A 576,716-nucleotide genomic window follows, 5' to 3' on the forward strand; every position below is an offset into this window, starting at 1 on the left:
TGGCACTGTGAGGCTACAGTGCTAACCACTGTGGCACTGGGAATTGTACCTGGTCGCTGGTGCTGTAAGGCTGCAGTGCTAACCACTGTGGCACAGGAATTGTACCTGCATCCCTGGCACTGTGAGGCTACAGTGCTAACCACTGTGGCACTGGGAATTGTACCTGGTCGCTGGTGCTGTAAGGCTGCAGTGCTAACCACTGTGGCACAGGAATTGTACCTGGGTCCCTGGCACTGTGAGGCAGCAGCACTGACCACTGTGCCACCGGGAATTATACCTGGGTCCCTGGTGCTGTGAAGCAGCAGTGCTAACCACCATGCCATCGTGCTGCCAGGGATTGTACCTGGGTCCCTGGCGCTGTGAGGCAGCAGCACTGACCACTGTGCCACCGGGAATTATACCTGGGTCCCTGGCGCTGTGAGGCAGCAGCACTAACCACTGTGCCACCGGGAATTATACCTGGGTCCCTGGCGCTGTGAGGCAGCAGCACTAACCACAGTGCCACCAGGAATTGTACTTGTGTTTTTGGCACCGAGAGGCAGCAGTGCTAACCACTGTGCCACCCCCTAATTTGACTTGAATTCAGCAACTTTCATCGTTCATCCTTGTTGCTCACATCCAGTGAGGTGCTGAGAGATTGCTGTGCTGTGTGCGGTGTCATATTTTAGATAAGACTATGAACTAAGGCCATGTCTGCCCTCTCAGGTAAATCATCCCATGGCACTCTTTCCAAAGAAGCGTTCACCCTGATGTGCTGAATTAATGTTCATCCCTCCACCAACTTTATAAAGATGAAGAGTTATCCAGACTCGAAACACTGGTTGTATTCTCTCCCCACAGATGCTGTCAGATCTGCTGAGATTTTCCAGCATTTTCTGTTTTTATTTCAGATTCCAGCATCTGCAGGATTTTGCTTTTTGTTACAGAAATGATAACCTGGTCATTCCATGTAGCTGGGGCACTTAGAGCAGTACGGTGGCACAGTGATTAGCATTGTGTCTCAGTCTCAGTCCAGACAGTAACTTCATTGCAGTGTTAATGTAAGCCTACTTGTGACTAATAAATAAACTTTACTTTTCACTCACACACACACTCACTCACTCACCTACTCACACACTCTGTCATTTCCAGTAACATGTACACATGTATGGGTATTGTTACTGGAAATATTCAGCAATGAGCTGACAGGAGGAGATAGAGAGGGCTCACCAACCAACATTGAGTATCCACAGGTAAAACTGGGGAAAATTGAATGAGGGTTCAGGAACAATGTGCCTAAGGGTTGTGAGCTTCAAGTTTTAAGTGTCCAGATGACCAACAACCTGTCCTGGTCCCCCAATGCTGACATTATAATTTTAAAAGCCCACCAACGCCTCTACTTTCTCAGAAGACCAAGGAAATTTGGCATGTCAGCTATGACTCTCACCAACTTTTACAGATGCACCATAGAAAGCATTCTTTCTGGTTGTATCACAGCTTGGTATGCACTGCCCAAGACCGCAAGGAACTACAAAAGGTTGTGCACGTAGCCCAATCTATCACGCAAACCAGCCTCCCATCCACTGACTTTGTCTACACATCCCACTGTCTCGGCAAAGCAGCCAGCATAATTAAGGACCCCAAACACCCCGGACTTTCTCTCTTCCACCTTCTTCCTTTGGGAAAAAGATACAAAAGTCTGAGGTCACGTACGAACTGACTCAAGAACAGCTTTTTCCCCGCTGCTGTCAGACTTTTGAATGGACTTACCTCACATTAAGTTGATCTTTCTCTACACCCTAGCTCTTACTGTAACACCACATTCTGCATTCTCTCCTTTCCTTCTCTATGAAACAATACTTTTCACTGTATGTTAATACATGTGACAATAATGAATCGAATCAAGTCAAATGTGAAACACTGTGTGCTGAAGGAATGATGGGCCAAGTGACTGGTTACAATTTCTGGATTCACATTTTAATCCCATTATTCATCATGAAGTGATTTTTTTTCCTCTCTATTTTTGAGGAACAGGGACTCCGATGCAAGTCCCCAGTTGATGGACACCCTTTCGAATCACCCACATCAATATTCAGGTTAACTCACCACAGGACATTCTGGAGCTGCCTTCAGTTTGCCACATCCACTTGCTTCGCAGTCGAGCTGTTTCGTCATGGTTTCCAGTCTCCACTCTGTGAAATGTTTTGTAAATTACTTTCACTGATAAATAAGCACAGAGCCCTTGAACCAGAGATAGGAAAAGGTACATTTACAATAATGATATGGAGAGAGGCACAATGTACTGAAAGAACTGGTGGCGTTACTGGGGTTAGTTAGCTGTAATGTAGCCGGCAACACACTGGGATTCAAGCACTATGTGACTTAATGCCAGCATTTGATGATAATCCAGGTAGCTTCAACAGGCACAATTTCCCTATGCCTGAAACAGCGACATGTTACATAAGGAAGCAATCTGATTTGATGAAATAGCACCAAGAAAGTAATAAGCAACAGGCAGTGTAATGAGTTTTCTCTGTCATAAAGCACAAATAGGACACTGGAGTCCAAAAGCCTAGAAACAACAGAGCAGGGAATCAGTGTTGTGCACCCACCACAAGCACACAACCTTCCAAAGCTTCAGAAGTAATCTGATTACAGCCACACCTGCAACTGAAAGGGTGGAGGGGATGAAAATTGCAGCAAAGAAAGGCCCCCTTAAAATTAAAGACAATCTGTTCTCTAATGTTGACAGTCCCTGCTGGTTAAGTGCACTGGCCATGCTAATTTCTCCGTGTACCTGAACAAGCGCCAGAGCGTGGCAACTAGGGGATTTTTGCAGTAACTTTAGGAGAGGCAGTGGCATAATCGCTGGATTAATAAACCAGAGACCCAAGTTAATGCTCTGGGGACCTGGGTTCAAATCCCCACCATGACAGATGGTGAAATTTGAATTCAATAAAAAAAATCTGGAATTAAAAATCTACTGATGAAAAAAAAGACAAAGAACAAAATCAGCCCGGGAAACAGGCCCTTCGGCCCAACGAGCCCGCACCGCCATCTCAACACCACCAGTCCACCTCTCTACTCATGACCCTTGTCTAATGTTTTATGGCCATCCAGATTGAGGGAAACTGATTTAGGGACAATTTATTACTGCCAATCAGCCTAACAGCACATCTTTGGGGTGTGGGAGGAAACCGGAGCACCCGGAGAAAACCCACGCAAGCACGGGGAGAATGCGCAAACTCCCACAGACACCGGCCCAAATCCATGTGTCTGCACAGCAATCAGCGATAGTCACTGAGCTGTCGTCTTGCCCAGTATCTGGTCCAGTTTAGGCACACACTAACGACATGAAGCACTAGGCCAATCTCGAACAACCAAGAGCAGCCCCAGTACGACCCATCGCGTGTATGTCCCTTGTTGGACACGAGGTGGACCGACTTAAAACCTGTGAATGAAAGAGAAAAAAAACATTATTATCATACTATACCCATTTACATTACCAGGGACGCCCCAATGCTAATGACCCTTATTTAAAAGGTTCTCCTATATCCACCCATCTCCAACTCAGTCATATGCCTGTCTAAGTTACTCTTAAATGACTCTAGCGTGTTTGCCTCCACCACCTTACTTAGCAGAGTATTCCATACCCCCACTACCCTCTGTGTGAAAAACCTCCCTCTAATATCTGTGTTAAACCTCTCCCCCCTCACCTTAAGTCCATGGCCCCTTGTCCTACGTGTCTCTATTATAGGAAATAGCTTACCTCTGTTTACTCTATCTATACCCTTCATAATCTTATATACCTCTATTAGATCCCCCCTCAGTCGGCGTCTTTCAAGGGAAAAGAGCCCCAATTTCTTCAATCTTTCCTCATACCCCAGTCCTTCCATACCAGGCAACATCCTAGTAAACCTCCTCTGCACTCTCTCCAGAGTCTCCACGTCCTTCCGGTAGTAAGGCGACCAGAACTGTACGCAGTACTCCAAATGCGGCCGAACCAATGTTCTGTACAACTGCAACATTAGACTCCAGCTCTTATATTCTATACCCCTTCCTATAAAGGCTTACATACCGTAGGCTTTCTTCACCACACTCTCCACTTGCACTGCCACCTTCAAAGACTTGTGCACTTGCACCCCCAGGTCTCGCTGCGACTCTATACTCCTTACGGGCTTACCCTTTATCATGTAACTTCCCCTACATTATTCCGGCCAAAATGCATCACCTCACATTTATCCAGATTAAACTCCATTTGCCACGTATCTGCCCAATAAACCAGCCTATCAATATCCTGCTGTATTGCCAGACACTGCTCCTCACTGCCCGCCAATCCAGCCATCTTGGTGTCATCAGCAAATTTGCTGATCACACCACCTACTCCCTCTTCCAAATCATTTATATACACTACAAAGAGAAGAGGCCCCAGTACCGAGCCCTGCGGCACACCACTAGTGACAGACCTCCAGCTAGAAAAAGACCCCTCCACTACTACTCTCTGACTCCTCTTTGCAAGCCAGTTCTCTACCCATCTAGATACCTGACCACATATCCCATGAGCTTTAATCTTCTGTACCAACCTACCATGAGGGACTTTGTCAAACGCCTTACTGAAATCCATATAGACGACATCAACGGCTCGTCCTTCGTCAACCGTTTTTGTCACCTCCTCAAAGAATTCTACCAGATTTGTAAGGCAAGACTTCCCCTTGACAAAGCCATGCTGCGTATCCTTAATCAGATCGCAACGCTCCAAGTGCGCATACATCCTATCCCTAAGAATACTCTCCATCAATTTACCTACCACTGGCGTTAAGCTCACCGGCCTATAGTTACCTGGGCAATCCCTCCTACCCTTTTTAAACAACAGTACCACGTTCGCTATCCTCCAGTCCTCTGGGACCTCACCTGTGTCCAAAGAAGAGACAAAGATTTGCGTCAGAGGCCCAGCAATCTCATCCCTCGCCTCTCTAAGCAGCCTAGGATAAGTGCAATCAGGCCCTGGAGATTTATCAGTTTTAATGCCCTCTAAGAGCCCTAACACTTCTTCTCTCACAATCAATAGATCTTTCAATCGGTCTACCGCTCCCTCAATGACCATACTAGACATCAAGCCCCTCTCCTTCGTGAATACTGATGCAAAGTATTCATTCAGGATCTCCCCCATTCCCTCTGCCTCTAAGCACAATTCCCCATGTTTGTCCCTGAGAGGACCGATTTTACCCCTAGCCACCCTTTTGTTCTTAAGATAGGAGTAAAACGCCTTTGGATTCTCCTTAACCCTACCTGCCAAAGCCATCTCATGCCCCCTCTTTGCTCTCCTAACTCCCCGTTTGAGATCCCTCCTATTCTCTCTCTATTCCTCCAACGTTCTCTCCGTTCCCAGCTGCTTAGACCTGACAAACGCCTCTCATTTCTTCCTAACCAGGTCTTCTATATCTCTAGTAATCCACGGTTCCCTAATCCTACCTTTCCCATCCTTTCTCCTAACCGGCACATGCCTTTCCTGCACCTTTTGCAGTTTTCCCTTGAAAGACTCCCACATGCCTAACATGGTCTTGCCTTCCAACAGCCTATTCCAGTCTGTATCCCTAAGCTCCTGCCTAATCCGGCTGTATCTAGCCTTCCCCCAGTTTAGCACCCTCCCCTTAGGACAGCTCTCATCTTTTTCCATTCGTATCCTAAAGTAGATGGAGTTGTGGTCACTATTAGCCACATGTTCGCCTACCGCAACTTCAACCACCTGACCCGGCTCTGTTGCAAGGATCCTTCCAATGCACATCTTACGAATTCCTCCCCTTCAGACCCCCCAGCTCTAGGCACCTTCCAATCCACCCTAGGGAGATTAAAATCTCCCACTACAACAATCCTATTCTTCCTACACTTATCCAAAATGTCCCTACATATACCCTCTTCCACTGCCCGCGGGCTATTGGGCGGCCTATAGTACACTCCTAGCATAGTAATGGCCCCCTTCCTATTTCTTAACTCCACCCACAAAGACTCAATTCCCAACCCCCCCATGTTATCCTCCCTCTGCACCGCTGTAATCTGCTCCCCCTCCTCTTTTCAACCCTCCTCTATCCTCTATCTATGACCATGGAACCATTGTCAATTGTTGGAAAAACCCATCTGGTTCACTAATATTCCTTTAGGAAGGAAATCTGCCATCCTTACCTGGATTGGCCTACATGTGACTCCAGAGCCACAGCAACGTGGTTGACTCTTAATTGCCTTCAGGGATGGGCAATAAATGTTGGCTCAGCCCACATCCCAAGAATGAATTAAAAAAGTCTTCATTGCAATGTTAATGAAAGCCTACTTGAGACACTAATAAATAACAAACTTTTGAATAGAGCTTCATGTGTCAGAAGATAGTGAGGAGGATGTGTATAAATCTGGGAGAAACAGGAAAATGATAGAGATCTAAAACAACAAGCTGGAAATATGTTTTCCAAAAAGTTGTTTGGATGCTGAGGTGTCCTGGTTTGCAGCTCCAATCCAAAAACCACTACAATTCTACACCCTTACATTCTGAGCAAGAGCAAGCCTGTAAACATGCTCCCAGGAGACATGGCTCGACAGTGGCAGCCAGCACTCTGAAAGATTGTCCTTTTTGAGTTGAACACATATGGAAAATTGAAAAGTGTCTCAATCTGCCTCTTCTATTTTCAGATATGACTGGAGCTGAACTTTGGAGAATTGTAGCTGTCATGTAGAATGCAGAATGGGTGCAGTATAACACTGTGCTGTTGGTGTCAAACTTACAGTATTGACAGTAATCCCCTAATCAGAAATGTGATAGATCATTCATTTTTGCAATATTGGATTGTGGAAAAAATATTAGTCAGGACACCAGTTACAGCACCCCTGCTCTTTTCCAGAATTGTGCCATGGGAGATTCAACACCCACTTCAGTGGCCAGAAGAGGCATTAGTTTGGCCTCTCATCTAGAATATAGCACCTCCATCAGTAATGACTTGGACATGTTTGTAACAGAAACAAAAGCCAGGACTTTACAGCCCTGCTGTGATGTGTCTCTCCCAACCCCTGGCAGCTTGCGACGAGTGATTTATACCTGCATTCAGTTCACTTGGTGAAGAATGTGAACCAATCATATAGAAACTCTACCCCGATTTGTTGAACAGTTAGCATGCAGCATTGGAAGCGACTAAGTTGTGTTCAGAACTCCGCTGATGCTACCTGTGAGAATGTCTCAAAGTCCCGAAGGATAAGTTGAAACACTGGTTCTCAGTGGTATATTTTTGTTGGTAATAATGTGAGTAACAAGTCTAGTCATGTGTAAGCAATTAATATAGAACATTTATTAAAGTCAAGGGAAAAAAACACACAAAAGACTAACATGCACTATGACACTTACGTATATTAATAATCAAATGCCTGATACCTGAAGTAACCTTGTACTCCCAAAGTATATCCACATTCTCTGAACTCAGTGGGACACCCCTTTTCCTAAAGAACATTCAGTTTAGTAACTTCTAAATTCAGATATTGGGGTTAGTGCACCATTAGTGCTAATTAAAAAAACTTTAAAAAAACATTGTCGTTGCAGACGTGATGGGCTGTAGGGCCTTTACTGCACTGTGTGACTACAAATAGTTGCCACACAATACAGCTTAGATGAAGAAGTCTGGGAAAACATCTTTTCCTGGTTCTGCGGCGGCACAAAACTACATCTTTTGGAGAAAGATACCTTCAATCAGCTGTGGAGCTGTGGTTCTAAATGTTAGGTCATGTGGCTCTGATCATAGTTGGAACTGGCCTCTCTGAAGATTAGATGGGGATGGCGTGTCAGACTATTGGATTGAAAACTAGCCCGTTACCCCAAAGACAGTGGTAGCTGTTATACCCTTCTGTCTCTTTGATATTCCACCCTATGGATTTGGCTGTCAATATCTCTCAAATTCCTTGTCTTTAAAAGTTATCATTTGTATCACCCCACTGATTCTGGTAAACAATGTTTCTGATATGACAATTCACACCTTAATTTCTCTAGACGCCTGCTAATCCTGTTACTTGTTTGTTATTTTGGTTTCATTTCAAGTTCAACTGTCAACCTCATTGGCTTCCCAGATACCTAACAGTAGACTTGCATCTAAAACTTTTCACAATCTTAGAATAACACCAAGCTCTTTAAATAAAGTATCTTTTTGAAAGGCAGTTTATGTGGTGATGTAGGAGCCAATTTGTGCACAGCAAGCTTCCACAAAAAGGAATGAGATAAATGGTTGGTTAATCTGTTTTAATAATGTTGGTTAAAGGATAAATATTGAAAGGATACCAGCAGCAAGACCAGACCATTCAGCCACTCAAACCTGCACTGTCATTCAGTAAGATCATGATTGGTCATCTACATCAACTCCATTTTCCTGCTCTACCTCTATTCACCTCAATTCACTTGGTGCGCAAAAAGCTATCAATCTCCATTTTAAACATACTGAGAATTCCCAAAGGTTCACAACCTTCTGAGTAAAGAAATTTCTCCTCATCTCAAATCGGTCCTTTAACTTGAACCCACGACCCTTTGTTGTAGACACTCTAACCAGGGTGACTGAGGCATTCAGAATTTACCCTGTCAAGTTGTCAAAGGATGATAGGTTTTGAAAAGAAAAGGACTTTGATTTATATAGGGCTTTTCATGACCTGTTGCAGGAAATTTATACAAATTTAAGCTCCCATAAACAGAAATGTTATAGTGATCAGATTATCTGCATTTTTGTTAATGTTGGTTGTGAGATAAATATTGACCAGGACACCAGGGGAAACACTCCTGTCCTTCTTCCAATTAGAACCATGGAAGATTTTAGATGTACCTGATAGAGCAGGAAAGTCTCTGTTTTAACCTATCCCCTGACAGACAGCGAGAACACTCCTCATTCTACTAAACTCCAAAGAATATTGACCCATTCTCCTCAATCTCTCCTTGGAAAACAACCTCTCTTTGCAGGAATCATTCAAGTGAACCTTTGATGTACCCTCTCTGAGGCTATTAAATCCTTCTTTAGGTGGGGTGATCAAAACTGCAAACAGTATCCCAGGGTGTGGTCTCTCCAACATCTCTATAACAAGAAATCATTTCTTTTATCCTGCAGTCCTCTGGCAATAAAGGCTAACATATATTTTATCTTCCTAATTGCTTGCTGTAATTGCATGGTAATTTTGTCATTTGGGTACAAGGGCCCCCAAATCCCTCAACACATCAATATTTACTAATTGTTCATTGTTTAAAAAGTATGCTGCTTCTAGTTTTTTTCCTACCAAAATGAACAATTTCACATCTCCTCACATTATACTCAATCAGCCACTTCATTGTCCAACCTTAGCTAATTCCTATTTTTTTGCAGCCACTATGTGTTCTCCACACAGCTTACATTCGCACCTTTTTGAACCCTCAGATGTTGACCATCAATCCAGGGGATTTGTTGGCTTTTAGCTCCCTGAATTTCTCCAATACATTTTCTTTACTATCATTATTTAAGTTGCTCACTTCCTTTAGGATCTTAGATCTTCATTATTTCACTATGCTTTTTTGTAAAGGCAGATATAAAATATTAATTCATATCTGTGCTATTTCCTTATTCCCCATTATATCTGCTGCCTCTGCTCTAAGCAATCCATGTTTACTTTTACTAATCACTTTGTTTTTACTTGCAGCTATTCTAATTTGTCTTGCCAACTTATGTTCATATTCAATTTTCTTTCTCTTCCTTGGTCACCCTCTGCTATTTTTTAGAACTCTACCAATCTTCCCACTGTCAGTACCGTGTGCCTCTTCTTTTAATCCAATATTGTCATTCCTTATTTCAAATCTTACCCAAAAGACAGCAACTCTGACAGTGCAGCATTTTCCCAGTACCACATTACAGGGTCACTCAAGACCTTGTGTCATGATTCTGCAGCAGAACATGCACCCTTGTCCTTTTGATTCAGAAGCATGAGTGGTATCCAATGAGTCACAATGAACACAATAAGAGAAATAAGTGATAGCGGGAATGTTCGAGCTTTCTGGGAAAGGGGGCACGGGGGGGTGGGGGGGCTGCTGGGGGTGGGGAAGAGTCTATCAGCTCAGACAAAGGGACAGCCAGATTCAAAACATTGGCTCTATTCTCTCTCCACAGATGCTGTCAGACCTGCTGAGTCTTTCCAGCATCTGTTACCTTTATCCATCAGTGTGCTCTATAATTGCAACGTCAGCTGGAAGTGTTGGACTCCAGTGGCAGCCTGTAGCACATTCACTAATTTAAATGTGATGTCTCAACTCATTATTAAGGTTTTTATTATCTTCCACAATGGTCTCCGCCACTTAGATTTGCACAAGAGAGATTGCTGTGATCAGACAGGAGAGATTCTGATGGGAACCTCAATCACCAAAAGGTGGATGATGGGGAAGCATAAAAAACACATTAAAATCTAAATTTATTTTGAAGTGAAAAGGTCAGATATCAAGAAAGAAAAAAAGTACTTGAATAGAAACTATTCCCTTCAGTGAGGGAGTCCAGAACAAATTCATATAACCTTAAAATTTGAGCCAGACCATTCAGGGATGATGGCAGGAAGCATTCCTTGACATACAAGGTAGCAGAAGTCTGGAAGACTCCCCAGAAAGTGTTGAGACTGGTGTGGGTGTGTGTGTGGGGAGGGGGGGGGGGGGGGGGGGTGGCGTGCAGGGGGGTTCAACAGTATTTTAAAGTTCTTTAACAGGCTGTGGGTGTCACTGCCTAGGTCTGCATTTATCATCCATCCCTAATTGCCCCTTGGGAAGGGGGTGGTGAGCTTCCTTCTTGAACCGCTGCAGTCCATGTTGCATAGGTGCATCCAATATGGTGTGGCGGTTGAGGGCTTTGACCCAGCCACAGTGCAGAAACGGCGATATATTTCCAATTCGGGATGGAGTGGCTTGGAGAGTGTTCCCATGTGCCTGCTGCAGTTGTCCTTCTAGATGGTAGGGGTTGCAGGTTTGAAAGCTGCTGTCTAAGAAGCCTTGGTTAGTGGCCGTAGTGAATCGTGTCAATAGTATATGCAGCTGCTACTGTGCATCAGTGGTGGTTTGGGGGGAAGTGAATGTTGAAGGTGGTGGGTGCAGTCAAGTGGGCAGCTTTGACCTGTATGATGTTGAACTTCTTGTGTCCTTGTGTGTCGATAAGCTGGATTTTTTTTTGCTAGCAAGGTCATTTTGTGTTACAGAACCATGGCTGGAGTTAAGACACAGATTAGTCATAACGTAAGGTGGTTTGAAGTGCGTCTACTTCAATGCCAGAAGCATCTGGAATAATGTGGGTGAACTTGCAGCATGGGTTGGTACCCGGGACTTCAATGTTGTGGCCATTTCGGAGACATGGACAAAGCAGGACAGGAATGGTTGTTGCAGGTTCCAAGCTTTAGATGTTTCAGGGGGGTGGAGATGTGGCATTGTTAGTCAAGGACAGTATTACAGTGGCAGAAAGGATGTTTGATGAGGACTCGTCTACTGAGATAGTATGGGCTGAGGTTAGAAACAGAAAAGGAGGTCAACCTGTTGGGAGTTTTCTATAAGCCTCCAAAAAGTTCCAGAGATGTACAGGAAAGGATTGCAAAGATGATTCTGGATAAGAGTGAAAGTAACAGGGTAGTTGTTATGTGGGACTTTAATTTTACAAATATTGACTGGAAACACTATAGTTCAAATACTTTAGATGGGTCAGTTTTTTGTCCAATGTGTGCAAGAGGGTTTCCTGACACAGTATGTAGATAGGCCAACAAGAGGGAGACCACATTGGATTTGGTACTGGGTAATGAACCAGGCCAGGTGTTAGATTTGGAGGTAGGTGAGCACTGGTGATAGTAACAATTCAGTTACGTTTACTTTAGCAATGGAAAGGGATAGGTATATACTGCAGGGCAAGAGTTATAGCCGGGGGAAAGGAAATTATGATGCAATTAGGCGAGATTTAGGATGTATAGGATCTGGAAGGAAACTGCAGGAGATGGGCACAATTAAAATGTGGAGCTTGTTCAAGAAACAGCTACTGTGTGTCCTTGATAAGTATGTACCTGTCAGACAGGGAGGAAGTGGTCGAGCAAGGGAACCGTGGTTTACTGAAGAAGATGAACCTCTTGTGAAGAGGAAGAAGGAGACTTACATAAAGATAAGACGTGAAGGCTCAGTTAGGGCGCTTGAGAGTCACAAGTTAGCCAGAAAGGACCTAAAAAGAGAGCTAAAAAGAGCCAGGAGGGGACATGAGAAGTCTTTGGCAGGTAGGATCAAGGAAAACCCTAAAGCTTTCTATAGGTATGTCAGGAATAAAAGAATAACTAGGGTAAGATTAGGGTCAGTCAAGGACAGTGGTGGGAAGTTGTGTGTGGAATCTGAAGAGATAGGAGGCGCTAAATGAGTATTTCTCGTCAATATTCACACAGGGAAAAGACAATGTTGTCGAGGAGAATACTGAGATACAGACTATTAGACGAGACAGGATTGAGGTTCATAAGGTTGTCCCCTTGTTCAAGAAGGGGAGTAGAGACAACTCAGGTAATTATAGACCAGTGAGCCTTACTTCTGTTGTGAGCAAAATTTTGGAAAGGATTATAAGAGATAGGATTTATAATAATCTAGAAAGGAATAACTTGATTAGGGATAGTCAATATGGCTTTGTGAAGGGTAGATTGTGCTTCACAAATCTTATTGAGTTCTTTGAGAAGGTGACCAAAGAGGTGCATGAGAGTAAAGCAGTGTATACGTAGTGTATATGGATTTCAGTAAAGCATTTGATAAGGTTTCCCCACAGTAAGCTAGGACAGAAGATATGGAGGCACGGGATTCAGGGTGATTTAGCAGTTTGGATCAGAAATTTGCTAGCTGTAAGAAGACAGAGGATGGTGATTGATGGGAAATGGTCATCCTGGAGTTCAGTTACTAGTGGTGTATCACAAGGATCTGTTTTGGGGCCACTGCTGTTGTCATTTTTATAAATGACCTAGATGAAGGCGTAGAAGGATGGGTTAGTAAATTTGTGGATTTCACTGAAGTCGGTGGAAGCATGTTGCAGGTTACAGAGGGACATAGATAAGCTGCACAGCTGGGCTAGGAGGTGGCAAATGGAGTTTAATGCAGAAAAGTGTGAGATTATTCACTTTGGAAGGAGTAACAGGAATACAGAGTACTGGGCTAATGGTAAGATACTAGGTAGTGTGGATGAACAGAGAGATCTCAGTGTCCATGTGCATAGATCCCTGATCCTGGGATGATAGTGTTGCTGAGAAAGCGTACGGTGTGTTAGCTTTTATTAGCAGACGGATTGAGTTGCGGAGCCATGAAGTCATATCGCAGCTGTACAAAGCTCTGGTGCAGCCGCACTTGGAGAATTACATACAGGTCTGGTCGCCACATTATAGGAAGGATGTGGAAGCATTGGAAAGGGTTCAGAGGGGATTTACCAGGATGTTTCCTGGTATGGTGGGAAGGCCTTATGAATAAAGGCTGAGGGAATTGAGGCTGTTTTTGTTAGAAAGATGATGATTAGGAAGTGACTTAATAGAGGCATACAAGATGATCAGAGGAGTAGGTAAGGTGGACAGTGAGAGCCTTTTTCTTGGATGGTGATGGCCAGCATGAGGAGATATAGCTTTAAATTGAGGGGTGATAGATATAGGACAGATGTCAGAGGTAGATTCTTCATTCAGAGAGTAGCAAGGGCGTGGAATGCCCTACCTGCAACAGTAGTGGACTCGCCAACATTAAGGGCATTTAAATGGTCATTGGATAAACATATGGATGATATTGGCATAGCGTAGGTTAGATGGGCTTTAGATTGGTTTCACAGGTTGGCGCAACATCAAGGGCCGAAGGGCCTGTACTGAGTTGTAATGTTTTATGTTCTATGTTCTAACTGAATGGCAGAACATGCTTGAGGGGCTGAATGGCTTCCTCCTGTTTCTTTGTCTTACGGGGCATGGATTGATACCTGTACATGATATGCAGCTGGCACAGCCAAGGTAATGGCTGTGTTCAGGAAGCATAAACATTTGCAAAGTTTGATATCCCGGGCAGCCATTTTCTTTTAATGATCCATGATTCAAAAACTGGTTGATGAAGTTCTCAGATGATGCCACTTAATGCCTCAGCATTTTTAAAGATATAGCCTGCGGCCAGGTTGAATTGTAAACCTGGCATAGTGGTGTGGGAGTACCTCCCAGTGCTGCGGGAGTACCTCCCAGTGCTGCTTCCACGACTCTTCAATCTGCTCCAGGTTGATCACAGATATAGATCTTATGTCAGTGTCGAACTGACACACAATCAGAAACACAGAATCAAGTTGCAGTTTCACATGTAAGGTAAGGACAATGTCATTTGAAAATTAATTGTGCCTGTGTTTGAAAGATGCAGAGATCTGGGTTTTAGAATAGATTAGATCAGAACAATCGCCAGAAGAAGTATGATAAACCAAACGTTTCCTTGGTTATCTGAAAGAGTTGATGCAGGGGGTCTGGCTGACATCATAAATTGCAAGAATTTGCAGCTCACAAACACATCACTTGGACCCCCCACTCCCATTGTTCCACAGTAACCTTTCCACCACTTCTTGTCACCGTACCCTTCCATTCTCTACCATGTATTTATCCAGCTTCCCCTTACATGTGTTGTAGGTAAAAGATACCTCTGAAACCAGTTGAGAGTCAACATAGTCTCAGTCTCAGCAGGTGCACAGGCTGTGGCTTGTCCTCCACTGTGGGAACATGGCTGCCTTGGTATTTCTTCATGTTTATCTCAAAGCCTCAATTGTCCCACATCGGTGGTGTGATTAGCCCTTAGCTAACATATAGGTCGGCAAAACAAGTTAAAGTTAACAGGGCCAGTATAACAATTTTATGTTCGTAGGTTGTATAGCATATGTTGGTACATGACACAAGCTGTACATAATAAATATATATATTAATATTTATTTATGGCATGCAAGCTTCACTAAAGAAACATAGAACAATACAGGCCTTTCAACCCTCAATGTTGTGCCAAGCTATGTCCAAACCCAAGATCAAGCTATCCTATTCCCTATTATTCTGGTGTGCTCCATGTGCCTATCAATAACTGCTTGAAAGTTCCTAAAGCGTCTGACTGCACAGTCACAGCAGGCAGTGTATTCCACAACCTAACCACTCTCTGAGTAGAGAATCTACCTCAGACATCCCTTCTACATCTCCCACCATGAACCTTATACATATGCCCCCTAGTAAGCTACATCCACCTGAAGAAATAGTCTCTGCACGTTCACTCTATCTATCCCCCTCATCATCTTATAAACCTGTATTAAGTTGCCTCTCATCCTCCTCTGCTCTAGGAGAAAAGCCCCAGCTCCCTCAACCTTTCCTCATAAGACCTACCCTCCAAACCAGGCAATATCCAGGTAAATCTCCTCTGCACTCACTCCAATGCTTCCATATCCTTCTCACAGTGAGGTGACCAGAACTGCACACAATAATCCAAATGTGGTCTCACCAAGGTCCGGTATAGTTGTGACATAACCCCACGGCTCTTAAGCTCAAACCCCCCCTGTTAATAAACGCTAATAAACTATACGCATTCTTCATGGCTCTATCCACTTGAGTGGCAACCTTCAGAGATCTGTGGATATGAACCGCAAGATCTTTCTGTTCCTCCACATTCCTCAGAGCCCTGCCATTGACCCTGTAATCTGCATTCAAGTTTGCCCTACCCTAATGTCACACGTGTGACATACAAGTCTTGATTTCTACAACTGCTTAAAAATATGGCATGTGAATTCAGATTATATATCACATATAGAAACACACATATCTACACCTACACCATTTCTTCTTTTTTATTCTTTCATGGGATTCAGGTGTTGCTGACAAGGCCTATGTTAGGCAGAAGTCCATAATATTAAAGACACAAACACAGATACAAGCTGGGTCAGCTACATCTCTGAACGGACTATCATAAACTTGTGTACAACAGCACAGACAGCTGCAGTCTTATCTGTCTGGGATACATGAAAACAAGTTGAAAACAAGTCTTACAATACTTTCTTTTTAACTAATCTCAAGTATTACAAAGGTCATTAATCGATTCCCTACTGCACTCTCCCCTGTTGGTCAGGGGCCAGTCAGGCATGGCCCCATGACCAATTTAGAACCAACTGTTACCAGCATATGAGCCTAGCTCCTTTGTCAGGAGGTCTGCCCCCTCTGCCTGGACACTTGTGCCCAGTATGTCTTGGGCTGTTACTATTTCACAACAGGTGGTCAATAATGCCATACAAACACAGCAAGCAATGACAATTACAAGTAACATAATTAATCCTTGCATCAGGTATGAACCCCACAACGTGAACCATTGCCCCAAACAGCCCGGAGGGTTATAATCACGATATTGGTTCCCTTCATCTTGTATTGTCTTTGCTACTTGTTTGATATGATCTGCCAAACGAGTTATATTCTCCGAAGCATCAGGAATATACATACAACATTCGGAGCCAACTATAGCGCATGTTGCTCCTTGGGAGGCTAGCACATAATTGAGAGCCAATCGGTTTTGTAAGGCAACGGTCCGGAGACCTACAACCTCTGCTGGTATCTCAGATGGCTGTGCTTGCCTCCTTGACCCCATCTTTAGTCTCATTTGCAATTCTCTCTAGGGTCGAGGCCATATGTGCATTTCCTGCGCTGCCTTTGCTGTCCCATAGAATGGGTATTTTAGCATGAGGAATTGCTCTATACCACTAATGGCTCGCTTGGTCTTGAGCAAGTGTATCTTGGGATGGTTCTGTAAGTCAGCGTAATGGTGAATATAGGGTACCACATATGCTAGATAACATGACCCCAACCAGTCCCACGGAAGCCAAGGATAGGCATTGTTTCAGCAGACAAAATAGGTACCATTAGAGGCAGTCATGCCGCTCACATAAGCGGAACAGAGACGTTGACTGTGGGGCAGTGATTGTGACCTGTTGTACAACAGTCCAGGTGCTACTGGTAATGTTAATCTGCTGAATACAGTAGCTGCAGCCAACAGGTATGGAACCATTTCTTACCAGGTAGATAGGACCTCTCTGTTGATTTATCACAACAAAGTGGGGTGGAGAGTCTGACCTATTATAGCTAGGCTGGTAACAGGGCCAAGATCGTGAGAAACAGCAAGAGAATTATCGTATTACTTAATTATAACCTATGCAACCGTTATACAATGGTTCAAAGGCTATATCACCCATGCTCAACTTCCCACGAACCTGACTGCCCGTGCTCGCGCGCAACTTTGGACGAACCCGATCAATTGTGCGCAACCCCGATCAGCTTGCTTGGAGGTCAGCCGTCTCTGTGAATTGAGCACATTACATATTCTCTTTCAATTGAGTCCAGTGTTTCCAGACACCTCTGCTGCCTTGCATATCTATGCCAGCACAGGTGTCGCCACTGATGATAACCTCGTATGGGCCATTCCATTTGGGGGCAAACCCGGGTTTTCCGGGAAATGTCTTTATCATAACTTTGCTGCCCGCTGGGGTTACCTCGGGGGTCTGTTCTAGTTCAATTTGTTCATCACTGGTTAACTGGTTTTCCCTTACTGTCTTTCACATACCCTTCAGTTGGGCGCTTAACTCTAAAACATATTGTCTAATTCTATCGAGTAGAGGACCTAAATACGTCCCCCCCCGTAATAATGGATTCGGGCAGTTGCATAGCCCTTCCGGTCATTAATTCATAAGGGGTTAATCTGGTTTGTGGTAGCTCTTAGCTTCACTAGTATAGTGGACAATATCTCTGTTCACATTTTTTCCCATGTCTGTATGGCTTTAGCCAATGCATTATACATTTGATTACATATCCCCCTTCCATTGAAAGCTTAGTGTGAATCAAACAACACTTTGCACTGGCTTTTTGGCTGCAGCTGGACATCCATTCATTTGTATGGAATCCCATCAAAAGACATTGCTTTCCCCATTAAAATCACATGCCATACAGCTCCAATCTTTATGATATACTCTTACATTATATCTAAATTGATCATTTGTTTGACCACATTTGAAAGTGCGATGTTTAAACAGAAATTTTCTCATGAGGTAAATAGCAGTGTTTCGTGGTTACAGATGCCAATTGTTTATACAGCCAGACACAGTTTATACCCAGCTTTTTAAAAACACAGGTAACCGAAAAGTTGTAATGAGCTGTGTTCAGCCAAATGCTGCAAGATTTTTAAGTCTGGCTGCATAGTCAGTCTCCAACTCTTTCTCTATCTCTCTTTCTTTTAAGTAATCCGATTTCACTTCCTGTCATGTTAATGAAATTGGTTAAGGCTTTTCAGGATTTGATTTTATTCTCGGGTCTATATGGCAGTGCGATACTGTATAATAAAAATAATCATGCGACAGTTGTATCATACTGTTTTACATATCAAAACTATGATATCCAAACTCTTTTAATTTGTTTCTATTTTTAAACTGAGTTAAGTTTTGCAATTCAAGGTAAACCTTGAACAATAGATGGCACATGAAATTCCAATGGCAGTACATAATTGTCAGACATTCGTAAATTGCGACATGCTGCGGACATCACTGACTTGATATACTTTAAACTGACTCAGACAGTATATTTATTATTTCATCATTACTATTATTATTACAAAATCATTCTTTTGTTCCTACTTTTCTACCTTTCCACAAAGATACTTATTCTCTTCTCAACTTCTCAATTAACTCTCGCATAATTTCTACTTCAAGACAAAGGAAAGAGCGCATGGTTCCCTCCAAGGTCTACATCCTTTCTTAAACTTCAATATATTTTCCAAGTTTTATTTAAACTCTGTGTCAACCCACTGTTGTAAAATCACAATTAGAGGAAGAACATTAAAGCAAATAACAAGGAAACATCCACGCAACCACTTTATTAAATACATACACACAGAAGCACATGCATTCCAAAATGGATTAAGTTGTCTTCATTCGTCTTTCTTCCAAACTGTAATTAAACATAAAAACAGAAGTAAATTCAAGAAATCTTATACTTCAACAGTTTTAACGCTTCCTCAGCCCCTTTGAAGTTAAACTGAAATGTAAAGCATTGCATTGCATTTATTGCCCGCAATAAATACTCCACAAAAATAAACAGGCTTTAACAACGCCTACCCCCAATCTAATGCAACAACAATCACCTACATTTGACAAGTAACCAGACCACATAAACACACTGAAATACAAAAACTAAGATTACAACAGTGTGCTTTGTGATCAGCTCTACTCGAGGTCTGTGGTTAATTCACTATTTGCACACGTTTTAAACACGTGCTCCAATTCTACCTTATGTAACCCCATTTTCTGTTAGTTTTTTTTTGACTTTATGTCCTAAAATTACTGCAAGTCTTACAACACTATGATCCATTCTGTCTGGAACAGAATGGGTTAATTCTCTGCGTGTTTCAGCAGAAGGGCAGGGGGAGTAAGTTCACTCAGATGGACTCTTCAAACACTTAGGAATAATTATTTTGTCAGTTCTATCATTTTTAAATTTAACAAAAGCCTGATCCAGAAAATCCAAAGTAAGATTTATTTTTTATCACCTTTAAATATCCCTACTAAATTAAGACCCTCGCATACTCTTAAATTCTGGCACAGTAAAAAAAAATTCACAAGAGCACATAACCGGATCTTATCACTTGGAGCACAGATGCACAAAGAAATAGTGAAAGCATTCTAATGTGCAGCAATCTACATGATTAATTATTTCTACAGCTCTGCTTCTGTAACCAACACAGGCAAATACAAAATCAAATCTACTGTATGCCTAAATGGTTAACTCTCCTTACAACTTTTCAGATGTAATGTAATCCCAACACACAGCAGAGCTCAAATCTGTCCGATCCCTACGTAACTTATTAATCACTTTGATTGGCTATACCCTATTACATCACATGAGGCTCTCGATCACACAATTACACCCTCTCTCTCTCTCTGTACCATACAGAGTCAGCCTGCTTGTTTCTTTTACCCCTTTACTGATGCAAGCTCACTGCCCTCTAATAAATCTGGCCATGTTTGATTCAGGTGCCTCCTGTTGTGACAAATCCCCTTCTCCCCCACAGTCATATAGTCATGCACAATTCCAAATACATATCTGCTATCGGTGTAAATGTTCTCCCCGCTGCCTCAGTAAAAGCCTGTGTCAAGGCTACCAGTTCCGCCACTTGTACTGACATACCTCCCTCTACTTTTCCTGCCCGGGCCACTTGCAAGTCCATCCCATTCATGGTGACCTATCCATATATTTCCGTGACCCATCCACAAACAGGGTCTCCTCCAGTGCCTCTAGGGGCACCTCTTTTATTCTACTTTCCTCTGCTCCCTCCTCTACACTCCCACATGTATGAGGTCTTCCTTCAACAGGGTTCTCTCTCATGTCTCATACGATGGTGATGCTGCGGGGGAGGATCACTGCCTCCCACTTCACCCTTCTCATTGGCTCAGTCAATTCAGCAAATTCTGGCATAAAGTTGCAGCTATAATTAAATAGTCCCAAAATCTTCCTTACCTTTTTGACAGTCACCAGCCTAGGCAGGCATTTGCTGTATGGCGGCTTTCCTGTCCATAGGCATCTCCTTGGTCCCTTGGGATATGAAATGTCCCAAATATAACACCTGTGTCTTTCCTATTTGGGCCTTTTTAGCATTTGCCTTTAACCCTTGATCTAAGTGCTTCAAGATCGAGTATAATGCTGTCTGATGTTCTGCTTTAGTTTCTGAAGCTTTCAAAATGTCATAGAAATCATAGACCTCTATAGTGCAGAAAGAGGCCTTTCGGCCCATTGAATCTGCACCAAACACAATCCCATCCAGGCCCTACCCCCATATCCCTACATATTTTACCCACTAATCCCTCTAACCAATGCACCTCAGGACATCAAGGGGGTCATCTACATACTGAAAGACTGTACTCCCTTTTGGGAGTTCCAATTGTTCTAGAAATTGCTCACTGCTTGATGAAATACAACCAGGCTATTATGGAATCCCTGTGGGAGCCTAATCCATGTATACTGCTTATCGCCTACTGTGAAAACAAATTTATCCTGTGAGTTAAAGTTCAAGGGGATGGACCAGAATTGTTAGCTACATTCAATACTGTAAATATCTTGTGGGATGATGATAATGCCAAAATTTGGCATTCGCACTCCAGGGCTGGCGTTTTCCCAGCGACACTTGGATCTGACGTCTTTCCCCTGGTGTGAAGGGTTTAAATCAATCAGTGGGATTATTTACTGTTCCTCCCCTCGTTACCGGAGCAAGGTCGCAGACCTCCTCCTCAGTATCAAAGTCGCCCCCAGGCGCTGTGAGTTTCACAGTCATACTGCCGGAGTAAGGAGGTAATGACCCCAGCAGTGGTCTTCTAACACTAGGTTTTGTTTCTCCAGTTCCCTTACTCTGAATTCTAATTCCCTAATCTTTCTTATCCTCACTCCATTTCTTAACGGATGTGACTACTTGCTCAATTAGTCCAGCTAACTGATGTAGTAACAATACTCCTATCTTCTTTGTCTGGTTTCTCTTTTCTAACTCTCTAATCTGTGATTCCGATGTTTTAATTCTCTCCTTGTCAGCCCATTTTTTTTTACCCGAGACTGAGACCTGTTCAATTAATCCGGTCAGTTGGTGAACTAACAGAACTCCAATTTTCTTAGTTCTGTCCTTTTTTTTCCCCTTTCCTACCATTTCCATTGTTGGTCTAGTGGGTGAGATGGATCCCAACCTCCCTTTCCTCATCTGTTTAATGAATTTGTCCCTCTCCATCAAACACGATTATCAGGGATCCCGGGGTCCCCACTGTCCTTATCCTGCCATAGCACCGATAAGTTTATACTCACCACGAGGAGTCTTCTATTCTCCTTTCTCGCTCTTCCACTCCTAGGTGCTCTTATCAGAGTCCGGGGTTACCTGTTGGGGGTGATCAGATCCGTCCGTATCACCACGTGCACTAGTTTATGCACACACTATTAAGCTGGCTTTTCCTTCTACTCCAGCGGTCACTCAGACAGTCTCTTTCTCACATCTGAACATCACACACCAGGCATCTTTCTCCAGCCTCCACACCCATTTAAATATCCTGACTTTCACGTGGGGGGGCTACTGCTCTTAACAACCAGTCTAAGGCTGGGTGTGTTTAGACAAATGCCTTCTTGTCCGTATATGTTCAGTTCAGACCTCTCACACACTCCTTCATCACAGATGAACACCTACTGCACCTACTGTACTTTGACCCACTCTTTTAAGTTTGGTGATCTATTCTGGGGCTCCAGTCGTGGCCATTCAGCCAGGCCCGTAAACAGATCCCAGGTTTCAGCACCAATTGTTGTAGGTAAAAGATACTTCTAAGACCAGTTGTGAGTCAAAATATAGCAAGTTTATCCAAAAGCTTTTGGAAGCTACACCTGGTACTTAACAGCGGTTCCCCAGGCTTCTCTCTGAACACAAATTAAGAGCACATATTTATACTCCCCAAGTCGCGTACTCATGTTCTCATTCTCAGCGGGTTCCCAGGCTGTGGCTTGTCCTCTATCGTGGGAACATGGCTGCCTCGGCATTTCTTCAAGGTTATCTCAAGGCCGCAATTGTCCCACATCGGTGGTGTGATTAGCCCTTAGCTAACATACAGGCCGGCAAAACAAGTTAAAGTTAACAGGGCTAGTAAAACAATTTTATGTTCATAGGTTGCGTAGCATATAATATGTTGGTACATGGCACAAAAGCAGTACATAATGAATATATATATGAATATATATTTATGGCATGCAAGCTTCACTATGTTAGGCAGAAGTCCATAATATTAAAGACACAAACATAGATATGAGCTGGGTCAGCTACATCTCTGAATGGACTATCATGAACTTGTGTACAACAGCAGAAACAGCTGCAGTCTTATCTGTCTGGGATACATGAAAACAAGTCTTACATACCTTTTTTTTTACTAATCTCCAAGTATTACAAAGTTCATTAACACATTCCCTACTGCACATGTATCGATATTATTCACCTCAAACATGCCATGTCTGTATTCTGTCACCAGTGTGGCTAACTCCTAACTTTCCGCTGAAATGGCCCAGCCACTCTCACAGCTTTAGGCAAATAAGAAATGGGTGAGAAATGCCAGGTTTGTCAGCAACATCAACACTTCCAGAATGAAGTGGACGGTGAGATGTTCTACTAGTCGGAGAGAGTCTCAAACAAGAGGACAGAGCTACAAGATAAAGGGCCGGTCACTTAAAACTGAGGTCCACAGAAATTTCTTCTCGCAGAGTGGTGAATCTCTGGAATTCTCTGCCCCAAAGGATGCTGGAGGCTGGGTCATTAGAAGTATTTAAAGTGGAGGTGTATAAATATTTGATAGATCAAGGAATAGAGGGCAATGGGGAAATGGCGCAGAAAAGGAGTTCAGGCCAGAATAGATCAGCCATTGAATTGCGGGGCAGACTTAAGGGTCTGGTAATCTACTCCTGCTTCTATTTCTCATGTGAATTAAGTGGGGAACATTGTCATTTTTGTTAAGGTTTCATTACAGATTTCAGCCTCAGAATGTGGATGGGATCCAAGCTCTGGTATTTTTAAAATGAAATTAATGAGACAGAGAGACAGCCCTGGCCTCAATTCATCCAAACCAGCTGCTTTTGTGATCTCCTGAAACATCAGAGCCAAGGTCCTCAATATGAGATCTCTCAGGCCCTTCTCACCACTCCCTGGGTAAAGAGGTTCCTCCTGAATTCCTGGCCAGCTTTACTAGTGAACTATCCTACATTGATGGGTCTTAGTTTTAAACTCCCCCGAGAACAGTGAATTTTAGAGCCTTTTGTGTCTCCACCGTAATGAGACATCCATTTTTCAAAAAGCAATGTCACTCTCATGATTGCATGCCCAGGAGTATAGATTATCAACATAATAGCAATCTGGGCCTTAGCCAAGATTGCCAAAGCTCTGACTTTATCCACTGGTACTGTCCAGAATTTAAAATGCTGTGGGCACATTGTAAACAGATTTGACGTAGTGTAAGGAATGTTATCTGAAAGAGTTGATGCAGGGGGTCCGGCTGACATCGAGGTGTTACCACTCACTAAAGGCAGCTCGCATTGTGATGAATAAAGTGTGGCTTGGAAGGGACAGCTGCAGATACACGAGCAGGTGCACTGGAATCTGAGCCAGAAGGAAAATGATGAATTGCACAAATGGTTCAGCTGTGACAAACCATTCCTCTGATCTCTGGGCATCTCAGGCCTTGTGGAGAAGCCTACATGATCTCAGATTGAAGAACTCGGATCTGATATTTCAGCAGAATGCAGAAGCAAACGGTTTGGATGAGCGGAGGTCAAAAATCAGTCTCGCCAATTCCATTTTGAAAATACCACAGATTGGATCCTGCCCACATTCTTAGGCTGAAATCTCTAATGAAACTGTAACAATACTGAACATTGCACACTTGACTCATTCTGGAAATGTTGACAGTGCTGACAAGGTTGCCATTTATCACCCATTCCTCTTCATAACTACAAAGGCCACTCGGTCCATCGAGTCTGCACCGACAACATCCCCATACAGGTCCTATCTCGTAACCTACATATTTACCTTGCTAGTTCCTCTGACACTAAGGGCAGTTTAGCATGGCCAATCTACCTAACCCGCACGTCCTTCCAACTGATAGGGGAAACCGGAGCATCCGGAGGAAACCCACGCAGACACAGGGAGAATATGCAAACTCCACACAGGCAGTCATCCAAGCCAGGAATTGAATCTGGGTCCCTGGAGCTATGAGGCAGCAATGCTAACCACCGTGCCACCCTATTCACCCAGACTGAGTGAGTGGCTGGGCACACCAGGGAAAAGTTAAAAGTCTCCAATGCTGGCGACAGACTGGAGTCACATACTTGGCTTAGACCCAGCACAGCAAGTTTCCTTCCTGAAAGGACATTGGTGAAGCAATAGGAATTTTACAATAGTCAGTTGGTTCAGCACCCATTCAGGATGATCCGTGCTGGCACATAGTCCCACAGGTAAGATCAAGAACTAACCTGCAACAAGATGAAAATCCAAGCAATCTGAGAGGAATAGGTAAGCCTAGACAGTGAGTTTAAACATTGCAAAATACATCCTTTGCTTTCAGGTAACAACTGAGTGAAGTTTGCCGAAATCAGAAATTCAATGTGAAATAATTGAAGCTCTGTCTTATTGGGGCATTAAATATTTAGCAACTTTTATAACGTGTTAAATTGCACTACATTCTGCTCATAGGACATTAGCTTACATATGTAATATGCTGAGAATGTTGAGGTATACTCCCCACTGCCTACAGCATCCACATTTAAAACTGATTCCACTGGCCACACTGCTCTCACCATTAACCAATAATATTAACGTCAAAGCTGCAGCTTACAGCGTTCCCAGCACTCTGTTTAGTTCCAGCAGAACTATGCTCCTTCCACTCACACTGTCGGCCACTTTAGGACTTGAACAGCAGGTTAGGTGTAAAGATTCGCATTCTAATCAGTAATCTGTAAACGGTCTGTGCTTTATATGCTCTGTCTGAGGCCAGAACTCTCCATTCACCTGACGAAGGGACAAACCCCGAAAGCTTGTGAGTTTACTATCAAATAAACCGGTTGGACTTAAACCTGGTGTTGTCAGACTTTTAACCTAGTTCCAGCAGAAACAGCCATTTCATACACACTAACTCACCTTTCAATAAGATCTGCTAGGACACAGACATGTAGAAGTAGATAAAACCTCACTATTAAAAAATAGAAAATGCTGGAAATACGCAGCAGGTCTGTCAGCATCGATTTGAACTGTTGACTTTGTTTCTCTCTCCAGACGCTGACAGACCTGTTAACTATTTCCAGCATTTTGTGTTTTTATTTGAAATGGTCCCATCTGTTCATTCAACAACCTTTGTTGCATTTAAACCCTTCTGAACCCCTCTGGTGTGGAGTTACAGTTTGTATTAAACATTGACTACAGTTTAAATAAAGCTAGTGGCCGTACATTGCCTTGTCAGCAGTCTTGTTTAGTTTATTTGTGATTTACAGCAATGTTATAGAGTATGGTCAAAGCACTATTCCATTCTACCAACCAATACATAGAATGTTACAGTGCAGAAAGAGGCCATTCTGCCCATCAAATCTGCACCAACTACTATCCCCACTAGGCCCTATCCCCTTAACCTCACGTATTTACCCACTAATCGCTCTAACCTACGCATCCCGGAATGCTAAGGGCAATTTGGAATGGCCAATCAACCTAGCCCACACATCTTTGGACTGTGGGAGGAAACCAGAGCACCCGGAGGAAATCCACGCAGACACGAGGAGAATTCGCAAGCTCCACACAGACTGTGACCCGAGCTGGGATTCAAACCCAGGTCCCTGGAGCTGTGAAGCAGCAGTGCTTACCACTGTGTTATCGTGCCACCCTAAATGACAAGAAAGTGCTGAATTCATATATACAACCACCATATTGCGGTCTATCTGTCCAGATGAAAGCAGCACTCTGCATTTGTTTGGGGAGGGGGCAGTGAGTTGACAGATTCCTGAGTTTCATTATTCTGAATCACCCTGTGTGTGAATCAAGGTCCTCTCAATGAGGTTGTAATGGCACGGAGCTCCAGGGAGGAGACTGGGAAATCTCCAGGTCTGAGTGAAGACCACACACCATGACCGGAATTCTCTGACTTCGCCCATGGTCAGGGTTCTCCAACCTCGCCTGTGGCCAGAATTCTCCAGTCCCGCTGCAGTAAACAGAGATTTGGCTCAGTGCCAAATTCTCCATTCTCACTGGCAGTGGGGCATGTAAAAACCAGAGAATACTGGCTCACTTGCCCAGATCAGCATTTATACTACACGGTTCCAATATTTATTGTTGGGAGGAAGTTGTGCTTTGACAGAACAGGGCGTCGCAAACAGATTTTGGTACACAAATTGAAATATTATGTTTCGAGTCCGAAGTGTGAAGTCATTTTTAATTATGCATCGCCCAAGAGGTGCCATTTATGTAGCACAATCCACAACATCTGTGCAATGATCTGCTCCAAGTAATAAAAGCCTGTAATAATTCTAGAATAACTGGAGCAATATGAACAGATAACATCATGTATTTTGTAACTCAGAAGCTAATCTAAACTGGAGCTGTAACAAACTGCTCTACACGGTATCTTGAAATGCTTCAAACTGTTGCGCTGTTTTCACTCAGAGCTGTCTGTGTTGACTTTAATTATAAAGAGGTTTTTCCTTGTTAAGACAAATAGCCTCTCATTTGTCGCTTGGAAGCCCAGCACAGGGTCATTGGTCTCCAAACTGGCAACCTGCTGCTTGGCTACTTGCCCCACATGCCTTGCTTCCTTCCGATTGTAAAGTACGGTCTCCACAGGCACGGGCTGGCGATAAATGAAGATGCGACGGAAACATTCACACAGGGCAGCATAGGAGTAGTTTGGAGCACATGTCGAAAACTTCTTTTCACGTTTAGATGCCTGAACATAGCCTGGAACAAGAAATGTTTTTCAGTTTATTAGTATCCCGAGAAGAGAGCCTCGTAGTTAGAGTGTCTTTCACATCCCAGCGTGCCTCACAGCCAGTGGAAATGTAATCACTGCTGTAACATAGCCATGATGTGCAGATGCTGGCATTGGATTGGGGTGGGCACAGTAAGAAGTCTCACAACACCAGGTTAAATTCCAACAGGTTTATTTGATAGCACGAGCTTTCAGAGCACTGATACTTCATCAGGTCGCCTGAGGAAGAAGGAGCAGCACTCCAAAAGCTCGTGATTTCAAATAAACCTGTTGGACTTTAAATCGATGTTGTGAGACGTCTTACTGTGTAAATATAGCAAACATGGCCACCATTTAAACACAGCAAGATCCCACAAACAGCATTGAGATAATGGTCAGATGATTTTATTTGATGGATAAATATTGGCCAGGACACCAGTGGGAACTTCCCTGCTCTTCTTCAAAGCACTGGACTGTGGACTTCCCCCTTTTGAGGCCTTGGTTTAATGCTTCATCTGAAATGGTGCACTGCTGAAGTGTGAGGCTAGTTTACTTACTCAATCTCTGGGCAATCTGAAAGAAGGTGTATGGTTTGTATATTTTTAAATCGAGGAACCAAGGAGATAAGCGACAGCCTACAGTGCAAGAATGAGTAAAGGAAGCCAGACAGTAGTTATGACATGATGCCAAGCTTGGGTTCCCAGCTGAAAGGGAAGACTGAGGAAAGTCAGGAGTTTCATAGTCTTAAGGTTCTGGAATAGGATGAATTAGGCAGCAGATTACACGGTGGGCCTGGGGTTCAGCACAATGAGGATGTTGCAGGAGGAATGGCATATGGAAAGGCTTATGTGCAGTTTAGGAAAAATCAGGAAAGAGGTTGGGAAACAGGAATTAATAAAATAGAAGGGCAGGAGACAGAGAGCAAAAAAGTTCATGTATGGAAGGAAATACAGGCAGAGAAAAAGATACAGAGACAGACTGGAGGCTCAAGACCAGCTAGGATTGTGCAGCAGAGCAACTTCTGTTGTAACTTGTTTAGAAGTGTGACGGAGGTATTGGAAGATCCTGCACAAATGTGGCATCTTTGCTACATTTATATCTTAAGAAATCATTGTGTGATAAAGAGACATTTGTCATGAAAGAGAAAGTCCAAATTTCTGGCAGAGACTCTTACATCTTAATTGCCAGAGTTCTACTGAAGACAATAAGGATAAATGAGTCAAGTGATGAAGGGTTAAGCCATCAAATGCTGACAGGTGCTGCTTAGGCATTTCAGAGCCACGAAGCAATTGTTTGAGGTGAAGGCAAGGTTTTCAGTCAGAACACAAATGGCTTGGAGGAAGTGTGGTTGTTCAGTCTGCACACTGGCAGGAGGGCAGTACCTGCAGCCTTTACCAGAACTATCAAGATTACAGGCTGAGGTGGGAAAATAAACATGATAAAAAGCTCAGCTTTGTTTCAGTGAGGCTAGTCAGTACAATTGTGATAGAAGCGGCTGGGTAGGAGCATTCCCAAATACATATGTAAGATACCTTAGGCAAGCAGAGAAAGAACGGGACGGGAAGAGCGGGGGCAGGGAGTGGGAGAAGTGGGATGGGGCAGGGACAGTGGGGGCAGGGGATTGGAGGCGGGGGGACTGGGACAGGAGTGGGTGGGGAAATGGGGAAGGGGGAGTGGGGGGCATAGTAGGCGGGAGGAGGGGGTTGCAGGAAAAAAGTGGTTGACAGTTTTTAAGAAATTGTACTTGGCAGCTCTGGCAGTGAGTGTCCAGATCTTCAGGGCACGATTAAGTCTGACTTGGGATGCTTCAAATTCATCAGGCTGGCATGTGTGATGGGCAGAGGCACAAGGTAGCAGGCTGGCATGTATGATTCATCCAAATAGAAGGGGAGGAGACAGGAGAGCAAGGAAATTATGCATGGAAAGGCACACAAACTGGAGGCTCGAAGATTAAATATTGATTGTGCATCAGCCAAACTTTTTTCTTATTCAGAAATGTGACAGGTATTGGAAGATGCTGACAATATGGCAGCAGTGTTCATATCTCCCATCAGATCCAATGGAAGGGAGTCATGAGGTTTGAACACATTGTGGTAACCAGAAGGATGACACTTATTCCATCAGAGGAGCAGATAAAGCTTTCGACTTCACAACCATTTGGAATTAGTTTAGAATGTGTTTTGATTCCAAATTTTCAAATCCTCATCCTTGCTTTCAAATCCCTCCCTGACCTCACCCCTCCCTGTCTCAATAACCTCCTCCAGTAACCCTCAGATTTCCAATTCTGCCTTCTTCAGCATTTCCAATTTTAATCACTCCACCCTTGCCCTAAACTCTGGAATTCCTCCTTGAGCCTCTGCACCGCTCTTCTTTCCCCTTTAAGAAGCTTCTTTGAACTTGTCTCTGACCAAGCTTTAGGCACAATCTTAATGCCTCCTTATGGCACTCGGTGTTACATTTGAAGAGAAGGAACGATCTGCATTTATAAAGAGCCTTTCACAACCTTTCAAAATGCTTTGCAACCAATGAAATATTTTTGAAAAGCTGCAGCCAATTTGCACATAGCAAACTCTTATAAACGGCAAGTGATAATCTGTTTGGGATTAGTGAGGGATAAATGCTGGCCAGGATACATGGGAAAACTCCCTTACTCCTGTTTGAAATAATGGTATAAGATCCACCTGAGCAAACACATTGGCCTCAGTTCAGCATTTCATCCAAAAGAAGGCACTTTGACAGTGCAGCAGTCCCTCAGTACTTCACAGGATTGGCAGTCTTGATTTTTATTTTCAAGCACTGGAGCGGGATTTGAACCCAGAACCTTGTGACTCATAGATGTGAGTGGTACCAACTAGGCCCATCTTACATTCATCAGAAGTTTTGTCTGATAACATGCTTGTGAGATGCTTTCGGATTTTTTACCATGTTATTGAATAAATGTAAGCTGCTGAATAAAGATTTTGAATAACTGTAAGCTGTTGAATGAGTAACAACAGATAAATATTAAATGCTGATCACACACAGTAAGGAAACAGAAACTGGAAGCCAAGGTCTGCAGAACATCTGAATGATTGGCTGAAGACTGGGCAGATAAAGAATACAAATAAGTTTGAGGTTATTCAGGATTGGAAAGAACAGAAGCACCAGTCCAGGGAGGAAGAATTTTTGGGCAGTCATACATCATTGAGTACAATCATCCCCCTTTTTTTTTTACAGCTTTCCAATGTTGTGTAACTTCTGATATCGTGCATCCTTCTTAACTGATCTGAAATACCCCATTGTACATGTTGCATGGATGTTTCTTTAACACAAGGCTATTAATGACAGCCCTGAACATACAAACATATTGCAACTGTAGAACTTAAATGAGTTAAAAAAAGTCAATCACAACTTATTAAAAAGTGTAAAGGATTCATGGAACAGAGATTAACCAGCAAAGGATTCATGCAACATGACGACAGTTTTCATCTTACCTAAAGCATTGAATGTCCCAATGTGCTCCCACATGTTGTCCTGTTGTGCGTGTGGTTGCCATAGAAGTGCATCAACATCATGACGGAGGCACAAGCAGGGCATCTCAGCTGGATCTACCACGGCTGTGAACAGGTACTGGTGACTGCTCAGATTAACCTGAAAACAAGATGTACAAACATTTATACGTCACGAATACCAAGGTGCAGCAGGAATCAAATGCTTTCGCAATCAAATTTACAAAATTACTGAAGCAGTCCATGTCCACCATCTACAAGGCCCAAGTCAGGGGTGTGAGGGAATACTGAGTACAGTTCCAACAATACTTAGCAGTGACAGCAGTGAGTACTGTATAGAAAATGAGCAGCTGCAAATCTCCAAGGCCCCTTTAATATCATCTTCAAAACCCACATTATCTACCACCCAGAAGGACAAGGACAGTAGAAGCATGGGAACACCAGCTGGAAGTTTCCCTCCAAACTGCACACCATCCTGACTTGGAATTATATCATTATTGCTCCATTGTCATTAGATCAAAATCCTGGAACTCCCTTCCTATCAGCATTGGATATATGCACCAGATAGACTTCAGCAGTTCAAGGAATTGCCTCACCACCATTTTCCCAGGAACAATTAAGGATGGGCAACAAATGTCAGCCTTGCCAGCAATGTCCACGTCCCATAAAAGAATTTTCACCAGCCTATGTTAATATGCTCCCGACACTATACACTTATATTCAGCACCATTGTATCTTTCTTCTAGAATGGCTGATGGCTTTCTTTTCACAGCTAGGAAGGTGGGGAGGGAAATTGGTGAAAGTTGATGACCTTCACTGAGAATAAGGCATGCGTAATACTGACTAGCTCAGACAGCAAGAGCAAAATTTCACAATAAGCGTTTCTTTCCAAAGAGTTTTCAATTATTCCAATGTGCAAGATGAACTGTCTCTATTTCCTGCTCTCATTCTCTCAGATTTTTGCAGGCTGACTTGTGTCTGTGGTTCAGTAATACGTTAGGAAACTATAACCTGATACTACAATGGCATTCTCTGGACTGTTCTCCTCTTAAAGCTCATCGCCATGGCAATATGACTCACAATGAGCGTCTTGTATCCCAGTAAAAATACTAGTGAGCTAGCTTCTAAACTCTAAATTCCACCTTGGAATTAAATAGAGTTAAATTTACCTATTTCTACAACCTAACATTCCTAACATCTTCCTGTCAATTTGAAGACTAAGTCTACCCACAGTCAGCACAACTGCTCTTGCCATTGTCCACAAGTGTGAACATCTTGTACCTTCTCAGCAGTATCTTGGTTTGGGCCCCTCCTGCCCTGATAGCAGCAGGCTTGCTGTTGGGCAGAATTGAGTGGGTCACATGACCCTCCTTCATTCCTCAATTTTACCTTAAAGAGACTGTCCCAAAACATAACAATCTTGTAAAGTTTGTATTCAAAACAACATAATCTAACTGGTAGCACAATAAACAGAAGTGGAGAGTTTTGAAACAATTGCAAATTATTAAATAGCAATGGCTACTGTTCTGAATTTACATTAATGATTTAAGTACAAAATGATCAATGCAAATTGATGATGTTTGCAAATAATACTAAACCAGAGACATTAAAAACACAGCAAGGGACCTCCAATAGGAGTTAAATTAAATCCGTAATAAATCAATGATGGGTGAAATTCAATAGAGGTAAATGTAAGATGCTATACACTTCAAGGAAAAGCCAATGTCACAGATATAGTTTGGACAACGTAAGTAAAGCAGAAAAGGATAAGAGGCAGGTAAGGTTCTTCAATAAAGATGTTAAATCGCTATGGGGCAGCAGTAACAACAGAGAATGGATGCTTAATCATATGGCTAAATCCATTAGGATGGAAAATGTCATTCTAGTACAATACAACGCCTCGGTCAGATTGCACTTTGAGTACTGCATTTAGTTTCAGTTGCAAAGACCTTTCAAACCATGGAGTTAGTGCAGAAGACAACCAAGAGATTGATCTCTAGCATCAAAGGAACAGGAGAAAGTGTCTTGAAAGGAAGTAAGTAACAGCAGACTATATAACTAAAGGTCACAGAAGTGGTTAATCTCACCTCTGGCACTTTTGCCAATTACCTCAAGTCTTAAAGGAAAACATTGGAAATGCTGAATATTGAACTGCTGTAGGAGCTCTGCATAGGTGGGACTGCCACTGTCAGGGTCAGTACCAGGCTTCCAGTGTATTATTTAGCAGGTTATTGAGCTGAAACAACTGTGGCAAGATGACTCATGGGGTCTGTTGTCAGGATGACTTATCAGGCCTCTGCCACAACTGGAGGAATGTATGTTTTCAAAGGTTCCTAATTTATATGCCAAAATTGGCTGATTAAAACTTCAAGATCCTGGATTTCATTTAATGGCTTCATCACCATTTACTGCAATTGCAGATTATAAAACTGTGTGAAGTAGAAAGAAAATCCCTGAAAAGCTGCTGCAATATACATACCTGTATTCACTGACAAATATTTCATGCCTAACAGAATGACCCAGGTTTTACGATAGTAATGAAGGTGAAGCTGTCAATGTTTGTAGTCATTACTCCTCTGAAACTAACAGAAATTTCTCAATTCCACACATGCGTAGTTAAAATGCAGGCGTCACGGTCTGCAATTCACTGCTTCTCCAAAAGGTACATTTTGAATTCCCTCCAGACTGTGATGAAATAGAAATTACTGAACTGACAACTTATCATTTATAGAGTCAAAGAGGTTTACAGCATGGAAACAGGCCCTTGGGCCCAACTGCTGGTCCATGCTGCCCCTTTTTTTAACCACGAAGCTAGTCCCAATTACCTACATTCGGCCCATATCCCTCTATATCCATCTTACTCATGTAAGTGTCTAAATGTTTTTTAAAGACAAAATTGTACCCGCCTCTATTATTACCTCTGGCACCTTGTTCCAGACACTCACCACCCTCTACGTGAAAAAATTGCCCCTCTGGACCCTTTTTTATCTCTCCCCTCTCATCTTAAACCTATGCCCTCTAGTTTTATACTCCTCTACCTTTGGGAAAAGATGTTGACTATCTAGCTGATCTGTGCCCCTCATTATTTTATAGACCTCTATAAGATTACCCCTAAGCCTCCTTATGCTCCAGAGAAAAAAATCCCAGTCTACCCAGCCTCTCCTTATAACTCAAACCATCAAGTCCCACTTTCTGTATTAGTTTTGCTGTAAAAGTCTTTGAAAAAGTTACACTTAATTGAACGAGGTTAACAGGTTTTTAAATAGCACATTAAGTTCATAATTACTGCTGAATACACTTAATGTCCTAGCAAACCTAATTATATATAGTACTTGTGGAATGTCAAACTTATCCATTATGATAGCGTTAGAAAAAAAGATAATTTTAAAAGATTTATAGTTGTATTGGTCAGCATCAGAAAAAATGTACAGTTTTGAGTGAGTTTCATTTGATATTTTTATGCCTGGAAAGGTAAAGCCTATAGTTAGATTCATGCTGGACAAAGGTGTTTGAGTGTGTAGGAGTTGGTTCAGTTCCAACTCTGGTTCTATTGTGCTTAGAGAGGGCTATGGGGTGAAGAATAAATAGGCCAGCAAGGTGGGGTGGAATTCTGAGGAGAAATCCGCAGACTCTAAATTGGTTTCAGAGCAGATTGTATCGGGTCACAGCCGATCTGTGTGTGTAAAGGGACTTTGAGTTAATCATAGAATCAATGAGACCATTATAACTTAAAATGTGCTTTGTAATCTGTGTTAATCTTAAAATCTGTGTGTCATTGTTAAATTAAGGGAGGGGGGGAGGGAGTAATGGAGTATTAAGATAAGCGGGAGTAGAAACCAGTTTTTCATGTTTGATAAGTGTTTTTTTCTTGTTGTCAAAACTAATTAACAGTCCTGTAACTCCGTTCCTCCACATTTTTGATTTGGTTTGATTAATTATTGTCACATGTATTAGTATACAGTGAAAAGTACTGTTTCTTGCGCGCTACATAGACAAAGAATACCATACATAGAGAAGGAAAGGAGAGAGTGCAGAATGTAGTGTTACAGTCACAGCTAGGGTGCAGAGAAAGATCAACCTAATGCAAGGTAAGTCCATTCAAAAGTCTGACAGCAGCAGGGAAGAAGCTGTTGGCATGTGACCTCAGGCTTTTGTATCTTTTTCTCAAAGGAAAAAGATAGAAGGGAGATGCTGGGGTGCATGGGGTCCTTAATTATGCTGGTTGCTTTGCCGAGGTAGCAGGTAGACAAAGTCAATGGATGGGAGGCTGGTTTGTGTGATGGATTGGGTTACGTTCAAGACCTTTTGCAGTTCTTTGTGGTCTTGGGCAGGGCAGGGGCCATACCAAGCTGTGATACAACCAGAAAGAATGCTTTCTAATGGTGCATCTGTAGAAGTTGGAAAGAGTTGTAGCTGACACGCCGAATTTCCACAGTCTCCTGAGAAAGTAGGGGCGTTGATGGGCTTTCTTAACTATAGCATCGGCATGGGGGATGTTATCAATCAGGTTCTGCTTAAAGCCTCTATTAAGACAAGCCTCATTACCTACTAGCTCCACGTGACTGACGTAAGTATTATTGATGGGGGGTATAATCGATAAGCATTGTATAAGGAACTAGTTATGAAATAACTAATTTGGTAAAAAGTCTTTCCATTCAGTAACACATTAATGAAGAATTCATGGACTTTGTATCATCAAAACTTCATTTATCACTTAACATTGAGAAGAGGACAGATTTTAGGATCATTAGAGATAACAGATGTAACTAGCAAAAGGAAATTAAAAAAGTTAAATATAAAGAACAAAGCAGGAGTGTCTTAAATAGTACACATTAATATTTCAGTCTGGGGCACTGTAAAACATTTTCATCTTCAGACTTTTTTCCCAAATTTAAGACAAAATGTATTATACATTAAACAAAAGACCTGACATAATGGGCAAAGTATAGAACATGATAATGTTTCAATTCTTGGTTGGTGGTTCTTTACCCAAAGTTTAGATGTCCTTTTTCTCTAGCTGTATAACTCTGGCAGAACTTTTATCTGTCTCACGAGGCTGGAGATATTGGGCATTTTGCTGGGGAAAAGTGGCTAGGCAAGTTAAACTAAAGGGTCAAGATAAAACTTAACCATTGAGAGAAATTTCAGACCCAGAGCAAGCAGAGAATAAAAAGAAACATTCACAACTGATCTCTTTAAGATGTACACACGTGCAACTATGAAGGTACTGCAGAGGTCATTCACAAGCTGTCCCCTGTAAGATACCACACATACGCCACCACATAAAATAAATTTAAAATGTACCATACATTAACCAGGCTGTACACAATAAAGAAAATCTCAAGGAATCATTGCCATGCGTATGGCACACCCACTAAGAGTTACAGGGAATAGTTCATGGCAGGTGGGTGCAAGGCAAGAACTTGTATTTATTCAACAACTTCAATTTGGAGAAACAGCCCCAAATTCTTCCACTACTCTGGGCAAGCTTTTTAATTTGGTTTGATTTGATTTGTTATTGCCACATGTGTTGGGATACAGTGAAAAGTATTGCTTCTTGCGCATTATACAGACAAAGCATATTGTTCATTGAGAAGGAGGAGAGGATGCAGAATGTAGTGTTACAGTTGCAGATAGGGTGTAGAGAAAGATCAGTTCTGTGCATCACAAAAAAACATAATGAATAAACTTTATTTTTACTAGGAACTGACTTTTAACAAACAAACTACAGCTTTAAATTGTCCTCTTTTTCTAAAAAGAAGCTGGAATCAAAGAGGAAAGCCTTTCATTTCAACCGGGTGCTCACTAATGGTTTCTAAGCTGTGATTTCACAGCGTGAGACATACGAGATAGAAGCTGGGACTAACATCAGTAACTAGATATCTCTAACCTTTTAGAATCTGCTTAATTCAGCTGTGTGAATGGAAAATCCAATGGATGCAGAACAGCCTCAGAATATTATACTTCACGTGCTATTAGAAAAAGTGAATTCCACGCAGGCACAATTCTTCTGAGAGTTAAGTCCATTATCTGTCCTTCACAGATTAAGTTATAAATTGCCCTTAGAGCAATATGACTTAAATTTCATTCTGCTTTCCAGCAATAGTTGGCACACTATATATTTTTAAAGTAAAACATATGGGTGCTTCTAGAAAGGGAAAACCAGATGAGTATTAACGTGACAGGTTTATTAACACGCTGGTACAAGAAATATCAATCCAGCTTGTCTGTGAATGTGCAACAGATAAAGTATGGTCATTTTTCAGAAAAGTATGGATTTAATGCAATATGCAAACTTCTGAATGATCACAAATCATTAATATTGTAAGACATTGTTTCAGTAACAATCACTGAGGTAACTCATTCATTAGCACTGTGTGTGGGGTCTTTCAGGGGCTATGAGCATCCATAAAAATAGGATATAAATAAATGTGCATTCGCAGAAACATAGAGCATAGGGGGCTACCATTCAGCCCTTCATGTTTGTGCTAGCTCTTTGAAAGAGCTATCCAATTAGTTCCACCTAGCCCTTTTTATATCCAATTCTCTTTTATAAGTTACTATTGAACAGAAGCAACAAGGGACATGTGAACAGCTGAACCTGTCCACCTCAGACAGGCTGTGTGGGTTAGTGGAACATTTAGCAGGGTTCATCTCCAATACTGGCCAGGTATAAATATCAAAGCCCTCATGAAGACTCATCAATGCTCATCAAGTTTGAAGAAGTAGTGCTAAATGCTACTTCTAATTTTATACACTGGCTAACAGGAAAGAAAAATGCAGTTTGAAAACAATAACGAGTAATTTGATAAATTACTTCATTGATAGTTCCAGTAGGCTCAGTTTGCAATAAGTTATCAGACTTGACTGGGTAACACTGCCCAAGATGTTTGCAGTTTTACGGATTACAGTAATTCAGGAACATGAACAAATTGGCACAAAATGAACAGGTCCTGTTATTCAAACCAGACATGAAAGTGTAAGGGGGAGTGTTCATACTTAAGGTATGGCGCATGCTTTATCAAAACTTATAGGTAAATGTTATTTAATGGGTGGAATTATACAGCCCCGCCATGGTGGGGGTGGAGCTGTATAATGCGGCAAGCTGTTCAAACGTCTGTTGATTTCCACTGGACCGGAAAATCCTGCCAGTGAGGGGGGGGGGAAACCGGAAAATCCTGCCAGTGAGGGGGGGGGAAACCGGAAAATCCTGCCAGTGAGGGGGGGGGGGACCGGAAAATCCTGCTGGTGAGGGGGGGGGGGGGGAAACCGGAAAATCCTGCCGGTGAGGGGGGACCGGGAAAATTCTGCTCCATGCTTTTGGGTGAAAGCTACTACTAAAGCCTGTCTACTGCAAAGAATGATTCTATCAGGACACAAGAACATTCTTCAAAAGGAAAAGCCATACTCGGTTCCTAGAGAATTTCAAAGTGCTCCTCCTTATAACTAGTTAATTTTACATTAGTAGTTTAAGTTAAGAAACAAATTAAATGGCACCTTAAACTCTGATAAATTACAATTACAGAATCAGTTATACAACCGATTTGTGTCCATCCAGGTACAAATGTTCAAATAAAACTCTTCAATTCATCTGAAATTCAGCTGCTGCATCATTCTGATATTATACACCCAGAAGTGCTTCACTGAAGTAGAACAGTCTTAATGGGCCAGCAAGGAATCGAGTTTAACAACTGAATCACTGCATTTCATCAATGTATAAGCAACCCAATCTGCATATTCTAGGATCAGTTCTTCCTCTGTGAGACGGGGCATTAATAGTTTTGTCACACTGCTTCCATCAGGCATTCTTAATATGCACGATGCAATCATTTTTCAATTTCTGTATGGTGATATTTCTATGGAATGTGGCTTCACTAAGCTCCATCACATAAAGTTTCGTCACTGGCAGCCAAAGTGATTAGCTTCTATATGATATAATGCTGCTGCATGCACATATTGATTAGCTGCTGAGATCTGCTCCATGCCAGGCTAACCTGAACAGATTGACAAATACTGTCATTTGACATCTCAAGGCAAAAATAACAAAATGAAGTTTATAGTTTTTAATCTTCATTACTTTTTGCATACTGACAGATCTTCAGGTGTTCATAGAATCCCTACAATGCAGAAGGAGGCCATTTGGCCATTAGGTCTGCATTGACTCTCTAACAGAGCATCCCACCCAGGCCTTAGCCCTGGAACCCCACGCATTTACCCCAGTATTCCCCCCAACCTACACATCTTTGGAGGCTAAGAGGCAACTTGTCATGGCCAATCCACCTAACCCGCACATCTTTCAACTGTGGGAGGAAACTGGAGCACCTGGAGAAACCCACGCAGACACAGGGCGAACATGCAAACTCCGCACAGTCACCCAAGGCTGGAATTGAACCTAGGTCCTTGGCGCTGACAGGCAGCAGTGCTAACCACTGCGCCATCGGTATGGTATTCTCAGACCTACTTCAGTTAGCTGCATGTTGTGTACAAACTCACCTTCACATCAGTACAATGCATTGTATATGGGTCACTTCATGAAAGAGAAGCCATTTCAACAACCTTAAAAACAGCAATACTGAAGCTGTTGCTTAAAGTGCTGGTGCCAACAGTTGATCGAGTATTTCCTGCTCAATTTATTTCAAATACGCTTTCCCACAAAACAAAATATTTTGAATGTGCTTGGGGCGATATAGAATTTTTAATCACAATGGGGGTGTAAAAACTAGAATAAATCATGCTTTTTTTTCAGTGGGAGTTTCCAAGTGAATCTCACACTCTGCTCTGCAGAGTGCACTAGCGTGAATTACTCCAGAAACCAGTGGACGGGGGCCTATTCCTACTGGAGAGGCCGGCAGCACAGCACTAAAAAAAACAGCGCGACAGGATGGGAGAATAGCCCCCAATACTGATTATTATAAACACACTTCCCTAATTTTACAGTGAGGGAATTCCAATAACTTCAGCTTTGCTTAGAAAAGATTCTGTCAGTTCTCAAATTACAGAAAACAGTTTAAGATTTATATTACAAAACTGTTAATTATTACCACATCTATTTTGTTTATACTCCAGGTCAAATCAGGCAATAAAAAGTAACTGTGCATAGAAGATTTCGGCAAGTATAATTGATTCAACCTTCTGAATAAATCTCAAAACAAGAACGAATGGGAAAATCTCTCATTTGTTAGTTGAGTGCAATCCATTCTTTGTAATATGATCAATCTAGCTGAAACTTGTGCTGATTGCCTTGCTGCCTGTATGGATGGGTGTGGAAACGACACAGCAGCAGCAGAACCTACCTAGACGTTGTTGACGCAGCAGACTACAACTATTTTCAACAGGAACCAGGGTTGCTGGAGAACCATAGAATCAGTAGTGTAGAAGGAGGCCGTTCAACCCATCAAATCTGCACCAAACAGCAACTTAACGAGGCCCATCACTCCGCCCTAACTCCATAACTTTACCACAGTCAAAGCACCCAACCAGCACAACTTTTGGACTGTAGGAGGAAGAGAGAGCGGGGAGCAAGGGGCGAGAGCAAGGAACGAGGAGAGAGAGCGAGGAGTGAGAGTGAGGAGCAAAAGCGAGGAGTCAATGTAAAGACACTGAAGGGAGTTGATGAACAGACACCAAAAACAGTATTCTTCCATCATTCCACCAACACCATCAGTGGGAGGCAGCCCAGAAATTTTTTTAATCCTGGCATATAATTCCTAAATATCTCCCACTGGTGTCCGCCTTGGCGGATCAGGAATCCCACTAAAGGCTGGCGTGAAACTGATTTACACCCCAATAATAGAAGGCCCGACCGGAATCTTCCTCCCAGGCCCGATTCTTTGAGATTAGCTGGAAAATATGTCTGGACAGAGTGGGGATTCACCTAAAGGCGGCCTGGGACTGAGTCTGGAGTTTGGGATGGAGGCCATTAGCCGTCACATCAGTGGGTGGGGGAAGCATCCATCAGGTGAGCATCTTCCAGCCTTAGCACCTTCCTAAAAGTCCATGTTCAATGGCTGGTCAGTAATGTCAGACACCTTTTAAATATTGCACCCAGGTAAGACGGTGGGAACGCACCCCCAAGTTTGCCCCGCCACAGAAAATAGTGGAAATCCCTGATGCATTACTAATTATGCCAAGGATGGAAGATGTGGCATGGTTTCCTACGGTCCTTCGTTGCTGCCACAAGACTCAGTCCCAGATGGGAGAATTTCAACCTCATGACTAGTTCTCCAAAAGTGAGGGTGCAGGTGGTTTTTAAAATAAGGCCAGCAGAATTTGAGGTTCTACAGCATGATTATTGAGAATAAGAGTAAAGTAATAATAATCTTGTGCAAATTTTATTTCTAGTAGCATGCACAGAATTGGGCACCCATTGTAGCATGAACAATAAAACCATAGTGCATGACATACTATCATCATGACAAAACTACAGTTAATAAGAGACCTGAGATACTAGGACTATTTGCAATGAAACAAGGAGGAGATCTAATAAAGATTTTTTAAAATTATGTAGTGTTTTGGCAAAATGAATAAGGAAAGACCCCCCCCTTTTTGGTTGAGTCTTCAATTTAAAATAGCCAATAACAGATTATGTGGAGAGGTCGGTCTAATATTTTTCACCTACAAACTTATTGGAATGTGGAATGTTTTGACACAGGGAACATTTGAGCTAATAAAAAGTTGGATAAAATTTGAAGCAGTGGGATTAGTTTTGAACCACGCCAGCAAAAAGCTGGCAAAGACTGAAATGCCTTCTCATGTGTTGTAAACTTCTATGATTCAGTAGCTGGCAAAATAAACAGAAGATGAAAATAAATCACTTTGGTAGTAAAGCAAATGTTTCATTAGCAATTCAAAATTAGCAACTCGTTTATCAATATGTTCCACCACAATACTTTTAAAACATGGGCCATATTTCTTTTAGAAATATATTTTAAAATCATTCAAGGGGTGTGGGTGTCACTGGCTAGGCCAGCATTTATTCCCCATCTCTAACTGTCCTTCGGTGGTGGTGAGCTGTGCTTGTGAACTGCTGCAGTCCCTGTGGTGTAGGTACATCCACAGTGCTGTTAGGGAAGAAGCTTCAGGCTTTTGACCTAGTGAAAGTGAAGGAACAACGATATAGTTCCAAGTCAAGATGTTGCGTGACTTGGAGGAGAATTTCCAGGCGGTGTTGTTCCCATGCATCTTTTGCCTTTGTCCTTCCTAGATGGTGGCAGTCATGGGTTTGGAAGATGTTGTCTAAGGAGTCTTGGTGAGTTCCTGCAGTGCATCTTGCAGATTGGACACACAGCTGCCACTGTGGATTGGCGGTGAAGGGAATGTTTGTGGATGTGGTGTCAATCAAGCGGGCTGCTTTCTCCTGGATAGTGTTGAGCTTCTTGAGTGTTATTGGAGCTGCACTCATCTAGGCAAGCGGAGAGTATTCCATCACACTCCTAATTTGTGCCTTGTAGATTAGGGACAGGCTTTGGGGAGTCAGGAGATGAGTTAGTCACCACAGGATTCCTAGCCTCTGATGTATTCTTGTAGCTACAGTACTTATGGGACTGGTCCAATTCAGTTTCTGGTCAATGGTAACCCTCAGGATGTTGACAGTGGGGGAGTCATTGAGGGTAATACGATTGATTGTCAAGGGAAGATGGTTAGATCCTCTCTTGTTGGGAGATAATTATTCCTGACATTTGTGTGGCATGAATATTACTTTCCACTCCAAGCCTGTCCAACTCTTGCTGCATTTGGACATGGACTGCTTCAGTATCTGAGGAGTTGTGAATGGTGCTGAATATTGTACAATCATCGGCGAACATCCCCACTTCTGACTTTCTGATGGAAGGAAGGTCATTGATGAAGCAGCTGAAGATGGATGGGCCTAGGATTCACACCCTGAGGAACATTTGACAATGATGTGCTAGATTATCAGCATTTGTTTTGCTCCATTGTTGGCACAATTCATATCAAGTTTTGCCCACTTTTGTAATCGGGTTGCTTTGAACCAGGAATGGAATCAGTAATTTTTCCACTGCCTCTTCTGAGAGGTTCTACAATTTCCCTCCAAGTCCAGTGATGAAATGACATGAATCAACTTTTATCGATTCATTTATACTGGAATCACAAACACCTCTTCCCTGCAAGACATTACTCATGAGCTACTGGTGATGGGCTATTGGAATTTCAGATCTCCCACTTGTTAAAAACAGAAAAGGCAGCTCAAAGATGGGACAGAATGACTTAGCACCTTATTCCCAAGAGACTGTGGCATTGTTCTCAGACAGACACAAGTCAGGTAGTGGGAGCATTTAAAACGCTTACTGGTACCCTGTTATGTATATTAATAGCCATTTTTGACTCACCAGAGTAGAATGTGCATTGCACTGGCCTCATGAGTTCCTTCAAGGGTGTGCTGTGCTGCTAGAGACATCATCTTTCAGATGAGACATTAAACCAAGGTCTGGGATATGCTCTCTCAGCTGATGTAAAAGATTCCAGTGTCACTGGGAAAAGCAGGGGAATTCCCCCTGGTTTTCTGAACACTAGCTATCCATCAGCATCATTGGACAAATCTATTTATTATCACATTGTAAGAACTCCTGCACTACAACAGTGATTATACTTCAAAAGGATTTGAATTGGCTGTAAGGCACTTTGGGACGGTCCAAGGTAACTGCAATGCAAGCCTTTCACTGTCTTTTCTTCAAGCCAATCAGCTTGCCCACATTTCTTGCTCATTGGACGCTGTCTGTGTCCTGTGCTACTGTGGGTCAACTTTTGACATAGAATAGGCTTCACACCAGATATCGGTCTGGTTCCTAAAGTTTGCTCACTTGAAGAATCATCCCAGTGATTAGGTTGCATATCAGGGGATTAATCAATCGGATTCAGCTGCAAAATGACTCAAAGTATGTTATGGGGAGTTAGTGCGTGTCTGGAAACAAGAACAAAGAGATGCTCATATGGAGCAGAATTCCGAGACTACAGAACTGCAACAGCAGTGATGGGGATTTGATCAATTACTCATAACAGCAACAAAAATGAACTCAAGTGTAGAGAGGATGAGCTATGGAGGGATTAGAGAAGTTTAATCTTCACTGTCTCAGAAGGCGATGGATAAAGGAGGATATCAAAGTATATAAAATATTAAGGAGAACAGATAAAGTAATCCCTGACTACTACTTCAAAGCAAAGTGAGTAGAGAGGCCATGTGGAAATCGATTAGTTAGCTGGAATAATTATTTCATTCAAACAGCATTTGGAATGATTAGTAAGATAGGTAGCAGAAACGGGGAAGTTGAATTCTTGACTTTTTTTTCATCAGTTTGAATCAAAATCTGCTGTTAATTGAAATTTAATTGGGTGTTTAACTGTGTTCAGGTGGTGGATACTAATTAGTGACTCACCTATCTTCATTTATTATGGGAGTGTTTCAGGGATGCAGCACTTCATTTGCACTGGGTAAACAGGAGAAACTGCACTGGCTGTCCTCCTAACAGAAGGTTCAAAATCGCAAATCTTGAGAGATCTGGACAGAGAAGATAGGGAGAAACTGTTCCCATTGGCAGAGCGGTCAAAAACCAGAAGACAAAATATAAATTCTTGCTTTCCATCTTCATTGCCCCAGCCCCCAACCATCACTCCCTCCACCACCCCACTAGGGCCATCTGTAATATGTCTCAGGTTATCCTTCGTCACTCCACTTACCTTTGTTCCGCCGTCTCTCACTGTGCCGCTATCAGCACTCTTCCTGGCCATGGTCATCACCACTTACATTCCCTTTGTCTTTTTGTCTCGGACATCTTTGTCAATCCCCTTCCTCACAACTCCTCCCCACCCCAACAGTATAAATCTTGTCCTATTTTCTTGGTCTTCAGCTTTGATGGAGAGTCATCAGACTCAAAACATTAGCTCTATTCTCTCTCCACAGATGCTGTCAGACCTGCTGAGATTTTCCAACATTTTCTGTTTTTGTGCTAAAATTAAAACAATTGGCAAAAAAGTTACATGTGGAAAAATGTATTTTTACACAAGGAATGGTTAGAATCTGGAATACACTTCTTCAAAGTGCGGTGGAGCCAGATCCAATCATTGTTTTCAAATGGGAATTAGATAAGCACAGCAAAAGTAAAAAAAATTGCAGAGCTACCCCTAGAGAGCAGGGAAGAAGGACTAGCCAAGTTGTTTTTGCAGAAAGCTGGCATGGTTACTCAGGCCTCATGGCCTGCTTATGTGCTCTAATGATCCCATGATTCTGTACATGACTGTGTATAGAAGCACAGGCTGAAATTGTGGTTACTGGATTGGTGATGCACAAAAGCTTTTGTGTGCTCTGTAAATAGAAGCTTTACATGTAGAAAGGCTGGGCTCCGGCATTCTATCCTATACCGGCTGGCTAACTCAATTCTAACACCTGCTAAATCTTACCTGTTTCTTTGTGTTTTCATCACCCATTCTGGAGCAGTGAACGATGTGAAGACATGAAGAAGAATTGCAAAGCCTTTCAAAGAAGGAGCAGGGACAGGGAGCAGAGACGGGCACTACTGGCACAGCTTTTGAAAACCTCATTCTCTTTGGAAATTTCTGATCATGTGGGTTCTGTTTGTGTTTCATTTTGAGGTTCACACATGACTTATAAATGATAATTTCAAAGATGAAAATATTGGCAGCCCTGTGAAACAGATGTTTATTTGTAAAGTACACATAAGCAAGGCAACAGCTGCTGCAATTGATTCAGTCATTAGTGTAAACAAAGAAATAAAGGTGGCTACAATAGTTCCCAGTTATTCTTGCTTTTGTTTAAGCAAAAAGTGCTTCTTACCACATGGGTAGCTTTCAACGAGTTGGCATCAAATCGAGTTAAACTGGCAGTATCATCCGGGAAGCGATCACACTCTTCCAGCTCACTTGCATTGCAGGGTGGCTTGCCTTTCTCAGGGTCTGCATTCTGTAAAGAACAGAAGAGCAAACAGTACAAAGTATCTAGACATCAGAGTCGCTTTTATGAAATTACGTTATCCACATCCTATTTTATTTTCTCCTCCCTCTCCTGATGGTGATATCTCACACTGGGTAACATAATGAAAGCATTGCAGCCCATCTTTGTGTGTGAAACCATGAAGGCATTATCAGCTGACTCCTCAGGAATGGGAGGCATCACAATCCTTCTTTATCCTCAAAGATTCGTGCACTAGAATTCCAAACAAGGGTAACTGGGCAGTGATTAGTTGTTGGGAACACAGCCTACTGCCTCCCTCTCTAATACTGGGAGATACAACCCAATTGCACCTTTCCTAAAATAAAGCAAAGTAATGGGGATGCTAGAAATCTAAAATAAAACGGAAAGTGAAGAAACTCAGCGGGTCTGGCAGCACCTGCAGAGAGAAAAACAGTTGTGAGTCTGTATGACTCTAAACATTAACTCTGTTTCTCTCTCTCTACAGATGCTGCCAGGCCTGTTGAATTATTTCCAGTGTTTTTTGTTTTTATTATGTACCTTTCCCATAACCAGCCCAGTTTATTTATGTAAGTTAGCGCTCCTCAGGCAGGGACTGAACTTGGCATCTTCCAGGAGTGTATGGATCAGCACCACTCCAGGAAATTCTCATTTCTTTCACGCTGGAATAAGATTCCAAAACACACCTTATAAATACCGTAACTATAACTTTGCCCAAATTATGAATTAAATTCATTTACAATTTATTAAATTATTTTAATACAAACTGAATTGAATTAGGTTACAATGAAAGACTCAGGCTGAGTAAATTTTGAAACCATACTTCCAATTCCAAATCTTTTACGTAAATAGTGAGCAACACTAGACGCCCTAGCGCGGATCCTGTGGAACACTGTGGCATGCCTTCCACCTTTAAACCCTACTCTCAGTTTTCAACTTTGCAACCAGCTTGCTACTCATTGTTCCTCAGCTCCGAATTCGACCTCAGTCATGAATTTACTATGCCAGATTATTAAAGGCCTTTTGAAAATCTAAATATGTCACATCCATAACATTACCCTTATCCACCTTTTCTGTTACTTCAAAGGATTCCTTAGGGCTGGGTGAACATGGTCTTCCCTTTTGAAAATGTGCTTACTACTCTTTGTTATTTACTGTTTCTAGATACTAAATTAACAGGAAACAGTCTTTTGGAAGTACCTTACCAGAAACTTTTACTCAATATGAGCTAAAACGGGATTATATACACATCAGCTGATTTTGATATTGACTCAGGTTCAGGCAGCTCAGAAATTGAGTCACCGGCTGAGGAGTGGTGGAAGCAAACCAGGTTATGCACTAGCAAGATGATAGTTTGTTCTTGCTTTTCATTATGGAATCATTTGTGTGGCAGGAGCTAGAGTAACCAGGAAACAAATAAGACAGCTTTGCTTCTGCAGACACCGAGTTTACACATTATTTGCATTAGTGTTACTTAAGTTTTTTTCGCCAGCAAGTATCTCAAGTCAAGAAACTTTAATTCAATGAGACGTGTTAGGAGCCAGGGTCTGAGTAGTTTTACTCAGGAATCAAGTCAGGCCCCAAACTCTGGATTTAATCTGGATTGCACTGTAACTATGGAGTGTTAGTGCAAGTTAATCCTCTGGGGTTAGAGGGATTTAGGATAACCCAGGGCTAAAATGACCAATAAGTTGAGACAGACTAATTTAGAGTGAATATAGTATAGAAAAAGTACAAAGTAACCAAAGTTAAAGGTACAATTTGCATAGAAACCACATGTAACCACTGTTAGAGGATTTAAATATGTATTTTTGAAAACCTATTATGTTCTGTATTAAAGTATAAATCTTGGCCAATTACACATTGCTCCAAGCATGATGGGATACAGCTAAGTAAGGAGAACCACATTCCTTGAAAACAATACAGCTACTGAGAAAAGCAAAGGAACTTTCTTATCAGGGTGACTTTAGAAAGCTTCCCAGACAATAGATTGAATAGAGTAATACAATTTTCCCAATAAGGGGCCGCAAAGTAGACAGTGGGAAAGAACTTTTGAACTCTATGGACTTATGTATTCGACGTTGCTTAGGAGGCAGAGGGTAAGAACTTCTTGACTCTACGATCTATGTATTCTCATGCTGCTGGAGAGTAGAATGTTATTGGCTAAGGTAAATGATTCATACTAAAATTATTGGCTCACTCTGGCTAGAATGAGCAGAATAGGCGGACAAATGATTTTTGAAAAAGGTATAATTGTGATACTAACAATGCAATTTAGAATAATTTGGGCTGTCCTAGATCATTCTTCTATACGTGTGGACCCAGACCTGAGCAAATAAAATACGTCTTCAACCAGAATTACTGTCTCTATGAGCTCTTTGTATATGCTGAGCTGTAATTAATAAAGTGAAATTTCTCACATGAATGCCAGCAGAATACACAGGTCTCCGAAAAGCTCCTATACTCAACCTTTCACACCTCAATCGATTCTTTAAACAATGAAAATACATAAATCGCAAAGTCATGATGCATTAAGGCCGTGGGCAGAAAATCTTTTTACAGATGATTTGGATTTTGAAGTGGGCATTATAGAACAGGTTTAGAGTCAAAACTCAGAATAAACTGAAAGTACAACACGGCTAAGGGCAGAATATGGCAGCTGATCCTCAAAAGTATGGTTTACTCAAACAGTAAGAATTAAGGAGCTTTCACTGACCTGCTATATTCACGTCTATGTTTTCTTCTCATGGTGTTGGTTATGGATGATAAATATTGGCCAAAGTAAATAAAGGAGAAAATTTTATTTAATAATTTGTGCTAATTTGTTTCAGGTGACAGGAGCTCCACTACACAACTATAAATTGATTTAGAATTATTAATGGATTATTAATGAGGTTCTGATAGTTCCATTTGTCCCACATGATCTAAACCCATCATAAAGAAACCTGCCCTCTCCTTCCACTTCTCTTCATTAGTAAATCAAACATTCATAAATCCAATGTTTAAAATAAATTGTAATTGTGTAAATGTCAACAGTCAGAGCTAAGACAGCAGAGATCTTACTTTAAAAGCACTGTTGTAAACAGTGTCAATTGGAAAGCAGGAATATAAAAAGCCCTTCCTCACAAGGTGAGTCTCACATCATTTTACTATATTAACTTGACCATTCACAGGGGAAGACCTTTACCTACCATTTCCTCAGAGGTTAGGTTCAGCAAGCACTCATTAATTTGAGAAGGCTGATCAGGGTCCATGATGAATTCACCTCTTCTGTCACCAATGATGAGCTGTGGCCACGTCACTCCTTTATTCTTCTTAAACAAGAAAATCTCCAAGCTAGGGGAATTAAATATACAGATGAGGGTTCAACAAATAAAAAGACAGGTTTACACTCTAGACTGATATTGTCTCATAGAAACATAGAACAGTACAGCACAGTATAGGCCTTTCGACCCTCACTATTGTGCCAAGCTATGTCCAAACCCAAGATCAAGCTATCCCATTCCCTATTATTCTGGTGTGTTCCATGTGCCTATCAATAACTGCTTGAAAGTTCCTAAAGTGTCTGACTGCACAATCACAGCAGGCAGTGTATTCCACACCCTAACTAGTCCCTGAGTAGAGAATCTACCTCGGACATCCCTTCTACATCTCCCACCATGAGCCTTATACTTATGCCCCCTAGTAACAGCTACATCCACCTGAAGAAATAGTCTCTGCACGTTCACTCTATCCCCCTCATCATTTTATAAACCTATATTAAGTTGCATCTCATCCTCCTCCGCTCTAAGGAGAAAAGCCCCAGCTCCCTCAGCCTTTCCTCATAAGACCTACCCTCCAAACCAGGCAGTATCCAGGTAAATCTCCTCTGCACTCACTCCAATGCTTCCATATCCTTCTCACAGTGAGGTGACCAGAACTGCACACAATAATCCAAATGTGGTCTCACCAAGGTCCGGTATAGTTGTAACATAACCCCACGGCTCTTAAGCTCAAACCCCCTGTTAATAAACGCTAACAAACTATACGCATTCTTCATGGCTCTATCCACTTGAGTGGCAACCTTCAGAGATCTGTGGATATGAACCCCAGATCTCTCTGTTCCTCCACATTCCTCAGAACCCTGCCATTGACCCTGTAATCTGCATTCAAGTTTGCCCTACCCTAATGTCACACGTGTGACATACAAGTCTTGATTTCTACAACTGCTTAAAAATATGGCATGTGAATTCAGATTATATATCACATATAGAAACATACATATCTACACCTACGCCATTTCTTTTTCTTTATTCTTTCATGGGATTCAGGTGTTACTGACAAGGCCAGCATTTGTTGCCCATTCCTAATTTCCTTAAACTGAGTGGCTTGCTAGGCCACTGAACAAGGTCAATCACATCGCTGTAAGATAGAAGTCATGTGTAGGCCAGACTGGGTAAGAACATAAGAAATAGGAGCAGGAGTAGGCCATCTAGCCCCTCGAGCCTGCCCCGCCATTCAATAAGATCATGGCTGATCTGTCGTGGCTCAGTTCCACATTCCCGCCCTCTCCCCATAACCCTTAATCCCCTTGCCTATCAAAAACCTATCAACCCGCGTCTTAAAAATATTGAGCAAGGCAGCCTCCACCACTTCAACGGGCAGAGAATTCCAGAGATTCACCACCCTTTGAGTGAAGAAGTTCCTCCTCAACTCCATTCTAAACCACCCCCCCCTTTATCCTGAGGCTGTGCCCTCTAGTCCTACTGTCCTTTCTGAGCAGGAAGAGCCTCTCCACCTCTATCCTATCCATCCCATTCATCATCTTATACGTCTCAATGAGATCTCCCCTCATTCTTCTAAACTCTAACGAGTACAAGCCTAGTTTATTCAGCCTCTCCTCATGGTTTAACCCCCTCAACTCCGGAATCAGCCTAACGAACCTCCTCTGCACTCTCTCCAAGGCCAAAATATCCTTGCCATCCTAAGGATGGCAGATTTCCTTCACTAGTGAACCAGATGGGTTTTTACAGCAATCAATGATAGTTTCATGGTCACCATTAGCTGCCATGGTGGGATTTGAATCTGTATCTCCATACAGTAAAATAATAGCAAAATACTGCAGATACTGGCGATCTGAAACAAATGCAGAGTGTGCTAGAAAAGCTCAGCAGGTCTGACAGCATCTGTGGAGAGAGAAACAGAGTCAGCGGGCAGGATTCTCTGGCCTCCTTGTGGCATGTTTATTGCGGGCAGGAGGCAGAGCATTGTTGGCCAGTGGTGGGATCTTCTGGTGTCACTGCTGTCAACTGTGAGGATGTGTCTAGGGCGGTGGATAGAGGAGAGCCGGTGGATGTGGTCTTTCTTGATTTTCAGAAGGCGTTTGACAAGGTACCTCACAAGAGGTTATTGCAGAAGGTCAGGGGACATGGAGTTGGGGGTAGGGTGTTAGCGTGGATAGAGGATTGGTTGTCAAATAGAAGGCAGAGAGTGGGGGTCAATGGGTGCTATTCAGATTGGCGGTTGGTGACTAGTGGAGTGCCCCAGGGGTCGGTGCTGGGGCCTCAGCTATTTACCATTTATATAGATGATCTGGAGGAGGGAACCGAGTGTATGGTGTCGAAATTTGCTGATGACACCAAGATTGGTGGAATGGCAAATAGTGCGGAGGGTGTGGAGAGTCTACAGAAGGATCTAGATAGACTGGGCGAATGGGCCAGGAAATGGCAAGTGGAATTTAATGTTGGCAAGTGCGAGGTGGTCCACTTTGGTAGGAATAATGGTAGGAAGAATTATTACTTACGTGGCGAAAAACTGCAGCAGGCGACGGTGCAGAGGGACCTCGGGGTCCTTGTGCATGAGTCGCAAAAACCCAGCCTGCAGGTGCAGCAGGTGGTCAGGAAGGCGAATGGGATGCTGGCCTTCATAGCGAGGGGGATTGAATATAAAAGTAGGGAGGTCTTGCTGCGGCTGTATAGGGCATTGGTGAGGCCGCAGCTGGAGTACTGTGTGCAGTTTTGGGCGCCGTACTTACGCAAGGATATTTTGGCCTTGGAGGGAGTGCAGAGGAGGTTTACTAGGCTGATACCGGAGTTGAGGGGGTTGAGCTATGAGGAGAGGCTGAATAAACTAGGCTTGTACTCGTTAGAGTTTAGAAGAATGAGGGGAGATCTCATTGAGATGTATAAGATGATGAATGGGATGGATAGGATAGAGGTGGAGAGACTCTTCCCGCTCAAAGGACAGTAGGACTAGGGGGCACAGCCTCAAGATAAAGGGGGTCGGTTTAGAACGGAGTTGAGGAAGAATTTCTTCACTCAAAGGGTGGTGAATCTCTGGAATTCTCTGCCCGTTGAAGTGGTGGAGGCTACCTCGCTAAATATTTTTAAGAAGCGGGTTGATGAGGGGATTAAGGGTTATGGGGAGAGGGCGGGAATGTGGAACTGAGCCACAACAGATCAGCCATGATCTTATTGAATGGCGGGGCAGGCTCGAAGGGCTAGATGGCCTACTCCTGCTCCTATTTCTTATGTTCTTACGTTCTTAATGGGATTTCCTATTGATTCCACCCAATGTCACCACAAAACCTGCAGCAAGGGTGTACCATCAACAGGACCAGAAGATCTTGCTGGTGTGAACAACCAGAAAATTCTGGCCGATGTTTCTTCTGAAGAATCATGCTGGACTTGAAATACCAACTCTGTTTCTCTCTCCAAAAATGCTTCCAGATCTGTCAGTGTTTTCAGCACTTTTTCTGTTTATATCCTATCCCCAGAGCATTAGCCAAGGTCTCTAGACTACTAGTTCGGTGACATTACCACTGCAATACCATCTCCCAAATAAATAATTATTTCATTTCAGAAAGGGTATATTAGAATTAAGTCATTAATCAGAAACAAGTAAGCACTAGCGTGAGACCAAAATTAATTATAGAATACACAATGCAAGTTGTACTTCTCTATGGTGGCAAAATAAATGAAATGTACTGTTCACTGCAAATTGGGAATAGTGACTAGCAAGCAAAATCAAAACAAGTACATACAAACCAAACACAAAACAGATTTACACAAGATAAAATTCTGAACCAAAAACTGAATCACTGACAGTAAAAGTGATGACTGCAACAAGAAATATATGAAGGTATTTCACACTAATCTCAGCATAGCACAAAAATGGAAAGCAATCCATTTCCAAGTATGAGCAGGTTAGGTAATAAGATCCAGTGCTGAACAAATCAAACTCCTTTTTACAGTCATCTTAAATCTTAGTTTTTCTGATTTAAGCTTAGTCCAGAAGCAAAATGCAAAGATTTTCATATCTGTATGCCGGTAAGTGGTGACCATTGCTGACGGCTAAAAACTTTAAAATTTAACTAAATTACATTTCCCGCAGAAACTTGCTTCCACTTTGCCGAGGCAGTCAACATTTCCACTTATGCTTTTTAAGTGATTAGCAGCTCCACTCATCCAAACAGTTCCTGTTTTTCTACCAGAACATTTAGTTCTTGAAGGTATTAGCTAAAGTGTGCACTGGAGATGTACACATGCTGTAATTTCACAATCACAAACTGCCTAACCAGAGCTCCTGCATTGTAATAATCAGCCATATTCCTTCCTCTCAGTGGAATCACAATGTTTTCCACCGCATCAATAAGCAAACACTCCAGAAGTTCTTATGAAACATAATGAAGCTCTGCGTTTCACCTCCATCCAGGCAACATCTTTAGCATCATTAAGCAGCCCCCACTGCAGAAATTGGAGTGTTAACACAAAGCCAGATGAAACCGAACTGCAAACCAATAAGGTGAATCCCTGCTTTTGAGGTGCAAACTGTAGATCATAGTAAAGCTATCGCAGTAGTTTGGGATTTAGGTCCAAAAGAGTAAAATTGAACAGAACCAAGCAAGGGACGAAATATAATTAATTCTGGAATAATTAGGGCGTCACGGTGGCACAATGATTAGCACTGCTGCCTCACAGCGCCAGTGACCCAGGTTCAATTCCTGGCTTCGGTCACTGTCTATGTCCCATGTCTGCATGGGTTTCCTTCCAGTTGTTCAGGTTTCCTCACTCAGCCTGAAAGACGTGCTGGTTAGGTGGACTGGCCATGCTAAACTGCCCCTTAGTGTCAGGGAGGGGAGTGCAAACTAAGGTCAATACATTGGGTTATGGGGATAGAGCCTGGGTGGGATTGTGGTTAGTGCCGATTCGATGGGCCAAATGGCCTCCTTCTGCACTGTAGGATTTTATGATTCTAATTGCATTGACTTGTTCTTCCTAAAAGTTTCTAATAAAACTTTCTAATAGTCTTCAAAACAACAAAACAAAGCTTTGTGTGTATACATCGCGATGTTACTGTGTGAATCAGTTCCATTCACCAAGGATAATGGTGCGTGCTGGTCTTCTCTGCCCAACACGAATGTGGGAAGTGGTTTGCACACCAGAGAATTACACATTTGTACAACTCCACATCAGCTGTGTTATAAAACCCAGCTGTGAGATATCATAGTCAATATAAATTTTTATTATCTTTTGCAGGCCCACTCAGAGAACTTCGGCAGTTACGTACCAGGGTTTTGACAACTGGCCTCCAACAAACATTTCTCTGGATTTTCCTATGAGGCAAATTGTGTCTTCAAGATTAATTAATCCACTATGAACTAATTTTATTTTTGATTTAAATATTGTTTGAATTTCTTGATAAGTCTTGCTGCACCTTTGGATTATCTTAAATTTTAATTAAATCGAACTGTTTCAGACTGAATGCCAGGAGGTATTTAACACAGACAGGAGAACATGCTGGCAATTTTATTGTAATGTCAGGTGCATTATAACTTATTCCTATGGCATGTTATCTCATTCACTGCATGTGGTAAAGGTGCAGATTTTAGATTGTTAGTTGAAAAACGTGGGCACAAGTTGAAAAGGGGGTGCCAGAGAGCTCAAACTGTCAGGTTGGCCGGCATGATAAGCACAAGCAAGGTCCTTCAATTCATCAGAACTGTAGTCTGCCCTGACCACAGACTATCTGCTCTCTAATGGAATCCAGCCAATTCACTAAACCTGAGGGAGAAACTAATGGCTGGCAAAGCCTCCAACATGTTGATGTTCTGTGACAGTTTTCCTTGATCTGCCTGCGGCGACCTAATGCAACTCCAGATCATCAATCTAACATCGCAATTGAGATTATTCGAGCTACATCACTTGCGTGTTCCATTAGTGTATTAGCCATCACATTCCATGAAGTCTTTGATCACCCTTAGAATCCTCCTTCACTTTAACAGAATATTCTTGTACATACTGACATTGCAGAAAAGAATACTGCTCAATCTCACCAGAGACATTTTTTAAAACTCAATTTCTCTAGCTGAACTTTAAGTTCAATGACCTGCATTGAAATATTAAAGCTGTATGTAAAGACCAAAGATGACATCAGCACACAATTGTGTTTTGTTAGCAAAAATAAATTTGGATGTTTTTGTATGTTTGATCTGTCTTTCCCTTTCTGGAAGCTTCTCATTTAGGTTCTTCAATCACGCAGTTGGTAAGTCAGCATTGATACAAGTCAGCGTGCAAGTCACTGGAAACCATGAAATTGGTTCCAGCATCGACTACCTTTCAAAATGTAGTACACCAGAATATCCCAGCCAGCACAACCAAAGCACAATGCTACAGTGCATATCTAAGTGGTAATACTGTGAAGCTATTTGTTCACATTTCCAACCACGTTAGCCTTTAAACATATGCAAAGAACAGAACAATACGAGCTTTGGGAGAGGAAAAAGGAAAGGATACAATCATCCTCCCAAACAGATTTCTTTATAATTATGCACTTTTCTCAATCAGTAAGTTTATATCAGGAAGCTAACACTCACATATTAACATGTTCAATGAAGCTTAAAATTCATATGTTAAGAATCGCATTCCAGTGGGCACCTGTCAATCCTCCACTCAACTTGAGTCAATTACCAGCGGGCATAGGTTTAAGGTGCGAGGGGCAAGGTTTAAAAGGAGATGTATGAGGCAAGTTTTTTTTTCACACAGAAGGCAGTAGGTGCCTGGAACTCGCTGCTGTGGTAGGTAGTGGAAGCAGATATAATAGTGACTTTTAAAGGGGCATCTTGACAAATACATGAATGGAATGGGACTGGAGAAATACGGTCCCTGGAAGGGTAGGGGGGTATAGTTCACATGGGCAGCATGGTCAGTGCAGGCTTGGAGGGTCAATGGTCATGTTCTGTGTGTAGTTTTCTTTGTTCTTATGTACCATGTATAGCTTTAGTAGTGCAATGAATATTTTATTTTAAATCAAAGCTGACACTACAGTGCAGCACTGTGGGAGCACTGCACTGTCAAGGGTGCCTTCTCTCAGATGAAATGTCAAACCCAAGTCCCATAAGCCTGCTCAGTAGGTGGAAGTGATCCCATGGCACTGTTCTGAAGGACAGTGGGGGAGTTATCCCCATTGCCTCGGCTTGTATTTATTGTTCAAAGAGCATCATGAGGGGAGGAATTTCTTTAGCCAGAGAGTGGTGAATCTGTGGAACTCTTTGCCACAGAAGGCTGTAGAAGCCAGGTCATTGAGTATCTTTAAGACAGAGATAGATAGGTTCTTGATTGGTAAGGGGATCAAAGGTTAAGGAGGAAAGGCAGGAGAATGTGGTTGAGAATCGTATCAGCCATGATTGAATGGCAGAGTAGACTCAATGGGCCGAATGGCCTAATTCTTCTCCTATATCTTATGGTTTTATGAATTATCACACTACTGTTTGTGGGATCTTGCACACTGGCAGCAATGGCTACACTTCAAAAGTAACTCATGTTGAGACATCTGGTGGTCATGAGAAGCACTACAGAAACACAAGTCTTCATTCATTCAGTGACTAACAGTCGTATTCACTCTGCTTCATGTGCATTTTATAGGTCTAATTCCTCTATGAAATACAGAACTCCATGTGTACACAGATAAATGTTACACACGATCAACACAACTTTGGGATATGATTCAGTCCAAAATGCAACAGAATTTTTACACAAATGCAACTAGTCATGGGACTAAGTTGATTGGGTTGCCCAAGCATTGGTAATCACATGCCAATGACATAAAAATTATTGTTTATCTCATCAGGATTCACTGAAATTACATTCAGCTGTTGAAAAAGAGAAGGAACAGGAAATAAATTTTATTAAAGCTGTCAGAGATTTCAACAAGGATTTAAAAGATTTGATCAGAAGATCAATGTAGACAAAAGTTGCCACAAAGTTCTGATGGCTTATGTTGGCATAACGGATTTGGAACTAAGCCAGAAAAAAATAGAGAACAATGGAACAGAAAGGTCTGAATAACAGGAGATCATCCTTTCAAATTTTACTTCACGATTTAATTGATGATTTCATGAAAAACTGTTATCTCAAAGTCAAAAATGAAAATTCTTCAGAAGTTAACGTCATTGGAGCAACTAACATCACAAGCTGCTGCTAAATCAAAGCTTTGTATCAAATAATCATGGCCAGAATTCTTTGATCTTTCACCTTCATAGGATTCTCCAGTTCTGCTGGAAGCGCACCCCGGCACATGGGTTTCCTATCAGGATGTGGTGACATCACTGGGAATTCCCACTGACAGCAGCAGGAGCAAAGAATCCTGCCGCTACCAAAAAAACACGCCACCTCCAGCCAGCTGAAAACACGTGGCTGAAAGGCTGCAAAATCCCACCCCATATTTCTAACTCCACTTGTTACTCAGTAAAGAGAGAACTGACATAGTTTAAAAAGGAAGGTTTCTTTTCGGCTAAATAATGATCGTGTTTCCAGTTCTATCCTTAAAATTTCTCTAATTCTCTCCACCTTTAACAAGCTCCTTAAAACCAACCCACCTCTCCTAATATCTTCTTATATTGGTAGGGGAGGCAGTGCAGTAGCTAGCCCAGGATTGTTGTTCGTCCATCGTCGTCGATGAGGACATCGACACTACTAGTCATTTTGAGGCCGGATACGATGTGTATGAAGATGACTGATCAGGCCAACTCGGGCACGGAATGTCCTGGCACATATTGGACAGACTTGTGTAGACACTGTAGTTGTTGAGCTGGTGGCTCTGGACTTGTGCAGTTCGCGCTTAAGCAAATCATCTTGCTTCGTAAACTTGACAGCCCTTGTGGATGAGGCGGCACCAGGTTAAGGCAGTTTTGTGCCAGTGTTTCCCAGGTGATCGTGTTTATGTCAGGCAACTTCTGGAGGCCTTGAGTGGGTCTTTGAAAAGTTTCTTGCGCTCTCCATGCAAGCGTCTTCCAGCAGAGAGTTCCTGAGAAAGGAGCTGCTTGGGTACACGCTCATCTGGCATACGGATGACATGACCTGCCCATTGGGTCTGCGCTCTCATCAGCAGTGTGTGGACTGATGGTAGACTTGCTCTAGAGAGAACTTCAGTGTCTGGTACTTTGTCTTGCCATCTGATGCGTAATATTTCTGTGAAGACAAGTCATGTGGAAATGATTGAGCTGTCTTGCATGCCTTCGATACACAGTCCACATTTCACAGGCATACAACAGGGTACTGAGTGCTGCGGTGCTTTAGACCTTCAGTTTTGTTGCTGGGCTGATTCCTCGACTTTCCCATACAGTGGAGCGCAGTCTACTGAAAGCAGAACTTGCCTTTGCTATTCTGCAGTTAATTTCTGTATCAATAGTCACTGCTTGGGAGACGGTGCTGCCAAAATAAGTGAACTGGTCCACTGCCTGTAGTTTCTGCCTTTTAATTGTGATTATTGATTCTGTGTACGGTGCATGACTTCAGTTTTTTTAATGTTGATGGTGAGTCCAAAGTTGTCACAAGCCATGGAAAATTTGTCCATACTGACTTGCATCTCTGGCTCTGAGCCAGTTTACAGGGCACAGTCATCGGCAAGGAGGAAATCTCTCAGAGCAGTCTCCTTCACTTTGGTAATAGCTTGAAGTCTTCTCAGGTTGAAGAGCTTCCCATCCACTCTGTACTTGAGGCTGATTCCAGCAACACTGTCCTGGAAGGCATCAGTGTGGCAGTAAACATCATGCTGAACAGTGTGGGTGCAAGCACACAGCCCTATTTGACACCATTGGTGACTGGGAATGCTTACAGGATTCTCCGCTATCCAGTATTATGGCCATCATGGAACTGGCATACCATCTGTATGAAGGTAGTGGTGGTGGTGGTGGTGGTGGTGGTGGGGGTGGGGGGGGGGGGGGGGGGGGGGGGGGAATGCAGCAGCCAAACTTTGACATGATCCTCCACAGGTCTTGTCGGCTGACAGCGTCAAAGGCTTTCACGAGGTCAACACGGGTTGCGTAGAGCTCAGGATTCTGCTCCTGACACTTCTCCCGAAGTTGGCACGCAGCAAAAATCATGTCAATAGTCCTGCGAACTTTGCGGAAGCCACACTGTGACTCTGGAAGCAAGGCCCAGCTCCAGATGAGTGACCTGACAATTTAGCAGGACTCTTGTGAAGGTTTTTCCTGTGATAGAGAGCAGCAAGATTCCTCAGTGGTTGTCACATACTTGCCGATTGCCCTTCCTCTTGTAGAGGTGTCTGATGGAAGCATCTTTAAGTTCCTGAGGAATGGATCCTTGATTCCAAAAGGGTCATGAAGGGTTGAGACCCGTTGGCTGCCCTCGCCTGGTTTGGCCGGCTTGTCGAAGCTGTTGCCTGGGGTGTGGCCGATGTCGCATGCAAAGAGCTTTGGGGAGCCAGAGGTGAGAGCTGGGTGCCAGTTGGGAACAAAGGGTGACAAACCATCCTGAAAAGGACGCGACATGTTCTCCCACCAGAGGTACCACCCCTCCCTGACACCCCAAACATGTCCAAAGGTCCAGGGTAATGCTCTGGGAACCCGGGTTCAAATCCCATCACAGCACTGGAATTCAATAAAAATCTGCAATTAAGTTTAATACCGGCCATGAAACCATTGCCGATTGTTGATTCACTAGTGTCCTTTAGGAAAGGAAATCTGTCTTCCTTATCTAATCTGCGTGTGACTCCAGAGGCACAACAAGGTGGTCGACTGTTATTTGCCCTCAGATATGGGCAATAAACGTCAGCCCAGCCAGTAATGCCCACATCCCATGAACAAATAAAAATAGTCACAAATTTTGTTTGATATGTTCATTTGAAACGTCTTGTGGCATTTTATGACTTTAAAGGTGCAGTATAAATATAATTTGATGGTGTTGGTCTACAGGAAAATAAAAAGCAATTATTTTAATTCCAACATAACTAGACATTATTGGCTCTTTTTTACTGTGCGAATGACAGTGAGGCTGTCAGCATTTGCTGTCAATGCATTGTTAAGAGGCCTAGTAATTTTGGGAACATGCGCACAGCAGCCCATAAAACGGAAACCACCATGTCCCTACTCTGTGCTGTTTCAGGGGCTTTGCTTTTGCACACACCAAACTCCAGTTTTAAAAAAGGAAGAGCAGGCACTGGTGAGAATCTGGGCTGACTATCCACGAACAAAGAAGTATTTTCATCACAGCATTTTAAGGCTGGTGCTTTCAGGCAGACAGAGTCCCCAGTGGCTGCTCACAAATACTTAATGAGGACATCCGCACTGATTTTAACTTGATGGATGATTTTGAATGACATTTTTTTTCCAAGTGATTCTGAACAATTTAACTGACTCTTGAAAGCAAAACTGTAAGAAGGATTTTAAAAAAACAATTCTGAACAAATTTATCCAACTCTTTAAAAGAAAACAAAATTAACTTTTCAAAATGCTTCTGATCAAATTTAGACTTTATTTTTTGAGGCAAAGACTTTCTGTACAGGAGTACTGCAGCAGCTTATTTTCGACAGATTCTATGGGCGTGGTTTATGTTCACTGCACCACACGGTGTGTCTCTTTGTCCATTCAATGCTGCAGGGCCACCCTGTGGGAATACTCCTTCCTTGCAAATGAAATTCTCGCCCCCATCACTGCGTTAAGTTCGTTCATATCTTAATTCAATGTCAGCGGCAAGCAGCATTGCTTTGTGGCTCACTGTAAAGTCAGGAGCGTCAATTTAAGCAGCACATACTTAGAAAAGACGGTCACAGGCAATTCATGCAACAGTCTCTCTAAACAAAAACTGCAAACTAAGGCAGGCAACTGTTTTAGATGTTCTCAAAATACAGAATAAGAAAAACAAATTAAGGTCAAATCAAGTGGGGAACAGAGGGTGCTAGATCTTTGACACAGGAACCATCTGTATACAACACCACAGTTTTCTTGGAACAGAGCAATTTATTTCAAACATTTTTAAAAAGCACTTCAATATAAAATGTGATATTGCTTTTGAATACTGATAGATTGCTTTCCACCCCTGCCCAGAAAGCTGTCTGACAATCTGTGACTGGTTTCCTGACATCAAGCAAACCAAAGCAATTAATTTATTCATTGTCGGATTCAGAGTGTACAAGGTTGAAGCCCAATCTCTGAAGTTTCAATCTAATGGAAGGCTGAAAAGACAGCCTTCCTTTTGTACAGAATTATGGACTTTATAACAGATAGCTCTCAGACTGGAACTGATTTACATCACAAATTCCAAAATAGCTTAGGAGCTATTTTACCTCTGCAGTTGAAGATGGGCTGAAGTATGTTTTCGCTGTTTAACCTGTTAATAATATATCTCAAAAACGTTCTGACAGATTTACTGACAAAACCTGACACACAGGTAGAATCATAAAATTGTACAGCGCAAAAGGAGGCCATTTGGCCCATTGAGTCAGCACCAATCACAATCCCACCCAGACCCTATCCCCATAACCCCATGCATTTACCCTAGCTAGTTCCCCTGACACTAAGGAACAATTTAGCACAGCCAAGCCACCCAATCTACACATCTTTGGACATAGGGTATGGTCCAAGGAAGAACTGATGAGTTTTTGCCAGATGTGGATCAGAATCCTGGAATTTTTTAAAGGATTCATGAAGATGGAGAGATATAGGAAGTTGACTTTTTTTTAATATTGTTGATCACCTCAGCTCCTGTGGTGGCATTTGCACCGCTATCAAAATGGGAACAAAATTTTTGGAGCAGGTTGTTGGATGTGTATTGGCCTAACGCCTGCTCAGTGAGATGAAAACTCTTAATAAAAATTATTTATTTTTTCAGCATTGCAGTGGGTAGTGTCCCTCGCTGCATGTTCTGGTTCCGCTTCAGGACTTGATGGCCAAGAAAGGTCTGTTCATAATGTGGCCAAACAGGTTGATTAACAGCCCCTAAATGCTTCCAAAATGCCTGATGATAGGCAGTAAGAGCCATATTGCAAAAGACAATGGCAAACCACTGCAGTACTTTGCCCAACATGAACATGAACCAATCAATCCACTGAAAGTCCCTGGTCACCAATGCCTTCTTTGGGCACGGGCATGGGACCTGAAGAAGGAGTTACATAGCATCAACCAGGCAAGGACAAACTTCATGAACATAGAACATAACAGCGCAGTACAGGCCCTTCGGCCCTCGATGTTGCGCCGACCAGTGGAACCAATCCAATGACCCTCTAACCTAAACTATTCCAATGTTATCCATATGCCTATCCACAGACCATTTGAACGCCCTTAAAGTTGGCGAGTCCACAACTGCTGCAGGTAGGGCATTCCACGACCTTACTATCCTCTGAGTAAAGAACCTACCTCTGACATCCGTCCTATAACTACCACCCCTTAATTTAGAGCTATGTCCCCTTGTGTTAGCCATCACCATCCGAGGTAAAAGGCTCTCACTGTCCACCCTATCCAATCCTTTGATGATCTTGTATGTCTCAAACAGGTCACCTCGTAACCTCCTTCTCTCCAATGAAAGTAACCTCAAGTCCCTCAGCCTTTCCTCATAAGACCTTCCCACCATACCAGGCAACATCCTGGTAAACCTCCTCTGCACCCTTTCCAATGCCTCCACATCCTTCTTATAATGCAGCGACCAGAACTGTACACAATACTCCAAGTGCGGCCGCACCAGAGTTTTGTACAGTTGTAACATGACCTCACGGCTCCAAAATTCAATCCCTCTACCAATAAAAGCTAACACACCGTAGGCCTTCTTAACAATCTTATCAACCTGGGTGCCAGCTTTCAGGGAGCTATGCACATGTACCCTGAGATCCCTCTGCTCGTCCACACTACTAACAGTCCTTCCATTAGCCCTATATTCTGTACCCCTGTTATTCTTACCAAAGTGAATCACCTCTCACTTTTCCGTATTAAACTCCATCTGCCACCTCTCGGCCCAGCTCTGCAGCTTATCTATGTCCCTCTGCAAACTGTAACATCCATCCTCACTGTCTACAACTCCTCCGACTTTGGTGTCGTCAGCAAATTTACTAATCCATCCTTCTACACCCTCATCCAGGTCATTTATAAAAATGACAAACAGCAGTGGCCCCAAAACAGATCCTTGAGGTACACCACTTGTAACTGCACTCCAGATTGAATATTTCCCATCAACTACCACCCTCTGTCTTCTATCAGCTAGCCAATTCCTGATCCAAACTGCTAAATCACCCTCAATCCCATGCATCTGTATTTCCTGCAATAGCCTACCATGGGGAACCTTATCAAACGCTTTGCTAAAATCCATATACAACACGTCAACTGCCTTACCCTTATCCACCTCTTTGGTCACCTTTTCAAAAAACTCGATAAGGTTTGTGAGGCACGGCCTACCCTTCACAAAACCGTGTTGACTATCCCTAATCAATTTATTTCCCTCGAGATGATTATAAATCCTATTCCTTATAATTCTTTCCAAAACTTTGCCCACAACAGAAGTAAGGCTCACTGGTCTATAATTCCCAGGATGGTCTCTACTCCCTTTCTTGAGCAAGGGGACAACATTTGCTATCCTCCAGTCTTCCGGCATGATACCTGAAGCCAATGACGACATGAAGATCAAAGCCAAAGGCTCTGCAATCTCCTCCCTAGCCTCCCAGAGAATCCTACGGTAAATCCCATCCGGCCCAGGGGACTTATCTATTTTCACACTCTCAAGAATTGCCAACACCTCCTCCTTATGTACCTCAATCCCATCTAGTCTACTACCTGATATCACAGTATTCTCCTCGACTACGCTGACTTTTTCCTGTGTGAATACTGTCGAAAAATACTCATTCAGTGCCTCTCCTATCTCTTCAGGCTCCACGCACAACTTCCCACTGCTGTCTCTGACTGGCCCTAATCTTGCCCTAACCAATCTTTTATTCTTAGCATACCTGTAGAAAGCTTTAGGATTTTCCTTGATCCTATCCGCCAAAGTCATCTCATGTCCTCTTCTAGCTCTTCTTAACTCTCTCTTTAACTCCTTCCTGGCTATTTCATAACTCTCCAGTACCCTAACTGAGCCTTCACGTCTCATCTTTACATAAGCCTCCTTCTTCCTCTTCACCAGAGATTCAACTTCCTTAGGACACCACGGTTCCCTCACTCGACCACTTCCTCCCTGCCTAACAGGTATATATTTATCAAGGACTCGCAGTAGCTGCTCCTTGAATAAGCTCCACATTTCAGATGTTCCCAGCCCCTGCAATTTCCTACTCCACCCTATGCATCCTAAATCTCGCCTAACAGCCTCATAATTACCTTTCCCCCAGCTAAAATTTCTGCCCTTCGGTATATGCCTATCCCTTTCCATCACTAAGGTAAACGTGACCAAATTGTGGTCACTATCACCAAAGTGCTCACCTACCTTCAAGTCTAACACCTGGTCTGGTTCATTACTCAGTACCAAATCCAATGTAGCCTCACCTCTTGTTGGCCTATCTACATACTGTGTCATGAAACCTTCCTGCACACATTGGACAAAAACTGACCCCTCTAACGTGCTTGAACTATAGCTTTTCCAATCGATATTTGCAAAGTTAAAGTCTCCCATAACAACTACCCTGTTACTTTCACACCTATCCAGGATCATCTTTGCAATCCTTTCTTCTACATCTCTGGAACTTTTTGGAGGCCTATAAGAAACTCCCAACAGTGTGATCTCTCCTTTCTTGTTTCTAATCTCAGCCCATACTACCTCAATAGACAGGTCCACATCAAACGTCCTTTCTGCCACCGTAATACTGTCCTTGACTAACAATGCCACACTTCCCCCTCTCCTACCACCTTCTCTGCTCTGACTGAAACATCTGAACCCCGGAACCTGCAACAACCATTCCTGTCCCTGCTCTATCCATGTCTCTGTAATGGCCATAACATCGAAGTCCCAGGCACCAATCCAGGCTGCAAGTTCGTCCACCTTATTGCGTATGCTCCTCGCATTAAAGTATACGCACTTCAAACCACCCTCCCGCCTGCCAATACACTGCTGTGACCTAGAAACCTTATCCATGACCTCCCTGTTCTCATCCTCCTGTACACTGGAGCTACAGTTCAGGTTCCCATCTGCCTCAGAATCAGTTTAAACCCCCTTGAATAGCATTGGCAAATTTTCCCCCCAAGGTATGAGTTCCCGTCTGGTTCAGGTGCAGACCATCCCTCTTGTAGAGGTCCCACCTACCCCAGAATGAGCCCCAATTGTCCAAGTATCTGAACCCTTCCCTCCTGCACTATCCCTTTAGCCACGAGTTCAAATGTTCTCTCTCTCTATTCTTCTCCATGCTATCCCGCGGCACAGGTAGCAAACCAGAGATAACCACTCTGCTTGTTTTAGCCCTGAGCTTCCACCCTAACTCTCTGAATTTCTGTTTTATATCCCCAAAGAGATCAGTAACTGCAATAATGTTGAGTTAACATAGAAGGCAGAGATATACACTGTCCTCTTTACCTGCTGAAAGTGATATTTGTGACACTGGGTTAAAAAAATACAGATTAGTTTTCCAAAGTTTTGCATGGAAAACAACCTACAGATGGGAGGAGCAAAAGGTATATTTTGTGAGCAAAAAATATTTTTCTGACAATATAAAGAGTCAGCCTCTGATTTTTCCCAACTCCAACTTGCACCCATTCAAGAAGATTGCATGCTGCATGATCAGTAAAAGATAAATCAAGATGGCCAGAACATCTTCCAATCCAAATCTTAACATCCTCAGCAACTTGTACTGACATAGGGCCTTTAACTTAGTGAAACATCTCAAGGTGCTTCAAAGAAGTGTTATCAAACAAAACAAAACACCAAGTCACGTATGAAAATAAATATTAGGGCAGGTAATCAAAAGCTTGGACAATGAGGCAGGTTTTAAGGAACATCTTAAAGAGGAAGAGAAAGTTAGAAAGGCCGAATGAGGGAGGGAATTCCAAAACTGAGCACCAAGTAACTGAAGGCACGGCTGTAAATGCTTTAACATAAGGTGTAAAGTTCAGAATTTGTTTATTAGCTCTGATATTTGATTGGTTAGTTGTATAGGTTTTGAATGATGATTTAATAACTGGATTACAAGCGCAGTGATAAGATAGTAGGACGTCTGATGTGTAAAACCAAGAAATTCAGTGTCACAACAAGAGGTGTACACTAAAATGTAATTATATCTTGAGGCTTTAATAGATTGAGAGTTCAAGCATTGAAGTGTCTAAAAGTGCAATGACTTGAAAATGCACAAAGTCAGTCGCTTGTTAATAGAGAACACAAAATCTTCCATGCATGACACAAGCAGAAAGATGGACTAAAAGGCTGCCTCTATAACAAGACCTCAGAAGAAGCCAACCTTTTCAGAGGCAGAGGGGGAATAAAGAGGCACCACAGCTGATCAGACACTAGCTATCAAACAATGATTGTGTGATACCACTATAAAAGCACAAAGAGCTTAAAAACATTTCAATATAGACTCACAATCAAGTATTTTGAATTAAAATGCATTCAGAAAAGGGTAATCTTTTCATTTTGTGTATGCTGATTCGTCCAACTCTCACTAAAACAAAACATCAATTCTTAGCAGCAAAACATTGTTAAAAATGGAGGTGTGTATGCATACACAGAGTGCAAGCATTAGGCTCCCACAGTGCAGAATGCAACTTTCTTTGCAGAATGGGGAAGAAAGAATCAAGGATTAAGTGCAGAGTACATAATAGAGAACCCAAGTGTCTTGTCTGGAAAACGGTGACAGAAACCAAGGAAATATCATCATAGAAGCTCACTTAGTGAGCAGTATACAAAACGGAATAATGGACCTGTTCAACCATGGAAACTGAACTCAGTATAACAGGTTTATTGCACATTAAAAGTCTCTTTCTTAATTAATAGATTTATTCTAAACTTACAATTAAGCAACAATATAAGTTGTATTCGCATTTAATGTGTGTTACCTGTCTGCTCCATTCAGCCAAGTGATAGAATCATAACGGTGCAGAAGGAGGCCATTCAGTCCATCAGGTCTATCGCAGCTCTCTGAAAGAGCAACTCACCTAGTCCCACTCACCTGCAATCTCCCAGTAGTCCTACAAATCTCTCTTCAGATCATTTTCTAATTCCCTGTTGAAAGGGTTTGATTGAGTCAGCCTCCAGTACAATGTGTGTGAATCTGCCTCCACCACACTCTCATAGTACATTCCAGATCCTAACCACTCACTGTGTGAATCTGCCTCCATCACAGTCTCAGGCAGTGCATTCCAGATCCCAGCCACTCATTGCATAAACAAGCTTTTCCTCTTTTTTCTTTGTTGCTTCTTCTACTAACCACCTTAAATCTCTTTTGCTCTGGTTCCTGAGACTCTGACCTATGGGCACAGTTTCTCCTTTCTACTCTATCCAGACTCCTCATAGTTTTGAGCACCTCTATCAAATTGCCTCTGAACTTTCTCTTCTCCAAGGAGAACAGTCCCAGTCTCTCCAATTTATCTAAATGAGTGAAGTTCCTCATCCCTGGAAACATTCTCTTTTCTACACCCTCTTCACACCTGAAGGCCTTCACACCCTTCCTAAAAGGGTGGCACCCAGAACTTGATGCAATACCCTAATTGATCTCTCAAAAGTAAAGGGAACCATTGTCATTTAGAACCAAAAACCATGATAATTTACTACAAACTACATTTACTGGATATATTTAAAACATCGCTGAATGCAACAAAAAATTTGAACTAAGGTGAAACAAAAGTGTTTTGGAATCAAATTCACTAAAAGATAAATAAATCTTTTTTTTATTCATTCATGGAACATGAGCATCGCTGGTTAGCCAGCATTTATTGCCCATCCCTAATTGCCCGAGGGCAGTTGAGAGTCAATCACATTGTTGTGGCTCTGAAGTCATGTGGGCCAGACCAGTTAGGGATGGCAGATTTCCTTCCCTAAGGGATATTAGTGAACCAGGTGAGTTTTTCCAACAATCAATATGGTTTCATGGTCATCAGTAGATTCTTAATTCCAGATGTTTTTTATTAAATTCAAATTCCACCATGTGCTGTGGTGGGATTCAAACCCGGGTCCCTGGAACATTAGCGGAGTTTCTGGATTAATAGTCTAGTGACAATAAATGTGAAGTGGTTCATTTTGACAGGTTAAATAGGTTGGCAGAATATAATATTAATGGTAGGACTCTTGGCAATGTGGAAGATCAGAAGGATCTTGGGGTCCAAGTTCATAGGACGCTCAAAGCAGCTGCGCAGGTTGAAGCTGTGGTTAAGGCATATGGTGTACTGGCCTTCATCAATCGAGGAATTGAGTTCAGGAGTTGAGAGATAATATTGCAGCTATATAGAACACTGGTCAGACCCCATTTGGAGTACTGTACTCAGTTCTGGTCACCTCATTACAGGGAGGATGTGAAAGCCATATAAAGGATGCAGAGCAGATTTACAAGGATGTTGCCTGGATTGGGGAGCATGCCTTACAAGGATAGGCTGAGTGAGCTCGCCTTTTCTCTTTGGAGAGACGAAGGAAGAGGGGTGACCTGATACAGATGTGTAAGATGCTGAGAGGTATTGATCAAGTGGATAGTCAGAGGCTTTTTCCCAGGGCTGGAATAGTTGCCACAAGAGGACACAGGTTTAAGGTGCTAGGGAGTAGGTACAGAGGAAATGTCAGGGGTAAGTTTTTCACTCAGAGTGATGGGTGCATGGAATGGGCTGCCAGCAACAGTGGTGGAGGCAGATTCGATAGGATCTTTTAAGAGACTTTTAGATAAGTACAAGGAACTTAGTAAGATAGAGCTTATAGGTAAACCTAGTAATCTCTAAGGTAGGGACATGTTTGGCACAACTTTGTGGGCTAAAGGGCCTGTATTGTGCTGTAGTTTTTCTATGTTTCTAACATCACGAGGCCATTGCCTCCCTAGGATCTAAACTGCGATATAGCTATTTCCATCTTTAACTTGTTTCATAGACTTTGCTGATTCTGTTTTATTCACATGAACCTCCCAGACCAAACTAAGCATCTAAGATCAAATGGCCTTTTAAAAAAGGTGTTCCTCATTCATCCCCTCGCCATTGGTATGGAGAATGTACAACTGCATGCAGTGAAATCAGAAGTTAAACTCTAGATTAAACTTGGATATTACATGCCTTGAAGCTGTGAAATTATTTTGTTTACTGCACTGTGAAACATATTGCTAAGCAAAACCCATTATTCCACATCCATCTCCTGTCACAAGCCATAAAGTGATATTTTCTATGCACGCTTTTCCTTTTATAGATGTACTACTACATACCCACGGCAGTGTGTACAAAAAAGGATTACAAATCATAAATATGCTGAAGATGCAAAGGATTGTTGTGCAGATACCTGGGGTAGAATGGAAGAACCCCGCTCACCCTGGGTGCAGATTGGATTGGTGGGGGGAGGGGGGTGGGGTCAGGCAAGCAATAAGGCTGCTCCCACAAGAGGTAATTTCCACAGTTGAACCTTTCTTTTTTCTTGAAGATGGTCAGAATGAAGGCGTTTCTGAGATCTCCTGGCATGCTCTCTTTCTTCCAGACAAGGGTGATGAGGTTATGGATTCTTATCAAGAGTGCCTCTCTGCTGCATTTTAATACAGTAAGAAATCTCCCAACACCAGCTTAAAGTCCAACAGGTTTATTTGGTAATAAACGCCACTAGCTTTCAGAACGCTGTTCCTTCGTCAGATGAGTGGAGAGTTCTGATCACAAACAGGGCATATTAAGGCACACACAGTTTACAGAGTACGGATTAGAATGCAAGTCTTTACAGCTAATCTGCTGTTCAAGTCTTAAAGGTGCAGATAACGTGAGTGGAGATAGCATTAAGCATGGCTTAAAAGACCTGATACGCTGCAGGAAAGGATGTCCCAAGGCATGGTACATTGGGGAGACCATGCAGACACTACCACAACAGATGAATGTGCACTGCTCAACAATCACCAGGCAAGGCTGTTCCCTTCCTGTTGGCAAACACTTCAGCGGTCACAGACATTCGGCCTCTGATCTTTGGGTAAACGTTCTCCAAGGTGGCCTTCACGACATACGACAGCGCAAAGTTGCTGAGCAGAAACTAATAACCAAGTTTCGCACACATAAGGACGGCCTCAACTGAGATCTTGGGCTCATGTCACACCACCTGTAACCCCCATGACTAGCCTGAACTTGCAACATCTCACTTACTGTCCTGTCTGGAGACAATACACATCTCTTTAACCAATGCTTAATGCTATCTCCACTCACATTGTCTGCACCTTTAAGACTTGAATAGCAGATTAGCTGTAAAGACTCACATTCTAATCAGTATTCTGTAAACTGTGTGTGCCTTTATATCCCTGTTTGTGATCAGAACTCTCCACTCACCTGACGAAGGAACAGTGTTCCGAAAACTTGTGGCGTTTACTACCAAATAAACCTGTTGGACTTTAACCTGGTGTTGTGAGACTTCTTACTGTGTTTACCCCAGTCCAACACCGGCATCTCCACAGCATTTTAATACTTCAGGGTGATTCTATCTGCGCTAGAGGCCTTGTTATTTTTCAGCTGTTGATGGCTTTTTTGATCTGGTGGCAAGTAGCGTGTTGTGGAATGGTGTCGAGGGCACTTGCATCAAAGACTGCGTCTTGGATGAGGAGGGCGGACCCAACAATACAATCATTACATTTTGTCCAAGTTGTTTAATACAGTGTAGAGATATTATATAAAATCCTTACCTTCATGGTTTAACTATTATCTGTTTTTAAACAATGACTGATTTGAGCTCAGTTTTGCTTATATTAGACAACGATCATAACTCCTCGAGCCAGCAACAATTGCATTCTATTATATAACTACCTCTAATCCAAGTAATTAAAAATGTTGTTAGAGTTACCTCAGGCCCAAGTCCAGTAATGAATGCCATTTCATTAGCTCATCATTCTAGTGTTCGCAATTTTAAGAGCCTTGATCTCTCAGTATTTGAGGAACAGGTCAGGAAGGGAAGCAGCAGTGACCAAGGATGGTGTTGGAAGTTGGAAAGACAGGCTACCTAGCTACTACCAGCCCATGGCAAAGGCTAATTGAGAATGAGAAACAGACACCCAAAGACATTCTGGGAGGAAGGGCTGGGAGTAACAATGACAGGTAGGAAATAGACCACTGAAGTGCAGAGGATATGGTTGAGAGCAGGGTGCAGAAATTATTTTGTTTGAATTGAGTTACTAATAGAAAACACTGAACAAAACTGAAGTCAACCATTAAGAAAAATTGTCTCTTGAGGTTTGTCTGTTGAATGTGTGCAGCCAGCTGGAAAACCTGCACAGAAAGGCTGAGAATAAAACTGCAAAGAGGTGAGAAACATTACATAGAGAAGTGAATCAGAAGAAGTTATTCAGGTAAAAATGCAAATGGTTAACGTTCAACAACACTAAAATTCTCACCTGTTTACTCACCTCTGTTGGCAGGAATTTAAAACACCTGCAGTTCAACTCCCAGTACATCCCTGTGTAAGCCAGTGGCCAAAACATAGAACTAAAGCAGCTCTTCAAATAATCATTCAAATGCTACAGCACAGAATGAGATCGCTCGACCCATCAAGCTTGCACCAACTCTCTGACATTGCATCTTACCCTGGCCCATACCCGCCCTAACCCCATGCATTTAACCCACTATTCCCACTGACACTAGAGACAATTTAACATGGCCAATCCACTTAACTTGCACATCTTTGGCATCATAATCCATCAAATTAGTGGAAAAACCCTGTTAAAAATACAATGGGGACAGGAGTCACTTGTAATGGACAGAATTAATATAGAAAAAGTCATAGAATTTCTCAGAATGCAGATCTGTTTCAGGAAAAGGGAGAGTCTGATCTGAAGCTTCCTACCACACACAGTCACGTTTTAAATTGAAAAAAAAGAGGCCAAATTTGTGAGGGAGCATCTTGAATAAAGTTGTATCTGAGGCAGCTTAGCCAATGATGATCTATGGTGAGGTTCCTGAGCTGCATCAATGAGTCCTTTATAATCTTATGTTGTTAATGATACTTATACTCTGAACTTTGCTGCATGATGCTGCAGTGTCTCTAAGTCCTTCAGTCACTTCAGAAAGATCACAGGCATGCAGGTAAATGTTGCCATGTGCACAGCATCAGGGATTCTGAAGTCTACTTCAACTGAGTGGTTCCCAGTACCCCACCTGCCAGTCACTGGGATGTCAATATGTTGCGTGAGATGGAGGAAACGATCAGCAACTCTGATCTCCTGACTCACAAAGATTTGAAAACCCCACCAAGAAAGTGTTTAAAACCACGTCAACTATTCTGGGAGCAGCAGCTTGTATCAACCCACTCGGCAGATGTACAGAACCGTGGGTTTACATGCAACATTTTAATAAGGCGGCCAAGAGCAGTGGTTTCTGGCTTCAATCTCCCTCAAAGTCAATGGACAGTGCTCAACCAAATCAACATAAAACAGAGATGATGCAGCAACCTACTCCTTAGTCCAAGATGAGGGATGACTGAATTACGATTACAGCCATAAGTCGCAGACCATGGGACTCATCATGTTAACCCACCCATTCGGATCTGTTCCAATCGTTCATTTCTCTGCTAAGCTTATCAAAAGCCTATTGAGTGGACAGCCAATGCAGACCTCCCAATACAAGTGCTTTTGGTCACACAGCAGTAGCAATATTAGCCAGGACACTGGGAAGAAGTCTCCAATCATGCTGTGGAACCTTTACATCCACTTCAGGGCCTCACTTTGTTGTCACATCACTTCTAATAATGGAGTGGTCCCTCAGTACTACACTGCAAGTCTCCACCGAGAAGAAACAATCAAGCAAAATCCTATCCTGGTGCCACCCAGGCAGGGTACATCTTTCTCAGACTGGCCACTCTAAGCAGAAATGTTCCCAACTTTTGTCTTCATGGTTCTCATGGGTATACTCTATGAATCGCAAGACCGCAGTAACATGCATAGATCTTGAGTTACTAACATTAACAGGTCCAGAATCTAGGTGCTTTGATTGAATAGCAAGAGCTGAACCAGCCCTCTCCAAACCTTAGCTTTATAAAATCTGCCCTAACAGAGAGTAACACTCAAGGGTTTCCAACATTTTGGTTGGTGTCGCAATTTGAAAAATCTTGTTCTATTGCATCAAACCTTCTGTCATCATCATGGAGATGTGTTGAAAGAACACAAAGGAATATCTACATGAAAGAACCGGGTGCCAAATGTTAAAAATGTTGCCAGGGACCTGTTGATTAGGTCCTATACCCAAATGGTATCTATATAATTCTACCGTCTTTAGTTACAGCCTTTACAGAGATTTATTCCTATTTGCAGGGATCTGTTCTTTTTTGTATTCACTGGATCTGGGTATCCTTAATAAGACCAAAACTGTGCTCAAGAAGATGGTGGTGAGCCGCTTTCTCGAATATAACTGATTGGCTTTCTAGAAAGGATCTGGAGTCACAGACAGGCTTGACCAGGAAAAAATGACAAATTTCCTTCCCTAAAGGAAGGACACTACTGAACTAGATGGGTTTTTTTTAATAACAATCCACGGGTGTCATTACTGATACTAGATTTTTATTCCAGATTTATTTAATTAGTTGGGTTTAAATTCCTCAGCTGGGATGGTAGCATTTGACTCATTTCCCTAGATTGTTTTTACAGGTCTTGGATTGCCAATTCAGCAACAAAACTACTCTGTCACTGTTTTGCTAAGTACTCCCGACTCCTGAGGGGGAAGCACTTGCTACACAGGAATCTACTTGTCATCGCATATTGTAAAAGACATCTTGTGAATGGTCTTCCTCAGCCAGTACTCCGTACTCCTGGCTCCTACTGATTGATAGCCAAATGTAAAATTAGATTGTTGGGGATGTAAACATGACTGCTCTTTCAAAGAATCAGCACAGACACCACAGCCAGCCATGTTTGTGCAAGTGTCTAGATGCCACAGCAAAAAATCATTCAGCCCATCACAGGAATTAACTTTACTTCTCTTCGCTTTCCCCTGCAAATTCCTCCTTTTCACGTATCTACCTGGTTCCCTTTTGAAAGTTACTACTAAATCTACTTGCACCATTCATTCAGGGAGGGCACTTTCATAGAATCCCCACAGTACAGGAGGACATTCGGCCCAGCACCGAACACAATCCCACCCAGGCCCTATCCCCATAACCATACATATTTACCCTGTTAAACTCCAAGACACTAAGGCAATTTTGCATGACCAATCCACCTGGACTGTGGGTGGGAACTAGAAGAAACCCATGCAGATACAAGGAGAATGTGAAAACTCCACACAGACAGTTAGATGAGGGTGGAATGGAACCTGGGTAAATGGAGCCGTGAGGAAGCAGTGTTAACCACTGTGCTGCTATGTCACCTTGAATTGGATTATAACTGTGCATACATAAAATAATTCTCAACCCCATCCAATATTTTTTGACAATTATCTTACATCTATATCCTCTGCTTACAGACCTTCCTGCCAGTAGAAGCGATTTCTCCCAAGTTACTTTACCAAACCACCTCAAAGTGGTACCTCTAGCCCCATTTTGTTATAGTTATGAAGAATGAAAGTGGGGAAAGTACTTGCCTATTATCTTTAACTGTCCAAGTGCTGAGGCCATGGTCAACTGAAGCATACAACTGGCCCTCTACAAAAGCGACTTGTCCTTTCAATCCAACTTGCAAATGATCTGGTGACAACTGGAAGTCTATGTCCAGTTTGGTAGTGCTATCTGGTAGTTGAATGTTTACTGTCAGATCTTCATCTGTCTGCTGCCAATAATATGTCGGTTCTGTAAAATTAAAATCCAATTCCTCACCATTACTAACTGAGACAAAACACCCCAACTCCTCCCCAACACCCCCACATTTGTTTTTCAAACCACTACTGACAGAAATAAACAGGTAGCAAGTGTTTCATGAATATAATATTTTAAAATATCAAAGTGTCACTCTGCTGTGCAGTGCTCCGTAGAAATGTTCCTGAACATTGAACACAGAGATTACATGCATTTGCTCACAGCTTTTCTCCAATTACAGAGGATACTCAAGAGGATGTTGCTGAATTTTGAATTTATATGGGTTAGGTCAGCCAAAATTATAATAAAAATAAATCCTAGAAAATAACACAGCGTATCTCTCTTCGCAACACTAGCTTTCTTCATTACTGCAACAACTGTATTTCAATCCAACCACTTGCAAACATGCAAGGAGCTTTAACACCAAGCAAATATTTACAGGAGACATTTCGTCTTGATCTCTTTCCCAGAAGATTCTATCCATTTTAAAACTTCATTAGCAGGCATTACATATTTTGTAAAAGAAAAAGCAGATAGGTAAATTCTCATCATCTCAGCAACTTGTTCTGGAGCTTATGTAAGCAATCTACCTGTGTTTCAGACCCAAGACATTACAGAGAATAGATAAGCAGAATTACCAAGAATTATATGGGGACAATCACTGGTTCAGTTGTTTCCAGTAATACAACCACATTTACACTGCCATTTATAGGAAGGGATTTGCAAACAGCCAAGTGATTAGGCTACTATTTATGATTAATTATTTGTAATAGCTTTGGCAAATTACTGGATTATAACAACTTCCACACCCAAATAAATCAAAAAGCATTTACAAAATGTGTTGACTTATCTGCTTTCTCTATCAACACATCATATGGATGGACCTATTGAGTGAAATGTAGCTAAAGGCCATTTTGGTTTGAAAAGTTAACCCTTCCTCTTTCCAGAGATACAAGTTGACCTGCAAAGTGCATCATTTATTTCAGCTTTTCACCATTTGCAGAGCTTTTGTCAATATTTTGTGGACTTTGATTACTGAAAACAGTCAAATTTTACACTGTAAAAATAAATGCTTTTCAATTTACACGTGAAATTATTATCCATTAATATATTAATGACACTCGTTTAAAAAGCTGCATAGATTAAGGATATGAAGTATAGATACATTTAGAACAAACACAGCTTGTTTTCCCTCAAAGGCCCAATATGGGCTATCACAGTGAGTAACCCAGCTTTTGAAAGTTTGAACCAAAGTCCATCTTGAATTTAGTTTTGCAATAGTCATCTATAAATGGCTCCAACACTGCTGAGTGAAAGGATTAAGGGAGGAAAACAGTCAGGGACCTCATTCTAATCATTATTCAGCAAAAGCTTAAAGTGCATCCATGATGTCAAGGCTGAGTGAGGCACCAAGATGAAAAAGTGAAGTCAGTGGGAATCAGGGAAAAGCTCTCCACCAGCTGGAATCATATCTCGCACAATGGAAGTTGGTTGTCAGCCCCAGGGCATTGCTGAGTGTGTTCCTCAGAGTAGTATCTAAACCCAAACACCTTCAGCTGCTTCATCAATGATCTTCTCTCCCAACATCGTGTTCAATTTCTCAGTTAATGAAGCAGCAAATGACCGAAGCAACAAGGCCTGGACAGGAAACAGGCTTTGGGCTGAAAAGGAGTAAGTAATCTTTGTAGCCCGACTGCCAGGCGATGATCAACTGCAACAGGAGTGAATCTAACCAACCATACTTGACACTCAACAGCATTACTACGGCCAAAGACCACACCATCAGCATCCTACAGATCACCAGTGACCAGGTTCATACATGTCATGGCTAGAAGGGTTTTGAAATTCATTCTTGGGATTTGGACATCACTAACAAGTCTGACATTTATTACCCATCACTAGTTGCCTGAAGAAGTGCTTGAAGTCTTGAATTGTTGCAGTACCAAAGGTGCTCCCACAGAACTGTCCAGCAGAAGCAAAGACAATTTTGGTAAAGGGAAGGAAGCAGGAATATATCTCCAATCCAGAATGCTGAGAGATTCTGGGGTCGTGACATTCACAAGTTCTTGTTGTCTTTGTCTTTCAAGCTGGTGCAGGCTGCAGGTTTGGGAGGTGTAACTGAAAGAGCCTTTGTCAGTTGCTACAGTGCAGTATTCATCACCATCCAGTGCCTCTGACTGACAAGTTTCAATGAACACCACCCTCCTGGCCTACACCATCCTCAGCTGAGTAACTGGCCAACAGCTATGTATACCAGTGGCAGCTAAATGTCAGCGTGACTTCAGAAAAAGGGACTCACCAGGTGAAAAAATAGTTACTTAGGCAACCAAATGGAAACCACTCCCCAGCATGAACCAGCAGCTTCTGGAGAAAGGGTAAAAAGAACTGGATTGCCACAAGCACTAATTGCTTGATGTGCATTTCAAGGACTCTAAGTTTTACTGGTCTTAGGTTGTCAAACTGCTATTCTGTAACTGGCATTACAGGAAAGTGTCAAGATATCTCTCTGTAGATCAGGAGATGAAAACTCAAGGATTGACAAGATACTGCCATTACTTAACATAGAAAATTTTTCAGTCTGACCTTCAGACACAATAAATTTTACCAGAAAGAAAGTATAGCTGCTAATACAACCTTTCCTGTTAGTGCAACTCAGGAACAAAGGATGAATTGAGTCAATTTTCTTGCAAGCTAAGAAAGTTCCTCTCCTACACCGTTTTATTCCAACGTTGTACGTTTTTCTCCTGAATATATCTGCAGAATAATTGTTTTTATAGTTTTCTCCTTCAGATTTGTGAATGCAATACTTACTGTACTTTGTCCATTCTAACAATCAAAGAACTTGCTGCTGCACAGAACAGGCTAATGTTCGTGACAATCTCCCTCAGCTCAGCAAAGCAGCTGCCCTTTGTTATTCTCTGCTGAATCTGTCTCTTATCCTTACCTAAGGAAAACACGACAAGTCTTTCTCAAGGCATCGTGGACAGTAAGCAAATACCACCATGCACTCAGAACTATCAGCTTGGCAATAATCAGAGCTCTTTCCTTTATAGCTAAGTTCTGCTCACTTAGAATCATAGAGCAATATAGTACAGACGGTGGCTATTTGGCCCATCAGGTGTGTACTGGTTATTTCAAAGAACAATCCAATTCGTCCCATTCTCTTGCTCTTTTCCTGTCATTCTGAAATTTTGCTTCAACTATTTATCCAATTTCCTTTTGAAGGCTATTACTGGATTTATCACCACCACCTTATGAGGCAGTATATTCCAAATCCTAACCACCCATCATGTAAAAACATATTCTTTGTGTTGTGTTTGATTCTCAACAAATCCATTCTTCCCTTCCTAAGCAAGTACTAGAAGTCTGTTCTGAGAATGCCAAGATTCTTTAGAGGAAAATCATATGATGTGGATCAGTAGCAGAAATAATTACAACTGCATCTGAAGTTATTGGCTTTAGCACATATTCTCCAAAACTTCAATTTCTTTTTAGGGTCTGGCATTGATGTATGGCTGCCTTCAAACCAACCATTAGTGGTTTCTCCTGCAGCTCGGTCTCACAGTTTAAGCACTAATAACTATTTCTCTAACATCTTTTTTGAAATGCCATGGTAACCTAGAATACCAATGGACGTTGGCTTATTTCTTAATCACAGGATACAATAATCATTGTGCAGGTAAAGGGCCAAGAGAGAGGGAAAAGAACAAGAGCAAATTAACACAGAATACTTTTAGAAATCTGTTTTTCTTCCCAAGCTTCTTTTGCACCCTCCAAAAATCTTTCATGAGGTGGCAATTTTTAAAATCATTTTTGGGATGTGTCATTGTTGGCAAAACAGCATTTATTATCCATCCTTAATTGTTGTTGAGAAGGTGGTGGCAAGCTGCTCTTCTTGAGCTGCTGAATCAATGTGGTGTAGGTACAGCCAGAGTGCTGCTAGGAAGGAACTTCCAGGATTTTGACCCAGTAACAACAAAGCAAGAATGACAGAGTTCCAAATCAGAATGGTGCGTATCCTGGAGGGGAACTTGCAAAGGATGACTTTTCCATGTACCTGTTGGCTTTGTCCATCTTGATGGTAAAGGTTGAAGGTTTTGAGATACTGTCCAAAAAGCCCAGGCAAGTTACCACTCTGTACCTTGCAGGTATTACACACTGCAGCCACTAGGCTAAATCTTATCAAAAATGGCAGTACTGTTTCCAGCAAGAAAACTGACATGTTTCTCTCTAGTGTGTGTTCCTGGTGGAGGGAGGGGATAGTCAAGGTGGTAGATAGTGTTGCAATCAAGCAGATAATTGAGATAATGCTGTAGTTGAAACTTCCTAGAGTTTAATGAAATTTGGAACTGGACATAAATATCTATAAAACTGTTTAGGAAACAAAAAACTGACACGGAGCAAGAAATATTTTATGGCACATTGTCTAGAATATAGAAGGGTGATAGTCATAGAGGTATACAGCACAGAAAAAGGCCATTTGGCCCATCATATTCATCCTGCTCAAAGACTCACCACTATTCTAATCCATTTTCCAGCAGTTAGAACATAGAACATTACAGCGCAGAACAGGCCCTTCGGCCCACGATGTTGCACCGACCAATTAAAAAGCAATGACCCTCTAACCTAAACCAATCCCTTTCCATCCATAAACCTATCCACGGATCTCTTAAACGCCCCCAAACTAGGTGCATTTACAACTGCAGCAGGCAGGGCATTCCAATCCCTCACCACCCTCTGGGTAAAGAACCTACCTCTGACATCCGTCCTATAACTACCACCCCTTAATTTAAAGCTATGCCCCCTCGTGCTAGCTTTCTCCATCCGAGGAGCAGTTGGCAGTATGGGCAGTTGGCCCATAGCCTTGTATGCCTTGGCATTGCAAGTGCATATCTAAATTCTGCTTAAATGTTATGAGGGGCTCTCACTCTCTCCACCATTTTCAGATAGAGAGTTCCAGGCTCCCATAAGTCTGATGAAATGATAGAAAGAAAAAAAATGGAACAGAGTTGATGCACTGTGCTTCAATACGCAAAGGGAATAAGTGTTAATTGTCTAATTTTGAAAGGCTTATAAGCTTGTTGAAAGGGCTAGATTTTTAATCAAAAGAGAAGGACAATGTGTTTTTTTTAAAAATGCCCTGGTAGGACCCTATTTCTTCCTTCACGCTGGCCATACACTTGCTGCAACAAGCCAGGTGGGGACCTGCTGTCACTGCTCCAGTGGCATTTGGATGAGTGCAGGAAATCACAGAGCAATCTGGCAGCAATTCTCCATTTGATTTTGATCCCATTCCATCTGCTGTAAAGCACCTAGGACCATACTCAATATTTTTTAAATAACAGAACAGCTCAGATCAACAAGTCAGTGAAATGAAAACCACTGTAAAAAGTTATAAAATTTCAATCAATTCTAACCACATATCAATAATATTACAGCTGCGTTCGGTGAACACGGAGTTAATTTTCAATAGGCAAGATAGTCAAAGCACTGACAGATGGCACATGAAGGTTAACACTGCCAAAGTGGGGCAAACTGAATTACCCATGTGCACAAGTCAAACCACAACAGGATACAGTTTTAAATAATCTTTCTGAACTGGATAATTGAGAAAAGAGCACAGAATTTGATGTTCAACTGTTAATGTGGAAAGCCAGCAGAAGCATCCCTGCATCTTTTTAAATTCAGTTTTGCAACGTTAAATGGCTTGTACGCGGACATTTTACCAGTCTATAATTTATCTTCCAGAGATGTACTTTGCACAAACTACAGTATTTGTCATTCAGTACCCCATGTCCTATGGTTCAGCTAAAATTGCAAATCCAAGAGTACAATCATATCCTGCTGATACAAAGAGTTTGAAATTTAGTCTCAAGTTCTTTTTCAACACACAAAAGAATACATCATTCTGCTGTCAATGCCACCTGTTATCTTGCAGTACGCATGCTTCATGCCGAAATCAGTGTAGGAAAACTACAGTGGCAGTCCGGGAAACAGAATAGCCATCAGTAATGATTTGAGGAAACAAAACAAAGTGAGCTGTTGGTGCCAGTTTGTTGATTACAGCCAATGCATTCAAGGGTCAGCACTGCTACTGGATAAAGCACATGTGCTTGTAAAGCACATAATCACCATGCATTGTGAAGACAAGCTTAAGTGTGCAACATGGAGAATTACAATATATCAGGAGCAAGGTGAAAGGCTGCTGTCACCCACTACAGTTTGTTCCTCATTGGAATACAGTCCCAGATGTGCCTGAACTTCAGATTCTTCCTATGCGAGCTTAGACAATGAGCTGGTGCTCTGAAGTGTGAAATTCTAAATCTGATGTTTTGTGCCCAGGCACATACATCTCTGGTATTTCATAAAAATATGATTCCTCCCAACAACATGACTTTATACTTCCCACAGCCTTCAGAGTCATGACAAACAGAAAGATGCAATACAATTCATTGCCAGGAATATGTCTTTGCAAAGAAACTAATTTCATGCAACAGAAATCCATCGTGAGGTTTTACTGCAAAAATGCTTTCTCGAGTCAGACTCAGTAAATATTTCTTACTGAACTGCTCACTGAACCAATCCTGATCACGCAATCTCTGTTGAGGAGAACTCTCTGGTGGTCCCATTAGCCACAGTTTGTTTGATTCGCACTGACAAGTGCCTGCAACAATTAAAAGCCGAAGGGGATCTGAGCGCCTTTAAAAACTTTTATAAAAATGTAATTTGAAAACAAGAAATAATCATAAAATCATAAACATAATGAATGTAAGATAAGCACTAATAAATTTAATAAGGAATTCAGGATAAAGTTATTTACATAGGGGGCGGGGAGGGAGGGCGCAGAACCTGCTCCCCACGGGGAGGACGCAGAACTCGCTCCCCACAGGGAGTTGTTTGAGGTGAATGTTATTCTTTTACATTTATTCTTTCATAGGAGGTGGGTGTTGTTGACTAAGCCAGCATTTGGTATCCATCCCTAATTTTCCCTTGTGGTGTTAGCGAATCACCTTCTTGAACCACTGCAGTCTGTCCAGTTGGAGCTTTCTAGAGTGGCTTGATACAACTACATGGTTTGCTAGGTCATTTCAGAAGGGCAGTTAACAGTCAACTAAATTGCTGTAGGTCTGAAGTCACATGTAGTTCAGGCCAGGTAAGCAGATTTCCTTTATCTTTTCATTCCAAATTTGTGAATTCAAATTCCACCAGTGGCATGGTGTGAGTTTACCCTGTACCCAGAGCATAAGCCTGGGCCTTGGGATTACTAGTCCAATGACATGACCACTCTGCACCAAACAGCATAGATACATGTAAGGGGAAGCTAGATAAACACGTGAGGGAGAATGGAATGGAATCATGTAGTGTTTTGACAGGAAGGGGAGAGGTGAGAGGAGGCTCACAGAGCATAAACAAGAACATAGACTAGTTGGACCAAATGGCCTGGTTCCATGTTGGAATATCTATGCAATTCCATGTTATAGCCAGAAATGGAGAAAATAATCAAGAACAGGGAACGAGCACACTGCAAGTTAATCAGATCAGTAAAATGAAAAGACAAGAAACATTAACAGTCTGCCTCATCTCTTTACAAACACTGACTGGCCTGTTGCCCATTTCCAGCATTTTTCCTTTTCATTTCTTTCTGGAAAAAAATGCACTCTGCTGAAAACAGTAAAGAGGAAAATAAATGGTGTCACTGGCACCAGATCTGACCTTCCGTCTGGCTGGTAGCTATCTTCTTCATCTTCTGCTCCTCCACAGGTTTCCCATCAATCTGCACAAACCTGAAAGGTTTGTCGGAAGCTATAATCAGGCTGGTGCCATCCTGTTCTACAGCCGCATAGTGCGGAGCTAGTTTCCCATGCAGAATTCGGTGTCTTGAAACTTCAAATCTGCTGTTCTCTGCAAACACACAAGAGAAGAAATTTATTCCCTGCTTTTTACAGGATACAAGTGGGACATTCCATAGTCCCCCATAAACCCAAAGACATTCCCTCACTTTCTCTCCTCCGCTCAGTAATTCAGATAAGTGTTTGCTACTGCAGGCACCCACCGGCCTCCAGCCTAAAGGACCACTCTTCAATGGTGATTCCAGGAAAGTAGCACCAGCAAGTTAATGGGAGTGCCTCACAAACTCCAGTCTTATCCACTGACTTGTGTTCAGGGGTCACTTTACTTCAATTGGAAGAGGGAAGCCTCACTGTTCATTCCTTCACCCATCCTGGGAGACAGGAACAAAGTGTTGCAACTTGGTGGATGCCCAGATTTTGATACTAGCTACTGCCACAAGCCAGAGGACATTCTAATTAGTTTGGTTAAGCCATTCCACCATGTGGGCCAGTTACTGGCTCAGCTTTCGAGAATGTTTTCCTCAAAATGTACTATCCTGGCCATTTCAAGAGTATTTATCACTCAACATGGGCCACTTTATAACATTGCTTGATTAAAGCACAGAAACACTAGACCATCTGTCATTCAGATTTAAATGTCTGACAGCAAGACTTACTGGAAGTGTTCAGGTGTTCAACAGTTATATTAGAGCAAACAGAACTCAGCAGGATGCCATGCATGTATTACCCTGAAGTTACTGCAGTAAGAGCAAAATGAATTACAAACATTGGCATGAAAAAATTATTTATTTTGCCTTAATTTCTTACCTCCCCCCACAGCATCCTTTCGCCACTCCCAAACAACTTATACCTACGTCCACCTACATAATATTGTCAATCTGCTTCCATACACCTGCTGCTAAAACTCAAAACTATTTTTATTATCTCCAGATGCAACTATTGCAATGTGCTCCTGACTGGCTTCCCCTCTTTCACCTCCTATAAACTTCAGCCAATCCCCAACTCAGGGACTCATATATTAACTTGCACCAAGTCCCACCCATCCATTATCCCCATGCTCACTGATCTAAAGAACATAAAACAAGAACCCAAAAGTTAGGAGACAGAGTAGGCCACTCAGCCCCTCGAGTCTCCTCTACCTTTCTATAAGATCGTGGCTGATCTGATTGTGGCCTCAACTCCTCCTTCCTGTCATAACTCTGGACTCTTGCGTTGATCAAAAATCTGTTCAACTCAGCCTCGGAAATACTCAATGACTCAGTCTCCACCCTCCGCTGAGGAAGGGAATTCAACAGACTAACAATGCTCAGGAAAAGAATTCTCCTCACCGCCGTCTTAGACAATTTTTAAACTCGGCTAGACTCCTTTGCATTAGTTTCTATTCTAACAGAGCCTTGGTTCTGAAACATCATCGTTATATTCAAAGCTCTCCACTGTCTTAGCCCCTTGCTCTTCCCTTGCCCCTCACTCCTCCCTATCTCTGAAATCTTGCCCAGACCTACAACCCTAAAAAATTCTTGTCTCCTTTTAAGGGGCCTCTTCAATATTCCATAGTCCTTTTACCTCACAAATACAGTTCTATTTGTCATGAATTTACATGAAAGTTCAAATAATAAGATTGCATTACTGTTACAGCACCAGCCACTATTCCAGCAATAACGTCTCAATACTCTGCTGCACACAAAATTCTCAGACACAGGTTTCAGACTATTCACTGGTGAATTTGCTGCAATACATCACAAAAGGTATTTATATTAAATTCTTAATTTTTCTTAATCTTAATTTTTAAGTTACTTTATTTAAATTGTCTGCTAACTTAAATTGGAATCAATCATTCAATAATGCCATTCATTGAAAGTCCATCGCTTAATTCACAACTCCTAATTTAAATTAGATGGCTTGGTGGCACAGTGATTAGCACAGCTGCCTCACAGCACCAAAGACCTGGGTTCAATTCCGGCCTCGAATGACTGTCTTGTGTTGAGTTTGCACATTCTCCCCATGTCTGCATGGGTTTTCTCTGGATGCTCCAGTTTCCTCCCACGCTCCAAAGATGTGAAGGATAGGTGGATTGGCCATGCTGAATTGCCCCTTAGTGTCAGGGGGATTGGCGGGGAAAATACGTAGGGTTACAGGGATAGGACCTGGGTGGGATTGTCAGTGTAGACTCGATGGGCCAAATCACCACCTCCTGCACTGTAGGGATTCTGATACTAAATTATTGAGCAATTTCAAATTCCTATCACAAATGAACACTGGTGAGTAAAATCCACTGCTCAGTCAAGCGCTTGATCAACATCAGGTGCTGAGGTAAGACAGTCCTCCCCACTGCAGTGGAGACAAAGCAGTATCAGAACATACAAGGAATAAACAGCCTTGGTCATTCAGGGAACAATAAAAATGCAAATGCTTGAAGTACATCTTGGAAAATAAAGCAAGTTGTGCTACAGAAATTTAACATCTGTCCCAGTAAACCTTTTTACTTTTTCCCCGTAGAGATTTGGTGAGTTGCTGCATTCAAATTCTTCAGGGCATACTGCTGGCTAACATGAAATTTTTTGAAGCATGAAAATTACTTTGAATTAACAGGAGTAGACGGTATATTGCTGCATAATTTCCTATAAACCACCTGCAAATTGTTTCTTGACCTTGTACAATTGTTGATGCATTGGCTTGAATGTCATCCAGAACATTGATACTTAACATCTGTATCAACAGATGCTGATAGCATATAAACATCTGAAAACAGAATAAATCCAACCCATAAAATCTCGATGTTTAAAAAGAAAAAGTATCCTGGAGTCATTCCAAGATACTGATCTAATCACAGGATTTAGATGACTGCGGTAAGCTACTCATGTTCTGTCTTGGAGCTTAACATGTTTGCATACTAGCAGCAGACTCAAATCAATTGCAGATATCTATGAATCTAAACAAATCCTATTACGAATCATAAAATAATGATATCAAACACAACCAACAATAAATAGCAAGAAGCAGAAATTTCAATTTCTAAAACTCAGTACAAACTATGTATGGAGATATGAATAAATAATGTATATATCATCATAAGTGTATCATTTGATCCTTGGCTGCTTTGCTAGAAACAACATTAGACCAGCTATTTATTCACACCAGTGCCAAAGGGCTTTGAGATGAGAATTCATAATACTATAGCTTTGCCTCATGGATTTTCCGTATGTCTGGAATGGAGAGACATCAATTGCTCTTAATTTGCATTCAGCAACATCTACCAGGATGACTTCTTGCCACAATCATTGTCAGTATCATATCTCACCGCTGTTTACACTGGTGATGGTCAGCCAATCTACGGCTGAATGGAAACCGCTTCCTCGGACATTTGATTCATCTTGCTCGGTCTTAAGTAAAACAACATCTATTGAGTGAGCACCTGCTTTCATATAAGAGTGGCTATGGACTATCACAAAAGGCTCCCCGAATTCTTGCTGGAACATTACCTGTAAGGAAGTGGTCAGAAAATCAGAACGTTAGATTTACTCATTCTCAAGCACTAATATTTGAATCACCAAGCATATGAAAATACTAACCGGGAGTTCAAAACTTACCTAGCTCATGACAGTTTTTATAGCTTAAAAAAAAAACTTTTCTACATTCCACCATTAAGATACTAATAATTGCATGAATGTAGAATTCACGCAGGTTTTTCTGCACCTTTTGATCATTTTGTATTGATTGGACATTTTAACCGCAAAGTAATATAATTCACAAATAAGTCAGTGACTTGTACTGTGGAAATCCCAAAAGTTAATGCCTTTATAGGTCTTTCAGGCACTGATCCCTGACTCATTGGAAAGGCTAAAACACGCAAACATAGTGCCCCGAGAAACACATTTCCGCTAAAACAAATCTTCGGTGGCGGGTAGAACTAGTTTTAATTCTTTTAATTTTTCCTGGTTAAGTATTCTGATAAGAAAGTCAGAACGATCCAAAGTCTCTGATGTAATTTGGAGTATCAGGTACTTCCCAGTGCAGGGAAACTGCCCAGCAGAAATCTGAACTTCCCATCAATTCCAGTCCTTGTGGGGGGACTTCCAGGAGTCCTCCATCTATCTTCTCAGATACCCCTAGGAAAGGAAGTTCTGGGCCATTAGTCTTTAAAATTATGAAGGGTTCCATTTGTGAAGCAACTTTAAACATAAAGATAATCACTAACAAATTTGTAAATGTCTTTACCCAAGGAGTGTTTAGAATGTGGAACTTGTCACCACATGGTTATTGAGGTGCATGGTTAACATGCATTCATAGATAAGCTGCAGGAAGGAGAAAGGATTAGTAAAATACACTAATCGGCTGAGAATAAAGAAGGATGAGAAAGATTTGTTAACACCAGCATGGGCCAGAGGTTAAAGCAAATTATGGAATGTGAAACAAAACAGAAAAATGCTGGAAAATCTCAGCAAGCCTGACAGCATCTATGGAGAGAGAATAGAGTTGATGCTTCAAGTTTGGGTGACTCTTTGTCAGAGCTGAAGAAAACTAGAAATGTTGTACATTCTATATAATTTTATTCATGAGGGGTTAGGAAATCATCTTTACTGTATGACATGCTTTTCCACAGAGACTAATTGAGGTAAAGTTCATGGTATGTTTCAACGGAAGAGGATTAAAGGAATGCGAGGAAGACACCGGGTCTTGTTTTGTGTTGTTCTTGCAAAGATCTGCCACTGAAGGTTGGGTCTGTCAAGAAAGCTTTTGAATTTGACAGGCTTTGTGCAGGTTAAAAAAAAATTATAAAGCTGGACATTTCCCCCACACACCCCCAGGGGAAAAAAATTAGGCATGGATGGGGCACTGAGGAATTTTCTACCATGGATAGAAAGGGTAGTGAAACAATGATATTCATACAGGGTAGCTGAAATATCTGTCTACAAGTTGCTAGAACACTGGTTTGTACCATTGCTCATCAATGAGTTGTTCCCTAAGGTGTTGCAAATATAACAGAATATTGTGTTTGACAAAACAATGGAGACATATAATCCCACCATCACTGTGCACATCCAGTTGCACTAAAATCTGTCAGATACACTGGAGAAATGGTGCAAATGATGTTTCAACTGATCCTCTGTTCTAGTTACAATGAAAGATCAGGGGAATAACCACTGAGTTTCTAATTTGTGGGATTTGAAGGTTGTCTCCACTATAATTTTTTGTTTGAACAAATTCAAGGCATACAGCATTTTGTAAAAAGGCCAAATTGACTTTTTCACAAACCGTATAAAGATGTTTATCATCTTTTCTTCTCTCCTCTCTCTCTCAAACTTGCAAGAGATTATGTTCCCTCTAAAACAAAACCTAAAGTATAATGTAAAATAATGGAGGTTTACAAATATTCAGAACTCACTTGCTTAAATAAATTTAACTCACCTCCCACTTCTCAATGTTATTTGCTCCACGTTTGCTTGTTTGGAGGAGATACAGCTTTCCTGTCCCATCTGACAAGGCTGCCCATGTAGGGGATGTAAAATGCATAGAAGCACAGACCAAGGTATCACAAGATTTAATCTCTGGTGATAGCCGGAACACCTCCCTGGGTTTGCTTATTGCAGTATCCTGTGAATACAAGTGTGCTTTTTTTTAAATTAACAGATCAATGATTTTGTTGACCAAAAATTAACATTTTTTTAAAAAGGCCACATATAAGTTCCTGTGTCCTTAAGCAGGCATTATGATGAGTCACTGAAAGATAAACTACTGTGTAACAACTACATTTTAGCAACTGAACAATGCAATTGGCAAGGATCACATAGGAATTGCTGAAAAATGGAAACCAAGGTCCACCAATATTGCCTTTCACCGTCCTGACCATCACAGCATGATAATAGAGTTATTGACCAGTGATCAATCTCTGTCAATGACTTTACAATAGACTTAGATCTTGAGCTAAGAAAATCCCCAGTTATGGAGACTTCTTACAAGTTACAATTTGACATATTTAGCAGAATTAAATTGCAAACTCAAACAATAAAATCAGAAAATGCTGGAGAAACTCACTAGGTCTGACAGTGTCTGTGGAGAGAGAATAGAGCCAAGGTTTTGAGTCAGGATGGTCCTTCGTCTGAGCTGCAAACTCTCCTGAATTATCCTGGAGTCTTTATATGTTAAAGATTAATCCCCCCACCACTCATGAAATAAAATGTACAAGGGACTTGTATTCTTATTTCCTAAATAAACAGTTCCAACATGCGCAGGGTGGAAAATAGCCCTGATGAATGAAACCACACAATTGATAAAGGTGATTCTGGAGTGGATAAGACAAAGTAAGTGCTATTCATGTCTGATTATCAGGCATCAGTGGTGGGAGTGTGTCTGATGAATGGTTGGGGATGTTAGGTCTTGCAAGGAAGCCTCCCAGTATATGGACCAATCGGGTCTAGCAATGACAACTAGAGTGCAAATGACTTTGCATGAGAAAATGGAGGTCTGTGTATATGCTGCTTACATAGATACCGACAAGTTGCTCGCAGAAGCCTTGGGCAAGTGGCTCATTCACTGTTCTGGTTTATTCATTTGTGGGACATGAGCACTGCTGGCTGGCAAGCATTGATCACTAGGCTTGCAAAATCTCACTAACTGTCCTGTCTGGAGACAATACACATCTCTTTAACCTGTGCTTAACGCTCTCTCCACTCACATTGTCTGTATCTTTAAGACTTGATTACCTGTAAAGATTCGCATTCTAAGCGTTATTTTGTAAATTGAGTGTGTGTCTTTATATGCCCTGTTTGTGAACAGAACTCTCGTTTACCTGACAAAGGAGCAGCACTCCGAAAGCTAGCAGATTTTGCTACCAAATAAACCTGTTGGACTTTAACCTAGTGTTGGGAGACTTATTACAGCATTTATTGCCCATCCCCAGTTGCCCTTAGGTTCAAGTACACAGGGCTCTTCCACTCTCCTCTTTAGTGGACAATTGAATTGCATATTCCCCACTGGCACCATTATACTGAAAAGTAACAGTATTGTTTCTCAGCACTGCCTTTAGAACAACTGCAAAACCTCCAGCTAAAGATCTCCAAGTCCAACTCAGCTGATCGATTCAACAGATCCTTGTAGCAGCATCCTTAGGTCTGAAAGCAGTTCCACCTCTGGGCTTTAGGTTACTCACACTTTGATTCTAGTTACCAGTTTGCTGTTGCCAGAACAGAAATGCACCAAAATATCTCAAGCAAAACAAATTGAGTTGCTACCTGCTACTCGAGGGAAAAGAAATCAATAGAGGCAGTACAGCATTGCCAAATTCCTCAAGGGAATCGGATGAAAGAACAAGCAGTGAGCAAAAGAACTTATGAAAGAATAAATATTCATAAGGTTACTGAAATTAAAAAAATCAGAAACAGCTGCACTGGCTGTGTATGTCATTTACAGTAATTCATAGAACAGAGTAAATACATGAACAAGCAATACTCCATCCAGCCATGATGCACTGGTTTGAACAGGACAATGAAAGTCCACTCAATCTCAGACATTAGCCAGGATTTTCTGGCCACTGATGAAGAAACGGTGTTTGTTGGTCCCTTTGCTGACAAGCACCCACAGCTTTTGCAGCTTCCAAACAGTGATCTGCTCTGATTCAGGTTATGATCTGACAGGGCATCCTTGCTACAAAACTTAACCTACATTAATCTTCAGTATGCACATTAGGGATTTCAAGTCCTGATCAACCTTGCATCTCCTGTGCAAACACAGGTTGGGGGCAGACTGCACATGTGGAAATTGGCACTTTCACATTTTTTGGGTTGAGGACCGTTCCAGTGCATGCGCAGAAGAAGGGTGCCAAAACCAAGGTCTGGTGACCGGGTGCGGAACGCCATAGACAGACAGTATCCCAGGAGAGGAACGAGGCAGGAGAAGACAGAGGTGGTCCCAAGAAGTGTCTTAGAGAGAGAGAGATAAGGAAGAGGGAACAGGGAGAGGTCCAAAGGAGAGTTCCAGGTGTAGGGCAAAGACAGAGGAACAGAGTCAGGTCCCAATTAAGTTAAGGATAAAAGGGGCCAAGACTCCAATTAGAGAAAAGGACAGCAGGGAGCAGACTTTGAAGAGAACTGGACTCAGGAGAAGTCCCAAAGATCCAAGAAAGCAGCTAAAGGTTGGTGACTCGGTGCTGTGGGCCATTTGGAGCAGTGGGGGAAATCTCAGAAAGCAAAACTGAAACTTTGCTAGGTGGACTGGCATTGAAGCCACCCAAGTTAAAACAACATTTGGAGAAAATGCCAAAGGTAAGAACTTCAACGGTGAAGACTGGAATCACTGGTGAGAGAGGCAGAATTTCAGTAAAACCGGTCAATTCACAATGTTACTATCATCTGGGTTTGTTATCGAGAAATCCAAGGTATGTTCTGGTCACATTTGGAATTTATTATGTAGTGTGGTGTGTTTGACCACCAGTGACTTGTTAATTCATATGTATCTCATAATATCCCTAACTGTCAGAATATCAGATAGATAATGTAAATTGTTTCATCTTTCTGACCTTGTATTGTTATGCACATTTTTCTCTGTTCAATACATGTGGAATCATGTGGCTTTATTCACTGAGTGAGTGTCCTAAATCTTAAACTTTGTCTACTTTAAACAAAACCTTATTGGCCCCCTAACCAGGTCTTAGCAGCAACTTGTGGGTCCAGTCTAAGATCATAACATCCTCCACAAGGAACAGGGCAAATATCAGCATGTTAAATTCTCACTGAGACATGTAGAATCAAAACCAGAAAGTATAAAACAGACAATATAAATTAGCTTTAAATCACATGCAGAAAACGAGATAAAGATTGGGAAAGACAGGTTCAGAGAGACAGGGAGAGAACAGACTGCAATCACTAATTTCCTGAAAGAATGAGGCCCCACAATTGTAAAGTTAAAATTTTAGGGCCAGGGAGACTGCTTAGCAGCAAATAAGGCTCAGGCTCTTTAAATGTTCACTTAATCCTGAAGACACCTGCCCTATTCTTTCTGGTGTCTTTAGTAGCTAATTAGCAGGCAAAAACTACAACTGAAGACAATTTCATTGATTTAATTGCTGTAAGGTCCAGTTATAAGGCAGTCTAAGTAGCAGCATGATTACTCAGACAGTAAATATCATTTTTCTGCATTTAACTCTGCATGCGCAGGCTCTGAAAGTTGCAGTCTGGATTATCTACTGACAAGCAAATGAGCATCACTGTTATTCTTAAAGCAAAATCTTGTCATTATCTCTCAGCCACTCCACTCAATTCCCTTTCTCTCACAAATTTACTCTTTCTTGCTAAAGCATTCTCAACGTCTGTCTTTTTTTTCATGATGATGACATATCTTCTCCTTTCAGTCAGCTCCTCTTTGATCCTTCTCCACATAAGAAGAAGCAAAGTACAGAGTATTGCTCGCAATACTTTGTGACCCCTACCTTCAAACAGTGAAAGCAGTTTTTGCTCTTTAAAGTCTACAGTTTTTCTCTGGTATCAAAGGTAAAAGTGACATTGAACACAAAACCACTTCCAGATATCTGGCTGGAAATAATCTTCTCTCACTTTCCTTCTCAATATTTATTAAAACAGCCAATGGAAATATGTTGGGATTCTATACACTAAAATAAATTCACCCCACATGAGACAATCACAGAAAGACGCTTATAGTCAAATAAAAAAGTGTCAACTTGGAGGGACAGATGCCATTATTTTAATGACAACTGCCTTACTCAATAACTTATTCTGTGGTGAACCACTCTCTATAACACATCCTTAAAATAAACAGCTTTCATCCGCCATTAGAAATCAGTGAAAGTATTGAGTAGCGTATATTGTAGTAACAGCCAGTGATCTCATGCTTCAGTGCTCCGCATATGCTAAAGCATGTGGGAAATGTCAAAGCAGATATTAGAGGAGAAATAATTATTGCAACAAGCAAGAAAAATCAAAACAGCATAAAACAGCACTGAAACGTTTTGCAATTGCATGCATTGACAACTACACTATAAGAGAATGCACATCAAATTTACTGAAAACTATTTAAAGATTTAGTTATGTTTTCATCACCTAATACTGATTCTGAAACAAGACTTTGTAGCGCAACTTCAATCAGCAAGAAAATTTTAGAAGAAAACATGAAAAATCAATTGCCATTTTGTAGTAACAAAGATTGCGACTTCAGTAAAATTGGCATCAGTAAAACATCCCATCAGTGGGTGTGACGACACATCAGCTTCACTGGGATTCCTGTTTATACGCTGACTTTAACTTGTAAAATGTCCCAGGTGCCTTACAGAAGCATTATTAAGCAAAAATAGACACTGAAGCACAAAAGAAAATATTAGAACCGGTGGCCAAAAACTTGTCCAAAGAAGTAGGTTTTGAGGAAAATCTTAAATTGGAAACGAGGCACAGGGACACAAGCAGAGTTTCAGAGATAGGCTCCTCAGTAGCTAACAGCCTTCAGTGCTGAGTGACTAAAATTGGGGTTGCTCAAGAGGCTTGAACTGCAGGAACACAGTACGCAGAGTGGACAAGTGGGGGGAATTTTAAGGCTCAGATAGGGATGGATGAGATCATGAAACAATTTTAAAATAAAAACTGAAAACTTTGCTATCAGAAGCTCATAAATGATTGCCTTTCCATGTGCTATCTGGCTCAACATTTCGCATTTTAATCTTCATTTTAAGAATCCTGCAATTACTTGTTCATCTGCAGTCGTATAAATTAATCTCAATAGATTCTGCAATTCCTTTTTTTGAACCTTCAGGAAAAGGAAAGGAACTGAAAAGAATTCTAGGCAAATGAAAATTACTAAGCCTTTTCCCACAAATACAGGAGAATTAATCTGAATAGCTAACTCAATATTTTTCCCATCATCTAGGGAAGGACAGAATGGATGTAGATGAACAGAAATGGACTTAAGAGGAGAGTAGAGAAGGGAAAAGAGATCAGTCTCCAATTTTTAAAAGAAGGATCCTTGATGATAATCCAACAAAAGGCCTCCCAGTACATTTTGAGTGTGGAAAGTCTGCGCGTATAAAAGCAATTTCAAAGAAAAATTAACAGGGGCTGTTACGCTATAGATAATGGCCAGAATCTTTTGCTCCTCACCCAGGCAGATTTCTTTGGTGGGGTGGAGCATGAAATTGCAGAGGGATTTCCTCTGGGCTCCCACCCACCCCAATCTCACAGCCATTTTACACTGGAGCAGTCAGGCCTCAGATGGAAAGCACTCCCTTGCCCCAGTTGATGACCACATAAGGAGTGCTTCCTGCCCTGTCGCAATTTGGGTGGGTGGATTGAGATTCTGTGGTGGAAGACCAGAAATAACCCAAGTTAGATGTGGGATGGGACGCCGTCCATCAGGAGCCCTCTCCTCACTTAAGGTCTATCTCTGCTGCTGGCCACTCCACTGGGACCCCAAGCACCTCCCTCACGTTCCTCAGGCTTTGTGCTCTCCGCCCTGGGACCCCAACACTTAGCTTTCGTCCGCTTCCCAGACTTAGTTCATAAACTGGCAGTGAAGCACCGGAGCTGGCAAAGATGTGCTCCCCACTGACTCTTTGGATGGTGGGAGGCAAATCCCAATCTTCCAAATGCTTCTGGCCACTGCCTGTAGCTATGAAAGTGGTAAACCTTAGCAAAGATGGGCAAGAGTAGCTATAAGGATTTAAGGCAAAAAAAGGACAATGATTCCTTTAGTATCCCAGGCACTAGGCAAAAAGATAACCATACTCTTCAAACATTACTTGCAATAAAGATTGCAGAAATGCAGTCTTCCAGCATCACAAATACTACGGCATTGGTTAAAAGGCTTGCTGGCAACTGTTTGAAAATAGTAAGCTGGTCACCAATGCAGTGACAGAGTCATTCTGAACTAACCCATGCAGGGTGAGAGCCTATTGTTGGGCTGTGACTTGGCAGAAAGCATGGTATTATTTCCAGTGAGTCCAGGTCGGTTCACCAGGCTGGGAGAAACTGAGGGGAAAAAGCAAACTTCTGCACAGATGCAGAAGAAACACCAAAAAGTTGCACAGTGGGGATGGGGTAGAATCCTGAAATCTTACAGGGGCTAAAAGGCAGTTTATTACGCACTGGCGCCCGAAAGGGAAGAATTGTCAATGTGCCAGAACTTGAACTAATAAACCCATGGCTTGTGGAAACAGCAATTAAAGGTTTAAGGACTTTACACACAGTGCAACAAGGCAGTAAAATAAATTTGCACATTACAAACCTTGGAACAGAAACAGTCTCACTAGCAGCCTGTGAAATACAATCCCCTCAAAGACTCAAGAGTAGAACTTGAGTTTTCACTGAGCCTAAAATTCAGCAAAGACTGTGTGTCTTGGTATTAAAATGTCTAACCCTCTGCTAGTGAAAATCCAATCCTATTTAATAGTGCATAAAAGGGATTTAAAAATGGGAAAAGGATAGAATGCAATAGGCTCCTTGACAAAAGCCTTCCTAGGGCTAAACTTCAATGCCAAAAAGAAATTCAACTATAACAGTACCTTATCCAAAAAGGGTGATAAGAATCTTAAACTTGAAACAGATAAAAGGCTGTTGCAGACAATGCCAGCTGTAGCAGTTCTATGATTAAGGAGTGGATGTCTGAATGAGTGCGGAATATGAGGTATTCATGTTTCTCTTGCATTACCACGAAAACAATTTTTTAAAAATGTAATCAAGATTCCATTTTATTTCTTTCTGTAGAGCAGGGTCTTGTCATGCCAAGTAAAGACATGTCATATGCTTATCTATTAAGATGTGGACTCATTGGAAATAATTTTTGCTCTGTGAAATGAACCACATCTCTGCTGCTGCAAAGATGGCCACCAAAGATCAGATGATCCAACTTCTGTATTCAAAAAGTGATTCACTATCTAACAGAGACACAAGAGTACATCCCAGCCAAAATTTAACTAAACATATCCATGGACCTTCATAAAACATTGCCAAATTGAATGGATCCTTTTTAACATAGACATCAAAACTAGAAACAGGAGCAGGCCATTCGGACCTGCTCTGCCATTCATTTTGACCATGGCTGATCATCAAATTCAATATCCTGATCACACCTTTCCCCCGTTCATTTCCCTATATCCCTTTAGCCTCAAGTGTTATATCTATTTTTTTTTAAAGTTTATTTATTACTCAAGTCGGCTTACATTAACACTGCAATGAAGTCACTGTGAAAATTCCCTAGTAGTCACACTCCAATACCTGTTCAGGTATACTGAGGGAGAATTTCGCTTGGCCAGTGCACCTAACCAGCGTATCTTTTGGATTATGGGAGGTAACCGGAGTACCTGGAGGAAACCCAAGCAGCCAGAAAAATGTGCAAACTCCACATGGACAGCAACCCAAGCTAGGAATCGAACCCTGGTCCCTGGTGCTGTGAGGCAGCAGTGCTAACCACTGTCCCACAATGCCATCTGATTTCTCCTTGAAATCACACATTTTGGCCTCAACTACTTTCCATGGTAGTGAATTCCCCACATTCACCACCCTCTGGTTGAAGAAATTTCTCCTCACCTCAGTCCTAAAAGGTTTATCCCTTATCTTCAAACTATGACCCCTAGTTCTGAACTCCCCCACCATCGGGAACATTCTTATCTAATCCTGTTAGAATTTAATAAATTTCTCTGAGGTCCTCTCTTGCTCTTCTAAACTCCGAATGAAAGAAAGTGGCCATTGTAACCCTGTCTTCGAACAATAAACCAGGATGTGGTTAATCCACCCAAGACCACCACCATATTTAGAAAAGGAACTGCGATTATGCACAATCACATGGTAAGGCATCTATGTTTGTCCCCATTTAATCTTTAAAATCTATCTGCAAAGAGACAGCAAAAGCAGCAGAAAGGACATTAACACCTAGAACTTAAAAGAACCAAAGGCTGTAACATTGTCAGGTCTCCAATCCTGTTTCTTTTTGGGTCCACCATTGCAACAAACTGATCTCCTGTAATTAGACAACAAACAATTAACTCTGTAACCTGAAGAGAGTCCATCTCTTTGAGAGAATTCTGAAACAACTTTATTATGGCATGTGGCTTAAGCTGTTGAATTCACCTAAGCCACCCTTCAGGAGTAAAGACATCATCTTCATTAGCCCAGCAACACTTGCTTTTCAGAACAAGATAATCATGTTAGTTATGATTTATTATTTTTGCTTATTACCTGTAAAAGTGCACTATTCTCTTTAACTGTTCTTTCCTCAAATGTGCTCATGTGTGCGCGGGTTTGTGCCTGCGTGTGGCTTTTTTAAAATTCATTCATGGCACATGGGGGTTACTGGCTGGCCAGCATTTATTGCCCTTCCCTCGTTTCCCATGAGCAGTTGAGAGTCAACCACATTGCTGTGGCTTTGGAGTCACATATAAGCCAGACCAGGTAAAGACAGCAGATTTCCTTCCTTAAAGGATATTAATGACATTTAACATTAGTGTTATATTTCAGGATGAGCACATAAACAAACAATACTTGCTTTATTTAAACACATGGACAACTTCCAGCTGGCTATTCAAACTGTCCAAACACTCAGGGGTTTAAGAAAAAACACACAGATCTTCCTTTCAAAAGCTTACTGATTACTGACCGTTATAAAGGAAATGGGATTTCAGCAGTTTTCTCTCACCCTGTCTGTAACACAGTATATTATTAAAATGAATATTCCCTTCAAACTGCATCATGTCCCAATTATGTTACCATTAACAATTTAATCTTTGCAGCATCATTCAAACTTAATGACTTTCACACCGGCTCAGGTAGTCTAATCATACAGGGCTGGAAGCAAGTAAGTGGAGCGAATTTACGAAACAAATAGCAGCGAATCTAACCAAACCAACTACAGGCCTGCTATCCACACACAGGTGCAATAATGCAATGTATGGTGGGACCTTGCTATGCATAAATTGGTTGACCATTTAAGAATTAGAAGATGTACCTACATTGCAAGAACATGAAACTCCTACACTGTTTTAAAAGGATAGACCTTCACTGATAGACAACTGCCTTCTTTGGAGATGTTGTAAACTAAATAATGAACTTTCCAAAGCTATGGTGCATTCAGATTTTCAGAATGCAACAGACACCAAAAGCTTCTAACAAAGGTAAAAGCACACAAATCCAGTTGGAAGAAGGGGCTAAATGAGCAATTGATTAAAAAATAAAAACCAATAACTAATATTGTAAGCACTGTGACAATTGTGTGCATGCTCTAGTTATGATTGAGAGCAGCTGATACTTCCTGGGGAAAGGTTCAGGTACATATATAAGAACCAATTTCCACCTTGTGGGAGAGAACCTTGTGGAAAGGAGAAGTAATCTACACTTATTGAATAAATCTATGTTGAAGGCAAACCGAGTGTAGATTCTTCCTTTGCCAGATGTCTTCTGAGTGAAATAACAAGGAACGCACATCAGGATGTACTGTCAGACTGAGGGAGAGTTGTGCTGGCTGCAGATTTAAGACAATAAATGCTTGGACCCACGTTGATTCTAATCGATGCATGTCATCAGGATGCAGAAAGCAACTGTTGTGTACAAAATTTTCTAATATATAAAGACAGAAAATGCAGCTAAAATTTATAAAGGATTTAAATGAATTGTGGAACTGAACTGACAAATGACAAATGAACTAGTGGTGCATAGATCAAACATGTCAGAGGTCTACATGAATGATATTGAGTCAAACTGGCACCAAAAGATTTTTAAAGAGACATGGGAGTAGGCATGTCACTTTCAACATCTGCCCAATGTGGTGAAGCAATTAATAGCTGGCATACATAAGCAATGCAAGAGGGGGCATTTCTGATCACGTTTTTCAATGCAAGAACAGACCATACTTAGTGTTTAGTTTTGATCACCATGTCACTAGAGAGAAATCTCACTCACGCAGATGGAAAGATTTGAGAAGCAAGTTAGCAAATTAACATGCATCAATATAGATAACATAAACTCAGATTATTGTTGCAAGGTAACCTACTTCTACTTTATGTTTCTATCAATTTTCACATTTTTTAAAATCTTTGCAGATCAACACACTGACAACTCTGATGACTTTTGCGGCACCATAACTACTCAACCTCACTTACTTCTATTTGCTCAGCACTCAGACATCAAATTGCAAGAGTTTTTAAAGCTAATGAATCCGTGTTAGTGTGTAAAATGCCACAAGTAGAAAGGAGGAAGAAAGAGAAGAGGACTGACTGCTTCTGTGTTGATCAAAGCTATCCTGTGGTTGATCTATTGTGTTACTGATGGATACTTGCTCATTTTAGATGCAGCAGAAGGGAAAAAATATCCAGTCACCAGCATAGTTAGCACAGTCAAATTACTGTAGCATTGTATTTTTACAATTTGGAAATTAGCACAGCAATCAAGAAAGGAGGGAGAGAAGAAATAGGGAACTACAGGTCAGTAAGCCCAACATTAGTCATCAGGAACACACTAGAATCTATGATTAGGGAAGTCTAAATGCACTTGGAAAGTAATAATATGGTCAGACAGAGCCAATATGGTTTTACAAATAGGAAATTGTATTTGACAAATTTATTAGAGCTTTTTGAGGATCGATGAAAGGGAACCAGGAGATGTAACATATTTAATTTCCCAAAAGCATTCAATATGGTACCAAACAGAAGATTAATATGTAGTTAAAGACACCTGAAATTGGGATAGATGGAGTTGATTAGCGGACAGAAAGCAGGGATAAACTGGGAATTTTCAAGTTTGCAGGCTAACACTGGTAACCTAAGGCAAGGATTAGTGTTGGGGCCTCAGCTACTTTGGACCTTGGAGGTGGGACGGATTGGGGACAAGGAAGGGGTTCTGATAGGATACGGGGGGGGTGTCGGATATTGGGAGGGATTGAATCAGTAATGGGTGTGGGTGTCAGGTCAACTAATATGCAAGGTCAGGTCGGGTGGGATAGAGTAGGATCCAGCAGGTAGGAAGCCTTGAGCAGATGTATGGATCAGTCAGGATGAGGAGTCCTGTGTGACTGGGGGAATATCCCAAGGGTGTTGGGGAGTTAATTGGAGGGTGAGCGCTGTTAAGAGGGCCGGGGGTGTGGGCCGAGTCCTGTGGAGGCTTGGGGTTTGTGGGAAATTCCGTGGCAGGGGTCAATCTGGGTCTTTACAATGGTGACCCAGAAGTGAGCTTATAACTCTTCTAATTTTTTATGATTAACTATTAATTTAACACTGGTGGAACCATCCAAAGTTTGTGATTTAAATCACATTTCTGGTTTGTTCCCAGTGCAGGGCAACTGCCCAGAGGAAATTTGTACTTCTGGACAATTGCCGTCCAAACCCTTACCTGTGAAGTTCTGAGGATGGTTTCTTAGCACATCTTTGGGAATCCCCCAATCCAATGTTGGGGAGTTCGGAAGCTGCAGCCCAACGACCTGGAGAAACCTACCCAAGTTTGCTGACAATACAAAGCTAGGTGGGAATGCAAGCTGTAAGAAGTACACAAAGAGGCTGCAAAGAGATACAGACAGGTTAAGTGAGTGGGCAAGAAAGTAGTAGATACAGTATATTGTGCGAGGGCCTTCACTTTGGTCATAAGAATACAAAAACAGAATAATTTTTAAAAGCCGTAAATTCTAAAATGTTGATGTTCAGAGAAACTTGGATACACTCATACAAGAAACACAAAATTAGCACGCAGGTACCACAAGAAATTAGGATGGGAAATGGCATGTTGGGATTTACAGCAGGGAACAGTACAAGAATAAGGAAGTCTTGCTACCATTGTGTAGGACTTTGATGAGGCTGCACCTGAAGTCCGTGTGCAATTTTGGTCTCAATATGTAGGAAGGATATATTTGCATAAGCGGCAGTACAGCAAAGGTTCACTGGATTGGTTCCTGGGATGAGGGGCCTGTTCCTATGATGACAGGCTGAATAAATTGAGCTTATTCTCCCTGCAGTTTAGAAGGAATGAAAGGTAACCTCATTGAGACATACAAAATTCTGAAGGAGCTTGTCAGGGTAGACACAGAGGTTGGGGATTCTAAAACATGACAGCATATTTCCAGGATAAGGAGACGATCATTTAGGATTGAAACGAAGAGTAATTTTTACACTAAAAGGGTTGTGAATCTTTGGAATTCTCTGCCCCTGAGGTTGATGCATACTTCATTGTTAAATGTGTTTAAAACTGAGATGGGTAGGCTTTTGGTCCCTCAGGTTATGTGGAGTGGAAAAGTGAATTTAAGGTGGATGTCCAGCCATGATCATATGGAATGGCAGGCTGGAGGGGCCTTATGAGGGGGCCCTATAATTACCGAAATTATAGACTCTAGGTGTTGCGACATTGCCTATCAGGTCAAATTCAATTCCTTCCAGGCTACTCTTACTACAGAAAATACGATATTTGAACCGACAGTCTCCTTTTGGAAGGTAATGTCTAATATCGCTCAATCCTTCACAAATTCTCACCATATATCATTTTTAAGAAGTTAAATGGAGATATAATAAGACCAACTTACCAAAGTGATAGCCAGGTGCATGACTCTCTCATGCTGATCAATATAATAGACACTGTCCTGATACCACCTGTCACAATGCAGATAGTTGTACATGCCAAAGACACACATATGGTCCAGGGTGTACTGATCCTCTCGAAGTTTCACTTCAGCTACAGCTAAAAAATATAAATCAAAGGCATGATCAGAATAACCAACAACTCAAAGACACACTCAGGAGACTTCATTTCTAGCTGGCTACAAAACTGAATTCTTTCAGCATCTGAACCAGAACCATTCACTTCAACAAAATGCAATGGCAGAAAAAAAAATCAATATCTTGGAGACACAAAAATCAGTACAATTTGTCTACTCTTATAGCTGAGGTCATGAAAGGTGATATATAAATGCAAGTATTTCTTTCTCTGCACGCTTGTAGACTGTTTATAGAATGTATTATTATTCACTGTGCATACACAGCAGGGTCTGCTGAAGGCAAACAACTAAAAGTTGGCTTGCATAGGCAAAGCTCATTGCCAGCACACACTGTTGAAAATAAGACAATTCGAACATATTTAAAATTTTGGCTCGATACTTTCTCTTGGGTTTAGTGTTCCAAGTGTGCAGATTTCACATATTATCGGATATTACACTTCAGAGCAAAGAATGTTTTGTTAATTTATTTAAATATAAAGTTACTGACTTCCAAGAATCTCAGCTTGATATGAATTTGATTTTTGAAGCTCTCTCATTTCAAGATTTCACCTACAGTTTTTTTCATAGTTAGACATACGTAGAGATTAGCTCAATTCCTTTCCACCTTCACTTAAAAGGTGCACCATGTTCCCATTTACGTAACAGAATGGATTGAGATGCATTTGCCTTGGCCTTAAAGCCTAGATGTCACAGTATTCCATTCCAACACCAGCTCACTTCATTGATCCCAAATGATAAATAGTTTTATTTCCCACACCTTTTCTTTGGTATCAATTTCCTTCCTGTCCTCTCTTCCAAAGGCATCAACATATTTTTCCAGAGGTTACCCACTTGACTTTGAAGAACAGCTAAGCCAACATCCAATGTCTAAGTACATGCCTTTTCTGCATAAAATGTTGCATGGTGAGCAGAGAAAGCTAACAGATTTTGATCACATCCAAGGTGACTGAGGTGGAACATTTACAGAGGATTACATAGGATACACACAGAGAAACATGCCATTCGGCCCATCAAGTCCATATCAGTGTTTATGCTCCACTCGCCCCCTTCATATTTTTCCTCATTTAAATCTATCACAATTCTCCATTCCTTCCTCCCTCATAAGCTGGTCACCTTCACTGCATCTAAACCATTGGCTTCAACCACTCCCTGTGGTCCACTTTCTCACCATTTTTTGGGTAAAAAGGTTTCTTCTGAATTCGTTCCTTATTGTACTTCTTTGTGACTATCTTGTATTGATGGCATCTGGTTCTGCTTTTCTCCACACAAGGAAGCATTCTCTCTGTATCCACACAGCACAGATCTGGAACTGTAACTGGGATTTCCTGGAACCCATAGCACAACAATGTAGAAGATTGTTTGGGCGGCACGATGGCATAATGGTTAGCACTGCTGCCTCACAGCACAGGGATTTGGGTTTGATTCCCAGCATGGGTCACTGTCTGAGGAATTTGCACGTTTACCCTAGGACTCCATGGGTTTCCTCTGGATGCTCTGGTTACCTCCCACATTCCAAAGATGATGTAGAGATGCCAGCATTGGACTGGGCAAGGTAAGTAAGAAGTCTCACAACCCCAGGTCAAAGTCCAACAGGTTTATTTGGTGGCAATAGCTTTTGGAGCACTGCTCCTTCATCACATGAGTGACATACCCGAAGAAGAGGCCACACTCCAAAAGCTTGTGATTCCAAATGAACCTGTTGGACTTTAACCTGAGAGACTTGAGAGACTTCTTATATTCCAAGGATGTGCTGGTTAGGTGCATTGGTCATGGTAAATTCTCCCTCAGTGTAACCAAACAAGTGTTGGAATGTGATAATGAGGGGATTTTTTTTACAGTAACCTCATTCCAGTGAGACTGTAAACCTACTTGTGACACTACTGAATAAACTTTAAAAAAACTTCACTAATGCCAACACAAAATCTTCACTCCATTTTAACTTATGTTTAATGTTATTTATAAAGGTCTTAATCAATTGATTTTTTTTAAATGATCAAATAACAGCCATTGTGTTAGAAAAGTTATTTAACTTAGCAAACAAAAATTATAAATTCATCCGTGCCCAGTATTTCCAAGAGGAATTTGTCCCATTTACATTTGGAAATCTAGTCACTGTTTTGTTTAGGAAATGCAGCAGTCAATTTGAGCACAGCAACCTCCAACACACATCAATGTGATAATGAATTAACAACCTCTATCATTAATGGTGCGAATTAAGGGATCAAAAGTGGCCAATACTTCAGGGAAGAAGTCCACTGCTCTTCTTCAAATAGAGGATCTTTTACACCTGAGGGGCTCTACATTGAACACGACATCTAAAAGGCAGCTCCTCAAACAGTGCCATTCTCTCAGTACTGCACTCAAATACAAAAACTCACTAACGGATTCAAGTCACTGAAGTGGGATTTGAACTCAAGATTCTGAGTCAGAGGCAAGAGTGCAACCCACAGTGCCGTGGCTTACAAGTATTAAACAAGTACCAGACAAGATGCTTCATTAGAACTCTGACTACAGATTTCTCCATTGATCAAGTCCAGATAGATTACATTGACCATTTAAAATCCCCGCCACTTTAAATATACTTACCAATTTAAAAAATGTTTAACTTTTGTTAAACTCAATCACATACAAGTTCCTCTTGTATTTCTAGGTAATCTCTCAAGCAACCTTTTCAGGAGATAAGGGTAGGATTCTTATACTTCCCACTTTGATAACGCCAATACTTACTGCTCAATGCAGTTACTATTCCAATACAGCTACAATGCTGGCATCTTCCCAACAATGAATGTCTTGTCCACAAAAGGTAGGACAATTCCAATCTAATCAATTACTGCCCATCAGTCTACTCTACGTCATCGGCCAAGTGATGATGTGGAGATGCTGGCATTGGACTGGACTAGGCACAGTAAGAAGTCTCACAACCCCAGGTTAAAGTCCAACAGGTTTATTTGGTAGCACAAGTCGCTCACCTGAAGGGGCAGTGCTCCGAAAGCTCGTGCTATCAAATAAACCTGCTGGACTTTAACCTGGTGTTGTGAGACTTCTCACTGCATCAGCCATGCAATGAAAGGTGTCATTAACAGTGCTATCAAGCAGCATTTATTCAGCAACAACCTGCTCACCTGATTCTCAGTTTGAATTCTGCCAGGGCTACTTGGTTTCAGGTCTCATTGCAACACTGGTCCAAAACATGGACAGTAGTGAATTTCAGAAGTGATACAAAAGTTCTATGCTTTGACATCAAGGCAGCATTTAACCAGATGTGGCATCAAGGAACCCTTACAAAGCTGAAGTCAATAGGAATGAAGGGAAAAGTTCTCCTCTAATTGGATTCATTCGTAGCACAAAGGAAGATGGTTGTAGCTGTCAGAGGACATTGCTGCAGGAGTTCCAGGATGTGGAGACCCTGGAGAGAGTGCAGAAGAGGTTTACCAGGATGCTGCCTGGTATGGAAGGTCTTAGCTATGAGGAGAGATTGGGCAAATTGGGGCCGTCTCCCTGGAAAGACGGAGAATGAGGGGAGACCTAATAGAGGTGTATAAGATTATGAAGGGTATAGATAGAGTGAACAGTGGGAAGCTTTTTCCCAGGTTGGATAGGAAAATCATGAGGGGCCACAGGCTTAGGGTTCGAGGGGCAAGGTATAATTCAGATGTTAGAGGGAGGTTTTTCACACAGAAGGTTGTGGGGGCCTGGAATGCACTGCCAAGTAGGGTGGTGGAGGCAGGCACACTAGAGTTGTTTAAGGCTTACCTAGATAGGCACATGAGCAGACTAGAGATGGAGGGATACAAAAGAATGTTCTAGTTAAGGATCAAGATCCTCAGGGCGTTTCTGGGAATCAATAGATTCCTATGGGCCGTCCAACATATTTTATGGCTCACCTGTCTCTTAAGTTTGAGCTTCTGGGGATCTTCCATGAATGTCTGTATAGGCTGTGTACGTTTATCGATGTCTCTTTTTTTAACATGATTCGGTCCGCCTTGTTGGCCAACAAGGGGCATACACGCGGTGGGTCAGGCGAGGGCTGCTCTTGGATGTTGCTTCGAGAATTGCCTAGTGCTTCACGTTGTTAGTGTATGCTTAAACTGGACCAACTGACGGGCAACATGACAGCTCAGTGACTATCACTGTTTGCTGCGCAGATACAGGGACCCGGGTCGGATCTCCGACTTGGGTGGGTGTCTGTAGGAGTTTGCACATTCTCCCCATGCTTGCATGGGTTTTCTCCGGTTTCCTCCCACACCCCAAAAATGTGCTTTTAGGCTAATTGGTGTAAACAAATTGTCCCTAAATTAGACCTCCCTTAGTCTGGCTCACATATAATTCTCTAAATTTGCACCCCTTTATTGTGGAGTCCAAGAGGCGTAGACGAATGTCGTAGGTAGAAGGAGGATTGGAATGAGGCACTCACTGAGTGTTAAAATGGGCGGCGTGGGCTTGTAGGGCTGAAGGGCCTATTTCCTGTGCAGTGTTGTTCTTTGTTCCTCAGGGTAGGGTCCAAGACCCAACAATTATCAGCTCTTCATCAATGATTTTCTCTCCATCATAGGACTAAACTAGGGATGTTATCTGCTGATTTCACAATGTTCAGCATCACCTGTAGCTCTTCAGATGCTGCTGTGCCTGCACGCACCAAAACCTGGACAACATTCAGGGCTGTTAAGTGACATAACAATCTTGCCAGACAGGTTGTACACAATGACCAGTTCCAGCAAGACAGGATATGACCATCTCCCAGTGATACTCAATGGCATTACCATCATTGAATCCCCCACTATAAATATCCTGGGGTTACCACAGACCAGAAACTGAACTGGATCAGCTTTAAATGCAATGGATAAAAGAGCAGGTCACACTGCTGGAAATCCTGCAGTGAGTAATTCACCTCCTGATTCCATAAAGCCTGTTCACTATCTGCAAGACAAAGTCAGGAGTGTGAGTGAATACTCCCCACTTGCATGGATAAGTGCAGCTCCAACTACACTGAAGAAGCACGACACCATGCAAGACAAAGCAGCAAGCTTAAGTGGCAACCATGCACCATCTTAAACATTCATCCTCCACCAATGACACACAGTGGTAGCAATGTGAACCTTCTATAAGACACTGCAGCAACTCACCAAACTTCCTTTGTTAGCACCTTCCAAACCTATGACCGCTATCACCTAGAAGAACAAAGGCAGCAGACACAATGATACTCTACCACCTGCAAATTCCCTCCAAGCCACATAGAGTCATAGAGGTTTACAGCATGAAAACAGGCCCTATGGCCCAACTTGTCCATGCACCCTTTCTTTTAAAATCCCTAAGCAAATCCCAATTGCCTGCATTTGGCCCATATCCCTCTACACCCATCATACCCATGTAATTATCTAATGCTTTTTAAAAGAAAAAATTATACCTGCTTCTACTACTACCCCTGGCAGCTTGTTTCAGACACCCACCACCCTCTGTGTGAAAAAACTGCCCTTTTGGACACTTTTGTATCTCTCCTCTCCCACCTTAAACCTATGCCCTCTAGTTTTAGACTCCCTTACTTTTGGGAAAGATATTGTCTGTCTAGTTGATCTGTGCACCTCATTATTTTATAGACCTCTATAAGAACACCCCTCAGCCTCCTACGCGCCATAGAAAAAAGTCCCAGTCTATCCAGCCTCTCCTTATAACTCAATCCATCAAGTCTTGGTAGCATCCTAGTGAATCTTTTCTGCACTCTTTCTAGTTTAATAATATCCTTTCTATAATAGGGTGACCAAAAGTGTACACAGTATTCCAAATGTGGCCTTACCAATATCTTTTACAACTTCAACAAGACATTCCAATTCCTGTATTCAATGTTCTGACCGATGAAACCAAGCACGCTGAATGCCTTCTTCACCATTCTGTCCACCTGTGACTCTACTTTCAAGCAGCTGTGAACATGTACCCCTAGATCTCTTTGTTCTGAAACACCTACCATTAACTGATTAAGTCCTGCCCTGGTTCAACCTACCAAAATGCATCACCTCACATCTGTCTAAATTAAACTCCATCTGCTATTCGTCAGCCCATTGGCCCAACTGATCAAGATCCTGTTGCAATTGAGATAACTTTCTTCACATTCCACTATGCCACCAATCTTAGTGTCATTTGCAAACTTACTAACCATGCCCCTATATTCTCATCCAAATCATTAATATAAATGACAAATAATAGTGGACCCAGCACTGATCCCTAAGGCACACTGCTGGTCACAGGCCTCCAGTTTGAAAAACAATTCTCTACAACCACCCTCTGGCTTCTGTCAAGAAGCCAATTTTGTATCCATCTAGATACCTTACCCTGGATCCCATGAGATTTAACCTTATGCAACAACCTACCATGCAAAGGCCTTGATAAAGTCCATGTAGACAACATCAACTGCACTGCCCTCATCTACCTTCTTGGTTACCCCTTCAAAAAACTCAATCAAATTTGAGAGACATGATTACTCACAAAGCCATGCTGACTGTTCCTAACCAGTACTTGCATCTCTAAATGCCTGTAAATCCTGTCTCTCAAAATACCTTCCAACAATTTACCCACCACAGATGTGAGGCTCACTGGCCTGAAGTTCCCAGGCTTTTCCCTGTAGTCCTTTTTAAACAAAGGCACAACATTTTCCACCCTCCAATCTTCAGGCAGCTCACCCGTGACAATCAATGATTCAAATATCTCGGCTAAGATATCATCCTCATAACTTGGAAATATATCGCCACTCCTTCACTGTCACTGGGTCAAATCCCTAATGGTACTGTGGTTGTACTTATACCACGTGAACTACAGCAGTTCAAGAAAGCACCATACTGTCACTTTCTCATGAGCAATTATGAATGGACAGCTAATGCTGCCCTTACCTGCGACACTCATCCCATGGAAAAACAATCACAAAGAAATCAGATTATTTGTTCCTTATCAGCCTGCCATTTGTGGGGGTTTACAGTGTGAATTTGACTGCCATGGTTTCGATATTACTTTCTGGAGTAACAAACAGCATATATAATCATTTGAATTGGTCAGCCTTGAGAATTCCAAAAGTATTGGAAAAGTTCAAGGTCTGTACACTCTTCCTCCCCATCAGATTAAAGTATAAAACTTGTCATTCTCTTGGGATTAATATTTAAATAAAACTCCTCAGGCTTGATTTCAAATTGATGTTTTACAGCACATATCATCCTGATAAGTAACAAGTGCTACAGTAATCAGCACTAATCAGCAGAAAGCTAGAACTGAAAAGCTGTATTAATGAGATGCCCAAAAGCTTCAAGATACAAAGCACCTTCTGCAAAGATATCCAGGCATTTGCAACTAATTTTCACTCAGTAACCTTTACAAAATTAAAGCTAAAAGGATTTAATGGTGCTGCAGCAATTTCAGCAAAGGTGCCAAGCCTCTTCCGTGACCTATCTGGCTTTGAAAGGTGTGCACTGAATATAGAAAGACTTGTGTTAAGGGTGCAGCTGATAGTAAATGCCAAGCTATTCAAATCCCAGATCAAAATTTGAAACAACCACCCTCACAAGTGTGTTTGCAATTTGTATTGTATAAGGAGGGTTTGAACTCCAGAAATGATGTCCCCCACTATGTGTGATGATTTCATTGTAAAGCAAATTTCATTAAGAAATATGAAAAAACAAAATAGAATTGCACTTAAATAAGACAATGGTTTCACACAGCATCGATGTTTTAAACTGTTCCAAATAATCTTAATTTGACTAACTTCAGAGCTAACCTTCCTGATCTGTACAGCAACACTTTGTACATTTTTGAGGTCCATAAAAGCCCAATAATGTTTACCACACATTCTCTCGTGGGGTGCCCTCTGAGGTTACCAGCAGTTGTCATTTTAGATCTAGCTTCATTCACACAGCTTGCTAGGAGTTTGATCAGCCATTCCTGCTGTCTGCTGAGATCTAAAACAGCTTCCTTCACAGGTTTCAGATCTCCTTAAATATATTCTTTCCCCTCATCTCTTGATTACCCCACTCACTTTAGAACCCTCCCAAAATTGATTAACTTCATCTCTTTATCTTAGTTTTAGAATTTATCCATGCCTTACCTATGACCCCTTTCTTTCACACCTTGCGTATCTTCTCCTTTGAATCACAACAACCCATTCAAATCTATTCCTGTTTTGTAACCATCCTTACTAAATTACTGAAAATATGATCAGAATATTAGCATCAGAAAAATATTACAACTTCTTGGGTTTTCGCGACACATTTTCTTACCACTTGTATCTACGTAATGCCTTACTTGAATTCAGGACATCCCAAAATATTTTACAGCCAATGAAGCTCTTTTGAAGTGTAGTCATCATTGTACATTATGTAAAAACACAACAGCCCATTTGTGTGTGAGAGAGACAGAATTTTCCAAACATACTCTGGCCTCTTCCAACCACTTTCATCTCCCATTGTGGCTCGGCTGTCAAGAATGGTACCAGTCTTGTCCCTGCCATCTCACTGTGAAAAGGGCATTGTGGCACCTAATACACCAGCAGGCCTGACATTTGAATTTAAATGAGACCTTCGCGTGCCCACAACCAGAACCTCAGCTGACTTTAAAACCAGAACAATTACAATGGCCTAATGTAGTAAATGGACTCAGCCGTTAGCGGGGAGGAGAAAAATTGCAGATTGTTGTGGAGAGGGTAGCAAGTGAGATAGGTGCTGAACACCCTGTTTCATGTGGAAAAGAAGGAATGATTGATGTCAGGATTTAGTGGCTGACATTAAGAAAATAAATATCTACAAGTCACCGCATGAATTATACTGGAGTCCTAATAATATAACATCCATAATCTAAACACCAATATACAGGATAAGCCATCACACCCATTTTGGACAGTAAAATCATATCACAAAACTTAAAACTGACATTTAAATTGAATTCTTCATTGATACAAGACATTAGATAACAAAGTGCATTGATTTCCTATAACCAAACATGCCAGCCCAGCTTTCCATTTATGCACTTTTGTTGAAGACAATCATCTTTATCAAAGGCAATCATCTTTATCAGATGGATTTAAAACACTGCAAAAGAGAAATCATTGTTTTGTTAAATGCAGACTGCAGCTTTAATTTATTGGCACTGCTGTTGCAGAGTTTCAGTCATTCAGCTTTAGCAATTCTGCCGTGAGCTGTTTATTTGAGAGTCTGGTCTATTAAACACCTTGTTTGCCGCAAGGTAGCTCATAGTTGGAAGTTATTTAGTGGCTGGAAGAGTCTTTAAGAAAAGACTGGACACTGCCGCTCTGGACAGTTTGTGTCTGTCATACTTGTCCTCTGGCTGAACAAAGCCTGCAGCAACCTCCGTGATACTGATTGAATTACCAAAGGGACAGCAGTTCTGATAAGTACAGCATGCAACTCACTGCTCCTTAAAGCTTGGAGAGAACTTACTAACCTGCCAAAATTCAGACAAGACAAGCAGCCGTTACATCAAGTATGACTGCCAAATATCTAAGCTCCTGTGTATATGTGGCAGAGATTGTGCAGCACACTACTGGCATTATATACAAATAAATTTGTCACGTTCATCATTGATTGGCTCAACTTTTATATTCATACAAAAATAAATATAAAATGTTCCAATTTGTGAATGTGGCATATGTAGCTCTGGAAATTACTCCACATATCTCAGCACATCTTCTGTCAGAGACTTGTCCAGCTTCAATAAGATAGAGGACTTGGAGTGAGTTTGGGAAGCATGGAGGGATTAAAATTGATCACAGCATTTGGGATCAATACGAAAAAAAGGAAGGAGTAGGATTACTGTTCTCAGGTGCAGCCTCTAAGGGAGAGACCAAAGTGAATCCTAACCCTAAACTGAAGCTGCTATGGAGAAGATGGTGTAGAGTCAGAACATCTGGAACATGTCTTTGAAGGAGGGTGTGGATCACAACTGGAGATCTGCACAGCTGTGCTACATTCAACTCCCTTCCTTCTTGGTCAGTCAGTGTGGCTATTCCTGCTCTTGTCTGCTGACTGAGAAGGGTGGAACAGTGGTTAACACTGCTGCCTCACATCGCCAGAGACACAGGTTCAATTCCAGCCAGTGGAGTTTACACATTGTCCCCCGTTTCCGCATTAGTTTCCTCTGGGTGCTCCAGTTTCCATCCATGGTCCAAAGATGTGCAGGTTAGATGGACTGGCCATGCTAAATTGCCCCTTAGTGTCCCAAGATATGTAGGTTAGGGGCATTAGCCATGGTGAATGTGTGGGGTTATGGGGGTAGGGCAAGGAAGAGGGCCTGGGTAAGACACTCAGTCAGAGAGTCAGTGCAGAATCGATGGGCCAAATGGCCTCTTCTGCACTGTAGGGATTCTATGAAGATCACGATCAAGTGTGAGGCAGTTAATAAAGCCTCTTCAACAGCCAGTCATGGAATGTAAAATAAAAACTGCTGAGGGTCATTAGAAGATGGTTTAGTTATATTAATGGCTGTGTGTGATTTTAACTGTATTGTGTCTATTGTGTTGTTTTTAAGGAGGATATTAGTGAGTGAAGGACTGTCATGATTGATTGAAGAAGTGACATAATGGCCGACTATTGGAAGTGTTGCGTGCATTGTTGCGTCTCATTGCAATCTTCCATTGAGGGAAGTTTTATAGGAGTGGAGAGGAAGAAAGATCTTGAGAGAGAAAATAAAAAAATTGAACTTATTAAAAACAGAAAAAAGGCAATGCAAATTTAATCAACTGGGAAGCAAAAAAATTAAATCTGCAATACTGCAGCTTTAAAACATATAAAGGCTGAAATAATCAAATAATCCCCAGTATCATGTTGAAAAAAGCACTTTGAAACAAATTAAAGTTCATTGTAGCTACCCTACATTTCAATATAATTCAATGGAACCTGTCCTAGTAACAGGTTTGTCTATTGCTTCCACAGGAAAAAGAGAAAAAGCTATTACAATCTTTACTATGCCTCTGTGAATAATGAAAATGTCTATCAGACAGCCCTTTCACATTATGGCTCCTGAGAGAATGAGAGAAACAGATGATTTCCCTGTGCCACTTTCTCATATTTTAGATTGGAGGTCTGCTGCTGTCTTCCTCCCACATGAGGTCGATTGAGTGCAAAGTGCAGTTCTTCTACATAGAATCCTCAAATTGTTTAATAGCTTCCTTCCAATCAATGAGATTTTGATACTAGTTCAGTACATTTACAAGCCAGAGTTCTGACAGTACATGGCAGAATGAAAGAATCAATTTCTTCTGTAGCTACAGAATAGGATCATTTCCACCTCAGGCAGGCTAGAGAGCAAGACTTGACCCAACAGCACTCTGACAGAGCAAATATGTCCACAGGCATCGGAAGGTCATTTCTTTTTATTTCCCTTCTCTTCCAGCACACAGCTTCACAGAAACCAGCAGCCCCCAAGTGAATTTTCTTCAAGAAGACTGGCAAGCTGCTTGACTGTGAAAGCACATCAAGGCTGATGACATCTTTTGCCCCAGCCACATATATGCAAGTTCCAGAACTTCACCAGATAGCAAAACTCTGGTTGACTTTTCCCTTCCTTGTCAAGGACCACAGGAGGATCTTCTACACATTGGACACAAAGATTTCAACTCTCCTCGATTCACTTCACTTCCTTTCAGTAGCATTTGTTTCTCACCAATACTGCCAGAGAAACGCTGATTTAAAATAATCGACACAGATTTAGAATGGAAATGAGAATTCTTCTTACACAGTGAATTGTTGCGGAATGGGCTGTCTGAAAGCCTAGTGGAAGCAAATTCAATTACAACTTAGAAGAGAGAACTGAATAAATACTTGCAGTGGAAAAATAAGCAAGGACGTGGGGAGAAAGCAGGTGCAGACTAATCAGATAGCTCTTTCAAAGAGCTGGCACAGTCCCAGTGGGCCAAACGGCCACCTTCTGTACTCCACAAGTGGGCTGGATCATAACCTTGAACCTGAAGAAACAGGAATTAAAAGTGGAGGATATGTGTCATAGAAAGTGCAGGAAAGAATTTTTAAGAAATACCAGCAGGAGTGAAGTGAGCAAAGAAAAGACAGATGTGAAGGGAAAAGTAGAGACAAAAAATTATTTGCAAAGAAAAAATATCAAAATTAGAAGAACAGTGACCTTCCTGTATTTCATACATCTACATCTGAATCAGACATGAGATATAGCTGGCTGTTCCAGCACAGTGTAAATCACCAGGAGTTTTTTAATCTGCTATCCTGTCACCCCTCTCTAACGATGCACAACTGTTAACAGCTGATGACCCAAATTCCACCCGGCACATTACTGTCTGATTAATTTTAGAATTCTGCCAGTATAAAACTCCTCGTAGACTTGCCAACAATTGATGGTTATTTTGTGGAAATGAGGGAAATTATGCTATTTTATTGGTTCAAACAAAACAGACAAACATAAATAGGCAAGCGTGCATGCCGAATAGTACAGATTAAGTACTAAGTACTGCAATGCATTAACAATTCCCGCATCCTGTACCAATGGGATTGATTAGGCAGTTTGCTGACAAACGCAACAGGATAAAGCAACTAATCAAACCTAAGTGGAGTGGCTGCAAATCAGCATCCTGCTAAAACAGTGCATCAGTCCATAAAAAATGTAAGAAATCGGTCCCCAGTGGGCTGTCAAACTGAAACAGGCATCCCACTTATTCATTTCCATTCAGTGCCTGGCCATATATAATAATCAAAATGAGGAAAGAAAACCTTATGTAATCAAAGTGTCGGGTCAAACAGCACAGCAGTACGCGGTCACAACAACAACCCCACTGCTAACTGTGGCCAGTGCGCGCGCACACCCAGAATTTTCCAGATTCAGGGTAGAAAGACCAGACTTAGTGAGAAACGTATGTGCCTCTTTGGAAATACATGTGTACCGTGTATGGTGTGTGACTACACGTGTTAGTGCCAGTGTATATGCCAATGTCACCGTGTGCATCTCTTTGCATGTGCGAACATACTTGTAAGGGTGTGTAGTCAAAATGGTCATTTTATATAGAGGTAACACTTATTCTGTGGAGCTACAATTTTTAGATCAAATGCATTTTTTGATCAGCCAGTTGTCTGACACAGACAGAAATCCATCACCATGATGCTATCTCTGGGAAAAAAATACTAAGGAATCCACCGTAACAACAGGACGTAAAATGCTGAGCTCGGTTGGCAAGACAGCTGGTTTGTGATGCAGAGCAATGCTAACAGCGCAGGTTCAATTCCTGTACCAGCTAAGGTTATTCATGAAGGCCCCGCCTTCTCAACCTTGCCCTTAGCTGGAGGTGTGGTGATCCTCAGGTTAAATCGCCACCAGTCAGCCTATGAGACTATGGCAGCTTTACCATCTCCCACTTTTTTTGAATAATAGGTGGTATGTTGGCAGTTTTCCAGTCCTCCAGGACTTTTCTAGGATTCTTGGATAATTACTACCACTACTTCTGTAGCTACTTCCTTTAATATCCCAGGATACAATCCATCAGGTCCAAGGGATTTATTGGCCTTTAGCTCCATTAGTTTCCCTAGTACTTTCTCCTCAAAAGGATAGTTATTGTATTTATTTCCTCCCACTCTTCTGCTAGTTGATTTAGTACTTTGGAAGTATTTTTAGTGCTTTCTACCATGAAGACTGATGCAAAGTATTTGTTTAATTCCTTTGCTATTTCTTGATTACCCCATCATTATTTCCCCAGTTTCATTCTCCAAGAGGCCCATGTTCCCTTTGACCTTTCTTTTTATGTACTTAAAGAAGCTTTTGCTATCTATTTTTAAATTACTTGCTAGTTTACCCTCAGTTTATCTTCTCCCTTTTGTTTAGTCATCTTTTGTTGGTTTTTAAAACTTGCCCAACTCTCTGGATTACCTCTAATATTTGCCACATTATACATATTTTCTCTCAGTTTAATACTATCCTTAACTTACTTGCTTAACAGGAGGGAACCGAGTGTATGGTGTCGAAATTTGCTGATGACACCAAGATTGGTGGAACGGCAAATTGCGCGGAGGGTGTGGAGAGTCTGCAGAAGGATCTAGATAGGCTGGGCGAATGGGCCAGGAAATGGCAAATGGAATTTAATGTTGGCAAGTGCGAGGCGGTCCACTTTGGTAGGAATAATGGTAGAAAGAACTATTACTTACGTGGCAAAAAACTGCAGCAGGCGACGGTGCAGAGGGACCTCGGGGTCCTTGTGCATGAGTCGCAAAAACCCAGCCTGCAGGTGCAGCAGGTGGTCAGGAAGGCTAATGGGATGCTGGCCTTCATAGTGAGGGGGATTGAATATAAAAGTAGGGAGGTCTTGCTGCAGCTGTATAGGGCACTGGTGAGGCCGCAGCTGGAGTACCGTGTGCAGTTTTGGTCGCCGCACTTACGCAAGGATATTTTGGCCTTGGAGGGAGTGCAGAGGAGATTTACTAGGCTGATACCTGAGTTGAGGGGGTTGAGCTATGAGGAGAGGCTGAATAAACTAGGCTTGTACTCGTTCGAGTTTAGAAGAATGAGGGGGGATCTCATTGAGACATATAAGATGACGAATGGGATGGATAGGATAGAGGTGGAGAGATTCTTCCCGCTCAGAAAGGACAGTAGGACTAGGGGGCACAGCCTCAAGATAAAGGGGGGCCGGTTTAGAACGGAGTTGGAGGAACTTCTTCACTCAAAGGGTGGTGAATCTCTGGAATTCTCTGCCCGTTGCAGTGGTGGAGGCTGCCTCACTAAATATTTTTAAGACATGGGTTGATGGGTTTTTGATAAAGCGAGGGGATTAAGGGTTATGGGGAGAGGGCGGGAATGTGGAACTGAGCCACGACAGATCAGCCATGATCTTATTGAATGGCGGGGCAGGCTCGAAGGGCTAGATGGCCTACTCGTGCTCCTATTTCTTATGTCCTTATAACTCTGGTTAATTTATCCCCTTCCTAGAATGCTTCTTCCTCACTGGGATATATTTTTCTTGTGAGTCATTAAATATGTTCAGACACATCTGCCATTGCTTATTAGCCATCTTTTCTGCTAAACTTCTTTCCCAGTCCACTCCGGCCAACTCTCATTCCTTTATAATTACCCTTATTTAATTGAGGAACAGTTGTTTCTGACCCAAGTTTCTTACTCTCAAACCAAATGCTAAGTTCTATCATGTTATGGTCACTGTTTCCTAGGAGACGTTTTACTCTGACATTGTTTATTATACCTGCCTCATTAGACATTACAAAATCCAAAACAGCCTAATCCCTGGTTGGATCCACAACATATTGTTCTCGGAAACTGCCCCAAATACCTCTATGAATTCTTCTACATGGGTACCTCTACCAATTTGAGTTTCCCAATCTACATGAAGATTAAAGAGGGAATCAGATGATATTACTGTAAATAGGTAGTCTTAGTGATGACACAAATATGTGGCTGGAAACTCATCTTGGGATCAATTATGAGACCAAAGTTCCAAGCAGCCTCAAACAGTTGCCAAAGAGCAGAATGGAGTCAGTAGCTAGAGGACCAAAGTCAACGTGGCTTTGGTTTTCCAAATATTTAGTTAGAAGAAATGTCTGCCCATCCAGTACTGGGTGTCAGACAAGCAATGTGACAATTTTAAAAAAGTTGAGAAAGGTGGAAGTGACACAGAGCTGGGTGTAAATCATTTGGAAACTAATGCTGTGTTTGCCAATACTATCACCAAGGAACAGCATGTAGATATCAAATAGGAAGCGACCAAAAGTAGGTCTTTGGGAGACATCAACCAGGAAGACAAGACATTGTCTTTTCTGGTTATGGCATTATAGGTCAGAACTGGGCAAATACAGTCCCAGCCAACTGACGACAATGGAGAGGTGTTGAAGGATGATGTACATAGATCATTAAAATTAAAGGGGTGCAGCATAAATTTACCAGAATGATTCCTGAGACTCCAGAGAGTCTCCTGAGACTTAAATTACAAGCAGAGATTACACAATCTAGGGTTGCATTCCTTGGAATTTAAATAAAGAGTGATTTGATTGAAATTTTCATGACATTAAGGGGAACTGAAAGGATAATTAGAGAGGAACTATTTCCAATCTATGTGGGGAATATCTAAGCAGCATAGTCTAAAATTAGCAAACTCTTCCACGCACAAAAGGTAGAAGTTTGGGGATCTTTTCTGCAAATGCAATTGATACTAAATCAATTGTTAATTTTAAATCTGAGGTTGACAGATTTTTATTAACCAAAGGTACAAGGGAGAGGAGATAAAGGCAGATATAATAGGTCATCAGCTATCATCTAATTGAATATTGGAAGAGCCTCAGGGCTAAATGACTGACTTGTGTCCCTGTGGTTAACTAGGTCAAATAGGAAGAGGCGGGATAGTTTACCTTTGTCACAGCCACATACGCACCCTCTGCACCTCCTCTTTTCCTTCTCCCCTATGTACTCTAGAATGGTATGGTTTGTCTGTATAGCGCATAAGAAACAATACTTTTCATTGTACATACACATACACATGACAATAATAAATCAAATCAAAAAACATGATGTAATCTGTGACTTCAATAAGAGCTCTTTCAGTACAGTAACAGGGCCAGAAACTTGATCGGATAGATTCAAACACGGGGTTCTAGGAAACATTGGCATGGATTTAGGAAGCTACAGTAATACAAGGATTTTGGAGAGAAAAGGGAGGTAGGAGAAGGGCAGTAATTTGCAGACGGAGGAGTCAAAGGTTTTACTTTGAGATTTGAGTGGTTTGAAATGGGTTAGAATCTGAGGACAGAGCTGCTGACAATATCAACTAGCATGGATGGTGGGAAACGATGATGGGTCATCAGAAGTTTAGCGGGTGAGGGAACAGGAAGTGGCTCTCCTGGACAAGATGAGCTCGAGAGGGCACAAGGGAGATAGGAGAGAAACTAGAGAAAGATGCATGTTCAAAGTTAGGGTAACAGGAAACCTTACAGAAGGTCAGCAAGATGAGCTAGTGATACGGAAGGCTGTGGCAGAGACAGCTGATTGGATTGTCTCAGTTTTAGAGACAAAGCAGACTACACTTATTGCAGTAAAGGGTGGAGGGGAGAGGGGAGGGAAATTTAAAATCCAGTTTGCAGTGGAGAAAAGAAGCCGGGAGTTGTCCTTGCATTCCAGGATAATCCAGTAAGCAGTTTTAGCAGATGGGCATAAGGCCTCATAGTGCTTCATGGCACTAGTGATCTGGCAGTGAACCAGCTGAGCACACAATCCACTCAAATCTCTTAACCTTGAACTTAAGGGAGTGGAGATGAGGAACATAACGAGGTGGTGCCAAAGTAATAACTTTAATGAAGACCAGTGCATCAAGGATGGAGATGAACTTTGTTTGACCAGATTGATGAATGGAGAACCAAAGGTCAAACAGTTGGCGGTTTGGAAGTACATTCACAAGCGAAGTGAGAGAGGTTTTGTTCCCCAGAAGTAGACTCAGAAGCAAGTAGGATTAGGAGGTTGTGGTGAAAAGCAATAGAAACAGGATATCACAGGTTGCTTTATCTGTGATTGACACAACAGGAATAATGAGGCCATATGAGATGGCAAGGTCAGGAGGTGGCCATGAATATGGGCTGGGGCTTTATGTAAAGGAAGAAATTAAGAACGGATAGAAGTGAACTCAGAGGAGAGAGAATGTCCGGTGCTGAAATCTCCTGCTGACTGCCTTTGGCGTGTGGTATGTAAGGGATGATGGCAGAGTCTTGGTTTATTTAAAAGTACCAGGATTTCAGAGCTTTGATTGCTCATTTACAATGTTTTTGTCAAAAAGATTTCTGGTTTCAACATGCTCCTTGATGCCTGAGCCATAAACAGAGCTACAAATTAAAAATGGCTAAAATGAAAGTTTGAAGTTGAGGTGTAGAAACCCAGCTCTCTCAGTAACTACTTATTTTAATATCCTGGGACGCAATCCATCAGAATAAGGAGAAAGCTTGCATCATTCTGTGATAAGTTAGGCAATAATAACTGCAGAAGTTGAATTTACTGCTGCAATGTGTATAGTTTCATTCTGCCTCTTCTCTCAAGATCTTGAATCACTGCATCAAATGTTTAAGAGTTATTTGATGTTGCATTGAAATGCTGAGAGGTCTTTTTTGCAGCAGCATCCAAGCTTTGAGTCTTCACAGGCCACTGAAGTGCATACTATGGAACCCCACAAGTGTGCACACATATATATCTTACTGTTGAAGCTAACAAATCTTTATGCTCTTTTTAAGACATAGCCACCAGCAAGGCAACAATACTAATGTTCTTTCCAAATCTCCAGGCCCACAAATCTCAAACAGGACCAGCTAACAAGCACAACATTACAGCAAAAATAGAAAACCACAGGCCGTCTAGCTCGTGCACCCCAACTGTGAAGGAAATTCATTTGGGAACCAAGGGTTTAAAATGCTGTTTGTTTGGCAAGGTGAGTTATTGATCCAACACTTACAGGGTTGGAGGGAAAATGACAAAGAAAAGTTGTCGAGAATGAGATAAGTAAATAAAGGTTAAAATATATAAGGAATCGGTCCCCTAAAAACTGCATTTATATCCCAGATTCAGCAGGAATAAAACACAATTGCTGCGTTTACAAGTCACAAATACCAATCAGGCAACTAAAGTCAATAATCCCAGCTAGCCTACAGAATTTAGGTACAATCACAATTTTACAGCGTATAGGAGCCAATGCCTATGCTAGCCTTTTGAAAGAGCTATCCCATTAGTCCCACTCCCTTCCTCTTTCCCATAATCAATATTCCCATCCAAGCGTATGTTCTATTTCCCCTTCACAATTAGTGTTGAATCTGCATTTACCACCCTTTTTGAAAATACATTCTCAAACACAACAAAACATTGCCTAAAAAATTTTCATCCTCCCCCGATTATTTTGCCAATTATCCTAAATCTGTGACCTCTGGTAAGGAATTACAGAAATACTACTGTTATTTCTAAAAGAGAAAATTAGGTTCTAAAGATAATAATTACTGGTTGCAATATCACATTATCAGCAACTCCATAGCAGAAACAATTCCACAGAAGACACACTGCTGTTCCCAAACACTGCATTCCTACTTCAGGATCACACACACCACACTGTGTTCATTCATGGTACTGTAATCTCAGGGTCTGCTTACAAAACCTCAATGCTTGACAATGGCTGGCACAGAAAAAACAAAATACTTGCTTCTACATAGCGCCCTTTTAAGATTTCACGAAGTCCTATATAGCCAACGAAGCACTTTTGAAGGAACTTTTGGTTGAAGGATAAATATTGGCCAGAAATTGCATGTTCTTCTTTAAAAAAGTTCCATCAGATTTCTTGCATGCTACACATTGAGACTGGCCATGTGCCTCAATGTGTCATCCAAAAGATGGCACCTCTGGCAATGTAACACTCCCTCAGTGTTGCACTGGAAATGTCAGTGCAGATTACCTGCAGTATGACTTGAATCCAGGACACTATAAATCAGAAAAGCCAGGTATTTTTCTCACATTGCTACGAACTGTCAGAACAAGGTTGGTGCATCAGTTTACTGCCGTCCTCTCCTGTGACTCACTTTGTTCATCCATCTCTCTCTTTCCTGCTTGTTTATTTGTCTCTCTCCCTTTATCGGGCTGTTAGCCTTGGCCTAGTGTTTGCACTTTCATGGCTCTGTTGCTGTGTTACACTGATGGTGTCAATATTGCAGGAGAAGCACGTGTGAACATTCTGTCATTTCAAGGAGGGGAAAAAGATATCTGTTGTGCCAAACCCAAAATGGTTATTCAGAATAGCATATTAACATTTTATTCTGTCAATAACACTGCATGGATGTACAAATTAGCTTTGAACATTTTAGTAAAACTGAATATATTTGAGTTAATTATGTTACTGACATTTGCTGAAACTGAATGAAAACAGGAATAACTGGAGAGAAGGTAAAACAGAGATGAGGAAGAATTTCTTCAGCCAGAGAGTGGTGAATCTGTGGAACTCTTTACTGCAGAAGGCTGTGGAGGCCAGATCATTGAGGGTCTTTAAGACAGAGATAGATAGGTTCTTGAGCAATAAGGGGTTCAGGGGTTATGGGGAAAAGGCAGGAGAATGGAGGTGAGAAACGTATCAGCCATGATTGAATGGCAGAGAAGACTCGATGGGCCTAGTGGCCTAATTCCACTCCTATGTCTTATGGTCTAAGTTCCTTGAACCAACACAAGGAAGGAAAGCAGCTGGTTTAAGTGAGAACATTGCACATTGTGGTCACATTTGTTAGGAGGTGACAACATTGGACTGTTACCATCTGAAATACTGTGAATCTGGAAACGTATTAATATATCACACAGCACTTCAGATTTAAAACAGGCAACAATATTTACCAATATATACTCCATTGTCTCCTTAAACTTGTAATTGTTTTCCAAGACTCACTGACACTTTAATATTTAATCAGCAGCTAACGTGAAATACCTGGGCATGAACAAAGTTGCCAACTGGTCTTAGCATACAACTCATTCAGCTCTGTAGCACAGCATGGTGACTACAGCACCAACGGGCCATTCAGCCCAAATGGTCTACAGTATATGCTCCACACAAACCTCCTCCCATTCCCCTTTTGTTTAGCTCCCTCGAATCTCCTCTATTCCTTTCTCTTTCATATGATCATCGAGCTTCCCCTTAAATATATGAATGCTATTTGCCTCAATAAACCTGGTAGAAGCAAGATCCATATTCTTCCCACAACTGGAAACAACATTTTGCATTTATATATTGTCTTTAACATAATCAAACATTGCAAAGTGCTTCACAGGAGGTTTATGGGACAAAATTGACACCAAGCCACATAGAGATATTCGGCCAAGTGATGAAAGACTGGGTCAAAAAGGTAGGTTTAAAAGAGACACCCACAGGAGAAGAGGAGGGCAGGGGGAGAAGAGGAGGGGCAGAGAGGCATTGGGTTAGAGAGGAGAGGGAAGCAGAAAGAATTCCAGAGTTTCAGGTCCAGGCAGCTGAAGGCACCAATAGCAGAGTGTTTCACATTGAGAATGCTTTGTGGAGTGCACATATTTAGGGAGATTATGAAACCAAAGGAGATTACAGAAAGTGGCAGGGGTAAGGCAATGAACTGATTTTTATATTCGAATGATAGAACCCCTACAGTGCAGAAGGAGGCCACTCAGCCCATCGAGCCTGCAACGATAATGATCCCAGTCTGACCCTATCCCTGTTAGCCCATGTATTTACCCTGCAAATCCTCCTGACATGATGGGGCAATTTAGCACAGCTAATCAATATAGCCCGCACATTTTTGGAAGTGTGGGAGGAAACAGTAGCCTGCGCAGCTATGACAGAAAGTGCAGATTGCGCACAAGACAGTGACCAAGAACGGAAACCAGGATGAGATTTTTAAATTGTGTCATCACTTGATCAGGAACCAATCAGTCAGCTAAACCGGGATCATGGATAAACAAGACTAGGTACAAGTCACGACACAGGCAGCAATGCAGTGAAGGTCATCAAGTTTTCAGTACCGTCCTGAAGGCCTTTTGAAAATTCAAATTATTGTACCTGCTGCAAAGTCTGTGTGTGCTTAAGGCAGGTCAAGCCTGACCTTCCCTTTTGGATTGGCTCAGAGTCTAATAAAATCAACAGTACATGCTTCCAGGTGCATCATTTTTCATGTTAAAAGTTGATGACTTTACATGTGTCCACTATTCAGTAATACACAACTTTAAAAGACAGATTTAAATTTACATTAAGATATATATCTAGATAGAGGCTCTGACATAGATTTTGACCCTGTCCAGTACTGTGATTATCCAAACATCTTGGGTCGCTAATACAAGAAATGCTTCAGGAGTCATCAAGGTTGGTGATGGGCAAACAAATTCCGAACTGAGAAGGCAGCCAAGCAGGGGTATCTTCTGTCACCCATGTGGCTTGATGCTGTGGGAGAGAAGGTAATGAGGATGGTGCAGGAATTGTTGGCACATGGGTAGCATGGTGGCACAATGGGCAGCACAGAGGCACAATGGGTGGTTATAGTGGCACTGTGGTTAGCACTGCTACCTTACACCACCAGGAACCCGGGTTCAATCCCTGGCTTGGGTCACTGTCTGTGCGGAGTCTGCACATTCTCCCCATGTCTGCGTGGGTTTGCTCTGGTTTCCTCCCACAGTCCGAAAGACATGCTGGTTAGGTGCACTGGCCATGCTAAATTCTCCTTCAATGTACCCAAACAGGTGCAGGAGTGTGGCAACTAGGGGATTTTCACAGCAAGTTCATTGCACTGTTAATGTAAGCCTACTTGTGACATGAATTAATAAACTAAAACTAAACAGAGCCTTGCTGCAGCATACAGGGCCATAACATGTGGAATTTCAGGTATGCATACAACATTACACTCACAGCCAGAACAAAGAAAGAGCTGAAGGGCTAGAGACTATGTCAGGCCTAATCAAAATGCACCAGAAGTGAGTCTTTTGGATGGAACGTAAATGAGGCAAAGAACAATGTTACAACTCTAAATGGCAATTGAAAAGTTAAAATTGGAAACATAGAGACAAGACAATGGACAAATTCAAGTACGTAGGCTCAGTGATAAACACCAAAGGTACATTCAGGTTAGGTTAGATACAGCAAGAGTCTTGACCAGTAACTGGAGTAGCATTGGGAAGTCCAAAAGCATTAATATGAAGCTGAAAAATGTCACCTATAATCATTAACGTGGAATGTTGCACTCTATGGATGTAGGAGTTGGCCTCTAAATAAAAAGAGTGAGTGGAGGAGAACAGCTTTGAAATGCACATAAGTGAAATCCAAGGGGAGCACGTTCAGGATCAGCTTCATGGACGGAAAGATAAATGATTGGGTCAGGTCAAGTGAAAAGTTCTGACATCAAAATGATTGCTAAGCACAGTTAAAGAGAGAAAAGTAGCCAAGTAAGATATAGGATACAAAGAGATGACTGCCTTGACCTGGCAACAATTAAAGGAGGAAATCAAGAAAACAACTGATGGAAAGAAGGAAAATCGGATGGATGAATAACGTTGAGATGTGGACCAGGGGAGGTTTGAAGAAAGCCAAAGAAGACGATGATGCCAACAGTCCCAGTGGTGGTGACAAAGAACAAACAAAAGACTTTGACTCCATTCCCTTCATTGGTAATTTATATCAATCCCCTTAATGAAAGTTCATTTAAATTTACCTTTCAATAATTTCAATTTCTGTTCTTTCTTGTAGTGACTTGATCTGCCTTAGAGTTAAAGCTCTGGATTCATTATTTATCTGCAATCCAACACTATATGTTTGCCTGTGATGCCTTCCTTCTGGATGTGGGTTTAATTTTTATCTTGCAGCTGTCTCTGAAGTTGTGATCATTTTTGTTCCAGAATTGCAGAGACCACATGAGCAAAAACCTGTCCATTGCTAACCCTTTCGTAAAACATCAATTAGGATGACAGATGTCATGAACAGTAGTCAACTACAGTTCATAATGTGCCCCTTTTTCAAATAATAAGAAACTTAGCAAATAAAAGAAAGTCAGCAAATTCAATCCTGGTGTTCCCTTGTGCCCAAAATACACTCCAGTCTTTCCAGTGCCCAATGGTGGCAGAAAGTCTCAAGCGTTCCAACAAACACAGAACATTCTCATACTCTTGGGACATGTAGGCAGTCATAGAATCCCTACAGTGCAAAAGGAGGCCATTTGGCCCATTGGGTCTGCACCGACTCCCTGATAAAGTGTCCTACCCAGGTTCTCTCCCCCACCCTCTCCCCATAATCCCGCACATTCACCATGGCTAATCCCACATAACCTACACATCTTGGGACACAAGAGACAGTTTAGCATGGCCAATCGACCTAACCTGCACATTTTTGGACTATGGATGGAAACTGGAGCACCAGGAGGAAACCCACAGTCATACCCATTATACCACTTTGCAAATTCTACTGCACTTGTCTGGCTATGGATTCACCCACTTGTTTTTAATTCATAAAATTGAAAAGTGACGAATATCCTTTTGCTCCGAGATCCTGATTCACTCTTCAATCTTTCTTCCAATGTCTGACACTTTCCATTTGGTTTCATTAACATTTTTGTTTACCCCATTATACATTTAAATTTTTTTGGCAGAAAATTACTGAATTATTCATTTCAAATGCTCTGAAGATTATACTTGTGCTAATTATACTGCAGTACAGTACAATTATCTGTGACTTGCCAAAAATACTTGCAAGGTCCGTCAGATTTTTCTTAGCAAAATACAGCAGTGCCATGATAGAGTCCTGCAATACTGGTCATCAGAAGACACATATTTAAAGTCATTGGCAAAAGAACCAGGAGATATGAGATTATGTTTTTTAAATGCAGCAAATTATGGTGATTTGGAGTACAATTTGAAAAAAGGTGTTGGAAGATTCAAGAATAACTTTCAAAAAGACATTGGATGAACACGTGAATAACAGATTTGTTACAGAGACCATTTGGGCCATTGTCTACACAGTATTCTAACTGCAACCTAACCATCAGGTTAATTCTCTACAGTGATTCATAGAGAGAAAGAGGGGCACAGTGAGAGGCGAAGGCACAAATGTAACACCACTGAGGATACTGGGAGGATAGGAGTTCTCCCAGATCTGCAAGAACTGGTTTTACGCTTCTAAAAGATCAATGTGTGCATTAAATTCAACATTTTATGTTTGGGATATTGGTCACTATCTTTCTCACAGCTATTATGAAATTACAATACAGACATTTTCTAACTATGCTGGAAATAATGTGACAAGAAGCAGAGAGAAGAGGAAATTTAAGATAACTTTAAAATTAGGAAGAATTTTATTGAAGCAAATAGGGAAAGGCAGTTCCTTCGATTGTGGGTCAGTGAGAAGGGGTTGATTTAAAATAGTGAGAGGGAGGAAAGAGGTGAGGCTACATTCCTAGAGTACTTGTGCATTTTTAGTCTTATGTCCTTTTTACAGGATTGTTAGAACTTGAATTGTTATGCCTTAAGCAGCTGAGGCAAACAGCAAACGTAGAAGAGAAAGGCACAGGTAATAGGAGAAAGGCCAATAGGGTTTGGTATGGATTTCTGTACCGAAAAGTAGGACAAATAGCCTCCTTCTGTTTTATAAATGTCCAAGGCCAAAATCAGCTGCATCAGCAGGAATCAAGATAGACCCTGATTATTTCCTGGAGCATATGACTATTTCCTACTGGATACTAAATTTACCAACACAAAGCCAATAACTGTATTAACTAAAATTTGCAAATCATAAAGCAGCATTGTGAACTTGCATTTACACAGCAGCTTGTCACGTCTCAAAGCACATGCCAGTCAATTCCTTCTGATGTGGAGTCATTGTCACAAAAGCAAACAATAGTGCCAATTTAGACAAAGCAAGATCCCACAGTATTAGAATTAGTCTTTTGGTAGTACAGGCCTTAAGCACTGCTGAACAAAAGTCATGTCAAAGCTTTTCGTCTTGCACTCACTCATCAAGGTACTTCCCCCATTCACTGGTATTCTTGTGAAGTATTCTGATGAGGGCAAGGTGAAAAGCTTCAACGTATCTCTTTTTTCAGCAATACTTTTTTCAGAATTGTTGGTTAATCGGGTTTGGTGGCATTGGTGAAGACTTCGTTGTTATGCAGAACACTAGGAGAACTCCATTATTATTTTTAGATAGACAGGCTCTTAGCTTAACACTGTGGACACCAATCACTATGCAGCCCATTCTTGCTATCACAGCAAGGTGTCAGCCTAGGTCTTTGCTGTACTCTTAGATTGAGGCTTGAAGCCACAACCCTTTTGGCTCAAGAGTTGAGAATGCTGCCATCTGAGCCAAACTAACATCTCCATTTTTATAATATTACCAATAATAATTGGCCATTGCAACGAGGCACCATAGAACATTGCATCTTTGTGCATGATGTGTTTAAGAGTTGTTTTACAGAAAAGTTGTTAAGAATTTTTTTCTAAAAAAAGCATAATTTATTCATGGGGAAGTAAAGCAGGAAAGTTGAATGAACAGCTGTCAGTCATGGCTCAGTTGATCTTTTCTTGCCTCAATTGATCTTTTCTTGCCTCTGGGACAAAGGGTTTACCTGACAAGGAAAGGTTGGGCCTGTATCCACTGAAGTTCAGAAGAATGAGAACTGAACTTGTTGCTAGATATAAAATCCTGAGAGAACTGGACAAAGTGGATGCCAAGAGATGTTGCTCCTTGTGCCGAGACTTGAACTAGGGAACATGTTTTCAAAATAAGGGATCTCCCATTTAAGATGGGGACGAGGATTCTTTTTTTCCTCTCAGAAAGTATTTGGTGGGTGGAATTGTCTTCCCCAGAGAGCAGTGGAAGCTGGGTCATTGAATATTTTTGAGGCTGAATTAGATGTGATCTTGATTGATGGATGAACAACAGATGAATGAACACCACTTGACAATCACCAGGCGAGAGTGTTCCCTTCCTGTTGGAGAACACTTCAGCGGTCATGGGTACTTGGCCTCTGATCTTCAGGTAAGCGTTGTCCAAGGTGGCCTTCACGACACATAACAACGCAGAGTCGCTGGAGTAGAGACTGAAAGCCAAGTTCCGCACGAGGACAACCTCAACCAGGATCATGGGTTCACGTCACACTATTCGTAACCCCCACAACTTGCCTGGGCTTACAAAATCTCACTAACTATCCTGTCTGGAAACAATACACATCTCTTTAACCTGTGCTTGACCCTCTCTCCACTCACATTGTCTGCATCTTTAAGACTTGATGAACTATAAAGACTTGCATTCCAATCATTATTCTGTAAATTGAATTTATGCCTTTATATGCCCTGTTTGTGAACAGAACTCCCACTCACTTGACGAAGGAGGAGCACTCCGAAAGCTAGTGGCTTTTGCTACCAAATAAACCTGTTGGACTTTAACCTGGTGTTGTGAGACTTCTTACCTTGTTTACCCCAGTCCAACACCAGCATCTCCACACGTGGAGCAGGAACAGAGAATGCTGGAAAAACTCAGTTCTCCCTGGTGTCCTAGCCAACATTCAACCCTCACCAAAGCAACAGATCACCAGGCCCCATCACTCTGTGTGTTTGTTGCATTATATCAGTGAGTATATTTCCAGAGCAGCCCCTGCCTGTGTGTATGCGTGTGGGGGGTGGGCGGAGGGGGAGGTAGTTGTCAGTGAGGGGGATGGCGGGACAGAGACTGAGGATGTGGCAGGCGCTATGCGAGTGCAGCTCCCTCTCTCTGGGTTTGCCGGTGCTGTATATGGCACTCACCACTGTCCAGCAGCAGGCTGTATGTGGGAAGGTTATCCAGGGACAGTCGGTAACTGTCAAACCGCGGATCCAGCAGCTCCCGCTTCACGCGTAGAGAGCAGTTAGCGGCCGCCATTGCCATTTCTGGCCGTCCCAAATTCACTTCCGGCCCGGGCCCGGGTCACGCCGGGAGCTGTAGTCCCAGAGGGAGAAAAGCCCGCCCCCGCCCCTCTGCCCCGCCCCCGCCCTCTCGTCGGCCCCGCCCCCGCCCGCACTTCGACAGACATTGTCCGCGCCGGTCACTCTGCCACTGTACCAACCCCGGTATTCTGGCCCTGCTCGCGAACAGTGACACCCCACAGCCCTGCCCATAGCCCCGCCCCTATTGTGGTCCCTCCCCCTCAGGGATGCCGCCCGGCCTCAGTTTCTGGTTTGTTTCTGGGTGGGATCGCGGGACAGTAATGGCGGTGACACAGGTCCGTGCTGCCTCCGCTTGGTCCGGCTGACCGGATCCATTACCCTCCCCCCTCCCCGTCCTTCAGTAATATTCACTCTGTGTGAGATTCTCTCTCTTGTCGCGGGGTCTGCTTTCTGTATTCGCTCCGCCCGGGGCTAAAAGCCGCTTTCCCGCTATCCCGGAACTGTGAAGCAGGGCAGCGGGTGTTCGGGGAGCGGTTTGGCTGCAGCCCCGTATCCCTGGATCCGGCGGAGAAAGAGAGGGAGGTGAGGGCTGGAGAAACACACACACACACACACAGACATAGACACCCTGGCCCAGAGACCCCCGGACACCCCCTGGCCCAGAGACCCGAACCCCGGCCTGGAGACCCCAGCCCAGAATCACTGTACCTCAGGGAGGGAGCTGGAGTTGTTTAGAGCGGGCGGTGAGGGCCGGAGCCCAGACTGGCTGTCCTCTGGGCTAGGCGGGGGGTTTGCAGAAGGAAATGAGAGGGGGAATAAAGAGGGTTAGGGTGAGCGGAATTCTCTGAGGAGAGATTGAGGAGGCGGGGTGGGGGGGGGAGAGCTCTGCGGGAAAGGGCGATTCAAATCTATCGCAAGGGTGGGGGAGAGGTGGATAGGGCAATTCTTGGTTGAAGATCCACAGTGGTTAGCACTGCTGCCTCACAGCACCAGGGACACGGGTTCGATTCCCAGCTTTGGGTCACTGTTTGTGTAGAGTTTGCACGTTCTCCCCATGTCTGCGTGGGTTTCCTCTGAGTGCTCCGGTTTCCTCCCATGTTCTGAAAGACTACTGGTTAGCTGAATTGGCCATGCTAAATTCTCCCTCAGTGTACCCAAACAGGTGCCAGAGTGTGGTGACTAGAGGATTTTCATAGTAACTTCATTATAGTGTTAATGTAAGCCTCCTTGTGACACCAGTAAATAAACTTTAAAATTTAAGGTTGAAGCACCAGAGAGGTGAATGTGACTATAAAGTGAGAGTGTGAACTTATCTGCTCTGGCAGGAAAAATAGAAAAGCAACAGTTATTTAAATGCAGAGACTAAAGAACCCTTGAGGTGTATAGGGAATTAAGTATCCTGGCACATAAGGCAGGGAAAGTGAATGTGCAAGTGGAGCAAGTGACTAGGAAGAGAGAATGGGATATAAAAATAGAGAAATTTTACTTCAGTTGTACTGTGTGTGGATGCAACCTCATCAAGAGTACAATTTTGACCTTTCAAAAAAAAGGATATAATTGTATTGGAAACAGTTCAAGAAAAGATTCACTTGATTCATTCCTGAGACGAAGGCATGATGGAAAGTTAGGACTGTGCCCATTTATGTTTAGAAGAATGATTAGTGAAGCGATCTTATTGAAATACAAGATCCTAATTAGACTTGAAGGGGTGCATACTGAAAGGTTGTTTCCCCTCATCAGAGAGACTAAAACCAGGAGACCTAGTTTAATGTAAGGGGTTACCCATTTAAGACTGAAATGAGAAGATTTTTTTTGTCGAGAGTTAGCTTTGGAATTCTTCCTCGGAAAGAAGTATAGACTGGGGTCTTTTTAATATTCAATTTATTGATCAAGGCTTGAGGGGTAGGGGGGGAGGGATAGGTGGAGATGAGACCACAATTAGATCTCATTGAATGGTGGAGAAGGTTCAAGGGGCCATTTGACCTACTATTTCTTCTGTCCCTGTGTGTGTGTGCAGGAAAGGAGCTGTGGTGATACAATGAACAGCAGAGTAAGAGAATCTGGAGTGGCATTGTGTAGGGAGGAAAGAAGAATCTCATTATAGGATGAAATCCTGGCCCTGGCTCAAATCAGTGAATTTCCTACCTACCTATCTCCCAGATTGAAGATCTCCAAGCTTTTATTCTTTTTGAACACTGCAGTTTAGCACTCTGTCCTTGGCATCTGATGTTTCCTCAGTCATTGCCAACATAAAATTGAAACAGATGCTTTGTGACTTTACAATAGAAGGAAAAGGTACAGATTGTGAATTGTTGGTGTCCTGGCTTCACTTTAAATTGTGGCTACAATTTCTTTCCATCCAGATTCTCTCTGTGTGATGCTTGTATTATTTCTCTCTATGCTGTCACCATTAATACTGGTCTTGGTCTATATAAAAGCAGCCATTACCTCTCTTCAACTTTTCTCTGTCATTGTTCTGCAAACAATTTTCTTTTTCAAAGATTGGTGAGGGTGAGAGATGTCCTTGCTGGACATGATTAACTGACAGTGCACTTTAGTGGAATTACGCAATTCCTAGCATCAAGATGCGAGGCAACAGCATGGGAAGCCATTCAAACACTAAAGAGCACTGCAGGTATCATGGCTGCCGCTGAGAAATCGTTACAGCTTTGATTGTGCTCAGCAATGAAATTATCAGAACTTTCATTGAAGAGTGTGTGAATTTGGTATTTTAGTCATGATGCAGGAGCAATGAATGTTAATTACAACACTGTCTCTTGGTGGTTTGCAAAGTGTGTCTGGGGATGAAATGGACTACAATCTTCTAGACTTCTGATAAATCACAGTGTTGTGACTGTTTATTCACAAATGAGGCTACGTAAGATCTCACATCGATTGAAGTGCTACTTAATTGCAAGTTATTGTTAAATGTTATTGCAGCCATGAGTTGGTCACTTGTCTTACTGCAGTACTTAGTAAATAGAAAATGTCTGGTTTGAAATCTTGCAACTACAATTTCTTTTGGTATGAATATAGTCCTTTAGTTATGTGCTTATCTTCTATAATGTGGCATGTGTATGTAGGGGAGGTTTAAGGCATCTACGCAATTATTTCCACAACCATTGTTATTTGGGTGGCACAATGGTTAACACTGCAGTTTCACGGCTCCAGGGACCTAGATTCGATTCTCGGCTTGGGTTACTATCTGTGTGGAGTTTACACGTTCTCCCTGTGTCTGCGTGGGTTACTATCTGTGTGGAGTTTACACATTCTCCCTGTGCCTGCATAGGTTTCATTCCACAGTCCAAAGATTTGCAGATTATGAGCATTGGCCATGCTAAATTGCCCCATAGTTTCCTGTGATGAGTAGGTTAGAGGGATTAGTGGGGTAAATATGTGTGGTTGCGGGGATAGGGCCTAAGTGGGATTGTTGTTGGTGCATACTCATGGTCTCCTTCTACACTGTAGAGATTCTATGAATGGAGATGTTTGTAGGGCGATGTGTTGGAGATGTTTATTCTGAAGATTGAAATCGTGGGTGAGATTTTCATTGGTATTCGGGATGATGTAGTGGAAGATGTCAGTAACGTTAGCAGTGGAAACCAGCAATCATGATGATTGAGTTATGGAGTTTGAAACTCTTAAGAGATGGGGACATGGGAGTTGGATAACATCTGACCAAGCAAGCAATGACAGACAGGGGGCTGGATTCAAGGAACTTTTGTACTATTTCTGATTTTTTTTAATCAAAATATTTCAGAACTCAACAACCACTGGTCAGTTTATAGAATCCCTACAGTGCACGAGGAGGAGAGTTGGTACCAACTCTCTCAGGTATCTCAACTGTCTTCTCTCTCAATTCCCCTTCTTGTTACTATAACTCAAATACTACATGCCTGATGTAATATGCTTTTAAAACCTAGAAAAGATTGACAATGGGGATTTTTCACAAATTGAGATTATTCCATTAGCTCTGCCTCTTTACCCCAAACCCATGTAGCTATCTGCACATTGTGAAAAATAGCTTCACAGCTCCGATTTCTGTGATGTATTCATATTACAGAAATCCCGTATTTCAAGAACTTGCGGCCTGTCTTGTTTGTCCGTTATAACCTCATCTGCTCTTCATAATGCTGAACGTGTACCAATTGTAAGAAGTTCAAATATACAAAGCAGGTAGCTGATAACTTTGCTTGGAACTGTCTGGAGAAATCAAAACAGAACACCTCTTGTTCCTTTCACATTAACAAATGCTGATGTTTTCATGTTTTTGCAGTTACTAGGTTTCCGAAATGAATAAAGATGCACAGCTCCGAGCAACTATAAACCAGAAGTTGATAGAAACAGGAGAACGAGAGCGGTGAGACAATTACAATCTTAAATGTATTTCCAATGTCTGGATAATTGGGATGTTAATTCTTTCAGGTCTGTCTTTTTTCCCCACAGCCTGAAGGAGTTGCTCCGAGCAAAGCTGACTGAATGTGGATGGAAAGATCAGTTAAAAGCGCACTGTAAAGGTAAACTTTATTTAGGGAACAGGGCTGATTTCAGTCAACAGGAAGCCATGCAGCTGCAACTTGGAATGTTTGAATGGGAGAAAAATGATCTACCGTCCTGGGGGTAGAATTGACGACAAACCAATTGACCGTGAATGAGCATTGGGGTCATTCCCTCTTATATAGTTTTCAGGACAAGAGGTTCACATAGTCTGTACATTAAAACACCCTCAGTTCAGCTTCGGTGTCATTTGTGGTACAGCCAAAACCATTGTCCTTAAACCTAACTCTTTATTTTTTAATAAAGGAAGTAATAGAAGATAAAAAGACCTTTAATTTGCCGGTGAAAAATGGAAAATCTGATCAAATATAGAATTATGAGGAATTCTAGAATGCTATGGAACTGTGGGGAAGGGATTCTAGAAAGCTATGGGATGCGCCCATTTTGTCAGTTGTCTGAAATAAGCTTGGACAGCTTCAACTTCTTTCCCCAGTCAGTGTAGGTTCACACTGTCATTTCATCTCCTTAATTTGCAGTCTCTGTGAAAAGTGTTCTCAACCCAGCTGGAGAAGGAATTGAACACAGGACTCGGGTAATCAAGGCATGTTGCTCTGAACCTTTGTCCTGTTTCTGAGCTCCACTGCATGCATTATGGTCTTGCAGAGGATTTGTGCATTCTCCTCTGGTAGTTTTGAAGTGTCGATCAATCACTGAGCATTGCAGACCATTAATTTAACAGCATTGAGATGGGATTGCTGGAAAATAAACAAATGCATTTTAGCGGACTGAATCACCAACATTGTTTTTTCATAGTGCTTTCTCCATGGGAGAACAATTGGAAATATCTGTCTCAGTGGCGTTGAGCTAACATAATTAAACTGCCTAAGGACATCCCAAAGAAAATGGAGCTGTATCTCTCAAGCAGTTATTTAAGCACCTATCTTCATGGTAACTGCAAACTGGCTGATCTGAGTAAAGTGAATTGAGAGTTTCTCAAATCATATAATGGCTTCTTTCGATGCCACATGACGATTTGAAAAAGCTGTTCAGTTAGTGGCAGATAGTTTAACAATTCCCAGATGTGCAAGGACAATGCTCCAGCTGTAACGTCCAGTACCATGGAGTATCTCTCCTCTGCAGGTGTATGGGGTGTAGCTTTAATGGTTAAAGTTCTGGGGACAAGTTTGTTGAACTGTCGGAATCAGTGTGAGTTTCTGTTGCAAGTTCTATTAAGGTCTGACGTTTTTGCATTTATATATGTATATGTCCCATAATCAATAATTTAATATAGAGAAAATATAAAAAGAGGTGATCTCTGATTTTCAGAAATAAGGGAAATGTAGTAGATTGACAGAGAATCCCTACAGTGAAGGAGGAGGCCATTTGGCCAATCAAATCTGTACTGACCACAATCTCACCCAGGCCTTTTGCCGTAACACTACTTATTTACCCTACTAACCCCCTGACACCAAGGGGTAATTTAGCATAGCCAATCCACCTAACCTACACATCATTGGACTGTGGGAGGAAACCCATGCAGACATGAGGAAAATGTGCAGACTCCACACAGACAGTGACCCAAGCCCAGTCCCTGGCTAATTTTCAGAAATAAGAGAAAAGGAGTGCATTGCAATTGTCAGTAGTTCAGCAGATTCCTAATGTCAGGTTTTGAACTGATTATTTCGCCAGCTGCTTTCTTTGATGCAGATGTTTTGTATCCTGTCCCAGATTTAAAACTCTATTTTCCCATTTCTTTCCAGATGTGATCAGGGAAAAGGGATTGGAGCATGTTACAGTTGATGATTTGGTGGCAGAGATCACTCCAAAAGGAAGAGGTATGTGTATACGGGATAATTAGTGATTAATCAACTTCAAATGTGAGCTTATCTACCCATCACTGGCCTAGTCTGTGGATCTGCTTTGGGATTCATTCATTGGAACTGTTCCAACTAGCTCGATTTTAGTTCAGTTGCCTGGATTGATGCTTAGTGGTGCAGAGCAACACCAACAGTGCGGGTTCAATTCTTGTACCAGCTGAGGTTATGAAAGTCCCCTCTTCTTAACCTTGCACCTTCACCTGAAGTGTAGTGATCCTCAGGTTAAATCACTACCAGTTAGCTCCCCCCCCTCCAAAGAGAGTAGGCAACGGTCATCTGCGACTTTACCTTTTAAACTATAAGAGCCAGTATAGGTCAGCAAGAAGATGAGTGAGCAGAATAGTGTTCTAGTCAACTCATGTAATCTTCATTATTGCTCACCAACCTTAAGCAGAAACAGTATTTTGCATATTGGATATGTAGAAGTTATTTGGTGTCACATTTTCTGATGGTGAAACTTGCCTATTCATTTTATTTGTCTTTTGATTTATCCTGTGCTCTCAGTTGTGGTCTTCACAGTGAATGATGTTGCTGTATACCAAGCTCAGAAGCTGCAGTTTGTGCAGTTTTCCATTGCCCCACCTACCTGTACCTTGATGCTGACTGCTCCAAAACGACTAATTAGTGTTTGCCTCATTGCAGTTTTTCCCCTCAATATACTAACAATATCAAACTGCATCTGTCACCCATCTGTTAGCCACTCTGCTAACCCAGCTGTGTCCCAAAATAGTCTTGTTTAGTTTGCTATGGTCCCTAATCTGTGAGGTAATGGCAAAGTTCAATATTCTTTATTCTTTTATTGGACGTGGGTGTCGCTGGCTGAGCCAGCATTTGTTGCCCTTGAACTGAGTGGCTTGCTAGGCCATTTCAGAGGGCAATTGAGAGTCAACTGCATTTCTTTGGTTCTGGAGTCACATGGAGGCTAGACCAGGTAAGGCCAGCAGATTTCCCTTCCTAAAGGACATCAGTGAACCAAACAGATGAATTTTTGCGACAATCAACAAGGTCATTGGTAGATTCTTAATCCCAGATATTTTTATTGAATTCAAATCTTGATTTGAGTTATTATTGACACGTGTTAACATGTATGAAAAATATTGTTTCTTGCATGCTACACAGACAAAACATATCGTTCATAGAGAAGGAAATGAGAGAGTGCAGAATGTAGTGTTTCAGTCATAGCTAGGGTGTAGAGAAAGATCAACTTAATGCAGTTCCACCATCTGCCCAGAATATTAGCTGAGTTTCTGGATTAATAGTCTAACAATAAAACCACTGGGCCATTGCCTCCCCGGAAGCTGATTGTTACTCTTATGCTGATGTCCAAACTGTTTATGCAAATAGAAACCGTACAGATGCCTCTGAAATACCATTGCTCTGCTAATCCACAAGATGTTCATTTATCCACACTGTGTTTTGTTGATTTGTGCAGGTATTGGCCGTTTTAGTATTGTATGTTTCATGGCTATAATATTCCCAGGAGTGGAGTTTGGTCATGCTCTCACTGCTAATCAGGGTTAAGGAATTTTTAAAAAGGATTAATTTTAAGTTAACTGTAAAATTTGGAAAGTACTTGTCAACGTGTAATACAAAAATTGAAAACAAACAGCTTTCCAACAGCACAGAATGGTGGAATAAGATTAGGAAACCGAAGAGATGGCAGAGGTGTGGCAAATGTGAAAGCACGCACCTTGAGAGTACAATGGCTAGTTTGAGAGCCAAGGGCCTTGCTGGAAGAGCAGTAGCAATGACAGACATGAAGGTGGTCAACTTAATGTTTTAGTGACTGAGCAGAACAATCTAACAGAGATTGGTGAGAGTAGACGTGTGCGTGCCCCATACTCCACACCCTGAGCGTGGAGCCTCTGTACACAATCTGAGAGCTGTCTTTCCTCTCGTCGAAGACTGGTTGTTGTCAGCTTCTGGATAAGATCACCTCTCGACCCCTGCTTCCCCACTGCCTTTGCATCTGTTTCATTTATGCTCTGGATACAACAATCGATTCTTCCACTCCTTGGCCAGTCAGAAGTTGTAGCCAATTAGAAATTTGAATTGTGCATTCTTGCTGTAAAAATAAATGCTCTGACCACTTTTATCTAATTGTTTCAATAATACAGAGATTCCTGGGGTGGAATAGGAATTTGTTCAGTGCATTACGCTAAATCTGTCCTCTTGTGTCATCATTTCAGCGCTTGTGCCAGACAGTGTGAAGAAGGAGCTTTTGCAGAGGATAAGGACCTTCCTTTCTCAGCATGCCAGTCTTTGAGTTTGGGATCACCATATTTTGTTGCCATTTCTTTGCTGTATCCATGGAGGATATCAGTCCTCAGAGGGTGGCTCCAGAGCCTGGATGAAGCTGAACATAGTTTTATTTTTGTGACAGGTTTTTTTTGTGACAATTTTTTAATACATTTATTGTCTTATTTTTTATGTTCCTGAAAGTGATTTGCAAGCTGCTTTTCTACCCACTACTTCTGTCTTTTCCTTGATATGTCAAACTTAATTCAATAAAATTATTTTGAAATGACAATGGTCTTGATCTATGTTTTTGTGAAGTGATTTTAGATGATGGACTTGCTCGTGCAGTAGTCAGTGTTCAGAACCGTTGGTAAATGGAATTTTACAACTATCATCTCCTAATTCAAAGCCCAGCTTCAGTTTCTTTAAGATGGTGTGGAAGGTCCTGTTTTACCTTGTGTTGTCCATGAGCTTGTTGCATCACTCTCATTCAGGGAACAGCCACTAATTCATCTTCTGTTTGGTTTGGTGAGCATAGAATCCTACAATGCAGAAAGAGGCCTTTCAGCCCATCAAATCTATACCGACCTCAATCCCACCCAGCCCCTATCCCCATAACCCCATGCATTTACCCCAGCTAGTCCTCCTGACATTAATGGCCAATCCACCTAACCCACAGATCTTTGGACTCTGGGAGGAAACCTGAGCATCCGGAGGAAATCCACACGTGGATGAGTTTGAAGGTTCCCCCCAGGATATAGGCGTCTTATAACTGTAGAGATCTGTCTTGCTCAAGTGAGTAAAGTATATCAGGGCTGCATTTGAAGAGGGAGTGGGGGAATTTTACACAATATCACAATAGCAGATGACACTAAGTTTGGCATAGTGGACAATGAAGAAAGTTATCTCCAATTGCAATGGGATCTTGATCAATTGGGCCAGAATAGCAGATGGAGTTTAGACAAATGCGAGATTATGCATTTTGGTAGATTGAACCAGGGCAGGACTTACTCAGTTAATGGTAGGGCATTGGGGAAAGTTACAGAACAAAAAAAGCTAGGGGTATATGTTCATAGCTCTTTAAAAATGGAGTCACAAGTGAACAGCATGGCGAAGAAGGCATTCGGCATGCTTGGTTTCATCGGTCAGAACACTGAATACAGGAGTTGGAATGTCTTGTTGAAGTTGTACAAGACATTGGTAAGGCCACACTTGGAATACTGTGTGCAATTCTGGTCACATTATAAAAAAGATTATTAAACTAGAAAGAGTGCAGAAAAGATTTACTAGAATGCTACTGGGACTTGATGGATTGAGTTTATAAGGAGAGGCTGGACTTTTTTTCTCTGGAGCATCGGAGGCTGAGGGGTGATCTTTTAGTGGTCTGTAAAATAATGAGGGGCACAGATCAGCTAGATAGTCAATATCTTTTCCCAAAGGTAGGGGAGTCTAAAACTAGAGAGCATAGGTTCAGGTGAGAGGGAGAGGTACAAAAGTGTCCATAGGGGCAATGTTTTCACAGAGGGTGGTGTCTGAAACAAGCTGCCAGAGGTAGTAGCAGAGAGGGGTATAATTTTGTCTTTTAAAAGCACTTAGGTAGTTACATGGGTATGATAGGTATAGAGGGATGTGGGCTAAATTGGGCAACTGGGATTAGCTTAGGGTTTTTTAAAAAAAGGCAGTATGGACAAGTGGGGCCATGCTGTAAACCTCTGATATAACCCTATTCCCATGTCTGCATTTCCTTCCACATTCCAAAGATGTGCACATTAGGGTGGATTGGTCACATTAAATTGCCCCATGAAGTGTCTCAGGATATGCACACTGTAGGGGTTCTATGGATCTAAGGGAGTTCTGGCATTCTGAGCAATGTTTATCTCTCAGACAGGACCATTAATCAGATTACAAAAATGAAATGCTGTGGATCGGAACATGGGAATTAGTAGTGGCTATTCGGCCCTTTGGGGCTACTTCATTGAATAAGATCATGGTTGATCTGCTTACTAGAAATCAGAAAAGTACAAGCTGGAGACACTCAGCAGTCAGGACAATATTTGTGGGGACAGAAGTGAAATTAATGGTTCAGATTGATGACCATTTGTCGGAATAGTTTTGACTGAGGCTCATTGACCAAAAACTTAACTCTTGTTTCTATCTCCACAGATGCTGCCAGACCTGCTGACTAATTGAAGTATTTTCTGTATCTGACATCGTACAAGTTACCTGGTCATTTATCTCATTGCTGTTAGTGGGATCTTACTGTGTGCAAATTGGCTGCTGTGCTTCCTACATAACAACAGTGACTGCACTCCAAAGGCATTTAATTTGCTCTGAAGAGCTTTGGGACACCAGGGGACTGTGCACAATATAGATAATAGATTTTTACTTTCAATAGGTTGTTATCCTGTTAGTGGCTGATTTTAGTTAGTTGTCAGAAAGTGCACTGAAATCTGGGAAGTCATCAGGATTGACATTCAGGTGTGTTATTTCTTAAATTGTCAAATTTGAAATAAAAAGGCTCTTTTGAACTTCCTGTTGTTTTTCTACAATTCCTTTCTAGATTCAAGAGTTGCTGTTCCATGACGTCTGAACAATTCCTTCAAGGGGTCATTTGCCATGCCTCAAGATACTGCATTTTTTTTTCTTGTTTACAAGTAGGTGTAATAAATGTTTTTGTTTGAAGCTTACTTGACCCTAAGGATATGTCTGATGATGGTTTGAAAAATTAATGCCTTAAATAATGCACTAGTCCTGCATTCTGGAGGGTTTAGCCTGACAAAGAAAATGTGTACACACGTCTTTTAATATATGAATAATAAATAATCTCAAAACTATGAACCTCATATTAATAGTGTTGTCTAGGGTTCAGCACATGGCTGGAATACTGATATTGTGTCAAAGCTATAGTGTGTATTCACTGGAAAGACAGAGACTGAGGGGAGACCTGATAGAGGTCTACAAAATTATGAGATGCCGAGACAGGGTGGATAGTCAGAGGCTTTTCCCCCAGTGTCAATTACAAGAGGGCACAGGTTCAAGGTAAGAGGAGAAAAGTTTAAGGGAGATGTGCGGGGGAGGTTTTTCACACCGAGAGTGGTGGGTGCGTGGAATGCTTTGCCAGAGGAGGTAGTGGAAACAGGCACATTAGCAACATTTAAGAGGCACCTGGCTGGGTACATGAATAGCATTGAAATAGAGGGATATAGTCCGAATAAGGGTAGAAGGTTTTTTTTTAGTTTAGTTAGGGCATCATATTCAGCACAGGCTTGGAGGATTGAAGGGCCTGTTCCTGCGCTGTACTTTACCTTGTTCCTTGTTCTTTGTTCTTTACAAGAATCTGATACTGGCTATAGAGGAGTTTACGCGATGAGAAGTGTGAAAGGTGTGTAGCTTATAATGACTTTAAATGTGCTGGCATTAAGTTCACTAAGATGAGAAGAAGTATATGCCTGTAAGCACTGAAAATGAAAAACTTTACTCCGGGGACAGATTTAGAGAATCAAGCTCATGATTCTAGATAATCCTGATTCTCTGGGCAGCACCGACAGGAATATTGGCATCACTACAAATTAAATGCTGCAACCTCAGTAGTGAATCTGATTTGCACTGATAGTCAGTGAGGCACTGTCAGGAGCACTGTCCCAGTTCCACGACTAAAATTCATTCTAGAGTTTTGTGGTGTAAGTTTTACTTAAGGTTGAGTTTGTTCTTTGCTCGTACCAGTTATCAGGCTGAGGGATCAAAAACACTAATCTATATTGAAGTGAATGATCCGGTTAATTTTCAGGAAAACAGTCATCTTGTGAAGAGTCATGTTGAAAAGTTACTTTGCCGTATAAAATAGCAGGAATCCCACATGACATGACAAGCACGTATTGTGGATAGCTGCTGAAAATATCCCTCCTCACTCACTGCCAGCTCTGAATGAGGGCACAAACTCAGGCTAAAGGGACAATCCTTTAAAACAGAGACGAGAAGAAGTTTCTTCAGCCAGAGGGTGGTGAATCTGTGGAACTTTTTGCTGCAGAAGGCTGTGGAGGCCAGGTCATTGAGTGTCTTTAAGGCAGAGACAGATAGGTTCTTGATTAATAAGGGGATCAGGGGTTATGGGGAAAAGGCAGGAGAATGGGGATGAGAAAATTTTCAGCCATGACTGAATGGCAGAGCAGATTGGATGGGCTGAGTGGTCCAATTCTGCTTCTATATCTTATGGTTTTGTGTCTTTTAGCTTTGGAAATACCCATATCCCCCCCCTCCTGACCATTGTTTTCTGCTTCAAAGCAAAAAGAAATGTGGATGGGAATAAATAAATGACAGGGGAGATTGAAGAAGTATTTGTTTTTATTTCAGATAGCCGGTATCTGCAGCGTCTTGCTTTCATTTACTTGGGGAGTCTCCAGGTGCTGGGTGTGCACAATGCTCCTGGAGTGATGGATTCCATTAACCCTGTGTAACTGTGGTGCTTCCCCACTGGCTTATTGGGCTGCGGGAGGGTGAATGCGAGAGGACATAGGCCAACAGACCCGTCGCCTTCACGCCCCCTGGTATTTTGAACTTATAATATAGACTTTAAGCCAGAGGTTTCTGTTGATTTCCTTCCTGCCTGCTGAATCTGTTCAATTTATTTAGTCACATTCTCAGAATGTGGATGCCATGGAGATTTATTCCCCAAAACCCCTATTGCCCTGAGGAACTGGTGATGGGCCGCCAGAAGGTCCTGCAGTCCATATTCTTTGTAGTAATTTAAGACAACTAGAGACCAATTACACCATTTCAAAGGGAGATTGAGATTCAGCCAGGTTGTTGTGGGACTGAAGTCCCACATGGGTCCAGAATGGCTAATATAGGGCAGGGTTCTTCCCAAAAGGGTATTCATTGTCCAGTTGGTTTTCTTACACCAATCCAACAGCTTTAGGGTCACTTTTACTTGAGTCCAGTTTTTATTTCCAGATATTGTCATAGAATTACATGGGTGGAGACCATTCCGCCCACCGTGCCTGTGCTATCTCTTTGAAAGAGCTATCCAATTAATCCCACTCCCCTGTTTTCTCTATAATTCCACAATATTTTCCTTTCAAAGATGTATCTGTTGCGGGCTTTGATGTTCAGCCTTTTAATTTGTTCCCTTCAAGTAACCAGACCAAATCCTGAAGTTCTCTTAAGCAGCTGTTTTTGTGGGTGGCACGGTGGCACAGTGGTTAGCACTGCTGCCTCACAAGCACCAGGGACCCGGGTTCGATTCCCAGCTTGGGCCACTGTCTTTGTGGAGTCTGCATGTTCTCCCTGTGTCTGCATGGGTTTCTTCCGCGTCCTCCAGTTTCCTCCCACAGTCCAAAGATGTGCTGGTTAGGTGCATTGGCCATGCGAAATACTTTCTCAGTATATCTGAACAGGCTCCAGAGTGTGACGACTAGGGGATTTTCACAGTAACTTCACTACAGTATTAATGTAAGCCTACTCGTGACACTAATAAATAAACTTAAACTTAATGCGAGCTATATAACAAGGTCTCTAGAAAATCACAGGTCAGAGCCTGTAACCATCCAAAGACCAGAAATCAGAAATACACAAGCAGTTATGGTTTCAAATTTGATTACAAGTAATTAGCGTATACCAATCATGGTGTTGGAGTTATCTCTGTCCATTTGTAGTTATTGATTATGATTACGTCATGCATAAGATTCATATATTAAAACCAATCACAATCATTATACACCTGCTTAACTATAATATCCAATCAGCATGGAAACTTAATCATGTTAGTTTATCTTTTTCATCACTGTTACAAGTTATTATTAATGTCCGAGTTTGTGTCTATGTATATCACTCCTCTTCCCAGGGCCAGATGTCTGACTTAATGAATTATTTCAGACCAAAGGCCTTAGTGCTTACCTGTGAAGACTTTTTATAAAGGCCTCTGGTTTTTAGCAGCTTGTGTGATTTAAACTTGTGTGATTATTATCCCTTTCAGTATCCACTTGCCTTTTTGAAAGTTCCCATTGAAGCTGCTTCCACCACCCGTCCAGGCAGCGCTTTCCAGATCACAGCAACTCGCTGTGTGAAAAGACCCTTCCTGTGGTTATGTTGCTAGTTATCTCAAATCTGTGCTCTCTGGTAACTGACCTTCCTGCCACTGAAACAGTTTCACCCTTGTTATTCTTCAGTTTTTCTTTTAAAACCGAATTCACATTTTTAAGCGACTGTGGGGTTAAACACTCACCCTCTGCATTCTGAGACTAGGTTTATAGATCACTCGTCCTGTAACATAGCCATCAGCCACACTGCTGTAATCCATACTGTGTTGAACAGACCCTTCTGTCTTTCATCCAACAACAATCACATTTGTTCACAGTTCCGTCTGCTCAGTGATTCTCGACTTCTTGGCAGAGTCCAAAATGTTTCAAGGATAAACACGTTCCAGGATAGTCGAAGGTTACGTCCTCAATCATTTAGAATCATAGAATCCCTACAGAGCAGAAGGAGGCTATTTGGCCCATCAAGTCTGCACCGATCACAATCCCACCCAGGCCCTATTCCCTAACCCCACACGCTTATCCTGCTAATCCTGCTGACACTAGGGTCAATTTAGCATGGCCAATCAACCTAACCCGCATATCTTTGGAATGTTACTGCTCCACTGGGAGTAAGGGGGGTTAACACTTCATCCAAGTACTGAAGCTGCTGTGAAAGATGCATTCATCCACATTTTTTCTGGGGGGGTGGGTTATCTCCACAGGTCCATCATTCAGCAATTTGCTGAATCCATTCGCCAGTGAGGAAGTTTCACTTTCAGTGAAAGCCTGCTGGATACAGGAAAAGGAAATGTTTCATTTGTGTATTGAAGAATTGGGTCACTTCAGCAATAGGTGGGTAGCTTTGGTTATTTCACAATTCAATTGGCCTCCACTCCATAATAAACAGCATCAAACTCCTTAAACAGTCTACAATGACCTATCCAGTATCTGATTACCAGGAACTTGGAAAAGAACATGTGTAAACATGTAATCTGTTGTTATCTTGCAAAGGATTAGTGTAATCTATTTTCCAAAGTTTCTGTTTGCTCTTGTTTCTCAACATGTCTGTGCTAGTTGTCCAAAAGCAATTGAGTTGACACCTCTGAATGTAAAAACATCATGATCCTAATGCAATCAGAGAATTCCGGGACCATTCTGCAAGTCAGAATGAATGAGGAGAGAAATAGAGCATTTTCGGTCAATGACCTATTGTCATAACTGGGAAGTGATAGAAATGTGCAAGTTTTAAGAGCAGAGGCAGGAAAAGGTGGGGAGGTGAGGATAGAACAGAAGGTAGTTTTGTAATAGATCATGTGGTTTTTTGTGCAAAAAAACCTGAAGTCTATATATGAAATATGAATTTAACATTGTGCATCATTCAATAACAAAGAGTTGCATTGATATACCACCTGTCATTATCATGGGGTGACCTCAGGATGTCCCAAAGTACTGCAGAGACAATCAAGTATTTTCGATGTGGAGATGCCAGTGTTGGACTGGGGTAAACACAGTAAGAAGTCTCACAACACCAGGTTAAAGTTCAAAAGTTTTATTTGATAGTGCAAGCTTTTGGAGCACTACTCTGTCACCAGGTGACTGAAGGGTTGATTCAAAAACAGGGCATATATAGACTAAAACTCAATTGCAAGATAATGGTTGGAATGCGCGTCTTTACAGGTAATCAAGTCTTTACAAGTACAGACAATGTGAATGGAGAGAGGGTTAAGCACAGGTTAATGAGTTGTGTATCGTCTCCAGCCAGGACAGTTAGTGAGATTTTGCAAACCCAGGCAAGTCGTGAGGGTGAACACAGTAAGAAGTCTCACAACGCCAGGTTAAAGTCCAACAAATGTATTTGATAAGGGTTTATCCAACAATTTTATGAAATAAGACTTCTTACTGTGTTTACCCCAATCTAACGCTGGCATCTCCAAGTCGTGGGGGTTACAGACAGTGTGACATAAACCCAAAGTTCCAATGGAGGGCGTTCTCACGTGAGCAGAACTTGGCTATCAGTTTCTGCTTGGCGATTCTGCATTGTCATGTGTCTTGAAGGCTGTCTTGGAGAACACTTACCCGAAGATCGGAGGCGGAATGCCTTTGACTGCTGAAGTGTTCCCCGACAGGAACAGAACACTCCCGCCTGGTGATTGTCGAGCAGTGTCCATTCATCCGTTGTCGTAGCATCTGCATAGTCTCCCCTCTGCTTCAAGACATCCCTCCCTGCAGCATATCAGGTAGCCAACATCGGCCGAGTTGCAAGTGTATGTACCGAGTACCTGATGGATGGTGTTCTCGCATGAGATGATGGCATCCCTGTCGATGATCTGGCACGTCTTGCAGAGGTTGCTATGGCAGGGTTGTGTGGTGTTGTGGTCACTGTTCTCCTGAAGGCTGGGTAGTTTGCTGTGGACAATAGTCTGTTTGAGGTTGTGCAGTTGGTTGAAGGCAAGAAGTGGGGTGAGGAGATGGCCTTGGCGAGATGTTCGTCTTCATCAATGATGTGTTGAAGGCTCCGGAGAAGATGCCATAGCTTCTCTGCTCTGGGGAAGTGCTGGATGACAAAAGGTAATTTGTTGGCCATGTCCTGTGTTTGTCTTCTAAGGAGGTCGGTGCGGTTTTTTTGCTATGGCGTGTCAGAACTCTCAATCGAGTTGAGCGCCATATCCTGTTCCTATGAGGGCATCTTTCAGTGTCTGGAGGTATCTGTTGCATACCTCCTCATCTGAGCAGATTCTGTGTGTACGGAGGGCTTGTCTATAGGTGATGGCTTCTTTAATGAACTTAGGATGGAAGCTGGAGAAGTGAAACATCATGAGGTTATCCCTGGGCATGCGGTACAAAGAAGTGCTGAGGTGACTGTCCTTAAAGGAGGTGCATATGTCCAAGAATGCAACTGATTTCAGAGAGTAGTCCACAGTGAGTGTGATGGTGGGATGGAACTTGTTGATGTCATCATATAGTTGTTTCAGTAATTGTTTGCTGTGAGTCCAAAGGAAGAAAATGTTATAGAGTCGTAGAGGTTTACAGCATGGAAACAGGCCTTTTGGCCCAACTTTTTTATGCCGCCCCTTTTTTTAAAGCCCAAGCTAGTCCCAGTTCTCCCATTTGGCCCATATCCTTCTATACCCATCTCATCCATGTAACTAAGCACTTTTTAAAAGACAAAATTATAATAGCCTCCAACACTACCTCTGGCAGCTTGTTCCAGACACTCACTCCTCTCTGTGTGAAAAAATTGCCCCTCTGGACACTTTTGCACCTCTCCCCACTCACGTGAAACCTATGCCCTCTAGTTTTAGACTCCCCCATCTTTGGGAAAAGATATTGAATATCCAGCTGATCTATGCCCCTCATTATTTTCTAGACCTCTATAAGAACACCCCTCAGCCTTCTACACTCCAGAGAAAATAGTCCCAGTCTATCCAGCCTCTCCTTATAATGCAAACCATCAAGTCCCAGTAGCATCCTAATAAATCTTTTCTGCACTCTTTCTAATTCAATAATATCCTTTCTATAATAGGGTGACCAGAACTATACACAGTATTCCAAGTGTGGCCTTACCAATGTCTTCTACAACTTCAACGAGACGTCCCAACTCCTGTATTCAATGTTCTGAACGATGAAACCAAGCTTGCTGAATGCCTTCTTCATCACTCTGTCCACCTGTGACTCTACTTTCAAGGAGCTATGAATCCGTGCCCCTAGATCACTTTGCTCTGTAACAACCCCCAAAGCCGTATCATTAACTGAGTAAGTCTTGCCCTGGTTCAAATGCATCACCCCACATTTATCTAAATTAAATTCTATCTGCCATTTGTCAACCCACTGCCCCAATTGATCAAGATCCTGTTGCAGTCCGAGATAACCTTCTTCACTGTCCACTATGCCACCAATCTTGGTGTCATCTGCAAACTTACTAACCATGCCTCCTATATTCTTATCCAAATCATTAATATAAGTGACAAATAACAGTGGACCCAGCACCGACCTCTGAGGCACACCACTAGTCACAGGCCTCCAGCTTGAAAAGCAATCCTCTACGACCACCCTCTGGCTTCTGTTGTCAAACCAATTTTGCATCCATTTGGCTACCTCACTCTGGATCCCGTGAGATTTAACCTTATGCAACAACCTACCATGCGGTACCTTGTCAAAGGCCTTGCTGAAGTCCATGTAGATAACATCAACTGCACTGCCTTCATCTACCTTCTAGTATACAGTGTTGGTTGAAGGTCCTGTGCAGTGAAGAGGTCTTGTTCGAACCTGTGCATGAAGATGTTGGCATATTGAGTTGCAAATTTCGCCCCCATGGCTGTTCCATGTGTCTGAATAAAGAACTTGTTGTTGAAGGTAAAGACATTGTGGCCCAAGATGAAGCTGATGAGTTGTAGAATTGCCTCTGGAGATTGGCAGTTGTCAGCATTGAGTACTGAGGCAGTTGCAGCAATGCTGTCGTTGTGGGGGATTCTGGTGTAGAGTGAAGGGGAACACTTCAGCAGTCGAGGGCATTCAGCTTCTGATCTTCAGATGTGCGTTCTCCAAAGCGGTCTTCAAGACTCACAACAATGCAGAATTGCCAAGCAGAAACTGACAGCCAAGTCCTGCACACATGAGGACAACCTCAATCAGGATCATGGGTTCATGTCACACTATCTGTAACCCCCATGACTTGCCTGGGCTTGCAAAATCTCACTAACTGTCCTGGTTGGAGACAATTCATATCTCTTTAACCTGTGCTTAACCCTCTCTCCACTCATATCGTCTATACCTTTAAGACTTGATTACCTGTTAAAACTCGCATTCCAACCATTATCTTGGAATTGAGTCTGTGTCTATATATGCTCTGTTTGTGAACACAACTCTTCACTCGCCTGAGGAAGGAGCAGCACTCTGAATGTAAGTATTTTTGAAGTGTGGTCACTGTTGTAATGTAGGAAGCATAACAAGATCCCACAAACAGCAATGTGATTAAGACCAGGTAATCTGTTTTAGTGATTTTATCTAAATATTTACCGAGACACTAGGGAGAATTCCCCTATTCTCTTTTCATATACAGCCTCCAGATCCTTTACGTCCACCTGAGAGGGGGTGGGGAGGGACCTTGGTTTAACTTATCCCATATTGGAAAATTGTAAATGCAAATTCATTGTTTAGTAAATATGGGAGAGAAAAAACAAGATATGATAGGCTTGTTAGTCTAACAATTGTGGAGAACAGTAAGAGGTCTCACAACACCAGGTTAAAGTCCAACAGGTTTATTTGGAATCGCAAGCGCTGCTTCATTACATGATTGGAGAGGCAGGTTTCACAAACATGACATATGTAGACAGAGACACAATTGCAAAATAAAGGTTGGAATGTGAGTCTTTCCAGGAATTCAAGTCTTTCCAGGTGCAGACAGTGTGAGTAGAGAGAGGGATAATCACAGGTTAAAGAGGTGTGAATTGTCTCAAGCCAGGACAGTTCGTAGCATTTTGCAAGCCCAGGCCAAGTCACTGGGGTGGTGGTGGTTTGGAGGGGGGGAGGGTGGTTACATGAGCTGATCTGCTGAGGGGGTTTTAAACTCTCACCTCTTCTCACTTAAGTAACTCTTGCGTGTGGGTTTTTGAATACACTGTCTCATTCAGCAACACGCCACTGCATCGGTACCAACCCAGGGAGGCAGAGGGAAGAATTGGATCAGGAGGCGAGTATGTCATTAAGAGATGAATAGAAATTAAACAGGTAGCTTATCAAGTGGTGCATTGTAAAGTCCCAGCATTCAGAAAATGTCAAAGCAGATTATAATGAACAGACAGAATTTCATTGCTGACTGTAGTTACAGTCATTTTGATTGTTCAGCTATTGAAGTGGTCGCTGTGCGGTGTAATTAGCCATTGTCGATCCACTGTTTAGAGTATCAATTAAAGGACCAAGTGCCAGGCTTGGGTGTCCACGTGACAGTTCCTTGCTGATGTTTACAGCCAAGTTGCTAATGGTGACCATAAAATACCTCGAGTGAATATTTGGGATGTGATCATTGGCAGCACAGACCTTACCTGGAAGGAGTTGTCTATCTCAAGGTAAGAGTCTCCCAGGGAATGCAAACATCTACTCCACAATGTCTTACTCTCCAGCTGATAGTTCCAGTGTTTGAATGAGCCAAAGGGGCAAATTACAAAACTCTCTTCACTGAGAGTTCCAATTAGGACCTGAAAATTCACGGTTAGAGAATCCTAAAGATTGTTAGTCATGGGTAGGATCTGACAACTTTCTTTCTGTTAATTCAACTGATTCCCTCAGCATTCTCTGAATAAGTTGTAATTAGCAGATTGAGGAATGATATACAGTAACATATAACTGGAGTCAATCAGAAATCATATACAGTAGCATAAAGCTGGAAGAAATCTAGCACGGTGGGCACTAACATATAGATTGGGTCAGTGTACAATATGGGGAGCAATAATGTATAGATTCAATAAATCAGCAGCTTGGGTGTAGGGATTGATTTTCAAATTTCTGACTCCGTCTGTCAGAGAATAATTCATATTTCTGTTGCTGTGGTCTGATAGTTTGCACACCAAACTCTGACTGATTTGGGGGAGATATTTACACTCCATCAAGATGCTGAGCTATCTTCACTGTCCCACGTCTCGTGCTCCCCTGTAAGAAGAACATTCTGTGTGCACAGTTTTTAAACCGACTCATTAGAAACACTGTGATTTGTCCACGTGTTTGAAATGAACACAGATTGAATCCTGGATCATTTTAAACAGCAAAAGGTGCAAAATTATCTCGACTCCCCTGGAATGAAAGATACTTTTTACACTATTTGTTTAAACTCATTGAAATGATCAAATGAGAAACAGAGAATGCTGGAAGTACGCAGTGGTCTGGCAGCATCTCAGTAGAGTGGAACAGTCGGTAACCCTTCATGAGAGCTGGATATTTAATGGGTTAGTATCAAATTCAAGGTCTGGGGAAATGTCTGTGATAATACAGAGAGCAGGAATTATTCAGTGACACTTTGTGGATTTTCTGTGATCACACAGCCTGATGTGAGTTAATGTGCTCCTTTACCTCCCAGCAAACAGATACCGAGACGGCAACAGGAGCTGTGGGATATCATGAGAGGCCACTCAGTGTGGTGGAGTGTGGCCATCACTCTCAGCCTCTGGTCACTGGACAACTCAGGTAACCAGAGACCAGCTCAAGACTGTGTGAGAGAAACAGAATGCTATCCCACACTTTAACCTCCTGTACACAACATGTGGGCATGGGTTTTCAAAATCACTTTTAACAAACTGCATTCCACCCACCCATCCATATATTAAATCCAATTTAACTGGGAGACCGACCAACCAACCCACCAACCCTGTGTGTGTGTGTTTCTATCTATTTGTCTGTCCCATTGTCCAATATCTATCACTGTCAATGCTTATTATTCCTTTTTCTATCGAGAAGAAGGTACAAAAGTCTGAGGTCACGTACCAACCCACTCGTGAACAGCTTCTTCCCTGCTGCTGTCAGGCTTTTGAAGGACCTACCTTTTATTAAATTGATCTTTCTCTACATCCTAGCTTTGACTGTAACACAACATTCTGCACTCTCTCCTTTCCTTCTCTATGAACAGTATGCTTTGTCTGAAAGCGCACAAGAAACAATGCTTTTCACTGTATGTTAATACATGTGACAATAATAAATCAAATCAAATCCAAACAGATCAAATCAATCTATTTTTCAGTTTCTCAAACTATTCCTGCTGTTCTGACTATCACGCCGTACTACGGAGGCACCAATGGAGCAACCAGGCTGACGATTAAAGGACGGGGTAAGGTTGACTGGTGTGTCTCTACTCTGCGCTGATCGTTAATCCTCTCTCCTGCTGCTCCTCAGATACTGTGACTGTCTTCACAGGACTCTCGGGACAGCAGCCGTTTGATTACACAGCAGCAGGAGAGAAGTTGGGCGTAAGCGTGCAGCTGCTAACAAAAACCAGTTCCATCCCCTGTGATGTCGAGAAAGAATCCAGCCACCAGACACAGATCATTTGCTACACCAGGTACAAATATATTCAATCTCCCTGGGCTGATTCACCCAGCAATTCAACTGCATCAGGAAAGGTCAGAATGCTTAGCACCTGAGCACCATACAGACAGACAGACAGGATAGAGAGAGAGACAGATAGAGAGACAGACAGACAGACAGACAGAAGGACTGACAGGGAGAAACAGACAGATATAGAGACAGACAGACAGAGAGACAGATAGACAGACAGTGAGAAAGACAGATAGAGAGAAAGACAGAGACAGACAGCTATAGAGACAGACAGATAGATACATACAGAAAAATAGATAGACATACAGATACATACATACATTCATAGTTAGATTGACAGAGAAACATAGATAGACACAGACAGATAGATACATACATATGCACATACCAAGACAGACAGACAGATAAGAAGAATAGCTTTTAAATGGTGCTTTTGTTTCATGGTTAGAGCTATGCTGTGATTAATAAAGGTGCAGTGTGTAAAAGATGTTCCTCTGGATTTGATGAATGTTATCTCTTGTTTTAGACCTCTACCGGAAGCCATATATCAGGTTGTAGTGAGCATAGACGGAGTTCCTATTGATGACTACAAGATTACCTACAGAGTAAGGGCAACATTTTTACTCACGTCCTTATATGAAGGAGCACTGAGACCTAAACTTTCACATGCTGCTTATACGATGACGTTGCAACTTAATAAATCAAATGTGAAGCATCATCAAATCTGAAATCACACAGGGAAAGCAACTTGTAAAAAATAAACAAATTTGAGGCTTAAAAGTGTAGCCACTTCTGGTTCTTTAAAGATCTTCTTCCCTACTGGGTAACATGATACCTCCCAATCAGTCAGACTCACTCCATGGCCCCATTTCATTGAGGGAAATTAAAGGGTGGCTTTTCACTCTCAGTCCAAGCTGAAGGAGTGAATCATTCACCTGTTACAGAACCGAATGGATTCTCATTCCGAACATGCACAACTCTTATTCCTTCTGTTCAGGAAATTAGGAATTGAAGAGGTTAGCAGATGTAATTTTAAAAAAATCCAACTTCCAACTGAAATTCAAGACCACAGCTTCACCAGTGATGAATTTATGACTTTTCTTTTACCAGGCAAGAGACTATTATACTCCAACCATCACAGAGATTTCACCAGTGTCGGGGCTGCCAGGTTAGTACTAAAACTGAGTTCTGATTGGAAGAAAGTGTTCTCATTGGGAGAAAGATTGAAAACATCAAAACATGAGGACAAACCTATTCACACAGCAAGTGGTTAGGATCTGGAATGCAGTGTCTGAGAGTGTGGTGGAGACAGATTCACACAGCGAGTGGATAGGATCTGGAATGCACTGTCTGAGAGTGTGGTGGAGACAGATTCACACAGCGAGTGGTTAGGATCTGGAATGCAGTGTCTGAGAGTGTGGTGGAGACAGATTCACACAGCGAGTGGTTAGGATCTGGAATGCACTGTCTGTGAGTGTGGTGGAGACAGATTCACACAGCGAGTGGTTAGGATCTGGAATGCAGTGTCTGAGAGTGTGGTGGAGACAGATTCACACAGTGAGTGGTTAGGATCTGGAATGCACTGTCTGTGAGTGTGGTGGAGACAGATTCACACAGCGAGTGGATAGGATCTGGAATGCACTGTCTGAGAATGTGGTGGAGATAGGTTCATTCCAGGTTTTGAAAAGGGAAATGGATTATTTTCTAAAAAGGAAAAGTTGCAGGGCTAGAGGGGAAAGGGCAGGGAAGTGGCACAAGGTGAACTGTTCCTGCAGAGAGCCAGCATGGACATTTCGGGCCAAATGAGTTCTTGACACATTCTCAATGTGTCCGAGAAGCAAATCTCCCCAGTATACCCCATATCCACATCTGATCTATCTTGTTCACCTTCCCATGAAGATAATGTGTGAATACATTAATGAAGCTTGCAGACCGATTGATGATCATATCTCAGTGAAGGAGCCGAGGAACAGCAGTGAGTTCGTAGCTCATCAAAATTGCCAACTGGTGATCTCTCAGACAAAGTTTAGCATTGTATTTCCCATCAATAGACCCTTGTCGAGTCAATAACTCATTGTGAGTGTAACAATGCTGCCTTTCAACCTTTGGAGCTTTCCAGCTAGTTAAACCTTTGAGAGTTTCAGTGTTCATTTTCAGGGCGTGCATTTATTGCCACTTCTCCGGGCAACGAGGTAGGCACTGTAATTTAAAACTGGCTGGGACACTGCAAAGGGTAGTTAAGTGTCAATGCTGTTGCTGTGGATTAGAGTTTCATGTGGACCACATATATCTTGACACATGGAGCAGTGAACGTTGGACTTGCTCCCACAAGATGCTGCCATCTTTGGAAATTCCCAGTCTGAGACAGTAGATTTTTGTTAGCAGAGAGTATCAGGAAAAAGGTAGGAAGATGGAGCTAGGATACAGATTGGCCATTGAATGGTAGAACAGGCTTAAGGAACTGAATGGCCTCCATCTATTCCTGCAGTCCTATATAGCATTGCTTTCTCTGATGGATGTTGGTGGGTTTTTTCACAATAACAGCTTTCAGACTTTTATTTCTCAGGTTTGGATTTTTAAAATTGAACTCAATCTGTCTGGGAAATGTCAGAAATATTAATATCCATCCCAGTAAGAGCTGTCCCTGAGGCCAGATCACTGAGAAATCTGACTCACCGACAGCCCCAGTTCTGCCGGGATATTGGCAGTAAGTGTAATCTGATTGGACAGTCACTGGATTTCACCGATCTCCCACTGAAATCACTCTGCATGATTCGTCAACTCTCAACCAATCATATTGCGCAGTGTGGGATTCTAGAACAGGGCATTTAATAGCACCTCCTCCCTGCTCTCCCTCCGCACTCCTCCCCTCATCCCTCCCTCCGCACTCCTCCCCTCATCCCTCCCTCCGCACTCCTCCCCTCATCCCTCCCTCCGCACTCCTCCCCTCATCCCTCCCTCCGCACTCCTCCCCTCATCCCTCCCTCCGCACTCCTCCCCTCATCCCTCCCTCCGCACTCCTCCCCTCATCCCTCCCTCCGCACTCCTCCCCTCATCCCTCCCTCCGCACTCCTCCCCTCATCCCTCCCTCCGCACTCCTCCCCTCATCCCTCCCTCCGCACTCCTCCCCCATCCCTCCCTCCGCACTCCTCCCCTCATCCCTCCCTCCGCACTCCTCCCCTCATCCCTCCCTCCGCACTCCTCCCCTCATCCCTCCCTCCGCACTCCTCCCCTCATCCCTCCCTCCGCACTCCTCCCCTCATCCCTCCCTCCGCACTCCTCCCCTCATCCCTCCCTCCGCACTCCTCCCCTCATCCCGCCCTCCGCACTCCTCCCCTCATCCCTCCCTCCGCACTCCTCCCCTCATCCCTCCCTCCGCACTCCTCCCCTCATCCCCTCCTCCGCACTCCTCCCCTCATCCCCTCCTTCCTCTCTCCGGACTCCACTTGTCACCCCTCCCTCCCACACTCCTCCTCTCATCCCTCCCTCTGCACTCCTCTCCTCATCCCTCCTTCCTCTCTCCGCACTCCACTTGTCATCCCTCCCTCCCACACTCCTCCCCTCATCTGTCCCTCCGTACACCTCCCCTCATCCTCCCACACCTCCCTTCCTCCCCCACACTCCTCCCCGCCTCCCTCCCTCCACACTCCTCACTTCCTACCTCACTCCTCCCCTACCTCCCCCCACACTCCAGCCCTCCTCTGTCCCTCCGCACTCCTCCCCTCACCCATCCCTCTGCACTCATCTCATTCCACGCTCCTCCCTCTTCCTTCCCTCCACGCTCCTCCCCTCTTCCCTCCCTCCACGCACCTCACCTCATTCAGCCCCACACACCTCCCGCTGCCTTCTCTCCCTCCACACTTCTCACCTCCTCCCTCCCTCCACGTCCCTCCCCTCCTCCCTCCCTCCATGTCCCTCCCCTCCTCCCTCCCTCCCTCCCTCCACGTCCCTCCCTCCCTCCACGTCCCTCCCTCCCTCCACGTCCCTCCCTCCCTCCACGTCCCTCCCGCCCTCCCTCCACGTCCCTCCCGCCCTCCACGTCCCTCCCGCCCTCCACGTCCCTCCCGCCCTCCACGTCCCTCCCTCCCTCCCTTCCTCCACGTCCCTCCCTCCCTCCCTTCTCCCCTCCACGTCCCTCCCTCCCTCCACGTCCCTCCCTCCCTCCACGTCCCTCCCTCCACGTCCCTCCCTCCACGTCCCTCCCTCCACGTCCCTCCACGTCCCTCCCTCCCTCCCTCCACGTCCCTCCCTCCCTCCACGTCCTTCCCTCCCTCCCTCCCTCCACGTCCCTCCCCCCTCCCTCCACGTCCCTCCCCCCTCCCTCCACGTCCCTCCCCTCCTCCCTCCACGTCCCTCCCCTCCTCCCTCCACGTCCCTCCCCTCCTCCCTCCACGTCCCTCCCCTCCTCCCTCCACGTCCCTCCCCTCCTCCCTCCACGTCCCTCCCCTCCTCCCTCCACGTCCCTCCCCTCCACCCCTCCCTCCCTCCCTCCCTCCCTCCACGTCCCTCCCCTCCACCCCTCCACATCCCCCCTCCTCCCCTCCACGTCCCTCCCCCCTCCCTCCCTCCACGTCCCTCCCCCCTCCCTCCACGTCTCACGTCCCTCCCCCCTCCACGTCCCTCCCCCTCCCTCCCTCCACGTCCCTCCCCCTCCCTCCCTCCACGTCCCTCCCCCTCCCTCCCTCCACGTCCCTCCCCCCTCCCTCCACGTCTCACGTCCCTCCCCCCTCCACGTCCCTCCCCCTCCCTCCCTCCACGTCCCTCCCTCCACGTCCCTCCCTCCACGTCCCTCCCTCCACGTCCCTCCCTCCACGTCCCTCCCCCCACGTCCCTCCCCCCTCCCTCCCTCCACGTCCCTCCCTCCACGTCCCTCCCTCCACGTCCCTCCCTCCACGTCCCTCCCTCCACGTCCCTCCCTCCACGTCCCTCCCTCCACGTCCCTCCCTCCACGTCCCTCCCTCCACGTCCCTCCCTCCCCCCTCCCTCCCTCCACGTCCCTCCCTCCCCCCTCCCTCCACGTCCCTCCCCCCTCCCTCCACGTCCCTCCCCCCTCCCTCCCTTCACGTCCCTCCCCCCTCCCTCCCTTCACGTCCCTCCCCCCTCCCTCCCTCCCTCCCTCCCTCCCTCCCTCCACGTCCTTCCCTCCCTCCTTCCCTCCACGTCTCTCCTCCCCCCCTCCACAAGTCTCTCCTCCCTCCCTCCCTCCACACCACCCCACACCACACCACATTACATTACATTACATTTCTGGTCTCTCCAATCACCTTTCACTTCAGCAGCCCAGCTGTTTATTCTGGAGCAGTGTTGTCTGTTTAACTCTGTGTTTCTCTGCTCTGTTCCCTGTCTTGTGGAGTTGGTTTCTTAGCTCTTTTTGTGTTTCTGACAGTCTGGCTGAGATGACTGTGACATATCATCCAGCTGTTTGCTGCTTCTTGAGCAGCTCTCTCGCTCGCTCACCCTCCAACTCCACTTGAGTTAGTAACGGCCGTGGGATCTTATACATTCAGCTGAGAGTGCAGACTGCATCCTGATTTAATATACCATCTGAAAGACAGCATGTCTGACAGTGCAGCACTCCCTCAGTGTCAACCTTCCTCTGGTTTCTGATCAAACTCTTGAGGTTGGTTGGGGTTTGATCACACAAATGTGAGAGAATCCTTGATATTAATGTTAGAACGACCTAAAGTGTTTCAGGGACAACGTTGTCCAATCATTTTTTTTCCTTCACTCTTTCTGATTGCCTTTTGGTTTTTAGGTCAACTCATTACCATCCGTGGAAATATTTTCACTGACATTTATGGCAGCAACAAAGGATCTAATTCCAATCCCAGGAACACCAAGATTTTGAGGTAAAACTATATCTCTGAGTGAAGCACACAAAGCCAGCCCAGGCTGCACAATGTCATTTGGATCAGTAGGTTATTTCTATGTTGTTTTGGAATGATCCAGGTTTAGGGGTATGGTTCAGGCAAACGACTGAATTACCGTAAACAATAAAATCACTTAGTTTGCTTTTTAAAGCTTTTGAACTTCATTATGGCTGGGTTAAAGTGGTGGAACTTGATAAATGGCAAGATATGGGAGGTCACAATTTGGAAAGAAAGACAGAAACAGAAAGGGGAGAGAAAGAGAGAGAAAGAGAAAGGGAGAAGAAAGAGAGAGACTGAAACAGAAAGGGAGAGAGAGATAGAAAGGGAATAGAAGAAGAAAGAGAGAGTCAGGAACAGAAAGAGAAAGAAAAACAGAAAGGGAAAAAGAGAGAAAGAGAGAGAGAGAGAAACAGAAGGTGAAAGAGAGAGAAGGAAAGAGACAGGAACAGAAAGGGAGAGAGAGAAAGAAAGAAAGACTTGCTTGATATAACACGCTTCACAACCATCTCAAAACACTTTACAACTGATGAAGAACTTTTTGAAGTGGAGTGCCTGTTGTAATATAGGAAATGTGGCAGCCAATTTGTGCGCAGTAAGATCCCACAAACAGCAATGCGAAAATGTCCAATAATCTATTTATGGAAATTATGTTTAGGTTATTCTTGTCCTCGAGTATTCTCAAACTAACATCTAGTCACATGGACAAAGCGTAGTGCAGGAATAAATCACTTTTAGCAGATCAAAGAATGGTCACTGAATCCAATCACTTTCAGGAAGTGTCCTTTCATTCTCTGCGTAGAACCTCTCAGGACACGGGGATCCGGTGGCCTTTGAACTTTGATGACTGGCAGTTCATACTCATCTATCTCTCTTTCAAAATGTATTTTTCTTTATTTAGAATGCAAAGCCTTGAAAATGAAAATGTCAGACAGTGAGTAATTAACCAGCTCGCATGTTTTTCAATTCCAGAGTCTATGCGGGAGGGATGCTTTGTGATCTCCTTCGCCTGGATTCAGATACATTGTGAGTTTTGTAACATGGATTACCAGATACTTATGGACGTCCAAGTCCTATTTTTCCTACTTCTACTCTAATTCCATCATCCTCCCACTGTAGTGTCCTATTTGGTCATTTAGGACTTCTGTTAATATAGGACCTTGATCAACTTCTTTTTCATTGTTCTTTTATCTTAACTGTCTCCCTGAGACATTTCTTTTGTCCCCTCTCCCTGTTTTTTGGGATTTTATTTTGTTCTTTTGGGAAGTCTCCTCCCTGCAACTCCCCTGTCCCATCCAGCTTCTCCTGGCTCTAGTTTACAACTAACTCAAAAGTTCTTTCTATCCTAGGGTGGTCCCTGGTTGCTAAGAAACAGCCTAGTTTAAGCCCTGTTTGCTTTCACATTGTGTCAGGGTGGCACAGTGGTTAGCACTGCTGTTTCACCCGGGTTCAATTTCCGTCTTGGGTGACTGTCTGTGTCGAGGCTGCACATTCTCCCCGTGTCTGCATGGGTTTCCTCCGGGTGCTCCGGTTTCCTCCCACAGTCCGAAAGATATGCCGGTTAATTGAATTAACCCAAACAGGTGCTGGACTTTGGTGACTAGGGGAATTTCACAGTAACTTCACTGCAGTGTTAATGTAAGCAATACTTGTGACTAACGAATAAAGTTTAAACCTTCATTAACCTGCATACATCTAAACCAAGCTCAAGTTATTAAACCTACAAAATTAAATTTATTTAAAGTTACACCCCACTTCTAATGTTCTCAAATACAAATTTAAAATATCTTATTAGCTCCATGTAATCTGTAATTCCTGATTTCCTCTGATTCTGGTGCCCCTCCTTGTTTACTGCCAATACACAAGGATTAGTCTTTGGCAGCAGTGTAAATTAATGATTTAGAATTGTCAGTCTGATTTCCTTCCACCTGATCCTCATTTCTATTCAATCCACTTTTGGCTACTTTGTGTTAATCTCTAAATTCCATTTCATCCCAATTTCTTATCCGTACACAAATTCCACCCTGAATATTGGCAACTTTGTACTTGATAAAAAGCCTTTCGAGTAGAACTTTGGTAGGAACTTTCTGGAAGCCAGGGTGTAACATGTTTAAAGTTCAGCCTGCCTTTGGGGTGGCACGGTGGTTAGCCCTGCTGCCTCACAGCGCCAGGGACCGGGCTTCAATTCTGGCCTTGGGTCACTGTCTGCGTCCAGTTTGCACATTCTCCCTGTGTCTGCATGGGTTTCCTCCGGGTGCTCCAGTTCCTTCCCACACTCCAAAGATATGCGGATGCTAAATTGACCCTAGGGTCAGGGGGATTAGTAGGGTAAGTAAGTGGGGTTATGGGGATAGGGCCTGGGTGGCATTGTAGTTGATGCAGACTCGATAGGCTGAATGGCTTCCTTCTGCACTGTAGAGATTCTATCATTCTATGAATAACAATTTCTTTTATAGATTCAATCCTTTCATTAATGAGTGAACTGTACAAAGCAGCTTCACTGGCAATATTTGCAAAGTTTTGTTTTACTGCTGCAGGTATGGTTTGAAATTGGACTATCAGCACAGCATCAGGGGCACAATGATTTGCAGAATGACTGGAACATATGTTGGTAAGGTTTATGTTGTCATGTTCTAAATGACATTTGAAACACAGTCACTCCAACATCAAGTTAACTTGTAACTGTTTATCTCAGGTCACCACAATGTGAGTTTCATTTTGGACAATTTTTACGGAAGGTAAGTTATTTACAGCAAGTAATCAGTTGTGGATTTAGAGTTTATATGGCAGTGATTATATTGCACAGGCCAATTGTCGAATTGTGCCAAGATACATACATCACAATGAGTCCTCTGCTATCGTACAGCAACAACTACACAGCACCGGTTAATATCTGCTTTTCACTTACTTCATAATAGAGGTCGGTTTAGTTCAGTTGGCTAGATGGTTGCTTGGTGATGCAGAGTGATGCCATCAGTGTGGGTTCAATTCCCGTACTAGCTGAGGTTATTCATGAAGGTCTCACCTTCTCAACCTTGCTTGTTGCCTGAGGTGTGGTGATCCTTGGGTTAGATCATTCCTTGTCAACTCTCCCCCTCAAAGGGAGATCTGGGACGATGGTGACTTTACATATTGACATTGCAACCAAAACATAGAACTTTATTTTCAACAGGGATCTTAATTTTTAATGGAATTTTGAAAGGTGTTCTATTTTTAGCACAGACCTGATGGGGAATAGTTTGCAAGTTTTGTTTATCCAGCTAGCTATATTATAGATAAAAGCAAATTACTGCTGGAATCCAAAGCAAAAACAGAAAATGCTGAAAAATCTCAGCAGGTCTGGCAGCCTCTGTGGCCAGAGAATAGAGCCAATGTTTCAATTCTGGATAACCCTTTATCAGAGCTCTGCTCTTTCTCCACAGATGCTGTCAGACCTATTGAGATTTTCCAGCATTTTTTGTTTTTGTTGCACCTATATTTCAATTCTAGGACGGTGAATATATAGTGATGATGATGGCTGGGATTCTCCAGTCCCGCTGCAGTGAGTGCCAAATTCTCCGTCCTCACCGGCAGCAATGGCGGGGTGTGAATGGCCGGAGAATTCTGACCAATATGTATGAATGTATTTGTACTTTGCTCATATTTCTATGTCAAAAAGCATGTAAAGAATGTTCAATATCAAACAATATATTCAAATCTGCACTGCTTTTGCTTTATTTCATAGCATTAGATTTTAGATTGAAATTGTTTTAACATCCCCAGTATTCAGAACCCTCGAGGCTGTTTAGATTTGGCAGAAACTTTGAGATTTTTGTGTAAATTTCCCTGATTTTTTTCCTCCTTCAGGTCTTTGCCACGGTTGAACACTTACTTTGTTTCTTCCCTCAATAAACTCAGCATGTTCCAAACCTATGCAGGTAAGGACATTGTGTCTGGGATGGTGAAGGCCAGTGCAACTTTCCACAGTCTCTTGGATATCCTTGTTGGCACTAACTCATCAGGGTTTAGGATTTGTTTCAATATATATCTATCTGTTTAATTCAAAGAATAATCTCCTTGTAAAACAAACAGCAATATGCTTCTCTTCACTAACTGTGGATTAACAATATGCGGGAGCAAAAGAATGGTATTTTAAAATACCTAGTGCAGAATGAGGCCATTTGGCCCAACGAGACTGCACCGACTCTCTGACAGAGTATCTTACCCAAGTCTGTCCCCACACTATCCTGTAACCCCACACTTTTACCATGGCTAATTGTTGTAACTTATATAGCCTGGGACACTAAGGGGCAATTTACCATGGCCAATCCATCTAACCTGCACATCTTTTGGACTCTGGGAGGAAACCAAGCAAAGCCCGTAAAGCTAGTGGCATTTGTTGGACTTTAACCTGGTGTTGTGAGACTTCTTACTGTGTTTATCCCAGTCCAACACCGGCATCTCCACATCATGGAAACCAGAGCACCCCAGACACAGGGAGAACGTGCTGACTCTGCACAGATGGTGACCCGAGGCTGGAATTGAATTCGGGTCTCTGGCAGTGAGAGGCAGCAGTGTTAACCACTGTGCCACCCTTTCAGTAGCATTCCAAAACACATGAGCAATGCAGAGAAAATGGGCTGCTGAGTGGGCTCAGGTTTCCCACCCCCCCCCCCTCCTCCTCCTCCTGTGGGTCTACCTGCAGCACATGGACTGCAGTGAATCAAGAAAGCAGCTCACCACCATCTTCTCGAGGGCCATTAGGGATGGACGATAAATGCTGGCCCAGCCCACACATCCTGTGAAAGAATAAACTGAAAAAAGTAATGTCCATTTTGACAGAGCATTTGCTTAATATTAAATATTAACATTTGGAGCACCTGTTTGCTGTAGAGACAGGTTTGAAGAGCATTGTAGTTCTGACACGTTACGGGGACAACCAGAATATTTTCTTTATCTTCAAGAGGTCACTGGAATTTACCCGTCTGAAGGGAGCGTGGAAGGAGGAACTCTCCTCACTGTGACCGGAAGGTTCTTTGATGAAACAGACGCCCCTGCCAGAGTTACTATAGGAGGTATGTTAAAAGCAAAAAAAAAATGAACAATTTGCATTTCTATAGCACCTTTCACTACCTCAGGACCTCTCAATGTTCTTTACAGCTAGTGAAGTATTTTTTGAAGTGTAGTCATTGTTATGATGTAGGAAATACCATAGCCAATTTACACACAGCAAGATCCCACACACAGCAATGTGACACTGACCAGATAATCCAATTGAGTGATGTTGATTGAGAGATAAATATTGGCCAGGACACTGCGGTGAACTCCCCTGCACTTAGCTCATAGTGTCATGGGATTCTTTTATGTGACACCTCGTGTGAAAAATGGCACCTCCAACAGTGCAGCACTCCCTTAGTACTGCACTGGGACTGACAGCCCTCATCACTCAGATTAGGTTTCCAAGTCCCTGGAGTAGGATTTGAACCTGAAACCTCTGCCTCAGAGGTGAGAGTGCCCGAGGCTGGCATTGATAACAGGCAGTTCATGAGATCTGCCCCACTTAATGTGACATAATCCTGTGGTGGATAGACCACCCCAGCCGAGAGCTCCACTCAAATTGAAATCCCCCAATTCCATCTGACCCTTCTATCGAGCCTGATCATATTTCCAATCAGCATTTATAATTTGCTCATTAAGTATAGATGCAGCTCTGTGGAACATGGTTAATAGTCTGTGACATGAACTAATTTTAATTTGAACATATATATAACATACATTTTATTTGTAATGAATCTCTGGGCTATTGCACACTGCTCAGTAAAAATGTTGAGCTTCTTTACATTTCAGAGAGCAGTTGTATTCACACTATTCCCTTCCCACACCTAGTGGTGCACTAAGTCAGACTTACATCGCTTTTATGCTGGTAATACCAGGAATAGCTCACTAGTCCATCACCAAGGGCTTCTTGCTTGGGAGGGCCACTCCACATCAAGCATGGCTGACCAGGAATCTTTCCCACTCTCACTGCCAGCCATTGGTGTGTTTGGGAGGATTTGCAGGTTGACTCTCAACCTGTTCGGCCACATTATGAACGTACCTTGCTTGGCTGTTAAATCCTGGGATGGGACTCAAACCCAGGGCTCCTGGCTCAGACGCTAATGTACTGCACCACAAGACCCCCATCCTAATCACACCCTACATGGAACTAGACCCATTCCTGCAGTTTCGGTGTCTATATTTTCTCTTACACAGGTCAGAGCTGTGACGTTCTGAGCATCAATGAAACTCAAATCATCTGTCGAACTGCAAAGGAAGCCAATCTTTACAGAACAGTTTTTCCAGGTGACGTTTATTTATAATTTTTCTTTCTGAATTTTAATTTAGTATCTACATTGGACAATTACTAAATGATAATGTTAAGTTGATGACAAACGATATATGTGTAAAGGTTTTAATTAGTGTAAGTGGATGGGACTGCATATATATGGGGCAACATGTTAGAAAACTGTGATATCTCACTGTCTCGACTAAGTTCATACCTGTGGCATTACTTGGATCTGTTCTATTATGCTCTGACTGTATTAGTGAATTCTAACAGTGGGACAGCTAACAGCCTATAATGGAGACAGTGCCGTCTGATTACTTTCTGATACAAGGAGTGATAAGGGCACTCTGTTCAATCTCGTAAAATAAAACAGTTTATTATCAGTGTTATCCCATTAGGGCAATTCTTAGTTTGTCTCCTGAAAAGGAAGGAATTTGAAACTGGAAATTGTTCCCACACCAAAATGTCCATGCACACAACAAGATGTGTGCTATTGCAATCTCTGTCTCCTGGAGACTCAGAGAGGGTGTTTCATCTTGTGAACAGGTCATCATGTTAGAATAGTGAGTGACAGATTTAAAACAGATGTTTCTCTCAAAGAGTGGGGAACTGCGAATTCACTACCCCAGAGTGCAGTGGATGTCAAGACATTGAGTAAATTTAGGGAGGAGATAGACAGATTATTAATTAGTAATGGGTTTGAAGGGATATGGAGAATAGAATAGGGAGGGAATAGAGGGATATGGACCAGTAAGGACAAGTTTGTTTTAAATTTAGTTAGGGCATCATAATCAGCACAGGACGGAGGGCCTGATTCTGTGTCGTACTTTACTTTGTTCTTTGGACAGGAAGGTGGAGATGAGGTTGAGACACGATCAGCCATGATCATATTGAATGGTGGAGCAGGCTGGAGGGTTGAATTACCCAGCCCTGCTCCTAGTTCTTATATTCTTGTGGTCCTTGTGATTTACTCTCTCTCTGTAATGACCTGCCCACTAATTCCTCCAGAAAGCCTGGGGGTTACACATTCTTTGTAAGATTCAAAGGCAAGTTTTGATATCTAAAATCAAGCCATCATAATCAGGCCTTGTGAGAAAGAGATACGTTCTGTGTTTGTGGGATGCAGCTGCTAATGGGGTTTAAACTCCTCACTAAATAAAGAGCAGATATAAGAAAATGAATGAGACAGACAGAGTGGCAAGTCCCCTGCCCCAGGCAGTGATGCTTATATATAGCACAAGATAATCACCTGGGAAACAGATAAAGAAAAGAACTACCTTTAGCTATCGAGCTCCAAATTCCAGGCAACCACAGTAACTGAGAGATTTGTTCCCCTGATGAATAACCAATCCCCCCTGCAACCCCCGCCCCATACAAAGTCAGGAGGGCAGTAGTGAATGATGACTATCATGTCACTGGTTTATCTGACTCCAGAACAGAACAATCTAGTGAAAAGATACTTCAATAGGCAAGGGCTAATTTCAGTGGGCTGAGAACAGAACTGTCCCAACTAAATTGGAATCAAAGATTGGCTGGCACGACTGCCCTGGAACAATCCTTTAAAGGGATGATAGTTTGGGCAAATTCCCATAAGGGGGTAAGGTAGGACAAATACAATGGCACAGTGGTTAGTACTGCTGCCTCACAGCACCAGGATTCGATTCCCAGCTTAGGTCACTGTCTGTGCGGAGTTTGCATGTTTTCCCCATGTCTGAGTGGGTTTCCTCCGGATGCTCTGGTTTCCTCCCACAGTCCAAAAGAGTTAGATGCATTGACTGTGCTAAACAGGTGCCAGAGTGTGATGGCTAGAGGATTTTCACAGTAACTTCATTGCAGTGTTAATGTAAACTTATTTATGATAAATAAACTTTAAACAAATCCAGAGTTCCCTAGTGATGGAAGAGAGAGAGAAAGTACGGTGAAACAGATAAAGGGTGCATCTGGGTGATAATACAATGAGAACCAGGCTGAATATAGGAAGTTTAGAGGGGAACTGAAAAGCAAGGAGAGAGTCTGAGAAGAGACTGGCAACTAACATAAAACAGAATTCAAAAATATTCAACAAACATGTAAAAAGGCTGGAAAAGCAGTCGGGCTGATTAAATACCAAAAGTAGGGTTTACGCTTAGAAGCAAGGGGTTTGAATGGGGTTCTAAACTTTACATCTGTCTATAACAAGGGAGACATGCAGCAAAAGTTGTAGTGAGGGGATAAGGTGAAAACACTGGATGGGCTAAAAATTTAAAACGAGGAGATATTAGAAAGGCAGCCTGTGCTTACAGTTGATAAGTCACCAGGAACAGATCATTTACATCCAAGAAAATAAGGGAAGTAAGAGTGTAAATTTTGAAAGCACTGAGCATAAACTTCCCACCTTTCTTAGACTCAGGGGCAGTGCCAGAGGCCTGGAGAATTGTAAATGTTATCCCCTTGGTCAAAAAAGGGTGTAAGGCAGTCAGTTTAATCTTGGCAGAGGGAAATGCTCTAGGAACAATAATCCAGAATAAGATGAACCATCATTTGGACAAATCTGAATGAACTAAGGAAATCAATATGGATTTGCTAAATTATGTTTAACTAATTTGATTCCATTTCTTCATGAGGTGCAGGGGAGAGTTGATGGTGATAATACAGCTGATGTGCACATGGACTTACGCAAGTGATTCAATGCATTCTAGTAACACTGTGAACCTTGGTGTACAGGGCACAGTTTCAAAACTTACCAATGAACAAACTGAGAAGTACCAGCTCCAAGAGCAGCCATCCAGTCAATTGGTCTGCAACTCTGTGAGCAGTGGTCATTGCTGAGACAGCATCCAATCCCTGGAAAAGTAGATCCAGGAGCCCAGATTCAGGAATCTTGGTGGAGACAGGTTGGCATCAGCGAGAGTGGTGGGAGGCTAGGAATTCCAGGGTGGCGGGGCTGAAATATGGGGGTTAGAATATCAGAGGGGACCCTCCGTTGGGCATAGAGTGCACTCTAAGAGACAGGTGCAAATTACTCTGCCTCCATCATTTTGGTCCCTAATTGGCCTCACAAACCCTCTTTTGACCCTTTCACTATTTCTACGCCAACAGGAGATGTTGGATTCCTTTATGTTAGCTACCGCTCTCTTTTTATACTCTCTCTTTGCTTCTCTTATTTCCTCTTCCATTTCTTCTCTGAACTTTCTACATTCAGCCTGGTTCTCAATGTACTATCAAGCTGATATCTGGCATCCTCAACTTTCCTCTCCTTCCTCTTGCTCTCTATCTGTCCCCTTATCTGGGGAGCTTTGGATTTGTCTCTTCCCCGATAGGGAATGTACCCTGACTGTACCCAAACCGCTTCCTCTTTAAAGGCAGTGCATTGTTGAGTTGCCATTGGCCGGATCCACTCTCATCCCATTTTTACATAAGAAATAGGAGCAGGAGTAGGCCATCTAGCCCTTCAAGCCTGCCCTGCCATTCAATAAGATCATGGCCCTCCTCGATTGAATATTTTTATTTCCCACACTGCTCCTGTCTCTCTTTCATTTGGTCAGAATTCTGAAGAAAGACTTTTGTCTTTTTGATGGGTGAGAAATGGATTCAACAATAATGCAGAACGCAATGCTGTAGACAAGCTATCATCAATGGAGCAAAAAGAACTTATCAATCTGACTGAAAGTCTGCTGGGTACTGTTCAATCCTGGACGTGTTCTCCTGCACTGGGAAAGGTTCACCAGAAACACTCAAAGCTTCTGCCTTTAAACCCAGTCTTGGGTTTTTACAACACCTTTCACAAATTCAGCCAAACCAAAGTACTTCACAGCCAATGGAATAATTTGAAATGTAAAATCCTGGGTGTGAATTTATTAGCACATCAACCCAGTAATCATTATGTCAAAAAGTTCAAATCCTTTCACACACTGAGAAGCTATATATCTTTTTAATTGGTCGGTTAACAAGCGAAATTGCTAACTAGTGAACAAATATCTACAATCCAATTAAAACATCTGTACAATTCCTCAATCCTGTTATTTGTCACAAAGCACTTCCTACCTCCAGTTAGTTGCTGAGTCGAGAGTGTGTTCTATTAACAAGTCTGTTTCTTTTAAAAAGAAGAAAAACAAGTCTATTTCTCATTTTACATTTTAATTTATTAGTTAATTAGCTGAAAGACGAAGGTGTGTACACCCAGGGAATGGTTCAATTACATTTGAACAAACAGATGGGTCTAATTAACAACACTTCACATATCAAAGAGACATCCTCATTCAGGTGATTAGCTCACACACGTGGAACCTCATTAAAGAGTTAGCTCCAGTTCAAAAGTTCAATAACTTTTCTACTATTTCCATTCAGTGGCTGCCACCTTGAGCCAACAGTGTTCTCTGGCGAAGGTGGAAACATTTTTTAACACTGTGAAAGGGCTTGCGAGGGATATGGAAAAATGTTGCCTTATGTATGGAAACCACAATTAGAGGTCAAAACTATAAATCAATTCCCAATAAATCCAAATGGAAAAATCAGCAGGAGCTTCTTTAGCCAGAAAGTGAGAATGTGGAATCTGTTTGTTTGAGGAGTAGTTGATGAAGGAATGCAGATATATTTAAGGGAAGCTAGATAAATACCAAGGAGAAAGGAATAGGAAATTCTGTTGATGGACAGAGGTGAAGTATGATGGAAAATGCTTGTGTGAAGCATAAACACCAGCATAGCCCAGTTGGACCAAAGGGTCTATTTCAATGTGCAAGTCCTATACAATTCTAGTATAGTATTAGTCAATTACTGAAATCTCATCTGCTTACAGCAGTAAAACATGACCTAACAGGTAAGGGTCATAGCTTTTGTCTGTCTGGTTCTAAGTCATACAAGACAGATCCATGGACCATCCAATGGTCATTTCAGAGCAACTGGGAAGATCTTTTTCAAAGCATCCACTGTGTTCCATTTGGACTGGCAAAGGTAGACTAAAAATGATGTCAATTCATTTGTGCTCCTGTTCATTGAATTATTTTCCTATCGGTTTAGGAGGAAGAGGATTAAAGGTGGAAAAGTGGCCAAGTGGCACCCTGGATAATTTACCAGGATACAATGAAAGTACCCCAGGGTACTCAGTGTCCTGGACTGATGAGACTTTGTTCAAGCCCTCCCCATCATGGAAGCCATCTCTAACGCGGTTAAGTGGGTTCTTTGTTGCTCCAGAGACTGACGATTATGGTTTCTATTGCCAAGGCAGGGTTTCATTCGTCTTATATTTCAGCCTAACCGGGCTCCCTCAGGACAAGGTAAATAAACAAACACTAGCAATCGCACTTGCAAAGACGTTGAAAAGTTCGCTCTGCTTCCCTCTCCCCAGATGCTGCCAGTCCTGTTGGGTTTTTCCAGCATTGTATTTGCAATTGCGCTTCAATGTTCACTGACTGGACTAGCCGTTAGTTTTTGACAGAAGATGTTGTGTATTGGTTAGTGTGGAGACCTCATCATTGTGAGCGACAGCAGTGGTGTGATGTGGATCTGTGCACACCCTCACACCATCCCTCCCAGCATGGAGACAGAGTTAAGAAATGGAGTTGGATTGGTCTGGGACTGGAGTCACAGATTCCAATTCTGTGATGTGTATCTTCACAAAGGGCTTTAGCCTTTGGAAGACCTTTTTCCAACCAAGTAAATAATTCAGGCTAGAGTTAACATTTTGGGAATTCCACACAACCATTTGGAAAAAGGTTAAAAACTAAAAGTTTATCCTTTACTCCTAATTAGGATATTTACTGGCCTTTGGTATCCAGAGTTTCAACTCCAATTGCCAAGAAAAGAGATGTTCTGTAGAATGGTTCTAAAAGATATAGGGTGCACTAGGAGATGGCACAGATCGTTAGATGGTGGGTTTCCTCCCACAGCCCAAAGATGTATAGGTTTGGCTGATTGGCCATGCTAAATTGCACCTTAGTGTCCCAGGATGTATAAGTTAGAGGGATTAGCAGGCTAAATATGTGGCGTTTCAGGGATGGGGCCTAGGTGGGATTGTTGCCAATGCAGACTCGAAGGACTGAATGGCCACCTTCTGCACTGTAAGGTTACTACGATGCATCCGTGGGTGAGGAACTGGAAGATGTCAAGGATCTGACAGCAAGATAAGATAATAGAGGCTGGTCTCAGTTTCTTTGGAGAGACAGGAGTTTAGATTTGAGAATCTCTGAAAAGGGCAAACAGATTGATTATGCACCTAGATTGAGCCCCTTGATTACAGGTTCAGGAACTCAGAGTAATGGAGAATAAAGGAGGAATTTCACTTGTTCTGTTCCTGTTTCATTCCCCAGGTAAAAGTTGCTGTTCAGTATCACAATTTCTACAGACACAGTAACCAAGAACTTGACAGCCTTCACCTTCAGAAAGGGAAAGAGTAAGTATCATCCACCTCAACAAACTTACAGCCTTCTTATTACCTTTTATGTAGAATTGAAAATGTACAAATGGAATTCCCGTACATCGACACATTGTCATAACCATATCAAATTGTCCTTCTACATGTGTAATTACGTATAATTAGACAGTGTTTCATTTACATATTCCATTGAACATTAGCCAGTAATTTATGCTTGCCACTGAAAATTTACATCAGTGTTTTACACTGCATTGTAAATTTAGGATTAATTTATACGCTTGATTGAAAATTTATGCATTAATGTAAAATTTACTTGGATTCATATTTGAGATGTCGGTAATTAAAATTCATTTGAAAATAGTGATCTGAAATTTGATCGAATGCACCAAGGGATTAATACAGGGCTGGGCTGAGAAATTAAACTGATAACACTGCCAGATGGCAAAAAGAATTGAACCAATAAAAGGCAATTGAATAGAAATTTCACCATGCCAAAATAGAGTCGTCAAGTCAGAATCTTTATCCCCCCGAGGTGAAATGTGTAATACTAGGAAGCCGCACTTTAGATGAGAGAGGAAATGTTCAAAGGAGATGTGAGGGACGAGTTTTTACACAGGGAGTGGTAGGTGTCTGGAACGTGCTGCCGGGGTGGTGATGCAAGCAGATACTATAGGGGCATTTAAGAAGCTTTTAAATAAGCACATGAATATGCAATAGATGGATATGGACCCAGGGCAGGCAAAAGGGTTTAGTTTGATTTGGCATCATGTTTGGCACAACATCGTGGGCTGAAGGGCCTATTCCTGTGCTGCATTGTTCTGTGTTCTATGTAGCCCACAGGTAAAGTATTCACTACAACTTTACCCCAGGGATGATGTAGGACCATGAAACTCTCAGCAGGAGGTTGTACCTTAGCTAATAAAAATGTGAAACAAACTGCTTTACATGTTGTCCATTGATGGTGACGTTGGTCCTGTTCCATTGAATCCCGACAGCGCAGAAGGAGGCTGTTCGGCTTATCGAATCTGCACCAACTCTTCAAAACAGCATCTTACTCATTCCCCATGAGCCTAGCCTTTAGCATGTATGTTTATTCATTTAATCCCTTTGTTACAGTTATCATAGTAAATCTAAATTCCCAATAGTCACAGCTCAAAATCCCTTCCTATTAGCATGCACAAGCTATTTTCCTTTAAGCCTCAATTAACCCAACGTGGGTAAATAATATCTCCTATTAATTAACAAATTGTTGAGGAAATTATTGTTGTTCCTAACCATTCTTTTCTTGTTCATGAATAGTGTGATCTGTACAAATTCTGCGTTTTATTCCTCAGGTTTTAACTTCCATTCCATAACACCAGAAAACTAAATATGAAAATTTCTATCATCTGTGGCAACTTCAGTGATTAAACTCCCTAGATTAAATATCATCTCCCCACCTACATATTGCCTCACTCATAAACATTTAAGGCACTTAACCTTTCACAGAAAGTCATTAATTCCTAACTTTTTAGTTTTTTTATTCATTTGTGGGAAATAGACATTTCTGGCTGGCCAGCATTTATTGCCCATCCCTAGTTGCCCAAGGTCAACCACATTGCTATGACTCTGGAGTCACATGTAGGTCAGGCTGGGTAAGGATGGCAGATTTCCTTCCCTAAAGGACATTAGTGAACCAAATGGGTTTTTCCGACAATCGACCATTGTTTCATGGTCATCGGTAGGTTCTTAATTCCAGATTTTTTTTTATTGAATTCAAATTCCTCCATCTGCCATGGCAGGATTTAAACTCAGGTCCTCAGATCTCTGAAGAAGGGTCATGCAGACTCGAAACATTGGATCTATTCTCTCCCCACAGATGCTGTCAGACCCGCTGATATTTTCCAGCATTTGCTGTTTTTATTCCCCAGAGCATTAGCTGAGCTTCTGGATTAATAGTCTAATGATAATACCACTAGGCCATCGTCTCTCTTACGTACATACGGGTATCACGGGTGGCACTGTGGTTAGCACTGCTACCTCACAAGCACAGTAAGGAGCCTCACAACACTAGGTTAAAGCCCAACAGATAAACCTGTTAGACTTTAACCTGGTGCTGTGAGACTTCTTACTGTGCGCAGCCCAGTCAAACACCGGGATCTCATGGCCTCACAAGCACCAGGGACTCGGGTTCAGCTCCCGGCGGGGTCACTGTGCGGAGTCTGCATGTTCTCTTCGTGTCTGCATGGGTTTCCTCCGGGTGCTCCAGTTTCCTCCCATAATCTGAAAGACATGCTGGTTAGATACATTGGCCATGCTAAATTCTCCCGAACAGGCGCTGGAGCAACTAGGGGATTTTCACAGTAACTTCATTGCAGTGTTAATGTAAGCCAACTTGTGGCTAATAAATTAACTAAAATTAATACAACAGGTCTTACATGTTCACATATGCACCACCTGAGTTAACTTTTACTCAGTATGGATAACACACGCAAAACAAATTTTACCTTCATAAAATTATCATGCATTGATCTCACAAATTGAGAATATATTTAAATTTAATGTTTTTTTTCACTAAAAACCCAGATTATCTTTCCATTACCCTTTATCTGTCAAAAAATTAAATTTGCGTATCCCCTTAGACTTTAGGTAACTTCTCCATTTATATGACTTTCTATTAAATATCAGAAACACTGGTGCTTACAATTCAGTATAACCAATCACCCTTATTGAATAGAATCCCTGCGATGCAGAAGAGGCCATTCAGCCAATCGGGTTTGTACTATCTCCCTGACGGAGTACCTTACCCAGGCCCCCTCCCCACTCTTTTCCAATTCTCCCACTCCATTCGAAAAGCAACAGATAAATCTGAATGAGTTAAACTTTTCTACAAGAGATTGGGGTCCCAGTTATCACTATGCAGTGATAAACAATCTGAAAGTCCTGAAGATTTGTTTATCGACCAATTTTAAAGGTAGATGCTGGTTGCAGCCAAATGAGTGAATTTGGTTTCGGTGTGTATCAGCAAATTCAAAGTGGAATTAATCAAACAGTGAAATCGCTGCCAGTCGGGGGAAACACACTTCTTCACTGCCTCTTTAAAAACACCGAGAACAAGGGAGAGTGACGTGGCCTGGAATTCTCCAGCCGTTCAAGCTGGCGGGATTCTCTGGTCTCGCCGGCAGTGCGTCCTGTTTCCCACCAGTGTGGAGGGATCGCAATGGGAATTCCTGCTGACAGCAGCAGGACTAGGGAATCTTGCTGCTAGCAAACAGTGTGCCACCTCCCACTCACAGGAAACACGCATCTGGGAGATCGGAGAATCCCACTGGCAGGAAACACACAGCTGGGAGATCAGAGAATCCCGCCCATTGTCTCCTGCCAAGACTTAGACAATTTTCTCACAATTTGAACAAAGAGTAGCCAGAATTGCTCCAAGCACTAAGTGGTTATTTTCAAATTCCATTTGATATACTTTGATTTTTAAATTTTCCATTTAATTTCTAATAATTGTGTTCAAAGGAACTTTCAGAATGTATATTATGTATCCTCGAGCAGTAATGGTTGGCAACTATATCCAAGATTAGGGATTCAAACATTGCCTGTTTTCAATTTTTAATTCATTTTTAATTTTATCATAATTTTAATTAATCATAATTTTTAATACATTTTTAATTCAGCTCCCATTAGATTTTAAACATGGGATCGAAACCTATCACTCAAATCATAATTCAGGAGAATCAACATAACACATTAAAGCTCACACCACAACAAAGAAAACCAACAGTAATTGTTTATTAGACACAGACACACACACACACACACACACACACACACACACACACACACATACACACACACACACTCTTTGCAAACACAATCTCTACACTATTTTTTAAAAATTATTTTTGAATCCCTACAGTGCAGAACATAAGAACATAGGAGCAGGAGTAGGCCATCTAGCCCCTCGAGCCTGCCCCGCCATTCAATACGATCATGGCTGATCTGAAGTGGATCAGTTCCACTTACCCGCCTGCTCCCCATAATCCTTAATTCCCTTATTGTTCAAAAATCTATCTACCTGTGACTTAAACATATTTAACGAGGTAGCCTCCACCGCTTTAATGGGCAGAGAATTCCAGAGATTCACTACCCTCTGAGAGAAGAAGTTCCTTCTCAACTCTGTTCTAAGATGACTCCCCCTTATTTTGAGGCTGTGCCCTCTAGTTCTTGTTTCCTTTCTAAGTGGAAATAATCTCTCTGCTTCTACCCTGTCTAGTCCCTTCATTATCTTATATGTCTCTATAAGATCTCCCCTCTGCCTTCTAAGCTCCAACGAGTATAGCCCAGTCTACCCAGTCTCATCATAAGCTAACCCCCTCATCTCCAGAATCAACCTGGTGAACCTTCTCTGCACTCCCTCCAAGGCCAATATATCCTTTTGCAAATAAGGGGACCAAAATTGCACAGAGTACTCCAGTTGCAGCCTTACCAGTGCCTTGTACAGTTGCAGCAAGACCTCCCTGCTTTTATATTCTATCCCCCTCGCTATAAAGGCCAACATTCCATTCACCTTCTTGATCACCTGCAGACTGGGTTTTTGCAATTCATGCACAAGGACCCCCAGGTCCCTCTGCACTGTAGCATGTTGTAATTTTTCACCATTTAAATAACAGTCCAATTTATTATTATTCCTTCCAAAGTGGATAACCTCACATTTGCCAACGTTATACTCCATCTGCCAGATCCTCACCCACTCACTCAGCCTATCCAAATCTCTCTGCAGACTTACCGCATCCTCCACGCAATTTGCTTTCCCACTCATCTTTGTGTCATCCGCAAACTTTGTTACCCTACACTCTGTCCCCTCTTCCAGATTGTCGATGTATATGGTAAACAGTTGAGGCCCCAGCACCAACCCCTGCGGCACGCCACTAGTCACCAACTGCCAACCGGAAAAGCACCCATTTATTCCAACTCTCTGCTTTCTGTGTGTGTGAAGGAGACCATTCAGTCCCTCGAGTCTGCACCGACCATAATTGCACCCAGAGCTATTTGCATATGCCCATATATTTACACTGCTAATTTCCCGACAGCGGGGTCAATTTAGCATGGCCAATCCACCTAACCTGCAGTTCTTTGGACTATGGGAAGAAACCGGAGCACCCGGAGGAAACCCACACAGACATGGGGAAAACGTGCAAACTCCACGCAGACAGTGATCCAAGCCAGGAATCAGACCTGGGTCCGTGGCGCTGTGAGACAGCAGTGCTAACCATTGTGCCACCGTGCAGCCCATGAAACGAGAATAGAATGTTCAACAAAAACAAAGGAAATGGGTTAAAAAGTATTTGTTCTTCAAAATTGCAATTAAAACTCAAAGGGAAAGGTAAATTCTTGAGAAACTATGTATAAGAAAGTAAGTTTAATAACTTCTACAGCCACGACTAGATTCTGACGTTAATCCAAAGTCTATACATCCCATTTTATTATCCCACAATCACCATTCTCCCGCCAGAACAAAGCAGTTGTTTTAATAACTCTGCTTTCATTTATCTCAACAGATCCTCCTCCTCATTTAATCTAATTCAAAATACAACTACATACATTGAACTAGCAATTTTAAAACAACCAACAAAACCAGGTCACTGAGTTAACAAAGACAGCTGAGACAAATCCCACAAACGGCAACACTCAGACAGCAACTTGTGTTTTCAATGTGCACTCAGAATGCAATAATTGTCACAGATCTGAGTTTCACACCATCTTTACTCCACAGAGGTGGAGGTTTTTTGCATCTTGCCAGTTAGTTTACAATATTTCTGGCTGAGGTAGTTCCTTCCTCTCTCATTCTGTAACACCACACTGCTTGCTTCCCCCTGTTTTATTAGGTGCAAAGAGCCCTTCCTTGCGATGTAAGTGAGGCTATGAGCTCCTGGCTCCATACGGTCTGTTTCAATGGGGTTTATGGCAGTGGGTGCAAGTGGGACTGACGTTTCTGCCACATACCCATCACATGGGGACTGTCCAGAAGTTGATACTGTCCCCATAGCTACAGGTCTCATTTGATACACTCCCTTACCAACCACTGTTTAACAAGCCCCTAAATTTGTCACTGTCTCCATCTACCACTCTGTACTCAAATACGCACATCAGAATTCTTTGAGCTGAGAGTTACATCATTCATATATATTTCCCTCTGACAGGTTGTATAGTCAGTTGATCTCTGTCTCTGTGCAATGTTTGACTTGTGTAAGATTTTCACAGAAATTGGTGAGTCACCACACCTCTGCTCCCTCTCCACAATCCTCTGTTTAGCCGTGCCTCTTTCACACACAGCTCTCACTCTCTTTCAATCTGCTTTTGCAAACTGCATCTGACTCATACGGAACACTTGGATTTCATTCCATTGTTCAACTTCTAAAGCTCTAACATGTGTCAGTTTCCTGCTGCTTCAGTTTACTTTTTTATATTCATTTGTAGGACATGGTATCGCTGGCTGGCCAGCATTTATTACCCATCCCTAGTTACCCTTCAAGGGCAATTGGGAGTTAATCATATTGCTGTGGGTTTGGAGTCACATGTAGGCCAGACTGGGTAAGGATGGCAGATTTCTTCCCTAAAGAAACCAGGTGGGTTTTTCTGACAATTGACAATAATTTTACAGTCGTCAGTAGATTCTTTATTCCAGATATTTTTTCAAGAATTCAAATTCCACCATTTGCCGTGGCGGGATTCGAAACCGGGTCCCTGGAACATTAGCTGAGTTTCTGGATTAATAGTCTAGTGATAATACCACTAGGCCATCGCCTCCCCGACTGATCTGTCTCTCTCACACTCAACCCCTTCATAAAATTGGCCATTGCTGTGGCCTTGCTTAGCTTAGAGACACATTTCTCTTTTCTCCTCCAAGCTTCGTTCTTTCATTCTGTCATTCTGCTGGCCAATGGGACGCTGACCTTCAATAACCTTATCAGAATATTCTACCCATTTGGACACTTGCCTTACAGATACTCCTGGAGTAACTTCTGCCAGCCTTGCACTTTATTAGCCATTTACTATCTGATTTGTCCTCCCACATTTGATTTGACACAACGTGATTGACAAAGAGCCAACGTAACTGTAGACCACCCAGGGACATCAAATATTGCCCTCAAACTCGGTGCAACTGATGACACTCAAACTCTTGAATTATTGTCCAACAAATCTCCTTTATTGAACTCTACCTAGTTACCACAAGATTACGCCAGGTGTCAAACTTTGTTGTACACAATATCTAACCTCTGACTTACTTCATTATCCACAGAGTAACTCTGTGAGGTACTTTGAGAGATGACGCTGCAACATGAAACTTTTTGCACTTTTTATTTGTTGATTGCAGAATGAGGACCCTGTTGTTTTTAATTCTACCAACAGACTGTCCCCTTCACTCCACAGATATTACATTGAGATGGTCTTACAGGAACACAGTAAATCTACGGTTAGTGTGGGGATGTACAGGAAGAAAGCGACCTACACAGAACGACAGACAGCAGACTCCATCAGTGAAGTCCAGCTTATCAAAGCTCACTCTGACGTCGCTCATGAGAAACAGGTCAATTCTGAATTATTAATTTCCATTGGTGGGGCTGGGAGGAACAGCCGCTAAATTCCATCTTGGTGGGTGACCCACATGGTGCTGATGACATCCCACTGCTGAAACCTCCCTGTTCTCTATCTCTGTTGGGAAATTGCTGGATGGAGTGGAGGTGATGGGGGTGATGTTCAGAGTGGGGAGGTGTGAGATAATGTCTGGTTCTGATACTCTGAGTCAGGTTGATGTGATCCCATTCACATTGTCACAGGTTTGAACATTGCCCCATTTTATCCCTGGCATCATTTTTCAATCTTTTGAAAAACTGCAAGACATACAAAGGTAAATATTTTAGACCTGTCGACAAATAGAAGACACTGGGGGATGTGTAGATTGGCCAGCCTTGATAGTGGAAGGGGAATTGACCGAAATAAACCAAAGACTGCCCCTGCATCCCCACCCCCACCCTGGTCCATCCCTTGCTTTCCTAGGTGGAAGGTGGCTGTGATGTGAGGGCACATCCTGAGTCAAGTTGCCAGAAGACCAACCGGCCTATTTCTGTCCTTTACGTATGTTTTAGGTTGAATGTCACAGCTCATCCACCTGTTTATTCTGTTCCGGGCTGCTCCTAAACTCAGGTTCACAAACAGCTTCCTCATGGTGTGGATCCTCGGAGAAGGTTGTCTCAATGCCTCTACTCACAGGGCTGAAGACCCCCTCACCTTCCCTTCCCAATGTAGGCCCAGACACACCTGTCAGAGCCACTGGAAAGGGACAATGATGCAGACAGTGCTTACTGGGATGTCTGCAGTGGGGTTCAAACCTTTCCCACTCTATCCATAGCCAGCACCGCTAGACCTTGGACAGAGACTGACTATGAAACGTCCAACACAAAATAAATACAGATTATAATGTAACCTGTTAAAAAATTAACTCTGTTAATGGAGAAAGTAATTTTATAGTGAGGGTTGCAAGTAGGTTGATAATAAACTGCAATAATTGCTGCCCTGCTATTTCAGATTCTTGATCCTTGTTACCCTCATCTGCAATTTTCACATCTTCTTCCCTTGGGGATCTCTTGTAAAGTTCTCTAATTTCTGCTATCTCACCCAACAATCTAGGGAACAGGTCCCAGATTTTAACCCTTCCAAACCAGGAAATATTGAAACACCATGGAAAGGCAGGGCTCTGTGATCATAGAATCCCTACAATGCAGGAGGAGGCCATTCGGTCCATCGAGGCCCTATTCCTGTAACCCCGCATATTTACCCTGTTAATCCCCTGACACTAAGGGGCAATTTTAGCATGGCCAATCTGCCTAACCCGCACATATTTGGAGTGTGGGAGGGAATCGGAGCACCCGAAGGAAACCCATGCAGATATGGGGAGGGTGTGCAAATTCCACACAGACAGTGACCCAAGGCTGGAATTGAACCCAGGTCCCTGGCGCTGGTGTGAGACAGCCGTGCTAACTACTGTGCCACCCTGACAATCAACAATGGTTTCATAATCATCAGTAAATTCTTAATTCCAGATTTTTTTCAATTCAAATTCCATCATCTGCCTTGGTGGGATTTGAACCTGAGTCCCAGAACATTAGTTGAGTTTCTGGATGAATAGGTTAGCAATAATATCACTAGCCCATTGCCTCCCCCTGATGATTGACATGCTGGGTGACCAATAGCAGGAGTATGGGGGAGGGGCAGCTGAAGGTAGGAGTCATAGTGTCATAGAGTCATAGAGGTTTACAGCGTGGAAACAGGCCCTTCAGGCCAACTTGTCCATGCACCGCGAAGCTAATCCCAATTGTCCACATTTGGCCCAAATCCCTCTATACCTAAATGCTTTTCAAAAGATAAATTTGTACCTGCCTTGACAACTACCTCTGACAGCTTGTTCCAGACACTCACCACCCTCTGTATGAAGAAACTGCCCCTCTGGACACTTGTATCTTTCCCCTCTCACCTTAAACCAATGTCTTCTAGTTTTAGACTCCTCCACCTTTGGGAAAAGATATTGACTATCCATCTTGTCTATGCCCCTCATTATTTTATAGACCTCTAGAAGGTCACCCCTCAGCCTCCTACGCTCCAGAGAAAAAAGTCCCAGTCTATTCAGCCTCTCCTTATAACTCAATCCATCAAATCCCAGTAGCATCCTCGTAAATCTTTTCTGCACTCTTTCTAGTTTAATAATATCCTTTCTAAAACAGGGTGACCAGAACTGCACACAGTATTCCAAGTGTGGCCTTACCAATGTCTTATACAACTTCAACAAGACGTCCCAACTCCTGTATTTAATGTTCTGACCGATGAAACCATGCATGCCGAATGACTTCTTCACCATTCTGTCCACCTGTGACTCCACTTTCAAGGAGCTGTGAATATGTATCCCCAGATCTCTTTGTTCTATAACTCACCCCAATGCCCCTCCATTAACTCAGTAAGTCCTGCCCTGGTTCAATCTACCAAAATGCATCACCTCGCATTTCTCTAAATTAAACTCCATCTGCCATTCGTCAGCCCACTGGCCCATGTGATGACATCTCCTGGATCAAAAACAAAACATGCTGGAAAATTCCAGCAGGTCTGACAGCATCTGTGGAGAGAGAATAGAGCCAATGTTTCGAGCCTGGATAACCCTTCATCAGATCTGGATAGTGTGCAGCCAGTGTTGGTAAATGTATTAAGGCACCAACTATCTGACGGCAGATGTTACTAACCACTGACTTTTATCTGATGACATTTCTGACACATCTTAAAAAAATCTGAGCCAAGGTTTTGTGTGTCAGAGGAGATCTGAATTCCCTATTCCACTTGAGCTTTCTTGGGAAAGACCAATCTCCATTTAAAAATCTTCTTCATTCTCATTTGCCCACTAGATTTAGGCATTCCAAGGATATGTGGGTTAGATGGACTGGCCATGCTGAATTGCCCCTTAGTGTCAGGGGGATTAGCAGCGTAAATATGTGGAGTTGTGGGGAAAGGGCCTGGGTGGAATTGTTGTCAGTGCAAGCTCGGAGGGCTGAATGGCCTCTTTCTGCACCGTAGGGGCGGTTTAGAACGGAGTTGAGGAGGAACTTCTTCACTCAAAGGGTGGTGAATCTCTGGAATTCTCTGCCCGTTGAAGTGGTGGAGGCTGCCTCGCTAAATATTTTTAAGACGCGGGTTGATGGGTTTTTGATAAGCGAGGGGATTAAGGGTTATGGAGAGAGGGCGGGAATGTGGAACTGAGCCACGACAGATCAGCCATGATCTTATTGAATGGCGGGGCAGGCTCGAAGGGCTAGATGGCCTACTCCTGCTCCTATTTCTTATGTTCTTATGTATGATTCTATTCTATGAACAGATGTTTCCAGCCAGAGGTTGGATTTTAAAGTCAGGGATGTAGCTCAACATGTGGGAGAGGTTTAACGAGGAAAGCACATGATCTTTCCCAGAGACGTTTGGCCAATGCATGAAATAAACCTACCTGCCACTGTCTCCAGCACTGATTGGTACTTCACTTTTTCCAAGTGAGGCTTGCCTTTGGCCAATACAGCTGCCAATCTTCTGTCACCCACCCAGAGGCTGATTCCCTCCATTGTGGTCCTGGGATGCCCTGAATTGATAGGAGATCTTGCAGGTACCTTACCCCCACTAATTCCTATGAATTAACCCCAGTGCCTCCCCCTACCCCCTCCCCATTTCTAACTCTTCCCACCTTCCCTCACCCTCCTGAACTGGCCTCCCGCACAGAATCACAGACCGGCCAATCAGAACATTCTGACAGTCCAGCCAATCAGGGCAGTGTAAAGCTGTGCCATTGGGAACAGGTCCATTTTGGACTTTTGTCACCGATCCGACCCCAGCTGTCGTGAAGGATTTCTGTGAATGTGCAATCTCCCAGAGCATCATGTAACACTGGGTGAGTGGGCAGCATTCTGCATGCCAGGGGGCATCCAGTGTAGCACAGTGCACAGTAAGAGGCCACAGTAAATGGAATGTGAGGATTGGTTAAAGGGGAGGGGTATTGGGTATAACAAAAAACCTGAACATTTCCGAAAGTCTGAAGTAAACCGTTGGGACACCGAGACTGTCCTGGCAAAACCGAGACATCTGGTGCAATAATCTCACCAAGGCCATTCTCCCATTACCAACACCCTTTATTTACACTGTGAATAAATCACTGCTTCTGTTGCTGCAGTGCACAAGCCAAAGCCCCAAGACATTCGGTCCCCGGTCTGGGTAGAGACAGCTGGTTTTAAACTCCGGCTTCTCCTTCCCAATTGGCTAGCTCAGTAGGGGAAATCGACACTCTGCGAGGCCATGGGGGCATCTGTTAGCGATCCCTGTTACGTCCAAGGCCATCAGAACATCTACCTTTCAGTGCCAGTATCATTCTGCATCGCCTCCAATGACGAGGGATCTTTATTCACTTAAATCCACGAAAAAAATCTCCTTTTCTTTGTCTGTCGTTTATTGCCAGCTATAATTTAACACTCTTTGATTTCACAATGTTAGATTTTGACCTTGGAAAATTGGAAACCAGGGAATGCAGTCAGTGAGGTTCAGAAAATCATCATTTCCAGAGCTTGTCAATCATCTGGGACCTGTTCATACTTATGGTACAGACTCATCTACAGAAAAGAGCACACAGGTACGGTACAGGCAAATGCAGCAAACACATAACTAGAACTATGGGCAAATTCACCTTTGTCTCTCTCTGCTTTATATATCCTCCTCTAAAGCCTCCGCAATCTCTGCACTCCTCCAATTCCACCCACGAGCATCCCTGATTTCCATCAATATTGAATCATAGAAACACTACAGTGCAGAAGAAGGCCATTCGGCCCATCAGATCTGCACCAACCACAATCCCATCCAATTCCTAACCCCGTAACCCCACATATTTATCTCACTAAACCCCCTAATCTATACATCTTCGGACACTAAGAGGCAATTTAGCATGGTAAATGCACCTAACCTACACACCTTTGGACTGTGGGAGCACCCAGAGGAAACCCATGCAGACACGAGGAGAACTCCATGCAGTCAGTGACCCAAGCTGGGAATTGAACCTGGGTTCCTGGTGCTGTGAGGAAGCAGTGCTAACCACTGTGCCAACCCGCCATCATGGTGGCCGTGCCTTTGGCTGCCGGGGCCCTGAGTTCTGGAATTCATTCCCTCACTCTTTCTATATCTGCCTTCTTTAAAACACTCCTTAAAATCTACCCTTTTGGCCAAGCCTCCGCTCAAAGGCCCTAATTTATTCTCCTATGGCTCCGTGTCTCATTCAGTTTGATAACTGATGCTGTGAGGCACCCCAGGCTGTTTCTCACTGAGGTTTTCTACAGCGCCTGTGTGTGATCTTACCAGCCGGTCATACCACACTTCCACTGCAGCAAAGTTGGAGAATTTGGAATCCAGCCAAATCTCCGTTTGCTGCAGCAGGATAGGAAAATCCTGCTGGTGTGAATGGCCGTAACATTCTGGCCTCCGTGTGTGTGAGAAGGAACTGCATGGTACAGTCACACAGTCTAGGAAAGGTCCAAGGTTCCGTGAGGCAGAAGTTTGTTCTAGACATATTTCTGGCCTAGTCTTCATTATGCTAAACCTGAGCCTGAACTCCGAGAGCCTGAGAGCAGGCTAGTGTATATTGATGTTTCATTCTGGAGCCATTTAACTCCTAGCTCCAGAAAACTGGGCAGTTTCCCTCATTGGCTGAGGCCAGATGGTAAGTCTTCGGTGGCTGCATGGATTCGGAGTCAGTTCACCCATCAACTGATGTTGGAACGCCAGTTGGTTCAGTCTTCAATGTGCCTTGCAATCTTCACAATGGATGTAGGCAACCACTGCAGCTAACTGACATCGAGGCTGATACCATGAAACCAGAAACACAGGCTCTCCAGACAACCAGGCCTCAACACAATATGTGTAAAAGCACCAAGATAAATGCAAAATACTGCGGGATGCTGACATCTGAAACAAAAACAGAAAATGCTGGAAAATCTCAGCAAGTCTGACAGCATCTGTGAGAAGAGAAAAGAGCTAACCTTTCGAGACTGAATGACTCTCGCAGAACTCTGTTCTCTCTCCACAGATGCTGAGACTTTCCAGCAATTTCCGTGTTTGTTGTTGAACATCTTGTGTGTGGGGGGGTGGGGGTTCCTGAACTGTGTTATTCAAGGTCACATCATATAATTCCCAATGTTCTAACACCAAATAATGTTCCTGCAATGGATAGTCCTCAATCTAAACACATTATATAATTCAAAAATTCCAAAATTGTAAATCCAATAAACTGATAAAGCATTAATGGTGAAATCACAGAATTCTTTTTGTTCTTTGTTGAAGTTTTTGTTGGAAATCTAGCTAGGGTTTTGATGGAGTACATAAGGAGAAAGTGCACGGTTTCATTAAAGGGAAGTCGTGTCTGACAAATTTACTGGAGTTCTATGAGGATGTGTCTAGGGCGGTGGATAGAGGAGAGCCGGTGGATGTGGTCTTTCTAGATTTTCAGAAGGCGTTTGACAAAGTACCTCACAAGAGGTTATTGCAGAAGGTCGAGGGACATGGAGTTGGGGGTAGGGTGTTAGCGTGGATAGAGGATTGGTTGTCAAATAGGAGGCAGAGAGTGGGGGTCAACATGCTGGCCTTCATAGCGAGGGGGATTGAATATAAAAGTAGGGAGGTCTTGCTGCAGCTGTATAGGGCATTGGTGAGGCCGCAGCTGGAGTACTGTGTGCAGTTTTGGGCGCCGCACCTGCGCAAAGATATTTTGGCCTTGGAGGGAGTGCAGAGGAGGTTTACTAGGCTGATACCGGAGTTGAGGGGCTTGAGCTATGAGGAGAGGCTGAATAAACTGGGCTTGTACTCGTTAGAGTTTAGAAGAATGAGGGGAGATCTCATTGAGACGTATAAGATGATGAATGGGATGGATAGGATAGAGGTGGAGAGACTCTTCCCGCTCAAAAAAGACAGTAGGACTAGGGGGCACAGCCTCAAGATAAAAGGGGGGCGGTTTAGAACGGAGTTGAGGAGGAACTTCTTCACTCAAAGGGTGGTGAATCTCTGGAATTCTCTGCCCGTTGAAGTGGTGGAGGCTGCCTCGCTAAATATTTTTAAGACGCGGGTTGATGGGTTTTTGATAAGAGAGGGGATTAAGGGTTATGGGGAGAAAGCGGGAAAGTGGAACTGAGCCACGACAGATCAGCCATGATCTTATTGAATGGCGGGGCAGGCTCGAAGGGCTGGATGGCCTACTCCTGCTCCTATTTCTTATGTTCTTATGTTCTTATGTTTCCAGTGACAGGAGGGTGGGTAACCAGACACTGAACACCATCAGTAAAACAATGTCCCCAGTGGTGGGGGAGTGCAGAATCCGAGGTCATAGTTTAAAGATAAGGGGTAAACCTTTTGGTACTGAGGTGAGGAGACATTTCTTCACCCAGAGGGTGGTGAATGTGTGGAATTCACTCCCACAGAATGTAGGTGAGGCCAAAACTTTTCACGAAGAAATTAGATAAAGCTCTTGGGACTGAAGGAATCAGCGGATATGGTACTGTAGGAGTCAGGGGATCAGGATTACTGAATTCGATGATCAGCCATGATCAAAATGAATAGAGGAGCAGGCTGGAAGGGCCAAATGGCCTCCTCCTGCTTCTAGTTTCTATGTTTCTAAAAGAAGCAGTGAGGGAGATGAGGAATTTTTCACCCAGCGAGTTGTTGTGATCGGGAAGGCACTTGTCTGAAAAGGTGGTGGAAGCAGATTCAATAATAACTTTCAATGAGTAAATTTGATGAATACTTCAAAAGAAAAGAAACTCTAGGCTAATGGGGAAAGGGGCATGGAGTAGGATTAATTGAATTACAGAAAGTAGAGTACAGGAGCAGACCTTTGAAAGCAGTTAATCCCACTCCCCTCTGTCTGGTTCTGGGAGCCCACCCCCGCTTACCTGTTCCTGGGAGTCAGTGTAGGTCTTCCCCTGACTCCTGCAGTACCAGCAAAGGCCACTGCTCCTGGTGGTGCTATTGGTACACACAGGCAGGATTCTTGCCTGAAACTCCTAGGGAACTCTGCCAGCAGCAGTGAATGTCTGATTAGGATGAAGTCCCAGCAGGAATGGCCAGTGGACTTGCCCACCCTCAGCCCCATGAATTTAATTATTAATTGTCCATTTTTGAGCAAATGTACCCAGAGAGAAATGTTACTGCTATTATTTACTGATGGAGTTGAGCTATAAACTGGGACAAAGTTTTTATCTTTGTCTGGGTGTTCAGTCACCCCTTGAGGAATTCTCCAAAATACAATATTCTTTTGTGAACTCTAAGTATTTTAAGATCACTTCCAGCTGCACTGACATAGCCAGCAGTTGTTCACATTGGTCAGGTTGTTGCTTACAATCAATCTAATCCAAATAAACTTAATTGGACCTTAATGACTTGACCAGTAGTACTAGCATCGAGCCGAGATTCCAGGCCAGGCCACGCACACTGTAACTACAACAATCTATCCGTCAGTGAATGGTTAATATACCAGTGGGCAGGCCTGGTCCGAAATAATCATCAAATTACTTCACTCAGAATTGTTCATTGGGTTGCTAATTACTGGTCTGGCGACAGCAAGAAATTAAATGACCAGTTTATGACCCATCTATATCCAAATAAATTAGATCGTATTAAAGAATATTTTTGGGTGTGAACTGTGCTTATTACAGAGCTAGGAGTTTGGGATTTGTTATATTCTCGCCTGACACGTCACTTGTTGCTGTTTTTTGATTTTATGTCAGGCTCCTGCCAATGTGTTTGAGGGAAGTACAATATGGTTCATCTGAAGATCTTCACGATGTCCTGGTTTTAATATTCCTCCTTTAGTCGGTCCCACCAATCGTATCTCCAATTTATTGTTCTCCGCACCTTGCTAAGTGAGCGTTGGCTGACATGTTGTCCACCAGACAACTCTGCAAATAATTCCTTGGCTGGGATTTTACACAGCACCAATGGCTCCATCCGCAGCCTGGGGATGTCGGAGAGGGGCTGTGGGAGGAGTGATGCGGAACCCCTGGCCATTTAGAATCATAGAATCCTACAGTGCAGAAGGAAGACATTCAACCCACTGACCAGAATCCCACCCAGATCCTATCCTCTTATCCACATATTTACCCTGCCAATCCCTTGACCCTAACAGGCAATTTAGTATGGTCAATCTATCTAACCTACACACCTTTGGGCTGTGGGAGGAAACTGGAGCGCCCGGCGGAAACCCACACAGACACAGGGAGAACGGGCAAACTTTACACAATGACCCAAGACCGGAATTGAACCCAGGTCCCTGGCATTGTGAGGCAGCAGTACTAACCACTGCGCCGCCCAATTCTGAGATCTCCAACAGGAATGTTTTGTTTTTCAGACTATGACCAGCCCAGCACCAGGTGTCCCACCCCTTTAATGGCAGAGATTCTGCCTCTCAGTCAATCAGAGGTTCAAATGCTCTTCAGTCTCAGTAGTACCATCTAAAGCAGAGGATGCTGGGACTGCAGCCACCCTGGAGAGACATCATGGCTGCTGTCCCAACTGGAACTCAAGCCAGTAAGGCTGGGCTCGCTGTGACCTATGAGATAATGGGTGAGAACACATCAGGGCTGGTCCTTGTTGCCAAGGGAACCACCACTACCCTTCCTCCTCCATGGGTTAGGAGGGTCTTCCAAACCTCAGGGTCGCCAGGTTACACCGGGCTGTCTCCCCATGTGTTGGAGGAACCTCGACACCAGTGGTGCAGACAGACGATGGATACACCACACCCAGTGGTGCCCATTCTTCAGCCCAGCTTCTACTTGAGGCCTTTGTGTGTGAAGCGCTTTGGGACGGATGTGAAAGGCACTATGTAAATGCAAACTCTTCTCCTTTACATGTTCTGATGTAATGATACACTCTCCTTTCTAACATTCAAGCTGAGATAAAGTACTCGGTGTGAGGCGGCACGGTGGTTAGCACTGCTGCCTCACGGGGCCAGGGATTCAGGTTCGATTCCTGGCATGGGTCACTGTCTGTGCAGAGTCTGCATGTTCACCCAGTGTCTGCGTGGGTTTCCTCCGGGTGTTCCGGTTTCGTCCCATGGTCTGAAATACATGCTGCTTGGTAGCATTGACCTGAACAGGCGCTGGACTGTAGCAACTAAGGGAAATTTCACAGTAACTTCATTGCAGTGTTAATGTAAGCCTTACTTGTGACTAATAAGCTTTGTTTTTGCTATATTGTGGTATTAATTCTGGACTCGGTTTTCTCCTCCTCACCTCAGTCCAGCTTCCTGTCGACGCTTCAGCTGCAGAAATGCAACAAGCTTTAAACAATCTGCGGTCAATCAAACCAGATAATGTTCATGTGCTGCGCACATTAACCAACCAAAGTTTTATCTACACTGTGACCTTCAATTCCACACGGGGTGAGTGTATCTGATCACAGTCTCTTTGAAAGTTCCTTCACCAGGCTCCAGTCAGCTGCAATCCTGTCTTCAGAGATTCACTTCCTTTGCTGAAAGTGTTGGTGGAGGTTGCTGTCACTCATATAGTCCTGTAAACACCCTTTGGAATGTTCTCCCCCTCACCCCCCATGCCTGATTCCACACTGATTAAATAAGAGGTGTTGCATTTTGGTAGATTGAACCAGGACAGGACTTACTCAGTTAATGGTAGCACATTGGGGAGAGTTACAGAACAAAGAGATCTAGGGGTACAGGTTCATAGCTCCTTGAAAGTGGAGTCACAGGTGGACAGAGTGGTGAAGAAGGCATTCGACATGCGGTCAGAACATTGAATACAGGAGTTGGGACGTCCTGTTGAAGTTGTACAAGACATTGGTAAGACCACACTTGAAATACTGTGTACAGTTCTGGTCACCCTATTATAGAAAGGATATTGTTAAACTAGAAAGAGTGCAGAAAAGATTTACTAGGATGCTACCAGAATTTGATGGTTTGAGTTATAAGGAGAAGCTGGATAGACTGGGACTTTTTTCTCTGGAGTGTAGGAGGCTGAGGGGTGATCTTATAGAGGTCTATAAAATAACGAAGAGCACAGATCAGCTAGATAGTCAATATCTTTTCCCAAAGGTAAGGGAGTCTAAAATCAGAGGGTATAGATTTAAGTTGAGAGGGGAGAGATACAAAAGTGTCCAGAGGGGCAATTTCTTCACACAGAGGGTGGTCAGTGTCTGGAACAAGCTGCCAGAGGCAGTAGTAGCGAGGGGGGGGGGGGTAAAAAATTTGTCTTTTAAAAAGCTTTTAGACAGTTACATGGGTACGATGGATATAGAGGGATATGGGCCAAATGCGGGCAATTGGGACTAGCTTCAGGATTTAAAAAAGGGCAGCATGGACAAGTTGGGCCGAAGGGCCTGTTTCCATGCTGTAAGCCTCTGGTTCTGTGCCCTGTTTGTAAAACGGGGGGGATATTGTTGGGGGTCACAATCTAAACCTCCCCCAAAGTCCGACCACAGCAAACACAAGGGGGGTTGTTTTCCCATCCTGCCCACCAGAGGGGGTAGGGGGGGGGTTGGTGAGGGGTCCAAAGGGCGGGGAATTGGGGAGCTACGTGGGAGGAGGAGGTGGTGGGGGGCTGCACGGATGGGGTGTTGGGGGGTGCTGCACAGGTGGGCGGAGGGGCATCCATGCAGAATTCTCCAGTTTTGGGGCAAGCGCGGCTGGAGATTCCCACCATGGAATTGTAAACATTGTCTCTGGGATATATTTTGAATCTTTCTTTCAAATTCTCGCTGTACAGGGGACTTTGACTTACTGCAGATTGAGACTCTGGGTGGAAGCAATGTCACTATCAAAGTGCTGGAAAACACCAAAGGAAAGCCCAGATTGGACACCTTTACACTGATCCTGGATGGAGCCGTTTCTAAACCCCTGTCACAAACTGCAACAGTTACTGAGGTGTGTCCCAGCCCAGCTTTCTGCTAACAGTGTGACATTAAACCAGTCTGCTCACAATCTCAGTGTTACATTTGACCTGGAGATGAAGTTCTGGTCTCACATTCACACCCTCAATGAGACAGCTTATTTCCACCTCAGTAACATCCCCCGTCTCAACTCATCAGCTGCTGAAACCTTGCCCCAGGCCTTTGTTACCTCCAGACTTCACCATTCAAACTCACTGCTGACTGCTCTCCCACTCTCTACCCCCCCACACCCCAGTAAACCTGAGGTCATCCAAATCTCTACTTCCTGTGTCATAACTCCCAGCGAGTCCCACCCCTTCTTCCCCACTGCACTCCCATCTACACTGGCTCCCAGTGAATCCCACCCCCTCCTCCCCACTGCATTCCCACCTACACTGGCTCCCAGTGAGTCCCACCCCCTCCTCCCCACTGCATTGCCACCTACACTGGCTCCCAGTGAGTCCCACCCCCTCCTCCCCACTGCATTCCCACCTACACTGGCTCCCAGTGAATCCCACCCCCTCCTCCCCACTGCATTCCCACCTACACTGGCTCCCAGTGAGTCCCACCCCCTCCTCCCCACTGCACTCCCACCTACACTGGCTCCCAGTGAGTCCCACCCCCTCCTCCCCACTGCACTCCCACCTACACTGGCTCCCAGTGAGTCCCACCCCCTCCTCCCCACTGCACTCCCATCTACACTGGCTCCCAGTGAGTCCCACCCCCTCCTCCCCACTGCACTCCCACCTACACTGGCTCCCAGTGAGTCCCACCCCCTCCTCCCCTCTGCACACCCACCTACACTGGTTCCCACTCAAGCAATGTCCTGATTTTGCTCTCAAACTCCTCCCTGGCCTTTCCCCTTTCTGTCTCTATGCTCTGTCAGTCCTGCAGCCTCCATGGTATCTGCACTCCTCTTGTGGATTCCCTATTGTAATCACTCCAGCACTGGCGGCCCTTACCTCTGGAATTTCCTCCCTAAACCTCCCACCTCTATTCCTCCTTCTCCTCCTTTAAAACACTCGTTAAAAGCACACTCTTGCCCAAGGTTTTGGTCACTTGTGCCGATATCTCCCAATGTGACTAGTCTGGATTGTTCCACAGTGATCCTTTGGACGGCTATTGGTGTCGTTGTTATAATTGTGCAGGAATATCACTTCAGGCCTTCATTATTCTTACATTCAGGAAATAAAGAAATTCTGGCCCCAAAGGAAAATCCACTTCTGATTCTTCCAAGCTGAATTTGTGATTGATTGGCTGTGGCTGCTGGAAGGTGTTTGATTTGCTCACAGCAAGGCCAGTATATCTGTTGATTATGAATTGCCCCTCAGAAGGTGGGGGTGAGCTGCCTTTGTCAATATATCCCAGTGGCATTGCTGGGACAACCACATTGCTATGGGTCTGGAGTCACACATAGTCAGACCAGGTAAAAACAGTGCATTCACTCTCCTAAAGGGAATCAGAGATGCAAAAATCCAGTGTTTGATGTTTCATTACTGTTGCTAATTCCTTATTCTGGATTTATCTAATGAATAAGTGCTGTCACGGTGAGATTTGAACTCATGCCTCTAGGTCATCAGTTACGGGCCTCAGGATTCCAGTCCAGTAATGTAATCAGTGTGCTAGCTTCCCTCTCGAGTATATCAGAATTCTGATATTACCGATACAGAGTTTGACCTCGGCCAGTGATCGGCACTGGACAGAGGTTGGGGCAAGTTTGACCAGCTCCAATAGCCAGCCGAATCTCAATAAAACCTTTCATTCCAGGTTAAAGCTGCTTTAGAAGACTTGGTGAGTGTCAGATGTCCAGATCACATTGTCAATTACAGAGAAGGCTACGCAGTCAAATATTTCAACAACTTTGAAGATGACCACACCCAGGTATTTGCACAAATTAGGAATCATCAAATTCAATCAGTTACCACCTTTCCACACAATCCAGCTGATTTAAAAAAAAATACTTTCAAAGTGACTTGGACTTGGTTTCTCTGAAATTGCCCACAGCTGCGAGTGCTGAGGGAGTGCCGCACCGTCAGAGGGTCAGTGCTGAGGGAGGGTCAGTGCTGAGGGAGTGCCGCACCGTCAGAGGGTCAGTGCTGAGGGAGGGTCAGTGCTGAGGGAGTGCCGCACCGTCAGAGGGTCAGTGCTGAGGGAGGGTCAGTGCTGAGGGAGTGCCGCACCGTCAGAGGGTCAGTGCTGAGGGAGTGCCGCACCGTCAGAGGGTCAGTGCTGAGGGAGTGCCGCACCGTCAGAGGGTCAGTGCTGAGGGAGTGCCGCACCGTCAGAGGGTCAGTGCTGAGGGAGTGCCGCACCGTCAGAGGGTCAGTGCTGAGGGAGTGCCGCACCGTCAGAGGTGCTGTCTTTTATCACTTGCCTGTTAGACACGCCAGCTGTGTTTTCCCATGCCACCAATGAATTGGGAAAGTGAGCTGGATAAATAATGAGGCTAACACTTGCTATCCTTTCCCCCAATCAGTGGAATGTGCCTCTTAGGTGTCTGCGTATGAATTAATTGGCTATCAAATGATGCCATATATTGAGGCCATTCCATTTAACTGATACCCTTGCTGCATTGCTTATTAATATTCAACTGAGCCCAGTTTTAAAATTGTAATTTTTAAATTCATGTTGGGTGGTGTGTTGATGGCAAGGCCAGTGTTTCCCGTTACTCTTGGGAAGCAGTGTGACCAACGCAGTGGACTTTTAAGAGTCAACCATATTGCTGTGGCTTTGGAGCCACATGTAGGCCAAACTGGGTAAAGATTGCAGATTTCCTTCCCTAAAGAACGATTATATTCCAGTCTGCCAGCTTCTCATGGCCATTGGCAAGCTGTATGATCGACACATGAACAGGAGCGAATCAGAGCGATAGAAACATGTATGGAGAATAAATAGTGGGTCTAAATGAGGATTAGGAAGTGGCGCAGGCTTGATGGGCCAAAGGACCTGTTCCCGTGTTGTATTATTCTTTGCTCTTCTCTGTTCTTTTACTGAGGCTAACTTTATATTGACAAAGATTTAAACCAATTTCAGATTTCAAGAACTGCCCTCACTGGGATCAGAGCTCTCTCTTTCTGGATTTGTCCATCAGTAGGATGTAATTTCCTGTTTCCCTTTTAAACTTGTAGCGCAGCTATCAAGGTGGTGAGGTGACGAAGAAAACCGATGCTTTCTGCGGCCGTTCCTGTGTAAAAAATCCCACATCTTTGTACGGCTTTGCAAACTATCACCCTCCATTTTCATTAAGCATTTATAATCAGGTGAGTAGATGGAGACTTGGAGATGAATATAAACACTTCCTCAGTCATGCTGTCTGCATTCAAAGTGCTTTCATTACCCTGGTATTCAGAAGGGTTTTACTTGTTGCCAATCTGCTGGTTTGTGTCGCGAGACCATGTTCATCTATGTTTGATCACATGATGTTCAACAATGTTTCTTCATTAAAGCATTGTGACAGATCTATAAATAAGGACAGAACCAATAGGAGCATAGAAGACCCATAGAATCCTACAGTGTAGAAGGAGGCCATTCAGCCCATCAAGTCGGGATTGATCACAATCCCACCCAGGCCCTATCCTCACAACCCCAAGCATTTACCCAAGCTAGTCCCCTTGACACTAAGAGGCAATTTAGCTTGGCCAATCCACCAAACCCGCACATCTTTGGAGTGTGGGAGGAAATGCGAGCATCTGGAGGAAACCCACGCAGACACGGGGAGAATGTACAAGACAGTGATCCAAGCGGGGAATCGAACCCAGGTCCCTGGCACTGTGAGGTAGCAGTGCTGTGCCACCATGTTGCAGGAGGAGGCTATTCAGCCCCTTGACAGTGCATTCAATTAGATCAAGGCTGAACTTCCTCAGCATCCCCCTACCCCCATGTTCCTGTGATGCCTAAAAATCTGTCGATCTCAGCCTCAAAGCTATTCCGTGAATAACCACCCACTACTCCCTGGAGCAGAGAAATTGAAATAGTTGCCATCTTCTTAGTGAAGAAATTCCTTCTCATCTCAATCCTGAATGGCCAGCTGCCTGTGATGTTCCAACCCCTGGTTGTAGAAATTTTAAAAGAAGGAATGAACACTCTTATCATCCACTCCTGCTAACTCCTCTATGCATCACATCATCTCACATTCTCCTAATCTCCAGAGAATATGGGCCAATTTTGTTTTGCATATATGCTGGTTCAGTGGCTCCACAGGCTGCCAGTTACAACACTGAATTATTCAGACTAAGAAGTGGCCAGAGGCTCATGCCCAATAGTTGCTGCTAGAAATAGGCTCGTGTGAGGTTCCCCAGTGTAAGAGGAATTTTATGAGGTGTCCCATTGGGTGCCCTGTATTTAATTGACCTCACTCAGCTGATGCATCGATCACGAAAGACAGTGTATAATTAAAGAATGAAAAGGAATTTATTTGCTAATGCATCAGAAGAAAGACTGTTGACTGTTCTCTCTGAACTAATCTTGCTTTTATCCCACCCAGCCTCGTCAATCAGACTGGAGAATCCAATCACAATATTACACATTAATACCTTAGACAATAACGCTCCACCTGTTAACAGGAATAGGAGATCATTAGCCCATTGCCCCTGTAGGTTCCTCCCCCATTACCTAGGAAACCTAACCCACATCAATTCCGGTAAGAAAGGCCACTGCTTGGAACTGCAAGTCTTAATTGGCAAAAGGGGGCATTCTCTGCTTGAATCCGGTATCAGTTTAAGAGATTGCTCCAGCCTCGCTACCCATGAACAAATCCACTCTCTTACATACCAGGCTAATTAAATATGTTTTTGTGCATCCAAAAACCAATAACAGAAGCTGCCTTTCTGTGCTCCATTGTATTAAAAGAAGTTGGTCTGCCTACCACTCTTGTTCCCCATCATGCTGCATTCAGAATGAAGTTGGCCAAGGCACCCTATATACATTGAAATTACAGGTTAAGCTTATAATATTTGATTAATGTGTGGTTATGCAGTTTGTAATACCTTTGCAATTTATAATACCTTTGTATATTTTGTTCCAGGCACATTATGAATTCTCACTATAAGGCACTTTATAATTTCCTTAACCTTGTCTGCTTATTGTAGTAAAACTAAAATGAAGGGCTTCATACTAAGGATTCCACATAATCCCCATCACCCAGTGTCTGCTGATATTTGCAGGAGGCTTGGGCAAGACTGGAAAGGACAGTGGTCAGCACCAGTTGGGGAGGGAAGTGGAAGGGGGAATGGGGAGAAGAATTTATCTTTGCAAAGTTGATTGTTCAATAATTTTGAATGTAGATTTTCATATGAAAGGATGAATGTTAGGCAGTTACTTAAACACTGCATAGCAAGACTCATTTCTACCTAATCCACAGCAGTGTTTTTCAAACATTTTTCTGGTGACCCACTTTTACCAAATGGCTGTCCCTCATGCCCTAAGAAAGAGAAAAGAAATTGGGGCCAATTTTATTTACAGCATTTTGAAATGTCCACACCACGTTTCAGCTCTACTCTGAGCCATACCCATACTCAAACAATCAGATACAGTGATTGCACTGCAGTGAGAATTCACCCTGAGAGAAAATGGAAATAAAGATCGGTGATTCTGTGATACTATATGTAACTTCAAATCAACAAAAAGAGTATGATATCGGACACATTTTTGGGTTTTAATAATTGTTAGTATAAATCTCGGTGAACTCTTTTGTTGAATTGCTGGGTGTCCATTCTGTTCAATGCACTGATTAATGCTGTGCATCAGTGTTTGTCAAAGTGGGGGTTGCAACCCCCAGATGGATTGCAGGATGTTGAAAAATAGGTCACCAGTAATGATCCCCAAAGATTGCCTGACATTTATTGAGTGTTTGAGCACGGGTGTGGACTCAGAGTAAAGTTGTAGAAAGAGCTGGAAGCTGGAGTGTGGTGTTTGAAAAATACTGCTATAGATTACATAGAAATAATATCTTGCTATGCAGCGTTTAAGTAACCATTGTGATACATCATCAATAAAGAATAGTATGCTTATGTAACTTTCATCCTGTGTTCAGCTTTGTTTTGCATATAAAGGTCTTTTTCGAAATTACCTTTCCCTGTTCGTCAGTTACGTAGACAAGAATGGAAGACGTGAATGTAGTATTTCGGTCCCATTCAGAATTTCTCAAGAGATTCAAGTATTGCAGTAAGTTCAGCTGCTTAAATACTATTTCATTTGAGTTCAAAATCATAGGGCAGTTAAAAACTGGAGGCCTGTCGCACCTGTGCTGGCTCTCTGCAACAGCAACACACCTTGTATCACCCTCCCACCAACTTCCCAGGGACTTGTAAATTTGTTTTTCTTTAAATAATTATCCAATTACTTTCAGAAAGCCAAGATTGAATCTGTCTCCACAACATTCTCAGACAGTGTATTCTAGATCCTAACCACTTGCTGTGTGAATCTGTCTCCACCACACTCTCAGACAGTACATTTCATATCCTAACCACTCGCTGTGTGAATCTGTCTCCACCACACTCTCAGACAGTACATTTCATATCCTAACCACTCGCTGTGTGAATCTGTCTCCACCACACTCTCAGACAGTACATTTCATATCCTAACCACTCGCTGTGTGAATCTTTCTCCACCACACTCTCAGACAGTGTATTCCAGATCCTAACCACTCGCTGTGTGAATCTGCTTTTCCTCATGTTGCTCTTGCTACTTTTGCCAATCACCTTAAACCTGTGATCTGTGGTGCCTGATGCTTTCACCAAAGGAAACGTTTTCTCTCTCTCTACTCTCAAGTCACTCCTGATTTTTGAATACCTCAATCTAATCTCCCTTCAGCCTTACCCTCTCAAAGAATATCACAACTTCTCCAATCTATCCGCCTAACTGAAGTTTCTCAGCCCTGGAACCACTTGAGTCAATATTACTTCATACTCTGTCCAAAATTTGCCTCATTTACTGGATCCGCCCATTATATAAATGACACCATCAAAGTGCAATCAGAATAGAAGTGACTGATGATTGTCTTGGGATTTGAGAAGGGAATATATTCCGGACGGGATGGGGTGCAGAACGAGACTCAGCGATTGAACTAAGTATCAGAAAATTAACTTCATTGTGGTGTTAATGTAAGCCTACCTGTGACACTAATAAATAAACTTTAAAAGTAATACGGCTGTTTATTTACTCCAGATGGTCATACACCTGTGTCAATTTGTTCGATCCTGTGAAATCCGCTTTTCCCAGTGGAAGAAACTTCATGTTGAAGAGAATTGATCTATTGAGGAAGTCAGCAGATCAGGATTACTTTGTGGACGCTGTTTACATTGGACAGAGGGCCACAACGCAGAATCAAAATGGTATTTTCATTTTGAAATTCAAATCGGAGTGAGGATTCAATCACAATTCCGTTTCTGTGATAGTGATGAAACAGGAATGCAGTAAACCACTCCTGTAGATTCAATTCAAGTTTTTACAGGATGTAAGCATCGCCAGTTAGGGCAGCATTTATTGCCCATCGCTAATTAACCCTTAAGAAGGTGGCGGTGAGCTGCCTTCTTGAGCCATCCCTGAGGTGTAGGTACATCCACAGTGCTGTTAGGGAGGGGGTTCCGGGTTTTGACCCAGTGACAGTGAAGGAATGGCGATATGTTTCCAAGTCAGGGTGGTGAGTGACTTGGAGGGGAACTTCCAGGTGCTGGTGTTCCCATTATCTTCCGCTCTTGTCCTTCTAGGTGGTAAAAGTCATGGGTTTGGAAGGTGCTGTCTAAGGAACCACAGAACCCTACACTGCAGAAGGAAGCCCTTCAGCCCATCGAGTCTGCACTGACCACAATCCCACCCAGGCTCTACCCCTATATCCCTTCATATTTTACCCACTAATCCCTCTAACCTAAGCATCTCAGGATACCAAGGGGCATTTTTAACATGGCCAATCAACCTAACCCGCACATCTTTGGACTGTGGGAGGAAACCGGAGCACCCGGAGGAAACCCACGCAGACACGAAGAAAATGTGCAAACTCCACACAGACAGTGACCCGAGTCAGGAATTGAACCCAGGTCCCTGGAGCTGTGAAGCAGCAGTGCTAACCACTGTGCTACCGTGCTGCCCTCAGTGAGTTCCTGCAGTTAGAACATAACTCAACTATAACTACATAGCTCGATTGTGACCGAATAACGCTGGCTATCAGAAACAAAAATAAACACAATGTAAGAAATGGAACATTAAATCCATGAAACCTGTTGACCTCTTTGATGTGAAGAGCTCCGTAGCCAGAGCTCAGACTCTGAATCTGTAAAATCTACCCTCATGTATCTGCTGCTCCCTCTGAAAGTTGTAAAGGGCGAGAGAAGTGGGATAGTTCTGTTGTGGGAGATCTGGGATATCGATCAGAGATGGGTAAATAGAGTTGATGTAATGGTCAACCATGATCTAAGAGAATGACCAGACAGCATCAAGGGGCGGAATGGCTTCCCCTTGTTACTTTGCTTCCACAACTAGAGAGGCATCAATGATGGTACATTGGGGCCTTTATCTAAAATTGGTAATCTGACTGGAAGGTTTTAGGAGCTAGCACCTGGCTTGTTGGACACTCTTATCTGCAGTGTTCTTATCTAGTAGATCATACCTAAGATAGAAGATATCCAAAGTAGATCCATATCTAAAGCGGATCCTTATCTAAGGTAGATCCTTATCTAAGGTAGATCTTGCCCACCCTACAGGTGACATTTTATTCTGAAAGCTTTATCTTTGAAATATGTGTCTGAATTTTAGTAGAAGTTGTGTTTTACATTCATAGTTAGGAATTTTAAATTCAGTGAATGGAATCTTTCTTTGCAGAGCTACCAATGAGGACTGGCCCTCCATTGCTTGACAAAGGAGTTCTCATTGAAGACTTCATAGTAACCAAAGGAGGAATGAGAAACCCTGTTGTCTATAATCAGTATGAAGTGACCATTGTTCCCATTAACTGTGGCTATAGGATCCCGCTGCTGGAAGTTGGCTTTGCTCAGGTCAGTGTAACATGGTATTTGGGTGGAGTGATCCAGAAGAGATTATATTATGAATCTGCATTATTCTCAGAGTGCCCAGGTTACTTATCCAGGGTGGATAAGCTTATTTGGGAGCGGACAGCGGGAAATCAATGGAGTTTCTATATGCCTGGAAATCTTTGAGGAGTCTAAATACAGAAATTATTTCCAACTGATGGACAGGGACACAAGAAGATCACAATGCCAAATGGCACTTTGGTTCAGGGCTGTGGGATAAAGCAGAGAGTGTGATGCTTCAGTTGTGTAAAGCCTTGCTAAGACTTCATCTGAATTAACCCTGTTCAGTTTTGGGCACATCACCTCAGTAAGAATGTATTGACCCATTGAACTTCACTGAATATCCTCCTGCAGCTTCCTGCTCACACTCCCAGAACTTATTGTTCCTCCTACTAACATTGTCAACTCTGATTAAATGTATTCCTGGTGACTTGCTGCCAAGTTCCAGCCATGAGTTGGCCAACACATCCACCTTTGTGACATATGGCCTTCCTACACCAGTTGGAAAACAAGAAGACTCACTATCCAACAGGATGATGCACTTCTGTCAGTCAGTCAGCCTGTGTTTCCCTGCTATCAATGGGTGCTATTCTGATTGGCGGCTGGTGACTAGTGGAGTGCCGCAGGGATCGGTGCTGGGGCCTCAGCTATTTACCATTTATATAGATGATCTGGAGGAGGGGGCTGTGAGTAGGGTGACAAAATTTGCTGATGACACAAAGATGAGTGGAAAAGCAAATTGCACGGAGGGTGTGGAAAATCTGCAGAGGGATCTGGATAGGCTGAGCGAGTGGGCGACAACCTGGCAGATAGAGTATAATGTTTGCAAATGCGAGGTTATCCACTTTGGCAGGAATAATAGTAGGAGGGATTATTATTTAAAAGGCAAAAAGCTGCAGCATGCTACGGTGCAGAGGGACCTGGGGGTCCTTGCGCATGAGTCGCAAAAACCCAGTCTGCAGGTGCAGCAGGTGATCAAGAAGGCGAATGGAATGCTGGCCTTTATAGCGAGGGGGATAGAATATAAAAGCAGGGAGGTCTTGCTGTAACTGTACAGGGTTCTGGTGAGGCCGCAGCTGGAGTACTGTGTGCAGTTTTGGTCGCCGCACTTGCGCAAGGATATTTTGGCCTTGGAGGGAGTGCAGAGGAGGTTCACTAGGCTGATACCGGAGATGAGGGGGTTGGACTATGAAGAGAGACTAAATAGACTGGGTCTATACTCATTGGAGTTTAGAAGGATGGGGGGGATCTTATAGAGACGTATAAGATAATGAAAGGGATGGATAGGGTAGAGGTAGAGAGATTTTTCCCACTTAGAAAGGATAGCAGGACTAGAGGGCACAGCCTTGAGATAAGGGGGGGTCAGTTTAGATCGGACTTAAGAAGGAACTTCTTCACTCAAAGGGTGGTGAATCTCTGGAATTCTCTGACCGTTGAAGTACTGGAGGCTACCTCGCTAAATATATTTAAGACACAGGTAGATAGGTTTTTGACAGGCAAGAGAATTAAGGGTTATGGGGAGAAAGCGGGAAAGTGGAACTGATCCACTTCAGATCAGCCATGATCTTATTGAATGGCAGGGCAGGCTCGGAGGGCTAGAAGGCCTACTCCTACTCCTACTCCTTCTCATGTTCTTATATTCTTACATCGCCAGGGACCCGAGTTCAATTCCAGCCTCAGGTCACTTGTCTGTGTGGAGTTTGCACATTTCCCCCCATGTCTGCTTGGGATTCTTCCGGGTATTCCAGGTTAGGTGCATTGGCCATGCTAAATTGACCCAAGTGTCAGTGGACTAGAAGGGTAAATATGACAGGTTACAGGGTTAGGGCTTGAGTGAGATTGTGTTTGGTGCAGACTCAATGGGCTGAATGGCCTCTTCCTGCACTGTAGGGATTCTATGATTCTCTGATACATCATCTCAAACTATACATCCGCTCATTTATTTTCTATTGAGGAACACTGGACTCTCTAATTTGTCAGAGAAAGTGTTTTTAAATGCTAGTGTGACACATTTTTTTCTGTGGCAAAATGTTGGGATCTTGTGAAAATGAAATCAATTTTAAAACACAGCTTTGGAATAAGATTCCAATCAAATATAGGTTTGTATTTTCACCGATGACGGAATCTAAGCTCTTCACTGCCATTCAGTGGGGTTGCTAGGAGTTTGGCTCTGACATAGTTACCCCAGTTTTGGACCGTCTGTGGGATTCACCAATCTCCCTCGACATCTACAGCTGATCCACATATCAGCTGAGAGGATTGGTCTACAAGTCTGTGTTTCTCTGGGACTTTCCAACCTGTGTCCTAATGAGGTCATAGGGGGAGATTGCTAGGAGCCCATAGGGAAAGAATAATGGGATATCTCAGCTGGGAAAGGGTAACATTTGTGCTGAATGTTTGTCCAGGCTGTGTCCAATGACACAAAAGATGAGATGGTTCACAGAGGGAGCACGTGGCCCGAGGGGGCAGTTATAAGAGTTCGGAGAACAGAAGCTGCGTCTCCTCCAATCTCCGGCACCATGGATATTGAGATATTTGGGAAGTCTGTGAAAGGTAAGCAGCGAATGCTAAAACCGTAAAATTTCTTCCAAACCACCCATCAATCTGTCTGCATTCTGAAGAATCTCTTCACATGAGGTAATTCTCAGAAGGTTTTGCTCTATGTGGAGTCTTGCTTGACACAAACATTCTAGATGTTTCCAGTTATGACATTTAATGCCTGAAGAATTAAATGTGCTCTCAATTCTCTGATCCACATTGGGGTTTTTTTTTATAATTATTTGTATTTGTGTTCTGTGGGTGTAGCTCTTGTGAATAACCTTCACTTCAATAATTCAAATAACTTGCAATTCATGTTAACTTCAGTGCAGCAAACATTTCTGTTAGCTTTATATATTTCAGTGCAACTCCCTTCTCACCATCTCATCCTCCAGAGCTCTGTGACTGAATGTGTAACACTCTGCCCTCAGAATCAGAATGTTCCCGGTCTGAGACCCACTCCAGATTTTGTGCCCATACTTGGGCAAATGGTAGTCAGCTTTTGTGTATTAATCTGAAGGCCAGTCTCCTTCTGAATACCACTAACATGTCACATTGTGATCAAGTTCTGGCTAAACCATTTCTCTCCCCACCAACTATCCCCCCACCACTCCCCCACACTACTGCTCCTGATATCACCCTCCCTCCCCTTCACTGGAGAGGGGAAACAGAGAATTGGTGAAAGGCCCTGTCACTGCACCATCTCCACTGTTTCCAGAATGTCCTCAGATTTCACCACACCCGCCCCCCCCTCTCCGAATGGAATCACAGCAGATGGAATCTTGAGCGAGAATTCCAGCTCTAAATTTCTGAAATGGAAAAATACTCCACCATGGGTGGCATGGTGGCACAGCGCCAGGGACCTGGGTTCAAGTCCCGACTTGGGTCACTGTTTGGGAGAACATGAGTTATCCTTGTGTCTGCTTGGGTTTCCTCTGGGTGCTCCGGTTTCCTCCCACTATCCAAAGATGTCTAGGTTAGGGGGTTAGCCATGGTAAATGTGTGGGGTTACAGGGATATGGCCTGAGTAAGATACTCTGTCAGAGAGTCGGTGCAAACTCAATGGGCTGAATGGTCTCCTTTTGCACTGTAGGGATATTAGGATCTGAGAACCAGAATTATTTCATGATGGAATTGGTCTCTCTGTGGCAGAGAAAGCTAAGGGGGAGATTTAATAGATGTGTTCAAAATCACAAGAGACATTGATTGAATAAATAAGGAGAAATTGTTTCCAGTGGGAAGCAGAGGGCCATAGATTTCAGATAATTCGCAGAAGTACCAAAACATAAGATGAAGATAATTTTTTCACACAGTGAGTTGTTGTGATCTGGAAGGCGCTGCCTGAAAGGGCGGTGGAAGCAGATTCAAATATAACTTTCAAATGGGAATTGGATAAATTCCTTAAGGGGCAAACATTTGCCAGATTATGGAGATAGGGCAGAGTAAGTGGGATAATTTGATATCTGCTTCAAAGAGCTAGCACAGCCACAAACAGGCTGAATGGCCTCTGCCTGCAGGATTTGATTATTAAAGCCATTTTGATGTTTTCTGTGTTTTCATTTGTGAAGATTTCCCGGCTAATTCTACAGCCTTGGAGATGCAGTACGCCTTACAAACCATCCCAGAGATCGGAATGGTCTCTGTGACAAAATCTGGCAACTGTTCTGCCTGTCAATGGAGAGTGAAATGGCTTAGCAATGGTGGAAATCAGCCTAGCATCCAGGTAAGAATCACAGAAAATAAAATAATCCCCACAGTCTGACTTGGCTGCTGATTTGAACAGATGCAGCAGAAATTTTCAGTATGTTCGGCTGCCTCTTGACAACAGTCAGTTTTTTATATTCTGAATTATCATCAACCCTTCATACTCAAGTAGTTTAAACATGTTGCTTCAACTCCTCCTCTGAATCCTGTGACCTCGACCATCTAGAAGGACAAAAGCAGCAGGCACCTGAGGAATACCACCACCTGGAGGTTCCCCTCCAAGTCACTCGCCATCCTGACTTGGAAATATATCACCGTTCCTTCACTGTCGCTGGATCCAAATTCTGGAACTCCTTCCCTAACAGCACTGTGGGTGCACCTACACCACATGGTCTGCAATAGTTCCAGAAGGCAGCTCACCACCACCTTCTCAAGGGGCAATTAGAGATGGGCAATAAATGCCCACATTCAATAAATGAATTAATTAAAGAGCATCTGTCAATAACAATGACTTGTGGGACATACGGTATCAGTATGGAGCAATGAGAGTTTGGAGCAGTGATATGGATATTTTTGTGGTTTTGTGTTGGCAGATTAATGATTCCAATGTCAATGGAGTGAATGCAACAGTAACCGTTTACAACCAACAGCAAGGAGGCTTGTTCAGTCAACGTCTCACAGGAGATCTATTCCGGACACCCCACACACTGCCTCAGGTACATACGTGGCAGCTCCATTCTGATCCTGTTTGCAACATGTGCTTACACACACACGAGCAGGAGGAGGCCATTCAGTCCCTCAAGCCATTCAGAGCTGAGATGAGGAAGAATTTCTTCACTCAGAGAATTGTGAACCTGTGGAATTCTCTATCACAGAAAGCTGTTGGGGCCAGTTCATTAGATATGTTCTAGAGGGAGCTGGATGTGGCCCTTGTGGGTAAAGGGACCAAGGGATATGGAGAGAAAGCGGGAGTGGGATACTGAAAGTACATTCAATTCATATTGAACGGTGGTGCAGGCTTGAAGGGCTGAATGGCCTCCTTTTGCACCTATTTTCTGTTTCTATCAGTTAAGGTGGAGTTTGGGGGCATTTACCCACCCTGTTCCTGCCTCACTCTGGTCAACTGTAACTTTAACTTACAGAGACCCTCATCCTAGGGGGCAGGGGTCACAGGTCAAGTTGCAGTGATGTGGTAGGATGATGATTTTAACAGAATGGGATAGCAGTGGTAATTTTCTTTGGGCCAATCGGGTCAGGTCCAGCAGTCTGATTTCAGCCCAGACCCCCTCAGCTTCCACTTTAACATTGCCAACTTCAGCACCAAGCCTACAGAATGTAATTATATAACCAGTACGGGGGGTGGGGGTTCACACCATCAGTATAACAATTAAATCTGGAGGGCACGCTCCATGAAAACGGAACCATTCTGTAGCAGTATCAATCTTTTCCTTCAATACAGGTGGAGGTTTTCGTTAACGGTATTCCCAGTAACTGTTCTGGTAATTGTGGATATAAATGGAATTTGGAAAAAACGCCAGTCATTTCTAGCATCAGCCCTACAACAGGTAAATGCTGGAATTCCAGGTGAGTGTATAAAGCCTGTGATCCGTTTATAATTGTGAAGTTATTGATTAGATCTTCCCCAGTCGGTTTTGTTGCTGGAACACATCATGTGATGCTGAGTGAGGATAGCCCACGGTGAGTGAATCAGACAGCTCTGACTAAACATCCAGACCATTGGCTCGAGTGCAAATCCATCCAATATCCAGTGTAACTTTGTCAGATTGCCAAGCTCCCAGCTATCACTCCCCTCTGAACATCCCTGTGCTGAGTCTGTCCTTGAGGAAGAATCTAGCTTCTTGGCAGAGACAAGTGACTAACTTACCATTGGAATCAAACCATCCTTTTCCTTTGTCAGGGTCCAGGGCAGGAGGGACTGTTCTGACCATAACCGGATCCGGATTTGCCAACAGTTCCAGAACTGATACAACCTGGGTTTCAATTGGTGGTTCCAATTGTCCAATCACAGGGTTAACTGGTGAGTAAATGAATATCAGTCAATACTGAGTTACACAAGTGAGAGGGAAGAACGGTGTGGAATTAGTCCTGGGACTCTCCTTGTCCTTTCTGCTTTGGAGCTGTGAGAACAATGATATTAGTGAGTCCACGGGACAGCTAGCTCTCTGAATGAGAATACCGAATTCAGCACCTCGCTGAGAACATTTGGCAGTGAGACACTGAAGGTTAGGCGAGTCTAAAACCAGAGGGCATAGGTTTAAGGTGAGAGGGGAGAGATACAGAGGGACAACTTTTTCACAGAGGGTGGTGAGTGTCTGGAACAAGCTGCCAGAAGTAGTAATAGAGGTGGGTACAAGTTTGTCTTTTAAAAAGCATTTAAAAGATGCGTATAGAGGGATAAGGGCCAAATGCAGGCGATTAGGATTAGTTTAGGGGTTTTGAAAAAAGGGCAGTGTTGACAAGATGGGTTGAAGGGCCTGTTTCCATACTGTAAACCTCTATGACTGTATGACTATGACTCTATTGGAGAAATTCAGAACGCAGTGTTGCATTTGGTTGTAACCTAGCATATCACTTTAGTTGTGATTAAAGATGACAAATAATCTGGCTTTTTAAAATGTTATTTAGATCACAACAACAACTTGCATTTATATGGCACCTTTTAGGTGGTAAAACTTGCCAAGACAATTGATTGGAATGTAATCAGACAAAATGTGACAACGAATGCTGCAGCAGATATTAGAACAGGTTGCTAGACGCTTGGACAGAAAGTTTTAAGGAGCATTTTAAAGGAGGAGAGGGAGGTGGAGAGGTTTAGGGAGGAAATTCCACAATCTGGGACTCAGGCAGCTCAAGGCACAGTGACCAAGGGCCAAGCAATGGGACTCGGTGATACACAAGAGCTGAGAATTGGAGGAGCGCAGATATCTCTGAGAATTGGAGGAGTGTTACCGAGATTGGGGGCAGCACAGTGCTATAGTGGTTAGCACTGCTGCCTCACAGCACCAGGGACCCGGGTTCGATTCCCACCTTGGGTCATTGTCTGTGTGGAGTCTGTACATTCTCCCCATGTCTGCATGGGTTTCCTTCAGGTGCTCTGGTTTCCTCCCACAGTCTGAAATACGTGCTGGTTAGAATTTGGCCATGCTAAATTCTCCCTCAGTGTACCCGAATAGGCGGCGGAGTGTGGCAACTAGGGGATTTTCACAGTAACTTCATTGCAGTGTTAACATAAGCCTACTCGACACCAATAAATAAACTTTAAAAATATATCTTATCAATATGTATAAAGATGATGCTGCATATTTCTTTATATCACAAGTCACTGAAGGGTTAAATTAAAGGAAAATGCACCCTTTTCTATTAGTTCGATTTAATCATTTGCATTCTCTGTTTCTTTGTCTTCAGAGAGTGAAATAACGTGTACAATTGAGACTGCCAGTAATACATCATCTCCCCTCACTGTCTACATTGCTGGCTGCGGCTTTGCAAATCATTCCAGTAACCAGACGCTACTGTTCACCTTTCTGCCAGAGGTTACATGCATATCGCCATCTCAGGGCAGTGTTGAAGGTACTGACGGGAATAAATGAGCAGTTACGTAAAAGCACTTTAAACATGAACATCCTCTCTCAGTTACAGTCCTGCCATGTTGAAAATGGAGACTAAACTGTTGCATTAATATCAGTTTTACAGTTTATAACATCTTAGCAACAGATTTATTCACTCATGGGCTCCCTGATTACAATAATGCAGCTTGTGGTGGGTCTTTAACAATGTGTACTCTTCACAATAAAAGAGACTTTTACAGTATTTTGAATCTATTAAAATTGTGGCCAGTTTGGTTTTGAATCAATGATTGCTACATTTGTGGTGTTGGAAGTGGCTGTGGATTATGGTGCACTGGGTCATCTTGCAAAGGCTTAGCAAACAGTTACAGGAAACTATCGCCACAGTACAGGTGGACCAATGATGAAATCTTCAGCAGAGAATGTTTAACCTCTTCATTGATCATTTCTGATGTGGAGATGTGGACTGGGGTGGGCACAGTAAGAAGTCTCAAAACACCAGGTTAAAGTCCAACAGGTTTATTTGGAATCACGAGCTTTCAGAGCACTGGCCCTTCATCAGGTGAGTGACTCCAGAGCCACAGCAATGTGATTGACTCTCAACTGTCCTCCAAGGGCAACTAGGGATGGGCAATAAATACTGGCCAGCTAGTGAAGCCCATGTCCCACTAATGAATTTTTTTAAAAAGCCCTGATTGGAGGAGAGAATCTCACTCCCGTAGAGAGTTACGGGATGGGTGAATCCTGCCCAGAGTTAGTGGACATTTAGCTGCCTTTCTGAAATTTTCCATCCTTCCCAACCAAAGTGTCATTTAAAGGACAGAAGGAGACCTTTCGGCCCATTGAGTCTATGCTGGCTCTCCATGGCACAATCCAGTCAGTCCCATTCCTGTAGTTCTGAGAATTAATTTCCACTGATCCAATTTCCTTTATAAAATCTCTACCTCCACCACCCCCGTGGATGGTGAGTTCCAGTTTATCACAACTCGCTGCGTCAAAAATCAGCCACCTTCGAATCCATCAAAACAGAGCAAAAGTCACCTTTGATGCTGAGGGATAGTCAAAGAAAGAGATTGCCAAAATGCATCGCCTGGTACACCTCTATAGCAAATATCCGTCTCCCTATTCCACTGGCCTCTCTGTGTCCTGTTGTGGATGAGTTGTATCATCCTCACTGTATGTCAATCTTCCAAGTTTGATATCATCAGCAAAATTTGAAATTCTACTCTGTTCCAAGATTCAAGTAATTTATAAATAGCAAAAGCAGCATTGATCCTAGCACTGTCTCATGGGGAATAGCACTATCCACCATCCTGTAGCCCAAAAAATAACCCTTACCAGATACAATCCTGTCCTTAAACCCCCATGCCCTGACCCTCCTACTTCATAGACCCCGGGTACTTTGTCAAATCCAGTTTGCGTGCCCCCAGTCAGATTAAACCACGTCTGTGTGAAACCACCTCGATCCCACAGTGAGGACAAAATGTGAGCCAGGTCAATCAGGATGAGGTCAAGATGCATCATTTCACACACAGGCCAGTGGGAATCCAGAACTTTCTCCCCAACAAAAACCTTGTGCCATTAGGAGGTATTTGGAGTTTTTGAGACCGATATTGGCAAAATTTTACTGGAGCGATTATGGGCATATGGAGTAGAGGTCAGTCAGGATCAAATGGAATGGTAGAACAGACTCAATGGGCTGAATGGCCTCCTCCTGTGCCTACCTTGCCTTGTTTATATATTAACTTCAATGATATTTAACTGTGTGCCTTTCGATCTTTAATTTGATGCCCTACCTATTTACCATTTGCTTCTTTTGTTCAGGTGGAACCATTCTGACAATATCTGGCTATGGCTTCACTCCTAGTTTCACAGTTTTAATTGGAGGGAGAAACTGCCCTATCCTCACAGAGAGTCCTGTTGAAAAGAAATGCAGCACTCCAGCGGTGAGTGACCTACAGGGCAGCTCAACTTCGGGGGGAGTCTTGGAATGGGGGGGGTGTCAAGTCTCCGGGGAGCGGGGGAACGTCACATATCAGCTGGGGGGCGTGGGGGAGAATGTCAAGCCTTAGTGCTGAGGAGGAATTATGCTGGGATTGGGGATAAACTACAATGCTTCAATTTAAGCCCAACACCAATAACTAAGGCTCCTCATCATGCCTTGTGGTGTGTTGGACTGGACTCTGTCAGACATCATGATAATGCAACAGCACCTGTTCTCTTCTGGACAGAAATGAGTTATTTCCAACAGAACCATAGAATCCCTATAGTGCAGGAAAAGGCCATTCAGCCCACAGAGTGTGCATCAACTCTCCAAAAGAGCCCTATCCCTGTAACTTCACACATTCACCATGGCTAATCCACATAACCTATTTGTATTTGGACACTAAGGGGCAATTTGGTATGGCCAATCCACCTGCACATCTTTGGAGTGTGGGAGGAAACCGGGGCACCCAGAGGAAAGCCATGCTGGAACGGGGAGAACGTGCAAGCTCCACAAGAGAAAATGGACAGTGACCCAAGCCAGGAATTGAACCTGGGTCCCTGGTGCTGTGAGGCAGCAATACTAACCACTGTGCCACCGAGCCACCCCTAGACAGTAGAAGAAGATTATTCCGAACGTCGCAGTTCCAGTTCCTAGTGTGAAGTTCTAAAGAATGGAACTTGTACGGGATTTGAGGATGAATTCTCCCCCTTTTTTTTCCAATACAGAGCCTCATGCCTTTAGCTCCGATCTATTGTTTTAAGGTCTGATTTTTCCATTAGGATTTGGGTCTAACTCCATGAGCACTCTGGATAAATACTGATTTCTATCTCTCCTTCCTCTGTCCCCATGTTAGTGCCCAAAGAAATTCCATGTTGAACAGGATTGCTGATTTATTGGTTTGACTTTCCCTTATTGCTCTTTATAAATATCTCCATTGAGTCCTCACAACTCTCCGAGTTCCACATATTCAGTTTAGTTGAACCAACAAAGATAACTTTCCAAATTCACATTCCCAGTGGAAGCACCTCAGAAACTTGGGAGCTTGAATCTCACAATTTTTCATTCCATTTGTCTGGGAAGTGTTAACACCAAAAATGCCCGTACGGTTTGCAGGTATTCCTATCGGAAAGTCAAAAAATGTCTTGAAATTAATGGGAGTGGGTATTAACTTTTTAACATTTAATTCCTTTGTGTTAAATCAAAGTTATCTTAACAGATAAATCATCAAATCTATTTCATTTTCAAAGGATTTGCACCTCCTTTCAGTCAGACAGTAACAGAATTTCACACAGAAGTTTGGACATTGTTAGTTCTCAAACGATACTTGGTGACTACGATGTCCATTTTTTCTTGTTTGTTACAGATTTTTGTTGTAACAAAATGATTTGTAGTGGATGATTCTGTCTGCAAATCAGTCCCTGCTCCTGATCTACAGAACATTGTTTCAATCTGGGAATATAATGATGTTCTCAATGAGGAATGGATATTAGCAGACAGCGAGTCAGTTCCCAGGGGAATTAATTCCCTCTTCAATGATACAACAGGAACTGTCCATTGTTCACTAATTATACTTCAACACATAAGCCACAAAATATGTAGCATACTTTAGGCAAACGTGTAGTGTTGCTAATGAGGGAATCAAAAAATCTGTTCGAAACATGACAACCTTTTATAATGCAGCTTGAGTGAAGAATTAGCTAATAGATTGAGTGATGCATGAAGCACCAATTGTGAATTTAATATCTGTCCTAATCCAGGCTCACTTTCCCTGACAAGCTTGCCTGTTAATTCTAGCCAGAATTCTATCTATCAGAGTGATGATTGTTAAAGTTATTCATGCTTTTACTAAGGCTCATTTAACTATTCACTTCATTACATTCTGACTACCTAATAAAAGGACATGTGAGAAATAATTAATTGTCTCTTGCTCCTCGCTATCTCCTACACCAGGCGCCTATCGGAGTCTCCGATATCTCACTGATTGCTGATGGAGTGACCAGCACTGCCCCCTTCTCCTTCACTTACATTGATACAAAGCTCCCTGTAATCTCACAAATAGATCCGACAACAACCAGGGTGACAGGTACGTCGCAGTTTAAAACAGAAAATGCATCAGGCGTTGGAGATCTGAAATAAGTTTAGAAAATGCTGGAAATGTTCAGTAGGTCTGCTTCACTGGGTTAGGTGAGGGTGATTGTCCCTTTAAGAGCAACACAAGGGTCACCTGCCTTCAATGACCAATTGGGACTCAGAGTGGGGAATCACCCCACGGGGTGGAGCCTGTTTTAGGCAGAAGACATGTTCGGAGCTCACTGTAGCCATGTGGCTATCAAATAATTCTTATTAATTAATACATTTTGTGTTGATTAATGTTCAGTTCTGGGCACCTTATTTATGGAAGGATGTTAAAGCCCGAGAGAGAATGCAAAGGAGATTGACTGGAATGATACCAGGAATGAGGAATTTTAGATACAAGGAAAGATTAGAGAAATTTGGAAGATTAAGAGATGACCTCATTGAGGTGTTCAAAAGTATGAACAACTTTGACAGATAAAAGAAGATATTCTGTTTCCGCTAGTTATTATGTTAGGGAACTTCTTCCCTAACAGCATCGTGGATGGACCTCCTCAAGGGCAACTAGGGACGGGCAATAAATGCTGGCCTAGCCAGTGATGCCCAGATCCTGTGAATGAATAAAAAAATGCTAGGACGTGAAATGAATGGCATGATGACATGTGATGCAGTTCAATCAGGGAGTCTGAGTTGCTGTGGCTACTTGCACTTTTAATATATGTTGTAGTTTGGAGCTATATGTGTGATGGTAGAAGCTCCAACTCTCGTTCCATCACACGGCTGACCAGGAGTCTTGCCTGCTCTTGTCACCTACCATTGGTGCATGTTGGAAGGATTTCCAGGTTGATTCTCAACCCATTGGCCAAGTTATGAATGCATTTTCCATGACCATCAAGTCCTGGGGTGGGACTTGAACTCAGCACTTTGACTCAGAGGGTGGGATGAGGTAGGAAGGGAGGAGAGCCTGGCATGTTCCTGTGTTGGGCAATCTGTATGTAATTTGTTGTTTGCCTCTGCTGAAGGCACGATATAATTACACAGTATTGTTATTGCAAGGCTATGGTTGGCTGATTGACCGAGTCTCTTTGTACCACTGCTTGAACTGAGACATTTCAACCTCTTCACCATTCCTCTCTAGGTGGTTCCAATCTGACAATCCACGGGTCAGATTTTGGTAACAGATCTGCGGACAGTTTTGTATTCATTGGGAGCATTGAGTGTCCAATTCTTTGCTGGTCAAATACCAATATTGTCTGTCGTCTGCCCGGTCTCCCTCCGGGGAATTACAGCATCGACATCCAAACCCACATTCGGTAAGCGGAACTCACATTCACATTCCTCCATGCTGATATTCCCTCCACGACCTGCTCCAAATCGGAGTAAACCGTGCAAAAGATTAAGGGATTTTAACTGTAAATTGTATCTGTAGTTATTGTTTCATTTTCAGTAACATCAATATTTTTGTTAAAATTGGGATTCTTTTTGTTGTTCTTCCTCACTGCAGCATTTCTGTGAATGTTTCAATCGAGTACATCTTGCGAGTAACAGGAGTGAGTCCTCGGAGAGGCTCGTTTTACGGAGGCACCAGAATCACTGTCTCTGGCTCCGGTTTCAGTCCTGTCCCAGGGGACAATCTGCTCCGAGTTGGTAGGGTGGCACTAATCTTTCATCAATCATTCTGCTACTTTGTGATTTCAGACAGTTCCACAATATTGTAAATGCAAAACTAGAGTAACTTAACATTCCCCAGGGATTATTGGAGAAAGCGGAGGTGTTCTGATTGTAGTGAATTACAGGATTTTCTAACAATTGGTGGGTTTTTTTCCTGTGATGGTTACAGGTTCTGTTCCATGTCACATGACCTTCGCTTCACCAAACAGACTGGAGTGTGTCCTTAACTCAACCGGACGAAGCTTTGTCATCACCAATAATGGCAGCAATCAAAGTATGTGGCACCCTTTTGAAGTTTTTAGTTCAGATTGTGTCTCCGCTCCTGAGGTGGATTGGAACGTAGAAATAGGAGGAGGTCACTCAAACCTTTTTAATTAGGTTCCAGTTTCCCAGCTTAGTTTCCATTCACTGTTGTCACTGTTGGATTCTATGACTTGCCTCAGAAAAATATACTAGCCTCAGTTTTGACATTTTTGATTGACTTCCAGCCCCAACATCTTATTGGGGGTGAGGGGAAGAGTTCCAGATTTCCACTCCCCTGTGTGAGCGACACAGTGGTTAGCATTGCTGCCTCACAGCGCCAGGGACTCGGGTTCAATTCAAGTCTCGGGGTGACTGTGTGGAGTTTGCACATTCTCCCCATGCCTGTGTGGGTTTCCTCCAGGTGCTCCAGTTTCCTCCCAAAGTCCAAAAGATGTGTAGGTTAGGTGGATTGGCCGTGCTAAATTTCCCTTTAGTGTCCCAAGAAGTGTCGGTTAGATGGATTAGCCATGGTGAATGTGTGGGGTTATGGGGATAGGTCAAGAGAAAGGGCCTGGTAATAATGTCAGAGACTCAATGGGCTGAATGGCCTCCTTCTGCACTGTAGGGATCCTATGAACACAAAGTGTTTGTTCACATCACCCCAGAACGGCCTAGATTGAATTTCAAGATTCTTTCCCCTTGTTCTGGACTCTCTGAATCTTGAAGCATGGAGGTGATTGAATCAGATGCTGGAATTCTACCACAGAATCAGAGTGGGCGAGGGGCAGATGATGGAAATGTTCATTGACCTCGGGCAGGACTTTCCAGTCTCACTTGAGCAAATATCAGAGAAAGCTGAAATCGATGTTTAACACGACATGTACTCAGTCAAAAGAATCAAAGTCTGATAGCGAGGAGATGAAATATTTTCCTCTGGATGTGACAGACATCTTAGAAATCTGAACGTGTCGCTAAGCAAGTTTAAAAACTGGTAGATTCTTGTTAATGAGTTTCTTAATGGTGACTGAAGTTTAATTTCTCCAATATGTTTTCTATTCCCACCTTTCCTGACAGCACTGGGAGTGGGATACAAATGGAATCCCTCGGTCCTGGATATCTCTGTGGGGGATACGGTGCGGTGGCAATGGAGGGCCCCACCTTTAATTCAAGGGCTGAGATACAGAGTCTTCAGCGTCACCAAGCCCAGTGATGTGAGCTACAAAGGCAGTGGCTTTATTAGTGGAGCAGTTGGCAGTGCATCAGGCAAGTCCACAGCTGCTGCTGCTTTCCAAAGGTTGTGTAAAACCTCACCAACATACAGCAGAACATCAAAAATTTATATCCCTTCCACTGGATGTTTAAACATTGAGTTTGACCTATTTCCAGATATTCTTAGCCTTTCAAATGTCCAGGAGTTTCATTCGTACTGAGGAGAGGCTGCTTGGTGTATTTTTAATGTTGATTGCTTTCGTTAAGACTGCCCCTGTGAAAGGAAAAGAATTTTGTTTCTGTAAAACCCCAATCTGAGTGTTCCAAATTATCTCACCGCCAGTGACATACGTTTGCATTGAGGTCACGTTTATGATGTGGGAAACATAGCAACTTGCATGTGCACAACAAGATCCCATAAACAGCAATGTGGTAATGACCCCAATCACCTGTTTGTGATGCTGATTGAGTGATAAACATTGGCCAGGATACCAGGAGGAAATCTCTTGTTCTGATTTGAAATGTGTCTGTGTGATCTTTACTGTCTGTTTACTGCATTACGCTAGTCAACCATAAGACATAGGAGCAGAATTAGGCCACTCGGCCCATCGAGTCTGTTGTGAGACCATATTTCAAATAGCCCCATGTGAACCAGGAGGCCATTTGGGATATTCTGAGGCAGCAACAGACACACAGGAACAGAAAATGCTGGAAAATCTCAGCAAGTCTGACAGCTTTTTTTAGAGTTTATTTATGCATCACAAGTAGGCTTACATTAACACTGCAATGGAGTGCCTGTGAAATTCCCCTAGTCGCCACACTCCAGCATTTGGATACACTGAGGGAGAATTTAGCACGACCAACGCACTTAACCCGCACAAGTTTCAGACTGTGGGAGGAAACCGGAGCACCCAGAGGAAACTCACCGAGACATGGGGAGAATGTGCAGATTCCACACAGACAGTGACTCAAGGTGGGAATTGAACCTGGGCCCCTGGCACTGTGAGGCAGCCGTGTTAACCACTGTGCTGCCGTGCCGCCCATCATTGCAGAGAGAATAGAGCCAACGTTTCAAGTCTGAACCATCCTTTGTCAGAGCTGGCTCAAAGCATTGGCTCTCCTCTCTCCCCACAAAAGCTGTCAGACCTGCTGAGATTTTCCAGCATTTTCTGATTTTTTTTTCGGATTCCAGCATCCTCAGTATTTTGCTTCTACATTTTTGATCATTCATTTACAGATTGATCCAGTATTTATTACCCTTGAGAACATGGTGGTGAGCCTCTCTTTGATAACTGAGTGCCTCACTTGGTCATTCCAGAGGGCAGTTGAGAGTCAGCCTGCTGTGGCTCTGGAGTCACATGTAGGTTAGACTGGGTAAGGACAGCAGATTTCCTTCCCCAAAGGACATTAGTGACCCCGATGGGTTTTGGGCCAATTTGGTAGTTTTGTGGCCAGCATTACTGAGACTAATGTTTTATTCCAGATTTAGTTAATGAATTAAAATTAAATGCCCCAGTGGCATGGTGGAGTTGAGCGCGAGTCTCCACATTAGTCTCGGCCTCTGGATTTCCATTCCATTAACAGAAACATAGAAAACAGGAGCAGAAGGAGGCCACTCAGCCCTTCGAGCCTGCTGTACCATTCATTATGGATGTGGCTGATCATCCAACTCAATAACCTGATCCCTCCTTCCCCACCCCCCCCCCCCCCCAGATACTTTGATCCCCTTCAGCCCAACACTATAGGGCAGAAATGCAACTCTTTCTGTCTTGATACTGATGGCTTCTCATTGTTCTCAGGGTGTGATCTGGAGATGATTTGGTGATTTCCCGTAATGACTGATGCTCTTTCTGTGCAGGTTCCTTCACTTACCGTTTCACATCGCCGGGAACCTTTTTCTACAGCAGTGGCTACGTGGACCAGAAGCAAACTATCTTCCTGCAAGGAGTGGTGAATGTGAGGGCAGCAGAGGAAAGCAGTGAAAGGGTGCATGTTTATTTGGCAGGGTTCGAGGCAGAGTACGCCCCAGGTGAGAGCTCTACCCGCGTTGTAGTTTGGGAGGTACGCAGCTGATGTATCAGCATTAGGCAGTTCCTCAATAAGTTAATTATATGGAGCAACACAGAAAATTCCTGGGATTGGTTAACCCACCCACTCCCTGTGTCACCCAAGTTGAGGCCCTGATCGGTACTCTGGACCTATTAAACAGAGTACCAACTCACCATTCATCTCCGATAAAAATCACTGACTGGTCATTGACCAAAAAACTGATTTCAATTAAAACACGTCACAGAATTCCCAGCTAGAAATGGTCTTCACAAATTAATCTTTAAGAAGCAAATATCTCCCACCATTCCATAACCCAGAGAGTCAAACATTCACCTCTTTAAATGTATCTTCACACACTATTTCCTGTTGGGGGAAAAAACTGGGAAAGGATTCCTGAGCTCATTAAACCGCATTACAAACACTCCTCCCATGGCCAACAAGTTCTGACATTGAACTCAAACCCAGAACTTCTGGACCAGAGACAGTATTGGTGCTATTACTGTCAGCAAAGCATGTAGCCAATCAGATGGGTTTTATGGCTGTCTCGTGGTCACCATTATTAATATTAATGATCCAGATTTATTTCATGTATTTATTTAATCACATTATCTCTTCTCCCCCATTCTCCATTTCACCAGCTAATGCGCAAGACAGGTTAAAGTTCACATGTAAACACATGTGACTATGAGCATTGAGATCACATTATCAATGATTCTGTTTTCATTTTCTCAACAGAAGTGCAAACAGCCACATTTGGATCCATAATTTGTCACATGAAACTAATCACAGAATCCCTAAATAGGCCATTTGGCCTATTTAGTGTGCACTGACTCTCTGACAGGCCCTATCCCTGCAATCTCCACACCTTTACCCTGGCTAATTATTCTAACTTATAAATCTTGGGACACTAAGGGGCAATTTAGCATGGCCAATCCACCCATCTTTGGAGTCTGGGAGGAAACCGGAGCACCCCGATGAAACCCACGCAGACACGGGGAGAACGTGCAGACTCCACACAAACGGTGACCCAAGCCAGGAATTGAAACCAAAAGGGAAAATGTTGGAAAATCTCAGCAGGTCTAGCAACACCCGGAGAGAAAAGAGCTGATGTTTCGAGTCCAGGTGACCCTTTGTCAAAGCTAAAAGGCAGAGAAAGTGGGAGATATTTATACTGCAGGGGGAAAGATGAGTCATAGCTACAGAAACCAGGGGAAAGGCTGCTAATGGCAGCCCACCAAGAGAATAAAGTGTGTGAATGGACTGTGATAGATGTAGATGTTGGGGGTTGGGGGTTGTCGGGCGGGGGGGGGGGTGAGAAATGGATGGAACAAAGGTAAAATGTAGAAAAGGGGAAGCGGAGACGAGAAAAGGAAGGGAAGGGGGATAAAGTAGGGGGAAGAGTGGGGGAAGAAAAATGAAGAAAGACAAAGAAATAAAATAGCAAATAGTAAAAAATTAAATAAAATGAAATGAAAACAAAAGGGCCAAAGTGGAGTAGAGCAAATCATCAGAAGTTGTTGAACTCGATGTTGAGACCAGAAGGCTATAAAGTGCCTCGCCAGAAGATGAGATGCTGTTCCTCCAGTTTGCGTTGAGCTTCACTGGAACATTGCAGCAGGCCAAGGACAGACATGTAGGCATGGGAGCGGGATCATGTGTTAAAATGTCCTTTGGTTTCAGATTTCAGCTTCCGCAATAATTTGCTTTTAACTGGGAGTTGAACCTGGGTCCCTGACACTGTGAGGCAGCAGTGCTATTACTGTTCCACCGTGCTGCCCTTTCCAGTATTGGAGGAAACTAGTTTACATGAACCCAGTTTAGTCTGGTCATATTGGGAAGATTTTCAAAGTTCGCCCTAGACATTGAGAATCAGCTGTATTTGTAGAAACTCTCTGATTTGCATCATCACTAAACTCAATCGAGGTTAAATTGGGCAGGTTCTAGAAGGCGGAAGGGATTTGTAAAATTCCACTGTGAATCTTCACTTGCTGATGGTTAAGATTTCTCATCACTAAGGTCCTGTTAAAGGTGTAAGTGAAACTTAGAACCACAGCAGCTGGTGATGGTAAAATTCACAGGGCTGAAATCTTTTGCTGAGAAAAGATTTTGCATCAAATCGCAGCCAAAGATTGAAAAAGGAAGACTTAGATTTCATGCTGTGCCTTTCACTGGATGTCCCAAAATGTGGAACCTTTGACCACCGAGCGGCGACCGCAGATCGGGGATACTCACAAAGCTGGGTTTGGACAGCAGAGAGATCTCGGAGGATTGAGGGGATGGAGGAGAGTGCAGAGATAGGGAGGAATGTGGGCATGGAGGGGTGTGAGGACAGGGATGAGAATTTAAGCTCAAGGTATTAGTGGACAGGGAGCCAGTGTGAAATGATTGCTAATTATTGTCTTACAAAAGGAAGTCAGTCAGAGCAGGAAACACTTGCAGCAAATCTATCTTTCATCTCTCGTGAAACTGAATGTAGGTGAGTTCATCGTAGACACATTGCTTTCCTTTAACATTCTCCCCCCTACACACACTCACACACTCTCGCACTCACACGCTGACACATTCATACTCACTCACACTCCTCACTCACACTCACACTCCTCACTCACACTCACACACTCCTCACTCTCACACACACACTCACAATTACACACTCACACATGCACACTCATCCACTCACTCATTCATTCCCTACATTCACATACTCACTCACTCATTCCCTCTCTCTCATACGCGCTCACTCACTCATGCACTCACTCATATATACTCACACTCGCTCACGCGCACACGAACTCACTCATTCATTCCCTACATTCACATACTCACTCACTCATTCTCTCTCTCTCATACGCGCTCACTCACTCATGCACTCACTCATATATACTCACACTCGCTCACGCGCACACAAACTCACTCATTCATTCCCTACATTCACACGCTCACTCACTCTCTCTCACACACGCACTCTCACGCTCGCTCACACACTCACTAACTCAAACTCGCGCTCTCTCTCTCTCTCACTCTCTCTCTCACAGTTAACAGCTGATTGTTTGTTTGTGTGAAGGCCTCTCTGATAAGCTGCATTCTGGACCAGATGATAACTGTATAGCACCGAACCCCGTCTGTAACCAGACATCGAACAACAGTACAGACGAGAAAAGCTTCAAGTTCCACCTCTCTCCCTGTTACTCACCCACCATCAACAGCATCACACCTTCCCAAGGGACAGTGAATGACAGACTAACCATCACTGGCACAGAATTCAGTAACATCAGCTGTGCTAATCAGGTAATCCAACACATCTCAGCATTAATACAGCAAGTTTCAATTTGCCCTTTAAATGTTAGCAATGTCATTATCTGTGATTTTGCCACTGTTTTATCTTTCACTGAGACAGGAACTTACGTTTTCTGTAATGCCTTTCACAGCCTCACCATCTCCCAAAGAGTCTTACAGACAATAAGGAGCGTTTGAATTGTAGTCATTGTGCGAAATACTGCAGCTGTTTCACACACAGCAAGATCCTATAAAGAGCAATAAATAATGGCCTGACAATCTGCTTTCGTGATGAGGGCTGAGTAATGAACATTGAAAGAGTTTGTGTTTATATAGAGTTTGTGCCCTGTTTGTGAACACAATCCCCACTTACTTGATGAAGGAGCAGCGCTCTGAAAACTTGTGCTACCAAATAAACCTGTTGGACATTATGTTGGTGTTGTGAGACTTCTTACTGTGCCCACCCCAGTCCAACGCTGGCATCTCCACATCATAAACACTGACCCAGGGTATTGCTGAGAACTCTCCTGCTGTTCTTCGAAGCAGTTCTGTGGGATCTTTGCGACCTGTCAGAGATGGCAGACAGGGCCTCAATCTAAGAACAAATCCACAAGCGCAGCACTCCTTCAGCCCTGCACTCACATGTCAGACCTATTCCACAGCAGTGTGGAGGATATAAACCCTGGAGTATTGGGAAAGGTGAGCCTTCAGAAAAACATTGACTAGTTGGTGGAATGGATGGGCAGATCGTAAATAAAGTTCACATGAAGTGATTTATTTTTCTAGGAAGAACACAGAGAGCGAATATAAAATAAAGGATACAATTCGAAAAGGGGGACAGGAGCAGAGGGAGCTGGGTGGGGTATCTGTCTATCGATTGTTGAAGCTGGCAGGACAGGTGGAGGAAGCAATTAATAAAGCTTATAGTATTCTGGGTTTTATTAACAGGGGCATACAGTACAAGGAGACTATGCTGAACTTATACAAGACGCTAGTTAGACCTGAGCTGGAATATTGTGTACAGTTCTGGACAACACATTATAGGAAAGATGTGAGAGAGAGAGTGCAGGAAAGATTGACAAGAATGGTTCCAGGGATGAAGAATTTCACGCAGATTCACGCAGCGATTGGTTAGGATCTGGACTGCACTGTCTGAGAGTGTGGTGGGGACAGATTCACACAGCATGTGGTTAGGATCTGGAATGCAGTGTCTGAGAGTGTGGTGGGTACAGATTCACACAGCAAGTGGCTCGGATCTGGAATGTACTGTCTGAGAGTGTGGTGGAGACAGATTCATGTAGCAAGTGATTAGGATCTGGAATGCACTGCCTGAGAGTATGATGGAATAGACTGTTACATGAAAAAGAAGAATGTGCAGGTTTACGAGAAAATTGGCACTAGGTGAATTGCTCGTTTGAAGAGCTGGTGCAGACACTATGGGCTGAATGGCCTCCTGTACCTAACAATTGGAGCAGTATCCATTTGGCCCCTTGAACCTGCTCCTCCATTCAGCAAGATTGTGGTTAATCTGAACATGGCCTCAGCTTCACTTCCTGTCTGCCTCATATAATGCTTCACTCCCTTGTCAATTGACAATCTGACACAGAATATATTCAACCCCTACTGCTCTCTGGGGGAGATGCCAAGGCACCAAGCCCCTCGTTTGGGTCTTAGACATTCACTGTTCTGATGCTGGGTCAGGAGAATTCCCAATGAGCTCCGGCTGATACCTTGTGGGTCTATAAAATACCATAGGCCTCATCACAGTCCGCTGAGATTGTCGCTTCCTCAGAGAAGTTGCGATGATTGGTGAGAAACCTTTGCAATCCCTCCCTCCTTTCCCCTCTCTCCCCCTTCCCCTCCCCGTCTCTCCCCCTTCCCCTCTCCTCCCCTCCCCATCCCTCCCTCTATGATACACTATCTCACTCATCTGGAGTCCCAGATGTTGATTGATTCCTCCCAATCATTGCCACTCAATTGCACATCTCCCGTCTAGGATAACTATCTCCCATCCTGACAGGTTTATTTATTTTGAAACCCTTTCCTCTTCTTGGTCATTGGTTTGATTTGGGATATTATTTTTGGGGGAGTGCTTTGTTAGTTGTGTGCCTTTTCAAGTCTTGAGCCAGAGAGTCATAGAGGTTTACAGCATGGAAACAGGCTCTTCAGCCCAACTTGTCCATGCTGCCCTTTTTTTTAAACCTAAGCTAATCCCAATTGCCCATGCTTGGCCCATATCCCTCTATACCCATCAAACCTATGTCTAAATGCTTTTTAAAAGACAAAATCGTACTAGCCTCTACTAATACCTCTGGCAGCTTGTTCCAGACACTCACCACCCTTTGTGTAAAAAAATTGCCCCTCTGGACACTTTTGTATCTCTCCCCTCTCACCGTAAACCTATGCCCTCTAGTTTTAGACTCCCCTTCCTTCGGGAAAAGACATTGACTATCCAGCTAATCTATGCCCTCATTATTTTGTAGATCTCTATAAGATCACCCCTCAGCCTTCCACACTCCAGAGAAAAAAGTCCCAGTCTATCCAGCCTCTTCTTATAACTCAAAACATCAAGTCTCAGTAGCATCAGTAAATTTTTTCTGCGCTCTTTCTAGTTTAATAATATCCTCTCTATAATAAGGTGACCAGAACTGTACACAGTATTCCAAGTGTGGCCTTACGAATGCCTTGTACAACTTCAACAAAAGGTCCCAACTCTTGTATTCAGTGTTCTGACTGATGAAACCAAGCATGCTGAATGCCTTCTTCACCACTCTGTCCACCTGTGATTCCAGTTTCAAGGAGCTATGAACATGTACCTCTAGATCTCTTTGTTCTGTAACCCTCCCCATCGCCCTACCATTAATTGAGTAAGTCCTGCCCCAATTCAATCTACCAAAATACATTACCTCGCATTTGTCTAAATTAAATTCCATCTGCTATTCATCAGCCCACTGGCCCAATTGATCAAGATCCTGTTGCAATCCAAGAGAACCTTCTTCATTGTCCATGCCTTGTGATGTTGTTCTACATTAAGGATGTATGAAGATGGAATGTGTTATTTGTGTATTTAATAGTTTCCTCTCTCTTCATGTTGTTAGTGAAGATTCTTCATTCTTCACATTTAGCCTTTCTTTCCTCTGTGTCTGATGTTTCAGGTTTGTTGCCATCACACATTGCGAATAACAAGCGCTCTGTTTAATCGAGAAAGTGTGAGTCTTGCTGGGAAGCAGACTTTCTCATTCTGCCATGTTATCTTGTTGTAGGTCCGAGTTGGAGCACATCCCTGCATCGTTAAAAGTAGCACCAGGAATGAGATTTTGTGTCAGGTGGACCCTGAAGGAGTGATGGATATTGGTATTGCTGCCCTGGTGTCTGTGACTGTCCATAACCTGGGCACTGCTGCCAGCAGTATAACTGAGGAATTCAGTCGTCGCTTTGTGCTGCTTCCTAACATCGATAACATTAGCCCCAGTGTTGGGTCTACGATGGGAAAGACCAGGATAACTATCACCGGTTCAGGCTTTGGAAGTGATCCCAGTGCTATTGTGATCCAGTTAGCTCATGTGCCCTGCATGCTGGTTTCTGCAAACTATACCCACGTCACCTGTGATTCTGCAGCTTCTGTTGCATCCAGTGGGATCGTCGAGCTTTCTATCCGTGGGATCCCGGCTCTGTGTAGCAGAGTCTGTGACTATTCCTATACAGAGAGTGCTGCACCAAGCATCCTCAATGTCTCGTCCACAGTCCTGCACAGCACCTACACACAGATAACTATAACTGGCCATGGATTTGGGAGCTCTGAGGATACAGTTTTTGTTTTAATCGGAGATGTCTATTATATTGCTCAGGAAGTCTCAGACAGCAGCCTGAATTGTACAGTGGGTCCTGTACCTGTTGGTGAGCACTCACTGAGGGTTTTAACATTAAGCAAAGGTCTGTCCCTGGAAGAGATTTTGATTACCAGCAGTGCGCAAGCCTCCCTCTCACCAGAATCAGGAGGTATTCACGGGGGTACAACATTGTTAATAACTGGAAATGGCTTTGTCCAGAATCAAACCACGGTCACAGTTCACCATTCTCCATGTCACCTCCTGTCAGTCACACCAGGTGAAATTCAGTGTATCACTCCAGCCAGCCCCCCTGGCACTGTCAGTGTAAACATTAAAGTTCATTCCACAGGGTATCCTGTCCTTCAATTTACCTACAATCAGACAGAGACTCCTGAGGTTCTGGCTGTGTCTCCAATGACAGGTAAGTGGCTGTTAAAATGGAATCTTCTGAAATGTTTCTGTAACATTACCCAAATAATCAAAACCCGAATCCAAAGAACCCAAACCCAAACCTAAGTAACCCGAACCCTAATAACCTGAACTCGAATTCCAACACTAACTCGAATTCCAACGCTAACTCTCCCCATAAACGCATCAACAATTTGAAAGTTCTCTGAATCCTTTCCCTCTCCTTATTTTCAGGTGTAAGTGGATCAACAATCACCATCGTTGGATTGGGTTTTGGATCTGTTGTCTCGGATCTCACTGTGTCGATAGATGGCATCTTGTGTAATGTGACTGCGATGAATGATAGTTGTGTTGAGTGCACTGTGGGCCCTCACGCTGGCGGTTCTTTCCCCATTGCTGTGAAACATGTCAGAAGGGGTAATGCAGCAACCTGGCTATCATTTCATTATCAATTCAATATAACCAGCATCTCTCCAACTGAAGGCAAGTACAGCGTCCTGATTCTTCCGGGATATCTTTTGAAAGACAGTGAAGAAATGGGATTGATTGGATAGTTGTTTCATTCTGAGATCAGGAATCCCTGGAAGTGGACCCCATCCCCAATGTGCGCCGTTTGAGAATTTGAATTCACTGGAAGAGACTATGAAGCTATTGGCTTGTTGTGAAAACTCATATTAGGGGCAGCACAATGGCACAGTGCTTAGCACTCTGTCTCACAGTGCCAGGGGCCCAGTTTCAATTCCAGTCTTGGGTGACTGCGGAGTTTGCATGTTCTCCCCCGTCTGTGTGGGTTTCCTCCAGGTGCTCCGGTTTCCTCCCACACTCCAAAATGTGCGGGTTAGGTTAATTGGCCATGCTAAATTAATCCTAGTATCAGGGGATTAGCAGGGTAAGTACTTGGGGTTGCAGGAGTAGGGTCTGGGTGGGATTGTGTTTGGTGCAGACTTGATGGGCCAAATGGCGCTGCACTGTAGGATTCTATGATTTTATATTCACTAATGTCCTTGAGGGAACTTAATCTGCCATCCTTACCCAGTGCAGCCTACATATGAGACCAGAGCCACAGCAGTGGTCCCTGGAAGACATCCCAATGATCCACAAATCTGAAGCCCTTCCTTCTGCACCAGTTCTTCATCCAAGTGTTCAGCTGCACTATCTCCCTGTCTCTAGCTTCACTAGCACGTGATATGGGGGGTAATCATGAGATTACCATAGAGGTCCTGCTTTTTAATCTTTTACCTAATTCCCTAAATTACTGTTGCAGGGCCTCGCTACACTTTCTGGCTATGGTATTCATGCCCATGTGGACAATAATTGATTTCCCTCCTGTTTTAGGATGCTTTGCACCCGCTCAGAGACATCCAGGACTAGCACCAGAGAGGCAAATGTCTGTCCTGGAGTCCCTTTCATGGCTATTTGTGTCCCTGACTATTGAATCCCCGAATACTATTGCTTTGCTACACTTTGTGCCCCCGCTCTGTGCAGCAGGGCTAACTGTGGTGCATTCACTCTGGCCACTGCTGTTGCTGTCCCCTGATGGACCCTCCTCCTCATCAGTAACCAAAATGGCATACTTGTTAGATAGACGACAGCCACAAGGGACTCCTGCACTGACTGTCTACCCCATCTGGCAGTCACCCATCTATCTTTCTGCACATGCAGTTATTGTCTAGGACAATTCCAGCTAATTGTGTGCTCCTCAGTGCCTCCAGCTGCTGCTCTAACCAATCCATGCGTTTGGTGAGCATCTGCATCTGGATGCATTTCCAACAGATGTAGCCCTTAGGGAAGACTCTGACTGTCCACTCTATCCAAGCCTGTCACAATCTTGTAAACTTCTATCAGGTTCCCCCCTCCTCCTCCGATGCTCCAATGAAAACAATCCAAATTTGTTCAACCTTTCTTCATAGTCCATTTCCTCCAAACTGGACAACATGCTGGAAAATTTCTTCTGCGCCCTTTCCAGCGCATCAACATTCTCCTGGCGGTGTAATAACCAGAATTGTACTCAGTACTCCAAATGCAGCCTAACCAAAGTCTTATATAGCTGCAACATGATCTTCCAATTCCTATACTCAATGCCCTGACTGATGAAGGCCAGCATGCCATATGCCTTCTTGATCATCTTGTCCACTTGAGTTGCCACCTTCAGGGAAGTGTGGATCTGTACACCTAGATCCCTCTGTATGCTAATATTTCTAAGGGCTCTACCATTTACTGTATAATTCCAAACACTAAGCACCCTCTGTGTGAGATCAGGCCTTACAGAGCGACATATATCCATTGAAACTCCAGATCAGAGATTACTGCCAACAGCGAATGACTCTAAATCACAGATTTAAATGACTTGTCAAGAACCTCAGGATCTAGGTCCATACCAGGGGCACTCCCACACCAACTTTCATTGTGTTTTAATCTTTTTCTTTCTGGTGTACAGGGGGTTTTGGTGGTGGTTTGATATTGACCATTAGAGGTGTTGGATTCGACCATCAAGTCTCCCGCGTGTTTGTGTGTGACAGTGAATGCAGAGTGCTGTCATCAGGCTCCAACTCCAGCACTCTGTGTTGTCAGCTGCCTCTGTACAATGGTAAGGTTCACTTAGTGATTAGATCTGGCTTTTCTCTTGCTGCAAGTAACAAGTTTCAGAGCAGGTTTCGGGTTGCTGGGTCTCGCTTCAGTGAGAGGCTGGGGTGTGGGTATCGCTAGCTAGGCCAGTGTTTATCGTCCATTTCGAATTGCCCCTCACTGGTGCTGCCTCACTAGGCGGAGATGAGCCTCTCCCCTAAGGGTGGCCAACTCTGATTGGATGTATTTCAAAAGAGACTCCATCATGTGACCTCTCGCCTCCAACATCTCCGCCCCCACACTCATGCCATTGGCCGTTGAATTCGCTCATCCCTGTGGAAACCCGCCTTCCGACGGCCAATTGGATTGCTGACACAATCTCCCCTACGCGTTTGAGAGGTTTCTCGATTCTCCCCACGCTCCCCAGTATCCAAAATTTTAATAACTAATAAATGGAAATATTTCCACGCAACATAAAGGCAATGCACAATAATTTGAATGATTTTTTAAGCATATATTGAAAATTTGAGTCCAGCTATTTCTCACACCCCTAATTTTGATTTGATTTGATTCATTATTGTCACATGTATTAGGATACAGTGAAAAGTATTGTTTCTTACGTGCTATACAGACAAAGCATACCTTTCGTACAGAAGGAAAGGAGAGAATGTAGAATGTAGTGTTACAGCCATAGCTGGGATGTAGGGAAAGATCAACTTAATGCAAGGTAAGTCCATTCAAAAGTCTGACGGCAGCGGGGAAGAAGCTGTTCTTGAGTCGATTGGTACGTGACTTCAGATTTCTGTATCTTTTTCCCAACGGAAGAAGGTGGAAGTGAAAACATCCGGGGTCATCAAGTCATAGAGGTTTACAGCATGGAACCAGGCCCTTCGGCCCAACTTGACCATGCCACTTTTTTTTAACCACTTTGCCAGTCCCAGTTGCCCACATTTGGCCCATATCCCCCTATACCCACCTTACCAATGTAACTACCTAAATTCTTTTTAAAAGTCAAAACCATACCCACTTCTACTACTATCTCTGGCAGCTTGTTCCACTCACCACTCTCTGTGTGAAAAAATTGCCCCTCTGGACACTTTAATATCTCTCCCCTCTCACCTTAAACCTACGCCCTCTAGTTTTAGACTCCCTGACATACCGGATGAATCCTGGCGTTCTGGAGATTTGTGAGCCACTTTGTGAGTTACCAGTAATTGCTGTCTTTGGGTGTCTTTTTGAAATTTCCCTGTACAGGTACCGACCCCCAGCTGACATGTGACGTGTGTGTTGTTAACGGAAAAGATTTGAGCAAACTGTCTGCCAGCTTCACATACAGATCAGCTCTGAGCCCAGTCATCACATCTATTAACCCTCAGAGAGGGGGGACTGCAGGAGGCACCTATCTGACCATCACTGGCAGCGGCTTCAGGTGAGTCCAAAATTACCCCAGGCAGCACATTCACAGCAATGTTCAAACACTTTCACACTCCATTTGTTACTTGTAAAAGTAACCGGGTTGTTGTGGTGGGAGATCTTAACTTCCCCTATATTGACTGGGACTCAATTAGTGCCAGTGGAGTGGATGGGGCAGAGTTTGTGAGGAGCATCCAGGAGGGTTCTTGAAACAGTATGTAAATAGACCAACTAGGGAAGGGGCCACACTGGAGCTCCTACTGGGGAATGAGCCCAGCCTGGTGGTTGATGTTTCAGTAGGGGAGCAGTTCAGGAATAGTGACCACAATTCAGTGACCTTAAGGTACTGATGGATAAAGAAGTGTAGTCCTCAAGCTAAACTGGGGGAAGACTAATTATAACAGTATTAGGTGGGAACTGAAGAATGTAGATTGGGGGCTGATGTTTGAAGGCAAATCAACATCTGGTATGAGGAAGGCTTTCAAGCCAAAGTTAATAGGGATTCAGGACCGGCATATTCCTGTAAGGATGAAGGATAAGTATGGCAAGTTTTGAGAACCTTAGATAAAGAGAGATATTGTGAACCTAGTCAAAGAGAAAAAGGAAGCATTTGTCAAAGCTAGGAGGCTGCGAACACACAATACAAGTGTGGAGTACAAAGAAACTGGAAAGAAACTTAAGAAAGGAGTAAGGAAGATTAAAAGGGATTATGAAAAGTCATTGGCCAGCAGGATTAAAGAAAATCCCAAGGCTCTTTTTATACATATATAAAGAGCAAGAGAGTAGCCAGGGAAAGGGTTGGTCCACTCAAGGACAGGGGAGGAAATCTATGCGTGGAGCCAGAGGAAAAGGGTAAGATATTAAATGAGTACTTTGCGTCAGTATTCACCAAAAAGAAGGCCTTGGTGGATGATGAATCTGGGAAAGGATATGTAGATAGTTTGAGTCATGTTGAGATCAAAAAGGAGGAGGTATTGGGGTTCTTGAGAAACATTAAGGTAGCCAAGTCCCGAGGGTCTGATGGGATGTACCCCAGAATACTGAGAGAGGCAAGGGAGGAAATTGCAGGGGCCTTGAGAGATATCTTTGTATCCTCACTGGCTATAGGGGAGGTCCCAGAGGATTGGAGAATAGCTAATGTTGTCCCTTTGTTTCAGAAGGGTAGCAAGAATAATCCAGATCATCACAGGCTGATGAGCCTGATGTCAGTGGTTGAGAAATTATCGGAGAGGATTCTTGGAGGATTTACTCCCACTTGGAAATAAGTGGACCTATTAGCAAGAGGCAACATGGGTTTGTGAAGGGGAGGTCATGTCTCACTAATTTGATTGAGTTTTTCAAGGAAGTGATGAAGATGATTGATGAGGGTAGGGCAGTGGATATTGTCTACATGGACTTTAGTAAGGCCTTTGACAAGGTCCGTCATGGCAGACCAGTGCAGAAGGTGAAGTCGCATGGGATCAGAGGTGAGCTGGCAAGGTGGATACAGAACTGGCTCGGTCATAGAAGACAGATGGCAGGGTGTGTTTCTGAATGGAGGGCTGTGACAAGTGACGTTCCTCAGGGATCAGTGCTGGGACTTTTGCAATTTTTAATATGTATAAATGATTTGGAGAAAAATGTAACTGGTTTGATTAGTAAATTTGCAGATGACATAAAGGTTGGTGGATTTGCAGATAGCAATGAGGATCATCAGATGATACAGCAGGATATAGATAGGTTGGAGGCTTGGGCAGAGAAATGGCAAGTGGAGTTTAATCCAGACAACTGTGAGGTAATGCATTTTGGAAGGTCTAATACAGATAGGAAATATACTGTAAATGGCAGAATCCTTAAGGGTATTGATAGGCAAAGGGATCTGGGTGTACAGGTACACAGGTCATTGAAAGTGGAGAAGGTAGTCAAGAAGGCATAAGGCATTGAGTTTAAAAATTGGCAAGTCGTGTTGCAGCTTTAGTGAACCTTGGCCGCACTTGGAATATAGTGTTCAATTCTGGTTGCCAGAAGGATGTGGAGGCTTTGCAGAGGGTACAGAAAGATTTACCAGGATGTTGCCTGATAGGGAGGCATTAGCTATGAGGAGAGGTTGGAGAAACCTGGTTTGTTCTCACTGGAACGACAAAGGTTGAGGGGTGACCTGATAGAAGTCTACAAGCTTATGAGGGGCGTGGACAGAGTGGGTAGTCAGAAGCTTTTTCCCAGGGAGGAAGAGTCAATTACTAGGGGGCACAGATTTAAGGTGCGAGGGGCAAGGTTTAAAGGAAATGTACAAGGCAGATTTTTTACACAGAGGGTGGTGGGTGCCTGGAACTCGCTGCCACAGGAGGTAGTGGAAGCAGATAGGATAGTGAGTTTTAAGGAGCGTCTTGACAAATACATGAATAGGGTGGGAATAGAGGGATATGGTTCCTGGAAGGGGAGGAGGTTTTACTTCAGTTGGGCAGCATGATTGGTGCAGGCTTGGAGGGCCGAAGGGCCTGTTCCTGTGCTGTAATTTTGTTTGTTCTTTGTTCTTATTTGTTATAGTTAATAGAATTTGTTTATATTAAAGAATACACTATTTTTATACAGAGGACACAATAGGCAGTATAAAATAATGATTCATATACAAAATCTCTTTCTTATTCTCACCGGCATGGTGGCACAGTGGCTAGCTCCAGTGCAGACTCAATGGGCAGAATGGCCTCCTTCTCCACTGCAGGGATTCTATGATTTTTACCGCTTGGTGGCTCTCCCCTCCCCCAGAAAGGATACAGTCCCAGCTCACAGCCGAGTATTTGAGTGTGTGTGCGCCAGCCACACTATTACTTGCACGTAACACGCTCCTTACTCCACATCCCAAACTGGGATGACGTCAGGCTACCAGCTCAGAGTTATACTGCCAGCTGTGCGTCATTCTCCCAGCAATGGAACAGGAGTCCTGGGGCTGACGGCTCATATTTAGATGTTGGTCAGGGGACAATGGAAGATTACAAATGAAGTTTAGAAAAGTTGTCTCTGTGCCATCACATAATGAGATGCAGGGAGGAGGGGGGAAGTGCGGGGAAGTGGGGAGTGTGGGAGGAGAGTGCGGGGATGGGGGAATGAGTGCAAGGGGAGGGGAATGCGGGAATGGGGGGTGAGTGAGGGTAAGTGCAGGGATGAGGGGTAAGTGTGCGGATGGGGTGATGAGTGCGGGGGGAGGGTTGAGTCTGGGGATGGGAGGGTGATTGAGGGGAGAGAAGGAATGTGAGGATGAGGGGATGAGTGCGGGGCTGGGGAGTGAGTGCAGGGGGGAGGGCGTATGCAAGGAGGGGGAGTGTGATGATTCTCTAACAATGTCCTGTTCCCTCTCTCAGTTCAGACATCAGTGGGAATATTGTCAGCATTGCTGAAACTCCCTGTGAGATCCAGTCCGTGAATGAAACCAGTATTGTGTGTGTTACCAATCCACATTTACCATCCCAACTATCTAAAGTCATCGTCAACGTCAGGGGAAAGGGCATCGCCAAAACGGTAAGACAGCCTATCCACCTAAGGCCTGTATTGTGGGAGGGAAAGGTAGGGGTTGGTTTCTTGGGGCTGATGGTGGAATAGGGTCTGGTGCAACACCTCCACACAGCCGTTAATATCAGTGTGAAAAACTGCCTCATTCTGATCAAATATGCCTCCAAGCCGATACACACAGAATAGGAGTGAGTGCTGACGCTGAGAAGCAAAGGACAGATGTAGAGATTCCCCCATTCCGGAGTTATCCTGGGATTTAGCTAAACCTGCCGAGGGGTTGCGGTCAGTTCAATACTGAAATGTCAAAGTGGTTTGAGATCACAGACTCTGAATGTCACAGGCTTGGTGATTGATTTTGTTAGAAGGCCTGTTTGTATTTCAGGGAGAGGTAATAATGCACTGACAGACCAGAATGTTCTTTGTTCTGTTCCAGGATTGTGCAGAGTTCAACTATGTCGATGTCTGGTCCTCGCGTTACAGCTGGGGAGGTCAGTCCCCCCCAGAGAAAGGTTCACTGGTTGTTATCACCAAAGGACAGACGATATTACTGGACCAGAATACCCCCATCCTGAAGATGCTTGTCATTCAAGGTAAGCACATTAAAAGCCCCAGTGACCTGAGATATCGAGATATCACTGTGCAGCCCAACACAGGGCCTGATACTGAGACAGGGTGCACAGTGACCTTTCACCTCTGTACCCCGAGATAATAGAATGGTTACAGCTCAGAAGGAGGCCATTCGGCCCGTTGTTTCAGTTGGGTTGATGTCTCCCCCATGGTATGGATGTGAAGATCCCGACTCTTTAATATTGACGGCTGCAAGTTTGAATCTCCTTTCAGAGCGGGAGTATTCTCTTGGTACAGAGTGTTGTGTGACTTGTTTCTTGGTGCTGTGTCCTGCTGAGAACACCAATCTCTTGTCTGCAGGTGGGACCCTTATGTTTGATGAAGCTAACATTGAACTACAGTCTGAAAACATTCTCATCACAGACGGAGGGACGCTCCAGGTAACAACACCCCCAGACCAAAGCCCATGCTTCAGCTGCTTCTGGGCCTGGCTTCACACTGACTTTAGATAAACCCATTCTGTCTCGTTTAGAAGGAATTTGGATATGTATTTGGAAAAAGGAAATGATACAATGTGAGGAAGAGATTTTCCAGCCCCTCCTACCCCACCATGCTGATTCCAGTGGCGGGCAGAGTGGGGAGGCAGATTGTCCTCACTCTGAGCTGGTTGGTTTCAGAAGGTTGTAGCACGAGGTACCTTTCTGTTTCTAAGACATTGCTTTGCACTGTGCCACTCAAATCTGTGTTAAGTGTTGTCTGCTGTGCCTCAAAGCCTCACGCTGATGTGGCAGTCTCTCTCCTACATCACCTGCAGAGGCAGACAAGGAGTTGCACGGTTCACAGGTCTCTTCCCGGCCAGTTCACCTCTTCTACTGCCCCTCCAGAGGGACACAACCCTCAACAAGTATCCCTGAGAGGGCCCAGAGGGGTTCAATATGCCCTGTCTGATCTATGGCATTGGTTTCCTGGCTGCTGTAAACAATTTGGACTGATGGAGGGCAGTTTGTGTTGAAATGGGAGTTTCTCTCGGGCAATGTGAGGTCAGTAACCGCTTTGTGTTGAATAGAGTTACTGCTTGGTTATTAGTTCCCCAAGGCTGCAGCTGCACCTTTTTCCAACATGTTTCTGCGACACCAGTTTAGCCGCAGTCAGAGTGACCTCGGGGTCTGAATCTCTGAACGCTCACTCCCAGATCAGATCCAGGCTCACAGACCCAACTGAGGGGGAGATCAGAGACAGCAGCCCCTGATTTCACATCAGACACAGGGGAAGACTGGGGGGAATTCAGCCATGAATCCTCCACTCTATTCCCCCTCCTCTTTACCAGCAGGGGAGAAGGGATTCAGCCATGAATTTTGCATTCTAACCTCCCTACAACTCTCGCTCCCAACATTTCCCCTCCTGGGAGTGTTGCTTAGGGAAAGATAGATCCCATTTTCCAGATGTTTGCTGAAGGTTGGACACTGAGAGTTACACTGCTGTTTAAAGGGGGACCACTGCCATTCAAACAACTTTTTCAAGTGTTTTCTTGTGGTTAGATTGGAACTGAAACCCATCCCTTCAGACACAAAGCAATAATCACATTACATGGTCACCTGCGGGCAAGGGAGCTGCCCCTGTATGGAACCAAGACACTTGCTGTTCGACATGGGACCCTGGACCTTCACGGTAAGCGTCTGGTGCTGAATGCAAACTGAAATTATCAAATACCAACAACCTGCGTTTATATAGCAACCTTAATGTGCTAAACCATTTCAAGACACCTCAGCGTTATCAGACCCATTAGAGAAGATTTAAACAGGAGACAGGAACCAGGATCTCTAACAGAGAGAAAGGAGGTGTTCACTCTGAAATATCTTTTAAAAAATTTTCAACTTTAAATATCTGAATTTACCTTGAACCCTGCAATTCGTGTTACTTTTACCAAGTTAATCGTCAGATTGAAAAACTGAACTCTTTGTCTTCATTACCATCTACCCCTCCAGCTGTGACGTGTGGGACTATTGAGCAGTTAGTTCATTCACCACAATCAATCACTAAACAGGTCAATAAAATAAACAGCTCCCTGCCACTGGGTGTAATTGAAAGCTGTTTAGGTGTTTACACTCTGCTGTGAAGGGGGGAACATGCTGATGGGTTTAAGAGCAGTTCTGGAAATGCTGATTGTACTCACTAGGCAGGGGTGAGCTTCTCCAGCCTTTAGGCCAGGATCAAGCATTAGATCCAGCCTAAGATCAGGTCCAGTGCTTTGTCAGCTTGGATCTCTTGTGGAGCCCATGGATTGGAATTTGGTTTGAGAAGCCAGCGAGGAGATGGATTTGGGTCTGCCTGGTCCGCTCTGAGCTTTGGCTTTGTAACTTTAAGAATGGAGTGAAAATGTTTAAGAATTGTCAGACGGAGAGAAACACAGTTCATACTTTGAATTCTGTGTGCCTCTTCTTTGGAGCTGGAGAACCACGTTCCAGTTTAAACGTTAACTCTGATTCTCTCTCCACAGAGGCTGCCAGACTGAGTTTATCCAGCACTCTCTGGTTGTGTTTAATTGTGTAATTAATTTCTGTCCCGTACAATCAATGCCACTTTGAAGATAGCAAGCAAAGGATATGAGAAAATCGAAACAGCCACTTTCTAGGAGTGACGTGGAGGGAGTTTACACTTTGTTAGAATATTATAAACACAGATGGGAAGGCAATGGCCTAGTGGTATTATCGCTGGACTATTAATCCAGAAACTCAGCTAATATTCTGGGGACCCAGGTTCGAATCCCACCACAGCAGATGGTGGAATTTGAATTCAATAAAAATATCTGGAATTAAGAATCTACTGATGACCATGAAATCATTGCAGATTATTGGAAAACCCCATCTGGTTCACTAATGTCTGTTAGGGAAGGAAATCTGCCTTCCCTACCTGGTGTGGCCTACATGGGACTCCAGAGCCACAGCAATGTGGTTGACTATCAACTGCCTTCAGGCATCTAGGGATGGACAATAAATGCTGGCCAGCCAGCCATGCCCATGCCCCTCAAATGAATAAAAAAGATCTCTGTTATTGTCTAAATCAATCTGACTCTCTCCACTGAAAAGAGCAGATTACCTGGTCAGTGTGTGGGATCTTGCTGTGCATTTCTGCCACATTCCCAACGTCATGCCAGTGACTACTCTTCACAAGTACGCGATTGGCTGCACAGCAACATACTGAGATTGTGACAGGTATTACAAATATTGAGTTATTTCTCTCTTTCGGTTGAAAGTTTGTTACAGTCACAAATATTTCAAGGAGTGGCTTTGTTGCAAATGCAGTAAATTGTAGTTTTCCTTTGACCAGGGCTTGTTATTTTCTTCTATTAGGTTTCCCTGTCCCTGTAACCTGGACTCATTTGGCAGAGACAGCTGAAGCAGGTTCCAAAACCCTCCTCTTACAGAAAGCTGTGACCTGGGGACCAGGCGATGAGATTGTCATTGCATCCACTGGCGACAGGTACGTGGGATATTCCGCACCCGCGTCCAGTCCGAGGCCCATTCGTTTCACCGTGTGCAGCTTTCAGCATCCAAAGGTGGTTAGTTCAAACCCCTAATCCAGAGACCACAACTCAAAACCTCGGCTGTGCTTAGAGAGTGCAGCACTCTCAGAGGTACTGTCCCACACACAGGATATTAACTCATAGAATCATACAATCCCTACAGTGCTGAAGGAGGACATTCAGCCCATCAGGCCTGCCCCAACTACAATCCCACCCAGGCCCTATCCCTGTAACCCCACGTATTTACCCTGCTGATCCCCCTGACAGTAAGGGGCAATTTAGCATGGCCAATCCACCTAATCAAGGCCCCCTCTACTTTCTTGAGTGATGTTAGATTACTTATCATTCCGATAGATTCACACAAGTAGTATCTTTGGCCATCATGTGTGCCCCTCTCTCTCAAGCTCTTGTTTCTCCTCTCTTCCCCACGTATTTCTGCAAATTTTCCCCTTCAACTATTTGTCCAATTTCCTTCTGAAAGTTCCTGTTGAAACTGTTTCTGCTGCCCTTTCAGACAGTGCCTTCCAGATCACAACTCACTGGGTAAAAAAATCTTTTTCCTGTTTCCTCTGGTCGTTTTATCAATGATTTTAAATCTGTTTATCTCTGGTTATTGGGTACAGTTTCTCTGTATTTAACCTATCTAAACCCTTCCATATGTTATATCGTTATTGATATCAATACAGTGATACCTACTCTGTCAACGCGATGAGTTTATCATTCTGCCCGGGATCTGCTTTCTGGGTTCTGATACAGCTCTGAAATATTTCCTGTAATTATTCAGACATAGCCAGAGGGAGAACGAGAAGCGGATTATAGAGATGGTATCAGCTGATGGAAGGAGCCTGAACCTCACTGAGCCGTTGTGTTACCGGCACCTGGGCGAATCCATCTGGCTCCGTGACGGCACAGTGTTCGAACCAAGAGCTGAAGTGGGTTTGCTGACTCGCAATATCATTGTCCGAGGCTCTAACCAGGTTGAATGGAATGATCGGATTGAAGCTTGTCCGGATGGATTTGACACAGGTAGGGTTCACAATTCACCAAACACTTCCCCGCTGTTTCCAAAACTCTCTGAACGGCCAATGGAACGTGGCTCTCAGAACGAAATCAGACAAAACCTCAGAGACCCAACACCACTTTAAAAACCATGTCCTAAGTCCATAAGACCATAAGACATAGGAGCAGAATAAGGCCACTCAGCCCATCGAGTCTGCTGCGCCATTCAATCATGGCTGATATTTTTCTCATCCCCGTTCTCCTGCCTTTTCCCCATAACCCCTGATCCCCTCATTAATCAGGAACCTGTCTGTCTCTGTCTTAAAGACACTCAATGACCTGGTTTCCACAGCCTTCTGCAGCAAAGAGTTCCACAGATTCACCACTCTCTGGCTGAAGAAACTTCTTCTCGTCTCTGTTTTAAAGGATTGTCCCTTTAGCCTGAGGTTGTGCCCTTCTCTATATATCCTCCTCCCCTCGCTCGCTCCCATCTCCTCCCCTCGCTCGCTCCCATCTCCTCCCCTCGCTCGCTCCCATCTCACCTCCCCTCGCTCGCTCCCATCTCACCTCCCCTCGCTCTCTCCCATCTCACCTCCCCTCGCTCTCTCCCATCTCACCTCCCCTCGCTCGCTCCCATCTCACCTCCCCTCGCTCGCTCCCGCCTCACCTCCCCTCGCTCGCTCCCATCTCACCTCCCCTCGCTCGCTCCCATCTCACCTCCCCTCGCTCGCTCCCGCCTCACCTCCCCTCGCTCGCTCCCGCCTCACCTCCCCTCGCTCGCTCCCGCCTCACCTCCCCTCGCTCGCTCCCGCCTCACCTCCCCTCGCTCGCTCCCGCCTCACCTCCCCTCGCTCGCTCCCGCCTCACCTCCCCTCGCTCGCTCCCGCCTCACCTCCCCTCGCTCGCTCCCGCCTCACCTCCCCTCGCTCGCTCCCGCCTCACCTCCCCTCGCTCGCTCCCGCCTCACCTCCCCTCGCTCGCTCCCGCCTCACCTCCCCTCGCTCGCTCCCGCCTCACCTCCCCTCGCTCGCTCCCGCCTCACCTCCCCTCGCTCGCTCCCGCCTCACCTCCCCTCGCTCGCTCCCGCCTCACCTCCCCTCGCTCGCTCCCGCCTCACCTCCCCTCGCTCGCTCCCGCCTCACCTCCCCTCGCTCGCTCCCGCCTCACCTCCCCTCGCTCGCTCCCGCCTCACCTCCCCTCGCTCGCTCCCGCCTCACCTCCCCTCGCTCGCTCCCGCCTCACCTCCCCTCGCTCGCTCCCGCCTCACCTCCCCTCGCTCGCTCCCGCCTCACCTCCCCTCGCTCGCTCCCGCCTCACCTCCCCTCGCTCGCTCCCGCCTCACCTCCCCTCGCTCGCTCCCGCCTCACCTCCCCTCGCTCGCTCCCGCCTCACCTCCCCTCGCTCGCTCCCGCCTCACCTCCCCTCGCTCGCTCCCGCCTCACCTCCCCTCGCTCGCTCCCGCCTCACCTCCCCTCGCTCGCTCCCGCCTCACCTCCCCTCGCTCGCTCCCGCCTCACCTCCCCTCGCTCGCTCCCGCCTCACCTCCCCTCGCTCGCTCCCGCCTCACCTCCCCTCGCTCGCTCCCGCCTCACCTCCCCTCGCTCGCTCCCGCCTCACCTCCCCTCGCTCGCTCCCGCCTCACCTCCCCTCGCTCGCTCCCGCCTCACCTCCCCTCGCTCGCTCCCGCCTCACCTCCCCTCGCTCGCTCCCGCCTCACCTCCCCTCGCTCGCTCCCGCCTCACCTCCCCTCGCTCGCTCCCGCCTCACCTCCCCTCGCTCGCTCCCGCCTCACCTCCCCTCGCTCGCTCCCGCCTCACCTCCCCTCGCTCGCTCCCGCCTCACCTCCCCTCGCTCGCTCCCGCCTCACCTCCCCTCGCTCGCTCCCGCCTCACCTCCCCTCGCTCGCTCCCGCCTCACCTCCCCTCGCTCGCTCCCGCCTCACCTCCCCTCGCTCGCTCCCGCCTCACCTCCCCTCGCTCGCTCCCGCCTCACCTCCCCTCGCTCGCTCCCGCCTCACCTCCCCTCGCTCGCTCCCGCCTCACCTCCCCTCGCTCGCTCCCGCCTCACCTCCCCTCGCTCGCTCCCGCCTCACCTCCCCTCGCTCGCTCCCGCCTCACCTCCCCTCGCTCGCTCCCGCCTCACCTCCCCTCGCTCGCTCCCGCCTCACCTCCCCTCGCTCGCTCCCGCCTCACCTCCCCTCGCTCGCTCCCGCCTCACCTCCCCTCGCTCGCTCCCGCCTCACCTCCCCTCGCTCGCTCCCGCCTCACCTCCCCTCGCTCGCTCCCGCCTCACCTCCCCTCGCTCGCTCCCGCCTCACCTCCCCTCGCTCGCTCCCGCCTCACCTCCCCTCGCTCGCTCCCGCCTCACCTCCCCTCGCTCGCTCCCGCCTCACCTCCCCTCGCTCGCTCCCGCCTCACCTCCCCTCGCTCGCTCCCGCCTCACCTCCCCTCGCTCGCTCCCGCCTCACCTCCCCTCGCTCGCTCCCGCCTCACCTCCCCTCGCTCGCTCCCGCCTCACCTCCCCTCGCTCGCTCCCGCCTCACCTCCCCTCGCTCGCTCCCGCCTCACCTCCCGCGACCCCCCCCCCCAACCACCACCACCACCACTGGTTGAGAGTGAGATTTTCTCCCATGAGAACGCATATGAGGACTGTCCTTAACTGGGATCTTGGGTTCATGTCAAGCCATTTGTAACCCCCACAACTTGACTGGATTTGCAAAATCACTAACTGTCCTGTCTGGAGACGATACACATCTCTTTAACCTGTGTTTAACCCTCTCTCCACTCACATTGTCTGTACCTTTAGGACTTGATTTACCTGTAAAGACTCACATTCTAACCATTATTCTGTAAATTGAGTTTGTATGCCCCGTTTGTGAACACAACTCGTCACTCACCTGAAGAAGGAGCAGTGCTCTGAAAGCTAGTGGCTTGTGGTACAAAATAAACCTGTTGGATTTTAACCTGGTGATGTGAGATTTCTTATTGTGCGCATCCCAGTCTAACGCCGGCATCTCCACATCATGGAGAGCTGAGGCCATGCTTTGTGGAGCCCTGCCCTCTGGTGGCCCCCTGTGGCACTGCTTTGCAAACTAATCACCGTCAGATTGGTTATTCTTGATCGGGCATTTGCTGGGAACTTACTAACTGGTGAGAAATGAAAATAAGTCCGACTTTAGTTCTCCAGAACATTCCACCTGAACCGGTGATCAGCCCATCAATTCCTGCTTTCAAACAGCATGTTGAAAATAGCTGTCCTGATCTAAAAGTAGGCTCCTTCAGTGAAGGACAGTTTCAGACAGTGAGGGCCACAGTGTGGACTTTATGTAACTGCTTAGTTCCAGTGTTTGGCAGTGGCAGTTGCTGCTGATTCACTCTCCATCCTGACTGGGAAATGTATCGGCCTTTCCTTCACAGTCACTGGGTCAAAATCCTGGAACTCCCTCCCTAACAGCACGGTGGGTGTACCTACACCACACAGGACTGCAGCAGTTCAAGAAGGCCGCTCACCACCAGCTTCTCAAGGGGCAGTTAGGGATGGGTAATACATTTTGAACTTGCCAGAGACACTAATATCCCAAGTGGTTTTTTTTAAATTTAAAATATAAACTAAATACAGTCAGCATGTGAGGGTGGATAAATTTCTAACCACACTGACTCTGTTGAAAATTCCTTTGACTCCAGGTGAATTTGCCACACAAACCTGTTTCCAGGGACGTTTAGGTGAAGAAATTGGGAGTGACCAGTTTGGGGGCTGCATCATGTTCCATGCCCCACGGCCCAGTGAGGGTCTTGTCAGGGGGAGAATCGAATATGTTGAGGTAACATTTTCTCCCAACCCCTCGGTTTAGCTACTCAGGTCTGTGAAACTGCTTCTCAGGGAGAGAGAGAGAGAGAGAGAGAGGGACAGACAAACACAGAGCGAGAGAGACAGGGAGAAAGAGACAGAGACCGGGGTAGAGACAGAGGGAGAAGAGAGAGATGGGGACAGAGAGAAAGAGGGATGGGGGGGAGGGGAGAGAGAGAGACGGAGAGAGAGACGGGGGGAGAGGGAGAGAGACGGGGGGAGAGGGAGAGAGACGGGAGGAGAGGGAGAGAGACGGGAGGAGAGGGAGAGAGACGGGAGGAGAGGGAGAGAGACGGGGGGAGAGGGAGAGAGACGGGGGGAGAGGGAGAGAGACGGGAGGAGAGGGAGAGAGACGGGAGAGAGACGGGGGGAGAGGGAGAGAGACGGGGGGGGAGAGGGAGAGAGACGGGGATGGGGAGAAAGAGAGAGAGGGAGACGGGGAGAAAGAGAGAGAGGGAGACGGGGACAGATAGATACAGAAACACTCTGAGAGAGACATACACTAGTGCAGATAGAAAAATAAAATAACGGGATAAAAAGTTTGCAGAATTGAACATGGAAAATTCTGAATAGTGGGAATATGGAGGAGAGAGAGGATAGTGACCTGTTGAAACCTTTGCTTTCAGGGTGTTAGAATTACTTCTGTGTACAATCGCCAACATTTCCTGTTTATGAAAGGCCTGTTTTACGTTGCCTGTCAAACAGGAAAGAGGTTTTATCCAGATCTTGTGGATGTTTCCTTCGACATTTCCAGGTTTTCAGTCTTTGTTTTACTGAGGGATGATTTATGATTAGCGAGATTGTAGGCTGTCATTAAGGTGCCCTGATATTGGAAGCTAAGGGAGGGAGGCTGAGAAAGTGGATCTGGGCAGAGTGCCCACTTCCACAGTGGGCAGAAGCTGTGGCATTCCCTCTCCCCCTGTTGGTGCAGACTCAAAGGGCCTTTTCTGCACTGCATGACTCTGATTCCTCGTCAGAGCTTCTCTTCCTGACTCCGGTTTTAATCTTCATGATCTGATATCTCTCTGTGTGGCTGTGTGCTCCCCCCACCCCGGGGCTGCCTCGGAACGTTACTCTGTGTGAAACTGAGGAAATGTCCACATATAGAGACACATAACACAGACTGAGCTTGTGTCAATGTGGAACAGATGAATTACCCTCAGAGCACGAGGGACAGCATTCCACATCAGCGATGAGCAGGAATCTCTCTCACTGCCTGGCACTGGAGTGTTAGAAGGATTTTTGACTGCATTATGAGACCACATTCATAGAATCATAGAACACTACAGTGCAGAAAGAGGCCCTTCAGCCCATCGAGTCTGCACTGAACACAATCCCACCCAGGACCTACCCCCATATCCCTACATATTATACCCACTAATCCCTCTAACCTACGCTACCCTGAACATTAAGGGGCAATTTCTTAGCATGGCCAATCAACCTAACCCGCACATCTTTGGACTGTGAAACCGGAGTATCCAGAGGAAACCCACGCAGACACGAGGGGAATGTGCAAACTCCACACAGACAGTGACCCGAGCTGAGAATAGAACCCAGGACCCTGGAGCTGTGAAGCAGCAGTGCTAACCACTGTGCTACTGTGCCGCCCGCATTCCTCAACCATTAAGTGCCAGGGTGGGACTTGACGCCTGAGATTCTGGCCCTGTGGCCGGGACGCTAACCCTCTGTGCCAGGGGGCCTCCCGCTTTAGAAAGACAAGTTACTGTTTGTAAAAGAATAGAAAAAGTTGCATTTGGATCATTCACCACATCCAACTTTCTAACTGTGCTGCTCTGTCCTTTCCTCAGATTTATCATGCGGGTCAGGCCTTTCGCCTGGGCCGGTACCCAGTCCACTGGCACCTTACTGGAGACCTACGCTACCAGTCATACGTGCGGGGCTGTGCAATACACCAGACCTTTAACAGAGCTGTGACCATCCATGGTACACACCACCTCCTAGTGGAGGGCAATGTGGCTTACAACATCATGGGGGGAGCTTTCTTCATTGAGGATGGCATTGAGGAGGGGAATGTCTTGCAGTACAACTTAGCAGTCATGGTACGACAGAGTACCAGCCTCCTCAACGATGACCTGACCCCCGCCGCGTTCTGGGTAACCAACCCGGCAAACACGGTGAGTCACAATGCCGCAGCTGGGGGCACCCACTTTGGCTTCTGGTATCGTCTGCTGCAGCACCCTGGGGGGCCCTCCTACACTACCAGCGTCTGCCCGCGTAACGTCCCGCTTGGCCAGTTCCTCAACAACACCGTACACTCTCAGGGCTGGTTTGGCCTGTGGATTTTTGAAGCTTACCATCCTCGGAAATATGGTCGGTGTTACTCCCAGCCCCCGGAACCGGCCAGGTTTGACTCGCTGACCGTGTGGAACTGTGAGAAAGGAGCAGAGTGGGTGGACGGAGGAGCCCTGCAGTTCCATAACTTTGTGATGGTTAATAATGAGAAAGCCGGTATCGAGACCAAAGCCATCCTGAGGTCCTACGTGAAGGGGTGGGGAGAGGACAGCGGTGCTCTGATCAAGAACGCCACCATTGTTGGCCACGTGGAGGGCCTTGGGTTTGACTCCAGCTTCTGCACCGCCCATGGCATTGTCTTACCCCTCTCTGAAGGGCTGACTGTCTCATCTGTTAGGTTCTTGAACTTTGACCTGCCGGCCTGCACAGCCCTGGGGATGACCATACTCCACGGTGTGCGCAGAATCCAGTTTGGAGGCTGGAGCGTGAGATTCAGTGACATTCAGTATTTCAACGTGACTAACAAAGCTTCCTTCCACTCGGAGCACGAGGCGGTTCTCCAGGATCTGGACGGTTCACTCACAGGTGAGAGATTCGGGGGGAGGGCAGCAAGTATGACTGGGTTATAAACACCATCCCTGCACCCTCCCCCTAATCATTCCTAATAATCGGAAGGATGGAGATGTGTTAAAAACAGCCCAGACACGGATTAGCAAACTAATACCAGGAGTGGGTGGGTTGTTGTATGAGGAAAGGTTGGGCAGGCTGGGCTTGTGTCTGCTGGTGTTTAGAAGAGTAAGAGGTGATTTGGTCCTGAGGGGTAGCGACAGGGTGGGTGTGGAGAGGATGTTTCCTCTTGTGGGAGAATCTAGAATGAGGGGTCACTGTTTAAAAGTAAGTGCTCAATGGTTTAGGATGGAAATAGGAAGAATATTATTCTCAAAGGGTTTCCAGAACTCTTCCCCTCAAGAGGCTGTGCAAGCAGAGGGCAGAATCTCCCTGTTCCCACCCTGTAATAGGAATCATAGTGGGCGGAACATGGACCATGCAAAGTCCTGTTAACCCAGGCAGCAATTTCAGGCCTTGAGGTGAGTGCGATCAGGAAATCCCACCCAGAATCTTTGAATATTTTGAAGGCAGAGGTAGATATATTCTTCCTTTGACAAAGGGTCATCTAGACTCAAAACATCAGCTCTTTTCTCTCCTTACAGATGCTGCCAGACCTGCTCATGTTTTCCAGCATTATCTCTTTTTTGGTTTCAGATCCCAGCATCCACATCAATTTGTTTTTTTTAGATATATTCTTGATCAGCTAGAGGGTGAAAGGTTATCGGAAGATCAGCAGGAATGTGGGGTTGGGATTCCAATCAGATCAGCCATGATCTTATTGATGGGGGAGCGGGCTCGCGAGTCCGAGTGGCCTGACAGTGTGGCACTCCCTCAGTACTGACCCTCTGACAGTGCGGCACTCCCTCAGTACTGACCCTCTGATGGTGCCACACTCCCTCAGTACTGACCCTCTGACAGTGCGGCACTCCCTCAGTACTGACCCTCTGACAGTGCGGCACTCCCTCAGTACTGACCCTCTGACAGTGCGGCACTCCCTCAGTACTGACCCTCTGACAGTGCGGCACTCCCTCAGTACTGACCCTCTGACAGTGCGGCACTCCCTCAGTACTGATCCTCTGACAGTGCGGCACTCCCTCAGCACTGACCCTCTGACAGTGCGGCACTCCCTCAGCACTGACCCTCTGACAGTGCGGCACTCCCTCAGTACTGACCCTCTGACAGTGCGGCACTCCCTCAGCACTGACCCTCTGACAGTGCGGCACTCCCTCAGTACTGACCCTCTGACAGTGTGTCACTCCCTCAGTACTGACCCTCTGACAGTGCAGCACTCCCTCAGTACTGACCCTCTGACAGTGCGGCACTCCCTCAGCACTGACCCTCTGACAGTGCGGCACTCCCTCAGTACTGACCCTCTGACAGTGCGGCACTCCCTCAGCACTGACCCTCTGACAGTGCGGCACTCCCTCAGCACTGACCCTCTGACAGTGCGGCACTCCCTCAGCACTGACCCTCTGACAGTGCGGCACTCCCTCAGCACTGACCCTCTGACAGTGCGGCACTCCCTCAGCACTGACCCTCTGACAGTGCGGCACTCCCTCAGCACTGACCCTCTGACAGTGCGGCACTCCCTCAGCACTGACCCTCTGACAGTGCGGCACTCCCTCAGCACTGACCCTCTGACAGTGCGGCACTCCCTCAGCACTGACCCTCTGACAGTGCGGCACTCCCTCAGCACTGACCCTCTGACAGTGCGGCACTCCCTCAGCACTGACCCTCTGACAGTGCAGCACTCCCTCAGTACTGACCCTCTGACGGTGCGGCACTCCCTCAGTACTGACCCTCTGACGGTGCGGCACTCCCTCAGTACTGACCCTCTGACGGTGCGGCACTCCCTCAGTACTGACCCTCTGACAGTGCGGCACTCCCTCAGTACTGACCCTCTGACGGTGCCGCACCCCCTCAGCACTGACCCTCTGACGGTGCGGCACCCCCTCAGCACTGACCCCCTGGTTGGTTGATGCTGGGGGTGATCTCTCCTCACCCCACCCTGTGGGCCGTGTCTGCAAGATTATCTCTGTCCTGCTGAGAGTTTCTCAATGAATGACCAGTGGCGATGCAGATCGCTCTCACCCAACGGTGCTGCCCCCCTGCTGCAGGGAGGAATATAGATGGAGGAGCCCTGGGGTCGCTAGCTGATGGACAATCTCTCTGACTGCTGTGTGATCTGAATTGGTTTTCACAGGTAACGCTGGCAACAAGGTGGTTCCGCACAGCTTGATTTTGGATCCTGCTCGATGCCCCCAGGCAGCAGAGTGGAGCCGGGGGTACCTGGGCGTTGTGTGTGATTCCTCCGTCACTATCCATCGCTTGGAAGTCACACACGCATCGCCATCAGCTCTGATCGGCAAGACTGTAATTCTATCAAATTCTCACGGTGAGTCCTCTTTCTGCTCTCCCTCCTCCAGATATAAATGACTGGGTCAGCCTTTCCCATTCCCACCAACCTTCAGAATGACTCCAGCTGGCAGTCAGACACATCAGGAGGTATCGGGGCAGATAACCAAAGGCTTGGTCAATGAAAGTGTGATGGAGTCTCTTAACAGAGGGCAAAGTTGGAGTGGCTCAGGGAGGCAATTCCACAGTTTACGCTCAAGGCACAGCTGCCAATGGCAGAGCGATGGAAACTGAGGAATGGATAAGGGGTGTGGGGGCTGGAGGAGGTTACAGAGATAGGGAGGGGTGTGGGGGCTGGAGGAGGTTACAGAGATAGGGAGGGGTGTAGGGGACTGGAGGAGGTTACAGAGATAGGGAGGGGTGTGGGGGCTGGAGGAGGTTACAGAGATAGGGAGGGGTGTAGGGGAATGGAGGAGGTTACAGAGATAGGGAGGGGTGTAGGGGACTGGAGGAGGTTACAGAGATAGGGAGGGGTGTAGGGGACTGGAGGAGGTTACAGAGATAGGGAGGGGTGTAGGGGACTGGAGGAGGTTACAGAGATAGGGAGGGGTGTGGGGGCTGGAGGAGGTTACAGAGATAGGGAGGGGTGTAGGGGAATGGAGGAGGTTACAGAGATAGGGAGGGGTGTGGGGGCTGGAGGAGGTTACAGAGATAGGGAGAGGTGTTGGGGGCTGGAGGAGGTTACAGAGATGTGGAGGAGTGTAGGGGCTGGAGGAAGAGGATACAGAGATAGGGAGGGATGTAGGGGGCTGGAGGAAGTTACTTAGATAGAGAGGGGTGTAGAGGATTGAAGGAGGAGGATACACAGATAGGAAGGTGTGTAGGGGACTGGAGGAGGTTACAGAGATAGGGATGCATGTAGGGGACTGGAGGGGGCTGCAGAGATAGGGAGAGATGTAGGGGGCTGGAGGAGGTTACATAGATAGGGAGGGTTATAGGGTCTGGAGGTTACAGAGATAGGGAGGGGTGCAGGGTCAGGAGAAGGTTACAGAAATAGTGTGTAATTGTGGGTTTTAACCAAATTGAAGATGTGTTTTGCACAGGTAGATTTTAACAAAAACAACCGCTTTATTAAAACAAATGCCTCCCTGCACAGATCAGAAAATGTAACTAAGACAGAAGCTTGTGAAACACCACAATGATCTCATGATCAAGTCATGTATCCTGCTCTTAAAGCAATCATACAACCACATAAATATATAATAGATAGGGAAGGATTTGGACACAAGGATGAGGATGTTTCTGGTCCTATCCCCAATCATCATTAACATCATTCAGTCTAGTATTTAGTCCTGTTTCCCTAATACACTGAAATATGTGCCTTGTACCTGTGTACTTTTAATGCATAAATTGCTGGCAAGTTGGACCAAATGCACATTTGAGACATACGGATGTGGTTGGAAGATAATTACAGCTAAAACCTGTGTTTTTTTAGACAGGCTGAGGCCTTTGAAACAAAATCCTAAAGGAAGCTGTCAAAAAACGCAAAAGACATTGGTTAAATTTGGTGTATTGAGTGATGTGCATCTTTCTAAATGTTTAAATCTTATCTCCATGACAAATGGACAGTGCTTGCATTGAAAATGCCCATCTTAACACTCCTGGGAAATATTACCAAACATTATCACTTCACAAAGAGCTCTGTAAATGAGAAACTTTGAATAGTGTGAATACACATTTGGAACACACTGATTTTATATGCTGTATATAGAAACAGGGAATGAATCAGCTGCTTCCCCTGGAAAGGTTGCATGTGTGTGTTTTATGAAAGGCTGTGATATTACTGACTCTGATGCATTCTCTGCTGTGTTCACATAGGGAGCAGCTTCAACCCGGCCTACTATTCCTATGGGTGGAAAGTCCTCATTCCTGGCAATGAGACATTCACTTGGCAATTTGAGGGACTGGCTCATATCACCAATATCTCTTACACAGCCAACTTCTATCACTTCCAGGTATGTGTGAGTTTTATTAGAAGAAGAATCCATCGCCAGTCGGTTCACCGCTGAGCACACAACTCACTTTGCAATAATTCTGTAGGCTGGCTAAAATACTCATCCTCAATTTCAAATTCCTCCGAAGTCTCACTCCTCCCTATCTCTGTAACCTCCTCCAGCTCCTACACCCCTCCCTATATCTGTAACCTCCTCCAGCTCCTACAACCTTCCGTATCTCTGTAACCTCCTCCAGCCCTCTACAACCCTCCCTATCTCTGTAACCTCCTCCAGCTCCCTAACTCTGTAACCTCCTCCAGCCCCCTACAACTCTCCCTATCTCTGTAACCTCCTCCAGCTCCCTAACTCTGTAACCTCCTCCAGCCCCCTACAACTCTCCCTAACTCTGTAACCTCCTCCAGCCCCCTACAACTCTCCCTATCTCTGTAACCTCCTCCAGCCCCCTACAACTCTCCCTATCTCTGTAACCTCCTCCAGCTCCCTAACTCTGTAACCTCCTACAACTCTCCCTAACTCTGTAACCTCCTCCAGCTCCCTACAACTCTCCCTATCTCTGTAACCTCCTCCAGCCCCCTACAACTCTCCCTAACTCTGTAACCTCCTCCAGCCCCCTACAACTCTCCCTATCTCTGTAACCTCCTCCAGCCCTCTACAACTCTCCCTATCTCTGTAACCTCCTCCAGCCCTCTACAACTCTCCCTATCTCTGTAACCTCCTCCAGCTCCCTAACTCTGTAACCTCCTCCAGCCCCCTACAACTCTCCCTAACTCTGTAACCTCCTCCAGCCCCCTACAACTCTCCCTATCTCTGTAACCTCCTCCAGCCCCCTACAACTCTCCCTATCTCTGTAACCTCCTCCAGCTCCCTAACTCTGTAACCTCCTCCAGCCCCCTACAACTCTCCCTAACTCTGTAACCTCCTCCAGCCCCCTACAACTCTCCCTATCTCTGTAACCTCCTCCAGCCCTCTACAACTCTCCCTATCTCTGTAACCTCCTCCAGCTCCCTAACTCTGTAACCTCCTCCAGCCCCCTACAACTCTCCCTAACTCTGTAACCTCCTCCAGCCCCCTACAACTCTCCCTATCTCTGTAACCTCCTCCAGCTCCCTAACTCTGTAACCTCCTCCAGCCCCCTACAACTCTCCCTAACTCTGTAACCTCCTCCAGCCCCCTACAACTCTCCCTATCTCTGTAACCTCCTCCAGCCCCCTACAACTCTCCCTATCTCTGTAACCTCCTCCAGCTCCCTACAACTCTCCCTATCTCTGTAACCTCCTCCAGCCCCCTACAACTCTCCCTATCTCTGTAACCTCCTCCAGCCCCCTACAACTCTCCCTATCTCTGTAACCTCCTCCAGCCCCCTACAACTCTCCCTAACTCTGTAACCTCCTCCAGCCCCCTACAACTCTCCCTAACTCTGTAACCTCCTCCAGCCCCCTACAACTCTCCCTAACTCTGTAACCTCCTCCAGCCCCCTACAACTCTCCCTATCTCTGTAACCTCCTCCAGCTCCCTAACTCTGTAACCTCCTCCAGCCCCCTACAACTCTCCCTATCTCTGTAACCTCCTCCAGCTCCCTATCTCTGTAACCTCCTCCAGCCCCCTACAACTCTCCCTATCTCTGTAACCTCCTCCAGCTCCCTAAATCTGTAACCTCCTCCAGCCCCCTACAACTCTCCCTAACTCTGTAACCTCCTCCAGCCCCCTACAACTCTCCCTAACTCTGTAACCTCCTCCAGCTCCCTAACTCTGTAACCTCCTCCAGCCCCCTACAACTCTCCCTATCTCTGTAATCTACTCCAACCTCACAACCCTCCATGATTGCTGCGCTCCTCTAATTCTGGCCTATAATGCAGTTCTGTCCCTCCGTCATTGGTGGCCATGCCTTCAGCTAGCTGGGCTCCAAGCTCTGGAATTCCCTCTCTAAATCTCTCCACCTTTCACTTCCTTTAAGACCCTCCATAAAATCTAACACTTTGACCGAGTGTTTGATGCCACCTTTGTGAATGTTGCATTACTGGGTGTTAGCCCTGATTCCTTTACTACCATTCTTGCCAGAGAGTCAGTCAGGTGACAGCTTTCGATTGATTTCAGAGACTTTAAATATGGTGTTGGTGTCAGAATTCCCTGGGCCCTGGTTCATCGATAGCAGACCGTGTGCCCAGTGAGCTGAGAGGTAGTGAGTCCGCGATGGACGAATGCAGACCCCACCACTGGGGCTCCATCCAAACTAACCAATCCTTCAGGAACAATGAAATAAGACACTGGGCATCCTGGGTAACCCTCGAGTGAGGGTCGGCGCGTGTTAAACACACTCCGACCCGTTCCAGAAATAGAAAACGCTGGGAAATCTCAGTGGGTCTGACAGCATCTGCAGAGAGAGGGAATAGAGCCAATGTTTTGAGTCTGGGTGACCCTTTGTCAGAGCTGAAAGCAAAGGGATTTATATTGTTGAGGGTGGGGATGGGGGGGTTGTAATTGGACAAAGGGAATGCAAATGATGATGATGGGGGAGGGGGTGGGGTGAGTGCAGGAGGGGGTGTTGTCAGGTTTGAGGGGTTGCTGACGGTTCTGTCCGATTTCCCCTTTAGAACAATGATTCTGTCATCATGTCCCACAAATTCCAACAACGGCCGGACCATTTCCAAATCCTGACTCCAGATCGGAATCGTTCGCTCCAGCCTCTCAGCTGGGCCCAGAATCTCAATCGCGATTGGTACTTTGACCAGAAGAATTTGACCCTGTTTTATCTGGGTAAGACTGGCTCTCGTCATCACAACCTGGCGGTGGGGGGGGGAGTAGATGTGAGGGTGAGGGTGCAGGGGCAGTGCCTGGACACTCAGGAATGGGGGAAGGTGAGGGGGCAGACCCTGGGTTAGGGGTTGGGGGTACAGTCTAGACCCTTGGGAATGGGGGGAGAGACCAGATCTGCGGGGGTGGGGCTTGAATCCATGCGGGAGCTTTAGCTGGGAAAATCATAGAATCCCTACAGTGCAGAAGGAGGCCACTTGGCCCATCGAGTCTGCACTGACCACAATCCCACCTTGGCTCTATTCCTGTAACCCCACACATTTATCCTCCTAATCCTCTGACACAAGGGTCAATTTTAGCATGGCCAATCAACCTAACCCGCACGTCTTTGGACTGTGGGAGGAAACCGGAGCACCCGGAGGAAACCCACACTGACAGAGTACACACAAACTCCAGACAGACAGTCACCCGAGGCCGGAATTGAACCCGGGTCCTGGCACTGTGAGGCAGACGTGCTAACTGCTGTGCCACCATGCCACCCCTTGCTGTTTAGGGCAGGTCATTGCTTTATCAAAATTAAATGATTTCATATACTATTCCCGTTGTCCAAGAGAGAGGTTTTTGCCCAAAAGGAAGATTGTGCCTTATCCCATATTCTGGAATTATGTCTGAGCTGTGTGAGCCTGGGCTTTGTGCTGCACTGACCCTCACAACACCAGGATAATGAGGGCACTTGCACAGTCTGCAACAACCTCAGCCCTGTTCAGATCAACAAAGGAAACCATACACTCAGCACGGTGAAAAGATTCGATTCAGAAAGTCAAAAGAGCCACCACTTGTTGAGCCACTTTCTGCCTCTTTTATTCTTCTTACATTACTGGCAAGTCTGCTTGTCGGTAAACTTGTTACCAGCTCCTGATTTCATTCACGGATATTCCAGTTTCAGGAAAGGGTGGATTACAACAGCCCAGCGTTTACTCCGAACTCGACCCAGCAATGATTACCGTCCGTGTCCAGTTTCGTGTTTTTCGCTGCTTTTACCAGAACTGTACACGACCAGTCTCCTCCAGATCAACCTCCTCCAGCTCAGCAGTGTTCAGTGGAATTCCTGATTATAAGTAAGCTGTTATATTGAGTAAAGGCAGAGGAGCAATGATTCATATTTAAATAGCAATCTCTCTATTGGTTGTTGTGGTAGATTTACAGAGCATGTGAGCACAGCTCAGTCATTCATATTTATAATAGTCCTTTGAAAGAGCTCTCCAATTAATCGCATCCCCCTGTACTTTCATAGAATCCCCTACAGTCCAGACAGGGGCCATTCAGCCCATCAATTTTGCACCATGCCTCTGGAAGAGCATTCTGCCTAGGCCCACTTTCCCCACCCCATCCCTTTAATGTTGCACATTTACCATGGCCAATCCCCCTAACTCACACATCTTTGGACTGTGGGAGGAAACTGGAGCACCCGGAGAAAACCCACACAGACACAGGGAGGATGTACAAACTCCACACAGACAGTGGCCCAAGGCTGGAATTGAACCTGGATCCCTGGCACTATGAAGCAGCAGTGCTAACCATTGTGCCACCATGTCACGCCCTTCAAGTATGTTAATAGATAGATAGTTAATAGAACATTACAGCGCAGTACAGGCCCTTCGGCCCTCGATGTTGCGCCGACCAGTGGAACCAATCTAATGACCCTCTAACCTAAACTATTCCAATGTAATCCATATACCTATCCACTGACCGTTTGAAAGCCTTTAAAGTTGGTGAGTCCACAACTGCTGCAGGCAGTTCCACGACCTTACTACCCTCTGAGTAAAGAACCTACCTCTGTATCCACTTCCCTTTTGAAAGTTCCTATTGAATCTGCTCCCACCTCCTATCAGAGACTGCCTTCCAGATCACAACTCACTGTGCAAAGAACTAATTCTGCTGATCTCCCCCTGGGTCTTGCTAATAATTTTATTCGCTGGTTAATGAGTGTACAAATGTTCAGAAATCTAACTTTGCTATCGCTGTGTTTAATTTATTTGAATTTGCACCTCCATTAGAGAAAGAAGCCTTACTCAGTCTCCAAAATGTTTTTATTCCAGCCTGTGGTCAAACACTTCATTCTGGGAATCGAGTTCAGAGAACAACTACACTGTTCCCGCCGAAGGTGACAGTGTGGTAATCCCACAAGGTAATGATTGATGAGGCAACCAACCAACTCCCCAAATCCCAGATTCATGCCCTAAACCAACTCCCAAATCCCAGATTCATGCCCTAAACCAACTCCCCAAATCCCAGACACATTCCCTAAACCAACTTCCCAAATCCCAGATACACTCCCTAAACCAACTTCCAAATGCCAGATACACGCCCTAAACCAACTTCCAAATCCCAGATACACTCCCCAAACCAACTCCCCAAATCCCAGATACACCCCCTAAACCAACTTCCAAATCCCAGATACACGCCCTAAACCAACTCCCAAAATCCCAGATACACTCCCTAAACCAACTCCCCAAATCCCAGATACACTCCCTAAACCAACTCCTCAATCCCGGATACACTCCCTAAACCAACTCCTCAATCCCGGATACACTCCCTAAACCAACTCCTCAATCCCAGATACACTCCCTAAACTAATTTCCCAAATCCCAGATACACTCCCTAAACCAACTCCTCAATCCTGGGTACACTCCCTAAACCAACTCCCCAAATCCCAGATACACGCCCTGAACCAACTTCCAAACCCCAGATACACGCCCTAAACCAACTTCCAAATCCCAGATTCATGCCCTAAACCAACTCCCTAAATCCCGGGTACACTCCCTAAACCAACTCCCCATATCCCAGGTACACGCCCTAAACCAACTTCCAAACCCCAGATACACTCCCTAAACCAACTCCTCAATCCCGGATACACTCCCTAAACCAACTCCTCAATCCCGGATACACTCCCTAAACCAACTCCCCAAATCCCAGATACACTCCCTAAACCAACTCCCCAAATCCCAGATACACTCCCTAAACCAACTCCCCAAATCCCAGATACACGCCCTAAACCAACTTCCCAAATCCCAGATACACACCCTAAACCAACTCCTCAAATCCCAGATACGCGCCCTAAACCAACTTCCCAAATCCCAAATACGCGCCCTAAACCAACTTCCCAAATCCCAGATACACTCCCTAAACCAACTCCCCAAATCCCAGATACACGCCCTAAACCAACTTCCAAACCCCAGATACACTCCCTAAACCAACTCCTGAATCCCGGATACACTCCCTAAACCAACTCCTGAATCCCGGATACACTCCCTAAACCAACTCCTGAATCCCGGATACACTCCCTAAACCAACTCCTCAATCCCGGATACACTCCCTAAACCAACTCCCCAAATCCCAGATACACTCCCTAAACCAACTCCCCAAATCCCAGATACACTCCCTAAACCAACTCCCCAAATCCCAGATACACGCCCTGAACCAACTTCCAAATCCCAGATACACGCCCTAAACCAACTCCCCAAATCCCAGATACACTCCCTAAACCAACTCCTCAATCCCGGATACACTCCCTAAACCAACTCCCCAAATCCCAGATACACTCCCTAAACCAACTCCCCAAATCCCAGATACACGCCCTAAACCAACTTCCGAATCCCAGATTCACGCCCTAAACCAACTTCCCAAATCCCAGATACACTCCCTAAACCAACTTCCCAAATCCCAGATACACTCCCTAAACCAACTCCCCAAATCCCAGATACACTCCCTAAACCAACTTCCCAAATCCCAGATACACTCCCTAAACTAACTTCCCAAATCCCAAATATACTCCCTAAACCAACTTCCTAAATCCTGGAGTTTTCTCCCAAGTTCCAGGGTTTTCTCCCTAATCCCGGAGTTTACTTCCTCACTATTCTGCACACCAAGTTCCAATTATTTCTCTCCCTATGGAAGCAGCTCCCAGGGAGTTTGTGGGGCAGGTCAGTCAGGGCATTTGTCGATCCAGATGATGAAACATACTGATAACGCATTTTATAAAGTGCAGTCACTAATGTAATCAGCACTGGTGTAGGAAATGTGACATCCAAGGTGTGCACAGCAAGACCCCACAGACAGCAATGTGATATTGACTAGATAATCCTTTGTTATTTGAAGGATCAATATTGGTCAGAACATCAGGGACAACTCCCTGTTCTTCTTCAAATTGAATCTGTTATGTTGACCTGAGAGGGCCGACTGGGCCTTGGCTTAATAGCATCTCTGACACTGTCGCACTCCCTCAGAGGTGCACTGGGAGTGTTGTCCTGGGTTATATATTCGCGTCTGTGCAGTGGGGATGGAATCCATGCGCTGCTGACACGGAGGTGAGTGTATTATCCATTGACGTCTGGCTGAGGATTAAAGATTTTAAATGGAAATGAATCCCAGAGGGCACACAGCCAATGACCAGTTACCTGGTGAAGCTTCTCAACATTCGACTAGACTCACCATCTTCTCCTCTGAACAGAGTACCACTGTGCCATTCCCAATTTCTGCCATTCCCTAGGGAGAGTGCCCTTGTCATACCGATCACCAGCCTGACCTCTCTGACCCTCACCAAGATTAGGGGCAGCATCGCCATAACAAGAGAAAGCTCTGAGATTTGAGGATTTTTGTCATAAAGCAAAGGTTTGGTGAATGAAACAGCAATTGTTGATGTTTAAACATTATTCCTGCAGGAGTCTGGCTGGCAGTGGACATCCCGATCCCTCCACTGCACAATCTGACCATCCTTGGTACCTTAGAAGTTAGAGATAATGTTTCAACGTTGGTCAATCATTCATCATCCTACGCAAACATTGTCCTGAATGCAACATACATTTCAATTCAGGTAACGTGCCATCACAGCCAGAGCAAACGGCTTGGGGATTAGCTTCACCAGGTCAGGAGGTTAAGAGTTAACCTAATGGAGGTCTCCAACAGGTGTTGGGTTTTGATGAGCTAAGCAATGACTGGGTCTATAACAGAAGGACAGAGACTTCATATCAACACTAACATGAACAAGGGGCTTTTAGAACCTTTCTCTGCACGGAGGATGGTTCACAATGTAAGTCCTGTTATTGAAGTGAATTCAGCAGCACAAAGGAACTGGTTTCATGAAAAAGGAATATTAAAGGATTTGGCGAGTAATCAATAGGGTGGGATATTAAAGGGTGTGGGGAGTGGGATTAGATTGGGCGGGATACATTTGTAAGTTCATTTATTATTGTCACAATTAGGTTTACATTAACACTGTAATGAAGTCGCTGTGAAAATCCCCTAGTCGCCACATTCTGGCGCCTGTTCGGATACACTGAGGGAGAATTTAGCATGGCCAGTGCACCTAACCAGCACATCTTTTGGGCTGTGGGAGAAAATCAGAGCACCTGGAGAAAACCTACGCAGACACGGGGAGAGCGTGCAGACTCTACAAGTGACCCAAGCCAGGAACTGAACCTGGGTCCCTGGTGCTTTGAGGCAGCAGTGCTAACCACTGTACCACCATGCCATCCATAGACTAAGTGGGATATTAAAGGGTGTGGTGAGAGAGGGACGGAGTGTAGATAGACTCACACCGCGAGTGCTCCTGTCTGCTGTGACTCTGTGCCTTCCTTCTCCAGTGACAGTTTCAGGCTGATTCAGACTGCATTTCAGCTGTAATATTGTCAGTGTGTCGTGTTTTATTTTTGGGGCAGGGAGGAAGGCTGACTGCAGGCAGCCCAGAGAAACCGTTCCGAGGGCAGCTCCAGATTGTTTTGAGGGGAGACCACCTGACTCCAGATTGGCCTTTACAAAACGGACCCAATCAGGGGTCAAAAGTGTTGGGTGAGTAACCTTTTTCAGATTCATTATTGGTGAATTGTTAAAATAAATGTGTAAACTTGCTCAGTTATAAAGCTAGAAAGCCCAGGGAGACAATCTTTCCCAGTCCGTAGAGTAAATCCATTAGAAAGGACTGCAGCTCCTCAGGCGATAGTTCCCTCCCTCCCTGATCACTTTGATACTAAAGCAAAGGCAGCAGCTGTATTATCAGAAAGATATGAAAAAACACAACAGGGGAAGTAAAAAACAGGAGGAGGACTTTTCAGCCCATTTTTCCTTTCTCACCAAATAAAAGCAAATTACTGCGGATGCTGGAATCTGAAAACAAAAGAGAAAATGCTGGAAAATCTCAGCAGGTCTGGCAGCACCTGTGAGGAGAGAAAAGTTTCAAGTCCAGATGACCCTTTGTCAAAGCTTTAACTAAGGGTCAGCTGGATCTGAAACGTCAGCTCTTTTCTCTCCTTACCAGAGTTGCCGGACCTGCAGAGATTTTCCAGTGTATTTTCTTTTACCAGTTTTATCACCATTCCACATTTCCATTCCATTTATCATCCATCACCCTTATACCCTTAGACAACAAACGTTTATCCATCTCAATTTGAAAGTTCTAATTGACTCCCCCACTCATAAGAACATAAGAAATAGGAGCAGGAGTAGGCCATCTGGCCCTTCGAGCCTGCCCCGCCATTCAATAAGATCATGGCTGATCTGTCGTGGCTCAGTTCCACATTCCCGCCCTCTCCCCATAACCCTTAATCCCCTCTCTTATCAAAAACCCATCAACCCGCTTCTTAAAAATATTTAGCGAGGCAGCCTCCACCACTTCAACGGGCAGAGAATTCCAGAGATTCACCACCCTTTGAGTGAAGAAGTTCCTCCTCAACTCCGTTCTAAACCACCCCCCCCATATCTTGAGGCTGTGCCCCCTAGTCCTACTGTCCTTTCTGAGCGGGAAGAGTCTCTCCACCTCTATCCTATCCATCCCATTCATCATCTTATACGTCTCAATGAGATACCCACGCCCTCTGTGCTCCTGTCCCAAACTGAACAGTTTGGGGTGGGCGTGGCGGGTGGCTCCAGCCCCCCCACTCCCCGCTCCAAACCGAGCAGCCTTGTAGAAGAGGGGTAGAGTTTCCAACTTTCTAACTCTGTAACAAACTGCTTCCTGATTTCAATCCTTGCCCCACTGCACTTTCAGTGGCGCTACTTATCTTCGATGCAGGATTCAGGCTTGTCCAAACTCTTGGCCAGTTTTCTTCACGAGTATGCATTGTGATGTCTCTGGTTATTCTCCTTGCTGTGTAGGTGTATTTGGAGAGTTAGATCTTCACGGTATCCCCCATCAGATTTACAAAACCAAGCTGGGTCTAACAGCAGCAGCCGGCTCCCTCAACATAACTCTGGCAGAAGCTGTCGACTGGCAGGTATGGACAGCTGACAGTATGTTCCCTCACACCAATAATTCTCAGGTGGATTCACTAAGTGGGTATAGTCCTCCCTTCCATTTCTGTAAGAATTGGGGTGGGGTGGGTTATACGTGTGGCATCAAGAGATAGAACCTCACTAAGGTCTTGCACTGAAGCCATTGACTAAGGGTCTGATCTCAGGATGTGCCCAGTGTAAAGGAGTGGAAGTGGGGCCCAGTTCCATTTGTTCCTGATTTGTACCCACTCTCTCCACCCCCCCTCCCCACACCCCACCTCCCCTGAGTGATTCTCCTTTCCCCTGGGGGCAGAGCAGGATATGAAGCAAAGCTCTGCCTTTCCCTTTAGTAAGCCAGTTACTCTGGGCACTTAGCCTTTTGTGGGAGTTATTCCATAGTGCTTTGTGGCTTTGAATCCCATCCATGTTGCCAATTATTGTGTATGGCTATCTCGATGCAGAATATAAGGACCACGAGATGAACCTTGAAGATTTCACAACGGGAGCAACTGACTCCCTGAGTTCCATTCCCCTCTCCCCTCTAACTCCCCTGGGGCCACAGGACCCACACTCAAAGAGGCAGCACACACCCCAACCTACATATAACACAGGGGTGGGCAACATGCCACCCACCTCCATATTCTCTACCAGTCCATCCATTCTGTGAGGGCTCACTGTGATTCTCTCACATGTATCCACAGCAAATCCATCAACTTCCCCCTCTCCCTCCCTCTGCCTAGCCCCCTGTCCCCATCAAACCTCCTCTATCTAATACTTTGGCAAGGGTGCTTCTTGCTGTACTCAGAAGCTAATGTCTAACTCAATCACAGCTTCTGACGAGACCTTCTTTATAAAAACTGCTGGGCCAGGGGTTTGGGGTCCAGGTGAGAGGGAGATATTGAAAAGAGATTCAGTTGATGCAATTGTTGAAACGTGACTGCCATCGTTTTATTCAGGAAGGTGATGAGATCTTGCTGTCGAGCACCAGTCACAATCATCTGGAAACAGAAACCAGAGTAATCCGCTCCATCTCCCCTGACGGAATGATGCTGACCTTGAAGGAACCACTTTTATACACACACCTTGGTAGGTAGCAGTTGATTGGATGAAGAACATAGAAAATTACAGCACAGGAACAGGCCCTTCAGCCCTCCAAGCCTGCACCAACCATGCTGCCCGCATGTACTAAAACCCCCTACCCTTCCGGGGATCATATCCCTCCATTCCCATCCTATTTATATATTTTCTCTGGATGTTCCTGCAGGTTCCTTGGTCCAGTTAGAATCAAGACCTGGACGTGCTCTGTGTCATAGTAAGAAGTCTCACAACACCAGGTTAGAGTCCAACCAGTTTGGACTCTAACTGGTTGGACTCTAACCTGGTGTTGTGAGACTTCTTACTGTGTTTACCCCAGTCCAATGCCGGTATGTCTACATCATGCTCTGTGTCGGCAGAGAGAATTACAAATGACCTGCGGCACAGAGACAGGCTGAACCAGTCCATGTCAGTGTTAATATTCCACTCTCCCCCTTGCCTCATCTCGCTGGAACCCTCCATTCTCTTCTCCCTCACACATGCTAGTTCCCCCTAACTGCTTTTCTACAATCACTTCACAAGTTCCACGTTCTCCCCACTCTCTGGGTAAAGAGGTTTCTCCTGAATTCCCCATTGGATTTCCGGGTGATAATTTAATATCAATGGTTTCCGGTTTTGCTGTTACCCACACCAGGGAAACATTCTCTCTGTATCCACTCCATCAAATTTCACAATGAGAAAGATTTCTCTGTGGTCACCACCTCAGCTCTCTATTGTTGCCAAGAGTCCCAGCCTCTTTATCCTTTCCTCATGTTCTGGTATTGTCTTTGGAAATCTGTTCTGCACCCTCTGCAATGCCTCCCTTTGGTGTTGTGGTGAGCAGAACTCCAGGTGTCGTCTAAACAAACCTCGATACAAGATTGGTGCAGGTGTCTGGGGAACTCTGGCCCCATGCCGGGGAAAGCTGATCCAGTGCCAGGGAAGGCTGATTTTGTCCTTACGGATTTCCTCATCTGGAACTGATCGTCATTTTGAGTTGAAGAAACCTCCATTAGGAGCTCCCAGTATGATCCATGTGCAGGTTCGCTGAAGGCCCAGGAATAGGCCAGTGACCCACTGCACCTGGGGTTCAAAGTTTCAATCACAACAACTTGCATTTATGTAGCACCTTGAATATAGTTCAGAGATGCTGAGACATGTGACAGGAATGATACTGAACTGGAGAGAGGAGGAACTAAAAGGATAGTGTATTCTCAAATTACTAATGCACGGCTGTCTCACAGCGCCAGGGACCCGGGTTCAATTCCAGCCTCGGGTCACTGTCTGTGTGGAGTCTGCATGTTCTCCCTGTGTCTGCGTGAGTTTCCTCCAGATGTTTCCTCCCACAGTCTAAAAATGTGCAGATTAGGTAGATTGGCCATGCTAAATTGCCCCTTTATATCCCAGGTTGTGCTTTAGGGGATTAGTGGAGTAAATGTGTGGGGTTATGGGGATAGGGCCTGGATAAGTTAAAAATGGTGGGTTGGTGCAGACTGATTGGGCCGAATGGCCTCCTTCTGCACTGCAGGGATTCTGTGATTCTATGAGTTAATGAAAATGATGATTGAACTCCATAATGGATAAATTCTGAGAATTCTTGCCATTGAGTTTTGTTACTCTGAAGAAGTTGAACATTCCCAGGGTGGTGTGATTGGGTAAAATGTTTGTAACGTCTGTCTCCACCCCAGTTGATCAATCTGATTGGACGTTTGTTTCTATTTCAGCGGAAAGACATGAATTGAAGGGAAGAGGTCAGAGTTACACCCTGGCTGCAGATATCGGCCTCCTGAGCAGAAACATCAAGATCATTGGCCACCAACACCCCGACACATCAGGGCAGCTGTTCGGAGCCCGAGTGTTAATCAGTTCCTTCTTTTATGATGACCTGGAGTTCAAAGGTACCTCTTCATGTCACAGCTGCTGAAATCTCCCAAAATAAACCATGCAAGTATGTTCTCGGGTGACTTTGCTCTTGGTGAAGTGAAAGCTTGATAAAGATGGAGGAGGTGATGTGAAGTACTCTTATCCAGGGTAAGCATGGAGAGTCTGAGAATATACTGAGGGAAGTGTCAGGGGGTTAGTAGGGTAGATGGGAATAGGGCCTGGGTGGGATTGTGGTTGGTGCAGACTATGGGCAGAATGGCCTCCTGCACTGTAGGGATTCTAAATTCGAAGTAACAGTTTGATCCAAATGAATATCTTTCTAAACCATTCCGGACAGCAGTGAAAGGTCAGCCATGTTGCTGTGATTTTGGAGTCATACGAGCCAGACCAGGTAAGGACAGCAGATTTCCTTCTCTAATGGACATTAGCAATGGGTTTTTAAGATAATTTAGTTGTTTCACAGTCACCATTACTGAGACGAGGGTTTTATTCCAGGTTTATTTAATTGAGTGAACGCTACCTGCCATAATGGGATTTGAGTTTCTGACAAGAGAGTCAAGAATTAGGAGCAGGCCATTCAGCCCCTCGAGCCTGTTCCAACATTCAACACGGTCATGGCTGATCTGAGTGTGTTCTAAGCTTCATTTTCCTACCTGTCTCCAATAACCCCTGACTCTCTCTAACTTGCCTTGAATATATTCAATGACCCGCTACCCTCTGGCAGAGAACTCCAAAGACCCTCGGAGAAAGAAATCTCTCTAACTCTGTGTAAAACTCTAGAGTCTAGAGTTGAGATATTACTCTCATTAATGGTGATGAATTTCTATTCTGCTCCTGAAAATTGTTATCCTTTTGCCGAGTTTTGGAGATGATTTAATTTTTTGTCTGTTCTGAAGGTGAAGCCAGAATGGAGGATGTTGAATTTTATCAGAGTGGACAGAATGGTTACCTTGATTATTACGACCCACGATATTCTGTGTCTTTTCTCAATCTTGGAGAGGTTTGTAATAATATTTTTTGAATTGGTTTTGTTTGTTTTTGCACACAGATTGATCTTCTGAGTTTGTGTTCCTGTTCAGAAGTTCCTCAGGGTGATAGTCAACAATACACCAGGAATGAAGTTTTAACAGGTCAATAATGACAGAGGGGGGGAATATTGGGAGTGGGGCAGGAAAGGAAGGGGATGTCATAGTCCATCAACCTGCTACAACCTGAACCAGTATTGACCCCTCTTGTATCACGTGAAATGGATCAGGAGCTGAGTCCTTGTCAATAACTCTTTTCAGATTGTCGGGAATGCTTCCTACATTCGGGGTTGTGCTTTCCATCACGGATTTGCTCCTGCGATTGGAGTATTTGCAACAAATGGTCTCAGTGTTGATGACAATGTCATACACCACACTCTTGGAGAAGGTAATCCATCCGATCTTTGTTGATTAACACACAGGGTAGGTGTTGAATTGCTGTGAAGGTGATTATTGAGTTAGTGCCCTTTTCTTGGTACAGTAGAGTGGCTGTGTGTGACTCACCCACCCTTACACAGTACCAAGATTGTCAGCTGGGAATGTTAGTGTGCAATGTTTGTACTTCTTTCATTCAGGAAGTGACTGGAATTACAGCTGGAGCTTGGCCGTTAATCAGCTATTCTCACCTTTTGCAGGTATCAAGTTATGGGGTGGGAGGATTCGAGCACGGAGGAACCTGGTGGCTCTGGCCCTGTCACCCTCAGTCTCGTACACTTGGACAGCAGCCATTGAGGTGAATCCGTCTGTCTGATCAGGGGTTAGGGGGTTGGGGGGGGGACATATTTAACCAAGATATTCTCTTGACCCAGAGAATTCAGTCTCACACTCAACCCAAAGTGAGACTGAATCCCCAGAACCCTGTCACACTGTAGCTGAAGTGTGAAGCTCAGGCCCACTCCATGTTGGGCAGTGCAGGGAAATCGCTTTCAACTCAATTAACAAATTCCACATCATTTAGGCTGGAGGATATTATCCAAATGCAATTTCTCAAATACCAACAACATCACTATTCTGTATCTATCCATTTATCCTCCTCATACCAATCCTGGGCAAGAATGAGGACTTATTCACTTCAACATTTTCAAAACTTTGGAACAGCAGGTTAACATCCCTGCCCTCTGACCCTACTTCCGCACTCTGACCCCTACCCCTGCCCCTGCTTCCACACTCTGACCCCTACCCATACCCTGCCCTCTGACCCTGCTTCTACACTCTGACTTCTACCCCTGCCCTGCCCTGTGACCTTGCTTCCACACTCTGATCCCTACCTGTGCCCTGCCCTCTGACCCTGCTTCCACGCTCTGACCCCTACCTGTGCCCTCTGACCCTGCTTCCACACTCTGACCCCTGCCCTGCCCTCTGACCCTGCTTCCACACTCTGACCCCTGCCCTGCCCTCAGACACTGCTTCCACATTCTGACCCCTGCCCTGCCCTCAGACACTGCTTCCACACTCTGACCCCTGCCCTGCCCTCTGACCCTGCTTCCACACTATGACCCCTGCCCTGCCCTCTGACCCTGCTTCCACACTATGACCCCTGCCCTGTTCTCTGACCCTGCTTCCACACTCTGACCCCTGCCCTGCCCTCTGACCCTGCTTCCACACTCTGACCCCTACCCGTGCCCACTGACCCTGCTTCCACATTCTGACCCCTGCCCTGCCCTCTGACCCTGCTTCCACATTCTGACCCCTGCCCTGCCCTCTGACCCTGCTTCCACACTCTGACCCCTGCCCTGCCCTCTGACCCTGCTTCCACACTATGACCCCTGCCCTGTTCTCTGACCCTGCTTCCACATTCTGGCCCCTGCCCTGCCCTCAGACCCTGCTTCCACATTCTGACCCCTGCCCTGCCCTCTGACCCTGCTTCCACACTCTGACCCCTACCCGTGCCCTCTGACCCTGCTTCCACACTCTGACCCCTACCTGTGCCCTCTGACCCTGCTTCCACACTCTGACCCCTACCCGTGCCCTCTGACCCTGCTTCCACATTCTGACCCCTGCCCTGCCCTCTGACCCTGCTTCCACACTCTGACTCCTGCCTTCCACTCTGACATTAGCTCCAATCTCTGCCCTCTGCCTTGATCTCTTACCCTGATTTGGACTTTGACCCCTGCACCCTGGTTGATTGTTTAAAAATGTAAGAAGCAAAAGGAACAAAAGATTTGCATTTAAATATCATGGGTGGTCAGTAGATAGCTCAGGGCTCTGTAAAGCCATTGATGTCTAGTCATTGTTGTAGTTTTGGAAACAGAACAGCCAATATGCGCACAGCAAGATCCCATAAACAACAATGTGACAACGACCACATTGTGTGTTTTTGTGATGTTGTTAGAAGGAGAAATATTGGCCTGGGCACCAAGGAGAACTCCCCTGCTCTTCTTCAGAAGAGTGGCATGGGATCTGTTATATCCACCTGGGCGGGGCATTGGTTTAAAGATTTTTCCTTTATTCCTTCATGGAATGCAAGGCCATCATTTTGTCCATATCTGAATGCCCTTGAACTGAGTGACTTGTTCAGCCATTAAGAGTCAGCCACATTGCTGTTTGTCTGGAGTCATGTGTAGGTCAGACCAAGCAAGGATGGCAGATTTCCTTCCCTAACGGATATTAGTGAATCAAATGTGTTTTTCCAACAATTGATAGTTTCATGGCCACCGTTGCTGAGACTAGCTTTATATCCTTGATTATTAACTGGTTTTAAATTCCACCAGCTGCTGTGGTGAGATTTGAACCTCTATTCTCCTATCATCAACCTGGACCCCTGGATGACTAGTCCAGTGACATTACCACTATGCCACCATCTTCTTCCAGAGTTTAACCTGAAGCATGACACCTCTAATGATTGGCGTGTCAGCCTTGATTTATGTGACCCCTGGAGTGAGAATTATCTCAGAACCTTGTGACGATGGGCAGCACTGATTGGTTAGCACTGCTGCCTCACAGCATCAAGAACCTCGGTTCAATTCCTGACTCGAGTCACCGTCTTTCCGGAGTCTGCACGTTCTCTGCATGGGTTTTCTCCGGGTGCTCCGATTTCCTCATACAGATTGAAAGATGTGCTGGTTAGGTGCATTGGCTCTGCTAAATTCTCCCTCAGTGTTCCTGAATAGGCGCCGGAGTGTGGCGACTAGGGGATTTTCACAGTAACTTCATTGCAGTGTTAATATAAGCCAACTTGTGACACTAATAAATAAACTTTAACTTGTGACTGAGGTGAGGTGTTACCATCAGTGGACAGACATGGAAATGATTGGTTGTGTTTGACACTGTTTACTCTGTGTCCTTGTTGTAAATTCCTTGTAGGAATTTGTGTTCTAAATGATTCTGGAATAATTGTTCTTTGTAAGATGCTGTAAAGATTATAACTGGATGTTTTCTGACATTCAAAGATCAATCATGGCTCCGACATTGAACTGCAAGGGAACATTGTTGCAGGATTTGAGAAGATTGGTTTTCGAATTGATGGGGAACCGTGTCCAGGTAAATGTCACCCTGACAGACATCAGCGCCATCTCCTGCCCCTGGATTGGGTGAGATTAACCAGTGAACTTTGGGTAACGGAAGTGGATCTGAAGCAGAAAGCCAGAAGCTGTGAGTTTGGAGAGAGTGCAGAGCTGATTTATCAGAAAGCGATCAGGACTTAAAGGACAGACTTATATTCCACTGAATTTAGAGGAATTGACAGATAGAGAGAAACTAATTCTCTGGTGGCAGAAAAACTAAGAGAAATAATCTTCCAATCAAAGCCCAAGTTTTCACAAGTGGTACTGCTTTTTCAGATAAAGGGTAACAGACGCCTAGAACTCTCTTCCCCAAATCTTGGAGGCAGTGGTAATTTGAAGATGGAGATTTTTTCTGATCAGAGGTATCAGGGATGTGGAGCGAGGGGGGGTAAATGGAGGTTGAGGGGATTTGAGGAAAATCTTTTTTTACTCAGAGGGTGATGGGAGTCTGGAACTCGCTTCCCGAAAGGGTGGTCAAGGCAGGAATCCTCACAACATTTAAGAAGCAGTTGGATAAACTCTTGAAACACCATTGCATACAAGGCCACGGACCAATGAGATTAGAATGGATACGGGTTTGATAGGCAGATATGATGGGCCAAAGGGCCTCGTTCTATGCTGTAAAATTCTATGACGCAGCGGGGACGATTTTTCTGCCCACGTTTGCCATCACAGAGAATGGTGTCATTGGCCAAAAATCTGGAGAAATTCAGGAAACGTATCCTCTCTGGAGAGATCGCATTCAAGGATTTTCCCCACCCCCTCTTTGGTGACATTGTAAGGTTCATGACTGTAAAGAATGAAGAGATGCCTGGATTTGTTGTGGGTGGAGACGCAGTTAGCAAAGTTTTGGATGAGGGCAGAATTAATCCAACAAATATAATCTTCATTGTCGACAGGACAGTTCAATCCCGTCGAGGGCTGGTCTGACAACGAGGTCCACGGAGGAGAGTTTGGTATTTACATGAATGAGGATGGTCTATCCGATTGCTCCCTTATCCAAGGATTCACCGTTTGGAAGTGCCGGGAATATGGGATATACTTCCAGGTGAGAGGCTCCTATCCTGTAGGACAGTGTTTGTATCTCAAACGTTTCCCAGCGTGGGCCCGTTTTGAGGAGACCATTCGATGGGAACTGAGAGCGCGAAGTGGGGGGTGAGGATGGGGAGCTGCTGGGGTAAGGATGGGGGGGCTCCAGGGGGGAGAGGGAGCTGCAAGGAGGGGGCTGTGGTTGAGGGGGGCTATGGGAAGAGGGTGGGGAGGCTGCTGAGGGAGAGGGTAACGTGGTCTCTGAGGGGAATGCAGAGTGTTTAATCTTTATCTTTTCATTGGGCTTCCTGCAGCAGGGTTTAGGCCACACCCATAACAGAGATAAACACTCTGGGAAATCTCCATGGCAACCATTGCTGCTGCGAAGCTCAGGAGGACAAGAAACCGGTATTGGGACCCTTTTGGGGGGTACAACACCCTCCCCCCGCCCTGTAGGGGAAGCCCTGCTGCAGAAGCTCCCCAACCAATCAGCACTCTTTCCTGCTGTTGTATAAATCATTGCTTGAAATTTGGAATTCTTGCATTTGTCCTGATGAGTGCAAGATGAAAAACTTCAGTAACACATCTCTCTTTTCAGCAATACTCAGAAAAATGTAAAACTAAACTTCCAATAATGGAACACTGAAATTTCAGGAGCAAAGAAATATTTTTAACAGTTCAGAAGGCAGAAGGCGTTGCCTGGCCACACATGTAGACTCATTTGTTGACATATTGTAATGGAGCCTAGAATAGTCACAAGAACAAATTATATTTTTATAGATCCGATCAGAGACTACAGTCTCTCCATCAAATCATTGGCAGTGAAAACTCACCAGAGTAATCCTGAGGCAGAAGGAGAAAGAATATAAAGAAAACTTATTATTTATTCTCTTAAGTTTATAAGTTTGAGGGATGATCTAACTGAGGTGTTGAAAATGCTTGAAAAGATTTGATAGGATATATTATTTTAAAAAATCCTCTGGTGTTGGAATTTTTAAAACATTCTTTCACAGGATGCGGGTGTCACTGGTTAGGTCAGCATTTATTGCCTGTCCCTAATTGCCCCTTAAGAGAATGGTGGTGAGCTGCCTTCTTGAACCGCTGCAGTCGATGTGGTGTAGGTACACCCGCAATGTTGTTAGGGAGGGAGCTCCAGGAATTTGACCCAATGATAGTGGAGGAACATATTTATATAATAGTTGGATATATTTCCAAGTCAGGATGGCGAGTGGTTTGGAGAGAACCTCCAGGTGGTGACGTTCCCAGGTATCTGCTGCCCTTGTCCTTCTAGATTGTGATGGTCTTGTGTTTGGAAGGTGCTGTCTAAGGAGTGTTGGTGAGTTGCTGTAGTGCATCTTGTAGATAATACACACTGCTGCCAGTGTGTTTGGTGGTGGAGGGGTGAATGTTTAAGGTGGTGTTGAAGGTGTAGCTTGGTGAGTTGCTGCAATGCATCTTCAGCACAAGGGGGCACAGTCTTCATTGTCCAGAATGCCATATAACTCACCCTTATTATGTTTCAGACAAAAGGATCAGTGCAAATCTCCAACGTGACTCTGGTGGAGAATCGACTGGGTGTTTTCCCAATAGTTTATGGATCCTCAGCGATCGCTCACCAGATATCCAACAAACACATTCTTATTAATGTAAGTGACTTAATTTGCTGCATCGTAGTTGCTGAAAGTTTAACTTTCTCCGTTGCTGCTGTCAATTTGAAAGATTTGTAGAAAGGAAAGTCGGTCATTTTCAGTAAATGTAACGAACTGTAATTGTGGTTTATATCCACCGTTTAAATATCGTTGAGTCGGAGGGGGACAGTGGGGAGTGTGGGACAGTGTTCTGAGCTGGATGCCTTGGGTTCAAATCACTCCTCGGGCTCTAATGGCCAAGGAAGGTGTGTCCCTAAAGCAGGCAAGCTGGTGGAGAGAGAACCTGAAGATCCTTCCCAGGCAGGCAGTAAGAGTGGGGGAGATTCCTGCTCAATCATGTAATGGTTGGAGGCTCTACCATCACTGTTCATCGCTCCTGACTAGAACATGCAACTCGGGGTTCTTGTGGCATTGATTAGCTGGAAGGCCAGGGTACTGACAGCACAAGGTAGATTCCAGGCCCACGGAAAAGGTTGTCTCGCTGGTCGGACCTGATGTCAGGCAGAGAACTGAAGAAGAATCATTAAATTCTGTCAGCAATTGTTAAAAATCTATTCTGTAAATTAATGAACGGGAAGGCTGGAGGGAGGAGGGTAAATTCAGTGCTAACCTGCAGGAAAAATCAATGGATGGGCGATGAGTCACTGGAATAAGGTCCCCAGGGAGACAGTGGAATAGTTAGTTCATTCGTGTTGAAATTAGAGTGAGTTCTGTCAGGAAGTGACAGTTTGGGATGGAGTACAGGAATCTGTTACGACACGGGGAGTGGAGCATGTTCATTACAAATGAGTAATTTTGGAGCCAAAATTCCCAAAGCTCTCAATCACTGGGGGTTTTCCCTCACCTCATGTCTGCCTCTGTTACACACTCACTGATAAAGATTGGCACGAAGTCATGAAGCTTATTTGGAGGGCTGCTACAGACGTGATGGGCTGAATGGCCACCTTCTGCTACAATCCTGTCATTGGTCAATGGCTCCATTATCGTTGTGTCAAGTGATTAACAGGAAGGTGGAAGTTTAATTAGATAAACCTTGGTTTCTAATTGTCCAATTAATTCAATGTTCCTGTTTCTCTCAAGAATGCCTTGGTGGTAGGAATTCCTCCCAACACCAACTGCTCGGATATACACTCGGGTGATCCCATAGCTTCAGGTAAGGACAGCCTGCTACAAACACACAGGTGGTACAGCACACAAAGAGGCCATTCAACCTTTCCACACTGCAATGATCTTTTCAAGAGCAATACAGTTAGACTCACTGCCCTCCATCCCCGGCTCCCCCAACCCTGCAGTGAGTCTCGCTGCCCCCCGTCTCCCTGCAGTGAGTCTCGCTGCCCCCCCCCCCGTCTCCCTGCAGTGAGTCTCGCTGCCCCCCGTCTCCCTGCAGTGAGTCTCGCTGCCCCCCCGTCTCCCTGCAGTGAGTCTCGCTGCCCCCCGTCTCCCTGCAGTGAGTCTCGCTGCCCCCCCCCCGTCTCCCTGCAGTGAGTCTCGCTGCCCCCCCCCCGTCTCCCTGCAGTGTGTCTCGCTGCCCCCCGTCTCCCTGCAGTGAGTCTCGCTGCCCCCCCCGTCTCCCTGCAGTGAGTCTCGCTGCCCCCCTGTCTCCCTGCAGTGAGTCTCGCTGCCCCCCCCCCCCGTCTCCCTGCAGTGAGTCTCGCTGCCCCCCCCCCGTCTCCCTGCAGTGAGTCTCGCTGCCCCCTGTCTCCCTGCAGTGAGTCTCGCTGCCCCCCCCCCCCCGTCTCCCTGCAGTGAGTCTCGCTGCCCCCCCCTGTCTCCCTGCAGTGAGTCTCGCTGCCCCCCCGTCTCCCTGCAGAGAGTCTCGCTGCCCCCCCCGTCTCCCTGCAGAGAGTCTCGCTGCCCCCCGTCTCCCTGCAGTGAGTCTCGCTGCCCCCCGTCTCCCTGCAGTGAGTCTCGCTGCCCCCCCCCCGTCTCCCTGCAGTGAGTCTCGCTGCCCCCCCCGTCTCCCTGCAGTGAGTCTCGCTGCCCCCTGTCTCCCTGCAGTGAGTCTCGCTGCCCCCCTGTCTCCCTGCAGTGAGTCTCGCTGCCCCCCCCCCCCGTCTCCCTGCAGTGAGTCTCGCTGCCCCCCCCCTGTCTCCCTGCAGTGAGTCTCGCTGCCCCCCCGTCTCCCTGCAGAGAGTCTCGCTGCCCCCCCCCTGTCTCCCTGCAGTGAGTCTCGCTGCCCCCCCGTCTCCCTGCAGAGAGTCTCGCTGCCCCCCGTCTCCCTGCAGTGAGTCTCGCTGCCCCCCGTCTCCCTGCAGTAAGTCTCGCTGCCCCCCTGTCTCCCTGCAGTGAGTCTCGCTGCCCCCCCCCCCGTCTCCCTGCAGTGAGTCTCGCTGCCCCCCCCCCCCGTCTCCCTGCAGTGAGTCTCGCTGCCCCCCCCCGTCTCCCTGCAGTGAGTCTCGCTGCCCCCCCGTCTCCCTGCAGTGAGTCTCGCTGCCCCCCCGTCTCCCTGCAGTGAGTCTCGCTGCCCCCCGTCTCCCTGCAGTGAGTCTCGCTGCCCCCCGTCTCCCTGCAGTGAGTCTCGCTGCCCCCCCCCCGTCTCCCTGCAGTGAGTCTCGCTGCGCCCCCCCCCGTCTCCCTGCAGTGAGTCTCGCTGCCCCCCGTCTCCCTGCAGTGAGTCTCGCTGCCCCCCCCCCCGTCTCCCTGCAGTGAGTCTCGCTGCCCCCCCGTCTCCCTGCAGTGACTCTCGCTGCCCCCCCCCGTATCCCTGCAGTGAGTCTCGCTGCCCCCCCCGTCTCCCTGCAGTGAGTCTCGCTGCCCCCCCCCCGTCTCCCTGCAGTGAGTCTCGCTGCCCCCTCCCCCCCGTCTCCCTGCAGTGAGTCTCGCTGCCCCCCTGTCTCCCTGCAGTGAGTCTCGCTGCCCCCCCCCCGTCTCCCTGCAGTGTGTCTCGCTGCCCCCCCCTGTCTCCCTGCAGTGAGTCTCGCTGCCCCCTGTCTCCCTGCAGTGAGTCTCGCTGCCCCCTGTCTCCCTGCAGTGAGTCTCGCTGCCCCCTGTCTCCCTGCAGTGAGTCTCGCTGCCCCCTGTCTCCCTGCAGTGAGTCTCGCTGCCCCCTGTCTCCCTGCAGTGAGTCTCGCTGCCCCCCCTGTCTCCCTGCAGGTTTTTATCCAATTCCTTTTCAAAGGCCACTATTGAATTTTAATCCAGCATCCAATCAGGGCCTGCATTTCAGATCCTAGCTACTCGTTGGCTAATGAAGATGTTCTTTATCCTTGTTTCTGTGTTTGATTCTCCAGTTATTCTCCATGAGGAATGGTTTCTCCCTGTTGCTGTGCTCCTTTTGAAATGATCCTGTACTGTTTACATTGCCCCTCCTCAGTCTTCCTCGCAAAATGGATCACTCTGGCCTTTTCTGAATTGAATTTTCTCATGTATCTGCCCACTCCACCAACCTGTCTTTGTCCTGTTGTTACCATCTTCCTTACTGTTTACTATGTTTCATGTCACTTTCTGATTATCATAGCAGCCACCACAGTGCAAGCAGTGAATGTTATTCATGACCAGTGGTGGCCCTGAATCGCCTCTTTCCCTCCCAGTAAGCAGCTGTTCACTGCAGAGTCTTTGTTTCCTACCCTCAGTATCCATGTTGCTGTGGTCCCCACTCTGTGACAATCCTAATGTTTGCTACTGTATCAGATCCCTGTAACATCCTCACCCATCCTCCCGGTCTCATCAAGAATGGTTTTCCTTTAATAAACCCATGCAGAGGGTGGTGAGTGTCTGGAACAAGCTGCCAGAGGTAATAGTAGAGGCGGGTGCAATTTTGTCTTTTTAAAAAGCATTTAGACAGTTACATGGGTACGATGGGTGTAGAGGGATATGGGCCAAGTGTGGGCAATTGGGGTTAAGGGTTTAAGAAAAGGGGTGGCATGGACAATTTGGGCCAAAGGGCCTATTTTCATGTTGTAAACCTCTATGACTCTGTGACTCTATGAAACCCATAGCTGCTTCTCCGTCACTGGTCCCAGTCACTGCTCATTCTCTCCTAGATTCTTGTTTCTAAAACCTTCCCCATGTTCCACCTTCCACTAACTAGTCTGGATTTCCGGATCTCTCTTTACGTTAGATATACTGAATGGAAACAGGCCATTCGGCCCAACTACCCCGTATTCTGGTTTATGCTGCAGTGCAGCCTCCTATGCATTCTTGGAAGTATAACTCTCTATCCCCTTCTCTCTTGTCTGGTATCCCCCTAGATGCACCCTTTAGGAATAACATTCTCAATGCTCCTGTCCCCTGACCCACCCTCTGTATCTGCAGAGGGTTTGAAGATTGGAATGAGTACCCTCTGCAATTTGTAACTGTCCTCTCCTCAGCAATGCCAGATGCAATCCCTCCAGAATGGATACCTTATCCATCCCCTTGGTCCAATGTTTAAATATTCATTTCTGGGATGTGGCCATTGCTGGCAGGGCCAGCATTTATTGCCCATCCCTAACTGTCCTCCATTTCAGAGGGCAGTGGAAGGTCAGCCACATTGCTGTGGCTCTGGAGTCACGTAGGCCAGAATAGGTAAGGATGGCAGATTCCCTCCCCTAAAGGACATTAGTGACCCAGATGGGTTTTTCCTGACAATCGACAAAGGTTTCATGATGGATCAGTAGATTTTTAATTTTTTAATTCAATTCAAATATCACCATCTGCCACGGTGGGATTCAAACTCAGGTCTCAAGGTCTTGCCTGGGGCCTCTGGATTGCTAATCAATACCACTACATCACCACCACCTTAATGTGATTCAGTATGCTGGGAATTTCCCCCTTTACTGTCACTTTGATTAAAGTCCCCCTCCCCCAGTCAGCTGTATTGATCCATTTGAATCTTCTTTCATTGATCAGGTAGGAACGGGATCTGTTGGCCGACATTTGCCTCAAGGATGAATTCAGCCCCCGTTCATTCACACGATAGCTTGATGAGTTACCCAGCAATCAGTGGACAAATGACCGTCGAGAGTAAGTGACGACAGAGCCCGGACTTTGTGTGAATGTAGCTGTGGGTATGAAGAACCAGCCCGGGGCAGAAATACTCCTGTCCCCGTCTAAATCGCTGTGTTTCAAACTGTTCATGATGGCTTTTGGGTTGTTTCTCATTGAAAGAGACTATCCTGATTGTTAAAACTGGGGAATGTCTGGGCTTTAATCCTCAGGTACAGCACTCACACCCAAAAAAGAAGACGAAGGAAGATCCCATTATGAACTGCCAACAATATCATACATTTTACTGAGCCAGTGCAGCAAGTGAGTTTTCTGTACTAGCTTGAAGAAAACTTCATTAAGAGTCTGAGGAGACACATGTTAACTTTGATATCAAATCAGAAAGTGCTGGAAAACCTCAGGCCTGGCAGCTTCTGGGGGAAGTTTTGTATTTAAATAGGAACAGAACAAAGAGGCTAGACACACACACACACAGATACACAGACATACAGAGGCACACACGCACAGATACACAGAGACGACACACACACACACACAGATACACAGACATACAGAGGCACACACGCACAGATACACAGAGACGACACACACACACACAAGCTCCTTCATTCCTCCACTCATCTGATGAAGGGCCAGTGCTCCAAAAGTTCATGATTCTAAATAAACTTGTTGGACGTTAACCTGGTGTAGTGAGACATCTTACTGTCCCCACCCCAGTCCCTCAGGGGCCAGGGTTAGGATTTTGCTTTCCCGGATGCGTATATTTGATTCCTACGCGATCTTTCTCCAGAGGAACAGTAAGTCCCCTCAGAAGCTGCCAGACCTGCAGAGTGTTTCCAGCATTTCCTGTTTATACTTCAGATTTCCAGCATCTGCAGTGTTTTATGTTATTTTTGAGTTTGTGTTAAATTTTAAGCGAATGTTTTTGCTGTTTTGGTAACTGGGTTTGATCTGATTGCTAACCTTTTATCTCATTGAAGATACAACATTTGTTGGATTTAAGGGGAAGTGTTCCAAAGCATTAAATGTCATGTTTATCACTAATCCGAAGAATGAGGATCTGCAGCACCCAATCCTGGTGAAAGGAATCAGCATTATAAACAGTGAGGAGGCAGGAAAAGTCTTCATCCACAGGCCCGATGTGAGGTGAGTTATTCCCAAGCTGAGATCACACTGAAATTTCATTCACAAAGCACTAGCACACTCCTCTGTATTCTGCTCAGTCACAGGCACACAATCACAGAGTTGTTACAGCGCAAAAGGAGGCCATTCAGCCCGTCATGCCTGCACCAGCTCTCCGAGTGAGAAATCTACCTAATGCCATTCCCTCACCTTCTCCCTGCTTTCTCTGTGGGTAACATCCATGAAGGTTCCAGAGAGTTTTTGCAGAGAGCAATTTCTCAGAGAGAGAGAGCAGATTAAAGGCTTCTTTCTATCTTTAATTAGCTCTCTCCAGCTACTGAACTCAGAAAGCTGCTTTCCTCTGCTGCAAATTAGTTCCTTCGATGTCTATTATCACATGGTGATACGACCCTGTATACCTAACTCCCTATCCGTTACTGAAATCAAAAATACTACTCAGAGGTCCTTTCCACTTACAAACAAAGAGCAACTAGCTTCATTCTAAATGAACACTGCAGGGTTAAAATGAGTAATTATCCTGCTTCCCAGCATCTGCTACATTACCTCCATGCATACTGACTGCTTTGAAGAAAAAAAGCCATGATGTGAAGATGCCAGTGTTGGACTGGAGTGGGCACAGTAAAATGTCTCACTACACCAGGTTAAAGTCCAACAAGTTTATTTAGAATCATGAACTTTTGGAGCACTGGCCCTTCATCAGATGAGTGGAGGAATGAAGGAGCTTGTGTGTGTGTGCTGTCTCTGTGTATCTGTGCGTGTGTGCCTCTGTTTGTCTGTGTGTGTGTGTCTAGTCTCTTTGTTCTGTTCCTATTTAAATACGATATAACTGTAAGTTCTCCAGCATTGAATCTCCTCCTCCTCTCTCCCCTGGACAGTGACTGAGCTGCTGAGTGTTTGGGTTGGGTTTTGGATTCCTGGTCTAGTCCACTCTCCTTGTCTCTGATTCTTGGGCTGAGCTCCCTTTAGGAAGTTTGTTGCTTCAGATTGTTCTTGTTGTTGTCAGGAAGGTGAATCCTTCGGACTGTGTGGACATGTCCTGTGACGCTAAGAAGAAGACATTGCTGAAGGATCTGGATGGCTCCTTCCTGGGAGCAGTTGGAGCAGTCATCCCCCAGTCTGAGTACCAGTGGGACGGGGACAAGCGCTATGGGACTGGGGATTATCGAATTCCGAAAACCATGCTGACATATTTGAATGGCAGCCGCATTCCAGTCTCTAAAATCGCACCACACAAAGGTTTGGAACTGAAGATTTTGCTGAGATTTCTATTTCCCACTACACAGGCACTGCATCAGAAATATAACATCCCTGGTGTCAGAGTGAGGGAATCTCAGAAACCCAAACCAAGGAGACACTGGGAAAGGCTGGAATTGTTCTCCTTGGAGCAGCATCGTTTAGGAGGAGATTTAATCCCAGCATTCAGGGTTTTAGAGTGAACGATGAAAAGCTATTTGCACTGTCGGGAGGGTTGGTCAGGTGTGAGATACAGATTAAGGGTTATTAACGGAGGACCCAGAGAGAGATGTCAGCATGGTGGCACAGTGGTTAGCACTGCTGCCTCACAGCATCAGGGATTGGGTTCAATCCTGGCCTTTGGTGACTGTCTAGGCGGAGTTTGCACATTCTTTTCATGTCTGTGTGGGTTTCCTCTGGGTTCTCCAGTTTCCTCCCACAGTCCAAAGATGCATGAATTAGGTTGATTGGCCATGCTAAATTGCCCCTTAGTGTCAGGGGGGATTAGTAGGGTAAATATGTGGGGTTATGGGAATGGGGCCTGGGTGGAATTGTGATTGGTGCAGACTCGATGGGCTGAATGACTCCTCCTGCACTGTAGGGATTCTACAAATCTATGATTGATGAGATGAGGAGATCGTTTTTACACCGGAGAGTTGTTGGGATCTGGAAGGGCGATGGAAGCAACATTCAAAAAGGAATTGGACAAATACTTAAAGGGGAAAATTGTGTTGGGATATTGGGGAAAGAGCAGGGCGAGATTGGAGACTAATGGATAGACCTTACAAAGAGCTGACATGGGAATGATGGGCCAAATGGCCTTTTCTGTGCTGTCTCATTCTAATATCCTGTGTAAAGGGGACACACCTCCCCAATCTGTGTTTGAGTTGAAGAATGAATGAGATTGAAATGAGGTGGGTCAATTCTATCCTTCCCACAAAATTCCTTCAGGCAGATAATCTCAGAATATACATCATCAATTCTTCTTTTCCCACAGGGATTATCCAAGATTCCACCTGTGCCTACATGTCTGCCTGGCAAAGCTACAAGTGCTTTGGGCTGAATTATGAGATGTTGGTGATTGAAAGTCTGGATCCTGACTCAGAAACCAGGAGGTTGTCTCCAGTGGCTTTGCTCTCAGAGGAGTACGTCGACCTTATTAACGGTGAGTTTTATTTCCACATTTCCATCGTTCTGTTTCACAAAGTGCAGGATATCTGTGCCAAAGATCACAGAGAGGTGCAGGCAACCATTGAATGGGAATTTGTAACAGAGCCACACCCCTGCCCCCATGGCAGACATTATTTAATGCTCCTCCCCCTTCCTGTTTCTGCCTCCTCTATAATTGTTTCAAACTCATTACGTCTCAAACCATCTCCCAATTCTGATCAAAGGTAATTGTCCTGAAATGTTGGATTAGAAATCCCAGTGAGTAACAATACAATGATATTCGCTGCTGTCCAAAAAAGTCTAATAGTCTCTGTGGCCTGGATTTTCCCCTTCTCAACATCAGTTTGAACTAGGCACCAATCCAAAGGGATGTCCGAGCATCCAGCAGGGGTGATGTCATTAAACAGGGTTAAAAACTAATCACATTGAAGTATCCTCACAGACAGCAAATCACATGGCACAGTGGTTAGCACTGCTGCCTCACAACTCTGGGTTCGATTCCCAGCTTGGGTCAGTGTCTGTGCAGACTCTGCACCTTCTCCCTGTGTCTGCATGAGTTTCCTCTGGATGCTCCAGTTTCCTCCCACAGTCCAAAGATGGGCAAATTAGGTGGATTGGCCATGTGTGCGCATGGGCGCGTGTGTGCGCGTGCTGGCAGCCACATATATTAATACACAGGACTCTGTTCATGGACCGAAAGAAAATGTACACATATTGCACCCTTTTCACCTAAACAAAATAGGTGACAGTCATTCTCTGGTTCATTCCCAGAGTCAAACTGCCTAGTTTGAATTTAAACAAAACTTGTCAGTTAACTGACAGCTGTCAGCTGACTGGTGCATTTTCCATGGCGACAACTCTACAACTTAGAGTCCATTTGTCAACCAATTAACACTCTCTTTCCTCATGCAATATGAATTGCTATTCCTTTAACAATTTGATAGTCTTCCTAATGTCCTGATGAGCGCAAACAGTAAGTTTCAACAACATGTCCATTTTCAGCAAGACTCAGGCAGTGTACTACCAAACAACTTGAAGCTAAATAAGTACATGGGACATACACATGAGGTTAAGATAGAAAATAAAATTTCATAAATTAATACATTAAAATTAGTATTTTAAAGTTATGTGGAATTTATCATAACGGAGATATTTGCCACTTAACAATTGTAACATTGCTCTTTCAAGACACATTGAAATTTCCTGGGTAATTTCCTCACTGATCCACAAATCAGGACTTTTACAAGTTCCTGATACACATCTTCAATCACATTCCAGTCCCCAACCACCCAAAGACTGAGAGATTTGGCCATGAGCTGAAACAAAACCAAAATATGGCTGTTGGAGAACGGCTGATGCTGAGTACGCAAGAGTGATTGATTACAATCCTATGCTGGCTTTAAACAGTGCTGCTTCACAGTGTGAAATATTTAACATATTGTTCCTTTATCAGGGCCACAGGATCATGGCTGGTGTTCTGGATATACATGTCAGAAAAGAGTCTCCCTCTTCTATGGAATTGTGGCAACAAATAAGTCATACGAGATATATTTTACCAGCACCAGCCCTCAGAGCCTGCGATTAATGCTTCTTAACATTGATCACAGCAAAGTAAGGAGTTCCTAATGCCGCAGCTCAGAGTTTTCTACTCTCTGTCCTGCCTTTCATCTGTTTTCAGTATTTGTTTGTGTACCAATGGTGTTTCAATGAACATGCTGGGCCCAGCTTTATAAGGTAGCACCTGGTTTGATCTGATGGGATTCAGTGTGTGTGGGGATTACCTGAGGGTATCCCGAATAGTTGGTGTGGGGCAGAGGTTTGATGGGGTGGGATGGACAACTTCAACCTCACTGACCTGTTGGAAAATGGAGGTGGGGATCTGGTGCAAAACCAGTTTTATCTTCTCCAATTTTCCTGTTGTAAAAGTCAATATTGGGCAATTGGAAAGTTGAGTTAAAATAACCTGCATGGAGGGGGGGATCAGAGACATAAAATCCCAACAGTGCAGAACGAGGCTACTCGGCCCATCGAGTCTGCACTGACCACAATCCCACCTAGGCTCTATTCCCATAACCCCACACATTTACCTTGCTAAGCCCCCTGACACTAGGGTCAATTTAACGTGGCCAATCAAACTAACCCACACATCTTGGGAGTGTGGGAAGAAACCACCCAGACACGGGGAGAACGTGCAGACTCCACACAGACAGTGACCAAGGCTGAATTGAACCCAGATCCCTGGTGCTGTGAGGCAGCAGTGCTAATCACTGTGCCATTACAAGTAAAGCTGGTAGACAAATGGGAATGACATTGCTGGAGAAGTAATAATCCTGTGGGTGATCTGGTATGGGTGTATCTCCATTTCAGAGCTAAAAACCACAGCAACTTGTGAGCACATTGAGCTATGAGGCAGTACAGATTCCAAACACCCTGTGCACAGGGAATATTCATTCTTTACTGCATTGCTTGCCTGGTGATTGTCTCTGGGTCCCCTACGCCCTACACGGTGTCTACCAAGGCTGCCATTCTCCCTGCCACCCCCAGATAGACACCCCATCATCCAGGATTCTCACACCGTGCTCCTTTCACCAGCATCCCGGCCTGGGAGGCTTTGGTAAAACTTTGGATCTGAGTTGATGGCGATTGAGTGACTGGGGATGAGTTTGTAATCTGATCTGTACCCCCACCCCATTCACCCAGGCCCCAGGAGATCTGATGAAAGTTGGGGCCAGTGTTCGGTTCAGTCTTCAGGAGATTATCCAGACTATCTGGAGGTCATGTGGTGGAATCAGCAATATCCGATTGCTCAGATTAAAATTAAAATTCTGTGAAAGTGCTGATTCCAAACTTGGCAACCACAGGAGAGAATTATCAGTCAGCTACACCAGAGTAATATTATACAGACACAACAATACAACAGTGACTTTATTGGTGGATTTAAAATAGGATTCGGGCTGTGTTGAATTTTTAATTTACTGTTTTTATTTCTACAAAGTGGGAGGAGTTTAAAACTCACAGTAATTTAGGGTTTTTCGCAAGGAATCAGGGAGAATAATTATTTTACATCCAAATCCAAACTACTTGTGAAAGAATGGTCAGGATACTGAGTTAGATAATCACAGAACCCCCTTCCATTTACAAAGTGCTTTCTGTTAGCAGCAGATACCTCAAAGGTGTTTAACATTCAACAAAGCACTGTTGTATTGTAGGAGACACAACAAGATCCCACAATCAGCAATGGGATCACCTGGCTTTGTGATGTTAATTGTGGGATAAATATTGGTCAGGACATTGGGATTGTGCCACCAGGTCTTTTAAATACACCCGAGCAGGCAGCTGGAGCCTCAGTTTACTGTTCTATCTAGAAAAGGCACCTCCAACAGTGCAGCACTGACCCCGTGATGGTGCGGCGCTCCCTCGGCGCTGACCCCCCCAACGGTGCGGCACTCCCTCGGTGCTGACCCCCCCGACGGTGCGGCGCTCCCTCGGTGCTGACCCCCCCGACGGTGCGGCGCTCCCTCGGTGCTGACCCCCCCGACGGTGCGGCGCTCCCTCGGTGCTGACCCCCCCGACGGTGCGGCGCTCCCTCGGCGCTGACCCCCCCGACGGTGCGGCGCTGACCCTCCCCCCCCACCGACGGTGCGGCGCTCCCTCGGCGCTGACCCCCCCGACGGTGCAGCGCTCCCTCGGCACTGACCCCCCCGACGGTGCGGCGCTGACCCCCCCCCCCCACGGTGCAGCGCTCCCTCGGCGCTGACCCTCCCCCCCCCCCCCCACCGACGGTGCGGCGCTCCCTCGGTGCTGACCCCCCCCCCCCGATGGTGCGGCACTCCCTCGGCGCTGACCCCCCCCCCCCCCACGGTGCAGCGCTCCCTCGGCGCTGACCCCCCCCACGGTGCAGCGCTCCCTCGGCACTGACCCCCCCGACGGTGCGGCGCTCCCTCGGCGCTGACCCCCCCCCGACGGTGCGGCGCTCCCTCGGCGCTGACCCCCCCCCCCCCCCCCCCCCACGGTGCAGCGCTCCCTCGGCGCTGACCCCCCCCCACGGTGCAGCGCTCCCTCGGCGCTGACCCTCCCCCCCCCCACCGACGGTGCGGCGCTCTCTCGGTGCTGACCCCCCCGATGGTGCGGCGCTCCCTCGGCACTGACCCCCCCCCCCGATGGTGCAGCGCTCCCTCGGCGCTGACCCCCCCCCCCCCCCCCCCGCAACTGTGCGTCGCTCCCTCAGCGCTGACCCCCCACCACGGTGCGTCGCTCCCTTAGCGCTGACCCCCCCCCCACGGTGCGGCACTCCCTCGGCGCTGACCCCCCCCCACGGTGCGGCGCTCCCTCGGCGCTGACCCCCCAGCAATGGCCTGGTGGGATTATTGCTAGACTATTAATCCAGAAATGCAGCTAATGTTCTGGGGGATCTGGGTTTGAATCCTGCCACGGCAGATGGTGGAATTTAAATTCAATAAAAAGTGTCTGGAATTAAGAATCTACTGATGACCATGAATTCTCTGCCCGTTGAAGTGGTGGAGGCTGCCTCGCTAAATATTTTTAAGAAGCGGGTTGATGGGTTTTTGATAAGAGAGGGGATTAAGGGTTATGGGGAGAGGGCGGGAAAGTGGAACTGAGCCACGACAGATCAGCCATGATCTTATTGAATGGCGGGGCAGGCTCGAAGGGCCAGATGGCCTACTCCTGCTCCTATTTCTTATGTTCTTATGTTCTTAAACCATTGCAGATTGCCGGAAAAACCCATCTGGTTCACTAATGGCCTTTAGGGAAGGAAATTTGCCTTCCTTACCTGGTCTGGCCTCCACGTGACTCCAGAATCACAGCAATGTGGTTGACAAGGGTAACTAGGGATTGGCAACAAATGCTGGCCAGCCAGTGACACCCATGTCCCACAAATAAAACAAAATCTTCTTCAGTCTCACACCCCTCCCTATCTCTGTAACCTCCTCCAGCCCCATGAGATCTCTGATTTCCTCTTCTTTCAGCCTGTTAAACATTCCCAATTTCCATCGCTCCGGCATTGGTGCTTTTGCCTTCTGTTGTCTGGATCCTAAGCTTTGGAATTCCCTGCTTAAACTTCACCACCTCTCTCTCTACCTCTCTTTCTGTCTCACTCACCCCCTCCCCCCCCCCCACCCCCTTGCTCTGTCTTTCTCTCTCTCTCTCTCTCTCTTCCTTCAAAATGCTCCTTACAACTTTTGCCTTTAACCAATCTTCTGTTCAGTAGCCCTATCCCGTCTTGTATTTTGTCTGAGAATGCTCCTGTGAAGCATATGTGACATTTTGTAAGGTGCTACATCAATGCAGTGTGTTGTTACTGAGTGTTTCAGTAGATTGACTGGAACAGTGAAGATATAGAAAGTTAATGATCCTTTCTTTTAATCAAGGCTGTGCGTTTGGCCATTTATTATTCCACATCACAGCGTCTGGAGGTTTATGTGAACAATATCTTTGTCCCTCCCACCAATGTCCAATGGAACACCGACCACAGTGATTTCACACTGAAAGGCCCAACCTATGAAGGTAAACTAACAGTTAAATCTTTAAAATAATCACCTGGATTTCCCAATAACTGCACTTAGGCACATAGGAAATGAAAGGACAGTGTTACCTGCTGGATACCAGGGAATTTACCAGATCCGAGTGCTTATACTCTACACCTGTCCAATCAGAACCCTTTCATCATCTGAAAGTGCTCTGCCAGGTAACTTGAACCTTCACCCAGGCTGGCTGGATTTCCCTGCTGGGCACAGAATCCTACAGTGCAGAAGGAGGCTGTTCGGGCCATCGAGTCTGCACCAGGTCCTATCCCCACAACACCATGTATTTACCCTAGCTAGTCCCCCTGATACTAAGGATCAATTTAGCAAGGCCAATCCACCTAACCTGCATATCATTGGACTGTGGGAAGAACCTGGGGCACCTGGCGGAAACCCATGCAGACATGGGGAGCATGTGCAAACTCCACACAGACAGTGACCCAAGCTGGGAATCGAACCCAGGTCCCTGGCACTGTGAGGCAGCCAGGCTAACCCACTGTGCCATCGTGCTGCCCACCTCTCAGTTCTGATATTGTTCATTCTTTTCTGACTGTACCTTTGCTAATGCTTCTCTACCCATTTTGTAACTTGATGGCCAAAATTGTTCACTGTGCTTCAGTTCTGATATAACCCAGGCTCAATATCCAATCACTCAGGCTCAGTATCCGTTTAAATTCTACCTGGTTTCCTTGATGCATTCTATTCTATCTTCACAGGAGAATTTGTTCCCAAGTTGGACTCCCCTGTCTCCGGAGCCAATTACTTTGACAGAACATACCAGATGCTGAACGTTCTGCTGAGAGGCTCAACTCCAGTCGAGATCCACACCTCTCCTGTCCTTCAAATCGCCTTTAACCTGCCCGCGATGACGGTGGATGAATTTTACGGTCCCAACTTAGTCAAGAACCTTGCCCTATTCCTAGATGTGCCTCCGAATAAAATCCGTATAACCAACATTGTGCGGGAGACAGGGCGTCGGAGGAAGCGTGCTGCAGGGATTACCGTTGAAGTGGAAATTGGAGAACCTCCATCGGAACAATTATCGTCCGGCTTGAGTAACTCTACCAACAGCAACTCCACTGAAGGTAAACGGGGGCTCTGAACATCTCTGGCTCCCATTAGGATATCCTTCCAGGTGATCCTGGAGAACAAGGCTTTAATCCTGATAGCTTTAGCAACCCAAACATAGAGGAGAGGAGTTTTCCTGTCCCGCCCACCACAGGAATTGTAGCAGGCCAGGGGGAGGACTAAGCAAAAATCCGTTGACCTCGGATGGGATTTTCTGGTTTTGGGGTGAGCGCGTCCAGAAAATCTCACTCCAAGAGTTCAAATCCCAGTAGAGCTTGGTACGCAACTGAATTGAAAAAATCTGGCAATTTCTGGTTGGCACTCAAAGCGACCAATGCAACCTGTAGGATTGGCATCAAAACTTAACTGAGTGACTGATGCCTCTCGGAGAAGGAAAGCTGCCCTCCACGAGCCACTGCTCCGGTCTCGTGGTAAGAGACTGATAGAACATAGAACATTACAGCGCAGAACAGGCCCTTCGGCCCACGATGTTGCGCCGACCAATTAAGAAAAAAGCAATGACCCTCTAACCTAAGCCAATCCCTTTCCATCCATAAACCTATCCACAGACCTCTTAAACGCCCCCAAACTAGGCTCATCTACAACTGCAGCAGGCAGGGCATTCCATTCCCCCACCACCCTCTGGGTAAAGAACCTACCTCTGACATCCGTCCTATAACTACCACCCCTTAATTTCAAGCTATGTCCCCTCGTGCTAGCTTTCTCCATCAGAGGAAAAAGGCTATCACTGTCCACCCTATCTAAACTCTAATCATCTTATATGTTTCAATAAGATCTCCTCTTAGCCGCCTTCTTTCTAACGAAAACAACCTCAAATCCCTCAGTCTCTCCTCATAGGACCTTCCCTCCATACCAGGCAACATCCTGGTAAACCTCCTCTGCACCCTCTCCAAAGCCTCCACATCCTTCCTATAATGTGGGGACCAGAACTGCACACAATACTCCAAGTGTGGCCGCACCAGAGTTTTGTACAGTTGCAACATGACGTTGGGGCTCCTAAATTCAATCCCCCTACCAATAAACGCCAAGACACCGTATGCCTTCCTAACAACCTTATCGACTTGATTTCCAACTTTCAGGGATCTATGCACATATACACCTAGATCCCTCTGTTCGTCAACACTATTCAGAGTCCTACCATTAGCCCTATACTCTACACATCTGTTATTCCTGCCAAAGTGAATCACCTCACACTTTTCCGCATTAAATTCCATCCGCCACCTCTCGGTCCAGCTCTGCAACTTGTCCAAATCTCTCTGTAAACTATGACACCCCTCTTCACTATCTACCACTCCTCCGACTTTGGTGTCATCAGCAAATTTACTAATCCATCCTTCTATACCCTCATCCAGATCATTTATAAAAATTACAAACAGCAGTGGCCCCAAAACAGATCCCTGAGGCACACCACTTGTAACCGAACTCCATGACGAATACTTTCCATCAACCACCACCCTCTGTCTTCTATCAGCTAGCCAATTCCTGATCCAATTAACTAAATCACCCTCAATCCCATACATCTGCATTTTCTGCAGAAGCCTTCCATGGTGAACCTTATCAAACGCCTTACTAAAGTCCATATATACCACGTCAACTGCCTTACCCCCATCCACCTCTTTGGTCACTTTCTCAAAAAACTCAGTAAGGTTAGTAAGGCACGACCTACCCTTCACAAAACCGTGCTGACGATCTCCAATCAATTCATTACTCTCTCAATAACTATAAATCCTATCCCTAATAATTTTTTCTAATACTTTGCCCACAACAGAAGTAAGACTCACCGGTCTATAATTCCCGAGGAAGTCTCCATTCTCCTTCTTAAACAGTGGGACAACATTCGCTATCCTCCAGTCTTCTGGCACTATACCTGTGACCAACGACGACCTGAAGATCAGAGCCAGAGGCTCTGCAATCGCCTCTCTTGCCTCCCAGAGAATCCTAGGGTAAATCCCGTCCAGCCCAGGGGACTTATCTATTTTCAAACCCTCAAGAGTATCTAGCACATCCTCCTTATCTACTGCAACACTATCCAGTTTACAACCCTGTAACCCAGTGTTCTCCACAACTACATTTACGTCTCCCTGCGTGAATACCGAAGAGAAATATTTGTTCAGTGCCTCTCCAATCTCTTCCGGTTCCACACATAACTTCCCACTGCTGTCTCTGACTAGCCCTAATCTTGCCCTAACCAGTCTTCTATTCTTAACATATCTAAAGAAAGCCTTAGGATTCTCCTTAATCCTATCAGCCAAAGTCTTCTCGTGTCCTCTTTTAGCTCTTCTTAACTCACTCTTTAACTCCCTCCTGGCTAATCTATAGCTTTCCAGTGCACTATCTGAGCCCTCAAGCCTCATCCTGACATAAGCCTCCTTTTTCCTTTTAACCAGCGAATCAACTTTTTTAGTGCACCACAGTTCCCTTGCTCGACCATTTCCTCCTTGCCTGACAGGGACATACTTATCAAGGACTCGCAGTAGCTGCTCCTTGAATAAACTCCACATTTCGGATGTTCCAAGCCCCTGTAGTTTCCTAGTCCAACCTATGCTCCCTAATTCTCTCCTAACAGCCTTATAATTACCCTTCCCCCAGCTATTACTACTGCCCCGAGGTTCATGCCTATCCCTTTCCATCACTAAGCTGAACGTAACCAAATTGTGGTCACTATCACCAAAATGCTCACCAACTTCCAAGTCTAACACCGGGTCTGGCTCATTTCCCAGCACCAAATCCAATATAGCCTCACCTCTAGTTGGCCTATCTACATACTGAGTCAAAAAACCTTCCTGCACGCTTTGTGTAAAAACTGACCCCTCTAATGAGCTAGAGCTATAGCTATTCCAATCAATATTAGTAAAGTTAAAGTCTCCCATAACAATTACCCTATTACTTTCACTCCTGTCCAGGATCGTCTCTGCAATCCTTTCCTCTACCTCTCCAGAACTTTTAGGAGGTCTATAAAAGACTCCCAACAGGGTGACCTCTCCTCTCCTATTTCTAATCTCAGCCCATACTACCTCAACAGACAAGTCCTCATCAATCTTCTTTTCTGTCACTGTGATACAGTCCTTGACTAATAATGCTACTCCTCCCCCCCTTCTACCTCCTTCTCTACTCGGACTGAAGCAATTGAACCCCAGAACCTGCAACAACCATTCCTGTCCCTGCTCTATTCATGTCTCTGAAATGGCCACAACATCAAAGTTCCAGGTACAGATCCACGCTGCAAGTTCATCCACCTTATTGTGAATACTCCTCGCATTAAAGTATACGCATTTCAAACCATGCTCTACTCCACCCCCACGATGCCGTGCTTTACAGTCCTCATCTATGACCCCCTCAATTTCATCCCTGCTACTCAGGATCCCACCCCCCCTCTGAATCAGTTTAAACCCCCCTGCATAGCCTTTGCAAATTATCCCCCCAAGATATTGGTTCCCCTCTGATTCAGGTGTAGACCATCACTCCTGTAGATGTCCCACCTTCCCCAGAATGAGCCCCAGTTGTTCAAGACCCTGAACCCCTCCCTTCTGCACCATCCCCTCAGCCACGAGTTCAAACTTCCCCTCTCTCTGTTCTTCTCTAAACTATCCCGTGGCACAGGCAAGACTCCCGAGATAACCACTCTGTTTGATTTGGCCCTAAGTTTCCACCCCAACTCCATAAATTCCTGTTTAATATCCCCTACCCTTATCCTCCCTATGTCATGTGTCCCCACATGAACTATGACTTGGGGCTGACTCCCCTCTCCCTTAAGAGTCTTGAACACCCGCTCTGAGATATCCCGGACCCCAGCCCCTGGGAGGCAACACACCAGCCCTGAGTCCCTTCCATTACTGTTGACTCTCCTATCTGTCCCCCTAACTATGGAGTCCCCAATCACCAGGCCCAATCTTTTACTTCCCCTACCCACCTGAGCCTTCACAGCAGGCTCACCTCCAGAGACCTGCTCCCTTTGGCTATCTCCAGTTGATTCTTCCTCAACTGTAGCCTCCAGGACAGAAAACTTATTTTGGAGGGGAACAGCCCTAGGGGATTGTCTCCCTGATTTGCTTCTTACCCCTCTTCCTAGCAGTTACCCAAGACTCATTTTTAGGAGTGACTATCTCTTTGTAACTCCTATCAATGTCCGCCTCAACCTCCCGAATTATCCGGAGTTCCTCCAATTCCAGCTCCAGCTCCTTAACACGATCCTCCAGAAGCTGCAAGTGTACCCACTTCCTGCAGGTAAAATCAGCAGGAACACTACTGGTGTCCCTCACCTCATACATACCGCAGGAGGTGCAGCTTACTGCCTGAACCGCCATCTCTGAAACAATTTCCAGGAGGGGAGAAAAAAAATGTTTCACATTGTCTGGAATGACATTAATGCCACAATTCTAACAGAATCATTTGAATTCCCCATCCTCCCAGCATCATCACATGGATTGTGGAGGTTTAAGTAAGCAGCCCACCACCTTCCTGATGGCAATTAATGATGCCCAATAAATGCTCATATTGTTACATGGGTGCGATGGGTATAGAGGGATATCGGCCAAATGCGGGCAATTGTGATTAGCTTAGGGGTTCTAAAAAAAAAGGATGGTGTGGACAAGTTGGGCTGAAGGGCCTTTTCCATGTTGTAAACCTCTGACTCTACGGCAAGGTTTAAAGGAGATGTACAAGATAAGTTTTTTACACAGCCTGGAACTCGCTGCTGGGGGAGATAGTGGAAGCAGAGACAGTAGTGAGTTTTAAGAGGCATTTAGACAAATACATGAATAGGATGGGATTAGTCCCAGAAAGGCGGGGGGTTTTTATTCAGATGAACATGGTTGATACAGGCTTGGAGGGCCGAAGGGCCTGTTCCTGTGCTGTAATATTCTTTGTTCTTGTTATGAACAAGTCTCTTGAAACATTTTGACAAGTTTAAGCTGATCTTTCAATGAAGTTAGGGTTAAACCCCCCCGAGGCAGGTAGTGAAGGAGAAGGTGACGGAGTGTAAATGTTATTTCACAGGAGCCCAGTTACAAAGTACCAAGTCAGCTTTGCAGCATGGGCAACACGAGAGCACAGTGGTTAGCACTGTTGACAATTCCCGGCCTCAGGTCGCTGTCTGTGTGGAATTTGCATGTTCTCCCTATGTCTGCATGGGTTTCGTCCAGGTGCTCCTGTTTCTTCCCACAGTTCAAAGATGTGCAGGTTAGGATTGGCCATGCTAAATTGCCCCTTAGTGTCAGGGGGACTAGCTAGGATAAATGCATGGGGTTATGGGTTAGGGCCTGGATGGGAATGTGGTTGGTGCAGGCTTGATGGGCTGAATGGCCTCCTTTTGCACTGGAGGGATTCTATGATTGGAGATTTCTGAGAAGATTGGTCCACTGACCTGGGACTTGTGTTCATTTCATATTGTTCAGGCAAGCTGCAGTTCTCCGATCTGAAGGGGTTTGCCAGCAGCCTTGGTGAGGCCATGCTCACCGGAAACCTCAGTGCTTCCCTGGGCTTTACAGTCTCGACAATGGAAATGTCCAGCCCTGTCCCACCTCCAGGTGACGCAGAGTGGACCCAGGTAATGTCTGCATTTCACCCCATTCAGAGCTGCACCCTCTCCAGTAAGAACAGGCAGAGTGGAGAATGTTATTGGCTGTGTAAACACAAGTTATACTTGTTCATTAACATAGAATACAGAGCACAGAACAAGGCCATTCGGCCCAGACTCTCTGCTCCCATTCAATCTGCTGTCTCGCAGCCATTCAGCAGTCTTATATCTTACTATCCCCTTTTCTCTCTCGTATTTATCTAGATCTCTTTTCAAAAGCCATTTATATCAATCCATTCCTTCCGGATCAAAGATCTAACACTGCAGATGCTCCAAATCTGACATTAAAACAGATGTGCATGGACAAGTTATAAAACAGATATACATGGGGCTGTTGCCTTGTGGATCCAAAGCTGGCTTGTCTGCAGAAGGCAGAGAGTGGTTGTGGATGGGTCTTTTTCTGCATGGAGGTCGGTCACCAGTGGAGTGCCCCAGGGATCTGTTCTGGGACCCTTGCTGTTGGTCATTTTCATAAATGACCTGGATGAGGAAGTGGAGGGATGGGTTAGTAAGTTTGCCGACGACACGAAGGTTGCTGGTGTTGTGGATGTCAGAAGTTGCAGCATGACATAGATAGGATGCAAGACTGGGCGGAGAGGTGACAGATGGACTTCAACCCAGATAAATGTGTAGTGGTCCATTTTGGCAGGTCCAATGGGATGAAGGAGTACAATATCAAGGGAAGGACTCTCAGCAGTGTAGAGGATCAGAAGGACCTAGGGGTCCGGGTCCATAGGACTCTTAAATCGGCCTCGCAGGTGAGGGATGTGGTCAAGCAGGCGTATGGTGTGCTAGCCTTCATTAATCGAGGGATTGAGTTTAGGAGTCGGGAGATAATGCTGCATCTTTATAAGACCCTTGTCCGACCCCACTTGGAGTACTGTGTGCAGTTCTGGTCGCCTCACTACAAGAAGGATGGGGAAGCTATTGAGAGGGTGCAGAGGAGATTTACAAGGATGTTGCCTAGATTGGGTGGCATGCCTTATGAGGATAGGTTGAGGGAGCTAGGTCTCTTCTCCCTGGAGAGACGAAGGTTGAGAGGCGACCTGATGGAGGTTTATAAAATGTTGAGAGGTATAGATAGGGTGGATTCTCAGAGGCTATTTCCCAGGGCTGAAATGGTCGCTACGAGAGGACACAGGTTTAAGGTGCTGGGGAGTAGGTACAGAGGAGATGTCAGGGGTAAGTTTTTCACTCAGAGGGTGGTGAGTGAGTGGAATCGGCTGCTGTCAGTGGTGGTCGAGGCGAACTTGTTGGGGTCTTTTAAGAGACTTCTGGATGAGTACATGGGATTTAATGGGATTGAGGGTTATAGATAGGCCTGGTAGGTATGGATATGATCGGTGCAACTTGTGGGCCGAAGGGCCTGTTTGTGCTGTAGTGTTTTATGTTCTATTAAGTCCATTCAGAAAGCTAATATAATGGAATTGAATACATAAGAACATAAGAAATAGGAGCAGGAGTAGGCCACCTAGCCCTTCGAGCCTGCCCCGCCATTCAATAAGATCATGGCTGATCTGAAGTGGATCAGTTCCACTTTGCTGCCTTCTCCCCATAACCCTTAATTCCCCTGTCTATCAGAAACCTATCTACCTGTGACTTAAATATATTTAGTGAGGCAGCCTCCACCACTTCAACGGGCAGAGAATTCCAGAGATTCACCACCCTTTGAGTGAAGAAGTTCCTCCTCAACTCCATTCTAAACTGCAGCGCCCCCCCCCCCCCCCTTATCTTGAGGCTGTGTCCTCTAGTCCTGCTATTCTTTCTAAGCAGGAAGAATCTCTCTACCTCTACCCTATCCATCCCCTTCATTATCTTATACGACTCTAAAAGATCCCCCCTCATCCTTCTAAACTCCAACGAGTACAGACCCAGTCTATTCAGCCTCTCTTCATAGTCCAACCCCCTCATCTCCGGTATCAGCCTAGTGAACCTCCTCTGCACTCCCTCCAAGGCCAATATATCCTTCTGCAAAATACAAAATCTCGGAGGTTCTGTTTCAGCTATATAGACCACATCTGGAGTACTGTGCACAGTATCGGTCTCCTAATTTAAGGAAAGATGTAAATGTTTTGGAAGCAGTTCAGAGACGGTTACCAGGCTAATACTAGGAATGGGTGGGTTGTCTAATGAGGAGAGGTTGGATAGGCTGGGCTTGAGTTTAGAAGTGTAAAAGGCGACTTGATTGAAACATACAAGATCCTGAGGAGTATTGGCAGGATTGATGTGGAGAGGATGTTTCCTCTTATGTGGATGGCACGGTGGCACAGTGATTAGCACTGCTGCCTCACAGCACCAGGGACCCAGGTTCCATTTCTGGCTTGGGTCACTATCTGTGCAGAGTCTGCGCATTCTCCTCATGTCTGCATGGGCTTCCTCTGGGTGCTCCAGTTTCCTCCCACAGCCCAAAAGACATGTGGGTTAGGTGGATTGGCCGTGGTAAATTGCCCCTTAGTGTCAGGGAGACTAGCTAAAGTAAATACGTGGGGTTACGGGGATAGGGTATGGGTGGGATTGACTCAGTGGGCTGAATGGCTGTTTTCTGCACTGTAGGGTTCTATGGATTTGATGTTTTCTGTTTTGTGAAATTTAGTGACAAAGTAAATGTGGTGGCTTCAGCAAAATGAGCAATGGGCTGGAAATCCACCCTTTGCAGGGGGCGTGTGAAGATTGGGACTAGCCAGGCCTGTGTGAGCTGTGGTTACAGTTCTGCCTGTCCTGTCCCTGCTCATTTTGTGCATGTTCACTTGAAGGGAAATAAAGGAAAGTTAGGTTTGTCTTATTTTAACAGAAAATGTACTTTCCAGAAGATTTGATGGGATTGGGATTGGGGGGTGCGGGATGGGGGGATCTCTGGGCCTGTTGGAGGCCGAGCAGTGACTCATCAAGACTCGGGTGACTGACTGGGGTTTCACAACAAGAAAATCTCCAGCCAGGAAGTTCCAGCCACTCGCCTCAGAAACTCAGCATGCCACATTATCAGAACTGAAAGCAGATATGGAGAAGTTTAGTGGACGTGAATCTCAAATCTTTCAGACATTTTGGAAAAGTTGTGGCTGTTTTTTAAACTGAAAGCAAGACTCCTCCAAACTTGGGATCATCCCAAATGCAGCTGCTTGGGTCTTGACTCATTCAGCCCCCTTCACCCATCGCTCCTGCACTCACTGAGCTACAATAACTAAGCGACATTCTGATTTTAAAATTCCGCCTCATCACTCCCTGTCTGTAATCTCCTCCAACCCCACAACCCTCCACCTTCTCTGCAACTCCTATCTTACACTCCTCAGCATCCCTCATTTGAATTATTCCACCATTGGTGGCTGTGCCTTCAGCAGCCTGGGCCTCACGCTCTGGAATTACATCCGTAATCCCTTTGATCTCTCAGCCTCTCCCCCCCCTCCACCTCTACATCTCGCTATCCTCCTTTAAGAAGCTCCTTCACTTCAGTGACTGACTTCCTGGTGGCTGCCCTTGTAATAAATATTGGCCTAGCCATTACCCCCACAGCCCACACAGAAACATTAAACACAACCTGACACTGAAGCACAGGAGTTTTATATTCCTGTGACGCACCTTGGGCTGTTTTACTGCATTAATGGCGCTATGTAAATATGAGTTGTTGTTGTTATTCCTGTAGATGGCTTCCAAACCGGTTCTGAGTAAAGCAGCGAGTAGTAACCACGTGGCCACAGTGACAGGTTTGGTTGTGGTGAAGGAACCCATCGCTGGACAAGCAGGGCAGGTGTTGAGGCAACAGCCCAGTGTGATGGCAGTGGACGATGATGTAAGTCATGTTTCCACTGGCAGCTTCCATTCACACTGTCTGGAAATGTTTCTGCCTCTGAGTGTTTCCAAGGGTGGAGTTCCCACTTCCCATCGCCTGAGGAGTCGGTGGTGACCAGGGTCTCAGGGAATGTCGGGGGTGGGGGGGACTCGACAAGAGGCTATTGGACCTTAAGGAGGATGAGGCCTGACTTCAGAAGGGCCACCCTGCATCCCCCACTCCCACAGCCCTCCACCCTGCACCCCCAAGACCCCATCCCCTGCACCCCCCACCCCCTGCACTGCACCCCCACCCCTCCACCCCCTGCCCTGCACGCTCCACCCCTCCACCCCCTGCCCTGCACGCTCCGCCCCTCCACCCCCTGCCCTGCACGCTCCACCCCTCCACCCCCTGCCCTGCACGCTCCACCCCTCCACCCCCTGCCCTGCACGCTCCACCCCTCCACCCCCTGCCCTGCACCCCCACCCCCTGCCCTGCACCCCCACCCCCTGCCCTGCACCCCCACCCCTCCACCCCCTGCCCTGCACCCCCACCCCTCCACCCCCTGCCCTGCACGCTCCACCCCCTGCCCAAGATGTAATATTTGATTTTCAGCCTTTCTCTACACAAGTTCAACCCTCTGACTAGCCTAAGCACCGAGGCTCAGTGAAAATCACCAGGACACAGCACTTTGTATGTGGTACACAGTGTTGTGGTACGTGGCACTCTGTACGCGGCGTTGTGGTACGTGGCACTCTGTACGCGGCGTTGTGGTACGTGGCACTCTGTACGCGGCGTTGTGGTACGTGGCACTCTGTACGCGGCGTCGTGGTACGTGGCACTCTGTACGCGGCGTCGTGGTACGTGGCACTCTGTACGCGGCGTCGTGGTACGTGGCACTCTGTACGCGGCGTCGTGGTACGTGGCACTCTGTACGCGGCGTCGTGGTACGTGGCACTCTGTACGCGGCGTCGTGGTACGTGGCACTCTGTACGCGGCGTCGTGGTACGTGGCACTCTGTACGCGGCGTCGTGGTACGTGGCACTCTGTACGCGGCGTCGTGGTACGTGGCACTCTGTACGCGGCGCCGTGGTACGTGGCACTCTGTACGCGGCGTCGTGGTACGTGGCACTCTGTACAGTGTTAGAACATAGAACAGTACAGGCTCTTCAGCCCTCGTTGATGTGCCGAGCTTTGTACCACAACGCTGTGTCCAGAGTGCCACGTACCACAACACTGTGTACCACGTACAAAGTGCTGTGTCCTGGTGATTTTCACTGAGCAAGATCAAGCTATCCCACTCCCTATCATTCTGATGAGCTCCATGTGCCTATCCAATAACCGCTTGAAAGTTCCTAAAGTGCCTGACTCCACTATCACAGCAGGCAGTCTATTCCACACCCCAACCACTCTCTGAGTAAATAATCTACCTTGGACATCTCTCCTATATCTCCCACCATGAACCTTATAGTTATGCCCCCTAGTAAAGTTACATCCACCTGAGGAAATAGCCTCTGCATGTCCACTATATCCCCCTCATCATCTTATAAAGCTATATTAAGTCGCCTCTCATCCTCCTCCGCTCTAAGGAGAAAAGCCCCAGCTCCCTCAACCTTTCCTCATAAGACCTACCCTCCAAACCAGGCAGCATCCTGGTAAATCTCCTCTGCACTCTCGCCAATGCTTCCACATCCATCTTATAGTGAGGTGACCAGAACTGCACACAATATTCCAAATGTGGTCTCACCAAGGTCCGGTATAGTTGCAGCATAACCCCATGGCTCTTAAACTCAAACCCCCTGTTAATAAACGCTAACACACTATAAGCCTTCTTCACGGTTCTATCCACTTGAGTGGCAACCTTCAGAGATCTGTGGATACGATCCACAAGATCTCTCTGTTCCTCCACATTCCTCAGAACCCTGCCGTTGATCCTGTAATCCACATTCAACTTTGTCCTACCAAAATGAATCACCTCGCACTTATCAGGGTTAAACTCCAGCTGCCACTGTTGTGGTCCATGGCACTCTGTACACTGTGTTGTGTACGTAGTGCTCCTGCGCACGGTGCCGCGGGCCCTATGCTCCCACGCACGGTGCCACAGTACAAGCCACTCTGCCTGTGAATTTGCATACACAATGCTCTGTCCACAGTGTTGTGGTACATGGCACTCTGGTACACAACAGTGTCATGATGTGCGTATGCCGGCGTTGGACTGGCGTAAACACAGTAAAAAGTCTGACAACAATAGGTTGGACTAAAACCTGGTGTTGTCAGACTTTTTACACAGCAGTGTGCCAGTGTACTCTGTGTTATAATCTGATGGTTGTGTTTTGTTTTCCAGGGTAACTGTGTGTCAGTGGGTGTTACCTCATGGGAGCTGGATGCTATCCTTACAGATTCCCAAAATGTGCCGGTTCCAGGACTCAATGGGACAACCAGTATCTTGTTCGCAGGCTGCTGGGCGAATTACACTGACCTCTCCATCAGCATTAATGGTAACGGGAATCGACGGTTCAATCCTCACGTCTCCCCTCTCCAATTCCAGCAGAAATACCGGATCTCCACAAGCTGACACTTTTGGAATTTACAAAGTGAACAATTCCGAGGCAGTGACACTAATATTTTATCTCAGAGCAATCACATTGTTCCTCTGGCTTTGTGATAAGGAAACAGCAAAATGGAAATGAAAGTGAGGCAAAATCTTGTTATCACAACTCGAAAAGGACAGAGTTAGCCTGAGTGTGGGGTTGAACAGGGAGCTCAGAATCTGTGTTGAAATGTGATACTGCACAGAGAGGTAGCCCCAGTCCTGAACTCAGACAGACACTGAACCTCACCTGAGCAAATTCCCAATTCCCCCATCATCGATTTGAGGGAAAGCAGTGGGCAGGCTGAGTGAAGAATCTTATACACAGGAGAGCCCAGATAGCAACCTATCCAGTTCAGCGTAGCAGCAAAGCCATCAGCATTCCCGCGGAATGGATTGGCGAAAGCTGCCTTAGAACACAAACTCAATCAGGAGGGTTCAGTTAGGCCCCAACATCCCTCCCTATCTCTGTAACCTCCTCCAGACCCTCCACCTCTTCCTATCTCTGTAACCTCCACCCCTCCCTATCTCTGTAACCTCCTCCAGCCCCTACATCCCCTCCCTATCTCTGTAACCTCCTCCAGCCCCTACATCCCCTCCCTATCTCTGTAACCTATTCCAGCTCCTACACCCCTCCCTATCTCTGTAACCTATTCCAGCTCCTACACCCCTCCCTATCTCTGTAACCTCCTCCAGCCCCTACATCCCCTCCCTATCTCTGTATCCTCCACCCCCTACATCCCCTCCCTACCTCTGTATCCTCCACCCCCTACACCCCTCCCTATCTCTGTAACCTATTCCAGCTCCTACACCCCCCCCATCTCTGTAACCTCCTCCAGCCCCTACATCCCCTCCCTATCTCTGTAACATCCTCCAACCCCTACATCCCCTCCCTATCTCTGTATCCTCCACCCCCTACACCCCTCCCTATCTCTGTAACCTCCTCCAGCCCCTACATCCCCTCCCTCTCTCTGTAACTTCCTCCAGCCCCTCCACCCCTCCCTATCTCTGTAACCTCCTCCAGCCCCTACATCCCCTCCCTATCTCTGTAACATCCTCCAACCCCTACATCCCCTCCCTATCTCTGTATCCTCCACCCCTCCACCCCTCCCTATCTCTGTAACCTCCTCCAGCCCCTATATCCCCTCCCTCTCTCTGTAACTTCCTCCAGCCCCTCCACCCCTCCCTATCTCTGTAACCTCCTCCAGCCTCTACATCCCCTCCCTCTCTCTGTAACTTCCTCCAGCCCCTCCACCCCTCCCTATTTCTGTAACCTCCTCCAGCCCCTACATCCCCTCCCTATCTCTGTAACATCCTCCAACCCCTACATCCCCTCCCTATCTCTGTATCCTCCACCCCTACACCCTTCCCTATCTCTGTAACCTCCTCCAGCCCCTATATCCCCTCCCTCTCTCTGTAGCTTCCTCCAGCCCCTCCACCCCTCCCTATCTCTGTATCCTCCACCCCCTACACCCCCCCCTCTCTCTGTAACTTCCTCCAGCCCTTATCCCCCTCCCTATCTCTGTAACCTCCTCCAGCCCCTCCACCCCTCCCTATCTCTGTAACCTCCTCCAGCCCCTCCACCCCTCCCTATCTCTGTAACCTCCTCCAGCCCCTCCACCCCTCCCTATCTCTGTAACCTCCTCCAGCCCCTCCACCCCTCCCTATCTCTGTAACCTCCTCCAGCCCCTCCACCCCTCCCTATCTCTGTAACCTCCTCTGGTTATGTGAATAGACACCGTTGCTGGGAGTTGTGTCAAGCATCAACATGCAGTAATTGGGCCGAATGGTTTCTGTCTGGAAGTAACATTCTGTGAATGGTGAATTGGCTCCGGAATATTCTGTCTGATTTGCTTTTGTTAACTATTGTGTGGCAGGAAGCAGCTACAAGCTAATGTTCCAGCTGAAATCGATCCAAGCCCATTCTGGCACTTTCTCTGTGGAATACGACGAGAGCACTCCAGCCCAACCCTTTGACTCCAATCCAACCTCAGTCCACATGAACACCGGAGCGATCATCGCTGGGTCAGTTGTGGGGGGCCTCCTGCTCATTGTCCTGGTCACTTTCCTAGCCTGGAAATTAAAAGGTGAGAAATTGCTGGCTGTTGACTCAGTCCATGTTCAGCTTGACACTTTCACAGCTGCGTGCTCCCGGTCTAGATGTGTTCAGGTCAGGGCAGTGACCTGTTCATGTAAATATTTAATCATTCCCAGGATGTGTCACTAATCACACCAGCATGTATTGCCCATCCCTAACTGCCCCTAGAGAGGGTGGTGAGCTGCCTTCTTAAACTGCTGCAGTCCACATGGTGCAGGGGCATCCACAGTGCTGTTAGGGAGGGAGTTCCAGGATTTTGACCCAGTGACAGTGAAGTCAGGTTGATGGGTGACTTGGAGGGGAACTTCCGTGGTGTTCTCAGCTACCTGCTGCCCTTGTCCTTCCGGGTCGTGGATTTGGAAGGTGCTGTCTAAGGAGTCAGTCTTCCTTACATTCAGGGATGGTGATAGAGGACTGGAGAATTGCAAACGTTACACCGCTGTTCAATAAAGGTGTAAGGATAAGCCCAGCATCTCCAGCGCAATCAGTGCACCTTCAGTAGGGAAACTTCTAGAAATAATTCAGGACAAATTGAATAGTCACTTGGACAATTGTGGATTCATTAAGGGGAAAGCAGCAGGGATTTGTGAGTGTTTAAAATACTTGAAGTTTTTTTGAGGAGGTAACAAAGAGGGTTAATGAAGGTCATGCTGTGGATGTGGTGTACACATGGACTTTAAGAAGGCATTTGATACAGTGCCACACAACGGGCTTGTGAGCAGAGTTAGAGTTCAGGGAATAAAAAGCACAGCAGCAATGTGGATACAAAATTGCTGAGTGAAGGAAGCAGAGGAATAGTCCATGGATATTCTCCGAGCTGGAGGGAGGTTTGTCAAGGTTCCCCAGGAGTCAGGGTTGGGATTCTTTCTTTCCTTGGTACGGATTAATGAACTTTGTGTGCTGGGCATAATTTCAACATTTGCAGATAAGGCAATATTTGGAAACATTTTGAAAAGTAGCATAGAACCTGAAACGCAGATAGACAAGTTGGAGCGGACAGAAAGGTGTCAACTAAAGTTCAATGCAGGCGAATGTGAGGTGATGCATTTTGATAGGAAGAACATGGAGACAATTTAAAATAAAGAGTACAGATCCAAAGTGACAGCAGGAACAGAGAGAGCTGGGCTTATAAATGTTATTGAAGGTGGCAGCAGAGGTTGAGAGAGAGTATAAAGTATTCTAAGTTTTATTAATAGAGTGTATAAGCCAGCAGAAAAAGATCAAATACTGTGAATGCTAGAATTTGAAACAAAAACAGTGAATGGTTAGGATCTGGAATGTACTGCCTGAGAGTGTGGTGGAGACAGATTCACACAGCGAGTGGGTAGGATCTGGAATGTACTGCCTGAGAGCATGGTGGAGAAAGATTCACACAGCGAGTGGTTAGGATCTGGAATGTACTGTCTGAGAGTGTGGTGGAGACAGATTCACACAGCGAGTGGTTAGGATCTGGAATGTACTGCCTGAGAGCATGGTGGAGACAGATTCACACAGCGAGTGGTTAGGATCTGGAATGTACTGTCTGAGAGTGTGGTGGAAGCAGGTTCAATTGAGACTTCCAGAAGGGATTTAGACTGGGTTCGGGAAGAAGGCATGGGAAAAGCACTAATTCATTTGGGGAGCCAATGCAGGTTCAATGGGTCAAATAGCTTCCTGCAGCACAACAATCCTGTAATCTAGGAGTTGGTGTTTTGAAGGTGGCAGTGCCAAGCTCCGACATTATCAGTTAATCAATTTACCGTGGTACTGAGACACACTGTATCCCCGCAATAACCCGTCCCCCCGAGACACAGAGCTCTGAGGGGGGAAGTGACCTGTGCCGGGCACTGGAGATGGGGCATCGAGAAGGGTTTCTGCACCAGTCCTCATTGCAGCTTCTCACACAGTACTGTCAACTTTATCTGCAGCTGTTAGCACCAAGAAGATTGACATTTTTCCCAGGTCAGGAGCTGAAGACAAGCAGCAAGAGGACACATCAGCTGGAGGCAGATGTGTTCATACCCTCCCACCGATACAGAACTGAACAGCTCAACGCATGAAAAATGGTAAAAACCTCTTCATTGCGCCGAATATGTGGAAAATTCAGACAATTGCAGCTTCCACCCAACCCCAGCTTCCAGACTCAGTTTACTTCTCCCCAGCCTTTGCTAATTATCTCCCCCAGATAATCAATTATAAAAGTCCAGTTCTTGCCCCTACAATTGCTATAGCTCTCTGCCCCATCACTGTGTACATCATGGATCCAACAATGACATCTCCACATCATGTACACCATGTACACAGCACACACTGTGTATACAGCATACCCCGTGTTTCCAGCATATCCTGTGGAATGGGGGAACGGTGGAGGGGAGTGTGGGCAGTGGCTGGGGGGCTTGGGGTGTTGACAGGGTGGGGGGGAGTGTGGGAGTTGTTTGGAGGGTGGGGAGTGGATGGGGGATTTTGAGGGTGTTGACAGGGTGAGGGAAGTGTGGGGGGTTTTTGGGGAAGTGGCTGGAGGGGATGTTGGTAGGTTGGGGGTGTATTTGGGAGGTGAGGGGAATGTGGGGGATGTTTGGGGATGGGGGGTGGGGGGGTGGTGAGTGTGGGTGGGGGTGTTTGGGGGTGGGGAGTGGCTTGGAGGGTGGGGGATGTTCATGGTGGGGGGGTGAGTGTGGGTGGGGAGTGGCAGGGGTGTTGATAGGGTGAGGGGAATATGGCGGGTGTTTGGGGGGTGATGGAGAGTGACTGTGGAGGTGTTGACAGGGTGACGGGGGTTGGGGAGTGGCTGGAGGGTGTGGGGGTGTTAATAGGGTGGTGGGCAATTTATGGAGTGTTTGGTGGGTGGAAAGTGGCTGGGGTGTGTGGGGGTTGTTGACAGGGTTTGGGGTGTGGGGTGTTAACAGGGTGAGGGGGAGTGTGGGGGGTGTTTGGTGGGGGCAAGGAGTGGCTAGAGGGGGTGTGGGGGTGTTGACAGGGTGAGGGGGAGTGTGGGGGGTATTTGGGGGGTGGGGAGTGGCTGGAGGGGGTGTGGGGGTGTTGACAGGGTGAGGGGGAGTGTGGGGGGTATTTGGGGGGTGGGGAGTGGCTGGAGGGGGTGTGGGGGTGTTGACAGGGTGAGGGGGAGCGTGGGGGGTGGCTGGAGGGGGTGTGGGGGTGTTGACAGGGTGAGGGGGAGTGTGGGGGGTATTTGGGGGGTGGGGAGTGGCTGGAGGGGGTGTGGGGGTGTTGACAGGGTGAGGGGGAGTGTGGGGGGTATTTGGGGGGTGGGGGGGTGGCTGGAGGGGGTGTGGGGGTGTTGACAGGGTGAGGGGGAGCGTGGGGGGTATTTGGGGGGTGGGGGGTGGCTGGAGGGGGTGTGGGGGTGTTGACAGTGTGGATGTTGACAGGATGTTTACTTTCTTGCAGAATCTCGGAGACGGTTTGACAATATTGCGTGTTAAGACGGAAGACGGAGATGAGGAATTCCTTGTGTGAGGGTGGTTAATGTGGAATTCTCTTCCTCAGGGAGCAGGGGGTGCTGTGGGTCAGTGAGTATGTTCAGAGCCAGCTTTGATCTTTGAGGGGCTGAGGATTATGGGAGGCAGGAACATGGCCAGAATCCTGTCAACTGTGATCATATTGAATGGCAGCCTAAGCTTGAGGGGCTGAATGGTCTACTCCTGTTCTTCTGTTGCAGCTTTGTGCTTGTGTTCAGGAACTTTGTCACCCCCAGAATTCCTACACAGTCAGATTCCAATGGAAATCCCGCTGCTCCAATGTAAGCTGAACTGTTGCTATGGAACTTGAATCCCAAACAAAGCCTTTGTCATGGAATAAGAGTGGTTGTTAGGAGGCTGCTGTCTCCAATGATAGATGCTGAAATTAGAACAAGCAGATTTTACACAAATGTGGAGTGTTTATTGCTGGAATAACACTGAGTCTATCGGATGGAAATCTGCCTTTCCAGCTCGGGAGAAAACCTTTCCCAATTCCACTCTCAGATTCACTGACTGTAAAGAAGTCACAAGGGCAATTTCTTGACAAGTTTGGTGGTGTTATTCTTACAAAAAGGACAGCATTATGCAGCTATTCCCAGTGTGAGAAATGTGGATTCTGTTCTGAAAGAGTTAGTACAAATCCTACATTTCAAAGCCCTGTTCCAATAAAAATATTCATTATCCCACTGGTACTAAACAGTAAATTTGAATATTTTATATCTATAATATAGAGTCATAGAGGTTTACAGCATGAAAACAGGCCCTTCAGCCCAACTTGTCCATGCCGCCCTTTTTAAAACCCCTAAGCTAATCCCGATTGCCTGTATTTGGCCCATATCCCTCTATACCCATCGTACTCCTGTAACTAAATGCTTTTTAAAAGATAAAATTGTACCCACTTCTACTACTGGCATCTTGTTCCAGACACTAACCATCCTCTGTGCCCCTCTGGACACTTTTGTATCTCTCACCTTAAACCTATGCCCTCTAATTTTAGACTCCCTTACCTTTGGGAAAAGATATTGGCTATCTATGTTATCTATGCCCCTCATTATTTTATAGACCTCTATAAGGCCACCCCTCAGCCTCCTAGGCTCCAGAGGAAAAAGTCCCAGTCTATCCAGCCTCTCCTTATAACCCAATCCATCAAGTCCGCGTAGCATCCTAGTAAATCTTTTCTGCACTTTTCTAGTTTGATAATATCCTTTCTATAATAGGGTGACCAGAATTGCACACAGTATTCCAACTGTGGCCTTCAACAAGACGTCCCAACTCCTGTATTTAATGTTCTGACCGATGAAACCAAGCATGCCGAATGCCTTCTTCACCATTCTGTCCGCCTGTGATTCCATTTTGAAGGAGCTATGAACATGTATGCCTAGATCTCTTTGTTCTGTAAACTCGCTGTAGCACCCTACCACTAACTGAGTAAGTCCTGCCCTGGTTCAATCTACCAAAATGCATCATCTCACATTTGTCTAAATTAAACTCCATCTGCCATTCGTCAGCCCGTTGGCCCAATTGATCATGATCCCAGTGCAATTGGAGATAACTTTCTTCACTGTCCACTATGCCACCAAATTTGGTATATATTTCGATATTAACTTTAACGTTGAATTAATAACTAAAATAATCCATTATTTTGCAGAATATAGTAACCCAAATTATCCAGAGTTGCAGCAGCCAATGAGATGGGAAGATTTTCTGTATTCAGAACTTGGTGTTTTTTGTGATTTGTCTCAAACAGAATTTTTAAAAATGAGTTGATTTGTTCATCGCTGTGATGTTGTTTATTCATTGAAACATGGTCTTTCCACACACTATTAACGTCAAGGCCCTTTACTGCAGACTTCATATATGAATCAATGATGATTTTATATAATAGTGCAACAGTATGAAAAAATAAAGTAATAAATGAGAGAACATTCTTGTAATCCAGGTGAAACTGGTCAGTTTCTCAAACACCTGTTAATATCCCACCCAGACAGACAGCCTCCTCCCCACTCCCAGCCAGAGACCCCTCCTCACTCCCAGCCAGAGACACCCCTCACTCCCACCCACCCTTGAGTAATATCCCCCCAGACAGTTCCTCCTCACCTACACCCAGGCAGACCTCCCTCACCCCCACCCAACCCCCGACAGTCCCACCCAGACCGACACCCCTCACTCCCACCTAGCCAGACCCACCCAGATAGTCCCACACAGACAGACCCCCCTCACTCCCATTCAGACACTCCCACCCAGACACAGCCCCTTCACTCCCACCCAGACAGAGCCCCCTCACTCCCACCCAGACACAGCCCCCTCACTCCCACCCAGACACAGCCCCCTCACTCCCACCCAGACACAGCCCCCTCACTCCCACCCAGACACAGCCCCCTCACTCCCACCCAGATAGATCTCTCCCCTCACTCCCACCCAGATAGATCTCTCCCCTCACTCCCACCCAGATAGATCTCTCCCCTCACTCCCACCCAGACAGATCTCTCCCCTCACTCCCCAGCCACCCTTGAAAATTTCATTATTTGAGTAAATTTATTTTCTTTCTATTGCTGTTCTGTTTCAACAAGTTGGCAGTGTAGAATTCACATTCCAAACACACTCCTGGCAAAGAGAGGGGTTTTTTTGTGTCCATCTGCAATTTCTGTTCCTTCTTTACAATCTCACCCCTCAACAGAAACATTTGATAATTAGTGAATTGTAAAGAAGCACAATCCTGGGGATCTCTAGCCGGTGAAACACACCCTCATCTTCAAAGTGCCTCCACCATTCACCGTTCACCCTGATCACTTCTCAGTCAACTCCAAGTCTCCTTCAATTGTTCTCCATTGGTGTCTCTGTGAGAAACGATGGCTCAGAAATCTGCACCTCCCTTCCTCTCCCCACCACCCATGCTGGGCACTAGAACCCCAGCCACCACCGCCATCCCCCCCGCAATCCATCCAGGTGACCCTCTACCTTTCCCCTTGCCAGCACCCTCACTGTTTACAGAAAATGCTGGAAAATCTCAGCGGGTTTGACAGCATCGGGGCAGAGAGAACAGCGCCAACATTTTGAGTCTGGATGACCCTTTGGCAGAATGGTCCTTATTATTCATTTACCTTTCCTGCCATGTCTCAAATTTAGTCCCCGGTACGTCACTGCAGTTTCCCTTCCAGCCACGGACAGATCCCCCTTCACCCTGAGCCAGATAGTCCCTCCCAGACAGACCCCCATGACCACTGGTCACTCTCCAATGAAGGGCATTCTGCCTGGGATGAGCCACCACCAGCTGCAGCCAATCGATGCTCAGTGGCAGAGGTCAGAGACTGGGGTCAGTGATGACATGTTCCTGACTAACTCTCCAGACCACAGGAATCAATAATAACACTCTAGGTGTGATCTTATCGGCTGCTGCAGCAAAGTCAGAGCATTTGGCACCCAGCCCCATCTCCATTCACTGCAGCGGGATGGAAAATCCCATTGGTGTGAATGGGGGTAACATTCTAGCCTCTGCTTTACATCAACAACTCACACGTTAAGAGGGTTAAAATTCACAAGCAATAAATACTGTAATATCACCTCAATGGTGGTGCCTAGGATTCAATTTTATTTATTAATCAGGAACATGATTTGGATCCTTAGTGAGGGTGCAGCCTATGTATTGGATAATGTTGATCTAATACCCAAAACTGTACCCAATATCTTTAAATATCACTGAGGGAATAGTGAATTTCTACAACGTTCTCACATCCTGTGTCTCTACTCTCAACATTAAAGATTCTGGGGCTGATTCTCCCATCCTGCTGTGCCGCAGGCCAGCAGACAGGGGCCACTGCACATGCACCAACCCCAGGGCTGACAGATTAGCACACGCACAGTGGCTCATTCAGCGCTGTGCTTCCAGCTTCTTCGGTTGGAAGACTACTGCCCTCCCCACCGCCACCTCCCACCACCCCTCCCCCCCCTCCAGTTCCCTACATCCCACTGAACTTCAGGATGATTCCCCCTGAGGCACTATGTAGTCATGATGTGGGAATGCTGGCGTTGGACTGGCGTAAACACAGTAAAAAGTCTGACAACACCAGGTTTTAGTCCAACCGATTTATTTGATAATACTCACAAGCTTTCGAGGGGACTGCCTCTTCGTCAAGTGAATGGAGAGTTCTGGCCTCAGACAGAGCATATAAAGCACAGACAGTTTAGAGATTACTGATTAAAATGCGAATCCTTATACCTAACCTGCTGTTCAAGACCTGAAGTGGCTGACAATGTGAGTGGAAGGAGCACTGATCACAGGTTACAGAGATGTGTATTGTCTCCAGACAGTACAGTAAGTGAGGTTTCGCACTCTGTAGTCCACAGAGTGTTGGGAGATCTATTTTGAAATGCCCACTGTAAAAACCAGCAGGATTTACTCCAGGTTTTGCATGACTTTGAAGTTTAGAATTTTTTGGGGAGAATTGCCCCGTGTATGTCTTTTTCTGGTTTATTTTATTGTGTGATGACGTACGAGCCTGCACACCAAGGATCATTGGCTCTGCACACCGTCACAACATTTAATCCGCCGTCTCCTGTATCAAATGCACAAAATTAGTATTAACTGTACTCGAATGACTTTGATTTGCTATAAAATTTTGCTGATGTGTAAATTAATTAAAATATTTTAATGACATTGTATTCTTCCTGTGTTACTGAGACTTGTCCTGATTTAGTTTCCACACTCGGTGAACTGTTGGAAGTTTCGTCCCCACTTTGCAAATGTCGTTGGTGAGTTGTTTCATTTTGGAGGAACGGAAATGGGACTCAAATAATCCCGGCTGTTCACCTCCCCCATGCTGTGGAATCAATGCCTTTTTGATCAGACTTTAAACTAACTCCCTTTCGCCAGCTGATCCCTCCAGTGGACCTGGGTTGGGTTGAACCCTGAAATCACAATCTTCCCTCCCACTGATCCAAGTGTGGGGGGGCCTGATGGACACTGTTCAGTTACTAAATGCAGGTACTTGATGTTGCTCACCAACTGTATAATCCAAATATAAGTGTGGGAGTGCCGTACTGTCAGAGGATCAGCACCGAGGGAGTGCTGCACTGTCAGAGGGTCAGCGCCGAGGGAGTGCCGACTGTCTGAGGGACTGCCGCTTTGGTGGGTGTAAAAGATTGCATGAAACTATTGGGAGATGTTTAGAGGAGTTCCTCTCTGTATCTTGGTCATCCTTAATCCCTCCTCCTTGTTGTCTTAGAGATTATCAGGTGAATATGACATTGCTGTTTGTGGGAGCTTTCTGCACACCAATTGGTTGTTGCGTTTACGGTAACATTTAACAAAGAATTTCACTGATTGTAGAGACTGCGGAGGTATCCCGAGGTGTGAAAAGTTGCTGTTTAAATTGGAGTTGACTTCAGCAGGACGGCTCACTGGAGAAAAGGCAGATGACAGTGAATGACTGCATTCCCAAAGAGACAGCGCCATTCTCCCAGCTAGAAACCTGTGGCTTGGGTGGGTGGGGGGGTTGACACAGCAGCATTCAGGAACTGTGTAATATTATTACTCGGCTAACGCCACACTGATTTTAATCTTTAAAATCTAGGTAACAAACTGAATTTGTAGAACAGGAAGTAGACAAATTTAACTGAAGCAGAAATACTCAGCACCTGCAGACTGAGCAAAATGTCAGACACGAAACCAAAGTGTGGTTCATGTCAGCAGCAGCAGCAGCAGCAGCATCGGAGAGTAGGAAACAGAAGGCTGCCATGCCTTCATCAGTCCCTGATATACAACAGATGATTCAGCGTAACTGAATTTGTTTTCACCAACTTTATTCCATCTTTCTGCTAACCAAACTATAAGCTTCATCAGCCTCAGAACTTCAAAAAAAATCATGCACATTCTGGGCTAATTTGATTCTGCACTTTGTGCACTAAAGCATAACAAAACAGACACCAGTCCCAATGTGTGCGCAGTTCAGCGTGTACCACAACGCACAGGATGTTGAACAGGTCACCACGTCCTCCACCACTTCCTGTCTTCTTTTTCATGTCTGTTCCTCATGTGGGCTGGGTGTGCTGAACGAGATTAGAAGAAAACATCAACACTTGACCCTGAGTTCTGTACATAGCCACAAACCTCAGACAGTGTCACATATTCATATTTAGATCATAAATAATTTGGTTTCTGTCCTGTGTTAAGACTTGATTACTTTATAGAAAATCAGTTCACTGCAGATGGCACCAGTTTGATATTCAGATGCACAAATCCTCACCATTTACGGGGCATGTTGATAAGGTGGTTGCAAAAATGCTCACAGATTACATTGATTTACTGCCTGAAAGGACATGGACAGGGAACCTATAATTATTTTTTTAAGGATATTGGGAAATTAAAGATTACAGCCTAATTCACTGTCGCGGGATGGACGATAATATGGGAATCCCAAAGGAAATCCTAGGAACATACAGCACAGGAGAAGGCCATTCAGAAGCTAGATATGGGCAAATAGATAAAAGATAAAATTGTCACAGTCTCAGATGATCAGAGGCTGTTCTCCCTTTTGAAAGAGAGAGCTGACTGGTGGTCATTTAAACTGAGGGTCACCACATCTCAGGCCAGGGGCAAGGTTAAGTAGGGCGTTCATGAACAAACAAGGAGACGGGTAGAGCTGCTGTTCTTCCACACAGCCAGTGCAGACAGCTTCTGAATGGCTTCCTGCGCTGTATGTTCCTAGGATTTCCTTTGGGAGTCCCAGATTAGCCTCCATCCCTCAACAGTGAATGAGGCCATGATCTTTACAATTTTTCAAGCATAAGTCATCTTAGCAAAAGCCCTGCAACGTGAGGGGGGGGGGGGGGGGCCACGCTGACTATGATATTATCTTGTAATATTACAGAGCAACATGGATCATGGCTGTCCAGTAGTGGCTACACAAAGCAGAACATGACAAACTGGCATCAGTGATATTAATCACAGACCTGGGCAGACACAAAGGTGACATCAATGATCACAGAAGAAATATTGTTTGTCCATGTGGGCAATATTTACATTAAAATGCTCCAACAGGCTATATTAACAAACCTTTATATCCAGTAATCCGATGGAACACACTGAACTGGAAAACCTGTCAAATGCTAAAGAGTTTTCCAAACTGCTGCCCACATCTGGGCTGAGTCTCCGACTAATGTAACATTAGATATTTACTATAAAAAAAACTTCAAAATCTGCCCAATGAATTTTTCCACTAATTTTTAATGTAAAATAGAAGCTTTTAAGGAAATTGTTTTAAATTATGATTTTGAGAGAAGTGAATCAAACCAGTCTGAAGATTTACATCAATTAAAACCCAGAAGCTCCTGATCACTGGCTACAGTAAAGCTGGAAGCAGCAGGAGTCTTTCGCTTCTCCCTGGGCTGGGATTGGACAGGGTGCCGATGCCATGTCCAATCTACAAGTCTTCACTGAGATCCCTTGGGAAATTCAGAATTTGAACCAACCACAAACTTCATTTACAAATCAGTGCAAATCCCTAGCTGAAATTTTTGTATTGCCAGCTAACTGCTGCATTATCATGACAAAGAAAACATTTTTAGAGATTACCATCAGTCACAAATCATGGCAATGGTCAGTCCCAGAACCACTGGAGTGGCCATTCAGGGAAACTTTGGGAATTGTTGATGATTGATGAGAGTAGTGCAGTAGATGTTGTTTACATAGACTTCAGTAAGGCCTTTGATAAGAACCCCTGTAGCAGACTGGTACAGAAGGTGAAATCACATGGGATCAGTGAGTTGGCAAGGTGGATATAGAACTGGCTCGGTCAAAGAAGACAGCGGGTAGCAGTGGTGTTCCTCAGGGGTCAGTGCTGGGCCCTTTGCTGTTTGTGATATATATAAGTGATTTGGAGGAAAATGTAACTGGTTTGATTAGTGTTTGCAGACGACACAGATTGATGGATTTGCAGATAGCGATGAGGACCAGAGGATATAGTAGGATTATAGATCAGTTGGAGACTTGGGACAAAGATGGCAGATGGAGTTTAATCTGGACAAATGTGATATCATGCATTTTGGAAGGTCTAATACAGATAGGAAATATACCATAAATGGCAGAACCCTTAAGAGTATTGATAGGCAAAGGGATCTGGGTGTACAGGTACACAGGTCACAAAGTGGCAATGCAGATGGAGAAGGTAGTCAAGAAGGCATGCAGCATGCTTGCCTTCATCAGCTGGGGCACTGAGTTTAAAAATTGGCAAGTCATGTTGCAGATTTATAGAACCTTAGTTAGGTCGCACTTGGAATATAGTGTTCAATTCTGGTCGCCATACTACTAGAAGGATGTGGAGGCTTTGGAGAGGGTACAGAAATGATTTACCAGGATATTGCCTGCTATGGAGGGCATTAGCTGTGAGGAGAGATTGGAGAAACTTGGTTTGTTCTCATTGGTGCAGCAGAAGTTGAGGGGAGACCTGATAGAAGTCTACAAGACTGAGGGGCATGGACAGAGTGGATAATCAGAAGCTTTCTCCCAGGGTGGAAGAGTCAATTACTAAGGGCCATAGGTTTAAGGTGCGAGGGGCAAGGTTTAAAGGAAATGTACAAGGTAGATTTTTTTTTACAGTGAGTAGTGGGTGCCTGGAGAGGTAGTGAAAGTGGATACATTAGTACTTTTTAAGGGGCATCTTGACAAGTACACAAATAGGATGGGAATAGAGGTATATGGTCCCCGGAAGGGTAGGGGGTTTTAGCTAAGTTGGGCAGCATGGTCAGTGCGGGCTTGGAGGGCCACAGGGCCTGTTCCTGTGCTATAATTTTCTTTGTTCTTTGTAGCACTAACGCTTCAATATATTGCTGCAATGAAGCCTTATGACAGTGAGAACTGCTCAGAAACATACTTGGGGCCTTGGCAATCACTGGTGTTCAGACTATTGACTTCAGTAATTTAAAAAAATATACACTGCACAAGCTGCCAACAATATAATTTCAGGGGAATAGAAGACAACCATTCAGCCCCTTGGGCTTGTTTCAGCATTCCATTAGATCACAGATTGAACAATAGCTAAGATTCAGTTAGTCACAGTTCTGTAATCCTTAACACCCTAGCTTATAAAACAAAAAACAGAATACTGCAGACGCTGGAACTCTGAAATGGGAGGGGGATGGAAAACAACAGATTTGATACAGTGGAAGCTGGGAAAGATGAAATGACAAAGTAGTTGATAATTGAGGGTGAAAGGGGCAAATAAAGAAACTGAATCTGGAACAATTGCCACCTGGAAAACAAGAGTAAGACTAGAATATGCAAAAAGGGAAGAAAATGGGAGCAGAGATTACAACCTAAAATTACTGAACTCAATGCTGAATACACAAGGCTGAAAACTGACTAATCCAAAGCCTTCAACACGATCATAGAGCTTCTCTTTTATCCTATTTCCATCCACACGCGACTGCATTTCTCCATTGCTGCAGTTACAAAGTCCTCATACAGGGAAACAACTGTATTCAAGTCATTAAACAAAGCAGTGAAGACGGCCTTCGATCAGAAACATTTAGATGCACGTACAATATCAGGTTTCGAAGGGCAATATTCTAAACATTGATCAGATTCTAATATAATTCTACAATTAGAATCCCTTTCTCCTCAGAACTATAGTAAACATGTAACAAGATTCAGGGACACTAATTAGCACTAATATCATGAAAGTGATGCTAATTTAGGAATTTAAATTATGATTGCAAGTTCCAATGAAAAGAACAGCATACTCCATACAATTTTACAGGGCAGAAGGAGGCCATTTGGCCCATCTATCTGTACCGGCCACAATCCCACCCAGACCCTATTCATATAACACCATGTACTTACCCTCGTAAACTACGCTCCCCCCCCCCCACCCGACACTAAGGGGCAATTTAGCATAGCCAATCCACCTAACTCACATCTTTGGACTGTGGGAGGAAACTGGAGCACCTGGAGAAAACCCACGCAGACACAGGGAGAATGTGCAAATTCCACACAGGAATCGAAGCAGGGTCTGTGGTGCTGCGAGGTAGCAGTGCTAACCACTGTGCCACCATGCTGCCCTTCTGATAAGCTAATGTGAAATATTTTGTGTAGATTCCAAAATTAAGATAGAACTTTGATACGATTTTCAACTTTGAACAAACTGGGTTTGCTTTGTTGTTCTGGAATCTATCATTCACTCCATGTGTATATGCTGCCAGGAGAGCTTTCTGCTTCATCACTAGATGTGCAGGAAATGCTGAGTTAAGGCAGGAACTAGATACAATCTTGTCTCATTACAACAGCCTCCATTTTATCCCTCTTAAGTAGTTCATCCAGTTTAGCTCTTCAGTTTTTAAACAAAGGAATGCCTTTGGGAAGGCAGAGTAAGACAGCTGAGTGACAAACTGGATAAATAATTCCACATCAATGCCAAATTTAAACATCACAATCAAGATACCACACACACATTAACAGTACAAAACAGTTAGTAATTACTAAACTACACTATCAACTCTCTGCTCTGCTGTACTGCATCAGAAAACAATGTAAGCACATTAAAACCTTTGACAGGGCAACAAGAATCCAGTCAAATATCTCGCAACTGATCTGGGCTTGCGCCAAGAGGAAGCAAATACTTGGGTGAAGTTGTATGAGATTATGATCCAAATTTCTTATGAGCAGCTGTTTTTATGCCTGTCGTTGTTCACTTTTTTTTAAAAAGTGCGGCCTTTTCAGTTTTAGAAATTGAGTTTTGAAAGAAGTTACATGGGGTGTTGGGAGGGGGGAGGGCCTAGGCAAACATCGAGAGATTGCAAAACCACGCAGACCTAAAATTATAACAATCAAAGGGGTGTTTACTGAGTAAAGTCAAAGTAAAAAGCCGACCAGCATAAAAAGGCAGATGATCTGACTTTACTAAAGAACTGGAGACATGATACCAATAGTTATTCCAGTAAAAGATGCATTAGCCATAAATGTTCCCAGAATTAAGGAAAGCCTTTGGAATTAAAAGGTGGTTAATTTGCATGGTGACATTCTCACGAGTTATCTTTGTGAATTCAATTAAGGCACGTTAGTGTTTTGAAAAACAGCTAAGAGATGGTATCAGCTTTAGATCTTATGCAACTTGTACTTTTCGACTTCCAAAGGGCAAAAACCAGACCTCCACTGAAAGAGTAAATGTCAGATCTGCTGTCCTCTTGCAGTTGCGAGTTGGTGCCCAGTACAAGATAAATTTGGTGAGGGAAATATCAACGAGAAGATTTAAACAAATCTACTGCAATTCTCACTGAAAGGCAGTTAACCTTATTGCAGCTTGGTTGCAATCTGAAACCATAGCAACAGCCTTTTGGAAATTAAAGGGAGTTTTCTGATATTTTAAGTTGCTGTATAGGAGTCAAAGGGAGGCCTGTGTTTGAGCTGCAGAATCTGGAGTTAGTATTTCATCTTCAAACGTTAACATTCCCTAACAGTGGAACCATTTGCAATGTTAAACTTTGTTTTTAATATTAGTAACGGACAATGTTCTGAGTGCAAATATCACCCAGGAGGGAATGACTCAGGTAGTAATAGAATTTCACAATACAGAGACCACTCAGCCCATCATTCCTGTGTCATTATTCATTTAATTGCTTTCCTTAATACATTAAGTCTGATTTCCCCTAATGAGCACAGAAAAACATCCCAAGGCACTTGATGCATAATTGGATAAAAGTAAAAATGAGAAGAGTTTGGCCAGAAGGAGTGTCTTTGAAAGGTGACTAGAGGAGTTTAGAGAGAGATTACTCCTGAGGCAGGGGGAGGCTGAAATCACCACACAGTTTTGGAAAAAGAGCAGCCTGGAGAATGTTACCAAGATAGAGAAAGATGATGAGAAGACTTGAAAACACGAATGATCATTTTCAATTTAAACACTGAAGAACTGGGAACCAAAGGTCAATAAGAAAATAAGAACAGAGAAGGGCTGGTTGGCAGGAGTGTGTGGGGGCTGATCCCCCACCCTTTGACCAGCTCCCTATCATATGACCCCCACTCCACCTCTAACCCACCCCCCCCCCCCTCACCAAAACCTCCCTCCCGCCCATGGCTCAGTTAATATTAATTCCTAAATGCAATGAATGCGAGCAGGTTATCTGGTCAATGTCTCTGATGTTTGCGGGTGTTTGCTGGACACAGTTGACAGGCTGGATCTGATCACCATCCCTGTATAGAAATATAATTGACCTGAAGATTGTAAACTCAAATGAAGACTCCTGTTAACATAGCAGCAAGCCATACAATGCCAAGAAAGTCACAATGTGCATCACATTTACATCATCACAACATTGTTTTATTATGTGACTCTGTACAATACAAATAAAAATACAGAGATGGGTAACATGTATACAGCTAAATGTGACTCTTACCCTCCCACCCCCCTCCCCAACATCCCCTGCCCCCCCCCACCCCCAACCCTTGGAGACCATGAATTCCATTGAGTAAGGAGATACAAGCTTGACCGCACTTAGCTGGAGAAAGGTACATTTATGGCTCCAGAGCTTACACGCAATGCAGTACTTGAGTCAGTTACAATAAAATGCGAGAGAAAGCATGTTGTTGAACCCCCCATTATTTCCTAACATACAAAAGCTATGCTTTTTTTAAATTTTTCAGCATTTTGCTGGGCAATATATGATGAAATATCTAAATTAATCGTTACAATAAATGAAGCAGTTACAAAAAAGGTAAATGTTTTGCTAGAGAACGTTAATTATTCAATGGAAACAGCAAAAATCTAAGACAACACATTATGGAAGTGGTTGAGATTCCACACAAGCCCTGTGACATTTCTGTACGTCGTGGGGACAGGAAAACACTGAAAGGTGGAAAAGAAACTGGTGTTGCCCCCAGCACCGAAATGTGTTAAGACTATGCTATAGCTGCATTGTATGAGGTTTTTGTGTTATTTCTGAAGCAGAGTGAAGCTGCAGCAAGTTATAGCACTGCTTCTTATAAACATCGTTCAGAGTTCCCACATTCATGGAAGAACAGTCAATATTCTGTAAACAATCAACCACCAGAACATGATTGCATGACAGTAACACATTTATCTGCAATAAAAAGGGAGGCATCGGTTCATTTTAAAAATTCAGATGTTGTGTCTCAACACACATTACCCCAGATAACTCGAGACTTTTCTAACTTCCTATTCCAGAGACTACAAATAGAAATTAATGTACAAACATAATATTAGGTTGGCCATTTCACATGCTAATACATTAACATTATAGAGATAATAGGTGCAAAGTTGAATCCTTTCAAAACAAAGAAACAAAATATGTCCAGGGCTGGCAAATTGGCAAGTACATAATTTGATGATCTTCAACTGTCTTAAAAGATCTTCCCTTTCTTCTTGTTCTTTTCCAAGGTCCTTTGAAATAAAAGAACATGTGTCAGTTGTCTGGAAAATAGAACTAAATAGATTTTTTATATAACACCTCTTTAGCCTTGTTTGCTGACTCAGACACACTAAAGATCGACACTGACGCCTGATCAGTTAGCAGGTCTCAGCTGAGAAAAGCTTACAGGCCATGGCTATTACGGTTGTGGGGCTGGGATATTTGTTAACCAGCAATAAGGGTAAGGAACCAGGGGGCATTATGTCGATCAGCTTCTGCTCCTAGGATTCAGGTTCCACTGTAGACACCAGAGCACAGACTGAGCAGCCAGAACAGTGCTGAGGGGGTGCTGCACTGTTGGAGGTGACATCTTATGATTGAGACATTAAAGCATGGTTCCTTTGCTCCCACAGCTGGATGCAAAATATCCATGATACTATTCTGAAGAGCATGGGAATTCTCCTTTGTATCCTGGCTAATATTTATTCCTCAACCAACATCATGAAACAGATCATCAGATTTATTACAATATTGTTCAACGGTGTGCAAATTGGCTGGGGTTAGTTTTCCACAGGAAGTGTAGTCGGTATGATAATAAGTGCTTCATTGACTGCTCAGCACCCTGGGATTATAAAAGGTGTTATACAAATGCAAATTATCTTTCTTTTCGTTCATGGTCACAGGCAGCAGTTTAAACCTTAGACCCTGCATGCAGTACCAACTGGCATTACCAGCTGCTGCAATAATTGGTCACATAAATCGAAATGAATCCACTTGACATTTCATTCTTTCTCAAGGCTCTGTAATTGGATTTACAAATCATAAACTCTCATTAACAGAAGGCTGATTGAAGTTACTAATGTACAAAAACTAAAGCCAGTGTCGCCTTTTCACTGCATATTCCAGAAAGCAATGTTCCCTTCTAAACATCAATGAAGCATTGACAATTCACAGTCAGTTGTCAGAATTTGACAGTTAGAATACTTTGTATAGTTTTGGATATTAAATTACAGGCAAGATCTTGATCAATTGGGCAGTGAGCTGACGAATGGCAGATGGAGTTTAATTTAGATAAATGCAAGCTGGTAGACTGAACCAGGGCCGGACTCTCTCAGTTAATGGTAGGGTGTTGGGGAGAGTTACAGAACAGAGAGATCTAGGAGTACAGGTTCATAGCTCCTTGAAAGTGGAGTCACAAGTGGACAGTGGTGAAGAAGGCATTCGGCATGCTTGGTTTCATAGGTCAGAACACTGAGTACAGGAGTTGGGACGTCTTGTTGAAGTTGTACAAGACATTGGTGAGGCTACACTTGGAAGACTGTGTACAGTTCTGGTCACCCTATTATAGAAAAGATATTATTAAACTAGAAAGGGTGCAGAAAAGACTTACAAGGATGCTACCGGGACTTGATGGATTGAGGTATAAGGAGAAGCTGGATAGATTGGGACTTTTTCTCTGGAGCGTAGAAAGCTGAGGGGTGATTTGATAGAGGTCTAAAAATTAAGGAGGGGCACAGATCAGCGAGGTAGTCAATATCTTTTCCCAAAGGTAGAGGAGTCTAAAACTAGAGGGCATAGATTTAAGGTGAGAGGGAAGAGATACAAAAGGGTCCAGAGAGGAATTTTTTCACACAGAGAATGGTGAGTGTCTGGAACAAGCTGCCAGAAGTGGTAGTAGAGGCAGGTACAATTTCGTCTTTTAAAAAGCATTTAGATAATTACATGGGTACCATGGGTATAGAGGGATATGGGCCAAATGCAGGCTATTGGGATTAGCTTAGGGGTTTTTACAAAAAGGACAGCATGGACAAGTTGGGCTGAAGAGCCTGTTTCCATGCTGTAAACCTCCATGACTCTGAGGGAGGGGGCGAGGGAGGGCGAGAGAGAGAGAGGGAGGGAGGGCGGGAGAGAGAGAGAGAGAGAGGGGAGGGCGGGAGAGAGAGAGAGAGAGAGGGAGGGAGGGCGGGAGAGAGAGAGAGAGAGAGGGAGGGAGGGCGGGAGAGAGAGAGAGAGAGAGGGAGGGAGGGCGGGAGAGAGAGAGAGAGAGAGGGAGGGAGGGCGGGAGAGAGAGAGAGAGAGGGAGGGAGGGCGGGAGAGAGAGAGAGAGAGGGAGGGAGGGCGGGAGAGGGAGGGAGGGCGGGAGAGAGAGGGAGGGCGGGAGAGAGAGGGAGGGCGGGAGAGAGAGGGAGGGCGGGAGAGAGAGGGAGGGCGGGAGAGAGAGGGAGGGCGGGAGAGAGAGGGAGGGCGGGAGAGAGAGGGAGGGCGGGAGAGAGAGGGAGGGCGGGAGAGAGAGGGAGGGCGGGAGAGAGAGGGAGGGCGGGAGAGAGAGGGAGGGCGGGAGAGAGAGGGAGGGCGGGAGAGAGAGGGAGGGCGGGAGAGAGAGGGAGGGCGGGAGAGAGAGGGAGGGCGGGAGAGAGAGGGAGGGCGGGAGAGAGAGGGAGGGCGGGAGAGAGAGGGAGGGCGGGAGAGAGAGGGAGGGCGGGAGAGAGAGGGAGGGCGGGGAGAGAGAGGAGGGCGGGAGAGAGAGGGAGGGCGGGAGAGAGAGGGAGGGCGGGAGAGAGAGGGAGGGCGGGAGAGAGAGGGAGGGCGGGAGAGAGAGGGAGGGCGGGAGAGAGAGGGAGGGCGGGAGAGAGAGGGAGGGCGGGAGAGAGAGGGAGGGCGGGAGAGAGAGGGAGGGCGGGAGAGAGAGGGAGGGCGGGAGAGAGAGGGAGGGCGGGAGAGAGAGGGAGGGCGGGAGAGAGAGGGAGGGCGGGAGAGAGAGGGAGGGCGGGAGAGAGAGGGAGGGCGGGAGAGAGAGGGAGGGCGGGAGAGAGAGGGAGGGCGGGAGAGAGAGGGAGGGCGGGAGAGAGAGGGAGGGCGGGAGAGAGAGGGAGGGCGGGAGAGAGAGGGAGGGCGGGAGAGAGAGGGAGGGCGGGAGAGAGAGGGAGGGCGGGAGAGAGAGGGAGGGCGGGAGAGAGAGGGAGGGCGGGAGAGAGAGGGAGGGCGGGAGAGGGCGGGAGAGAGGAGGGGGCGGGAGAGAGAGGGAGGGCGGGAGAGAGAGGGAGGGCGGGAGAGAGAGGGAGGGCGGAGAGAGAGAGGGAGAGAGGGAGAGAGAGGGAGGAGAGAGAGGGAGGGGAGGGCGGGAGAGAGAGGGAGGGCGGGAGAGAGAGGGAGGGCGGGAGAGAGAGGGAGGGCGGGGAGAGAGAGGGAGGGCGGGAGAGAGAGGGAGGGCGGGAGAGAGAGGGGGGGCGGGAGAGAGAGGGAGGGCGGGAGAGAGAGGAGGGCGGAGAGAGAGGGAGGGCGGGAGAGAGAGGAGGCGGGAGAGAGAGGGAGGGCGGGAGAGAGAGGGAGGGCGGGAGAGAGAGGGAGGGCGGGAGAGAGAGGGAGGGCGGGAGAGAGAGGGAGGGCGGGAGAGAGAGGGAGGGCGGGAGAGAGAGGGAGGGCGGGAGAGAGAGGGAGGGCGGGAGAGAGAGGGAGGGCGGGAGAGAGAGGGAGGGCGGGAGAGAGAGGGAGGGCGGGAGAGAGAGGGAGGGCGGGAGAGAGAGGGAGAGAGAGGGAGGGGCGGAGAGAGAGCGAGGGCGGGAGAGAGAGGGAGAGAGAGAGGGGGCGGGAGGGCGAGAGCGAGAGAGAGGGCGGGAGGGAGGGCGAGAGCGAGAGAGGGCGGGAGGGAGGACGAGAGCGAGAGCGAGGGGGAGGGAGGGCGAGAGCGAGAGAGAGGGGGAGGGAGGGCGAGAGCGAGAGAGAGGGGGAGGGAGGGCGAGAGCGAGAGAGAGGGGGAGGGAGGGCGAGAGCGAGAGAGAGGGGGAGGGAGGGCGAGAGCGAGAGAGAGGGGGAGGGAGGGCGAGAGCGAGAGAGAGGGGGAGGGAGGGCGAGAGCGAGAGAGAGGGGAGGGGAGGGCGAGAGCGAGAGAGAGGGGGAGGGAGGGCGAGAGCGAGAGAGAGGGGAGGGAGGGCGAGAGCGAGAGAGAGGGGGAGGGAGGGCGAGAGCGAGAGAGAGGGGGAGGGAGGGCGAGAGCGAGGGAGAGAGGGGGAGTGATGTAGAGCATGACGTGAGGACGTGAGGGAGGGTGGGTGTGATGTGAGTGAGGGAGTGTGTAATCTGAGTGCGACAGGAAGGAAGGGAGGGAGTGAGAGTGTGAGGTGAGGTGAGAGGGAGGGAGTGGGTGAGGGAGAGTGTGATCTGAGTGAGAGGAGGATGGAGTGAGGGAGTATAATCTGAGTGAGAAAGGGAGGGAGTGAGGGAGAGAGAGTGTGATGTGAGAGAGAGGGGGAATGAGGGGGAGTGTACCTGGTAGAATCTAGTTTTTGCTGTTCCAGAATGCGCTGTTGAGCCTCCCAGTTCTGTTTCTCATCTTCAAACTGGCGGCGTTTTTCCTCAAGTTCTTTGTGCTGCGCTTCCAAATTCTTCTTCATTTGTTCATGACGTCGCTGGAGCTGGAAGGCACAAAGTAATCACTTCAAAGTAGGCTCAAATCACAGCCCCATGAACTGGTGTCACTCTCTCAATACTTCACAATCCTATACTGCCTCCTCCACCCAAGTTAAAACTAAATGCAGCACTCTGTCATTCTCACTCTTGCAGTGAATCTTTGATATTTGACTGCAGGAGACAGGGTGAAGGAGGAAGTGAGAAAAGGCTGTCACGTTTTCACCCACGCAAATCAAACACTTCTTTTGGAACAAGATGATTAACAAAACTGTGTTTTAAAGCTGAGAGTCACTAAGCCATATTGGTAAGGCAGCAAAATTTAAAATAAATGGCAAAAAGTTGCCATCTTTCAATTCATTCACTATTAAACTGCTGTTCTGCATAACCCAACAGTTACTCAAATCATTCATGGCATACCATCATTGGCAAGGCCAGCAATCCGTAATTGCCCTCAAGATAATGGTGGTGAGCTGTCTTTTTGAACTTTTGCAGTGTAGGTATATCCGCAATGCTGTTAGAGAGAGGGTTCCAGGATTTTGATGAAGTGACAATGAAGGACCAAGCCAGGATTGTACATTACGCTGTCTCATTTCACTTGGAGTACTATGTTCAGTTTGTTCTCGGCCTTTGGACCAAGATCATAAGAACATAAGAAAGAGGAGCAGGAGTAGGCCATCTAACCCGTCGAGCCTGCCCTGCCATTCAATAAGATCTGAAGTGGATCAGTTCCACTTTCCCGCTTTCTCCCCTAAACCCTTAATTCTCTTGTCTGTCAAAAACCTATCTACCCGTGACTTAAATATATTTAGCAACGCAGCCTCCACCACTTCAACGGGCAGAGAATTCCAGAGATTCACCACCCTTTGAGTGAAGAAGTTCCTCCTCAACTCTGTTCTAAACCGCACCCGCATCCCCCCCCCCCCCCTCAAACTTGAGGTTGTGCCCTCTAGTCCTGCTATCCTTTCTGAGCGGGAAGAATCTCTCTACCACTACCCTATCCATCCCTTTCATTATCTTATATGTCTCTAAGATCCCCCCTCATCCTTCTAAACTCCGACGAGTACAGACCCAGTCTATTCAGTCTGTCTTCACAGTCTAACCCCCTCATCTCTGGTAACAGCCTAGTGAACCTCCTCTGCACTCCCTCCAAGGCCAAAATATCTTTGCGCAAGTGCGGCGACCAAAACTGCACACAGTACTCCAGCTGTGGCCTCACCGTGCCCTGTACAGTTGCAGCAAGACCTCCCTGCTTTTATATTCTATCCCCCTCGCTATAAAGGCCAGCATCCCATTCGCCTTCTTGATCACCTGCTGCACCTGCAGACTGGGTTTTTGCGACTCATGCACAAGGACCCCCAGGTCCCTCTGCACTGTAGCATGCTGCAGCTTTTCGCCCTTTAAACAGTAATCCCTCCTACTATTATTCCTGCCAAAGTGGATAACCTCACACTTGCTAACATTGTACTCCATCTGCCAGGTCCTCGCCCACTCGCTCAGCCTATCCAGATCCCTCTGCAGCCTTTCCACACTCTCCGCACAATTTGCTTTTCCACTCATCTTCGTGTCATCAGCAAATTTCGTCACCCTACACTCAGCCCCATCGTCCAGATCATCTGTATAAATGGTAAATAGCTGAGGCCCCAGCACCGATCCCTGTGGCACTCCACTAGTCACCAACCGCCAATCAGAATAGCACCCATTGATACCAACTCTTTGCCTCCTAATAGACAAACAATCCTCTATCCACGCTAACACCTTACCCCCAACTCCATGCCCCCTAACTTTCTGAAGCAACCTTTTGTGCGGCACCTTATCAAATGCCTTTTGAAAATCGAGAAACACCACATCCACTGGTTCCCTTCTGTCTACCGCATTAGTCACATCCTCAGAAATCCAATAAATTTGTCAAACACGACTTCCCCTTAACGAATCCGTGCTGCGTCTGCTCTATCAAACCATTCTTTTCTAGGCGACTCGCTATTTCTTCTTTGATGACGGATTCAAGCATTTTTCCAACAGGCATTAAACTAACCGGCCTATAATTCCCTGCCTTTTGCCTGCTACCTTTTTTGAACAGCAGCATAACATTAGCAGTTTTCTAATCTTCCGGCACTTCCCCGGAATCCAGTGAAGTTTGGTAAATAATCACTAAGGCATCTACTACCACCTCTGCCATTTCCTTCAGAACCCTGGGATGCATTCCATCCGGTCCTGGGGACTTGTCTACCATCAGTCCCATTAGTCTATCAAGCACTACCTCTCTAGGTGACAGTAATCGCATTCAGGCCCTCAACTCCTACCATCCTTTTATCTTTAATATCCGGCAAACTATTTGCGTCCTCCTCTGTGAAGACCAAGGCAAAAAACTTATTTAAGGCCTCCACCATTTCCTCATCTCCCACCACTAAATCCCCCCTCATCCTCTAAGGGTCCAACATTCACTCTAGCCAGTATCCTCCTCCTTATATATTTGTAAAAACTCTTACTGTCCTTTTTTTATATTTAGTGGTAGTTTAGCTTCATAGTCTATCCTTCCTTTCTTTATCAGCTTCTTAGTCAATCTTTGTTGATTTTTAAACCTCTCCCAATCTTCCAATCGCCCACTACTTTTAGCCACTCTAAACGCTTTTAATTTAATACTCTCCTTTATTTCCTTCGATGACCACGGCTGGTTATCCCTTCTCCTACATTCCTTCTTTACCACTGGAATATATTTCTGCTGAGCACCGAAAAAGATCTCCTTAAAGATCCTCCACTGTTCTTCAGCAGTCCTACCAACTAATCTGCGTCCCCAATCTACATTTGCCAATTCCCCTCTCATCCTATCGTACTCCCCTCTGTTGAAAAAGAGGGCACAGGTTCGGGACCCTACTTTCTCATCCTCCATCTGCATCAAAAACTCAACCATATAATGATTGTTCATCCCAAGAGGATCCCTCACAACAAGATCCCTAATTCTTCCTGCCTCGTTACATAACACCAGATCTAAGACAGCTCGTTCCCTCGTTGGTTCCGTCACACACTGTTCAAGGAAACTATCCCTACAGCATTCCAAGAACTCTTCCTCAAGCCCACCGCGTCCAACTTGGGTCAACCAATCAATATACAAGTGTAGTATCGACATGCTGTACTTGGTTGTAGTCATGAGGTTACATTTTAGCTTCATTTGAAGCAATTTTATCAAGCGGCATCTTGGCCTTTTGGCTAAGATGCAAATGAGATCAAGACTTGGAGGAGGAGCTACATCTACTCCAATCAGCTTAGATCATGTAGATCAAGCCCAAGGCAGGAGGCGAGCGCCCTGTCTTGTCAGCTTGGATTGGGAATGTCTCAACTTGTTGGGACTCTGAATTGGATTTAATTTGATTGAATCGGAATAAATTATAAAAAAAGCTATGTTCAGTTTGTCAGAAAGCATACATTAGCAGAAAAGGCAAATTATGAGGACAGATCACATACACCTAGCTTGTATTACTGAGTTTAGAAAGTTGAGGGGTAATTTAGTTAAGGTCTTTAAAACAACAAAAGGATTCAATGGATAAACTATTTTCTTTGGTAAGGCAAGTCTAAAACAAGAAAAATAGCATTGGCACAAAAGCAGCAGTGGCACAAAGGTTAGCATTGCTGACTCACTGCACCAGGGTTCCAGGTTCACTTCCAGCTTTGGGTCACTGTGTGGAGTCTGCACATTCTCCCCATGTCTGCAAGGGTTTCCTCTGGGGCTCCAGGTTCCTCCCACACTCCAAAGATGTGCTGGTTAAATGGGTTAGCCACAGCAATGTGCGGAGTTATGGGAATGAGGCCCAGGTTAGATACTCTGCCAAGAGTTAATGCAGACTTGATGGGCCAAATGGCCTCTCCTGCACTATAGGGATTCTATGAGCATTACAATGCCAGCTGTATCATAGAGGAGTGAAATCAGTGAGATTTCCTCCACATAGAGGACAGTGTAATCTAAAGCAATCCTGATCCCCACCAACTCCCAAACAAACATATGCTGGAGCGATGGTCAACAAACATTTTCCAGACAGATTGGAACGAAAGTGCTGATCAGCCATGATGGTCTTATCTTGTTCCCATGCACCTGTCATGTTTTGCAATAGGCTATTTTTTTCTCTACAACATTGTAAATTATGTTTTAATCTGATTATTGGGTTACTACTTCAGGGAGGGACCAGAAAAGAAGTGAAGTTGGTGTACTAAGAGTCATTGGACTACTAATCCAGAGGATCAGCTAATGCTCTGGGGACATGGGATCAAATCCCACCATGGTTGCCGGTAAAACTTCAATTCAGAAATAGAATCTGGAATTGGAAATTAGTCTCAGTAATGGTGATCATAAAATGATCATGAATTGTCATAAAGATCCATCTGGTTCACTAATATTCTTTAAGGAAGGAAATCTGTAGTTCTTATCCGGTCTGGCCTACATGTGACTCCAGAACCACAGCAATGTGGGTGACACAAACTTTCTCCGAAATGGGCCTAGCATGTCACTCATACGGAATAAATGCTGGCTAAATAAATAATTAAAAATCGTGAGGGAAGGAATCAATACAGTATCTCAAAACTCCAACTCAATATTGAGATTAAAGGGTAAATAACTATTTAAAAATGATAACAAATCAAGTAACACTGAAGGAACTCTGCATCTATATTTCCAGTTAATCAGCTAAACACAATCTATTTCTCTTCAAAAATTCCAATGATCTTGGTGAAATCTGCAACTCATGCTGGCAGTTGAGAAACTGTTTATTGATAGACATTAATATATGACTGGATTTCAAAGCAAGAAAAAATTCCATTTAACTCCAACGGCAATGTACATAATATTTTACCCAAAACAACAGCAGGGAAATTGAGGAAATGCTTACATAAACCATCAGCTTCAAGTCTTCAAATGAGAAAATTGTTATAATCTTGATCTCTCAAATTTCCGTGCTCTTCCCCCCTCCCACCCTTCAAAACTAAAAGAGAAAAAGAGTCAGGGAAGCACACCGTCTCTGGCATGTTCAACAACTGAAGTTTCAAAGCAAGTCAGCCATCTGAAGAAGTGTGCAGACAGATAGAACACAGATTCAACTGAATAACACTGAGGCTTAAAACATTAAGTTACGAAAACAGGTTACACAAACTCAGGTGAAATGGAGTGCATTTCCACCAGAAGGGAATATGAACTCTAACTGTACGTGCTTGCCTAGTAACTGTATAGAGGTGATCTTACTGGACAAATAACCTTGAGTACGTGAACTCAAATGGCTCTAATGGCAACTTAAGCACTCTTCATAGTGTTAAATATCTTTACATAAAGCTGGTATTAGTGTGTGTGAAGCCGTTAGTTTGTAGTAATTAGCCCAACTGGTTCAACATAGAGAGATTTTGAGAGGGATGTTGGCATAGTAGGAATGTCGGCATAGTAGGAATGTCACTGGATTAGTAATCTAGAGGCCCTGATTAATGCTCAGAGCACATGGGTTCAAATCTCACCACGGCTGGTGAAACTGAATTAATAAATCTGGAATGTAAAGCCAATCTCGGTAATGATGATCGTGAAACAGCTATCGATTGTTGTAAAATATATCTGCTTTGTTGATGCCCTTGAGGGAAGAAAACCTACTATCCTTACCTGGTCTGGATGTAACTCCAGACCACAGCAATGTGCTTGACTTTTAACTGTACTCCGAAGTGGCCTAGCAAGCCACCCAGTTCAAAGGTAATTAGAAAAAGGCAACAAAAGCTGGGATACTTAGACCCTAGAAAAAGAATTAAAAATGTCATTTAAGGACCTGCCATCCTTACACGACACTAATCCTATATCAACGTGCGTTGACTCTGAAGTGGCCCTACCACAATGGACGGCAGCGATTTGAGATGCTAGCTCACCACTTTTCAGAACAATGCAAGCAGGGTGGGAAATAAATATCCATCCTATCAGCAATATGTAAATCCTGAGAAGTATTTAATTTTTTTAAACATGTGCTGACAACTCAACAGCTTGACTGGAACGCTCGAACGACCTGGAATGTTAGACACCTAATTTACACCCCCCGCACAAAAAAAAAACAGAACTTGACAATTAATGTGCCTTGGGAAAACAATCATATGAAGGAATGTGGATGCAAATGCCAGTGAATGTAATCTTTTTTGCAAATTGTTAAGGAGTATATATTCGAAATACCTCTGCCTCAGAGTCTTTCAGCTTCTGAATCTTCTCCTTGACTTTCATTTCAAAGACTTGTTCCATTTCCATCTCCATCTTCTTCATCTTTGCCACATGCTCTCTCCGTTCTTCCTCCATCTGAGCCAGAGGACTTCTACAGTCAGTAGAGAGGATTAATGAGTTAGTTTCAGAATGTACACAATGCACGAACACCAGATATAAATATAGGATAGATGTGATTTTGACTCTTTGAAGAACCGAATCAGGAAATTGTTTTAAATGCATCCAGCTTTTATAAGCATGTCAACCCCATTAAGTGATTGCCACCTGACCTCAATCTTTCATTCAAAACCTGTGGCAATGGAATAGGAAAGTCTTCTTCACAGCTCTGGAGCAATCCATGTCCTCGTGCCTTCCAAAGCAGCATGAAGAGCTCTTGGGGAGGATGGGTTTTTCCTCTTGCAAACACAATACACATATTGTGCATGTATGCAGGGGCTTGTTTAATTTCATTTTTCCAAGTGGTTTATTTTTCCTCCACATTCCCTTACAAGTTATACCTCCGGCTCCAGTTATAAAGTTAAGATGATTTCCTAGAGACAGAGTGAGAAGTACAGGTGGCTGATTTTGCTGGTTAATTTACCCACCAGTGGGAGAAGGAATGAAAAATATCAAAACAGCGCAGGGACAAAATCTAAAAGGTGCTCATTTCCAATAGGGAAGCTGATGCATGGAGAATTTAATTTGACTTTCTACAGAATGCTCCACCTAAAGTATGTGGCTGACGTTTACTTTGATTAGATGAGGTCAGTGAAGGGAAGTCTTGTAAAGCAGTGAACTCCAGTGGGGCAGGCACCCAATGAAAACATATCCATATTGCTCAGGGTCAATTTTGTGTTAATAGATCACACAAATTAATAAACACTCAAACTTTTAGAAATATTGCCTGAATGTTTTCTCTCAAGACAAATGTTTAAAAGCTCATCATTGACAAAATCACATCATTCCCAAAGCCAAGTGATCGATACCTAAGGAAAACAGAAAGAAACAGGGAATGCGCAAATCAGCCAGTTGATCCTGAAGAAGTTCCACTCATCCTGACAGAAACCATTTAGTATAAAGATCAGCATATCAAAGGTAATGTCAGCCAACAAAAGAAGCCCTTTGGCTTTACGGTAGAACAGTGCTGGGGAGCGACACCATCATATTTCCTTTGGCTAAAATCACGTGGTTCCATTTCTCCTAGATAGCCATCAGAAGGATGCAATTATTAGCTAGGTCAGTAATATCAACTGCAATGATAGCAGCACCATTTGTACCTCACCCCTTCCACTGAGCAAAAGGGAAATGGAAGGAAAAAGGCCCACAGCAAGATACTGCTATACAGCATGAACCAAGTCTATTGGATTAGCCTCCATTCCTGAAAGGATTGTAGAACTGTGCAATCAAGAAGAAAAGCAAAAAGCAGTTCAAGGACTGAATTACAAGCTGTGGAAGCTTTTCCTTCCTTCCTGCTGGCTACCCACACCATTACCAGAAAATTAATGTTCAACAAGCACAAAGTTTGTAAAGAAGATTGCTCCAAAAATAACATTATTGAACTTTAAAAAGTCAAATTGCAAAATTGTTAACATCTCCATATAATTCCATAATACTTTAACTTGAAAGAAAATTTCAATTTACTTTTTCACTTTAAACATTAGGTCCAGATATTTTGATTATACACTTATTTTCCTACCAATTAGGCAACTTTTTGACAATGGAATATTTTTGGAACAAGCACTTTTTTTTTGAATAATTCGGACTACCTTGTGGTGATATCACAAGAAATGTCAGAAATGTAACACTTGTGTCCAATGGAACTGAAATTCAAGTTGATGCTAAAAAATGTTGGGAAGTTCTTACAAATAATTTAAACAACCACTTACATGCCTTCAACTGTGTCAAATCTAAAAAGAAAAACAGATACACAGACACTTAGGATGAGGAAAACACAGCTTTACATTAAATTACATGGAGAGGTTATAAAGATGAAATAAAACATTGAAAATCGGACATTATGCAATTTCATTCAATGGCGCAAATGCGTAACATCCAAGAGTACAGCTCGATTCTACAAACATTCAGATTTTCCCATGATATGCAAGGTACCTGACTGCAAGCTGAACTATCCTGTCCCACAGCCTTATAATTCAAAACGTTTGAAAGACTAACTGAATTGGCTAAAGAATTCCAAATATAAACTTTTGATGAGCTTTGGTTATGGGAGACTGTTACACAAAACGCTCACTTATCATCACATGAAAAATTTGGCATGAAGTAATGCTTTGTTATGTAGTGAGAGAGTAAAGGCAGAATAATGACAGATTGGTTCTTAAGGTATTGGCTGCATTGACTGTTAATCAAACTGATTAGCTGAACAAGAAATGAGTTGGGACAAAAAGTATCCTACTATTTGCTCCATTTCCCTGACTAAACTCTAACTCCATTAAGGAGCACAGCTGGTTTCCAATTCAAGTTCTACTTACCATATTTACCTGACAGTCAACATTTAGTTGCAACGTATTACCTTGCACATCACAGATATTCTGACAAATTTTATTCGCAATCACTTGTTACACCAAATTACTTTACTGGAAGTTTTGATATTTGAAAATGTTATTTCAGCTTTACAAAGACAGCATTTCTTCTGATCAGTGTCCTCATTTTGAACTTTAAAGCTATTAAGCAGCTTTCAAATTTTGAAAGCAATTAAATTAAAGAACATTTGAATGATTTTTATATTGTTATCGTTTTATGATTTTAAAAAGATCATAAATACTGTCTTCAAACTCCATGTGTTTTAAAATGTGTATTTCCTTTATATCACTCATACAAAAAATATGGGTACAAACCTGGGCTAGTGAATGAAAAACAAATGATTAAATAATGGCCCAAGAACATTCTCTCAAAATGTACATCTTAACAATCACAAATATCAATTGGCTAAGAAATGTGAAATTCAAAAGATTAAAAACCAAAACCAAACAACAACAGCTAAACAGATGGCTCACTCCCACCATCATTGACATTATGGTGAGCTTCCAGTTTCAGCCTTTTTACTGTAAGTCTGCAAGCTTAGTAATCCTACACCAAATGAAGCGAACTGATCGACAGATCAATACTGTAGGTCACCTATCAACATTGGCAATGATCTTGGATCTGACCACAACCAAATGGATAGACAGGGAAGCGAATGACATGAGTGAGGTGCAGGAAGAAATGGTTAAATCTGTGGCATGGGATAGTAATATTGATGCGGCATGACACCCTGCAGGAATAAACCGCTACAAGTTTAAGGTGCAAAACTTTGCATTGCTTCACAATACCTCGTGCTCCATCTTAAAAGAAATTTCATATCTTGGCTAAATGTAGATGAGCAACAGGAACACAAGAACAGAGTCTCTCCCTACATGAGAGCTAGGCAAGATCAACATATATTCAAGGCATTTTATACCTCCTTATCATTTAAAAAAACAGTTTAAAGTACCTACAATTATCACAGATAATTCCACACCAGAGTATTCTATCCTCAGTGCGGAATAGCCAAACTTTACGAAAGCCATAAATTGCAACTTTGTATAAGTGGAACGAAAGCAAAATATTTTAAGCACAGCAGAGACTACATAAGGTTTCCAGATGTTTGTTATCTGAAGACACCAGTAACAAATAGAAAGAATTTCTTTAAGGCACGGACATTTTCAGCAAATCAATTTTGATGGTCAACATTTACTCTGTAAAGAAATTCAAGGGTTAAAACTGCCCAAAGACTAAGAATAAGAGAGGTTTCTTACTTGGTCAACTGTCCTTTATTTTTATTGTTATCAACACCATTATATGTGACTGCAGCCAACTTTCTGCTTCTATAGTTCTCATAATGGACATTGTTGGTTACATCCTTCAGATCTTGCATGTGAGTTCTGTGAGAGCAAGAAACCAATAGATTACACAATTTAGCACACAATCCGCGTCCCTCTGAATACCGTCACAAACCAAGTTCCATCCGTATAAAAGCCATAGAGGTGTCAGAGTGTTTCATTTTACGGCCTGCAATATAAAGCATTGCAGGGTACAGCAAAAACTTACATTCAGACTCTACTTAAACTTAGTTTGCCTCATTTGGAGCTGTTTACTCGTATTTCATTTTAAAATTGATTTTTGCAGCAAATCTCGGGACAGCTGACACGTTGAGCTAAAAGTTGTGTGTTGAAAATTCATTGAAAGCTGTGGTGAAACTGCCTAAACATCTGAAACGTGACAGCTCCACAAGCTCCCTTCCCACCCTGCTACATGCAACCATAATGTTCTACACATTAAAAGGGCATGACTCCATCTTAAAATGAACAAGATCTCCAGACTCCAAGTGTGTTTGAATAAAAACCAGTTCACACAAAACATGCATTCAGCAGAAACAAACGGCACAGTTGACTCCCAGCAGCTTGTTTTCATCACTTTAATAGTCCACACATTTAACAGCTTTCAGAGATGGGTCGACATCAGGTGTAGGATGATAACTGTCTAACTAACTTGCAGAGCGCTGGCAAGAAACTCAGGCTTCTTGCAGCAACTTCAAACAGTCAAGCCTTTTGTATGCTGAGATGGGTTGAACACTCAACAGCTCCAATTGGCTTGGCTGACAGTTACCCTACAATCAAATCTTTATGTTGTACATCCCAGCAAGTAGATTTTATACCGAGTCACAGCATTCAGGCTGCACTCTAACTTTGTAACACTGAAGCAGAATACAAATAGCACTTTAGCTATTGGCGTCTTCAAACCTATGAAATAAAGAACACAAGACTATAGTACACAGCACTTTGATCCTTTCCACTCAGGCCAGTTTTATAACAGAGGAGAGTTTGTTCCTATTTCTGTTATGTTGCCAAAGTAAACTATATCAGTGTTCCAACTTATCCTGAGAGCTATTCTCTGTATGAATTCAGCTGACGATCATTGCTCTTGCTTGGATTCACGTCACAACCCAAGGCTTGAGCAAAGATATTAAGCAAGCTAACATTAATATTCAGAAATGTTAAAATGATTAGTCAGGTATAGACTGTCATCGGCATTGTCCAATCATATATCCCTGCCTCACTAAGTGGGAAGACATCAATTAAAAAGTTTAAGGCCAAGTTCAATTCGGCCAGAAATAAAAGTTGCATTCCCAAATCTAACATCCACAGCCAGTTAAAGGCATAAAGAATTAATGCATTGACCATCTGCCCTTCAAGAATCTGGAACATTAGTTAAGAGGTGGGAGACTACATTACATAGCAGCTTCTCAAAAGCAAATTCATCTGTTCAGTTAGGTGACTTTCCCAGTCGGATTGTTTGGAGCAGCTTTGATGATGGTGGATGCTCCTTCACACTGGGATCAATACACTGCAACTGCTTAGAAACCAATCAACAGGTATTAAAAATGAGCATTACACCTTGATCTAAAACTGGATAAAGATTTCTCTCACTCGTTTCCAGCTCTTCCAAGTTCCCAATGAGAAAGCATACTGAACTTTCACTGAACATTTTTAACCCACAATAAAAACGGTGGAAAACAATCTGATTTTTTGGGGACAGGAGATTCAACTGTGACTCATTAGAAATGAAATGGCAACATTCACATCCCTCCCCCAGGGTAAAATACAATTAGTTAACAACATACAGTTAACAATGTATGTGATTTTTCACAACAGACATCACCTCTGAACATGGAAGATATACTTAAATACTGATTGCATAGTAAGGGTGTACATTTTCTTTGGCAGTGATGTAGGGACCCAGTGTTATAGATTTTACAAATGAACTTCATAAAAATACATATGTATTAAATATTGGAGTCGGTCTTCACATTGAACCAACTCCACATATTAGCCACACATAATCAAAGTTTATGGGGAGGGGGAGGGAGGAGGGTGATGCATATGTGGGTTGTAGAGATGAAAATTAAGATGAAAATCAGTAAAAACATTAATTTGCTCTCAATAACCATCATTATGTTTGAATGGTAAGTTTGTAAAGCATTTAGTCTTACTCAAGAAGTGCGGAAGAATCGGTCTTCAGAATGCTCCTCCCTTACACACTGCACACAACACACGGGAACAGCACTGCTTAAAGTCAATTCCCTAGCTTCAATTTAGCACAATTTTCCTAAAACATATGACTTTCATTAACACAAGTAGCTCCATTTATTAATCGTCACCAATGCTCCCAGGTGTGAAATATGAGGGGGGGATTTTGGAGGGAGAGTGGAGAAGGTGAAACACATCAAAATGCCTTTGTTCTACAAACTACACTTCAAGTATTCACCAAAATTGAGCGCTTAATGTTTAGATTCAAGCTTTAAATTCAAGTATCTTATGTATTGACATACGTGACATACTTGACAGCTTTTGATTTTCTGAAACAAAAAATGAATTATTGGTGAGAGTATGTAAACAGTTGCAGCTAAGCAGGGTGCTCATGTTTACAGCTACACAGCTGCCAGCAAAGGGCCAGCTTCGACAAAAACAACAGTCCATATCGAGCTGACAGATAATTCAAAAATCATCATCAATAAAGGTTTACTGGTAAAGCCAATGACAGAAGCAACTCAGATTGGTGTTAATTTCACATTGCAATCTGCAATTCAACTGGTTTTTCTACACAGCGCTACGTAAACACTCCCACTCGAGGGAGCTCTCATGCTGCCCATCGTGATTCAGCATCAGCTAAATTCACCACATGAATTTGGATGGATATTGAATTAAAACTATTCAGGCATGAAGTAAGAAATGAGTGAGTATTGTATGTAGCAAACTGTCCGCATTGCTGAGTTTAGTTTCCCAGATCCTCCCCTGATTTACACTGTGACACTGGCTTGCCGTGGCGTGATGAACAAGGAGATTTGGCAATTGCAATACTGCCCATCTAAATTGAGTTAAAGAAATTATTTACAAATTCAAGCTGCATTTACTGTTTAGACACCATTTTCCAAGAAACTCACGCCTCAATCAGATACCATCTTGGTTCAAGATAATCAGGTGTTCAGAACAGAATGACAATGCTGTTTTATTTTTGATTTGTATATTCTGACAAATATCATCAGGGCACAGTTGTTAAAATCATGGAGCTGAATGCAATATTTGGACTGACAGGATGACCATTTTCTAAGATCTTGATTTGGGATGTGTTTGCTTGGTATGGGGCTTTGGACTCTAACCATAGCAACCAAGTGGCAAATTATTTTGAGGTGAAAATATGCAAAGGGAGAGGCAGTGGTGGTACTTCACACTCCCTTAGGATACAGTGATGAATGGCAGGCATTGCAGGAACATCGAAAAGGGAACCAGCCATTTGGCCCTTCAAGCCTATTCTGCCATTCAAAGTGATTATGGCTGATCCACTGTCTCAATGCCACATTCCCATTTTCTCCCATATCCTCTTTTTTGCCACTAAAATCTAAAAAACTATCTCCTTTTGGAATAGATTCAGTGACTTGGCCTCCATAGCGTTCTGTGGCAGAGAATACCACTGGCTTCTTGCAACGAAGGCCAACATACCATTTGCCTTCCTAATTGCTTGCTGCACCAGCCTCTGCACTTTCATTGACTGGTGTCCAAGGACACCCAGATCTTTATACATCCACGCTTTTCAATATATCACCATTTAAATAATACTTTTCCTTTGTTTTTCATACCAAGTGCATAACTTCACATTTAGCTACATTGTACTGCATCTACCATGGGGTTTGCTTATTCACTCCACTTGTCTAAATCATTTTGAAACCTCCTTGCATCCTCCTCACAATTCTGCCCAGTTTTGTGTTGTCAGCAAACTTGGAAATATTACACATGGACCCCTCCCTCACTCAGGTCATTTATAGTAAACAGCTGGGTTCCAGGCATTGATCCCTGTGGTACCCCACTAGTCACTGCCTGCCACTTGGAAAAGGCCCCACTTATTCACACTGTTTCCTATCAGCCAATTCTCTATCCATGCCAATCCATTACACCCCTTATCCCATGTGCTTTATATTACATAGTAGCAGGCAGTATGGATACTAAACTATTTACATAGTTACTATAAGATGTTCAAGTCCTCGATGGGTGCATGAATTTGTATAAGATGTTACTGAACTACCCCAATTGGTGACACCAATCTTTGCTAAAGACCACAGGTATATTTTACTGCTGCCGAATCTTAATGACTATTTTTGATTTCACTTGTCACATTAGTTCAATGTCACTTCTGGCAATGATGCTGGGTGAGTCAGGCTGATCTATGATAATGCAGGAGCTGGTATTTGAGGCTCTGCAAGTAGTCAGTATTCCAGCTGAAAATCCTTAGCGATTTATAGAAATCTATGCAGATGATTAAATCTGGACAGTACCATTCATCATCTTGATTCAGCACAAATCAAGCTTTAACTGCAACTGGAATTAATTCCGTTCTCAATGGCAGGGTTCCAGCACAAACCTGCATTCTTATATTTTGCAGAAACATTACAGCAGCAATGTCCCATCAGGAGTTTGGAACGTTGTGGAAGGGTGTCATCCCTTGCAGCTTTCAGTGAACTGCTTTCAGGTTCAGAATATTTCAGTACAATATGGGTATGTGTTGTCAGACTATTGAGAAATGAGGGATACGCAGAATCATTTCTGCACTAGTATTCAGAGAATTTGCTGCAAATGCTCTTCTCCCTGATCAGAAGGTAAAATGTTGGAAAATAGCAAAAAAGGGAATTCTAAACCTAAACACAGAGCAAGGAAGCCACATTCAACAAGTCTGTTGCGTATCAAAGCCACTGACTAAAAATAATCTACTGGATACTCTTCATCAATAACAGCTTGCATCTAGATAGCACCTTTAAATAAAGTAAAACATTCCAAGGTGCTTCACAGGAACATGACCAGACAACTTTAACTCTGTGCCACAAAGAGATACAACACACATGACTAAAAGCTTAGTCAAAGTGGTACTTTCTAAAAGGGGAAAGAGACACAGAGGTTTAAAGTAAAGTTTATTTATTAGTGTCACATGTAGCCTTACGTTAACACTGCAATGACATTCCCGTGAAAATCCCCTAGTCGCCACCTCTGGCACCTGTGGGAGAATTTAGCGTGGCCCCAATTCACCTAACTACGCGTCATTGGACTGTGGGAGGAAACCAGAGCACCCAGAAGAAACTCATGCAGACACGGGGAGAATGTGCAGGCTCCACACAGACAGTGACCCAAGCTGGGAATTGAACCCAGGTCCCTGGCGCTAAGAGGGCAACAGTGATAACCTCTGTGCCACCGTGCCGCCCCAGGGTGGTAAAGGTTGCTTAGAAGTTCAAGAAACGTTCAAAGTTGCACACATTTGAGTTGGGAGGGAGAGGCTTTCATTAATCATGAACTGGCTGATCAGGTGCAGTTTGGTTGGAAGGGGAAGAAATGAAAATTGACAAGTGTAAACTGCATCTTTAACTGCAGTTTTGATACTGAACAAGGAAACATCGTTTCTCTCAATTTGAGAGCCTTGCAAAAGAGTCAATTTAAAATAATCCAAAGAGGATGTAGAATGTCTTTATGCAGGGAGTTGCTGAAGCATGGAATGTATCATAGCAGCAAATGGCTGAGTCAGAGACCACAGTTGCTTCAAAGAAAAGGCTAGACTAGGTTCTAGCAGGAAGCTGTTCTGGTCCAGCATGCAATAGCATGAACACAATGGGCCCCTACAATGCTGTAAACATTACTGCAAAACCAAAAATTGCAGATGCTGCAAATCTGAAATGAGAATAGAAAATCCTCAACGTGTGTGTGTGTGTGTGTGTGTGTGTGTGTGTGTGTGTGTGTGTGTGCGCGTGCGCGTGCGCGTGTGTGTGTGCGCGTGTGGAGAAGAGAGAGAGAGGGGGGAGTTAAAATTTCAGATTGCAATCTTTCTTCAGAAGTGCAAAATGAGATGCAACAGGTTTGAACCAAGCACGGAGGCAAGGGAAGATAAGGAAGAAGGAACAGAGCATGATGATTGGGTGGCAGGCAGCAAGAATTAACTTTTTTCTTTTTGCCAGACCCGAACAATCCTTACAAATGAAATGGTAATTTCCTTGTAACTGTTTCAGTTTGGTGAATTGTATTTATAATGCTGTCTCCTCTACACTGCAAAGACCAAATGCAGATTAGCTGATCACCTTGTGCGAACACCTCCATTTAATTCACAAGCCTGACTCCCTATCACCTGCCATCTTCACTCTGTCTAACTCTGACCTCTGCAATGCCCTAATGAAGCTCAATATTAGCACAGACAGCAGCATTGCAGCCTTCTGACCTCAGCATTTGAATTCAACAATTCCAGATCACAACTACTGCCCTCATTTTCTCAGACAGCAGATTGGCAATGACTCCATTTCATTTGCACTTCCTAGACTCATCATTTGTCCTTTTACTTATCCCATTACCATCTTCTTCAGCCTGGCACCATCATCCCTTTCCTCGAGTAACCTTCCTGCCTTCCACCCTGTCACAGACCATCTCTTTTCCTCTCTCCGCCTCAGTACTTGATCCAAACCTGTTACAGTTGTTAATTTATCCCAGTTCTGCTGAAAGATCACAGAGCTGGCAATGTTAATTCTGTTTCTCTCACCACCGATGCTGCCTGACCTGCTGAGTATTTCCAGCATTTTCTGTTTTGAATGCTATAATTTTTACTAGGTCTGTGGCACACAGTGATGGGACCAGAGAACAATAAACATCAGAGCTATTTTAGCACTGGTCTACAAGATAAAGGATTTGTAAATAGTGTGCAATGATTGAATATATTGGCATGGTGTGGCAGCACAGGAGGTAAATAGGATTGCCATTAATCAATCACATGGAACAGAACAAAAAGAGAGAATAAGAGGGTAACTCAGAACTCATTGGTTCTGGGGAGTATCATGTGTACTTTTGGCTGTCATATTACAGGATGGGTATCCTGGTACTCCAACAGATGCAAAGACAACCAATACTCATCTTCAGAGACCTGAGCTATTAGAGACTAAGCAAACAGTTTACTTACTAAAAAAAGTAGCAAATGAATCTGAAAGGTATTCTTAAAAGTTTTGACAAGCTCAACTTTAGGAAACAGTTTATCATGGTCCAAGAGTAACAGTGAGGCAGCATGGGATGGATCTCAGCAGCCAGAAGGTAAATGGAGAGATTGGATGTTCATATAGAGCGAGGAATGTTTGAAAAGGACTGACAAGTAATTTTTACGAGTGAGCTGAATAGGCATTTGGCACACAAATCAATGAGGGACACAGGCAGTGGAACTGTATAATCAGTTATCAAACTCTTTGGATGACCAAATCATCTTTCCACTTTGTACCTTATGTTTCAACAAAATTCTACAGCAGCATTATTTAAAAAGCATTGCTTCACTCTCAATACCTACAAGGTATTTCCTACCAGTAAGAACAGGTAGGAAATCTTAAGGTATATTCATAAAGAGAAATCATTTTAAATATGCCTGCTTCACAGGAGGTTTAAGATTTTAAAAAAATACTTTGTGAAGCAATACTGTTTATTACAACTACAGATGTTGAAGGCAAAGTTATAACAGTGCTAGTGAGTGAGCTGATTTGCATGTGTTAGGGAACTCATGGCACCTAAAGACAATGCACAATGCCAATCTCTGTAGCAGTACAACAGCAAAATATACAAGTCTGCAGACAGACTAGGGTTGTGACACTTGGTATAAGGAGGAACCATGCATTTGGAAGTAATGCTGTGCAAATCTGAATCTACTGCACATCTAATCTTAAACTGGTCAGTAAGAGGCAATCTTCAAACACAATTACTTCAGAACTTTATTCTCGCTTTTTTTTCATGAAAATATAAAGTCTAGCTTAATAACATCAATCACGAGACTAAAGCCATGTCTGTAATAACAAAGTTGGCACTATAAGTTAGATCAGTTAAATGTGTCCATCTTACCTGATCAGCATGTTTCGTAAGATTGTGAAGTCACAGTGCTCACTATTTTCAACTGCAAAATAAAATTGCAGAAGTGAGTTTTATATATTGCACATTGCGTCAGATGCACTGTATACAGCATAGGAGAAAAGGTGTCACGTGCAACAGTATTACAGCAAATATTTGTAAATAAAGTACAAATGTTACACATTGTCTTCATAGAACTACTTATTTCAGTGAGCATTCAATAGTAACTTGAATGGCCCCATGTCGAATTGCACTGCTTAGGATGCACAAAGACTTGCTTGCAGTTGCAGGGGGCTTTCACTGGTGCTTAATTCAGTGGTAGCACTTTGCCAGAAAGTTCTAAAGATTCTTAAAAGTTTATTTAAGAGTGTCAGAAGTAAAGCTTACATTTACACTCCGATCTGAAAATCCCCTAGTTGCCACACTCAGGCACCTATTTGGATACACAGAGAGAATTTAGCACAGCTAAAGCATCTAACCAGCACTTCTTTGGAGTGTGGGAACCTGGAGGAAACCCACACTGACTGTGTGTGTGTGTGTGTGTGTGTGTGTGTGTGTGTGTGTGTAGTGTAGTGTGTGGGGGGTGCAGTGGAGAGGAGAAGGAGGAGGAACATGCAGACTCTACACAGACAGTGTAGACAGCTTCAACTTTTTAAATTCAAATCGTGGGACATGGGCATCGCTGGTTGGCCAGCATTTACTGCCCATCCCTAGGTATGGCTGCTCAAACTTAAAAGTTGCATCAAAATCCAACAAATGCTTCAGGGCCACATTATTGTCTTAAACTTGCAGTCTGTAGTTCAGCAGTGTAACACATTAAAATTCGTTATAAAGAACAAATTCAAAAACAAAATAGCCATAAACTTTGAAATTATTTTCCACTAATCAGGATAGATTCTAAATGTACATAACGTCAAATAACTTTTGTTGAACAAAATAACTAAACAAAATACTGATTTATTTAGCTGATGAAATCATATAAAAGTAGCCATTGTACCCCATTTGTTGTGTACATCGCTTGCTAGAGGCATGAGCAGTGAGTGTAGCAATATCAATGCAAGTAACTAAACAAGGCCCGGGAAACATTTTTCGCAGAAACAGGAGAAGAAGCAAAGCTAAAAATCACAAGGTCAGCAACTGAAAGAAATACAATGACTGTGAAAATGGATACACAACATTTCAAAAAAACTCCACATCTAAAGATGACCCATTAAAAGCAGAACAACCAGCTTAATCACCTGAAACAGTCCTGAGTATTTTGTCTTGACCCCTACTCAACCTTTTCCCTCCCCCAAGGCAGTAATTCCTACTAGGATATAGTTCCATAGTGGGTAAAGTGAAACTTAATAGGAATACCATGCCACAGGATGTCAGAACCCCTCCAAATTTGGCTCATCCTCACATGAAAATGACAACATTAGCCCAAAGCAGAAAAAAGTGAACTGTCTATTGGTGCAGAACGGCAGAAAAATGTTAAATTTACGAAAACAGAATTCATCAGACACTGGGCAGGACATTAACTCAAAGCAGGGAACAAGCAACCTGTGGGCAGAGGCTGCTTTGGGATCAAGAAACGCAATGGAAGAGATTGGAAATGCCAGGGAAATGTTAACGATCAGAAGGATTGGATATCTAATTGTGGGGAGATTGGCGAAGTAGGTAAACTGGATCCAGCAGGCAAGGGGAAAAGCATTTACTTTCTGGAACCAACAATTCTCAGCTTCCCTTGGCCACCACCAGGCTTCCCAGAGGGCAGGAAAATGTGGCCAGGGTTAAAATTAAAATGGTGGCTATATGTGGCATGCAAACTCATTAGAATATTGAAAATGGTCAACCTGTCTTCTGGGAACAGTTGGCTATCCCTACACTCCTGCACCCGCCTCCATTACAAACAGAAATGGATAGGTTAGAGCCAGGATTTAGATTCTTAATATTGCAACTCACACCTGATCCAAATCTGCCAGTTTTGGGGTTTAAAATGGTTCCCACTGTGCATATTTTGCCAAACAACAGTGTGTCTGGGACAAAATCAAAGCCACCTACTCAAGGCAGATAACTAGGTAGTCACAACTGTAAATCACTGCCTTGTCATGTCATTGCCTCAACAGAAATCGACCACATTACAGTGAAACCCCATTACAAACTGGCTGATTGAGTTGTCGATGGGGACTGACCTTGAAGCTGTGATCCTCTTCTGGTTACAAAAACTGTTACAAACTATATCAAAATGTGAAAATCATTGTTGCAAGTCCATTTAAAAAAAATCCCAGAAAAACTTCTGGAGAAAAAAACTTGTGTCAATAAATGTATGGGTCAGTGGTCACTTTGAAAACAGAAATTGCTATGGTAATGCATATAGTTTGCAGAAGGTGCCAGGAGTACTGAAATCTTTAGAGGGTTACTTCCTGGCAAACATTCAGACAGGAGGGTTTAAAAGTTGGACAAACAAACCCCCTGTTTTCCTCTCCTCCACACTTAATACTATTAAACCTCATTATGAATTATATGTATAAAGTAATTGAGCATCCTAATCTCTCAACTGAATCACGGTCTACCAGAAAACCGTGCCAAAATATTCTACGGAACCTTTTCCCAATTGGACCATGTGGAAAAATATTACTGACTGCTGCAAATGATTCAGCAAGAAATGTACAGCAAGTTTTCATTGTTCACAATAACTAGTGATCAGCACAGATGGGGTTTGTTTATTAAATCCAGTTTGGGTACAAAATGCCACATGGGGCACACAGAGAAAATGAGATGCATAACAATTAATTACCCCTTTACTTTTCAAAGGATGTAATTCACTAATGAAGAAACAAAATTTCAGAAATGGATAGGATAATTCATCAGTGATTAACTTTCACCTCTGGCATTTGAGTTAGAATCCAGACCACAGTACTGCAATGGTAGTCGCTCTTCCGCTACCTGTAAAGGTTCTATCTGAAACGATCTTGCCCTGTTCCTGCTGGGTGCAGACACAAAACTGGACACAGAACTGATGCTAATCTTTGTCCTACGTTACTCTGAGGCCACAAAGTTTTGGAAAATGGAAATGACGACACTCGCATGGAGGCATGCTGGGAAGGAAGAGATGAATCTTTATGAGTCACTGTGGATATGGATCGTCCAACATGGTGAACGCATGCCATCACTAACACCCCTCGCTTTGGCATCCTGCAAGATTTTTGTCTTAAAGAACAACATTTGGCAATCACCAATCATGCTCAGCATCAGAATGGTGAAGCATAATTTCTTGTGTTCCAATTCCACGTCTAGGTTAGTAGCTCAATTATTTCCAAATCCATCCAGGAAATCAAGGTACCTTCCGAGGTTAAAAAATCTGGGCTGTACAGAAAGTCATGTGCAACTCTCAAACGACTTTAAATTTTTCTGATAGAATGATGCCTTGTGGTAATGTCACTGGAAACCTATAGCCCAGACTGGTACTGTGGAAAAACAGCTTCAAATTCCATCACAACAACTGGTGGAATTTAAGTTCTACTGTATTAAAATATACTGTCAGTTATGGTGACCAAGACATTATCACTGATTGTTGTCAAACCCCAATTGGTTTCACTAATGCCCTTTAGGGAAGAAAATCTGCTGTCCTTACCCAATCTGGCCTTCATGTGGCTCCAGAGCCACAGCAATGACACGGATTTTTAACCATCCTCTGAAATGGGCTAGCAAATCACTCAGTTTAAGGCAAATAGGGTTGGTCAACAAATGCTGGCCCAGCCAGCAATGCCCATGTCCCATTATTTTTTTTAAAGGATTACCATTGTTCCTTTCTTAATGATACCAACTCTTGATGGAATATGGGTCAACAGATAAGGTCAGGTACCCTTGCCAATTCTTTTCCTGTGAACCTTCAGAGAAAGTAGTGGCAAATAACTGGACAGTGTAATGCTAATCCTGGATTATCTGATGCTAAATTACACACCCAAGAGATCAATGGACACCAAACAAAATTCTTGGCTTCAAGGACACAGAGGCCAATTTTAGCAATCTTAATTCTTACATCAGCACAAGGGAATAAACTTCCTGCAGCAGTCAGCGCAAGATGTTACATGGTTTATTTATCCACCAACATGGTTGACAGGCAATATTGTGCTGTGTCTATACTCCGCAAGAACAAGAGGCTTTCACCAAACATACATGAATTTCTCTCGAAACAACTTCAACCTAGAATTAGCTGATTTAGAATGTGATTTCTGGAGCTCCAACAGACATCATGTGAGTACACAACTGCGAGAACAATACAAGACTTAAATTTATTGTTCCATCTTTTCAACGCAATGAAATTTTCAACGGCAGACACCAGACTCTCAAAATCACCAGTCACTGCTTACATCATGTCCCCATCTATCACTAGTGGTCATGGTCACAGCCCTTTCAGAGTCTTGCCACCGTAAACAGAAAATACAATCAAGGAGCCATTTCCTAATCTCAACAGCAAGCTCCAAGGATAAGATACAATCTTCCAATCGCATTTTTGCACTGGGTCAAGCAGCTGCTCCGGCACAAAGCAGGCCTCTCAACTTCCTGACAGTAACGCACTTCAAAGACAGGAAAGCATTTCCTCTGGAGCTGCTGCCTGAAAATACTGAGCTATGTTCACTCCATTCAGTCCAGAATCTCTCAATTGTACAGTGCAAAACAGGCCTTTGTATAAAGGCATTTTTAGTTTGAAATTCACAAACAGGCACATTCTTTACCTGCCTTTTATTGTAACAGAATAAAGATAGATAAGTTCTTTGGAACTTTCAATTTGTACTTGCCCAATAATTGTTTTTCTGTAAGGCATGTGCAAACATTTCCAAATCCATTTCCAAAGCAGTTGGAAAATTGGATTGATTAAAAATATCATTTGCCCTGCCTAAAAGATTCTACTGTTTCATTAAAATTAGATAATAAGTATGGGATCCATACAAAAATTCAAGCCTGACTGGTAACTAAATTATACAAACAGCAAACAAACGTAATGCCTTGTCATAAACAAACTTGTGCCCCAGTGTACATTCAATCTGGTTACAGCAATGAAGACCAAGTCTTCGAAAGTCTGTATAACAAAGTCCAGGGTAGAGGTGGATCATTTACTTGCAGATAATGCAAACCAACCCCCTCAACCACATTTGTCCTGAAACTGTTAAAATAACTCTGGCGCACAGAGATGCTTTTTGGCATTTCCTGTTGCAGTTTGACTGGTTTAAGTCATCTGCTGCACTTCAAACATTTTAAACAAACTACATCACCATTCCTAAATTACTTGCAAATGGTTTTACTTTAGACTCTGCACATATTGTGCAGAGTTTTAGTAATGTGTTTTAGTAATCCACAATGGTTATCGGATGAAATACAGATGCAGCACTTCACAGTAGGTCCACACTGGATTGCTTAAAGAATCAGAGACTGTAATTAACAACAAGGTCAACGGCTCAAAATTTTAATTTAATTTGAATGCCATTACACACATTTAAGAGTAGTGTTGATGCATCAAACAAAGCCACAATCTGGCAGTGAGAGATGAATGCATTCCTCACATGAAGGGGAAGAGAAAAATAGCCCAATGGAAGAGGCAGGTTCCATTAAAAAAAAACACAGCCACTCTTGCCAGACGTTAGAGGCTGGGATATGGCAAAATTTATATCCAGAATTGAAGAGCACATACACTGGAATAACAAGCCATTCAGCCCATTCTCCTCACAGGTGTTCTCCTACCTCTCATTATCTCACCCTAAAATATCTTTCGATCCCTTTTTCCCTCATACACATATGGAGATTACCCCCCCTCCCCCCACACCAAGTACATTCATATTATTTCCCTCAATTGCTTCTTGTGGTAACGAGTTCTACATTTAACTACACTCAGTAGTACAATTAATGCAGTGAAGTCTTGCTTTGTTTTTTCTATATTGGACTGGTTAAATTCAGGTTGAAGTTATACAAGGGTCACTATTCCAATAATAACATGGATGCCATGGTTTGAAGTACAAAGGGATATGACGCGCGATGTAAATAACCATGGCGCCTGATCCTCCGATGGTCAGGGCAGAACCAGCAGCTTGGAAAACAAACAATTCTCATGTTCTGCATCTGCCCATGAGAAAGGGTATGTCTGCTCAGATGGTTGATGGTGAAAGGATGTTTCCCATTATGGGAAAAGCTAGAACAAGGGGATACAGTTTAAAACCAGAATCTCCCACTGAAGTTGGAGATGAGAAGAATTTGTTTTCTGCCAGAGAATGCTCTTTTCCAGAGCGCAGTACAGGTTGGGTCATTGAACAATTTTAAGGCTGAGTCAAACTGACTCCCTTATCAATCAATAACCTAAGGTTGTTGGGAGGTGGACAGGGAATTACAGTTGAGGCCACAATCTGATCAACCATGATCTCAAATGGCAGAGAAGTGAACAGGTTGAAAGGTCTACTCCTAAATCCAATCTTCTAAATAATTTGGGGGCAAATAGTAAATTAACTGCAGACAGATAGAACCCATGCTACTATACTGCACAAGGCAACACAAAGCTAAATGTGAAGAATTGTATGCAATAATAAACAAACATCTTGCAGTTCAGATGCGAGATCTTCTGCTCTTCCCTTACATTAAAATATAATCTAATTTGGTGGCTGGCACAGTGGTTAGTATTGCTGCCTCACAGCATGAGGGACTCGGGTTCAATACCGGCCTTGGGTCACTGTCTGTCTGGAGTTTGCATGTTCTCCCCATGTCTGTGTGGGGTTTCCCCAGTTTCCTCCCACAGTCCAAAGATGTTAGGTTAATTGGCCCCTTAGTGTCAGAGGCATTTGTGGGGTTATGGGGCTAGGGCCTGAGTGGGATTGCGGTGCAGGCCCGATGGGCTGAATAGCCTCCTTCTGCACTATAGAGATTCTATGAAATACACGTGAATTTGCATTGATGGTAAGGTACAGCCCATGCAAGTCATTAATTACACCATGACTGAAACTAAAAGGCCTGCCAAGAAACTGAAATTCTATGTCAAAATCTACATTTTTTAATATAAATTCTAAAAGAAATCTCAGTTTCCCTCTGAACGTGAACAGTATGTTTATTTGGGCAAAATGGAAACAGCTACTCATAAAAAGGCAACAGCAGTAACCAAAAAACACATTGCCAGTTCTCATCAACTGACCTAGTTTATATCATTAACATTTACAATTAAGAATTAAGCAAGTTTTCCAAATGCTTTTTGGTTTGTCATATTTAGGACGAAACTCCAGTGAACACATAGCATTAGGTATTGGATTCAAAAGCCACACAGCTTTCCGAGAATTGATTTGCTGCTGACTTATTAGCTTGTTTACAACACCAGAATTTTAGACCAAATATCATTGTGCAAGTTCTTCCTGGTGTCCTTGGACCAATTTGCAGACTGCAGTGTAGTGGATATGTCACTGACCTAGTCATCAAGAAGCCCTGGCTAATGCCCAGGAAACATGGGTGCAAATCTCACCATAGCAACTGGTGGAATTCGAATTCAATTGATAAAATCTGGAATTGAAATCTATTCTCAGTAATAGTGACCATGAAACTGTCAATTGCTGTAAAAACCCATCTGGTTCACTAATGTCCTTTAAGGACAGCAGATTTCCTTCCCTATCAGTCTGGCCTACACGTGACTAACATGTTCATGATCTAAATACCCTCAAATAGGCAACAAGCCACTCTGTTCAAGGGACAATTAAGGATGGGCAGAAAACACCGGCCTTGTCAACAATCCCGTATCCCATGAAAGAATGAAGAAAAAAATATTTATGCTTCAACCAACATTACTAAACTCATAATCTGGTCATTATCTCAGTGTTGTGTGTGACAGATGTGTGGGTGCAAATCTGCTGTTGCGTTTTCTGCACTGTAGCACTCACTACAATTCAAAGTGCTTTATTGCCTGTAAAATATTTTGGGATGTTCTAAGCTCATGAATGTAGTGACAGAATTCCATTGCTTTTTTTTATTAACAGTGTGAACTGATGGAAATTCCACATATCACTAGTTTAAATCTAAGTTCAAAATATAATTGTAAAAGTACCAGTGCTGTTTGCAAATAATTTAAATTATGAACAAAAGCTTCAATATATAAAAAGTAGCAAAACAGACTTACCCTCTGCAACTCCCCAAGGATACTGTCTTCCTCTAACTCGTTTCCCATTCACCTCAATGATAGTATTACTACCTACAACAGCAAGAGGCAAACGATCCTGAAAGAGATTCACATTCACATTTCAGTACAAAGATAACTGAAGAAAACATTAACAGTTAAGACAATGGGAAAATAAAAATTAACCTAAGACTTGACTTCTTGTTCCAATTAAACCACCTCATTTAATTTATTGGGACCAAGTTAGCACTGATAGAATTCTAAGAGAATTGCACACAGGTCAGTGACAAGCACAGAATTTGAAAAAAACACTAGTTATGTCCATCTGGAATACTGTGTCCAATTCTGGGCATTGCAATTTAGGGACGTGGGGAATATTAATAATGTGCAAAAATATGGACTTGTTCTCTCTGGCAGAAAGAATAGCAAAGCAGCATATTATTTAAATAGGGGGACTGGCAGACTTCTGAGAGTTCTGGATGTCCTGGTAATGACTTTCAAAAGGCTGGCACGCAGGTATAATGAGTGATTATGAAGGTAAATAGAATGTTGTTTATTGCCAGGGAAAAGGAATTTGAAAATGGGATGTTTTGCTACGTTTGTACACCCCGTTGTTTAAGTTAAAGTTTATTCATTAGTCTCACTAACACTGCAATAAAGTTACTGTGAAAATCCCCAAGTCGCTGCACTCCAGCATCTGTTTGGGTACACAGAATTTAGCATGGCCAATGCATTGAACCGGCACAACATTCAGATTGTGGGAGGAAACTGGAGTGCTAGAGGAAACCTATGCAGACACAGGGAGAATGTGCAGAGTCTGCACAGACAGTGACGCAAACCAGGAATAGAGCCCAGGTCCGTGGCGCTGTGAGGCAGCAGTGCTAATCACTGCCACTGTGCTGCCCAGCTGAAACCACAGAAAGTAATGTGTACAATTTTGGTTTCTTTGAAAAAGGATAAAAAGGTATTAGCAGTTCAGAGAAGCTTCACTCTGACACCTGGGCTGGGGTTGCCTGCCTTGTGAGGAAAGGTTGGGCCTGTATCCAATGGAGCCAAAAAGAATGAGAGATGATTTAATTGAAACACAATATTGTGGGGACACTGAACAGGGTGGATGCCTTGGGGGACACAATTTAAAAATAAGGGTCTCCTGTTGAAGACAATGATGAGAAGAATTTTATTCTGAGTCTTTGCAATTCCCTTTCCTAGAGAGCCGTGGAAACAGGGTAAATTAGTATTTTTATGGCAGAGGTACTTGGAAGCTTGACTAATGAAGGGATTACTGAGGGAGGCAAGCATGTGGAGTTGAAGTTACAATGACCTTATTGAATGGCAGAGCAGGCTTGAGGGATCGAAAGGCCTACTCCTGCTCCTCGTTTGTTTGCGTGTATGGATATAGATCCAGGGCAAATTAACTAGAATGATATCAGGGATGTGGAGAAACTGGAGAACCTGGGATTCTGAGAGCAGGGAGGACTAAACAGAAATATAATAAAGGTGTTTTGTTGAAGTGAATAAAGAAACTGTTTCTACTGACAAGGAGATCTGTAATCAGAGGCAACAAACTGGAGCATTGGCAAAACAACCAGAGTTTTTCCTGAGATTTGTGATCTGGGATGCCTGAAAGGACAATGGAAGCAAATTCAATGGTGTCTTTCAAAACAAAATTGGATAAATACAGGGAAAAGGAATAATTTCAGGCAATAATTACCAGACACAATGGAAATCCTCCTGTGCAGAATTCATTGTCGTGGATGCAAAAACCAAAACAAGAACATATTGGAAATACTCAGCAAGTTTATAAATTTCATGAGAAAGCTCAAATAAAAAAGTTATGATTTGATCCAGAATCCAGGCCATATCTGCCTGAAAATCCCTGCAGATACTTAAACATAATCAATTTTACCGCCATGTTAGAATTTTCATTGACAAAACTGTTTCTTTTTAATGTGCAATTCCCAGGTGTACAAATTGTTATAAATAGCAAGTCTATGGTTCATAATTATAATTTAATGGTAATTTTTAGTTCTGGGAAAATTAAAGTTGAATTCTGGAAAATGGGATAAATACAACTAAAGTAGTTTGAAAGTTTTATGTTTGAAAAGTTGTGCCATGCTGCCTTAAGAAGTTAACAGCTAAAAAGGCAAGATCATTAAACAGCAGGTGGGATTGCTTAGCTGGAGAATTGGAGACAAGGAATCTGCACTGCTTGCAAAAAATACAACCTGGAGAATAGCCTTGCTTTGGAAGTTAGAGCTACAATTAATTCAAATCAGGGAACTCAGAGACACTGTGAGGCTCTTGCGCAAATTGACATATGGAGTGACAAGATATTGAAGATGTTGGCAGGCTCAGAAGTGGGCAATCTCCAGGTCCAAATGAACTGTGTCTCAGGCTTCTACGAGAGGCAAGGGAGGAGGGTTGCAGAGGCTCTGACCCAAATTTTAAATTCCCCTCTGGCCATGGGAAGATGCCAGATGACTGCAGAATAGTTAACATGCTTCTGCTATTTAAGATGGTAGAGATAAGTCAGGGAACTGTAGACCAGCAAATCTCACATCAGGGGCAGGGAAACTATTGGAGAAATTTCTGAAGGAGGCGATCTATCCCCACATGGGGAGACAAGGCTACATCAGGGATAGTAGTCAGCATGGCTTCCTCAAAAGGAGGTCATCCCCACAAATTTGACTGAATTTTTTGAGGAGGTGGCTATCTGCATATCACAGATTCCCTACAGTGTGGAAAGAGGCCATTCAGCCCATTGTGCCTACACTGACCACAATCCCACCCAAGCTCTATCTCCACAACTGCACATATTTACCCTGCTAGTCATCCTGACACTAAGGGGCAATTATCATGGCCAATCAACCTAACCTGCACATCTTTGCGCTGTGGGAGGAAACCGAAGCACACAGAAGAAATCCATGCAGACCCAGGGAGATCATGCAACTCTACACAGATAGTCACCCAAGTCTGGAATTGAACCCGGGTCCCTGGCACTGTGAGGCAGCAGTGCTAACCACTGTGCCACCATGCTGCCCTGTAGACGAGGATAGTGTAGTTGATGTGGTTTATATGGATTTCAGCAAAGCCTTTGACAAGGCCCCACATGGGTGACTTGTAAAGAAGGCAAATGCACATAGGATACAGGATAATTTGATAAAGTGTATTCAAAATTGGCTTAGTTGTAGGAGCCAGAGGATGATGACAGAAGATTGTTTTAGTGATTGGAAACCAGTGGCGGACCACAGGGATCTGTGTTGGGCTCCCTATTATTCATCGTTTACACAAACACAGATGATTATCCAAGTGGTAGGATTAGTAAATTTGTGAATGACTGAAAGAATGGCCGGGTAGTTAACACTGAGGCTGAGTGCAAAGTAGAAGGTAGATGGGATGATCAAATGGGCAGCTAAAGATGATGGAATTTAACCCTGAAAAAAGTGTGGGGGGAAACATTTTGGAAGGAGTATGTGAAAGAAATATTCAATGCACAGCACGACACTAGGAAGTTCTGTGGAACAATGGGGCCTTGGCGTGCTTGCGCATAGATTTCTGAAGGCAGAAATGCATGTTAGTAAGGTGGTGAAAAAGACATATGGGACACTGGTCTTTATCAATTGAGCACAGATTACAAAATCAGGGGAGTCATGTTGCTAAGTTGTATAGAACTTTGGTGAGGTCACAGCTAGAGTACTCTGCGCAGTTCTGGTCACCACATTATTGGAAGAATGTGATTGCACTGGAGGGAGTGGAGAGGAGATTCACCAGGATGAGATGAAGAGAGGTTGGACAGACATGGGTTGTTTTCATTGGAGAAGACTGAGGGGGCAACCTGATTGAGATGCGTAAGGTTATGACGGACATGGACAGAGCGGATAGGGAGCAGCTGAAAAGTTTAAGGGTCAGTCACGAGTGGACATAGGTTCAAGGTGACAGAAAGAAGGTTTCGGGGTGTGTGTGTGTGTGTGTGTGTGTGTGTGTGTGTGTGTGTGTGTGCGCGTGCGTGTGTGTGTGGGGGGGGCAGCAGCGCAGGGGAGGGGGTGTGCTTTTTACCCAGTGTGGCGTGGTCTGGAATGTGCTGTATGGGAGGGTGGTGGAGCCGGGTTGTCTCACATCCTTTAAAAAGTACCTGGAAGAGCATTTAGCACACCATAACACCCAGGGCTATGTGGGCCAATTGCTGGGAAATGGCATAGGTGTTTCTCACATATCAGTGCAGACTCGATGGGCTGGAGGATCTCTTCAGCACAGATTCTGTGAAGAGCGTTCAATACGCTACTGAAGGGTACATCATCATGGAGATAGGGGGAACTTAATGTCCTAGGGTTTCAATTTATCTGTACATTTGTTGGGGGATTGAGTGTTCTGCAGAAGAGGGTAATACCAAACAGCTGTTAGTAGGCACCAGACAGCAAAAGTTAGCTGAATGTGTGCAGCTTAGACACAGGAGCTGTTTGATAGCTCTGTTTGGTTGGAGCTAAGTCCTGTGGAGCTGAAAAGGTGGCAACAAGTCACTAGCTCTGTGCTGAAAGAGTTAGGGCTCAGAAATCATCTTGAGGGCCATTTATAGCTTGGTGTAGCTGGGCAGATTGCAGCTCAGTCAAATGCAGAGCCAATGCCAATCAAGTGAAGTTAGCCAGCAATTCAAGAGCTGAACTTTTGCAACTAGAGACAGGAGTGACGAATCAGAAATCCAGGGGAATAGAATTTCAGGAGACTAAATTGCTGAGAAACCTAGGGATTTATTTGGCTTGCATTTGCTTTTTATTGTGAAGTGTGCTTTGTTTGACCACAGTTGGCCTGTTAATTCAAATGTACTTCATATTAATCCCGAATGTTAGAGTAGATGATGGATCATGTAAATTGTTTCATCATTCTGACCTTATAAAGTTTATTTTTGTTTGCTCAAAATCTGCAGAATCATGTGGCTTTATTCACTGAGCAAGTGTTTTGAATCTCAAACCTTGTCTACTTTAAACAAAATGTTGTTGGTCTCCAACCAGATCTTACCAACAACTTGGAGGTCTGGTCCAGGATTTTAAAACATAGACAAGTGAGCACAGAAGACAAAGAACAGGAACTGATCTGAGGAATTAGCTTGGCACTGTGCACTTGCTGATTAATGAATACTACTTGTTTGTGTGGGAACAGATTAATTTGCTTAAACATCTGCCAATTACTAGTTTCTCATTGTATAATGCTTAATTAGTTCTCACAATCATATTTAATAACTCAACAGATGTATGGTTATTTAAGTCGCTGGCAATATTTTGTCCCTACGGTAGGGTGATGCTTTGAAGATGATGGGTATGTTTAAAAAAAACACTTTTAAACAGTTAAGGATTAATATTTAATCAATTTGAAAATCATAGCGTTTACAAATCATTTTCTGATTCAGAGACCTTGCACTGCATTATTTTTAAAAGCATGTCATTCTAAAAATTAATTTTAGAACACTGTCATTTTCCAGTCTTCGTACATTGTGGCCAAAATGGCTATTGATAAAGCAATGTTGCCTCCACATACTGCATTCGCCAGCCTTCTCCCTTTCCCCATCCAGTCCAGCTTCTCAGGCAAGCCATTCCCCACCCACCAATTTTATTTCCAGTTCCTTTCTGATCTGGGCATGTGGCCTATCTGCAGCAGTACAATATACCATATCCCCGCCATCATTGTAACAAGGTGACAGGACAGTGCACATCTCAAAATACATTTATTCAAGGGTTGCACACCATCATCTCCATTAGAAACAGAGCAGATAACCTCCCGTCAACTTCAAGCAAGCTCTGCTGACAGTCTATGTAGCTCCTTACATCAAATTCTAATGACCCAATGCACCCACATTTTACATCTGATGTCGCAGTTATATCTCCTTGCTAAATGCATTCCGTGGGCCATGCTGTAGCTGCTGCCAAGTTTAAGTTCCTGTTTTTAAACAATGTTTCTGGCTCCATTTCTAAGTTTAAATGAATTATTTACTTCCTCTATTGATTTACATCCCAGGGTCCATCGATCAGCCTTTCATTCTCCACCTGGCTTTCTATCACATACGGCTTTGTGATTACTATTCATTGAGCTTTCTTCATATTTGCTATCTAGAGTAACCAGATGGAACAGTCCCCATGACTAGAATCTTCGAGCATTTTGTTTTTAAGTGCTTTGCATGTTTCCCAGGATCTATTCAATTTACACTCGCTAAACCAGAAAATGGATTTTTAACCCATCAACAGAAGTACACGTTTCAAAGCCCATTTAGGAATTGCAACATTTTGTTGTATATTTGTCAGACATGATTTATTTGCTCTAAAAAAGCGTGCAATTGTGTTTAAAGGATGGAAAACATCCAGCGAGATGTTATTTGCAAGCACTGAAACAACCTCTAAGTTACTGATTCAAGGCTTCTCTTGAAAATGTGAATCCATTTTTGAAAGCACAAGATTTTACTCTTCATCAAATGTCATCAAAATGAAATGCTTTCACAAATATTCAAATTTGAAAAGCTATAAGTTCCTCTACAGAAGTCTCTATTCACTTTATTAATATGAGCAGCTTGATAAAATTACACATCTCCATTGATACTCTACCTTAACCTTTTTTACCAACTTGTTTTCTTCTTCATCATCGGTTTCTGGAAATTCGTAGATCTTTATTTTGTGTTCCTGGATTTCTCTCATCACCTGTAAAAAGAGTTGGGGAATTATTCAACAAGTAAACATTGTTTCAGCATGCAAGTTGTTGTGAACTAAAATACGTTGCCCAAAAGGATAGTGGAATCAGACCAAATAGTAACTTTCAAAGGGGAATTGGATAGGTACTTGAAAAAGGGGGGAAAATTCTGCAATTGTTGGGAAAGGGGACAGTGGGATTAATTGGATAGCTCTAACCAGGGGCTGGTACAAACACCAAGGGCTGAATGGCCCCTACGCATTGCATAGTTTTACAAAAAATATCAAGTGTGCTGGCTATTTCAAACAGTTGACTTAAGATTTTGGCATTTTGTTAACATCCTGCACTTCGTGCTTAATAACATCCCTTTAGCTTTGCAATGTTAATCACTGATTCACTGGAGATTTCAAACTGCCTCAAGTTAAACTGGAGTTCTGTCGCTGCAGGATTCAAGACATTGGGACAGAAATACCTAAAAAATTCACTACCAATGCCAGATAGCACCTAGACTGTTGTGCACATTGTGAAATTATTGGATCTGACCATAATAGGATGCATGAAGATGAATGAAAATGCATATGTTTGGTGTTTGCTTGGTTGAAACTGTACATACACTGATGAATTGGTTTGTGTCACCTGCTTATAACACTAGGTCACAGTAACCAATGTATTGGCCACAATGAATGTGCTATAGAAAACATTTGATCAACTCATTCCATGTGGCCAAGCATACCTTACACTACAAACAATATTTTCAAAACCAGTAGCTGCTGTCTTCTCACCTGTCTCTTGAATTGCTGGCATTCTTCAGGAGTGAGGGTATCTGCTTTGGCAATGAGTGGAATGATATTGACCTTTTCGTGTAGACGCTTCATAAATTCAATGTCCAAAGGCTTTAGTCTGTTGGAATGTAACATCCAAGTTAGCAAATTGATAATCTATCCAATGAAAGTAGTACTGGTGTGACAAATTTTAAATAAAGACATCAGACATTCATGCTATACAATTGTCAAGCATCGAGCAGTTTTGAGCAGCACTGGCCAGTGGCCTTCACAGTGAGCACTCCTAAAAACAACTCATGAAGGTCATCACTTTTCCCCAAACATGTAACGTTCGGGTGTCTGCAGCCTCCTCTCAGTTAATGTTGAAATAAAGCTCAGACACGTGAAGATGAATACAAACTCACTTTTAGCATAACTTCTTCTCAGAAAAATATCTATTTAGCCAGTCCAATCCAGTGCATTTAAGAAAATGAACCAATGTTTATTTCATTGAATTGGGCTGTAGTTATTGTTGAATATGTACTTGGACATCAGGAATTTTGCCAAGAGTTAGCAAATCTACTGGTACTTTTGTAAAGATCCCAAATGGTCAATTCACCCATTAAATATTAAAATTCAGTGACATGGGGCAAGGGGAAAAAAAAACAGATGCTGCTCCCACTCGTGAGCACTCAGCCTGTTTTGGAACGTGTGACTGTATACATCACAAGGGGATATCAGGTGCAAAATTTATGCGCAGTTAATTCAACAAAGCTGTCCAGCTTTTAGAGGCAGCATAATAAATGTTTTTCTTACAACCATCGGGTTTTTTCAGCAGTTGAATTCAGATAACTGCTAATTCATTCATGCACAGAAAGCACTGAATAGCATGGAAGACCCTACATATATATGCTGTAAACCCATAGTTATACACCCATCCTAGCAGAGGCAGAATCTTCTGCACACCAACTATTTGCCGGATGGAATGTGCTTCAGCAATGAAATTACAAATAAACGTTCATATCACTGATAAATTTAAAGAAACCACCATCACAAGCAGCAGCTACAATTCCTGTGTCAGCAAGTGAAGATTCGGAGACTTGTCAGTTGAAGAAAGATACCATACCAGCAGTCTCAGGATCATTAAGCACTGTAGTCAATTTCCCACTGGACTGCGTGCCTCTGGACTTGGATATAGACCCCAGTGTATGTTAAAGCAGGCAGTTACTTTCAGATGTGAGCAGCATTGAACTTCCAGACTTAAACATCCATGTTTTTCTTTAAATTCAAATATTGAGATTGTGAAAATTCAGTGTGGAAAGCACACCTTTAAATTAAGGCAGCACCTCAAATCACAACTTCCCAAAGTAAGCAAATGCATTGATTTTAAGGTAGAGAAGTGTCTATATGACAGGGAAGTAAAGAGGTATTCATCAGTAAGTCAAACAAATAATGGATTTGTGAATTATTCTCGCATCCTCACACAAATGTTTCAATAAAGAAAAAATCTAAGATGAATAAAATGAATGGGACACTTAAGCGATGGGGCAAAGCAGAGGGATTTAGGTCCATAAGACATCAAAAGCAATAACTCAAGTGGACAAAGTCTCAAACAAAAAGCTAATGAGATTTTGGGTAAGTGGGATGAAATATAAAAGTTATAATGCAATGTCAAACCTACATAAAAACCTAGGAAAGCCACTGTTTGCCTCTCGTTGGAGCTTTTACCTCAACATCAAGGAGGAAACTGAGGCAGTGATCTGGTACAGTACAGATTCACAAGGTGTTGCTTGGTCTGAGAGAACAGAGGTGACTACGGTGTATTTTGGTATAATAGTTTGGCAGAATATGACAAAACACAGACCAACTTCAGTGACTGCGGCACTTAGAATGGGAAGAAAATATTTTACAAGTGGGCGAGGAATCACTGCCAGAGTTTGAGATTGCTGTAGAGACCATGCCAACATTGAAGAACAAGTTCAAGAAGTGGTTGAAAGAAAGGCCATAGAGATATGTAACAAATAGCACATAGTTCACGGGAAGGTTAAGCAGAAACATGGTTGGGTCAAAAGGCCTGTTCCTCCATTTTAAAGTTTAGGTCACTTTAAGCTATTTTAAAGGGTTTATTGGTGATTTGACAGTGGCAATGATGAATGTCATTGCGAATCAGTTAAACCTAGAATAGATTAAACACTGGCTAACATTTAGTCAGTATTAATAATTGTATAAAATCTTTCACCAACCCATGTCCTGAAGGAGCAATAAAGTATAAACAACAATGGACTCTGCTGTCTGGCATCTGGCGTCGGTTGACACGGGACTCAGCATTGAGGTAATCTTCAAATTTGCTGTCAATGTGATCAATGACAGGTTGCCAGCTGGAAATTCAAACAGCAGTGCAATAAGTGGTTAATCAGGGTTTCAAAAACTGAACCACAACCAGTGGTTTTCATTAAAATACACACTGATTTTTGGTGAATATTAAAACCACGAAATACAACTGCGTCCTTTCTCCTGGGTCTTAGAAACTCTTCTTAAAAAATTAAAATATAACCTTGAACTTTTGTTTTGTCTTGCTAGTTGTTGGAGGCATACAAAATATCTCCTCAAAGCAGCATTACAAGTAATGTGCAAGTTTTCAGAAAGGAAAACCATAAAGCAACCAAATCTGGCATTCACACAGAGCCAGTCAAAAATCTGCACTCAAACCAACGTTAAACAAGCAAAGCTAATAGGAAGCTTTTGTCTCCAAAACCTGAGCAGAGCTATTTTGCTTTTGGAATTATTTCCCAAAAAGTGTATCCCTTATTATGTACTGTAGTTTTGACAAGGGGAAGAAAATTTCATCTTTTTCTGAACTTCTATGGAATAATTTAACAATGCAAGTATTGCTATATATTGCAATAAAGTTAGACAAAACAACCAGTTGTTTGAAATACAAGTTTATCTCATCCATGGTTTTTGTTACCTCTGTATTATTATTATAGTAAGTAGGAAAATTGATGGAATGTTAGCATTCTGTCTGAAAAGTAGAGAGATTATGCCTCAGTTGTACAGAAAACTGGTGAGACCACATTTGGTGTGTACACAGTTTTGGTCTCCTGATTTAGGGAAGGATACAAATGCATTGGGAACAATTCAGAGAAGGCTTGCTAGACAAATACCAGGAATTTGGTTGCCTTGAGGAAAGGCTAGACAGGCGAGGCCTGTGTCTGCGGGAGTTTAGAAGGCAAGAGGTGACTTAATTGAAACAGAAGATCCTGAGGGGTCTTGTTTATAACGAAGGGAAAGTGAAAGTTATTGTGAATGCTCATCACAGCTAATTAGTATATTTTGCCCAAAAGTTCAAACCAACTCAAAAACGTGTGGTAACTCTAGAGAAAACTCTCTGCATATCCCAAAGTGCTTTACAGCCAATGAAGTAACTTTGAATTAATCGCTGTTGTAACACAGCAAACTTACATTGCAAGCTCCCTCAGAAAGCAATGCGACAAGACCAGATAAACTGCTGCAGTGATGCTTGACAGATAAGTATTAGTCAAGATATCAGAAAAACTTTATTGCACCTCTTCAAAATAGCTTTACAAACCACTTGAATAGGGCAGACACTGCCTTGGTAAAACATTGGTATAAATCTGATCCTCAGCCTGATGAATGAATGCCCTGGTTCAACATTGAGACTCCACCCAACCCAGAGTGTAATGGGTTCAAGCTCACTCCACACCAGCACATTGATGCAATACTAAAGAATACTATATAGACAAATAAAATTTGAGCTAATTCATTAAACTGAGTTACAGTCATGGAGATATAGAGCACAGAAACAGGCCCTTCGGCCCAACTTGCTCATGCTGACCAGGTTTCCTAAACTGAACTAGCCCCATTCGCCCCTATCCACCTAAACATTTTCCATCCTATCCAAATGTCTTTTAAATGCTGTAATTGTACCTGACTCTACCACCTTCCCTGTAGCTCATCCCATATAGTCACCACCGTGTGAAAATATTGCCCCTCTGGTCCCTTTTAAATCTTCCCTCTCACCTTAAATCTACACCCTCTAGTTTTAGACTCCCCTACCTGGGGAAAAGGCCTTGAATACTCGCCTTACCATTGCCCCTCATGATTTTGTAAATCTCTATAAGGGCACCCCCTCATCCCTTTTCACTGCACAGAAAAATGTTGTCATCAATCTGCTCATATGGATGCGCTGGTCAAAGAATATTCAATTCTTCTGGTGCGTTGGCCAACATATAACCATTAAGCAACATCAAAACCAAATAAACTGTCCATTTTTTCTCACTGATTTAGGACATGTTAAAAGACAATATTTACCTCTGTAATAGTACCTATTCTTCAAAAGTAATTCATGAGCTGTGAAGCATCTCTAAAAAGATGTGAAAGGAACTGATATAAACGCAAGTTCATTCTTAACAATTCATGGTTACAAAACCTTACCAGTTACTGTTATCCACAGCATCACCAAACCCTGGTGTGTCGACTATTGTGAGCAGCAGCTGAACACCACCTTCTTTAATGAATACTTTTGACTGTTCAACCTAGACGAAAAAATGCAAAATTAAACCTATTTATAAAGTAAAAGGCATAATAAAGATTTTAAAAGTACTGAAGACCCTGGTTTATAAATTCAGGGCTGCTTCGAGAACCTTCCCAGGTTCACTGCATCAGTCACTCCCTGAAGTAGTCAGAGTGTTATTAGTTTTATTGAAATCAGCGCATCGCACCCTATTCTAACCATGTAGCCACACAACCCGAGGATGTAATAATAACCACCCCTTGTGACGTGGGCTGACTCTTTTTTTTAAATCCCTCCAAATCAGACCAAGCTAACATTACATGCAAAAGCCAATTTAGTCAGCAGCCTTATTCCACATGAAGGTAGAACATACAAAGCAGAAGATCTGATCCAAGTTGTTTAATTCAATCAGCACAGGTAATGATCCAAACAACACTGCCAACATTAACCCTACTTCAATGCATTGCTATTCTTCTGTGTCCCATGGAGGAATCCTGTTTCTCAGATTTTATACTGACCTACAGAAACTGGTTACGCTTCTAAAACCCAAATGTGACCTTTTGGTATAGACTTTCTTTTCCAAGTCTCAAGCACCAGAATTTAAATAAAGCCTACTGCCCTCACCATCCTCTCATGTTAAATCTTCCTGCCCAGCTTGTGAACAATACAAAGTTAAAACAGATGATTGGAGCAGTGTGAAGTTATTGGAATGTCTTGTTATCTTTTGTCTCCAGGATGATTTCAGACACATGCCAAAACTGCTGCTGAGCTACAAAAAAAATCCAGTGGCATATTTTAAAACAATTTGTATCTAGAACAATTCTGTAGAACATAGTCAAAAATTGCAGAAATATCACAAACAGAAAGAGCATGAGCAAATCAATGTTTCACTATTGCTTTTATCCTGAAATGCTCAGAGCTTCAAGAATAGTTAAACTTTACCTATCACAAGTGGGAAGAAGTTGATTACACCCCTGATGAGTGCCTCAATAGGTGATGGAAAGGCATTGGTGAGCAAAGGGGAGAGTTACTTGCTCCAAAACCAGCCACCTGTTTTTATGGTCACAGTACTTATATCACTGTCGTTTAGCTTTTGGTCAATGGATGTTGACAGTGGACCATTTTGAAATGGTATCATTGAACTTTGAGAGACAGTTAGACTGCTCCTTGTTGAAGATAGGCACTGACAGGCACATTTAGTGCAAATACTACTTGCTACTTAACATTTGAAACCTAAATGCTATCCAGATCTTAATCTCTCATTAATGTTAAGATCCCAGATCTTAGTCTCTCATTTAAAGTAGAGAAGAATTTTGTTTCTCCCAGAGGGTGTGAACCTTTGGAACTCTTTTGCCCAAAAGAAAGTGATACCAGCAAGGTGTATGAATATTTTTAAGACAGAGGTAGATTGTTGACTAACAAAGAAATCAATGGTTATCGGAGTAGGTGGGAAAGTGGAATGAGGTCACAATTAGATAAGCTATGATCCTATTGGACAGCAGAGCAGGAATGAGCTACTGAATGGTCTATTCCAGCTCCTGATTCATATGTATGTTCAATTGTCCAAGTACACCACATCAACAACCATTACTCACATCAACCCACTGACCTTTAAAAAAATCTGGTTAAAGAGGATTTGTTAAGACAATTCATGCTTACTTTCCTTAATTAGCCAAAATTGCTCAAGTAGTTAATCATTTTGTCCCAAATGATCATTTCTAGAAGTTTCCCCCACCAAGATTAAACTCTAAAATAAAAGCATCTTACTGTAGATGCTGGAAATCTGAAATGAAAACAAATTGCTGAAAACACTCAAATTGCTGAAAACATGATCTGCGGAGAAAGAAACAGAATTCATGTTTTGAGTTGAATATAATTTCTTCAGAACAGATCAATCATACTCAGTGCAAAGCAGCAACTCTGGGCATATTTTGCTGGGACCATCTTTGTAGCCTTCTTTTAACAAGGGTATAACATTCGCAATTCTCCAGTCATGTGCTCGCACCATTAGAGTCCAAGGAAAATTGGAAAAATATAGTCAGTGACTGCAAATTTCCACACTCACTTCCCTCAGTGAATGCATCTCATTCAGTCCTGCTGCTTTATCAACTGCCAAATACAGTCTATCCAATACCTCTTCCTTATTAAGTTGTTCAAGTGTCTGAACTACCTCCTCCTATACCATAACCCACGTAGCATCTTCCTCCCTGTTAAAGACAGGTGCAAAGTATTAACTTAATACCTCAGCTCTGTCTTCTGCCTCCACTAAATCCCCTTTCTAGTCACTAATTGGAACACTGTTTAACACTCTTTTACCACGTACATGGTTAAAGACGACTTTGGGATTCTCTTTAATCTTTGCTGCAAGTCTCTTCTCAAATTAGCACTTTGCTTCTCTTCTTTGCTTTTTCAATTCCGTTCTGAACCATCCACATAGAGTCTGGTTTTTGAATGTAATATTCACCTATCATTTGTTGCCAACACACGATCTAAATCTCTCTCTCTTTTGTATATCCTACCTCTCTTCCTGGGAACATATTTTGACTGCTCCAAACTCTGTCAACAAGTCCGTTGTTCAGTTAAAATATTGCCTGCCAATACTGGATTCATTTAGGGCACACAGGTATTTCAGAAAAGACAAAATGGCAAACGAGGAGGTAGCCCTGACAATAAATGTTAACATAAGGAGAAAAGATTGGGCTGCAGAAGGTCATGAATCAGAATAAGTAGGGATGGAAATTGCAAGTGTCATGAAACACTGGTGGTAGTAGTATACAGGCCCCCAAACAGAAGGGCATTAAGAAATTTTTGGAGCTTGTAGGCAAGGTGACAACTGTGTTTGCATGTGGGAGGATGGGAAGGGTGGAATGTTTCTGACAGTTTCTTGGAGCAATGCACCGTGGAACCGACCAACGAATAAGGCAGTTTTTTTTTTTACACAGAGTGGTGGGTGCCTAGAACTCATTGCCGGGGGAGGTAGTGGAAGCGGATATGGTAGTGACTTTAAGGGCATCTTGACAAGTACATGAATGAGATGGGAATAGAGGGATATGGTCCCTAGAAGCATAGGGGGTTTTAGTGAAGTCAGGCAGCATGGTCGGTGCAGGCTTGGAGGGCCAAAGGGCCTGTTCATGTGCTGCAATTTTCTTTGTTCTTTGAATCTGCCATCCTTACCTGATCTGGCTTAATGGGACCCCAAACTCACAGCAATGTGGTTAGCTCTCAATGGTTCTGAAAGAGTCTACAAGCCATTCAGTTCAAGAGCAATTAAGAGTGGGCAACAAATGCTGCTCGTGCAACTCATGATGCCGACGTCTCCATTAATTTTTAACTGAGGGGTAAAATGGGTAAGTAGACTCACTGTTTTTAAACTCCATCCCTCTAGCAATGAAGGACAAAATTCCATTCGCCTTCTTAATTACCTGCTATACCTGCAAAACAATTCCTTGTGATTCTTGCACAAGGTCCCTCTGCACAGCAACATACTGCAGTTTTTTACTATTTAAATAATAGTCCATTTTGCTGTTATTCCTACCAAAATGGATGACCTCACATTTACCAACATTGTACTCCATCTGCCTGACCCTCACCCACTCACTCCAACTATCTATATCCCTCCGCAGACTTTCGGCGTCCTCTGCACACTTTGCTCTGCCACTCATCTTAGTGTCATCTGCGAATTTTGACACACTACACTTGGCCCCAACTCCAAATCATCTATGTAAATCATAAATAATTATGGTCCCAACACTAGTTCTTGAGGCACACCACTAGTCACTGATCGCCAACCAGAAAAACACCCATTTACCCCCCACTCTTTGCTTTCTGTTAGTTAAGCCTTTATCCAAGTTAATACATTTCCCGTAACACCATGCACCTTTATCTTATGTAGCAGTCTTTGGTGCGGCACCTTGTCAAATGCCTTCTGGAAATCCAATACACCACACCCACAGGTCCCCCATTGTCTACTGCACATGTAATGTTCTCAAACAATTCCACCAAATTAGTCAAACATGATCTTCTCTTCATGAACTCACGCTGTGCCTTACCAATGGGACAATTTATATCCAGACATTTCACTATTTCTTCCTTGATGATAGATTCAAGTGTTTTCCTACTACAGAAGTTAAGCTAACAGGCTTATAGTTACCCACCTTTTGTCTACCTCCTTTTTTAAACAGTGGTGTCACATTTGCTGTTTTCCAATCTGTGGGAACCACCCCAGAGTCCAGCGAATTTTGGTAAACCACCAGTGCATTTGCTATTTCCCCCGCAATCCATTATAATACCCTGGGATGCATTCCATCAGGAGCAGGAAACTTATCTACCTTTAGCCACATTAGCTTGCCCAACACTACCTCTTTCGGGAGAATGATAATTTCTAGGACCTCACCAGCCACAGCCTTCCTGTCATGAATTTTTGGCATTTGTATCTTCCACTGTGAAGACTGACAAAAAATACCTGTTCAATGCCTCAGCCATTTTCTCATTTCCAGTTATGACATTCCCCCTTCTCATCCTCTAAAGGACCAATGTTTACTTCAGCCACTTTTTTGTTTTATATATTTGTAGCAACTTTTGCTATCTGTTTTTATATTCTGAGCTGGTTTACTCTCATAATCCATATTACTTTTCTTTATAGCTTTCTTCATGGCTTTCTATTGATCTTTAAGGATTTCTCAATCCTCTAGGTTCCCACTAATCTTTGCCACTTAGTTTGCATTTTCTTTCAGTTTGATACCCTCCTTTATTTCCTTAGATATCCATGGCTGATTATCTCTTTTTCTACAGTCCTTCCTTATCACTGGTATATACTTGTGCTGAGCACTGTGAAAAAACACTCTGAAAGTTCTGTATATAATGAGGAAATGGCAGAGGCACTGAACAAAATAGAAGACACAAGTTCGATAACAGTAACCAAGGAGCTAAAAAAAAGTGAAGGAATTAGGGAAATTAATATCAGAGAAAAATACTGGCGAAACTTGAGGGATTAAAATCCAACGTATCCTTGATGTCTGATGGTCTACACCCTCAAGTTCTAAAGGGGAGCACTGCAGAGGTAGTGGATGCACTGGCTGTGATTTTCTACAATTCCCTGGACTCAGGAATAGTCACATCAGATTGGAAGTTGCAAGTATCACACCACTTTTCAAGAAAGGGGGGAAAAGAGAGAAAACAGTGAAATTACAGGCCAATTGGGAAAACATCCCGTTGTCGGGAAAATGCTGGAATTATCAAGAAAACGTTACAATGCACTTAGAAAAGCATTGTGTAATTAGAACAAGTGAGCGTGGTTTTACAAAGCAGGAATCCTGTTTGACAAATTTATTGGAGTTTTTGACGATGTAACTAGTAAGGTAGATAAAAGGAGAACTATTAGATGTACTATATCTGGATTTCCAAAAGGCATTTGATAAGATATCACACAAAAAGTTAATAGGCAAGAAAACAGTACTTGGAGTTGGGGGTAGTGGAGAGCCACAAGGATCAGCACCAGGGCCTCAGCTATTTACAACCTATATTGATGACTTACATGAAAAGACAGGAGTTGTGCATTGAAATTTGTTGATAATACCAAGCTGAGTGGGAAGGTAAGCTGTGGGGAGGACACAGAAGCTGCAAAGTGATATAGACAGGTAGTCAGTGGATAACAAGGTGGCAGATGGAGCATAATGTAGGGAAGTGTGAAATTATTCATTTTGGTCAGTGAGCAATTATATACTTAGCATTTCTGGCTGAAGACAGCTGCAAACAGTTCTTTCTACTCGGAAACTGTTGACTAGGCTGCAGTTTCGCCATCTAGTCAAATGCAAAATCTACAGTAATGCAGAGCAGTAGTGAGTGTGGTTTTTGTGTCCATCAAGCTTGAACACAAATAATGGAGGAGAATGCAAACTGGTCTCTGGAAGCAAAGATGATAATAAAATTGGCATTGAATATCACTGGACATCATAGCTCTTGGTAAGTTAGGACAGAACAACATCCCAGAGTCTGATAAATGGGTGGACAATCGCAGGTACACAGCAGCAACTAGAACAAAGAACAAAAACAGCCCAGGAAACAGGCCCTTCGGCCCAACGAGCCCACGCCGCCATTTTAATATTACCAGTCCCCCCTCCACCCATGACCCTTATCTATGCTTATGGCATTCCACATTGAGGGAAAACTAATTTAGGGACAATTTATTACCTCCAATCTGCCTCACAGCACATCTTTGGGGTGTGGGAGGAAACCGGAGCACCCGGAGAAAACCCACGCAAGCACAGGGAGAACGCGCAAACTCCTACAGACACTGGCCCAAATCCATGTGTCTGCACAGCAAACAGTGATAGTCACTGAGCTGTCGTGTTACCCAGCATCTGGTCCAGTTTAAGTGTACACTAACGACATGAAGTACTAGGCTATTCTCGAACATCCAAGAGCAGCCCTTGTACGACCCATCGCATGTATGCCCCTCATTGGACAACAAGGCAGACCAACTTAAAACCTGTGAAGCAGAAGGATAGAACGTTATGGTAATGCCATCGCTCCAATCTGTCCCACATACCAATTTTCCATCCAACTCAGTTGCTTTCATATACATTGACACCGAATAACTTTAAATGAAAGATATTCCCGAGTCTAAGTTATTGCGACATGACTAGTCAAAGTTCAGACTTGTACAACATACACCTTGGTTTCTATGATTCAGACAATATCAGTGATCTGCTCCAAGTCTCAATGCAAGCAGTCATTTCATTCATAAACTTGAATATTGTTTGCAGTTGCTTTCATTTTAGTCAGCTGCCTCAGAGAACCTGGTCAAAACTGCTCAAGCAAAATCTCATTCATTCAGTAAAATTGTTCAATACTCCCCAAAGCGCCACCCATCTTGTTCTGGGTTATACTGACTGAACGCAAAGATAAATATCGCCCTGCTAACATCAGCATTTACAGGAATTCCTCAATAGCAATCACACCCTGTGTTGTTTATACACACACCCACAATCGTCGTATTGGATTCACACTATCCAATAACTTTTGAAATTAGACTGTAATTATCTAAATCAAATACTTTTCCCCCAAATGCATCATTTCATTGCTCAATTTAAATTGTAGCCAATTCAAATAATGTTCCCAGCAGTCACAGCTGGACTAAACTATCAGAAGCTTTGCTAGTTATTCACACCTTAAGTTTCTCTAACATATCCCACAAATGTTGTTCCCACTTCATCCAAGTGCAATTACATATGGCACATTGGCCCCATGAGTGCAAAAAATACCCATCAGCTCTCTTCAACTTTACAATGGTCAGTATTGTTGAAGACAAACAAACAATCAGATAGAACCGGCAAACAAAGCATTCTTCTAAAAATTTCCAGTTTAAGGCCACAATTGCTAATAGTGGACAGTATAGTTGCATGGTGCATTCCTGTGCAACAGCTAGGATAATACTGCCAGGATGTAAATCCACCACACTTGTCCAGGTAGGGGGGATATGTGTGTGGGTGTGTGTGTGTGTGTGTGTGTGTGTGTGTGTGTGTGTGTGTGTGTGTGTGTGTGGGTGGGTGGGTGGGGGGGAGGAGAGACTTCTATTCACCTTCACCACGGAGTTAAAATGGGCATTCTCTTCTCCCTCCGCAGCCCACAACAAATTATATTCAACACATGCAGCAACTTACTACCATTACTCTGATAGTACTTCCCCTCCTGTCAGATTTTTCCCACCAAGTCATCACCAGTGACAATACAATGATCTTCAAGTCTCACATCATGCTGACATGAACATACATTGTTATCCAGAGATTCCCAACACAATCTATTGTGTGAGAACCATCAGCACAAGGATTTATTCAGTGAGTAGATCCTACATCTTCATGGGCCAAAATAAAGATTGGCTACAAAATTGAAGAGCCCATCATGTAAATCATGTAAATTTCAAAATTGCTAGCAAGATTCAAAAAATAGCATATGATAAAAAGACAGTGCTGGTAACAGTATGGCCACGGCACAATTTAAGAGGCCTTCTACAATTTGTGAACAGCCTGAATCAAATAGTATCATAAATTCAAAAAATTAAGAAAAATGTTCTTTTTTTGCCAAATATTGTAATACTGAGCATTTCATTCCCAGGTAAACAGATCCATTCCTCTGAAATGAAACATCTGATATGACTTGGCCTCTATCTCAATCCATCCCATGCAGGCCAACAAAATGGTGAAGCTGTGTAATTCACTTCATTCAACCGACATCCTGCAAGTCAAAATGTACTTCCGTCCTTTCAACACCATCTTTTCATATTAGATCAGTCATCAAAAACAAATTTGAAATGATGCAAGTTAACTCAAAACAGAGACCTACACATGCCTTTAGATTCTGGTTATGTCGAGGCTGAAGTTTATAATCAACAAGATGGAACATCAAGTTACCCACATTATTCAGCACAAAAATATCCAACGTCTCAATGGTAACAAACCTTGGAGATCTACAAGCTATGTATAAACAATCACGCACAAATATACAAGAGGTAATTTATTAAAGACAACACAAGGCTGATAAAATCAATTTACAGATGAACAAGAATCGAGAACAAAAATAGCCTTTATACTCCCAGGAGTCACTTTGCCAAATGGCAGCCCCTTCTAAAAAGGGAACAAAGAAATCCTGCAGACAGTCACCATATCAGAAACATGAGCTCTACTTCAAAGGGCAGATAATAAGACTATGGACCACGGGCCACAGTCTGAACTGTCTCTAAAACACAGGCATTTAAATCCAGTGATTTCAACTTGCTTTGATTTTAGGTGCATTAACTGCAGCTATGTATCTGATAGTTAAACTAGAGAGATAAATGCCACCTACTTCACAAATCAGACATTTTCTATTATTGTAATTAAACTGAGAATAACAAGCATCAACCTGAATTATGGAATGATGTGGGACTTCAAGCCTGGATTCTGATCAAATCAAGTTGTTGGTATTCAACAGTTAGTGAATCAAACTGTCTTACACACCCTGTGATTAGAAAGTCTTCCAGCTTCTTCTCTCCAAAGGCAGCTGAAGATTCAGCAAAGCACAAATTCAAATAATACCAATATTTCGTTTCAGCAGGATGATGATGTCCAGCAGCAAATACCCAAATCTGATAATTGATTGAAATATTAATCTGCTTCACAAAACAGATTGTATTTTGGCCAGTTAATGGTTGAATGTATATGATAATGAAACTGTGTTGTGCAATCTCGACAAATCTGTGGAATGGTAATCAATGTCTGTGCTTAACTTCACACAAGACAAATGTGTCCAAATTGAATTGTGCATCACACAGAAGATTGCTCAAACTCCTTTAGTGATTTTAAACAGTGGCTCCTGCTACACAACCAATCATAATCCCTCGCACCACAATATACTGTCCATTATCCAACTCAGCAGGCTAAATGGAACACACCGTCTGACCCAAGATGTTTGGTTCCTGGTTCATGTTTCAAGCTCACATTCCTCTCCCGTTACCCCACCCCAAAATGTCCTGCTTGCCAACCACCCCAGAAAAGGGACAGCAATTTTTAACATTGCAAGCATTCCCCCTTGGTACACTGCTCAGTCAATGCCAATAAATCAAAATGACAGATCACCCTATTGAGACTGCAATTTGTCTAAATTAGGAACATGCAGAATTGAGGACTTCTGCAGAGTTCCTAAACATTATCAACTCTTTTCTAAAGAAAGATCAGCTATTAAATGTACATTTTGAATGCTGCTCATTTTTGTAAGCCTTATTTTCACCCAATCCCCACACAAGCATGGAATTAACTACTCTTTGCTTTCATTAAAGATTGCTAATATTCCGCATGCAGCAGAATGGCCATACATGGGAAAATGCAAAAAAGCAGAAACTGGAAGCATTCCAGGGAATGTTCCTATAAACAACTGACATTCACATAACAATCACTGACCATATCCTATTATCTGGTTTTCACATCATTCCCTTGAGGATCCGAAAAAACCAGAGTCTAATTCTTCACATTCCAAACTTACATTGCTCCAATCACACTATTCACTATCACTGTTCTCATACTGACATTCCCACCTTCTCAAGCCACAAGAACACTTGCATTGCAAAATGTAAATGAACTAACATTGTGATACTTCTGGGTTGTCAATAATAACTGAAGAAAATAGCTCAGTCCAGGTCAGAGATGTTAATGGGGCAGACTGTGGGAAATAAATTCAAGAGTCACTTCCTAAATGGAAAAATAGCTAGCATTCATGTCATTGAACCAGCAGGAGCAGAGAAGTGCAAAGTACTATCTTCACATGTTTAGTGTTTCCAGATATTATGTACAACTATGCATTTGCTACAAGCTGGCATCATGGTGAACACAGTTATTCAAGAATTACATATACATATTTCTTTACGAGCTGTCACAACATGGCCAAATTTGCCTAATAACGAAGGGAGTTAGAAGTTTGATGAAAAACATTCCTCTATCAATTTAGGTAAAAAGCTGAGTGAAAAACTGAAGAACTGATATTTACACAAGGATAAATCTGAGCAAGTCAGTTTATAAAGTAAGCCCACAGACCAGGAAATAGCTCATCAAAATGTTGGTACATTCATCCGAGAGAGCTGGGGATTCATCATGTCACAGATATGTAACTAGGTCACGAGAATAATGTACCTCATTACTAAAAGGCTATGGGAAACTTGTAATCAGCAAAACATTTTAAACATTGGACAAATTCAAGCTCCTGGTCAGACCAGCAACTTTCACTGGAGAATTTGTCAAAGTGAAAATAAGCTCCCCTGTTACAAAGGAAGCGTGATCATTTAAAGTTCCCACTGAAAACAGATTTACCATTCTGTGTGGCCACTAACTCAATGGACTGATTAAACTATGGGCTGTAACTAATTGCAATCCTTATTTCACAGGATTTATTCCAACTGTCTGATGTGTTAGTCATACTGTTCCAAATCATTGAAAAAGAGTTTGTGGTGCAATACATGGGGCTAGCCCACGTTTACTGTTTGCTAAACAGTCCTATATTAAAATCAAACTTCAAAGCAAACATTTTAGTTTTGCTGCTGAAGGTGAAAGAAGTTCCAATCTCAGAGATAGTGTAATTCAATACACAACATCCATAACAGAGTTGTGAAAATCCAGCTTCAAAGGAAGGTGAAACGGGGTGAATGCTCCTAGCACATAAAGAACAAATTTCATTATTACTACCTGGCTGTAAACATTTCCAGGATATGCAACTTGTCACTACGGCTAATTCACAATAACTTCAAAGCCAATTTGATTGATAATCTGGAATCGTGCTCCACGGACTGCAAACTTATTCCAGCCTTACTAGAGTTTTAAAGGCTGAACACTTTGGAAAATATAATATTTGTTACTTGAATGTGGATGAGTCTGGTAGGACTGCATTTATTGACCAAGACTAGTTATCTTCAGTGGGTGCTTGTGAATCTTCTTGAGCTACTGTGACCAATGTGGCGTCTGTGCTCCACAATGCTGTTTGGGAGAATATTGCAGGGAAAAAAACGGAAGAAAGAAGAGAAACAGAGAGAGATGCTGAAAATAGGATGGTTGGTGGGGTTTTTTTTTAGGATGGGGAAAACTTGATCAATTAAAACGGAAAATAGAACTGGAAATATGGGCCGCACGGTAGCACAGTGGTTAGCACTGCTGCTTCACAGCTCCAGGGTCCTGGGTTCGATTCCCGGCTCGGGTCACTGTCTGTGTGGAGTTTGCACATTCTCCTCGTGTCTGCGTGGGTTTCCTCCAGGTACTCTGGTTTCTCCCACAGTCCGGAGATGTGCAGGTTAGGTTGATTGGCCATGGTAAAAAATTGCCCCTTAGTGTCTAGGGATGTGTAAGTTAGAGGGATTAGTGGGTGTAATGTGTAGGGATATGGGGGTAGGGCTTGGGTGGGATTGTGGTGAGTGCAGACTTGATGGGCCAAAGGGCCTCCTTCTGCCCTGTAGGGTTCTATGATTCTCATCTCCATAGTCACAGGGATGCCCTCCGCAAGTTGCTGCAGTGGGTTGCATGCGATGCAGCTACTGTGCACCAGTTTAGAAAGGTTGGATACTAAATCAAAGGACTAATTAAGTAAATAGCAGTAAGCAGCTTGTAGCATGTACTAGTAGTATGCTGCACAGAGTCAATATTCCATCTGTAGCAGCACTGACAATATCTTGTTAGGTGATGGGAGAGGCTTGCAGTATAAAGAGTGAGACTATCATAGTAATGTATTTAACTTCTGCTAACAGCCACAATATTCATTTGTACTGTCCAATTTAGCTTCTGGTCAATACTGCCAATTTAAAAAATATGAATGTCACTGCTGTTCTGGCATTTATTGCCCATCCGTGAGCACCCAAGAATCAACCACATTGCAATGGAGTCGCACATAGGCCAGGCTAGGTGAGGACAGCGGATTTCCTTCCCCATCAGTATACCAGATTCTTACAACAATCGACAATGGCTTCACAGTCATCATTAAGCTTTTAATTCTGGATTTGTATGAAATTCACATGTCACCATCTGCTGTGGTAGGATCTAAACCCCAGTCCCCAAAGTATTATTTGATCTAGATTACTAATCCAGCAAGAATACCATGACACCACCGTCTCCCCTTTTTAGAGACAACATAGCAACCTTCCCATGCGAAAATTTTGAATACCACCAGTTGGCATGCAAGCTCTTCAGGTAAAATACAGATCAAGAAGTCAACTGCAACTGTACAGCCTAAATCTCCCTATTCATTAGCTGCTCTGTATTTTGGATGGCATTGATTGAATTATTAATAGATAATGAAATTGCTGCTCTAAAAGTGCTGAAATTGCTGCTCTAAAAATTAAGTCTTTTTACACAAAGCAACACAAATTACACTGCACGTTAATGACTGATTTGAAATGTGACTGGAATTGTGCTCTTTCAGTGGTCACAGTGCATAACCATGCAGACCGGAATGCCCAGGGTAAACTCCCAATCTGCTGGCTCAGAGCAGGGTATTGAGGGGAAAACACCACTCAGGATTGCCAGTTATCCACTCAATGGAACAGGCATGGGCAGAATCCCACTCAGATTTGTCTCCCTGCTTTAAGAGCCAACATTCATCTCTCAGACTCACAAAGAGAGAGAAATACCAGCAAGCAACTGATGCTTGTAGACTAGTTTCACAGCAAGGATCAGTGTTTCCAGGAGTAGAACACGACAGCAGTGAGGAGACATACCGAGGTGAATAGAATATTAAAAACAATGATTAAAAACAATTTAAATCAACAGATTTTGAATTTTAGACAATCACAAATTGTCAACCCAAATTTAAAAAACCAGCAATTGATAAGATCCCTAATACAACATTTTCAAGCTGTGATCTGGTAAGTTTGTGGATGCAGACAGCGTGTTTATGTATGAGGTAATCAGAATTTAGCACAAATGCCTGGTGGCTGAAGACAAGTCATTTATGAAGTGTATGCTAAAAATCTTCTATTGATCATTATAAAATGGCAACTCAACAGCATTCTTTAAATAGAGTCCTACAAGTGTTAGGAACATTAATCCAATTCAGAAACTTTGCTGCCTAACATTAGTTTTCTTAAAAAACCCACAAATTCTATACACAGCAGGAAAGGCAGATACTGACTAAATGTCAACTTCATTTGCACATTCAGGAAGAATATTAATTATCTCAAAAATATCTGACTGCCAATAAACATAAATAACATTGAAGTCAGTTCTGATCCATGAAGCCACAATGAACCATCCCTAGAGATAGTGGGAGGATAGTTCCCATTCCACTTTAAGGACAGTGAAGATTGTAAACTCTTTCCAAGCGTGCAGCAATTTAGGAATTTTGGGGTGAGCAGTTTCTGCTGGAATGACATGTCCAAATGGGTTGATAAATAAGTTTTAGAAAGGTTAAACATTTAAATGACCTTTGTGAGCAAATTAGATTGAAAATAAGCATATGCTACAAGATCCTTACTTTGATGTTGCATTGTAAAGTTGCTCTGCTCCCAAAACTGAAAAATATTATTTGGTTAATGTACCTTCAGCTTCAAACATGTCAGCTATGAAAAATGTCTATTTGTGAAGCTCATTTAAAATTTTGAGAGAAATGTTCAGGCATAAATCTTTCAGGTGAGGGAACAGAGAGGAAGAAAGAAAAAAAATAAGAGTGTGTTTACACCCTGCTAATCACAAGCCTCAGTGCTCAGTCATCTTCAGATCTGGCTTCTCTTGTTATCTCCATTGAGGTAACAAATTGCCTTTCCATTTTCCCAACCAAAATGGATAACCTCATTTATCCACCCACCTAACCTATCCATATCCAACTGTAAATTTATTTCCTCATCGCAACTTACTGTCCCCATCTATTTCAACGTCATCTGCAAATTCTATCCCTGTGTCTGAGTCATTAATATAGATTGTATATAGTTGGGGCCCAAGGATTGAACCCTTTGGAACCCTACTAATTACATCTTGCCAACTGGAAAATGATCCAACTCTGCCTTCTGTCAGTTATCCAGTGTTCTAGCTAATAAGTTACCTCTAACCCCATGTGATCTCACATAGGGTACCACCCAAAGTTAATACACAATCAAACAGTTTCCTGAAGTCCAGATATACTACATCTACAGGACTTCCGATATCCACTTGGCTTGTTACATCTCCAAAGAACTCTAGCAAATTAATCAAACATGATTCATAAAACCATGCTGACTTCGAAGGTTGCATATAGAGAAAACTTCTTCAGATTAGGAAGGTTTTCTTTCAATATCATAGTCAATAGCTGCACGCACCGAATATTGTTGCCTCGCCAAATTATCAGCTGAAGCTCAATTTATGCTCGGTCTTGGTCTTTGCAATAGAATTTCCAAAATGAATGATTGTAATGAAATCCAGTAGTTAAAACCCACATTAACCTTCAATAATTACATGGGAGAAGGAATAAAAATACCATGACAACAGTGTCATAATTAAAAACATTGAGGCCGGAGAGGAGCTTGGGGGTGGCAGAGGAAGAATTCAGTTGTCATGGTCCATGTGGGTAACAATTAGAGAACACCAAGATAGAGGTCCTGCTGAGGCAGTATGAACAGTTAGGGGTTGAAATAAAAAGCCACAACTACAACAGATTACTACTATCTGAACCACAAGTAAAATGGCATAGGATTAATAGGATGAGTGAATTAAATAGGTGGTTCAAGGATTGGTGTGGGAGAAATGGAAGACTCAGGATGTTGATGGTGGACAATTCAATGATGGTATTGCCATTGAATGTTACTTGGAGATGGTTAGAACCTCAGAGTCAGAGGTTTACGACGTGAAAACAGGCCCTTCCATCCAACGTGTCTATGCTGCCCCTTTTTTAAAACCACTAAGGCAGTACCAATTGCTCACGTTTGGCCCATGTTCCTCTATACCCATCTTACCCATGTAGCTGTCAAAATGCTTTTTAAAAGACCAACTTGTACCCACCTCTACTACTACTTCTGGCAGCTTGTTCCGAACACTCACCACAGTTGAGAGAAAAAAATTGCCCCACTGGACCTTTTATATCTCTCTCACCTTAAACCTATACCCTCTAGTTTTAGACTCCCCTACATTGAGAAAAAGATACTAACTACCTAGTGATCTATGCCTGTCATTATTTATAGACCTCTATAAGATCATCCCTAGGCCTATGTGCCAAAGAAAAAAAATTCCCAGTCTATTCAGCCTCTCCTTATAACTCAAACCATCAAGTCCCGGTAGCATCCTAGCAGTGTTGGAGAGACTCTCTGCCTGGTATTTGCTCAGCACAGAAGTTACTTGCACAGTGTTCTAGAGAAGGCTTTAAACTAAATAGCAAAGAGGGGGTTTTAAGAGGCTGAAGAGTGAAGACTTAGAAGATTGAAGAGGAAAGATAAGTGTAGGATAGCGATATTGGCATTGAAAACCAAAGACAGTGCATACAAATATGCATCTGCAGGGCAGCTGCTCACCATCACCTTCTCAAGGAGAATTAGGGATGTGCAACAAATGCTGGTCTTGCCAGAGAAGCCCCTATCCCATGAAATAATTTTTTAAAAAAGTCAGGATAGCAAAGAATGGTACAACGGAATTAAAAGTTTTTATCTGAATGCACACAGCACTCTGAACAAGACCTCTGAAGAGTCATACGGGTTTGAAATGTTAACACTGTTGTTCTCTCCATATGCTGTCAGGCCTGCTGAGCATTTCATTTTCATTTCAGATTTTCAACACTTTGCTTTTATAATCAGTAGGAAAGTACTTTTCATGGTAACTTCATTGCAGTGCTAATAATGTAAGCCTACTGTGGCAAATAAATAAATTTTAAGTTGTCAAGAGGAGGTAGAGAATCCGCAAAGAGATTCATGTGTGGGTAGAAAGTGGCAGGTAGAATATGATGTGGGAAAATGCAAATGTGTCTACTTTGACAGGAAGAATAGAAAAGCAGTATCTTATTTAAATGGAGAGAGATGGCAGAACTTTGGTACAGAGGGAACTGGGTGACCCAGTAGATGAATCATAAAAAGTTCATCTGCAGATACAAGGGATTAGGAAGGCAAATGGAATGCTGGTATTTATATCATAACATAAAACATAACATAAGAAATAGGAGCAGGAGTAGGCCATCTAGCCCTTCGAGCCTGCCCCGCCATTCAATAAGATCATGGCTGATCTGTCGTGGCTCAGTTCCACTTTCCCGCCCTCTCCCCATAACCCTTAATCCCCTCGCTTATCAAAAACCCATCAACCCGCGTCCTAAAAATATTTAGCGAGGCAGCCTCCACCACTTCAACGGGCAGAGAATTCCAGAGATTCACCACCCTTTGAGTGATATCGCAAGGGGAACGGGACATATTACTGTTGCTGAAGAGAGTTTTGGTGAGACCACATTCAGAGTAGTGTATAATTTTAGTCTCCTCATCTGAAGGACGATACAAATGCTCTTTGAAGTTCAGAGAAGCCGGACTCGACACATTCCTGGGGTGAAAAGTTGAAGAGTGGTTGAACAGGTTGGGCCTATACGCATTGGAATTGAGAAGATTAAAAAATGATCTTAATGAAATATACAAGACCCTGAGAGGTCTTTGACAGGGTGGATGGGTGAAAGATAGAGGGAAACTAACTCAAGGACACACAGTAAGAAGCCTCCCTTTTGAGGTGATGAGGGTCATTAGTCTGTGGAATTCTCTTTCCCCAGAAGACACAGGAGGCTGGGGCACTAATTTATTTAAAGCCAAATTAAGTAGATTTTTGATAAATGAGAGTCAAAGGGTGTGCACGTGCAAGCGCGTGTGCAGAGAAGACAGGAAAATCGAGTTGCAACTGCAATCAGACATAATCTTATTGAACAGCCTATTCCTTCTCCTTAGTCCTTTGTTTCTATAAGAAGGCTTGGCAAGGTATATACTGTCAGGATGTTGTAGGGATATCTGGAACTCACAGCCAATTTAAAAGGAGGGCTCGCATTTAAAATGGAGATGAGGAGGAATTTTTTCTGAGGATTGGTAATCTTTGGAATTCTCTTCTAAAGAAAGCAGTGGGTCCAGGAACAGATTCAAGGTTGAGTTAGACCGATTTTTTGATCTACAAAAAGGTGTCAAGGGTTATGGGGGGACAGGTAGAACGGTGGAGGGAAGGTTACAATCAGATCACTGGGGGATTTTCACAGTAACTTCATTGCAGTGTTAATGTAAGTAATTATAGGCCGGTTAGTTTAACGTCTGTGGTAGGTAAAATGTTAGAATCTGTCATTAAGCAGGAAATTGCGAGGCATCTTGAAGGGAATTGCTTGATAGGGCGGACGCAACACGGTTTCATTAAAGGGAAGTCGTGTCTGACAAATTTACTGGAGTTCTATGAGGATGTGTCTAGGGCAGTGGATAGAGGAGAGCCGGTGGATGTGGTCTTTCTGGATTTTCAGAAGGCGTTTGACAAGGTACCTCACAAGAGGTTATTGCAGAAGGTCAGGGGACATGGAGTTGGGGGTAGGGTGTTAGCGTGGATAGAGGATTGGTTGTCAAATAGGAGGCAGAGAGTGGGGGTCAATGGGTGCTATTCGGATTGGCGGATGGTGACTAGTGGGGTGCCCCAGGGGTCAGTGCTGGGGCCTCAGCTATTTACCATTTATATAGATGATCTGGAGGAGGGAACCGAGTGCAGGGTGTCGAAATTTGCTGATGACACCAAGATTGGGGGAACGGCAAATTGTGCGGAGGGTGTGGAGAGTCTGCAGAAGGATCTAGATAGGCTGGGCGAATGGGCCAGGAAATGGCAAATGGAATTTAATGTTGGCAAGTGTGAGGTGGTCCACTTTGGTAGGAAGAATGGTAGGAAGGACTATTACTTACGTGGCGAAAAACTGCAGCAGGCGACGGTGCAGAGGGACCTCGGGGTCCTTGTGCATGAGTCGCAAAAACCCAGCTTGCAGGTGCAGCAGGTGGTCAGGAAGGCGAATGGGATGCTGGCCTTCATAGCGAGGGGGATTGAATATAAAAGTAGGGAGGTCTTGCTGCAGCTGTATAGGGCATTGGTGAGGCCGCAGCTGGAGTACTGTGTGCAGTTTTGGGCGCCGCACCTGCGCAAGGATATTTTGGCCCTGGAGGGAGTGCAGAGGAGGTTTACTAGGCTGATACCGGAGTTGAGGGGATTGAGCTATGAGGAGAGGCTGAATAAACTAGGCTTGTACTCGTTAGAGTTTAGAAGAATGAGGGGAGATCTCATTGAGACGTATAAGATGATGAATGGGATGGATAGGATAGAGGTGGAGAGACTCTTCCCGCTCAAAAAAGACAGTAGGACTAGGGGGCACAGCCTCAAGATAAAGGGGAGGCGGTTTAGAACGGAGTTGAGGAGGAACTTCTTCACTCAAAGGGTGGTGAATCTCTGGAATTCTCTGCCCGTTGAAGTGGTGGAGGCTGCCTCGCTAAATATTTTTAAGAAGCGGGTTGATGGGTTTTTGATAAGAGAAGGGATTGAGGGTTATGGGGAGAGGGCGGGAAAGTGGAACTGAGCCACGACAGATCAGCCATGATCTTATTGAATGGCGGGGCAGGCTCGAAGGGCTAGATGGCCCACTCCTGCTCCTATTTCTTATGTTCTTATGTTCTTACTTGTGACACTAATAATTAAACCTTAAAAATTTTTAAGGCCAGCCCATGATGCAACAGGCTCAATGGGTTGAATGGCCTACTCTTGCTTCCGTTATTACCTGATGAACATGAGATTTAATAATTCAAGCATTGTAGCAAGGATGGACTGTTAATAGTTCATAGAAACATTTATGGAGATTGCTGGCCAGGCTTGCATTTTTGCCCCTCTCTATTACTCCAATGCTCTCACTGATCGGTCTGTATATCTGGATTGAAATACATCTGTGAATAAAATAATGGGACTGAGCTGAGTTACTTTCAGTCCTCGAGAAGGTGGTGATGAGCTACTTGAACTGCTGCAGTCCATGTGGTGAAGCTGCTCTTATAGTGCTTTTAGATAGGGAATGTCAGTGACAAGCACTGCAGCCTCACAGCAGGACAGACAGCTCCTGTGGAAAGAGTTAGCAACAGAGCTCATGGTTAACAAGTGATTTCTAGTTACTGATACTAAAAAGAGGATTACGTCTCCTCTAATGTTTGTTAGCACCACTGCCTCACAGCACCAGGGACCTGGGTTCGATTCCCGGCTGGGTCACTGTGCGGAGTCTGCACATTCTCCCCATAGGTTTCCTCAGGGTGCTCCGGTTTCCTCCCACAGTTCGAAAGACGTGCCAATTAAGTGCATTGGCTGTGCTAAATTCTCCTTCAGTGTACTTGAACAGGTGCCAGAGTGTGGTGACTAGGGGATTTCACAGCAACTTCATTGCAGTGTTAATGTAAGCCTACTTGTGACACTAATAAATAAACTAAATATTTTGACCCAGCAGCGATGAAAAGGAATGTCTGATATTTGTCCAAGTTGGAAGACATGTGACTCATAGGGGGACTTGCAGACAATGCTGCTCTTGTCCTCCTAGGTGGTCGAGGCCAGGTCACGTGATCTAGATGCCATGTTTAATTAATACAAGCATCTTGTTCTCTCTAACGCATAATCTGAGCATATCAGAGTGATACCAGCTCCTCTGGTTTCCTTCTAAATTTGCAGCGCTGGGAATGCGCACACAGAACTTGTTGGCCAAACATGCAATGATGCATCAAATACTGAAAAATGCTTAAGTGCCCAATGTCAACATAATAAATCAGCACATATTATTTCCCAGTTGCAAGGAGCTGCATTAGCTATGAGGTACACTAGATTCAGGTCTGAGATTGTTTCGACCACGTGTACAAGTGGATTTAATTTCTGCAAATCTACACTGCTCAATGCAGATGAGGATTGAAATTTCCTTCTCAAACACAAGGTGACGTGCATTAAGTTTCCGATGGCCCCGCACTATCACGAACTCACTTTCTAGTGTTTGAAGTTATCCACTAAAGAACTGAAGATATTCACTAAAGGAGAATATGAAGGTATCAGCAAGTCATTGGTCAATCTCAACTGTTTGACTTTGTTCAGGAAAATAGATTGTAACATCACAAGGCTATTTTGCTATGTAACTGTTAACGCATTTCAGCAGCTAGTCAGAAAGCTGTTATTGAAAAGCTCAACTTCAAACAGGAATAGTACACTTAATCACATGAATACAACAAATTCCAGCAATCTATTACTCCAATGCTCTCACTGATAGATCTGTACATCTGGATTGAAATATATCTGTGAATAAAATAACAGGACTGAGCTGAGTTACTTTCAGCAATAGTAACTTCCAAACCACAACCACTGTCACTGAGGTCGGATAGCAGGCAAAGGAGAACACCACCACCTCCACGTCCTGCACCATCCTGATTTAGAAATATATTGTTGCTCCTTCATCATCATTGAGGCAAAATCCTGGGACTCCTTTAGCAACACCACTGTGGTATCAATAATAGCATATGGACTGCAGTAGCTCACCACCACTTTCTCAAGGGCCTTCTGAAGTCACAGCTTTGAATGGATAAAATACCACAGAATCATAGAAAATCAAGGCACAGAAACAGAACATTCAGCCCACCATGTCCACACCAACCAAAAAGCAATCTGTTAAATCAGATTTTCCACTCCTTTTGGTTACGACACTTTGAAGTACTATCAAAATACTTTCAAACGTGATGTCTTTTACCACTCTTTCTGACAACGTTCCATATTCCCTGACACATGCTGGGTGAATTAAGCTGAACATTCATTCTGACATCCACATGGATCACATTATCTCTACATTCCTACAATATTCAGTCAAAACAGAATAGCCAAATGCTGATACAAAGCCAGCTTTAAGAGCCTGTACAGCACAAACTGCGGCTAAATTTAAACAACGGTACTTGCAGCTTAAAATTCCTGAAATGTAACCATGGGAGATTAGTGGAAGTGGGTTTGCTGGTTAGACAAATGCATATTTCTTTAAATAGAATTCTATGCATTCAGTAATGGAAAAATCAGCAGGAATGACGTTATTTGCCAAAGTTATGTTTGCTTAACGTTCTCCACGTGTCTTCACCAAAAATTTCACTTCCTCTGGACAGAAAAAAATCCAACTGGAAGTTTCCTGTTGAATCTTTGTAAGCTGGCAAGCTTTATCGAAGTACTCATCTGATACATCATTTATTCTGTCCCAGTATTGTTCTACATAGTTTTTTTAATGAAATATAAATGGAAACGCGAACGGGAGCTCAACACAGAAGACATTAACCATGTATTTATTAGTCTTGAATAACCTGAGATTTTCATAAGATTGAGTTTGATCCTGAAGTGTACAGGATGTAATAATAATGGATTCACAAAAAATAAAAAGGTTCATGGATCACATTTCTAAACTGACAAATTGTTCTATTTATCTGGCCAGAATTTGAATCTCGACTTGTGATGGCAAGGAAAATAACCCTCCTTTTGTATCTTAATCATACAGTGCAGAAAAAGGCCCTTCAGCCCATCCAGTCTGCACTGACAATATCTACCACGAAAGGCATGCGAATCTCATTTTCCTGCACTTGTCCTACATCAGTCAGTTGCAAACAAATTTTCTACTCTTTGCTGAAAGAATTGTTTTACTATAGAGTAAATTAAAAGGAACATTTAAATCTGATTTAATTTCAATATGTTTCAAAGCACGTTATTGAGATTCAATGAAACAATCTAGAACTCCACATCAGTAAGGCTCAAAAATATATAACAGAGGTAAACTGTGAGGGAACGAGATGAATTGGAAAAAATTAACTGACAAAGGCAACTGATGTTTATCACATGGAAAAATAAAATCTGCTTCCAACTATGATGTTGAATGCACAAAATGTACAAACACCCGAGGGAAACAAATGGGAGAGAAATTAGTAATTACAAAATGGACTCAAGCCAAGTATAAATTGGGGGGGGGGGGGGGAAATACAGAACTTGAGAAAAATGCTAGATCATGATATACACAAAAAACAGCTTTATCAGAAGTATTTTGAGCGCAAAATAATTATAGAATCCTACAGTGCAGGAGGCTATTCGGCCCATCAAGCCTGCACTGACCGCAATCCCACCCAGGCCCTATCCCCAAAACCCCATTCATTCACCCCAGCCAGTCCCCTGACACAAAGGGGCAATTTAGTACAGCCAATCCACCTAACTTGCGCAGCTTTGGAGTGTGGAAGGAAACTGGAGCACCCAAAGGAAACCCACGCAAACACAGGGAGAACGTGCAAACTCCACACAGACAGTGACCTGCGGCTGCAATTGAACCTGGGTTCCTGGCGCTGTGGGGCAGCCATGCTAACCGCTGTGCTGCTCAGTCTTCTGATGGAAATTGAATAATGCTGTGCTGAACCATCTGCTTAGTTGAATAACTAATTTAGGTTTATCATTTTGGAACATGCATGGCTGACTTCAACTAAATAAATACACTCTCTCACGGATTGATTCAAGAACCATTCACCAACCTGGCCCGTTCTTTCCCGATGTTTCACCATCTTTAGTGCCAACAGCAGATCTCACCTTGCTTTTCCCAATCACCATACTTCCTCAGTTTTTGTTTCTACACGTAATCGAAAAGCCTGTGAGATGCTGAGACTCCAATGTTCCTGTGGAAACCTTAATTGGTTCTTCACTGTCTAGTCAATCCTAGGGACCCATCACCAGATCCAGATTCCCAAAGCTGTCTTCTCATCAGTCTTATTCAGGGTCAGTTTTCACATGTACAGCACAATGCTCCATATCTAGGATGCTGCAAGTTGCTTTTTCAAGTGCAGGCTGATGGATACCCTCCAAATTTCATTCAGCTAATGGGTTTGTAGAGCAGTTAATTGCTAGCTTTGCTTTGATGAGTGCTGTGAACCTCATGTCACTTTGGGTCCCAGAAATTGAAGTTGAGCACCATTTGTAATGGTTGCAGACTGAGTCTGTCAGTGTTCTCATTGTGAATTGCCTCCTCACCCATTGCTTCAGACTTGGCTTTCTCAGCTCTTTGGCCACCGTGGATACCTTCTTGCATACCTTCATCATTATTAGGGTAGTATCATCACCATATCTGATGTTTCAGGTGCTGTGACTTTCAAAAACTGCTCCCAAGTTCTCCTAAGAGACCACAGCCAACTTCTCTCGTGATCTTTTATAGCGTCATAGGAAACAGGCCCTATGGCCCAACTTGTTCATGCCACTCAGTTTTTACCATTAAGCTAGTCCCAATTGCCCACATTTGGCTCATTGCCTTGTAACTGTCTAAATGCTTTCTGAAATACAAAATTATACCCACCTTTACTACTACCTCTGGCAGCTCGTTCCAAACACTCAACCGTCTGCGAAAAAATTGCTCATCTGGACCCTTTTATATCTCTCCCCTCCCATCTTAAACCTATGCCCTCTAATTTTAGACTCCCCTACCTTTGGGAAAAGATATTGACTATTCAGCTGATCCATACACCTCATTATTTTATAGATCTCTGCAAGATCACTCCTAAGCCTTCTGTGCCAGGGAAAAAAGTCCCAGTCTATCCATGTAGGTGTAGGGTTTGATTCAGTCGTCTTGCTCTTGTAACTGGAACTGGTGTGCACTTCAGCAGCTTTCTTCACAACTGATCATCTTCAGGATCCACATTGCTCACCCCACATGGAGAAGGAGCTAAGAAAGCTGCCCTAAAAATAGTCTGTTCCCGGCTGAAGAGCTGCAACCAGCAGGCTCATTTATCTGCAGTCAGAAAATCAAAGTTAAACTCAATCTTGGAATCTGCAATGCATTAACTCTCGCAGCTAAAGAACGAAATAATTGATTGCCTTTGCTGCCTGTGATTCAGGCATTTCAACATTGACTTTGCTGCCCTGCAAGAGACCTGAAGATCAGGTGAAGGGCAGCTGAGAGAAGATGGTGATGGTTACACGTTCATCTGGAGAGGAAACTCCAAGGATCAATCCAGACACATGGAATTTGGTTGATCATCGATTCTCTGAGCTCCCTGCCAACATCAACCAGTGCCTCATGACTCTGTCTACAACTTGCCAAGAACCAGCAGGCAACGATTGTGGGTGCCTGCACCCCAACACTTGATGCTAATGATGAGTCCAAAGGAGGATTCTACTCCATCCTGGACACTATACTCTCCGCTATTTCCAAGATAAGATAAAATCATCCTCCTTGGGGACATCAATGCCAGGGTTAGAATGGACACTCAACTCTGGAAAAGAACCATCTGGAAAGGAGGAATTGCAACTTCATGGTGTTTCCCTGCTCACCAAGTACACGGAGCACCAGTTTACCATCACTAACACACCGTTCCACAAAAAGACAAGTTCAAGACTTGCTGGAGACATCCACGATCAAAGCATTGGCACATGATCAACCACCATTGTCAGATACCAAAACCAAAAGCGTGTCCTCATCAAAGCGACGGCCAGTGCAGACAACTGAAGAAGAAACAATTGGCTCATTCACTCCTCTGTGTCCATCAACTCCACCAGAAGCTGCAGGGGATGAAGAAACAGCGCTGAACATTCAGCAGTTTCAACAGTCAAGCTTACGAGTGGACTTCCAACAATGCTTCCTCCAAAATGTTCATTCTAATGGAGTACAGGCAAACTGAAGACAGCCATCATTTAAAGCTGCAAAGTCTAGCAGGATATCATTTCCACACCCTTTTCACCAGTCTTGCCCTCCATCAAGACCAAAAGAAACCCTCACAAATGTTGACCATGTCCCCTACCTGGGGAGCACCTCTCACTTAAGGCTGACACTGAGAGATCCAACATGTGTCAAATCCACAAGCATTGCCTGTGGATCAGAATCTTTGACAACTGCGACATTCGTGCTGTCACCAAGATCTACCTCTAAAAGGCAGTCATCCTCCCAGCTCTTCTATGTGGCTCAGAAACCTGGACTATGTAGGAGTCACCTCAAGGCCCTGTAGAAGTACCATCACCACTATCTGAGATGGATTCTCCACATCATCTGGGAGGACAGGTATACGAACATCAGCATCCTCGAAGGAGCCAAAAGCGCCAGCGTCGAAACCAACTCCACTCGGCTGGCCATGTACTTAGGTTGCCACATGTCCCAACTACTAAAGAAAATCTTCTTCGCCCAGCTCAAGGAAGCTTCCTGAACAAGAGGACAAAGGAAGAGCTTCATCAGGACCCTGAATGCTTATTAAAGAAACGCAACGTGGAGCTTTGAAGGCCCTTGCTCCAAAGAGACCTAACTGGAGGAACCTCATGATTGAAGGGACACAATTCTTTGAGGATACCTGACGGCAAAGGGAGGCCTGGAAAAGGAGCCCGAGAAAGGAACACCAGCATTCTAGAATCCAGGGACCAGACCCACTTCCCCAAGTGTATATTGAAGTTGTGGCTCTGGGGTCAAGGTCATCAACCATGCAAGGACCCACAGAACTATGACCTCTGAGTTTTAAGTGGACAAAAAAAATCTCGTTAGCAAGCGATCGCCATAGAGGAGAAAACTCTTCTTTCACAATGATCAGCATTCTTGCTCTTCAATTCGATGCAACTACCAAAACTGTCAAATAGAGTTGGTGAAAGTTATGTTTCTAGTTAACTCTGGCTTGCCTTCTGCCAACCACGTCACTTGCTTTTAGGCACTCAGGTCAGCTATTTGTCATTCTTTTGACTTTTATTTTTTTAATCAGCATTTGGTAAAATGTATGGAAATAAAAGCAAATGTTTTGACATAAGTGAGAACTGCTTGGGGGAGTGGTGGTCGATCACAGAATGAGTTTTTACTTTAGTTGGCAGGCTGTGAGAGGTGGTGAGAGATCTCTGATGCAGTCTCTGCTATTCACCATCTTTATCAATGACTCAGATGAAGGAGTGAAGAACCAAGTTTGTTGATGGCACTAAGTCAGGTGGGTACAGCAAGTTACAGACAGGAACAAAAGTTTTCTAAAGGACACTGTAAGATTGAGAAAACTACTTAAATTATCAAGGCTAGAAGGAAATGAATACGAGTTATATAATTAAGCACCTTGTGTATAAAAGGCCACATGTAGATTGGTACCTTGATTATATCTGTAACACAAAAAGAAATCAACTATACATTCAGTACAAGAGCGACTCTGAGCTTGCCTTGTTTTTATCAGTGGTAATGTTCAACTGATGAATGAAAAATGCTTACAGACAATTGGTGCTGTGCTGGCAGTCATTAACACGACTGAAGGCTGTTCAGTGCTAAGTACTACAGACTGGCACGACCAAGTCTGGCTGTCACAGAAAACAGCAATTGTCTCTAGATAGATAAGTTTTGTTTATTCTTAAAGTAACATAGTGGTGCCCTTTCTTTGAGAATCTTATCCATCACAATATTCCATTTCATCAGGAACCAACTGTTGAACATTTCTTATTCCATGAAATCCATCAACTATATGCCAGCTTCCATAAAGAGCTCAGATCCAGAGACTGTTTGCCCCAATTGATTTGATTGTCGGGTCTTAAGAAACATAAGAAACATCTTGGCTCAATTGTAGCTTGCTCACCTGAGTCTCAAGCCTCTAGATTCAAATTAACCTCCAGTACTTAAGCATAAAATAAAAGCCAACACTCCAGTTCAGTACAGAGATGCCACTTTTTATCTTAAATATTAAACCGAGGCTTAATCTGTCATCTTAGGTGGTGGAAAAGATCTCATGGCATTATTTCGGAGAGTGCAGGGCAAGTCATGTCTGGCCTCAATCAACATCACTAAAACAGATACCACAATGATCATTTCCTAAGTGCTGAATTGACTTCAAAGTGCTTTTGAGACATCCAGTGATTTGCGAAAGGGACTATAGAAATGCAAATTATTTCCTTTTTACCCTTTGCTGCTCTTTATACTTCCCAATAATCTGGATCGCTCTGCACTTTTATACACCCTTCCTTCAGTTTTACAGCTTGTCTTCAGTCACTTATGACAGAGTTCTAACTAAAAACATTCTCCATGCCAAGGGGCACACATCGATCCTGTATTATGAAAAAAGTCTTTTTTTTGAACACTTGCCACTGTTCATCTGTATCTTTACCCATAACTTTGACAAGCTTTCCATCATCAGTCACTGACTGAAGCAGAGTACAGAACGTAATGAATCTTTGAAGTAGAATTTCCACATGAGAGATTAATGTATCAACAGCAGAGAGGAGCTCTCTGATCAACTTTCAGTCTGGATAGATTGTAAAGTTGCTCTCTGACCTGGCATGCAGGTAAATCGCTCCTTATCTTCAGGGGAGATTGATCAATGGCAAGAAGATGCCAACAGAGCAGATGTGAGGACACAGCCCTGCTTCACTCCCTTCTTCACTCAAATTATCCAAAGTGGAGCCATCAGACTGTATAACACCATGCATGTCTTTATGAAACGGTAAATGACAGAGGTTTGGCAAACAGCCAATTTCTCAGTCTGGTAATCCTGCTCTGCTGACGTCGTCCAACAATTTAGTGAGATTTACAAAATTTAGATAAAGACATGTATCCTGCTCCCTACACTTCTTTTGGAGCTGACATATGGAGATGATATCCATTGTAGATTTGTTCTTCAGGATACACTCAGTCGACAAGACGATAGTGAAGGGCTTCTGTGGGGAGTGAATGATACATCTCATGGACAGTCCCTCCCACACCCATAACTTGCTCTCCCTAATGACAAGCATCAAGAAAACCATGGTTACGGAACAGGGTGTTACATCTCCATCCCTGATCACACTACATAACACTCCACTAGAAGTGGTTAGCAAATTGTGCTGCTTCAAGTTTATGGTGACAAACTGTCTCTTGATGCAGAACTCAATGCGCGCACGGGGAACACCTTTGGCTGATTCATAAGATGTGAAAGGAACATCAAGATGATTCTTGGGACAAAGATGCTGGTAGGAGGCCTGTGTTCTCAGCACCTTGTGGTATGACCATGAAACATGGGTGACTTGCAGGCATCAAGAAAAGCAGCTGAACAATTTTCATCACGGTTGTTTGAGACACATCCTGGGTAACTCATGGAAAGACACAACCTTGAATGCAGCAGTCCTTGCAAAGGCAAAATTCTGAGTCTAGCATGCATCGAGTAGAAGGAACTTCGCTGGTTCAGTGATTTATGACAAGTAATTGTTAAGTTTCACCTTTTCGAACTAAATATTGAGAGAGATCACAGGACTACTGCGAGATAAATGTTCCCGTGGTGTTAGATTTTTAACTAAGTCTGGCTCATAACTTGTCACTAAATCTAGTATGGTCTATCCTTGTTGGTTCTGGAACAGACACAAGAAAATCACTACTTGACTTGAATGACTTCACTCTTTCTAACCTAGGTAGAAATTCAAAACTCTCATTGAAACCTTTGCCACAAGCCTCTTCAATCCTTGACTTAGTTAATTCTGCCACTTATTGTTGCTATCAAGAGACTCTGTAGACAACTCCCACTGCAGTTTAAGTCCTCTATTTTTCAAAAGATAAGTCAGGACTACACACAACTGTAGGCAATATGAAATTAGAATGAAAGTGCTTTCCTAAATTGGAGACAATTCCTACAAGTACAAAGCATTTGTCATGCTTTAAAAACTTACCATCTTGCCAAGAGAGTTGGCAGACCAAATGTAAATGTGCCTGGTCATAAAGGGTATAGCTTTGAAAGTTTTTTTAAAAAATAACCACATCTGTTGAGCCTATAATTTATAGTAAAGATTCTATTTTTAAAGTAAAACCTTCACTGCCCACCAGTAATACCACAGGCATTTGAACAATGATAACACAAAATTAATCTTTTCTGGGCCAAGACCGATTCATGCCAGACAGAAGAGTGAAGTTAGCGATCTGCACAATGAGGCAATGTCTGACACGACTTTGTCCCATAGAAACACTGACAAACAAATAGGGTTGGTGGACAATGCAAGTCTTGCTTAATTTCTGTAGTGATTTGTATTTTGACAACATTGGAAATGCACTGGAGAACAAGAAAATCAAGTCAAAGCTTACACCATGACAAGCAGCTTTAAATGGTGTGGAAATGCCGACGTTGAACTGGGGTAAGCACAGTAAGAAGTCTCACAACACCAGGTTAAAGTCCAACAGCGTTATGTGGTACCACAAGCTTTCCAAGTATTGCTCCTTCTTCGGGTGCCTGATGAAGCAACACTCCGAAAGCTAATGCTACCAAATAAACGTGTTAGACTTTAACTTGGTGTTGTAAGCAGTTTTAATGCCAGAGTGCAAAAGCAAAATACTATGAATGCTGGAAATAAAAGTTGCATCTGGCAGTTCTTTTACGAAGAGCAGACACTGAAGTAGTTTAACCACAGCTATCCTCCACTTTCAGTATCTCACTTCATTCTCTATCTTCTTCCTTCCCTTTTCCCTGGCTCTCTACTTGTTTAGGAACTGTTAAATCTCCAGTCCCACTCGCTCAAAGGTCATAGGCCTGAAATGTTAACTGCTTTTCTCTCCAGAGATGCTGCCTGAGGAGCATTTGCCTCAGCATATTCTCCAGTTTTAGCATTTGGTCTTACCACACCAAGGCCTGATAGGATTCAGATACATTTAAACTCATCTTACATCAAGTACAGAAATAGATTTTTGTCAGTGAGCCTAACAATCTTATAAACTTCATAATCCAGGTCAATAAAAAAAATAGAAGTCTGACAGTTTAATTACCATGCATTCTGATATACTAACACTTCACATCGATAATTTCTGCATGGAGTAGTTGGATAGCATTTTAAAATAATGCTTCAGATTGGTTTTCAACACCAAAATTCTATAATGGTGTCACTTTTTGTCATCTAATCTGCAGATTCGATTGTATTGCTTCTTCGATTGCTGATAGTTTACTAATAAAAACACAACCAGCCAACAAACTGAAACCCTGACGGTTGTCGCATCCTTCAATGCATGTCAGTAAATCGGGTATTTGTCCATCTTGGCAAATTAAACTGAAAGTCATCTTCAACCCAAGGTTATTTAAAACATTTTTATAAAATTGTGAACACAAACAGGCAAACACATGGTTTGCAGACTGAAGACATACCATGACTGTTTTTTTGATCCTATGTGAAGGGCCTGGGTAGTCTGCTGAATACAAGTCTGTCAGAAACAAAGAGTTGATGAGCGTCGACTTTCCTAATCCTGATTCACCTGCAACAGAAACAGTTTCAGAAAGGTTTAGTGTTAGATAGCTCATGTTGACAGATGATTTGCATTGCTTAAAGGTTCTTGATCCTCTTACTCCTTAAAGCTTTACAGGAGTTGAATTCAAGCTAGTGTTACTTTTTGTCAGGATTACATTCGAAGAATACATGATCACAATTTAACTGATTGCCCCAAAACAAAGTGGAAAAGTGATCCTTTACTTTTCAAAAGGATTAAAATTCCCTGTCAGCTTAAAAACAGAAATCCTCCGAAGATGGATTAAAAGCAAATCAATCATTTGAACTAGATTGTGATTTAAAGTCTTCTTGGATCTCATGACACTGATTGTCACTCATTTATTGCCCTACTTTCTTGGGACAAATGCCTGAAAGTGGAATGCCTTTCCTCCCCAAAACCCTTCTTAATCAATTATTTCTATGCAATGGCCTCCTGAAGTATCTCTATCTATGAAGCGTTCTGGAATGTTTTTACCAGTGCAAGCAGTTGCTGATTCAGGAGAAACTAAATCCCAGGTGCAGAGTTATTGCTGCAATAAGTTCCTGGGATCTTGGCCACTTCACAGAAGACAGATAAACTCACCCTCAAGTGTTAATTGCACAACAGTGCCTGGAATTTAGTTGGGAAGTTTAGTGGTGCAATGCAGAGAGAATTGGAAGTGCAGCAATTAGTTTTCTCCTCTTGATTGTCTACAGGATAAGGTCTCATTAGAAGGTATTGAAGCCCAATGGTAGCATCCCTATCTTGAGGTCAAGTCCCACTTAAGGACTTGATGCCTATTGTAGATGCAAACACAATGAGGCCAAACAGGTTGATTACCTGGGGAACTCTTGCAAGAATATCCTGGGACTGAGATGATTGACCTCCAACAACCACCTACCTTGATGCTGGATGTGTCTCCAACCAATAGAGAAGTAGCTAACTTCCCATCCCAATACTCAATTTTGCCAGGGCTTCTCAATCCCACTGAAGACTGGTATCTGTGATGCTGGGAACCTCAAGAGAAGGCAGGGATGGATCATCCAATATGGATTATCCCTTGGTTTGATGGTAATGGCAGAGTGAGGTATAATTTGGGCCAGAAGGTCACAGATTGCAGTTGAATGCGCAGCACCTCATGGATGTCCAGTTGAGCTGCTGGATCTATTTGCTATTTATTTAGCACAGTGTTAATGCCACACAACATGAATCTTATTGTGAGGACAGGGGTTCCTCGTCTGGGTCAGCCAGAACCAACAAATGATACCTTTCAGCCCGTGTCAGGTGGGACCAGGTAAGGATGGCAGATTTCCTATTCTAAAGTACAGCAGTGAATCAGATTTTTTAAAAAATATATATTTTCATTGAAGATTTTTTTCATTTGTACAAATAATGCAACCAACTCAGATTGGTTCAGTACAGCAAGATCATTTTCAAACGAGTACATGTAGGAGAGAAAAAACTAACAGTTGGTTCGGATTATTCGGTGTATCCAGCCCCTCCTTCCACACAAGTAATCAAGCGGGGGGAGGGGGCAGGAATATCAAGGTACAACCACAGTTGGCTTACTAGTGCACCACCAAGCACACAGGATATCAGCAACTTAACTAATGGAAAACACTGGCGTAAACTACACAACACGGAGCCCATCATTTTAAAATAAGGGTCCCATACTTCAAGCCAATTTAGCTCGAAGGGAACAAGTCAAGAAATCCATTGGTATACATCCTGGAACGATTTTGTGACAATTCCTATTGAAGGGAGCTTATCATTAATCCATGACCAAAGGACAGCATTCCTGCTGCAAATGTTAGGATTTTTGTACAGCCTTTCCCTATTCGCACTGATCTTTTTGTCTGGGAGACCCAGTGTCAGTTGCAAGGGGTCGAATTCTAAGACCATATTTAAGATCTTTTCAAACTCTTTAAAGAACATTAAACACCACTCCCCCCTCTGAAATTTTATTAGTGCATTCACAATATCATCCCATGTTGACTCAATGTTTACTGCGAGGTTTCTCTCCCAAGTATGCAATGTGTCCCATGTATTATCACAAGTTTGGAGCATAGAATGTCATAAAATTTACGAATGAAATGCCTTCGTCCCATACATATCAGGACTTTTTCACCAAGGAAATCTTAGTATCAGAGAGGAGAGTTGTCGTAAGGATAAAGTCCTAAGTTGCAAGTATCTAAAAAGGAGCATTTCAGAATATCAATCTGTTGACACAACTGCCCAGTAGATAACAGGACCGTGCTGTCAAACACATCCTCTATAGCGACGTCTATCCCTCCAAATATCAAAACCGTGATCCATAAGACTTGACAGGAAATACAGATTACCCTGAATTGGAGGAAGAATAGAAGTTAAATTAGATCCCCTTCCAACTTTCGGACTATCCTCCAAGCCTTTACAGTGTTAATAATAGGATTATCTCACTTATCTACCACCTAAGGAACCACCCCTAATCCATTCACGTATTAATGTAAGGTGGAAAGCTAACTGATAGCTTAATATCTGGCATCCCTAACCCTCCTTTAGGACCAGGCAATGGCAGCTCAGTCAATTTTAAACAAAGCTTTTCCTTGTTCCAAACAAAAGAACAAAACAGCCCATAAATTTCTTTAAGGATCTTAACAGACAATAGGATAGGTATAATTTGGAGAGAATTGTAGCCTAGGCAACAGATTCATCTTAATTAAGGCAGTTTTACCCAACCAGGAAATCAGTAAAAACCACCATTGATGTACAGCCCATTTAACAGAGGACAACAACAGAAGAAAGTTCGTCCCATCTAGCTGCTGAAAATCAGGAGTATTACGAATGCCCAAATAACTAAACCCCAATAGGGGGCATCTAAAGGGAAAAATGAAAAGGAGGAGGTTCTACTCTTAAACTGCCCAAGGGAATAGCCTCCAAATTGGTGAAGTTAATTTTATAACCTAAAAAAAGACCAAATCTAGCTGCTACATTAGGGTCGGATTTAGTTCAGTTGGCTGAATGACTGGTCAGTGATGCGGAGAGACACCAACAGCCCGGGTTCAATTCCCGTACAGGCTGAGGTTATTCATGACCCTTCTCAACCTTGCCCTTGCTAGAGGTGTGGTGATCCTCAGGTTAAATCACCACCATTCAGCTCTCCCTCTCAAAGGGGAGCCAATGGTCATCAGGGACTCTGGTGACTTTACCCTTTAATGACAATTGATGATAGTTTCAGAGATAGTTTGGGCCTGCACTCATTGGAGTTTAGAAGGAAGATAATAAAGGGGCTAGATAGGGTAGAGGTAGAGAGATTCTTTCCACTTAGAAAGGAAACCAGAACTAGAGGGCACAGCCTCAAAATAAGGGTGGGGGTGGCAGTTTAGAACAGAGTTGAGGAGGAACTTCTCTCAGCAGGTGGTGAATCTCTCTGCCCACTGAAGTGGTGGAGGCTACCTCGTTGAATATGTTTAAGTCATGGGTAGATAGATTTCTGATAGATAAGGGAATTAAGGGTTATGGGGAGCAGGCAGGAAAGTGGAACTGATCCACTTGAGATCAGCCATAATCTTATTGAATGGCGGGGCAAGCTCGAAGGGCTAGATGGCCTACTCCTGCTCCTATTTCTTATGTTCCTATGTTCAGAGTGCCATCACTGAGACCCACTTTAAACTCCAGATTTTTCATTCATCAACGAAATTGATGGAATTTAAATTCCAGCAACTGCTGTGGTGAGGTTTGAACCCATGTCCCCAGAACATTACCACTATGCTACCATCTCCTCATCAGGTCAGTCTTTCACTGAGTGATTCAAGACAAACTAGTTGAAGGTTTAGTAAGTTAACTATCTCTGAACTATGTCACAAATAAATGAGGCACATGCAGTTCATTCAAAACTGAAGATGGGAAAGTAAAAATAAAGGAAGAAAGATATGGTGAAAGGTTGAGCAGAATTAGATGGAATGTGAGGAAACTTGAGTGGAACACATCCCTCAGCACATACCAGATGAGCCAAATAGCCTGCTTCTCTATTGTTTAGTGCATGTAATTCTAACAATAAGTAGTACCATAGAACTGATGTTCTTAACTCTCTTCAGTGCGTGGAAATGTTACAAATTTTGACACACTTGGAAGGACCTGTCCTAACTCCTGAAATAATGTTAGCTACAAATTATTTTTAGGCTTGCTAAGGCTCCAACATCTAAACTATGGCATTTAAGATTAACTATACCCATTTTTAAAAATTATATGTGATAGCAGAGAAGGTCACTTATAGCATAAGTCTGCAAATTAAGTGTCAGCCATGATTCAGTGGTAGCATAGTAACCTCTGAGGCAGAGGTTGTGGGTTCAAGACGCACCTTAGAGTCTTGAGCACTATGTATAACTGAGGGAAGGTTCCACTGAGTCAAGGCTCCACTGCAGTGCACTGATGGAAAGGTCACTGTTGGGATAAAGCTTTCTCCTCGGGTGGAGTCAACTATCCTCAAAACCAAAGAAAAATCGCATTGTCAAATTATCTCTAATCCAACAGCAAAAGCAGGTGACATGGTCATTTATTTCATTGATGTCCACAAATTAGTTCCCTACATAGAAACCAGAGAAAATTTACAGCTCAGAAACAGGCCTTTTGGCCCTTCTTGTCTGTGCTGAACCATTTTTTACCTAGTCCCACTGACCTGCACTTGGACCATATCCCTCCACACCCCTCTCATCCATGAGCCCATCCCAAGTTTTTCTTAAATGTTAAAAATGACCCCACATTTACCACTTTGATTCCACAGCTGATTCCACACTCCCACCACTCTCTGCGTGAAGAAGCCCCCCCCCCCACAACTATTCCCTTTAAACTTTTCTCCTTTCACCCTTAACCCATGCCCTCTGGCTTTTTTCCCCCCTAGCCTCAGTGGAAAAAGCCTGCTTGCATTCACTCTGTCTATACCCATCAAAATCTTATACACTTATATACATTCTAACAGCAAATGTATTTCAAAAGTACATAATTGAAGAGCCAGTCATTAACTGGTTTATAACACACAAAATTCACCCAACCAGTGCAAAATATATAATTCCTACTCAGTTTTACAATCAGTGCCAATCACACTGAGATGAGGACACAATGAACTTTTCACAAGCATTTCAAACAAATCTCCACAATCCAGAAGTTCTGGGGCATTGATAAATTCAAAAATTCACAGGGATTTTAGGAGACTGAAGAAGTTTAAGGTTTCTCATTTATATAGAGCATCAAGGACTCTGACTCAAAGTAGAAATTCGTTATCTTGTATTTTTAATGCAGTTTTAGTTGGGGGACAGGGAGAATCACGAACAGAGCTCGCCCTCCGTTTTCCTTACTTTTCAACATTGCAATAGTTCAAATAAATTCTTGTCATCTTCATTCCCTTTAAGGCAAGGGAGAAAATAATAAAATGTTGACTGTCAATCATCATATTGCAATGCTAAACTACAGAAGCACATTGATAATGTAATTGCTTCAATATAAGGCCCCCAAGTCATGCATGGCACAAATTATACTAGACAATCCATCATTTTATTCATGAAATATTACATCCACACGTGGCCTCAGGCCTGATCAGCAACTTCAGCTGTATCCAGCTCAGGCTGGTGCCAATTCTCATGCCCCATGCCTTGCCAGCTTATACATGGCTGCACTCAGCTGGTGGATGCAGCAATCCCAAATATTGGCTTTGAATAACTGGAACATAAACTTCAGACTCAGCGCTCTGCTCAAATTTACAGTTCTGCTTTGAGCCCTTTTTGGAGCTTATTTTTGAAACGTGAACCATTGACTCCTGCACAATACCTTCCCAGTGCTCGAGGTGTTTAGGTTAGGACAGATGTTCCTGCACACAGGAACAATGTGACATACAGTTTTTTCTAACAGAAATAGGGAGGTGCAGTAGGTAGACCTAGCAAGTTACGTACAGCTGGATTTTGCATAAGTAGGAATTCATGGAGTATTTGTCCCAAGACTGAAGTGAAATGGAACATTGCAGTTATTGATAAAGTTGGTAGAAACAGGCATAACAAAAGCTGGTCTAATCTGACTCTTTAATGAACTGCTGTAAATTGTAATAGTATACATATAGATACAATACTTTTCAAACGGGAACACCCCTATGAAATTAATTATCCTATGGCTGTTTGAGACTTCAAACTGAGGCCCTATCTGCCCTCGAGTGGATATAAAAGAAATCCTGTGGCACAATTCCCAGAGCAGAAAGAACTCTCCCAATGTCCTGAGACTATATATCATTACTCAACCAACTTCAGATTGTCTCATCATTTATCTTATTGCTGGTTGTGGGAGTTTGCTGTGGGAAAATTGGCCACACATTTTTTGTCACAATGATCACACTTCACAAAGTACTTCATTGGCTGTACAGCGCTTTTGAATGTTGAGGTTGTGAGAGGTAGTAAACAAAAGTAAGTTGTTTGTCATGGGCCTAAAAATATTTGAAGAATTATGCAAGTTAAAAGGCCAACTTTTAATACAAATACTAATTCAGTAATCCATGCCGCAAGCAGGATATGGCTCACAACTGGTGCTCTGTTAGTAAATAAGATATTTCACAGTATGAATTAACTTTGGGACTAGTCGATTGTTCCCAAACATGTGGATTGAAGTTTGGCATTTCTCTTACTGCGCAAGATGCTACCAGGGTGGTCAAACTTGGATGACAGCCATCTTCACAAATTGCTTGCATTTTTAAGGGCAAAACTATTTTTACAATCCAAGAAAATTCTAATGCTCAGTTATGCAAAAGCAGCAGTGCTCCTTAAGCATGTAGTTAAAGCTTGTGACGCATATGTTATGTTTTGCCTGTTAGTCGACAGTAGTGTAGCAAAAGTGGTCCATTCAGAATTGACAAGTAAGCATCCTACATATTTCCAATAGTTTGCAACTGACTTGATTTCTGTAAGCGAGTGTCAAAGTGTTGGTAAAGTTTGATGTGTAACATTAAACAGTTGCTGCACTGACAGACTTCTGTCCTCCTCTTCATAACAGCTATCAAATAGTAATGGGCACTAAATATCAGCCATGTTAGCAACACCTACCCCCTCCCTCCCTAGCTGTTTAAAATAGCACCCTTCATTTAACAAAACCAGAAAATTAACAGTTCTGGTGAAAGGTGATGAAATGTTAATTGTTTCCCTCTCCACAGATGCTATCTGATCTACTGAGTATTTCCAGAATTTTGGATTTTTAGCATCAGCAGTATTTTGCTTCCAAATATTTGAACTATCAAGCTCTGAAACCTTTACTAGAGGAAGCCGAAGTAGTACAAAGCTGAGGGATTAAGAACCGCGTTATATGACTACATAGAGAATAGCAGAGCCTGCAGACCAAGATTCAAGTTAAAAATAAATATGCAATTCTGATTTTTATTTTTAAAAATTGAATAACCGAACAAATGCCTAGCGCAGGTAATTAAACAGGAAATTCTGAAGGGTTTTTAAAAGTAGATAAGTTTCTTGCATCAGCAAATAAATCATTACATTTCAGAAACACAGAAACATCTGCCAGAAAGGAGATAGACATGTGGAAGGCTGATGAACTGCTGCTCAAAATAAGATATTGTTAGAGATTAAACTTCAAACACTTTAATAGCTTTCCTCAAGGTGGAGAGCAGAGGAAATTAATCAAAAACACAATTCCTGAAAGTCTTACTGGAACGCACCATTTGAGAGCTGTCTATATTCGCATTTTCATGTTATTTTGTTTCTGAAAATCAGCCAAAGCTACCAACTGAATTTCCTGTTCATCGCTAGGGTCATTTCTACAGACAAAACGGCATAAAAAACTGAGATTTAGTATTGCTACTTGCATGTGGAATGTGCTGCTTTATTCCCGAAGTATGAAGAGTACAAGCTAAAAACTGTGCCAAAGACAATCAAGGACAAAAACAGCATCAAATTGTAAGAGGCATCTTTAAAACAAAGTGGTAGTATAAAAAGCATATAAGAGGCAAAAATATTCAAAGTACCCCTGTAACAGCATGACTGCTTGATGCATTCCAAAAATTCTTTCAACTCTTTTCAGTGCCAAAACATTAGGGTAAGTCCAGTGAAACGTTAGAGATAATACTGAAACAGATTACCAAAGCAGATTGCGTTTTCATCCATCGTCAGCCTAAACATAGCTCAGATTTTTGTGTAGTCAGCAAGTGAATCTAAACAACTAAGTTATAAAAGTGTGACACATCATTTAAAAATGCTCACATCAAGTCAATCCCAGTATTACTGAAGCTTTTCTATGAAGTACCCAAAGACGTGGATCTGGCTGGATTTCCAATTTAAAATTAAGAAATGGTGTCTGCTCTCATTCCGACAATGTCAAAATTGTTTAGCACAGATCAAATTGTTCGCTCCATCACTGTGTATAGCAAAATCATGTCACATTAGACTACATGAATGTGATCTTCATTCTTAGACTGACATCCCATTCTTCTAACAGTATCGATGAGCTTTACATGTTTTGGACAAACTTCACCCCAAGTGGACACAACACTGCACCTGGGAAACTCTGTATCTGCACCCAGACAAATATTTAATCAGGTTGTGAAGGTGAGTGAGTGCACAAAAACAGCACTACCAAATCTTCTCAATCCTTTACAACCATGAACCAGTCAGTCTCTTGTCTGAACATCTCCTTCCACAGCAAGGCCCCTATCAAACTTAGAGCTGAAAGTACATATCAACTAGCATTTCAATGCAATACTGAGGGGAACATATTTCAGATTGCTTATGCAGATCTGAAAGATTTCATTGCACTCCTTCAAGAGGAGAGTTCTAGCCACACTCCTGGCCAATATTTTTCCCCTCAAACGACACACCAAAAGTTGACTGCTGCATTTTTATTCATTCCTGATGTATGGGCATTGCTGGCTAGGTAAGCACTTATTACTCATTCCGAATTTCCTTTGAATGGTTAAGAGTCAACAATAGAAAGTATTCTTTCTGGTTGTATCACAGCTTGGTATGGTTCCTGCTCTGTCCAAGATTGCAAGAAATTACAAAAGGTCATGAACAAAGCCCAGTCCATCACTCATACCAACCTCCCATCCATTGACTCTGTCTATACTTCCTGCTGCCTTGGAAAAGTAGCCAGCATAGTCAAGGGCCCCATGCTTGCCAGGCACACACACTTTCAACATCTTCTGCCAGGAAAAGATAGAAAAGTCTGAGGACATGTACCAACCGACTCAAGAACAGCTTCTTCCCTGCTGCTGTCAGGCCTCTGAATGGATATAACTTGCATTAAGCTGATCTTTCTCTAAACCCTAACTATGACTGTAACACTATATTCTGCACTCTCTCTTTTTCCTTCTCTACGAACAGTATGCTTTGTCTGTATAGCATTCAAGAAACAATACTTTTCACTATATACTAATATGCATGACAATAATAAATCAGATTGTATTACTGTGGATCTGGAGTCACATACAAGACAAACCAGGTAAGGATGACAGATTTCCTTCTCTAAAGGACATGAGTGAAACAGATGGGTTTTAACAATGGTTCACAATCGGTCATCAGTAGACTTCAATTCCACATTTTCATTGAATTCAAATTTCACCATCTGCTCTGGCTGGGTTTGAACCCAGGTCCCAAGAGCATTACCTAGAGTCTCTGAATTATTAGTCCAGTGACAATGCCGCTATGCCACTGCCTCCCCGAGATACTTTACTGCATTACGTTACAGTAGTGATTTTATTTCAGAAAACAAACTGTCTTCTAGCTGTCTTTCAAATGTTTTGGGATGTCTGGATTCTTTGAACTGTCCACGTAAATACAAAAGGTATTTTCTTTTACTTGAGATCTCAGACCCAGGAAAACCCTCTTTTTTAGGGCAACTGATTGATGGACTTTTGCTTTAAAGTCTGACGCTAACTTTGCTGCACACAGACTCTCTCATCTGCTTGTGAAATGGAGAAGATTTTCTGCTCATCTCTGGGACCTATAAAATCTGATAGGGTCCTCCAAATAGGTACAGATTCCTGCAGGTGGCCCACAACTTGTTCTAGTTGAGAGGGTAATGTCTAATTCATTATTGATAAAGACTGAAGCAGCTGGAATCCATTACAACAATCTCTAATAAGCAGTTTTGATCACAATCATTTGAAAATAAAAGCATCAACAGTGTGATAACACAAATTCCAGGCCGCATTTCAGCTGCACTGTGAAACAACAAATTGGGTTTGGATGAGGGAAAGCAATCACTTAAAGCAATCCTACATTTTTTTTTGTCATGTATCATATTTATTGCTTTTTAAGATCTCATCAGCTTTTGCACGCAAAAATAACTTCCGTCAAACAGGCATGTACTTGAATTGCTGTGAAACATGGAAGTATAATGCAAAATAAAGTTGTGCCATTTTGAGGAGAATTCCTCAAAATGAAATATAGAAGACCACACGGCTCAGAGCCTGCTCCACTATTCAATACAATCATGGCTGCTCTTGGGTTTCAACTCCACTTTCCTGCCACTCCCCAGAGGAAAGTTATATTTTGGTCACTAAAGCCTCTCCAATAGGCCCCCCTCTAGGGCAAGAAAATAGTTCCTACAGCCAAAGCAATGAGAACTGTACAGTTAAAGATGCCCAAAATCATTCAATAAAATGCTATCCTCAGTAGCTTTCCCTTGCTTTACAAGCCAAAACACTTATGCATCATAGCAGGGCTGTACATGAACCTCGTTCAACAATATAAAAGAATGTCATCAAAGCTGGACATGGTTTTTTTGATGTGCACCTCACAGGAGGTTATTGCAGAAGGTCAGGGGACAGGGAGTTGGGGGTAGGGTGTTAGCATGGATAGAGGATTGGTCGTCAAATAGGAGGCAGAGAGTAGGGGTCAATGGGTGCTATTCGGATTGGCGGTTGGTGACTAGTGGAGTGCCTCAGGGGTCGGTGCTGGGGCCTCAGCTATTTACCATTTATATAGATGATCTGGAGGAGGGAACCGAGTGTAGGGTGTCGAAATTTGCTGATGACACCAAGATTGGAGGAAAGGCAAATTGTGCGGAGGGTGTGGAGAGTCTACAGAAGGATCCAGATAGGCTGGGCGAATGGGCCAGGAAATGGCAAATGGAATTTAATGTTGGCAAGTGCGAGGTGGTCCACTTTGGTAGGAATAATGGTAGGAAGGATTATCACTTACGTGGCGAAAAACTGCAGCAGGCGACGGTGCAGAGGGACCTTGGGGTCCTTGTGTATGAGTCGCAAAAACCCAGCTTGCAGGTGCAGCAGGTGATCAGGAAGGCAAATGGAATGCTGGCCTTCATAGCGAGGGGGATTGAATATAAAAGTAGGGAGGTCTTGCTGCGGCTGTATAGAGCATTGGTGAGGCCGCAGCTGGAGTACTGTGTGCAGTTTTGGGCGCCGTACTTACGCAAGGATGTTTTGGCCTTGGAGGGAGTGCAGAGGAGGTTTACTAGGCTGATGCCGGAGTTGAGGGGGTTGAGCTATGAGGAGAGGCTGAATAAACTAGGCTTGTACTCGTTAGAGTTTAGAAGAATGAGGGGAGATCTCATTGAGACGTATAAGATGATGAATGGGATGGATAGGATAGCGGTGGAGAGACTCTTCCCGCTCAGGAAGGATAGTAGGACTAGGGGGCACAGCCTCAAGATAAAGGGGGGGCGGTTTAGAACGGAGTTGAGGAGGAACTTCTTCACTCAAAGGGTGGTGAATCTCTGGAATTCTCTGCCCGTTGAAGTGGTGGAGGCTACCTCGCTAAATATATTTAAGATGCGGGTTGATGGGTTTTTGATAAGAGAGGGGATTAAGGGTTATGGGGAGAGGGCGGGAATGTGGAACTGAGCCACGACAGATCAGCCATGATCTTATTGAATGGCGGGGCAGGCTCGAAGGGCTAGATGGCCTACTCCTGCTCCTATTTCTTATGTTCTTACTACAAAAACAAACAATCAATCCTTTGCCAACTTCTCCATGGATCAGCACCTTGATGTGATGGAAAGGCTCGGGTACCCCAAAATTTCTTCAAACAATGCTGTTGAGAGTTCCTTGCAGGGCAACCTATAGCACCAAGGTCAGGCTGAGAAGTCACAAAGTATCTCCAGTGGCCTGATGATCAGTCATTGTAGTTTGACATCACTAAACTCTAACCAACTCATCAAGATTGTAGACAATAATGTCACCCTATTAAACATCCATCCATTGACACTGTCTACACTTCCCGCTGCCTTGGGAAAAGCAGCCAGCATAATTAAGGGCCCCACGCGCCCTGGACATTCTCTCTTCCACCTTCTTCCTTCAGGAAAAATATACAAAAGTCTGAAGTCACGTGACAACCGACTCAAGAACAGCTTCTTCCCTGCTGCCGTCAGACTTCTGAATGGACTTGCACGAAGTTGATCTTTCCCCACTCCCTAGCTATGACTATAACACTACATTCTGTACTCTCTCGTTTCCTTCTCTATGAGCAGTATGCTTTGCCTGCATGCATGCAAGAAACAATACTTTTCACTGTATACTAATACATGTGACAATAATAAATCAAAAAGTCACACACAGGCCTCTAACCAGGGTCTGGCACAGTATAAGAAATTTTATACCATGCTATATTCGTATGGTGACAGATTTGGGATCATATTTCTGCTCATTGTACATTTGCAAATGTACATTGTAATATAAATATATTGGTGGGATGCATGTACAGGAAAATATGACTGCTTTTTAAATGCACAGGTCTGAGTATAGCCTTGTTCAGATTAAAACCATTCCTGCCAGTACAACTTTATGTAATTTATATCTATGAATTCCTCAATGTACTGCAAATTGAGAGGATCAGGCTCAGTTACATTCCTAACTTTTCACACTTTGCTGTATCAGAATTCTCTTGCTTACTCCCAGGCACAATCATCTTATCTGGATCAATTTTTAAAATACATTGCTACAATGAATTGCTGCTGCAAGGGTTTAATTCTCAGCATTTTGCTTCACTAACTGGCAGATGTAAAGTTCCACATTTTAGCACTGGTTCCAAGCTCTGGCAATTAAATTTGTTTGTGTTACTTTTCCAAAATGAAAGAGTGAATGAGAATATGTATAGTGAGATTATTACCATTTTATAAGTGCTAACTAATCTGTACAGTGAAAAGGGTGAGGAAGGGCATGAAATGGTTGAAGTTTTGATGCAGAGGGTGACAAATGGATGAACTATTGCTCGTTTCTCAGGAACTCTGGTATAAAAGCATAATAATGTGGATGATGGAAATTCAGGGAGGTGGTGGCATAGTAGCATTGTCACTCAACTCATAATCCAGAGTGCTAGGGTAATACTCTGGGGACCCAGGTTCGAATCCCACCACAGCAGATGGTGAAATTTGAATTCAGTTAAAAATCTAATCATGAAGCCGTCATTATATAAAGCCCGTTTGATTCACTAGTGTGATTTGGAGAAGAAAATCTGCCTTCCTTACCTGGTCTGTGACTCCGGATCCACGGTAATACGATTATCCTTGAACTGTTAAAAAGTCAATTAGGAACCAGCAATAAATGCTGGTCCAGCCAGCAACACCCACATCCCATGAACTAAATGTCTAAAAGATAGCTGAACTATAAACAGAAAAGATTGGAAGCAATTCTGAAATGTGGGACTGTTGAGTGGATTAGACAATTACTACAGTGCATCAACAGCAATCCCTGCAGCAATGCATTTCAAAAGCGATCTAGATAAAATAATTGTGCCTGGGAGCAAGCACAAGTAGACAGAATAATGTGTAATGTATTAGAAAAGTCCTGAGGCTCCTTCAGCAGAATGTGCAGTACCTTCAAGAATTCTTAAACATAAATTACATACAGCTCTACTGCTCAAAACATTCTTTTAAGGCAATCCTCATGCTTCTAATGTTTTCTAAAGCTGGGGGACTTCCCTGTTTCTGCACATTAGCATTTATATCTATACCAGACTTTATAGACTTAGATTTCATTTATTCAAATAAACTGGGATTAGCAGAAGTATAGTTGCAATTCCATCACCATATAATTATATTATTCTGGCATATAATTGATTGTTTTGTGCTAAACAAAGCTTTTATTGTAGTACCCACAGCAAACCAAACAACATTTTCAGCAATGAGACAATTTTCCTTCACATCACTCAGCAAGCTAAACAAGGCCCCTGTAGTTATCGTGCTTATTATACTTAACTGCTCTTTAAATATGACATGAGAAGATAATGTCTGAGTTCAACTCAACCTGCTTATATATCCTCAGTTTAGGATTCTATCTGAACTATTATGAGAACTAATGCATAATCTGAAAACAAAGCAGTTTTGGAAGAAGTGGGGAGAGATTTGAATGCAAGGTTTGGATGTAACTAATGCTTGCTAACACTCGCAGGTTGGTTATAATGATGTTCAGTGCACAGTAAAACCCCTTGAGGAAGCCACAAAATGCAATGTTCATCACAACCTCCCTAGCCCATTAATTGAAATGCCACAATTAAAATACCAGTTCATCCTGCTTAAGTGGGATTGCAAACTGTTGCTGAATTAGGACACTGATCTGCAACACAACACTCACTCGGAAGTGAATTGTACTCAAACTTGCTTTGCACACAGTCATGGGAGTCAAAATGATGCTAGATGCAATTAAAGTGAGGTCGTTCCAAAAGTACAGTCAGCATGTTAACCCTCAATGTAACTTTTCCCTCGAATACAAGCAGCACTTTTGTCTCCTGAATTCACTTACTGTATGAAATTCAATAAGAAAACATGTTATCTAGAGATTCAGACAATGATTAATCTTATTTCTCAATGTATCAAAGAGCTGTGCACTGACTCGCAATTCTACTTGTATTTGAAATTCTGAAGTTTATAGCAATAGCCAGATGAAATGTCCAGCATCGATTTTATTTTTCTGCAGTCATAAATATTTTATAAAAACATACACAACCTCCCGTGGCCAATTCTTCAATGTAGATGCACAGAACTGTGATTCAATAAAATTAATGGCCAAATTTCAGAGATGCCTTAAGCTTCCTCATCAATGGCATATCAAGCTGTACCACAACATACCTGCTTGAAATTACACATATATACCTGTAACTATTAATTTAAACTCTGCTGACTACATTACTACCCCTTTCCAGCCACAAGTCTTGCAAATAATGCATTACAATCTCTAAATATAAAGAGATTGTTTTTTTCTAATGTGAGAATGTCATCTCAAATTACTTCATCAAGTTAATACCGCATTTTTAGATAACTCCGAGGTCTTCAATGGTTCTCTCCCCCACTTTGAAACTGATAAGATTATGCAGATTGGCAGATGCTGTCATCATTTTATTTTACTTTGTGTTCTTTGGATTACACACAATCACCTTCTCTTGCAATGACTGAATAAATGCATCTTCACCTCCAAGTCCTTTGAAAGGAAAACAAAAACCTGTTTTTCAAATTGTTCAAAAAGATTTTTAATTTCTCTTGCAAGTTTAATATTTGCTTATCTTCGATGGCTCCAGGCTTCTTCCAAACTTCACAATCCTTGGCTTGTCTCCCAAAACCTCAGTTACTAAAGCTCCATATCATCTACGCAATAAATCTGACAACTTACAATTCTTCAAATCCAAAACTGAAATTAAAAAACTTGAGAACTCAAAAGGGCAAAAAAGCTGATGTCATAAGACAATCACCTCCGAACTTACAGTCTCCAATCTGTGTTGAATCTATTATCTTTTTGTACAGTAGTAACTCTCAACTTTCACTGATCCCACCAGGCCTGCAAATGGACCTGTGTACAGGCACTTATTTCCCCCTCACTTCATCCCTCCTGGCTCAGGCAGGGTCCCCATCAGCTCTATTCAGGGACTTGTCACCATGTCTGATTCAAGTTGGAAACCCAAGCTCATCCTCACTGTACCACATTTCTATGCAGCTCTTTTTAATCTAGACAGCTGGCGTAACCATAGGCCTTGGCCATTCACGCTGGAACCTCAGAAGGAAGAATCAGGAGGATCCAAGCATCAAAACGCAAGCATAAAAAGTCTGAAATCACATCTGAACGACAAGCTTGAATTTATTCAAGTGTACGGTAGAATAGTGCTTGAGTTACGGTATGTCTAATTCAGAGGCACAGACTAATGCTCCCGAGATAGGGATTCAAATCCCATTACAGAAGCTGGGGGAGTTTGAATTCAATTGAATTAATAAATCTCAAATAAAATTGTCTCATTAACAATACCACCAATTGCTGCAAAAATGCATCTGGCTCATCAATGCCCTTCAGGGAAGGAAATCTGCTGTGTTTATCTGGTCTGACCTATATGTGCTCCAGATCCACAGCAGTGTGCCTAATGACCTAACAAGTCTCTCAAATCGAGGGCAATGAGGGATAGGCAATAAATAGAGGCCCTGCCAACGAAGCCCACATCCCAAAAGCAAATAAAAATTTGCATGAATTTACCGAACAAAACTATCCAATCTTTTTAAAAGAATACATTGCCTCTATTTTAGACAACACAGAGATTACATATACTCCTTTGGTGATTTATTTGCAAGCTTACAGAAAAAGCGTTGAATGTCCAAGTACAGCAGAGTAAACAGTTGTAAGACAGTGCAATAATTTCCTGTGATCAGCCAAATTGTTTTCGTAGTCTTCAATTCTGTAGTACAAACACTCAACCAGCAACCAAATGCCCCAGCTGTGGGATCTGCATGGACAACTACAACAAATAACCAGACTCAACACTGCAGGAGTAAGGTTAGTGCCAGCTTGGTGATTTTGTCCTTGGCTAAGTGGATTGAATGGAAGCTAGACATCTTGCCACAAAAAGAGTAAGAAAATATAAAAATCAACATGCATCTCATGACACAAAAGTCAAGGAACATTCTTCCTCCTCTCAATCCAAAATGATAGCAGTAATCTCCATTCTGATCATATCTCTCATAACTTGAGCCCCAAAATCCAAACCTTGTAATGATGTTCTTGGTTACACCAGCACAATTTTCAGGATGTGATTGCTGCAACTTACATCAAAGCTCCATGCAAATAAAGATCATTAAAATGATTTGCAGCCATATTTTAAGGATGTAAATCACATTCTCCAGCAGTACAGGCTGTTTTTAGGACAAACTGTCCACTGGTCCACTACTAGTTCAATATGCACACCCATCACTTTGCAAAGCCTTAAATAACAGCTTTATTAAAACACAAGTATACACTTGAACTTTCATTCTTAGCACTTCTCCTGGGTTTCTTTTGCAAAGTGTTTAATAACCTTAGGAAATGTATACTCTCCTGATTCAACAAACAAAAAATATAGGAACATAGTAGCAGACAAAAGTTCATTTGTAAAAGCCACATAGCTGAAAGACTTGAGTAAATGCAATACACTCTGTGCTGCCAAGTCATGCAAACAATCATCGCCTGGTCTCTTCTTCTCACTGATCCCAACCAGAGACAATTACTGTGGTCACCCTTGACTGACACTCTTATCAACTCCATTGGCATGGAGCATGCTTTGTCCCATCACTACCAGTTTTCAGCTGAACCTTTAAAGACAGACAGAAGGTGCAGTATTCGGCTCTGAGGAAATAGGAATTACTATTTCTGTTTATAGCAAAAGTAAATCTTGCTATTGAAGCCATGCAGGCCACAATAAGGTGAATATTCACTCACTCGACCTTGAAGGACATAATTGTACTATGAATCAAAAATCCTCCCAGTCTATGATTCCCCATATGATTTGTGCTACTCTGATAGACCTCTCAGACCTTTACAGGCCGATTAACCAAAAAAAATCTTTAAACTGAACTAATTTGATTATTTCATGAAATGCTAATTTGTCATGCTATGGAGAGCTAGAAATGCTCCAAAAACACAAAAGGTATAACCAAATAAATGGACACCTAGTCAAAAGATGAAGATTCCAGCAAAGTAGAACTTTGGAGTAGGGAGCTTGCTCAACCATTTGGTAAGATCATGGCTGATGTGGCTGTGGTCTTAACTCCACTTTTCAGTCTGCCACCTTAACTCTCGTCTAACTCAGCCATGGATAAACGCAATGACGCAGCCTGCACTACTCCTTGGGAAAGAGACTTGCACATGACCAACCTCATTTGTAAACTACATCCCCTCATTCTAGCCGCCACAAGAGAAATGGTAAAGCTTGCTTCATGCAACACCTGATGACAAGCACCTGAAATAAAGACAAACTTCCAAAGGCACTTTAGTGGTGCAATCAAAGCAAAATGGGACTCAGGCCACACGTTAGGAGGGGTGATCAAAAGTTTAATTATAGAGATGGATGTTAAATAAAGGCGGTGAAGGGCGGAACGCATGCGAGGGGCTTAGCTATATAACTGTTGGGGGGGGGGGATACAAAGGCGTTGGGGGGGGGATACAAAGGCGTGGAGTGGGGGGGTGTGGAGAAAACGAAGGCGTGGAGCGGGGGGGCGGAGAAAACAAAGGCGTGGAGCGTGGGGGGGGGAGAACGAAGGCGCGGAGCGGGGGGGGAGAACAACGGAGGCGCGGAGCAGGGGGGAGAAAACAAAGGCGTGGAGCGTGGGGGGGGACAACGAAGGCGCGGAGGGGGGAACCATGGAGTGGGGGGAGAACAAAGGAGCAGGGGAACAAAGGGACTGGGGAATTCAAGAGGCGCCGGAATCAAATCAACTGAGAATTTGGGGAGTGGTTGCTGGAGGTAACCAAGAGTGTGACTGTGAGGGATTTGAATGCAACCCAGAGAATTTTAATGGAGGCCGTAGAAGGGCTGAGAGCTTGTATAGTCAGTGATGGATGAGGGGGATTCTATCTAGCAAAGCCTGCTGGAACTGAAATTTATAGATCCAGCAATGTTGCAAGAGTTGAGTCTGGAAACAACAACTACATAAGCAGTTCAGCTGTTGACGGGCTGAGGTGAGCAATGTAAAGGAGACTGAAAGAAGAAATGTTTGTGAATAGGATTTGGTTGCTTCCTCAGCTAGGAATCAATGGCAGGATCATGCGCAGACTACTTCAAGCTGAGATGGAAGAAGGTGGCCAAAGGATACGGTTGGAATCTATAGCAAAGGTACAAAGTTGTAGCAGGACCTGGAGATGGTTTCAATGTTCCTGATAAGAACATAAGAACATAAGAGCAGGAGTAGGCCATCCAGCCCTTCGAGCCTGCCCCGCCATTCAATAAGATCATGGCTGATCTGAAGTGGTTCAGTTCCACTTTCCCGCTTTCTCCCCATAACCCTTAATCCCCTTGCCTACCAAAAACCTATCTACCCGCGTCTTAAATATATTTAGCAAGGTAGCCTCCACCACTTCAATGGGCAGAGAATTCCAGAGATTCACCACCCTTTGAGTGAAGAAGTTCCTCCTCAACTTTGTTCTAAACTGCTCCCCCCTTATCTTGAGGCTGTGCCCTCTAGTCCTGCTGTCCTCTGAGCGGGAAGAACCTCTCCACCTCCACTCTATCCATCCCTTTCATCATCTTATACGTCTCAATGAGATCCCCCCTCATCCTTCTAAACTCTAACGAGTACAAGCCCAGTCTATTCAGCCTCTCCTCATAGCTCAACCCCCTCAACTCCGGTATCAGCCTACTGAACCTCCTCTGCATTCCCTCCAAGGCCAAAATATCCTTGCGCAAATGCAGACACCAAAACTGCACACAGTACTCCAGCTGCAGCCTCACCAGTGCCCTGTACAGTTGCAGCAAGACCTCCCTACTTTTATATTCAATCCCCCTCGCTATGAAGGCCAGCATCCCATTTGCCTTCCTGACCACCTGCTGCACCTGTCGGCTGGGTTTTTGCAACTCATGCACAAGGACCCCCAGGTCCCTCTGCACCATAGCATGCTGCAGTTTTTTGTCCTGTAAGTAGTAGTCCTTCCTACTATTATTCCTACCAAAGTGGATAACCTCACACTTAGCTAGTTGAAATAAATCAATTTATTGGAGAAGGTGCTGTCGTACATTTGCATTGTATAAATTTAAGTCAAATCTGAAACACTTTTCACAAGTATTGGCAGAAACTACTGTATTTTTAACGTCACTTACAGATGTGGGTTTTGATGGCTAGGCCAGCATTCAGTGCCCATCTCCTAATTGCCCTTGAGAAGTTGCTGGTGAGCTGCCTTCGTGAACTAGGTGTCGTGAGATTTCTTACTGCAATCCACATGGTGTAGGTAGACACGCTGCGCTGTTAGGGAGGGTGTTCCAGGACTTTGACCCAGTGACAGTGAAGGAACAGCAAAATATTTCCAAGTCAGGATGGTGAATAACTTGGAGAGACATCTTCCAGATGGTGCTATTCCCAGCTAACAGCTGCCCTTCTCCTATTCCATGCGAACGGTCACTGGTTTGAAAGGTGCTGTCGAAGGAGACTTGGTGAATTTCTGCAGTGGAATTGAGCAAGGGTCTCACTACTCATCCGTGGTGGGAGTGTTGCTAGTGGAAAGGGTACCAATCAAGCAGACTGGTGTCTCTTGGATGATGTCAACAAGTGTTGTAGAAACTGCACTCATCCTACCAAGTGGAGAGTATTCCATTACACTCCTGGATTGTGCCTTGTAGATGGTGGACAGGCTTTGCAGAGTCAGGAATCAAGTTCCTCACCTCAGAATTTCCAGCCTCTGACCTGCTCTTGCAGCCACAGTATTTATATGTCTAGTCCAGTTCAGTTTCTGGTCAATGGGAACCCACAAGTAGCTGACAGTGGAGGATTCAGCAATGGTTATGCCACTGAATGTCATGAAGCAATGGCTAGATTCTCTAATTTGTCAGCCCAAGCCTGGATATTGCCCAGGTCTTGCCATATTCGGATACAGAAGACTCCGGTACCTGCACAATCGCAGATGGTGCTGAACATTGTCATCAGCAAACATTCTCACTCCTGACCTTATGATGAAGGGAAGGTCATTGATGAAGCAGCTGCAAATGGATGGGCCTCGGACACTACCCAGAGGAACTCCTGCAGTGATGTCCTGAAATTGAGATGATCGATCTCGGGCCACCACAACATCGTCCTCTGTATCAAGTACGAGTTCCGTTTTGCTGGAGCACCTGAATGCTGCCTTGATGTTGAAGGCAATCACTCGCACCTCTGGAATTCAGCTCTTTTGTCCAAGTTTGAGCCAGGGCAATAATGAAGTCAAGAGCTGCCTGACCCTGGAGGAACCCAAACTGAGTGTCAGTGAGCTGGTTATCATTGAGCCAACACCACTTGATAGCACTGTTGATGACCCTTTCAATCAACTTACTGATGATTGAGGGTAGACTGATAGAGCAATAATTGACCAGGTTAGATTTGTCAAGGCACACAACCTTTGCAGTAGCCAGCTCCTTCAACTCTTCCTTGATATCATGTACAGCAAATAGAATTGGCATCTGTGGTGCTGGGGACCTCCGGAGGCAGAGATGGCTCATCCAATTGGCACTCGTGGCTGAAGAATGTTGCGAATGCTTGCTACTGGGCTCCTCCATCATTGAAGATGGGGATATTTGTACAGCCTCCTCTAGTAAATTTAATTGTCCACCAACATTCAACTGGATGTGGCAAGACTGCAGAACTTAGATCTGATCTGTTGGTTGTGGAATTGCTTAGTTTTATTACTTGCTGCGTATGCGGTTTGGCACACAAAATAGTCCTGTCTTCTAGGTTCAGCAGGTTGACAACTCATTTTTAAGTATGCCTGGTGTTGCCGTAGATCTCATACTGAGTTCAACGTTTTCATCTACCGTTCAAATAATACTATATTTTGTTTTAAAAATGTAATTTAGAAAATTAAACCTTATAAAGACAAAATAAATTATATTCTATAACCAAGTGCTAAATAACACAAGGAATATATTGCTTACAAAATTTGTTGCAACTTTAGTTTACATGACAAGTGGCTTCAGTCAATTGCAGTGTTCATTTGCATGCATGTAACATTTCACATTGCTGTATTTAAAACTGAGATGCGTAGCATTCCTAACATATAGGCCAACATTCCAGTGCAGTCCCGAGGGAACGTTGCATTGTCAGAGGTGCTGTCTCTTGGATGAGAGGTCCCGATCTGACCTCAGAGGAAACCAGATCCCATATCATCGTTTTGAATAACAAGATTAGAGAAATGTGCAGCTCACCAATACTAAGTTAAAACTTGGCCACTGATTTTTAACTGTAGATATTTCAATAGGCCAAAAGGGGACACTGAAAAAGCACGTCTTTCCAAGTCAAGTGAACTTATCCTAAAAAGTGTCCGAAGAACAGTGGTGGGAAATGCATTGGAATTTACTCTTTCTTTACAAGAGAGCAATCCAAAAATGATGTCTTGCAAGTCCAGATCATGACAGATTTCTGCAGGAAAGTCATGTTCAGTTAAATGAAAAATATTCCAGCTACCAAAATAATCTTTGAACGATTTTTGATAACCATTGAAAACGTCAGGGAAAAAGATCGTATTTAGCCAAAGTATATTAGGTGATGACTGTGCTTCCTGCTGTCACACCACTTCCTCTGGAGTTGGTCCCTCTTTAGTAACTACATTGTCCAGAAAAATGAAGCCAGCTTCCATTTGTACACTGCCAACCCTCAACTCTACCTCTCTTCCATTGGTTCCAACTCCTCCACTGCCTGCATTTTCAGTTTGTACAACTTCCAATCCTAGAGGGGAGTGTCCACAAGTTCACTCCTTTGAACCACCTCCGCACCCTTGTCACCAATGCCTCTTTCCTTCCAAACATTTGCACTTTGAGCCAAATTGTTCATAGCCTCAGCATAGTCCATAAATGCGAAGTGAACCACATGCTATTCACCAGTAATATTTATAACAAACATTAGCAATTTATAACCCTACCTCAATAATGAGCGAGAGAAACCGTAAACCTGGCCAGTGCCATCTCCAGACTGGGCTGCCCTCCCCTCCATGAACTTCAGATCATGCAAAACTTTTAAAATCCATATTCTAACCTGCAGAGTTCCACTCGCCTATGTGCACATTGCCTTACCCTCAAGTCTCAAACTCTCAACATTTTGAAATTTAAAACACTAATGTTCATCTTTAAATCCTTTCATGGGCTCACCATACTCTTTTCATAACCTTCTCCAGCCCCAAAACCCAAGAACTTTTCCCAATCATCTGTGACCAACCACTGGCAACGGTATATTGATATTTTTCTGTGTCAAGCCTCAAAACCCCCTCCATTAACCATTCTGCAACACCAACTGGCCAAGTTGTTAGCTGCTCCTTCTAATTATCACCTTGTTGGCTTGGTGTCAATTTTATCCGAGTACAGTACTGCGTGTTTCCTTGGAAAAGCATTACATGTTAAAGGCACCAAACAAATGCTAGTGTTTGTTGTTATCGTTTCCTTGTGATGGGGCTCATCATGTTTGCAAGTTGGGTGGATTGTAAAAGCTGTAAATAACTGGATCACTTTGTTTGCAAGATTAGCATGCTCAGAATCTGGTATTGTTTTATAAATTGGATCTAGTTTCACCAAAGTGAATTTCTTCTGCTAGAAAAATGCATAAAAATCGCCCCACACGAGTGCAAAATGCAAAATAGTTCAGTCAAACTACCAATAAGCCCATTAACAAAAATGCATTTGGATTTAATTTAAATAATATAAAAATGATAACTTAAGAAAATTCAAGGGCTATCACTGGGTTTCAGCATATGCAAGGGGAAGACTAAACATTTCTTATAAATTTTCATTATGAGTTACTCTCCAGTCCTAGAATTAAACAGTGTCCTTATTTTTACCAATGGCTTAGTTAGCAAACACAATCAGAATAAGTGTTTGACCTGGAGATTTATTAATTCAGCAATGGCTAAGAATCACAGCAAGTAAATTACAGCTGATTTAATCATCCAGTATTCCCCATGATAAGTATTCCTGAATGGATCTGGCCTTATTGCAATGGTCCTTTCCATCAAAATAACCTGCAGATATTCAATGTTTCACCCCACCTGGAAATAAATCTGAGGACATTTGGAAGATGATAGGTGGTACACAGAGGATGATGGAACTGCATCCCAATGTGATGCAGCATTCTCGAGGAAACACCGGCAAACTGGAAAAAGAACACATTCTTATCCTCGCTTGTGGCTTGGTTCTTAGTCAGGGCAGAAGATCGTACCGCAGAGAGTTTTACACTAACTTGTTTTTAAGATTGAGAATCCATTCCACACAATCTGAACAAAATGCTAGAATAAAAGCAATCATTGGTATAAAATGCAATTACAATGTTTTCTATAAAAGCAACCCTATTGCTTTTATAGAAAACCAGTATTCAATAAAGCTACTAACAACCTTGATTATGCATTGAACATTCCAACAGATCTAGGTTTTTCCTAATCACTATTCATATTAGTGTCAGTGTACAAAACCAAGCAGCGGCAATACTTGAGAACAGCAGGAAAGGTATAAACTCCAGCACAGTTTGGTGCACATGATCACGATCTGCAAGGATGGAGTACATGAAAAGGCTCTTGAAGAATCATTTACATTCAAACCCTAGTTATATAGCACTGGATCACGTTGTTAGCCTACTGTTTCTTGACATTCCCATATTTGATTGTTTTAAACTCACGTCATGTAACAAAACGTATATTTGGCCTCATGTAGATAGTTCACCTTTGTACAAGATGCCCAACATTTTAAAACTATAACCTCGCCACTTCAGCTTAAGTCAAGATGCTTTTCTTATTCTCAAACCATCTGAAAGAACTACACAGCCATTTAATTACTTTGTGTAGGGTGCTTTGATTAATTGTGAATGATCCAACTTCCAAGGGCATCAGGGTGGCACAGTGGTTACTACTGCTGCATAACAGCGCCAGGGACCTGGGTTCGATTCCCGGCTTGGGTCACTGTGGAGCCTGCACATTCTCCGTGTCTGCATGGGTTTCCTCTGGGTGCTCCCGCAGTCTGAAAAACATGCTAGTTAGGTAATTTGCGTGCTAAATTCTCCCTCAGTGTACCCAAACAGGCGCCGGATTGTGACGACGAGGGGATTTTCACAGGAACTTCATTGCAGTGTTAGTATAAACCTACTTGTGATACTAATAAATAAACTTTAAACTTCAATCACTTGCTTAAATCTGGCAACAAATTTGCACACAACTAAATCCATATGGAAATGAGGTAATCTTTTGGTAATATTGGTTGATGGTTGAGAGTTTCCTCAAGTAACACCATGGGATCTTTCATTCCACCTTAAGAGGCAGATAAAGGCCCTGAATAGTGGCTTATACAGAAGTTGGCAAAACAGATGCCAATTCTGAAGTGGCAACCTAAATTATCACAGAGGTCTACTAATGGGGTTGAATCCATCTTCATCCTCAGAAACACACTAGCACTAACTCCATCACATCCTGGTTTTATAAAATACCTCAACTTCAGCCAAGCAACATTAAACTTTGTAAAAATCATGACATTTATTGAATGGAGTGCTCAGAAGTATCATGGTATGCTTCAAGTTGATCAATGTGGTGTGCTGGTCCAATTTCCTTGGTTGGTGTGGCCTGGAAGGAAGCTCTGGTCAACATGCTCAATGTTTTTGCGCTGGTCAAGAACCAAATCATGTAGCAGACCGCAAGTGAGCATGTGCATTCAGCAGGTCTCATCACCAGAGTAAATGCAGCATTTACTGTTGCTCGTGAGCATGTTCGTAAGACTTAAAACTTTACATGTTAAATCATTGTTAAAAGCTTCAATAGCTGATTGACAGCATCCTGTGCTGATAAGCTTATGAAGGCAGCTGTGGTCTTCAACAGTTTCTGGAACACTGCCTCAAAATTGGTAATGATGTGGATATACCGGCGTTGGACTGGGGTAAACACAGTAAAAAGTCTGACAACACCAGGTTTAAGTCAGACTGATTTATTTGATAGTAAACTCACTAGCTTTTGAGGTTACCCGCTTCGTCAGGTGAATGGAGAGTTCTGGCCTCAGACAGAGCATATAAAGCACAGACAGTTTACAGATTACTGATTAGAATGGGAATCTTTACACCTAACCTGCTGTTCAGGTCTTAAAGTGGCTAACAACGTGAGTGGAAGGAGCACTGATCACAGGTTAAAGAGATGTGTATTGTCTCCAGACAGTACAGTAAATGAGGTTTTGCAAACCCAGGCAAGTCACGGGGGTTAGCGATAGTGCGACATGAACCCAAGATCCCTGTTGAGACCGTCCTCGTGTGCAGAGCTTGGCTATCAGTCTCTGCTCAGCATCTCTGTGCAGTCGCTTTCAAAATTTGTAAGCCAGGAGGCCATCTCTGGGTGTTCTGTGATCTGACATGCATGGAGACCAGGTGTAGGGGCTGTCATGGTAGGTCAATTGCTTTGACCTGGTTCTTGCACAGCAACTTCAACAATGAGGCTGGGTTCAGACCTTCACAGTCTTATCCTCAGCATACAACATTGCCTGCCTCAAAGGTCTGCAAGTGAAGCTTTCAACAATTCTTCAATATCACAAAACCTGACTTTTCTGAGCACACTAACAAGCAACCATAAATTGTGCATTTATTCTGGGGTCAGGACCAGCGGAACACAGATACGCACCAATCGCCTGCAACATGAATTGGTCCTTTGACCAGCCTTTTTAACATCAATATAGTGGACATGCTAACACTAAATCCCCAACTTCTGACATTGCACTACTGACACAGGTATCAACACCAGAGGAAGCACTGAGGCAGTAATCAGCGACCAAGGCCAACTGAATGCTACTTCCAGAGATACCTCCTCTATTCCAGTCCAACAAGATCAATTATATTGGCATTTGATCTGAACACAAAATTTCACACCAACCAAAATATAAAATCCAATGAATCTGGTCCATAAACTCATGGAGTCATCATAGGGCAAGAGGCTAGAGTCTAAACTGCCGCAAATTACTGTGCTGCTTCATGACACTGCAGCTGCTACATACCAGATTGTGGACCTGCAGCTAAATGTTACCATCAGGACAGGGTCAGGGACATTTAAGAGCACTCCAACTTAGTTACATCCTTTGCCAGCCCACATTACACTGCCTGCCATTTACCAGAATGCAATCATGCTCGTCGAAATGGAGAAAGTCAGGAGCAACATTGATCTCCTCATTCAAAGACTTGCAAAACCCACCAATGCTACATTTAAAATCACACCAGCCATTCTAGAAATATCTCATTATCCAGATGGACAGACATAGAGGTTCCTGGCAATCACCTTCCTCGACAACAGCAGATGGCAAATGGCAAATCCACACACAGCATGGACGCTGTAGTGACCTACTCCAGAATGGAAAACGAGGGAGAATCAACTGGAATTGTAGCCAGAGTCCCAGATCATGGAACATGTCACAGTAACAGCAAGCTGTCAACGCAAATCTGTTGTGGAAGGCAGTGGAGCCTTTGATCTCCACTGGCATCTCAAGTATGCTTAGGCAAATTAGATATTCCAATCTGGGCCTTTCCCATATGAAGTTATAATGCATTAACAAGACCAAAGGATGAAGAATCTAGCCAAATAAACTTTTCTTATTCTTTATTTTCATATTAAGCTGAAATTTGATTTATAGTCACATGTACTTGTATGCAGCATAGAGTATTGTTTTTTGTGCACTATCCAGACAAAGCATACCGTTCATAGAGAAGGAAAGGAGACAGTTCAGAATATAGTCTTAACGATCATAGCTAGGGTGTAAACAAAGATCAACTTTGTAGGTTCGTTCAAAAGTCAGATGGCAGCAGGGAAGAAGCTGTTCTCAAGCTGGTTGGTATATGATCTCAGACTTTTGCCTAACGAAAGAAGATGGAGAGACTGTGTCTGGGATGCACAGGGTTCTTAATTATGCTGGCTGCTTTTCTGAGGCAGCAAGTGTAGACAGAGTTAATGGATAGGGGGCTGGTTTGTGAGATGGACTGGGCTACACTCACGACCCTTTGCAGTTTCTTGCGGTCTTGGGCAGAGCAGGAGCCATACCAAACTGTGATACACCACAAAGAATGCATTCTATGGTGCATCTGTAAAAGTTGGAGAGAGTTGTAGTGGATGTGCCAAATTTCCTCAATTCTTTTAAGTAGCGGCGTTTGTGGGCTCTCTTAAGTCTAGAGTCAGCATGGAGAGAGCAGGACAGGTTGTTGGTGATCTGGACACCTAAAAACTTGAAGCTCTCAACCATTTTTACTTTGTCCCCATTGATGTAGATAGGAGCATGTTTTCCTTTGCGTTTCCTGAAGTCGATGACAATCTACTTCAGTTTGTTGATATTGTTGAAAACAGTTCAAAGGAAAGAGTCATGACAAATGGGAATGTTACTAAAAGGCCACTTTCAAAGAATTTACCATGATGCCAAAAAACTTCAGGGTTTTTCCAGAATTTTTAAAAGAATGCAAGTTTACAAATGTAAAAAGAAAGACTGAACAGAAACTGATCTTGTTCCTCTCAAAATGTCATTTGGAAAAAACACAAGACCAGCAACAATAAACAGAGTGAACTACCCGAATAGGCAAGGGGAATGCAAGAACGTAGAAAGATAAATCAAAGAAAATTCCTGGTCTATAGGGAAAGGGTGGCGAGCAGATCATCGGGGGATTAGCAGGGTAAATAGATGGGATTACAGGAGTAGGTCAGTTCAGTGCAGACTCGATGGGCCAATTAGCCTCCTCCTATGATTTTATTTGTTCTTGGATAGCACAGCAAACTTAGTAAAACTGTGTGGATTTGAAATAATGAAGTCTTTTTCCTCCCAATGACGTCAGGAATATGACGTGGGTTTGTTATTACTCTGCACTGTAACCAATTTATTTACAACATTCATTCAAGTCTACAGTTAATTTATCAGTCTGAGTACACTGACGAATCCAGATTGTAATCGAAATCAACTGCGTTCTTCACTTGTCATAGATGATGACATATAATCTTGAACAGACTGAGGGGATTCTGACTGTCTCTACCCCATCCCCCCGAAAATACACATGTATAAAATTTACAAAAAGTACATTCAAATACAATGCTGATCGCTTTATTTCAGAACAGCGCATGAGATTTCTCACTTCACTTGTCATTGCAGTTATATTTACACTTCAAGTCAAGCATTCTCTTAATGGGTTCTAGCCCCCTAGTGTACTATGTTGGGAGGGCATTGACATTGGCCTTTTCCATTGAGCCTTTATGCAAGATGCACATCCCTCAACATTTAGTCCTAGATTTGAAATGTGCCAGTCTGCACATTTGGTTATCACATTAGAACACACAGCAGGTTTTGGGCAGATGAGAGTGTATTTCACTCAGTTGTCAATCATAGAATCCTATTGTGCAGGAGACCATTTGACCCAACAAGCCTGTACCAACCACAATCCCACTTAGGCCCTAGCCCCATAGCACCATGTATTTACCCTAGCTAGTCCTCGAGACACCAAAGGGCAATTTAGCATGGCCAAAGTACTTTGCAAGGTCACGGGTCTTTGGTGGGTAATCGTAACAACGCATTGTTGCCTTAAAAGTTATTCAGATTCTACTGGAAGCTGGTAGCACTTTAGTTAACAACCTTCAGCATTCAGTAGCTGCTCAAACAATGCCAATGTGATCAATCAAATTTACACCTCATTCTGTTAATACTACATCACTGTTTTTCAAAGCAGCTGGTTACGCTGTACAGCAAGGGCTTTTCCACAATGTCATCTGTCCCTAACGGATGGACAAGGGTTTCATTAAAAAAAACAAGAATTTCAAACATAAGACTGTAATGTAAAATGCAGCATGCTTCAAGCAGCCAAATGATTTCAGGGGCTCCAAAATTAGAACAAATGTTTTAAAGTTTATTTATTTGTGTCACAAGTAGGCTGACATTAACAGTACAATGAAGCTACTGTGAAAATCCGCTAGTTACCATACTCCGGCACCTGTCCAGGTACACAGAGGGAGAATTTAGCATGACCAAAGCACCCTAGCCAGCACATCTTTCAGACTGAGAGGGGAAACTGGAGCACCCAGAGGAAACTTTGACAGACACAGGGAGAACATGCAAACTCCATACAGACAGTGACCCAAGTCAGGAATCGAACCCGGGTCCCCACACTGTAAGTACTAACCACAATGCTGCGTTTAAATGTGACATTCCAATCAGATATTATCATCCACACAAAGTTAACATGTCCACCTTAATCAGCAAAAGCAAACAACTTGCATTCTGATGGCAAAATGGAAATGCTTGATTTTTTTCTCTCTTAACTGGCTTTATAGCCTGCAGCTAGCATGACTCATTGCTAAATACCCATCACTTTGCAGAAATTCCAATGAATGAAAGCCAAGTATTATTGTGTGATCAGTCCCTTTCTTTGTTAAAGCCTCAAACCATCTCTGGATTGTTTTTCTCCCATTCAACCTCTTCACCCAGAAATAAGGACAGCAAGGGCTCACTATGGGAACTGCAACAACACATTTAACCCTTCAAACGTAACACAGCAGTCCCAATCACACAGAAACAAAGCTCATTTGCATGGTTTGCCATCAATCTCCCATGCCCCGAGTGCATGTGATCCATTCACAGCTGGGCAATTTCCATCTATGATTACAAACTAGCATTCTAAAAACTTTATGCAACACAATACCAATTATTTTGGTAAAACCCTACGCACACCTCGAATGCAGCTGACAAGTTGTGCAATTCATCGAGTGTTGTGCTTCAAGCTTCGTTTTGAATGATCTTTACAGATTTGATTTATTATTGTCACGTGTATTGGTATACAGTGAAAAGTATTGTTTTTGCGCGCTGTACAAAGAATACCATACGTAGAGAAGGAAAGGCAAAATTGCAGAATGTGTTACAGTTACAGCTAGGGTGTGGAGAAAGATCAGCTTAATGCAAGGTAGGTCCATTCAAAAGTCTGATGGCAGCAGGGAAGAAGTGTTCTTGAGTCGGTCAGTACATGTCCTCAGACCTCTGTCACCTCTTTCCCAACAGAAGGTGGTGGAAGAGACAATGTCTGGGGTGCACGGGGTCCTTGATAATGCTGGCTGCTTTTCTAATGCATTGGGAAATGTAGACAGAGTCAATGGATGGCAGGCTGGTTTGAGTGATGGAACATTTGGGAATGTTTCTGCCTGAGGTGGGTGGGGGGCTGCTGAATTTTACTGTGAACATTGTTTCCCACTCTGCCATATCACACGTCCATTATCCTGCAGCATTCCAATGTTTAATATCTCAGGCAGAGAAAATAATAAAAGGCTAAGGAAAGAAAAGGATGGTTAGGGTGAGGAAGGAATTGAATTGTTGCAACAGGGAGCAAACAGACTGAACAGTCTTTGTGTTGTAAACCTCCACTGTTCACCAACACATCAGCCCCCAATGGCTCTCCTCTTCAACTTCATTCTCAGCTGTTTCATTGCTTAAGTGTCAAATTCAAACATCCTTCAGGTACTCCAGTCAATTTCCACATTGGATTCATTAGAGCACAAATATTGCTTCACTTCTATAACCACAGGAACCAGTTACAATAAGGAATACTCCTAGATCAGCAGGTTCGACAAATGCTATTACTAAATACCAACTGACTACAAAGACTTTAACCTTTTCTTTCCACGTGACACCAGATATGTGAAATACATTAGCTAGGAGTGACAAGAAAAATTAAAGATGAGAATAATGAACATAAGAACATAAGAACATAAGAAATAGGAGCAGGAGTAGGCCATCTAGCCCTTCGAGCCTGCCCCGCCATTCAATAAGATCATGGCTGATCTGTCGTGGCTCAGTTCCACTTTCCCATCCTCTCCCCATAACCCTTAATCCCCTCTCTTATCAAGAACCCATCAACCCGCTTCTTAAAAATATTTAGCGAGGCAGCCTCCACCACTTCAACGGGCAGAGAATTCCAGAGATTCACCACCCTTTGAGTGAAGAAGTTCCTCCTCAACTCCATTCTAAACCGCCTCCCCTTTATCTTGAGTCTGTGCCCCCTAGTCCTACTGTCTTTTTTGAGCGGGAAGAGTCTCTCCACCTCTATCCTATCCATCCCATTCATCATCTTATACGTCTCAATGAGATCTCCCCTCATTCTTCTAAACTCTAACGAGTACAAGCCTAGTTTATTCAGCCTCTCCTCATAGCTCAATCCCCTCAACTCCGGTATCAGCCTAGTAAACCTCCTCTGCACTCCCTCCAGGGCCAAAATATCCTTGCGCAGGTGCAGCGCCCAAAACTGCACACAGTACTCCAGCTGCGGCCTCACCAATGCCCTACACACAAGCGGAGATGAGTACTCAAAACTGAGGGATTTTAATACATCATAAAAAACTACATCCTCTGGCTTGTAACCAGGCAGCAAAAATTCAGAGGAATTGATGGTTTAGGAGCTGCAAGTTGCAGGGATACGCAATGTCCAATACACTAGTGACAGAAGCAGAATCTTAGCAGCTTTTAAAAGAAATCACCCTACTAGCCCATATATCACTAGATCAATGGCATTAATTTGATAACACGATATATTGAGATGTCATTGCACCTACAATACTATGACTACACATTTTTCAGTTATGATTTCTTTATTGCAATGAAAATAGATAGTATGTAATTTACTGATCTAAAAATATCTAAACGTAAACTTGATTATCTACTGCAGGTTATGACCACTCAGCAATTTGAGACAAAATGCCAAAGTTTCGATCAAGTGAGGTACAAACTAGTTTTTCCACTTCAACTAGATGCAAACCCAGATCTCCAGAAGAGCTGCTGTTGTCTCAGTTTTGAGAAGATTAGTCACTATTGGTGCAGTTCCAATTCAGCCTCCAGTTTCTCAAAGCTGCTCTTATAAACTTCAGTATATTTCATTTCAGATCTTTCCCCATTTCTGAATATTCAGCAAGAGCTGCTATGAAAAATCAAGATTTATTTCCTTCATTTAGTACAAGTCCACTGCAATGCACCTCCATATGGAGGCCATATCAGCACACTAACAATATACAGCCAATCTTGAGACCCTCGCTTTGAATGAAAAGCTGTGAGCTGCAATGTCAGTAAAACAGTTTGTAAAAAAAAAATTTCAATTTCTCCATTATCAATGGGTTTGCACTGAGCCAAGACTGTCTTGATTGGATGGCTAACTTGGCTCATTTCCTTTAAAGGAAATTTCACACAGCCAGGCAAACCACAAAGCTCATTTACTGAAACCTCCAACTACTAAGCCCAGCACAGCCTCAACAGTCGCTAGAAAGCATTTTATAATTTTGCACAGGCAGGAAAGGGAACCACATGAGCAGCACAATGAAAAAGGGGCTCAGTTGCTTTTGTTACACTCCACACCTCTCCAGGTGGTTTTTATTTCAAAATGTTAAGCTACACACAAATACAGCTATGAGGCAACTCAATTTTCTTGAAAACTTTAGGTATTTTTAGAAGCCCATTAAAATTATCTTGTAATTGTCACAGAATTAACTGTTTAATCTGCTAGTTCAGATAACTCCATAAAAGGATGACGATTCAGTTACTCTTCAAAAGGGCAAGTTTGCTGGGGTTTTTTATCACATTGTTGTTGAGGCGATCTTGCTCTCTACACTTCGATTGCAATGCTACACAAGTGATGAAACTTCAAAGGTCATTTTAATTTAATGTAGAGAACTTGGTGACAGTGGATGAAGAAGTCCATACAGATGCAAGTTTGCCCTTTTTTCCAATAGATGGAAATGAGCTACACAAGCCAATAATGCTTCTTGCTTGGCTTGATACCCCATAAGTAAAATTCCCCTCTTGCCTCAAACCAGTGACTGTCCTATCGATATTATCTTATCAAAAGCTTCAAAATCTTCAGATATATCAAAATCTGGAAACACATTTACAGAGCAAATAGTTATAAAGTTCCTCTGACAATTCATTTGCAGTAGCACCAAACTGAGGCTCCAATCTCAGAACATTTTTGAGTCCCCCCCACTATTGGTACAAATTTGAATACAAACTTGCAGCAGCGGATAGGAAGTTGCGATAGTCCAAAAGATCATTCCGCTGATTCAGAATTGAACTGGACATGGTACACAATTTCATACAGATTACGCTCACTGAAATCCGAGGGATTTAACGACATTTGATATATCCACCATGCGTTACTCAAAGCCAAACATTGGACAAGTGGAAATTTCCTCTGATTAAATATTGGAAAGACTGAACCCATTGGTTTCAGTCCCCATTACAAACTCCAGTCCCTTCATTACTCTCTCCCTTGCATCTGTCTGAGTCATGCTGTTGGGGTCATATTTGATCCAGAAATGATTTCCAATCACATAGCCATGACATTACAATAAGGTCACCTCTCCATTCCACTCTGTCTCATTTCATCTCATGCTAAGCCCTCATTCATACCCGTTATCTCTAGACTTAATTTCAACTCACTTCCTGACCAGCCGTCCCACGTTCTCCAACCTCTACTACCTGTTATAGCTCCCAACAGGGCCTCTGTCCTCGTAGTTTGTTTGTAACTTTCCATTTGTACAGATGCTTGGGGCTCTATATTTGAACAGTCATGAAATGCTGTCAGCACTGTATCCTCTATCACTGGTGTCACTGCCAAAGACTCCACTTGCACCATAAAAGCGGCTGGAAATGAACGCTTTCCCACTGTTTTTTAAGGCTTCAGACATCTGCTTCAAAAGCATTTCTCTTTTTGAATCTAATTCTGGTTCAAACCAACAGTATGTCTGTTGTTCTAGCACAGTCCAATAATTTCAAGGCAAACAATGATCTAGGAATTTCCAAGCGGAATTGTTGCAAAATCATGGATCATCGGCTAAACTCCATGACCTTGTTCTGTTGGAAGAATCATCCAGTTTTTTAAATTTATCGAAATCAGACCAGGCTTATAGGCATTCAATAAGCCATCTCAAATTTTACCCAGGAATTTTAACAGAACATCCAAACCTTATTCATTGTCCAGCTTTAGAACATCCAGTACAGAGAACTTTGCGCAGTGGATCTTGCTCCTGGAAGGAAGCCAAGTGCCAGAACTAATGCTTGCTTTCTTCTCAGTAAAGACATAAATTACGTCAATAAGTCGACTGTACTATTCCATTGATCCTAAGGTTCCATTTCAGAAAAGTGTGGTGGGAAATCATACCCTGCCACCTTTTAGCTATCTTTCTTCAGGGAGTCTTCAAATACAGTTCTCTCAAAAAAAAAACAAACTCCACACATACAAAATAGGAGAAATAGGCCTTTCGGACCCTCAAGCCTGTTATAATATTCAACAAGATCATGGCTGATCAGCTTTGAATTTCAAGTTCTACATTCCCATTCACAGCCAATAACCTTTGATTCCCTGGCCTAACAAGAATCTATCTCCGCCTTAAAAATATTCAGTGAAAACATTTCTCCTCTTCTGTCCTTTAAAGGCAACTTCTGATTTTAAAACAGTGTCTCCCCTCCTAGTTCTGGGTTCACCCACAAGAGGAAACATCACATCCACCTTGTCAATGCCATATTGACTTTATATAGTTCAATCAAGGCACCCCTCACTCTTCCAAACTCCAGTGCAAAAAAGCCCAGTTTGTCTAACCTTTCCTCATTAGACAATCTGCTCATTCCAGGTATCAATTTGGTAAGCCTCCTCTGAACTGCCTCCAATGCATTTACATCCTTCCTTAAATACAGCTAAATTTGCACACTATATTTGAGGTGTGGTGATTTTTGACTCTTCCTGTCAGTAAACAACTTTACATTTCCTCACATGTTCGAAGATGTGTAGGTTAGGTTGATTGGCCATGCTAAATTGCCCCTTAGTGTCCCAGGATGCGTACGTTTAAGAGATTAACGGAGTAAATACGTGGGGTTACAGGAATAGGGCCTGGGTGGGATTGTCATCGGAGCAGACTCGATGGGCTGAATGGCCTCCTCCTCCTGCACTGTAGAGATTCTATGCTATTCCATCTGCCAGACTTTTGTCCAATCAACCTATCTATATCCGCTTACAACCTCATGTCTTTTTCAGGTTATATTGTCTATATGTTATGTCATCTGTAGGTTGTGCTACTGTGCCCTCATTCCCCTCCAAGTCATTGACGTAAATGGTAAAAGGTTGAGCCCCAGCACAGACCCCTGGGAGATTTCACTCATCACATCCTGCCAATCAGAAAAAGACTCATTTATGCTTACTCTGTTCTCTGTCAGCCAGTGAATCTTCTAACTTTGCTACTATTTTATGTCTTACCATGAGTTTTTTTTACTTTCCACAGTGACTTCAATGTGGCACCTTATCAAATGCCTTCTGGAAATCCAAGTTCAGCAAATGTACAGGTGCCCCTTATTTACAGCGCATGTTACTCTTCAAAGAACTCCAAATAAGCAGGTCAAACATGATTTCCTTTTCACAAAACTACGCTGACTCTTCCCAATGACTGAGTTTTTCTAAGTGCCCAGCCATAACCTGCTTAATGATTGATTCCAGCACCTTCCCCCTTACAAGCATCAAACTAACAGGCTCAACGTGTTCCTGTTCCCTTCAATTATAACCTTCCGTCAGGAGTAAATCTTATCTCTACTCTCCATTTTCAGGTAACCATCCTCTGCAGATAATGTCAGAAAAGGCATGGTTTTGAAAATGACAATTTGGTCGAGACAGTTTTTTGCTCACCACAGCACTGATTTCTTCAGTCTAAACGCCAGATACCCAGTAGTGGCTGACTCTTTTTTTTAGAAAACAGAATTAACTAATCAATACCCAACTTTTATTTATCTGACTACCTTAAAACTACTGGGTATTTAACATCTATCAACTGAATCTATTAGGTATTAAAACAACTGCAACAATTCACAAATCTCAAAGAATCATTTCCTCAGCTCAATCCACAATGATCAATACATTACCTTGAGACTGTGGCTGGTGTTCTAGATTCTTCAGCAAAAGGAAACAGCATTGGTTTCTACCCTATAAAGCCCCTTCAGAATCCTGTATGTTTCCATGACTTTATCTCATTCTTCTAAACTCCAGAGTTTAGGCCAATTTACTCAGTCTATCAGCTGCTGACATTCTGACCCCAGGAACCAATCTAGTGAACTTTCACTGAATTATCTCCAATGCAAGTATGCCTTCCTCCTTAGGTTTGGCGACTAAAACTGCACACCACAGTCAAGTGTAGTCACACCAAAGCCTAAATAATTGCAGCAGTTGCGTCGCATATCTCTTCAATGCCCATCTCTGAGACATGGCAAGGTTTCTTGGCTGTTGTTGTTAGCATATTGGTGATGTAATCCCAGTTTGCTCACCACGCACTCACCCAACATACACAAAAGGAATGGGTGAAACATGGCATGTTCAACACCTCAAATTTACCATCTAACTTGCCTGTAGCACCAATAAGAGGGAAACAAGCATTCAATTTCATTTCAGCAGCACACAGATACCAGGAATGAAGAAAAACAGAAGCAGTATGGTGATATTCAGCGACTTAGCACTTCACCATTCTGTCGAAAAGGGAACACAGTATTCAGTTTTCTAAAGAGAAAGTAATCGGGTGCAACTCCAAAGAACATTCTTCTCTTTGCAGAAAAGCTTCAATATTTTATCAGAGCTAAAGATTCCCATTCTAAAGTCAATGTAAACAGCAATCAGCCAATTGTAAATATAAAAATCTTTGGACGGAGGAGCATACAGCTCCTCAGTGTCACACGTAAGCAAGACAGGTATACATAACATTGTGTAAGTGAATGGCAGAGGTTACCATGACGATCAAGTACATCAAGTACAGTGTCCACACTATTGTCTGGTGGTCAGAGAAGGTGCTATTTAAAAACAAGTCTTTCTTTTTACTTTGTATCTGCTTGCGTGTATTTGATTTTAAAACTAAAAGCAAAAATTTTTATTTGCTGCTCAAATCCCAATGACTGTATATCAATTGTGCCAGGAACAGGACAGAATCCAAAAACACTCAGTAAGGATACACAGCATCCATTGGCCAATCTACAGTTCCCAGCCAGCAAAGGCAGGGAAACAGAAAATGTTGGAAAAACTCAGCAGGTCTGGCAGCACCAGAGTCAATATTGAGCACATATAACTCTGAGTCGAAGAGGGATAGAAAGTACTGAAGAAGTCACGCAGATTCCAAACGTTAACTCTGTTTCTCTCACCACAGATGCTGCCAGACATGCTGAGGCTTTCTAGCATTTTCTGTTTTTGTTTCAGTTTTGCTTTCATTTTAAGCACAGTGAGACAGTCTCATCCCAGAAAAAAAACATTGAACAAATCAGAGAAAAACAGATAGATCCATCAAATCCGAACAGTACAGGAGGACATTCAGCACATTGAGTTTGCACTGACTCTCCAAAAGAGCAGCTTACCCAGGCCCATCAGGTAAACACATATGGCCAGTGCAGACATGATTTATAAATCAAAATTCAGCAGTCCAACTTGGAGTTGGCCTTTACTCAGCCTCACTGCAATTTATAATGAAGCAACAATTAACTTGTAGAATCCGACAAATCCAGAGCCAGAGCCAAAATGGATTTCGAGCTGCTCATAATAAATATTTCTCTCTTGGACGCTATGCTGTATAGACACAAGGCTGTTAACAAGCATAACCAAAACACCTGGAGAAAGGGGCATTGTGTCAAAGCTGTTCCTTTCAAACTGCACCTGTACATGGATCCATAAACCGCTCATCAGGAATCGGTTAACAGCTATTGTTCAACCAGGAAATATTCGAATGTTGTTTTCCTTCATTTAAAATTGCTCAACATCAGAATTGTGACATATTACAACCTAAAAACGCAGGAAATTTCTCCACCCAAAGGGCTCCCTGCCAAGGAAAATATATTAGCACCATTTTGTGTTGGGAAAATTCCATTTCTGTTCAAAGGAAACCAGAGTTTAAAAAAAAGACAAACACTCCTGCATAAATGACTGAAGATCATGTTCATTTTGATGCCAAAGTATTTGAAAAGAACAAGATTGTCATCATAAGTGGTTGGATTTATTCATCTCTGCTTGGCACTTGCGTCCTTTTTTATAATTTGCTCCTGGGTTGTGGGTGGCTGCAATAAGGCAGCATGCTTTGTTCATTCCTTGTCACTCTTGAGGCATTAGGAGTCAACCACAGAATGGAATTGGAACCACGCATATGCAACCTGGATAGGGAAATACTTTGCTGCTGGTCCACAAATTAGCCAATTCACAGCTTGCAATGTCTCTGGCTTGCCTGCTCAGTGGCAAAACCACAAAGATGCCATATTATGTCCAGAGGGAAGTCATAGAATTGTCAGTTATGCAGCAGGTAGCTGAGCCTGAAACATCAGAGCAATATTGTGATGAATGGGCAATCAACTACAAATAGATAATTTGGGGTAGTGATAAATCTCAGACACCAATTTCCAGCACCCCATGAGCCTTGAGCAGTGGAAGAAAAAGGTGATGGAAAAGGAAAGGGGGAGAATGAAAAAATAAATGTCACAATTAAATTCCTGATCACTATTCAGTCACTTCTGCTAGAAGGGTGACAATAAGCTGCTGGCACTCACTCAGGTAACCCACTGTGAATGGCTTCCACCAACGTGCAGTATCAGAAAGCCCGACCAAGGAGTTGTTCGAGACTGGATGAGGAATTTTCTCCTACAGTACTCTCACTATTGAAGTCATGGAGGTACCAATTTGAATAAACTTTGCTGTGGCCAACCTGCTTCTAATCCAGCCCCAGATGATCCTATACTAATAGATAAAAATACACTCACACCACAGGCCTGTACATTTCCCATGACCTACATGCACTACCCCACCCCCCTACTTCATACAGTGGAATCACATTTATCCGCTCTACTCCTATACTCCAATCTTATCCAGTCTAGATGCGTTTCCCCTGCCCCCACCCCTATTCTAAATCTCTCATATTTCACTTTTAACTCTTCAGCTACTGAAAGCAATCTGTTTCTACTCATCATGTCGCATTCTTCGATCATTCGAAACAAAAATTTGCACAGGTTTTACATTGCATTACTCAAGATAAAAACTGGAATGAAAATTTTTTATTTTTAAAAACAACCTCATTGACCTCTACCACAACACACTATCTACATACCCTCCAGAGTTCCCATCAATCCGGTTTCCCTCAATTATTTGACTTTCAGCATTTACCCGTAAGCAAATGTCTGCAGCCCGATCATGTCATCTTCATGGCTGGAAACGCAGCAGGCAGCCAAAGGCCTGTCTAGGTCACAAACTAACCTCAAACATTTGCAATTTGTCCAAGTTTGGAGATTCCAGAAATAGATTTGGATCTTGTCTAAAACAACATATTGCAGGGAATGTTCATCATGTACAATTCTCAGCCTTCCTTCAGAACTGCAAAACACCCAAGTTAAGCCTGATGGAATGTTACAAACGAAAACAGCTTCACAAAGATCTTCTCACTTTACCACAAACACAGTCCTTGCTCAGCTCACATGTTGACTCCGAGCCACACAATGATGCAGTTGTGCTTCATGCAATGTCTGCCACTACTTAGCTTCCTTGCTAAGTCATACTAATCATACATTTATACTGCAGCTATTAGTTTGAGACTTGTGTGGTAGAGGCAGTGCTGATGCCATTTTATATTGCCCCAGAATAAAGCAACTTTGTAAATTGTTCATAAGGTTATTATACTAGAACACACACATTGTGCTGTCAAACCCAACGAGCGTCGAAATAGCTGAAACCCCCTGGAGTCAATCAAATACAAAACAACAGGAAAGGCACAAGCCAAAAAGGATATGAGCACCACATATCGACCAGTAGCTATACAATAACGGAAGTAATTTTAGCACAAGGCCATCTAAAATACAGGTATAAACATCTTTCCTATGGAAATTCTGGCTTAACAATTGGTAATTTTTCAATTAATTAATACCAATTGAGTTCTACCATGATTTTATCAATAAAGTCAAAAACATCAGCAGCATGTTTTTTCCAGCAAAATTCTGGAACTCCTTATTTACCAGCACTGCCACAATGACTGCAGTGTTTCAACTTAGAAGCTATCCTACCTTCTCAAAGACAATTAGAGGTGGGCAATAAAGATTTTATTTATTGGTCACAAGCAAGCTTACGTTCACACTGCAATGAAGTTACTGTGAAAATCCCCAGTTGCCACACTCTGGTGCCTGTTCAGGTACACTGACGGAGAATTTAGCCTGGCCAATGCTCCAAACCAGCACGTCTTTGGACTGTGGAAGGAAACCAGAGCACCCAGAGGAAACCCAAGTAGACAGAGAGAATGTACAAACTCCACACAGACCATGATCCAAGCCAGGAATTGAACCTGGGTCCCTGGTGTTGTTAGGCAGCAGTGTTTTACTCCTATCTTAAGAGCAAAAGAGTGGCTAAGGGTAAAATCGGTCCCCTCAGGGACAGACGAGGGGAATTGTGCTTAGAGGCAGAGACAATGGGGGAGACCCTGAATGAATACTTTGCGTCGGTATTCACGAAGGAGAGGGGCTTGATGTCTGGCACGGTCATCGAGGGAGCTGTAGACCAATTGAAAGATCTATCGATTACGAGGGAGGAAGTGTTAGGGCTTTTATGTAGCATTAAAATCGATAAATCTCCGGGGCCCGATGGCATTTATCCTAGGCTGCTTAGGGAGGCAAGAGACGAGATTGCTGGGCCTCTGACGCAAATCTTTGTCTCTTCTTTGGACACAGGTGAGGTCCCAGAGGACTGGAGGATAGCGAACGTGGTACCGTTGTTTAAAAAGGGTAGGAGGGATAGCCCGGGTAACTATAGGCCGGTGAGTTTAACGTCAACGGTAGGCAAGTTGATAGAGAGGATTCTTAGGGATAAGATGTATGAGCACTTAGAGCATTGCGATCTGATTAAGGATACACAGCATGGCTTTGTAAAGGGGAAGTCTTGCCTTACAAATCTGGTAGAATTCTTTGAGGAGGTGACAAAAATGGTCGACGAAGGACGAGCTGTCGATGTCGTCTATATGGATTTCAGTAAGGCGTTTGACAAAGTCCCTCATGGTAGGCTGGTAGAGAAGATTAAAGCTCATGGAACACATGGCCACGTATCTAGATGGGTAGAGAACTGGCTTGCAAAGAGGAGTCAGAGAGTAGTGGTGGAGGGGTCCTTTTCTAGCTGGAGGTCTGTCACTAGTGGTGTGCCGCAGGGCTCAGTACTGGGACCTCTTCTCTTTGTAGTGTATATAAATGATTTGGAAGAGGGAGTAGGTGGTGTGATCAGCAAATTTGCTGATGACACCAAGATGGCTGGATTGGCGGGCAGTGAGGAGCAGTGTCTGGCAATACAACGGGATATTGATGGGCTGGTTGATTGGGCAGATACATGGCAAATGGAGTTTAATCCGGATAAATGTGAGGTGATGCATTTTGGCCAGAATAACGTAGGGGGGAGTTATATGATAAAGGGTAAGCCCATAAGGAGTATAGAATCACAGCGAGACCTGGGGGTGCAAGTGCACAAGTCTTTGAAGGTGGCAGTGCAAGTGGAGAGTGTGGTGAAGAAAGCCTATGGTATGTAAGCCTTTATAGGAAGGGGTATAGAATATAAGAGCTGGAGTCTAATGTTGCAGTTGTATAGAACGTCGGTTAGGCCGCATTTAGAGTACTGTGTCCAGTTCTGGTCGCCTTACTACCGGAAGGACGTGGAGACTCTGGAGAGAGCGCAGAGGAGGTTTACCAGGATGTTGCCTGGTATGGAAGGACTGGGGTGTGAGGAAAGATCGAAGAAATTGGGGCTCTTTTCCCTTGAAAGAGCTGACTGAGGGGGGAATCTAATAGAGGTATATAAGATTATGAAGGGTATAGATAGAGTAAACAGGAGGTAAGCTATTTCCTATGATAGAGACACATAGGACAAGGGCCCATGAACTTAAGGTGAGGGGGGAGAGGTATAACACAGATATTAGAGGGAAGTTTTTCACACAGAGGGTATGGAATACTCTGCTAAGTAAGGTGGTGGAGGCCAACACGCTAGAGTCATTTAAGAGTAACTTAGACAGGCACATGAGTGGGTTGGAGATGGGTGGATATAGGAGATTGTTTTAAATAAGGGTCATTAGCATTGGGGCGTCCCTGGTAAGGCAAATGGATATCGTACAATAATAATGTGTTTTTTTCTTTTCATTCACAGGTTTTAAGTCGGTCCACCTTGTGTCCAACGAGGGGCATACACGCGATGGGTCGTACTTGGGCTGCTCTTGGTTGGTCGAGATTGGCCTAGTGCTTCATGTCGTTAGTGTGTGCTTAAACTGGACCAGATACTGGGCAACATGACAGCTCAGTGACTATCACTGATTGCTGTGCAGACACATGAATTTGGGCCGGTGTCTGTGGGAGTTTGCGCATTCTCCCCGTGCTTGCGTGGGTTTTCTCCAGGTGCTCTGGTTTCCTCCCACACCCCAAAGATTTGCTATTAGGCTGACTGGCAGTAATAAATTGTCCCTAAATTAGTTTCTCTCAATGTGGATGGCCATAAAACAATAGATAAGGGTCATGGATGGAGGGGGGGGACTGGTAGTGTTAAAATGGCGGCGCGGGCTCGTTGGGCCAAAGGGCCTGTTTCCCGGGCTGTTTTGTAATAAATACTGGCTTTGTCAACAACACCCACATAGTGAATGTATAAAAATGCTTTTCCTTGAATGCATCTACTATGCTATTTGCCTCAACTAGTCTACATGGTAGCAGGTTACATATTCCAGTCACTCAGGGTGAAAGTTCCTCCTGAATTTAATTGATTGATCAGTGACTGTTTCACATCATGACTTTCAATTACATATTTGTATATAAACCCATACCAACAGATACATTATCTGCCACCTTCAGAACTATTATTTCCAGTCTTTAATTGCACTATCATCTTTGTATTTCTTAAATATTTGTTAAGAAACACGACAATTCTATCCACAATGTACATTACAGCCAGACACCCACTACAAATAATTTAACAACTGCTCTCAAATACAGCATGCAAGTATACCAGAGTATATAGCAATAATCCAGAGTTACATTCCCACAGGGTAAAGCCATTGTCCCATCTCAAAGATTAAGATAAACATGTCAAACAAAATAGCTCCATTTACAAGAAAATTAATGAGTTCAGTCTGCCAAAGTCTAAATGTTAGGCCACTATTGTAGTGATCTACCTTAGTTAACTATCAAATCCCAATCCCCATCAAATCCTGCATAATTAATTTCAATTTTAGATGTTTTATTTAATATGTTGTCTTTATGTTCTAATGACACAGAGGTGCAAAATGAAATACATCCAAACAGTTCTACAAAGTTTGCAATAGGGCTACACAGAATAGATCAGAAAGAGGTTACTTGGCCCAGTCTATGCTAGAAACCTTCTTTTAAAAAAAAATTCATTTACAGGACGTGGGTGTCACTGGCTGAGTTGAATTGATGGAATGTGTTGAGGGGAATATCGAGTGAGACAGTGCTGAAAGCCCCAAATATCCTTGGAGATTTTAGAATACTGCAGCACCTCAAGGAAAAGATGTCACAAATCCAACCAAAATTCTGCAAAATGAGAACAGCATCATCTTTGCAGGTTTGGTGATATCAACACAGCGAACATTTCAGAAATGCTCATACAGTAGTCTGGACCTTGCAGTCAATGAAACTGACAACAGCATTGCTACTCTTGAAGAATGCTGTTCACAAATCTAGCAGTCTCTGTGGTAAGCATTTTTCCTTTCCTGATGTCACTCTGAATCTGGCATGTTAATCAGATCTCTGGCACTAGCAATAATGACGTTGCTAAACAGCCAATCACACTTAACTATTCTCAGAGAGCAAAGCAGAAATTAAAAGAGATTTTCCACTGGAAAATCTCAGCAGGTCTGGCAGCATCTGTAAGAAGAGAAAAGGGCTGACATTGTGAGCCCAGATGACCCTTTATCAAAGCTGGACAATGCACTGACTTTTTTCACTTTTAATTCATAAACTTGGGGAGGGAAATAAATAATGCCTACATATGGGGACTAAGGTAGCAGAAATATTTTTGATATTTCAAATTATTTGAATCTTATCACAATGGAGAAACTGACATGCAACAAATATCAACTTGCTCTAAGGGCAGTGGAGTTGGTCAACAGTAACTTTGAACTTAGCATGCTATTAAAACCCCAAATACAACACTCTCCTGACAAGTACATATTCACAGTTGATTTTTCTCTTCCTTAAACCAAGGATCCTGAATCAACTTGGGCACCTCCAATAAACTGGTGGAAAAATGAATTGGGGAGATTTTGGTGTGTACAGTTTAAGATCACGTCCCAGATTGTCTGTATCCTCTAAGATATCAAAGAGTACTCAACAACATTTATCAGTTCACTATCACAAAGGACAAATGAAATGACAAACTAGCAATCACTGAATTTAATATATTTTGAATCACTTACCTACAACCATCAATGTAAATTCAAATCCCCTTTTCACAGACTTTCTGTACACTTGGTTAGGGAGGTTTGCAAAACCCACATAGCCTTCAAGATTCTTTTGTTGCTGTAACAGAAAGTGAATAAATTTATCGTACTGACAACAGGAAAGAACACTGATGCAAGTTAATTCCGCAGTTCAAATGTAGAAAACTTCCGAACTATAATCTTATCACAAGTGCCAAGGAAGCCAGACACTTCATGCACAGAAATATTAAAAACTAGCGCATAGCTTCTGATACTTACCGCTGTGTTGTTAAAAGTTGAAAACCCACAGGTTCAGCATTTCAGATGGTGGTGAAATATTCACGTTGCACAACGAGAGGAATTCAAAGCAATATGGGATTGTAGAAATCAGTATCATCCAACAGAACATGAAAAGAAAATGAGGAAATAAAAGTTAGAATTCAAATATAATCACAATGCCAATTTGGTGTTTAACAGATTCAAAAATAATGCATTATAAAATGATTTAGGCACAACTGCTCAAACACATCAGGACATGCATGTCCAAGTGTGTTTGCTCATAGCTTTTAGAAAATTAACCTTCTCAGAGATTTTGCCTTGTGTTTCATTTCCAGTATCAATATGTACTATATGCTCAACATAATTACCCAACTAGTTTACTGTCAACTCCACTCTGGAGGGATCCTCAAGCCACAATACTAGAGGAAAGTCTATCACTGGTATAATCTGCAAAATCTCTGAAGAACTGAAATCACATTTGTTTTTCAAAGAACAACTTTTGTGGGAAATGTAAATAGGTGTGATTTATTAATTCCATTTCTAGAGAAAAACTCCAGAACTTCAATGAAGTTAGAAAAAATAACTTGAATAACAGTTTACAACTCCAAATGGCTTCAATGCTTGAAGGAATTAAACACTGTCGCCATGGAGATAAAGATGACAACTTGCACAATGAAGGAAGTAATGACCATATAAGTTCTTTTTTGGGGATGGTTGGAGAATTAGTTGGGGCAGTAGGAAAAATTACTTTTCCTCTTGACATAGTACAGGCTAGCAAAGTAGTAATCCATTATCAGATCTACCATCCCAAGTGGGAAAAACAGAGTCAATTGTCATTCCAATCAATGTACCATTAGATCAATTTTGGGAAACAGGTTAAGACCTCAACACCACAACGCCTCTTTTTTCTCAGAAGGCTAAGGAAATTTGGCATGTCCGCTATGACTCTCACCAACTTTTACAGATGCATCATAGAAAATATTCTTTCCAATTGTATCACAGCTTTGTATAGCTCTGCTCTGTCCAAAGCTACAAGAAACTACAAAAGATCGTGAACAAAGCCCAGTCCATCACTCAAAGCAGTCTCCCATCCAATGACTCCATCTATACTTCCTGCTGCCTTGGAAAAGCAGCCAGGAAAATAATCAAGGACCCCATGCACCCTGGACATTCTCTTCCACTTTCTTCCTTCGGAAAAAGATAAAAAAAGTCTGAGGACACATATCAACCGACTCAAGAAGACTTTCTTCCTTGTCACCATCAGGCTTTTGAATGGACCTACCTCCCACTAAATTGATCTTTCTCTATATCCTAGCTATAACTGTAATACTACATTCTGCACTCTCTCCTTTCCTTCTCTATGAACAGTATGCTGTGCCTGGATAGTGTGCAAAAAACAATACTCTTCATTGTGTACCAACACGTGACAATAAATCAAATCAAAACACGACCAGGTTACTGTACAGTGAGGAAAGAACTTTAAATAGTGTTTGGGAGAAGAAAACAGGAGTTGTTGCATTCTCAGATGTTCAAAGTTAATTAACTGGCTCACATTTGCAAATCAGATCATTGCAATCCCAGCTGATGTTATAACTAGAAATATCAGATCCCAGGATGAAACCCGGCATGATAGATCCTAACTTTTTTGTTTAGATCCGTAGAAGGTGGTGACTGAACAGTCACAGAATCAGCTGGGGAACTTTTAACAAGACAATAAATCATTTATTAAATCAGAAATAACAGGCCATAATACATTACTCCTTCACCCTAGCTATACCTTTACAATCATTTATAGATTTGTAAGGATAACACAAGTTACAATATCTCTCCTCATACTTTTTTTCTCCCCCTGGCGGTCTAGTGGTCAGGATTCGGTATTTTCACTGCCACAGCCCAGGTTCGATTCCCGATCAGGGAACGTTTCAGTTGGCACGGTAGCACAGTGGTTAGCACTGCTGCTTCACAATGCCAGGGACCCGGATTTGATTCCCGGTTGGGTCACTGTCTGTGTGGAATTTGCATATTCTCCCGTGTCTACGTGGGTTTCCTCCGGGTGCCCTGGTTTCCTCCCACAGTCTGAAAGACGTGCTGGTTAGGTTTGGATCAATGCACAGGTGCCAGATTGTGGCGAGTAGGGGAATTTCACAGTAACTTTATTGCATGTTAAAGAAGCCTTACTTGTAACTAATAAACAAACTTCAGGGCAGCATGGTGGCAGTGGTTAGCAGCGCTGCCTCAACACCAGGGACCTGGGTTCGATTCCAGCCTCAGGCGACTATCTGTGTGAAGTTTGCATGTTCTCCCCATTTCTGCGTGGGTTCCCTCCGGGTGCTCCGGCTGCCTCCCACAGACCAAAGATGTGTGGGCTAGGTTGATTGACCATGCTAAATTAACCCTAGTGTCAGGGGGATTAGCAGGGTAAATATGTGGGATTGTGCGATAGGGCCTGGGTGGGATTGAGTGGTGCAGACTCGAAGGGCCGAATGGCATCCTTCTGCACTTTCGGGATTCTATGTTTAATGTTCTTAGTAAGTACCCAGTCCACGTAAACTATGGCCAGACACCCCACACTCTGACACCAAGTGACAGGTGCCATCCAAAACAACTCTGGATTTCTCATCAATTCACTCCAGATCCTTGTCACACTGTGAACCTACTGGTCTCACCAGAATGCTGTCTTTCACACGAGGGGTTCCAAACTCAACTCTCGAAGAACATGCCTTGGAATCTTCTCTCAAACTATGCTTTCTCTCGGACATGATCAAGGATCCACCTCCAGTGTTCCAACATTTCCGTTTGATGTTCTTCCCCTGGATGGGCATGTGCGTTCAGGCTTCCTCTACACAATCTCTCAGGTACTCAGCCGTGCCAACAGAACACAATGTTTTATAGGCCTGATTGAAAAGTAACACTAACCTTCGGTCAACCTGGATCTTTTGATCCATGCAAGCTGATTGCTTTATCCCTGCTTCCTATAGCTTTGCCTGCTCCTAATTCTTAATTTCACTTTTCCCCCCAGATTCTTCGCTGCTCTGGCTTCAGTCTTCCTGGAAATCTCTTTGGTCCCATTCCCTGTTCTGAGACATTCTCCAGTTTCTGGGACTTGCTTTCTGTCCTTGCTTGTTGTCCTGCTTGTACTGGCAACATAGAATCATAGAATCCTACATTGCAGAAAGAGGCCATTCAGCCCATTGAGTGTGCACTGACATTCCCACCCAGGCCCTATCCCCATAACCCCATGTATCTACCCTAGCTAGTCCCCCTGACACTAATGGGTAATTTAGCATGGCCAATCCACCTAACCTGCACATTTTTGGAGCGTGGGAGGAAACCGGAGCACCCGGAGCAAACCCACACAGACAGACAGTGACCCAACCCGGGAAATGAACCCGGGTCCCTGGTGCTGTGAGGCAGCAGTGCCAACCACTGTGCTGCCCATCTGTGAAATCCAGCTTCCAACTATACTGATCTCTCAACTGAACTAACTACTTTTGCTTTTCTGTGTGGTCCCTGGTTGCTCAGTAACTGCCTAGTTTTTTTATATACCATGTTTTAGGGTTGTAAAGTTCTCATTACAATGCAGACATCTAAAAAGATACCCTGACTTTTGGGCAATTTCTTAAAAATTGAAACCCAAAAACCCAACTGTTTGGGCTTTTATGCAAATTCCGAAAGAAATTAAGCCTTCTTAAACTACTTATTTGCGAATAAAATACAAATTCCAAGACGCAAGTTCCTCCCACTCAGGATTTGGAAACTGCACCAATGATGATACAATACTGCTGAGTTTGGCTGGTTATGTTGGTTCTGCATTTCAATTTTAATCTACCAAAGGGCAGGTCAACCAGTCCAACATCTTCACTGCTTTATACCGATTCAAATCCTGCTGCTCTCTCACCATTTTCCACTACTTCTCATGTTGATTCAGCTGTCCCCTAGTCTAGAGAGTGCTTCTTCTTTTCCCTGTGGCAAGACTGGATCACATTAACAACTTGTTATGCCAAACTTTAAAATTCATTACTTTAAAACTTGAGTAATTAATCTACATTGCAAGATGCTGCCAATATAGACCAGCAGAGCAATTACTGGAAGCTGGAGAAGCGTAGAATTAAATAGATCATAATTCAGGAAGTTTTTCATATCGTATTTACAAAAAAGACTTGACAGATTTCCAGAATTCTTAGAAGTATACTTGCTTTAAATTAAGTTTTTCCATTTGTCAGTGAGGTTAAATTAGCTCCCTCATCTAAAAGCTTATTCCAATCTTTAAACTATGGCTTAAATTGGAGTTTCAGAACTAAAACAGTTCTGCACAAGGTTATGCAGAGGAGGGATAGTGAATTAAGCGTTCAATCACTTCACTTCCGAGACACAGTTTAAATCTATCACAGACTGAACTGTGCTTCCAGTAGTCATAAGCTCAACACAGAAATATCCTGAAACTTAACAATTACTGGCATAAATTGGCAACTTCAGAGGGAGCAGATGGATGCCCGGTAGGAAAACATTACTGCTACAATTCAGATAGAGGGTGTTCTTTTTCTAAAAAAAAAGCCACGTGTCTGAACCAGGTGGATATTACCACCAGACTACAGATCCCAAATTGAACTGCTCAGCAACCTCCACAGTGCCTACAGTCTGGACAAAACATCCGGAACACACCCCATTTGTCCAAATACAACCATCTCATTTGTTATTTGCAACGCCAAAGATTAGGGGCAATAGCGTTTATTTACAGAAAATTATGTAGATCACGGTATGAAGACAAACTGCAAGAACATTGCAGCATCCAGTGACAAAACAGAAAAGTGAAGATTCCTGGTCTCTTCACTTTGGACTACTCTAACTAGACTACTGGTGTTCAGTGTTACCTGCAGTTCTGTGAGAAGGACTGAATCCTGGTTCATCAGTGCCCTGGAGCACTGTGAATCTCGTTTATTCAGGGTTCAGATGACTTCAGAGCGTTGATTTTGTTTTGAAATTCCATTAGTCCACCATCTTAGAGAATAGCAAGAACTGTAACCATCTCCACACTCCAAAGACAGAATCAAGAATTATTGGTTAAACTGAAGAGAACAGATGTGAACCCTCACTAAATGGATACCAAGAATGAGGAGCTCCAAGCAAACAACACATTAAACCAACTACATAGTGTCACCATTCTCACAACTGGTGCATGGATACACACCACATCCAAGAATAAGGGAAGGACTCATTCATGACCACAAGATGTCCCAAAACACTTTACACTTCAAGACCACTTCATTGACTGCGGTCACTGTTGTGGCGTGGGAAAGCAGTTGCTAATAGGCACACGACAAGTTCCCACAAATGGCCGTGTGATAACCAGATCATCTGCTTTGTGGTGATGGCTGAGAGATAAATATTGGCGAGGGAGTATGTTCCTGCTCTTCAGAACAGTTGTGGGATCTTCCAGCAAAGATCTGCCTTGGTTGAACGTCTCACCCAAAAAAAACAGCAATAGTGCAGCTCTCCATCAGTACTGAACTGGAGTGAATGAAGCAGCCAGAAAAATGTATTACGCCTGTTTCAACACAAAATAAGCATCAGCCACTCCCCAGGGTTGATTCCCCAGGGCAATGCCTTGACCAGAGCCAACCTGCAGGATTTGAAATTAAAGAAACTTTGGCAGTTAAGTGTCAGTTATTAGTTAACTGGTGCATTCTCCATGGCAATGCCTCTACCAGAGTGTACTTGCCAATCAGTATTCTCTTCTCATAACATACAAAGTTATTCCCTTTACATTTTGTACATACCCCGATGAATGCAAGACGAAAATATTCAACGTCTTCTTTCAGTGATATGCAAATTAAAAATGCTTCAGCTATGTACCAGCAACAACCAATGCCAACACCATACCCAAAATGCATCAAGATCGATTAAATAGTTATTTTGAAGTTATTAAATTTTAGAGTTGATGCATCTATTTTATGTTGTAAAGTTTAGCATGCCACAGGATTCACTTCAAAACTTCACACTGTGATGATACTGTGTCTTTAAGAAAAGTATTTAAGTCATGTTTCTGTGCAGGATTTTTTTAAACAGTCTGTTTCAATACCAGTGTGGCTGGGTTTGTAACTGGCAGCCTCTCGTTACTGCAGCAGTATAATTGCTCCCAATTGGCAGTGTGTGTTAATCTGGACTAACGCTATTGCTATTTTGGTGTTCTCCTGGGGTTTTGCAGAGTGGGGCTTGATTAGGTTGATTGACACAATCATGTGACTAAGTAGAGCTAGGCTTACACAGAGAAACCAAGCTTAGATGCTGCTTGTTGTTGTTAGAGAGTAGTGCCTTTTCCTCACTGGATTTGGAAACTGAAATCTGCCAGGAAATGTCTCTTTTTCTGAGATTCTGCTGTTTGGGGGTGGATCTTTCTCTGGAGGTTGCTGTATGAGTATCAGAAGACAAGTGTCAGTCTGGATCCTTGTCTAAAGATGTTAAAAGGCTGGAAATCTAGTATCCACATGGGCATCTGTTTCTTGGTGCTGATTCAAAAAAGGGATTAATGTCTCATGGGGATGTTGCTTAAGTTGTAACTAGAGGTGCATAGCTGTTAAGAATTATGCTGACACGTTTAAGTATTTTAATAGGTAAACATTGTGCTCAATCTTTGTTGCATTTAAACTGAGTTGTTAAATAAAGTTTATTTTAATAAAACCTTTCTAGTAGGTCAGTTGAATCATATCTGAAGCAAAACAGCTTATGCTCATCGTAATGCCAAAAATCAAAAAAAGTTGGGGTCTGAGTTAACTTCATAACATATCTTAGAGTTTCTGGCCTGGTCCCGAACAACACACCATCGATATTAGAAACATTTCAGACATGAACTTCCTAATTCCAAACATTCCTTCCTGCTGCCATAATTTTGAAGTCAAGATTTCCCAGTTTTGTTGTCACCTGTCACAATTTCTTGCTGATGCCACAAGTTGGCTCAATGAAGTCTCTCGCTCAACTCTTGGTCCATTTTGTATAGAAAACATTATCAACTAATCATAGATAATGACAAACAATTTGCTTGTTCTGAACTAAACTTATGGCATTGGAGCTCATCTCTCAATTTGAATCCAAACCACAATATTCTGCAGAATATAGAACATAACATTCTCTAAGGTAACTATTTTGGTACCACCTTTGGTCTTTATTGACTTATCAAAAAAGGCTATACTGGTTCAGGATGGTGGCAGTGTTAAGAGAGAACTGGAAGCCCAGCTCATGTCTGGGTGTTACAGTTTCACACGTTCTTTCCAAGTCTATTTGTTGAAATCCTCTTTAAAAGTGATGGTATTTGAATGTAACCATCCTGTGTAGTGTTCATTCTTGAAACTTGTATCGCCTGCAAATTAGGATGCTAATTTAAAATAATTTAAAATTTTTTTTTTAAATAAAGCCTACATCTAAAAAGTTGACTGATTGCTGTAAACTAGCACAGCAACTACACCAGGATACTTCAATATCCAATTGCAAACCACATATCTATGACCAAGAAATTGACAGTGTTAAAGGATTCTTCTGTAAATTGAGTGAACGTGAGAAAAACTGACTAGTTGAAACCCCAACTCCCTGAACACACCTTCTGAAGTCATTTATTACATTTATTTTGGAATTGGCATGCATACATACATGCCAACTCCAAAACATTTACAACAGGTCTTAAAACCAGAACTGACATTTTGCATCACTGACAGAATTGGTCTAATTTCTAGTCAAGATATGGAAAGTAAATCTGCTAACTGTCAGCACTTTTGAGGACATGGGGAAAATTGAAACACCATTAAGCTGGGCTAATAAACATAACCCATGATATCTCACAAATCACAAGGGAAGCAATACAAGAACTGCTCACACAAGGTTGGCCTTCTTGCTTTATCAAAATTTGATTAAGACTTACTCCAGCTGTATTTTACATTTCAACATTCTGAAAGTTGCCTGGAAAATGCTCCCCATACGCAAAAGCTCAAATATACAAGCACTGAACTCTTGAGTGTATAGAACATGCATGAGTTTATGGAAAGTGTTTGAAATGCATCCACCCAAAGGATTCGAATTTTTGCCAAATGTCAGAATGCTTTGCTGTTTCCAATGTCTACTTGCTACAAAGGGGTTCCAATTCCAGAATAAATCCAGCTCAGTCCCCTTTACACTTACCCCTGGCCATTTTCCAGTGGGATACAAGAAGTCCCCAGAAGAATATTGTGTAGCCATGGTTCCAACAGTTGAGACAGCACTGTCTCCATGTTTAAACATTAGGTGGAGGGACAAGGGCAGCAGGGAGGAGAGAATAAGGGGTGGAAAAGGCAAGAGGGAGGGGAAGCAAGAAACAAGATCATGAGCAGGAAGAAAACAAACCAAAGAAATCCAAGTTACATTAGCCCTGAGCAGAACAGGGGTGGTAGAGTAGCAGTGGTTAGCACTGCTGCTTCACAGCTCCAGGGACTTGGGTTCAATTCCTGGCTTGGGTCACCGACTGTGTGGAGTTTGCACATTCTCCTCGTGTCTGCATGGGTGTGCTCTGGTTTCCTCCCACAGTCCAAAGATGTGCGGGTTAGGTTGATTGGTCATGCTAAAATTGCCCCTTAGTGTCCTGAGATGCTTAGGTTAGAGGGATTAGTGGGTAAAACATGCAGGGATATGGGGCAGAGCCTGGGTGGGATTGGTGGTTGGTGCAGACTCGATGGGCTGAAGGGCCTCTTTCTGCACTGCAGAGTTCTACGATTCTATTACAGAACCCCTAGATTACCAGTCAGCCTTTGTTAATGAATAAATGCGGCTGAGAACACTGGGAGAACTTCCATGTTTCTCTTCCAATAGAGTGTCATTCTAACACCTATTTCACTTTAATGCCTTATCTGAAAGATGGTACCTCCAACAGTGCAGCCCTCACTCAGTACTCTGTGGAAGCTTAAATGGTCAAGCCACTGGAGTAGTTTAAGCCCACAATCTCCTGACTGTACATGGCCAAGATGTGGAGATGCCAGCGTTGGACTGGAGTAAACACAGTAAGAAGTCTCACAACACCAGGTTCAAGTCCAACAGGGAAATAAACTCGTTGGACTTTAACTTGGTGTTGAAACTTCTTGTTGTACAGCTAGCACTTAAGCCTTGCATGCTCCCTTGTCCTGCAGCATACTTTTGAATCCCCAAATCACCTCAATTCCAAGCTGACTCTGTGCTCTATCACTGTCCTGTCCAGAATTCTTACTGGATAAGGTCATTTGTTGCATCTGCAGGCTCAGCCCTCCTAACCTGGTCTTTAAGGGGCCTATGCAATTAATTCTCCCCCAAGCTTACATCACATCACAGCCTGCATTCTTTGTTCACCTTACTCTAATCTCCAAGTTTAAAAAAGTTTTGAAGAATTCTAATTCCCTCCAATTCTTTTGTCAATTACCTTAAATCTGTGTCCACTGATTATGAACATTCATGTCAGCAGAAAACATTTATCACCCTTAGTGTATCAAATTTTGAACGTATCTATGAAACTGTTCCTTATCCATCTCTGCTTCAAGGTGTACAACTAAAGCTTCTCTAGTCTCTACTTCACCAAAGTTCCTTAATCATGGTACCATTCCAATACATGTCCTCTGTATTCTAAGATCTAAGCATCCTTTGTTTTATTTTAATTCATTCCTGGGACATGGGCATCGCTGGCTGGCCAGCATTTACTGTCCATCCCCAGTTGCCTTTGGAGGGTAGTTGAGAGTCAACCACATTGCTGGAGTCACGTGTAGGCCAGACCAGGTAAGGACAGCAGATTTCCTTTCCTAAAGGGCATTAGGGAACAAGATGGTTTTTTCCGACAATCAAAGGTTTCATGGTCATCAGTAGATTCTTCCAGATACTTTTTCATTGAATTCAAGTTCTACCATCCGCCATGGTGGGATTCAAACTTGGATCCCCAGAACATGAGCTGAGTTTCTGTATTAATGGCCTAGTGGTATTATCGCTAGACTATCACCTCCACTTCCTAAAGTGTGGACCCAGAACTGAACACAAAACTTGCTTTATCAGAAGGAGGAACAGCAAGGTCATTCAATATTTTTAAGGTGAGTTAGAAAGATTCTTGACAAGGGAGTCAAAGGGATGCTATGAAGGAAACTAGAGCTGAGGCCACAACCAGGTCAGCCATGATCTTATTAAATTGTAGGGGCTTGAGGGGCTGAATAGCCTACTCCTGCTCCTAACTTATATGCTTATAATCTTAATACTACAGCTAAGATGGAAACATTTAGCATAAATAGCTAATTATTTTCTTTGAATGACAATACGAAGATTATAGAAATTAGAGAAAATTATATTAGAGTAGAACACAAACTTTACTCTAAAGGTTTTCTTACTCCCAAGAATTATGTACATCGAGAAGATTATAAGACAGAAGACTACAGTCCAAATTATCAGCTCAATAATGTGAAAAGAATTATAAACACTGGAAATCAAATTGGTTTGTCACATTTGAAGAGACCCCAACAGTTGTCTCTGACTGGAATTAATTTTCTCAGACATTGTAGGAGCTGCATCAGGGCTCTTTGCAATTTTTTAAAAAATATGCCATTTGTTGGTTTGTAGTTTTTTGACTAAATCTTGATGCCTTGGTGATGTTGATATCAAATGTAATTATATCACTTGACTGGAATGATAATAATGCAAAAACCTTTTGCTTCAAGTACTGGGTGACTCAAGTTCAGAAACTGCTGATCATGAACTACACAGCGTGCAATCAGAAATTTGTTTTAAGAGCAAATATTTCCAACAAGATTCAGACCACTCCACAACTCACATTTCCAAGTGTAACATTATATGTACACATTCCACCATATTAAATATAAAGTTAAAAATATTGGAAGAGATTCAGAACCCTTTCAGAACACCAGAGGTCACAAAATAACTTTGGTGTAATTGTTAGCGCATCTAATAAGAAGCGTATACATATGATATGCAAAATTTATGAAAAATAATTTGAATAATGCCCACCTTCCTCTTACCAGACAAGTTATCTATTTACAAAAATAGACTGCAAAACTCCAACGTTCATTGAAATGAATCAGATGCCCTACAGCATCAAGCAGATACAAAGTTTGATAGAGGATCCACATAAAACTCCAAGTGTTAATTTCCTACACTGGAGGAAGGAAAAATTGTTTATAAGTAACCATTACATTCAGTTTACAAAGTACTTCCTGGTACCGTTATGTTAAAAGGGATTTTTTCTGCAGAATGCTTTCACAAATCCAAATACCAAAGTCGCACTGCAGCAGTTATAACCTCCTTACTCACATGATCATTGTTGTTTTCCTTTCAAAGCTCCTCAAATAAGACAGTAAGTGGGATAAGCAAGCTGTGGGTCATACTGCTACTCCCATCACTGAGTAAATGAGGGCTCAGCCTCAAGATAAAAGGGGGGCGGTTTAGAACGGAGTTGAGGAGGAACTTCTTCACTCAAAGGGTGGTGAATCTCTGGAATTCTCTGCCCGTTGAAATGGTGGAGGCTGCCTCGCTAAATATTTTTAAGACGCGGGTTGATGGGTTTTTGATAAGAGAGGGGATTAAGGGTTATGGGGAGAGGGCGGGAAAGTGGAACTGAGCAGCGACAGATCAGCCATGATCTTATTGAATGGCGGGGCAGGCTCGAAGGGCTAGATGGCCTACACCTGCTCCTATTTCTTATGTTCTTATGTTCTTATGACATGGACATTGTGAACGCCACATAAATTGCATATCTCTGAGCAAGACATCAGCAATACACCACTAAGTAAACATTAATTTCATAGCATTATGGTTCTGTGCAATTCAACAAACTACATTTGTTTTCAATTAGAAAATCTTAGAGCCAGTGTTATTCGAAGTGTTATTCTAAATAGCTAGTCAATGCAAAAATTCAAAGTACACAACAGCCAAATATAATCAGCTTCCAACCATCTTAGTGGAATCCAGTGGGAATGTGATACACTGCCATTGAAACATGCAAGCACCTCGGGTTGACCAGTCAGCTGTGACTATGATGAGGCTCTGATGGACCTCGGCCTCAAGATAGGAAGGGGAATGGGGTCAGCATTATCAGCAAAACTAACTTAAGCAACTGCTTCCATTCTTTATTCTGCAATACCAATTCTTAAAGGCAAAAATGTTACTTAGTAATTGCTGATCTACCTAGCAACCTGTCCTCAAAAATATACTTGCACAGTCAAGGTAAAATTTACATGGCAATGATAATCTTCATGATTTAAGAGCTGCTAGGCCTCATTAAATAGCACAACTTTGTTTACCTGTGTTATTCCACATTGAGGCTTCCCTCCAGCAACAGAAATTTGTTAGCAATTTCTAGGTTTTGGCAACAGGGCAAACAAGAGTCAAAGATCCAAAATGAATGCCATTCCATGACATTTACTAACCATAGAATGTTTCAATTTTAATCACCTTCCAAACCTTCTTCAAAGAAAACTGAAGTTATAACCAGACATCAAAACTTGCTGCCAGGAGAAACAAGACTTAAAGCTGAAAACAGATTCCAGATATTGTATGCATTATTCAAAAGTGAATTTTAAAGATCAGAAGATAATCATCAACAAGATCATTTGGGTCAATGCAATTCATCTATCTACAGACCCTGAAGTCCTCCCGTTTTAGCATCCAAATGTTCTACAGGATTCCAGGCGTTTTAGCCTCTACTGCACAATACTCCAGGTGCAGTCTCAGGCAGAACAAAGTTTTGGTCCCCTTATTTGAGGAAGGATGTAGTGGCATTGGAGGCAGTTCAGAAGAAGTTCACTAGATTGATTCCAGATGTGAGGGGTTTGTCATATGAAGAGAACAGATTTGGCCTATACTCTCTGGAATCAGAAGAATGAAGGGAGATCAAATTGAGGTATACAAGATGATAAAAGATATGGATGAAGTAGACGTGGAGTGGATGCTTCCGCTGATGGGCCATTCTAGGACGAGAAGTCATAGCCTTAGGATAAGGGGTAGCAAATTAAAAACAGTTGAGGAGAAACTACTTCTCCCAAAGGGTTGTGAATCTGTGGAATTCACTATCCAATAGTGCGTAGGATGCTGGGACAGAGTAAATTTGAGAAGTTAGACAGATTTTTAATTGGGAATGGATTGAAGGGTTGCAGGGAGAAGGCAGGAAAATGTGGATGAAGAACATACTAGCCATGCTCAAATGGTGGAGCAGACTCAATGGGCCAAATGGCCTAATTCTGCTCCTATATCTTATGAATCTTATGACCAATGTAGTAGGTCATAATGTAGTACGCTGATAGATTGAAAAAGAGGGTGCAAAGGAGACATGTTTGCATCCTTTATGCTGTAATTATTATAGAACTGTTACATAATGTAAAGATGCTAAATAATACATTATTCACTCTTTTTTAAGTCCTTGTGAACCTTAACTCAGGTGCAAATTAAGACAACAGGACTATATTATGGAGGGAGACAATTGGCAGGGATGTTATCTTTTACATGGAAACACCATTATTAGTTAGTAGTTAAGATTAGATTGTTAACAAAACCCATTCTGCAGATGAACAATGCTTAAAGCCAAAGGTAGTTGTTCATCTCTGCTAAGCAAAGATTCTTTAAAAAAAAAGTCCAAAGACAAATCATAGATAAGAAGAGTGTTGAAATAGCGTGTACTGACTGCATAGACATGGCGGCTTCAACAATGTTCACTGGCTCAATAAAAACTGCCCTTTCTAAACCTCATATTGAATTTAAATTATATATCCATTTAAGGACTCCCATGGAAGCTTTAGTAGCTCCATGCCACATATCTCACAACTTGGCATATAGTAGATATTAGTCTGTCAATTTTCAAACGATTCAAAATATTGACACTTCTAAGTTCAGAGATTTTGCATCAGCAAACCTGTTTGAAAAGAGGATTCAACGTCACATAACTCACGCTCAATAACCTGGCAGCACTGCATCAGCTGGGGTTAAGTCATGGGTACAATAATCAGCTTAAATGACCTTGTGGGAATTGAGAACTAGGCTCGCACTTTTGATTGCTATTCAATGGTTACTGCTGTCCTTGATGATAACGTGTGCATTTGACAAGATTAGGCTCAAGAACTGAAAGAACGGAGTTTCCCAACTCAGTTTCCTGCACACATGAATCCAGAGCACAAGATGTCCACAGCTTGGCAGACTGGAGCGCATTCAGCAATCAAAAACTTAGCTAGGATGGAAGCAATTGTTACAACGATGCTGCACTCTCATGTTGGGTCTTGGGAGGCAGGATAGTATGTTATTCTGCACACAATTCATTCATTCTACACCAGCAGAAAACACCCTATAATGACATTTGCTGTAGGAAGCAGCCATTCAATTGCTCAACAACATCTTCATGAGACTACAAGAACTCAAGAAATTAGATACACGTGAGTTTCAACAGAAATTGTAGGAAATTAACTTGCAATGCTATAGGATAGAGCATAACGGAAATGACTAGTACTAGCTTTGCAGAGAACCAACATGAACTCAATGGATCAGATGGCCTATGTCATAAATGACAGCGACATTTGTCAGACACTGCCAGTCTGTTATTCACCACAGTAGCCACTGTAATGTTGAGCAGCAGTCTACACTTCTTGCATTTTTATTAATTCTCCCCCATCTCTGACAACTCATGTCCTCCAGGAACCACTCAGAACAGCTCAAAGCACAACTCAGCAGGCAGCTTCAAGAGTCAGAATAAACAAATTAAATCAGTCAAAAACATAACTCGGCACGGTAGCACAGTGGTTAGCACTGCTGCTTCACAGCGCCAGGGACCTGGGTTTGATTCCCGGCTTGGGTCACTGTGTGGAGTTTGCACATTTTCCTCATGTCTCCATGGGTTTCCTCCGGGTGCTCCGGTTTCCTTCCACAGTCCAAAGATGTGCGAGTTAAGTTGATTGGCTATGCTAAAAAATTGCCCCTTAGTGTCCTGAGATGTGTAGATTAGAAGGATTAGTGGGTAGGAAAGGCGGGGGGGGGGGCCTGGGTGGGATTGTGGTAGATGCAGACTCAATGGGCCAAATGGCCTCTTTCTGTACTGTAGGGATCTATGATCGATGATAACTTGTTGTAGCATCCAAACATTTGCTTATCAACCATTTCCCCTCTATACCTTGCCCCTCCACACAACCTGTATGAAATCCAAACTTTCAGAATTTCCAAGTGAATTCAAATTGTTCTGACTCACCCAAGAGATAAAATGTGCTCCTTAACCTATTACTCTCACCTCAAAGACTCGTACACCACTTCCCTTCCCTTGTGTCAATGCCCAGTTCAACAAGTATTCAATAAGATTCAAAAAATTTCATCTATCGGTCACTTTTTGATATACAATTCATGCTTAATTGGATTAAATAGCATATCACAGTTGATTTTCATTTAAATTCAGTATCAGAAATGTCTCTCAAACAAGTGTGGTCACATGCTATCAGACTGATAAGAGAATCAACACATAATGCAGCAACTCATGCAAAATGGAGCAGTATGGAAAATACAATCAAGATGTGCTTGACTTAAACAGACTGAGGTTTATCGTGGCTGAATGGTTAAAGCAGAGGCGAGGCTAAACACCAAACTGGAAGATTGTCAGAACGTCACTGAGCAACTGAAGGAAAACATTTGATCTGCCAAGCCGGTTATTCTTCCAAATTATAAACCAAAGCCAGTCAACTTCTTTAACTCAAGGTGACCGCAAGCAAAAAAAAATTCCCAATCAATAGTAAATGTTAAAATCTGAACAATCAATAAGAAATTTTCACTACTTTCCAAATAATCAATCCTAATTGCAGCAACTCAGAGCAACTATTGATCATATTCTACTGTACTAGCTGCATTTATTTCAGCTTTTTACTACAAACAATCTTCCATGTGGTCAGAAGTACTTCACAGAAGCCATCCTCTGGTTTCATGCATGGCCTGCCATCAAAAAACAACTTGCATTAGTTAGACCTTGCCTTTACTGTTAGTAAAACTAAACCCAAAACCTCATTAGCTTAACTAGAATAACAGGAATGTGCATATTACTTACCTTCTAGCGCTAGTTATATACTAAGTTTACAAGTGGCTTCCAACACAATCACTGCAGTCAATATTTCTAATTCTGAAGGAAGAGGACTCAAGGCCCAATCTTGGACATAAGCCCATAATACACTTCATAGCAAGGGAATTCTACCTCAGTACGATATTCAAGTTGGGTAACCCCTGCCACTCGCATATAGACATTATTCAAATAGCAGGTAACTCACCCAATATCCTGGCCAATATTTTCCACTCCATCACCCAAGGCAGATGATCTGGTCATTAACCTCACTGCTACTTATGAGAGCTAAGGCTGCTCTTTTAACTTCAATAATCACTGATAGGCAGGAATCCAGATTATCAGTTAACCAGGGAGTCCTTGCTCCAATAAACAAGATGCCTCAAATGTAAACGTCACATTCCCCAGCAGAGATTTTCTGAGTGCCCAAGCTTTCATCTTAATGAACATTTCAGATAGTGAAACCTGCAGCAAGAAATTAATTTCAACCCAGATCATGTAACTGAGGAACCTCAGCAAACTAAATACCAACTGTGGAGAAACCAGCTTTGGAGTGTGTATTTAAGCCAATTTCAAGTATTGCGGCTTGTAAATCCCACACCAATTGATCATACAAGATGCAAAAAGCAGAAAAATAAAATACATTAAAAAGATAGTGAGCAACTGAACTGCTAGTCACCAGACATCACTCACATACCAACTTCCTGCACTTCTTCCAGATCTGTGGTTGTTCTAAAAAACCCTTCAAACTCAAACAAAACTACCCGAAATTAAGAATGTTACACTGCAGGAAAAATTTTTGCCACATTCTTACACACTTCACATATGTAAAGCCACTGAGAAATGCTAAGATGGCAAAAAAAGTTTAATTTTTGGTGAGGGTCAGAAATTTGACGAACATGCAAATCCTATACATAAATGTTGTGCCATCGTGCGTAACTACATGAACTGGTATCACATCCTGTTCAATTCAAATAAAATAAAAAACCCACATCCACCTGGATGGAACTCTCATTCTGGCAGCCCCATTTTGAATATTAAACATGCTCTCTATTCTTCTATAAGCAGCATTCAACTTTCCAAATTTAATCCGTGGAAGGGTCATATGGGCTCAAAACATTAACTGTGTTTCTCTCTCCTCAGATGCTGCCAGACCTGCTGGGTTGACTGAAAATTTTCCATTTTTATTTCAGGTTTCTATCATCTGCAGTTATTTTGCTTTTACCCAAATTTAATGTCCCCCTTCTGCAGTTTGTACTTCCTAAGATAACCAGTTTTTTAATGTTTGTGTGGAAAATACAATTTACCTTGAAAAAAATGAAGCTATTTTAATTTTTGTTACAGATTGAATTGAATTTCACACAAACAACATTGACTGCAAACTAGTGTTTCCTCATTCCAAATACAAAGACTAATTCATAAATTTACCAACTTTAAAATCGTCCATTTTCCAAGTTTATCATTTTGACTATTAGGACAACATACAAAAATAATTAAGAATTCAATCACAAGTTGATTTAATTAACATTAAAGCCAGGGGTTCTGGAATTTACATTGCAGACTTCTCAAAGTCGACAATCAATAAACACCAACACAGAGTTAGAATGGTATTGCAAAATGAAGTTGACCAAAAAATGAATTCATAAAAAGGTGACCTGCATCACCTTCAAGTACAAGCTGATGTATGAAAGATGAATAAAGTTCCTCTCAAGAGAAAAAAAACCAAGTAGCCAAGTTAGCTTAGTAAGAGATTGCTTTTCGAGATAGGTTAACAGAAGGAAGTCATGTGGCCAGCCCTGAGAGACGTTCAGCCGAGGTTTCAAAGCTTTGCAGATCTCCACCTCCACAGAAGCCTGCATGACTTAAGGGGGTATATGGAATACAGTTTAAAAATACATTTGGTGGATTTGATGATAATAGATCACCAATGTAATAAATCTAACTTTCCACAAAAAGATTAAGCATTAAGTCATCAAAATAATATCATAACACCCAACATAAAAAATTTAGCCAAAATGAATTGAAATACAACTGCCAGAAGAAATCTTTTTAGATGACAGGATAAGAGTTAAATAATATTGGATCCTTGGTTTTACAAATAGAGGCAAGGAAGTTGTGCCAAACCATTATAAATTACTGGTTAGGTCTCAGCTGGAGTGCTGGGACCAGGGTAACCAAACTTTAGAAAAGATGGCAAGAATGGAAAGGTTCACTAGAATGCTAGCAGGAATGAAGGGCATCGGTCATCTGGACAGATATAAGAAGCTGGGAGAAGGGAAAATCTCAGAAAAACCCAAAATGATGTGGGTTTTTGATAGGCTAATAAGGGGAAACCATTTCTACTGGCCGGAAAGGTCAATAAGCAGAGGATACTGATTGGAGAAATTAGCAAAAGAACCAGGGGAAATCAAGAGTTGTAATCTGGAATATTCTGCCTGAAAAGGAAATAAAAGCAGATTTCACAGTAACTTTCAAAAAGGAATTGGATAAATATTTGATGTATTTGCAACCCTAAGGGGAAAGAACAGTGGGAATGAGATAAATTTCATAGATTTTTCAAAGACCTAATGAACAGAAGACATGATGAGTCAAGTGCTGCCAGATTCTACAAACAGAAATAGTACATGGCAATCCACCGAAATTTCTGCCTCTTGATAAAATTACATGCCTCGGAACAGCAAATATTATTCGACCTTGGCAGCACAAAGAAACTAGCAATGGCCAAAGATGCTTACTTTGGCATGGATAAACAAGATACCTCCTCCCAACCAGCAAGACCTCAGGCATAGAGGAAAGTGACACTAGTTCCAGTCAGTAACGAGGGAAATAAAACCTTTGCAAATAGACATCTTTAGTGCTTTACAAACATCCACTACAAATTCAGGGGTTGATCAGACATGTTGTATTTGAAAGATACTTCCATGTTGCATTGTAGAGGGAACCGGATGAAAACTGGGTGAAGAGAGGGTGGGGGAGGGGGCTGTACTATCAATGGGCCAACACACACACGATAGGTCCCAATGCCCCCTTTCCTGATCGCACTGAACAATTCACTTGGTTGATAGCAGTTGGATTGCAATGCGGGGCCTGGGCTGTGGGAGCTGGAAGTGGGGGGTGCTGTTCAGCGGGATTTGGCTGGAGATTAGGGTGGGTCCCGGATCCTAACCCCAGCTCTGGAATGGGGCGGGGGGGGCGGCGGCGGGAGGCGAAGCAACTCGGTCCCAAAGCCCCCGCACCCGGCTCTACCCTACTCCCCAATCCCGGGGCGCTAGCCACTGAAGCCAAGCCTACCGCCGGGGCCCCGACCACTCAAAGGGGATGGGAGGGAGGGGGAGGCAGCCAGGCCCGAGGCACGGGCCGGGCTCCGCTACTCCCCGGACTGTTCGGAAACAGCGGCCGGGGCTGATGACTGGAGCAGGCCGCCCGGCTATCAGCGCTCCCCGCATTACGCGCGGTGAAGCGGGAGTCCCGCCGCTTTCTCTCTCGCTCACACTCACCCATGCCGCCGGCTGAAGCCCTGTCACAGCCCGACATTGTGCTCTACATCCCCGCCCGCCCGGCCGGCCCGCCAAACCTCGCGACACCCCCCGCCCGAGGGCGGGGCCCCGCGCGAGATCTCACGCCCCGCTGCGGGGCAGCGTGGGAGCTGTAGTCCGCGGGGGAAGGAGCGGCTGTCAGGGACACGTGACCGCGGGGCACAGCAGACTACAACCCCCAGCCTCCCCCGCGCCCGCCCGCCGGCTCCTCGCCCAAGCGGCGGCCGTGCGCCTGCGCGGTGGGAGCTGTCTGGGGGCACGCCTGCGCACCATGTCCAGGATTAATGGCGGGTCGAGTATAGTGTTCACTCTCTTCTCCACACTGCATCGCGATGGAAGGCGAAAGAACCAGTGACTGTTGCTGCTCTTCCATCCCGGAGTGTCACGGGAAATCACATCGAATATTAACTCTACACGATCCACCTGGTACATAGTGAGGTTGAGAGGGCAAAATGCATTTATATAGCCCCTTTCACCACCCCAGGATGCCCCACAGCCTTTCACAGACAACGTACTCACTCATTGTAATATAGGAAACATGAGAGCCAATTTACACGAAGCAAGCTCCTCTAGACAACCATGTCCATACATGTCAGATGATGCTCTAATGAAGAGTCATGCAGACTGGAAACATTGGCCCTATTCTCTCCTCCAGACTCTGACTCAATGAGATTTTCCAGTATTTTCTGTTCTTGTTTTAGATTCCAGCATCTGCAGTATTTTACTTTTATCCAAAGATGTTTAGGTGAATTGGCCATGGTAAATGCACAAAGTTACCAGGATGAGGCTTGACTGCTGTGTTGGAGAGTTGGTGCACACGTGATGGGCTGAATGGCCTTCTGCACTATAGAGATTGTATGTATGTGATAATGATAGAAACATTATTTGTGAAACTTGAGGAACTAAAATCCTACAAATCTTCAGGTCTAATTGCCTGCACCATAATGTTCTAACAAAATGCTGGAAAATCTCAGCAGGTCTGGCAGCATCTGTAAAGAGAGAAAAGCTGCAGGGATAGTTGTGTGCTGGCTATAATTCTCCAAAATTTCTTAGATTCAGGAATGGTCCCATTGGATTGGAAGTTGGAATGTTACACCACTTTTCAAAAAGGAGACAAAAAAAACAATGAACCACAGGCCATTTAACCCAACATCAGTTATTGGGAAAATGTTGGAATTTATTAAGCAAGTCTTAATGATGCACTTAAAGAATAGTATTATTAAAACAAGTCAACATGGTTTTACTGAAGGGAAGTCCAGTTTTACAAAATGTGTTGAAGTTTTTTAATGATGTAACCAGCAGAGTAGATAAAGGGGAGCTAGCAGCTGTAAACCTAAATTTCCAAAAAGCATTCGATGAAATGTCACATAAAAGTTTATAAAGCATGCTAAGGGTTCATGGCGTTAGGAGTAATATATCAGCATGGGTAGATGATTGGTTAACTGATAAAAAGCAGAGAATGGGCATAAACACGGCTTTTTCAATTTGGCAGATAGGAAATAGTGGAATATTACAAGGATCAGAGCCTCAGTTATTTACAATCTATTAATGACTTTGATGAAAAGACTGGAGTTATGTATCTAAGTTTGCTGATGATATCAAGCTAGGTAGGAAGATAAGTTTTGGGGAGGAAATAGAGGCTGCAAAGAGATTTGGACAGGTAAAATGAGTGGCCAATGAGATGGCAGATGGAATGTAACGCAGGAAAGTGTGAAGTTGTTCACTTTGATCATAAGAATAGAAAAGTAGGCTTTTTTTTAAAAAGTGTTGAATTTGTGAAATGATGTTCAAAGAGACTTGGGTGTGCTTGTATAAGAAATGCAAAAAGTTAGCATGCAACTGCAGCAAACAATTAGGAAGGCACATGGCATGTAGACTGTTATTGCAAGGGGGTCAGAGTGCAAAAGTAGAGGTTTTGCTACAATTGTACAGGGTTTTGGTGAGACCACATCTGGAATATTGCGTGCAGTTTTGGTCTCCATATTTAAGAATGGGTATACTCATATTGGAGACTGTACTGGGAAGGTTTACTAAATTGTTCTCCGCACTGAGTACACAAAGAAAGAACAAAGAACAACCCAGCACGGGAAACAGGCCCTTCGGCCCAACGAGCCCGCGCCGCCGCATCACCCTACACCTATTCTACCCTGCATGTCTACGAATGGGACCCTACACTGGGACTATACTCATTAGAATTTAGAAGAATGAGGGAGGATCTTATAGAAACATATTTATTCTCTTCACAATTGTATAAGATAGAAACAGGGACGCTGTTTCCACTGGTGGGTGAAACCAGAACTAGGGAGCATGGCCTCAAAATAAGAGGGAGCAGATTTAGGACTGAGTTGAGGGGGAACTTTTTCACCCAAAGGGTTGTGAATCTGTGGAATTCCCTGTCTAGTGATGCAGTTGAGGCTACCTCATTGACTTTTTAATGCAAACATAAATTTTTGAACAATGAAGGAATTAAGGGTTATGGTGAGCAGGCAGGTAAGTGGAGCTGAGGCTACAAAAAAATTAGCCACAATCTTATTGAATGGTGGAGCAGGCTCGAGGGGCCAGATGGCCTACTCCTGCTTCTAGTTCTTATGAGCGGGTTGACCTATGATGAGAGGCTCAAAAAATTGAGCATATATTCTCTGGAGTTGAGAAGAATGAGAGGCAATCTCATTGAAACATACCAGATTCTAAGGGGGTTTGAGAGGATGGATGCTGAGAGATTGTTTCCCCGTTTGGAGAATCTAAAACATGGGACACAGTTTCAGGATAACGCACCAATTATTTTGGACTGAGTTGAGGAGAAATGACTTGACGGAGCGGATATCTGGAAGATGTCTCCTCTTGTGGGGAAGATTAAAACTATGGGACACAGTTTTTAGAATAAGAGGTCTCCTTTTTAAGATGGAGATGAGGCAAATTATTTTCTGTCAGAGGGTCATTAGTCTGTGGAACTCTCTACCCCAAAGAGCAGTGGAGGCTGTGACATTGAATAAATTCAGAGATAGATTCTTGATTGACAAGGGTGTCAAGAGTTATAGGGGACAGACAGGAAAGTGGAATTGAGAGCACAAGCAGACCAGCCATGATCTTATTGAATAGTGGAGCAGCTCCAGGGGCCGAATGGCCTTTTCTTGCTCCTATGTATCTCTGTTGCTATGATCCTTAGTCCCATGTTCCTGGCTGAGATTTATTCCACAATCAACATCACTAAAAAAAATTTCATCATCATACTGCTGTTTGTGGGAACTTACTATGTGTAAATGGGCTTGTGTTTTCTAAAATAGAATTCAAGTTCAAAATTACTTGTTTGATGTAAAATACTTTGTCATGAGGGTGAATGCCGCTATATAAAGTACTAGTCCTTTTTCTGAATTACTTTTGCATTACTCTTTAGTTATTGATACTTTTAGAAATCAATTGTTATTATTTTTGCATTCAGTTATGTTCCCTGTTTAATTCAGGAAGTGTGCTGCCAGTATTTGCAAACCTATGGGAAACTGATATTCCCAGTACCATACAGATATACTTTTGTACAATTCAGCTGTTCAGGGTGTGGACAATTTCCAAACCATTCTTTTCCATCTTGTTAATGGCTGCAACTATTCAGTCTTTCGTCAGTGTAAGCACAATAATGCAACCCATAATCTCACCCAGTGTGACAAGCTTGCTCCCCTTCCTGATATGGTAGCAATCTGATATGCTGGTGAAGGCTTCCCCTACTCTTGATGCTGTTGAATCTAATCTTGGTCTTTATACCAGTCTGTTCAAAGGAAGAATTGGCATGGATTTCATGGCCTATATGCCTGGCCTATTTTTACCAGTTCCTCTTTCACCGATAAATAACTGTGACCCAAGGGGTTCTTGTTCTTTGGTTAGGAAATCCAATACCAATCAGCAAATATTTCCATTCAGATTGATGCCTTCTCTTTCTTGCTAACACATCTTATTGGTACAATCAAGGGCTCTTTGCCTTAACAAGACATACCATTGATTTTGTGTTTCACATCTGATTGCCTCAAGTTACAGAGTGTCATTGGTAATAGCTGCATGACAGGAAGATTGGTTGGATTTTTTATTGTCAATTAAATTTTCAGAAAACCAGCTATAAGAATTATCTTTGTTTGTCAGTGATTATATTTATTCATCAAAACACAATTTACCTAATGTTCTGCAGCATGTTAGCTGAAACTGGACATTAACAATATAAATCATAGTTACAGTCTGTGCTTTGTTCCAATGGTAGATTTTCCCTTTATCTGATGTTTTGTTCCTGTGTGTCTGTGTATTCATTTGCTGCCTCCAATGTCATTTAATACTCAATAACCAGGACAGATTTTAATCAATGGTATTGTATACAATCTCCATAGTAGTCTGAAATGGGCCATTGAAATAAAAATGAAGGTACTCAAAACCTTTGTAATTTCAGGCAGAGCTGTGCACTAGAGTTGACGAGGTGTTCATGCAGTAGCTGGTCCAGGTCCTGACATCATCATTAACAGCAACAACTTATAAAGCATTTTAACAATGAAATATGCCAACCTGCTTCATGGGAGCCAATAAGTGAAAGTGAGCTACAAGGATAGGTGACCAAAAGTTTGGTCAAAGTGCTAGGTTTTAAAGGAGGAGAGGGAGGCAAGGAACATTAAAAGATGGAATTCCAAAGTTTAGGATCCAGGCAACTGAAAGTTCAGTCACCCGTCATGGAGGAACTAAATTAGTGGCTGTGCAAAAGGCCAAAATTGGAGGAGCACAGAAATCTTGGTTTATAATCTTCCATTGCACACCTCATCACTTGTTCTTCATAGGCTATTTCTTGTGGATGGTGTGAAAGCTGCAGGAATTGACATTCTGCTTTTATCCATCATAATTGCATGCAGAGGGATTGACAATTCCTCCTGAGAAATTCCCATTGTGTAGGGGGGGGAAGGATGTCAAAATACAACATGACTCAGTTATCTTATGACCACATGGTTAATAAAATTCCTTAAATTCACTCCCAAAGATGAAAATAAAATTCATCTGAGCAAGATCTATAATCTGTGCTCTTATTAAACCAGTAATGATTAATTCAATTCAAGAATGCTCCTAATCTTGCTGCAGCATCTTTGTTTTTGCTGCTTTGTGTGCATGACAGGGCAATTAACACCCAGAACATACAGTCTTTCAGCTCAGCTCGACGCCATTATCTACAGTTAATGCAGCATTATAATTCTATAAAACTAGACTGGCCCATTTTCCCATTTACCAATGCAATTGCTGCACTTCATATTATTAATCATAAATGAAGGGAAAACAAAATGATCCTTTGTCTCGAGTTTGCAGCTTCAGATCTTACTGGGAAATGTAATGACTTCAACAAGGCCCATGAGATTGGGCAGGAGGAGCTCTTACTCCAAGAGGCCAATCAGGGATCCTCACCTGTATGTAAGTCAGGGAATGTCAGGGCCACGAGCAATCTGAGGTGTTATTTCAGGAAGGAAATTGGGTCGCCAAGGACCTGTGTTGCTTCATCCACTTGGTCATCAAAATTAAAAAATATGGGATGACAGAGCTCTCTAATTCTGTTTGTCTTTGTCATTTTCTCTCTCCTTCCCTCTGACACTGTCTAGCTATTAATGTGTTAAAATTGATTCGTAACATTCCATTTAGAACATAACATAAGAACATAAGAAATAGGAGCAGGAGTAGGCCATCCAGCCCTTCGAGCCTGCCCCGCCATTCAATAAGATCATGGCTGATCTGTCGTGGCTCAGTTCCACTTTCCCGCCCTCTCCCCATAACCCTTAATCCCTTCTCATCAAAAACCCATCAACCCGCTTCTTAAAAATATTTAGCGAGGCAGCCTCCACCACTTCAACGGGCAGAGAATTCCAGAGATTCACCACCCTTTGAGTGAAGAAGTTCCTCCTTGAACATTCTTTGAACAGGTCTGTATCGGGCTCTGACTATGGGGAAGAAAACTACTATAAAAGTGTCAACATATTCCTATAAATAGGCAATTTCCATTCTAGACAGAAAAGCAAAATTATTATTGTACTACCAAGCACTTAGAGCACAGAAGCAGCCTGTTTGGACTTATGCTAATATCTGGTTTCTTAAATACATTGTTGGCCTCAATCACACCTTGTGACAGTGAATTTCACATCACTCTGGTGAGGGAAGTTTCTTTTGAATTCCCAACTGGATTCATTAGTGGCTGTCTAAACTTTTTATAGATCATGGTATTTGACTCACATTTAAGTGGAAACATCTACCAAACCCTTTCATATCCTTAAGATCTTTGCCAATACTTTATCAAATGGTTTTTAGAAATGCAAATATTATGTCTACCATATCATATTTATTGTAGTGTAGAAACACAGAATGGTTACACCACAGAAGGAAACCATTCAGCCCAGCATGTCAGTGCCAAGACTCTGCACGGCAGTTTACTTAATTCCCAGTGCCTTGCCCTTTCTCCACATCCTTGTACTTTTTCCCTCTGCAGGTAACTTATCCAATTATCTTTTGAAAGGCATGATTGAATCTGCTTCCATTACACTCTCAGGCAGTATATTCCAATTCCTAACCACTTGCTATGTAAAATTGTTTTTTTCAAAATTGGAGACAATACAATGCTCTAGTTGAGGTCTAACCATTGTTTTAGAAAGCTTCATCATAATTTCACCGCTTTTATGTTTTATTCTTCTGTTTTCAAGTCCAGGATCCTTTACAGCTTAACCACCTTCTTGGTGTGCTCTGCTACCTTCAATGTTTTGGGCATATGTACCCCCAAATTTCTCAATTCCTGCACCCGTTTTGGAATTTCATCTATTATTTTGTCTCGTCCAGTCATTCCTGCCAAAACTTAGACTCCCCGGTGTTAGACTTAATTTATCAGATCTCCACCCATTCTTCAGCCTAATTCCATCCTTTTGAAATTTATAGCTATCCTCTTAATGATTCACAAAACTTCCACCTTTTGTATCATCAGCAAATTTTGAAACCGTGCTTTGTACACCCAAGTCTAGTGGTCTGAGTACTGACCCCCTCAGAGACCCCACTGTATATCTTACAGTCTGAGAAACAACCATTTACCAGTAATGTTTCCTGTCACTGACCCTACTTTGTATTCATGATGCTACTGTTATTTTTATTCAACCTTGCTAAGAAGTTAAGTGGCACTATATCAAAAGCCTGTTGGAAATCCATGTACGCAATATCATACCTGTCTTACCCTCATCAACCACCTCCGGTACCTCCACAATAATCTCAGTTAGATTTATTAAACATGATTTGTCTTTAACAAATCTGTGCTGCCTTTCCTTAATTAATCTTTGCAAGTGATTATTAATTTTGATCTGGATTATTGTTTCAAAAAACTTTCCCATCACCTATGTTAAACTGACTGGCTTGTAATTGTTTTATTTATCCTCAAGCCCTTTTTTAAATAAGTATACAACATTTGTAATTCCTCAGTAGTCTGGCACTATCCCTGAATCGAAGGAGGATCTCCAGTCTCAAGCTCCTTCTTTGTTGCTCCTATTTCTTGTTTCATTTCCCTCTCAATTTCCTATTTTTAGACGAGCTCTCACTTGTATTATCAACCTGACATCTGTCGTACGCACCCGTTAACTTTTATCTCTTTGGCCATCCAGGAAGCTCTAGATTGAATTACCCTCCTTTTTCCTCATGGGAAAGTATCTTGTCTGTACATGAACCACCTCCTCTTTAAAGGCAGTCTATTTTATATTAGTTCTGCCTGTAATCTTTGATTCTAATTTACCTGGGCCAGATCTGTTCTCACCCACTGAAATTGGCCCTCTCTGTTTATCTTTTATTCTGATCTTATTACTCCTTGTCCTTTTCCATAGCTAACCAAAACTTCATAATACTATGATCACTATTTCTTAAATGTTCTCTGATTGACATTTGATCATTTTGACCCACCTCATTCCTAGAACTAGATCCAATAATGCCTCCTTCCTTGTTAGTCCAGGACTAGAAACATTCTAATCCAAAAAACTCTCCCAAAGACACACACAAACTTTCCCCTCTCTCTGCCTTTATACTCCCATCCCAATTATTAAAATTTAAGTTTTCTATTAAAGCTACTCTATAGTTTTTGCACTTTTTAATTTTCCTGCTAATTTGCTCCTCTATATCTTTCCCTTCTGTTGGTGATTTGAAGACCATGGCCAGGTACCTCTTGTTTCTTATCTATCCTTTTCGTTACTGCTAAAAACCACATTCTGTGAAACATCCTGCCCCTTCAGACCCTGATCACTTGGCTGATCTGAAACACAACGTCACTTCAAACATCTACTTCAAAGTTACTTCAAACACCTCCTGAACTTAAGAACATAAGAAATAGGAGCAGGAGTAGGCCATTGAGCCTGCCCAACCATTCAATAAGATCAGGGCTGATCTGAAGTGGATCAGTTCCACTTTCCTGCTTTCTCCCCATAACCCTTAATTCCCATGTCAATTAGAAACGTATCTACCCGTGACTTAAATATATTCAGCGAGGTAGCCTCCACCACTTCAATGGGCAGAGCCTCAAGATGGTGGGGGGGGGGGGGGGGGGGGGGGGCGCAGTTTAGATCAGAGTTCAGAAGGAACTTCTTCACCATCTTGAGGCTGTGTGCCCTCTAGTCCTGCTATCCTTTCTAAGTGGGAAGAATCTCTTAACCTCTACCCTGTCTATCCCTTTCATTATCTTATATGTCTCTATAAGATCCCCCCTCAGCCTTCTAAACTCCCAACGAGTACAGACTCAGTCTATTCAGTCTCTCTTCATAGGCTAACCCCCTCATCTCCGGTATCAGCCTAGTGAACCTTCTCTGCACTCCCACCAAGGCCAATATACCCTTCCGCAAGTGCGGCAACCAAAACTGCACACAGTACTCCAGCTGCGGCCTCACCAGTACCCTGTACAGTTGCAGCAAGACCTCCCTGCTTTTATATTCTATGATGTGGGTATGCCGGCGTTGGACTGGCGTAAACACAGTAAAAAGTCTGACAACACCAGGTTTTAGTCCAACCTATTTATTTGATAACATACTCACAAGCTTTCGGGGTTAGCCCCTTCGTCAGGTGAATGGAGAGTTCTGGCCTCAGACAGTTTAGAGATTACTGATTAGAATGCGAATCCTTACACCTAACCTGCTGTTCAAGACCTGAAGTGGCTGATAATGTGAGTGGAAGGAGCACTGATCATAGTTTAAAGAGATGTGTATTGTCTCCAGACAGTTACTGTACTGTCTGGAGACAATACACATCTCTTTAAACTGTGATCAGTGCTCCTTCCACTCACATTATCAGCCACTTCAGGTCTTGAACAGCAGGTTAGGTGTAAGGATTCGCATTCTAATCAGTAATCTCTAAACTGTCTGTGCTTTATATGCTCTGTCTGAGGCCAGAACTCTCCATTCACCTGACGAAGGGGCTAACCCCGAAAGCTTGTGAGTATATTATCAAATAAATAGGTTGGACTAAAATCTGGTGTTGTCAGACTTTTTACTTTATATTCTATCCCCCTCGCTATAAAGGCTAACATTCCATTTGACTTCTTGATCACGCTTAGACTACTTAGATCTACTACGGTTTGCCTACCACTGCAACAGGTCCACAGCAGACGCCATCTCTCTGGCCTTGCACTCAACCCTGGAACACCTAGATAACAAGGACACCTATCTCAGGCTTCTATTTATTGACTATAGCTCAGCCTTCAATGCTTATTATTTCCCATTAAACTCATTTCCATTGAGCCTCGGCCCCCCCCGTGACTGGATCCTGAACTTCCTCACTTGCAGACTACAATCAGTAAGGATAGGTAACAACACCTTCTCCACGATCATCTCAACACCGGTGCCCCACAAGGCTGTGTTCTCAACTCCCCACGATACTCCTTATACAACAATGACTGCGGCCAAATTCCCCTCTAACTCAATTTTCAAGTTTGCTGATGACACCACCGTAGTGGGTTGGATCTCAATAATGAGACAGAGTACAGGAATGAATAGAGAATCTGGTGAACTGGTGCAGCAACAATAATCTCTCCCTCAATGTCAACAAAAAGGAGATTGTCACTGACTTCAGGAAACGTAAAGGATAACACGTCCCTATGTATATCAACGGGGATGAAGTAGAAAGCGTCCAGAGCTTCAAGTTTTTAGATCACCAACAATTTGTCCTGGTCCCCCCATGCCGACACTATAGTTAAGAAAGCCCACCAATGCCTCTACGCTCTCAGAAGACTAAGGAAATTTGGCATGTCAGCTACAACTCTCACCAACTTTTACAGATGCACCTTAGAAACCATTCTTTCTGGTTGTATCACAGCTTGGTATGGCTCCTGCTCTGCCCAAGACCACAAGAAACTACAAAAGCTTGTGAATATACCCCAATACATCGTGCAAACCAGTCTCCCATCCATTAACTCTGTCTACACTTTCCGTTGCCTCGACAAAGCAGCCAGCATAATTAAGCACCCCATGCACCACAGACATTCTCTCTTCTACCATCGGGAAAAAGATACAAAAATCTGAGGTCACCTATCAACCAACTCAAGAACAGCTTCTTCCCTGCTGCCATCAGACTTTTGAATGGACCTACTTTGCATTAAGTTGATCTTTCTCTACACCCTAACTATGACTGTAAAACTCCAGTCTGCACTCTCTCCTTTTCTATGGAAGGTGTGCTTTGTCTGTGTAGCACACAAAAAACAATATTTTTCATTATGTGTTGAAACATGTGACAACAGTAAATCAAATCTAATCAAAACATCTTAAATCAGCTAATCTGACTAACATCAGCCTTCCTAACCCAATAATCAGAATAACCGAACAAAACACTTCTGCAAAGGCAGGGAGGGGATCAGTCACTCTCACCCAAAACAGGTCCACCCCTTTCAGAATCTCAAATTGAATCTCTTATGGACAACTTTGACACCACGTGCCTGATAGAAACGAGTGTAAATCAGAAATACTGTTCTTGGTTCCGAGCTCAACACTATATTAAACATATACAATCTCACATCTCATAATCAGAAACATGAAGCAAAAATATGTGTAGAATTATATGATATTATAAAGCCAAGCTTAAACAAATTGAAAGGAAACAAAACGTTGCCCAGCAATGGGGAAAAGGTAGGAGAGTGGGACTCGCGTGTTCTTGCAAAGATCTGGCACAACAGCATAGGGCCAAATGGCCTTGCTGCTACAACCATTCTATGTTGTAGAAAAAAAACTAAATGGGATGTTTCATTGACCATCGTTATGTCTGAGGTCCGATGTTGAGATCCATTCTGTTAAAGAGGCATGCCTCAACATACATAGAATCCCTACAGTGCAGAATGAGGCCATTCAGCCCATTGAGTCTGCAACATCAACAACCCCTCTCAGGCCTATTCCCATAACCCCTCATACTTACTCTGCTAATCCCCCTGACAGAGGTAATTTAACATGGCAAATCAACCTAATCCGCACATCTTGGGAGGAAACCAAAGCACCCGGAGGAGACCCAAGCTGACATGGGGAGCACGTGCAAACTGCACACAGAGAATGACCCAAGGCTGGAATTGAACCTGGGTCCCTGGCACTGAGAGACTACCACTGTGCTAACCACCGTGCCACTTCAAACATCTACTTCAAAGTTACTTCAAACATCTCCTGGACTACTTAGATCCACTACGTTTTGCCTACCACCGCAACAGGTCCACAGCAGACGCCATCTCTCTGGCCTTGCACGCAACCCTGGAACACCTAGATAACAAGGACACCTAACTCAGACTCCTATTTATTGACTATAGCTCAGCCTTCAACACTATTATTATAACCATCACTTTCACTCCTCATAAATCACAGACTCTCCCAGATCCTTAGCAATATCTGGAATGAACTGCTTCATATTCTCATGCAATGATGTCCTAATTTTTCCCCAGTTGGGCTTTTTGGACTGTAAAGCATACATTCTGTTGGAGCACAATTTCAACTTTAACATTAATTTTGATTCTGAATTCAAAACCCACCCTTCAGCGCTCTGAAGAAAAGTTACCTGGACTCAAAACATTAACTCAGATTCTTTCCACAGATGCTGCCAGATCTGCTGAGTATTTTCAGCATTTTCTGCTCTTGTTTTAGATTTCCAGTCTTTGCAGTGTTTAGCTTTATTAACCTTGAGAGCTGCAGCTTTATTATAAAAACTCACCTATTTCATCAAATATCTTTCAGATAAGGGAACTTGCTTCTCAGCCCCATGCTATGAAACTGAATCTCAATGCCCTCAGGGGAACTAGAGAAAGACAGTCAATGCCAGTGTTGATCACAGCCCAACAGCAAATAAATTACAAAGCGACTTTCATTCCCTGAATGTTTCTCACAAAGTGGCTTGTCAGGGACAAGATGCAACTTTAGAATCATTTCACCTTTTAAACAAGGCTTAGGAAGGTTCAGGAATGCAAATCATTTTATACTTAAATGGTTACAGAGAATTAATCTGATGGGGAAAATCATTCTTAAACCAGCTGAATCCTGAAATCCTTTGGCTTGTGATACTAGTTTTCCTGTTCATCTTAAGTTACAAGTAAACTTGCATTTAATGCAAAGAAGCCGGCCACACAGCCCTTTGCTGTCTCAGATTTCAGGAGAATTATTGTTCGAGAGTTTTGTAAGGTTGACTGACTAAATTCTACAACTGTAGCTCCCCCATGTGCTCATGGTTGGCACCAGTAATATTGAACCTGAAAGGACTAAATCCCTACCCGAGATCAGCATCATCTGTTAAGATGCCTCTAAATAAACTATACTTCTTTTCAGACTACTGGAGATTTTGGAAAAAAACTCCTGCATAGGAATGTAGAATATGCCCGGGAGACCAAACACAGAACACCACATGATCCTTAGCCTACGCTTGCTTGCCACTTCCATTGTCCATCCCTCTCCCACCCTGATCTGTTTTCGACCTCCTACATACACTATTCCAGTGGAAACTTGAGCAGAATCTCATCTTTCCGTGTAGCACTTCACAATCTTCTAGTCTTGGCATTGAGTTTAACAAGTTTAGATCATAACCATTGCTCCCATGTTTTCAGACAACATGTCCTGGCAATACAGTAACTATTTACATCTACTCTGAACCTGTATAGCACTGAAAAAGGCCATTTGACCATTGAGTCTGTCCTAGCTCTTTCAAAGGGCAATCCAGTTAATCTCACTTCCCTATTCTTTTCCCCATATCACTGCAATTTTTTCAAAACAATTAGACAGTTCCCATCTGCAGGCTACTATTACACCGATGTCCACCACCATATGATTATAAAACCGTAGAATGGTTACCAGATAGGAAGTGACTATTCGGCCCATCATCATTGGAAACCATTTCTCTTTATCTAAACCCTTCATGTTTTTGAAGACATCTACCATTATTTTGAAGTAAAGAGAGCTCCAGCTTCTCCAGTCTCTTCATTGTCACCGTAATTTCTCCTCTTGGCAACCATTTGACTGATTTTTTTCTGTACTGTTGTCAAAGTCTTCGTGTCCTTTCTATGAGATGCACAGAACTGGATGCAATATTCTAGTTGCGGCTGAGCTAGTGGTTTGTATTGGTCCAGCAAAACCTCTTAGATTACATATTCTGTTTATAAAGTGCCAGATCCCATTTGTTTTATTGAATGTTTTGTTAATCTCCTACTAAATTCAAAGATTTATGCACAAGCACCTCCATTAAAATTATACCAGTTAGTTCAGCAGTATTTTCTAGAAAGATAGTTTAGCCAATTGTGACACTGAAAACTTTTGATCAGTTGCATGAAGCAGGGGTTGGGGTGGCAGGGCTTTGGCTTAAAGTTTGAGAGCAGTGGGGAAAAGGGGTGGTGAGAGGGGTGGTGAGAGGGGTGGTGAGAGGGGTGGGAGTGATAAGGGTAGAAAACAATGCATCTTCCACAACCATTTTGCAGGCTTTGATGGAGGCAGTGCTGGGGTCTCAGATTTCATAGACTTCTTAGAACCCTACAGTGCAGAGAGAGGCCCTTCGGTCCATCAAGTCTGTACCAAACACAATCCCACCCATGCCCTACCCCCATATATTATACCCACTAATCCCTCTAACCTACTCATCCCTGGACACTAAGGGGCAATTTCTTAGCATGGCCAATCAACCTAACCCCGCACATCTTTGGACTGTGGGAGGAAACCTACACAGACATGAGGAGAACGTGCAAACTCCACAGACAGTGACCCAAGCCAGGAATCGAACCCAGGACCCTGGAGCTGTGAAGCAGCAGTGCTAACCACTGTGCTACCGTGCCGCCCAGATCTCATTCCCTTAAGCCATTCTACCCCCAACATCCTCCGCCACATCCCAAACTGTAGTAAGATGAGAAAAGATGTGTGCATATGTCATGGGAAGTTGGAGCTGTCCCACCAGATTCATTGGAAGTGATCTTACCAGCTGTTCACACCACGCTCCCACTGCAGTGAGGTTGGAGAATTTGGCATCCAGCCAAATCTCTGTTCACTGCAGTGGGATAGGAAAATCCCACCAGGTTGAACGGTGGCAACATTCCAGCCATTGCTTCACAGTCACCATTGCTGCTTCACAGGAAGAGGAACTCGTGACCCAAATTGCTCCTGGACTCACAACCCACAGAGCAGCAGGAACAGGTTCTGCAGCACATGATGTTGTGCCGAATGTGACACCAAATTAAATTGCCTGCCTAGGTCCAAATCCCTCTAGTTCTTGCATATTCATGTGCTTATCGCAAAGCCCCTTTTATCTGCCTGCACAACCACCCCGGCAAAGCATTTCATACATCTACCACTCCCTGTGTAAAAAACTTGCCTCTCACTTCTCCTTTGAACTTTCTCCCTCTCTCACCTTAAGTGCATGCCTCCTGGTATTAGACATTTCAACTCTGTGAAAAAGATTCTGACTGTCAACCTTATTTATGCCTCTCATAACTTTATAGACTTCGATCAGGTCTCCTCTCAGTCTCCGCCACTCCAGAAAAAACAACCCTAGTTTGTCCAGCCTCTCCTTATGGCTCATACCCTCTAATCCAGGCAACATCCTGGTGAATCTCTTCTGCATCCTCTCCAAAGCCTCCACATCCTTCCTGTAATGTGGCAACTAGAATTGAACACAATACTATTAAGTGCAGCCTAACCAAAGTTTTATAAAGCTGTAACATGACGTCCTGACTCTTGTACTCAGTGTCCCTGACCAATGAAGGCAAGCATGCCACATGCCTTCTTTACCACCCTATTTACTTGCATGGCCTCTTTCAGAGAGCTATCTTGAATCCCAAGATCCCTCTGTACCTCAGTGCTGTTCAAGGTCCTGCCGTTAACTGCATATTTACCCTTAATATTTGATTTTCCAAAGTGCACACCGCACACTTGCCTGGATTAAACTCCATCTGTCATCTGTCTGCCCATATCTGCAACTGATCTGTTTCCTGCTGTAGCCTTGGACAATCTTGTACACTATCCAAAGCTCCACCTATCTTTGTGTCTCTGCAAACTACTAACCCATCCATCTGCATTTTCATCCAAGCTATTTGTACATTTCACAAACAGCAGAGGTCTCAGTACAGATCCCTGCAGAACACTGCTAGTCATGGACCTCCGGCCACCAAAACACCCTTTCACCACTACTCTCTGACTTCTGTGGGCAAGCCAATTCTGAATTCAAATGGCCAAGTCACCCTGGATCCCATGCATCTTAATCTTTTGGAAAAGCCTACCAGGAGAGACCATGTTGAAAGCCTTACTAAAACCCATGTATACAACATTCACTGTTCTACCCTCATCGATCACCTTCATCTAAACAATCAATCACGTTAGTAAGACATGACCTGTCCTGCCCAAAGCCATGCTGACTATCCCTAATTAGGCCATCCTTTTCCAAAAGCACGTAATTCCTATCCCTATGAATCCTCTCCTGTAGCTTCCCAACCACTGATGTGAGATTCACCGGTCTATAATTTCCTGTATTATCCCTTTCCCTTTCTTGATCAGAGAAACAACACTAGCTACTCGCCAGTCCTCTGAGACCGCTCCAGCAGCTAGCGAGGATGCAAAAATCCTCGTCAGTGCCCCAGAAATCTCCTCTCTTGCCTCTCTTAATAACCTGAGGTAGATCCTATCGGACCCTAGGGACTTATCTACCTTAGTGCTGTTCAAGAAACCCAACACCACTTCTTTTTTGATCTCAAAATGGCCAAGCATTTTAGCGCGCTCCATACTAATCTCACTATACTCCATGTGCTTCTCCTTGACCAGTACCGATGCAAAGTACTCATTTAGGATCTCACTCACATCCTCTGCCTCCAAGCACAAGTTCCCTCCTTTGTCCTTAAGTGGTCTTCCCCCATCCCTATTTATCCTCTTGTTTTTAATGTCTGTATAAAATGCCTTAGGATTCTCTTTAACTCTACTTGCCAAGGTCATTTCATGGCCCCCTGCCTCCTTGCTTTCCTGATTCTCTGCTTTAAGAACATAAGAAATAGGAGCAGGAGTAGGCCATCTAGCCCTTCGAGCCTGCCCCGCCATTCAATAAGATCATGGCTGATCTGTCACTGCTCAGTTCCACTTTCCCGCCCTCTCCCCATAACCCTTAATCCCCTCTCTTATCAAAAACCCATCAACCCGCGTCTTAAAAATATTTAGCGAGGCAGCCTCCACCACTTCAACGGGCAGAGAATTCCAGAGATTCACCACCCTTTGAGTGAAGAAGTTCCTCCTCAACTCCGTTCTAAACCGCCCCCCTTTTATCTTGAGGCTGTGCCCCCTAGTCCTACTGTCTTTTTTGAGCGGGAAGAGTCTCTCCACCTCTATCCTATCCATCCCATTCATCATCTTATACGTCTCAATGAGATCTCCCCTCATTCTTCTAAACTCTAACGAGTACAAGCCCAGTTTATTCAGCCTCTCCTCATAGCTCAACCCCCTCAACTCCGGTATCAGCCTAGTAAACCTCCTCTGCACTCCCTCCAAGGCCAAAATATCTTTGCACAGGTGTGGCGCCCAAAACTGCACACAGTGCTCCAGCTGCGGCCTCACCAATGCCCTATACAGCTGCAGCAAGACCTCCCTACTTTTATATTCAATCCCCCTCGCTATGAAGGCTAGCATCCCATTCGCCTTCCTGACCACCTGCTGCACCTGCAAGCTGGGTTTTTGCGACTCATGCACAAGGACCCCGAGGTCCCTCTGCACCGTCGCCTGCTGCAGTTTTTCGCCCCGTAAGTAATAGTCCTTCCTACCATTCTTCCTACCAAAGTGGACCACCTCACACTTGCCAACATTAAATTCCATTTGCCATTTCCTGGCCCATTCACCCAGCCTATCTAGATCCTTCTGAAGGCTCTCCACACCCTCCGCACAATTTGCTTTCTTTATATTCTGCCCAGGCCCTGTCCAATTTTAGCTTCCTAAACCTTAACATATGCTTCTTTTTCACTTTTGACTAAATTCACAGCCTCCCTCATTATCAAAGGGTCCCTTACCTTACCATCCTTGTCCTTCCTCCTTATTGGAACATGCTGGTCCTGAGCTTTGATCAGTAGGTCTTTAAACAACTCCCACATGTCAAATGCAGATTTATCCAATATCAGCTGCTCCCAATTAATTCTGCCTAGCACTTGCCTAATTCTATCATAATTTGCCCTCCAACAATTTAGTACCTTCCCACAAGGTCCTGACTTATAGCTATCTTAAAACTTAAGGAATGGTGATCATTGTTTACAAAATGCTCTCCTATTGAAAGGTCAGTTACCTGGCCAGGCTCATTTGCCAATAAAAGGTCCAATATGACTTCTCTTCTAGTTGGACTATCCACATACTGTTTCAAGAAACTCACTTGGATGCACCTAACAAATTCTGCTCTGTTTAAACCTCTTGCTCTAAGGAAGTCCCAGTCAATATTGAGGAAGCTAAAGTCACCCACTATGATAAACAGCCCTGTTGTTATTGCATCTTTTCATAATCTGTCGACATATTTGTTCCTCAATGTGCCGGTGGCTGTTGGGGGGCCTATAGTATACTCTCATCAAAGTGAATGCACCTCTTATTTTTGAGTTCTACCCATATTGGCTCAGTGGATGAACCCTCTACCATGTCCTCTCTGAGTGCAGATGTGACATTCTCCCTGACTAGCAATGCAGCGCCTCCACCTCTTTCACCTCCCTGTCTATTTCATTAAAATATCAAAATCCTGGAACATTGAGCAGCCAATCCTGTCCCTCTCTCAACCAAGTCTTTGTAATGGCCACAACATCATAGTCCCAAGTACTGATCCAGGCTTTAAGCTCATCTGCCTTACCCAAAATACTCCGTGCATTGAAAAAAACACATCTCAGCCCATCAATCCCATCATGCTTATTACCATGTCCCTGCCTGTCCTTCCTTTCAGACTTACTGGTCCTACTATCTACCTTTCCCTCAATCCCTCTATTTGCTGACCTGCCACTTTAGTTTAAACCCTCCTGAGTAACAGAAGCAAATCTCCCTGCAAGGCTATTGGTTCCTCTTCAGTTTAGGTGCAACCTGTTCCTCTTGTACATGTCATCCCTGCCCCAGAAGAGGCCCCAATGATTCAAGGAACCTGAAACTCTGCCCCCTGCACCAGCTCCATAGTCATGCATTCAACTGTTCTATCTTACTATTCCTTACTTCACTAGCACGTGGCACTTGAGATTAGCAACCTCAAGGTCCTGATTTTCATCCTTTTCCCTAACTCCCTATACTCACTTTGCAGTACCTCATCCCTCTTTCTACCTGTGTCATTGGAACCAATATGCACAACCCACAACATTCTGGCTCAGAGATGAGAGTGCAACTCACTGATGAGGCGCAGCTGTCACTTCAATATCAGAGTTGGAAGGATGAGGGTAGATCGCAGGAAGAAGAGTAAATACCGTCTTATTACTTTGATCATAGGAAAGAACTTCTACTCCAATTTCAGCTCTCCTGGCTTGCCTAATCCTTTTACTCTAGGTAAACTGTACTCTCTCTGTAAGAGTTTCAAAGAACCATTACTATCTGCTCTTCAGTTTACTTCAAAGTATTTAAATAGCCCTTGGGGCTGAGTGAATCATCAATTATTCAAGCAGCCAGCAAAACACATTACAGTAATAGTCACACAAGGTAAAAGCAAAATACTGAGGATGCTGGAATCTGAAACAAAAACAGAAAATGCTGAAAAATCTCAGCAGGTCTGACAGCATCTATGGAGACAGAATAGAGCCAACGTTTCGAGTCTGGATGACCCTTCATCAGAGGTGAAAGGTTGGCTCTATTCTCTCCTCATAGATGCTGTCAGACCTGCTGAGATTTTCCAACATTTTCTGTTGACATTAAGATCAAAACCATACTACTTGGCCCACCCTGGAATCAGGGCAGGCGAGTTTCCCAGAACGGAAATCTCCATTGGCCTCGGGAAGGATTTTATGATCTCACCCGAGCAAGGCTGTAAAATCCCACACTAATAGTCACCAAAGACTTAGTTTCAGTCAGACAAAGGCAGTTTAATAATACTAATGTTGATTGAATATACATGTCTGGTAAGCTAAGAGCATTAATATACATGTAAATTTTGGTTTCTGTTCATTCTGTACAGGGACGTGGGTATCAATCTGTTAGCAGCCAGCCAGATCGTATTAACTACCTGCTATTGCATAGCGTGCTAAATAGATTGAGATCATGGGCACTTTCCTAGAGCGGTGAATAGATTTGGCAGTTATGGGGTGGGCGTGTGAGGAGCGGAGTACCAATAATTCTTTGTGTCTAATTGCTGGTTTAAAATATCAATATGCTGAATGGTCTCCAGTAGAAGGAGAGCTCGCCTCCACCCCTCCCCCAATTGTCCAAGAAGAGGATAGAAACCTCGGGTGGGATTTACTCTCTCCAACCAGCAGGTTTGCAGGAGGGGTTTGGGGGTTGAATTCCACAAAATTCCCCAGTTAGCCTTCCCACTGTCCTCCTGCCCATTCTGACCTGGCTGCAATTTTACGGGGGGCAGGCAAGGCAGATGCCAGTCCTGTCGCCCCAAGGGAGGCCATTAAATGGGAAATGAATGAGCTGCTTCCCGCCTGGCCTCAGTTTTGAGGCTGGCAGGACGAGTTCAGAGGCAGGCAGATCACTCAGCTGATCCCTGTAATGAGGAGATTGACATATGAGCAAAGGCTGAGCAGGTTGGGCCTGTGCTCACTGGAGTTTAGGAGAATGGAGAGATGATCTTATAGAAACATACTGCATTCGCACGTGTAATAGCTGATTTCATATGAAAATCAACCCCCACTTTAGGCCAAAAAAACATTAAATTTTCATTACCTTAATTCATTATTCATTAAAACAGTACTAGCAAATGCTGATTCAAGACTCAGTTCAAGGGCTGGGAGCTATCAGCGTGGCCTTTCCCTGTCCTTTTACAGACTGTAAAACAGCATTAAAACTGTCGGCCCAGTCAATGCTACCACTTTCTCTCGCAGTTTGGGGGGTTGGAGGAGGGGATGGGGCTGTGGCTCCATAATAAAGACAGAGAGAAAGGAAGAGAGAGAGAAACACTAAACAGCTAGTGTGGACACTGCTTCCCCTAATACCATATGGATTCTTTGAGAGCAATGTTAGCTGTACTTAAGCTGGAAGTAAGCCCCCTTGAAAATGGTACCCATGTAAAAGTTGACACCTTAACGTTTTGCCTAAAAAATGGATCTCTGAAATTTGACTTAAACAATTATATAGAGTATAAGATTGCTGGAGGGATGGTGGAAGTTAATGGTAGATGCTGTGAGGATGGTATCCCTGGTAGGGGAATGTGGAACTTGGGGACACAGATTAAAAAATAAAGGACTTCCATTTAAGATGGAGATGAGAAGGAATTTCTTTCTCTCAGAGGGTACATAATCATTGGAATTCCTTTCCACAAAGACCAGTGGTGGCTTGGTCACTGAACATATTCAACGTTAAGTCAGATAGATTTTTATACTGCACTGCGGGCTCATGCTTCAGACACTGAATTTCCTAAACAGTGGGGATTCCACCCTCTTACTCTCAAGAAAGAGCAATGAGTTCTTCATGATAATGACAAATTTGCAGCAAGCCACCTTCAGGAAGCATAGTGGGGGACATGCCCCTGTCTACATCAATGGCGATGAAGTGGAAATAATTGAGAGCTTCAAATTTCTCGGTGTACAGATCACCAACAATCTGTCCTGGACCCCCATGCTGATGCTATAATTAAGAAAGCCCACCAATGCTTCGACTTTCTAAGGAGGCTAAGGAAATTTGGCATGTCCACTACAACTCACCAATTTTTAAAGATGCACCATAGAAAGCATCCTATCTTGAAAGATCACAGCTTGGTATATGGCTCTCCTGCTCTGACCAAGACCGCAAGAAACTACAAAGGGTTGTGACCGTGGCCCAATCCAACAAACAAATCAGCCTCCTATCCATTGACCCTGTATACACTTCCTGCTACCTTTGGAAAGCAGCCAGCATAATCAAGGGCCCCACACACCCCAGACAAACTCTCTTCCACCGTTTTTTATTGAGAAAAGGTACAAAAGTCTGAGGTCATGTACCAACTGACTCAAGAACAGCTTCTTCCCTGCTGCCATCAGACTTTTGAATGGTCCTACCTTATATTAAACTGATCTTTCTCTACACCCTATCTGTAACTGCAACACTATGCTCTGCACCCTCTCCTTCTCACCTAAGTACTCTATGAATGGTATGTTTTGTCTGTATAGCACTCAAGAAACAATACTTTTCATTGTATCCAATACATGTGACAATAATAAATCAAAAAGGTATTGCAACATGTAATTTACAAGATGTGTTTACAACCTCCTTGCTCTGTCTACGAAAAGCAGAAAATTGTCACTGTGGATTCTGAGTGAGAAAGCACGCTCCCTAGCGTGTCACTGCAAGTGGCATGCTGGCCAGCTGAGGATCACGACAATGAGGCACACTCACCAACCATACAAGTTCCTGAGATCCTGAACAGAAGGTTTTGGTGCCTTGATAGATCAAGGAGGGAATTGCAGTGCAATACTGAATGAGTGTCCCACTTTGTGGTTGTTTCGGTGTCCTATACAACTTTGATACTCAGAAAGGACTTGAAGTGCAGTCTCACGCTGAAGACCAAGGCTTAGGAACCAGAAGCCCAACATCAGGCAGACCTTAACTCGGAGGATGCTAACATCCTGTTGTCAGGGGAACAAATTGGTCAATTAATAGGAAAACTCACCTTCACATGGCACAGAGCGACAGATCTCATCATAGCCAACAACTAAAGTAGAGTGCCTCGTCAGTATGTGATGGTAGAGATACGTCGTGCTGGTGACTTGCCTCTCCTGCATTGCGTGCTGAAACCTTCTAGAAAAAGATTAATAACATGAGGAGGTAGTAAAGATTTGAGAGTATCTCCTTGGTGCCAACAGACAGCTGATGTAATGGGGAGAACACATACTGGAAAGATCCTTTGTCATGAGAGGTTGGAGTTGTAAAGGGTCACATGCAATAGAGGCTTATGAGGCAAGTTCCAGGTGGAAAATTAGAGTGTCATTGAACCATGGTGTACATGATGACTTGTCATTCTATTTGAGAAAGGAAGGTGTTGCATGGTGCTGAGGTGAAAAAAGATGGGTGCAAGTTCTATTTATCATTAATGTTTTTGTAGCACTGGCCCACAATCCTTGACATAAGAACATAAGAAATAGGAGCAGGAGTAGGCCATCTAGCCCCTCGAGCCTGTCCCGCCATTCAATAAGATCATGGCTGATCTGAAGTGGATCAGTTCCACTTACCCGCTTGCTCCCCATAACCCTTAATTCCCTTATTGATCAGAAATCTATCTACCCGTGACTTAAATATATTCAACGAGGTAATCCCCACCACTTCAATGGGCAGAGAATTCCAGAGACTCACTACCCTCTGAGAGAAGAAGTTCCTCCTCAACTCTGTTCTAAACTGACCCCCCCTTATTTTGCGGTTGTGCCCTCTAGTTCTGGCTTCCTTTTTAAGTGGAAAGAATCTCTCTACCCCTATCCTATCTAGCCACTTCATTATCTTATATGTCTCTATAAGATCCCCCTCAGCCTTCTAAACTCCAACAAGTACAGGCCCAATCTACTCAAACTCTCCTCATAAGCTAACCCAGGTATCAACCGGGTGAACCTTCTCTGTACTCTCTCCAAGGCCAATATGTCCTTTCGCAAGTAAGGGGACCAAAATTGCACACAGTACTGCAGTTGCGGTCTCACCAATGTCTTGTACAGTTGCAGCAAGACCTCCCTGCTTTTTTATTCTTTCCCCCTCGCGATAAAGGCCAACATTCCATTTGCCTTCTTGATCACCTGCTGCATCTGCAGACTGAGTTTTTGCGATTCATGCACAAGGACCCCTAGGTCCCTCTGCACTGTAGCATGCTGTAATTTTTCACCATTTAAATAATATTCCATTTTACTATTATTTCTTCCAAAGTGGATAACCTCACATTTGCCAACGTTATACTCCATCTGCCAGATCCTCGTCCATTCACTCAGCCTATCCAAATCTCTCTGCAGACTTTCCACGTCCTCCACGCAATTCGCTTTCCCGCTCATCTTCGTGTCATTGGCAAACTTTGTTACCCTACACTCAGTCCCCTCTTCCAGATTGTCTATATATATGGTAAACAGTTGAGGCCCCAGCACCGATCCCTGCGGCACGCTACTAGTCACCAACTGCCAACCAGAAAAGCACCCATTTATTCCAACTCTGCTTCCTGTTAGATAGCCAATCCTCAGTCCACGCTAACACTTTGCCCCCAACTCCATGTACTCTAATCTTCTGCAGCAACCTTTTGTGAGGCACCTTATCAAATGCCTTCTGGAAATCTAAAAACACCACATCCACTGGTTCCCCACTGTCAACCGCAGTAGTCACATCTTCAAAAAAATCCAGTAAATTTGTCAAACACAACTTCCCCTTCATGAATCCATGCTGCGTTTGCTTGATCGAACCATTCCTTTCCAGGTGTCCTGCTATTTCTTCTTTAATGATGGATTCTAACATTTTCCCAACTATGGACATTAAGATAACCGGCCTGTAGTTACCCGCCTTTTGTCTACTTCCTTTTTTAAACAGCGATGTTACAGTAGCTGTTTTCCAATCAGCCGGTACTTCCCAAGAGTCCAGCAAATTTTGATAATAACTACTAACGCATCTGCTATTACTTCTGCCATTTCCTTCAGTACCCTGGGATGCATTCCATACAGGCCCAGGGACTTGTCTACCTTCAGTCCCATTGGTCTACCAAGCATTACCTCTTTAGTAACAGTAATTGTATTAAGGATCTCACCTTCTACCAACCCTTGATCGTTAATATTCGGTAAGCTATTTGTGTCCTCCACGTGAAGACCAACACAAAAAACTTATTTAAAGTCTCAGCCATTTCCTCGTTTCCTACTATTAAATCCCCCCTCTCGTCCTTCAAGGGTCCAACATTCATTCTAGCCATTCTCTTCCTTTTTATATATTTGTAAAAACTTTTACTATCATTTTTTATATTTTGAGCTAGTTTAGTTTCATAATCTATCTTCCCTTTCTTTATCACTTCCTTAGTCGTTCTTTGTTGTTTTTTAAAGCTTTCCCAATCTTCCAATTTCCCACTATTTTTGGCCACTCTGTATGCATCGGTTTTCAATTTAATACTCTCCTTTGAGATAAGAGCAGAGATACTCAGTGCCATCTCTACCTCCCCCCCACACCCCATTGCCAAGATCTATCATCACTGACTTTCTGCCCATGCCACCCCACAATCTATTTGGTTTGGTCTAAGGGATTGACCAGGGAGGGGATAGAATCAGACAAGGGTACTAAATTTGTAACAATGGCAGAAGACAATGGTTTTGATCTCCCCAGTGTTCAATTCACTCAGCCAGACAGCATGAAGGTAAGGGAGAGGTATAGATGAGTGCCATGGGAAACAGGATTATCCCACTTCCACAAATGGTGTGCTCAGAGACTACTGTCACTTTTCTGGTCAAACTACATCTACATTTTGTTGTTGAAACTCCAATACTTTTGGAGCAGCTTGCTTATTGGAAAGCACTGGTTACCTGGGAGCTCTACTGCGAAACTCAACCAGTGCAGTGAAGGCAGGGAGTGTGGATTCTGGAGGAGGACAGCAAGGAGTCAACAAAAATCATTAAAAATCTGCTTTCTTTGAATAGTCTGGATATCCCCTTAATGTAACAGCATAGAATCGATGCTGAACGCTCTTTCGGCACCCACAGATTAAGCTGTTGATTGCCAATTATCAATGGGCATAGTACATTTGATTTGATTTATTATTGCCCCATGTAATAGTATGCAGTGAAAAGTATTGTTGTGTGCTATACAGACAGAACATACTGTTCATAGAGAAGGAAAGGAGAGAATGCAGAATGTAGTGTTACAGTCATAGCTAGGGTGCAGAGAAAGATCAACTTTGTGTGAGGTAGGTCCATTCAAAAGTCTGATGGCAGCAGGGAAGAAGAAGCACATGGTCCATTCACTAGTGCTCTGCTATTGCATTGGGACCTGATTGGCAGAAAATCCTGATCTGCATGGCCCAGTGACGTTCCTACCTGTTCTCAGGCATCCATTGGGCAGCCCATCTTAAGGAAATTGATGGAACTCTGTACATGAGCAGGAACAGAGAATAAATATTGGGCTGTTTTGCTGAGGAGGGGGTGAAAATCATCCCTATTGTATATAGCCACATGTAGTTAAATAACATTCCCAAACTTTAATTAGCTAGCCACCTTATCCCTGAAGACAGCATTACACTCATATATTTCATGCAAAAACAATTGAGGTTGCAAGAAGATGATAGCCAAATTGAAGACCATTAGCTGGTAACATGCTGATATTTGTTTGTACACTAGTCACTCTTGACTAATATGAACCAACATTAGGTAAGGAAGAGTGCTGAGAAAGTTCAATTGAAGCTGCTATGGATTAAATGACTGCTTTTCTGCATTTGTTTGAAATTCTCTTTGAATTCTTTCATCTGTGTCTCTGTCACAAGTTACTCTACCCTAGAAAGATCTGTGTGTGTCTCCAGATTCAGAATGCTGCAAATAAGAGTATTCAGTTGTACTGGAGGTAATCACCAAGATGGTACACAATGAACTACGTGGGCTTTGACCTCTTTTTACCTAACAATTCCCCACTACCTCTACTTTATAGTCCTACATCGGTAAGATGGCTGAGATTGAGGACTAATTTATCAACTAGTAGATTTGTAAGTGTGACACCTTGGTGTGTGACACTCTTATTGGTTGTACACTGCCATCTGTGTTTTAAGCCTAAGTAAGACTTAGTTGTGTTGCTTGGAACACCATGGTGTGTGACAGGATTAACGAACAAACTGGCTTTTGCTGTCTGTTAATTTTGCATGTTTGTATACTCCTTCCCCACAGTAGCACAGTGGTTAGTATTGCTGCCTCACAGCACCAAGGACCTGAGTTTGATTCCCAGCTTGGAGTCACTGTCTGTGCGGAGTCTGCACATTCTCCCCATGTCTATGTGGATTTCCTCTGGGTGCTCTGATTTCCTCCCACAGTCCGAAAGATGTGCTGGTTAGATGCATCAGCCATGCTAAATTCTCCCTGTGTACCCAAGAAGGCGCCAGAGTGAGGGGATTTTCACTGTAACTTCAATGCAGCATTAATGTAAGCCTTCTTGTGACATTGATAAATCAACTTCAATGGCTCAGTGTATAAATGAATTGAATGGCTGAATCTCTACTCAGTCAAATATTGCAGAAGATTCCCTTTGAGGTGAGGCTCCATAATTCTCTGCACTGCAAAAATCAACGAGGGTTTCCATCCCTGCCTGCTATCATACCATTCCGAATGGAAACTGCATGTAGGTAGATGTCAGGGGTGGACAATGATAGGCCTGGACGTATTGCTGTATACATTGACAAAGATTTCCAGCATCTACTTTAACTTGAACAACATCACAGCTGAACTAATACCTTCGGGAAGGGGGAAAAGGACTGATATAAAGTCAACTGCATTCACTCTTGTGGTGGCGATGTATTTCTCTACACAGACTAGAACATATGAATACAGAAAGGAACACAGGAACAGGAAGAGGCCATGTGGCCCTCCTTTCAAGTCTGCTCTGCAATTCAATTAGATCATAGCTGTTGGGTGCACCAACCTAAATTTCCTTGCCTTGTCTCCATAATACTCTTGGCTGCCAAAATAAATCTATCTAGATTGATTTGAAATGATTAATTGAGTTAGGTATCTTGGGGAGTGAGTTCCACACTCTTGGATGAAGAAGTGGCTCCTAACTTCTCACTTGAATGCCTCATTCTGATTTTCACATTATGTTCTGAGATCTCCCTTAAGCACCAGTGGAAGCAAGTTTCTCCCTATCCTATTAATTCCTTTCAAAATCCAAAATAAAAACCACCAATCAAATCACCCCTTAATCTTCCATGTTCTGGGGAACATAAAATAGGATCAGATATAATCTCACCTCATAATTTAATACTTGTATCCTAGGGAAGCAGTGGACAAAGCAGTGCATATATTTATTACCAAATATTGACCAATTTAAAGAAGCATCTTTCCAATTTACAGCAATCAACTTGGCAATTGAAAAAATGAACATCTGATGTTCAGCCACCATTTGACGAGTAATCCAGGGACCCAGAGTAATTCTCTGGAGACCTGGGTGGAGATCCGGGTTTCAAATCTTGCCACAGCAGATGGTGAAATTTGAATTCACTAAAAATCTGGAATTAAAAATTCTAAAGACGACCATGAAACCATTGTCGATTGTTGTAAAAACCCATCTGATTCACTAATGTCCTTTAGGAAAGGAAATCTGCCGTTCTTACCTGGTTTGGCCTACATGTGACTTAAGAGCCACAGCAATATGGGTTGACTCTTGAAACAACTAATTGCCGAACAGTGAATTAACAAAAACATTTTAGATGATGGTTAGCACATTAAAAGTTTCCACAACAGTTCCGGACGCTGGTCTTCAACTGAAGATTAGCTGTATAAGACTATTTTTCTTTCAAAAACATTGAAAAATGAGGCAGCAACACAAACCTGAAAACTCTCACAAGAAGATCCTGGATTTGTATCTATCTGGTCAATGTTTCCAAAGCACCTTATGCTGAGGCATCTGGCAGTCATCATCGACAGAGTTAAAGCTCAACACAGCTTGATCCTCTGAAAGCAGCATTTCTTTTCTAACCCAACACCGAGGTCCCACGGGGGGCACATGTCAGTGAAAGTGTGATATTAATCTGCATTTTCAAGCCATCAGATTGAATTGATGGAGCTCTTCCCCAGTGAACTCTGAACCAAAATATTATGTTGCGTGGCAGCTATCAAAATACATGACATCATAATGAGAAAATGTTTTGTCAGTATGTCTGTCACTGCCTGTGATGTCAAACTGTGTAACTATCATTGTCACATTGTGAGTGCACTACAGTTAAATAATTCTCAACTTTTTCTTTGTGAACATTAAAGTTATTTTTAAAAGGAAATCCTAAAATCTTTTGTAGGCCTATAAATAATTACAGGGTATTAAGAAGAGAGATGGGGCTCATTAAGGACCAAGAAGTGAATTTATGCATGGAGGCAGAGAGTATGACTAAAGTACTATGTGAGTATTTTGCATCTGCTTTTACCAAGGAAAGCCTGTTCCCTGGGTGATAGTGGAAGAGGAGGTAGTTGAAATACTGAATGAACTAAAAATGGTTTAAATGGAGATATTACAAGTCACCAGGACCAGATGGGATGCACCTGAGGATACTGGGAGAGGTAAAGAAGAAAGTTGTGGAGAAGGGGCCATAATCTTCTCATCCTCCTCAGATATTGAAGTGGTACCAGAGACTCTGAGAATGACAGATGTTGCACCTTCATTCAGAAAAGGTTCAAAGCGTGAATCCAGGAATTAGAAACCAATCAGTTCAACTTCTGTGGTGGGAAAGCTTTCAGAAACAGCAATCCAGGGCAAAGTTAAAGTCACTTGGCAAGTGTGGATTCATTAAAGAAAGCCTGCATGAATTTGTTAAAGGCAAATTCTGTTCAACTGACTTGATTTTTTAAAATCAGGTTTTTTCAATCAGTTTCAGCATTAAAACTAAGATAAAACTAAACATAGCATTACCTTTAATATTTCAAAAATGCTTGTATTTTCACATGCCATTTAAAATTCACTTTTATAATCCAAAGTTACTAAATTTTAAAATTTCACAAGGATTTTATAAGCAGCCAATACAGTAAAGTCGCCAGAGACCCAGATGACCATAAGCTCCTTTCCCCTTTTGAGAAGGAGAGCTGACTGCTGGTGATTTAATCTGAGGATCACCACATCTCAGGTGAGGGGCCAGGTTGAGGCCTTCATGAATAACCTCAGCCAGTAGGGGAATTGAACCCGCTCATTTGGTGTCACTCTCCATCACAAACCCCAGGTATCCAGCAACTGAGCTAAACCGACTACCACAAAACAGCCTATATTGGAAGGGCAACACAGACTGTAAACCATTTTTTATTCTCTTACTAAGCAGTCATTGGTGAAAGCAATGGGAAAATCCAATATCATCATCATGTAATCTACCATCTGTATTGTTTCCTTTATACTTTTTGATAAGAGAGGGGATTAAGGGTTATGGGGAGAGGGCGGGAATGTGGAACTGAGCCACGACAGATCAGCCATGATCTTATTGAATGGCGGGGCAGGCTCGAAGGGCCAGATGGCCTACTCCTGCTCCTATTTCTTATGTTCTTACTTCAGCTGAAATAAAAGCTCATGGTGTAAAAGGGCAACATTGGCATGGATAGAAGATTGGCTGTCTAACAGGAAGCAGAGGTTAGGCATAGTTGGATTTTTTTCTGGTTTGGCAAGGTGTAATGAGTGCCACAGGGATCAGTGTTGCAACTTCAACTTTTAACAATTCATATAAATGATTTGGATACATGGTTGCCAAATTTGCTGATGACACAAAGATAGGTGGGAAGGTGAAGAGAAAGCTACAAAATATATAGGTAGACGCAATGACTACAGTGAGGCCCATGAGGATAGTCCATTGGAATACGAGCTCCCTGATTAATGTAACGATTATCATCCATTCGGAGGTCTCTGGGAAGGTGTGTGTGTGGAGGTTGGTGGATGAGTTGTGGGTGGGGGGATTTGTGAGGGTGGGGTATGTGTGGATGTGAATAGTTAGGGGTGTTTGGGTGAGTAGGGATGTGGGGGAAGCTGCGTCTAGGTAGGGGTGTGTGGGGGCGGATGTGCCTGGGCGGGTAGGGGCGTGGGGATCCGCGGTGACGTCACGGGCGTGCCTGCGTGATGACGTACTACTGAGCAGTGCAGCTGACGATCATTGTGACGTCAGGCGCACCTCCGCCTCGTGCGCGTGCTCGGCGGCCCCGGGAGCGCGCTTCCGTTCAGCCCCCGTCACCGTGGAGACTGGGCAGGGCCGGGGACGACAACTCGAGGCCGGGGATCAGGGCCTAGCAGCCGCTGGACGGGCAGTGAACAGAGCGGGGCCCGGCCGGGCGAGCAGGGGCCGGCGATGTGGTGGCGATCTGTCCGCCGCTGAGCGGGGGCCTCGGGTCGGGCAGCGAGCAAGGCCCGGGCCGTGGGAAGGGGTCATGGAGGCCGGCTCCGCCGGCAGCCCCGTCACTCTGGTCATTAAAGCTCCCAATCAGAAATATGAGGACCAGACAGTCAGCTGCTTCCTCAACTGGACCGTGGAGAAACTCAAGAGCCATTTGTCCCGAGTCTACCCGAGCCGCCCGGTGAGTGAGTGATTGCGGGTCGGGGGGAGGAGGGGGGCTCGGGACATCCCGGGGTGGGCATCACCCCTCGCCGCCCCCCCTGCCCCCTCGCCCCTCTCCCTGTGCGCCCCGCACCCTCTCCCTTAGAAGGTTGGGCCTTCATGAATAACCTCAGCCAGTAGAGGAATTGAACCCGCTCATTTGGTGTCACACTCCATCACAAACCCCAGGTATCCAGCAACTGAGCTAAACCGACTACCATAAAACAGCCTATATTGGAAGGGCAACACTGCTTAGTAAGAGAATAAAAAACAGTTTACAGTCTGTCATTGGTGAAAGCAATGGGAAAATCCAATATCATCATCATCATCATGTAATGTACCATCTGTATTGTTTCCTTTATACTTCAGCTGAAATAAAAGATCATGGTGTAAAGGGCAACATTGGCATGGATAGAAGATTGGCTGTCTAACAGGAAGCACACTGCACCCCTCCTGTCTCCCTGGGGGTGCCCCCCCCCATAGCCCCAGTGTCCCTGGGGGTCCCTTCCCCCTCCCCCCGGGGCCCCCCTGTCTCTGGGGGGGGGGTGGCGTCCGCCCATCCCCCTTGGGCCGGGGTGGTGGCCATCTCCCCCATCTCCCTGGGGGTCCTAATCCCCCGCACCCCCTTCCCTTGGGGGGGGGGGGGGTGCCCAAATCCCCCTTATCCACGGCCCCCTCCCCCTCAATCTGTGCATTCATGGGTGGACCTGCTCCTTCTGCATTTTGACACATGACTGTCAGGCTGCCTGCCAAATTGCTTAATAACATTGGTGCTTACAGTCAAGAGAATACATCATCAATTATTTTGATTATGATGATGTCTTGGCTATCCTCAAGGCAGGGTGGTTGAGTGATTTGGAGGCAGACTGTCAGGCAGTGGTGTTCCACGCATGTATATTGGATATATTTTTGTTCTGATGTGCAGTGTGTGTGAAATTGAAGTGGTTAGGTTAAATTCAGGGTTCTACTAAAATACATTAGTGTGATTGCAGATGTCAAACCCTCCCATCAAACAGGACAATCATCAGCATAAAAAACACAATTGTTTTTTCCCCCTGCGTTTAAAAGCAGCAACCAGGTGCATGTTTATTATAGCTGAAAATGAGTTTATTGCCAAAATTATGCATTTTAAATAATTGTCTAGTCTATCACCTGTGATTAACCTGTTAGGTCACTGAAACTGAGTTTTAAAAAGTCTATATGCAACCATTTATTAGTTTTATTAGTGTACATCAGGCAGTTTCTTAGTAAACTAAATGTTATTTGTACAAAGTTTTGAGTGTGCCTTTCAGTATCAATGGATCTTAAAAAAGAAGCTCAATTTAGTCTCTTTGAATGGGGGCAATCAGCAGAAGGTTGGCACTCATTATTCTGATGAGAGTGCAGTCTGTTTAATGATAGGGCAAGTGCAAATGATAGTACCAAGATCGCAGAAACCTGATTAATGTTATTTGTTTAAAATTCTCCAGTCTCTGAGCTGATCCAACCAATTTCACTCTGAGTGCACCTGATGAAGCTGGGAGAAACTCTACCTCACAATAAGAGTGGAAGTGTGTCTCAGAGTTCACTGTAATTGCACATGAACTTCTACATACTGATTCAGCAGTAATATTGATGGTGATTTGTTTTACTCTTGCCTTCAGTACCTTTGCTATGTGAGTGTTGATGTATTTGCTGCAGAATGGCCAATACAGCAGTTCATATTTGAACTGCTCTGAGGAAGAGTCACATGGATTTGAAACATTGGTTCTATTCTCTTTCTGCAGATGCTGTCAGACCCGCTGAGATTTTCCAGCATTTTTCTGTTTTTATTCCAGTATCCACAGTAGTTTGCATTTATCATGGCTCACACTTGATGTTTGGTGCCTTTTACTATCATGTTTGCCAGAATTTTCAATAACTGAAGCACTAATAGGCTTCTGACACTGACAGCTGATTTTAGGAGCAGTTATCAACATCATCATGGACAATCTTTGAGCGTGATAAACATTTTCGGAGCTCCTTACCAGACCCCAGCCATATATCTCATACCTGGGCCTCAGGAAGCCTTGCAACATGATCATTCTGTTACAACTTTAATTAAGCTAATACCATGAACTAATTCTTCATAGTGGTTACTGTCCAAAGCTTTCTAAAGCCTCTAGATGTGATTACAAAGAATTATTAGCTCAGATAGTTATTTCTCTGCAAAGTAATCTTGCATTCTGTTGTATGTTAGCAATATCTTCCAACTGCAAGATGCACAGAGACATCATTGCCAATGTTATTTCTACTACTATGTCTAAATTCCTGTCCATCAACTCAGTGCTGTTAGTTCTGAACCAACCTGGCATATTCAGCCACCAGTGTCCTTTTCTGTGTAAAGTTAATCTTGACATTGCCTGTCCTTTTACATCTGCTGATTCATAAAAGATACTTTATCCTTCTCCATTAGAGTCATAGAGGTTTATAGCATAGAAACAGACCCTTCGACCCAACTTGTCCGTGCACTTTTTTTAAAAATTCTTTCACTGATCCCGATTGCCTGCATTTGGCCCATATCCCTCTATAACCCATCTTATCCATGTAACTATCTAAATGCTTTTTCAAAGACAGAATTGTACCCATGTCCACTACTATCTCTGGCAGCTTGTTCCAGACATCACCATCCTCTGTGTGAAAAAATTGCTGCTGTGGACACTCATGTATCTCTGCCCTCTGGCCTTAAACCTACACCATCTAGTTTTAGACTCCCCTACCTTTGAGAAAAGATATTGACTATCTAGCTGATCTGTGCCCCTCATTATTTTATAGACCTCTATAAGATCAGCCCTCAGCCTCCTGTGTTCCAGAGGAAAAAGGTCCCAATTAATCCAGCCTTTCCTTGTAACATCAAGTCCTGGTGACATCCAAGTAAATCTTTTCTGCACTCTTTCTAGTTTAATAATATCCTTTCTATAATAGGGTGACCAGAACTGCACATAGTATTCCAAGTATGACCTTACCAATGTCTTGTACAACTTCAACAAGACATCCCAACTCCTGTATTCAATGTTCTGACCAATGAAACCAAGCATGCCAAATGCTGCCTTCACCATTCTGTCCACCTGTGACTCTACTTTCAAGGAGCTATGCACATGTACCCCTAGATCTCTTTGTTCTGTAACTCTCCCCAACACCCTACCATTAACGAAGTCCTGCCCTGGTTCAGTCTACCAAAATGCATCACCTCACATTTGTCTAAATTAAACCCCATCTGCCATTCATCAGCCCATTGGCCAATTGAGCAAGATCCAGTTGCAGTTGGAAATAATGTTCTTCACTGTCCATTATGCCATCAAGCTTGGTGTCATCTGCAAACTTACTAACCATGACTCCTATATTCTTATCCAAATTATTAATATAAATGACAAATAACAGTGGACCCTGCACTGATGCCTGAGGCACACTGCTGGTCACAGGCTTCCAGCTTGAAAAACAACCTTCTACAACCACCCTCTGGCTTCTGTCAAGAAGCCAATTTTGTATCCATTTAGGTACCTCACCCTGGATCCTGTGAGATTTAACTTTATGCAACAACCTACTATGTGGTGCCTTGTCAAAAGCCTTGCTAAAGTCCATATAGACAACATCAACTGCACTGCCGTCATCTACCTTCTTGGTTATCCCTTCAAAAAACTCATCCTGGAGAGGCGTCCAAACCAATGTAATTATCTGGAATATTTTATATAAATGTAGATTTCATCGAATCCATAGAATCCCTACAGTGCAGAAGGAGGCCATTCAGCCCATCGAGTTTTCACCGACCATGATCCCACCCTGGCCCTGTTCCCGTAACCCCACATATCTGTCCTGCTAATCCCCTGACACTAGAGTCAATTTAGTATAACCAATCCACCTAACCTGCGCATCTTTCGAATGTGGGAAGAAACCGGAGCACATGGAGGAAACCCACTCAGACACAGGGAAAATGTTCAAACTGCACGCAGACAGTGACCCGAAGCCGGAATTGAACCCAGGTCCCTGGCGCTGTAAGACCACCCATGGTGGCACATCAAAAGCTCTCATTGTGCATCTTTAATTCTCCTTGTATCTCAACCAACTTCTGTTCATCCAATGTTGCTTTGTTGCAGATTAATCCTGCATATCCATCTCAAAACCTGATGCACAGACTTCTTTTGCAGTCCATTTCTCTTGATTCAGACTAGTTCAATTCAGATGAGCTGATGCTCAATTTTTGTTTGCTAATAGATTCCCAGTTTTCTAACAGCTGCAGTGCTAAATTAATTTTTTTAGTTCAATCTGATTGAGTTATCAGGGATAGACAATATTGAGAGTTTCACTGGAGCAGCAAAGCTCTTTAGCTAATGTCATTTTTCTTGTTGAATCTTCTCAAATGGCATGGTGTTATTTTTCTCTGCATGTCTTATTTAAAAAGGATTCCAGAATATTCTCTCATACCCTGGCCTTCATTAAAATTGATTTTTATGAACACAAACTTAATCTCTGAAACTGAAGTAAGTCTGCCAGTTTCAGTCCCTAAGACTATTGTCAATACTTTTTTCTGACATTACTAGACTGTTTTGTGCTGATGTAGTGCACACAAACACTGGCCTACCAAACAAGGTGTGGTGGATGACCTTGACATTCCAAATTCTGAACTGCTCACTATCTGGCAAGGATATTTGTGCTAACATTTGACCTGTGTAATGATTCTTTTGACATGTCCTTGTTGTTGTTCAGGATCTGAGTCATGTCGTCTGACCTTGAATGATTTTTGAGCCAGAACATTAAACATTGTCACAGACGACAGATTAAAAAAAAGAGTTTCCTTATGGAGGAGTTTAGCCACACACATTTGATTCTATTATTCAAATGTCAGATTCACAACTGGGGCAGTTTTTCCACGCTGTTGAGCTTGACAGTTAGAAAGAAGCTTTTCAGCCAGCTTTAAAACTTGGATTTGTCCTAGAATTTTAAGTGTTTTTGGTTTGCGTGATTAAAGGACAACTGTTGGTAATGGTTTGTCACCTTGCTAGAAATTCTGCATTGTAATTCTGAGATAATACTTTTCTACACAAACAATAAACTGGAGTTAGTTCTCTGTATATGCATTTTAAGTATTTGTAACTGAACGAAGATCACCTATTGTATTGAAACAACTTGTTCCAGCCGCTGCCTGTGCTTTCATAGCAGCCTCATCCAGTATGTGACTGTGTTCAGTATCTCAAATTGTATCAGGTTCCCTCATTTTCAGCCATGTGTTGGGCATAATCATTGGACTATTGAGAAATAGTTAACTTCCTCACTATGGTGACACTTATTTCCTTAGAGGAAGAAGATGGTGACTTAACAGCAGCTATCGGAATGGTTAACCACACCAGTCTGCTGCAACTTCCTTCAACAAAATCATTAGTTGTAAATGACATCATTGTCTTCAACCGCATTACTGATTGCATCCTCCTGTCCAACCAGTGTCTGACTCAGACTTCCCAATCTCACTATTCTGTGAGATTGAACTTGCTGAGCTTCCAACTTTAACTCTTCTCCATCCACTCCTACTTTCATAACATCTCCACTTTGCAACCTCGCATCGACCCATCCAGCTAAAACCCATCGCCCCTGTCCTCCTGACGTTGGTTTCCAGATCCTCCAATAGCCCTAAATTAAAATTCTCACCCTTCAGCTTCATATTGCAAAGGCTGCATCTTGAGGTTTTAGAGAATAGTGCTGATTCACTGGGATGCTGTCTGGAATGGGGAATAGGAATGTGTAGCTTGCTTGTAACTGCCGTCGTTGTATGTCACGCTTGTCTCTCAGTGCCATCCTTACACATCCACTGAATGTCATCTGAACAACTCATCCAGCCATGCCTGAATTGAGCTACCCTTTACCAGTCTGCGTTTTGCTCTCTAGCAGAGATCTCGGCAGCTTTTCAGCTTTAATCAAATGCTGACATTCACCTTACTGGATGTCACTTTTCAGTTTTGGTCTTGCAAGATCAAGCAAGTCTTGTTTATCTTATGGTCTGTGTATGAAATGTTTGGCAAACATCTTAACATCCACATTTCAAAGGTTTCAATTTTCTTCCTCAGAACTTTATTTATTGTTAATTGAGTTGTTGCAGATGACATTCAGTGGATATGTAAGGATGGCACTGAGACACAAGCATGACATACCATGACAGCAGCAGTTACAAGCAGGCTACACGTTCCTATTCCCCATTCCAGGCAGCATTCCAGTGAGTCAGAACTATTCTCTAAAACCTCAAGATGCAGCCTTTGTAATGTGGAGCCAAAGGATGAGAATTTTAAATTATGGCTGTTGGAGAATCTGGAAACCAATGTGAGGAGAATGGGTGATGGGCTTTAGTTGAGGGTGGGTAACAGACAGGAAAATGGATAGGGTGAAGTATTTTGGGAGTTTTTTCCTTGTTAACACATTTACACCTTCAAGATTGCTTCTGGCTGTCTCTATCCTTCAATTTCAGCATTATTTGGGCCATCTTGTGTTATTGTTAGTCCTAAATAATGGAATTCCTACAGTGCAGGAGGTCATTTGGCCCACCGAGTCTGCACCAACCACAATCCATCCCAGGCCCTATTCCTGTAACCCCATATATTTACCCTGATAGCCCCCCTGACACTAAGGGGCAATTTAGCATGGCTATTCAACCTAACTCGCACATCTTTGTAGTGTGGGAGGAAACTGAGGCCCTAGAGGAAACCCACACAGATATGGGGAGAATGTGCAGATTCCAAACACACTGTCACCCAAGGTTGGAATTGAACCCTGGTCCCTAGTGCTGTGAGGCAAAAGTGCTAACTACTGTGGCACCATGCCGCCCTACAACAAACTTGTTGACTTGTCCTGGTGAGAGACAGTTCACTTCAATCTTCACTCTAGTTTCTCCTAATGTATTCCTTATAACTACCATTGTGCTTGTCTTTTTGGTGTTCATTCTCAATCCATATTCTAAACTTGGAGCTTTTGCTTGGTCTGTGACATTTTGTAGATCCTCTTCTGATTCAGCAAGTAGTGCTGTGTCATCAGTTTACCACAAGTGTTTTTGTTTTTTGCCTCCAATTGTTATCACAGGAAGGACAGCTAATTCTTTGAATATTTGCTCAGTGTACAGAATGGATAATTTTGGTGATGGTGCACAACTTTGTATTACTCCCTTTTTCACTTGAAACCAGTCTGATTTCCCCTCATTTAGCTGGATGCTCGCTGTTTGGTCCCAGTTTAGATTCTGGATAAATCTCTCATCTTTGCTGAAATGTGACATTTCAGCATATGCCCGCTGGCTTTTGTTGATAAAAATGAACACAATCAAACACATTTTCAGAGACAATGAAGTGTATACAAATGTCCTTGTTTACTTTGAGCTGGTTATTAAAGGTTATTCTTACGTTAAATATCCCCCCTCTTGTTCCAACTCGGTCTCAATCCAGACTACGTTTCACCAATTTCTGCTTCACATGTGCTACTAAGAATATAGAGTTGAGAAATTGATTTTGTTTTTATCAGAGCAACATAGATTATGGAATGATACACGTTAGAAAGGATAGGCAGAGTTGATAGAAGCAGACAGTTTCCAGTAACTGAGGGATCAAGAGTGAGGACCATAGGTACAAGAAGAAGGAAACTCCCTTCTGCATTGTGAGACTGTGGAGTTCACATCTAGACTTCATGTTTGAGGCATTCAGGGTTAGATTGGATAGGAGGATAAAGACATTATGGAAACCTTCTCTAAGTCACTGCTCCTCTCTCCTTTAAAATGTTCCTTAAAACCTATCTTATTGACCAAGTTTTGACCATATTAGGCGATGCCCTAACATCTCAGGTTGTTTGTATCTGTTGTCTCATTAAGCACCTGTGAAACATCTGGGGAAGTTTTACCAGATTAAAGGTGCTGTCTAAATGAGGTTGTTGTGATCTGGTTTAATCATTTGGACTGTTTCTGTGCTATAATGTCAACGCATCACCTTTTTACAGGTTTCAGGAAACCAAACCTATTTTTGTAAGGAGGGAAGAAAGTTCATGTGAACTCGTTCATAACTGCAGAGAAATTGATTTTTTTTGGCTGGTTATGTTGATATAGAAAGTTAATTCTCAATACAAGATATGACTATATAAAGTGGGTTATATAACACGATAATATGGAGCACATGATGTGGACTTTGCAGTCATTCATGACTGAATACTTGCAAGATCAGAATTGAAGTTTCTTTTATTTCTGTTGGCCAGTTTGGTGTGTTAGAGTGGAGTTTGAATTGATGCTCTGCCAATTTACCATGGAGCCAAGTTCTCTTAAACTGCTACTTCTAAAAATGCTATCATTTGAACAAAATTAATACTTAGTAATATTCAGTCTGGAAGGCCCACTGTAGATCATACTGCTTTAGGTAAACCTCCAATCAATGCTCTAACAGGTAAGGTCGTCCTAACACAACGATGGACAGATTTGCACTGCTCTGTGCAATATGCCCTGAGTTCAGCTGGTTAAACTCCAGGGGTTCCCTTGTTCAGGTCTGAGGTAATTAGATGTGTCTCTCTGGAATAAACTGAGGTGGGATATAGATGCCAGTCGTTGAATTTGGAGACTTGTAAACATGTTGATAACGTTCTGCATGTGTCAGAAAAGAGGACTAAAATCTAAAAATAGTATTCTGTGCAATGCCTTTATATAGCAGTGTAGTAAATGGCTGTTAATTATTCTGAGGTACTTTGCCCTGGAATGCTGCTTTGTGCTTACCTTAATGAAATTCCTGATTTTGGCCAGATTGTGTGAAGGGTTAGAGCTAGCCACTTTGCTGACTTTTATCAATCTGTATTCCTTTCCCGTTGCTGCCACTTGAATCTTAATGAAACTGAGTTGTGAGTATGTGAGTGAATTTTGAGTCACTGGACTGTGCAATACTAGATTCTGTCTTCACAACCTTGATTAGATTCATGAGAGGAATATTTTCAGGTCTTTCATAGAAATATGAAGCAATGACAGTCTGGTGAGTCAGCAGTTTAAGACAGTTGGCTCAATGGGGGTCCCTCTTCCTCTCTGAACAATCTAGCTAGGATGGATGATGCTTTCCATAATATGAAGTAAAAACAGAAAATTGGTGACTTTATATCAGCACTGGAAATTAGTTTAGTTTATTAGTGTTTAGAGATGTAATTTTTAAGCAAGTTCAGAGGCAGGAAACAAGCAAAAAGGAAAGGTCTGTGATGGTGGAATGTAGGAGAATTGAATTGATTAGAAGGAATGATGGTTCAAGACAGAAGTGGGTGCGAATGGAACCAGTAAAGAAATGGAAGATGGAAATGAGAATATCAGCATCGTTACCAACAGTTGCCTTCTGAGAAGAAGAAAAATTATCTGAATTGGTGAGTGCAGGAGGCTGAGGTGCTGTTCCAAGAACTTGCATTACTCTTCATTGGAACAGTGTAAGAGATTGAAGAGGAGGAGGTCATAGTTAGGATTATGGTGGGGAGATTGAATTGAGACACAGCCAGCAGCTCAGGATCATGTTTGCTGGCTGAAGAGAGGTATTGGACTAAGCACATCACCTGCTCTACCATTGGGCTCCCCAACGAGAAGAAAGCATATTGTGAGCAGCGAATACAATACATTTAACTGGAAGAAATAGAAGTGAATGTTTCAATTGTAAGTAGTGTTTGGGGCCCTGGATGCTGGGAGGGGAGGAGATAAAAAGGACAGGTGTTGTGCCTGCCCCCCGTTGCTTGGGAAGATGCCATTCCGACGGGACCAGTGGCCCTCCATAACCCCCCTCCCCCCTGTCTTCTACTGCTATGCCTTGTGATATTCTTCGTGATGGTGATGGGCCTAATGTCCTTTTTCTGTTCCTTATGCTATGTTGTAACTCCTTAACTTCTTAATAAATGTATTGCCAATTTGATCAACGTGTTAAGGTTAATGAGGAAGAGCATAAAACTTAATTTATCAAAGGGCCTAATGGAAATTCCTTCTGCCCTGTGATGAATCTCGCCCCTTTCACTTTGCCTCCTTTTTCTTGAATACATCTCCCGGCTGTAGGCAGAAATCTTGTCTAAATTTCTGCACAGTGACCCTGAGAGGATAGTTAACATTGGAATTGCAGTAAGTATTCATTGCTTGTTATAGTTGACTTTCAGAATTGCATTTTGTATTAGAAGGCCCTTCTTTAGTTTCGTCTGTCTCAAAATCAGTACATAATATCTATTAGGTGTTAGTGAACGTGGCTCGTTTGAAAACTTCCCATTGTTCCACAATAAAGTGACATCAGCAGCAAACTGTGTTTATATAGCGCCATCAATCTAGTCAAATGCCCTAAGGCACTTTAACAGACGATTATTAAAGAATATTGACATAGAATACTGTGAGTAAGCACAGTGATGAATAGTTTGATCTAACAGGTAGGTTTTAAAAATATTCTTGGAGGAGAGACATAGAGATTTAGGGAGGGAATTTCAGAACTCAGGGCATCATCTGATGATAAGGCAGCATAACTAGGCAGCAAACTTTGTTTTTCTGTGTTGACCAACAGTTTAGTTTTCTTACTATAGTTCAGGGTATGAAACTGTAATAGGTTAGAAAGAGACCAGTGAATCTGGCAGCAGGCCAGCAATGGTGCCGCATTCCATTGTTCATTCCAGCTCATTCCAAAGGGTACAACATCAAATAAACTCATTATGCAGTTTATTTAAGCAGGTTGTCTTGCAGATACCTTTGCATTTATATAAACTGCAGTTTGTATCATGAATTTGGGTGTTTTTGGACAAGGATAAGTCAGTGACTTTTATCAGATCCTTCTCTCTCAGTCCTCTGGTGGTCTGAATTTTGTGCTTTCTTTAGTTTCCATGAGTCAGTTCACCATTTTCCTTTTGTTTTCCAAAGTAATGTGGACTTTGGTTTGATTCTACTAAGCAAAATAAAAATCCAGAGGTTCTGACATCATTTATTCATTTCACAATAACTTTGGGATTTTTTTAGATTTAAACACAGCTGATAGCTCTTTCAAATATCTGGCAAACCTGGTTGAATTCTTTGATTTGAGGGCTTGTGAAAATTAAAATTTTCAAACTATTTCTAAACTTTGGCCAACAAACATTATGCTATTAGAATGGGGAAAGCAAAGAAGCTTTATATTTGTGTTCTGTACTTGCTGCTGAAGCGTGTTCTGCACTTTTTCCGTTAATGGTAAATTCTATTTAAAATGTACTTTGTTAATTTAAGGCTATGAAAATCTACCTAGTACACCAAAAACATCTGCACACCCTTTGAAAAACACTTGAAAGGAATAAAATGTCCCAGACAGCCACCTTCACAGGAGCTTGACAGCAAACCAAATGAGATACAAGATCAAATTATCACAAGCTTGGTCATAGAGGTTTGGGGAAGGAATCCCAGAACTTCAGGCTGAGACCATTGAAGACACAGCCACTTGTGCTGGAGCGATTTAAAAATCAGTCCATTGGCTTTGAGAGCAACAATGATTTTGTCATGGATTGTGATTGGTTTTTGGTTGTTTTCATGAGGAAGTTTTACAGCAAGTTATTTGTTGAGATGAATTTGCATAAAATGCAATTGAATTAATTTGAAGAAGTCCCTGTCTACCATACAGAACATCCCCAGGACATTATACAGCACTGTACAACCATAGAATAATTTTTGAAGTTTAGTCACTGTTTTGTATGAAGATATGGTAACTGTTTTGTAACAGCAATGTATTGCAGGTGGCATTGTGCTAAATTATCAGATCAGTTTTATTGTGAATGGTTAAGGAATGACTTTGGACAGGATACAGAGCTCTCTGGCTTTATTTAAATGGGAGTCCTGGGACAAGTAACTCACCTGACTCCTCTAAAGCCTGTCTATCATCTATAAGCACAAATCAGAGTAAAATGGAAAACTCTCTGCCTGGAGGAGTGCAACTCCAACAGCATGCAAGAAAATTAATAGCATCTGAGACAAAGCAGCCCATTTGATTGACATCCCTTCCACTACCTTAAGCATTCAGTGCCTTCACCACCAATGCACAGTGACAGCCATGCCTACCATCTGCAAGATGCACTGCAGTGACTCACCAAGGTTCCTTCAACAGTGCAGGAGATGAAACTTCTGTTTTTTATAATTCACTCTGGCCACAGAATCTCTATGAAATGGACTGAATGATTTCTCTCTAAGCTTGCAGTAATGATGTCACAATGGTTAATTCTGCAATGTGAATGACACTGATGCACACTGCACTGGGGATAGGCACTCAGAATTTGCTAACGCAAAAATGGACTGATCGTGAGTACATCTCTACACACATTACAACTATCCTTTAAAAATGCGCTGATTTCAAAGTGATAATTGAATCTCCATATTCAAGTAGTGATTATGGCTTTTCTGAACTCTCATTTTTTCCCTGAATGTTGTTTCATTCCAGTGTCCAGTAAGCAAAATAAAATCTTGATTCTTTTAACATGATACCGCCACCAAGGTTGTTGTGAAAGCTCCATTAAAGTTAAAGTTTATTTATTAGTCACAAGTAGCCTAATATTAACACTGCAATGAAGTTACTGTGAAAACCCCCTAGTCGCCACACTCTAATGCCTGTTTGGGTACACTGAGGGAGAATTTAGCACGGCCAATGCACCTAACCAGTACATTTTTTCGGATTGTGGGAGGAAACCCACACAGACAAGGGAGAATGTGCAAACTCCACACAGACAGTGACCCAAGGCAGGAATCAAACCCAGATCCCTGCTGCTGAAGCAACAGTGCTGCCCCATTGATTGAGTGTGCATAGGAAGTTGGATAACTTGGATAGTTGCAGTTCAGCCCTAGTTTGTTGCTGTACAGAAGTGAGTCATGCAGATCATCACTGAAGCTTTGTCCTTCATTATCTAATCCAATCTCCCCATTATTCTGAATATTACATTTTTAAAAAAAATTGTGCCACTCTGTGTCTAATACAGAGTATTCCACTTGACTGTGCACAAGATACCTTTAGCCTCATTTCACAGCTTCAACCAAAGAGAGGTGGCCACAGAATCATGTGAAAGAAGCAGTAGCGTAGTGACGTTATTATGGACTACTAATCCAGAGACCAGGGTAATGCTCTGGGGACCTCGGTTTGAATCCCACACAGCAGATGTGAAATTTGAATTCAATAAAAAATCTGGAATTAAAAACCTAATGTGACCATGAAACCTTTGTCGATTAATATCCTTTAGCGAAGGAAATCTGCTGTCATTACATGTAGGCCAGACCAGTTGACCCTCTGATGCCCTCTGAAGTGGAGGGCAAGTAGCAATGGGCAATAAATTTTTGCCCAGCCAATGACACCCATGTCGCCAATAAAAAGTTTGAGCAACTGGCGTATTTGTGCTGTACATCCTACGTAGCCAATTGATTTAACCTATTAGAGTAGCAGGGCTGATAGTGTATTGCATCTGCTCGGAGATTCGAAGCTGATTTGATCTAATTCAGTCTTGTTTGATCAGATAACTGATTTTAAAAAATCAAAATAAAATTACAACCGTTCTTTTAAAAATACCTAGTCTGACTGCCCTTACAATGTAAACTAGTTAGAAATTACATAAACGTAGAACAGGCAATAGAAATTTGAAATGAATGAAACAGATAAATCAGCTGAAGTGAAAGGCTTAATTTCTTATTTAAAGTTTATTTGTTAGTGTCTCAAATAGGTTTACATTAACACTGCAATGAAGTTACTATGAAAATTCCCTAGTTGCCACACTCCAGTGCCTGTTCAGGTACGCTGAGGGAGAATTTAGCATGGCCAATGCACCTAACCAGCACATCTTTTGGACTGAGGGAAGAAGCCCGCACAGACACAGAGAAAACGTGCAGACTCCACACAGTGGCCCAAGGCCGGAATCAAACTCAGGTGCCTGGCGCTGTGAGGCAGTAGTGTTAACCACTGTGCCATCGTAGACCACTGCAGTAAATTGCTCCTGTCTTCTGAATAATCTTTCAACTATTGAAACCTATGAAATTTATAAAACTTTTAAGTTTAGAAAATATAATTTTAGCACAGCTGTGCCATGTTCTCATTTACTACTTTGTGAAGATAGTCCGTGCACAGAGGTTACACATCAGATCAGTGCCTTGAAGATAGTAAATAAGTGAAGGGTGTGACTGGCTTGGAGGCTGTGAGATGAGGGCCTTTTATCCTTGGAGTGCATTCTGATTTTTATCAAGTGCATCGATTTGGCATTTAGTGAGATCATTTTATAGTAATTTTCTTGTGCATGTGCTGTTGTGGCGGTGACGTAAAGTGAGGACAGGTGAAATGATACTAATTTTGATTTTCTTCCCCGCCGCAGTAGTTTGAATATGGAGTTAGAATCTTGTGGAAAGCTCTGAAGGGAAAGGCGGTTTAGGCAGTTTTCTTGTTTGGCGCATCTCATTTGGTTAATTTTTACCCCATTTGACAGCCTGACACTTTGCAATGTGCCAACTCCATGCAGTTGCATAAGAACTTGAGAGACAGACTAGGAGTAGACCAAATAACTCATCGAGCCTGCTCTGTATTCAATACAACAACGGTTGATTATAGGTTTCAGAGCAAGCATGGAGCCCTGAGTATACCAGCCCTCCACAAGATGTATATCTCCTGAAAGAAACTCTCCTTTATAGCTTAACCACAGGAAGATTCAAATTGCCTTTTGATCCGATAAGCTGAAGGTGCTTCAATTCTATCTCCCAGGAAGGGTTCACAGCTAATTTGGCCTCAAAAATAACCCCTCCCAGGGATCCTATGAATGCTGTTGATGTTAACAGCATGACCTCAGGTTAACATCTCTCTAATCCAAAAACATAGAACAGTGGTGTTTGCTAATGATTTTGTAATGCTCATTTGGAGGGGCACTGTAGGTACTTGGCTCCAATGCAGGCACTTGAATGTTGCTTTTCAAGTGACTTTGAGAAGTCAGTTAGAACTTAGCCTAGCTTAAATCTGAGCAGTCAACTGATGTTTACAAGCTGTGCAGGGTATTTGAGGTTCCACACTTTTATAAGAACATAAGAACATAAGAAATAGGAGCAGGAGTAGGCCATCTAGCCCTTCGAGCCTGCCCCGCCATTCAATAAGATCATGGCTGATCTGTCGCTGCTCAGTTCCACTTTCCCGCCCTCTCCCCATAACCCTTAATCCCCTCTCTTATCAAAAACCCATCAACCCGCGTCTTAAAAATATTTAGCGAGGCAGCCTCCACCACTTCAACGGGCAGAGAATTCCAGAGATTCACCACCCTTTGAGTGAAGAAGTTCCTCCTCAACTCCGTTCTAAACCGCCCCCCTTTTATCTTGAGGCTGTGCCCCCTAGTCCTACTGTCTTTTTTGAGCAGGAAGAGTCTCTCCACCTCTATCCTATCCATCCCATTCATCATCTTATACGTCTCAATGAGATCTCCCCTCATTCTTCTAAACTCTAATGAGTACAAGCCCAGTTTATTCAGCCTCTCCTCATAGCTCAACCCCCTCAACTCCGGTATCAGCCTAGTAAACCTCCTCTGCACTCCCTCCAAGGCCAAAATATCTTTGCGCAGGTGCGGCGCCCAAAACTGCACACAGTACTCCAGCTGCGGCCTCACCAATGCCCTATACAGCTGCAGCAAGACCTCCCTACTTTTATATTCAATCCCCCTCTGTAGAATATAAAAGATCAAACACAGTTGCTGCCAAAACTATTCTGGAGAACTGTTGTAATAAAGATAAATTAAACAGATGAAACTTTATGGATGTCAGAGGGAAATGTAAGGGTTGATTTATTATTTAGGGTATTTCACCTACACAAGACTTCGGCAGGATGGAGTAGAGGAAATTGGTAAATTTACATGTTTTTCTTCTGTGCAACAAGTCTTTAAAAATCCCCTAGAGTTGAAAGAGTTTCTGATCTTGAGGCACAGCCTCAAGATAAGGGGGAGGGCAGTTTAGAATGGAGTTGAGGAGGAACTTCTTCACTCAAAGGGTGGTGAATCTCTGGAATTCTCTGCCCGTTGAAGTGGTGGAGGCTGCCTCGCTAAATATATTTAAGACGCGGGTAGATAGGTTTTTGATAGGCAAGGGGATTAAGGGTTATGGGGAGAAGGCAGGAAAGTGGAACTGAGCCACGTCAGATCAGCCATGATCTTATTGAATGGCGGGGCAGGCTCGAAGGGCTAGATGGCCTACTCCTGCTCCTATTTCTTATGTTCTTATGATCTGCATTGGACAATTGGCTTTGGACATTGTGTCACGATTGAACTCATGCAGCAGTTTTAGGTCAGTTGTAAAACAGAAAAGCTGGTATCGAGGTTATTTACGTTCCCACCATTCCAGCTACAAGGGACACACATTATATTAAATACTGCAGATATTAAGCTGGATGGACAGTGCTGACTTGTAATTTATAATTCCACTTCAGCATTACGGGTAAGCTAGGGAATTGGACACCATGTTTACCAACATATTTGCTTCATTATATGAAGGTGCCGGTGCCCTGATTCCACATTAAGAACATAAGAACATAAGAAATAGGAGCAGGAGTAGGCCATCTAGCCCTTCGAGCCTGCCCCGCCATTCAATAAGATCATGGCTGATCTGTCGTGGCTCAGTTCCACTTTCCCGCCCTCTCCCCATAACCCTTAATCCCCTCTCTTATCAAGAACCCATCAACCTGCTTCTTAAAAATATTTAGCGAGGCAGCCTCCAGTGATAGTCATCATGATTTTAGAATCATTAGTAGAGTGACAGTGACTGTGCTGCCAAGGAAACTCTTGGATTTCTACAGCACATTTCAGAACTTGTAGATATTCTGAAGTGGTTTAGAACCAATTTAACACACTTTAGGTGTAGTCACACTGTTAATGTAATAACTCCAGTGGCCAAATTGTGCACAACAAGCTTCCACAATCAGCAAATCATGACCTGGTAGCTTGATTACGTGGGTTAAGAGGGGCAAATATTGGCTTAGGGTCTCCTGATCATCCTTGAAATCGTGCTGTAGGATCCACCTGAGGGGGCAGATAGGGTTACAGTTTAATGCTTCTTCAAAGAGACTATTTGAGAGTGGGGCACTTCTTCAGCACTGATCTGTATAATTTGCTTGCATTGACAGTGATGTGCTGCTCAAATCACAGGACTAGAACATAAACCTGCTTGGGGTGGGGAGCCAGATCCATAAAGCAGGCGACACACACACCCTCATCTCGGATATGATACCCGATTCCTTTCTGAAAGTCCAGCAGGTTTTCATAATCCAATATCATCCCATACCCAGTGAGAGAAGAACACTTATTTTGCGGGCTGAGTGCACGGGCTTTGTTCCATTGGTGTTTTATTTCCAACTTCACTATTGACTTTCCCATCTGTTTGAGTAGAAGGCTGTTCTGCTAGCAGGCTTAGGGATCAAAAAAGATTGTCCTGCTAAAGGAGGAGATATTGCATGTGCTTGGTAGGCTCTATTGGCAGCACTGTTCTGAGTCAGAAAAGTACGAAGGCAATGAGTATTATATTTCAGATCTAAATTTCACATGGCTTGCAACTCCTACACACAGCTAATGCAGTAGGACGTAGCCAAATCTTTGATGCGTTTTGAAGTTGTCATTGATCAAGAGTTTCTCTCTATATTGGAATAGAAATGCTGGATCTAATTTATTCCAGATACTGGGAATTTCCATTTCCTAGTGTATCAAACCCCCTCCAGCAGCTTGGTGACCAGTTGCATATTGTATTTGAATAATCGTCTTTTCACCATATTTATTCACATTAAAATGTATCTGCCATTCCCTAGCCTTTGATTAAGTCCAGAGCTTAAGCACATAATCAGCGTTGATGCTTTAGTATGTTAATGAGACAATGCAGCATTTTGAGAGTTGCTGACTTTGGATGAGACATGAAATGAAAGCTTCATCTACCTGTTCAGATGAGGATCATTATCATCATAATTTCAGTATTCAAAGAGAAGGGAAGTTTGTTTGGAGTCTTGACTAATGCTTGACCCTGAACCATCTGGTGACTTAACCTCGTTTGCAAGTTTGTGGCACCTTGTATACAAGCTAGCTGCTAATATTTATGACTACAATTTAAAGAGTATTTCATTCATTGTCTGCAATAAAGTTTGGGATGCTTCAAAGCTGCAAGAAGCTTCACTGGAATACAAAATCTTCCTTTTATTATTTGTGATGCAACTGCCTGGAAGTAAATTTACCTTTTCTGTTCCCTCCACAGTCCACCAAGGATCAGAGGCTAGTGTATTCTGGCAAACTTCTCCCTGACCACTTGCAGCTGAAGGACATTTTCAGAAAGGTAATTAAAAAACTTCTTCCCCTGGATGGTCGTGTTAGGTTAATATTAAGTGAAAATAATTAATCGCTAGAGACCAGATTAGGTTTCCAGTTGTCATCCCTCAACTCTGCTCCAACCTTAAAGATTGCCCGTTGCTTCAATTGTTTTGAATATTTCCATTCAATCCATGTCTGTGTGCGATTGGCAATGAGAGTACTAACTAAGAGTGGCATGGTGGTTAGCACTGCTGTTTCACAGCATCAGGGACCTGAGTTCAATTCCCAGCTTGGGTCACTGTCTGTACAGAGTCTGCATGTTCTTCACGTGTCTGTGTGGGTTTCCTCCAGGTGCTCCAATTTCCTCCCACAGTCCAAAGATGTGTAGGTTAGATGGATTGGCCATGCTAAATTACCCCTTAGTGTCAGGAGGATTAGTAGTGTAAATAGGTGGGGTTATGGCGATGTGTAAATAGGTGGGGTTATGGCGATGGGGCCTGGGTGGGATTGTTGTTGGTGCAGCTCAGTGGGCCGAATGACCACCTTCTGCACTGTAGAGATTCCAGAATCCTAGCCTTCAGGCCTAAAACTCTCAAGATGTGCAACTACTACCCAAAGCCAGTATGGTAAGTTAAATCTGTGCGGAGGTAGCCAAATGTTTGGTCCTATTTGAAGTTGTCATTGATCAAGAATTTCTCTCTATATTGGAATAGAAATGCTGGATCTAATTTATTGCAGATACTTGGAGTTTCCATTTCCTAGTGTATCAAACCCCCTCCAGCAGCTTGACAACCAGTTACATATTGTATTTGAATAATGGTCTTTTCACCATATTTATTCACATTAAAATGTATCTGCCATTCCCTAGCCTTTGACTAAGTCCAGAACTTCAGCACATAATTAATATTACTAAAGCAGATGGGAAGATGATTGGAGAGGAGTTGAGTAAGTTTTCCATCCAGAGGGTGTAGCAGGAACATTCTGGGATTCTTCACTGAAATGGAGGTACTTGCATCTGCTGTAACCAACAAGGTTGCAGTCTGAGGCCTAGGAAGTGGGATTAGGCTGAATAGCTCTTTCTCAGCTGCCTTGGGTAAGTGGTCTGCATGGGTCTTTTGTCCTGCCTAAGTGATCGATGGATGAAAAGTTTAAGAACTACTATTCTTCCTATCAAAGTGAATGACCTTCAGTGCTGTGTGACTTTGGAATGGAGTGCTGCTTTTTCACCATACAAACATACGTGCTTATGAACACACAAATTAGCAGCGGGAGTAGGCCACTCAACCTGCTCCACTATTCAGTAAGATCATGGCTGATTTGATTGTAAATCTAACATTGCATTCCTGCCCATTCTTGATAATCTATCTAGCTCTGCCTTAAAAATATTCAAAGAATATTCAAATACCCTTATATCATGCCACCTGGTAGAATGTTAAAACTTCTCTACAGAACTACGAGCTAATATTGCTCATTCTGCATGGTTTGAAAAGCTCACATGCTTAATTAATTTTATGTGAAATGTTTACACACCAGTAATTTCTTGATCTGATTTTATATTTTGATTTTTAAGATCTAAGCAGCTTGTACGAAACACGTTATTTTCCCATCACCTTTTATCTGATGTGTAAAGTGAGCGAAAACCGTGGATCAGGTTGTAATTGCAGTCCTGTGTCTTTAGTTGTAGCTTTATTCAGTTACTGGACTCTTGAGCAGGGGCTGTGATATCTGACACGCGAGAGTTCCTAATTCGATGCTTTTGCTTTTTTTCCCTCCCTCTCCACCCACACTAATGACACAGCAAGACGAGTATCACATGGTTCACCTAGTCTGCTCTTCAAGGACTCCTCCAGGGTCACCCAAATCCAGTTATCGGAGCAATGGAACTGCGGCAGCCAACAGTGGTACCCTGGTAAATTTCTTTCCATTTAAAGTTCCTGCAGCCATCATTTTAAAACTATGTATTGCTCAATGTTGCTTTACAACAGCTCAGAATGATCATTGCCCTCAGCTGGGTTGATTGCTTAGTTTCAGTTGTGCAGCTGTGGATTGCCGTGATTTCTAGCAGAAAATAAATATCCTTTAAAGTTCACTACTTCAGATGTAGCAAGTGAGATGCTAATACTCTTTTTTTTCAAATGGGTGTTTTAATGTTTGTGCATGTATAGTATTTCTTCAGATTATTTCACTGCATTTAGGACAATTTCTTCACATTCTGTTACAAGCATTATCATGTTTCTACAAAACATCAATTATATGATCTTTTGGGTGATGATTTTTGTGCATTTGTTTGAGGTTAAATGTATTAGCCTTAGACCCAGTGACTTTGACTAAAGACACATTTACATTTAGTGCTTTTGATTGTCCATTCACTGGTTCCCTGCTTTTATGTTACTTTCATGCAAGGTGGTGGAGTCACATTTTTGTGAGATTATGAAACTGCTTCTGGACTTGATGAGAATGTGAATGTAGGGAGTAGACACACAGCCATGACCCTCCTGCAGAAGCATCAGATTTAAAAACTCACGGACGTGACTGGAAAACTTGGAATGTGGATAGTGACTGAGGTTTTCATCTTGGATTCCTTTACCTGTGAAAACAACTGACTTTCCCAGCTCATTTTGTCAGCCTTTTGCAGGCGATTGTTTTTCTTGTTTGATCCAATGAATTGTAAGGTGTATCTCTGACATATTTGCCAGTTTCAAAGTGATCAGTGTTAATGTCACGATGGACATTTTGAGTTCCAACTATAATTTTGGCTGAAGGATGCAATATTACAGGATTGAAAAGCAAAATAATTTAGAAAGCATTCAGGTGCAGGTTCAAGCAACATCTGTGAAGAGAAAAATGAGTTTCAGATTAATGATCTAATGTTCATGATAAGGGTTCATTCCATTAGAGGTTTCTTGTCTTTCAATGAACTTCAATCTTCTTTCCAGAGTTCTGAAAACTCCAGCACCACACCAGCTTCATTGTCTCCAAGCCAAGAAACCATTATTGGATCCACAAGTCCCAATTCAACTGGTATCAGACATCGTAACTTTCCTCAGGTTCCTTTAACCCATGCACACAGCCATGGATTCCAACATCTAATGCAAGGGTAAGGAGATGAAGTTGGCAAATGGTCTTTTTTTGAACCATTGCACTACCTGGAAGGATGGCACCCCCTTAGTGGTGTTAAAGAGGAAATTTTTTTTTTGGTCAGTATGTATCCAAATCCAGGTGATCACAGCTTGAAAGTCTTGTTTCCGTCTTAGCCACAAGCTCTAACTCCATGTCCATACCGTCTGAAAGTCATTAGCTACAGCCATCTTCATAAAAGTGTGAGGTCACGTGCCAACCAATTCAAGAACAGCTTCTTCTCTGATAGACCTACCTTGCATTAAATTGATCTTTCTCTACACCCTAGCTATGACTGTAACACCCCATTCTGCACTGTCTTCTTTCCTTCTCTATGAACAGTATGCTTTGTCTGTATAGCATGCAAGAAACAATACTTTTCACTGTACTAATACATGTGACAATAAATCAAATCAAAAATATTCTGCCTCTGACCCTACCTATGCTCACCTGCTTCTGAGAGGTCCATTCTTGCCTGTCCTCACCAACTTCAATGTTCTGGTAATCTCCTGACCTCCTCCATCCAGAAACCAGCTGGTCTAATTCACTGCGCTCGTACTCTTAATTTACACCATCATGTTTGCCTGCCCTGTCTTTGCTTGCCCAGGTTGGCTCTAAACCCTTTAATCCTCAAATTTGTGTCTAAATCTCGTGATGATCTCACCCATCTTATTTCTAGAAATTTCCTCTCTAGCTTCTTCGATATCCTATTCCCCTCAGCAACTCCAGCTGCCCCACCCCACCCCACCCTGTGCCAGATTCTTGTGTTGCGTAAGTTGGGTTGTTAGTGTCAGTTATGGCCCAGTGGGTTCTTCGTGCTCCATTTCAGGCATCAAAATCAAGGCTGCCGCTCAGTGCAGTACCAAGGGAGTGCTGCACTGTTGTAGCTGCCACCTTTCAGGTGATGCATGAAATTGAACTAGTCTGCCCTCACAAATCACATGGCACTATTTCAGAGAAGAGTAGGGGATTTAACCCTAGTTTTCTGGCCAGTGTTAGTGTATTGTTCCCATACAGTCAGAGGTTGGTTCTAGACTTTAGTGGTTTTTAAAATCTTGTGCAGCAATGTTTTAAATTGAGATTGTCCATTGTGGTCAATACAGCAGGCCCAAGTTGTAGAATCCCGCGGTCACCCGGCCCTCCTTTGATCTTTGACTTGATCGTTTTCAGCGGAAAGTATCGAGTGTGAATTTGGTCTTGCATTTTGTTCTCTCCCTTCTACTAAATGATGGTTCCTGTTTTCTTTAGACATGGAGTTGGTCAAGTTCCAATGCAGCCAGGAATTCCAGGTGGCTTTCCGGTGTATTCCATGTACAGTCCGCAGCATGTCCTCTGGTGGCAGCAGATGTATGCTCGCCAGTACTACATGCAGTAGTAAGTATGAACATGAGAAAATGCATCACTCAATTCTGAATGGATCTGTTGAAAATAATCAGTTTAGTGTTACCAGGAAAATGTTCTTGTAACACAATCTGATATTTGTACCCCACCTGCCAGTTCCCAGCTTCGTGTTACTTTTTTGGAAGGAAAAGTTGTCACGTTGGTGCAAAGTAATAAAATAGTGTGCTGCACTTTAACCCTCCAATCTTGAGTACAGGACTGGTACAGTCACGTTATATAGATCATAAACCTGCAACTTTACTTAACATTCACTGTTCTACATTGTACAGCGAAGTTTTACATTGAAACTCATGGAGTCAATTTTAGTCTGAAACCAAACTGCTTTTTAAAGCTTCACGGGAAAGGCTGTCTGAGGAAAGTGCTAGTTCCTAATCAGCTCTGATCTGCATTTTGAAATCAGTTTTGGTGCAGTTTGTTGTCTTATTAATGTGAACGCAGTTTTAAACATTTTATAAATATAAGTTATCTGAGAATAAAAATAGGGAATAGTTTGCACTGTTACTTTCTCTTCCTTACTGCACTCTACGGTTAAGCAGTTATAGAAAGAAAGGTAAAGCTAAAATAATTGTTCCATAAACCCAATTTCTTTTGGCCATTGACAGGATGATGTTGTCATTGACAAGGCAAGTGTTTATTGCCCTATCTCTAATAGCCCTTGAGCTATCTGAGTAGCTAGCTTGGCCATTGCAGATGGCAGTTAATAATCAAACATGGGTTTGGAGTCACAGATTGGCCAGACTGAGTAAGGAGATAGATTTCCTTTCCTAAAGGACATCCGTGAACTAGATAAGTTTTTACAATAATCTAGTAGTTTCATGGTCACCATTGTTGACTAGGTTTTTACTTCAGATTTATTTAACTGAATGGGAAATCCTCAGCTGGCCTAGTGGGATTTGAGCTCATGCCTAGAAAAGATCATTCACTGGTTCTCTGTCTCAGAAGCTCAGCTATTGTGTCTGAACATCCAGTGTGCAAAGTTTCTGCTATAATGTGGAGAAATCCAGATGTGAGATCACTTTCTTCAAGCATCGCTGCTTTTACTGAAGACTCTTCTTATCAATATGATTGTGAATTTGTAATTTTTCTAGTTTTGAGGTTTAGCAGTGGATCCTTAGAGTAGAATGCAGGTCGGAACTGTGTGTGAAATTGGCTAGAGGATAGAACATAGAACACTACAGCACAAACAGGCCCTTTGGCCCACGAGTTGCGCCGATCACATCAACACCTACCAATCTATAGACCTATCTATAACCCCCAATCCCATAAAACCCCATATACTCATCCAGAAGTCTTTTAAAAGACCCCAGCGAGTTCGCCTCCACCGCCACTGACAGCAGCCGATTCCATTCACTCACCACCCTCTGAGTGAAAAACTTACCCCTAACATCACTTCTGTACTTTCCTCCCCACACCTTAAATCTGTGTCCTCTCGTAGCGACCATTTCAACCCGGGGAAATAGCCTCTGAGAATCCACCCTATCTATTCCTCTCAACATTTTATAAACTTCTATCAGGTCGCCTCTCAACCTTCGTCTCTCCAGGGAAAAGAGACCCAGCTCCCTCAACCTAACTTCATAAGGCATGCCTCCCAGTCCAGGCAACATCCTTGTAAATCTCCTCTGTACCCTTTCAATAGCTTCTACGTCTTTCCTATAGTGAGGCGACCAGAACTGCGCACAGCACTCCAAATGAGGCCTGACAAGGGTCTTATAAAGTTGCAGCATTACCTCCCGACTCCTAAACTCAATCCCTCGATTAATGAAGGCCAGTACACCATACGCCTTCTTGACCACCCCTTCCACCTGTGAGGCCGATTTAAGAGTCCTGTGGACCCGGACCCCAAGATCCTTCTGCTCTTCAACACTACTAAGACTCCTGCCCTTGATAGTGTACTCGTTCATCCCATTGGTTATTGTCGCCCAGCTTTTAGTAGGTATGAGCCCACAACACACATCTACGCCAATCTGGCACTAAACTAGTCACCTGTTAGTGAATTGTTAAGTTAAAGTTTATTTATTCATTAGTGTCACACGTAGCGTTACGTTAACACTGCAAGGAAGTTGCAGTGCGAAAATCCCCTCATTGGCACACTCCAGCGCCTGTTCGGGTACACTGAGGGAGAATTTAGTATGGCCAGTGCAGCTAACCAGTATGTCTTTCAGACTGTGGGAGGAAACCGGAGCACCCAGAGGAAACACACAGACACGGGGAGAACGTGCACACTCCATACGATGACCCAAGCTGGGAATGGAACCTGGGTCCCTGTTGCTGAGAAACAGCAGTGCTAACCATGCTGCTCAGTCCACAATGCAAATCTACACCAATCTGGCACTAAACTAAACAGCAATCTGGCACTAACCTGTGTTAGTGAATTGTTAAAGGTGATTGCATGAAAAGTGGAAATACTTCTGCAAGAAATTTACTTCCTTTTTTTCAATGTGACAAAATTATGGTTGAACAGATCCTTAAAATTTCTTTGGTAGATGAGTGTGCTATAAGTGTGTCCTGAATTACTGACGAGATGAGCAATCACTAACCACTTTTGTTTTATGCTGGATTATATTCACGCACACCTGTTCAGGTAATTTAGGTTTCTCCTTCAAGCACGTCATGTTAATGAAGTGACTGTATTTACTCTATTGCCATGTCTCCCCCTTCCTTTGTGAGCACTCTTTCCAAATGATCATGATATATTATCCTTCAAACATGAAAGGCATGAGTTCTGAATCCAGTCCCGATCTTGCCTGAAGTCCAGATGTGTGTGTTTTGCAACAGGTGTCACTGAAAGTTGGTCTTGAGCAGTCCATGTCTATATGTAAATTCAGCAAGCACTTCAGTGTTCATTTTTTTTGGGGAACCTCTGTGTTGTGATTGGATTTTTCTTTTGGTCGATACTAGAGCATTCTTTGGTTGATGGATTCTATCTCCAAACATGTTGGGTTCAAAAGACGTGGGTTTGACCCACTGACCCCACAGTCTCAAAAGAATAATGGCAACACTTAACATTTTGGCTTTAAAATGAATATTTTTGACAATGATCGTTGATAGCGTTATCAGGAGTGCTGGCTGAGTGAATTTATCAATGTAAAATAGTTACTGTGAATAATTCCACAATACAAAGCTGCTTGTAATTAAGCAACATTCACTCAGTTCTGGGGACAAACTGAGCTCAGCTCTTCTGAGCTTTGGTTGAGTAAAGAAAGGTTTGATTTTCATTTGATGGGTATTATCTTTGAGCTGGAGTGTTGTATGCTGCCAAAGAGTGAAAATATATTCATTCCCCACTCTGCACTCTATAACATCTGTCCCAGTGAGGAGAACAAAACTTCACTACTTGTTTCTTTTTCCACTGCCTCTAGTCAAGCTGCAGCCAGGCTCTCGGGATCAGCCAGTACACAGCCCTCCAGTCCAGCAGTCTCTGAACCTGCCATCCCTGAACCCAATCGCCCAGACGAGGCCCCAGCCGCCCCCATTGCAGCTGTCCCAGAGAACAGGCCCATCAACCAGAATATCCAGATGAATGCACAGGGTGGGCCAGTACTAAACGAAGAGGATTTGAACCGTGATTGGTTAGACTGGATGTACACAGTGTCCCGAGCAGGCATCCTGCTAAGTATTGTGTATTTCTACTCCTCTTTCAGTCGCTTTGTCATGGTGATGGGAGCTATTCTGCTGGTTTATCTGTAAGTATCAGTAACATTTTTTCTTTGCTTTAAACTTGCAGTGGAATTCAAAGCTGTGCCTGAAAAATAATCTCCTATTGAAACAAATTTTTCAATTGAACCAGGATGTATCAGGCAGGGTTAGATATCTTTAACAACTCAGACATCACACACCAAGTATTATTTTCAAAATATCAACGCATTTTCAACAAAACCTAGATCTTAGACATCACTGTGATTGTTTATTGATTTAAAAAAAAGTTTATTTTAAAAGAAATCCTGTTTAATTGTGCTGTAAGATTGCAGTATTCTCTGACGTGGAACTGACTGGAGCATGATATTGAAGAGTTCCCTACATCTGGACATCTGCTCCAAAATTGGTACTAAAATTCTGTCCACATCTCCATGAATGGGTTGGGTGTGAGCTCTTCTGGCAGCACTTTGACCACTTGCCAAATGGAAACCAAGTCACTTTTATTGATTATTTTGTTTATGAATTCATATCGATAATATGCACCTTATTTATCATTTTCACACTTTTCTAAAGATCATACCTTTTTTTGATACTGTGGATTCAAGGTTATCGATCACAGCTTGGGTCAGTTTCTGGTATCTCAGTCACTTGTCCAGTTGACTTGACCTTCACTTGGTCTCTGTTTCAGTATCTATGCAGCCTGCTTTAGGAGCTTTTGGCATTAAATCCACTCACTTTTTGCATGAGGTACAGAAGCTGCTCTGCAATAGGTTTGACTGCACAACAGGACATGCACTTCCAAAACAATTAATCTTGGTCTGGGAAGCCCTTTGGGATATTGTAAGCGTGTCGACAGGTAGTATGTACATGCAAGTACTTGTACTTTGAGCACAAGCATTGAATTTATTTTTAATCACTGTCAAGACATGTAGAACACCAGCAAGGCAGCATTGATAGGTTTTGGGTGGCATGGTGGCACAGTGGTTAGCACTGCTGTCCCGCAGCTCCAGGGATCTGTATTCAATTCCCAACTTGGGTCACTGTTTGTGTGGAGTTTGCACGTCCTCCCCTGTGGTTTCCTCCCACAGTTTGAAAGACTTGCTGGTTAAGTACATCGGCCATGCTAAATTCTCCCTCAGTGTACCTGGACAGGTGCTGCAGTGTGGTGACTAAGGGATTTTCACAGTAACTTCATTGCAATGTTAATGAAAGCCTACTTGTGACACTAATACATAACTTAAACTTAAATTTATTATTCACTCCCATGGTTGTCACGGGAGCATTGAGAAACAATAGTTTGGGATTGAATATGCCTGTATGCTAGACCAGGCAGACATGCAGGATCCCTGCGCTGAAGGACTTTTGTGATCCAATTGATGAGGTAAGAATAGAAGCAAAGGTGATAATAGGAGAGGCCTGCATTGAAGAAAGCTTTCAGGAGGGAATTAAAGAATGAGGGGGAATTATGATAGGGTCTTAAAAGAGGTGGCTAATGAGATTAGTAGATGCGCTGGTGTTAATTTTCCAAAATTTGATAGATTCTGGAAAGGCTCCATTAAATTGGAAAGTAGTAAATAACCCCTTGATTTAAGAAGGGAGGGAGTCAGAAAGATCAGTTAGCTTGATGTCTGTCTTGGGGAAGGTGTTAGAATCGATCATTGAGGAGGTTATAGCTGGGCACTTAAAAAAAAAACACAAGGTAATCAGGAAGAGTTAGTGTGGTTTTGTGGAAGGGAAGCCACATTTAACCAACTTATTAGAGTTCTTTGTAGGAATAATGTGCTGTGGACGAAGGGGAGCCTGTAGACGTTCTGGATTTGGATTTCCACAGGCATTTGATAAGATTTCACATCAAAGGTTATTGTGGAAAATAGAAGCTCATCCTTTAGGAGGTAACATATCAACCTGGTTGGGAGATTGGCTGGCTGCCAGAAAGCAGAGGACGCACAAATGGGACTTCCTCTGAGTGGCAGATGTGATGTGTGGAATCCTGCAGGGGTCAGTCCTGGTGTCTCAACCTTTAACTATTTGTATCAGTGACTTAGTTGAGGTGAGTGAAGGCATGATAACTAAATTTGCAGACAACACATGGGTAGGAAAGTATGCTGTGGAAAGGACATGCAGAGTTTGTAGATAAACATATCAGATCGAGTGAGTGAGCAAAGATTTGGCAAATGGTGTAGAATGTGAGAAAATGTGCAGGAAGTGTTTCTCTTTGGCAGAAAGACAAAAGATTATTACTTAGAGAGCAACTACAGAGTTCCAAAATGCAGAGGGATCGAGGTGTTCTCGAGCATGAGTTGCAAAATGTTAGCATGCAGGTACAGCAAGTAATTAAGATGACCAGTGGAATGCTAGGAACTTGAATAGCCTGTGTCTGCTCTTCTGACACAAAAGAGACAAGGGTGACTTCATTTTCCATGGTTTTGGCTGCAGCACTGGAATGTTTGGTCAGATATAGTGTGTGTTACCTACAAACTTTTTGTATCATTTTTTCACTTACCTAGCTGAGCCCTGAGAACTTCTCATTTCTGGGTGACAGGCTGAGTTTGATAGATTCTTGATTGACCAAGGGTAGAGGGGGTAGACAGGAAGGTAGATGCTACAATCAGATCAGCTGTGATCTTATCAAATTAGTAATCAGTAATCTCTAAACTGTCTGTGCTTTATATGCTCTGTCTGAGGCCAGAACTCTCCATTCACCTGACGAAGAGGGTAACCCCTCGAAAGCTTGTGAGAATATTATCAAATAAATAGGTTGGACTAAAACCTGGTGTTGTCAGACTTTTTACTGTGTTTACGCCAGTCCAACGCCGGCATACCCACATCTTATCAAATGGCAGAGCAGGCGTGAGGGGCTGAATAGCCTGCTCCTGTCTTTAATTCATGTGTATGTTGATGTAATATGGATTGGTGACCTGCTATAAGCTTACTCTATGGAATTTCCCATTGTTTATGTGTAATACTGTGCAGTGACATAGTTTGAAGCTGTTCCTCAGATTGCAAAGCCTGGATACAGCATGAATTAAAGTAGCTGATCACGCAGTGCTAAGTACCTGATCTTAACAAATGGCTAATGGACACTGCTTCAATATTGCTTTTTGCTATAGCAACACAGATTGTTACAGCGCTTGTAGCCCCAACTGTTGTATTTCATGATGGATAGGCATTCTATATTGTTTATTGACAGACACTGAATATTGTGCACCATTAGTTCTACAAATACTTTGCTGATATGCCTTTGTCAGCTGCCTGTGATAGATAACACTTGGCTAAGTTTCACAACTTCATCTGTAACTTGGTGACGTGAATTACATTTTTCTGAAACAAAGAGGACTTTCTTTAACAAAGTACACCATGGAATGTTCCTGTCTGGCCACATTTTAGGATTGTTACTGTAGTCGCTCATGATAAATTCTTTTTGGCACCAAAGCTGCTTTGATGAAGGAGATAATGCCTTTTACTTTTGAAAACTGCTCATTGAGTTGGAAAGGTTTAACTTTCAGAGTTGTATTTTTGTAGGTTATTTTCAGAAACCAAGCTGTATGACTGGCATGTACAGAATCTGTGTTGACTGGGCATATTTTCTGTACTTAAATTCCCAGATCTCAGTGCAATTGTAATGCCACCTCTAAGTTTGCTCTGTTTCTGTATCCAATCGTGATTCTCTGGAGAAAATTGAAACTCATTTTAGTACGTCATGAGTCAAGATTTTCTCCACAATCTTGAAACACGGTATAATGTGTATCTGTTTCTAATGTGCTACTACCTTCATTTCACAATCAAAACTAATGACCATTGCTGCTCTAATAAAAATCCATTCTTGAACCCAATATTACAAACAAGCAATTGATTTATCACATGGAAGCACAGGCTTGCTCAGAGTATTGGAACAAGGAACTATAGAAATTCTAGTATTAGACTTCACTGAAATCCTAGTGACAACTGTGCAACAAGCCATCATTCTTTGCATGATGTATACCCACCCTCCCCTCCTAGTTCCAAAGTATCAGCTGCCATTATTAAGTCTTTCTGTAAGATTTTATGGTTCCAATTAAGAGCATAAGAACATAAGAAATAGGAGCTGGAGTAGGCCATCTAGCCCTTCAAGCCTGCCCCGCCATTCAATAAGATCATGGCTGATCTGTCGTGGCTCAGTTCCACATTCCTGCCCTCTCCCCATAACCCTTAATCCCCTCGCTTATCAAAAACCCATCAACCCGCGTCTTAAAAATATTTAGCGAGGCAGCCTCCACCACTTAAACGGGCAGAGAGTTCCAGAGATTCACCACTCTTTGAGTGAAGAAGTTCCTCCTCAACTCCGTTCTAAACCGCCCCCCCTTTATCTTGAGGCTGTGCCCCCTAGTCCTACTATCCTTTCTGAGCGGGAAGAGTCTCTCCACCTCTATCCTATCCATCCCATTCATCATCTTATACGTCTCAATGAGATCTCCCCTCATTCTTCTAAACTCTAACGAGTACAAGCCTAGTTTATTCAGCCTCTCCTCATAGCTCAACCCCCTCAACTCCAGTATCAGCCTAGTAAACCTCCTCTGCACTCCCTCCAAGGCCAAAATATCCTTGCATAAGTGCAGTGACCAAAACTGCACACAGTACTCCAGCTGCGGCCTCACCAATGCCCTATACAGCTGCAGCAAGACCTCCCTACTTTTATATTCAATCCCCCTCGCTATGAAAGCCAGCATCTCATTCGCCTTCCTGACCACCTGCTGCACCTGCAGGCTGGGTTTTTGCGACTCATGCACAAGGACCCTGAGGTCCCTCTGCACCGTTGCCTGCTGCAGTTTTTCACCACGTAAGTAATGGTCCTTCCTACCATTATTCCTACCAAAGTGGACCACCTCGCACTTGCCAATATTAAATTCCATTTGCCAGTTCCTGGCCCATTCGCCCAGCCTATCTAGATCCTTCTGCAGACTCTCCACACCCTCCGCGCAATTTGCCATTCCACCAATCTTGGTGTCATCAGCAAATTTCGACACCATACACTCGGTTCCCTCCTCCAGATCATCTATATAAATGGTAAATAGCTGAGGCCCCGGCACCGACCCCTGGGGCACTCCACTAGTCACCAACTGCCAATCCAAATAGCACCCATTAACCCCCACTCTCTGCCCCCTATTTGACAACCAATCCTCTATCCACGCTAACACCCTACCCCCAACTCCATGCCCCCTTACCTTCTGCAATAACCTCTTGTGAGGTACCTTGTCAAACGCCTTCTGAAAATCGAGAGACCACATCCACCGGCTCTCCTCTATCCACCGCCCTAGACACATCCTCATAAAATGTCTAAGTTCCAAACATTAACAGTATGGTCCTCAATTGTGTTTTACCTGGGAAGGTGCAAATAACTAGTACTTAAGAATCAAATAGAATTTATTAAACAAGGTTGTACATATACTTAACACAGACAACACGGAAGCCCCTCATCCCTCAGGTCCTGCGAGTCCTGAGCATCGCCAGTATAGGCGATGTTGAAGTGATGTTGAGCTGAAAAGTAAGATGTGCTTATCTGATCCAGGTGCCAATTGAAAGGTCTGTGCTTGGGCAACCTAATGTGTTAATGATGGGGTAGGACAGTCTCTCTGCTGCTCCAGGTACTACACATCAGCTGTATTCTTTCAGCACTGTAGATTTAAATCAATCTGCAGAGGCTTCAGTTTTCCTTTTATTGTGTACCTTTTCACCTGCTATGCTAACAAAGAACAGGTTGTCACAAGACCACTGACTGTCTACTGATGACATCAGAGTTTCAGTTCCTGTTTTAGATCTGTGGCCAGTAGTAAACAGGCACTTTATTGCAAGACAGGGAACTTCTTATTCTGTTCTTCATTTACTTTTTTAAAAGTTGTAGCTTGTTGAGGCTTAAAGTGCAGATGGTGCCTGATACCTGTCCTGTTCATTGGAAAATTCTAGGCACCAAGCTGGATGGTTCCCATTTCGACAAGACGCACAGAATCGGAGACCAGCAAATCAACCTGTGGAGTTGAACCAGGAAGGACAGGAAGACAATGCCCTCGAAGTACATGAAATGGTGAGTCAGTGTCCCGGTGCAGTGAATGATGGAGCGGAAACACTTCATGTAGTAATTTACCATGTTCCAGTTCACCATGTTACCATCTATTTGGATAGATAAGTATTATAATTTAGGTAGAATTTTAAGTGGGTTTAATTTAATGTTTCTGTGTCTGGAAGAAATCTATAATGAGATTTCATGCTGGACAAAGGTTTTTATATATGTGGGGATTGGTTTCAATTCCAAGCGGGATTCTGTGATGCTTAGAGGACTGCAGCACGAAAAATGAATACAGCTGCAGGTGTCGCTTAGCATCTAGAGGCCCCTAAAATGGAAAGAAGCTTTTCCTTTGTTCTCAGTTTAACTGGAAGCTAGACAGTTGCTGATAGTCAACTGGAGAGGGAACATCTCCCTCAGCTTTGCTAGAAGGAAAGCTATAAAATAGGGTGTGGTGCAAGAAAGCAAGCTCCAGAGGAACTAAAGGATGGTTGGTTCTGGAAACTTGGAAAAAGAAACTATTGTTCATGGGCACTCCAGACAAAGCTGCGAAGGAACCAGTTGGTGAGAATGCTGGAGAATGGCTTCTAAAGTAATCCAAAAGTTTGGAATATCTAACTACCGTTCGTGAAACAAATTTGAAACTCATTGGTAAAGTATTGGCTGAATATGAGAGCTTGTGTAACAGTGGAAACCAGTCAAGGCAATGAAATTCTAAAGGGGTTGGTGTAAAATCTGGATTGGATTTGCTGTTAAAGTGGAGCGGAACCTTTGTTTAAAAGAATCATTTATAAAACCTGGACTGGATTTTCGAATGCAACCTGCTAATGGAAAAGCATAATGAGGAGAGAAGATTTTAAAGTGTGTTTTGGAGTTTAGAAACTCTCATGTGAAATTTATCTGGGGGATTCTGAGGAGAAATCCATGACCACTAACTTGGGTTCAGAGTGGGAGAGTATCATGTGTGTTTGCATTCCAAAATCTCATCCAGGATTTTCAAATGACAATTTTAAACAAAGCTTCTGTTCCAGTTTTAACAATAAATCCAGTCCAGGATTTACACCATTCCTTTTAGGATTCATTTGTCTCAACTACCACTGTTAAACTCTCAAATCCACCCAAAGCTTTCTTCCCAATTGCATTAATATTTGTCTCACAGATGGTAGCAAGACACCCCAAACTTTAGGATTACTTTAGAAACCTTTCTGTAGCATCTCACCAGCCGATTCTTTCTCAGCTTTGTGATGCCAATGAACTGTATCCTCTTCTATTCTCAGTTTTCACTGTCACTTTAACTTAATACTTCTTGGATAAATTCTGTTCCATTCCCGGGTTCCTAGAACCAGCCATCCTTTAGTTCCTCTGGAGTTTCCTTTCTTGCACATTACTGCATTGTACAGCTTTTCCTGCTCTGAGCAGAGCCTGCACACATTCTCCCTGTCTCCAATTATTTCGGCTTGCAGTTGGAACTTAAAACAAAGGAAAGCTTTCTCTCACTGGGAAGTGGCTAAGCAATGCCTGCTGGTGTATATATTGTACACGCGGTAGCCTTCTCTGAACACAATAGAAACACAATTGGAAGTTAACCAACCCTCGCATACAAGCACCCTTGTCCAGCATGAATCCAATGAAAGGTCCCTTCCAGGCACAGAACATTAAATTAAACCCACCTAAATCTATACCTAATTTCTAATGCTTGCCAATACAAATATAAATCCCTTAAAACTGCCTTTATTTTCCTAACTGAAAACAAAATGAAGACCAGGAAGACTGGTCCATTAGCTGTGCTGGGCCATAAAATTGCCTGTCATGAATTTTGGACCATTGTTCTCTGCCTTCACCTCACATACCTAAGAATAAGTGGAAATCCTCTGTGGGTAAATTGGGGTCAGTAAAGGGTGCTGATCTCAAGAAGGAATTAAAATGCCTTAGAAATCAGAACCCTTACAAATCTAAACTTCATGGCAGGAAGAAACTGAGTCTGTCTTCATCAGTTCAATTGAAAAGTTCAAAGGGCTAACATGCCAGTCTATATAGGGGCAAAACAAAGCTATACGGTTTTTATAAAAGAGAGCAACGTTTAATATGTACAGCAGAGAAACAATGAGTAATCATAGAATGAATTCAGCAATCAGCCCCGACAATTAAAGTTGGGAAAGAAATCTCAATGATATCTCTGCAGCACCCAGTGTCCCCTCTCAATCATTTTGAATACATGTCATGTTAATACCTACAAACTGCAGCAGTGCTGTTGGTCCATTTCTAACAATGGTTTTGCCTGGGGTGACACACAAGCTGTACAAATGTTGCATTGAACACCCCATGGGTGGCAAGGTGGCACAGTGCCAGGGATCTGGGTTCAATTCCTGGTTTGGGTCACTGTTTGTGTAGAGTTTGCACATTCTCCCCATGTCTGTGTGGGTTTCGTCCCACAGTCTGCTTAGGTGTAGTGACTCAAACAGGTGCTGGAGTGTGGCAACTAGAGAAATTTCACAATAACTTCATTGTAGTGTTAATGTAAGCCTTACTTGTGACTAATAAATAAACTTCCACTACTGAAAAGTGTTGTGGATAGCAGTGTTGAGATCCACACAAAGCAGCACGGATTGTAATCGGTTATGGAGTCATAGAGGTTAACCACACGGAAACAGACCCATCGGCCCAACTTGTCCATGCCATCCTTTTTTTAAACCCCTAAACTAATCCCAATTGCCTGCATTTGGTCCATATCTCTCTCTACCCATCGTACCCATGTAACTATCTAAATGCTTTTTAAAAGATAAAATTATACCCGCCTCTACTGCTATCTCTGGCAACTCGTTCCAGACTCTCACCACCCTCTGTGTGAAAAAATTGCCTGTCTTGGCACTTTTTGTATCTCTCCCCTCTCACCTTAAACCTATGTCCTCTAGTTTTAGACTCCCCTACCTTTGGGAGTTTAAAGTAAAATATTTCTTGGATAGAAGAAATATTGACTATCTACCTTGTCTATGCCCCTCATTATTTTATAGAGTTCTATAAGGTCACCCCTCAGCCTCCTGTGCTCCAGAGGAAAAAGTCCCAGTCTATTCAGCCTCTCCTTACAACTCAATCCATCAAGTCCCAGTAGCATCCTAGTAAATCTTTCCTGCACTCTTTCTAGTTTAATAATATCCTTTCTATAATAGGATGACCAGAATTGCACACAGTATTCCAACTGTGGCCTTACCAATGTCTTGTACAACTTCAACAAGACGTTCCAACTCCTGTGTTCAGTGTTCTGACCAATGAAACCAAGCATTGCGAATGCCTTCTTCACCATTCTGTCCACTTGTGACTCCACTTTCAAGGAGCTATAAACATGTACCCCTAGATCTTTTTGTTCTGTAACTCTCCCCAGTGCCCTACCATTAACTGAGTAAGTCCTGCCCTGGTTCAATCTACAAAAATGCATTAGCTTGCATTTGTCTAAATTAAACTCCATCTGCCATTTGTCAGCCCACTGGCCCAATTGATCAAGATCCCGCTGCAATTGGAGATGACCTTCCTCACTGTTCACCATGCCGTCAATCTTGGTGTCATCTGCAAACTTACTAACCATGCCCCTATATTCTCATCCAAATCATTAATATAAATGACAAATAACAGTGGGCCCAGCACTGATCTCTGAGGTACACCACTGGTCACAGGCCTCCAGTTTGAAAAACAGCTCACTACAACCACCCTCTGGCTTCTTTCAAGAAGCCAATTTTGTATCTATTTAGATAGCTCACCCTGGATCCCATGAGATTAACTTTATGCAACAACCTACCATGCGGTACCTTGTCAAAGGCCTTCCTAAAGTCCATGTATACAACATCAACTGCACTGCCCTCATCTACCCCTTCAAAAAACTCAGTTAAATTTGTGAGACATAATTTTGCACTCTCAAAGCCTTGCTGACTGTCCCTAATCAATCCTTGCATCTCTAAATGCCTGTGGATCCTGTTTTTCAAAATACCTTCTAACAATTTACCCACTGCAGGTGTGAGGCTAACTGGCCTGTAGTTCCCAGGCTTTTCCCTGTAGCCCTTTTTAAACAAAGGCACAACATTTGCCACTCTCCATCTTCAGGAACCTCACCCGTGACTATCGATGATTCAAGCATCTCAATTAGGGGATTGCAATTTCCTCCCTAGCCTCCCGCAACATCCTGGGATACACTTCATCAGGTGTTGGGGATTTATCTACCTTGATGCACTTTAAGACTTCCAGCACCTCCTTTTCTGTAATATGTACAGTCCTCAAGACATCAATATTTAATTCCCCAAGTTCCCTAACATCCATGCTTTTCTCAGTAGTAAATACTGATGAGAAGTATTCATTTAGGATGTCATCCATCTCTTGTGGTCTGCGCATAGATTACCTTGTTGATCCTTAAGAGGCCCTACTCTCTCTCTTGTTACTCTTTTGCCCTTATGTATTTGTTGAAGTTTTTTGGATTCTCCTTTGCCTTATCTGCCAAAACAATCTCATGTCCCCTTTTTGCCCTCCTGATTTCTCTCTTAACTCCACTCCTACACCGTCTATACTCTTCAAGAGATTCACTTGATCCCAGCTGCCTATGCATGTCATGTGCCTCTTTCTTCTCCTTGATCCAGGGCCTCAACATCCCGAGTCATCCAGGGTTCCTGACTTTTGCCAGCCTTGCCCTTCCCTCTGAGGAATGTGTTTATCCTGAACCCTGGTTAACATCCCTTTTCCTTCCCACAGACTCCTCCAATTAACTTCTGAAAGTTTCTGCCTGATACCATCAAAATTGGCCTTGGCCCATTTTAGAATATTAACTTTTGGGACAGACCTATCATTGTGCATAGCTATCTTAAAACTAATAAAATTATGGTCACTGGTCCCAAAGTGATCCCTCACTAACACTTCTGAGAAGTTTTTGAGGATGAGTGTGTGATACAGGCTGATAGGCTGGAAGAGGTAGATCTTCTGAGGGAAGATGTATTAGAAATTTTGAAAAACCTGAGAGTCGATAAGTCCCCTGGGCCAGCTGGGATATGTTCTAGGATTCTTTGGGAGGCAAGGGATGAGATTGAAGAGCCTTTGGCTTTGATCTTTGGGTCCTCACTGTCCATGGGGATAGTACCAGAGGACTGGAGAGTGGCAAATGTTGTTCCTCTGATCAAGAAAGGAAATAGGAATGACCCTGGTAATTATAGCCTGGTTAGTCTTACTTCGGTGGTCGGTAAGTTAATGGAAAAGGTCCTGAGGGACAGGATTTATGACCATTTGGAAAGATGCAGCTTAATCTGGGATAGTCAGCACAGATTTGTGAAGGGTAAGTCTTGCCTCTCAAATTTGAATTGAATTCTTTGAGGAGGTAACTAAATGTGTAGATGAAGGTAGAGCAGTTGATGTCGTATACATGGATTTTAGTAAGACATTTGATAAGGTTCCCCACGGTAGGCTCATGAAGAAAGGAAATTTGGCTGATTGGATAAGTAACTGGATATCTCATAGAAGACAGAGGGTGGTGGTGGATGGAAAAATTTCAGACTGGAGACCAGTTACCAGCAGTGTACAACAGGGATCAGTGCTGGGTCCTCTGCTATTTGTGATTTTTAACAATGACTTGGAGGACGGGGCTGAAGGGTGGGTCAGTAAATTTGCTGATGACAAAGATGGGTGGAGTAGTGAATGAATTGGAGGGGTGTTGTAGGCTGCAATGAGACATTGATAGGGTGCAGAGCTGGGCTGAAAAATGGCAGTTTAACCCTGATAAGTGCGAGGTGATTCATTTTAGTAGGACAAATTTCAATGTGGATTACAGGGTCAACAGCAGGGTTCTGAGGAATGTGGAGGAACAGAGAGATCTTGGGATTCATATTCACATTTCTCTGAAAGTTGCCACTCAAGTGGATAGAGCTGTGAAAAAGGCCTATAATGTGTTAGCGTTTATTAATAGGGGTTATGCTGCAACTGTACAGGACCTTAGTGAGACCACATTTGGAATCGTGTGCGGTTCTGGTCACCTCACTATTAAGAAGGTTGTGGAAGCATTGGCGAGAGTGCGGAGGAGATTTACCAGGATACTGCCTGGTTTGGAGGGTAGGTCTTAGGTTGAGGGAGCTGGGGCTTTTCTCTTTGGAGCAGAGGAGAATGAGAGGCGACTTAATGGAATTTTATAAGATGAAGAGAGGGATTGATAGAGTGGATGTTCAGCGACTGTTTCCTCGGGTGGATGTAGCTGTTACTAGGGCTCATGACTATATGGTTCGTGGTGGGAGATGTAGGAGGGATGTCCGAGGTAGGTTCTTCACTCAGAGTGGTTGGGCTGCGGAATAGATTACCTGCTGTGATAGTGGAGTCGGACACTTTAGGAACTTCCAAGCGGTTATTGGATAGGCACATGGAGCTCATCAGAATTATAGGGAGTGGGATAGCTTGATCTTGGTTTCGGACAAAGCTCGGCACAATATCGAAGGCCAAAGGGCCTATACTGTGCTGTACTATTCTATGTTCTGTCACCTGCCCTTCCTTATTTCCCAAGAGGAAGTCAAGTTTTGCCCCCTCTCTAGTAGGGCCATCCACATAGTGATTGAGAAACTCCTGAATACACTCAATAAATTTCTCTCTATCCAAACCTCTAATAATATGGCTGCCCCAGTCAATGATGGGAGAATTAAAATCTCTGACTATTACCATCCTATTTTTCTTGGAGCTATCTGTAATCTCCTTACATTGCTCCTCAATTTCCTGCTGACTATTTAGAGGCCTACAGTACAACCCTATGAAAGTGATTTCCCTTCTTATTTCTAATTTGTATTTTCAGGAGCGGTTAATGGATGAAGGTCTGGATGATGACAGCGGTGAAAGTGGTGACAGTGGCGATGATACCACCACGGAAAGCACAGCAGGGACAGAGCCACCAGGCTTCATGGCTTCCGCATGGTCTTTCATCACCACCTTCTTTACCTCACTCATCCCTGAAGGCCCTGCTCAAGTTGGCAACTAGGAGAAGCAGATGGACTTTTCATCTGACTGCTGACCACAGCTGTAAATTTGAGTGGCATTTACTAAAAAAAACTAAGACTGAAGTGTGGGAGTGTACTTAACCCTTTATTGCATTGTCATCTGTCTCTGCCATTTTCCACCATGTTAGAAGTCTTTCTCCTGATCATGACATACATTTGAGTTTTACCTCTATTGCACGCAAATTCTGGGGAGCAGTGAGTGGCAAATATCTGCTTTCCTCCGTTTCATTTACATTGCTTTAAATTAGCAAAGATAAAATATAATAAAAGTTACCCGTCTTCCATGGCTTTGTTGTAATTACGACTCACTGGGATTTTTGGAGCAACTGGATGCTGGCAAAGAGCTAAATAAACAGCTGGCAAAACCACTGAGGAAACCATTGTTCTTCCATCAAAATGAACAACTGCTTCTGAAATAATCTCTGGTTTGTGAAGCCCTGCCCCCTCGTTCCCTTCGCCCTTCCCCCCTCGTGCCATTGCAATAGAATTCCAGGTGGGAATGCTCACCTTGAAGTCAGTCGTCGCGTGTTAACCACAAGGAGGTACAGAGTGAAGCATTCACAACTGTGTTCAGTTAATCGCTGACTTTAGCATTCATGACTTAATTGCATTTCCAAGCGGTGTTTTGGGATTTGAAAGGCTCAGAACTGAAATATTAGTTTTGATTTATTTGTTATACACTTTAAAATTTTCTTACATTTTAAAACTTCCATTTAGAATGATCTATTTAACAGCCATGACTTTATTAATGGCATTCAGATCTTCACCACATTAGTGAGTATCATTACTCAGGCGCTTTGCCTGATTTAATTTGGAAACAACTGTGTGACTCGTCAAGTGTTACTGATAAAATAGAAATGTGAAGCGTCATGCTGTAAACAATGTGTCACAACATTCACAGCCTGAACAGCAACAGAAAGCAGCAGTGCTGCTTTACAGCAAAGGGCAGAATGTAGTCAGTACCTGCAGCATTCTAACATACAACCGTTAGAAATAGGAGCAGGCCATTCAGCCCCTTGAGCCTGTTCTGCTATTCAGTAGGACCGTGGCTGATCCGACCTTCCTCACGTCCACTTTCCTGTCCTTTCCCGTAACCCTCAATTCCCTTACTGATCAAAAATTTATCTATCTCAGCATTAAATATACACAGTGACTCTGCCCCCACAGCTCTGTGACAGGGAGTTCCAAAGACTCTCAACCCTCCAAGAGCAGAAATTCCTCCTCAGCTCTGTTAAATTGGTGCCCCTTTATTCTGAGTCTCTGCCCTCTGGTCCTAGACTCTCATAAGAACATAAGAACTAGGAGCAGGAGTAGGCTATCTCACCCCTCGAGCCTGCTCCACCATTCAATAAGATCATGGCTAATCTTTTCATGCACTCAGCTCCACTTACCCGCCTGCTAACCATAATCCTTAATTCCTTTACTGTTCAAAAATTTATCTATCCTTACCTTTAGAACATTCAACAAGGTAGCCTCAACTGCTTCACTGGGCAGGGAATTCCACAGATTCACAACTCTTTGCGTGAAGAAGTTCCTCCTTAACTCTGCTTCCCTTATTTTGAAGCTGTGCCCCCTAGTTCTAGTTTTACCTGCTAGTGGAAACAACTTCCTTGCTTCTATCTTATCTATTTCTTTAATAATCTTATATGTTTCTGTAAGATCTCCCCTCATTCTTCTAAATTCCAATGAGTATAGCCTCAGTCTCTCCTCATAAGCCAACCCTCTCAACTCTGGAATCAACCTAGTGTATCTCCTCTGCTTCCCCTCCAGTGTCAGTGTATCTCAATAAGGAGACCAAAACTGTACACAGTACTTCAGTGTGGCCTCACCTGCAACTTATAAAGCTGCAACGTAACTTACGCTGTTTTTGAACACCATCCCTCTAGCAATGAAGGACAAAATTCCATTTGCCTTCTTAATGACCTGCAAACCAACTCCTTGTGATTCTTGCACGAGGTCACCCAGGTCCCTCTGCACAGCCGCATGTTGCAATTTTTCACTTTTTAAATAATAGTCCATTTTGCTGTTATTCCTACCAAAATGGATGACATCACATTATTTACTAACATTGTATTCCATCTGCCAGACCCTCATCCACTCACTTAGACTATCCATATCCCTTTGCAGACTCTCCCATGAGGGGAAACATCCTCTCAACATTTACCCTGTCAAACATCTTAATCCTATATGCTCCAATGAAATCAACTTCCATCCTTCTACATTCCAATGAGTCCCAACCTTATTAGACAATCCCTCCAAATCGGGGATCATCCTGATGAACCTTTGAATTGTCCTGAATGAAATAATACCTTTCCTTAAATAATGGGACCAAAACTGCTCACAGTGCTCCAGATGTGGTCTCACAGTACCTTGCACAGTTGCAGAAAGACTTCCCGACTTGTATACGCCAACCCCCTTGAAATAAGGGCCAACATTCCATTAACCTTCCTGATTATCTGCTGCGCCTGTGTACTAGCTTTGTTTTGTGCACAAATCCTTTTGTGTTGCAGCTTTTATCCATTTAAGTAATACTCAGTTCTTTTGTACTCCCTTCCAAAATGAACAACTTCACATTTCCCCACATTATACTCCATTGGCCAACTTTTTGCCTGCTTACTGAACCAATCAATATGTCTTTATAAACTGTATCCATCTCGCAATTTGCATTTCCACCTATTTTCATGCTTGCAAATTTGGCTATGGGGCATTCACTTCCTCCAAATCATACATATATATTGTAAACTGTTGTGGTTCCAGCACTGATCACTATAGAACACCACTCGTTATAGGCCACCAACATGAAAAAAAAGGCCCTTCGTCCCACTCGCTGTTTCCTATAGCCAATTTCCTATCCAAGCCAATATACTACCTCAAACACCATGGATTCCTATCTTATAACTTAACCTTCTGTGAAGTATCTTGTCGAACGCCTTCTGGAAGTCCAAATACAACACATCTACTAGTTCACCTCTATCCACATTGCTTGAGATTTCGTGAACAAACAGTAATAAATTATTCAGGCATGATTTCCCTTTCATGAACCCATGCCGACTCTGCTTGATTAGATTTTCCAAATGTGCCACTAAAACTTCCTTAATAATTGATACCAACATTTTCCCAACAGTAGATGTAATGGGCTTTTAGTTACCTGCTTTTTGCCCCCTTTCCTTTCTGAATAGGGGTGTCATATTGGGAGTTATCCAATCCTCCGGTACTTCTCCAGAATCGAATGAATTTTGGAAAATTACAACCAATACATCCACATTCTCTGTAACTATTTCCTTTAGGATCCGAGAATTCAAACCATCAGAGCCAGGTGCTTATCTGCCTTTAGCCCTATTAGTTTGTCTAATACTACTTACCTGGAGATGGTGATGGTATTTAATTCCTCCCCTGTATTATTTAGTATTGACGAATGTTCAAAGTATCTTCCACTGTAAAGACGGATGCAAAATATCTGTTTTAACTCCGCAGCCGCTTGATCCTCAGATTTATTTTCTAATGGATCTATGTTTGCATTGACCCCTCTTTTCCTTTTTATATCTTTGAAAAGCTTTTATTGCCAGTGTTTATATTCCTCGTTAGTTTGCCCTTGCAGTTTATTTTTTCTCCCTTTATTATCTTAATAATCCTCCTTTGCTAGATTCTGAATTTTTCCCACTCTTTGGGGCTTTTGCTGGCTTTTGCTGACTTTTGCCTTCTGATATGCTCCTTCTTGCAACTTAAAACTCTCTTTGATCTCCTTGATCAGGAACATACTTTATGCAAAAATACTGTCATGATGTATTGCTGATTGACATAAAAAAAGCAAGTAATTTATGTGAATAAACATTACCATGAACTTGTGCATTTAAGATGTGGCCTGTAGGGGTATATGAATTGCTGCATTGAAATAGTTTTTATACGTAATATGGGTAGCCTCTGGGCCAAGAAGCCTCTTTCCCCAAACTGAGAGCTTCCTCTGTGAACCCATCCTGTAAGATATTGCACTCTTGGACATAGTACACATGTCACAACTGACTCAAAAATCAAGCTCATTACCTCTAACCTGACTTATCAGATAGCATCAAATCTCAACATCAGCATCTGTGACCTAATTAGTTAATTTCTTGGTATTAAGGTCCTGACTTGAGTATTGCTTAATGCTCAAGTTCAGAATTAATATCCTTTTCTATAGTTGACAGGGAGTGGTTGGAAGTTTCGTGTTTCTCTGTGTGTTTGGTGCACACTAGGACCAAGTTCAGCCGCATGGACAGATTCCATCTTTGTTGCATTTGAAGTAATCCTACATTCAGTAGCTTGCTCCACTTTTTACTTCTGTGTCATTGCTGTAACTGTAAATAAATTAAACTTTAACATGATGCAATGTCCATGACAGTACTGAACATCCCACGTGGCTTCTGTTCATTTTTAGTTGGTACCATGTTATTCTATTAGTGCTGTTTGTTACGGGCACAAGTTTCAATTCTTGCAGGATGTCATTCTGTTTGATTTGAAAAGACATTTTATAGAAACTGGAAGTGTTGAGAGAAAATCCAAATCATCGTTTCCTGCATTAGAGACCACGAGCCTTGAAACTCTACCTTTTCCTGCTGTGATCTTTGGCATCAATGCATTGTTCTCTGTGCTGGTGAGGAAAGTATATTTATATGCAGAGTTAAACTAATATGTATATCATTTTAAAATATTTCCTTTAATTGCAATGTTATTGGCTGTAAAGTGTGAAAGATGCTGGAATGGTTTGCATTCATACAACGACGTTCACAATCTCACAAAGTTCTTCACAGCGAATGAACAGTAATTATGGTTGCAAGGTAGGGGAAACAGCATACAATTTCTGCATAGCAAGCTCCCACAAGCAGCATTGTACTAAACAAGCCGATGACCTGTTGTCTATTCATGTCATTTCTGTTTCCTCACTCGCAACTTTGCAGTGGAACGTTAAGAAACCAATCATGTGATGTTACTGATGACACCATCGGCTGTTTGCATACATTCTATCTTAGCAGCTATGTTAACATCCTAGGTGTCATGGGATTAATGCGAGGTGTCTGCATGTTCTCCCAGTGTCTGTGTGGGTTCCCTCTGGGTGCTCTTGTTTCCTCCCACAGTCCAAAGATGTGCAGGTTAGGTTGATTGGTCACGCTAAATTGCACCTTAGTGTCCTGAGATGCGTAGGTTAGAGGGATTAGTGGGTAAAATATGTAGGGATATGGGGGTAGGGCCTGGGTGGGATCATGGTCATGCAGACTCGATGGACTGAATGGCCTTCTTTGCACTGTAGGGATTTGATGATCTTTTCAATAAAGCTCTTTGTTTGAACCTTTGAAGCTTCAGCCTCGCTTTTTAAACCACCACAGTAATCAGTAAGGATAGGTAACAACATCTCCACGATCATCCTCAACACTGGTGCCTCACAAGGCTGTGTTCTCAGGCCCCAACTAATCTGCTTATACAACTATGACTGTGCAGCCAAATTCCCCTCCAACTCAATTTTCAAGTTTGCTGGCAACACCACAGTAGTGGGTCGGATCTCAAACAACGATGAAACAGAGTACAGAAATGAGAGAAAATCTGGTGAATTGGTGTGGCAACAATCATCTTTCCCTCAATGTCAATAAAACAAAGGAGATTGTCCTCGACTTCAGGAAGCATAAAGGAGAGCATGCCCCTGTCTACATCGTAAATCTGTCCACATCCTGTCCACATCTACATCCTGTCTACATCAACAGGGACGAAATAGAAAGGATTGAGAGCTTCAAGTTTTTAGGCGTCCAGATCACCAACAACCTGACGTGGTTCCCCCCATGCCGACACTGTCATTAAGAAAGCCCACCAATGCTTCTACTTTCCCAGAAGACTAAAGGAATTTGGCATGTCAGCTACGACTCTCACCAACTTTTACAGATGCACTATAGAAAGCATTCTTTCTGGTTGTATCACAGCTTGGTATGGCTCCTGCTTTGCCCAAGACTGCAAAGAACTACAAAAGGCGAATTTAGCCCAATCCATCACAAAATCAGTCTCTCATCCATTGAGTCTGTCTACACTTCCCGCTGTCTTGGGGAAGCAGCCAACATAACTAAGGACCCCACGCATCCTGGACATTCTTTCTTCCACCTTCTTTTGTCAGGAAAAGATACAAAAGTCTGAAGTCACGCACCAACCAACTTAAGAACAACTTCTTCCCTGCTGCCATCAGATTTTCGAATGGACTTATGTCATATTAAATTGATTTTTCTCCATGCCCTTGCTATGACTATAACACTACATTCTGCACTCTCTCCTTTCCCTCTCTATGATCGGTATGTTTTGTTGCATAACATGCAAGAAACAAAACTTTTCACTGTATGTTAATACATTTTACTATAATAAATCAAATCAAATCGAGTTGACCAGCGACTCAGTGGAATAATCGAGTCTTAAGGTAACAAAGGTGAGGGTTTCAGCAGCCGAAGAGCAGAGGTGGGCTGCAGAGAAAGCAGCAAATGTCTGTTTAGCTTATACTCTGGAGTGAGCCCACAATCGGTAGCCTGAGGCTGCAGCCAAGCAATAGAATGGACCCATAATCAGTTCACGTTGCTTTCACTGAAGATACTTACAGCTTTCCACTGCACTCCCACGGTTAAAATCCTGGAGGCATGAGGTCAGGACTGGGCATTTTGTTCTGATCTATGTGTTACCCATGTTTGCGAATATATTGCAGAGATATCCAGCCTGGTAATTTCCAGCACAGCAGAATCAATGAACAGGATGTAGGTCAGTTAACATCATGCTAGCATGGAGTGAAATATCTGGAAGCAGTAAATAACATTACCAGGAGAGGGCAGCATGGCCACAGGAATTGGCTCCTGCTGAAAGTGCCTCTTGATGGAGGAGCTCAGCACATCAGGATGAAACATTTAGCACAATCTTCAGCCAGAAATGCCGAGTGGATGATCCATCTCTGCCTCCTCCCAAGAAAGCAGTAACACAGATTTCAGCCTTCAGTCAATTTGATTCACTGCACGTGATATTAAGAAATGATTGGAGGCACTGGATACTGCAAATGCCGTGGGACCTGACAATGTTCTGACAATATACTGAAGACTTGGTGGCACAATGGTTAGCACTACACAGTGCCAGGGACCCGGGTTCGATTCCCAGCTTGGGTCACTGTCTCTGTGGAGTTTGCATGTTCTCCCTATGTCTGTGTGGGTCTCCTCTGGGTGCTCCAGTTTCCTCCCACATTTCAAAGATGTGCAGGTTAGAGGAATTGGCCGTGCTAAATTGGTCCTTTGTGTCGGAGGGACTAACAGGGGTAAATATGTGGGGTTAAGGGGATAGGGCTTGGGTGGGATTGTGGTTGATGCAGACTTGATGAGCTAAATGGCCTCATTCTGCACTGTAGGGATTCAAACACAACCTTCCATCTGCCTACCCGTAACAAGACCTCCTGGATGCACCCCTGCTCTAAGCCTTGGCATCTTATCGACTATGTCATTGTCAGGAGAAAAGACAGGCAGGATGTCAGAGTAACCAAGGCCATGTGTGGTGCTGACTGCTGGACAGATCACAGGCTCATTATCTCCAAAATGAGGCTCCGCATCAGACCCAAGAGGCGGCCACAAGGAAGCAAGGTTATGAAAAGAATCAATGTGGCCAAGCTAAAGAACCCCAGCGTAGCTTCAACACTGGCTGAAGAGTTAGAAATCAAGCTTGCTGAACTACTCCTCGCAGGCAGCGCTGAGGATGACTGGGAATGCTTCAGGGTCCATTCATCTGCGCTGAAGGCGCTCGGGCCATCTACCAGCAAGCAGCATGACTGATTCAATGAGAATGATGAGGAGATACAGGCTCTACTTGTTGAAAAGCACAATCTTCATCGAGCCTGTCAGAACAACACATCATCAGCTGCCAAGAAAAACGCTTTTACCAATGCTCGCAGGACAGTCCAGAATAAACTGCGTAAAATGCAGGATGCCTGGCTGAGCGCCAAGGCAGATGAAATACAGGGATACGCTGACAGAAATGAGTTGAAACGATTCTATGAAGCCCTCAACACTCTCTACGGACCTCAATCTCTCAGGAGTTCCCTCCTCCTGAGTACAGATGGCACAACTCTCACTACAGAGAAGGCTCAGATCCTGCAGGGATGGGCTGAACACTTTGAAGCCGTCCTCAACTGACCGTCATCTATTAACAATGAGGCAATAGACAGGATTCTCCAGGTCGATATCAACAGCGCCACGGATGACCCACCAGTAGTAGTTGAAGTCACAAAAGCTGTCAGCCAGCTATCCAATGGCAAAGCCCCAGGGGCAGATGCCATACCTGCAGAGATCTACAAAGCTGCTGGTCCTGTACTTGTCGAAAAGCTCACCGAGTTGTTCCAGTCCTTTTGGAAGCAAGGATCCATTCCTCAGGAACTTAAAGATGCTTCCATCGTACACCTCTACAAGAGAAAGGGCAATCGGCAAGTATGCGACAACCACCGAGGAATCTCACTGCTCTCCGTCACAGGAAAAATGCTTGCAAGAGTCCTGCTAAATCATCTGGTCACTCATCCAGAGCTGGGCCTGCTTCCACAGTCACAATGTGGCTTCCGCAAAGGTCATGGGACCTCTGACATGATTTTTGCTGCGCGGCAACTTCAGGAGAAGTGTCAGGAGCAGAATCGCGAGTTCTACACAACCTTTGTTGACCTTGTGAAAGCCTTCGACACTGTAAGCCAACAAGGCCTGTGGAGGATCATGTCAAAGTTCGGCTGCCCTCCCAAATTCATTCAGATGGTATGCCAATTTCATGATGGCATGATGGCCAGAGTACTGGATGGCGGAGAATCCTCTGAGGCATTCCCAGTCACCCATGGCGTTAAACAGGGCTGTGTGCTCGCACCCACACTGTCCAGCATGATGTTTACTGCCATGCTGAATGATGCCTTCCAGGACAGTGTTGCTGGAATCAGCCTCAAGTACAGAGTGGATGGGAAGCTCTTCAACCTGAGGAGACTTCAAGCTATTACCAAAGTGAAGGGGACTGTTCTGAGAGATTTCCTCTTTGCTGATGACTGTGCCCTGTAAACTGGCTCAGAACCAGAGATGCAAGTCAATATGGACAAATTTTCCACGACTTGTGACAACTTTGGACTCCCCATCAACATTAAAAAGGCCGAAGTCATGCACCAGCCTGCTCCTCATGCACTGTACACAGAACCCATAATCACAATCAAAGGACAGAAACTACAGGCAGTGGACCAGTTTACTTATCTTGGCAGCACCCTCTCCCAACTGCAGAATAGCAAAGGCAAGTTCTGCTTTTGGTAGACTGCGCTCCACTGTATGGGAAAGTCGAGGAATCAGCCCAGCAACAAAACTGAAGGCCTAAAGCACCGCGGTACTCACTACCCTCCTGTATGCCTGTGAAATGTGGACTGTGTATCGAAGGCATGCAAGACAGCTCAATCATTTCCACATGACTTGTCTTCACAGAAGATTACGCATCAGGTGGCAAGACAAAGTACCAGACACTGAAGTTCCCTCTAGAGCAAGTCTACCATCAGTCCACACACTGCTGATGAGAGCGCAGACCCAGTGGGCAGGTCATGTCATTCATATGGTGGACGAGCGCTTACCCAAGCAGCTCCTTTTTTGGGAACTCTCTGCTGGAAGACACTCGCATGGAAGGCTGAAGAAATGTACAAAGACACACTCAAGGCCTCCCTGAAGTTGCCTGACATAGACACGACCACCTGGGAAACACTGGCACAAAACCGCCCTACTTGGCACTGCCTCATCCACAAGGGCTGTCAAGCTTACGAAGAAAGGTGCGTTGCTGAAGCACAACTTAAGTGCAAGCTGCGCAAGTCCAGAGCCACCAGCGCAACAACTAAAGTGCCTACACAAGTCTGTCTACTATGTGCCAGGACATTCCATGCCCGAATTGGCCTGATCAGTCATCTTCAGACATACCGCAACCAGCCTCAAAATGACTAATGGTGTTGCGATCCTCATCGACGACGATGGACGAACAACAACAGGGATTCTGATTCTATGACTTGTGCTCCAGAACTTGTAATTATTCTTCCAGTACAATTACAACATGGCATCTACCCAACAATGTGGGAAATTGCCCAGATATGTCCTGTACACAAAAAACAGGACACATTCAACCAGGCTAATTACTGCTCAATCTCGATCATCAGTACAATGATGAAAGGGATCATCAACTCTGCTATCATGATGCACTTAGCAATAAGCTTCATGGACACTCAGTTTGGGTTTTGCCAGGGTCTCTCAGCTCCTGGCCTCATTACAGCCTTGGTTCAAACATGGACAAAAGAGCTGAATTCCAGAGGTGAGGCGAGAGAGACTGCCCTCGACATCAAGGCTGCATTTGGCCAATTGTGGCTTCAAAGAGCCCTAGCAAAACTGGAGTCAATAGGAATCAGTAGAGGGGGATTCTGTATTGGATGGAGTCATACCTGGCACAAAGGAAATGGTTGTGGTGGTTGAAAGTCCATCATCTCAGTTCCAGAACATCCTCAGAGTAGTGTATTAGGTCCAATCATCCTCAGCCCCTTCATCAATGACCATCCCTCCATCATAAAGTCAGAAGTGGGGATGTTCGCTGATGATTGCACAATATTCAGCACCATTCGCGGCTCCTCAGATATTGAAGCAGTCCATGTTTAAATGCAGCGAGACCTGGACAAAATCAAGGCTTGGGCTGACAAATGGCAAGTAACACTTGCGTCACGTAAATGCCAGGCAATGACCATCTCCAACACCTCATGAAAGATTTCTTAAAAATAGCTGAATACTGAGCTATTGGAATGGGAAAAGGCCAGAACTAAACCTATAAATAGAACAAGAACAGTACAGCACAGGAACAGGCCCTTTGGCCCACCAAGTCTATGCTGACACAGATGTCTCTCTAATCTAACATTTTCTTGCTTCTACGTGGTCCATATCCCTCTATTCCCCGTCTATTCATGTATCTATCCAAATGCTTCTTGAACATTGTTATAGAATCTGCTTCCATCACCATCTCTGGCAGTGCATTCCAGGCATTCACCACCCTCTGTGTGAAAAACCTGCCCCTTACATCTCTTATAAACATACCCCCTCTCACTTTCAACCTATGCTCCTGAGTAATTGACCCTTTGACCTTGAGTGGACTCTAACTGTCCACTCTATCCAAGCCTGTCATAATCTTTTAGACCTCTATCAGGTTCCCCCTCATCCTCCAATGCTCCAATGAAAACAATCCAAGTTTGTTCAATTTTTCTTCATAGTCCATATCCTCCAAACTGGACAACATCCTGGTAAATTTCTTCTGCGCCCTTTCCAGTGCATCAACATTCTCCTGGTAGTGTGGCAGCCAGAATTGTACTCAGTACTCCAAATGCAGCCTAACCAAAATCTTATACAGCTGAAACATGATTTTCCAATTCCTATACTCGACGCCCCAACCGATGAAGGCCAGCCTGTCATATACCTTCTTAACCACTTTGTCCACCTGAGTAGCCATCTTCAGGGAACTGTGGATCTGCACGCCTAGGTCCCTCCGTATGTTAATATTTCTAAGGGCTCTACCATTTCTTTCTGCGGTAGACCTTCCAAATTGCATCACCTGACATTTGTCCAGGTTAAATTCTTCCATCTTTCGGCCATAATAATGGAAAATACATGATAATAATAATGGAGACGGTGAGAAATTGCTTCAGAGAAATATGTAGAACATAAAACAGTACAGCGCAGTATAGGCCTTTCAGCCCTCGATGTTGTGCCGAGCTTTGTCCAAACCCAAGATCAAGCTATCCCACTCCCTATCATTCTGATGTGCTCCATGTGCCTATCCAATAACTGCTTGGAAGTTCCTAAAGTGTCCAACTCCACTAACACAGCAGGCAGTCTATTCCACACCCCAACCACTCTGAGTGAAGAATCTACCTCGGACATCCCTCCTATATCTCCCACCATGAACCTTATAATTATGTCCCCTAGTTACAGCTACATCCACCCAAGGAAATAGTCTCTGCACATCCACTCTATCTATCCCCCTCATCATCTTATAAACTGCTATTAAGTTGCCTCTCATCTTCCTCCGCTCCAAAGAGAAAAGTCCCAGCTCCTCAACCTTTCCTCATAAGATCTACCCTCCAAACCAGGCAGCATCCTGGTAAATCTCCTCTGCACTCACTCCAATGCTTCCACACCCTTCTTATAGTGAGGTGACCAGAACTGAACACAATATTCCAAATGTGGTCTCACCAAGGTCCGGTATAGTTGCAGCATAACCCCATGGCTCTTAAGCTCAAACCCCCTGTTAATAAACACTAACACACTGTAAGCCTTCTTCACAGCTCTATCCACTTGAGTGGCAACCTTCAGAGATCTGTGGATTTGAACACCAAGATCTCTCTGTTCCTCCACATTCCTCAGAACCCTGCCGTTGACCCTGTAATCCGCATTCAAGTTTGTCCTACCAAAATGAATCACCTCGCACTTATCAGGATTAAACTCCATCTGCCACTTCTCTGCACAGCTCTGCATCCTATCAATGTCTCTTTGCAGCTTGCAAAAGCCCTCCACCTCATCCACTACTCCACCAATCTTGGTGTCATCAGGAAATTTACTAACCCACCCTTCAGCCCCATCCTCCAAGTCATTGATAAAAATCACAAATAGCAAGGACCCAGCACAAAGAATATAACAAAGAAAATTGAGAAAACAGTCAAAGATTTTTTTCAATTCAGAAAAGTTAACAGTACAAGGGAACAAAATTGAATGAACATTGTTACTGGGTTCTCAGTCAGATTGGTATTAATTAATTTGATGAGATGTAAATCTGCACCATGGAAATACTGACAAAACGATGCAGCCTGTATGAGGTTCATTCATCATAGTTTTGTATATATGGATTATTCTTTGATTGGCCTAAATATCAAATTGTTGAACCCTTAAAAACCAGAAGAGAGACTGAAGACCAATCAGTGAAGCTTCAATTAATACACTAGTGATGAAGTTCAGTAAAAACTACCAATTAGAAAAGGATGAATCAGCAACAGTCACTGACAAAACATTCACCCTAACCTAAAATTTCCCCAGCCAAACATGACTGAAATCTCACCTGAGGAACTGAGGATGGGAATATGACTGATAGTGTGGAAAATATAAAAACTCAACAAACTCATATGCACTGTGAAACTTTCACAATGGGTCAGAAAATGATTTTGATCAGGAGCCTGCATTAGGTTTAGGGTTAGGGTTAGGGTTGGGGTTAGGGTTAGAGTTAGGGTTCGAGTTAGGGTTAGAGTTAGGGTTATGGTTCGGTATGGGGTTAGGGTTTGGGTTAGGGGTTAGGGTTAGCGTTTAATTTAGGGGTTAGGGTTCGGGTAAGGATTAGGGTTAGAGCTAAGGTTTGGGTTAGGGGTTAATAAAAGGGTTAGAGTTCAGGTTAGGATTAGGATTACGGTGCGTGTTAGTGTTAGGCTATGGGTTTAGGTTTGGATTGGGGTTAGAGGTTAAGGTGAGGGTTGGGGCAGGGTTTGGGTTAGGATTAGGGTTAGGATTAGGGTTCAGGTTAAGGCTTGGGTTGGGGTTTGGGCTAGGTTTCGGGTTCGGGTTAAGGTTTGGGTTTGGATTAGGGTTCAGGTTAAGGCTTGGGTTGGGGTTTGGGCTAGGTTTCGGGTTCGGGTTAAGGTTTGGGTTTGGATTAGGGTTCAGGTTAAGGTTAGGATTTGGGGTTAAGGTTCGGGTTAGGGATTAAGGTTAGGGTTTGGGTTAGGGTTTGGGCTAGGGTTCGGTTAGGGTTTGGGTTTGGTTTTGGGTTAGGGTTCAGGCTAGGGTTAGGGTTCGGGGTTAATGTTTGGGTTAGGGGTTAAGGTTAGGGTTTGGGTTAGAATTAGTTTAGAATTAAGGTTAGAGTTAGGTCCAAGGCTCAGCCAGGGATTTCACTTTGTCAGCTGCTGGGAACAGCTAGAACTTGCATTAAGCATCTTGATCCGTTTCCACTGTTACACATACTCTGTGGATGAAATTCCCAGTGAGGATCACTTGGTGAGGTAAGACTGGTCACTCCCAATTTGTTTTTACAGAGAGATCATAATAAGGGAAAACATGCAGCGTGGATTCTTGAAGGGAGGATTGACAGGAAAATAGACGATGGAAGAGAGGCAAGGAGAGAAATAATTGGAAAAACTGGAGAAGGAAAGGACCAAGAAATGTGAAAGTTCGAGAGAATGAGAATGAATATGAGAATGAATAAGAGAATGGGAAAGGGACGTGGAAGGAAGAGAGGACCTAGAATGGAGTCGGAGCGGCAGAGAAAAAATTTGATTAAGTGAAGAGGACTGAGAGATAGAAAGACAGAAAATAGGAGCAGGAGGAGGCCATTCTGCCCTTTGGACCTGCACCACTGTTCATTATGGTCATGGCTGATCATCGAACTCAATGGCCTGATCCTCCCTTCCTCTTGTATCCTTTGATCCCCTTCACCCCAGAGTGATTTCTAATTCCGTCTTGTTGAAGTGGAACCGAGGGAGTGAGTTAGAGTAAAAATGACAAGTCAGATAAAGGGAGCAGGTGAATGAATTGATAAATAGCTGATGAGTACTGAAGGTAGTTGGGCAGCAAACTATGGTGACACCAACTATAGTTCCCAAAAACCTTTGGAAATGGGAATGGAGTTAAAGTGTATTCCTGTTCCAGAGCAGAGAAGAATCAGGGAGTTATAAAATTTAAAGTTTATTTATTTGTTAGTCACAAGTAAGTCTTACATTAACACTGCAGTGAAGTTTCTGTGAAATATGTACCAGTTAGTCTGATGGCAGTTGTAATATATTTCCAGACATAACGATGTGGCTGGAAAGATTTGGTGAGTATAAGCTGCTAAATTTTCACCTTCAAACATTGGTTTTATAAGCAATTTTCCTCTTGTAAATGGAATCACTATAAATCAGTGTTTTCAATAGGTGGAAGAGAAATGTTGTGTGCATTTAGTACTGGACATTTACTTCCCGCTTTCATATGGGATTTGTTAAGTATTACATATATTCATAGAAAGAGTTGCCTGAAAGTCAAATAACTGTGTCCATTACTTGGACTATGTGAACAACTGGAATTAAACAGAGAGATTGTGTCGGGCAGTCAAGAGAAAGGCTTGCATTTATATTTCATTTCTCATGCCCTCAGAACATCCCAAAGTACCTTTCACAAGAACAAGAATCCCTGAATACAGTCACCTTGGCCCAGTGTTCAACGTACAGAGGAAATGCTGCACAGTTGGAGATACACTATCTCTCAGCTGAGAGGTTAAATCAAGATATTCAGTCCTGATCAATATTAATCCCTAACTAACATCATTCAAACCAGGTTAGCTGGCCATCACCTCTGGATTTGTGAGAACTTTCTGTGCATAAATTGGCTGCTACTTTTTCCGACATACAACAGAGGCTTATACTTCAGAGGCATGTTGCAGAACATTATGCCACATTTTTACAGAGAGAAGGCAGTTAATTTAAACTGCTCTAATTTCTCCTCTCATTACCTGTCTATAAGCAGAAAGGTGATTTTGATTTGAATCCCTCTTATTTCCCAACTCCTCAGTTTTCTATTAATAACTCCACAGCAGACTCGAGATTGAATGAACTCACAGGGTTAGTTTATTTATGAACACTCAAACTGTGAGGGAGTGTAGCAGTGTTGCCCTCTTTATATTCATACAATAAGAAAGGGATAGAGAAAAGGAAGATTTACAGTGCAGACAGTACAGAGAAACAAAGTGTTTCAGAGTCCAGAATCCAATGGGATATTCCTTTACAAAGACCAGCCAGCTGCAAACCAATGCTGGATAATGTTTCCAATGATTCACACAGTGAGATAGGCACACAGAGCTGAATTGGTCTTGTTGGAGATGGTACAGAATTTCCAGTGGGAACAGTGTAAATGGAGTCAGATGTTCAATCTGGGCAGAGTTCCTTTCCTGTGGGGCTGCTGGCTAGATAGTAAACATCAGACTGAGAATTTGCAATGCAGCAAGGCAATGTTTACTGGTTCCACAAACTAGAGGTCCATGTCACATGTTTCCTTTGTCATGGACAAGGGACCTGCATCCCTCATCTGGTCCCCAGGATTGTTAAATGCCTCAACTATTAAGAATCAAAAGGAAGGTTGGGGAGGATCTTTGTCCTAGCAGACAAGCATACTCTGGTTGGCCAACCTGGGTCATGAAACACAGATAGCTCTTGCATAGCTGTCTTTGAATTCAGTCTGTGCAGCCCGCAGGGGAGTCATTAGTGTCTCTTCAGGGGTAACGAGGCATACACCTGTTTGAAATTGCCCGGAAATCCTTTCCATTTGAGGGTCACAGACAGACATACATCCTACCATTCCAAAGGATCTTTATCCAAATTCCAGAAATGGCTCTGAGAACATTTTATTTATATTTTATAAAAAATATACCATGTGAGGTCTTAGTCCCTTCACAGATATCCTGAGAATATAAAAGCACCAAATAAATACAAATGTGTTTTTGTAAAGAGCACTCCATTGTGGGTAACCAGATTTCTGGATGGTATGAGAGTTCAAAGCCACCAATACCCACCACCCGTCGTCATTCTCTCTACAAGTCGACGTGGAGAAGAAGCAGTTTGTGATTTTTTTGGATAGGATTCCTGCTTTAAAGACAATAAAGATTATCTGTAGCATCTAAGAATGAGGTTGTCTGAGTTTGGGTTAGGAAATGGAACATCTCCTCCCACATTGCTTCAGCGAAAGTTAACTTCCTAACCCTCTGGATTCAGCCTTTATCTGGATCTGCACAGGAGACGAAATCAGAATGAAAAAACTTGGATCTGATTCCAAACCAATTTCTTCATCAGAACTTAGCGGCACTTTGTTTAACTCCTTCAGTTCCTGATACACTGGCTTTACACCATCTCAGAGTCTGGTTGAACGATAATGTTTAGTGAGGCATTGCTGGGGATGTTATCCTTCCAACCCCTCTCAGTGAAAATTATAGCATTGCAACATGGCCATGGAGTGTGAATAAATCACAACCGAGGGTTAAAACTGAACCCTTGTCCCAAACCCTTCATCATAAATTCTGCTTCTAGGTAATGATTTTAAGGTAGCTTAAAACAAGAGCTACCTTACAACTTTCACAGACCTTTACAATGATTCAATAATTTTGATCAAATGTCCCAGATTAAGCAGCAAAGAATCACACATCAGCTTCCATTCCAATTTGCAGATAGTTGAGGACAGAGGGGTTCCAGCTCAGCCTCAGGGAGTTACTCCAGGATTGGGGGGGAAGGGGGTCACTCCTCGCTGTCTGTGGCAGTGCAGCAACATCAGGATGTTTGCTGCAGGCCATCTTCTGCAGCTATTCTGAAACCTATGCCTGTTGCGAGTTCTAGCCAATTCCATTAGCTGGGATTGCCAAAGATTTCGTCACCATCAATACTCATCATTCAATTTGATTTCACTTCCCATTCCCCCCACCCCCAATCACCTCCCCCTCCAGTCACCCTTCCCAAACCCCCCATCACCCCCACCCCCGATCACCACCCCAGCCCCCTCAATTACCCACTACCCACACCCTCCAATCACCTCAACCCCTAACCCCAATCACCATCCCCTGCCCCCCAATCACCCCCACCCCAATCACCCCCACCCCACCCCCAATCACCCCTGCCCCCCCAATCACCCCCACACCCAAATCACTCCCAACCCCACCCCCCTATCACCCCCAACCCCCATCACCTCCAACCCCCACAATCACCCCAACCCCTCAATCATCCCCACCCCCCAATCACCCCCATCTCAACCCCCCATCATCCATACCCACTCCATGGCTAATCCAACATTCCTCATGTCCACTCTCCTGTCCTTCCCTGTAACCCTCGATTCCCTTACTGAGCAAAAATTTATCTGTCTCAGCATTAAATATACACAGTGACTCTGCCCCCACAGCTCTCTGTGACAGGGAGTTCCAAAGACTCTCAACCCTCTGAGAGCAGAAATTCCTCCTCATCTCAGTGTTAAATTGGTGCCCCTTTATTCTGAGACTCTGCCCTCTGGTCCTAGACTCTCCCATGAGGGGACACATCCTCTCAGCATTTACCCTGTCAAAGCCCTTAAGCTCCAATGAGATCACCTCTCACTCTGCTAAATTCCAATGAGTCCCAACTTGTTCACCTTTTCTCATGAGACAATCCCTCCATACTGGGGATCATCCTGGTGAACCCTCTCTGAACTGCCTCCAATGAAATAATACCTTTCGGTAAATAAGGGGACCAAAGCTCCGGGTATTGTCTCACCAGCACCTTGTACAGTTGCAGCAAGACTTTCTGACTCTTATACGCCAACCCTCTTGAAATAAGGGCCATCATTCCATTGGCTTTCCTGATTGGCTACAGTATCTGTGTGCTAGATCTCTGTGTTTCGTACACAAGTTCCCCAAGTCCCCTTGTGTTGCAACTTTCTGCAGCTTTTCTCCATTTAAATAGTACTCTGTTCTTTTGTTCTCCCTTCCAAAATGAACCGCTTCACATTTTCCACATTATACTCCATTGGCCAGCTTTTTGCCCACTTACTGAACATCTCAATATCTCTCTACAAACTGTCTGTATCTGTCTCGCAATTTGCATTTTCACCCAAATTTGGCAACAATACATTCTCTTCCTTCTTCCAAGTCATTAATATATATTGTAAACAATTGCAGTCTCAGTTCTAATCCACTGATTACAGGTTCCTAATCTACAAAAAAGCCCCTTATCCCCACGTAATTTTTCCTGCCCATTGACCAATTCCCTCTCCATGCTAATATGCCACCTCCATGGGCTCATATATTTTATACTTAACCTTTTGTGAAATACTTTGTTGAACACCTTCTGGAACCCCAAAAAACATCTACATGTACTTGGCCATGATTGATGCACACTCAAAGAAGCCAGAAGTTGTTATTAAAAGATCTTCTACATCTGAACAAACCATTGAAAAGCTTGACAAAATGTTTGCAAGGTTTGCTAAACCAGAACAGATTGTTAGTGGTAATCATTCACAGTTTACTTCACAAGAATTTGAAGATTACTTGAAAGTAAGTGATGTATTCAGCATATAAAATCCTCACCTTATCATCCATCAATCAATGAATTAACTGAAAGATTCAGACAATTCTTGAAATATTCTCTAAAAGCTTCAATAGAGCGAGATTCATTATCATGTCATGTGAATAGCTTTTTGGCATTTTATGGAAACACCATCCATATAACTCACCAAAGTTCACCCGCATTACTATTAAAGAGAACGATGTGGAGATGCTGGCATTGGACTAGGGTAAGCATAGTAAGAAGTTTCACAACACCAGGTTAAAATCCAACAGGCTTATTTAGTATCACGGGCTTTCGGAGCACTGCCCCTTCATCAGGTGAGTCTAAAGAGAAAGTTGATTTGTTTTTACCTCCAGTAACTTCAGAGATAGTAAAGCATCAACTATAACCTCAGGTAGCTCAATGAGAAATGAGGGCAAAACAGCACTGATTTCATCATGGAGATCGAGTGTTAGTGTGTAATTATAACATAATTGAGAAATGCGTACCAGCCATAGTTTTAGCAAAAACAGATCCAATTTCTTATACAGTTTAAACTGAAGGTGAGCTAGTTTAGAGATGCCGTGCTGACCAACTGACATCTCAAACTGACTTCTCAGAATCACCTCCAGACATGCTAATTTCTTTGGCCCCTAATGCAGGACATGGTTGAATCTGATTTGCCTTATAATTGCATCTTACATACTATACTGAGTGAGAATGATGCTGAATTAGTTCAAAGAGAAGAAGTGTCCACTTAAATTCCAAATCATATGGCTAGGGTCATAGACAGCCAAATTCCCGAACATTGTATAATCTTGTGTCTAGAATATTATTGATCCAATGTACAACATTCTAGTAATTTGTTGTCATCACCACAGAAGTAAAAAGGGAGGAATGTTACATATTTAATGGTATTGTGATTATTTTAAAAGCCTGTCACATGATTCGATGGTGATATCACCAGCTTCCGTCTTAGTTTAATTTTCTGTTCTGTGCAGGGAGCATCAGTTTCAATAAACCAGTTGTGTGTTATGTTGAATCTATGTGTGCAAGCCACATCCTTTTCTTTTTATTTAAAATCCACAATGCCTAACATAGTTAGGACATTACAGTAGGACTTTTACTATCATCCAAAAAGATGGCCTATTGGCATTGCAGCTCTCCCTCAGTGCTGTGCAAGAGTAATCACCTAGATTTCTGTGCACAGGTTCCTGGAGTGGGGCTTGAGACAACAACCCTCAGACCCAGAGGTGAAAGTGTAACCAGATGAGGCAGAGACTGGAGATCTGCTGGGCTTGGAGCCTCGTGCTTCTACATGTTCACTTCAGTATTTCAAGAAAGCATGGCCACACAACTGGAAGTTTAAACAATGTGGTTCCCAAGACTGAGTCAGGAAGATAGAGTTAACCCAAAGTTAATTAGTTGTCCCAGAGACTGACTAAAGAATGAGCCAGAGACTCAAAGCCCCTGATGGCCGTGAGTGAAGCTATGGAGAAGTTAATAACAATTTGTAACTATTACCTCTCAGATAGGGGCTGCATTTTTGAGTAGGTAACTCAGAGTAGATCGGGTTTTAAAACCACGTCCTGTCTCAAAGCAGCTCTAATGGATTTTGGATCCGTCCCATTCAATAACAAGTTCCTTTATGTGTGTACAGGAACAGGGATGACTGATGCATTAGGAGCAGCTGACAAAGCCACACACGAACTCTGGAGAAGACACAGGCTGGATATTGCATTTTTATTCTGGATAAGTTCTCCCAGCCGCACTGTATTCCCGTGGGAGGTCAGGATGCAAAATCATGGCTGGAATTTGGGAGCATTCAACATCGAAACTTCAGATTGCAGATTCAGCAACATCCTGCCTTGTGAGCAGAGTTTTCTTAAACTGTTCATCTCTCTCGTCTATCAGTGCTAGAGCTCAGCTTAATTCTGTTCACTGCAATTACCTGGAATTCCCTCCCTAACAGCATTGTGGGTCAACCCACAGCACAGGGACTGCAGCGGCTCAAGAAGGCAGCTCACCACCACCTTCTCAAGGGCAACTAGGGATGGGCAATAAATGCTGGGCAGCGTGCGACACCCATGTCCCAACATTGAATATAAAGAAATGCCACCATGTTATTCAAAGAGAAACTGGTGTCCAGGCCAGAATTTATCCCTCAACAAATATCTAAAAATCAGCTCCAATTCTTTGGTTGTTGGCCCCTTGCTGTTTGTGTGAAATTTGCTGCAAACATTCCTCCACAGGGGCAGCTTCAGTTTGCCAGCACTTTGAAATGTCCTCATGTCACAACAGGTGCCACACAAATGCAGAGTCAACCTTTCTTTCCTTTGCATAGCAAAAAACATAAGTAACGGAGGAGGGAGAGAGATGGAGGAGGGAGGGAAATGGGGGAGGGAGTGGGACGGAGAGTAAGGGAACTGGAGGAGGGAGAGAGATGGAGGAGGGAGGGCGACAGAGGAGGGAGAGAGACAGAGGAGGGGGAAGACAGAGAGAGGGAGATGGAGGAGAGAGGGAGATGGAGGAGAGAGGGAGATGGACGAGGAAGAGAGATGGAGGAGGGAGAGAGATGGAAAAGATGGAAAAAATTGGAGGAGGGAGGGAGACGGAGGAGGGAGAGAGACAGAAGAGGGAGGGAGACAGAGATGGAGGGAGACGGAGGAGAGAGGGAGATGGAGAGGGAGAGGGAGAGAGGTGGAGGAGGAAGAGAGATGGTGGTGATGGTTTTGGTTTGAGTTTCTGGAGGGTAATTGAAAATTGCCTCCACTGAGTTGTTTTGTTCTGATACTGGGATTCTTGTTTTTTTTTGCCACATATTCTTATCCTTTGTAGCAATTCAAACAGAAGCACCAACAAAGCTGCACTCCATCAGCACTGCTCTACAATGTCACCTCAGCCTCGAGCACTGATCCTGTTCCTGGGCAGTTGGATGGAAATGGTCCTAGGATTCTTTTCCAAGGATAGTAAATGCCCTGGCTGATGGTCATCCCTTAACTCGCACTGCAGGAAGCAGATTAATCTGTCATCTACCTCACTGCTGTTGCTGTGATCTTGCTGTGCACTCTTTATCTGTACACTGACAGCGACTGGACTTTGGAGGAACTTCATTGATTGGGGAGATGTTCCCTGAGAATGTGAAAGATGTACAGACTTTCCTCTCCACCCCTCTGCAATTGCAATCCTCTGGAGCAATTGGTGATGAGAGATGGAGAGAGAGTCTCCAAACCAGATCCCTGAACCATGGGAGGATCACACTGGCCTCAGAAACATGGCTCAAATTTTGAATCTTGGGCCAGGTCAGTCGAGTCTGCTTTCCCTGTATTGGGAGCAAACTGATTCACTGAGATTCTGACTTGACCTGAATGTTAAGAAATGAAATTCTAGACAACTGAGAAAACTGGGCCTGCTGAAGGAGGATTGGAAGATATCTGTGGTTTGATTTGCTTATCGATTAGTAAGCAAAAATAACATATTGTCGGACCACTTTGCTGGTGGCTTGGTTACGTGTCCCACTATCCAGTCCGTCACTCTGTTACAGGATCATTGTATATTCTGTAAAATCAGGAGATTACAGGGATTGTCAGAATGTCTTTCTCCCCTTATCTGCTGCTCCTGAAAATCGCCCACCTGAATACAAAGTGGAAATTGTTATTTATAAAGAATTCTGCCTTAACTTGGCTGCAACCTCTCTCACAGCCGGAATATAGTAATGGATGACAACGGGAGGTTACACATGATCTATTATGTCACTTTGACCAAGTCCACAAAGTCTTTGAGGATCAGCTGTCACATGGGATTAGAAATGTTTGTTTTCCTGTGTATGCTAACCAGGATAAATCAGAAAAGATGAGAGACAGAGAGCATGTTAAATGGCCCATTATGAACTTCAGAGTCTAGAGATGCTCTAATCTAATGAGGATAGATCCTGTGCATTCCATACCCAATTAATTATTCATGGCAGTGGCATCAATAGGCTTTCATTTTGTTTTGGAGCCAGTAAGTAACTTAGAAAATTACATTAATGTGCAAGTGTTGTCAGAAGTCTTTAGTTTATTAAGACATCCTGTAAAAAGTGTGCTCAAAAATAGACAAATTCAGACGAAGGATAAACAAATCATCTCTACAGAAACTCCCTTTAAACTTTCCATTCTATTGAGTATGAATCAGTTACCTGTGTCACCTTTAGAGGGAAGGAACTTGCATTTCTGTAGCACCTTTCACATCCTGAGGCTGTCTCCAAATGCTTTTTAGACAATAAAGTATCTTTGAAATGTGATTTGTTGTAACTTTGGGAAATATTTGCACGCAGCAAGATCCCAGAAACAGCAGTGAGTTATCAACCACTCCCCTGCTTCTCTTTGATCTGATTTATTATTGTCACATGTATTGGGATACAGTGAAAAGTATTGTTTCTTGCGTGCTATACTAAAAAAAGCATACCATTCATAGAGTACATAGGGGAGAAGGAAAGGAGAGAATGCAGAATGTAGTGTTACAGTCATAGTGAGGGAATGGAGAAAGACCAACTTAATGCAAAGTAAGTCCATTCAAAAGTCTGATGGCAGCAGGGAAGAAGTTGTTCTTGAGTAAGTTGACACGTTCTCAGACTTTTGTCTGTTTTTCCCGACAGAAGAAGGTGGAAGAGAAAATGTCTGAGGTGGGTTGGGTCCTTAAGTACAATAGCTGCTTTGCCAAGGCAGCAGGAAGTGTAGACAGAGTCAATGGATGGGACGCTGGTTTACGTGATGGACTGGGCTATGTTCATCACCCTTTGTAATTCCTTGCAGTATTGGGAAGAGCAGGAGCCATACCAAGCTGTGACACAATCAGAAAGAATGTTTTCTATGGTGCATCTGTAAAAATGTGATCTTTTATATCCACCTGAGGGCAGACAGGGTTTCAGTTTAACATCTCACCTGAGAGATAGCACCTTGAATCCAGATGTGTTCAAGGTTCTTGATCCACCAAACATCTCACTGATAAGCCAGCGTAGCCTTACAATGAAAATGCTGACAGCTGTAGTCCCCGAGTTTAGTCACTCAATCACTCTGATTAGAGAATATTTCTGCAGCTGTGAGGTAACTCACTGAGGGAGAGAACCACATCTGGACCCCCATACTTTCCAGATGTTGTACTCATTGGCACTAATCATTGAACAGCAAACATCTCTCATTGAGCACCTAGGCCAGGGATGAGAGGCTCTTTAAGCTAAATGAATTAAAGGTGAGTTAGTTGCAATGCTGGGTGGCGGGAGAGAATTCTGGAGAGGAATTCTAGAAATGTCTGCTTCAGAAAAATTGCTAGGATTCAGCAGGTGGTGTTTGATGTTTAGTTCGACAGTGACCCACACTAAAACTCTGACTTGCCACGAACCAGCCCCTCAGTCCAGTTAAAAGAGGCAAAGTGGTCTCTGGGATTGACATCAAAGTTTGGAGAGTGTGTGACTCTTCTTCAGATCTCTGTATGATTAAACAGATGCTGCCAGACCTGCTGAGATTCTCCAGCATTTCCTGTTTGTATGTCCAAACTCACCTGCTCCTCTTGAGTTAAACTGCCCTCACCACTTATCAATGACTTACATACTGAGCTCCAAAACATCATTTTCTGAAAGGAATCTCTCTAATTTATATTTGAATTAATGTTGACAGCTGCCACATCTCCCTAAACTGACCACACACTGATCAAGCTATTGAGTTGGATGATCAGCCATGATTATAATGAAGACAGATCAGGCTCAAATGGCTGAGTGGCCTCTTCCTGCTACTATTTTCCATTGCTCTATATGATTGTATACTGCATGTACGGAGAATTTATGAGTGTATACCAGTGTACAAAGCGTTTATAGAGTGTACTGGGTATATATATATAGGAAGTTTATGAATGTGTACCAGGTGTAGAGAAAGCATACGAGTGTATTCTGGGTGTACAGAGAGTTTATGCGTATGCCAGGTGTACAGAGAATGCACAAGTGCATATCGGGGCGTACAGAGAGTGTAAAATGTATTCGGGGTGTACAGAGAGCATACGAGTGTATACTGGGTATACAGAGAGTGTACGAGTGTCTATCGGGTGTACTGAGAGTTTACACTACAAACACAGGGAACGTGTGAAGAGGGTAAGCAGGATAGAGGATTGATTGGAAGTGTGCAGAATAATTGGAGTGGCGAGTTTCTGCACTGTAAGGGTTCTGTGATTCTTTAAGTTGGATAGTAGTTAATTCTGCATTAATGAGAGTTAATAATGAGAATCCATTGCTTGTGGTTACTTGTAAGTTGCAATGTTGCGAAAGCTGGCTTTGTATACTTGCTCTTTGCTTTGTCATGAAGGGAACGTACAGACGAAGTAACTGAGCTGTAAATCAGAGATCACCATCGGACTCTGTGACCCTCCATCCTTGGACCAGCATTCCCATTTATCTTCTGCTTCACTCCTTGTTCCTTTCTCCTGCTGCAGAATTTACATTGTCCAGTTCATGCCCTTGTCAACCACTCTGATTTAATCTGTGCACTCCACTTTTAGCAAACATTTCCCAGATTCCTGGCAATCTCTTCCAGATTCCAAGAGGATAGAAAGATGTTTTCGCGATTTGAATAAAGTGTTTCTGCTGGCTCTCCTTCAGCCAAACATTTCCAAATACTGGCTCAGGTACTCAAGGAAGGAAAGGATATTTAGAATAAAGTGTGAGAGTTGCAGTAAATGGCTCCCTGATTACATATTTTTATTTTTATATTAAATCAGGAATTCAGGAGTAACTTCTTTACCCAGAGAGTGGTGGGGATGTGGAACTCGCTCCAGCAGGGAGTGGTTGGGATGAATAGAGTGGATACATTGAAAGGGAAACTGGATAAACACACAAGGGAGGAAAGAATGGAGGAGATGAAGAGGGGGTGGTAGGTGATTCATGTGGAGTAGAAACACTAGCATGGAGTGATTGGGCTGAATGGCCTGTTTCTGTGTTGTACAGTCAATGTAACTAGGCTATGAATTTTCACAGCTGATTTGTACATTTACCTTTCATTTCCAATATGGGATGGCAATTTTTCTAAATTTAAGTCCAACCAATCTGTGGATACACAACAAGATCAGCCTTGGTGTAATTCACAGAATTTACAATAAGCAAAGGTTACACACACAGAATGTTACCGTGAACTTTAAACCCCAGCCATTGGGGGTGTGTGTGGTTTGGGGTGGGAGGGGAATCTCTAGGAGGTGGTGTTCCCAGGTATCTGTTGTTCTCGTCCGTCTAGATGGTAGTGGTCATTGGTTTGGAAGGTGCAGCCTAAGGAGTCTTGGTGAGTTGCTGCAGTGCATCTATGACTATGTGGCCATGTGTGACTGTGTGACCACGTGTGACTGTGTGGCCTGTGTGACTGTGTAACTATGTGTGACTGTGCGGCTATGTGTGCCTATGTGGCCATGTGTGACTGTATGACTGTGTGGCCATGTGTGACTGTGTGGCCATGTGTGACTGTACAACCATGTATGACTGTGTGGCCATGTGTGACTGTGTGACTGTGCGGCTATGTGTGACTATGTGGCCATGTGTGACTGTAACCATGTGTGACTGTGCAGCCATATGTGATTGTGTAACCATATGTGACAGTGTGGCCTGTGTGACTGTGTGCCATGTGTGACTGTGTGGCCATGTGTGACTGTGTGGCCATGTGTATAACTAGAAAGCCAGGTTAGATCATTGTATTTCTATGGTATTGTTATGGTAAGGTTGTATAAGGCGTTGGTGAGGCCGAACCTAGAGTATTGCGTACAGTTTTGGTCGCCTAGTTACAGGAAGATTATAAATAAGGTTGAAAGAGTGCAGAGGAGGTTCACAAGGATGTTGCTGGGACTTGAGCAGCTGAGTTACAGAGAGAGATTGAATAGGTTAGGACTTTATTCCCTGGAGTGTAGAAGAATGAGGGAAGATTTGACAGAGGTATATAAGATTTTGATGGGTATAGATAGAGTGAATGCAAGCAGGCTTTTTCCACTGAGGCTAGGGAAGAAAAAAACTAGAGGGCATGGGTTAAGGGTGAAAGGAGAAAAGTTTAAAGGGAATATTAGGGGGGGGCTTCTTCACGCAGAGTGGCGGGAGTGTGGAATGAGCTGCCAGATGAAGTGGTAAATGCAGGATCACTTTTAACATTTAAGAAAAACTTGGACGGGCTCATGGATGAGAGGAGTGTGGAGGGATATGGTCTAAGCGCAGGTCAGTGGGACTAGACAAAAAATGGTTCAGTACAGACAAGAAGGGCCAAAAGGCCTGTTTCTGTGCTGTAATTTTCTATGGTTCTAATCAATGTGAAGCATTCATAGTCGAACAGCAAGAGCAGAATGATCCTTGAGGACAGACAGACTTCGCAAAGTGAGTTCCAGAATTCACATTTGCCATCGGAAAGCAAGATTCCAGAAGGGAGCTTGGCATTCCCAATTCTGGGAATTCCCACTTCCCTTTTCCAATCAGCATTACTAAAATTAATTGAGATCAGGTGGGTCAGCTGTGTGTTCATGTAGTTCAAAGTTTATTAATTAGTATCACAAGTAAACTTACATTAACATTGCAATGAAGTTGCTGTGAAAATCCCCTAGTCACCACACTCTGTCGCCTGTCCAGATTACACTGAGGGAGAATTTAGCACAGGTAACCAGCATGTCTTTGGGACTGTGTGAGGAACTCAGAGAAAATCCATGCAGACGTGGGGAGAACTTGCAGACTCCGCACAGATAGTGACCTAAGGTTGAAATCGAACCAGGTCCCTGGTGCTGTGAGGCAGCAGGGCTAATGATTCAAGTTGCCAAGGTATCTGCAACAAGGGTTCTCCAGAAATCGATAAACCTCATTCCATGTATTGTTTCTTATCTCCAGCTCTGAGGTACCCAGTAAATTTGTCTGAAGGTAACACAAGAGCAACTTTGGAATACAAACTCTGGCTTGCTGTCATAGTTGATCTCAGAATGGAGAACACTAAAAAACCCACATGCTGACATCTAAAGTCCATTGCTAGTGAGTTGCTGGGCAGGATGGGGTTAAAAGCTAAGACTGTCTGACCCTGTCAATAGACCAGGAGGAAGAGTAAAATTATCCAAACTCGGGCATAACACCAGCTGCTGTTACTGCTCCGCATTAGCTACACAAGAAATAGAATCAGGCATAGGCCATTTGGCCCCTCAATCCTGCTCCACCTCTTGAAAAGACCATGACACATCTGAGTGTGGTATCAACTCCATTTTCCTGTCAGTCCTCCATAACTCTCGACTCCCGTATTAATCAAAATCCAATCCTGCCTGGAATATATCCAATTCCCAACTCCCTCTGTTCTCTGGGGAAAGGAATTCCACCTGTGAGAAAAAATTCTCCTCATCTCCCAGTTAAGTGGGACAGCCCTAATTTTTAAACTGTGTGCCCTAGTTCCAGACACCCCAAAAGGGGGAACCACCCACTCTGCACGAACCCTGTCAATTCCCTTCAGGATCTTGCCTCTACCTGTGCTGCGGAGAACATCAAACACACATACATATCAATGGAGTGATGATTCAGTGAGTGAATGTGCACACATTGCCATTTACAAATACTCCATTTTAATCTTCAGTTTGAAATATCACATTACATTGATTAATCAGTTCCTGCAGAAATAAATATATTGCACTTTTAAAAAACAATTCTTAATAGATGTAACTCCATGATTTTGTTTTAATATAATTCAATACATGAGAAAAACACAGTCTGGGATTTTTCTAATACTTTTTAAAAAGAGGTGAACATGCTCGCAAAACTTGTACAACGATAAGAGGGTGAGTGTGGCAAGCTACAGAATGACTGAGATATTCTACTGGGATAATACCACACACACACACACTCAGTCAATCACACTCTCTCTTTCTCACATACACAATCACACTCTCACTCACAATCATACACACAATCACTCTCTCACACACACTCACAATCATACACTCACATACACACTCAGTCATACAATCACACTCTCACACACACACACACACGCTCCCACAGACACACACTCACATACACACACACACACACAATCTCTCTCTCACACACACAATCAAACTCTCACACACACACAATCATACACACACAATCACTCTCTCACACATACTCACAATCATAAACTCACATAATCACACTCACACATTCACAATCATACACTCACTCACACACACACACACTTCCAGAGACACACGTGCACACATACTCACAATCATACACTCACACAAACACATACTCACAAACACTCACACACATTCAGTCACAATCAATCACACAAACAGTGTATCTGAGATGTGACTGTGGCTCTGATCCCATCAATAGGCTTCAGTTTGTCAGCTGCAGGGTATTATTGGGCACAGGGCAGGTGGATTTACTCCCACACTACACTCAGAATGCTGTCACTGTTGCTGTCCTCACTCACTGGGGATTCCTAGCAAGTCGATCTGATTTAGTGCTTACAAACCAGCATAGTATTTGCAGTTTATTAACAGCAACAGGCCTCAGGATTATTAGTGGGAGGGGTGGGAGTAGGGATTGGCTGTACCCTAGTTAAATCGCCTTCCCCCAAGATGAAATTGGAGCGATTGCAGGTTAGGAGGGAACAGTGCACTCAGGGGGCTGTAGTCCAGCAATGATTGCTGGGATTTGTAGTCCAGTTGCTGCAATGTGTTCTGGGAGTTGTTGTCCAGTTATTGCAATGCCCTCAGAAACATGTAGCCTTTTTGATTTGGCAATGCCCTGCAGGGGCTGCTGTTCTTGGTGTGTAATCTTGTGTTATTGTTGTACAGCCTGTCCCACTGACTCTGTGCATCCTTCACAAACGCCACATTCCCTTGTGTGAAATGCACCGTTGTTGAGTCAATCATACAAAATGAGTCATTACAGTTGAGGAGTGTCGCAGTCCCTGGATAGCAGCGTATGGCCCTTGCTGGAAATAGTGGTGGTATCTGGGCATGTGAAAGGTTGGAAATGTTGGCCCACTTCCTTGCATAGAACTTGCAATAGCTGATGGCGTCAGAGGCATTGCGATGCGGCTGTAGGGTGGGAGTGATCCCTGGATAGGGTGAGGGATGGGGGCTGCTAATGAGGCCGTGCTGCTAGCAATTGCAGTGAGGGACTGAGGATGCTGGAAACCAGAGAAATTGGAGGAAGAGGCGACCCAGGTGCTCAGGGACAAGTTGTCTGAAGTTGTAAATGCTGATCCTGCAAAATAAATCAAATACAGAATGATAAAACAGTGTCACTGATAGAGAATAAACTGATAAAACAGTGTCACTAATAGAGGATAAAATGGTAAAAAAAGTATCACAGATAGAGAATCAAGTGGGAAAACAGTGTCACTGAGAGAGAATAAATTGGTAAAACAGTGTCACTGAGAAAATAAAATGGGAAAACAGTGTCACTACTGGAAGAATAAAATGGGAAAACAGCATCATTGACAGAGAATAAAATGGGAAAACAGTGTCGCTAATAGAATAAAATGGGAAAACAGTGTCGCTGATAGAGAATAAAATGGTAAAAAAGTGTCACTAATAGAGAATAAAATGGGAAAACAGTGTCAATAATGGTGTCCCTAATCTGTCCTTGCATCTCTAAATGCCTGTAGGTCCTGTCTCTCAAAATACCTTCCAACAATTTACTCACCACAGATGTGAGAATATAGGAGGCATGGTTAATAAGTTTGTAGATGACACCAAGATTGGTGGCATAATGGACAGTGAAGAAAGTTATCTCCAATTACAACAGGATCTTGTTCAATTGGGCCAGTGGGCTGACAAATGGCAGATGGAGTTTAATTTAGACAAATGCAAGGTGATGCATTTTGGTAGATTGAACTGGGGCAGGACTTACTAAGTTAGTGGTAGGGCATTGGGGAGAGTTACAGAACAAAGAGATCCAGGGGTACATGTTCATAGCTCCTTGAAAGTGGAGTCACAGGTAGACAGAATGGTGAAGAAGGCATTCGGCATACTTGGTTTCATTGGTCAGAACATTGAATACAGGAGTTGGGGTGTCTTACTGAAGTTGTACAAGACATTGGTAAGGCCACAGTTGGAATATTGTGTGCAATTCTGGTCACCCTATTATAGAAAGGATATTATTAAACTAGAAAGAGTGCAGAAAAGATTTACTAGGATGCTAGTGGGACTTGATGGATTGAGTTATAAGGAGAGGCTGGATAGGCTGGGATTGAGTTATAAGGAGAGGTTGGATAGACTGGGTTTTTTTTATCTGGAGCATAGGAGGCTGAGGGGTGATCTGACAGAGGTCTATAAAATAATGAGGGGCATAGATAGCTAGATAGTCAATATCTTTTACCAAAGGTAGGGGAGTCTAAAACTAGAGGGCATAGGTTTAAGGTGAGAGGGGAGAGTCACAAAAGTGTCCAGAGGGGCGGTTTTTTCATACAGAGGGTGGTGAGTGTCTGGAACAAGCTGCCACAGGGAGTAGTAGAGGCGGGTACAATTTTGTCTTTTAAAAAGCATTTAGATAGTTACATGGGTAAGATGGGCATAGAGGGATATGGGCCAAATGCAGGCAATTGGGATTAGTTTAGGGGGTTTCAAAAAAAAGGGCAGCATGGACAAGTTGGGCCAAAGGTCCTGTTTCCATGCTGTAAACCTCAATGACTCTATGACTTTAATAGAGCAAAAAATGGTAAAACAGTGTCAACAAAAGAGAATTAAAATGGCAAAACAGTATTACCAATAGAGAATAAAATGGTGAACCAGTGTTACTGATAGAGAGTAAAATGGGAATAAACTGGGAGAACAGTGTCACTAATAGAGGAGAAAATGGTGAAACAGTGGGCCTGAAGTTACCATTTTCATTCGAAGTGTTGAATCTGGGTATAATTCAGATCTGATTTCGAAACCTGCTTTCAGGCACCCCCATATGCACTGAAGACAAAATCGCTAGTGCAAATCACGCTGTGGGTGGGGCCTAGCGTGGCTGAAATGATTGGAGCACCGAACTGCGCATGCTCAGTTCAAAAAAAATTTGAAAAAGCGCACTCGTGTCAAATCGCTCCTGGGCCACAGAAAGCGGAGAGAGTGGTCCGGGAGCAAAACGTGGGAGTGATGGTTCACACACTCAACACTGCACCCCCCCACCCCCCACCCCCACCCCGCCAGACAACGTTCCGAAAGCTTGTGGGTTTACTATCAAATAAACATGTTGGACTTTAACCTGGTGTTGTGAGAGTTCTTACTGTGTCCTGTTTCACCAGGACAGACTGAGCTGGTGCACAGTCTACCATTATCAAGCAGAGAGAGGATCAATCCCAGTTCAATGAAGGGTGCAGCAGGACATGCTAGGAGCAACATTAAGTGTACCTAAAAATGAGGTGTCAACCTGGCGAAGCTACAACACAAGATTGTTTGTGTGTCAAACTGCATAAGCAGCAAATAATCAACAGAGCTAAGCAATCCTGCATCCAATGGATCAGATCCAAGCTCTGCAGTCCTGCCACATCCAGTTGTGAGTAGTAAACAGCTCACTGGAGGAGGCAGCTCCACAAATATCCCCATTTTCAATGATGGAGGAGCCAGCACATCAGTGCAAAAGATCATATATTCACAACAATCTTCAGCCAGAAGTGCCGAGTGGATGATGCATCTCCTCCAGAGGTCCCCAACATCTCAGATGTCAGTCTCCAACAAATTCAATTCACTCCAGGCTGAATACTGGATACTGCAAAGGCTATGGACCCTGACAATATTGCAGCAGTAGTGCTGAACGCATGTGCTCCAGAACTTGCCACATCCCTAGCCAAGCTGTTCCAATACAGCTACAACACTGGCATCTACCCAGCAATGTGGAAAATTACTTCAGTATCTCACAGCCACTGCAGCATCATTACAAATCATACAGGGATGAGGATTTGTAAAATTGGGATCAAATTGCTCTTTGGTTGGAACGGGAAAGGTGAATATTTAAAATGAGGTTCCTCGGGAAGAAGTGAGTGTTCCCACAGTGTGAGTTTGAAGAGGGACAGAGGAATTCTCGCCAGTGTCCCGGGGCCAAGATTTATTCCACAATAAATATCACTGAAATTGGTCACTGTCACATTGCTGTTGATGGGATCTTGCTATGTACAGATTGGCTGCTGTGTTCCCTACATTACAGCAGTGACTACATTTCGAAGGTACCTGATTGACTGTAAAGCCATTTGGGATATCCTCAGGTTGTGTAAGGTGCTATTTAAATATGGGAGCTGCTTTTTACCTCTGGTTTGCGTAGCTTGGTTATCATCACCTAGACCATCATCATCTCCACCGTATGTTCGGATAGGTGAGCGTGCGTATGTGTGTTTCTGGATTAAATTCTCCACACTTTCTCTGTGAAACAGGAAAGTTAGTATTAACAGACAGAACCTAACAGATATCCTGCATCAAATAAATACCAGATCAACTCCTTCTCAATTTCAATTCATGACCAGTGAGATTATATTATAGAGTCAGAGAGGTTTACAGCAGGGAAACAGGCCTTCAGCCCTAATTGTCCATGTTGCCCTTTTTTTTGAAACCCTAAGCTAACCCCAGTTGCCTGCATTTGGCCCGTATCCCTCTATACCCATCTTACCAATGACAAAATTGTACCCGTCTCTACTACTACCTGTGGCAGCTCATTCCAGACACTCACCACCCTCTGTGTGAAAAAATTTCCCTTCTGGACCCTTTTGTATCTCTCCCCTCTCACCTTCAATCTATGCCCTCTAGTTTTAGACTCCTCTATCTTTGGGAAAAGATATTGACTATCTAGCTGATCTATGCCCCTCATTATTTTATGGACCTCTATAAGATCACCCCTCAGCCTCCTACGCTCCAGAGAAAGAAGTCCCAATCTATTAGTGGTGTAGTGAGTTATCCTGCTTCACACTGGGTAGAGAGTTAGCAGCATTGTGATTCTGACAGATTGTCTGCTCATTCCTGCTGCTGATTTTTAGTGGCTTACTCAACATTCTGATTTCAAGAGTTTAAAATCAATATGTTAAAATATAATGCTGCCTATTTTAAATCCTGTGGTTATAGTTCATGGAACAACTGAGAATAGGAGGCCTTTCAGCCCATCCACTCCATGCTAGCTCTTTAATTTATCTTTCCCCCTTTGCAAGTATTTATCTAATTTCCTCCAAGCCTGAACTCAATCTGTTTTCTCTCCAATAGGTTACCAACTCACTCCAAAGAGTAACTCTGGTTTTCTCCGGATTCCACTGAAAGTTAACAGTTCAAACCCTTCACCTTATCATAGAAACTAGAGGCAGGAGGAGACCATTCGGCCCTTCGATTCTGCTCTGCCACTCGTTTTGATCATGGCTGATCATCGAATTCAATATCCTGATTTCCCCCCACCCCTCCCCCTCCCTAATTCCTTGATCCCTTTAGCCCCAAGAGCTATATCTAATTTTTTTCTTGAAATCACACAATGTTTTGGCCTCAACTATTTTCTGTGGTAGTGAATTCCACACATTCACCACCCTCCTGGGGAAGACATTTCTCCTCACCTCAGTTCTAAAAGGTTTACCCCTTATCCTCAAACTATGACTCCCAGTTCCGGGCTCCCCCACCATCGGGAACATTTCCCACATTTAAACCTCTCTCTCTCTCTGCAACAGGTAGTGGGCCCCATCCTCACTCCATCCCCTCACAAACTGAAACATTCCCACCATCACTGCATTGTGAATAAGAATCAGAATCCAGTTACCAAAGACAAGAGTGAGCATTTAAAACTTGTTCAGACAGTCACAAGAAACAGGAAAGAGACGCAAACATCGACAAATATCAAACAGGGAGCCCCGGACAAGAAATTGGATTATCTGAGCCAATCTGTTCTGCATCTGAGGATGATTTTTTTTTGACGCGTTCAATGTGCTTATTTTAAACACAGATCCATCGCAGGTAATCCCGTTTCCACCAGAATGATTCCTTATTCACACCCAATTTATCCGGAGTTATTTGGGTGTGGAGGAGATCCAATCAGTGAGTGTCTCATGGAAATGGAGTGGAAAAGATTTTGAGAAGGGTGAGTCTGCAGGGCAGACACACCACTGGAATAAATGATTCCGTCTTCAGCGTTCATCTAGGGCTTCGTGGGATTGAGTGATCGCATTATGTTACTGAAGAAGAAATTCCGTATATCTGCCCTGTGTTTACATTCATCCACAAATCACAAACTCAAATTGAGTTAAAAACATTCACTGTGTCAGCCCACGGATCGGTTCTGCTAGTCACTAATTATTTATATCCTGCTGAAAACAGACACTTGGAAATCTTGATTGCTGAATTTACCAGCGGGGCAATTGTTCACTCCAAAATCACTCACTGAAAGTTCAGATATTAACTACATTTTTAAACATTATTTTTCCCCAGACAAGGTCTATCTCGGGGTCCTGTTAACGATCTGTCTTTGTACCGGTCAGGAAAGCCATTGGGAATGGGAGTGAGCGGCTCAGTCTGGGTAAAGTGCTGTCAAATTATAATTTAAATGTATTTTATCATCAGTGGTTGGAGCTGATGGGCTCTCAGAGTCGCAGCTTTCAATCAGTAACAGGACAGATTGGATTATTGGGCTGTTTGTCCCAGTAACTGCCTGTAAACTAATCACATCTCTCTGAGGACACATCCATCAAACCCAATCGGCTCCCTGAACAATCTTCAGACAAATGAGACTTTTAAACACTGGACACCGGTTACAGTTACAGTGCCTCTGTTAACCAGTATTTTTCCGGCCGATTTCTAAAGATTTAGTTTAGCTGGAGTTGGAAAGACAGGTGAGTGCAAATTCCAGGCCTCTACTCCTGCCCACAGTGCTGGAGCTCAGCACTGAGCATTTGGGGCGCGGTGGGGTGTTGCTGTGGTGGTTCCATCACACCTGCTCCTGCCCACTGTGCTGGAGCTCAGCACTGAGCAGTAGTGGCGCGGGGTGGGGTGCTCTCCTTTCAACTTCAGGTTCATTTGATAAAGAACACACAGGCTGGATTGGGTGCGATGGGATTGGGTGCGATGTTATTGGATGTGATGGGATTGAGTGTGATGGGATTGGGTGCGTTGTGATTGGGTGCGATGGGATTGGGTGCGTTGTGATTGGGTGCGATGGGATTGGGTGCGATGGGATTGGGTGCGTTGGGATTGGGTGTGTTGGGATTGGGTGCGATGGGATTGGGTGCGATGGGATTGGGTGTGATGGGATTGGGTGCGATGGGATTGGGTGCGATGGGATTGGGTATGATGGGATTGGGTGCGATGGGTTCCCATGGAAAAGAGAGGAGGGAGGTGGAGAATCCAGATCCAGTAATGTGTTTGTCCAGGAGACAGGGAATCACAGGGACTGTGTTCACACATTTCAGCTGATATGACAGGTACACCAAGTGTATACAGAGTATATTAAAATGGAAAATACAGGAATCAGTGTGGATACTGTCTGAGATTCATGTACACAGATCGTGTGTACATGGACTATAACAATCTGTTGGGCTACATGTACACAAATTGTATACGGATTGTGTGTACACAAACTATAACAGACAAAACTCTCTATTAATTCAGATTTGACAATGACTTTGTACCCACATTTCCTATTTTAACCCCAGCGCAGCCACATAGATTGTACAGCTCTCTCTCTGTCTGTTTGTCTCTCTCGTTACGTCTGTCTCTTTCTGTCTCTTTCTCCTTTTCTCTCTCTCTCGCTCTCTGTCTCCCTCTCTATCCACCCCAATCCATTTCCAGATTATTAGTGAAACAATCAGTCTAATTCCCTGAATTGAAACATCTCCAGCTTCCAGGATGCGGATAAAATCTCAGCATGGAAAATTCTCTGGATGCTGTCAGTCCTGTGGAAGATTTCCATCATTTCATTTTCTTATTTTGCAGTTAGAACATTCAAATTCAGGGTTAGAACAGAAACAAGAGAGATAACAAAAGTGAAATACAGAATAAGATGAAGAAAGGTGTCACTGATTTGGAATTGAAAAAACGAGCCTTACTCCTGAAAACAGTACCTCTCCATGTCAGTCAATCGGGAAGAGTCCCGGAATCCTTTAGCAAAAGGATTGCTGTCAATTTTTAATTTGGTAATCTGGAGAGAGATAATACTGATTACAGATAAACCACATTCTGAAAAAAACAATCATTTCAACAGGAATTTCAATTCAAAACTAAACTCTACAGTCTCATCAAAACAGATTGTCAATCTGAATCAATATTCTTTATAAAACAAGACTTAAAATATTTGTCTCAGTAAAAATCAGATTGTCACTAAAATATCCCACTGGTTCATTTTAAACCCCCCATCCTCCTGGGCTTTAATCTGCTGAGGACTTGGGTTAAACACACTCCATGCGAGTACAGTCTGCCCACTGCTCAAAGTATCAGTAGCTCTGAGCCACTTCCTAGGGCAATACCTACCAGCCCTAACAACACCACCCCTTGCCCAGCATGAGCCAGGATGCTGATTCTGTTACCCTGTGCCCCTCACCATCACCCTCTGGCCCCAGCACACTGCAGATATCTTCCCCAAGCCCAACTGGGGGAATAGAATTGGAAGAAGAGGCCCTTCAGCCCATCCTGCCAGCCACCAAGTACCCATCATAATCCCATTTCCAGCACTTGGTCTGTAACTTTGTATGTTATGTAGAAGGAAACTGGAGCACTCGGAGGAAACACATGCAGACATGGGGAGAACGCACAAACTCCACAGTCTGGGATTGAACCTGGATAACCACTGTGCCACCGTGCCCAGGATTAACATCAATCTGCCACTAACATCTTGGTGAAAATATCTGGCAAACCCTTAATACCCATTGTCAATAAATTCTATATAAACAGGAGCAATGAGAGGAAGGAGCTGGCAGACTGAGAATCTTTATAACCAGTTAATGGGATTGGTATTTAGACAAGTTGTGAACATTCAGTGATTAACTTCAGCCAGGTTGCTCTGACAGGCTGCACACGGTTAGGGAATCAAACCCTGACATTTCTTTGCAGATTTTCGTGCTGCTGAAATGAATGAGCAGGGACTCACCAGCTGGTTCTGATATGCTGTGACTGCAGTGAACACAGTCTCCGGGAAGATGAAAGTTCGGAATTCCTCAGATTTCAGGTTGACCAGAGAGGCAGTGTGATCTTTCTTTTTAATGATGTGGACTCGAGGCTGGTATTTATGCATGGAATTCAGAATAATCTGCGGAATTAATTTATCACAGTTACAGTGAGGCGGAATCGGATCTCCAGAATTCAGATTGTGAAGATATTTGAATTAAACAGAAATGCAGCAAATCAGCAGTGAGCCAATGAATCCCAATCTTCACAAGCTCAGCAATTATCCATCATGTGGAACTTCCATCGGGAACAGAATGCGATCAGGAATCACAAACTCAAAACCTCCTGGAAAAATCCCATATCTGGGCTCCAGAAATGGAAAGCTATTTTTACGGATATCATGAAATAATAGACTGCTTAAATCAAATCCCAAATGCAGTGAACACCTGATGACACAACTGATTCCAGAATATTCTGCTACAATTCAGTTTCACTCCATTCATTTGATGAAAATCATTCATTTGCATCTTAAACAGAACAAGTTTCAGAATGATCGGCCTATAATACACTTGTACCCACACACGGTAATCTGTTTATAATATACTCGTACCCATACACACAGAGTAACCTGTCTATAAACACACTTGTATCCCCACACACAGTAACCTGTCTATAATACACTTGTATCCACACACACAGTAACCTGTCTATAATACACTTGTATCCACACATAAAGTAACCTGTCTATAATACACTTGTATCCACACACACAGTAACCTGTCTATAATACACTTGTATCCACACACAAAGTAACCTGTCTATAATACACTTGTATCCACACACAAAGTAACCTGTCTATAATACACTTGTATCCACACACACAGTAACCTGTCTATAATACACTTGTATCCACACACAGTAACCTGTCTATAATACACTTGTATCCACACACAAAGTAACCTGTCTATAATACACTTGTATCCACACACACAGTAACGTGTCTATAATACACTTGTATTCACACACACAGTAACCTGTCTATAATACACTCGTATCCACACACACAGTAACCTGTCTATAATACACTTGTATCCACACATAAAGTAACCTGTCTATAATACACTTGTATCCACACACACAGTAACCTGTCTATAATACACTTGTATCCACACACAAAGTAACCTGTCTATAATACACTTGTATCCACACACAAAGTAACCTGTCTATAATACACTTGTATCCACACACACAGTAACCTGTCTATAATACACTTGTATCCACACACAGTAACCTGTCTATAATACACTTGTATCCACACACACAGTAACCTGTCTATAATACACTTGTAACCACACACAGAGTAGCCTGTCTATAATACACTTGTAACCACACACAGAGTAGCCTGTCTATAATACACTTGTAACCACACACAGAGTAACCTGTCTATAATACACTTGTATTGCATTCCAGTGAGATTTACACAGACAATCTCTATCATATTCCAGTGGGATTTATACAGACAATCTCTATCAATATTCCAGTGGGATTTACACAGACAATCTCTATTGGTATTCCAGTGGGATTTACACAGACAATCTCTATCGTATTCCAGTGGGATTTACACAATCTCTATCGTATTCCAACGGGATTTACACAGACAGTTTCTATCGTATTTCAGTGGGATTTACACAGACAATCTGTATCGTCTTCCAATGGGATTTACACAGACAATCTGTATCTTCTTCCAATGGGATTTACACAGACAATCTCTATCAATATCCCAGTGGGATTTACATGGACAATCTCTATCAATATTCCAGTGGGATTTACATAGACTATCTCTATCAATATTCCAGTGGGATTTACACAGACAATCTCTATCAATATTCCAGTGGGATTTACACAGACAATCTCTATTGGTATTCCAGTGGGATTTACACAGACAATCTCTATCGTATTCCAGTGGGATTTACACAGACAATCTTTATCGTATTCCAGTGGGATTTACACAATCTCTATCGTATTCCAGTGGGACTTACACAGACAATCTTTATCGTATTCCAGTGGGATTTACACAGACAATCTTTATTAATTTCCAGTGGGATTTACACAATCTTTATTAATTTCCAGTGGGATTTACACAGACACTCTCTATCATATTCCAGTGGGATTTACACAGACACTCTCTATCATATTCCAGTGGGATTTATACAGTCTCTATTGTATTCCAGTGGGATTTACACAGACAATCTCTTTCAATATTCCAGTGGGATTTACACAGACAATCCCTATCGTATTCCAATGGGATTTACACAGACAGTTTCTATCAATATTCCAGTGGAATTTACACAGACAATCTCTATCAATATTCCAGTGGGATTTACATAGACAATCTCTATCAATATTCCAGCGAGATTTACACAGACGATCTCTATCAATATTCCAGCGGGATTTACGCAGACAATTTCTATCATATTCCAATGGGATTTACGCAGACAATCTCTATCGTATTCCAGTGGATTTACACAATCTCTATCGTATTCCAGTGGGATTTACGCAGACAATCTCTATCGTATTCCAGTGGGATTTACACAGACAATCTCTATCGTATTCCAGTGGGATTTACGCAGACAATCTCTATCGTATTCCAGTGGATTTACACAATCTCTATCGTATTCCAGTGGGATTTACACAGACAATCTCTATCGTATTCCAGTGGGTTTTACACAATCTCTATCGTATTCCAGTGGGATTTACACAGACAATCTCTATTGTATTCCAGTGGGATTTACACAGACAATCTCTATTGTATTCCAGTGGGATTTACACAGACAATCTCCATCGTATTCCAGTGGGATTTACACAGACAATCTCCATCGTATTCCAGTGGGATTTACACAGACAATCTCTATCGTATTCCAGTGGGATTTACACAGACAATCTCTATCGTATTCCAGTGGGATTTACACAGACAATCTCTATCGTATTCCAGTGGGATTTACACAGACAATCTTTATCGTATTCCAGTGGGATTTACACAGACAATCTTTATCGTATTCCAGTGGGATTTACACAGACAATCTTTATTGTATTCCAGTGGGATTTACACAGACAATCTCTAACTTATTCCAGTGGGATTTACACAGACAGTCTCTATCGTATTCCAGTGGGGTTTACACAGGCGATTTCTATCATATTCCAGTGAGATTTACACAATCGCTATCATATTCCCATCATATTTCCAGACAATCACTATGATTTTCCAGTCAGATTTATACCATTTATTAGCAGAATCTGTTTGAAAGAGCCTTTTATAAACATGTTGCCATTTGCACTCTCTGGGCCCAGATCTGACATAAAAATCAGTGCCACACTCACATGACCGTGTTGATCCAGTTCATTGTTGGTGAGTTTGACTTTTTCAAATGAAACCATTTGTTTGAGAAGCTGTTCCCCTGTGAATGGACAGTCTGGGTGAACATATAATCTGTAAGGAGAGAGGAACATTGTCACAGAAAGTGCACTCAGATTTGGAAGATTAAAGGGGAGATTTGATTGCAGATAAATGTAAACAGAAACTTTTTCCACTGGGGAGCATTCCGGAACTAAATTCTGAAGTGAAATTAGGAAACATTCCTACATACAGGATGGTCGGAATGTGGAACTCCCTTCTCTGAACGACAATTGATGCTAAATTGATTTAAATCTGAGATTGACAGGCTGTTATTCACCTGGTATGAAGAGGCTTGGGCTAAAAATGGGTAAATTCAGTTAGATCACATATTATTCATGATCTCATTGAATGTGTAACAGGCTCGGGGAGGGGCTGAGTGGCCTCCTCGATGTAGAGGTGCCAGTGTTGGATTGGGGTGGGCACAGTAAGAAGTCTCACAACACCAGGTTAAAGTCCAACAAGTTTATTTGGTATCACGAGCTTAGAGGCTAGAGGGGCTGAATGGCCTCCTCCTGTTGCTCTTGGATAGTGTACCTGCAGACATGCTGAACTGTAGGGCTGAGTGTGTTTGAACCCATTCCCAGACACAGCTCTCTGTATATTCATTAAAAACTGAAACTAAGATTAGTTGTGATGTTAGATTTGATAAGGTCCAGTCCAGTGTGTCCCAGGAAGGAGAGTCTGCCCAGTGTCTGGTGGAGTGGGGGGGGGGGGGGGGGGGATGCAGGGAGAGCTTCCCTAGCATCAGAGGAGGAAGATTCTCCCCAGTGTCCAAGAAGAGTGAGTCTGCCCCCGTGTCCAAGCGAGGGGATTTCTCTGGGTGACTTTTTGTGATTTTGTTTAGTGAAGAAATTAAACGCAGATGGAGTCAGTGGCTGAGCGAGGGGAAAACTTACTGAGCAACTTTAACCCCTGGGTTGTTGTGGTTGCAATGCAGGATCTGGGAGTGTTTTTATTTTGTGTGAATGTCTGCATGGTGCGAGATACTGGCCCAGTTTCACACAGTCTCAATACAGACTCACACAGTTTCTGTACAGGGTCCCCCAGTCTCTGTACAAGGTTCCCAGTCTCTGTAGAGGGTCCCTCAGTCTCTGTACAGGGTCCCCCAGACTTTGTTGAAGGCTCACACAATCTCTGTACAGGGTCCCCCAATCTCTGTACAGGCTCACACAGTCTCTGTACAGGCTCACACAGTCTCCATGTAGGGCTACACAGTCTCTGTACAGAGTTCCCCAGTCTCTGTACAGGGTCCCCCAGTCTCCGTATAGGGCCAAATAGTCTCTGTACAGGCTCACACAGTCTCCGTATAGGGCTACACAGTCTCTGTATAGGGCCACATAGTCTCTGTACAGACTCACATAGTCTCTGTACAGGCTCACACAATCTCTGTACAGGCTCACACAATCTCTGTACAGGCTCACATAGTCTCTGTACAGGCTCACACACTCTCTGTACAGGCTCACACAGTCTCTGTACAGGCTCACACAGTCTCTGTACAGGCTCACACAGTCTCTGAACAGGCTCACACAGTCTCCGTACAGGGCCACATAGTCTCTGTACAGGCTCACACAGTCTCCGTATAGGGCCACATAGTCTCAGTACAGGCTCACACAGTCTCTGTATAGGGCCACATAGTCTCTGTACAGGCTCACACTGTCTCTGTACAGGCTCACACAGTCTCTGTACAGGCTCACACACTCTCTGTACAGGCTCACACACTCTCTGTACAGGCTCACACACTCTCTGTACAGGCTCACACACTCTCTGTACAGGCTCACACTGTCTCTGTCTCTCCTCACAGACACTGCTGAAGGTGCTGAGCATTGTCGGTGGGTTTGTGGGTGAAGGAACTCACCTTGCAGGGAGCGGAGGGTCTGCTTTCCCAGCTACCAACCAGGAGGAACGGTGGTAAGCATACCGATATCTCTTATTGTCCATAGACACAATGTCCATCAGCACAATGTACTTCGCCTCAGGATCCACTCCAGATAGCGAAACTCGGATAGTGGGGAACATTCTCCTGGGAGGGGAACAGCAAAGGGGTAAATCCTGAGTGTCCCAGTATTAGTTATCTGAGGGGGGAGGGGTGGGGGGGTGTTGAGAGAAAGCTTGTTCCGCAGCAATAGCTCCAAAACTCTCCCTCCAGTTGCTGCAAAACCATCAGACCCCAAATTAGTCAGAATTCTATGAGAAACAGAGCAGAATAACCCTCACCCTGTGTTCCCTCATCCTCTGCTCCCCACCCCCTGCCATCCTCATCCCCTGCCCCTTTACCCCCTGACAGCTGCACCCCCTCCACCCCCACCCTGTGCCCCTTCACCCCCTGCCAACTGCTCCCCTGCCACCCTCACCCATTCACCCCCTGCCAACCCACCCCATCCCCTGCCACTCTCACCCTCTTCACCCCCTGCCACCCCCACCCCCTGCCACTTCACCTCCAGCCACCCCCACCCCATGGGCACTCCCGCCTACCCAATCTAGCTCAGTATTCTCACCATTTGCTGGTTTGGAGGGTTGAAGTTGGGAATGTGTATCCCCCCCACCCCGCTCTTTCCCCGTGTTTTCTGGTTTAATTTCAGATTTCTCGTGTTTTCTGGTATAAGGAAGCCATTCGGTCCATTTTATGGATGCTAGCTCTTTGAAAGGATTCTCCAGTTAGTCCCATTCCCCCTGCTCTTGTCCTCAAATCCCGGCATCTTTATTTTCCTTAAGGATTTATGCATCTGCCTTTTGAAAGTTCCTACCCAGTCCGAGGCTGCTCCCACCGCCGTTCCTGGCGGTGAGATTCTCCAACTGGCGCAGATTGGCAAAACACATCTCAAAGCTTTCCCACCGAGAAAAAATTTTACTGAACGCGTTTAGAAATAAATCAGATCCAATCCCAATGATAACAAGAACATTATGAACACAATTGCGGTGTCTATGCAGAGATTATAAAATATTATTCCAGCAGTAACGGATTCAGTTAGAAAACCGGATTGCAGGGATTGGAAAGAATTAGAATTTGGATTAATTTCATTATTGGTCACCGGTTTTTGACCATTTGTGAGTTGTTTGTGTTTACAATGTTATTTCCCCTGTCAGTAACTAGCTGGAATTGAAGAGGGACACATTGAGTCTCGGATTATCACACATACACGAGGTCAGTGCAAAGGGAAATAGCTCAACATCGAATTCAGCCGTTTCCACCTCGACAAGAGGAACTTTTACAATTCGGTCCGACTCCGGTTCACTCATTCACAAAACAACACTCGCCTCTGATAAGATATCCGATTAAATAAAGGACCTTTCGTTCAAAGCGCCGAGTCCCATTTCTCTGGATAGCGAATCTGCGGGAAACCCCAAATCCAAGCCCTTTTTCACCAATAATCATCTCAAAGCCCCGCGTTTCTCTCGAGTAAATTCGGGCAGAAACTGGTGGCTTCAGATTCAATTTGACGGAAATACAATTTAGCCCGTGAATAAAACCAACCGGTCCCGCTGCAGAGAGAACAGAAGCTGTCACCTGCCGGATTTAGTGATAATCATCTCCGTGCCCAGTTCATGGAACTTGTCCCAAAGCTCTTTGGTCTCCAGATTACAGGTGATTTTAGCCATATCAGCGCTGGGGGTGCTGGGGGCGGTAGGGATGAGGGGTTCGGTACAAACCGGGGAGGCAGTGCCGCTGTAATCCCCCATGTCCAGGCTGCCCAGCTGCCCCAGGGGCTGCGAACACGAAGATTTCTCCACGAATTGCTCTGTGTGAGAGGGAAGAAAAGCGGCTGTCAGTTCCAACAACATAGCTCCAGGCAGGCTGCAGCTCCCAAACTGCGGGTTAAACTGCAGAGCCAGGTAAGCAAAAACCAGAACAGAAACTTTACACAGAGCAAACTTTACTCAGGCTGCACTGGCTGCGACATTGTGAACACACAATAGTGCAGGATATCTGCTGTGTTTGCACATTGGGAGCTGGAAGGTAGATTCAGCACTGACTCTGCTAGGTAAAACTCAGAGCTCCATTTACCCAGGGGTTTGATGGTGAGAGTTTCACTTACCCAGGGGTTTGATGGCGTTCTCTTGTATCTCTTTCTCTTTGGAGTTTGCAGTGGCGATCAGAGCGGCGATGGAGAAAGCGTTAGCCCGGGATGAGAGCTGTGGTTTGGGGCTGTTGTACTCCATGCTCTCCACTCCAGTCTGGCTCTCTGCTGCTTGCTGTCTCTGTCCAGTTTGGGTCTCACTCTGTTCACTCCAGTCTGGCTCTCTCTGTGTTCAGTCTGGGACTGACACTTTCATGTGTTTCACTCACTCTCTGTGCAGTCTAGTTCTCTCCCTGTCAACTTTGGGTCTGGTTCTCTCTGTCTCACTCTGTCCAGTTTTCACACACTCTCTCTACCCAGTCTCTATCTCTCTGTCTAATTTTCACTGTCTCTCTCTGTCTGTCTCAGTCTCTCTCTATCTCTCTGTCTAATTTTCACTCTCTCTCTCTATCTGTCTCAGTCTCTCTCTCTATCTCACTCTCTCTCTCTCTCCTCCCGCCGCCCATTCATTCGGTGCCTACCCGGCAGCAGCCAATCAGAGGCCGCGGGATCCGCCCCCCCCCCCCCCCCCCCGGTGAAATGAAGGGCATGCGCCCTGGCAGATTGAGGAGAAGTCAATGTGACAGAAGCAGGTTCCCCACCCCCATTACACCCTCCCCCCACTGCACCCCCACACTGCACCCTGCCCCACACTGTACCCCCACACATTGCACTCCCATACACTGCACCCCCCACACTGCACCCTCCCATACATTGCATCCCCCACTGCACCCCCCCCCCCCCACTGCACCTCACCATCACACACTGCACTTCTCCCACTGCATTCCCCCCCTACACATACCCTCCCACCCACTCCCTCCCCACCCACCCACTGTCCCCCACCCATATCCCCCAACAAACTGCGCCTCTAACCACCACCACCCCCCCCCCCCGCCCCCACCTCGGGATACAGAGCTGCTCTGGGGATTTCCATGTTGATGAATGACAATTTCCATCATTACCATGTGAAAGATTCCCATCCGCCCTGTTTCTCTGCACAATGTTCTCAAACTCGACACCATCCTGCATGTTTCACATTCCTAATGCAGATTTTACAATCATATTTCTCCCAGATTCCTTAGACTGCTGCTCAAATGAGAAACCTTTCAACTTTGGAGCCAGGTGTTATGTTTAAGTTCCTGTGCAATGCTGTGACTGTGACATCCACATGTAATCCACTCACTGTCATCACTGACTGTGGGTGCTGGAGGACACCTGGTTTGACACACACACACATACACATACACACACATTCATACACACACACTCACACAATAACACATATTCACAAACACACACATTTACATACACACACACTCATTCACACTCACACATACACACATATTCACACACACACGTATTCACACACACACTCACTCATTCACACTCACACATACACACATATTCACACACACACATATTCACACACACACTCACTCATACACACATATTCACACACACACACACTCATTCACACACACATACACACATATTCACACACACACACTCATTCACACACACATACACACATATTCACACACACACACTCATTCACACTCACATACACACATATTCACACACACACACTCATTCACACACACATACACACATATTCACACACACACACTCATTCACACTCACATACACACATATTCACACACACACACTCATTCACACACACATACACACATATTCACACACACACACTCATTCACACTCACATACACACATATTCACACACACACACTCATTCACACACACATACACACATATTCACACACACACACTCATTCACACTCACATACACACATATTCACACACACACACTCATTCACACTCACATACACACATATTCACACACACACACTCATTCACACTCACATACACACATATTCACACACACACACTCATTCACACTCACATACACACATATTCACACACACACACTCATTCACACTCACATACACACACATATTCACACACACACTCATTCACACTCACATACACACACATATTCACACACACACTCATTCACACTCACATACACACACATATTCACACACACACTCATTCACACTCACATACACACACATATTCACACACACACTCATTCACACTCACATACACACACATATTCACACACACACACTCATTCACACTCACACATACACACACATATTTACACACACTCACTCATACATTCACACACATATTCACACACACACTCATTCACACTTACACACATATTCGCACTCATACACATACACACACTCATTCACATACTCACTTATGTACGTATTCACACGCATTCAATCACACACACACTCATTCACACACACACACTCACTCTCCCTCACATTCACACTGATTCTCAGTCTCACACACAGCTTCCATACATTCACTCAATCACACACAGAGAAACTGTTACCATTTCGCTGTTTCTGTTGAAGCAGATTTGCTGCTTTACCCGGGAAAGCTGGATCGCTGCTGCTTTCTCCGGCTGCGATTAGGAAATGGGACCAGTCTAGACCTGCCAGTGTTTGTGTCATTAATTTGCTCTGAAATCAGATTCGCTCCCCTCACACCCCCAAACACATCAAACTGTCCCGCTAACAGTGTTCCCGTTTCAAGAGCGGCTTTGCGCTGTCTTTACATTTCTAATGACCATTTCAGGAAGTATAAGTTTAATCGAATGTAAGAATTATTCCAGTTTCCCGCGTATCTTTAAATTTAACAATAAATTAGTTCTTACTGTGTTTCAAAGACAAATTTCTTTCCACAAAGTAAAGACAGAGAAAGAGAGAGAAAGAGGCTCTAACTGGCAGGCTCTAACTGGGGAATATTGAGGAATTATATTATCACAAAACCCGGCTCCGGCTGCACCTGTTCTTGCTGTGAACAAATAGGCACTTTTAGGGGAAAAAAAAACACCTCAATCCGTTGCCAGATCTCACTCTCTGGATGCAGTGCGACCCCCCCGAATTTTAGTGCAGTTTTTCTCTTCCCCAGCCAGTGAGCGGGGACAAGTAGCCGAAAACTTGCTGCTTTCCCGGGCTGGGCTCCGCATTGCTGACTATTCCGCTTCCAAAGCGGTTTGAGATGTTACTGTGCCGCCTCATCAACACCGATTGAAAACTAAAACAAAGCAGGTTGTTTGGTGCAAGAGTTTCTCAGGAAGAGGCCAGGATTATCCCAACACACAATCCCCAAACGGCTTGGGATAGACTTGACACGGAGTCTGCTCTTTTCTATATTTGACCATTTTCTCTCTAACTCGGCTAATTTGACCTTCATTTTATTCAGCAGGAATTGTATTCCTGTCGGTACTTAATTCTTACAATTGCTGAATGATTATAAAACAGACCAATTATCTCGGGAAAATGTGGAGATGTTTTATTAGCACCGATCTGAACACCGGCGGAACGAGTGTTGATGTAAAAGGCGGCCAGTCACTGGGCACTTATAATTTCCAAATGGGAGTTAATTTATCCATCTTTCATTCCCCTCCGTTCAAGGGTAACAAACAGCAAAATACCGTTTCTTTAAAATCGGATTTTATAGAGATTTGAGAATTTTGTGTCGATAAAAATGTCTCCCGGCGGCGTTTGAAACAATGAGAAGGTAAAAGTCGGGACAAGCTTTGGGAATGTTTTCCTTTCAGGAAACCGTGGATTCAGCTGAAATATTTTCACCTGGATCCAGATGAATATTTTCAAAATACAAATGTGATTCAGAGGGAGTTAGGAGGGATAGAATGTGGATAAATATCTGAAAACATTGTTGGACATGGTACAATCTAGAGGCTGCTTTGGGAGTTGGTAGGATTATCCACATCTTTATGTTCCTCGTTTACTTGCGTATATTTGTTGCAAAGATGATATAATCTTGTTATATTTGATGAATTTTATTAATCGTTGGGATTTCTGTTCGACTCAAACCCGAATAACACAGCACAGAGCCGGCAGATGGGTTCCTTCTGGGCGAATGTTTGGGATGGTTGAATTTACTGGGAATAAAAGATGCAGTTTTGTTTCCCGCTGCGCTGAAGAAACATTAGCAATCACCTTGACTGGAGTGTGGGAGTTGCTACAGCTCTGACCCAGCATTGAATGTCACCCTAAAGTGAAAGCAATGCAGTTTGCAGCGTTTAGCTGAAATCAGCAGCTTTTAATAATTCCATTAGACAGCCGCACCTACTGGAAGTAAATATAGCTCCGGAGGTTTAATCAAGCATACTTGACAATTAGATTATCATCAAATTGCCAGTGGATAATGTGCTTAAAGCTTTTCCAGTTAGTGTAACTCCTGGCTGAGAATTATTCGCACATTTGGACCCTCCAACTCCCCTGATATCTCCTCACACTTTCCCGGCGCGAACAGCCGAACCGGGTCAGCTCTGCAGCAATCAATCCAACTCCTGATTATCCACCAATTCCTTTTTAACCCGTCAAACATCACCCCCACTTCACACACCTTTCATTCGATAGGGGTCGTGCTAAAATAAATAAATACTGCAATCAATCTAATACTAAAATAAATAAGATTAATATTAAAATTAAAAAACGGAAAGAATACTAACGTTCCAAAATAAATCGAATACTAAAATAAAGACTAAAATAAATCCAGTTTTTTGGTAAAATGGCTGGAATGATTATTTTGGGAAGCAGCTTTCTCGGAGCTAAAGATTCTGTAATTTCATTAGTAACCAGGGCAGAAAGAATTGTGTTTCTGAGCGTTTGCGGAATGGGCCGAGGACAAGGCAGTGACTATCTGTCTGAGAGCCTTTAAAGTGCAGAGCGAGCAGAAGCAGCGAAGGGCCGAAATGAGAAGATCCTGAACCATTCACCCAACCTCTCTCTCTCCCCCTGTCTGTCTCTCCCCTTGTCTGTCTCCTCCCTATCTGTCTCTCCCCCCCCCCCATCTCTCCCCTTGTTTTCCTCCTCCCTATCTGTCTCTCCCCCTCCCTGTCTCTCCCCCCTCCCTGGCTCTCCCCCTCCTTGTCTCTCCTCCCTATCTGTCTCTCCCCCTGTCCGTCTCTCCTTCCCCCCTCCCGCCAGTATATATTTTGTTTTAGTTTTTAATATTTTAATTTTTACAGCACTAACCAACTCCAATCAAAATGAAATATTGAATAAAGCGCAGATTCTCATTCCTAAATGAAGAACTCAGATGGGGTTTGGTTTTTGAACTGCAGTCAGGGTTTTTGCTGAGTGAATTTTCCCCAATCCTAGCTGGGTTTTTTTTTACCTTCTCCTGTGCAGTAAGAATCACCTCTGGGGTTGGTTCCTACCACAATTTAACCACAAACAGCCGAATCACAGCAACCTCCCAGCCGCAAAGCCCACGGCGAGCCTTCTGGTGGTGACCACCCCTCTTCTGGTGGTGAATGCGGTTGGAATGTTTTTCTATCCGGTAACAAATTCTATATTTAAAATTTCTGCCAATTCCCAGTTAGTCCACGGACAGAATGATTCCTAAAACCGAGGGGAAATGGGTGAAACGATTTCATTCCTGGATGAGTCTGTGTTTCCCTGTCACAGTAAGAAGTCTCACAACACCAGGTTAAAGTCCAACAAGTTTATTTGCTAGTAAACTGTCACTAGTATTGATAGTATTATGTTTCCTCTACATGATCCTATCTTTAACTCGCCATGCTGAGCGATCCGGGATATTTCCCTGGAAGATGTTCCCAGCCAAACACTGGGAAGAGGAGGCCATTCAGGCTAGACTAAAATGCAAACCCCTGGTGATGAGGTGGGGAGTGTAGAATATTGTAAAGTGATTTTGTGATTGGATATTAATTTTAAACAGAATGTGTCCAAATCACAAGTCAACTGCTTTACGAGAACTAACGGGTTCAAACTGTTTATTTCAATCCCTGTATTAAATTATTTGACAGCTGCAGAGGTCAGTTTAAATATAAATTAATAATGTCCAACTTTCAACGCGTCAGCCCGCTTTGCATGTGAAGCGAGTGTGTAGTAATAACGCTTGCTAATTGGAACCACACAGGCCATACAGAAAGCTGTTTGTGTGTAATCTCTTCAAACTACTGAGGGACAGTCAGTGAAAACATATTTAAAAGTGGATGAGTGATATCTTGAGTGCAGCGTGTGCGCTAATGTCTCAATAAATCAGAGTACAGGGACCTGGATTTCATTGGAGCTTCTGCTAATGAAATGGCTGCAATATCATCGCGACGCCCGCTCACCTTTCAAGGCTAGTCCTAATCGAATTATGGTGAATCGGGAACTCAGATCGTATTATTGGATTAAATGCTTTCAATTTTTTTGAAAAACAAAACGGCACACTAAGACGTGTCTGTTCCTGCGGCCAATCAACTCTTCCTTTAGATACAGTGGAATAGTACACACACACACTCCCTCACCACTCAGTACAGGAAAACTCTTCAAATCTAAGATTCTAAATTTTAAAAACTTCTGAAGAGAATTTGAAGAATAATTTACTGTCTGCGGGAATGATTCTCTCAATTTCATCTATTCACATTCTGGGCTACAGAGGTCGGGTGCAATTATATATCACTCATTAAAACGATCCTTACGCTGTTAAGCAGCAGCCCTCACTTCCTGGAGTCAGTTTAGTGAGCCAGGGGACCAGCCGCAGAAAGGGGAGGGGAGGGGGAGGAGACCGGCTGGATGTGGACAGGCGCTAATTTGTGCGGCAATTTGTGTCGATTCTCATCAGACCGGAACGCTCACCCCGGTGACAGTTTACTGGGTTATTTACACATTAATGACGGGCTGAGCATCAACAAACAGATAGGATTTTCACAGGACCCTGAACTTTCCAGGACTTCCACTCCAACCCTATACACACACTTTACATTGGGAGGCTGATTTCTGGTGTGTATCTTTAGGTTCAGTGTTGATGGCCGGGCGGGGGGCGGGGGGGCGGCGGTTGTAGCGGTGTAGCAATAGGTTCAGTGTTGGGAGGGATTTGTGGTGGTGTATCTATAGGTTCAGTGTTAGGGAGGTTTGTGGTGGTGTATCTATAGGTTCAGTGTTGGGAGAGTTTGTAGTGGTTTATCTATAGGCTCAGTGTTGGAGGGAGTTGTGGTGGTGTATCTATAGATTCAGTGTTGGGGGAGGGTTTGTGGTGGTGTATCTATAGGTTCAGTGTTAGGGAGGTTTGTGGTGGTGTATCTATAGGTTCAGTGTTGGGGGAGGGTTTGTGGTGGTGTATCTATAGGTTCAGTGTTGGGGGTTTGTGGTGGTGTATCTGTAGGTTCAGTGTTAGGGAGGTTTGTGGTGGTGTATCTGTAGGTTCAGTGTTGGGGGGTTTGTGGCGGTGTATCTATAGGTTCAGTGTTAGGGGGGTTTGTGGTGGTGTATCTATAGGTTCAGTGTTAGGGAGGTTTGTGGTGGTGTATCTGTAGGTTCAGTGTTAGGGAGGTTTGTGGTGGTGTATCTGTAGGTTCAGTGTTAGGGAGGTTTGTGGTGGTGTATCTATAGGTTCAGTGTTAGGGAGGTTTTTGGTGGTGTATCTATAGGTTCAGTGTTGGGGGAGGGTTTGTGGTAGTGTATCTGTAGGTTCAGTGTTAGGGGGGTTTGTGGTGGTGTATCTATAGGTTCAGTGTTAGGGGGGTTTGTGGTGGTGTATCTATAGGTTCAGTGTTAGGGGGGTTTGTGGTGGTGTATCTATAGGTTCAGTATTAGGGAGGTTTTTGGTGGTGTATCTATAGGTTCAGTGTTGGGGGGTTTGTGGTGGTGTATCTCTAGGTTCAGTGTTAGGGGGGTTTGTGGTGGTGTATCTATAGGTTCAGTGTTAGGGAGGTTTTTGGTGGTGTATCTATAGGTTCAGTGTTAGGGGGGTTTGTGGCGGTGTATCTATAGGTTCAGTGTTAGGGGGGTTTGTGGTGGTGTATCTATAGGTTCAGTGTTAGGGAGGTTTTTGGTGGTGTATCTATAGGTTCAGTGTTAGGGAGGTTTGTGGTGGTGTATCTATAGGTTCAGTGTTAGGGAGGTTTGTGGTGGTGTATCTATAGGTTCAGTGTTAGGGGGGTTTGTGGTGGTGTATCTATAGGTTCAGTGTTAGGGAGGTTTTTGGTGGTGTATCTCTAGGTTCAGTGTTAGGGGGGTTTGTGGTGGTGTATCTATAGGTTCAGTGTTAGGGAGGTTTTTGGTGGTGTATCTCTAGGTTCAGTGTTAGGGGGGTTTGTGGTGGTGTATCTATAGGTTCAGTGTTAGGGAGGTTTTTGGTGGTGTATCTATAGGTTCAGTGTTAGGGGGGTTTGTGGCGGTGTATCTATAGGTTCAGTGTTAGGGAGGTTTTTGGTGGTGTGTCTATAGGTTCAGTGTTAGGGGGGTTTGTGGTGGTGTATCTATAGGTTCAGTGTTAGGGGGGTTTGTGGTGGTGTATCTATAGGTTCAGTGTTAGGGAGGTTTTTGGTGGTGTATCTATAGGTTCAGTGTTAGGGAGGTTTGTGGTGGTGTATCTATAGGTTCAGTGTTAGGGAGGTTTGTGGTGGTGTATCTATAGGTTCAGTGTTAGGGGGGTTTGTGGTGGTGTATCTATAGGTTCAGTGTTAGGGAGGTTTTTGGTGGTGTATCTGTAGGTTCAGTGTTAGGGGGGTTTGTGGTGGTGTATCTATAGGTTCAGTGTTAGGGGGGTTTGTGGTGGTGTATCTATAGGTTCAGTGTTAGGGGGTTTGTGGTGGTGTATCTGTAGGTTCAGTGTTAGGGGGGTTTGTGGTGGTGTATCTATAGGTTCAGTGTTAGGGAGGTTTGTGGTGGTGTATCTATAGGTTAGTGTTAGGGGGGTTTGTGGTGGTGTATCTATAGGTTAGTGTTAGGGGGGTTTGTGGTGGTGTATCTATAGGTTCAGTGTTAGGGAGGTTTGTGGTGGTGTATCTATAGGTTAGTGTTAGGGGGGTTTGTGGTGGTGTATCTATAGGTTCAGTGTTAGGGAGGTTTGTGGTGGTGTATCTATAAGTTAGTGTTAGGGGGGTTTGTGGTGGTGTATCTATAGGTTCAGTGTTGGGGGGTTTGTGGTGGTGTATCTATAGGTTCAGTGTTAGGGGGGTTTGTGGTGGTGTATCTATAGGTTCAGTGTTAGGGGGGTTTGTGGTGGTGTATCTGTAGGTTCAGTGTTGGGGGAGGTTTGTGGCGGTGTATCTGTAGGTTCAGTGTTAGGGGGGTTTGTGGTGGTGTATCTGTAGGTTCAGTGTTAGGGGGGTTTGTGGTGGTGTATCTGTAGGTTCAGTGTTAGGGGGGTTTGTGGTGGTGTATCTGTAGGTTCAGTGTTAGGGAGGTTTGTGGTGGTGTATCTGTACGTTCAGTGTTAGGGAGGTTTGTGGTGGTGTATCTGTAGGTTCAGTGTTAGGGGGGTTTGTGGTGGTGTATCTGTAGGTTCAGTGTTAGGGGGGTTTGTGGTGGTGTATCTATAGGTTCAGTGTTAGGGGGGTTTGTG

General features: G+C 43.4%; 6 protein-coding genes across 11 annotated transcripts; 3 read left to right on the top strand and 3 right to left on the bottom strand.

The window, feature by feature from the left end:
* Positions 1-26,000: 26,000 nt before the first annotated feature.
* Positions 26,001-128,977, bottom strand: nudcd1 (NudC domain containing 1). The gene is made up of 10 exons (XM_080193977.1): positions 128,806-128,977; positions 101,368-101,522; positions 88,288-88,473; positions 86,180-86,360; positions 82,745-82,933; positions 74,821-75,025; positions 49,124-49,268; positions 45,798-45,923; positions 30,977-31,133; positions 26,001-27,493 (listed from the first exon to the last, which is right to left on the bottom strand). The coding sequence occupies exons 1-10, from the start codon at positions 128,924-128,926 to the stop codon at positions 27,195-27,197; spliced, it is 1,764 nt and encodes a 587-aa protein (XP_080050103.1). The 5' UTR covers positions 128,927-128,977; the 3' UTR covers positions 26,001-27,194.
* Positions 128,978-129,235: 258 nt separating this feature from the next.
* On the top strand, positions 129,236-137,829 carry eny2 (ENY2 transcription and export complex 2 subunit). Of its 2 annotated transcripts, XM_080193978.1 has the most exons (6): positions 129,236-129,507; positions 132,686-132,759; positions 133,202-133,285; positions 133,372-133,442; positions 135,183-135,257; positions 137,489-137,829. In XM_080193978.1, the coding sequence occupies exons 3-6, from the start codon at positions 133,218-133,220 to the stop codon at positions 137,563-137,565; spliced, it is 291 nt and encodes a 96-aa protein (XP_080050104.1). In that variant the 5' UTR covers positions 129,236-129,507; positions 132,686-132,759; positions 133,202-133,217; the 3' UTR covers positions 137,566-137,829. The 2 variants fall into 2 exon arrangements, with proteins under 2 accessions (XP_080050104.1, XP_080050105.1); XM_080193979.1 differs by lacking the exon at positions 132,686-132,759.
* Positions 137,830-146,365: 8,536 nt separating this feature from the next.
* Positions 146,366-298,162, top strand: pkhd1l1.1 (PKHD1 like 1, tandem duplicate 1). The gene is made up of 80 exons (XM_080193526.1): positions 146,366-146,406; positions 149,518-149,616; positions 150,621-150,727; positions 151,278-151,364; positions 151,451-151,595; positions 152,118-152,196; positions 152,702-152,759; positions 157,347-157,440; positions 158,431-158,484; positions 159,996-160,069; positions 160,154-160,196; positions 161,305-161,375; positions 162,402-162,512; positions 163,690-163,779; positions 168,932-169,014; positions 170,047-170,129; positions 177,528-177,684; positions 182,166-182,301; positions 187,942-188,085; positions 189,422-189,579; positions 191,352-191,465; positions 192,713-192,844; positions 195,616-195,746; positions 196,803-196,915; positions 198,399-198,571; positions 201,013-201,160; positions 202,714-202,868; positions 203,443-203,565; positions 204,309-204,414; positions 204,768-204,887; positions 206,276-206,440; positions 208,261-208,382; positions 210,374-210,506; positions 211,635-211,809; positions 212,001-212,143; positions 212,337-212,441; positions 213,485-213,673; positions 215,478-215,648; positions 218,733-218,956; positions 222,208-223,195; positions 223,417-223,665; positions 225,620-225,769; positions 227,002-227,176; positions 230,499-230,655; positions 231,080-231,236; positions 231,574-231,653; positions 232,752-232,881; positions 234,564-234,693; positions 235,521-235,762; positions 239,419-239,555; positions 241,390-242,419; positions 244,647-244,838; positions 246,677-246,813; positions 249,405-249,567; positions 250,505-250,682; positions 251,664-251,752; positions 254,286-254,437; positions 255,282-255,411; positions 256,714-256,832; positions 257,787-257,916; positions 259,629-259,802; positions 260,685-260,788; positions 261,075-261,201; positions 261,449-261,546; positions 264,203-264,293; positions 265,216-265,364; positions 266,869-266,991; positions 268,075-268,147; positions 271,825-271,938; positions 272,901-273,066; positions 274,067-274,299; positions 275,294-275,461; positions 276,920-277,077; positions 280,857-280,992; positions 281,726-282,094; positions 287,492-287,643; positions 291,311-291,457; positions 293,781-293,934; positions 295,904-296,113; positions 298,032-298,162. Exons 1-80 carry the CDS (start codon positions 146,366-146,368, stop codon positions 298,145-298,147), a joined length of 12,633 nt encoding a protein of 4,210 aa, XP_080049652.1. The 3' UTR covers positions 298,148-298,162.
* Positions 298,163-312,000: 13,838 nt separating this feature from the next.
* LOC145346564 (septin-7) lies at positions 312,001-431,616 on the bottom strand. 2 transcript variants are annotated; one of them, XM_080193980.1, is made up of 13 exons: positions 431,519-431,616; positions 386,105-386,211; positions 355,485-355,585; positions 353,273-353,407; positions 351,051-351,168; positions 350,187-350,279; positions 343,603-343,699; positions 335,472-335,523; positions 327,336-327,461; positions 325,431-325,451; positions 323,521-323,656; positions 317,202-317,347; positions 312,001-312,967 (listed from the first exon to the last, which is right to left on the bottom strand). In XM_080193980.1, exons 1-13 carry the CDS (start codon positions 431,526-431,528, stop codon positions 312,928-312,930), a joined length of 1,182 nt encoding a protein of 393 aa, XP_080050106.1. In that variant the 5' UTR covers positions 431,529-431,616; the 3' UTR covers positions 312,001-312,927. The 2 variants fall into 2 exon arrangements, with proteins under 2 accessions (XP_080050106.1, XP_080050107.1); XM_080193981.1 differs by lacking the exon at positions 325,431-325,451.
* A 50,165-nt stretch (positions 431,617-481,781) lies between these two features.
* herpud2 (HERPUD family member 2) lies at positions 481,782-525,504 on the top strand. Its single transcript, XM_080193982.1, has 8 exons — positions 481,782-482,183; positions 500,406-500,483; positions 502,257-502,367; positions 503,395-503,555; positions 504,824-504,949; positions 508,336-508,659; positions 514,553-514,670; positions 521,449-525,504. Exons 1-8 carry the CDS (start codon positions 482,037-482,039, stop codon positions 521,629-521,631), a joined length of 1,248 nt encoding a protein of 415 aa, XP_080050108.1. The 5' UTR covers positions 481,782-482,036; the 3' UTR covers positions 521,632-525,504.
* Positions 525,505-551,602: 26,098 nt separating this feature from the next.
* tbx20 (T-box transcription factor 20) lies at positions 551,603-567,390 on the bottom strand. Of its 4 annotated transcripts, XM_080194863.1 has the most exons (9): positions 567,267-567,390; positions 566,738-566,969; positions 565,088-565,252; positions 563,157-563,265; positions 559,762-559,920; positions 558,740-558,816; positions 557,614-557,616; positions 554,968-555,080; positions 551,603-551,943 (listed from the first exon to the last, which is right to left on the bottom strand). In XM_080194863.1, exons 1-9 carry the CDS (start codon positions 567,388-567,390, stop codon positions 551,603-551,605), a joined length of 1,323 nt encoding a protein of 440 aa, XP_080050989.1. The 4 variants fall into 4 exon arrangements, with proteins under 4 accessions (XP_080050989.1, XP_080050987.1, XP_080050985.1 ...); XM_080194861.1 differs by lacking the exon at positions 557,614-557,616; XM_080194859.1 differs by lacking the exon at positions 557,614-557,616 and having other exon boundaries at positions 554,968-555,128.
* Between the last annotated feature and the right edge of the window lie 9,326 nt (positions 567,391-576,716).

The sequence above is a fragment of the Carcharhinus amblyrhynchos genome, chromosome 8, assembly GCF_965287045.1.
Source record: "Carcharhinus amblyrhynchos chromosome 8, sCarAmb.v2.hapA, whole genome shotgun sequence".
NCBI classification, from domain to species: domain Eukaryota; kingdom Metazoa; phylum Chordata; class Chondrichthyes; order Carcharhiniformes; family Carcharhinidae; genus Carcharhinus; species Carcharhinus amblyrhynchos.

What these genes read in the sequence shown, in the direction of transcription:
- nudcd1 (XM_080193977.1), bottom strand. Translation starts at nt 128,926, where the DNA reads ATGGCAATGGCGGCCGCTAACTGCTCTCTACGCGTGAAGCGGGAGCTG. An exon ending in CAGCCTGCTGCTGGACAGTG is followed by an intron (nt 101,523 to 128,805) that starts GTGAGTGCCATA and finishes TATATTTTTTAG; the next exon opens with CTGTAGCTGAAGTGAAACTT. An exon ending in TGCACCTGGCTATCACTTTG is followed by an intron (nt 88,474 to 101,367) that starts GTAAGTTGGTCT and finishes TTGTATTCACAG; the next exon opens with GATACTGCAATAAGCAAACC.
- eny2 (XM_080193978.1), top strand. Translation starts at nt 133,218, where the DNA reads ATGAATAAAGATGCACAGCTCCGAGCAACTATAAACCAGAAGTTGATA. An exon ending in GTTAAAAGCGCACTGTAAAG is followed by an intron (nt 133,443 to 135,182) that starts GTAAACTTTATT and finishes ATTTCTTTCCAG; the next exon opens with ATGTGATCAGGGAAAAGGGA. An exon ending in GATCACTCCAAAAGGAAGAG is followed by an intron (nt 135,258 to 137,488) that starts GTATGTGTATAC and finishes TCATCATTTCAG; the next exon opens with CGCTTGTGCCAGACAGTGTG.
- pkhd1l1.1 (XM_080193526.1), top strand. Translation starts at nt 146,366, where the DNA reads ATGAGGTTATCCCTGGGCATGCGGTACAAAGAAGTGCTGAG. An exon ending in AATTCTATCAAATTCTCACG is followed by an intron (nt 244,839 to 246,676) that starts GTGAGTCCTCTT and finishes GTGTTCACATAG; the next exon opens with GGAGCAGCTTCAACCCGGCC. An exon ending in CCTCTCCATCAGCATTAATG is followed by an intron (nt 293,935 to 295,903) that starts GTAACGGGAATC and finishes ATTGTGTGGCAG; the next exon opens with GAAGCAGCTACAAGCTAATG.
- LOC145346564 (XM_080193980.1), bottom strand. An exon ending in GCTGTGGATAACAGTAACTG is followed by an intron (nt 353,408 to 355,484) that starts GTAAGGTTTTGT and finishes TTGAATTTCCAG; the next exon opens with CTGGCAACCTGTCATTGATC. An exon ending in TGAAAGACTCTGAGGCAGAG is followed by an intron (nt 317,348 to 323,520) that starts GTATTTCGAATA and finishes TGTGCCTTCCAG; the next exon opens with CTCCAGCGACGTCATGAACA.
- herpud2 (XM_080193982.1), top strand. Translation starts at nt 482,037, where the DNA reads ATGGAGGCCGGCTCCGCCGGCAGCCCCGTCACTCTGGTCATTAAAGCT. An exon ending in TGAAGGACATTTTCAGAAAG is followed by an intron (nt 500,484 to 502,256) that starts GTAATTAAAAAA and finishes CTAATGACACAG; the next exon opens with CAAGACGAGTATCACATGGT. An exon ending in CCCTCGAAGTACATGAAATG is followed by an intron (nt 514,671 to 521,448) that starts GTGAGTCAGTGT and finishes TTGTATTTTCAG; the next exon opens with GAGCGGTTAATGGATGAAGG.
- tbx20 (XM_080194859.1), bottom strand. Translation starts at nt 567,390, where the DNA reads ATGGAGTACAACAGCCCCAAACCACAGCTCTCATCCCGGGCTAACGCT. An exon ending in ATTATCACTAAATCCGGCAG is followed by an intron (nt 565,253 to 566,737) that starts GTGACAGCTTCT and finishes TTCCCCTCCCAG; the next exon opens with GAGAATGTTCCCCACTATCC. An exon ending in CAGCATATCAGAACCAGCTG is followed by an intron (nt 558,817 to 559,761) that starts GTGAGTCCCTGC and finishes ATCTCTCTCCAG; the next exon opens with ATTACCAAATTAAAAATTGA.